Genomic DNA, 552,168 nt, shown 5'->3' on the forward strand with positions numbered 1-552,168 from the left:
ATCCTATAAATAGTGATTCCATTCATGCCAGGGGAGTAGGGCTGGAGGATTCCTAATTCCCTAAGAGCAAGGGAGAAAAAAAGCTCACAGACGATTAAACTGAAATTTTCTCACAGTTTTACTTTGTCTGTTGGTATTCAGATTAACCCAAACTTCATGAATTTCCCAAACAGTAGTACCTAATGCTTAAAAGCTAAACCTTTGAAGAATTATTAATGAGAATGTTGCCTTCCCCTCCTTAAGAAGGAGCCATCTGGACAGGAACAGATTTTATTCTCTTTATCCCATCACTCAGTTTTCCCCAGAGAGCAGAGTGGTGAACTATTGGCTTACATTGGATCATGTTAAGTAAGAATGGGGACCATGACATTGAAGTTGCAAAGGGTCCAGGTGCTGGGTCCTTTGTGAATGGCTCGCATGCTCCTCTGTTCCTTGTCTCCATGCTCCTCAGGGAAGGGTGGCTCCCATCAGGCATGGTCTTCTTTCCTCCATCACTGGAGTTCTGTTGGAGGACTGAGGTAGCAAGTCCTGATCCTTTCTCCAATTCAGCCTTGCTAGGAAGCCCTGTACTTTGAGAGTTGTTGGGAAGCCATTGATAAACTAATCCCACAGCTGACTCCTGTTTGCCTCCTTGATTAGTTCTCTCTGTGCTTAGAAACAAATGAGAAGAAGGATGTCAGTAGCATCTCCCTGTTAACAGAAGCTCGCCCAGCCTGAAATCAAATCCTACAGCTGATGACCCCAGAGGGCAACAGTAATTGCTAGTGAAGCTGGCTAGAATTTGATGAAGCAATTCCAGAGGAAGAAGGCTGTGCAGGGACGTGAATGGTGGTGCATTTCTAATCTAGTCTAATTAGATTTTAATGTCTTCCCACCTTGTCAGTTGGTTGGAGAAAATTATACTTGGAAGCATCACGTGCTGCTGTCTCTAATAATTATCCTCGTTTGTTTTGCTCACTTTGTGTCGTGAAGAGCACAGGGTGGAAACGAGGGGTGGGCAGGTCAATGCGTACTACTTCACTACCCAGTACACATTTGTAGATCATAAACGTGGTCCATTAGTTTCTCAAAGACAAGGAAGTTCTCTTGCGGCAGACATTTCTGAAAACAATAAAAATTACGTAATCATTCTTGAAGAACACATAACATTTATGGGATAAAATTTCCACACGCACGTACCTGTCTAACGAGTGATGTAGCGATCTCGTGTTAAAAGAACTCTTTAACTACAGAAAGCCACATGCCAATGCTTTCTTCAATGGTGATAAATTCTACGCTCTTACCTGAGAAGGTGACATTTCATGGCAAATAAGTCGGGGAAATCACCTGGAACCTGAAAAGAGTTTCTGTTTTGTAAGCTGTTTCCTGTAATGGCCAGAAAGTTGTGAACACAAACGCTACCTGGTAGCGCAGTTGTTCTGAGCTTTGCCTGTCACATTAGGAGACCTGTCCTTTGGTTTGAAAAGCCAATCGAGAGCTCAGGTTCTTCCGGGCATGAATCTATCTCAATGAGCCAGTAAATCAGAGCGAGTGTCTATGCTGCTATGAGCCCCCACGTCCCCGGAATTGCTGTGTAACAGGAGGAGGCAGAAAGTCAGGGGACGAACACGTGACGCTGACGCTTAGAATTTATATGCTGCCCTCTCCTCTTCCTTGCAACCAAGCTGCCACCAGTATACCCCCTCCATTCACACGGACACTCTGAAGTCATTGAAGCCATACGAACAGAGCTGGAACACTCCATCCCTTTGCTAGGCTTTGCAATAGGGTCTCGCCCCTTCTGTGGAACTCCCCTTCTGGGCTTGCTGTCCTCTGATGTCACCTTCCCCATTGATTGTCCCCTTTGAGGCTGTCCTCAATATATATCTTAATAGACACCACAGTGATACGGACAATAGAAGGGAAGGGTCCCAGTGGCTGTATGGATCTCAGGCAAGTCAACAGAGACAAGGAAATAAAACTCCCCAGATGTTAAAAGACAGCTTTTAAACCTGGGGAAGAGAGCAACTTTTCAAACTTGATGTCATCATCGATTGAACTTTTCGATTTAGGTAAGTCTGGAAATACTCAGTCCCGGCAGAGAAGAGCACTAGACTTTGAAGTCCCTGGTGCCCAGGAGAGGCCAGTTCTGGGACTAAATGAATAATGAGTTGGTGGCTTAAAAAAAAAAAAAAAAGGAAAAGGAAAAAGAAAAAGGAAGAAAAAAGAGGTATCTGTTTTCTTTCCATCTGTTGGACTTTCAGGAAGAACTACAGATACATCAATCTCTCGGCTTGGCCCAAGATCATACCTACAAAATTGTGAGCCCAGTGGAACCCTCAGTTGGGCAGTTAAAATCCAGACCACCTCACAGTCATACACAGTAAGACAAAACAAACAGATTCTGGGTTGAAAGGAGGGAAGATGCTTGTATTCACAAAAGATACCAACCAAGCCTTCACCCTTGGCATCTACCATGAGAGGTGGTGCAACAGACACTGCGCTAGGAGTCTGAAGCTGGATTTGCTCTGGTTCTACTGTTTGCCATGTAACCTAAATGAATCCCTTGGTACCTCCATCCACCCTCTGTATAGCATCGCCAAATAATACTGAATTGGCTTCCCTCAAAGAGTTATTGTCAAAGTCAAATTAAACAACAGATTAAAAAGTGTAATGCAATGCACACGTAGAATGTGGTCATCTATTATTTTCTTAAGTTACTCTTTTTGAATAGTTTTACTTTCTTTATCCACAATATTTTTGATTGGTTTCTCCAAGCCCCTGGAGGTGGAAAAGGAAATAGATTTACTAGTATATCCCTTAGCTCTGAAATTTAGAAGACTGCGTGATAACTGTCCTTAAGTTGAACTTAAGGGAAAGAAGGGAAAAGTTACCCTCTGCTTGTTCCACATTGACTGCTCCTCCCTTCTCCCCCCACAAAAAATCCTTAATGTATATTCATTTTTTATTCATTAAATTGCTCCAAAAAATTTCAAACCCGGCTTGTAGCTGAATTTTAAAAATTGGATATGACTCAGTCTAGGGTAGATGATCAGAATACCAATAAGTATAGTTATGTAATAAAAGAAGGCCAGAATATTACAGGGCAGAGGGGAAAAGTCCCTTCCTCTGAGAGTGGAAGGAAGTGAAGGTCTTTACAGGAAGATGTCACAAAGAGATATTTAACCGAATCTTGAAAAAGAACTAGGCTTTTTTTTCACATGGACAGCAGTATCTTTATGTATATTCAACACTAAAAATCTTCCTTTTTCATAGTAAACTGAAGAGTGGAATAATACATATAAACACAGTGATCATCTTTCACAGGAAGATAGGTTCTTTTGAAAGCAAATTAAACACTGTCCCTACTCAAGCAATTGAACACCGTAGACGAGGCTTGCTGAACGATCTGTTTGGATGGAAATTATCCCACTGGTACTGAGTCCAAACACAGTCCAGTGGAAAAAATGCCTAGGATACAGCTGTTCCAAAAGAGCTTAGGGAAGAGGGTGGGCGGGTATAGCTCAGTGGGAGAGCACATGCTTAGCATGCACGAGGTCCTGGGGTTCAAGCCTCAGTCCCTCCATTAAAATAATGAAAGCATATGGTAAATTGAAATTCTGCACCTTAGGGAGCTCTGTGGTAGACACCGATGAACCCAAATATCGTCCTGGTGCTGTAATTTGTTTACTGAGTGACACTGGCAAGTTCTGGAAGATGAGAAGAGCTCTTTCCAGTGGGAAAGCGGGATTTCTTTCTACGTTTCAACCTGTCAATTTTCTGCGGTGCTGACCTCAACAGTGAGGTGTCAAATCTGCTCCAATCTCGAAAATTTTCCCCAGGAAGCCTTGGGATTTCTTTCAGAGAAATAGTTTCATTCTACCTGAAATAGCCCATCATGTCAAAAGGATGCTCAGGAAAAGACCTTTCCCCAACTTGATTCAAAACAGAAACAGTGTGGAAGCAGTGGGGGTGGTACCCATGTCGAGTTGGGTGGGGCACAGCCTCAGAGAATCTCCATCAGCCTGGGGCAGGAGTTCTCTGTCTCCAATTTCTTTGGTCCAACTCTCACTTCTAATGCCCTGTGTCTAATTCACATAAGGCCTTTGAAGACTTTTAGAACATCTCAGACTTGGGGGGAAGATAGTCCTTTACTTTTTTCTATTCCTGAGGCCCCAGTACTAGTGATTCTCAGCCAGGCTTGTGAATTGATAAGACATGCAGCCCTTGGTGCCCGCAGAGAACCACAGAACCGGTACCCCTGGGCTTAAGACCATGTGTCTATGTTTTGAATTTTTCATAGGTGATTCTGATGTGTATTTCTGGTTAATAATAGTTTTAAAATTTATTATTAATGATACTAATAAAAGTCAATCTAATCACTAAACTCTACTTCCACATCTAGAATCTTTGAAAGGAAAGGGACCTAGAGATAACTGAGAAGTTCATTAAGACGATTGCAAACCTTAGCAACCTTAGAGGATGGGGCTAATCAAGATACAGCCATGCTTCACTTAGCCAAGCGAAGATTAAACATTTTAAATTTGCCAAGAAAGAATATTTGATGGTAGCTAATGTGCCGAGAATGCTACAGAATTAACTCTAGTTATTTGATGGAGACTGTTGACAATCATGATTAGAAAGAAAGAGGATTTAGCCACAGAGGGCATCTCTTGGTCCACACTTTAAGTCTGATTTGCTTTAAAATTTGTACAGCATCACATTTTCAATGTGTGTGTGTTGTTCTTTCAAACTCACAATCTTTTTATTTTAAATGTTTGTGTTCTTATGCAAAGTGGAGACAGGCTTGTGCTAAAGAGACTTCCTTTCCAAAGGCTGACGTCAAATTAACTTACGTGACTAACACTTTATTTTACAGGCGAGAAACAACAGCGGTGACTGTGCTTTTCTGAATTTTCTTTCTTTCTCAGAAATGGCTAGTTGCCATGAAAATCTGATCTCCTTTTTGCCTTGGCCATTATACCTGCTCAGCTAGACCAAATTTTCCAGACTCCCTTGCTTTTAGACCTGGTAATGTGCCTATGATGTCGCCATGGGAATAAAAGTGATGCTTACCGCTCTCGAACCTCAGTCTTTGGTCATTGACCATCTACGTCGTCTTCCCACGACAGTGGATCAGCTTCCCCTGTTTAGACAGCAGGGATGCTCCAGGACATGGAGAAGCAGTGACTTGAAACCTGGGTTCCTGACAGGCTGTAAGAAACCCACTTTCTCCATTGACCTGGACGGGTCCTGTTGGGATTAGCATATGAGAGAGAAATAAAATTTTTTGAATTTTCTTGTAAGCCATTCAATGATCAGTTCTCTATTTTTAATATGTGAGTACCATTTTACCAACTTCTTTAAACCCCTCAAACCTTACAGCTCCAGCAACCATGTGTTAAACTTCCTAAGATATGCTTAACTGGTCTCTGCAACCAGGATTTAGAAAAAGACTGGGCACGCAATACCAATTTTTATATATATTCTATGTGTATATATATAGAAAAAATAGGTGCAAAAATGATTGAAAAGCGACTTGCTTAAGGTCACAAGCTCAGTTACTACAGAACTGAACAGATATTTTTCATTTTCAATTATCTTTAAAAGATCCTCAACCCAAACCTCGCTTTCTTATCCAGAGAAATAAAAACATTTATTTTTAGTCTTTTTTTTTCAAAATGATATATGGCTTTATTTTAATATATTTAATTTTTCATTTTTATGTACTCCATACATAATTTATTTATTTTTTTTAACTTAGAACACTTTTTTTTAACATTTTTTTATTGACTTATAATCATTTTACAATGTTGTGTCAAATTCCAGTGTAGAGCACAATTTTTCAATTATACATGAACATATATATATTCATTGTCACATTCCTTTCTCTGTGAGCTAACACAAGATCTTGTGTATATTTCCCTGTGCTCTGCAGTATAATCTTGTTTATCTATTCTACAATTTTGAAATCCCAGTCTATCTCTTCCCACCCCCCACCCCCTTGGCAACCACAAGTCTGTATTCTATGTCTATGTGTCTATTTCTGTTCTGTATTTATGCTCTGTTTGTTTGTTTTTAGATTCCACATATAAGCGATCTCATATGGTATTTTTCTTTCTCTTTCTGGCTTACTTCACTTAGAATGACCTTCTCCAGGAACATCCATGTTGCTGCAAATGGCATTATGTTGTCAGTTTTTATGGCTGAGTAGTATTCCATTGTATAAATATACCACCTCTTCTTTATCCAGTCACCTGTTGATGGACATTTAGGCTGTTTCCATGTCTCAGCTATTGTAAATAGTGCTTCTATGAACATTGGGGTGCAGGTGTCATCCTGGAGTAGGGTTCCTTCTGGATATATGCCCAGGAGCAGGATTCCTGGGTCATATGGTAAGTCTATTCCTAGTCTTTTGAGGAATCTCCATACTGTTTTCCACAGTGGCTGCACCAAACTGCATTCCCACCAGCAGTGTAGGAGGGGTCCCTTTTCTCCACAGCCTCTCCAGCATTTGTCGTTTGTGGACTTTTGAATATATTTTTAGTCTTGTTCATACAATTTTGTCCTTACAGGCTACTAAGAAATTTTGCTTGGAATATTCTTTCTGTTTCTATTTCTTAGTATAAACCCGCTAGTCCTATCAGAGAACTGTCCCAATGATGCTTCCACACGGAAGTAACATCTTGCTTTGTCAAATGCATTACAATTTCAGGGAAAAGAAAACAAGCTACCCCAATTATGCTTTGCCATTTGTTCTGACACTTTTATTATTCCTGATGCAATTCCTCTCACACGTTGTCCTGTTTTAAAAGCCATTTCTGTCAAATTAACTTAGGGGAGACTGGCGGAAAAATAAAAATAAAAACTCCTCATGTACTTCTAACACCTGGAGAATCAGCGGAGAGATGTAATTTTGTCATCTTTCAAATTAAATCCGATTCTGGGCTTGCTGCTTCTGAAATAATCCAATATAAAGTGGAAGCGTTGCATCCATCCCTGTCCATTTAGGCACATGCTTAATTTATGGAAAATCAATTTCAACTCACAGCCGTGTGGCTGTTTCTGATGCTCCATTAAGGTTTCTGTAATTTTTTTGTAAATCTGGTGACTTATTCATTCGGATGCTATCAGAAAGAACCCATCTTCAGTTCAGTACAATTCTTATCCAGGAACGTGATCTGGGGTCTGATCACAGTTCCTACACATATTGGAAAATCCATCGCTCCTGAAGTGCACAGCCACAGGAGGAGGGCAGGACAAAAAGCTTCAAAAATCTTTTAGAAAAGAATCTTCCAAATTTTGAGACACCTCTGCCACCATTTTTTTTTTCATTTTGATGCTCTTTATTTATTTATCCAGAGGCTAAACAAATAGAGCTATGGAATGATAACTACCACAGAGATTTTTTTAAAAAACTATCTCTTAAAACAAATTTTCAATTCAAAGATAAGGTAAATGATTAACTCTTGATCGTCTAATCCCAGTTTGGTTTGCCACCACTGAAAGGCTCCCACAGAGGCTAACAAGTCTGAGAAGCAGACAGGGGAAGCTGGACGACGAAAAGGGAAATGGAAAGCTTGAATGAAACCAGGAGAGAAACCTCAGTGTGTACATGAGCTCTGGTTGGTAGCGTCAGGACTGGCGCTACTAACATTGAAGTGGGAAAGTGCAAAATATAGAGGGAAAAAGGATGGGCAGCACACAAAGACAAAGTAGAAAGAACATAATTTGGGGGGAAAATGTATTTAAAGGGTACTTTTTTTCCAATTTCAGTTATAGGAAAAATATGCCAAACTTGATCAACAATTGAATGTACAATTGGATGTTTCAGTATTTCCATGGCTACACGTGATTTTTTTTTTCAAGATAAACACATGGTATACTTTACTCGTCAGTTAAAGAGTTCTAATAAATTCACTCAAGTTTGGTTAATCTTTTTCCTTCAGTTTTTTTTTTTAAACAGCTCTGTTGAGATAGATTTCACATAAAATAAAATTTACTTATTGGGAGTATAGTCAGTGCATTTAATATGTTCACAGAGTTGTGCAACCATCACCACAATCTACCAGGTTTAAAACATCTTCAACTGTTCCAAAACAAGCCCCATATATCCAGCAATGACTCCCTGTCTCCCCTCCACCCACTTCCCACCAGCTCTAAGCAACTGCTCAACTATATTCTGTCACTCTGGACTTACCTCTGCTAGACATGTGGCCTTTTGTGACTGCCTTTTAACATTTAGTCTGATATTTTCAAGGTTCATCCATGTCATAGCACATATCAGTAACTTATTAATGTCTTTAAATTTCGAATGATAGGCTCTGTTTGGATATACCACATACTGTCGATCCACGCGTCACTGGATGAACATTTGGGTTGTTTCCACTTTGGGGGCATTATAAATAATTCTGCTAGAAATCTCTGTGTACAAATTTTACATAGACATATGTTTTCCACTCATCTTAGGTCTCTAAATCAGAGTATAATTTCTGGGTCACATGGTCATTCTATACCAAAATGTTGACCATTTTGAGAAACTCTTATTTTCTGTTTTGATTTGCATTATCCTGGAGACTACTGATGTTGAACATTTTGGCACATGTTTATTGGACACATAAATAAATATTCTTTGGGGAAATATCTACTCAAATCTGTTTTGTCCATTTTGAAATTATTTGACTTGTCTTTTTATTGTTTTCTTGCCAGTTTTCCTTCTAGACCTACTGGGACAATATTGGGAGGAAGTGGCAAGAGCAGATATTCTAATTTTATCCCTGATTTTATAGGGGAAGCATTCGGAATTTCTTCATCAGGTGTTATATTAGCTGTGGGTTTTTCATAAATAGCCTGTGTCAGCTTGAAGAATTTCTTTCTATTCCTAGTGTCTTGAATGTTTTTATCATGAAAGGCCATTGAATTATGTCAAATAAATTTTCTGCATCCATTGAGGTGATCATGGGGTTTTAATCCTTGATTCTATTAACATAAGGTAAGAAGTTTATTGGTTTGAGATGTTTAACCAACCATGCGTTATTGGGAAGAATCTCCATTGGTCCTAATGCATAATCTTTTTTGTATGTTGCTGCCTTTGGTTTGCTGTAGTCTTCTGAGGAATTTGACGTCTGTATTCACAAAGGATGTTTGTCTGTGGTTTTCTGGGGTTTGTTGTCTTTGGCTGGTTTTGGTACCAGAAAAATGCTGGCCTCACAACAAGAGTTAGGAACGATTACTTCTCTTGTAATTTTCTTGGAAGCGTTTGTGAAGGACTGGGAGCAATTTGTGTTTAAGTGTTTGATGTGATTCATCAGGGAAGCCGTCTGGGTCTGGCGTTTCTTTGTTGGAAGTTTTGAAATGACTGACTCAGTTTTGTTGCCCGTTGTAGGTCTTTTCTGATTATCTCTTCTCGAGAGAGAGTTTTGTTTGTTTTTGTCTTTCTAGAAGCCTTCCTGTGTCATTGAAGCTTTCTGGTGCGTTGACACGTGACCGTTCACAGTGTTCTCTCATTATCCCCCTGTGACTGTATGATTGGTAGTGATGCCCCCTTTCATCCCTAATGTTAGTAATCTGAGTCTCTTTCTCGTTTTTCTTGGTGAGTCTAGCTAAAAGTATACTAATTTTGTTGATCTTTTCAAAAAATCCCAAATTCTGGTCTCATTGTTCTTTCGCTATTGTTTTTCTGTCCTCTGGTTCACGCCACTCCCCGCTTATTATTTCATTCCCCTTGCTTGCTTTCAGTTTCTCTTGGATAGATGACTTTCATGTCGTTCTGTGGTTCTGGTTAAATGGCATGAGCTTCTAAATGGTTAGGTTTAGTTGTTTTGCCTGTATTTTTGTTGTTTTAGAGGGAGACTAAGGTCACCATTGCCTCACTTTGCTGTTACAGAAGTTGACCTCCTTCATACAATTTATCAATTTTACTTGGCATCTCATTGAGTTAATCTATATGTTTTAAATTTCCAGCAGATCCATGAGGTCTACCACACACACTCAGCTCGATGCAGGACTAGACTGTCGGGTCATGACAGCTCACACTTGGGAAGAAAACTCTGACCTCCTAGTGATGAGTGTCTTAAAACCTATAGCCTCAAAGTCTGATCTGATCACCCTTACAAGGAATCTTTCAGTGACAAGGTAAAGGCAGAGTGGAAGTAAAAGCTGAGTTTCATGAGCACTTTGGTGACTAGTTTACCTGTCCTCAACTTTCCACCTAACTACTGCTGTGTAACAAACTATAGCCAACACAGTGACATGAAACACCATATTATTTTTAATTTTTAAAATTTTGGGGGGAGGTAATTAGGTTTGTTTGTTTGTTTGTTTGTTTATTTATTTATTTGGAGGAGGTACTGGGGATTGAACCCAGGACCTCATGCATGCTAAGCATGTGCCCTACCATTTGAGCTATACCCTCCCCCTAAAACTGAACTCTTTTTTTTTTTTTCATTTATCTTTTAAGTTTTGCTCTGGGGGGAGGTAATTAGGTTTGTCTGTTTATTTTAATGGAGGTCCTAGGGACTGAACCCAGGACCTCGTGCACGCTAAGCACGCGCTCTACCACTGAGCTACACCCTCTCCCGCTGAAACACCGTATTATTAATGTTACAACTTTTGGACTAGAAATTCAGGCTGGCGTGCTAGACTTCTGTGCCACATGGAGTTACTCAGTGTCACTCGGCTGCTGGTTGTTCTGGTATGAGGGTCCACAAAGGCATTATTCAATGCCTGATGTCATTGTCTGGTGGCTAGAAGGATCCTTCTGTTTTTCTGTCCATAAAGCCTCAGGGTTTCTCCAAGTGGTCTTTCCTGCAGGGTAGTCAAACTTCTTATTACTTCATGGATCCAGGGGTTCCTGGGGGCAAGGCTAATCCTCTTAAAAATTAGGTCCAAAACTGATGAAGCATCACTTCCACTGACTCTACTGGTCAAAGCTGTCACAAGCCAGCTCAGGGTAAAGGGGAAGTGGCACAGAACCCTCCTCTTGAAGGGAAGAATGTCAAAGAATTTAATGCCGCCTTTAATCTGCCACACAGCTCCTCTCTGTTTGAAACATGAGGCACAGAGAAGTTAGCAATTCTCTGGGCTTGGGACTGAGCACATCCCTGTGAACGTCTCATCCTAAAGGGCCTCTGGGACCTTCTTAATAAACCTGAAAATTTGCTTTCTCCAGTCAGACATTTTCCTGATTCATTGAGCATGACAGAGGCACCACCTTGGAGAGTTAATCAGGCATCAACAACAGTGGGATGATGCCTGCATTTTTCAAAGATGCAAGGGGAAATATCCACTGAGCATTTGAAGAGATTTCCAAAGATGATGTTCTTCTAACTCCCTGCTAAGAATCGGATACAGTCATTGCTGACACGGAGTATTGATGGGAACGCTTTTTTTCCTTCCCTGATGGACCACTTAGCAGCGCCATCCCCCGGCTCAGCTCCTAAGACAACAAAGCCTGTAGGAAGAGGATGGCTTCACCTGCTTAGTACTACTTGGCTGGATATCCTTTACGTTCATGTTTTGGTTACACACCTATTTGGCGCTGCCCCAGGGACTCTTTGTCTTGATTAGCTCACAAGTTCATTACAGAACTCTCTACTCTCTTTGCTCTTCTAATCCTGGGAAATCTTACGATGAACATAGTTGCATATTTCTAATCCTCCAAATGGAAAGGTGTGCAGACTCTGAAACAAAAATAGAGGCTTACTGGGGGAAGGGTGTAGCTCAAGTGGCAGAGCGCAAGCTCAGCACGCAAGAGGTCCCGGGTTCAAGCCGCAGTACTTCCTTCAAGCTGAAATCAATAAAGAAATCTAATTACTTCCCCGTCGGAATACAAACAATACAAAAATAAAGGCTTATTTACTGATTGTTTTGTAAGGGGAGCAGATATCCACCTGACAGCCTCCACTTCTTGATTCTTCATCCCAAAGACTGTTTATCACCCCGTTACTGGATGGTGGAGCTGATTTCCCAAAGGGTAGTTTTGTGTGTGAGGGGAGGGTGGAAGAAATCTGAAACACAGGAAGTGTTCATCCCCCACCCACCGCTGCACCTTTAATACTTAAACAGTGACTAAGCTCTCAACGGTATGTTACCGGTAACACTTGTACCAGGCTGAAAGCAAAAATATCCCAAGTACAATCTGAAACAGCAGATTTTGTTTAATATTGAACTCCTGCTATGTTGAAGGCATTGTACCCTAACCTGGGGATGTAATGGAAAGCACAATAAATATGCATTCTAAAATCATGAAGTTGACATTATAGTAAGAAGAAAAAAAACCCAAATTATGAAAGCAACATGTGTACTGTTATACAGTATTATATACCAAAGTAAAGGAAACTGACTAGGTAAGAGGGTGTCAAAGGGACCTGATCGAGACTGGAGGATGAAGATGCTTCTTGGGGGAAGTGACACTTGATGTGAAACCTGCAGAAAGAGGAGGATGGCATCAAATGAAGAAGCAGAGAAACATTCCAGAGAGAGGCAAAAACACACGCAGAGGATCTGATCCAGAAGAAAGTGTGCCAAGATCAGGTTGAAGAGAAAGGTACGTGCTAAATCATACAGCCTGTTAATATTTTATAGTTAATATTTTACATTCATCATAAATGAAACGGGCATCCACTTAAGGGACTTATGCTGACGAAGGGTATGATTGTAACTACATTTGGGGCAAAAAAATCATTAAAGCCAAAATGTGGAAGATGGATTTGGTTATTCAGAGAATGGCTCTTGAGAAGAGCAGTTAGAGACAATGTGTGTTTCCGAAGATATGTATGAGTTAAGATCAATAGAAGTTGATGATTGTTGGAATATACGGGATATGGTTAGGAGACAGAGATGTTAAAAATTGCTCCAGGAAATTAATTAATTAATTGACTAATTAATTTTTACTGAAGTACAGTTACAATGTGTCAATTTCTGGTGCACAGCACAATGTCCCAGCCATGCATATGTGTACATATATTCGTTTTCATATTCTTTTTCATTAAAGGTTATTACAAGATATTGAACATAGCTCCCTGCGCTATACAGAAGAAACTCAAAAAAAAATCTATTTATATATATGTAGTGACTAACATTTGTAAATCTCAGACTCAAAAATTGCTCCAGGAAATTTAATGGTGACCTAATTCATTTAAAATTAACTTGATTCACTGTATAGCACTGGGAACTCTACTCAATATCTTGTAATAACCTACAACGGAAAAGAATCTGAAAAAGAACATATATATATGTGTGTGTGTGTATGTATAACTGAATCACTTTGCTGTGTACCAGAAACTAACACAACATTGACTGTAAATCAACTAGACTTCTATAAAAAATAAAATTAAATTAACTTGATGTGGGATTGGATATTGTGGAGGTATGGAGAAAAGGAGAGAAAGTGTTAAGTGACTGTAAGATTTCTATCCTGAAACAGGAAAATAAACAGTGACCTCATTCTCTGAGCCAGGGAGCAGTGGACAGGAATGAGACTTGAAAGGAGAGATCTCTCTGGGATATGCTGTCTTTGCGATATTGGAATAGAAATGTTAAGTAAGTAGTTGAACCTATTAAAAAGCCCATTGGATTTAACATAAAGTTTACTGAAATTCAGAACTTCAAGGAACGGAGTTATACTAGATTTTCCATTTGACACGCATAACCAGCAATCTATAGCTTTTTGGGATACAATTTTGTATGTTTTTGTTTTTCTGTATTTTTAAATTTTAGATTATGATGTAATAATTTGGCCAAACGTTTGCCTATTGTAGTGATTTTAAAAATAAATAATCTTAGGTGTCTCTGTCTATTCATTGATTTTTCTCTTTTCTGATTTGTAATTCCCATTAATCTTTGAATTTCATCCTCTTGGTTTCCTTAGGCATATACAAAGGAAACTGACCCAACATTTAAAGCAGATTCATTATTTTTACAACTAGTCTTGTTTTTTAGTGACATGTTTAAGACCTTAGAGGTTAAGCTGATCATAGTGCTAGTAATTCACCATCAATTCTCATATATAGTCTCCTCCGTGATGATTTTCTATAGAGTTTGCCATTAAATTCATTTCCTCTTTGACCAAAGAGTTAATTACGATAATGTTTTTAATTTTCAATATCTGGAAAAATTTTTCTTTCTTTTGACATTTCATATTAACTTATACTTTGATGATACTGGGTTCCAAAAAATATGTTTTTCATAACTTCTGCTTTTTAAAATTCAGCAAGGTAATTTTCCCCATTTTGTGGTCAGTGAACGATGTTGGTAGCGGGTCAACTTTCCAGCCCCTCTCCTCGCCCCACTCCAGCCGCAGGGGAACACATGACATGCTTCCAAAGTAACCATCTCGTGTTTCCCGGGGAAGTTTTACTTTCCTCAGGAAACCCATCCATCTCCTTCCTCCTTTTGCTGTCAGCATAGATCTTGTGCTGATAGTGGCAGCATTCAGATTAAATCGCCCGAAGGAAAGGCCGAGAAGATCACGGAAGTCATCGATTGTGAAATCCTGAGCTTTTGAACCAGCATCAATTACTTTTTTTCATCTGGACCTCTTGCTATAGGAGGGGGGAAGAAAAAGCCAAAAACCAAACCAAAACAAGACACTCTTTGTCTCTCTTTTAAGACACTTGAAATAATTCTGCATGACTACAGACCTAACATATGGTGACTTTTTATAAGTGTTCTGTTGGCTCTTTTTACAGAGTTATTATTGTCCATAGTATTCAAAATAGTAACATAATGCTTATGTATCTATTAAATCAACATGAGGACTAATATAATTATTATATTAATAATTAATAGAATTATTAATAGTCAGTATAATATTATATTGTTGATATAATTATTATATTAATAATTATAATTATTCCTAATGTTGATTTAATAGATACATTCAAGATTTGCAGATTCTAACTACTATACATAAAATAAATAAACAACAAATTTATACTGTATAGCACAGCAAAGTATATTCAATATCTTTTAACAATCTATAATAAAAAAGAATATGAAAAGGAATATATGTATGTAGATGTATGACTGAGACATGATGCTGTATACCAGAAACTGACACAACGTTGTAAACTGACTTCAATTTAAAAAAAGAGAAAAGAAAAAGAAAGAATATCATTTTATCAGTTACGTCAGTGTTTGCTTTTATCCATACACTCAATCACAATGCACAGAACCTTTCAAGTCTGCCCTGAGTAATGCATTTCTCGCCATATCTTCATAAATTCCTACCGGATTCATTTAATTCATGTCAGCTGGCCCAGATTTTTGACCTTTATTCCACTGCTCCTGATTATTTCCATTATTTATTTAATGTTTTATCACTTAGCGCTTTTCACTCTAAAATTTACTACGTGGATGTTAACTTTGTGACCCCACTTGTTCTATTTATTTTTCCTATCCTTTTGGTTTTACTCTTTAACTGTCTCCTTTGCGTTTATGTGTCGATTAGACAGCACAAGCTCTGGCACAAAATTCAAAGGGCACAGAACAGGACCCAGAGAAAAGTCAGCCTCCACTCTGCCCCAGCGGTGTCACCCCTCCCGGGAGGCAGGCACTTTAACAGTTTCCAGTGACTCCTCCCAGAAATTCTCTAAATATTTAAGAAAATATATGTAAGATCATACATATAACTTTTACAAAAATGTCATCGAAACACATGTATAGTTCCGCACCTTGGTTCATCCCGTAATGTGATATTCCTGCCACAGAAGTCTGTTTCATTGTTGCTAAGAGCGACACGCTCTTCTGCCATCTAGGTCCCGTAAGTTTTAACCACGCCCCTGTTATGGATTATGTCTGCTTTGTAGCTAGTGCGTAATTAGAGTTTGATTTTTGACTGTAGAGTGCAAACTAGGCTTGTAGACTGAGTTTTGTCGTAGGCTCAAAGTAACAGAAATCCTTGGCTTTCAAGATATAAAAATGTGTAATCTCATGTATTTGGAACCCTAGCTGGTGTAATCAGTGACTCAATTACATCATTGAGGACCCATGACCTTCCCATCGCCCCACGATTCCATCTCAGCAGTGACTTCCTCCCGAATCTTGTTCTCCTCCTAATTGTTTCAAGATGGCTTAGAGCAGGGACTGTCATTTCCTCCCTTCAGTGGGATGGGGCCATTCTTGTGCCCATATGTGCACTGACAACAGCCTGCAGGGCAATTCTGTGCACGGATTGGCTTAAATGATTCAGAATTATCTTCACGAGTTGGGGGAATAATGTCCTTAAAAATATCTGAGTTCTGATAAATATGATAAATAAATATTAGGAATGCAGCCAAAAGTCCACTATAGTCTCTCAATTGAAAAGACTCTAGCTTGAAATAGAAGAGTATATTCATTTGCATTAATTCCCTTGAATTGTCCAAATTAACGTACTTTGTTCCCATCTCACATTTTTGGTTTTTGTGCTTCTTATTCTTAGCTTTCTATCACTTAGTTTATGAACAATATATATTTATATTCAATAATTTCTCTATAAATGTGAAAGATATATATATATTGTTACTATTTTATTACTAATTTCTTTCAATACAAATTAATTTATATGTTTCTAGTTATCAATACCAATGAAATTAACCTCATTATATAAATATTATATGAAGAAATTAGCAAACTTTTACTTTCTTTCACTCCATCAACTTTCCAAATTTTTTCCTATGAGACTTCAGTTACTATTACTGTTGATTATTTATATTGTGTATGTTTTATGCGAAGAATTAATGAAGAATTATTTTTCTATTTGCCTTCACATTGCTGCACGATTTAAATATACATGATATTAATGTTCAATGCTATGTTTAACTAGTTGTGATTCTGACCACGGCCTTTTTTATGTCATGAATGTCTTATTCATGAGCTTTTCAGTTTGATTGATGATTTCTTCAATAAAAGTGTATCTGAACCTTCTGTTTTTCTAGAAGAATAGCTGGTTCAGCAAAACAACATAATGTCAATTTGGTTAGGTTTTTCTCCCTCCCTAGCATAGACTTAGAAAATGAAGTTTACTTGTCTGGGCTCTTGAATCATTCACCAAAGATGCAAAGAACAGAGGACTAGGAGAAATACTTTGTAGTTAAGAAAACAGCAAATCAGTCTCTCGAGAAGCCTCAGGAGCGGAACCGACCTCGGTTCTTTTGTGCCCACAGCTGTTGGGAGCCACGCTACAAACTGCCACGCCTCGTCTTGCACGCAACCTGCTTCCTGACTGTTCTGTAATCCCTGTTTTTCCACGTTCCCGGGATTCTGAGTGGCCAGAGAGCCCACTCATTTTATATTTTGCTTAAATCACTCAGGGCTGGTTTCTGATGTTTAAAACCAAAGCTTTCTAAGCTGCTCCCCACACTGATGGGGTTAAGCTTCCAACATTCAGCTGTTTTTCGGTTGGCTTTTTGCCTCCCAGTGAACCACGCTTTTCACGTGCTGCCCCTCAGGACGAGGAAATGAATATCTAACAAACCCTTTCCCCAGTGGTCCTCACCCCTGGCCCAAGGCTCTTTAAATCAGATTTAAGGGGGCTTTTTTTTTTTCAAGAGCTGCTTTAAACATGCTTCGTACTGACACATTTCTATTCAGAGAGGTTGCTGGAAGTCAGCTTTTACCGAACTACCTCAATTTCTTCCCATCAGTACTCTATCTAGAAATTTCTCAAAGATGTTGACATCTGAGTGGAATCCTTGGCTGATTACCAACGCTAATGTCAGGTTTCTTCCTCTCTGTGCTTTTTATTCCACTGACTGTTTCCTGGGTGCTGCTTACAGCTGTGCATTTTACCTGTTTCATCGGATGTTACTACTTAACCAGGAAGGTGTGCTACACAAAGTAACGAGCAAACCCACGTGTGTTTCACTTGCATTGATACCAGGCTGATAGAGCCTGCACATGGCTTTGGACCTTGGATGGCTTTCTGACCATGCATGAATTCACGCTGCCTTTGTATTTACTGATGAAAAAAATTAAAAGGGTGATGTACATATTGAAATGGACCCTGGATCCTGATTTTAATCCTTACATTTCAAGGTGATGTCGATTACAGCCCCTGAGGGTCTGAACAACCACCTCAATGATGTGACAGTGATAATCAATGAATAGCTTGTGATTAGCACCATGCTTTCTTCTTTGCTCAGAATTGTGCCTTCCCTCTGACCTCAGGAAATCCATCAAGACTTCCCCTGCTCCTGATCCTCCACCCTAAGATCTTTGTAGCCTACGCAATAAGCAATGAAAACCATGTACTCATTTTTTTTCTCTTTTAGAATTGTCTGTCTGGTGGTCTCCCTCGCTGAAATCTCATTATGACTCAGTTTATTTATATCATGACAGGTTTCTTGACTTAAAGAGAAGGCTTTTCACACGCCCCACACATGCACACAATATCTGGGGGCTAGAAAAGAATCTGTCCATTACCTCAGATCATTTTCATTAATTCAGGATTTAAATTCTCATTTTAACATAAGCTCAGTGTCCCCTTTTTCTATTAATTTTCTCACTTTGCTTAAGCGTTATTGCCCCATCTCTTACTTATGAGAACAGATAGTTTGTAAGATAATCTTCAGAGATCATGATGATTAAATAAATCACCTTAAATAAGTGGCTCCTGTGAGTTCTCTTGCTTGAGATTCCCTTTGAAACCATCTCTGTCCCAGGACAGGGTTATCACCTAATGCCTGAACTGTTTGCCGTTCATAGTTCAGAGAACGCTCTGTCTGCACTCTGCAGAGAGGAACACAGGCAGATCATTTATTTTTCCCAAGAGAGATTCCAGATGATGAAAACGCACATGGAAAAGCTACAGTCGTCAGGAAGTGGTGACAGGAGTGTCACACCTCGCGCTCCCGCGACACCAGGTCTCCACTTGACCGCATCTCTCCTCAGACCCCCTCCCCTCTGGGGCTCTGATGGGAGAACCTCCTTCTACCTCTGCCTGAGTATCAGTCATTCAGCCTCAGCAAGGCTGATTTTCCAGGATCCCCATTCTCCTGGAAAACAGCGAAGATTCAGAAACACCTTCATTCTTTATTATGCTCCGGAGACAGCTGATGATGGAGAACCATCACTCCCCCTGTGATTTACTTCAGACTCATGGATGCCACTCCTTTACCTGCATCAAGACTAGACTCCGACCCTCCAAATTCTTTGTCTCATAAATGATGAGCTGAACTGCCTGTTCCCGCTGATCAGTAAGAACCAAATGCTTATAAACCAAATATGGATTAAGATCCCTTCTCCCAAGCCCCTGAAATGTGGCGCATCTCAGCCCGAGCTAGCACACAGCTCCACTTTAAGGCCCCTCCCAGTAAACAGGCTGGCCTCTGGGTGAGACCTTCTTTGGTCTGCTATTCGATCATGCTACACTTTCATCCCACTCTTCCCAGCCCTGTTTACTCCTCTCTCTAAAAGAAAGCTCTTTTGGCCTGGTCCTTAAGATGCTTGTTGACCTTCCATCACAGCACCCTTCCTATTGCCAAGATCCCTCTCTCCCAACTGCATCAGTCTGTTCCCCCTCCTCCTCCCTCTGCAATAATCTTTCTGGATAAAGTCTCTTCTTACTGCGTACATATACATATACATATATATATATACATAAAGTTTGACGTCATATACTGTAAAATTCCTCTATAATAAGCACTAAAATTTAGCAGAAGCTGCTTTAGCCCTCTGGCTTCTATTCTCCAACACAGGCGAGGAGGAAGGGCAGGAGGATGCAGATGTGGAGCTGATTAGGGAAAAGGCGAAAACCTCAGCTTAGAAGCCAGGAGGTAGATGCTGAGTTTGAACATTCCTGGTTTTCTCCCATTCCACTCATCAAAGATGCAGCCAGTGAAGTGGGTACCAGCCTACCTGGCGATTCCTCAGATCCCTTTTATGATGCTGGAAATTGAGCTCCAATCAGTCCCAGGACCCAGAATTGACGCTGGCGGTATTTAAAATGGAGCAGACAGCAGCCACCGGATGGCACCAAACACTGCCTGGACAGGGACAGATTGGCTCTGGGAGGGACCTCTGGGACTGCAGCTTGTTAGCTGAGCTGGCTCACACATTCATCTCATTAACTTTTCGGGGCTGCTATCCTGCCTTTTAATTCTTGGACGCCACTCTTCGTATTATGGCCTTAATAAATTATATTTATTAAGTATCTTCTTAATGGGAAATTCAACACAACCAAAATAGGGCGGCTATTCTCAAGGAGACGGGGATCAAGATATAAACCCAAGAAAAGATACGTGGGAAGAAAAACAGAGTAAAATGATGTATTTAGGGGTTTCTGATTGAAATTCAGCTAAGAAATTTTTGGAAATGTTGATAGGTAGAAGCTGGAGGAGGAAAAAGTGAGAAGCAATGCCTTTTTCTCTACAAGTAGAGACTGGTACACCTTTGGGAGTCTCTTTTTGAAAAAGCATCCAGGTACTTATAATTATGCAAATGAGACACAAAGTGGCTGCAGAAATGGATGCTTGAGAAACCAGGGCTCAAAGAAGCTACATTTCTGTAAAAAAAAAAAAAAAAAAAAAAAAAGCAATCTGAAGGGTTACTTTTGCTGCAGCTAAAGTGACATATTTAGATGACTTGTTTCATGAAAACAACATTTCTCGAACTCTTTCACAGACCCTCTCTGAAAAATACATTTTACATTTTACACGTGATCCAATACACAAGCACACTGCTATTTCACAAAGCGATTTCCCTCCTCCCACACAGGGGCTTGATCACTTCTATTTCTATTTTGTTTCATTTTTTAAAATGTCTAAAGTGCTCCATTCTGTTGACTTCAAGCATTCCACTGGGTTGTGAAGGACATCAGAATATGCAGCCCCCAAATCAGCTGCTTGCCAAAGGATTCTTTGGGCAAGGGTTACTTGCATAAGGATTATTGTGAGCTGAAGGCAGTTAAGGAACAGCAAACACTGGAGGAGCTCTCCGTCTTTCCCTCCTTTTGCCTAAAAGCAGAGCATAAGTTTCCCTTTTATAAAGGAAATCAGGAAATTTCCATTTGTAAAGGTGTCCTCCGGTCTCCTTTTGTCACCAGAGACAATTCTTATCATCTGAGAGTGCATAACAGTGCTTACTAAACAACTCTTACTTACATTATTGAACTTACATTTCCTAGTCACTTTCCCACAATTTACTCCACTCCCCTTTTCCTTTGTCTAGTCTCTTCTCCACACTTTATCACCCTTTGTTAAAATTATATATATATATATTTCCAGGTTTAACAACTTCATTAGGGTTTTCACTTCTTTTCAGTGAGGACCCCTATATGCAGGGAAAGCAAATCATTTCTCCTGTTAATATCTTTCTGTCAAGTTAATTCACACACCCCAGCACAAAACCTAACAGGTTAGAGGAAGGATATTTTTCTTCTCCTATAATTGCAATCTATATTTTTAAAAAATGCCTTAGAGAAAATATTTTACTTCCAAGTATTGATTTAGAGTACAACTTATTTCTCATCCCTTTTGGAGAAGTGAGTGTTCTTGCTTCAGCAGTTTCTTGTGAGAGATCTAGAAATGATTCAGAAACTGCAGCAAGGACAGGCAGGCAAAATCTTCACCTCTCACTGAGACACGAGGGAAGGGGGCAGGGCACAACCATTAAAAGAATCGCACAGCAACTGAGGATGGGTTAGATGGTCAGAACCAAGATGGCAGAAGCTTCGCATTCCAGTAGACCTTGAGCCTCATGGCACACCCACAGGTGCCATGACAGTTCCTAGGCTGACTGTAAAAGGCCAAAAAGTGGGCAGGGACCCAAGTCCTGGAAATCCGCACCCCTTCCAACATAGTTGGAATAATCCTCCCACTCGTTAGCATATGAAATTACCCAGCCCACAAAAGCTAACCACCCCCGCACCTCATGGCCACTCTCCTTTCTGAGACAGCCCACACTCTTGTCTATGGAGAGTGTATCTCCCTGAATAATTCTACTTTCACTCTGCTATGACTCACTCTTGAATTCTTTCCTGAAGCGAAGCCACTAACCCTCAGTTGATGGGGTGCATCCCAGGGACTCACCTGGGACCTGGGACATGACCATCGTCTTGTGGCCTGTTTTCTTGCAATAACATTGCTTGACATACCATAAAGTACTCCTAAAACAGGGACTTACCTAGATTCATGGCATTAGCTTGAAATGTGCTGCTGGCGTTATTAGAAATAATCCAGAACATACGAATGATTGATTCTCTTTTTCTGATTACTTTGTCCCTCTGGGGTGTGTATGAAGTCCTGCAGATCTGGGAGTTGCTTTGAGGTCACAGATCCCAGAACAGAGGCAATGAATGTGAGCAAGGCTCTGATTCGAAGCATGGACAAAAGCCACGGGGGCTTTATAGAGAGAGAGTAGTCTGACAACTGACACGCCATGACTGAGTTATAATGTAAAGTCCTTGAAAATGAGTGTGAGTCTGTGGTCTCAGAGAGTAGCCCTTCCCAGAAGCATCTTTAATTTTTCTTTGTTACACTTTCCTTCTTATGTACCTGAAATTTCTGTAAAGTCTTGTCGGCGTTTGCAACCAGATCTTACTTAGGCAGTGAAAGATTATTGTCAGCATCTCTTGCGTGCCTGGGACGGAGCAGGAGAGCCTAGAACAGTGTTCCTCGTCTGAGGCCAGCGAGGCTGTAACAGGAGTGGATGCCGACAAAGGCTGGAGGTACCTGGTGGAGAGTCATCCAAGGAAGGCCAGGCTGCTGACTGCGAGATGTGTCATGGCAGCTTGAAGAGAAGCCAAAAATGAGGACACAGGTCCCCTCCCACAGCATAAAGGAAATAGCGGGATATAACATGGCCAGTGGGTTTCTGTACTGATAGTCAGGGCACTTGAAACGCAGTAACTTTTGCAAAAAAAAAAAAAAAAAAAAAAGAGTTGCAGTTACTATAATTGTACCTATAAACGACTGAAAAAGCCTTGGTACTGAAGGCAAGTTCGTGTGCTGGACACATTGTGAGGCTGAACAAACTGAAATGTTGGAGTTTGGAGTAGAGAAAGGTTGATTGAAGGACCAAGCCAGGAATACAGGGTGGATCACGCCCAGGGAAACCCTGACCTCCCCAAAGGGCTTCAGCAAAGCATATTTAAAGGCGGGTAATGGAAGGGGGTCGCAGGGTGTGTGATCAGCTTGTGCACAATCTCTGATGGGTTGACGTCAAGGGAATAGGGCGGTCAACACCATCAACCCCCAGGTGCCAGAAGGTCTGGGGGCCACGTCCTCTCCATCATCAAGTAGTTAATTTCTTCCCTTGGGTGGTGGTTTTTAGCATCTGAAAAACTCAGGACACATGCATGAGATACTGTTCTCAGAGAAGACTTACAGCAGAGGTTCCCGGGGAAGGGCTCCATCCCGGGAAGACCCCAGAGGGTCCCGCTCGGCTACAGCCTGAACTCTTTCCTCTTTTCTCAGTGCCAAGTAAATAGTGCAGCCTGTTACTCTTTGGGTTTAGAGGTACAGGAGTGGAAAAAAATTTCCTTCTTCCCTTCTAGGCTCTTTGGCTGGGCTAACAAATTGACATAAGACAGATGAACAGGAGAAAAATTTAATTTTGTACATATGAAGTCCCATGAAAATATGAGACCCACAGGCAAGTTGGACAATTGGGGCTCACCTGCCTCCCTTAGTTATGGAGTGGGGTGGGGGACAGGGCTTCAAAGGGCAGGGAGGTGACTCACAGGAATAGAAGAGCAGGTATTGGGTAAGCAAGTTTACACCGCTACACACACAAGTCTTTCAGATTAAAAAGAAAAGCGTTATCTCTGGTTTAATAGCTCTTTTTCTGCTACAAGCCCCCCTGGCTAAATTCTTCTCAGTATTAAGGGAGAGGTAAAAGTTTTCCTTGAGTCTGCTGGGACTTCATAGCCTTCAGTTCAAAATAATTTACGTGTCAAGGTGGCAAATTGGAGGATGGCATCTTCTGAGCCCCTCAGAGGAAAATGACAGGGGACCAGCTCCATCTCAGAATTTGGAATCAGACCACAGCAGGTACCCCTTTGATGGGACCCCAGAGCGGAACAGCTCCTCAATGGACCTGTACCGCACGCAGCATCAGAGGCAGGGTCCAGTGATGACCAGTGTGTCGGCGGGAGTTCACCAGTGCCCACGACGCAGACTTCTCAGAACATTTACCACTGTCGCCGTTATCATCAGCTCCGGTTCAGTGCTGCTGGTCAAAAATAGCAACAGAAATAATATAGAATCTCCCTGTGTTTTCATTGCAGGTACGGAGCTTTGAAAGTAGAGCCTAATAGATAAGTTTCCAGTTTAAGCATCTTCAGTCCCAATTCACAAAGGGCACTAATTGAGCACAGGGGAAGCAATTCAAGGCTCATTTCTACTAAACCTCCTAGATGCAGAGTCAAGGGGAAAATACCAAGAGATGTACTGAAGATTTTTCAGACTGAATTTTGTTGCCTCCAAGTTCATATGGTCAAGCCCTGACACCCAATATGACTGTATTTGGAGACAGGGTCTTTCAAGAGGTAATTCAGGTTAAATGAGGTCATGAGGGCAGGGTCTTAATTCAGTAGGACTGGTGTCCGTCCTTGAAAGAAGGGGACGAGACACCAGGGATGCAGGCCCACAGGGAAAAGGCCAAGTGCAGACACAGGAAGTAGGCGGCCGTCTGCAGACCAAGGAGCGAGGCCTTAGGGGGAACCAACCCGGCACCTTGATCTTGGGCTCCCAGCCTCCAGATCTGAGAGAAAAGAAATTTCTGCTGTTTAAGCCATATTTTGTCATGGCAGCCCAGGGGGCAAATACATGCACGTTCCTGTTTACATGTTAAATTTCACAGTTTTAAAAGCGAAGATTATGTTTTGCAGAGTTTACATGCATTTCACAAAAAGAGAAATCTTTACAGCATCCTTTCCTGAATTGTCTTTTTCCCACGTAGGTGAGTATTTAACCACTAGGTTTCATGAACCCTTGCTTGCCTGGCCTTGGGAGGTGTTTAACAGTTTGTTCGCAGAGTTATATGCTTTCGTAAAATGTGCAGAAGGGACATAACTGTAATCTGTTGAGACCGATGCGCTACCCACCTTCCCTTGTGGTCCCTTGTGTTGCGTTGAAATGGCGGTGGTATTTTGAGGATTGGCCTTGTCACAGTTGACTTGAGGATGCATTTAGTTTGGGTTTAGGTGGACATACTTTTTTGGTTCCCGGGTACAGTTAAGTTATTGTTAGCCATCTGTGGTCATCCTTTTTACGATGACAGAATGTTGCTTTCAAAATACGAAAGTGTTTGCCACAGGAGTCATGTGGATAGTGAAGGAGGAAAAAGATGTGAAATATATAAACTACAAGCTATCCTGTGGGAGTTTTTGTCTCTAATCATTCCCTGCATAAAATTATAAGCAGAGAATTCTATTTCAAGAATTTACTTGTAAGCAGAATATAGCATCATAAAAGCATCATGCATTCTTTTTTTTTTAATGGAAATAGCGCAAAACAGAATTTATCCAAATTCTTATTTGTAAGGCTTAAATCTTTAGCAGTATTGAAAACAACAACTATATTTGTAACAGCTTATCTAAGAAAGAAACTGGGGAGAAGATTCCCAAACTTGTCAGCAATCCTAATAATTTATATGACATGACCAACACTGAGTTATTAAGCAGAAAACTTCCCTAAACTATTGATAGCAAAAATGTTTGGACCAATGATGCTACAGGAAAGCCAGTTATCCTTCTTGAAGGAAAGATAGTATAGTTAACATCATTCTCACATTTGGTTTATAGAGAATGATGTTATAAAAAAAAATCTCTCTCATAGGAAAAGACAATCAAATAATGCACAGCAAAAAAAAATGCAGAAGTCATTAAAGAAATGTGTCAGACCATATGAAATCGCTCATATGTGGAATCTAAAAAAAAAAAAACCAAATACAAAACAGAAACAGACTCATAGACATAGAATACAAACTTGTGGTTGCCAAGGGTGTGGGGGTAGGAAGGGACAGACTGGGAGTTTGAAATTTGTAGATACTGACAGGCATATGCAGAATAGATAAACAAGATTGTACTGTGTAGCACAGGGAAATAGATACAAGATCTTGTGGTAGCTCACAGCGGAAAAAAATGTTGACAATGAATATATGTATGTTCATGTATAGCTGAAAAATTGTGCTCTACACTGGAATTTGACACAATATTGTAAAATGACTATAACTCAATAAAAAAAGTTAAAAAAATTTAAAAAAGGAAAAAAAAAGAAATGTGCCAGACTATTAATTATTGTTACTTTATAGACTTTATAATATATGTGCCATTATATACATTTGTGATTTGTTGAGATTTCGTCCCTTATTCTAAGTAAATAATTTGTACCAAGTCTTCATCTGTGGTGGTGTTTTTTAAAGATAATCCCCCCAAATTAATATTAAGCCCCATAAAAGCTCGATCTGCCCTAATCTAAACCTAATCAGATATTTGCTGATTTTTTTTCCTTTCTTCTCTGATGAGTCTGTTTTCCCTGAGCAAAGACACAATTTTTCTGCAGCGTTATGTTGTCACATCTTTACCCAGCGATTCTATTTGTGAAATTACTGTCACACATTGATTGGCCTCACTTCAGTTGCTGCTGCCCTTTCTGTGGGAAGAACTATTTTCCATGCATTTAATCTCAAGGAGATGACCTTCAGCTATCGCTCTCAGAGCAGAGCAGCTCTAAGCTCTTAGTCACATCAGCCTCTTAAGTCTTTGGCTTCACATTGTTGTGTGTTTTGTTTTGTTTTGTTTTTTCATTGTTGTGTGTTTTAAAGCCTTTGGCATCTTACTGTTCTACAGCAAAAGCATTTAAATATGTCATCATATGTCTTTACTGATATCTTACTTCACTTGCTGCTTTGAATCATCTACACTGAATACTCCTTCAGCTTTTACTTCTGTCTCTTTTCATCGTCTTCTTTATAAACATTTTATTTTCTCAATCATAAAGTCCTTTAATGTCCTTAATCCCAAGATGCCAGTTAAAGGCTTAGAGGTGAAAGCAGGTGAAAAAAAAAAAAAAAAAAAGTAGTCTCGATTTAGACCTGTCAGTCAAACATCGTTTAATCTATTTTCCTCTGCAAGCTGAAATAATTTCATGGAAGAGAATGGAATTCTCCTGGCTACTAGGTTTGCTGACTTGAAAATATCAAGAAGCTTTCAGGATCACTCAGTAATGAAGCTAATATACCACCGACAGACACTTAGTGTCTGTGTCCCTTTTTGGTTTTCTAAGGACTCTGTGCCCACAGCTGTGTTAGGTGCCTTGGTAAATATTGAAGAGATGATAACACAATCTTTACTTTCAGGAGGGTACCAGCTAATTAGGAGAAGATGTACTTACACACGGAATAACTGATCCTGGTACAAGCAGGAAGGAGACGGCGCTACCTCTGAACGGGGGCCTTCACGATAAATAATTCCAGAATAACAAACAGGATTGGAAAGGATTTAAAAAATGAACGTATGCAAGCAAAATAATAGTACGATATATTCGGGGATCAAATTTAAGAGCCGTACTGAGAACTTAACCGATCTTCCCAGGTCTGATTCAAAAAGCATTTATGCCCAGGGGGCTGGGGGAAGGGGAACTGGATGAAAGCAATCAAAAGGTACAAACTTCTAGTTTTAAGATAAATAATTACTGGGATAGAATATACGACGTGATAAATGTAATTAACACTGCTGTAGGTTATACATGAAAGTTGTTTAGAGAATAAATGCTGAGCGTTCTCAATACAAGAAAAAAAATTTTTTTCTTTTCCTTTAATTTTGTATCTAAATGATAGGATGGAAGTTTTCTAAACTTACCATGATAATCATTTCATCATGGATGTAAGTCAAATCATTAAGATGTATGCCTCCAACGTAGACAGTGCTATCTGCCAATTACATCTCAATAAAACTGGGGGAAAAAAGTGAATTGCCACTGTAAATAGGACATTGAAATTCTATCTCCAAGGCTTGGTTAGCTTCCAGGCACGCGGTCATCTGTGTTTCATCTATGATCGTTAATGTTGCTTAAAAACTTACTGACAGTGAGTCAAAATCTGTAAAATTTCTCAACTAAATATGAAAAGCTTCATTTCTGCTTCTGAAATATTCAGCCAACATGCCGTATTTATCACGTGGCAGATACTGTGTAGAAATAGGTGCAGACAGAGATACGGTTATGGATTTACACGCACACTCACTTAACCTGAGGCACAGAGAAGTAAAGTAACTTGCCTGAAGTCACACAGAGCTAGTGACTCGTGGGACTGGAACCTGAACCCCGGATAGCCGACCCCAGAAACCATGTTCTTAATCATTCCACCATCCTGTCTCTCACACCTCACACAGTGAAACAGATTTTAGTGTATTTCCCTCAGTTGTGCAGAAGTGGCATTCTGACCAACTATTTCAGTCCCTGTGAGAACTGCCTTCTTAAAAAATAAAAATAATAAATAATAAGATGAGGAAGGAAAGCACCTGTGCCCAGAAGCTTTCCCACTCCACCTGCTCAGAATCAGTCACTTCTCTGTAGTTGGTTAGCTCTCTCTTTCCTTCCCTGGAAACCCTTACCAAATATAAACATACACATCTTACCTTAACATAGGGCAATCTTCTTCCAAATTGACTGTAAACTTCAAATGGTACTGATTCAGCTTCATCTCTGGATTCTCTACATGGTTTTCCAATAATAAACCAAACGATGGGTACGTTAATATGACAGGCAGACTCTTCCTGTTGCAAATGACTGAAACCCAATATAAAAAGTTGAATCTACAATTGAATGTGTTGGCTTAGGCGTCTGAGAAGTCCAAGAGTGAGTCAGGCTTTATTTGTGTCTTGATCAACATGCTCAAACAACATTAATTTGTGTTCCGTATTTCTTCTCTCTTTTGGATATACCCAGAAGCGTGCATTCTTCCTTGAAAGAAACATGGCAGATGGCTTCACAGCTCGTGATTCCTGTAGCAGACGGCTTTTCTCTCACAGGTCTGGAATCTAGCCCGTGGCGGGGGGTGCTGATTGGTTCAGCCTGGGCAGGTTGGGCAGGTGACCATTCTTGATGTACATAGTCACAGTTTTGCAGGAAGGGGTGAGACTCCACAATTGATCAGACCTGGGTCCTTGTTCCCACTGGCATCAAGGGATAGGATGCTGAGGATGGTTACTAGGACTGAAAAAGGTTATGGTAAGGGCAGCTGGTCAGACCAAAATCAAAGGTGTCTATTATAGAAAGGTAGAGTAGGCTAATTGATTTCAGCTACAAATGCAGATTTGAGATTGGTACAGTAGACAAGCATGCAGCAGTCTCTTACTACGGGGAAGGACCCGTTGGAAATAAAATGATGTAAGAATCCTAATAATTATCAAGTGCACCGAGGATTCGAGTAGGAGAGACAGTAGAGAGATATCAGAATGAAAATCCCAGTACGAGGTGAGGATCTGAAGGACTAGCGGCTAATGGAGAAGGAGAGATGCTCGATTAGAAAGTGTAAAGGAAAAATATGTGAGATTCAGTGACTAAGGATTTGGGTGATAAGAAGAGAAGTAAGCTATGCTGATTTAAAATGTTTGACTTTAACAGATACTTGGAAAGAGGGGAGAGGGTTTTGTTTTGTTTCACATGAAACATCTTATTTAATTAGATGGATGGCCAGGTTTCTTAAAGCATTTGTCCTCTGAGCAGCAAGGAAGACAGACTTTCAGCTTGAGTGCAAGGCGAGAGGAGACATTATCAGTATTCATTTGCTAGCGGAAGCCATGGTGTTGAATGAAGGCTTTTTTCTGGAGAAAGCATAGGAGGATGGAAACTGAACGTTGCGACTGGAATTCACCTGAGGGAGAGGGGTTTCAACGGTGTAGAAGAGGAAGACATCCAATCTCGGAAGCCGGGAGGAAGTGAGGCCACAGGGGTTTAGACCACTTGGCTCTAAAGGAAAGGAATGTTGAAAAGATAGTTGTAAAGATCTGCCGAGTCAGATTGAAATGTAATCAGTGAGAGGCAGTGACGGAAAAGTAAGAAGGTAAATATCCTAAGATGAATCCTTAAGGGAAGAGAAGATTGAGACTCAGAGCCGTGTAAGAAACAATTATTCTGTCTTGGCATTTTCCCCTGCAGGGGAAATGACAGGGACATTCTGACTCTGCAAAGGACGATGCTCTTTCTTACCATGTACTGATGTCCAGCATTGTTGGGGGTGGCCATTAGCTTCAGGGGGATGAAAATGTAGAGGCATTAGGGGGAAAAAAATCACAAAAATTTTAGATGAGAGACACTGTTTTACTCTTCTGAGGTTCTGAAGAGTACCCACGGTGGGCAGGTGCTGCTTATAAATTTCCTAAATGGAGATGAAGGACACTGTAAAAGCTGACTCTGAACATTGAGGAGATGGCCCCACAGCACCGAGAGCTTTGCACATCATCCGAAGCCATCCCATCTTGGCACAGGTGCCCACGTATCTCATGATCCCCGTGCAGACCATAAGGAGAATGGTGGTTGCTTCTGTTTTATAAGTGCCCAGGTATCAATCAATCATAATGAGCTGGTTACAGAGCCAGGACATCCCAAGTTTTGAATCCCAGGTTGACCTCAGGTTAATAATAGTTCTGTGACTTTGGGTAAGTTTCTGAACCTCCTTTGCCTCAGATTCCCCAGCTGTAAAATGGGCAGAATAATAGAAATCTGTGTAATACAAGTCGATGTTAAAAAATAAATGAGGTGCTATAGGTTGGATGTTTATGAGTGCCAGGGACACGGTAGACATAATCCTAGCTCTTATATTTAGAAATCTCTGCACTGGAGTTTTTAAAAAAAAAAATCGGGGTAATTACTGTGAAAAGTAACCTAAGATGTGAGAAATCTCAATGAATTGCACTGTAACTATTTTTATTATGAATATTTAAAGAATTCATATCAAATACTTCTATTTTTAAAACAGATATTTTTATTTTTCATGTTTTTAGTGTTGCCGCGAGTTCCTCTTTGACACGTGGGTTAATGAGCAATGTGTTGTTTTATTTGCAAATATTCAGGGTGTTCTTCCAGAAATTTTTCTGTAAACTAGAAAATGATTTCTGGTTTAAGTATGTTGTCCTTAGAGAACGCACTTTGTATGATTTCAGTTCTCATAAATGTATTGAGGAGAGTTTTATGAAGCCTAGAATATTATTTACTTTAGCAAACTTTCCATGTGCACTTGAAAAGGGTGTATAATCTTCTGTGGTTGGGTTGATGTGGACGGACCTACCAACACCCTGTGGGTCAAGCTGGTTGACAGTCTTGTTTGTATTTTTCTCTGTATTTACTTTTGTCTATTTCTTATGTCATTTATTGAGAAGGTCACTGAATTCTCTAACTATAATTGTCAATTCATCTTTTTCTCCTTTTAATTCTATTTAATTTCTGTTTCATATATTCTGAAACTCTTTTGTTAGGTTATTTCCACTTAGAAACTGGTATGTCTTCTCAGTGAATCGACCCCTTTATCATAATAGAATGCTGGTCAAAATGCTGGTAGAATTCATAAATCTTTGGGTTGTTTGTGAAATAAGGTTAACTATATACTGAACCCAAAAGTGATTTATTTCAGGAATTTTTGATTTTTCACCTATGACTTAGTGGATGAGTTTGTTGGTTATGTATGCAGAAATTTTTTAAGTTGCTAAAATTTTATTTTAATTATATGTGAAAAATCTGACACTTTATTTTAACCGGCATAAATATCAGAAGTCAAACTTAGAAAACAGACATCAGAAATATAACAAGTTAAATTCTTACTATACTCTTTGATGTCCCTTCGGACCTTGTACATACCTCAATTCTGAATTTTCTGATTGCTTATTTCTCTCTCTTATTATGCATCTAACTGGGACCAGACCTGAGCCTGAATCCCTGGTGCCCAGGACAAAAGTTGATTTACAAACGATGCTTAAAAAAGTGTAACCATATGAACACAGGATAAAGGACTCAGACTTTCTTCACCTGGAAGAAGATCCCCGTGTTAAATTCTGAGCTATCCTGAGATACTTCTTTGAGTTTTACGTTCTGGAGCACCAACCATCCTAATGTGTTCTAGCTTTGCAAGTCCTGCCTCCCAAGAACTCCTTCTGTCCTGGGGACACTGAGAGGGCAGGTCCCCCTCCGGGTTCTCAGGTTGCATCTAAACCTTTAACATGGAAACAAAATCATGTGACTTGAAATACTTTTGACGTTATAAGGTTGATGTCAGTTCGAATTATCCACATGATTATAATTTAACCACCAAGTTCATTAACATGATTTGAAACTGGGGTACGTGGGGCTTCAAACATTACCATCTGAATGAATGATGGTTATACATTTTATTTTTATTTTCCTGTGCAAACTTGTCCTTCCTTGGTAAAAAAAAAAAAAAAAAAAAAAAAAAAAAAGCTTTGTTATGACTTGTTGTGGATGACTTTTGATTCACAGGAGGCAGAGAAAGCAAAATTGAATTTTGAAATGCACTTTGTCCATGGCATTACACCCAGGGAAGGAAAAGCGGAAAACTGAGTTAAGAAATTGACAGAGGTGCCTCCGTTACGTGGCAACTACTTCCAAGAGAAAACAAGCTTAATTTTGTTGGAGCAAACAGATAAAATAAGCTAACTGTTCTATTTGACAGTAATTATTCGTGACCTTTCTTTCCCTTCCGTAAACCGCAATTTCAATACCTTCCGCTGTCTGGCAACAAAGTGTTTTTTGATATTACAACAGGATATTATGTAAATATAAATCACATTAGATTAGAATTATTCCTTAACAGCAAGAGCAATGTTCTTACTGGCAAGATAAGTGTAAATATCTTTAATTATCTTAACGGTACAACAGCCTGAGAACAAAGTACTGGGCTGCAAATAGATACAGTCAACTAGACTGCATGTGTTGGGGACTAGATTGTTAATAATTCAATTCACGGAGGACAAAGCAGTTAATTACCTTCTAAGACTAACTTTCTTGGTCCCTTACGATTTGAGATGCGTTTGAGATGTAAAAGCTGATACAATCATTGTGTGTATCTTTCCCACAACTGATAGATTCCAACAAAATAATGACTCTGGCGTAATTAAGAACCAGGTCTAAGATGTAGGAGTCAAAAATTGCTGCCAGAGATGAGACACTGAGGAAACAAATGAGGGATGACTGTGAATTTCCACAGGCGTCTGATGTTTCTGCTGATCCTAGTTTTTAAACCAAAAGATAGATGATGCATAACAATGCTCAGTTTCAACATGTTTAAAGAGTTGACTGAAATGGGTCTGTTAGGTCCTTATTTCTTCATGGATATGTCAGTTTACGAGGAAGTTTTAGAAACCTGGGCAAAATAAGACACGAAGAAAGCTGTATGTTCAGACAGGATTGTCCAGCTTTCTCAGATGGTAGCTATTTAATTCTCTTTTTCGGGTACAAATAAAGAGATTTTTGCAGAAAAAAAATAGCCAAAAATATTTTCTCTTTCCTAAAATTATCAATAGCTAACATATTTTGAGTGCTTAGTATAATATGCAAGGTTAACCCTGCCTGTGAGGAGCTTACTATTATTACACCAATTTAAAAAAAAAAAAAAAAAGAACTCTGAGACTTAGCTTAACTTGTCTGTGCAGGGACCCACAGCTAATAAATGGAAGAATAAGTTTTGAAGCTCAGAGAGTTCCAGCACAAAGCCGGTGGGCTCTACCGAGCCCTCTCCACAAGGAAGGACGTCACACGCATCAGTGGGAAACCGTGTGTCTACATCCTGGGCTCACACAGATCCTAAGATGGGGCTATTCTTTTGGTTTACAAGCAGACTTTTTGTGGTTTTGTTAAATAAAATTCTTCCATTACCCACATAGACCTAACATTAAATGTTGTGTCTCACCCATGAGATAAATCCATGATTCACACTTGGGAAACAGACATGGGAAATACACAAGTTATGTTTCCATTAGAGTTCTCTGCGTCCCATAGTGCTTAAGACACAAAATTAACCAGCCTTGCACACAACACGCACAGACAGTTCAGCATGGAGAGAAGGACTTCAGAATGACCGTCAGTAACCCAAGTGCCTGGAGACAAGCATTCCTTGTTGATACCCGATACACCCTAACCTAGAGATCATGAGCTAGCCTCCTTATTCCGTATCCAATCTCACTGATTCTCCCCACAACTTACTGCCTGACATGCTCTGTTGCTTCTTATGGATTTATTTATAGGCACATAACATCCTTGCCATCATCCCAGTTAAGTATATCTATAAAAAAATAAGTTGTGTTGAATTGCTTCAGTAAACCTCAGCTACCTCGTGACAGAGAGAAACTTTGGCTTCATAGGTTGATCAAATAAATGACTTCAAAAAATCATCTGAGTGTGTGTTACATTCTGATACTCTATCCTTTAAATCTTAACTAGGATGATCTGAGGGAGCCCCAGGTAGGATTACACACCTGCAGACAAGATGGATGTTTAGTCTGTAAACGATTTAATCTGTACGTTGGTGTTTTTATTTCTTTAGCTCTAACTGTGAATGATTTGTTTGCTTGCTTGTTTGTTTATTCATCAATTTAATGCCTGGTCAGACCTAGACTGAGATCCAAACCAACATCAGAGGTATCCTGGGAGAGACACAAATAAAAACATCCACTCTAATGGGAAGAAGAAACTCAGACACACACGTATGACAAAGGAAAAATAAAAGCTGTAACACTTCAATGTACCCAGTAGCTTTTTGTGGAGAAAAATGAGGAATTTAAATTAAGATGTGCTATAAGATTTAAAAAATGCTTGATTCTGAAGCCATAGTAGGAGTGAAAAAATGTAAAATGTCTCATTAATAAAGTTCTCAGTAATGTTTATATTGATTGCATATTGAAATGACGGTATTTTGGACATTTTTGTTGAGCATTTTTGACTACTTTTTAAAATGTGACTACTAGAAAATGTTATATTGTGTATGCGGTTAGCATTAAATTTCTATGGGACAACGCTGATGCAGAGGAAGTGATAAGATATATTTTCAACCTTGGTGAGCAAAGAAAGCTTAAGAGAAGAAAGAGTGGGGAAGGATGCTGAATAAGATGTCTGCAGTATAGGAGAGGAGTTCTCCTTCTGGGGACCCTACACTGCTCCGGAGAAACATATGCAAGCACGTGGTCTTAGAGTGGTCCCCTCCTGCTTTACAATGGTTGGTTTTATCATTGGTATGGGGAAATGTGCAAACAGATTGGCGAAGGGATAAATGAAATAGATGGAGAGTCCTGGTAGCAGCAACGAAGCTGATGGGACATCCTTGAGGTGGGGTGTGCTCAACTGTGTGTAACACACTTTACATGCTGTTACAGCATCCTCTTTGTTCATGAAACTTCATTCTCTCTCCAGTCTTGCCACGGTTTCCCAGGGATGGTATACACTTCCCTAGCTCGCTGACTTTGGCCTTGGCCGTATGACTTGCTTTGACCAGTGTAACATATGCCAGTTCTGAGTGTGGCTTTCAAAAGGCATTACCTATTTCTGCTTGTCTTTTTGTTGTTCTGTCGTCCACCCGAGATGGACAGACTCCAGGTAATTGTTACGCCTTCAGCATGGATTCAGAATGAGAGACACTAACAGATCTGAACCCAAGTCAATCCAGCCTGGTTGAGCCAGAGCTTCCCTCTTGCCCCCCAAACATGGACAGGAAAGAAATGTTTGGGTACATTGCAAGTATAAGAAAAGGAAGGGAGAAAGGAAGGAAGAAAGAAAGGAAGGAAGGAAGGGAGGGAGGGAGGGAGGAAGGGAGGGAGAGAGGAAGGAAGGAAGGAAGGGGAAGGAAGGAAGGAAGAAAGAAAGAAAAGGAAGGAAGAAAAGGAAGGAAGAAAGAAAAAAGGAAGGAAGGAAGGAAGGAAAGAAAAAGATCTGGCAGTTTCTGTAGCCCCTGGCACTGCCCATTTCCTGGCATCTATCTGCACATTGAGGTATCATGGGGGACCCCTAGCTCCCGTATTTCCAAATTTCTCTCTAAAGAGAGAAACAGGTGAGCCACGGATGTAGTGAAGAAGGCGCTGAATTTGTTGTTGACAACTCAGTCAGCATCAAAGAGCTTAACCCTTTGTAACTTGGCAAGCCCAAAGAGTGTTTAACTGAATGAAGGCTTTGGTACCCTCAGCATCAACAGTTCAAAGCAGAAATGAGGGACAAGTTGGAGGGGGATGATGAGGACAATGGGGAAGGAGAAGGATGACTCAGAACATATTTTTCTTGAATTTCCAACCCACTTTGTTCGAGGGGTAGAATGAAAAACGAAGGACGTGTGACCAAACACAGCAGAGGATGAGTTTCCCTAAGATCCCACACTTTCTGGAACAACCTTCAACAGAGCAGATTATCTTAAATTATTATTAGATTATTTTAAGAAGGCATCTTAGAATTAACCTGAAACATTCCATTCATTTTTTCAGAGAAGGAGACTAAGGCTACCAAATAGATGAACTGCTTTGAGTCACAAGGCTGCTCACAGGCTCAGCTGTGACTGAGTCCCAGGTAGGCTTTCTCAGCTGGGACTCGTCTGAACCACAGAAAGCACAACACGTGTGTGATATTTACTCAGTTCTCCCTAGGATGGTCCGTAGCTAGCATCACTTTAGAGCAGCAAGAGAGAAGTTAATTCATAACATCCAATGGATGCCTTGGGACATTAGGGCATAATTCTCTTGCAGAATCCTGGTTGGAAAAGGCTGTAAATAGCACATCATCACCATCTGGCTTCCCCCTGTCACAGACTATCAGGTCCATAAAACAGGAACCACAGCGAGTTTATAGGAGTTATAAAATTCAAGTATAAACCTTCCTGGTTTGGGCTGCTCGAAGATTCCAGACTATGGACAGAGGCTTTCATCCATGACCTTGAGTTATGATTAATTTCAGGTGAGCATGGATAATACATTTAAGGGAAATCGCCCTGGCTCCACCTTGAAACAGAAGCATACATGTCACCTGTGTTCTAGTTTGTGGAATAATGGCTTTGTCATAAAATGCTTCCTAAACAGATCAACCCGGGAAAAGCTAGCTAATAAAGCACTTTGTGTGCTTATTAGAGAAAGTAAAATGCCACGGAATTCAGCAATCACCTGCAAATAGTTGTCAGGAACATTTTTTTTTTTTTCCTAAAAGAATCAACTCTTTCCCTAGGTGGGCATCCCAAACCAAAGGCAGAAGGAAGCTGTAATTCCTCCTCCCAGGTCATGAGGATGATGCTTCAGGAACGACCAAAGGCAAACAATCAGGAGGCAGAATTCAGCAGGGGACTGAGCCAAATGGTATTTTAGGTTCATCACTTGAGTGACGGATGATGACTCATTTTTCTTACCATTTGTCCCTAGGTTATTAATATTTGCCAGGGGAAGAAATAGTAACTCTCGCTGAAATGAATCACCATGTACGATTCCCCTTCAATGGAGGAGATAACCTCAATTTTTTTTGATCCCCTTACAAAGCAAGTTTTTTGTTGGTTTGTTTGTTTGTTTGTTTGTTTGTTCTAATCTCTGTATCCCCAGCTATTTTAACCCAAATAGCATGGGAGTCAGAAGAAGGATTCAGGTCCTTCCGGAAAATCTACTCTTGTGGGGTTTGACGGAGGCTGTGTACAGTTCAGGATTCAGAATGCTGAGTCATTGGCAAAGTTGTTAGGAGTTGTCTAAAATGAGAAACTGAAATCAGGATTGAGGATGAGGGGTCTGGAATAAGCCACAGTGGCATAAAAACTATTTTGATCTGAAGCTGTTTAAGATCCTGAAATCCCACATCTGCCTAAAAGCAGAGCCTCTCTGAAGAACAGTTGTCATAAACTCGTTTCTGGAAGCAACTCTAATCTTATCTTCTGTGAGATGAGAAGTGGACCCTGCACCCAAACAAACATTATCACAAAACTATCATATCGATCATCTATTCTAAGCATCTATGTATCCATCTTTCAAAGAAGTCATCTGTTTTGCCATAAGTGCCTTTTCTTCTTCCTGTCTAAAGTCATTTTATCTCTCAAGAGTGCCCCCTTCCCCACTCCCATCTCTTTTAAGATGGTATAAAAGTCCAAAATTCTAATCACTTCCTGGAGTCACATTTTTCTGTGAATTCCCATGTATGAGCATGTAAATAAAAATCTATATCTTCTCTCTCAAATGTCTGTTGTCAGTTTAATTTGCAAACCCTCAGAACAGAACTTAAAAGGATAGAGAAGGGTTTCCCCTTGCCTCCACCAAGGATCAAGGTCACAATATCAGATTATAATTCTGTATAATGTGACAGTAGCCATTCCCTCACTGCTTCTACAGTAAAGACTGGGAAAAACCAACACATGGTCCCCTGGTCAGTTCACTTCAAACTGAGGAGTGATCAATCATGTGACCCTGTTCTGACCAATGAAATAAAAGAATACACTTTTGGGAATTGGTTTTTCCTTTCCTGGTCAAAGTGGCAGAGGTGTCTGGGCATCCCCTCATCTGTCTTTTTTTCTGCCCTTAAATGTGGGCGCAATGTTTGAAGCAGCAACAGCCAGTTATATACGAAGGGGAGACTATGAGAACAAAAAGCAATTTTCTAACAATGAAACCAAAAGTTAAAAAGAGTTTGATTTGGGGGCTATGATAGATCACTAAACAGGTAAGCCAAAACTATCAACTGCCTGCTTTAGGACTTTTTGTTAGGAGAGAAAATTCATCCCAATTTGTTTATGCCAGTGGATACTATTTAAATTCAGGTAGTTGTAATCCTAAAGAAAACAGTTAAAACCAGGAACCCAGAGACCAGAACGAGGACAGATAGGGACGATCTGGAGACTTACGTACCCCACTGTCCTTGCCAATTTCTTCTTCTTCTGGAATTTCACTTGAAGTTTAACCCACTCGGTATCTTTCCTTCCTTTCAGGAGCCTAGTATATAAGAGAAGGAAGTCACATGAGCCAACAGCGGTGGCTGAGTCTCGTGTGTTTCCTTCTGACTCTAGCTGGTGTTGGACCCAGAAAAACATCCTCCTGCCTCATCCTCTCTTGGTCCCCTTCAGAAGAGCCTTTGAAATCCTCCAACAGCAGTTGAGTGAGTGAAGTGGGTAATTACACCACCTCCTTTTACTAAAAGCAAAGAGGACCATTTATACCTCTTATCAGACCTTCTGAGTGGCTCTTTTGCTGAGAAGCTGGAGGCCTAGAAGGGGAGGAAATGGCATGGAAATACATACGAATATTTTCTGGGGATGACCGTGCAGAGTGTGGGATGCATGGGAAATGAACTGCATATAAAATGAGCTACACCAATTTGCTAGTGTTCCTGCCCCAGCAGGGAGCATCTCAGAAGAGGGACGGGCTCTCCAGTGGGTCCACAGATGAGGGACTCTAGCAGATACTGGGTCAGACACGGAAGATTCCTGAATTGTCAATACAGAGCAAAATATAAATTAAAAGTGCACATAGTTTTTTTATACTCAGATAAAAGGAATACAAAAGACCTGTTTATCACAAATCTGTGACTTTAATATCCCCTTCTCCCCTCCTGCCTACCAAAATCCACTTTCCCTGAGGCTGAGGTGCAATCTTTGGGTGATTTTCTTTCTTATTAGTGATTGGATTGCCCTCTCGGGGTACCCTCTCTCAGGGCCCAAAGATCCTTGCAGAGACTGGGTAAGGAAATCATAATAAGACAACAGGCCCCAAATGGAGTCACTTACGCTAAGCCCTGAGTTACCACACTGAGATGTAACAGATACAGTTTCAGCTCTCCCAGAAATGGAATCTTAAACTGGTCAATCAGGAATCACCTGACCAGCGCTAATCAGGTCACCTGCCTGATAGACCCCCTGCCATTTCCTAAAGGAAAATAACCTTGTAACAATCCTCCTGCTTTTTTTTTTTTCCCCTGCCAGTATAATTCCTTGTTTCCACTCCTTTCTGCCTGTAGAAGTCTCATTTTGTACAGCTCCTCAGAGCCCCTTTCCATCTGCTAAATTGGATGTTGCCTGATTCAAATCAATTTTTGTTCGAATCAACTCTTAAAAATTTTAAGACACTAAAAAAAAAAAAATTTTTTTTAAAGACACTTCAGTTCATCTTTTAACCCTATATACTGGGCATGGTGCAGTGGGAAGGATGTGTGTTTGTGTGTGGCAGGTAATGTGGGATGGGAGGCAGGGAATCTGGTTGGAGGCACATGCAATGGGAGGAAATTTTAGGGTGGAGGTGTGGGGTGGAGCATATGGGGTAAGTGATGTAAGGACATTTAGGGCAGAAGAGGACACAATCTCCCACAAGACACTGGGACGAATAGGTAAGGTCCCAGTTGTCTGGGAAAAGAGGCATTGATTGATAGCAAGGGTCCTAAGAGACAGAGAGTCTAAAGATAAGAAAGTGTCAAAAACACAGACAAATGTTAGTACTTCCTATTTCACTCTTTACCTGGGGGCCAGGCTTTGTGAATTCTGTGACTGGAATGCAAAATGCTCTCTCCAAATACCTCCAACATCTTTAAGAGATGCAAACAAACAAACCACATTAACATGACTAGGAGCTCATCACATTGACTTGGCAGCAACCAATCTATGTGTACTCCTGAAGGGCAATCCTGTTGAAGCTGTTTGGCTGAGAAAATAATCACAGAGGAACAGTTTCTGCTCGAGGAGGAAGAGTGCTTGTGAGCAGATCAGTGCTCACTGTCAAAAGGCTTGAAAAATGTCTTTAGTTTTACTCTGTGCTGACTTCACTCTTTTCTCCCCCCCCAAGAAAGTTTAGGGAAGTAATTTCACTAACACTCCATCAAAGAAACTAAAATTACAACAGGCAAATGGTTTCAGAAGAAAAATTAAGAGCACAAAGGATTCGAAGGGAGGACCCAAACATCTTCCATTCTGCCTGATTAAGCTCTCAACGTGAAACTGAGACAGGAGGGAAGGGGGCAGGGCATGGCTGTTAAAGGAATGGCACAGCCATTGAGAAAAACAGAATATGACAGAAACCAGTTAGAACCAACCAGACCCAAGATGGTGGAAGATAACTTCCAGTGGACCCTGAGTCTCTTTGTAGGCTCACTTTGATACATTAGCAGCTACATGACACACCTACAGACTCCATGAAAGTTCCCAGGCTGACAATAAAAGGCCAAAAATGTGGGCAGGGCCCAATTCCTGGAAATCCCCACCAGGATTTTCCCCAAAGAGTTGGAACTAACAAAACCATCAGAAACGCAAATAAAAGCTGTGGAAGGATTATAGGTCATAGCAGCGGTTAACAATCTTAGTGATTCAGAGGAATTCCTAGAATCTTTCATTACCTCTTTGGAGCTTGAAGACTCGTGTTTGTGCCACAGTGACTGCCTGTTGAAATGGCTTAACGGGAGAAAGGGCGAAGTGCTGTTACAAGGGGTTCCAGTTACTTACAAAGGCATCTGTTTCGTTTCCTGCAACTCAGCTATAGAATTTACAGATCTTATCAGGGACATTTTTCATCTTTTTGCCTCTGTAGGGGAGGAAAAATAATTCTGCCTCTACCTTCGGGGTTCTTGGCTGACACCCCCCTATAAGAAAAGGCCAATTATTAAGAGAAAAACAAACAGAAGTTTATGAATATGTTTACCCCAGGTATAAAAGAAAGATACCAGGTGAGAGAAGTAATCTAAACCACAGCCTTAAAGACTATCTTCAGCTAAAGGCAAAAGACAGGGAAGTCTGAGTTATGGGGGGTTACCAGGAAAAAAAGCATGGCAAACAAAAGTTAGGTTAATGATGTAGATTTAAACTGGTGTCTTCTCCATTGATAAGATTCTCTGGTGATACAGCCAGCCTTCTCTTCCTGAAACAGAGAGGGAGACAGCCTTATAAACGGGGGTCTCCTCTATAGATGTAAAATTTCTTTATCAAAGGGTAACTTTTACTCTTGTTTTCAGAGCTGTTGGGTCTGCTGTTGCTCAAAAAAATCAGCTCAAAATCCTCCTCATGCCAAAGAGGTGGATTTTGGTGTGACAAATCTTACAACCCTTCACCCCCAAGATAAGACACGAAGCTATGTTTTGGGGTCATGGAAGCAATAATAATTATAAAGCGTGGAATCTTTGTGTTGTTTGGACAGAGGGATCTCTGAAGGATAGAAGAAGGAAAAATGGAGGCTTGATGTTTTTCCACGTCCCCTGTTTTTTCCTTAGCTGTCCCCCCGGATCCTTCCAGAGGTCAGTACTCTGCCTATGTGAGATGTCATACATAGAAAAGAACCTTGTAGAACGAATGTAATGACTTGAAATATAAAAACGACTTGCAGAGAAGAAGTAAGTTTATAGGAAGCCATTCTCTGCAGGGCTGTCCGAAAGTCTCTGGGAATTTATGAAATGATCTTGCTGATGGACTTTATTTTTAGCTCTACCCCGTGGCAGCCTCCCCGCCAAAGAGATGGGAATTCTGTTTAGACTAGAGAAATGGGGGTTCTTCACAGCAGTCAATAGAAAATAATGGATATCAATTACACAGCTGGAAGTGTGCTGACTTGATCAGATTTTATAACTCTCTTCTCTGGGGGTCTTTTTAATAAATCCAGGGAGAGGAGTGTCATGTGTTTTATGGGAATGTTCCAGGGTTTTATTCTCTGCATAGAAACAAATAACTAAAGGCAGCTTGACCACCTGACAGTAACTCACACGCCTAAAGACATAAAAATTAATGAAAAACAGACACAGGATGTTAGATCTTTATTAGATCGGGAAGGAGTTGTTAGCTTCCTGTCTAGGACTTAAAGGGCACTCTGGTTTCTTTCATTATCTTCTTTCTTTTTTAAGTTTGTATTGTTCATCTTTCTACTTAGAGGGAAATTAGCTAGATATAGTGCTTTGGACAAGGCCCAAAGGTCAATCTCTCTTTCTCTGGCTCATCCTCTCCCTGGCTGTCACTTGTTCTGGACACGACGTAATGAAAGAAATACCTAATTTACCAAAAGCACCTGGTTACTAGGTAAGGCTGCCATTAGGATTAAATGGCACAATACCTGGAAAGAATTTAGAGCAGTGCCTGGCACATGATAAGTTCTTTAAAATGTTGGTAATGAGTCATCAAACAGTCATCACAAAAAAAAAAAAAAAAGAGTCCTGTTTATTCTGTCACATCACTTCTGAGCAAGTTAGTAAAAACAGTAATCAATGTGTACGTTTCTCGGTTCTTCCAAGAAAGGGTCACTGTGAAATCTTGAGATTTTTGCTATTCTTTTCTATTTTAAAAACATTTCCTATTTTAAAAAATTTTTTTCCAGATTTCTCCAAGAGCATTTCTCTAGTTTCATATATAGAGAATCCCTTGGGAGAAGGGACTGGTTAAAATGCAGAGCATCACCCCTTTTCTCTATTCTCAGAAGATTCTTTCAGCAGACTTGGGAAAGGGGCAGGAATTTGTGTGATCAGTGGCCTCCTCCACCCTCCAGGGGGTCCACAGAGGAGCCTCGCCTTAGCATCCAGCCTAGAACCTGACCATAGGCTCCTTGGGTTTATGAATCACTGCTAAATCTGATTTTCTCAGTACAAGGATGTATTGAGAACTCTCTGTACATCTAAAGCCTTCTAAAGAGATTCAAGAAATCTCTATCTTCTGCGTGGGCAGTTCCCACACGTAACCTAACTTTTCTGGAAGCTGCCCAGTGGGATACTTAAACCACCATTTCAGAGTCCGTGAGTCTTTTCCCAAGACCACTCAGAGGCATCAACAGCTTTCCAGAACCTTCCAATCAGAGCTTTGCTGGATTTGGTGCTTGGCTTCCACTGCAGGTGCAGACATGACTGTTGAATCTCTAGACAAATGTTTTAAGTGGCAACTAGAGAAATGAGTCCAAACATATTCTTCCGTGTGTTCTTTTTACCCCCGGCTCTCTCAGAGAAGGTTTTAACCTCTATGTATAGGAATAGATTAAAAAAAAAATTTGGATCTGTTGAGTTTTCAGTCCCCGCAGCACTAGGGAAAAATGATGTCTACACTGATTCTTCTCTTGGCCATACTGTCTTCTCCTTCTTGAGTGTCTGGGGGAAAGTCTACACTTTTTTTTTTTAATAGCAGAGATAAAGCTACCTTTCCTCTCATTCCACAATAAATCGAATCAATTAAAAATCCTTCTTGGTGATATCCTGCTGTTCTTACAATACCAAGCATGGCATATAACCTTCCTTTCTATATGCAGCCAACTCCCGCAAGCATTAAAGCCACTTAGATACTGCTGTTACAGGGCAGTGTCTCCGTTATGTATTTAAATGCCAAGGGGGGAAGAAAGAGAAAGAACTTCTGTGATCTTTGCCATGTTTTATTTTTGTGCATTTTTGAAAATTTATTCATGTCATTATCCAGGTTTCTAAATACAGAATTGCATCTTCTATGTGACATCTTCCCCATGGAAAATCTAATTAAACTGCCATTAAAGTCTGTTCATTCTATCATGCCAAGGTGACCGCAGTAGATAGTAAATGTTAGCGGTGTCTTTGCGCACCGACAGGTATTTGGGGAGGAACCAGAGATAGCAGTCTTTACAGAAATAGGTTTTAACAACTTTTTTTTTCTTTTCTTTTCTTTTTTTTTTTTTTTTTTTTTACAATCAGTATTTGCTGATTTTGAAAATATCATTGTCCAGAAAAACAAGGAATAACTACATGGAAAAAATTATGTATTTAGGGCATTTTCTTGTATTATATGAGTTTGATGGACAGTTAAAATCAGTATTTGCATATCTCTCTGGCTTTGGATCAAGTGTCCCAGCCTGTTTTTCAAAGCTCTCTCTGGACACCGACCTTTCCAGTTTGACTCCAGTAGGGCTGCTGCTGACTTCTCAATGTGGTATTTAAGTTTTAGCTGTCATGTTTTCTTGCTCATGCTAGTTTCCATTTTTAATTTTTGAAAAAAAAAAAATTCATTCCATCCACCCTGAGGACTCAGTTTGAAAAGAAGTTAATCTTGGACCTTCGCAGCCCAAAGTGATTTCTCCTTCACCTTGAGTCCATCGACAGCCCACATGACCCTTATCAACACTTGTTCATCAGAAGCATCTCTGGGCCACCAGCCTGCGGAAGGGGAAGGCATTCAGCAATTCTGTGCCCTTTCTCCAGGGCAAGAGCTCACTTACTGCTCCGGGTCTATCACGGGGTGAGAGTCCAACGCTCTTAACTCACAGAAACCCAGCAGGCTGAGGTTTACCAGCAATGTCCCTTTGGTCATTTTCTAGAACTTTCTTTCTTTTCTTTTCTTTCTTTCTTTCTTTCTTTCTTTCTTTCTTTCTTTCTTTCTTTCTTTCTTTCTTTCTTTCTTTCTTTCCTTCTTTCCTTCTTTCTTTCCTTCTTTCCTTCTTCCTTTCTTCCTTTCTTCCTTTCTTCCTTTCTTTCTTTCTTTCCTTCTTTCCTTCTTTCCTTCTTTCTTCCTTTCTTCCTTTCCTTCTTTCCTTCTTTCTTTCTTTCTTTCCTTCTTTCCTTCTTTCCTTCTTCCTTTCTTCCTTTCTTCCTTTCTTTCTTTCTTTCCTTCTTTCCTTCTTTCCTTCTTTCTTTCCTTCTTTCCTTCTTTCCTTCTTTCTTCCTTTCTTCCTTTCTTCCTTTTCTCCTTTCCTCCTTTCCTCCTTTCCTCCTTTCTTTCTTTCTTTCTTTCTTTCTTTCTTTCTTTCTTTCTTTCTTTCTTTCTTTCTTTCTTTCTTCCTTTCTTTCTTTCCTTCTTTCTTTCTTTCTTTCTTTCCTTCTTTCTTTCTTTCTTCCTTTCTTCCTTTCTTCCTTTCCTTCTTTCCTTCTTTCTTTCTTCTTTCTTTCTTTCTTTCTTTCTTTCTTTCTTTCTTTCTTTCTTTCTTTCTTTCTTTCTTTCTTTCTTTCTTTCTTTCTTTCTTTCCTTCTTTCTTTCCTTCTTTCCTTCTTTCTTTCTTTCTTTCTTTCTTCCTTTCTTTCTTTCCTTCTTTCTTTCTTTCTTTCCTTCTTTCCTTCTTCCTTTCTTCCTTTCTTCCTTCCTTCCTTCCTTCCTTTCTTCCTTTCTTCCTTTCTTTCTTTCAACTTTACTGTCGCCTCTCTGTTACTGTCATCTTGGAGCCCTTCCTACACTTGCTGCTCTGGGCAAGCAGACTGTCTTCTCTCTGCTCCCTTTCTTCCACCCTAATTCACAGGCTCGCACGCACACACATGCACACGTGGCAGTTCCATACCTGTAAGGATGCAGGCACATCGTCCATCCAACGGCTCCCCCAGGGTCTCTGCTAGGTTCTCCCACAAATCCTACTTCCATGTGAGCATCACTGCTCCTCCTGGCCCAGCTCTGGGGATGCAGCTGGGGTCCAGCTCCACTCTTCTCCTTGAATGCCTGGGCGCCAGCTGCCGACTGAGAAGAATGTGTTTCTTCCATCGCCTTCTCTTTTGGCGGCGGTGGCGGGGGGGGGGGGAGTTCTTATCTAACCCCCTCTCCACAGCTAGATTTCCTTCCATCTGGATCCAGGCATGTCTGTGGCCCCAGTGATGGGCCCTGAAGGAAGGGGTATATGGACAGACATCTATCTCACTAACTGGAGTCCCCACTTTGCTCTATGTAAGTCCCAGTGGACTCTCAACAGGTATCAGTGGAGGTCAGTCATTTCAAAGCTCCCTTTCAAGCCCTGACAGCCATTAGACTTACTATCTGTCCCACTCTTACTCGGCTGCTGGGTCCTTTATTTGAATTATCTCATTAAATATATACAGTATTAATATTCTTTTTTTCCCCTATTTTATAGGCCAGGAAACAGACTCAGAGAAATTAACTTGGCCCAGGTGACTCAGTCCAGAAGAGTCAAAGAAGGGATGTAACACAGGTCTCCTGACTCTGCAGTATATGTGCCATTACTGTTCCAACAGCCTCGTTCCCCAGGGAGGAGCAAAATTCCCCAGGCAGGTTGAAATCTGCAATTCTCAGCTGGTTTAACTCCACAGATGGAGCCTCAGTGTTGAGCAGAGGCTCCCCAGTGATCTGCACACTTTGACCAAAAATGCTGAAACTGACAAAAAGAGGCGCTTTCCTGTTGATTAGCGCATTTAATCATGTGAGAATTACCTATGTGGTTTAGGAAATTTAAGCCACACTGAGATGTTCCCTTCTCTGAGTCCCAGGGTTGTGGTTTTATCCATGGATCTGACTTCTGACTCAGACACATAGACGGCACCATCCCCTCTCACAGGTTAAACTGAAATATATCTCTCCTAAGGCGGTAACTCGTCAGCTGAAGCTTAATGACAGCAGTGCTAATGACCGAATGGCAATTAAGTGTATCATATTTTTTAAACCTAACTCCCTTAAGGAGGATTACTGTATAATTACCCTGTAGGAAACCCGCACCACCTCCTAAATCAAAGTCAGGGAGATACGTTCTTTGCAACAACATGTTTGTCTTCTGTCTTTCTCTATTGGATTTCGCAAGTCTCATAAATCATTTAGCAGCTGCGGTGGCTGTCAAAATGTTTTGGTTTCAAATGTAAATATTTATAACTGTATGGTTTTATTTTCCAAAACAAAGAAGAAGAACTGTATTGTAAAAAGCAACCAGGACTGCCAATCCTCTTCACTCAGCCAGTCAGGAGCCTCCGCTGCGGGACCAGGATCCCCTCCGAGGCTGTTTTGCAAGTCCTTGAGAATATGTGGTCCTTACCAGAGGGCATGTGCTGGGTCCAAAGCTGAAGCGCCAAACTGAGTTCAAGGATTCTCCAGCCCTGGCGGCCGACCTTGAAGGGTCACGAAGCCCCCTGAGGCGTAGGCAAGCTAGAAAAATGCTCTCTCGGAAGTGGGCAGCCACCCAAGTCTGGAGGCTCTTTTCATGCAATTTTGGGAAGTTGTAGATCCTAGATCGAAGCTCTCTGATACAGAGTTAACTACAGCAGGGCCTGCAAACAGCTCGAAAGTCACATTAGGGCAGCCCTTGGAATAACAGTAACCCTTGGGAGAGCAAATAGGACGACTGTCTCAGGTCCATGGTTTCGAGTGTCCACATGTAATGGTAGAGACCAGATGTAATGGTAATGGTGTTCGGACTGTGGTCTTAAATGTTCTGTGTCAGGAAGCATGAAGCCTTCAGGGCAGACAAACTCCTTCACGAGAGTCTGACCCTGTGCTGACTTTACCAGAGACCTGGTCTCAGGTGGACAGAGAAACCTTGATTCAAGGTTCCTGCTCCGAACATGTCCCTTCACAGCTACAATATTTTATTCCAAGACACACATATTCTCAACAAGGGTCTGGCCCAGCCAGGAAGTCTCAGGATTTTGAGAACTGAGGTCCCTAGTCTTGCAATGGCTTTTGTCACTACTGCTCTGAAAGTAAAGATGCTCGTGTAATCCCAGTGGAAATCTTCAGAGACAGAGACATTTATGAGCAATAAGGTCAGGCTAATGGAAAAAACCCTCTTCTGAGATTGTAATTGTGGCCACATCCAGAGAGCAGAGAGCATGGGGATGTGCTGTGTGGGTGGCACCCCGCTGTGCCTACGAAGGTGGTGGCCGAGCTTGGGGAGACGGGACACTGAGTCTGGGTACCTGCAGCTCAGGGCTGGTTGGCGGGTGAGTGAACACCCAGTCTCTGCGACTCAGGCACCCTCCTCACTGAGCTTATCCCTTGGTTTTTCAAGGAAAGGGAGACCATTTCTACCGACACTCTCTGCCTAATGAACTATTTAAAATTCATCTCTGGATCCCTGTTATGCAACTAGCATCCCCAAAGGGAGCATCAGCCGAGGTGTCTGGGGCACCCGCAGGAATGAGGCTTTTTGCACACTCTGTCTGAAAGGCAAGCTGGCTTCTGTTGAGGTAGCACCCAGGCTCGGGGAGAACTTGTGCTTCTTCCAGATGGCTCCGGGCTCTGGGGACACATTGTTGTTCTCTGCCTCTGTCCAGCTCTCCTGTATTTTCACTGTTAATGACTCAGAGGGGAATGGAGGGCAGGGGGTGATGTGATGTGATGTGCTGGCAAAAAAAAAAAAAAAAAAAAAGATATATCCTGCTGATGCACCTTTTCTGGAAAGAGCAGCTGTCTTCTGCTTCCTTTGCCAGGCACGTCTGCTTGTCTGTGTTTTCCTCCGCTCCCAGTTCCCTGGTGCAGGGAGTTGGCGTCTGCACGGCTCCAGAACACCGTAATGAGAAGACTGCTATTGTGGGGCAGTCATCATTGTGAGCATCTGAACTGTGGCGTTTAATTGAGCTACAGCTAATGTTTATTGTGTGTGGAAGGAGTAGGGGATTAACGGTGGTTTGATTGACTTTAGATGGTTTCTTATTATCTTTCTCTTCCTCTTGTGATGTTTTGGCAGAAGTTACAGAAAGGAACAAGGAATGGGAACCCCAAGATCAGGCATCAAATCATCCAAGAGTCTTTGGATTTTTCAGACAAAGCAGTGTGGGGAGGGCTTGTGCTGTGCGGTCCTACAGCTTTCCTTAAGAACTGAGAGTAGAAATGTCACCCAGCAGGGCCCTGGGGGGCCTTCCCGGGACAGACCCCTCCCCTACATCCTCTGCTGCAGCTTCTCTCAGAAGTGCCCAGATAATTGTATCTTATGTATATTTCCTGAGTTCTTCAGATGCTAAAAACCACCACCAAAGGGAAGAAATTAGCTACTTGATGATCATGAGCACATGACCCCAGACCTTCTGGCATCCAGGGGTTGACAGTGTTGACCACCCTGTTCCCTCAACATCACCCAATCAGAGACTGTGCATGAGCTGATCACGGTGAGACCCCCCTCCCTCGCCTGGCCTGTAAATATGCTTTGCTGAAACCCTTCAGGGAGTTTTGGGTTTTCTTGGGCACGAGCCACCCCCGTCCTCCTTGCTTGATGTCGCAATCAACCTTTCTCTGCTCCAAACTCTGACGTTTTGATTTCTTTGGCCTCACAGTGCGTGACGCACACGAATTTGCATTCGGTGACAGAAAAGTTTAGGGGCAGATGGGAAAGCAGTTAATGAGTGAAAAAAGTTAGCTCCCCTCTCATAGCAATAAAAGATTTTCCAAAAACCCCACTGTGATTTCCCGAGCGTTATCCACTTTGCACTGTCATTTCCAGGTCTACTTAACTAAATAAATTAGAATTGAGCTGAAGGAATGAAAGTACATGAAAGACATTTTAGATTAAACCATAAGACTTAGATTCTTTTTTGGGGGAGGTGGGGGATGGGAGATAAAAAGGTAAACAATCTTTAATATTTTTTTTACCCTTGACAAAGCCAAGGACAAATAAAGTTTCCATTATCCTGGCTTCCCTATTCTGCACATCTCCTAGGGTGGCCGACTGCCAGCCGCTATACCCTGTATTTCTCTGTCTTCGACACATCTCTCAAGGCTTAAATCACAGAGCAGAACTTTTCCCCCCACCCCAGAACAACTTAAATCTGGGGCAACTCTCAAGTCACTTTTCAATAAGAATATTCCATGTGTCTAGCATTTTAACTCCATTTTTGTAAGAAATTTGGGTATATGTAAATGTCCCAACTCTAGATTTCAGGCTCTTCCTCTGTGCTATAAACCTGTGCTCACAGCTGCAGAGAAAGACATCTCAGCATTTTGGGGAGTTAATCTTCAAAGAGCTATGCTTTGAAAAAAAAAATACCGTGGAAGATGTGCATACTGACACATGCATACATCTTTTTGTTGCTGCTGCATAACAAATACGCTGTAAGGAGTATGTCGAGATTAAACAGGTCTGCATGGGACCTAAACTTCTTCCTCTTATCCGTGGTCACAAGCCGTGGCCTCTATATACACCCTCGGCAGCCCTAACCAGACCCCCCCCCCGCAATTCCTCCACCAAGTGTACCCCACAGCACAGCAGGGGAAGTAGCATCTTTTTCCAGGTGGCCAGGTGATGCCTTTCTAAGTCACCTCAATCAGATGACACCAAAACAAAAAGCAAACACAACAATAAGGTTAAAAAAAAAAAAAAGAAAACCAAAACCCTTTAGAATAAAATTCCTTTGGTCCAAGTCCATACTTTTCCTTTTATTCTTGCTAGCAATGTTCTTCGAGAAACCTGAAAGAGGAGGCTGCTGAAAAAGACATATGTGATTGAAATTAGCTGTTATCTACAGGATGCCACTGGATTGCACATGGGATAATGAATTAAATGAAGTAGAAACCATGGCCTGAACGGGAAATGTGTTTCGTGCCTAATGTAATTAATCTCTATTGAAACAGCTAAGCCATTTAATTTGTGTTGCATGAATAATGAAATGGAAGGGGCACATGTGAATTAACTTTTTAACCAGCAGAGAAGATGCAAACTCCAGGCTTAAAAATTGATCAGGAGTTTCCTGACAACTCCTTAGATGTATGTGTATCAGCCACAATCCCTCTATCCTGTTGGCTGGCCATGGATTGGTCTCACGTCTCAGCCGTGCCTCGTCCATCCAGACGTTTTTGGAAATCTGCATCCCAGGAGCATTTTTGGACAGGGACCCAGAAGGTGCAGCCCAGATAGCTGCTTGCTGTGTCACCTTTCCCTGCAAAATATTGCTTTTTTGCTTTCAAGATTTCCTTCCTCTGACTACTTGGAGGGAGCAGGGAGGAGAGTCAGTGCTGTGTAACAAATTGTCCTAAAACTTAGCTATGGTCCTGTCAGTCTACACCTCTGTGAGACCATCATGCTTCTTTGAAAACACTGGTATGTCTACTACAGCCTCAGAAGAAGGTCAGTGCCAGGAGGGTCTCAATCCCGTCGTGGTTTAAGCATGGAAATGTGTCCTCTCCCTTAAATTGTTTTAGCTTTTAACACAGTTTCCCTAAGACTTAGTAACAGCAGATGATTCTTACTAACAAAGGCAAACACTTAGCGCTAAATACCCTAGCATCTGGCTCCTGGGCTTATCCTCCAGCATCTCTGCTGGCTTTGCCTCGCACCCACCCCCATGTCTCCTCATCTCCTGGGACCAACAATTTGGGCAGAGGTAGGAGGCTGAGGGGTTGAGTACTATCTTTCAAAAACAAGTAAGAATTTTCTGGGACACTCCAATCTAACTTCCTATTTAGAAATGTAGGGAAAAGGTTACTTGAAAGACCACTGACACTGGGTAATGTGTGTAACTTACGTAAACATGGGCCTCCTTAGAGAAATTTCTTTTCTCTTTGCCTTTCCGACTCTTTCCTCATCTTTTTCTTGCATCATCACTGGAACAAACATTCTCATTGACTGCTGAATCAGCGAACAGAGCTCTGACTAACGTGATCTAGAAAAAAGCAGAATTTTAAGGTGCAAACAACAGAGGTAAGAAAAACCAGGGGAAACAGAAGAGATCGGGTGATGAAGGTTCATGCTGTCAGCATCATAATCAGGAATCTGCAATCCAGCCTTAACAATTCTTCCAGTTTAATGGACATAAAAAAGGACAAGTTGATCATTCAGTGGACTCCCCAGACCAGAGTGACAGTCTAGCCTTCCACGAGTCCACAGAATTCCTTCACATCCCTTCTTTATCATCAAAACAGCTTCAGAGCAGGGTGGAAATCGCTTTAGCACATTCTGTTCCACCTTCCTTTGTAGTACCCTCTTCAGCCGCTGGACAGCCATTCTTAGATGCCAAAGCACCCTAATGCGTGTCCTAAACTGCCCCAGAAACCTGCAGTGTCTCCTCAATTGACTCCACTTCCTCATCAAATATCCTTGCTCTGTGCCTTGCCTTGCAACTAGTTACTGGCAGAACAAGACTTTATCCACACTAAGTTGATCCATTCTAAAGATAACTCTCCTTAGAGCCTCCAATGCAGCATATTAGGCATTCAGATTGTTTGATAAGGGAGAAAGTTTCTGAGGAAAAGAGGGAAGAGCTTTGTATCCTATCTCTTACTTAGGCAGGGATCCAGCCAAGTTACCCCCCGACCCCCATCCTGGGAATATCATCATTATCAGAAAATGACCTGTCAAGAGAAGCCCCTCTGGTGCCTTCAGCACACTTGGTTCTACTTTGTTCCTCATCAAATGTGAGACTTCTGAGAAGAGGTCAAAAAATTCATCATGGCCCCTGCTGGCTATCTCTCTTGGATTGCTTGCTGTGAAAAATCCAGCCACCCTGTTGTGAGAGCACTCAAGCAGTCCCACGGAGAGGTCTTGATCAAGGACCCAAGGAAATGAGGCCTCCGGCCAACAGCCATGGAGTGAAACATCTTGAAGCAAATCCTCAAGTCCCTGTAAAGGCTTCAGATGATTGTAGCCCCAAGTGACGTCTTAATCACAACTTCACAAGTGACCTTCAGCTAGAACCACCTAGTTAATCTACTCCTCAATTTCTGATTCACAAAAACCATGAGAGTATAAATATTTGTTCCCCTGAGTTGCTATGATTTAGGACAATTTGTTACATGGCACTGGCTAACTTATAAAAATTTAAACTATACTTTATATAAAAAATACATAAAGTTATAAAGTACACTTATATAAATGCAAATATTCTCCCTCGTCCCAGAAGGATTTGAGACTACCTTGTGATTATTTTGACTTGCTCAGGGAATGACTAAATTTTGTTTGGTCCTTTTAAACAAGATATTTAGATGCCACTTTTATATCACATTGTGCTACATACATTTTGTGTAAAGAATCTAACATATATTTTGACCTTCACATTTTTTGCCTGATTGTTGTAAACTAGAAAAAGCTATTAATATTACATTAAAACAGAACTTACTAATAGCATAGAAAATTAGACTGATTATAGTAAATTATATGTGACTGAAGTTTAATTTAGGAAGGTGTATTGTATTCCTCTTTACTTTTTGATTTCTTTTCTGAAAAAAAAAAGTGTTTTTTGTAGCTATTCAGAACAATGGAAGACACTTATAGTGGTTTGGCTTCATCTGAACTGTGAAAGTTTTCTTAAATTAAAAAAGTAAAAGCAGATTTTCTATCTTTCAATTATGGTATGTTTCCTGATTTTGACAGAGTAATCTGATTATGCCTAATTTTGTCCCTCATTTGCAGAAATTTGCAGAAAATGAGGAATCTGCACCAAAAAAAAAAAAAAAAAAAAAAGTCAAATGAAGTCAAGAGCTGATTGTATCTAAAGATGTCCTGGTAGATCATTAAGGAGGTAATGGGAGCGAATGAATCCCATTCCTTTCCTGGCTGGTCCAACACCAGTCTTTCTGCAAAATTGGGAAGTTCCTTCCAAAACAGCATATTCTAAGTATTTCATTCCTTCAGTAACCTAATTAACATATCCACCCTCATTTCTGCCTTTTAATCTTGGAATCAGGAAATTTGCAGCAGCTTGAAAAAAATATTTGTATTGTTATCTATCCAGTATTTGTAGTATTTTTTAGCGATCCAGAACTCAGTGGCTTAAATAACAAACATTTATTTATACAATTCCTGTAGGTCAAGAATTTGGAAGCAGCTCAGCTAAGTGGTTCTGGCTCCAGGCCTCTCATGAGATTGCAGTCAAGATGTCAGCTGGGGCTGCCATCATCTGATGGCTTGACTGGGGTTGGAGGATCTGCTTCCAAGATGGCGCGCTCACATGGCAGCCAGCAGGAGGCCTTAGCTCCTCACCACTTGGACCTCTGAATAGGCAACTGGTTTTCCACTGAGTGGATGAAAAAGGAATGGAGAGCAACAATGCTTCTTACAACCTAGCCTTGGGAGTCACAAAACATCATTTCTGTACTATCTTTATCGTCGCACAGATCATCTCTGTCACATCGCACAGATCATCTCTGTTCTTAGAAGGACACAATGTGCATGTATCATATAGCTCATAACTGCCCAGAAAGAACTGGGGACTCCACTTGTCCTCAAATCCACTAATTTCTTTTTTCTGTAAAACATATGAATATTATTATTACTTAAATACACTTAAAAATACTTCTCCTTAACTTAAAGAATTTACCACGCTTTTTAATAAAAACTTAATTTTGCAGAATTCCTTGGATTTGAGGATAGTAGAGAAGGTATTGTAGGTTGGTACAATTCACATTTCTTTTACTTGTATGTAGGTCTACAGGTCTCTCAAACCACTTATTTAATCCAAATCACATAGAAAAAGTACAGTCTAGTTTCAACGGAGAATCTCCTATCGAGAGTTTTATTTGGAATGATTTTATTGCATAGATATTAAAATAATTGAAAGGTATTACATTGAATTGGTAAATCTTAAAAAAGTTTTATGCAGCATTATAAAAAGATACAAAATGTTTAATTATTTAAAAAAAACCAACTCCTTGAAAATACCAGAACTTTTTGTTTTGAAATGTGCCAGGCTATCAGCATGTTTAGTTACAGTCCAAAAATGTGCTTTACTAACTCTAGGCTATCATAGTGAAAACAAAGAATATATACTAGATTTGGAAGCAGCGAGAGCTACTTATCTCATGTACAATTAGGAATGATTCAAGGCAAAATGTGCTGTTAGAGTACTGTGAGTTTTTTTTTTTTTTTAAAGCACCAGCTTTTAGTGGAATGATTATCTGTCTTCTTGGAGTCAAATGGTTGTAGATTTGAATTCTTACTTGTGTTTGACCTTGGACAAGTGACAAAGTCCTTGAGCCGCAGCTATGGATAGGAGATGGTACCTGCCCTGAAGGTTCATTAGAAGAATTAGGAAGAATTTTAGTCATATTATTAGCACAGATCCTGCCAGCTGGTAGGGGCTCCAAAAGTTGGCTTTTACTGTTATTTAGGTAGTAACATCTCTCTGAAAATTTGATCATCAAGTTTCCAGGTATTAAATCATATTTAAAATACACTTAGGAATTGGCCTCTAATAAAATCCTTTGTTAACTTTTAAATTTTGTTTGGAAAAGAGAATAATCTTTCTGTAAGGAAATTATAACTTTCAAATGATCAATGGTTTGGTCTAGATATTTAACTATTAAGTTGGCCATGACTGGGGTAGATCACACCTACGACAGCACCTGCAGCCCTAAGGAAAAAGCAGGAGATTTTTCCTGACTTTTTACTCTATCCCTTTGAATTAATTCAGTTACAGACAGAGGAGAAGCTGGGCCAGTGCCAGAGACAATGAACACAAATTTCTCCTTAGATACGGATGCTGTGTTTACAAGGTTAGATGTCTGGCACAGGACTTTGACATTGCGTGATACAACTTTTGTTGTGTTAATGTACCTCATTCATATGCTGATAAGCTTTCAGTGGCTGGTGGCAGAGGCTTGCCTTTAAATTAATATAAAGGGCAGCTGTAAGTTTTAATTTACGACAAGCGGATCAGCCCAATTGGATGTGCTTTTTTCATCATAAATTTAACTATGGTTACATCGCTTGGGCAGGTAATTAGAAAGCACACTGTTACTCCTACACTGAATACAATATGCATTTTGTTTGTAGCCATAGTTATTTTAACAGCTTAAAGAGGAAATGAAATTTACAATACGGGTACCGAAGTGCACGTGGTGATAATTCCATCATAGCGACAAAGAACCTATTAGATTATCTGGTTCAACCCCCCTCGTTTTCCCAATGAGGAAATGGCTCCCAAGAAGGGAAGGGATTTCCCAGAGGTCACACAGCTACTGAGAAGCAGAGCTGGTGCAGGAACCCAAGTGTCCTGTCTCCCAGTCTGATTCTCTCTCCTCTGTTTTACCCCAACACAGAGTGAAATACGGTAATATTTCAATGAGAAAGGCTTCGTTTCTTTCTCTCATCCATTCACACTTCATTTACATAAATGAAAACATGCTGCCAACTTTTCTATGGAGTATAAATTGTCTGCTGAGTAACCACAGCATTTGTCGAAGAGCTTTGGGGGAGCGATTTCTTCCTTTTTTTTTTTTTTTAATGCCATCTAGACCGATTCCATATAATTTCCCGCAATGAGCTCATCTCCCAGCTTCTGCTGTAGCTCCACTCGCTCCCAACCCGAAAAATACTCTCAATAAACTCACTCATTCCCTTCCACTCCACATGTCTACCCAAGAGGAGGCACTGTTCTAAGTGACGGGTGCCCAGCAAGGACTAATAAACAAACCGAGATCTAGGTCCTAGAATCCTGAGAACTCGTAATGCTCCTCTGCACAAAACGATCCTATGACTTAGGTCACTTAGAAAGTCAGGTTCCTGAGTTTCATCTCAAATCACTGAATCAGAACTTCTGGACTAAAAAAAAAAAATCTCCATTTTTAACCAGCACCCCAGGTGATCCTTAGGCACAAATCAGTTTGAAACCCACTCTCCTACAAAGCCAATGTCTGCTCAGTTTCCTGGACACTTATCACATGGCCTCATTTTTCTCTTTGTCATCTCATGAGTGGAGAACATACTTTGTCTACTGTACCATTGACGTCTCAATGAGAGTGCCTTTCACTGAGTATCTTCCTGTACGCCTCAGAGCGCCGAGCACCATTTATTGAATATATGAGCTATTCAGTTTACCAAATGACCCCATAATTAATGTGAAGCGACATTATTCATTCTTGAGACGCGTTTCTCCCCAGGAAAGCAGCACAATGTTGTGTTTTTTCATTCTTTAGTAATCTATGCTGCAAAGTAGCCAAGGCTGACTGGGGGCCCTGGGAGGGCACTGACATGATTGTTGGGATGATTGCCTCTCAGCAGCATCCCCTGCCTCTTCTTACCGGCCCCAGGTTTAGCAGCCGTCTCTGGTCCTTGCCCTCGGCTCCCAGATCCTGGCTCTAGAGCAAAGCATGGGGTTCGGGCCTCAACTTATCAACACAATCCCATGGACCATCTATTCAGGGGAGGGTGTGACTCAACTAAGGCCAAGGAGACACAAGGAGAGATTGGCTGGGAGCTCCCAGCTCGTGGGGGTGTCTTCACGGGGAAGAGAAGGCGTGTAACCTTGGCGGTCACCTTATAACCTTGACAGCAACCAGCTTTGTCCTAGGGCAGAGGCTGCGGAAGGCAGGGCAGAGATGGAAAGAAACAGAATCCCCGGGGACCACGGTGGGCGGATGAATCAAACCATCCCTGAAGCTGGCTCGCCTTTGGCTTTTCTCATTAGATGAAGGCAATAACCCTTGTTAGTATTTAAGTCACTTTGAGCTGGGTGTTCTGTCCCATGGAACCAACAGCATCCTGAGTGACCCAGCTAGACAACCAAGGTATGTTTTTGAGTGAATACATGAACTTCAATTGGGCATTCCTTTTTTTTTTTTACTTGTGAGTTTTAGTTAGCTTTATTTTTTTGAACATACATATATTCATTTTCATATTCTTTTTCACCATAATAGTTTTTTTAAATTTTTTAATTTATGTATTTGGGGGGATAAATAGGTTTATTTATTTATTTATTTAATGGCGGTCCTGGGGATTGAACTCAGGTCTTCGTGCAAGCTAAGCACGTGCTCTACCACTGAGCTGCACCCTCCCCTCCCCCAGTTGGACACTCTTGTTTTACCCGTGGGCTAAAGAATTACGACACACTCAGAAACGAGCGTGGTTACAGCGTACCTCTCATGTTCTCCACTATAGTAGGTTATGCGTTCATGTGTTGAATCCATTCTTAATTCAAGTTAGTTTCTGGGGAGATGGAGATTTTTCAATAGAGAAGACAAAAGGAATTCACGTTTGCTGACTCCCTGAAATAGCCCAGGCACGGTGCTGAGTGCCTTCACTTACATTTTTTTTGATGAACCCTCATGTAAGTCTTATAAAGAGATATATGATGATTATTATGATTTTAAACAAACAAGATGATCTCTGGGTGATTGGTTAGACCAAAGTCGCCTAGCTAACATGCGGGGAGATTGATATTCCAACTCAGTTCCGTGCCCTTTTTTCCTACATCCCAGTTTGATTGCTGTGTCCCAGAACCTCATACCTTCCACCTGTCGCTGGAGGCCTCCAGGGAACTGAACAAGGTCACAGAAGAAGTTTGAAACCTCACAGCTTCTCCCTCTGCACAGGGAACTCAGAAATCCATTGTTTCAAGGTCATCGAAAGGAGAAAAAAAAAATCCGCCTCTGCCTCAGAGAAATAATAATGTTTGTTACTCACAGTGCTTTTTGTATCTTTAAAATTTAATTGAAGCTAGTTTTTAGCTTCTGTGACTGCCAAATGGCCAAGAGGTTAGCTGCCCTGCTGTGGGCTTTTCAGCCAATTCATGAGGGTTATTTTACTTGACAAGGGTCCTGTTTTAATGGGAAGGGCTGTCACATCCTATTCACATCCTGGTTTTGATCTCAAGGCAGCAGATTTGGTTGAACTCTTTTCCTGCCGTCCAAACTGTCCCTTCCCAGATTTTTCTTTTTCTTTTTTTTTTTTTTAGCATCCCTACTTTGATATGCAGAGAGAGCTCTTCCCGCTCAAGCTGTTTCCTGCCTCCTTGGATTCCCCCCAACACCTGAATGCGCTCTTCTGTGGCCAGCAGGGTGGAGGGTGCCAGACCTGACAGCAGCTGCACAGCCAGCTGCTCTGGGATTGCAGGCAATCAGGGGGAAGACTTGTTCAGTCCTAGATGCCAGCCATCACCATCAAACACCTCCCTTGTTCAACAAGACGATCATGTGCTGTGATGCTCCGCTTAGCAGTAGTTCTAATGCCTTTTCAGCAGCAGCTCCCATCAATAAATGTCTTGAAACCTGTCTCCGGGCAGCCCCTCTCGTGAGTGAGGAGATCCATCAGTTCTATCCTCCTTCTTGCCAGGTGGTACCCAGAGCTGGACAACTTCGTGAATGCTGAGAGATAACGGCAGGGCGGGGGACAACAGACGTTAGAGGAAGATGCGGACAAAGGAGGATGCACACAGGAGGGAACACAAGAAAGCAAGAAGGAAAAGGAGGCGTGTGGCTTGCAGAGGCGGGAGGCTGACGCTTAGGAAGACGGTCTCTTATCCTCCTTCTCAAACAGGATCATTGAGGCCCTTTTCACCCAGGTTTCCTGAGTGAACGTGTTTCCTGGTCTAATCCTGGATCTCAGGATACAACAGAAATCTCATCATTGCAGCTGAAGTGGGGAGTGAGTCTCCGTTTGGTAGGACCGTGTTCCTGGAGTGAACCCAGAGCTCCTTGACATATTTTTATCTGCAGCTCCACCCACACCCTCACCAAGTTGTTCCAGTAAACAAGACAGGCCTGGATGTCTATCTTCAGCTGCTTAATGAGCCTGGAGTCCCGTGTCGATTTTCAGACTGGTGGTGCTCACGGCCCTGACAATTCCAAAGGATGCTTTTCACATGACTCAGGCTGCTTGAAGTCATCTGTGCACAGAACTGTACGACCTTCTGTGACCGTCCTGGTTCCACATTCCAACACCTCCATTGTGAGGAGGGCGGGGTGGGGGGCGGTAAGCCTCTTTCCCCAGACCTTGGCTAGGCTCCTCTCTCACAAATCATGGTGTCTGCTTCACCTTACTCAGAAAAGTGCCAGTCATGTTGTGCATATCCAGGATAATGACCTTGACCTGATTCAGGCAAAATCCTCTAAATATGGCTGCTCCCCGCGCCTCCCATCAGGGAAGAGGATTATGCTAGACTCAGTCAGTTCTCCTCCTGGTCTTGCCCCGGTCCCTGAGTCTCTCCTGTCCAACAGCTGGGCCTGGAGGTTGCAGTGGGACTGAGCTTAGCCTGCATTCCGGGTCCTCCCCATCCCATGGCTCCCCTAGCAGGCAATGTCACAGAGCCCAAACCTCCTCCGGAGCCACCCCCCTCCTTGAAACTCCTCAGTGACTTCCTAGCTCCCTCAGAGGGAAAAAAAATCATCAAAAAGATGAAATCAAAGAAGATTTAAAAATTGATCAGTTCTAATGAATTATGTTAGCTGCTCTAACACATAAAAATGATACACACTTGGTTAATTAAGACAAATAAGAAAGAAGATACAAATACAGAAAAATTATAAAATATTTTTAAGATAATGTTTTCATACATACAATTTATGCATACATATAAGTGTATATAGTTTCACATATATATGTATAATCTCAGTACTCAAATTAGAAATCTTAATAAAATTTAACTACATTTAAGACTCTTTAAATGACTCAAGTAGTGGAAGAAAATTGGAATAGACCAGAAATGTGAAAGAAACTTTAGAAGTTTATAAAAAGAATAACCTCTAGGAAAGATGCCAAGGCTTCACTGGAGAATTATTTCAAAAGTTCAAGGAACAGATAATCCTTACCAATATCTGTTATCCTTTAATGGTGCCTAATGATTCAAAAGAAGTGAAAGTATATGCAAAAATAGATTTTAAAAAAGTTTCTTCTGCACAGCACAGGGGACTATGTTCAATATCTTGTAATAATCTAATGAAAAAATATGAAAAGGAATATATGTATGTATATGCATGACTGGGACATTGTGCTGTGCACCAGAAATTGACACATTGTAACTGACTGTACTTCAATTAAAAAAAAAAAAAGTGAAAGGCATTTAATTTGATTTTGGTAAGTTCGTATGACTCTGCTACTAAAATCTGATTAAATTGCTTTAAAAATAAAACATTTAGATCAATGTCACTTATGAATATAGATGCCAAAGTACTAAAAAATTATAGGTAATCAAATCCTACAATATATTAGAGTATATTCGTATGTCAGGACATTAGACAAATAATATACTTTGTCAAGTAAGGGTTAATCTAAGAACATGAAGTTCATTAAATATTAGAATACCTATGAACATAATTTATTTTTATTTTTTAATTGAAGTACAGTTGATTTACAATGTTAGTTTCTGGTGTACAGCACAGTGATTCAGTTATACATTCTTTTTCATATTCTTTTCCATTATAGTTTATTACAAGGTATTGAATATAGTCCCCTGTGCTATATAGTAGGTCCTTGTTGTTTATCTATTTTAGTAGTGTGTATCTGTTAACCCCAAACTTCTAATTTATCCCCACCCTCCTTCTCCTTTGGTAACCATAAATTTGTTTTCTACGTCTATGAGTTTGTTTCTGTTGATAAATAAGTTCATTTGTATCATTTTTTTAGATTCTATGTATAAGTGATGTCATGTAATATTTGTCTTTCTTTGTCTGCCTTACTTCTTAGTATGATGATCTCTAGGTCCATCCATGATTCTACAAATAGTATTATTTCATTCTTTTTTATGGCTGGGTAATATTCCATTGTATATTTAGGTTGCTTCCATATCTGGCTATTGTAAATAGTGCTGCTATGAACATTGGGGTGCATGTATTTTTTCAAATTAGAATTTCTGTCTTTTCTGGATGTATGCCCAGGACTGGGATTGTTGGATCACAGGGTAACTCTATTTTTAGCTTTTTAAGGAACCTCCATACTGTTGCCCATGGTGGTTGCACCAATTTAAATTCCCACCAATAATGCAGGAGGGTGCCTCTTTCTCCACACCATCTCCAGCATTTCTTATTTGTAGACTTTTTGATAATGAACATAGTTTATAATATTAGAAGACAAAGGAAAAAATAGGCATTTGGTCGAGTTCAAATTTTATTCCAAAAATTTTTATGAATTAGTAAAATATGAGTAGAGGACTATATCCTTAATATGATTTAAAAATAACTGCAAAACCATTAGCGAGCATCCTACCTCGTGGTAAGAATGTCAGCAGTATTGTTCCTAATGCCATTGGTATTAATGACCTAATACTAATAATATTAATGAATATAATATGAATTATACTAATGACAATAATACTAATGAAGTAATAAGGGAACCAGTGAGATATTAAGACTGGTTCAAAGAATATTTAAGGGGCTAAATGTTTGTAGTTAATTTAACAACAACGACAAATGTTAGAACACGTTTTCTGGGCTAGATGCAGAATTGGTTAATATCCTATGGCACAAGATCATCATTGATGTTACCTTTCCTACGGGACAGAAATTATTTGGATCTCTATTGGACAAAAATCCATAAGTTAACTTATGGTTTCACTACAAAAGGGAACTTCAATCAGGAGTAAACAGTGAGTTGAATGAAGTAATTTCCCTGGCTCTGTGCTGTCCAGGATGGTGGCCACCAGCCACACACAGCTTTTGAACACTTGAAATCTAGCTAGCCTAACTTGGCAAGTGCTTTAAGTGTAAAATACACACCAGATTTCAAAGACTTAGTACCATAAAAGCATATGAACTACTCATTAATAATTTCGTTATTGATTTCATATTACATTGATAATATTTGGAAATATTGGGATATATAAATTAAATTGGAACAATTAATTTTACCTGTTTATTTTCATGCTTTTAATAGGGCTATTAGGGGGAGGGTATAGCTCAAGTGTTACGGTGCGTGCTTGGCATGCATGAGGTCCTGGGTTCAATCCCCAGTACGTCCTCTAAAAACAAATAATAAACTTAATTACCCTCCTCCCAAAAACCCCAAAAAACAAAACAAGCAAACAAAAAAGTATGGCTATTAGAACCCTGAAAAGGATGTCATTTGCCCCTGTGATTCACATTATATTTTTCCTGGTTCTAGATAATCATTGCTAAAAGGACATGCCACCCCTATTTACATCTCACTTCCAAGCTTTGAATAATTTTTATTATCAGAAATATGAGAAAAAAAATTGTTTTTCATTTTAGGGGGTAATTTGACAAAATTTTAAAAATAGATAAGCATTATTTTTATAATCTGAAAAAAAAGATTATTTTGTCCTTCCCTTTGAATATAAAACACCTAAGTCAGGTGAGGGAATGGAAAGCACACAGAGCAGGAATTCGAGTGGGATGCTAACAGCACGTTCAGCTATGTTAGCTCCAAAGTCCTCCTGTGAGTTATTCTCACTAATGATTTGAAGCAGCCAAGCGTCTCTTAAAGTCCATTTCAGACAAGATGAGAGCAGCCCCAGGCGTGAGCTGTGACAGTCTCATCTGGGTGAGAAGGAGCGTCACTATTTCTCTGAGTTACACACTCTCTCCCGGAGCTTTAGGCCGACAGCCAGGACTCATCACGTGGAGAAGTCAGGTGGCGATGTGAGCCTGAGTGGCAGAGTTTTGATGGTGGAGGAGGTGGGGAGATCAAGGAGGTACCACATCTGGTCCCTTGTAGGGCTGGACCAGATGGGAGCTGCCTGAGAGTCAGAGATGGCCACGCCCCCAAGAGAGAGAGCGAGGGGTCCCCAGGGATCCCTAGACCCTAGGTTGTTAATATTTTTAGAAATCCTCTGTGTTACAGACCTCACAGGCCCTAACCCACTTCAGTGGGAGACCCTTCAAGAGCTGGTTTTCCTTCTCTTGTTACTTCACAGAATTCTACCTTTGGGTGAAATTTAGGGACAAGAAGGCCAAGGCACTGGGATTTGCATTCAAGTCTTCTACTATTGTGTTCCCCATGGTCAACCATACAAACCCCTCAACACATGAGGATACTCGTTATACATTTAGAAACGAAGGTGACTCACGCTCAAATTGAAATGTTGTAGGTTTCCCAAGCTATAAGCATTTTTCTCTAAAGTATATAAAATTAAAAAAACATAGTAATAGTAACCCCAGCCTCTTGGCTTTTGGAGATGGGGAGTGTAATTTATTTTAAAAAATAATATTTATATTAATTATAATTCATATAACTTAAGTGGTTATTTGCTTTAAAATAATAAATTATCCCACCCTCCTTATTAAAAAGGAGAGTGACATTTCTTCAGCTAAACAGAATGGCAAAGGGGGTGCATTCATGTTGTCTCCTCTTTGAGTTTTCAACTTCGATCAATTGGCCAGATTTTCAAGTTCACATGACTAAATGTAGACCAGCCGAAGTTGAGACTGCTTCACTGAGGTTGATTCAATTAACGAGCTAAAAGGAAAGTGTCTTTCAATATATGCCTCTGTTTTTAGGGCAGAACAAAGCAGATAGAGTAACTGTTTCTGAATTGTGTAAGCTCTGTTTCCTGTAGACTGGTGGAACCCCCTTTTCTTACCCCTGTTTCTAGCCCTCCACTGGAATAATTCCCTTTGTCTGGTACAGCCTTTCATTCCACTCCCCATCCTGTGGTCTAACCCCGGTCTTCCAAGGTCCTAAGTCCAGTGGTTCTCAAAGTCTGGTCTCTAAGTACTCAATCTCCTCTCAAGGTCATCTGAGAGGTCAAAGCTATTTTTATAATATGACTAAGATCTTATGTGCCTTTTTCACTTTGTTAAAATTGGTGTAAAAGCAATGATGGTAAACCTGTCACCGCCTGATGCCAATCAAGGCAGTGGTCCCCAGCTGGACCAAATCTCACTGCATTTCTCAGCATCATGCATTCAGTTTACTTGCAATGCCTTGGATGAAACAGTAACAATGATTCATTTTGACCCTTAAGTATATTTCTCTTTATTATAAGACGTACCCAAAAAAGCACTGTTGCATACAATGGCTGTCTCGAGGAAAAACACTGTGCAATGAATTTTTGTACTGGTACATGAAAATCCATTAGTCTATGTAGGCTAAAATCCATTAGTCTGTATTCATACTGGCACATTAAAATCCATTAGTCTACTTTGAGTGAACTTTCCCCACATGTTCCGGTTTTTGCAACAGCATGCATGGGTCGTTCGGAAAATATCTACTCAGTCACTGAGTTATCCAAGTCTTTCCAATGCTGACTTAACTTAATTTGAGATTCCACACATTTAGGAAACTACCCCTTATCGAATTTTTGTGGAATAACACAAGAGAATAGCCACAGTTATCTGCAAAGAGTATTAAAATTCCTCAACATTTTCAAGTACATAATTGTGTTAGGCCAAATTTTCTTCATACTTCAACCCAAATATCCCAACACCAGAGACTGAAGACAGAAGCAGATACGAGAATCCAGCCTTCTTCTATTGTTAGACATTAAACAGATAAAACACACAAATGAGGGTTTCTGGGTCCTCCTTAATTTTTTAAGAATGTAAAGGGGTTCCGAGACCAAAAAAGTCTGGAAAATTATGATCTGGTCAATTCTGTTTCATCTGGGAAGCTTCTGTTCATCTCCAGGACACGCTGATCACTCTTCTTACAGTATCTTCTAGCACGATGCTTCTTGAACTTAAATGTGCATGTGTACCACCCAGGGAAAGTGATAAGTAAAATGCAGATTCTGAGGCAGGGCTTCAGGATTGGAGGCTGGGCTTTACCAGGCTCCCACTATCGACCAGTGCTGCCAGTCTGTGGACTGCGCTCCCCCATCCCCTTTAAGGAGTCTGCTCATATTACGCAGACTGCCCACAAGATCCTTACTAGCATTTGCTGCCTGTGATGTCTGAGCTGTCATCTCACTTCTATTACTGATGCTCCTGTGTATGCTATCAGCTTGGTGCTGGACAATGCAAGGAACTTCAGCTGTATTATCTCACATAATGCCTTTCCATAGATTCCATGACAGTACCTCGTCTATAGTTGAAGAGCCTGAGGATGAGTAGTTGCCAAGGGCACACTAGAAAGAGCCAGAATTTGATGCCGTGTCCATTTGATTCTATGGCCAATGGTACTAATCGTTCCATTATGTTGGTGTATATATATCATTTCACTTCTCATTAACATAATTTACTTTCACTGGTATATGTTTTGCTTTTCTGTTTATTTATTTATTTGTTTTAACAGAGGGACTGGGGATTGAACCCAGGACCTCATGCCCACCAAGCATGCACTCTACCACTGAGCTATACTCTCACCTTCCTTATTACCTTCCCACCGCCACCCTTGCTATTCCGTTTAGATTACAGACTCCTTGGGACCAAAACCCAGGTTTTGTGTCATTCCTCTATGCCCACTTCTCTTTTCCGAGATCTACAGTGGCCCAATAGATTTGTTGTGTACTAGTTTGCTAGGATTTCAGATCCACTTGTTTTGATCCAAGAACGAAGCTGTTTTGTCCTAAGAGTGAAGCTGTTTACGCGCAGGAGGCTGTGTCAGGATGGTGTCATTGACATAGGGAGTTGTCAATAACACTCAGTTGCACAGCTATTGACAAGCACTGTTGCGGAGGGTGGGTGGGGCTTATCAATAAAAACACGTGAAGGAGTAACTGCGGTTGGGGGACCTTTAAGCTTTAAACACCAAGCGATTGGACTAGCAGCTCAAGAGCGTTCCTTCTGGACAAGGCTACTTTTTGCAGATCTAAATAGCTCTCCGTAGACCTTGGGGCACTAGCCCCTGCCTCGCCAAAGCGACTCTGTGTGGACAGTAGTGAAAATCGTTCGGCGCCCAAGAAGAAGATTATCTTGCCGGCCAACACCATGCCTTCTTTCCTGGGCAACGTGCTCAGGCAACAAGGGACTGCCACTTTTGCTCTGGCAGCCGGATGCCAGCTCTTGGTTGGCTACACTGACTCTCCCAGGAACCAACTCATAGAAAGATTCCCCTCAATTAAATTTAGAATTTATTCCCTTCATCTACCCCCTAGCCTGGAACAATAGTGTGATTAATCTCTTATTGGCTTGGATTAGGGTATTTCTTTATTGGCTTATTAAGAGACATTATCCTGTATGCTCCTGGCTTGTGAAATTATTAGAATTCCCACAGTGAACCAGTGGTAAATGAATTAGTGGCAAAGACAGCCTCAGTCCCCAAGCGTAATCCGTTCTCAACCAAAACAAAACATATATTTGCTGAGTAAATGTAGCAACATAAACGTTCATGGAAGATAATAAATGTGACCTTGAAAGTTCCAAGTGGTTGCTTCTCATATCTTCAGTAGGACATACACTCAGTTATTTTAATATTCAGTAGTGAGGCTGGATTTATTTTGTTCAAGCTTTTTTAGGTCAAAAGATGCTCTGACTCTTATTAAAATAGAAAGTCAAACTCAAGTCTACTGCAGTAGGTACAGGGACCACTACAATGGATTTTGCAGTAAGGGAGGAAGACTGGGCTTGACTTTGAACATAACAAAGAAAAGTGGGAATTTAAAGCTAGGGAGCAGAATTGGGCCGATGGGGTTGGTGGGGAGGCGGGCGGTCTGTAGATGGAAAATTACTAAGAGGGTTGGGTAATTCTCTTTGAAATTGACCCAACAGGATTCCTGCTGAAGGCAGGCCAGAGAGATCAGACATCACCTGGGAGATGGGGGAGGATGGGGAATTTGATCAGATATCAAGGGAGATCAGACTGAGGGTGGAGGATCCTGGAGAAACGAACTTGACAGGAATCTTGCTAAAACTGGGTTCTTGGTGACACACCTCGTTGAAAAATTGCTCAGAGGAGCCCAACTACAGTTTGATCAAAGAGAGACCCTTTGTCATCACGTTTATTAAAGGAACAGAACATGAGTGGAGAATCAGTGGGAACCTTGTTGCCTTTCTTGGTTTTAGTCGGGTTTCCAATGATTGTGTGTGGTTGCATTTGCGAGCCTGTGTATGGGGGTTGGAGATCGAAGCCAAACGTCAGATTTTATAGATATTTACTCCTTTACCCTGATGAGCATTTGGCCAATAGCTTCTCTTTTCCATGCTAATTGCTGTCCTTAACCATAAAGGGAAGGGATTCGCTGACATGACTTCTAATGTCCTCACTAGTCTGAAACTATATGTGTTGAAATTTTGCTTTTGTACTTTGCTATGACAGCAGTGGGAGCATCAAGAAATGTGGTGAGGAGGGGGCTTGGTCCACCCCCTCCCCACGCTACAAGTCTTCCATCCTTGAGGTGCACAACTGACATTTTTTCGATCATTTGTAAACTTATGTACAAACATAACTCCTAGGCAAGTTCCTAAGCCCCATTTCCAACTAAATTGCCACCCTTAAGACTCTTTTAAGAACACATTCTTCTCATGGGGCTGTGTCTGGGACCTTGATATAAAATCAGCGTCGCTCTGAGAGCATCCCTAGATGTGCCGAATTTAACAAAGTTACAATGTATCTGTATTGCTATTTGGGCTAAAATTTCTGTCCTTTTCCTCATAGCTCATTCAGAAATTGGATACCGGTTAGCAAACGTTTTCCATGTGCCAAAGAGTTTGCATATATTATCTCATATATTACGCATGCAAGATGTAATTATCCCCAAGTTATTAATGATAGAATTTGGATTCAGAAAGGATGGATAGTTAGGAGCGGAATGGGATTTGACTCCAGATCTGCTCAATTTCCAATCGTGTGTTTTTCCAAATACATCATGCTATGGCAGTGTTCTGGCTTTTTTTTCTGGCTACAGTTAACATCGAAGACTCCAAAGCAATTCATCTCCAGTGTAAAACAGAGCAATCAGCAAAACCTCTTTCCTGGAATTGGAGCTTATTTCCTCTGCTTACTGACTGTTCAGACTCAGGCCTCCCCACCCCTTTCTGCTTCATATAAAGGGACTTAATCTCCTTCTGGCCAGGATGCTCAAGTTATCCCAGCAAGAGCTGGAATCCTGGCCTTAACCATCATTGGCCAAAAGTTTTTCTCTTCCTTGTCATCTTTAATCATAAAGGGAAGGAACCAGCTGGGATGCTTGCTAATGTCCCAACTAGCATGAAGCTCTGTGTGTCAAAATTTTGCTTTTATACTTGGTTTGTTATGACAGCAGTGAGGGCATCAAGAAATAAGATGAGGAGGGGGCTTGGCGCAGCCTTCTCCCTGTTCTATAAATCTTTCATTCCTTCCATTCCTTAACTCGCTTTGTGTGACGATCATTAACTAGCAGTAACAGGAATTTTTTAAAGAGACTTCTGTTTACTCGTGTGTCATCCCCCAGGTCCTCCCATGAAAAGATTCCTGTCTCTTCCATGCAATTCCAGATGTTTGAACAGGAATAAACCCTCCAGATTATCTCTTCTGCTTGTGAAATAAAATACATATTTTATGGCAAGACAAGAGAAATTTAAACATAGAAAATTCTTCAAGCTCTTTGGCCTCTTCTATCCCTGCACTGTGCATTGTGTATCCAAATCTGCATCACGTATGGACCAAACCTCTCCCGTGAGCAGGAACACCTGCTCAGCCATAAAGAACAATGTTCTCCAAGCATCAACAAGATAATTCCTCAAAAGATCACCTCCTTTCTTGAACTTGTAAGGGGTCAACATGACCCACTAGGGTGACGCTTAGATCTGGATTCTGTAAACTGTCAACGATACGTCATTTGATGTACAGCCCTCTGTCTCAAAACACTTGTCTTGACTTCTACCCCGTGGGACAGTTCTCAGAGCTTTCTGGGATGCTCTTCCTGGGTTATAATCCTTAAATTTGGCTGAAATAAAATCTTCCACTTCTTTTTTTAGATCAGCTGATTAATTTTTCATGGACATACTCCGGGGATGATTAAGCCAAGGCTGGGGGAGCTGGAATGCCTCCCTTTACAACCTGCGCCCCCTAGCGGAGAAGGACTGGGATGCAGCTCTCCTGACTCGCCGCCGCTCTGTATCCGGAAGCCTCCCGGGTAACTCACAGCCCAGGCGAGGCACGTGCGCCTCTCCCCGCGTCCCAGATGAACCACAGCCACTGCGGCTGTGAGGTTTTCCAAGCCGGAGAAGGACGCCTGACAAATGATGGGCCTTGATTTAGAGCCCATTGTCCTTGATCAAACTAAAAAGTACCCTGCTGTCAGACAACCTGGTTAGAAACCCAAACAACACGAGCCGCGGCCGGTGCTGTCAGCTAGAGAAAGGCGTCCTGCCCGCAAAGCTAAACGCTTAGAGGCAGTTACATTTTCACTTGTCTGAAAAATAAGCTTCCGAGGGCTCTGAAGCTAAAAACTTATTGAACCGCAGAGAAAACAGCGCAGGACTCTAGTTCAGATGTCTCCTTCTTTTGTCACTGAGAATTTTGAAGGGTTGAAATTGAGGGAGAATGAGGATGGCTGGGAACCCGTTGGAGGGGGAAGTTGGGTGGAGGAAGCTGCCCAGGGGCAGACTTGCTGTCAGTGGTCACTGGGGACCCGGGCTCAATTCGAAGAGACCACTTTTTAACTGGGAGACCTTGGAGGGGTCCCTTCACCACCCTGAGTCTTAACCATCTCATTGATAAAATGGGTGACTTAAGCCAAGCCATCACTTGGAGATTTTCAGCCCTCCCAAGATAAGCCAGGGAAATTCAAGATTTAACCTGGATTTCATCTTCACTCCCAACTTGGATGCACTTCGTCCCCTCTTGACCCCCAGTCTTTGATCCCGTCCCATCATTTTAGGACAGACTTTGTCTCCTACCTTCCCTACCTTTCCGATGACCAGCCGAAACTCCTCATCAGCATTCTCAGCCCTCTCGCCTTCTTGTCTGTCTGTCCCACCAACTTTGTCAGCTGCTACTGTTTGACCAGCTTTGTCTACTGTTTCTGAGAAGCCGAGTCTTGATGGGAAAAGAGATTTCACTCTAAGAACTGGATCCATTTCAAATTTACGACTTTCTTCGCAAGAAGATTCTCAATGCTCTTCAGAAATTCTCTTAATCATTTCTAGTTGGCTTCCTGTTACATTCCGTATAATAAGCCCAACCATTGGTTCCTTTCCTCAATATCCTGCTTTCACTCGTGATTATAAATTAGATGGCATTTTTTTTCCAAAAAAAAAGAGGTATTTTATTGTACAAAAGTCAACAACTATGAATTAAACACTTAGTTTTCCCAGGCACTGTTTCAGGTAGCAAGAATAAAATAAAATATTTGTGTTCTGAGATGCCAGCAGGGAGAATGGAAACAGGTAAACAAATAAATGAAACTGCAAGGGAGTTCCCTTGAAGCTTGGCTGACTTCTAAGCTGCTTGTATGTGGGCAAGGCTCCATGACACTGGGCACAAAATAACTGTGGGGAAGCTGTGAGCCAAATAAAGGTCCCAGAGCTTTGCGGGACTGACTTGGGAATATGTTAAATATTTCTAAGTGCTATGAAAAAAATAAAGCAGAATAAGGATGATAGAAAGTGGTGGGGGTGGGGTATACATTACATATAGGATCATGAAGAAAAGCTATATTTATAAGTGAATTTGGGGCAGATACCTGAAAGAAATGAGGCTATAAATCAAGTGGATAACAAGAGGAAATAACATTTAACTAGAGATAACTGTAACTAAACATCCTGATAAATGAGGTTCGTGTATTTGAGGAAGATCACAAAGGCCAACACATCTGGAGTTGAGGGAATGAGGGTTAGAATGAGGTTTGAAGTCAGAGAAATAACAGGGAGAGAGAATCCAGGACCTTATAAGGGCCCTGAAAAGAACTTATACTTTTATACTGAGTATGTAGGAAAGCTCTAAAGGGTTTTGAAATAAAAGGAGTAATAGGAATAATAAGAAAATTTTATGTTAGTTTTTTTTTTTAATGTGTTGGTCTTCTGCTTCTTATTATTACAAGGTGATTGGCACCAGACTAGCTCCCCCAACATAGGCCGTATAAAGATAAAAACAGATAAACGAAACAGTTATTTTCAGATTTTAGACCACAGATAGCATGTGACTGTGATCCCAGAAAGAAAGGAAAACAATTAAATGAGCCAAATAATTGTCCTAGATTCTGCCTGGAGGCCCTTTCTAAATAGCAGCTCAGGAATTTGGAATCCATAGACATTTGGATTCCATACAAGTTCATACAAAATACATCATATAGCCTGTGGTGGGCTGGCAGGGTGGAGAACACATCAGTTAAAGTTTGGGGAAGCTGAAGTCAATGGAATTCTTAAGGTAGAGCATCATAGAGGAGGGAGCTTTGCAGAGAAGAAGCCGAGGAAACTGGATAGGAGTCCCCTTGAGTCTTGAATGAACACTCAGTTGCTCATGTGTAGGGCAAGATTTCCTGATCCTGGAATCATGATCCTGGGTAGAGTTGGTACTGGGGAGCCATGAGCCAAATAAGATTCTAGAGCTCATGCAGGACTAGGAAACACTGGAGTTCTGCCTGATTTCAATGGAGAGATTTTACTAAATAACCTAGGCATCTATTAGATGCTTGGAAAAGATCACACTCCTTGGGCTACTGTAGCCCTGTAAGTGCTCTAGATTCTCCTTAATCAAGCTTAAAAAAATTGTAATATAATCAAAATGATCCATAACAAAACTCAACACTCAACAAAGGGAGACAACAGCCTCCTAACGCTCAACAACGTGATATTCACAATGTCCAAAATACAATGAAAAATACTTTATACACAGAGGAGAAGGAGAAAAAGCGCATCAATATGAACAAACCCAGAGATCACACACATGATAACAGACATGATACAGCATTAAGGAGACAAGGATTTCAGAACGGCTACTTTAAGTGTACTTAAGGATTTAAAGGAAAATATGAACACCATAGACAAGTGATGTGCTATCTCAGTAGATAAACGGAAACTAAGCCAGAGCATAGGAACTATCCAAACTGAAGCATACATAGAAAATAAAATGTATATATATATAAAACCATATAAACAGAGCATCAGTGACCTGTGGGTCATCATGTGGAACAACTTATGCATAATTTAAGTTACAGAAGGAGAGGAAGAAGTGATTAGAATGGAAAGAAAAATGTGAGCAGCAATCACAGTCAAAAAATTCCCAAATTGTATTTAAAAAATAATAAGAATCCAATAGATCCAAGAACCCAAGAAGCATAAACAGAAAGAAAAAAACCACAAAAGGCATAAATATTTCAAATGTTGAAAATAAATGACAAAGAGAAAATCTTAAGCACATCAGAGGGAAAGGATGCAAGGAAAACAAGAGATAAGCATTTCCACTTACTTTTCATGAGAAACAATGTAAATGAATGGCCTTGTTCATATATTATAAGTCTTAATTGTGTTAAGATGGCAGTACTCCTCCAACTGATCTACAGGGTCAATGCAATTCCTACCAAAATTACAGCTGCCTCCTTTTGGAAATTGACAATCAAAATTTCAAATTCAAATGGTATTTGACCCAGAATCACCACAACTATGTAAAAAAAGGACAAAGTTGGAGAGCTCTAATTTCCTGATTTAGATGGCTCTAAAGCAATATAATCAAGACAATGTGGAACTGGCCTAAGAACAGACATAGAGAGGAGGGCAACAGAACTTAGAGTCCAGGAGAGAACCCTTACATTTATGGCCAATTGGATTTTGACAAGGGTGCCAAGATGATTCAACAGGGAAAGAATAGTCTTTTCAAATAATGGTGCTGGGACACTTCCACGTGCAAAACAAACAAACAAACAAACAAACAAACAAACAACAGAACCATGATCTCAACCCATATACAAAAATTAACTCAAGTGTATCAAAGACCTAAGTATAAGAGTTCAATCTATAAAATTCTGAGTAGAAAATTTATATGTAGCTCTCTATGACCTCGTAATAAGCCGGGGCCTCTTAGATAGGCTACCAAAACACAAATTTAAAAAAAAGAAAAAAAATAAATAAATTGAATTACATCAAAATAAAAAGAAAAGGTTTGTGCTCCAAAGAATACAATCAAGAATTTTAAAAGATAGGCTAGGGAATGGAAGAAGCTATTTTCAAGTCATATATTTGATAAGAGAAAAGAATCCAGAATATTTACAAGAAAATATTATAATAGTTATAGTTTAACGATTAACAGAAAAATGACATTTTAATAATAGGCAAATTATAGATCTTTCTCCAAAGAAGACATACAAATGACCAATGAACATATGGAAAGACATTCAACATCATTAGTCATGAGGGAAATGCAAATCAAAACCACAGCAAGGTACAACTTCCACTTCATACCACCTTGGATGCTTACAGTTTTAAAAGACAGGCAATAACAGGTACAGACAAAGATGCAAATAATGCAAAAGCTTCATAAATTGTTGGTTGAAATATAAAATGGTACAGCCTCCTTGGAAAACAGTCCGGACATTTCTCAAGATGCTAAGATGCTAAATATTGAGTTGCCATATGACTCAGCAGTTCCATTGCTAGGTACATGCCCAAGAGAAATAAAACCATACATTTGCACAAAAACTTGAGCATAGATGTTTATAACACCATTATTCATAACAGCCAAAAAGTAAGAATAATCCAAATGTCCATCAACTGATGAATGGATATCAGGTGGTATATCTATACAATGGGGATATCAGCATGTTGCCTCCAAGTCCATCCGTGTTATTGCAAATGGCAAATTTTCATTCTTTTTTATGACTGAGTAATATTCCATTGCATATAGACCACATCTTCTTTATTCAGTCATCTACTGATGGACACTTAGGTTGTTTCCTTATCTTGGCAATTGTAAATAATGGTGCTATGATCACTGGGGTATTGTCAATTGCTTTTTGAGAAAAGTACAAAGATAATTCAACAAGGAAAGAAAAATCTTTGCAACAAATGATTCTGAAATAAGTGAATATTAATTTGGAAAAAAAAATCCTGACCCTCCACTCAAATTATACACAAAATTATCTCCAAATGGATCATTGACCTGAATGTAAGAGATAAAATTATAAAACTCCTGGAAGAAAATGTAAGAGACAATCTTTCTGATCTTGAGGTAGGCAAAGATTTCTTAGACGCAAGGCAGAAAAGCACAAGCCATAGAAGAAAAAAAATGATAAATTTGACGTTATCAGAATTAAAAACTGCTCTTTGAAAGATACTAGTAAGAAACTTCAAAGACAAACCACAGGCAGGGAGATAAAGTTTACATATAATTGGCAAGTGTAGTAGGCTGAAAAACGTCCCCTAAAGACAGCAGGTTCTAATCCCTGAAACCTATAAATTTTATCTTATAAGGAAAAAGGATCTTTGCAAATGTGAATAAATTAAGGATCTTGAAGTAGAGAGATTACCTTGATAATTATCCAGATGGGCCCTAAATGCTATCTCAAGTGTTCTTATAAAAAAGAAGCAGAGGGAGATTTCACACACACACACACACACACACACACACACACACACACACACACAACGAATACAAGAATGTTTTTGACAACTTACATTCATAACAGCCACAAACTGGAGACCAGCCAACTGTCTACCCACAGGTGAGTGGATAAATCAACTGTAGAATACCCACACACAGGAGCAGCCATAAAAAACCAAAAAAAACAAAAAAAAAAAAACTACTGATATATACAACAATTTGGACATTCTCAAAAATATTTTCTGCGTGAAAGTAGTCAGATGCAGAAGGGACACAATGTATGATTGCACTATAAACCTCCAGACCAGGAAAGACTTATCTCTGGTGAAATGAATCAATACAGTGACTGCTTCTGGTGGTGGTGGTCTTAGAAAGTCTTGACTTGCAAGAAGCATGAAGGAACTTTCTGGGGCGTTGGAAATATTTTATATCTGATGAGGTGTGGGGGTACCTGAGTGAATACATTTGACAACATTTAACAAACTTTTTAGTTTAGGCAAATTGATTGCAGGGATGTGCATTCTTATGATAAGAAAACAGAATGGAAGAAACATTTAGACGTGAGGAGATAGATGAAAAAAAGACCTAGACTAGACAGTAGACCTTGGTCAACAGTCAATGTCTTCCATTGACAAAGCTGATGATGTAAAACTGAATGAGATCAATCCTATTCAAATCAGCAGTCTTTAGGAGAAAACTGGCTTTCTTAAAAGAGAAAAAAAAAAAAACCCAAACCAAAAAAAAAAAAAAAAAAAACCCCAAAACCCCCTAAAAACCTCAACAACCTATAAACAAAACAAGAACAGAACGATGACAAAATCCATCTACGTGAAAAGGAAAATTAGAGTAAAATTATAGGAAATTAAATGATTAAAATTTTAGTAAAAGTGGTGATAAACACACATTTCCTTTCCAAACATCGCTTCCGTAGAGAAAGAGCTGGCAGTCCGGGCAATCTAGACAAGGTGGATCTTGGGTCATTTCTTCTGTAGTCATGTCTGGTTGGAAACTCGTCCATGAGTCACCTCTCAAAGGACGATCATTTCTACCTCCTCTTCTTTCATTTTGCTTATTCTAGGCAGAGAACCTCACTTTCTGCTTCACTGAGAAAATAAAGCCAAGCAAACGAGCTTTCTCAATGTACATGGCTCCTTGCCCCCTCTTGGCCCCTCGCAGACCTCACTCTCATTATTCTCGAGCTAGCTTTGATTCCTCAGGCGTTCTCATCCCTCCCACCTGCTCGCCCTCCTAACTGCACTGAAATATTTTCAAAATCTCTCCTCTCTTCATGGAAAAAACCTCCTTCTCTCTTGCATCCCATTTCCCCAACTACACCTTCTTCATTTAAAGATTTAAATATTTAACTAGATGTGTTTCTCTCCGCACCATCCAAGATCTAGTTAGCCAGTTTCATGACATCCACGCTCCCTTGAAATAGTGAACAGCGCTCAAGGTCATCAGGAACCTCTCTGGTTGGCAAGTCCCACGGACATGGGAAATGGACATGGGACTGGACATGGTACCCTCGGTGTGGGTTCCAGCTTCTCCTAAGCTTCCGACCTTCTGCAATTATCCTAATTTTAAGGCTCATTTCCGCCTATGTAAGTGCTTCATCCAAAGACTGTCATGATGATTAAGTGAGTAAATGCGTTGAATGAGTTTAGCGCAGGTCCTGACTAATTAATACGCTGCCGTCTACCGAGGGCTTACCACCCTTGACCTCCCTGCAGCGTTTCATCCTGTGATGCCTTCCTCCTCCCTGATCTTCTGTCTCCCTTAACCTCTAATGCCGTTGGCTCTTCCTACCAAGCTAATAACAGGCTTCCCCAATGGGTTCTGAAAACTTGAGAAACATAGTAAGTATCAGATCAGAATCAACGTATTCGCTTTATCGCAGGAAAACTCTTGGATGCTTTGCTGAGGGCTAAAATGAGCCTTCTGGTCCTTTCCCCAGAGTTTGGGCCCACATGAGATCATAGCTCCCTCTGAGCCAGCCACTGAGAGTTTACAAGTGCAGGCCCCCTGTCCTCCCGTGCCCTCTTCATCACAGGCAGGAGGGAGAGAAGAGGACACTGGGCTTATGGTCCCAGCAATCCTGAAAGGCTGGACCGGGCATCCTCGCTTCTGCCAATCTCCCCAAACAGAGCAATGAGTGAGGATGTAGAGGTTCCTGTCTTACGAGATAAGGTTGGGAGGCCAAGAGAGAAAGAACGTGGTGTATCCCACCTTATCTGTCTAACCTTGCTCCGCCCTGGCTGGCCAGTCCTTCCTCTTTCCTTCCTTAAACATCACTCTTCTTTGGGAATTTACTTAAGCCCTCTCCCTTCCGTGTGCATGCTCTCTTAACGTTTAATCTCATACACCCCCAGGGCTTCAATTATCATCAGTGTGTTGATGACGTCAAAACGACATTCCTATTGCTGTGTAATGAATCACCATAAATGTATTTCTTTATTAAAGCGACACAGATGTATCACACAGTTTTCTCTGGGTCAGGAGTCAGAGCGTGGCTGAGCTGGGTCCTTGGCTCAGATTCCCACCCTCCTGCAGTCAGTGATCTCCTCTGAGGCTTGGTTCCTAGTCCAGTCTCACATGGTGCTGGATGAATTTGCGCCCCTATAGCTGTATGACTAAGATGCTGGTTTTCTTGCTAGCGGTCACTGTCTTGTCCTGGAAGCCATCCTCAGGGGTCCTTACTTTGTGACCTTCTCCATAGGTCCCGTTACAAAATGGCAGGCTGGGAAGGAAATATTGTATTCTTCAGAGTACTTTGATTAGGTCAGTTTACCATCATCCCATATGAAATGGATGGCGGTAAATTTCATAGCTTCTTCAAGGCCAGCAGGAGAATCTCCCTGTTCAGCCAGGACCCAGTCCTTCTTTTAAGGGCTCACCAGGAATAACCTCCCTTGTGATTAACTCGGAGTTAACTAAGTCATAGTCTCATCATGGAGGTGAAATATCATTATGTGCAGAATATCATTATTCACACTTACGGAGAAGGGATTGGTGGTGCAGGATGCAGACTCCCGGCGGTGGAAGTCCTAGAGATGAGCTCAGTGTTCTTCCCACTACACAGCCCACCGCATTCATCCCCCTGAGCTCCTTTATACTTACACACACATCTCTGTACAAAATGCCTCTCGAGCGTCTCCAGTGAGAGGTCCCTCTGGCTTCTCAAAGCAAACATTAACCAAACATGGATTGCCTTTTTTCTTCCCTCTACTGGGCAGGTGGCCGCAGTAGTCCATAATCTCTCACCATCCCTGTCAGGTACACTGACCCCTTCTGAGAAAGGGGAATCTTGAGTGGTTCATTTTGGTCTCATGAGCGATGGACACTCATGACACCAAAATGGAAGGACACAGCCTTGCTCTCCTAACCAAAGCCGACTGGACCAGGAATGTGCGCGTATCTCGAAGGCAACCTCATACAGGTTAGATGAATGAGAACCAGTTACCATTAACTGGTATGAAATTTACCATCATCCATTTCACATGGATGATGGTAAACTGACCTAATCAAAACTACTCTTTGAGGAATACGATATTTCCTTCCCAACCATGGAAATTATCTTTTTAGAAATTATCATATTCAGAAAAATCTGTCTTTAAGATTAAGTTACCATAATCAGTGCAGAGTAAGAGGGAAAGCAATTTGAAATGGCCTTAAATATTCATGTCAAAGCCATCATAAATAAACATTTCAAAGACTCCCACCTCCGTTTAAAAAAAAAAACAGATGAAATAACATTAAACTTTTTCTCCTGCACTTTTGTTTTTCTGAATCACTTTGTTCAGTCCTTTAAAAAACACTGCTACACACACATGACCTGCTGAGACAGATTTTCCCACAAATTTTATACCGTGCCAAAAAAAAAAAAAATCACCCTTTTAAAGCTTTCAAACTAGCCTTTTCCGGTTGAAATACAATGCTTTTTGACCTCTATTCTCTTGTTTTGTTTTTGCAAGTCATGGAAAAAAAACAATAGCCTGTCCTTTACATAAAATATATTGATTGCGTCTGATCTTCTAATTCCAGCCCCGGTCTCCAGTGGCTGTATCAGCAAGCAGAGAGGAAATGGATCTTGTCTCTCTGCACTTCCCCGGACTTCACTTAGAGACAACACAATTTCTATGCTGCTCACCCACTGACACTTACATTTTAGGTAAGGCTGTAAGCTTTCTGGAGCTGTCAAAAAAAAACACGGGATGGTCCCAGTGTTTGCCTCTAAAGAATGGGGCAGAGCAGAGGCCGGAGCAAGCGAAGGATGCTTGCAAGTCAGATGCTGTCAGTGGGCATTTGCACCCATTTTATTGAGGCTGTTTCATTCTGGTGCCACCTTCCAAAGCGTCTCTGGGTTTCTTCTATTTCTTCTGCAGGGTCCGAGCAGGATGCCAACTCTGTAATGAACCAGTCCTCAGGTTCCACGACAATATATATAGTTTATGTTGGAGGCATGCCTCACTTTGCCTCACAGATCGGGTTTCAAAACAGTTCTGTTTTGTAGCTGAATTTCCCTACTTGAAATGGACTTTAAATGCAGGAAGGGCGGAATATTCTAGTGGCAGTGAAGAGTACCTGTGCCCTGAGAAAATAATTCTGAAACACGAATTATGAGGCCATTATCCTGTCAGTACCTGGCTGGACAAGTCACAACCACTAAACACTGTTATTTAATTAAATGCCAGGTGAAAAGTGTGTTGATAATTTGACTCCATCCAGCTCTATAAATTCGTTGACAAAGCTTTCAGTGTTCCCTATTGAGTGAGTCTGGTTTGAGGAATGTTAAGAGCCTCGATTAAATGTTTTTTGCCATCTAGTCTGGAATCGGGACCTTGCCTTTATTTTGCCCCCTAAGGAACAGAAATACTGGCAAAGCTGTATCTCCTAGCACCGAAGCCCTGTTTTATGTAACCCTATCTAGAAAATCTAGAAAATAATACATTTTCTTCCACTAAAAGCCTTGACAGAAACAAATCTTTTGGCTGGAAGGAAACCAGAGGCTGCAGCAACACTTGATCCAAGAGGGTCAGAGCCCAGGGAGGAGGTTCCCAGTCGCAGACAGCTGGACAGAGACACTTTGACATTTATAGCACTGAGGTCAATGTGCAATTACAAAACAAAACTGCCGGTTGGGGACAGTTTGGGTCAAAAGTGCATTCTTAATCCCGCAGCAGATTTCTCTGGGAAGAGCAAGGACCCTGCAAGGCAGCGTCCTTCCGTTAGGTGAGCTGGGCTGTGGGGCCATCGAGTCCTGCTCAGTGGGAAAGAACAGATCCCAAAGTGCATGTGCTTTCCTAGGACTGCCCATTAGCTTAACATTAAATTTATGACGGCAAAATTCTTCCTATAGTAGGTTCGAAAATCACGTGTCTTATATAGCATTGCAGTCCATGGTAACTCGGTCAACAGGTATGTATCCAGGAAGGGTTACGTGCCTAACACAACCAACCACACTCCCTCCCCTTTTTAGTATAAAAGGAGCCTGGATTCTGACTTGGGGAAAGATGGTTCTCCAGGACATGAGTCCCCCATCTTCTCAGTCTGCCAGCTTTCCAAATAAAGTCGTTATTCCTTGCCCCAACACCTTGTCTTCCGATTTACTGGCCTGTTGCGTGGCAAGCAGAATGAGTTTGGACTCAGTAACAACACGGAGTCAGATTTGCTTTTCCCTGTTACACAGTGCCTCATAATTTCAAAACCCATGGCTTCTCTAGCCTTTGACAACACTTCCTCCCTACTTCCTCTTTCCAGGTATCCTGATCTGGTGCCTTTTCCAAAGACCCGCCTAGAAACTAGACCCTTTTATTGACCTCAGGATGCTTTCTGATAAACCTCCTCTTTTCTCAGTCTTCCGAAATAGCTCCAGAAGTCCAGACTCTAAGAAGAAAGTGGTGTGTGGTGAGTTAATGTAACAGAATACTTGCTGGAGCTGGAATCAGACAGTGTGGATTTATTTCTTGATTACTTTCTGCTTTGACCGGGGGCAAGTTAGTCACCTCTCTTAGGATCAGGTTTTGCCTTTAGGAAAAATTGGATAAATGGGTTTTACCTATGCAATAGAGTTGTTAGAAGATTCAAACACACACAAAAAAAATTCCAGTTTTGAAAAAACAATTTCAGTCAGCATACTAATTTAGAGATTATAATGATGATTATTGGAATCCTGGGGAGACAGTGCCAGAGCACTGGGTAGGAGCCATGGGCCTAGAGGAGCTGGTTAACCTTCTGGTACTTCAGGGCCTCCGGGAGCTACATAATGATATTAACACCAGACTCACAGGATTTTAGGAAATTCACTACCCCAAACAAGGCTGTCTCATGGGCACTTGATATATATATTTTTTCTCATTGTTGAGATCTTAGCCAGTGGCGTGATTGGAAATGAGGGGGCCCCTACATAAATTAGTTCAGAAACTACCTCATTATCGTGGGATAAAAGAATCTGGATATTTGTTGCAATGCAGTTTATTTTCTCCTGTGGAGCTGGGGAAGGAGGCATCTGGCAGAGATTTCCTTTTGTCTAAATCTGGCTCTCTCTCCATTTCATTTGGCACTCCCTCATCCTGACCCAAGTCACGGGTAATTAGCTTCCATCCACTGAATCACTAAAGTCCTCTGCAGGATTTTCTCAGGAATTCATGTTAAAAAAATGAATCTCCATCTCGTTTTTCCCTGCAAGGTGCCCACCAAGAGGACTGAGCCGAAGTGAGAGTGGCACATGCCCAATGTTTATAGCATCAGTGATGGTGTGGTTGACGAAAGAGGTGTGAGAGAGCACATTCAGAGTCCGGCCCTGCAGCTGGACCACCTGGGTTGGAATCCCATCTCTGCTTCTTCTCATTCCTATGACCTTGGGGATGTCACTTCATTTCTCAGGCCTCAGTTTTCTCTTCTACAAAATAGGAATGATAAGAATATCTCTCCCACAGGTGTATTCTAAGAATGAGATAACAAAATAGCAAAGTACCTAGGACAGGACCTGGCACCTGGTAAGCCTTATGCCAACCCTGGACAAATAAGACTTTATAACCTTCTCACTAGAATATGAAAGGTGGGCATTGTCAGCTCCCTGCCACAGATGGAATAATTGAGACTCTGAGAGATTAAGCCTCTTATCCACATTTACGTGGCTAAGATAGCAGAGCAAAGATTCCAACTAAGATCTGACGCCCAAGCCCATGTCCTAGATGATCTTTTAAAACTACTTGTCAATGAAGCCAAAGAGATGGAGGTAACATTCGCCATGGATATCATAGTTAAATTCCAAAATCTCAGTAACTTACTCCAAGAAGAAGCTATTCCTCACTCATGTAAAATCCAAACGCATCAGTGGACATCTCCTGTCCAATCATTCAGAGACCTGGTTCCTTCTATCTTCAGCCATGTTTCCATGTGATTGTCAAGGAGGAGAGTGTGGGGAGAGACATCGGAGTGTACTGAATCCGAGGTACTGATGGGATTAGCTTGGGAGGGAGGACTATCACTTCTGATCACATGCCATGTCTCCGCAGCCAGTCACATGACCATACAGAGCCAGAGGGGAGTCTGGGGAGTGTCATCTAGCTGTGGCCCAGACGGTAGAGAAAACTGGTTTGGTAAACATCTAGAAGTTTCTACCACAGAGGTCTGGCTGTCAATATCCCATTGGAGATGTAATAATTTTTTTTTAATCCACTTAGATCCAGAGCATTCTTCCTGAGTAGTGGTGGGTGGGTTGGGGGTAGAGGGTCCTTTGAAATTAATTATAGGATTTTCAGCCTTGTCCATGAGATGACAATTAAGTTTCATAAATAACTATTTTCTCGAGAACTATTCTGTCTGCTTCTGCATAAGTGTATTACAGAGGAAGTGTCTCCCTGATAGTTCATAATCTTAAAAAAGTTATGATGTGGACATTCCTTTAAATCCATAATCCATCATCGACAATCGTATTATGAAGTAACTCCCACTTTTAAATTGAATTTTAGTGTTCCCCATTAACAGTGAACTAGAGAGAAATAACAAATAATTTCATGACTCAAGAGCAGCAGACAGATGAGTTCAGCAAAAAACGAGGTCTGGTATCAGTAGGGGGGTGAACAAAATGTGTAGCCTTCACATTAAGAGTTTCTGCTTCCCATTTTCCTAATTACATAATTTAGCATCACTAAGGGTCATTAACCCATCCTTTTTAGATGAGCATCAAGATGGGTCTTGCATTGTATTATTTCTGTTTGCTCCGTGTTTGCTTTACAGCAGTGGGTACAGGAAGTTTAAATTCCTGACTTCAAGGTAGGAGCGACTTTCTTACTCTCATTTAAGTGGAAGATGTTTTCAGGGTACCTAATTTTTCCCTCCCTTGAGATTTCTCTTTCTTTTTAAACTCTTTAAGGAAGTATAGCATTTGAGTCTCAGTTTATTGGAAAGATTTGTAAATGCATCTGGGACTTGGCTTCCTTACACGGAGTTTGTTTTTTGGTTTTTGGTTTTTTTTGAATGCATGGGACATTCCCCTAGGACATTGCATACACTCATCACAATGGCTTTGCTTCAGCCGTAGGAGGAAGGGAGGGGCAGGATGGCTGTCTTAGGTAACCTCTATCCTGGGGCATTTACAGAAAGAAGAAACTGGTGATTTACCCTTTGTCTCTAAGAACAAGACCCCGCCCCAAACAGAGGGACATCCTCTCCATAGCTTGCTATTCCTTGACCTCCAAATATTCTGGCCACAGAGTAGGGAAAGGAAATTGAATTAAGGGTCAGCAAAAGCCAATGGCATCGTTTGTTTCACAATAGGAAGTAAAGACACTACAAGCCCTGCTGTCCTTGGAAATCACATAAGAAACTGTCCTCGGCATCACTTTCAGTCCCTAGGGAGAGGGTGCAGTTCCATCTGAGTCCACAGAAGTCCCGGGCTCCACCATTTCACTATGTCCTCCACCAGAAAATCAACTTACCCACCTGTTCCAGGACACCCCAGATATTAACCATCTTTCTCTGCTGCTACACTCGCCCTGAGAGAGCCCAGCCCTCTGACTCCCGGCAATGTGGTAACACAGGGAAAAAGTCTCACGTCCCCTTCCAGAGCAGGCATGCATACTTTAAAATCACCCCCTCTTCCTTCACGCCTAAGCACTGCTAGGCTGGGAAGTCGGAGATCGGGGTACCACAGTGGCTGGGTTCTGATGAGGGCCCTCTTTTGAGTTGCAGGCATCCTTCTTGCTGTGCCTGTAGAAAGCCTTCATCCTCATGAACTAGTCCCATCCCAGAGGTCCCATTTCCAAATATCATCACATGGGGGACTGAGGTTCCAACATATGAATTTGAGGGGGACCACAAACATGAAATCCTCAGCAACAAGTTAAAACCGCAGTGAGGTACCACTTCCTACCCAGTAGGGTGATAATAAAAAAAACAAAAAATAACAAGCGCTGTCAAGGTTGTAGAGAAATGGGAACCCTCCGACACTGCTGGTGGGTCTGTAAAATGGTGCAGCTGCTATGGAAAACAAAATGGAGTTTCCTCCAAAAATGAAACAGAATTACCATTTGACCCAGTAATTCTACTCCTAGGTATTCAGCCAAAAGAACTGAAACCAGATACTCAAGCAAATATTCCTACACAAATATTCATAGCAGCATAACCCACAATAGCCAGAAGTTAGATACAACCCAAATTTCCATGAATGGATGAACAGATGAACAACATGTGGTCCATACACACGACGGGACATTATTCAGCCATAAAAGGGAATCAGAGCTCTGATACATATCACAGTGTGGATGAATTTTGAAAACATCATACTAAGTGAACAGAAGTCAGGCACATATTGTATGATTCCATTTACATGAAAGATATAGAATACAGAAATACACAGAAACAGAATGCAGGTTGCTGGTTGCTGGGTGCTTTGGAGAGAGAAGAATGAGAACCCCTTGCTTAATGGGTGTGGGGTTTACTTTTGGGAGAATGAAAGTATTTTGCAACCAGGTAAGATGGTAGTTGCAAAACTTTATGAATGCATTAAATGCTACTGAGTTATAAATTTTCAAGGGGTTAACTTTATGTTATGCAAGTTTTACTTCAATTTCAGAATGCAGGCTATGTGCATATTTACAAACCCATGTGAATTTCCATTCTGATAATATATGACCAGAGATCCCAACACTTAAACTTCCTAGTTCCTTCTGCTCTGTGTGCTGGGCTGAATGTTTGTGTCCCCTTAAAAATTCATATGCTGAAATCATAACCTTCAATGTGATGGTGTTAGGAAGTTAGGAGATAATTAAGCCATGAAGGTGGAGCCCTCAAGGATGGGATTAGTGTTCTTATATAAAAAACACCACTGATTAAAAAAGGGGCAGAGGATCTGAACAGACATTTTTCTAAAGACGACATCCAGATGGCCAACAGGCACATGAAAAGATGCTCAACATCACTAACCATCAGAGAAATGCAAATCAAACCTGGAATGAGACAGGACCTCACACCTGTTAGAATGGCTATCATCAAAAAGTCAAGAAATGACAAATGTTGGTGAGGATGTGGGGAAAACAGAACTCTTGTGCACTGTTGGTGGGAATGTAAACTGGTGCAGCTGCTATGGAGAACAGTATGGAGGCTGCTCAGAAAACTAAAAATGGAACTTCCATATGATTCAGCAATCCCACTTCTGCATATATAGCCAAAGAAAATGAAAACCCTAACTTGAAAAGATATCTGCGTCCCCATGTTCATTGCAGCATTACTTACAGTAGCCAAGCTATGGAAACAACCTAAATGTCCAAGGATAGATGAATGGAGAAAATGAAAAAAATATATATACAATGGAATATTACTCAGCCATCAAAAAAGAATGAAATCTTGCCATTGGTGACAACATGCCTCATTCATAGACCTGGAGGGCAGCATGCTGAATGAAGTAAGTCAAAAAGAGAAGGGCAAATACTGTATGATCTCACTTATATGTGGAATACAACAAACCAAACAAGCAAACCAACCAACCAATCAACAAACAAAAACTAAGTTCAAAGATACAGAGAACAGATTTTAGTGGCTGCCGGAGGGGACGAGGGGGAGGGTGGGAGTGGGCAAAATGGGTGAATGAGGTCAAAAGGTACAAAATTCCAGTTACAAATAAAGAAGTCAAGGGGATATAATGTACAGCATGATGACTATGGTTAATAAGACTCTTATATATATGTAGGTTGTTCAGGGAATAAATCCTGAAAGTCTTCATCACAGTAAAAAAAAATTGTAATTGTGTATGGTGACAAACGACTTATGGAGATCAGCTCACAGTGTATACAAATATCAAATCATTATGTTATACACATGAAATTAATATAATGCTGTAGATCAATTATACCTTGATTTAAAAAAAAAATGTAAAGACCCCAGGGAGCTCTCCTGTCCTCTCTGACCCTCTCAACCATGCAAGAATACGGGCAGAAACAGCAGCCCAGAAAAAAGCTCTAATGGTACCCAGCCATGCTGGCACCCTGATCTCGGATTCCCAGCCACTGGAACTATGAGAAATACATTTTTTTGTTGTTGATAAGCCACCTAGTCGATGGTGTTTTGTCAGAGCAGCGAGAACAGACAAAGACACCCTGCCACCTCGCCACCATCCTTCCAGCCCCAGTCCCCGCGGGGGAATGCACTGCGTGCCGGAGACTTCACTTCCTGCCTCATTTTCACAAGCTTTACCCACGGCTGGCCCCGGTTACAGATGGCGAGCACGCTGGGGGCAGGACAGCTCGGCAGCTCCGCTGACTGCCAAAGAGATGGATAAGTAGCCAAAAATAACCAGCCTCGGCAGAATGTTTCTAAATAGAAACGTGATGTTCTTGCAGGTGGGATATGGCGGAGCCCCAGGAAGACAGCAGATGGGTAGTTTGGACACAGCTGCTGTCACTGGAGGTGGGGGACAGACTTGCTGATTACCATAGAGATAGGGGACAATGAGGATTTGTTTGGGGGAGAACGTTTCAAGGGTATAGAGAATGTAGTCATTTCCCACCTGAAACTCAGTAAAGGGATGAAAACATCAGATTTGGGGTGATGGACTGGGGATAAGGGTCGGTGAGGCGCGTAGCCTTAGGTTAGGGTCTGCTGGAGGACAGAACGGAGTGTCCCACAGTGTCGGGTACACCCCGACAGGAAGGGCTGAGACCATAGAGAATCCGAAAGGGCTTTAAGAACGAAGTTTGCAGCCTACAGCAATAATTGCATTTCCCCCTCTACATCTGTAGCAAAAGACTGAATTTACTCACTTTGAAGAAGTGGTCATTTTTGTCAGGCTCATCCTTCTCTCCAGACTTTCACAGGGACTTCCGTGGCATCCCGCAGCGGGAGGGGCCCGCTCTGCACCTGAACTCCCTCCTGGGTGCGCATCTACCGAGATGCAGCTCATCCTGTTGAATCTTCCATTACCTGCAAATTTTGTTCAGACTGGTTAGCACCTCCGTGGCAGCTGCCTTTTTCTTAAAATTGCACCAGCCTAAATGGTGTGAAATTATTAGTAGATTAGTTAAAACCGTATTTTTAGTGCTGCCAAATGCTTTATTCTGGACCTCACACTTCCAGCCTTGTAGGCTGGCACGCTCTAGAGGGAGCAACTATTTTTTTTCTTTTATTTAAACTGAACAAGTACATAGGGTTTGCTTTACGCCAGGTACGGAGCTAAACAGGCTTTGAAAACGCTAAGTCATATTAACACGTGCATAATAGTAAGTACTTCCGTTATCTGTATCTGCCACCAACATCAAAGGCTTTAGGAACTAGCATGATGGGCTCTCATAGATGAGATGAGCAGGATTCCAAATGTGTGGTGTGACTAGATTATTGTAAAGACACCCCTCACTTTTGCTTGAACATCTAACCACACTGGCAACTTCTCTAAAGGAGCACACTTGCGGATGGGTCTCTACTTGGTCCCGTGACGAGCTTTAGGATGGAAGCTTCTGGCTGTGTAGTCCCTACCCTACCGATCACAGAATCCTGCCTTTAGAATATTGTTCTGGCTGCCCTGGGTGAGCTTTCTAGACAGAATCGGCTTGATGAGCATGAAGGTTAGGAAGCTGGAATTTATCACATTGTTTTCTGCTGACTTGTTAACCATTTTTTTTTTTAACATATCCAAAGGTGAGGAAGAAGAATTTGGTCTAAGACTTGCTTTGATCATAATCTTGTAGCAAAGTTGGGGAGCCCTAACTAAGCCTCACGCATCTCCTGCTTTGTTGGTGGCTAGTATTATCTGCCAGAAAGAAGCCAGACTGGCTTAAGGAGTGTCCCAATACCAGGTCCGGGTCTGGCTTCCAGGAAGAGCGGTCCTCACACCACCGCTAGCTCCATTCTGTCCCCACAGCTGTGAGAGTGCCTGGGACCCTCTGCCTCGCAGGATCGTAACATCGCCTGTCTTGTCTCAGACACATGGGAAGGGATTCCTTTGTGCCCCACGTGGGACCTTATTTATAGAACTTTCCTCTTATTCTTCCAGGAGGAGTATGACAAGGGCGGCTGCTTTCCTGGGATCCAGAGAGAACATTACTCCTCTAATGGCATTTACCCCGTGGCGGTCCGAGCACCGTCTGTGACGTTACTAATACCGCATCCCCACCCTAAGTGTCGCCATCATCTCTGTCTCCTGGTAGTCACATCCTTGTGTAGTCCCCTCCCAGACTGTCCCAAGGCTGGTCTGTGGAAGCAACAGAATACAACAAAAATAATCGTATGTCCCTTACAACATCCGGTAATCAAAGCCACAGTGGCTCCACTTTGGTTGCGCGCTCTCTCACGTCTGGGGCTGAGCCGCACAACCCATCCAGGGGGAAATAAACTGCTCAAGCCAAGTGCAGCCTTGACCCCAGGGGAGGAGGTGTAGCGTCACATAAAAAAGTGTCTTCTTGTCCCAGGGAGCCTGTTGGTGAAGGACCACCTTGCGGGTCAAACATTTATCCAGATGGAACTCCAGGTGCCTGACTGCCCTTCTCACAATTTCTCCCCCTTCATCAAGAAGAGAAATAGCCGTTATCATGATCGGAGTGGCAGAGCTGAACACCAATGACAGGGCTGAACATGAGTAGCCTAAAGCTTTCAGGGGTGTGGCAAGGTCAGGGAGTGGCTTTGGGGTCTTGGGACTGGGGACAAGTGCTCTTATGGAAAAAGGAGAGTTCTTGCCTTTATAGGTTCCAGGACTGCATCTGGTCACCTACTGTGTGACTTCGGGAAAATCATATAGTCTCTTTAAGTCTTAGCTTTATCATCTGTAAAAATTGACATAGTAATCCACGCTCTATGGGGAAGGCATAGCTCAGTGGTAGAGCAAATGCTTAGCACACACGAGGTCCTGGGTTCAATCCCCAGTCCCTCCATTAAAAAATAATAATAATTCATGCTCTACGTACTTCATAGAGTTTTTGAGAGAATAAAATGAGTTAAAATTATGTGAAAGTGTTTGGTAAACTATGAACTGTTATATAACTATCAGGGACTATTACTATTCACCCATCTCAATTGAAAAAAAAAAACCAAATGTAAATTTACAAATTAGAAAGTCATTACGTGCAAAAAATATTGTTCCAAATCTAATTAAATTAGGACAATGGTTCATTTGTCAATTTATATGCTAAGTCTCCAAACAGCAACACTATGGAATGTAACTAATGAACGAAATAATAGGTTTGTTATACAGCAAAAGCTAGCTGTTTGCCAAGTCGTAATAACAATCTTGTTCAGAATTCACGTTTCGAAAGACAGGAAATCAGTGCCTTGTTAACACCTGACTCGCCTAGGCCCCTTATAAACAGTGTTGAGATGTACGCAGCTTTTATTCGTGCTGTACTTTATAGTTTTCACAAGGATTTTAGTACATTTTCTCATTTGATCGTCATAAAACAGTTTAAAGTTAACAAAAGCCTTATTATCCCAATGTACACACAAGGGAAGAAATCGAGCTTCAGGAAGTCTGAATGTCATTCCAAGGTCGCACACCTATTAGGTCCCAGTGGTGCAGCTGGAACTTGCTTGCAGGTTTCCTCACTCCAAGCCCCTTATATTTTCTGTTACATCACAGATACTGTGAACTCTGCGTATGGATGGACGGTCTGGATTGCTCAGCCTCTCTCCCCATCCCTGGCCTCTCAAGCAAACACACCATCATCGCCTCTCTCAGCAAATTAGCATAAATCACCACTTCAGTTTGGCTCCTGGGAGAGCCACTAAGTTCTCTTGCCCAGTTCTGAGCTGGGCGGCCTTTGCAAATTACGCTAGCTTCTTGTTGTTGTTGCTGTTAATAAAAGAAGAGAAATCTTCTAGCGTCCCCAGTCTTTGTGTATTCTAGTATTCTATGGGAACTTACTTATCCTCAGGAGCGCTGGGAAGCAGGGGCCCCGATCTGTCCTAGAAATACAGTTGGAGATGGCAAAAGTGATTTCTGCCCACCCAGGATAGGACCAAAGAGGGTAAGACGGGTTCCTGGCATCCATCTCCTTGAGGGACTCATAAGTAGAAGAGAAAAGCTGAATTTTCTTTTTCCTCCCTTTCTTTTATCTTTCCTTTGTTATTCTTATTTTGAAGACTTGACATATTTCTTTTTTTTTTTTTTCCTTAATTTAAGTGTAGTCAGTTACAATGTGTCCATTTCTGGTGCACAGCATCATGTTTCAGTCAGACATATATATACATGTATTCGTTTTTCTATTCAGATTTGGTCTATTTCTAGTGCATTTGTTTCTAACAGACGCCCCTGCTTCCCTTTACCTCCCAGAAGCAGAGATTCACAATTTTGAGAAAGGGTGAAGGTAAAACGTGACCATGGGACCTTTCCTCCTACTGGGGTGTTCCCCACACGGAGTTGGTCCGTTGTTGCCTGAACTGATCTGAGTCCCATGGAGGCGGGGGATGGGAGGTGGGAGGGTTTCCATCCCCCTGATTGTGAGTTTAATCAGGAAATAACCACACGGGCCCGCTTCTCCCTCATTTCTTCTTTGCTGCCGTTTAAAACAGAACAGAAATATAGCTTCAGTGATTCTCTGACTCCACACGATAGAGATAAAGCCCCCAGGCGGCACTGCGGATTCCTCCGGGGACCAAAACGAGCTGAGAGTGCAAGGAGCTGCTGCTGCAAGCATTTCTTTCTGGCAAACAGTTTTTCCATTTGGTGGGGGGTGGGACACAATGGGAATAAGTAAATATAGTCATATGAGGCGTTCAAAAAATCAGTGATTTGAGCATCAGGCTTCTGTGAGCAACTATTCATTCTGTGGAACAGCAGAGGGATTTGGGAGGTATTGAATAAACACACACACACGCACACAAGCCCCTGTGTGCACAGACCCACAGCCCTAAACTTCAACAGGGACCTCGGAGACAGCAGCCATTGATAAATCAGTTATTTGGAACAACTTTTCAGAGAAACAATACTCCACAGTGTAGTTAGCTGGCTCGTGCAGTCCTAAAGACCCACGTGTTCTTGGACACCAATGTTCTGGAAGAATTTTAATACATTGCAATGCCCCGACGGGAAAACGCCTTTCAGCTTTCTAAATCAGAAAATGCTTAGAAAAGCAAGGATTGATTACATGGAAACCAGAGGGTTTAAGGAAAGCAGTAAATATGGAAAGAATTATAGTCAGGAGAAATTTTACCTTCATGGAGTGCATGACAAATTGGAGATTGAAATTCAATGTATCCCAATAAAGGCTTTCGGACTACACATTATTGGAGTCGGAGCTTAGCCCCCTCCTCCCTTCTCCACGATTCCCAGCTTAGATTTCAACTAAGTCTGCTTTCAGATGGATGCCAGGAAAAGGTATCAGACAACAGCCTAAGACAGATGTGGGTGTTATGTTAGTAGCTCAGATGGACTTCTGGGCTCTTTTCAGAACTTTTCCAGTCTTTACTTACGTTAGATCCCCAAGGTGGTCCCCCAACATCAGACTCCACTTGGAAAAGAAGGCACTTTTCTAGGCGGCCCTATGCTCTTCCCCTGGGGTCAAAACCATCCTGAACGCGGGTGACAGGCCATTTCTTTTCCTCTGGGTGGGTTGTGCTCAGCCATTGAAATGCAGTCTCCATACTGCTGTCCTCTTTAGTCTTCTGAAGCACATTCGTCGCCACCTTGTTTATTTGTTCCGATCCCCTCACCCCCACCCCATGAAGCATCTTCACTTTTCTTTGAAGACCAAGCCAGTATCTCTACTCCTTTCCTGATCCTTTGGGAACCAGCCTCAAATGTCTGCTTCTCCCATTCCAAGGCTGGGGGCCCCTGCTGCAGATTCAGTGGAAATAGTCAAACTTCATATTTTTGCCTGAGGAGCATTTCTGGCCCCAGCTCAGCCACAGATGGCTAACCTCCCCATGGTATGAGAAATAATCCACTCAGCTCCATCCAATCCTCAATTAGCTTTTTAAAATTGAAGTATAGTTGATTTACAATGTTGTGTTAGTTTCAGGTGCCCAAAAATGTGATTCAGTTATACACACACACACATTCTTTTTCAGGACTGATTTATGAGCTCTCCCACCCATCCCAGAGCATTTAAAACCCTCTCCATTAAGTCTTAACAGACATCATTTTAATCAAGGGGAAACGATCATTTCCTCAGGGAGATTGACTCCACGCTAGTCCGGCAGGGCATCGATCAGAAGAATGACCATGCCTGAAGAGCTGTTCTGTGGCCAACTCAGGTCTCAGTTCGAGGGGGAAGTGTTCAGCTGGGTCCACAAGACGGTCTCTGAGCCCATCTCACCCTGAGATCTACAGACCCGTCAGACTGACTCTTGCTAAATATCTGCTTTCTCTCAGATCTGTCAAAACTCCCTCATAATCTCATAGTGATCACTCAATGTAAATGTGAATGTGCTTTAAAAAGTTAGAGCTGGAAAAAAAATAAAAATAAAAAATAAAAACTTAGAGCTGGGCTGTAAATACCCAGCATCATTGTTTCTGCTTGTGTCTCGTCCTACAATACAGCAGCGATGAAATCCACCGAGGGGGCTTTCCATCCGCAGCCACGTTGCTTTCTCTGCATCACTTTGTGTATGTGGCTGTGAGTCTAAATGCAGACATAAACATATTCATAAAGGAGGCTGGCTGTGACTGTGGTTATAAACGGTTATAAATGTGCTTTTAGCTTTTCTTCCCTCTGGTGCCGATGACTATGTGACTTAAACCCCTCTAAGTGAGCTATGTTTTGCCTTCAAAACCTGGTGCTCCAAAAATAAGGCTTGGGCTGAATCATCAAGACATCCCAGGGAAGGGCTGTGGCGGAGGAGGAGCCAGGAGGCTTTTTCGGTGAAGACACACTGAGCAAAGTGGGAGGACGTTCTCCTGGGGATTGGCAACCTCTAACCCACGGGCTACATTCAGCCCTCTGCCTGATTTGTAAATAAAATTTTATTGGAACTCAGCATGTTCATTTGCTCCAATATTGCCCATTGCTGCTTCTATGCTACAAGAGCAAAACTGAGTAGTTGCAACAGAGAAGTGTATTTAGCCTAAAAACCTAACATATTTCCTCTCTAGCCCTTCCGACAAACTTTGCCCCTCCTTGTTTTTTCTAATATCTGTAAGCATGCCCTATTTTCCACATTTTTCTATGCTTTGATCCATGTTAGCAGCAGAATACTCTGTGAAGTACCTGGGGTTTGTGTCTTTCTGCCCAATTTGCTGATGAGAAAAATGGAGCTCGGACAGGGTCACGTGACTCGCCCCAATTCTGTCATCTAGAACTAGCCGGGGGGAGGGGCACGAAGATGTCTCAGTGTTTGTCTGATTCTCTGTGAGCTCCGACTTCACATCAGCCTCTGAGTAGAAGCCTTCCTATTAGGTATGCTTGGGAGTGAATAATCTATCTATCTATCTGCCTTCATATCTACCTACATATCTATCTATCTACACATCTACCTGCCTACATATCTATTTACATATCTAACTACATTTCTATCTATCTACCTATGTATCTGTTTATCTACTTACATATCTATCTACCTGCATATCTATCTATCTAAATAGCTATCTACTTACATATCTATCTATCTACGTATCTATCTATTCATCTATCTATCTATCCATCTATCTACATAGCTATCTATCTACATATCTACCTACCTACATACCTATTTACATATCTACTTACCTACGTATCTATCTATCCATCTATCTATCTACATATCTATCTACATAGCTATCTATACGTCCCAGCTTTATAGAGGTAGGTGGAATGAAGAATTGAAATTCAAGTTATGAGACCTGCGCTTTCTTAGACTCAACACTGTACTAAATTAGAGAGTAAAGAACACTGGTTTGGGACCCCAAGTTCAGACTATGCCCCTGTCTAGCTGAAGGACCTTGGCCAAGTCACTTAGTTCTCTTGGGTGTAAGTTCTCCATTTGTAATCTAAGTGGGTGAGTTGAAAAAAACTCACTGACACCTTCTACAGAGTAACCCCAATTATCCTTCCTCTCCAACACCACGCACTGCAGACTTTCTCCAGGCAGCCCCCTGTGCACAGTAACAAGTGCCCACGTTATGGCAGGTGAGTGGTGCAGGGTGGTGGGAGACAGCAGGCAGTGGAGGGGGCGGTGGTCCCCCACTCTCCTGTCCATAGCTCTGTCCGTTCCCCTTCCCCTTCCCCTGGATCCCCTCAGTCTCACCCCTGCTGGTCCCTTACATTTCCTGGAAAACAGCAACTCTGCAAAAAGTCTAGCGGGGGGGGGGGGGCGCTGGCGTCTGTATGAAAAAGGGAGAAAGAGAACAGTCACTTATTTTGTTACCGAAGAGTCTTTTTTCCCCCCTTTTAATGGAATGTGCTATTTTAAGTCTCGTCCGCCTGCGAGTGCCTGTGCAACGATGGCCCTGAACGCATTTGAATAATGTCTCTGCGTTCTTCTGTGATGTGGCGCAGAACGGCAACTTTGTACTTTGCATTTTTATTGTGATGAAGATGTTTTATGACAGTGTTTGAGTCTCAACAGAAAAATTCCTGAAAACAAGGCGTTTCTAGACCACTTATGCAGAAGGAAGTTGGCTTGGAACAGCTCTCTCCCGGGAACTCTGGCCCTGGGTACGTCTGGTCTCCAGGGCAACAGGGAACAGCAATCTATAGAAGCAAAGTGGCCACTAACTTTGGAGACTCAAACTGGCCCATTCGGCCTCCTGCTCACCAGGCAGCATCAGGGTCAAACCCAGGGGAAAATCTGCAATTCCAAAGTTGGCGTCCATGCTCTGCAATCTTCTTTTCCCTTCATTGTCACTTTTTCTTTTCCCTACCCCAGCTGATTTGCTTTTTGGTGTGTATCAGGCTGGTTGCAGCCAAAAGAGATATTTGTGTATTTGGGAAATAGTTGGAAGATACTGGAGGACCTCAAATTTCAAAGAGAGGTCTGGGTGGTAACCCAGAGACTTAGCAATATCAGAAAACTGCTGTCAATCACCCCTAGAGCTGGAGAAACACAAGGAGGAGCTTAGGAGGCAGAGCTACCCAGGGATGGCTGGACCCATGCCAGGGGTCACCTATAGGAGCTGGGCCCAAAGAGGGATATGGTTTGAATGGGGCCAGTACCACAGGGGAGATACGGTTGCTTCCAGAGATGCAGAGGGGGTGAGGGAAAGAAATTCCCTGGTCTCTCCCTTCCTTCTACCCTCCAGGCTCCTGCCAGTGACTCCCATTAGCTGGACTCAAAAACTTAGCAAGAGAGCTTTAGAAATGTAGTGTTCATGGGTCAGCTACTTGTAACATAAGCCAGAGTAGAAGAGGGGTGGGAAAATTAACTAGAGAGCAACAAGCAAAAAAAAAAAAAAAAAAAAGTTTAAAAAAAATACCTTGGACAGCGGTTCATTCCGTCTACATCTATTCCCCTTTAAAAAAAAAAAGTCTCCATTTCTGGGGAAGATTTCCTTCCGCACAGAGGACATGCCTGTGACCAGAGGGGACAGAAATGGAGCCAAGGGAAGCTGATGTGACTGCAGACCTGGGCACAGGCACTGAGTGGTAACAGTGGAGTCTCAGGGGTCCCATGGACTCGTGCTGGTGTCTGGGAGTACAAACCCAGGGTATTGGTTGAAAAGAGGCTGCAGCAAAATATAAATTATAAGAGATCCTTATGATCAGACATTATGACCGCATTATGTGCTCCTGGTGGCCAGTTCAGTCTGCGGCTTGATTCCAGCTAGGAACTTGTGATTTTTCTTAAATCAGGCTTAAAGCAGGCTTTCTTTAAATCTTTCTTAAAGCAGGCTTCCTAGGGGAGGAGATTGGCAAGATGTGAAGCCAGGGTTTAGGTCTCCATCAAACAGAGCAGGAGGCTTTGGCCCCAGTCCCAGCAGTGCCAACCTAAGCCTGGTTCTTTCTGCAGAACAAAGACATTCATGCATCATGCCCTCCGGGCTTGCAGAAGCCCACTGCAAACACCAAGCTACATTCAAGATAATCACCCAGGTTGTGAACTCACTTTGCCCTATTATTTTTTGGCCTTGGTGTTCTGATTCCAAAGATTTGACTTTGATATCTACCTCTGACTCCTCCGAGATGCTGTTTCTTTGCTGATTCTGGCTTAGTCCATTCCTGTTGCCCTGGTACTTCCCACTCTCTTGGGGAGAACTCCCTGCTCTGGTGCCTGGGGTTAGAGAATGCCTCTCCTGCCCTTGTTCTGAGGCCCATCCTCTGCCTGCCTTGGCCAGCCCTCACCCTGCATGAGGGTGCATCCTGAAAGGCAAAGAGGCAAAGAGCCAAGCAGGCAGAGGACAGTGTTCCTATCGGATAGGCTGGATCAATGCGGTAGGAGCCAGGAAAGACTGAGGTCCCTAACAGACTCATCCTGGACCAGTCAGGGAGATGGGACTGTCAAGAGCCTAATAGGTTATCCTTGTCCACATACATCCCAGGCTTCCTCACTGGCCAGCAATATGTGTGCCCTTTCTTCGGTCACAGAAATCCCCAGGCAGTCTGTCACCTGTGCCTTTCTTTCCAAAATGGAAACCGCTTCCTCTGTTTTCAAGTTTTCCAGGCTGTTTGTTGAGAAACACTAAGTCAAACGTTCTGCTGGGATACTGGTCCCACCATTGACCACCCTGTGACTTCAGAGAATAATGTAACCTCTCTAAGTCTCAACCCCTGCATCTGGAAGAGATATAATATTAGTATCTCCCTTCTAGGGTTTGAAAATTAAATTGAGTCATTCATAAGGAACGAGATACAATAAATGCTGACTGACATCATTGTTACCAACATCATCACCACCATCCAAGACTGAAGAGTAGGCACCATCTTCCTGGCTCTCCACTCCCTTGATAATTTCCACAACAACATGGTCATTCTATGTTTAATGTTTTTTACTACCAACCACTGCCAGACAAAAGATAGCGGGTGACATGCCACACAGGAACTTTTTAAAAAATTCTTATAAAGTCCTCATTGTCATTGTACCTGCTCAGTAACCCCCAAATCTTTCATTTCTTTTGAGTCTCAGTAGACTTGTTGGTCTCCTGCTTTTATCTAGAAACATCTGAATTTCCTGGGGTCTCTTTCTAGTCTTTGTCAAATGTTTGTCTCATGAAAATGTCGCTCTCCAGTGTCTATGTTCAGAGTCACATTTTGAGTTCCTTAAGTCTTGTCCACGGATGACTACTTATCTCACAGGTGTCTATCAGCCTCCTGTGAACTCAGCCTCTAAAACTTGCCAAAAAGAGTACAATTCCCCTTTCAGAATTAAATTTCCCCAAAACTTCTGATTTGAAGCCAAAAAGGAATTATTTATAAAAATCTCATGTATGCACATGTATGACTGAAACATTATACTGTATGCCAGAAATGGACACAACATTGTAAACTAACTGTACTTCAATTAGAAAAATAGATTAAAAAAATTTCAAACACAGATAGTCTTCTGGAACCAGGTATCTCCTGGCCATCCACTGGGTTACATGGTGGTTGGTTTCTGGGCACATCTTGGTTTTGCTGGTATATTGTTCACCAGATCAGGCTTTGAAAATGTGGGTAATGAGCTGGCAAAGGAAAAAAAAAATTCTTTCTAGACTGTTTCTGTCTGGACAATCTTGCATTCCTTATTGATAGTGGGATCAGAACCCAGGACCCCAGACTCAGTGGACTTCTCATCTGATCGGCTCACAAGAAGATTTAAATCCCCAATATTTTACAACAGATTGAAAATATACCATAAAAAGTAGAAGAGAGAAAGAAAGGAAACTCATTCTGACCAGGATATGATCCTGCGGGTAAGAAGTAAGTGGACACACTACCTAAAATCACACTGTAGCTCTAACATGTCTTTGAGCAAATTTCTTAATGGTCCAATGCCTCAGCTTCCTTGTCCTCCAAATAGAGAAAATAATATCTATTCTTTAAGACTGAGGTGATGTTTTGATGAATTAATACATGTAATACACTTAAAAGATTCCTGACTGGCTCAGGAAGTAAGCAACCTGACAGGAAGAATCACAGAAATCTCAGAAGCATGCAACAAGAGGCATTTATTCCTCACGTGAGACCGAGCGGGGCAACTCAAAGCTGCATGTTACATTGTGGTGTTCCATATTTTTCTCAGCCTCCTTGGGCCAGTGGGCTTGGCCGGAACGGTGTTCCATTCTCCCAGCAGAAGCAGAAGAGGGCAAACCCAAACAAGCAAGCACATTAAGCCCCTGCTTCATTCCCACCTGGTGACATCTTGTTGGCCAAACACATCGTCTGGTTGAGCCCCAAATCAAGGACCAGGGAAATAGTTTCTGTCTTCGTTGGAAGAATTGAAAAGTCACATGGCCAACGACACGGATTTGAATCCATCCAGGAATGGGAAGGAGTAGAAAGAAGTAAGACCAATCATTCAGTCTGCTACATGGGCATATAATGAAAGCTCAGTTAACACTGGCTACTTTCAGAGGTGTTACTCCTAGACACACTTAAAAGAAGACGTCTCTTACCAGCACTGCCTTCTATTTGCCCACGACTCACTGTTAATCGTGACTCCCCGATGGTCTGCCTTGCTTAGTTATGGCCGCTACAGCGGCGCCCCTACAGGCTCCACTGGCCACAGACCTTCTCATATCATCTTCCTTTACCGCCACGACTTATACCAGCTTCTGTTTGGGGGACAAATGCATTTGGCTTTTTCAACCCTGCAAGACCTAAATTCTGAGACTGCTATGCAATCTGGGGTGCAGACTGTAGACAGGAATGTCTCTCTTAGTAAATTGGTAACTCTCCCCATCTGTGCTGATAGCGCGGCTAGTTCTCATACGAGATTCTTCCTCTCTTGTAGGACACTGCTGAGAGCAGCCGGAAGAGGCTAGCAGACACCGAAATTCTTAATTTCCCTACCGTTTTTCCCAGCACTTCAACTGCGGTCAGCTTGAGGTCTGATTTTCAAGGTACGGTAGGCAACAGATTGACAAAATGTCTCACTGCCGTGGTAACAAGAACAACGGGGATTTCAGACTACATCTGAATCTTTAATGTCAGCCTCCCACCTCCTCCGTTTGGCCAGGTTGCTATTTCGGGTCGTGTTTTCTCTAGTGCCCCACTTCTAGGAAACTAATTCTGCGTCAGTTATGGTTTGCTTCGGCTGCATGTAACAGAAAACCCAAATAGGTGATCTAAACAAGGTAGAGGTTCATTTCTCTCGCACGCAGGAAGCAGGTGGTCCAGGATGGGTAGAGGAGCTTTGGAATTTTCAAGGGACTGGATTGCTTCTACCTTTTTGCTTCATCATCGTTCAAGGTGACCTCATTCTTTGAAAGGTCTGCTGAGTCCCCAGCCGTCATGTTTGTGTTCCAAGCAAGAGGAAGAAGGGAGGGCCAAGGGGCAGGGCAGAGGAGGGCAGGGGAGGGCGGGTTGCCAAATAAAAAGTAAAGCCTAGCCTGGCATCTGCTTGATTTGAAATTCTTTCCCTGGGGGCGGGGGTCTTTCAGTGAGGATCGCTTACATCCATTTGGTCACATCTAACTGCACGGGAGGTTGGAACATGTAGTCTCTAAGCTTAGCACATGGCCACCAAAATAATATTGGGTTTCGGTTGGCAGAACAGAAGAGAGAAAAGAATATTGGGCAGGCAACAAGCAGTCTCTCCCGCGTTCCCCAGGAGTTCTCTTCTCCCTGCCTCTTGCTGCCAGGGCTGTGACCGATGCCCCATCTGCATGAGAGCTGACAGCCGTACGTCGGAAGCTAATATTTCATGGGGGCGGGAGGAGAGGAAGGAGAACAATGCTTATGAGTCACTGACACCCGATGCCAGTAAATTTCATGTTGTTTCCCGAGAGTGGTTTGATGTAAGGGAGGGAAGGAGGTGAAGGAGAGGCTACGATCAGGGCACCAGGCACCAGCGCACAGAAAGGGAAACGGGCGCCAGAGACAATTCCATTTGTTTTTCCGAGGTGTCTTGATCCTGGATCGTGAGCAGCCAACCAGATCCCCTTTCATGTAGTCCCACCAATATCAGGGTCATAGTTGAAAAGCATGTTTTCTGCCCTGCCAGTCGCCCCCTGAGCAGCCTTCCAGATAACTCCCACTGCACACCACCTGGGTTTTCTGAATATGGGGGTGTGGCGAAGGGCTGTGCCGAGCAGTGATATGTTGGCTCCTTTTGGGGTGCTGAGTGGAGGTGGCTTGGCCTGGAGGACTTATTGCCTTTTCTGGGGAAATGGTCACTCTGCTCCAAAAACAATGCCTCTTACCCAGTGCTGTCAGATCTTATCAGACAATTCACCAGACCAGGACGATCTCAGATCTAACGACGGATGGTCCCCAGCTTGCGTGACCAGATGCTGTCATCTGGTTAGTGACTGTGAGCCCCCCTTTTCTGGATGTGCCAGGGCCCTCTCCAGGAGGGGACACTCGTTTCCCTGATGAGAGCATCCATGACTGAAGGCTCTCTCCTGAGTCCCCCTCAGTCAAAGAAGTCACTTTACGCAAGGTCATTCGAAGCGAAGTGAGCCAGAAAGAGGAAGAAAAATACCATATGAGATCACTTACATGCCGAATCTTTAAAAAAAGGCACAAATGAACTTAGTTACAGAACAGAAACAAACTCACAGACATAGAAAACAAACTTATGGTTACCAGGGGGAAATGGGGTAAGGAGGGATAAATTAGGAGTTCGAGATTTGCAGATACTAACTACTATATATAAAGTAGATAAATAACAAGGACCTACTATATAGCACAGGGAACTATATTCAGTATCTTGTAATGAAAAAGAATATGAAAAGGAATATATATATTTATATATATGTATCTATAACTGAATCACTGGGCTGTACACCAGAAACTAACATAACATTGTAAACTGATTCTACTTCAATGAAAGAAAGAAAGAAAGAAAGAAAGAAAGAAAGAAAGAAAGAAAGAAAGAGAGAAAGAGAGAAAGAGAGAAAGAGAGAAAGAGAGAAAGAGAGAAAGAGAGAAGAAAGAAAGAAAGAAAGAAAGAAAGAAAGAAAGAAAGAAAGAAAGAAAGAAAGAAAGGAAGGAAATTATCCTTAAATGAAACCCCTTTCAAACTTTAAGGGGTACCCTCTGCTCAGAGTGGATTACAAATAGTTCCCCATACCCTACTCCTATCACAGGGAATCCACACTTACTCTGTTATCTTTCTAGAAGAACATTATGTCGTGAGTGTGGGCCTAGGGTGGTGAGGAGATCTGAGTTGTCCCCTAAGAGCTGGGAGATAAAAGAAATAAGATTAGCTTCTAAGGGATCAACTAGAAAAATCCACATGCCATGTTTAGAAATTTGGATGAGCAATGAAAAATTATGGGGAGTATATTCATTATGGCAGGAGTCTATCTGTAAGAAAAAAATTTGTATATATGTCATAGCTTGTTAGCAGGTTTATTTTTTAAATGAGAGATAGCAAAGAAATTGCTTTGAAATATATAACATGAGAAGTCACGTCTTAAACTTCTATTTTATAAATAAAATTTTTTTATGGAAAAAAAAAAAAGAAATCTGGATGAGTAAAGAAAAGACTGTCGGGAAATAGAAGATCAAAGGATTTGCATTTTCCCCCAGTTCCACACAAGGTGACCTGGGTCTCAGAGAGGCAGGACAAGAACGTGGCTAACATTTAGGATGCAAAACCCCATCAGGTGTATTGCAATGCAAGAACGTGAAGGGACCGTCCAGATCATGGAAAGTCTAGCTCAGTGGGATAAACTTGGCAGTGTTTTTCCAGCACTGGCCAAACTGAGAAGACACTGAATCTGCAAGACAACTGTAATTTAATTACGAGAGAGGTGTTCTGTAGCCAAGGGTGGGGCTGCTGTATCTCACCACGCTGTGGTCTGGATAAAACTCTCCCAGACTCTCCACCATCCTTTGCTCTGAGTCTGTGCTTACTACGCAACTTGAGAGTCATCATTTTGACCTCTCCAGGAAGGGGCTGTCCCCCAGCAGGAGAAGTGCGAATTCCTTTCATGGGGTGACAATAACGTCTACCGTATCCTGATAAACTTTCAATCTCCTGATGCGCTTGGGTTTTAATTCGGTTAGTGCGCGGGTCAGCATCCCTGCTTCCGACTCCAGGACAGTGACAAAGGTTGGATCTCAAGGGCTCGGTGAATTCACCCAGTTAATACCTCCCCGTCAGGCAACTCAGTAAAGAGCCTTCATGTCAAGCTCCCTTATCCCTCCAAGTGGGCAGAGATCTTTGGAAAGTTTATCTGTGTCTGTCTGCTTCGTATTTTACATTCAGGAAGTGCTGAAAAGCTGAATGTCATCGGCGACTTTGGGGATTTCTCCGTAAACTTGCCCTTTCAGACCACTCATAAAAACAAGGGATAAAATACACCCCAGACCAAGGAAACTTGCTATGAGTACATCCTCGTAAAAACAATGCCTGTTTATGTCCACACTTGATCTCATAAATATATAAAAAATATGACCCTGTCTTTGGCAAAAGATTTTCATCCATCCACTGACGCTTGGCTGGGGCAGGCAGTGCTTACGAGCTCCAGGAGAGCTTGCATGAATCACAGTGTTGGAACTTTCTCTTCTCTGGGCTATTCGACCGGCCCTTTAAACAATGACTTCCCAGCAGGTCCAAAAGGCAGATCGCTCCCGGCAGAGGGCTCCGCTCAGGTCACCTTCCTCTGGATGTGAAATTTCTTCTGGGTCTCTGGTCCTGAACTCCTGGCGTCCTGTCCCAACTCGGCTTGCCAGATCTGGGCTGTCCAGATTCAGTGCACAGTACTCTTCCCCCACCCCAGGACTGTAACCTCAGTTTCCCAGATGCTCAGCGGACTAGCCTGTCCTCTGGCTCTGAAGGATTAGGGTGTCTCTGATCAGGTGTCCGTGACTCAGACACCATTCCATTCATCCAGTAAGACTGGGGGAAAGATTCAGACATCTTCCTGAAATCCACGTTCCCTGGACTTCTGTCTCCCACCTGGGAAAAATGAATGAATCCCTCATACACACTCTGAACTCATTCCCTGCAGAAGGCAAGGCTGCACAGGCGGATGGAGGGCTGAACTGATGGCACAGATCAGAGATCTGGGGGTGCCTGTAAGCAGCCCCCGTGGCCCTGCTCTGTGTCCCTGCAACATGTCTCCTGACAGAATTGTCTCCTGAAAATCCCAGGTTTTACAGTGAAACTACCATCCTCAAGAATCGTGTCTGTATAGAGGGAGGTACTTCAAGATAGGTAATCCTTCCTTTTTCTGCCACCCCAAATTTCCTATTTGTTTTATCTCCCCTTTGACTACTTCACAGGAAAGATGACACAGCAAAGCAAAGATAGGAAGCTAATATGTGACTTTGGAAGAATATACGAAAAAGAATACATTGTTTCGATGCCCAAGAAGGTAAATGATTCTCTGGGTTGTGGGAGGGAAGGGCTCGGAAGGGAAGCCAAGATAATTTAATACTGGAGACGTCTCAGACTTGGGGAGGAGGTGGCGGAGGCCCTGGAAAAGCGGGAAGATGCTGAGATCAGAGACCAGAAACATACTTCTGTAGCCTCCATCCTTCCTGAGTCCAGAAAATGGGAAAATCCAGAATAAGGGGCTGCAGGAGGGAGCTGCATGGATGGAAGATGACCTCAAAGAGCAAAAGCCTGTCCCCAGACCTTGGCCTTGTACAAGCCGCTGTGTAAAAAGGCCCGTCTGAAAGTTAATTAAAGTTGTGCAGAAACAAGAGACGATGGAAGCCCCCCGTCCCACTTCAGCGCCTACAATTATCCAGACAATTTATAAATACTTTCACATCTTCGCCACCCAGTTTGGACCAATGTCTGTTTTCTGTGGCTTGTCTTGTGTCGGTTCATTTACCCATCAGTCCCCTGCAGACGGGGGAGGCTTGTTTGATTATGATATTTGGGGTTTTCTGCAGCCCGAGGCTCCAGTTAGAACACAGGGAGGACCCAAATGGAGATGGAGTCTGAGCGAAAGAATCAGGGCTTGTGAGGAGCTCGGTGCAGGCAGAACAGAGCACAGCCTCCCGCTGGGCTGGCCAGGGTCCCTGTGGACGGCGCTGTATTCCAGGCACCTGTGCTGGGTGCCCCCTCGATGCCAGAGGCCACGGTCAACAGCAAGGTGACCTTGGAGCTGATCACTCATAAGGCAGCCACCCAGCCTTTTGGTAAACGGATGCCTGCCACAGCACTGCTTGCTTCAGCCAGCGGACAGACTGAAGGATGCGTTCCAATCAGATCTGGTTGCCAGTTATGATCCTTCTACGTTTTTCCCCTTCAGATTTAGGGAGAGAAAAAAAAACCTTCCCCGCCCTTCCTTCTCCTCCTTCCTCTCCTTTCTCTTCCTCCTTTTCCCTTCTCATCTGACTCTATTCTACTAACTGCGTTGGTGTGGGAAATTCTCCATCTGTCAAATCAGGGCACTTTGTCTAACCTGCCTGAGTTTCTCAAACCCAGAGGGCACACGGGAAAGGAGAATGCGGGCACTGTCCCCACGAGGCTGTCCCAGGCTGCATAGATGGACTTGAGTGCAGCAGGACTAAGAATACAGAAACCACAAGCACGGGGCTGGGGGACAGTCCAGGATGCTTTCAGGGATAAAAGCATCTCTCCTGTAGTCAAAGGGCGAAAGGCAGGGATAGAGCAAAACGGAGAAAGACAATAAGGTGGTGAAGCAGGAGGAAATGAACTTTCTTGCCTCCTGGGGGGGGGGGGTAGAAAAAGGATTTAGTGACATCGGAAGGTGTCGGCTAAGCCTTGGGAGACCACTCTGTGCTCCAGACACTCTTGAGGGAGGCAGCTGTGGGACCTGCCCACGGCGCGCTCAAGAGTGGCTTCTGCCCTGCGATAACAACTTAGGGCACGGTGGGTGCCCAGCAAGCCGGGAGGAAGGGGGCTGCTATCCCAGAGGCAGGGCAGAGGTGAGAGTGCAAAGTCCCACGGGGGTCCTGAGAGGTGGGAAGCTGAATACTGAAGCAAGTACATCTCTGGCTTCAAATGCCCATATGGAAAAAACAAAAACAAAAACAAAAAAACTACCTTATCCACGGAGATGGGGTGACGTAAATGGGTTTCGTAGCCAAATCTAACTAGGAATTGTCCATTTCTATTGGCCATCTCTACTCCTGGCATTTTGGGTCATATTTTCTGTTCATTGCACTTCTTAATATTACATTGAGAGAAGAGGGATGGCTGGTCCCCAGTTCAAGTATTCTCAGGAGGGCAGAGATTAGGGTGAGGCAAAAGCCCATGAAACCGATCACCTGGAGAAATTCCTGTCACACGGTCACTGATTCTGATGTTATAACCTTGTGGCATTTTTAAGGAGGAAAAGAAGAGAAAGATGATTCTGGCTTGGATTGGAAACCTTCTTGTCATTCTATAAAGTGCACCAAGCACCCTTCCTTTCAGAGAATTTCCACATCTGTTCAGTGGGTTTGGATGCATGGGGAGAGAATTTTATTCACTCATTCATTCATTCATTCGTTTACTTATGTATTTATTTTAATGGAGGGACTAGGGATTGAACCCAGGACCTAGTGCATGCTAAGCACGCACTCTACCACTGAGCTATGCCCTCCCCTCTAGAGAGAATTTCTAGAAGAATCAACATTGCTAGTTTGGTCCATCATCAGGGACCACCACACATCGAGCGTTCACTCTGCAGAGAGTACTTAAGATCCAGGAACAAACAGAAGGCAATTTCTCCCTGGAAGGGATGAGCTGTGAGTCCTCTGTCATTGGAAATTGCATGCCAGCACCTTTTGGCTTCAGCAACTCCCAAAACCATGCCATATGTTTCTGAAACTTTTTTTTTTTTTTTTTTTTTGCTGAACTGGCCAGAGCTGTGAGATAGAGTTTGCTTTCGGAATACAGGTATCTCCCCTGCTCCCCTCACCACATTCCTTTCTGGCTCATGGTTTTCATCTGTGAAGCTACGTTTGAGAAGCCTCAAGTCACATGGCCCAGAATGTCCTCACCTGAACAGCTGAGCCTTTGGCCAGGATTGAGAGAAAGCCCTTTCCAGACTACAACTGACAGCCCTCATCAGACGCTGAGTCCAGACCGAATGCTGGAACAGGAACCTGCCACACCTTTGATGATTTGAAAGAGGAGCCGCAGGCAGCCTGGTACCTGATCCCTCTCTCTGTGCTCAGCCAGGGGGGCTGTGGCCACGAGCTTGCCATGTGTCCCCACCCCTGCTGCCTCCAGCCCCTTCAGAGCCCTGCTTCCCACCTCCGGCACCAGTGGCACCAGAGCCCTCACGATAGAACTGTCCATGTCTCACTCATATTCACCCTGTCTCTTCCTTCTCCCCATAAACTCCTCAGTCCCACCTCCTGTCTTCCCAAGGCTCCATTCATCCCACCAGCCCGCCCTCCCAGGTTCTTTCCCACGCTTCAGATGTCTGGATTCTTTCTTCTCTTTTAAAACTTTCCTTGTGTGTTCATTTCCTATTGCGAGTGTGACAAATCATCGCAAACTTAGTGGCTGAAAGCAACAAAGAGGCGTTAACTATGGACTCTCTAGGTTAGAAGTCCAGTCCAAGTGCCACCAGGCTAAAATCGGGATGTCCGGAGGCTCCCGGGAAGATTCTGTGTCTTGGCCTTTTCCAGCCTCTAGAGATGCTCCCCACCCCTCAACTCCATCCAACAACCATCAACGGCAGCTTGAGTCCTTCCCCTTCACATCCTTCTCACCCCACTTCCGTCATCACCTCCCCCTCTACTTTTAAGACGTGCGTAATTTCACTGGCCCCACCTGAGACGCCCAGGATAACTTCCCCATCTCCAGGTACTTACGTCATGGCATCTACAAATTGCCTTTTGCCAGGTAAGGTAACACACAAATGCAAATGTGCCAGGGACCAAGTTGGACCATCTTTGGGGCACCATTCTTTTGCATACCACGTGCTTCCTGGCTCCCAGTCCCTCAGAATTTTCTAGGTGACTAACACTAATTTAATATATTAACCCACAATCAGGAGTGTATGGGTTTATATCTCCCCTTACACACGCGCGCATGCACACACACACATACACACTAAGTGTGTTTTCCTTTTTGCTGCTGCCTTCACTAACCCTAACCCTAACCCAGCCCTACATAATCCATCAAGCAGGAGATGGAGGTACCATTTCCATCTGGGGTAAACAGAAATCTCTAGCCCTTCAAACCACAACACATGGATTTTTTTTTTTTTTTTTTTTTTTTTTTTTGGTGCTGCCTGAGGTCAGACACACATCCTTCAAGTCCTGCAAGCCCGTTATCAGAGCCCGTCGGTTTGGGACCCAGAGTGAGCAGCATAAACGGGCTGAAAATGATCCCTGGAAACCAGGTCCCGTGAAATTGCGGCTGCAGCAAGTCAGTAGCGCAAAGGAGCTTTTCCACACGACGTTAATTTATAGGGACGAATAAATCCTTCCGCTCTTTGTTCCTCCTCTGGGAGGTGACAATCCCTGAGGGTAAAGGGAAGTAGGTGCTACTGATCTTACATTTAAGAAATACATGCTCGTGGGTGCCCACGCCCACACGCACATTCACACACTCCTGTGAGCACGCGCGTGCCATCAGGGGCGCCACCGCAGTGAGACCAAGCCCCTCCAGCTTGGCGAGGTTAGGACCAGCTCCTCCTTTTCTGTCCCAATAAGAATTTTAAAACAAACAAACAAACAAAAACCTATTGTCTTTCGGTCACTAATTATTTCACAATTATGAGCTAAAGTATGTTCCCAGTTTTAAGAAACCATACCTTTCCCCACCTTGACTTTTGGTACTTTGATTACTACTTTGGCGAGAGCAGTCTGAGACCAGGAAATAACAAGGAGAGATGAAAAGAGGCGGAACTTTCGAGAAAGGTTTACAGGCAGGCAAGGCTATCGATTGCCACATGATGAGAAAATGAAGAAAGATGGGGCATGTTTCACGATATTGATCCGACCTATTAGCAACAGTGGCAGGTCTCTCCATCCTCCCCAGATCCTTTCCAAGTTCCAGCAAGAGTGGTGTGTGTGTGTGTGTGTGTGTATGCACGCGTGCGTGTGTGCGTGCATGCATAACAGAGAGATTGCAAGAGAAAAAGAGAACAGGAGAGAAAAACGAGAGAGCGAGGAGTATTTAGCATGGGATGGACAAAAGCATTGATTAGCTTTAAATCTGGAAAGCAGCTAGTGTGGACCTGCCAGATGTTGAGGTCATAAAATTTTGAGGACTTGAATCCACAAGAATTACGTAGCAGCCTAAAGGAACAGCGGGATGAGACAGAACAGTCTTTCAGGGGCTTAGACACTGGCCCTCGTGGCTAGATTTCTGGAGCTTTTGGGAGTCTCTGTTCTGTCCTCCAATGATTGCTGGACCCAAAAGTCCACCATTAGAGACTCACTGTGGGAACGGGATGGGGGTCTGTCTTTGCGGGGGGGGGGTCCCTGCAAAGAGAGAAATAGGGCAACTTAAGGTATTAATTATTGTAAGGTGTTCATGGCATCAGAGCTTATTGTGAGTGAAGGGAAAGTGGCTGGGAGTTGGGAGGGGGAGATTCTGGAGAAGAGAGTAAGAGGAGAAAAAAGTGATGCAGGGAAAGCAAAACAGGGCGCCAGGCTGGCCAGGGACAGAGACTGGAGTTCCGGCTTTGTCCTCAAGACGCCAGGATCTGCATCTTGGCTCTGCCTCCTGCGAACTCCGAGGCACTGCCACGCAACTTTCCCTTCTGTAAACCCGAGATAAAGCCCTGGCTTGTTGTGAAGATTAGAGTTAACGTTTATGAAGTCCAGTGCCTGGTGCCTGGCGGATGCCGAGAAACTGGCTGTTCCTGCCCTGGAGGGAAGTCACGAGCACCGGGAAGCCAGGCGCGGAGATTCAGGAGCTGATGCTAAGACTGCTTACGGGTGGACGATGCCATCTAGTCCCCTCCTAACTCATCCACTCTCCACACAGCCCCTCAGAAATGACTGGAAGAGTCTGACCCCCTTCCCAGGGAAGAAACAGGAGCTAAGACATCTTTGCTCCCACTGCCCCTTCTCCTGAAGCATTCATCCCTTCTCCAGGTCCTCTGCCTGCCTGCCCGCGTAATGCCTTCACTTCCTTCAAGGTTTTATTTGCTTTGTTTTGTTTTTTAAATCAAATATTACCTTCTCAGTGAACCCAAGGTTATTCTGATCACTGTAATTTAAATTGCCAGGCATCTGCCACACCCCGCACCCCAATATTCCCAAAGTCTCTTCATTGCATTTTTTTCATATATGACTTACCACTTGATAGCAATACAATGTTCGTTTTTACTAGTCTTACTTTTGTATTTATTTGGTAATTGGATACTTATTATCTAGTCCAAACCCCAGACTTTCCTCTTTTACCCTCTTTCCTATTTATATCAAATAGTCCCACCTCGATTGGACTAAGGGAAGAAGAACTGGGCAACTACCCATCATATCAATCTGAAAAGGACATGAAAATATCAGTGCAATAAACAGGAATTACGATGCCAATGAAACTCAGGTTTCCACAGGGACTTATTAGATAACTGGTGAAATGTTAATTGGTCCTGCCTTCCAGAGCACCCTCAAAGGTAAACTAAAATTAAAAATTATAGATTAAATACTTGCATGTTGCAAATGCAAATCTAAGAAAAGTCAGACGATAGTCCTCTGCAATTGGCATTCCAAATCTAAATTCCGGATCAGAAGAATGTGTGCTGTAATCCTCTTCGCTGAGCTTCCTGTACAGCCTGAAGTCAGCTTCAGACAGTAGAAGTGAATGGGTAAGTAGCTCTTTCTTGAATATTTATTAATAGAAATATTAATTAAATAAGTTTCCAAGTAAATATATCACCAAATAAATGTGATTGTATGAACGTTGAATAAACGTTTAAAGAAAATCAATTTGGAGACGCATGAAATTTTTGTCTGTCTACGTGGCCCATGAGTCTGTGCAGGGCTGGCAACACTATGCCTTATGGTTAAGTGGTGCTTTTCAAGTTGAAGCCCAAATCTTCTGCTGTACCAGTTAAAAATGCAGATTGCTGGCCCCAGGGTAGCTCTACTGAATCAGAAAGACAAGATCAGTAATCTACACTTTAGCAAGTAACCACAAGTAATTCTTATGCATACTCCCAATCTCAAGGGTTGTTAAATTAATAACTAAAGGATTATTAAATGAGAGGAAGAGAAATGAATGAGTGAGTGAGTGAATGAATGAATGAAATAATCTAAAATGCCACTGTTCTTTCTGGTGGGAAGATTTACGTAAAATCCTTTCCCTCAGAGGTGGACTGTTTCTCCGAAGCCCTCCCGTCCCCTGCAATTAGACTGGACCTCACCTTGGGGTCCGGAGGTTACTGAGCCAGGGGTCTTGACAGTTCTCATCAAGCAGCCAGTGGGCTCTCATCCATCTCTTTGGGTAATTAATTCTAAAATAGTTCCGTTTAATACAAAGGAGAGAAACCCTTTAGGCACGGTTTTACAAGATTTTTTCGCAAAGCCTAATGGCAATTTTTTTTTCACCTTATTTTGAAAACAACCTTCCTTCTAAAAGGGTGTAGAAATATCTAAACGTAATAATAAGGCAGCTTTCGAGAACTGCAGATAATAACTACTAGATATAAAATATATGTACTATATATAAAATAGATAAACAGCAAGGTCCTACTGCAGAGCACAGAGAACTCTATTCAACACCATGTAATGGCCTATAATGAAAAAGAATATGAAAAGGAATATATATATATATATGTATAACTGAATCACTATGCTGTACACTAGAAATTAACACAACATTGTAAATCGATTATATTTCAATAAAAAAATTTTTTTTAAGGCAGCTTAGCAACACTAACTTCTGGTTGTGGAATATCCCCAAGATGTGTCCATGTCTACGGAAATATTTATAATTCCTAGGAATCTTGCCATGGGACAAAACAGTCATGCTAAGTGCTAAGTCTTCAATTACAGATTTGCATAAAATTAGAGGTGGACTAAAAGTAGCCAACATTTACATGATGCTCAGTACGGACCAGGCACTATTCTGAGCACTGTGGAGGTCCTGAATCCTTTGTACAGGTGCAGAATTTAAAGCACAGAGGAGGGTGGGGATGGTATAGATCAGTGGTAGAGTGGGTGTTCAGCATGCACAAGGTCCTGGGTTCAATCCCCAATACCGGCATGTAAAATAAAAAAATTAAAAATAAATAAATAAATCTAATTACCACCCCTCCCCCCAAAATACCTCACCAAAACCCACTACAAAACAACAAAAAAAACTATTTAAAAAAAAAGTCTAAAGCAACAACATAAAGCAAGCAAGCAAGCAAGCACAGGGCGGGTAAGTAACTCGCCCCATAGTCACAAGGGTAGTTAAACCAGGCTGTAAACAGCGGTAATTTGCCCTCCATCACTGCACTGACTGCCCCTCGGAGAGTCACCCCACCCACACCTTTTCTCAGTGGAGAATGTGAACCCAAGGAAATGCAGTGGAGTGCAGGCCTCATGGCCACGGAGCAGCTGAGTTGGGCTTCTCGCTCAGTGTCCCTCGCTCTCTGGCTCAGTGCCTGCCAACAACAGAAACACAGAATTCCAGAACTAGAAGGAAAAGCCTGGGGTTCACTTCCACCCCAAGGAGGTAGAAAGACTTCACGTGTCCTGAATTTCAAGGCATTTGTCAAAACTGGTTGCCTCTGTCTAGAATCGAAACAGCTTTTCCTTTTTGGCTTAGAACAACCATCGATTGGATCCTTTTCCTGTTATTTGGGGAACGTCCTCTAAAAACGAAACTAGAAAGTTCTGGGGCTGGGCCTGCTGGCTGAACTGTCACTCAGCCAGGCTTTGGCAGCCCTGTTCTCTTCTCAGGCTGGCAGGGCTTCTGCAGGTGGGAAGGGCTTGGCTTCCTGTCTGTGCCTGCACACTTGGGAGGAAGGTTTCCTCCATCCCATCACTGCAGGTGCTGGTTGGGGCGGGGGGGCGGGGGGGGGGACCACCAGCCAGCAGAGCTGGGCTTGTCGTCCTCACCACAACCAGGAATCTAGCAGACTCAGCTCATTTCTCCCCCTGCATGTCTGTCCCTTCACTTCTGATTTGGAAGCACGAAATCTCCATACTTTCAGTTTGATTTGACTTTAATATTCTTTGAGCTCTTGCCGAAGTCCTCCTACAAGCTTGTCAAGCATAATTTATTACCACTAACAGCAAAGTCACCAACTACAGGTTCACCAAACATTTCTTTATTCCAAGAGAAGCCATGTGGCCTATTAACCATAGCCACTTATTTGTGTCATAAAAGGATTCCAAATACGTTTACAATCTACGATGTATGTGTTAACTTTAGGTCAAATCCCACTGCTACTAACTCTGAAGTTCCTTTTCATACTCTTTAGTCTAAGTGAACTCTTTGTCCGGTGGGGCGATATTGCTTTAAAAATGATGAGCTGTCACAGGGAGTTTAGAAATCATTTGCTTATGGAGACATTTCATGGCAACAGCTATCCAAATTCAAGAAACACCTCTTTGATATGCAAACGCATTTAGTTCATTCCAGCCTATATTTTCTCTTTGTCTGCAGTCGCGCCACACACCTCCTTGGGTTATCTTGCCCAACAATGACCTCACCAGGCACCTTTGCACCACGTAACTTCCACGGGCCCATGACTCCCAAACATGCATCTTTCTTCCTGGTGAATCTACCAGTTCAAGAAACCTGAAAGTCATCATGGTCACTCTCTCCACTTCCCCACACTCAAAAATCCCTAACTGTACTGAATAACGTTGACTGCTTACAACATATCTTACCTTCCCCTCCCCTATTGCTAGGAAACTCTTGCTTTTGTTCCGATCGCCCCCACCCGACCCCATTACTCACGCGAACACAGTTCATTTGCTTCCGGGGGGAAGTGAACCCCACTCTCAACTTCAGGAATGTTCCCGATTGGCTTAATAGTTACCCTATTCCCCTGGCCGGTGACTGATTCAGGGACGGGTGCATGACCCAATCCAGGCTAGTGAGAATCAAAGAGAATTGTATTAGGAGCTTCTGGGAAAGTCTGGTCCTATTTGCCGGGCAAGCTTCTGGAAATGATCTTCTCTCTGGATGACTTCCTAAATGGATAGATAATAGACCTGGAATTGCTGTAACCATCTTGCTATTATCTTGAGAAGAAAATTAACACAAAGCAGTGAGCACAGGAAATGAAGTGGACAGACAGAGCAGAAATCACTGCAAGCAACTCTGAAGTCTCCTTTCTTTCTGGATTTCACATTTTGTTAGCAAACAGATTTATTGTGGAGGCTAGTTTGTGCTGTTTATTTTCCTATTACTTGCTGCACAAAACTCCTTAAATGATTTATCAAGTCTTAACAATATCTATTGTCTACCTCCCCATGACTGTCTCCACGGCACTGTCTGAGTTCCAGCCTTCATCATTTCTCACTTGGATTAATAGAACAATCTTCCCAACTGGTGTTGCTGCCTCTAACCTCAATCTACAGCAATCCATCGTCTGCTGCTGCCAGAGTGATCATTCTAACTTAAAAAAAAAAAAAAAAAAAAAAAAAAAAAGCAATCTGCTTATCTCAGACTCCAGCTTAAAAAAAAAAATCTCTTCAGATTTAGCCTTTTTCAACCACCTCTTACCACAAAATGACCTGATGGTTTACACGTATTTGGAAAGTGCTAAAAAAGGGTGGGGTTAGAGAAAGAAAGAAGGAATCAGCCTTGTTCAAGGTCAAGAGACCAGAAGGTAAAGTAGCCCCTTGGAATGACTCTGGTCCAGCTTGAGTGAGTCTCTCAATCAACAGCGTGGGAAGAGGCTAAGGCACATAGACCCCATAGAGTCTTTTTCAAGGTCAAGGTCAAGGTCAAGGCATATTCCAATAACAATGTGATGGTTTATCTGTATCCAGGTAGTTTCTCTGCCCACACTGAAGGAAGTATTCAGCTCCCTCAGTCTTCTCTACCAGTGCCCCCCAAGTGGACCACAGCTCCCCAAAAGTGGGCTAGGCAGACCAAATCATCCAGAACAAACAGAAGGATAGAGAAATACAAGGGTAGAAGATAAACAGGTTGGCCAAATAATAAAACCATATTGCCTGTAGAAAATGGCAAGTCCTTGGCACATTGTCTAACGTCATTCATGATGGTGCTGTAGACTTTCTCTTCCATAATAACGGACACCTATGGTTTTGTTTTCCTGGAACCTCCATACCCGCCTAACCCCTTTCTTGGAACAGTTACTTCTCTCTGGGACAATCAAATTTGCAGCAAGAGTTTCCATGTTTGTATAGAGCCCTGATGTCCTGGCTTCATGGCCCCAGTGCACTGTTTCAGGGGTGGGTCTTTAAACCCAAACTGGGGCAATCAGAGGACTTCCTTGGAAATTTTGAACTAGAACCAAAGAGTGAGCCTGGCTCTGTTTCGATGTCTAAATTGTGTTTTGTAAAACTGTTGGTGGTTCAGTTTCCTCCCCTCTAAACTGAAAAAAAAAAGCTAAAGGGAAAAAAAAAAAAGCCAGAGAATGTAGGTAGGGAGCGAGAGATGAAAAAGAGACCCAGAGAACGATCCAGAGAGAAACAGGAGAGAGGAAAGAAATGCCTGCCAGGGCTTCAGCTTTCTTTTCTGATTCCAGTTACGTCTCAGACCTGGCGGTACTGCTCACTGAGATCCCACAGACCTTTACAACAAAGACAGCTCTGCCTCCTTCTTCTCCTTCTGCTCCTTCCAGCTTAAACCATTTCTGCTTGACATTCATGACACTTGAAGCCAAAATAGTGCTAACCAATCAGCCCATCTCTTCTCTCTGCATTTAACTCCACGCAGCCCACGCTCCAGGCAAGGGCACGTGGTTCTGCACATTTCTCCAGCTAGCTTCTTCTGAGCTGATTTTTCCCCCTCGTGATGTCATCCATGCCTTTGCCCACGATTTCTCTCTGCTTCTTTTCCTGGAATACCCAGCTGTCACAGCCCTGTGTCTAACTCTACCATTATTCTTAAAACACTCCGCTATAACAGGTGCCATGCCAGTAACTGAGATGCTGAGGGCTATTTAGAACTTCATCTCTCTCTCTCTCTCTCTCTCTCTCTCTTTCTCCAGCTCTAAGCAAGGCATTTGTCTGATAAATAGCTCTTGACTGGCTAGTTAAATGAATCAATCAACCAATTCATCAAATAAATGGTATATAGCAACCTGAGTGCATTTTACTACCTGGAAAATTAGCAAAACTTCAAAAAATAAATCTGTAAAAGCCAAGATGGTGAGATTCCTGGAAAACTGGTAAACACATGTACTGTTGGTGGTATTGCAAATTAGTGTGTCCCTCTTGGAAATCAATATAATAATCTACAGCATGTACCATAAAAGCATTCACATTTGGGGTCCAAACCTGGCATTTCTTTCCCTAAGGAAAAGAATTCTATAAAAGTAAAAAAGAAAGCATACCTATATTTATGGCAGCAATTTATAATAGCAACAAAATTAAAAGAGAGAAATTGTTATATTAAATTATAGTTCACCAAGGTGATAAAAATACATTTTACTTAAAATAAGGAACGAAAACTAGAAATCAGGAAAATATGTAAGACGTATTATGTGTTTTAACAAGTAAATTGAGAAAGGGCAAATGCGTGGTGGTGTTTAAATTTTCAAGCATAATTTTCAAGCCTGCAATGCAAATAGGCAAAAATGCAATGGTTCTGCTGAGGGGTCAGATCAGTGGCACTGTCACCTTTTAATCAGAATATCCTTTTAATTGAAAAGATGTTATTCCAGCAATATTTACTAAGCAGGGGGAAATTTCGTACCATCCTCCAGACTGTGAATTCTTCCTAGCGATTCCTGCAAAAGCTTCTTCTAGCTAAGGTCTAAATACAACGGCTTGAAAAATTCTTTCTTTTTTTTTTTTTGCCTGAAAAATTCTTGACACATGGAATTCAGTGCATCCGAATGTGAACCGTCACATCGACATAGTCACAGTCCGCACATTTGCATAATGATTTATGGACATTTGCCCTGACGATTGTGCGGGGATATGAAGCAGCTGTTCAGCAGCGCGGCCTTGGCTTTGCTAACAAGAGGTGGACAGCTGCGGTTAATGAAAAACAATGGCTAAAAGGTAATTCCAATTTAGCCCTGAAGCGCATCTTGGTATTGTCAGTGGACAGAGTGGCTTCAATACAGATCTAAAGCCTCCTGCCTGCCCCACTCGCTTCCTGTCCTCGGGGTCCACTCTCCTGGGCTGGACGTTGTCGGGAGGTGGTTTCCGAAGATGGAGTAAGGTGCGTAGGAGGGGCTGGTGGCAAAACACAGTGAACCCGGTGACATGTGCAGCTCGAAAGGGGCTGGGAAGGACAGAACCGAGATCAGAACGGAGTTGTGCCAGCTCCATCCCTGTATGTCTCCCCTCCACTGCTGCACCCGCCTAACACATGAGGACCCCTCGTTACGGGGCCCCTAGAAAGTGAATGTCACCCAAGGACACAATTAGGAAGCCAACTGACCTGGGACAGAGCTGAGACCACCGCTGGGCAGGACCCTTGGTTTTTTTATCCTTAGCTCCGGTACCTTTATTGAATGGGTCATCCTCTTTGAACCTCAGTTTTGCTCATCCCTAAGAGGAGGAATTTGAAAGAGCATCTCTGAGGCCCCGTCCAGCTTTGTGATTCTCTAAGTGCCAGTGAAGACTGGTACCCTTTTAGACAGGTTGTCTTTAAGTTGCCCAAGTGCATTTGGGACACATGTGTGATTGTGGAAGCCCTCAGTTAATTTCTTCCTTTTTCTGTTTCCATCTTTATCTTTTTTATTTATTTTTTACTCATTGTTTGTTTGTTTTTAAATTTCTTTGGGGGGGTGGTGGTAATTAAGTTTGTTTGTTTATTTATTAATTTGTAATGGAGGGACTGCGGATTGAACCTAGCCAAGCACACACCCTACCACTGAGCTATACCCTCCCCCCCACCTTTTTTTTTTTAGTGTAAGTGCAAATTCGGAATGACGATGGCACTCAAATTAGCAATCGGTTAGTTGGCGAACTGTGAAGTGGAATATTTTTAATATAGTGCAAGTTTCAGTTCATATACCACAACGTAATTGAATTTGCCCTAAAGCCCTTCAATTAAAAATAGTGCAGAAACTAGCATTTCCAAGATAAATGCGGGGCTTTGACCAAACTCCCAGAAAACAAAATGGTATGTTTGTGAAAGGTTAATAACATTTTTCTAATCAAAGCCATACTGGAGATGGAGAGGCGGTTTTCTTTTTTATGGGGTACAAGAGAGTTTGATAGCGTCACCCCAGGAGCTACTCAGTGTTCTCAGGAATTCAGCTGAGAAGTGAACAGTCCTTGAATTCATCAGTTGTGTGGGGTCACCTTTGCCAGTGTGTGTGACTCAGTCTTTACCTCTGAGAGGCGTGTTACAACCTGGTCCCTGCCTCCTCGCCAGCCTCATCTCTTGCATCCCTGGGTTTCTTGTCCTTTTCCATCATGATGTTCCTAAACTCCCTGCCTTTTCATATGCTGTTCCTTTGTTGAATTCCCTCCTTTCCTGCTTGCAGAACTCCTTCCTCCTAATTCTTTGACAGCCAGTTCACCTGACTTTGGAGCCAGTTAAATGCAGGTAAACCTCCCGACTCAAGTGTTTATAATTTGTGGAACCTGGACACAGTCTTTTATGCCAGGGACTCACATTCTAGTGAAAGAAAAAGGTGGGGAGGGTCAATTCTGAGTTGGTCTTCAGCGACACATGGGAGTTTGTCACCTGCACAGCGGGGTAGGTGGCATTCTACAGAAGGGCAAAGGAGCGTACAAGATGTGGAAAGAGTGGAACCCTGAACCCACTGCCCAGAACACAGGGTCCAGGAGGAAGAACTAATTTGGAGGTGAAGTAGGAAAGCAAGCATGAGCCAGATAACGAGGAACATTTTGTGACCTACTAAGATGTTGGAGATGATATCTTTGAAGAAATGGAAAGACTTGGCAGGATTCCATTCTAAGGAGTCCCGGATGCCCTTGACTAACTGTGATAGTCTGACTGAGGTTTTCTGCTTAAACATCCCAGGTCCTACATGGCACCGTGTACATGAAAAACCCCGTTTGTGTAGGGAGAAACCCAGTTCTTTTCCAATACGTCTTCCATTCATCTGAGAGCCTCCTTTACTGCTTGCACCGGGACACTCCTGACACTTCTAGTCGCCAAAAAATGTGTAGGGCTTTTTCCCCACAACGACAAACAAGTCTCAGCCTGGACACCAGCTGGGTGTCCTATCCTTTGACTCAGTATTGACACCATCTGCCTGGAGGGAGCATCAGACGCCACAAGACTGCCCCTGCAAATCACATTTTCTCAGACTCCCTTAAGCCTCAGGTTTCCCACAGGATCCACTTGTCCCCAAGCCAAAGCACAGAGGGAGGTTTGGAAATGAGATAGAGTTGGCGCTTCTGCTGAGTCTGCCATTTCTCTCGACGGCAGCATAGCTGGAGTAAAAACAGGAGTGCATCCCCCATGTTGTGTTCAGTCCACGTCAGACACAAAACACCGTGTGGCCGGTGTGATAGCATCCGAAGTGTACCGGGGCTCCGGATGGCAGGGCAGACAGGAGCTTTCTCGGTGGCCTGTTCCACAGTGTTGCTGGGGAGGCCTCACTGCTGGCAGCTCAGGCTCGACCTTGCTCCTCAGATCTTCCCAGGGACTTTGTCAGTGCCTGATGCCCTGTGTTAACTTCCTTTGTGCCCAAACCGGCTAGAGTGGATTCTGTTGCGTGCACTGAACCCTAACCAACAGGGCATTCTTCCAGCTCTCAGCATGCATCCCCTTCAACTGTAACAAATAATACTGAGAGATTCCACGGACCTTTCACATCTTGGAAAACTATCGTATGATGTCACAACCAGGATATTGACGTTGTTGCAATCTACTGATTTTATGCAGATGTCCGTTTTACTGGTATTCGTACTCCTGTAGGTTTGTGCATGTAATTTTATGGATACAAGTGTAGGTTCATGGATCCATCACTCTAGTCAAGGTACAGAACAGCAGATAAAAAACAAGGTCCTATTGTGTAGCACAGGGAACTATATTCAATATCTTGTAAAAGCCTATGATGATAAAGACTATGAAAAACTATATATATATATGCACAACTGAATCACTATGCTGGACACCAGAAACACAACACTGGAAATCAACTATATACTTCAATTAAAAAAAAAATCGTAGCACCACAAGGATCCTCATTTAACCATCCTTTAAATAACCATCCTCACCTCAGTTCAGTGTTTGTTTCCAGTGTTTGACTATTATGAATAACGCTGCTGGGAACAGATTTTTGTGTAAATACAAGTTTTAATTTCTCTGGGATAAATGCCTCGGAGTGGAATTACAGGTTCACACGGTAATCTGCATATTTAGTCTTATAATAAACAGCCAAACTGCATCGTTTTCCTTTCTGGCCAGCAGACTAGGAGGGATCCAGTTTCCCTGTACTTTTGCCAGCATTTGGTATCGTCGCCTAAAAAAACAGAAATGTAGCCATTCCGACTCGTGTGTAGTGGTATCTTATTGTGGAATGAGCTTCGTTTGACGCCAATTTATGTAGCACAGCACTGTAATTGCAATGGTCCTGTGAAATTGTCTGTATCACCATATTTAGAATTTGAACCCCACAGCACTGCCTTTCAAGTCCGTCGCATTTTCACATATTTGATCATGTTTAATTTTCACTATGTTATGGCTCGTTATTGTCATCACTCCCTTTTCTTTGATGAGGAAATGGAGGCAGCAAAAAAATAAACAAATCATGCCAGACCCCTCAGACAAATGAAAATATGTTTCTTGGGCCACATCATATCATCTCCTTTAATGACACAGATTTTTCTGCAAGTATATACTATTATTCCTATTTGAAAGGGAATTTGAAAATGCTGATCGCCACTAATATGTGACTGAGCTAAAACTGTCATATAATTTTTTTGTCAAAAAAAAAAAAAAAGACGAACTTACTTACAAAATTAGAAACAGACTCACAGACATAGAAATCAAACTTACGGTTACCAGGCAGGGTGGTGGGTGGGAAGGGATAAATTGGGAGTTCAAGATTTGCAGATACTAACTAATATATAAAAAACAGATAAACAACAAGTTTATATTGTATAGCACAGGGAACCATATTCAATATCTTATAGTAACTTACAGTGGAAAAGAATATGAAAACGCATATATGTATGTTCCTATATGACTGAAGTATTGTGCTGTACACCGGAAATTGACACATTATAAACTGATTATATTTCAATAAAAAATGTATTTAAAACTACAGACATAGAGATATAGAGAGAAAGAAGAGAAAAAATTCTGCACATCATCTATAAATTATAGGTAATATTGTTAATACATTGCTTATATATGCATGATATATACCTAGGTACCTACATATTTCATGTATATATTTTTACATAGAGCTATATAATACAATCAATATAGTACGTGTGTATAACTGTACATGCATGCATATATCATATCACATATGTAATAATATAGACATGGCATGGAGATACTCCCCTAGGAATTTTTGTGTATTTAGTTATGATAAGTACTGCAGAATGGCTCACTATGCTGTATTCGAGCTCATCAACACTTAAGGCTTTTTCTGCTAAGCTGTGTTGCTCAGCTGGGGACTTAGAGAGCTGGGACTGGCCCTTGGGTATCTGATGTCACGTCTGGTAGGTGCTCCGCCACAACAAAGTTACTTCTCCTTCTAACCTGAGATTAAAACACACACCAAAGTGCAGGTCTCAGGGGACATTCTAATTTTGTATTTCCATGGACTGAAGTGGGTTCACCTTAATGTTTCATGTCATGTGCCTCCTTCCCTGATTCTACTCCTGAGAGACCATCTTGGGCAAACACTGCTTCCCAGTCCAGTGCCTCATGATGGGATGAGTGGGCGTCCTGGGGAGACTGGTTGATTGCAAGGTTTGGTACCTCATTACTCCAGACAGGCACATCCTCTGGGAGGTGGGCTGGTAGGATTAGAAGACTGAACTGAGAACAGGGGGATGGTTAACCAACCATGGGAAAGTCAGTTCACCACATTCTTAAAATGCAGCATTTGGACCAGAGCATCTTCAAGGTGCCTCCTGACTTTCTGATTGACTTTGGTTTATCTTTGGATCGTATCAACCTGCTCTCCATCACTGCCTTCAGTGAGCAAAGGTGAGTTGGAAGCCACTGCCTCCTTCATCAGCATCAGCTCTTTTCAAGGATTCCTGACACCTTGGCCCCTTCTCGGAGAAGAGATGCCCAGAGAAAAAAAATGTAGCCTTGCACATCTGAGCCAATCTGATTATTTCCTGGGGAATCCAGTTTCAAATCAAGGCACATACACACAAGTACATTCTCACTGCAAGAATTAAAATAAACAAAAAGAAAGCAGTAAAGTTGCAAGCCTGGACTTCAAGTTTAATAATCAGAAGTGACTTCCCCTGAGACCCTAGGATGGTCGTGGCTTAGAAGACGGGTTAATTGGCTGCTTGTTCACATCGGTCACTTACTTGGCCATGAGACATGACCTAGGTAGGCAAAGAGAGTGCACAAGGGATTCTGTAATGGAATACGATTTGTCCACCATAATCCTTCCTGGTTTCCCCACCAGGAGACAGAGGGTCGGGGGGTGTTCAGTCGCCAGGCTCCCCTGCCACATGCCACCACAGTGGTTAATAAATCATCCTGAATGCCACGGCTTGTCCTGGTTCCATGGGACCTCCCAGAGCCTGTTCTTACCCAACTGTTGTTGCAGCCCTGTAATTAGGGGACCAGCATCTGCTGAATGGTAATCCCTCACTGGAAGCACATAATAGAAAAATGAAACCAAGCCTGCCCTGGTCTCCACTTCTTTCACTGTGAAAGCCAGGAGGGACTTGGAGATCATTCCGTCTAATACATTCATCTTAGAGACAACAGGTAAATGGAGGTTCAGAGACTGACAGCCGGTTAGCAGGAAAGTCAGGCTGGAGCTCAGGTTTTCCAGCTGCACGATTTCTCAGAACTTCACCGTATCTGACCCTGTGGCAGTAGTTAAGGTCAAGTCTGCTCTAAAGAAACAGAGTCTGTTTCAGTTTTGTCTTGTTTTGGGCAGCATGATGGCGGTATTTTGGGGCAGGAATTACCAATCAGCTACTCCTGTGCCCTGAAGGCATCCGATCCTAAATATTGATAAATTACAGTGTAGCAAAATTGCAGAGATGTGTCTCCATACCACTGGCGCAGCTATGACTTCCCTAGTTCTAGAAAAAATGTTGCAAAAATGTGGATCAATATATAATGATTCTACCAACTGAGACCTCTTCTATTTGGTGTGGAAAGTCAAGATGAGCATCAGAAAGAAATATATTGGAAAGATATCATGGGTTGCACACACGGAAGGCAGGCAGTTCGGCCGGCTGCAGCACTTCAAATGGCTTGTAATCTTGTTAAGACTATTGCTTCTAACACATGGGACGAAAAAGAGAACAATTTACAACTGGTTAGGGTTGGGTGGTATAATGATGTGGCGTAAAACACTGGAAAGATCACAGGAGTGGGAAATAAGACTGTATTGCTCACAGTTTTATTTGTGTGCCCAGCATAGCTCCTGGCATATGGTAAGCCCTTATTAAAGAAATACTCCATCTCATCTAGGATAGCCTCATTGTAAGAAATGCCATGATATTTGGTACTCTTGAGACACAAAAACAGTGCCAATTAAACACTGTGTACCTATGTTGGCAATGAGAAAATCTGAACAAAAAAATTCATCTTAAAAAATCAACGAAATACAATATTTGTGAATCAGTACATGAATGAGTAATTCGGGTTAGAAACCCCTGGGCTGGTTGCTCACTGCATCTGTGATCTTCAGCAAATCACTTCATGTTTCATTATCTTGAAATTAAAAACCAGGATAATAAACTCTGCCTCAGAGTTTTCTCTTAAAGTTTAAAATATGTAATTTATGACAAGCAAGTCTGTAAACTCAGAGTTTTAATAGAAAATGTTATTTAGTTAGATTTCAAAGTTAACTCCCTAGCCATAGTCGCAGTGACTTGGTAGAAAAGGATTTTATGAGAATTACAGCATCGCGAGAGGCTTACTGGAAATTGCAGGATGGGCTCTGTGCGTTGAAGGAGGGAGACAATTTGGACGAGGAGGGCATTCTTCACTGGCTTTAGATGCTCAATACATGTGAGTCTTTTGTAAAAGCAGACTGAGAGAGGCTGACATTAGACCCAGACCCAGAATAAAGGGCAGAAAGAAAGGCTGTTGGCTCAGATGTTTGTCTGTAAAGAATAAAAAGCCAGAACACAGCATCACTTAACCCATTTCCAGGCACAGCTTCTCGTACAACTGGTCAACCACAAATTGCTTTTCGACTAGCAGAAGTAGACAAGCCTGGAGCAGACGTTTTAAAACATTCCTCTTTAATGCTGACCTTGTCTGTTGAGCTTTTTTTGTGTCACCCATGTTGGCCATCAGGGTTAGCTGCAGTTCCAAACACAGCAATGCAGGCTCTGGTGAGGCTTACACTAAAATTAAATGATTCTTTGAATTATGTACCTTTTAAACCATTTATATGTGTCCCAAGAAGTTGTCTTCTCCTGGAAATAATGAAAGTAAAGTGGAGAACAAAGAATTATGGAAAACTAGAAAGCACTTTAGAAAGTTGCCTTGTTTTTCTGTGCATATGGATTCGGCTTTAGCAAATGAAAGTAAATTAGTAAGAAAAGTTTCCTTCAAAATTTGATATCAAATTCCATCCAAGATATTTACTAACAGAAATCCCTTCGTTCCTTCCTCTTCTAAATCAACAGCGAAAAAATATATAAGAAATATTAATGTGAGGCTCGTGTCCTGTCTACGGAGCTCTCCCGTGTTTATCTGGCTCTGATGAGACTGGAGCCTTAAATTTTTCTAATGCGACTGGAGAAATGTCCCTTCTGCTCACTTGACACAGGAGAAAAGCTGTTTAAACATCCCCAAAATAGATTTCTCCCAAGATGCTTTTCCTTTTCTAACAATTATCCCTTCAGGAAGCATTTTGATTTTGTTCGATGCAGTGAAGTTGCCAAGAATATTTTGGGGGAAACTGACATCTAGTATTTTATGAAGAAGTGTTGAGTGATAACCTAGTGCTTCCATCCACTTGAAATCCACCTTCTATCCACCTGAAATTTGAGACGGGGGCACAGTAACAGTCATCTCTGCCCTGGAGTTCTCAGTAGAAGAATCATGGAGGGGTTATATCCCGACAAACCTATTCCCAAGGGACGATCCAGAACAGACTTGGCCATTCAATGGGCCACTGAAATTCTCTAAAACAGCCAGCTCCTCTTTCCTCTGCTACTGCTTATGTCCCATTTCCTCAGTTTTCTTGTCTCCAGGATGAGTGTGTCCACATCGCTAATAGTACCCTACCTCCTCGCCTGCCTGGTCCTTGGAATTGCATGCCTTCCAATTTATGGGAATCTGCCGTTCCCAGTAAGTTGAGACCTTTTCTCTTCTTCCCATGGGCTTTATCCCTCCTTCTTTCGTCGTCATCCACAAGGGGCACAAAACAGCGGGGAGAGAAGGGCACCTCCCTGCTCTGTTTGATTAAGGTATGCGTTGTTTCCCAAGGATGCTACAACATATTGCCCCAAACTGAGTCGTTCAAGCAACTGAAATTCATGCTCTCACAGTTCTGCAGGTGGAAAGTCCACAATCCAGGTGTTGACAGGGCTGTGCTCCCTCTGGCATCTCTAGGGAAGAATCCTTTCTCACCTCTTCTACCTCTGATGCCCCAGGGGTTCCTTGATTTGAGGCTGTCTGACTCTAATCTTTGCCTGTCTTTAAGTAGCTGTCTCCTCTGGGCTCTCCTCTGTGTTCCTCCTGTCAAGACACTTGCTGTCAGAAAATCCTGGAGGATCTCATCTCAAGCTTCTTAGCTCACATCTGCAAAGACCCTTTTTCCAAATAACCTCAGATTCACAGGTTCCAAGGATGAAGACATGGACATATCTTTGTGGGAGGAGGGACACAATTCAACCCACTATAAGACATAAAAATGGCTTTGTTTTCTCGGTCCCTGACTACATGCCCCCTCTAGTGAATCTTACTCGACTGACTTATCAGTTTCTCACATTCCCCTAGCGAGAAAATTCCATTCAGGTACATCCAGAGTTGAATTATGATATAAGTTTTTAAAAAAGTGTCTAACCTAATTTATTTTTCCAAACTTGAGCATTTTCCAGGTAAGATGCAGGTGGGAAAGGATGCTTTACCAGGTATCATTTGATATGTGACCAGGGAATGTTCACTGCATTGAATGTACACACAGTACACCTGCTGTCTTCCCTCTTGAGGAAGAGAAGTAAATTTTATATTCATCACCACATCCAGCTTGTCTTACCAGGCTGGAGCTCTGTCCCAGGAGGCCTGAGAGAACTATCTGTACATTTGATCTTGGCTGTCTTGAGGCCAACTAAAAGATCCCTCTCCTAGCTTCATTATTGCCCAAACTGTAACTCCTACACCCGTCCCTAAATTTACCGTATCTCCTCTCTCCGTCCAACTTCCTGCTGCTCCTCTGCCTCTAAAACTCATCTCTGCAGTCCTCTGGAATGCACAGTCCAAGATAAGCAAACTAATCTGTATCCTCAATTCTGTTCCCAGTGCTCCAGGGCAATGGTCTCTGATGCTGGCGAGCATCAGAAATTCTAAAGAGTATTTAAAAATACATGCTGATTTCCTTCTGAATCACAATATCCTGAGACCACAGGACCCCTGTCTTTAAGGATTCTGCATAAGTCATGAATGAATTCATCTCTTTATTGTGGGCCATAATCAAAACCCTTTGGGGGTTATAGATAACCACTCATGGGAAATAAAAGATTTAGCATGGGGCAGGAAATAGTTCCACGGTATAGCGGGTGCTTAGCATGCATGAGGTTCTGGGTACAATCCCCAGTCCCTCCATTAAAAAAAACAACAACAACAATCAATCAACAAATAAACCCAATTACCTCTCCCCCAAAACTTAAAAGAAATAAAATTAAATTTTTTTTAAAAAGATTTAGGTAGGATGCCTAAACTTGGGCTTCTTGGCAGGAGAATTATAATACTATGAAATCTACACTTAAACTTCACATCTTTTAATGGAGAGAACTGTCAAGTCAGATCTGTTTCACAGTCTTAGAAAAATATTGTTCCACGAGAGATGTCTGCCCTGCTTGTTATTAACTTCTCGCACAAAGAGCAGCTCTGTATTTTTCTGAGGAGCTTCACAGGAGGTGGTTCCACAGGGGTTCTTATCCGGAGACCGTGTGTCCCTTCTCCCACGAAGACGAGAACAACAAAAGAAAGCCTCCGAAATCAGCAACTTATTTGTCTTATTTCTATACAAGCCCCCTCCTCACTTACTCACTGTAAACATCTCATGTTTACCTTGAACTGATCCCATCAAAGAACTGATGTTAAACATATTTCTTGCAAGTTTAAGTCTGAAGTCATTTTGGCCACATTTTGGACTTTGGGATGTGCTAAGTTTCTGATTCACAGGTTGCTCAGCATTAAGCTTTTTATTTAGAGGACAATTTCTTCGTTTTTTATATTTGACAGAAAAGTCAGTTTCAACTCTTTCTTCGTTCTTTCCTTCCTTCTCTTTGTTTTCTTTTCCTTCCTTCTCTTTGTTTTCTTTTTCTTTATTTCTTTGTTTCTTTGTTTGTTTCTTTCTTTCTTTCTCTTCTTTCTTTCTTTCTTCCTTTCTTCCTTCCTTTCTCTTCTTTCTTTCCTCCTTTCTCTTTCTTTCTTTCTTTCTTTCTTTCTTTCTTTCTTTCTTTCTTTCTTTCTTTCTTTCTTTCCTTCTTTCTTTCTTTCTTTCCTTCCTTCTTTCTTTCTTTCCTTCTTTCCTTCCTTCTTTCCTTCTCTCTCTCTTTCTTTCCTTCCTTCCTTCTTCCTTCCTTTCTTTCTTTTCTTTCTCATTCTTGTTTTTTTAATTCCTAACGCTGTTTTCATTTTGTCTGCTTCTTCTGGCTCTTGGCTGAGTTAATCTCTAGTTCTGATTTTCACTTGTCCCATAAATTATTCCCCACTGGTGGCAACAATGATTGGCCGGTTGGCTTTATGGCTGACCATTAGGTAATCTCTAACAGACAGAGAGGGATCTAGTCTCACTGGGCAAGAGATAACAGGGAATCTGATTTCTTAGACTGTGTGTGTGTCTGTGTGTGTCTGTGTGTGTGCAAGAAAATATCATGCTCCCATTGGAAAGGAAGATAGAAATCTGAGATCAGGATTGGTGCATTTTTGCCTCCTATGTTATTCTGCCCCGTGACTGCAGTTACAAGGCATAAGCTGCAAACTCTTTGTGCCTGTAATTGAGAGAAGACTTCACCGCTCATTGTGTGTGAGATACATACATAGATATGTATGTATGTTGTGTGCAGGTTCATGGCTGTATTAATGTACAGGGTATATTAATAAATTACATTATAAAGTCCCTTAAAATAAATGAGCTCTGTTTTCACTGATTTATGGACATTAATAGGAATTTGTCTAAATCTGATTTTCCCACAATTCCCAGAAAACACTAAAATGGAACTCCTAATGCTCTGAATGTGCTTTTTAAAAAAAGAAAACTTCTCATGGAAACTGCTAAATCAGGAGCTAAGCTCATGTTATAAAAACGAATCCTTGAGCAAATCAGACTGGTGTGATAAATCTGCTTCCAAAACAGCTCTGTGTGTTTCCCTGACTTAACTAAAGTGCAAATGCGTATTTTATTTTATTTTTAAAAGGAAGATGTAGGGATTTTTTTTCCCTTTGTACTTTCTTAGTGAAGAGGTTTCTGAATCTAATCTTCCTAAACTTCTTATACTGATTCACTTAATAAATAAACATATTACTCTCACAAATGTTTCCGATTATGAAAAACATAAAATTAGGTGTTTAAACTGAACGATTATTCTGACAAAGGTTTTTATATCAATGGTAATTATGTTCTGCCCTCTGTCCATTTAAATATGATTACCAAATCCCATAGTTAATTTTAAGGTCTTAAACCAACATTAATTGAGTTCCTTAATATACATAATCTTTGAATACTTGACTAATTTCTAAGTAAAATAGAATACTATCAAGGAAAATTATATATAACTTATAGTAGCATATATATATACTATGTACATATAAACATGCTATATATATAAAATAGTGTATTATATATAGTGTTTGCTTCATAGCTCCTTATTTTTATGCATTTTGGAGTGGCCATATGCCTAAGCAATGTTAACAAAAATGTTCATTTTTGCTGCTCTAAAACATTAAAAAGGTGTAAAGAAGGCATTTGTGGCTGCAGGAGTCACGTTATATATGAAAATGAGCTTGTGGTTGTGTTAAAATGCCTGTATTTGACAAATGTCGCCTACCTCCTTGCTCATTCTGTGAAACAGATGTTACGTTCTTTGGTAAAAAGTGATATTTCACATACACGAATGAGTCTCAACTATGAGCACTCATAACAGAGAGGTACAGCTCAGTACACAAGGTCATTAGATGCGTTTTTATTTGTTTAGATGAAAACAGACAATAATTTTGTTTAAGATTAAGTGACCAGTTCTAAAATGTTAAAAAGGATAGTAAAGAACAGAACCTTGATTCCTTCTGCAGGAGGGAATTTTTATTCTCCTTGGATTATGATACATGCAAATAATGAGTCTAAAAAGAAGCAATAAAATGTGTTAACATTCTTTTTTGCCAAAACTGGCTTAAGTTTGATGAGTTTATTCAACAGAATATTTTAAAGGAGCTATAATTCCTTCAGTAGCAAATAGTATATTGATGCATAAGGAGAATTAGGTTTTCTCTCTGTTAAAATGATAAATCTGCCTTGAGTGCTGGCCTGCTCTTCTGTACTTTCTATGATATCTGACAAGAAAACTGGGCTGGCACATGTTCTATGGCTGAAAGCAGAGGTTGGTAAACTCTTGGCCAAATCCAGCCCATCAACTGCTTTTGTAAATAAAGTTTTATTAGAACACAGCACCCCCTTTTGTTTACATATTGTTGATGGCACTACAAGGGCCGAGTGAGTACTTGCAACAGAGATGTTATAGCCTTAACGTCTAAAATGTTTACAATCTGGCCCATTCCACAAAGTTTACTGACCCCTGCCTCAAAGCTTCCAATCCTTGTAAGTAATAAGAAAGGCTATTTCCTGGCTGGCCAGGAACCTTAGTCAGAGGAGAGAGAATTTTATCAGTAATTATAGACATTGGGTTTGAGTCCCTGGCCTTAAATTAAAAGAGAAAATGAAAGCAATGAAAAAGAGTAGAAACCATTTCATTTCTCCAGACAGAAGCTAATATTCTGGTCTTACAACATGCTTGACGCCACTGAGCTCTAGACTTGTTTAAAATGTGGCTTATATGTGTAAATGAACACTTTTTACTGCAGCTATGTAAATGAATTAGGGCCAAACACAGGCCAGTTTTTCGTGATCAAGAATCATCTTTAGAGATTATTTAAGATCCCAGGAAGGACTGTTAAAAAAAAGATGCAAACTGTAAAGAGACCAAAGGGATTAATGAATGTTCTTTCTGTGTAGCTGAGTGTTTTCTCCAGCATGCTCACCTGTGGATTATCTGAGTCTCCAGGTCAGAGGTTGGCAAATTATGCCTACAGGTCAAACACTGCAGCCACCTTTTTTGGGAAATAAACAAAATGTAATGGGAACAGCCACGCTAATTTATTTACATATTGTCTCTGGTTGCTCCCATGGATAAAGATGAGTTGTTGCCCCGGAAACCATATGGCCCCCAAAGCCTGAAACATTTACTATCTGGTCCTTTACAGAAAAACTGCCAACTTCTTCTCTTGGAATGGTTGTCTTTGTTTGACTGGTTATTTACTGTTGATTAGGGTAGTTTTCAAGTCCGTAAGTATAGATGAGAACATACAAAAAATTTATAGTGTAAGTGATTCCTGTCTGATATGAGTGCAAACTTTTTTTTTTCATTTGTTAGAGATGCAGAAGACATCTGTATACAGAAATGAAAATCCCTCAACTTGGAGTTTTGTTACATTATGGGATTTTAACTAGTTTTGTGTTGAAATTCACCGTCTCATTCAAGCATCAGCCACTACAGATTCTTCACTCTCTCCAATTCTCTTTGAACAGTGTCACCAACATATTGGTTTTCTCATGAGTTAATTAAAAATATAGGGGGGAGGGTACAGCTCAAGTGGTAGAGCACATGCTTAGCATGCATGAGGTCCTGGGTTCGATCCCCAGTACCTCCTCCAAGAATAAATAAATAAACCTAATTCCCTCCCCCCACCAAAGAAAAAATATATACGCCAGGTGCTCACTTTAAAATAAAAGATGACTAATATATGATATATGTTTTACCTTCAGAGGAAACACTGATCAAATTTGTATGATGTAATTATGATTTCGATGTTATTACCATACAGCAAAATAATTGTAAGTTGAACTCACATGAGGGATGCAATTTCACAAACAATAAAGTCTGATAGTATCAAGTTCTGGAGGAATTATGGGGAAAACCTGTACTCATTCGTGATTTATGGAACTATACATTCATAAAACCACTCTAAAGAACAATTTGTGGTTACTTAGTCAATATGAATCTGCAGATAAAGATTCTTCTTGTAAGTGTAAACCCTAAAGAAACCTAAATATGCAAGAATGTCCATATCAGAGTAGTTTACGGTAGCAAACAAATCTAGAAATATAAGCTCTAGCAATAGCAGAAAAAAATCATAGTAGATACATACAACATCAAAAATGAACGCATTATAATCACATGCAACAATATGGAAGAATCGCAGAACACAGATCTTCCTCAACTTACAGAGGGGTTGCTTCCCAGTAAATCCATCCTAAGTCATAAATAAGGTAAGTCGATTGTAAATAACGTAAGTTAAAAGTGCACTTAATACACCCAACCTGCTGAACATCATCACTTAGCCTCGTCTTCCTTATTTTTAGGGAGGAGGTAATCAGATTTACTTATTTATTTTATTTTTAGAGGAGGTACTGGGGATTGAACCCGGGGCCTTGTGCATGCTAAGCATGCGCTCTACCACGTGAGCTATATGCTCCCCCCCAGCCTTGCCTACCTTAAATATGCTCAGAATATTTACATTAGCCTATGGTTGGGCAAAATCATCTAACTCAAAGCCTCTTTTGCAATAAAGTATTGACTAGCTCATGTAATTGATTGAATACTTACTGAAAACGAGAAACAGAATGGTTGTCTGGGTGCAGAAAGCTCTTAGTGTATCCATGGTTCATCTTGAGAGAGGATCATACTGCACATCACTAACCCTGGAAAAGATCAAAATTCAAAATGCAAAGTATGGTTTCTACTGAATGCATATTGCTCTAGAATCATCTTAAAGTTAAAATGTAAGTCGAACCATGGTAAGTCAGGGCTTGTCTGCATGGTGTTGAATTTTAAAAGCCAGCCAAGGAAGAATACATACACCAAGATTGCATTTATATAAAGTTAAAAATCATGCAAAGCTATAATAAATTATTTAGAGCTACAAACATATAATAAATTCACAAAGGAACACAAGGAAATCTAACACAAAATTCAAGAGAGTGGCTGCTGCTGAAGGTGTCCAGAAAGGTTTAGAATCTAAGGGAGGCAATGGAGGATTTTAAACAGTCAAACTTTCTTTAACTGGGTGACAAATCACTGGGATTTTGATTTACAGCTATTCTCTAAATCTTGCAATGATTCTTTCTTGTATCTTCAACATTTAATAAAAATAAATTTTAGAAAACTGTCTAGCAGTGACAACCAAAATGGACTATAAAAATGAGGAACTTAAGGCAGAAGGAACTTCATCTTTCAGTCAAGATTTTGTTTTTAATTGAAATATATGTGACGTATAAGGCTGTGGAAATTTAAGCTGTAGGACGGGTTGATATGACACATTTCCTTATTGCAGTATGATCGCCATTGCAACGTTAGCTAACACCTCTATCAGCTCACATAATTATCACTTCTCTTTTGTGGTGGGAATAACCAAGATCTAGTCTCTTAGCAAGTTTGATGTTTGTTACACAGCAGAGTCAACATACTGTGCAACTGATCCCCAGTTCTTATCTACTAGTTGCAAATTTGCACGCTTAAATTAGTCAGGATTCATTGGGTTGTAATTGAACAACAGTAACAACAAAAAGGTTAAGCAAAAAGGAAATGTGTTGGCTCAGATAAATGGGAAGTCCAGAGCCTCAGCCATAGCTTGATGGTGAGGCGAGTGGGTGGGGGAGGGAAGATCGTGGTCAAACTGTGTCCAGCCAGGACCACCTGGTTTTTCTGCACTCTGCTTCCTCTGTGTTGGCTCCGTCATGAGATGGTTTCCCCCTTGGGTTAACCAGATGACTGCAACAGCTCTATTACCACATTTTCTAGATCCAGGCCTGCAAGTGCAGTGGAAACGAAAGTCTGCCTCTTATCCGGTGGTCCTAGCCAGAGTTTCCATTGTGTCGCCATCCTCATCAGCCATTGGTCGGGGAGGATCCGGTGCTCTGATTGGCTGGAACCAAACCGCCTGTTCACTCCTTGAGCTGGACCCGGAATGAAGTCTTTGGATTTGCACAACCAGGAGTGGGGAAGGGTAACTGCCCAGGGGCTATAACGGCTCTTTCTCCAAACGAGGGGAAATCAAGTCTAAGTGGCCAAAATTAAAATTAAAACCGATCATAGAATCCGACGTGCTCTCTCAGTGAGCCTGACCGGGAAGGCTAGTCTAGTTCTACTGGAGGTGGGAGAAATGACTCAGAAGGCGAGGAACCTGTCTGAGCCCAGGTTACCCCGGAACTGAGGCTGAGCAGGGGCGGTTCATCTTTCCATTCACTAGGGAACTTCAGAAAACAGCAGAGAGGGGCGAGGAGAATGAAGCTGGGAGGAAGTGACGATCCAGAAGACACTGATGAAATGGTCACCATTAAATGTAACTGGCTGCTCTGTGCCGGAGGGCCGTTCACCAACAAGTGCTATCAATCACCCCCACTCCCCCGAGCCACGTGTTACTCCGCAGGTCACACCTGTCGTGTGCTGAGCAGGGATGCTCTGAAATGCGAGGCGAGAGGCAGCTGGCACAGGGGCGACGAGAGATGCTGCCGGGTTGTACCTGTGCGAAGGTGTCTCAACCCACGCCGTGCTGGTTGCCGCCCACAGAGGCTGGGACAAGCAGCAGAGGGGACAGAACTGATCGGACACTGCGCCTCGTGTAGGGAGACTCACGGGCGCAGAATTCACGGCTGAGTCTTTGCTGTTCCTCCCGTTGTTCTTCCTGGTGCTGGCAGCCAAGGGTCACAAGTCAAGGGACTTCAGCGACACAATGGGGCTCCCTCCTGATAGCATCTTCCTCTCTCCTGCCCCAGAGGATCCAGGGCTGATCGTTCCAGTGGTTACCTCTCAAAACCTGTCAGCACAAACTGGGTGGGAGGGGCCGCACTCTCTGGTACATCACTTACCTGCCGGATGATTTGCCAAATTGATCCCCCAACTCTTGGGGTAAATTTCAGCAAATAATCACGCTCGAGGCAGGGTTCCTGTGGGGCCCCTCTCACTTTGCCCTAAGCCCAGCGACCGTGAGCAAAAGTGGAGAACCAGAGTGAATCAGGACAGTACAGTGAGAACGATAAAGGATTGAAAGCTTTGGGGGTAATTTAACTGGAAGGGAGCGCAGAAAGGGCTTCCAGAATATGCGGCTTGAGATGGTGAGGAGAACGGTACGCACTGAAAGGGACTGTTTTCTTGTTGCGTGAACTGTTATGGCTCCTTGAAGGCTGACTTTTCATGTAGTATTCTGCACTGCTCTCATGCGTAATTGGTTTCTGGGAGGTCAGCAGTGCCTCACGAAAAAGCCCATTTGGAAAAAAAACAATCAACCTGAAACATAAAAGTGGAAATAATTCCCTGCTTAGCAACAGAAACTACAGAAACACATTTCGTTGATGAAAAGCTTTTAAAAATCACATAGACCTTCATTTCCTAATCCATAAAATGAGGGGGTTGGATTAGGCGATTTTTGAAGGTCATTGGTTTTCCTTTGTCTCCGTTGCTAGGAAAGCTTAAAGCTCCAGCTGCTGCTGATTTTAAAGAGGAGTTTCGGTTTGTCTCTTTCTCTTTTTCTTTTGTTCTGTCCCTTTCACATTTTCAGTCTGTGTTCACAGCTTCAGCATATACGGTTCTCTGCTTATGGCGAGTCATTGGAAGTCCCTCCGGTACACAGCTACCCAAGATCCCTTTCATTTCTAAGACTCTATGATTCTAATAATGTCCACACTTGCTTTTCCCACCTGAAAAATATAAGCAATAACTCCTGCAGTGCTCTTGGCCCAAACATTGGATCTTGGGGACACTGAAGGGTCAGATGTGAATACCAGTGAAGAAAGCCTTTAAGGTGCCCTGGGCCCTTGGTCATGACCACGCAGAATGCCCAAGACAATTCCTCAACATCCCGGCTTTCATCATTCCCAGGACTCCCTCCTCAAGAACAACCATTCCAGCTCTGCCATCTGCCTGGAGGTTTAGTCGCGAAATATATCTTATACCATCCTTGCACTCAGCTTCCCACATCAGCGGCACAAAGACATCTGGTAAACCTGAGACTTCCTCTGCGCAGGTGTATGGTGTCCCCCACGGGAAGCCCAACAGACTGAGGACGCGGAGCCCCTTCCTGGGCGGTCTCTCTCCGTTTCAGAGCCCATAACCTAAGAGGCCAGAAGAGGACAACGAGGTATCACATGGTCCAGCTTCTCTCCCACCCTGGTCCTGCCCTGTCAGTCCGCCTTTGCCACTCTGCTAATTTCTCTGCCCCCGTGGACCCGAACTCTGTCTGTAACATTCTATTTTAGTTGCCACCCTTGATTTTCCCTTTGTTTTCTTTTCCTTTTGAGCCAATCTTCTTTCCTTCTCTCATCAAATGCCTCTTCCCTTAAGGATTTAGCTTAAGTGCTGTTTTATATTCTACAGCTTCGACCCCATATTTTTAAACAAAGGGAAATGACTTTTAGACATCCTCTTTTGAGCACATTGCAGTGGTCTGGAAGGAATGAGGGAAATCTGTGCCTTATCACACATAAAAATCCGGGGCTTCTGCCTTTCAGGGATGGCTATCGGTCTTTGCGAGAGTGGAATTTGAAGGTTCCCCGTTAATGCGCCTTTTCTTCTTGCCACCTCGGGCAGAAAATCCATTCCTGACTGCAGCTGTGAGCTGAACGCATGGAATCCGCAGCCAGGTCCTGACAGGCAAGTCCTCACTGGCCTCGAGAAATCGGTCCTGGTGGCGGAAAGCATCACTTCCTACAGAGGCGCTGGAGGGGTGAGAGGCAGCCGTGTTGGACAAAGAAAGTGGCAGCCAGTGTTTGCACGCCTCCAGCATGTGTGAGATGTTTTCCTAGGTGTGTAAACTGTCACTTAATTCTAATAACAATCAATTAGGAAGGGATCATTAAGCCATTATACAGATGAATAAACTGAGGCTTTTTAACATTAGATCTTTCCCAAGGTCCTGCTGCCAGCAGGATCACAGCCCAGGTTTGTCTGGTTGTTTATAAGAGCCAATGCTCCTTTCTTTTTCTTCTTCTTCTTCTTTTTTTTTTTTTTTTTAGCTTTTTTCCAGGAAAGCCGCTTCGCCTGTTCCCCATCCTGGTGGAGCCCGCGCTGCCGCTGGGAGGGGCCGCAGGTGTGTGAGCAGGAAGTCAGGGCCAGCCCATGCTCTTTTGATCAGGCCCCCTGCAAAGGGTTTCTACATCTATTTTCTCAAGAAATCATGATGACGACGCTCTGAGATGAGTATGAGCATCCTCGACTGACAGTTATTCGGGAACCTGAATCTCAGACAAATGCATCTACTTGCCCAAACTTGTGCGGTCACCAAGTGGCAGGGGCCATCCCAGTTCAGTCGTGTTCCAGAAGCCACATGTCTTACATACCCCACTAAACAGCCAAAGGGCTTACTCCCCAAGGAGGGTGGTGTGAAATGCTCAAACCTGAGGTTCAGAGCAGACGGGTCGGGTCCGGGCTTGGAGCAGGTGCGAGTTCTCACACATTCTGTTCGGCTTCCATCAATATGTACTTAAGCCCCAGGGAGCCTCGCAGATAAACTGTGTGCCGTCTTCCCGTGTCAGGCATCATTTGCTCAGCACGCCCATTTCCCTCCACCCTGCGTGTGCCGCTCTGTGGGCGCAGCTGTGCCACGGGCAGCCCATCTGGCGGAGTCACAGCGCACTTATCTGTAAAGGATGCATTGGGAGAGACTGACAAAAGACAGCAGCCTTGCTGCCCTCCAGCTGATCCTATGTGGGGATCCTACAGGGAGCCTGGTGTCCTGCAGTCACCCCACCCCCAGCCCGGCCAAGCCCCGGCAGCCACAGCCAATCACCTTGGGGCAAATCCGCTAACCCGGGTGCACAGGAATTGCTAACCAGATTCTCAGTCATCACCCCCTCCCCGCACGTTAAGCAAAACAGCACAACGAGCACCCCTGCTTTGAAGTCGGACCATATCTGTGGAGACAGAAGTGACATAGGGAAGAACAAATCTGACTCCATATTAGCTCTGTTCCTTTGGCTCTGACCCTGTGCTCTGTTTCCTGGGCTCAGTCATGCTCGTTCTGCACCTTTTGTAAAAGAATGTCGCCTAGAGTCTGAAATAGACAGGAGAGCCCAGTCTCAAGGCTCTGACCTTTAAGGGTGTAACACTTCCCATTCATATAGAGATGAAAAGTTGCAGAACAGAGAGTAACGTGTCTTCTTGGAGGTTTACAGGAACATCGTGACCTGACCCACATGGACAGCTGTGAGAACAAAGGATTCCGACACCAAGAAGTTTGTAACCACCAGCTACACCCCCCCCCCCTTTTTAGTATAAAAGGAGCCTGAATGCTGACTTGGGGAAGATGGTTCTCCAGGACATTAGTCCTGCATCTTCTCGGTCCGCTGGCTTTCCAAATAAAGTCATTATTCCTTGCCCCAACACCCCGTCTCATGATTTATTGGCCTGTTGTGCAGTGAGCAGAAGGAGTTTGGGTTCAGTAACAGAAGCAATGGAAAAAAAAAAAATCAAAACAAATTCACATGTTTCCATAGCAAAATGGCTTACATTCTGAGTTCTATGGTGCCTGTCGTCCTGGGGCATGAGAACTTCTGTTTTAGGAATGAACCTTTTCTTCTTGCCTTAGTCTGTCATGCCCCTGGAATTTTTGAACACTCCCCTGCTTTTGTCTAATTATTATTCAGGAAGCAGGTGGAAAAACCATGATGCTCATCACTAGGAAGAGAGGAATGTTGAGAATGAGGGCGGGCTTTGATACGGTGACCTTTTCAGAGGCTGCAGGGCAAGCGACAGGTGTGCCTCGACAGTAAAGGAGCCACCGGAAGAGGCGCTCGGAGACCCCCGTGTGGCTCAGAAGGAGGTCTGTGAATCTGGAGACGGTGAGGGACACCCTGAGATTCTCCCAAGACGGCGAAATGGTCTGACTTTTAAGATGGGCTTCCTGGAGTCCATCCTCACATCAATGGACCAGACACCCTACTGTGTCCAGAGCGGGGCACCTGTGGAGGGAGAAAGCAGGGTGCCTGCCCCTGCGGGGAGGAAGGAGCAGAGGGGATGCTGGAAGGGAAAGGGGGTGGAGAGTGGGAGGAGGGTCCTGCGGTGGGTGAGGACTGAGGAGGGGGCGAGGCTCGAGCAACCCAGGCAACATCGGCTGCCAAACTCCAGTGTTAACTGAGCACGAGGGCAGAGTCCAAAATATGGTAGGTTTTAGCACGAGGCAGGAGCCTACTTTTATGGGAAATATCTCGTTCCCTGGGCTACTATGATGTTTCCTCCAAGATCCAGAGAAACTTGATGGCTAACAGAAGGGAAAAGGAAAGAGAGTGAGGTCGTGGAAAGTTCTTGTTTAGGGATGTAGGAGTGGTCGCCTCACAGTCTGTTTTCTGTGGGGAAGCCCTGAGATGCGGCCCAGATGCGGTCATGTTTATTCCCAGATCAACAACCTTAAGAATTAAGGATGCCTCTGAAACAAACAAGACCCAGATCCTGGAAACCGAGGAAAGTGTTCTTTTTCCTAATATGGTAACTCCTCCTCTCCCAGGTGGAGCAGGTCAAGAAGAAACCAGTCCTTCCTCCCAGCTGCGGACCACCCTAAAAGGAACCCCAGCTAAGGATGCCAGCTGGGCACTCAGTGCGTCCTAAGAGCAGCCCGTGCGTGAGTCCAGTCATCAGTCTCTGATGCCCAGACGTCACCCTTTGTTAGAGCACAGAGGCTCAGATTTACGAAGTTACGATTGCTTTGGCCAATCACATCTCGCAGAAATAATTCCATGTGATGAGTCACAAAGGGCCAGGCAGCTTCCACCCAATTCTCTTGGAGAGGCTCCCTCTCAGAACCCAGTAGCTAAGGGAGGGGACAGCTCAGTGGTAGAGTGCGTGCTTAGCATACACGAGGTCCTGGGTACAATCCCCAGTCCCTCCATTAAACAAACAAACCTAATTACCTCCCCTCAGCAACAACAGGGAGATGAAAAAGCAGCTGTCTTTCCATCCTGAGGAACCACAGGGAAGCGTGCAAGGCAACCCCAGCCACGGAAAGTGAAGAGGGAATCCTGTAAACGTGAAAACACAAAGGAGAGCCCCAAATTCCATATGTAAACTCTGCTGGAGTTTCTGGCTGGCCCCTGACAAATGTGCACGGGAGCAGACTCGAGGCAGCCTGCGCTAAGGCTAAAGGATGTGGTCTGAGCCTTGAGCAGTGCCCTCTACCGGTGAAAAAGGTGAAAAGTCTGAATCTAATCAAATTAGCTGTTTGCTGAAGCCAAGTATCAACAATCATCAAGGGAAAGTAACAGAACCCAGAGTTGCCAAAAAATAGCAGTCATAAATTCTGGAATCTTCCAAAATCACCCAGCCTAAAAAGAACCAAGAAAATGGGATCCATTCTCAAGGGAAAAGACGTGACCAGAGGCCAATCCTGAGCAGCCCTACGTGTTGCAATGATCAGATAGAGATTGTTTAAACCACTGTAACGTGTGTATGCGAGATAAAGGAAAAGACGCTGATAATTAGTACGAAACAGGGACTCTTAGTGAAGAGATCACATGTAGCAAACAGAATAAAAGGGAAATTCTAGAGCTGAAAAATGAAACATCATTCTATTACACACCCATTTAATCCTAAAACAAAAACCAAAACCAAAGATACAGTGCAAGGATGCAGGAACTACATCGTTATGACTACACTGCAAAGGCTGTTGTAAGATGTGCAGCCACTTCACGCCAAGTTTCTTAAGTGAAGCTCGCGCTAATCACAGCGGCCAGCCATCCGACTCCTAGGTATTCACCCAGGACATATGAAAACATGTGTCCACGCAACGGCTTGTCCACAAATGTTTCAGCAGCTTTACTGGCCATGGTCCCAAAACAAACAACACACGCGTCCATCAGCAGGTGACTGGTAGACCAAACTTGGTGTCCAGACAATGGGGTACCACTGGGATACAAAGGAATAAATGAATCTCAAAATCATTATATGATATGAAAAAAGCCAGGGACTCAACATCGTAATCCTATGATTCTATTTCTATAAAATTCTAGGAAACACAGGCTAATCTAGAGTGACAAGAAGCCACTTGCATGGGGTGGGGGGGGTGGCAGGTGGCCGGGGCGAGAGAGAGAGGTTAGAATGCACAGAAGCATGAGGATGCTTGTGAGGGTGATGTAAACATTCTTCTTCTTGATGGTGGCAGTGGTTTTACTGGGTATACAACTGTCACAGCTCATCAAATTGTACGCTGAATGAATATCGTTTGGTTTATGTGAAATAAACAAATGAAGTTAATTTTAAAAATGAATGGGGAATCAGGAATCAGAGCAAGGCAGAGAAAAGGGGAAGTGGAGTAACATGGAAGGTCACTGGAATCCAGGAAGGCACCAGAGGCTCCCACGGCTTAAGATTGAGGATATTCAATTTTCCGTCACAACCCAGCTGGCTGTCTGCATCCTAGCCCCACCCCACCTTCTACGGAACTTCTGTGATTCTGAGAAATACACAATAATCGATGAGCATTTTTCCATGAAAATTAAAGACAAGAATGTAGCTGGATATATGATGGACAAAGAAATAAGCCAGAAACACCCCCAATCTTCTCATGCCTCCTGTGGACAAGCAGCATGTGAAAAATGGGACAATTAGAATCAAACCACACGTCCAAAGAATCAAGTTGTCACTCTGGCTCCAGGAAAACTGGCTGAGTGACCTTGGACTTGCCATTGTCTCTTCTGTGGGCTTAAGCTGGCTCACCTATGCAATGAGGGTTCGTTCTGTTAATTCCAGCAGAATCCGAGTGTCTTTGAGCGCCAAACACAATAAAAAAGACCAGGGAAATGAAGGTGAAGGTTGGGTCCTGATCTCCATGCAGCTCGTGGTGTGTTTGTCTTTTTTAATAGAATGAAACTTATTATAATTGAGGTCAGCGCAATGATTTTCTTTTCCAAAGGCAGGCAAGAATTTGGAATAGATAATCCCCAAAGTCCTTATATTTAGGAGTCATTTGCAAAATATTGAAACAAGGGTAAGAGATTCCGCTGCCAGAAAGAGACACCTGCCTTATGTGCCAGCTGACTGTCACAGCTCCGCCTGTAGGACCAGAGCAAACACTGTTATTTGTCTCTATTTGCTCTTGGCCAGCGATGCCCAGTTCTGTTTGGATGGTGATGTGCAAGGTCTCAGGAGATGAACTGTGGTTGTTCCCAGTCAGGCATCCGATCCCCTCCCCTCCGTCAGGGACGGATCTGGGGCAGTGTTAGCTCAGACTGGTGAGATGTAACGCGACGTCAGCTGGGAGCTTCCGGAAAATATTTTCCTCTGTGATGAGGGTCACAAGAAGAACTCCATCTCCCTTGCTCCCTCATCCAGTCTTTACTCCCTCGCTTACTACCCCGGCTGTGCTCCTAACCCCTACCTCGGAGCACAGTCCTACGAAGAGCTAATAACTGCGGCTGAACCAGCCGTTTGCCAGCATCACGGGAATGCTAAGAAAATCTGACCCACGTCCACCGGCTCAAGGATGCTGGACCGATCTAGAAGTCAACCGCCTACAGATTTCTTATCAAGTGCCAAACGTTAAGTGTCATGGTTTGAGCTACTTCTAGTCAGATGTTCTGTTTCTGCTGCGTTCCTTATTCGTATGATGATGTGATATTTTCTGCTGTTGAACTTCCTTCTTATGAGCAAGAGAACCTTATGCAAAGTGGAGACTGGAACTTCCTCTTTCCTAACTCAGAGCCTCCCCTGGGCTGGAATACCTAGAAGTTTTAGCTCCTTTAAATATATTAATACAAGAGAATCCCCTCTCCCCTCCTAGGAAGCAGGTCACCTCACCTTCTCTTCCAACCCAGGACTGCTCTGGAGGCATGATTCCTTTATGTGCTGTGAAAATGCAATTAAAGTGTTTCCTTCTAAAGACAGAAGCACCCAAAGGTTCATAGCAGCACTAGTTACAATAGCCAAGATGTGGAAGCAACCTATATGTCCATCAACAGATGACTGGATAAAGAAAGATGTGATGTATATATACATGATGGAATACTACTCAGCCATAAAAAAGGATAAAATAATGCCTTTTGCAGCAACATGGATGGACCTGGAGATCATCATACTAAGTGAAGTAAGTCAGAGAAAGACAAATACCATATGATATCACTTATTTGTGGAATCTAAAAAAAGGATACAAATGAACTTATTTACAAATCAGAAAGAGACTTGTAGACATAGAAAACAATCTTATGATTACTAAAGGGGAAGCGGGGAGGGATAAATTAGGTGCCTGGAATTAACAGATACACACTACTATATATAAAATAGATAAACAGCAAGAACCTACTGTATAGCACAGGGAACTAAATTCAGTACTTTGTAATAACATATAATGGAAAAGAAGCTGAAAAAGAATATATATATATATATGTATGTGTGTATATATATATATATACATATATATATATATATATATATATATGAATAACTGAATGAGCTTGCTGTATACCTGAAACTAACACAACATTGTAAATCAACTATACTTCAATTTAAAAAAAACTCTTTGTTTAGAGGTGGGATTTCTGGGCTCAGCCAAGGAAGAAGCTGGTCTAGCAGGACATAGTTCTTTGTCGCCTTCATCCTCTACATTTCTTTCCTGTTCTGATCTTGTGGGAAAGAGATTAATAGCATTTTTATGGTGAGAGATGGTAAATACCCTACAAAGAGTTTTATGTTAAAGTTTTTCTTTTTCAGAGAAGATCTATGGTGAGATGACAGGTCTGGGGGAAGGACCCCAACCCCCACCAGATCCAGACTCATCTGCCTCAAGATATGGGGTTGACAGAATTAAGATGACCCACATCATCTGTGCTTGGCTGACCTGAAACATAGAGCTGATGGGATTTTGGAGCAGGTAGGGGGGTGGGCAGTGGGGAATACAGTAGGTCCAAGGCAATAAGGAATTTAAACTGTGGTTTTAACATAAAAGGAAACTGTTAAAGGAATAAAGTGTCTCAGAGGTTAGGAAATGTAGGGGATTCTGGGAGTTTGGAGGTGGTCCATGGTGGAAAGTCAGGAAATGTGAGCAGCCGTTTGCTCTGGAGCAATTTTTTCTTTTTTTGGCAGATTAGAAATTGCTGAGAATGCATGTACTAAATTATTGACCACCTGGCAGAAAAAGGACTCCCAAATTTGATGAGGTTAGAAATATTTTTACATATGACATTGAAGAGACGAGAGAGGCACGAGACAAGATAAATTCCCCCACGCATTAGCAGGTGCTGGTGGAAATTCCACAAACCCTGCTCTCCTAACCAACCATCCGCCTTTTGAGAGGTGTGAAAGGATTCTCCTTACTAGCTCAGTAGACTCAGGTGGAAGGGAAGAAATTGAAGCTGCCCACAGTCAGGGAAGCCGGCAGCATGGGGTTCCTGGATCGTGGGGAGAAGCGAAAGACACTGTAAAGGAGCAATGTTGTAAGTTTCCCCTTCCACAAGGTCAACTTCTAGACATAGTCGTGGCATCTCCTTGGTCAAAGGAGGCCCCATCTTCTACATCTAGTGAGTTAACTGCTGGCAGATGGCACTGCGGAAAAGTTCAGAAATTCAAGCACAGTCAGACAGAAGTCCTGGGTGCGCATGTAAGAACCAGCCAACCTCAAGAAGCTCTGGGTTCTGTCCTATGTGTCTGCCCCAAGCGCATTCTGATAGAAGGAATTTCAGTCCCTGCTCTATGAGGTTAGTCCACTTAGGAACAGAGGGACCAGAGTGACAAGCAGTGCTGGATACAATTGCCAGATATTTACAAATACCAATCCTCTGTGAATAACATTTGGTCCACATTCAGCATCCCCTCCTTTTCTTTTCCTTTACAAACCCGACTTCGATCATCTCAGCTTTTTTCTACCACAGTCCCCAGGTCTAGGGACCCCTGGTATTAGCATCCGTTCTTCAGGGCACCAAGACCACAGAGGGGTGCTATTATGGGCAGAATTGTGTCACCTCCCCAATTCAAATGTTGAAGTCCTCACCCCCTATGGCCTCAGAATGTGGCTGTAATTGGAGAGAGGGTCTTTAAAGTAGTTAAATTAAAATGAGCTCATTAGAGTGGGTCCTAGTCCAATATGAGTGGACAAATGGTGTTCTTATAAGGAGAAGACACAGGGTGAAGATGGCTATCTTGAAGCCAAAAAGAGATGCCTCAGAAGAGGCCAATTCTGCCCACACCTTGATCTCAGAGTCCCAGCCTCCAGGACCATGAGACAATAAACCTCTGTAATTTAAGCCACCCTGAGATGCTTTGTCACGGCAGCCTGAGGAAACTAACACAGCTGTGTACCAGTGTTAGGGTTTACCCTTAGGGGTGAGAGTTGAGCCCTCCAGACAAGAAGGTGAAATTCCTGTTCCTCCTCAAAGTGTGGTCCTCAGACCAAAAGAATTGGCATCCACGGTGAGCTGGTCATGCAAATTCACAGGACCTGCTCCAGAACCTCTGGGAATGATGCCCAGGAAACTGTCTTAAAGAGCCCTCGATGGTACTCCCGGGCATGTGGACATTTGGGGATCACTGGGGAAGATGCTGTAGAGTGTGGGTCTCCCATCCACGAACTGGGCTTAGCTACCCGCCAAGTCACCACACTTCCCTTCAAGTGTTGAAAGGGTACAACAGGGAGAAGGGTGTCTTTATTGGTGACTTCATTTGCAAATAAAAAGTGCAAAGCTGTGTGGTCTTGAGGCAAACCAATGACCTCACCAGGAAGTGAATGCTTTGATATATACAAGAAAGTAATGGGCCTGAGAAACCACACTGCTGGCAATTCAGTCAACAGAATCAAAAATAATTAGCTTTTTCCTAAAGGAGATCAATAAAAAATTGAGTTCCATTGCAACAGAATATTCTAAAAATCTCTAGTGCTTCAAGCCTTGTCTAATCGCAGGACTCTCACTGGGCCCCTTTGCCCAAAGGAGAGCTTTATTCTCCATTGCCAGGGAACACAAACTCCAGCTGGAGGCTTCTTAGAGCATTTTCTTCTTTCTGGATGGGCAATTCGAACGAGTGAGTTTGCTGATAAAATGTGTAACTCCCAGAAAGGTGAAAAGTCTTCCGGCAAAAAATTTGCAACTAGTGAAGTCTGAAAATGAAAGCTTGGAGTCCCAAGACGACAAATCCAGCCCACTCCCCAAGCACGTAAGTCACTTCAGGGACCAGGGGCCTGCCCGAGGGGACCTTGTCTCAGTCTACGTGGCTTCATGGACAAAGGCACACATACAACGGCTGTATCTGCAAAGGAGTTTTACAGTCTTGCTCCTGTTTCTCGAGGATGATGGAAAAGTCTGATCTCTTTTTGGTACCTTCTCCCTCTCTGGTCTCCTGGAGAATCCTGACCACTCCACCCCCAGGGTTTCAACCACCATCTGTACCGACTCCCAACCCCATAGCTTCAGCCCTGACCTTCCTGATCCATTTTGCTAACCAGTTCCAGTGATCTCCCTCAGAAGCCAGTTAACAATGTTCATAACAAATTTAAAATAATAGACAAGTGAAATAGTAAATTAATATTATTTAATATGTTGTGTTATGTCTTTTAATATGTTAAAAAAAACACAAAAATACATAATATGTGCTAAAAGAATAAAAGGATGGCAAAAAGTATCTTCTTTCCAAAATTTGCCTTCTTCCGTAGTCCATGCCGAGCTCCTGGTCAACCTAGAAATCCTGGTTCCTGACCCAAAGCTCCCAGGCAGTCACCAAGCCCTGATCAATGCTACCTCTTAAATATTATTGGAATACATACCTCCCACCAATCCTTATTGTTCCTGGCATGCTTCAGCCCAGCAGAGTGCCGAGTCTCATGGCGAGAGGGTTAGGAGGCAGTGATGGGGTGGAGAGGGGGCAGGGGTCATAGGGAACCTGGCCCGGCCAGCTCCCTCCTGAGCCAGCACCCAGGGCACGTGCTGGAGGGCAGCACCAACCTGCCTTCCTGGCAGCGCACGCTCTCCTTAGTGGTAAGTGAGCACCTTGAAACCGGGGCATGTGGACTCCTGCAAGCATCCACGAAAGGTGCAGTTGCAGCCTTGAAAAGGCAGAGCCTGCTCCAGGAAGCTGGCGGTCCATCTCCCCTTGCTAATTAAGAAGCATAGCCCTGAGTCTCAGGTAGAGGGTTGGCCACGGTCTGGGATCATCGAGTTTGGACTCATCGTTGCTTTCCCCGACCCCCCCGCCCCGACAGAGAAAAGTCGATGGTGGGGGCAACACTTCAGATTCCCCCTCGACGTTAAGGAGGAAAGAGCGACCACTGGGCGGTGACTTGTGGCGTGAAGGGTGAGATGACTTCTGGCAATGGAGCACGGAAACCCTGCCTGTGTCCCTTCCCCCGCTGATGCTTTGAGATGCGTGTGGGGTGACATTGAGCTTGAGGTAAAATAGCCCACCTTGTAGGATTTTAGGTCTAGAGTGAAAAGTTCTTCATCTAATACTACCAAGCAATGCATAAACAATGGAGAGAATCAGAAAGAACAAGAGACCCAAATTCAGTCCATCGAAGGAAGATTCCAATGGTGGTTTGATGGAACCAACCAGAATCAGATAGCAAAGCTGAGGAACGTGGCTGAGAGCCCCCTCGCTAGGAGCTAAGAAAATCACCGGCAAATAAGGGATGTAGGACAATGACCCAGATGGTGTGTCATTGCTGACAATGTCCGGGCATCATGTGTAGCTCAGTCCACTGATTGTTAAAGACCTAAATGAGGAGAGACACCCCCCCCCCAACACACAATATGGGCACAAAAGTGCCCCTCCTTGCCTTCTCGTTACACTCTCCATTTTTTTTATTCCTCTTGGCATTGAACGTGGGATCTTGGGTGCCACCAAGGCAAAGAATTTTAGGACTCAAATCCAGTTAAGAGGATATGTCGGAGCAGAAGGCTCTCTGAGTCTGACTGGGAAGGGACCTGCCTTCACTGTGGATGCTGAGAGCTGGCCGGACCCAGCTGATGTTCACAATTCCTTGGAGCCACTGGGAGTTGATGGGAACCACAGGACTCCCCATCCAATAAGCCAAGTGAGCAATAACTCATCTTGATTCCACCGGCTCTCACTCAGTGATTTTGTGTCTAACAGGGAAATCATTTGACCTGAATGCATGAGGACTTGGCTCCAGGGGTCGAGGAGGGAGCAGAGTGTCCCCATTCTATCAGTTCCTGAATGAAAGGGAATCCCATGTAACGACTGAAGAACAATTCTTCGTGTGTGTGCTATTCAGGCTGCAGAAACAATGAGGAAGAAAAGAGCTGTCGGTATAAAATGGGACCATGATACTTGACATTATCGGTGCGTGACCGTTGGAATGGTGACCAGGCAGCCATTGTCTTCAACAGCTACTGCATTGCACCCAAGAGCCTTAAACTCAAAGGCGATGACACATGCTCTTCCACAAAAGCCCCACGCATGGCCAATGCACTTACATAGCACCACTTCTGAAGGTACGCTAATGCCTCATGCGGAGAGCTGGCGCATGTCTTATTGGCCCCATCTCATCCCTGCCTGATGTTAGGTGACCTGAAGGAAGGTCAATAAAGATCTGTGCTGACAGTGAGACTTCGTTCCCTCCAGGTCACGGCCCCTTTAGAGAGATAGGGTTTCCAGCAAAACGCAAAATGATCACATTAGCTCTGGTCATTATCCGCAATAGATCAGTTTCCTCTGCTCCCACCATCCCCTCAAATGCTAAGATCAATTGTCTCTGGAAGTAGGGACTCCGGGTGACTTGTATTTTTATCTCTGTCTTTTTCTGGATATTTCAAGTTTCCCACTAATGCACGTATACTATTTCTATAATTAAAAAAGAAAAACTTTCTATGTTTAAAAGAAGAGTGAGGGGAGGATATAGCTCAGTGGTAGAGTGTGTCTTGGCTCATACAAGGTCCTGGGTTCAATCCCCAGTCCCTCCATTAAATACATAAATAAACAAGCAATTAAATAAATAAACTTAATTCCCTCCCCCCCCACCAAAAAAAATAAATAAATAGAGAGGTGGGAGGTAGAAGAGGAAATGGAGACCTTCTCAAGGAGGAGGGGAAATTCAACAAGGCATCACCACCGTTGTTGGCAGCAAGCCCAACCGTTTAAGAGTGACAGACCAGGCTGAATGCATCGTCTCACCCACATCTGCAATCTCGTTACTCACTCCCACACATTTGTGCAGCTCTTTGAAGCCCAACAGCTCAGGCTTTCTTTTTTCGTTTTATCCAAGGGAGACAGAAAGCAGGAGGTGACTGACAACAAACAGAGAAGAGATTCTGCAGCTCGTCCCAGTGCCCACTTCACCGCAGACAGGCATCCACATGATTTCCTGCCACGGGAAAGGGCAGGTGCTCACGGCTGGGATGCCAGCCCCAGAGGAAAGCTCTCTGCCAGTAACGCTGCCCTGATGTCTCCATTATCCCTCCCTGACTGTCTCCCAGTTGCATAAAGAGCGATACCATCTCGACCTGCAGAGTTGGTGTCTATTTAAACAAGCTGATGTGTCTTGGTTGAACTGAACCCTCTCACTCATCAGACTCCCCCATCTCCAAAACTTTCTCCAGGTGTAACCTCCCCATATCGTCACCCTCAAGACCCTGTCCTCGAGGAGAGAGAGCTCCTGTCCTTCAATCCTGACTGTAGACAGCAGCCAGAGCCCTCGGCATGGTTTACACGGCTCTCAGCTCTCCATCCTTAATTTATAATTTCAAATTTATCCTCACATCACTCATCTGACGGCTCAGTTTTACAGACTAGCCTGCCTTCACCATGTGTTTGTATTCCTTCATCTTCCTTCCTTCCTTTCTTTTTCTCTACCAAGAATACAGTCCATTTGTGTCATTCACTTGGAAGGTTTTTACTCATCCACCCATACCTAATACTCTAAGATGTCTCCCAGATCCAAAGGGCAAATCCCTCCCCCTTTAGGCTCTCACTGCACTTGGACCTGCTTATGAATTATCACACTTCCATCTAATTGGTGGTTCATTTGCCCTCTTAAATGTCTAGACTTTGAGGTTCCCAGAGGATAATTATTCATTCGTCTCTCTGCTCCCAACAGGCAATCACATCATAGCTGTTCTCCCAATGTTTGACGAATGACTAAGTGATTTCTTCCACCAGATTTTCAAATGCTGTGAGATTATGCCTTCAAACTGAATTGTGACTGGAGCTGTCGGTGGGGGGAGGGGTTGTTTGTTTTGTTTCATTTAAATGTCTTTCATTGTGACTTGATTACTTTGGTTTTGCGCTTTATTTAAGGGAGCAGATAATTGTAAATTTAAGCAAATGAATAAATGCAAGTGAGTCTATGTCATTCCATCAGAAAACAAGTATGTACTGAAACCTTATTTGAAACTAGCTCTGTATTGGGTACTGGGGGGACATTACCTTGTCAGATAAGAACGAGGAGGAGTATACGGTCTAAGTGGGGAGATAAAGCCGAGAAGACTTAGGTATGCATTTATTTTGGTTAATTAAGACAAATAATGTGGATCTGATTTACACAACACAAAGTTTATTTTATAACAAAGTGTTGAGTAACTCATGTAATGTACTGAATACTGTTTCAAGTGGAAAGCAGTGTGTCTGGGTACAGGATGGTTACAGATGTATTGACTGTTCACCCTCGTGATCAGGTAGTTGACTGGGAATCACCCAGCAGCACAAGAGAAGCTCTCACTGCAGATTGCTAGCCTGGGAAAAGATCAAATTCAAAACTCAAAGTTCAGTTTCTATTGAATACATATTGCTTTCGCATCATGGAAAAACAGAAATCGTCAAGTCAAATCATCGTAATTCGGGGACCTCCTGTAGTGCCTGTCTATAAGCGCTTCAGTTCAGGGAGAGAAGTTATCTACACGCACAGGGTTATCAGGAAAAAGCCAGTGAGGGAAGCTGGGCTGCAGCTGCTTCTTGAAGGATGTGCACCTGTGCATGGGTGCAGACCCTTAAGTGTGCCCACCGTTCAGAAGGAGACGAAGCCTTCATTGTTTCTATGAGATGCTGCCTTTAACACATCCAGGGAATCTTACCTTCAGCAAACTGGTTCCCTGCTGCAGAGTTTCTCAGCCTCAGCACTATTAACAATTTGGACCAGATAATTCTTTGTCATGGGAACTGTCCTGTACATTCAGAATGTTTAGTAGCATCTCTGGTTTTTACCCGCCAAATGTCATAGCAACCCACCCCTGGCCTCGTCATGACAATCAAAGTGTCTCCCAGCATTGCCAACCATGCTCAGAGGATAATATATCTAAGGGTAAACGTGGTTTTCAGATTTGCTCTGTTGGTGCACTGCTACGTTTTTGTTAGGATTCTTTTAAGAGGGAGAAAGAAATCACACAAGTTACCAGGAAGACAGCTCCCAAAGATTCAGTGTTTTTGTTTTGTTTTGTAAATAGCTAGTATTAAGGAAATGAAGGAAACACACACTCTTCACTATTTCCTTGTGTTTATTACTTATCCAAGATGAACCGATAATCCTCCAGTGATATGAAAATGGTACCCAAAGCCATTGAATATGACTTTGAATTAAGCTTTGAAAATATTCCTAGCAACGTGTTTAATTAAGTAGGAGACTTGGTTTCTATTAAATCCACATCAACTCATATTAAAAACATATATACTGAGACCTAACAGCTTCAGGAGGGCTCAGGATCTGATCGTGACGTTACTAATTTTCGGTGTACAGGTTCATTGAATCCTTCCAAATTGAGCACTGGGGACTGGAGTGGTACCACTGATTTGGAAAGCGAAGTGGGGAAAATTACGCTCTTGTGTAACAATGTTTATATTTCTAAGCAATGTTTATAATGAGCTGTAAAAAGAGGTTGGGGGTCCTTGCTTCACTGATTGCAGCATTCTTACTTCTCCCTGGAAATGTTTGGATCCCACTTCCTTAAGCAAATGTAGGACAACCAGAGCGATCAAATGGCTATGTGGTCATTTCCACCCTCCCGCCCCTGGCACAGTTTAGCTCAATATCCACCGTCATCACTAAGGCTGCCCTTTGCTTGACCCGAGCTTGGAGAAAGCCAAATAAAACAAAATCTGGAAGTAATGCATTCCTGCCTAACTGAGATGAGAGAGGCATTTGACCATGGGATTTGGGAGATTACCAGGACCAGGAGGGTGGAACTAGATGCAGAGAAATGTCAAAAAGGAAGGAGGGAAGGAAGGAAGGAAGGAAGGAAGGGAAAGTGCACTTAATGTTTCATTCAACAGATATGATAGATCTCAGGATATGTAATCGGACCCATAAGACTCAAATTTGATGGTAGAAACCCTACTACAATGGAATCTCTTCCCATTTTGCTTAACTGTACAACGTGAATAATCTTACCCATCACACTCACATGGTGTCGCACTGATAGTTTCTTGTGACTTAATTTTATTGTCCCCCCAGTATTAAAAGGTCCTAAAAGGTGGAATTAAGAGAAGGGAGCAGAGCCTGTGAAGAAGGAACTCCGAGCCCCAAATTCCTCCCTGGGCCCCACACTCTCTTGTCAGGCACCCGTGGACTCTGTGCCCTAAGAACAGGGGACTTTGTACCCTCACCAATGTGGAGGCCCGTGGTGGGTGCTGGGACCTCATTCCTGAGCCCATGATGGTCACTAAGGCCCCATTTCTTGCTTGCACCTAAAAATGTCAAAATACTGTGATGCAGCGAATGTCTAACACCATCCACCAACCCTTCCCACCAGCACCCCTCCTCTGCTCTCCCAGTGGGTGCCTGTCAGGACGACTTCCCAGACCTGGACCATTCCTCACACGGACAAGCTATAATTATTTTTTAAAAACAGACACCAGTGTTCATAGGGTTTTCCTCTTGATGTTAAGGGACAGAGCATTTTTGTGTCAATAAATTCCTATGAACCACAAGATCTACCTGATTTTTTTTTTTTCCCTTCAGTGATGATGCCACAAAACTGTATTTCAATTCAGCAGACTCTGGATGGGATCAATACAGCTGTGCAGTTTGCTCCAGGTGAGGCCTGGCTGAACCCCCCGTTTCTGTGTAAGACTCTCTTCCACTCCTGATGGGAAATATCTCTCCCCGACAAGTGCCGGCCGGCAGGTTCCCTGCACACTGACAGGTCTGCAGAGCAGAAATGCCCTGGGCTCTCTGCCTGTAAAAGTGATTTTAGTGAAGCCACTGAATACAGTTCCCTGTGCTATATCAGTTTTGTTTTTCCTGGTGCTTGTGCAGTTCACCAATCTTTTCTCATGTACAGACTCACCAAGGACATTTTCATTTTGCAGATCTGTTCACGGAGACGCAGAGAATTTTAGTGATTGGAGCAGCGTCGCACAAATAGTGAAGAGAGAGACAGAACTTGAAGTTAGGTCTTCTGCTGTTCATTGTGGTCCCCTTCCCTGTCTTTATCCATCCTGAGCCCGGAGCCCCCAGATACTATAGAGATACGGGAACTCACGCACAGTGCCCTGTCGGGTACCACGCGTGCCCATCAAGAAGGCAAAGAGGTGGGGCACACATGTGCTGGATCTTGCCACCTGTCATTTCCTCTCCACGCCAGAGCCTTCCTTTACTCACAGCCAAATTAAATGACTCTAAACCTATCCTATCTTAATTATGGTCTATAATTTTTCAACAGAAACCCATACTGGTTGTGACACAAGAGTTCAGGTGTTTCCTTTTGACTTTTCATCAGAGGCTGCCAGGCACCCTCGGATACAGAATACTCCTCAAATCTGCCCATCCATGTACCTGCGTGCTATCCTACTTAAGACACATTTGTTCCTTTCTGTGTCTTTCTATACTAAGCCCGTTGTATCAGGAAGGAATGAGAATCCCTGGAGAATAAGGCAAGGACTTAGCGTTCCACGTCTGCACTGAAAACGAGCCTTCCCTTTAAATGGCACTTCCATCATCTCGGGGGTTGAATCGTCCGGTACTTAAAAAAAGACTTCCAGCTGGTTGCATGTCAGGGGCTGAAATAAAAAGGCCAGTCCCAGAATATCTACTGGCTGGAGGCCACGATATATTTTTGTTTGACATTGAATGGGAACCATTTCATGTGTTCTCTCTGCCTCCAAAATGAGATTCGGTCTTGTGGTCACAGGCACACGAGGCTGGGAGGCTCCGTGGTCCTGGTACCCCGCGGAGTGACCCTTCCCAGTTACATCATCTCATCACTGCTGGGCGGAGGAAGGCGCCTGCTCAAACCCTTCATCCAAGGAGAAACACACAGGACCAAGGGCTGTTTTCCTAAGCCATTTTGCTCTCGCAAACTCTTTCCTGAGAAAGGGCTGCAAAAGCCAGAGAAAACAGTCCCTCTGGGCAGGGAAGCAGGTTGGCCTGTCTCCCTGTAGGACTGTCACCTCCGACCCCCCAGCGGCTGCACCCTCTCACCTCTCCCGCCTTCATCTCCCTTCCACGTTAATTCTCATCTCCCTCCAATTTCCCTGGGGTTAGACTTTCTCAATGTTCAGGCTTTTAATCTCTGCTCATTTTTCTCAAAAAAAAAAAAAAAAAAAGTATTGGGGTAGAAATAGTGCTCTGTCCTCTCCCAAATATAGCAGCCTTTCACCAGTATCTTATTTCTAAAAAGACAGTAAGAATCAGAATGATGCAAAATTTTGCTGTGAGCGCTTCCTGCTGACTCATCAGTCCGTGCATATTGATATTCACTTTATAGGACCCCTAATGATGTGTTTATCTATGGAGAGGACTCCAAAATCAGGCTGTCTAACCCTGACCTCTGGTGTCGGCTTCAGTACCTTATGCTGAACTTCCTCCCTAACATTTTAAATTATAGATCACGCTTTTATCACGAACCAGCACTGAGGGAACAACCATAGTCACTCATCTCACAAGATATCCAAGGAACGAAGTGGTGAGTTTGCTCTAATACCAAAGACTGGGGAGAGCCCGTCCAGAAAGAAGAGCTGATCACCTCTGGAGAAGAAGGACCAAGACCATGAACTCAAATCCATCCCAAACGGGCACCCGTCTTTAAAGGCTCTGATTTAGCTGGGGACAGAGGGCTGAGTGGCGGCAGGTCTTCGTATCAGGAAGACACAAGCAGGATGGCAAACCCAGTGAGTAAGTCCAGGTGAGGCAGAATGAGCCAGAAGCAAGATGCCCTTAGGCATAAGAGGGGGCAGGACGGTGGCAAAGGGTCATTGAAGTGAATGTGGTCTCAGAAAGGAGTTCTAGAGCCAATGCAGACCTGCCAGAGGAGCATCAAATTCTGATTCTAGGTGACCTGGCCTCTAGGAGTGGCTGTGAGACGTGGAGGCTGTAGGTCACGGCCATGAGACTAGCAGATGATGACAACACCGGCCGGCTGGAGAGAAAGGGCTTCTGTGGAGCTTGAAGTCTGGGTGCTCACTGGTGCAGGACCTGAGCAGGGCTGAGTCTGCAACAGAAAGGCTTTTGTGCCTTTGGCCGTGCAGGGTGAGGGCGGGCGCAGGTGAGCAGGGACTCCAGGGAGTGCCGTCTGCTGGAACTGAAACTCCCCCACAGAGCTTCCCAGCGTGATGCGTCTCTCATGCCACTTTCTTAGACATCCTGTCCGAAAGCCTTGTTAGGTTTAACTTTCCACCCTTTGCTTCCTGATACCTAAGCCATCGTTGGATCCGACTAACCACGCCTCCGTTTTATTATGGGTCCCCTTCCTAGCTTCCCTAAGCCCTTACAACCACACTTGTTAGCAACTCTTATTTCAACAAATCCATCATCCTCTTAACAGTTGCTCTCCCTCCAGGTTCTCTCCCATCAATCTATCCTGTAGTATGGTATCAGATTAATTTTTTTTAATCTAAAAATCTATATTTTTCAATCCTATCACTTTCCTTTCTAACCATCCTTGAGGATTTGGCACTGTTTACAAGCACTGTCTCCACCCACAGGTTACTCTCTCCTGATCTCTCACTCGATCTTTTTTTAATCTAAAAATCTGTATTTTTCAATCCTATCACTTTCCTTTCTAACCATCCTTGAGGATTTGGCACTGTTTACAGGCACTGTCTCCACCCACAGGTTACTCTCTCCTGATCTCTCATTCGATCTTAACAGAACCATCACCACTGAGGTTCCTCTGCAAATCACACCTGCTGGTTTTCATCCTACATCTGTGCCCACGCTGTAGCCAGAGCTCAGGCGCTGTTTCCCACCCGCCCTTGCCCTCGTCACTGCTCCCACCTGCTGTTAAGATCCTACTCGGCTCTCCTCTGAACTCCCACGGGCCCCTCCCAGCCCACAGGGAACTTCCCCAGTGCCATTCTGGTACTTCCTTGCTGTATCTATGTCTCTAGTTAATTGCCCGTGCTCCTTGCACCGCATCCTGGTAGCTGAGCATCACTGGGGATCCCGCCTCGCGTTCCTCCGTTTCTACCAGCGCACCTACCTCCACAGAAAATGAGTAATACGTATATTCTGGATAAATACATGTTCTCCTTTATAACACTGATGTCTCCAGACATGTCTGCTGTGACACTGGATACAGGCAACGCCGTGACTAGTTCTATTTTTCTTAGGCACCGGACATCACTTTGAGCTGCATTCCTTCTGGAGGGAATGAATTTGTGGGGATCCCTTTATATGATTTCATAAGGTTTCCCCTGTGGCCAATAAAGTGGATTTGTGAGTTGGTCTCCCAAGGTTATAACTTCTCAAAAAAAAAAAAAAATCACACAAAGTTGACAAGACTGCACGACTAGAGGGAGTTGTGGGGACTTTGACCTCCTGTCTCGATGATTAACTGAGATCATTTCCCCTTCCCCCTTTAAAATGTCTGTTGCCGAACAGAATCTTCAGAGATGGTTTTTGGGGGACACCAACATCTCCCCCAGAATGCCGGCATCCTGATTAAAAGCAACTTTCCTTCCTACCAACATTTGCCTCTCTTGAGTATTGATTTTTGAGTAAGGCTAGACTGTGGATAGCCAAGAATAGTAAAGAACTTGAGGGAGGGCAATAAAGAACTTTTTTTTTTCTCTTTCTTAATTCTGAACAAATTGAGCAGCAAGACAAAGGATGATGGCAAGCTTCACCTTTTTTACTGATAAAATCTAAATGAAAAGATATGACTTCCGTGCATGGGTGTCGAGTCTTCCTAATATTTGAGCCTGAAGCTGGCAGGCTTACACCCCTGGGATGGCCATGCCAGACTGGGAGTAGCCCCCAGAACCACGCCTGCTGCCCGGCCAAGGAAGAGACCATCACGGGGTCCATAGCAGACAATGGAGGAGATGAAGAAAGCAGATAATTGACTCTTCCCAGAGTTTTCAATCAGATTAGTCACCCTACCCACCCTGAGGCAGAGTTAAGTGAGCAGGAAGAAGCCCGAAATATTATACTGCATAAGGGTATCCTCACAGAAGGAAACATCAGGTCTGGAAGTGAAACACACACTCCAGGGAAATCCCTGTGCCCGTCGTGAACTAAAGGTTTCCATCCATCTCGTCCCCACTGAGGCTCAGAACACTTCTAGGCAACCGTTTCCTCATCTCCCCAACAATCTGTTCCTCTCCTGGTTACTAAATGCAAGTTCGTGTGCCCGACGCACCATGAAACGTCTGCATTTGGAGAAGAGAAAGGCTGACTGCAGGGCCGAGCAAGGAGGACAGGTGGCTGGTGCTCAAAAACCTCGAACTCCCTGGTGGTTTGGGGGGAGAAATTTTTAAAGGCAAAGCTTGGGGTGAGGGCTGCAGGGGGCATGACTTTCTTCTGATTGACTGGTAGGGAGGGAACAGAGCGATGCTCCAGGAATCCTGTGCTCAGCCTGGAGTAGCCATCCTCCCCCTGGGTGGGGCCTCAGCTCCTGCAGAAGAGCTCAAAGGTTTTGTTATGTATATTCCTTGAGGAGGAATCCAGACCCGGCCCCAAGGCTGCACTATTGTTTCCTGACAGATCCTCCCTTTTCTCTGCGTCCCCTCCCTTTCCTGATTAGGAACTGTTTGACTGTGCCCTTTGGAGCTCAGGGAAGGTCAAGGAGACTGAATGAAGAAACTGGGGAACCTGGAAAGGGCTGTACCCAGGAGGGCCCCCCAGGGCCCTGCTCCCTTTCACCCCAATCAAGGTCAAAGCACTGTTCCATCCAGGGCTGGAGATTTCAGTAGAAAAGAGATGCTGGATTCCAAAAAAACAGGGACTAGACAAAGGCAGGAGTGATCCAACTGCTCCACTCCAAATTCTGGAAAGCAGCTTATGCAAACATATGGAAATAGCTCAGTCAGACCACCTGGAATTTGAACCCTGAAGCGCAACTGCACGTGTGTATGCAAAACCGCAGAGGCTTGAAGGGCACACGCGTTTTGCAGGACTGGAGCCGGCGCACCTCGCCGTCAGCTCCAGGCTGTGACTCGGTGCTAGGCAAGGACTCAAAGCTCATCAAAAAGGCTAGAGCTTCCTGAATTCCTTTGCAGACGTAGGCGCTCCGAGCACAGATAACTAAGCTTCCCTTCACTTTTTATTCCATCTGTGCTTGTGTTTTTATCTGTGAGTCTGTACATCCTAGAATGAATGCGGTCCCTCCTGTTCTTAGAGACAAAGCCCCTCTTTAGCACCGAGCATCAGGCCGGGGACTCACTCAATCTTCACAAGAAAACTCTTGAAAAACAGGGACCATTCCCAACAGAGCATCGCAAAAGAACTTCCCCACGGTCATGACAGAGCTAGTATGTGCTGAAGCCAGGGTTTGAGTCAAGGTCTTGCTGGCTCCTCAGCTGTTTTTTCCCCCACCACATGAGGCTCGAACCCCTAGAGCATAGGAGGAAGGCGCTGGCCATGCTATTAATCTAATGAATAATAGCAAATAGCTGGTCTGCTATTAATCTAACGAATGACCCAGATCTGGACACTTCCTGCTAAAAACCTATTTCTTTATCTGTAAAGTGCCTGCCTCCCTGGGTTGATTATTTATGAAGGCGGAGATTATTTATGAAAGTGTTACATAAATTAAAAAAAAAAAAAGCAGGAGAGTAGAAAGGATTTGGGGTGTTTCCTGATCCGACCCTAGGGGAGTGGGTCTGGATGGCAAACTCATCAAGTCCTGGACTTGGCTTCCCGTGACGCCATCGCCCGCTCCTGTGTGTCCCAGCTCCGGGTGCCCTGCTCTGCGTCTTCTCTGTCCTTTCTCTTGGGGTTGGCCAAGCAGGGGGCAGGACTGGCATTTCACAAATGACATGCGGAGGTGGTGAGTGAAGGCAGAGATTGGGTATAAACAAGAGATTTTCATTTTTCTGTGGAAGGCTGGCAATGTGAGCAGAGGGCGGTCAGACTGGGGAATAACAGGGAGCTGACTCTCAGGGCAGTGAATTCATTGTCCTCAAGTGGATAAATAAATCAAATACAAACCGCTCCCGGCGTGGGTGTTGGCCAGATACCGCCTATGCTTGCTTTTCTGTTACCTTCTGGATGCATCTCCTTGGATTAATTCCTCTTCCACTCAGGCCTTAAATAACATATCTCTGATCCCAAAAGACCAGGAAAGAAATAACTCATTTCAAAAGGGGAAAAATAGAATCACATGTGTATAAAAGAATCCAGACCACCCCATCCCATCCAAAAGAGTACCCACACTATGATTCCATGTCTAGAACATTCTAGAACATGTAAACTAATCTATAGTAACAGGAAACAGACCAGTGGTGACCAGGAAAAGTACGGGAGGGAGACACTGGAAGGAAAAAAAAAAAAAAATCACAGGCGATAATACATATCAAAATGCCAGGAAATTCAACAACAAAATGCCTACATAACAGCACCGGGGAAGAAATGTTATCCAGGGAAACTGGAAGCTCCCTGGAGAAGACAAGGAATGAAAAAGACAGGAGCTGTGAGGCAGATGGCATGGGACTTCCCAGCAGGACGGCCGACTGCAAAGAAAAGGCTATGGCTTGAAAACGCTGCAATCTGAGGGCCCCTAAATACCTAAGCTTGGGGTTTCCTTTTTGCTTGGTGGGATGAAAGCTGTGAGTCTAAATTAAACTGATTTTTTAATTTAAAAAAAAAAAAAACCCACAATATTCTTCGCACGCCTGACTTGGAGAACTGAAATTCCTACCCATGATGCAATCACACAGAACATCAGAAGGCTCTCACGGTGATTTTTAAATGGAAATGAACCTCTATGAATATAGTTGTATTTTCCAATATGAAATGACAATCTATACAAATGATGGATAGGGTAGAAAAAAAAATAGCTTGAAGATTGAAAATTCTCGAATATGGCTCATAAACAAGGCAAGGATGGAGGACAGCTGCTCAGCTCTTTTCCCGGAGTCTCAGATTACTTCATTTGGTGAGCGTGATCCAATTTTGCCCAGTTCCTGGGTTCATCCAGTTGTTTCCTCACCCTGGGGGCTGGCAGTGTAATAGAGCAGAGAGGCCTCTGCGGGGCAGCAAAGAGACCCAGGTTCTATGAGATAACCCGCCCTCACTTCCCTCCCCAGGAAATAGAAGGCTTAGGTTAATTTACTCTCAAGCAACTGCACCTCAAGGGGGCCGGGGAAACAGCCACCCAGGGGGAGGAATATTTCTTCACTGGCATTGCTTAGAATTATTGGTGCCTGGATAATAAAAAGCAGACTGACTGTTCTTCGTTCTCCCTTTTTTATTGTGTGGAAGTTCGTTCCAGATAACACCCTCCCTTACGGTCCTCCCCCATCAGTGGGAGGCTCAGACCCCTCCTGCTGTTCCCTCTCGGTACCCTCTGCTTGGAAGTCTTGTTCAACTCCTGAAATCTTTTTCTTTTAATTGTCAACCTGTAAAGGTTTCTTCTGTTTTCCCGCTGGATGGGGAGAGATGACAAACCAAGACTGCGTGGGGTTACCAGCAAAGACACGAGCTAGCAAATTGGCAGGGAAAAACGCCTGTGTTAGCCTGCCAAATGGAGAGTGTTACTGAAGGATGTAAAATACTCCGTGACTTTGATAATGTGGAGGAATGGCTTGACACGAATGCTAACTGCCAGCCCAACGGAGGCAGTGACAGCTGATCCATTAGGCCGCCTTTGTTTCCAGGCAGGAAGGTTCTTGTTGGTCCCCTGCGGCTTATTCAGAATCTGGCCTGAAGTGTTAATTTGCAACCTGCTAGGAGCACTGTGAACTTGGATAAATACAGATAAACACAAGACAACTCATTTTCAAATGCTCTTTTTCTTGTGGTGTTGGTTTCCCTCCAGTGGGCTTCGTATTTCCAGAGAGCTCTGAAGTTGCTCCTTCCCTTCCGTATGCTGGACTTCTACTAGCCCTGCCGGCCAGGAAAAGCCCTGAACGCTTGTGGACAGCAGCACTCGAGCTGTCGATGTTGAGGCAACAGAGAACGAGGAGGGAAGTGGTCCAAGGACAGACAGCCCCCCGGAAGTGAGCAATCGCATGTCAGTTACAACCCCCTCCTCCTTTTCTCTGGCCAACCTCAGGCTTTGGCAATGATGTGTTCAAGGTTCATTGTTTAGAGAGGGAAATGGAAGAAAGAGAAAAATGGGTAGGAAAAATAAAAACTCATTCACAGTACTCAGCTCTCCATTCTACCTGTGTTTTTGTTTTCCCCTTTTCAGTTTTGGGTATTCTGACCTCTTGGCTTGCGGCAGAGGGCTCACTTGCCTCCCAGGTAAGTCTTAACTCACTGGCCCGTTGTCTGTTTCAAAGTCTTTATGTTTTTGGCTCAGCCCTTCAGTTACTCACTGTCGTGTCAGAGTCGTGTCAGGTTCTCAAATCCCTGAGACACCTTTGGGCAGGGACCTCAGAGCTCGGGGCAAATACTTGCACATTTGGAGAAGTCAGGCATCACGGCTGAGCCTGGGACGCCACGACCCCACAGGGGACCTGGAGGATGAAGGATGGGGGGAGCAGTGATGCAGGAAACCACTCACAGGTTAGCACTTCTCTTCTAGCCTGAGCTAGACTGGGGGCTTGAAGTACCAGGAATTTCCATGGACCTATGCTGAGCAAGGAGCTGTGGAGCTAGGGAATTATTAAGATCTCCAGGCTGCTGTGGTTTAGAGAACAAACAGTTCTTTGGTGGGGGGAAGTCTTTACAGGCAAAGAATCTTTAAACTAGGTACATCCAACAAATTTTTCTTGCATTTCCACGATTTGCCAGGCACTATGATGCTCAGAGCATCAAATGGGGTGGACAAGGTCCCTTCTCGTGGGCAGCTTACCCTCTGGCCCAGAAGACCGACAGTTCAACAACCCACGAACTACAAGTGTGACGCGTATTACAAAACAGATGGTACAAGAGTCTGTTGGCGCATATAAGGTGGGAAGAACATCTTGACCTTGTTAGCAAACTGGGAAAAAGCCTTAGAATTCCCTCCAGTGAGAGCACGGGGCAGAGCAAGGATGTGAACCCCAACAAGACACACCTCCACCAGAGGCCAGGCTCGTCTGACCCACACCCGGGCCCGTCTGCTCTGGCTTCATCTGGGGTCAAGGCCCTACGTCCGTGGTATGTAATTTCTACCTTGGGTGCCTCTGCCAGACGCCAACACACTTCTAGTTACAACAAATTCCACCCAGAGCAGTGCCAACTCGCACAATATCATCTCAAGGGGAGAGGCAGCTGGGAACCAATTGCCTACAAACAGATTTTTTAAAAAAATCAATATGAACCATGTTTGCGCTGTTATATTGTTTCAAACTAAGTGTTCTGTTAACCCTCAGGAGATTATTAGGAAGGACAGAAAGAAACTGCCCTTGTCTCTAGCCCTTTCATAGAATCGTGGCATGTCAGAGTCCAGCGGTCTTCAGGGAGGATTTAGCTCAGTGGTTCTCACCTGACGTGGGTCCTCTTATCTGCGTACCTGCCAAGCTTTTTCAGATTTCACATCCTGCCTCTGCCCTACCCCAGCTCTGATACACTGGGGTTGGTGTCGCGGAAGGAGTCTGACATTTGATTTAGAACCTGATCCTCCAGCATCTTCCTGAGCCTTCCCTCCACCCCTACTCCCCTGCCCCACGTGGCGAACCACCAATCTGATCCAGGGTCTTACTTTATAGACTGTCCAGGATCAAGAGAGGTTAAGTATTTCTCCAATGCTGACATACAAATGGCAAATAAGCACATAAAAAAATATTAATATGCTAATAATCAGGGAAATGCAAATCAAAACTCCTATGAGGTATCACCTCACACCAGTCAGAATGGCCATCATTCAAAAGTCCACAAACGAGAAATGCTGGAGAGGCTGTGGAGAAAAGGGAACCCTCCTACACTGCTGGTGGGAATGCAGTCTGGTACAACCACTGTGGAAAACAGTATGGAGACTCTGCAAAAAAACTGAAAATAGACTTACCCTATGATCCAGCCATCCCACTCCTGGGCATGTATCTGGAGGAAACTCTAATTCAAAAATATACATGCCCCCCAGTGTTCATAGCAGCAGGGTTTACAACAGCCAAGACATGGAAGCAATCTGAATGTCCATCGACAGAGGACTGGATAAAGATGTTGTGTATATATAGTATATATAATATATACACTATACTTCAATTAAAAAATAAATTAAAAAATGAAAGAGAGAGGTTAAATGATTGTGTTGCCCTTTATTTATAGACCAGCTGGAACTGGAAGACGGACTCATCACATTTCATTGTTTTCCTGTGCTTTGGGCTCTGAAGGCAGGACTAGCTTTGCGGGCAGCCACCTCCGGCCCCTGCCAGGCTTAATCGCCAGCTGGTGTTTCTAGTGACAGCAGCCAATGTGACAGCTCCAGTTCTCTGGAATGGCCTGGACCTGGAGTCAGCAAGGAAATGCCCCTCAAATCCTGGGCTGGCTTCTGCCATGGAAGCCAGGGGTGTTTGCAGCTGGAGTGGAGGAGGAGTCCCTGGGTGCTGGAAACCCTGGGCCCCAAGCCCAGCCAGGCTGGCTTGTGATCAGAGCAGGAAGGCACATCTCTGGGCCTTTCGGAAAGGGCGACGGAGCAGGAACTAATGATGTCAGTGACAAGGTGGTCACTCTTCTGAAACGGGGTGTCAGCAAAGGACCTTTTCTCCTTTGACCTGCTTCATGAGGAAATGCCAGAGGCTGCACGGGGCCAGGCAAGGGGGGTTTGGCCCCGATCTAATTATTCTCAACTCAATTTCCTAATAAACGACTATTTCAGAGAGACAGGAAAGTCATTCTGGCTTATAAGTGAGATGCTTTGGATTTGAAGCTGACTCAACTATCCTGTTGGTGGCCTGTCAAACCTACATTGTACATCGCTTTAATTATTAGGGAATAAAAGGCACACTGACCCGAAGTAGAACATGTACATCTTAGAAATAAAGATTAAATGCCCCTCTTCCTGGGACGCCAATGCTGGGCCTCCTCTGATGCTAAAGCTCCCTTCCCAGGTGCCAAAGTCATACTGACTCGCTGTGTACGTGCTGGTCTGTTTTTTGGGGTTTTTTTGAAACCTTGAGGGTATGTATCCCTGACTAGTTTAACGTTCTTTGTTCTAAGATATAAAACTGTGCTGAAAACCCCGCTTCTTGGCAGCAGCTTCTCAGAGGAATCTGGGAAGCTGGCTTCCGGGCTCTAGTCCTCAGTTCGGCTCAAGTAAATCGCTTTTCTATTCTTATTACTGATTGTTTAATAAGTATTTTTGTCGACACAACCGATGCAAACACAGTCTGCACTTTAAAGGAGAGGATATTTACTCAAATGAAGAGAAAGTCTCAGATCCGACCATGTGAGTTGTTCAAGATAGATGGATTTCCCACTAGTCCTTAGTTGCTACCTCCCCATCCGCCCTGCCCACAGCAGTGGGGGCGGGGAAGGCCACTTCGTGGGGTGTGTCACTGTCATGGTGGAAGGTCCATGGCCTGAGCGGCAGTGTGAGTTCCCCCAAAACTGGAATTAAGGAGACAGGCCTGAGAAGCCAGGAGGGTATGAACACAGGGAGGGGGGCGGCAGGGCGGGGAACACACGCTTGTGTACTTCGCATTCTTTGCCTGCAGCTCCTACGGTCTCTGAATTGTCTCAGAAGTCCTCTGGTCTGTGATTTAATGAGGGAGATCAGCAAATGACGACCCACAGATCCCGCTGGGCCCATGGACTTTTTTTGTACAGCTGTTAGGCCGTTAGATAAGTGGGGGCACCAGGCAGACAGGTGGAGGCGAGAGAGAGGATGGTCTGGAAGGTGGCATTATGCCCACCTCCAGCATAAAGGGGCTTTACTTCCTCTAAATGAGTGCCAGCAAGAAACTAGTTAGGACCGGACAGAAGCAACTGTGCAGTAGCGACAAGGATCTACGTAACCGGACCAGACCCAATGCTCATTGTAATATAATTAGCATCGCGGTTCACGCCCTCCCATGGGTTTTCTGTGTGCATCGTCGGGGTGAGGACATGCGCCAAGGGGCCAAACATGACTCAGCACTGCAGGGGCAAGAGACGCCAATCAACCAAAAGACCACCTCTAAGTGAGGGTATAAGAGGAGGGGCAAACAAAGACCCCTGCTTTTCCGCGCTTGGGTCAGCCCGCCTCCTGCTCTTGGAGATGCACTTTCCCTTTGCTCATAAAACCTTTAAAATCTTGCGCTACAACAATGCTTCCATCTCCCATCTGAATTCTTATCTTTCCTGCAAGACAAGAACTGGGGTCCTTCCCCTTCCCCTTTTGGGGTAACACAGCCTGCCAGCCAAGAAAAGTTTTTACATTTTGAAAGAATTGCAAAGCATCCAGAGAAGAATGATGTCTCGTGATGGGTGAACGTTACACGACATCCGAGCTTCAGTCTTCATAAATACAGTGTCACTGAGTACAGCCATGCTCATTAGTTTCTGTATTGAAGTGACTGTTCCCTTGCCACAGATCTTTGGCTCACAAAGCCCCATATACTTAAGTATCTGGCCCTTTATAGAAAAGAGTTTTCTGGCCTCTGATACAGGGGCTGAAATAAAGAGAGAGAAGTGGAGATGGAGGAGGATTTGTCTCCATCCCTCTGAGGCTGCGGCTGAAGCACAGTGCCTGTCTCCCTGTTGGAACCCTCTCGTCCAAGTCCACGTGCATTCTTTTATGTCACCAATGTCAACCTCTGTTCTGCGTGTTCCTGCCACCTGACACAGGCTGTGACCTCAGTGGCTGCAACAAAAGAGGAAGGAAAGCCGTCCTAATGCTTAACCACAGGAGGCTTAGGCACTTGGTCTCAGGGTCAAGACACAGCCCAACCTTGGCGAGAGAAATGAATTGGGGTATTTTGAGTATATTCTGATGTTCTGTACAGAAGGGGAGGATGAGTGTGAGGAAGGCCCATGGGCTAACAAAATCCACTTTGTCTCCAGCTCTGGCCTCCCCAGCAGTCTGCAAGCCAACAGCAAACCTCTGCACCAGGACTCCTGCGACATGTGATTTTGACTCCATCAAGTAAACAGAGTCAGCATAGGACTGGGGAAAAAAAGATATAATTTGATACTAACTCACGATGTGCCCTTGAGAAATAATACCTGTGGTGGTCATTATTATTCTTCATTGAATGGCCACGAGGCTCATTAGCTCATAAGAATCCTATAAGACAAGTATCATTCATCTCATTTTACAGATAAGAAAGTTGAGGCTGAGTCATTTAATCCACTGCCCAAGGTCACCTTTCTAAGAAGTGATGGAATCCAGATTTATTCAGTTCTAAGGACTATGCTCTTACTGAGACCAGAGGGAAGCGGGCAGGGCACAGCCATTGAAAGAATGAAACAGCAGTGAGCACCAAGATGGCCGAAGACTCAACTCCCAGTAGACCTTGCGCTTCATCATATGCTCATTGTAATACATTAATTAGCATATGGGAAATGGTACTTCTACAGGCGCCATGACAGCTTCAAGGCTGACCACAAAAGGTCAAAAAGTGGGTGATGGCCCAATTCCTGGGAATCCCCTCCTCTTCCCTAAAGTCGTTGGAATCCTCCCACTTGTTAGCCTGTGAAGTCATTGAGCCCATAAAAACACTGCACCTCATGGCCAATCTCACGTTCCATGCTCTGAGGCTGGGGCCTCTCCCAGTGGCCCGCATTCTGCCTAAGGAATGTGTGTCTCCTAGGCTTCTCTCTCACACCATCTCTTGCCTTCTGAGATGGCCCACATTCTGTCTATGGAATATGTATCTCTCTGAATAAATCTACTTGTACTCAACTATGATTCATTCTCTTTTTCTTTAATTGCAATGGTTCATTCTTGAATTCTTTCCTGCGTGAAGCCAAGGACCTTCTCTTGATGGGGCGTGTCCCAGGGACTTGCCTGAGACCTGGGACACGGACATCCTCTCGTGCCCCATTTTCCTGCAACATTGCTTTGATCAACAACTTGTTTCCTTTCTGCTCCTCACTTTCCTTATCTCTAAAATAAGATCATGTTGAATTCACTTTAAGACACCATCAGTAAAACAAATTCTTTTGATCCTGCAACCCTTAAAATTCTATGCCGTCACTGAGTAAAGCATTAAGATATATTTTTTCCTTAGGATGAAACAAGCCCACACTGGCCGTGGGGAAGCAGCAGTGAACCAGAAAGCTACTGTTCGAACCTTCAGGGAACTTTCAGTCTAGTCCAGGCTGAGTCTGTAACTAAATGTTGGCTTAGGATTTCAAATAATTCTTCTGGATAAAATGATGTAGAAAGAAGGCATTTGTTGGAAAGCAAGTACAAAGATTCATTAAAGAAGAGATTATTCCAAAATTCTACTTTTCATCCTCAGGAAGGGAGGGTGTTCAAGGCTGTGTATTTTCTGAGTTTCTCACTGGGTGTTTTGCCAGATGGAGCTCTAATCCTGCTGGGAGCGCTGAGAACTGGAGACTAGAGATGGAAGAGTCAAAGAGGACAGGGAGAGAGACGCTTATACCGGCACCCAGGGAGGGAGCTGGCCAGGGACAAAGCCACCCTACGTAGGCAAGCCCAGGTGAAGACAATTTCTTGTGTTTTTTTTCAAAGATGTATTCATCATTTATGTACCCATCCCATAAACATTTATGAAGCATCCACTCAGTGTCAGATGTGTGCTGAGCATGGGCTGTTCTAAAAAGCATGCTTCTGGTGTAATTACATTTTATTGGGGATTGTGTGTTTATTTGAATTTCCAACACATAGTTGTTGAATTGTGGCTGTGCCTTAATGAACTATAAACTCTGAATCCAGAAAGATAGTCTCTTGATTCCAATGCTGGTTTTGCCCTTCCCAACCTTTCCACCGAAACAACCTTCAAAATAACAAAGGCAAGAGAAGGCAGTCTCTTTGGAGATAGGGAAGTTGGTGAACAGTCTTGCTCCGAGCAAGAAACAGAGAAAGGCAGGAGGTACAACGACTCGGTCATGGAGACACAGAGGAGACTCATTACCCCCATTGTGTCCCTTCTTAAGGGATACGTACGTGCCTTTGTCAATAAGAAGCCGAAGACCGTACCTCCAAAAGGAAGCTGCTGTTTGCCACGGCCCCAGCCTTTCACTCTCTCATGCTCCCCCACCCCCACATTCCTCAACCAGTCTCTCTTTCTGGGAATTAGTCTCTGAGCACATCCTCTCTGAGAATCAGACCCCAAGTGGCGGCCAACATAAGAAGTAAACCAATGGGAAGGAAAGTCTTGCATCTTGGGATACTAAGTACGTAAAAGAAACTGATGAGAAAAAAAGAACAATGGGACTGGTACCCACCGGGGATGGTAGTTTTTCATTATCTGTATCTTGCAAGGTAACAGAAAGACGTTTTAATTTTACAGAAATTAATTTAACTTCCCACAGTCAGATAACGGTAGCATAGAAGCAGATGACTCGCACAAACACATCTGGTTGGATAGAACTTTCTGGAATGATGGAAATGTCCCATGTCTGCCCTCAGAGGCTACTGAACATCTGAAATGTGGCTTTTGCAAATGAGGAACCACATTTTAAGTTTCTTTCTTCCTTTCTTTCTTTCTTTCTTTTCTTTCTTTCTTTCTTTCTATTTCTTTTTTTTTTTTTTTTTGCAGAGGAGGAGATCACTTAAAACAAGGGAGGGTAGAAGTCCAAAATTAAGGTGTTGGCAGGACCATGCTCCTTCTGAAGCCTCTAGAGAGGAATCTGTCCTTGCCCCTCCTCACCTCTGGTGGTTGTAGTAGCTACAATCCATCCTCTGCCTCCAACATCACCTGCCCTCCTCCCTGTGTGATGGCGACTCTGTGTTTTCCTTATAAGGACACCAGTCATTGGATGAGAGCCTGATACAGCATGGTCTAATCTTACCTACGCCTGCACAGAACCTATTTGCAAATTAGGTCACATTCTGAGGTGCCAGGTGGATGTGACTTTTAGGGGAGCACTGATCCACTCAGAGCAAATAATACTAAGTTTATTTAATTTTAATTAATGTATAGCTGCACGTGGCTAGTGAATACTGTATGAAACAGTCCGGACTGAGGGGTACACGTTAGACAAATGCCAGGCACCAGACGTTTGTCTAAGGCATATAAACGTCAATATATCCTCCTGCTTGAGATCTAACGTGTAAATTCAAACAGGCAAAAACACGGGAATTAGGAAATCCCATTCTTTTCGAGGGCAAACAATGGGCCCTACTAGTTCTCTCGACATTTAAGAATGAGTAGTGATCAACAGAAAATAAACCCTGTAATGAGCTGCAATGGAAAAGGATCTGGAGATATACATGTAACTGAATCGCTTTGCTGCACACCTGAAACTAACATTGTAAATTGACTACGCTTCAATAAAAGATGGAAAAAAAGAAAAGAAAAGCTTTGGACCCAAGAATATATTTTGAGACATAAAAGGACAAACACGTGTTTTTCATCTTGTAGCGCAGGAAACAAAAATCTCTTAAAATCTGTTGCTTTAATGTTGCTTAACTTCTCAATCATACTCAAGAATAGGAACAGTCTATAAAAGGAGACCACAAATCAAGATGGAGAAATACGTGGCTAAAAAAATCAGGATGAAATAAAAAAAGAAATTGTCAGATGAAATAAGGACAGACGATTTGAAATGCAATCGCAGAATTTCTATCTGCGGCGGAAGTCCCCAAAGACAGAATCAATATTGTAAAAATCAAAGGAACAATCTGGAGCATGTGCTTCCAAGGCTCCACTTGACTGTAGATGTAAACAATGCAAAGAGATGCCAACAAACGGAACAGGAGCAATAAACAAGTGCGTCACCAGAGAAAAGCACACGGAAATATAAAGACAGGTGCAAGGCACAGACTGAAAGAGGGCATTAAAAGCTAGTACAGTAAGTGAAAAGAAGACAAGAGGCAGCTATGGTCTCTCATAAGAGGTTTGCATTTGAAGAGTTAGTCAACATTGCTAAGAGTTTTTGGACAAGTCTTTCTCTCTTTCCCTAAACCCCTCAAAAGTGGATGACTTACGAAAGAACACCAGCTTTAATATTTCTCCACCTTAAAATCACACTTGATAGTCAACTGTGGACACAAACGACAGCCACAGACTTTTCACTCATCCTCAGTCTTTGATGGAGTATATAGAACAGAATCAATCCTAAAATGATTTTAAAAATCCTTTTAAAGTAATAATGTGATAAAATCATTAAGATACTAATATGATTGAAAGGGTGTCCATTTTTTTCAATATTCCATCAACAGCATCAGGGTTTCTTTTTCCTTCTTAAAATACGGACGGCATTGTCTTGCCAGATTACTCTCACAGATTTATTCAAGGTAATTACATTTTGAACCCTTCATAAAACTACATTTTTAATAATATTCAGAAATTGGTCCAAAATAGGCTATAATTTTTCACAGTTATATCTTTTATGGCTGTTAAAACTGTTAAACTGTAATGGATCATGATAAAACCAGATCCAAAGATTCTTAAGGTCAAACACTTCATTTTAATCTTGCTTAGAGTCTGTACTCTGCTTTGCACCCAGTAGGAACTTAAGAGTAATTTTAATATGCCCGAATAACCTGTGTTTTTGAGGGAAGGCTGTGTTGTACTGCGATTCATTGAATTTTGTTTATTTTCAGAAATCTCTTTTCTGGAAATTCTTTTGAATGTCAAGTTTGGTACAGCTCGCCCTGACGGTCGTGACAGTGTCTCAGCACTGCTTCAAGCCATCTCTGTGATTTGCCGTTTCTCCTTTATTCCACGGACCCCTCCTCACCCTCAGGGCACAGGAATAATTGAGCCACGCCCAGCCAGACCCACCCTCAAGACTATTTCCAAAAATATACAGAGGGAAGGAGTTCTCCTTCTGCTGGGCTGGCAAGAGCCAGCTTCCCTTCTCATCCCTGTGGAAAGAACCCATCTAAGGGTGAAGCAAGTAGAAAGGGATTCGATCCAGAGGAAAACAGCTGGGGAGGCTGTGGACAGCAGTCCCTCCAGTCCAGACCCTGCAGCTTCCCTGGGCCTTCGGATGCTACCCCGGAATTTTTCTTCTCAGTCTTTTTGGCTTATGCTGATTTGAATTAGATTTATGCCACCCGCTGCTTCAAGAGACTTGACTAATAACAACAGAGATAAATGAAATTAAAAAAAAAAAAGTACATTTGACCCCTGAACCACAACAGTGGAAAATCCACGTGGCCCTAATTCTGCCGCTAGTCAGCTGGGACGTTGGGCAAGTCCTCTGTCTTTCTTTACCTCCTTTTACTCAGCTGGAAGTTGGCACACTCCAAAAACTCCACAGCTGTAAAGGGGTAGCCTGGTCGTAGACAAGGATGCTAACAGCCCCTACGTGAGGACATGTCTGCCAACCAGCCTCCCCTGCCCTCTGATCCACTGAAGACTCTGACCAAGTTCAAAAGGTACGTGTTAATTACAGTTGTGTTAATTACTCATCTGTGTTCCACATCTGGTGGCCTTCACTTCCAAGACGACGGTGACTCCAACAACACATGGATGGAAATAACCAGTGTTCTGCCTTCAGCCTCTCATAGAAGTCACTTTAGCTTCCTCGTACAGGGGATTAATGAGTGTATCTAATATTCTTATACCAGAGTTAACATATTTTGCAGACTTTCCTCCTTGAAAGCGCCCGCGGCTATCACTTTGTGCAAATATGTGAAGCATGAACTCCTTGGTCCATTCCAGAGAATAATTGCTCTTCATCTATTTCCTGGGATTTAGATGGAAGATTTTTCAGAAGGAAAAATGGTAAATGTTCCCTCCCAAAATGACGAAAGCCTTAAGATATTGACTGATACTGATGGCTTGAGCTGACCAAGAATATTTCACAAACTACCAGAGAAAATTAACATGCTGTGTGTGTGTGTGTGTGAACAGCAGAACACCTTGGACTTTCAACAAACAGAAAGTATTTCCATCTACGTGTTTGAGACTTTCACATGACTCTAAACACAATTCTGTTGGTCCCTCAGTACAATAAGCAGTTCCATTTTTCTGTGTATATAAATTTAAATACCAATTACGTGATTAGCAAGTGCTTTTCTAATTAGAGCTTTAAGTTTGTGCCAAACACAGCTCTCTCCTTAACCTGTGAGAATGTTTCTACACAGTACTTTTAGCATCTGAAACACACTAAAATAAGACCTGTGATAGCATAGACTGCTACCCACAGAATAGGTCTATCTCTCGGCGATAATTTGGGAGTTGATCAAAGAACCTGTTAGCACTGACAGGCATTGTTACCCATCGGTCCCTCTTGGCTGCTCTAATTCCCCAAGGCAGTCCCCAAGGCCAGGGTGTTGTTCATCAGCCGGCTTTGTACCCGCGGAGGCAGACCCTGCGTACCTGCATCAGCCACGTGTCTTGGCTTCTGAGCATCTTGGCTCAGCTGACCACCCCGCCAGTAATGCGCTGGAGCAGAAATCTGCGCTTAGCCCATCCCAAGCCTTGGTGGGCATACCGTCTGCCTCTCAGGGGCGACAAATGCTCAGGAGAAATCTGAAGTCAAGTTGACCAGCATCCAACTATGCGGAGAATGTCGCAGATGTTTAGGGAAGCTGGTTCCCCTCTCGGGGGCCTTGCCCTGGAGGTGACTGGCTTTGCCTCCCTGGCGCTGCCCCTGGGCACCTCCCGTGAGGTTCTGCGCTCCATCCTGGGTGCTGCCTTTGACTCTGCATCCTCTCTGCGTCTGTGTCCTGCTCGGGGCTCCTGCTTGGTCTGGCAGGTTGTAGCCACCGGCCCTCCCTCAAACTCCAGCTGAGAAGCCATGGCCAACCCCAGAAGCTCACCTGTTATCTGGGTCAGCTCTTGTGTTTTTCACCAGGGTGGCTGGATCCCAGCCCATCTCTTTCCAGCCTCTCCCTGGCAACTTCTGACCTGCCACTTGGTCTTTTCCACATATCTGTGTTCAGACTGTGTCCTGTCCCTGGATAGAAACACTTTTCTGAATGACACCTGAGTTTGTCTGGAAACTGTGTGACGCCCGTCTGAGCAATTCTTTCTGTGCAATCTGGTCAGTCCCCTTCCTTCTCTGCCCAGACTCAGCAGTATTCTCAGCCCCGTGGACATGATGCTAATGTCCCTGGGTGCCTCACGTGGGAGGGCTCCTGCAATCATGCCCACAGTGGTGGGCATGCCCCGCAGACCAGCAATGATCAGTAGCCAGAAGGTTCTCCCCACATCTCCTTTTCTAAAGGGGCTTGTGCCAAGAATGTGTGTTTACATGGGACAGAGCGGCTCAAGCAGAATGAGGTAGCCCTCTCAGTTTGTTTTGCAGAGAAGGTGATTTTCTATTCGATGGGTTTTTTTTTTTTTTTTTTTTAACATATCCAGAGAATAGGGAGCAGCATGGGCTGGGATGACCTGACCAGAGCAGGGACCTATAGGTCCTCTCCTACAAATCCCATGTTGTGTACACAAGGACAGAGAATGCCTTTCCCAGAGTCTCAGAGTTGGTGGCAGAAGTGGGATTAGCACACTGATGTCTGGGCTTTTTACAGACGTCGGGGTAGGGCCACCTTGCAGGATGAGCCTCAGGCACCGTGCAGACTGTTGGCCTGCCCCAGTGTCGGTGACACGGAGAAAGCTCAGTTTTCAACTTCTGCCCTTTTGCCTAGCATCAAATCGCTGAAGGTATTCCCGAAAACTCATGCGTTTCCCCTTTCCTCCTTAAGCCCTGATTTTGCCCGAATTCTACTTTCCCATCCCCCTTCTTTTCCTCCCCATCCTTGAACAATCTAGAACTTTTGCATAGCTACAGCCATTTGCAGAAGCCAGTCCTTCCCAACCCCCCCTTCCCCCCCCACCCCGGGAGCAGAAACCAACACAGTGCCTCCATATTCCTAAGGAAAGTCATTATCATTTGATATGCCAATGTGATATTGGGCAGCCTGCCAATCTTGTCATTTGAGAAGCAAATTGGCTTAAGTAATCACTTAAAACATCCTCTTCCAGGGACTTTTTTTTTTTTCCCCTACATAGGAGACAGCACCTGTCATTTCCAAGTGTGAGGAACTGAGAAAATATTTCTCCTAAGCGATGCAAGGGACTTGTTTGAAGCCTTTGCAAGCCTTACATTTAAATAAAGCTCTTTTTTTTTTTAAAAGAGAAAAATACCATGCACACTCACAGGATATCAGTGTTGTCAAATACTCAATTTAAACTCTCCCTGTTACGTATATTCCCCATCTTAACAACCACTATTAGACAAGAGAATTATTTCCCTACAAAGAGCATTCATTGGACGTGGGGCCGATACCATTATCAGAGCAATTCTTGTCTCCTGGAGGCTGTGTTTCAAAGCCTTATCTCCACTGTTCCCTTTGTCCCATCCAGCGCGAGTGGGCGTTCTCCGCGGCAGCAAGCAGCGATTTCCTTCTCTCAATAGTCAGTCTGATTCCAAGGGGATGGATTGGAGGGACTCAGAGCCTGAGAGCCACTGGGCGCCGGGCCCCGGGGTGTGAGACTCCCACCCAGCATGCCCTGCGGCTTCTGAGGCGGGGAGTGAACACCTTGCCTCTTCTGCTTCTCATAAGACACTTCCTAGCACCCCTGAGACCAGGCTGGAAGATGCTGCCCCCTTTCTTCTCAAAGGGGCTTGTAAGCGTGTGCCTTTTCCTTCCAACTCAGGCCCGGGAGCGTGACAGAGCCTTCTGTTTGGGCTGTGGCACGTGGTGATGGGATGACTCTGGAAAACGGTTGATGGAGGCCACGCATCTGAGTCTCTGATGACACCCAGGCTGTGGAACAGTCCATGACCCTCCCTGTGGCTCGGATGCCCCTTTTCGTTCTGCTGCCCTCAAGCTACAAGCTGATTTGATCTTGGATCCAATGTTCTTTCTTTAGTTGTTTTCATCGCTAAATTGGTTGGCGTATTTGGTTACCAAATTAAAGTGCTTTCTCACCATCAGCTGGGACCTGGGACACGTTGGGCAATGGCAGATTCACGACAATGTAGACTGAGTGAGTTGTGGCTGTATCATAGGGGAGATGAAAGGACATGGTACCAAAGCATCCTCCTGTTGCCGATGGGTGCACAGAGGATAACCCGGAACCCTCTGCACACCTCGGGGGAGTTTATGACACTGTAATATTCTGGGCAAAGTAACTGTAAAACCCCTTTATGATGCAGCTGGCATTGGTGTTACCCTCCTGTGATCTGGCCATATTCCTTCTTCTGAGTTGCTTTAATTCACATCCCTGGAAACTGGAATAATCTTAACATAGGAGGTTATTACTGCATTATGGTGCACGACAGCAAAACACAGTCACTTTCTTTAATATTCCAGTGACTTTCTGCTTTATACGGTTGCTGAAACCATCCTGTCCTACCCCCCACCATTTTACCCAAGAAAGTGGGGCTTAAAGTGAAGTGACTTGTTTTATAAAAGCTCATCTTTCCCTCCTGGCAAAGCACAGCTAAAACTCCTGAATTTCTTACATTTCAACTCCCTTCCTCCTACTGCACCTTGATGCCTCCTAATTCGTAGTTTTAAATAAAATTCATGATTATTTCTGCCAAGTGTTGAACTTCAGATCATTGAACCAGTATAACTAGATATGTTTTTTTTTAAAAACGTGTGCAGACCATGTAAAGGCATGGCTCCTTTCCCTCCACTTCTCAGGACTATCAAGGTCCCATCTGCCGATGACGAGAAGACTGGCAGGAAGAGGGCTGTAAGCTAAGGATGGCAGGTACAGAGAACTAACCAGGGGGGCAGGGCCCACCTCTTCAAGGGAGGAGTCAGTCAGACCTGGGATGCTGGTGAAATAGACATGACTTCTATCTAAGGACTGGGCTTCAGGGATGGGGACCAGGGACCCAGGTTCTGGGCAGAGCAGTCTGCAGTGGGACACATGCTGAGGGCCGTACAGAGAGACTGCAGTTGGATGTTGTTTGAATACCTGGTCTGAATAACCCAGGTCTACCAAATGGACCAGGAGTGCTCAAGATCCAGGAATAAGAGGATAGTACATGCTCTCACCTCGCTGATCTCCAGGCATGGCCCTCATGGGCTGGCAGAATGGGCTGGGTGGGACTCCTACACCCGTTGTGCCCCTAACAGGACCGGGCAGAAGTCAGCCAGCTCCCCTCCCAGGGGAGTGCACCCACCCACCCCCAGTGAGAAGGATGTTGGCCCTGTTTCTCCAGCATCATGGTGTCGGAGACCTTGAACTTTAGGGCAGATTTCTGAGCCAACCCGGAGGGAATTCTCGTTGGCTAACAATGAATTTTGGATGCTACGGGGCAGAGAGAGGCAGGTTGTTTGGATCTCCTGTCCATTTGTCGTCAGCTGACTATCTGGAGTTGGGGGCTCCTGGGTAGTCAGCTGATTTATGCAGTGGGTTAGGCTCAAACTCACGAAGTTTATGACTCGGCAGTGTCTGTCTGACATTTATTACCACTTAAACAGACCGGCGGTCATAAATCCAGCTTCATTTTTACAGCTAAATGGCTCCTATCATGAGACACAGGAAGAGGGAGGAGTAACCCACAGCTGAGCTATTCACCCCGCATCTTATCAAGAAAGAGAAAAGCAGTGTAGACATGAATGGGTCAGGCTGTAACAGATTCATGTTTATGTGCACACATGTGTACACTACATGCAAATACTCTAGACAAACGTGCTAACCTCTGCGCAGCCTATGAAAATGTGCTGAGGACCTGCACGTCTGATCCCTCTGCATCAGCGCAAAAGCGATCTTGAGCACTCCTTGTTAGCTCCAAGTGTGGGTCTTTGAACCGCGCAAAAGCCCAGCAGGCAGAGGACAGCTACTGGAAGAGATGCCGGAGGTGGGGGGGGTGGCAGGGATGCTGGAGTCTGGGGAGGGAGGTGGGAGGTGCAGCCGGAGTGAGACAGATAAAGGTGCCTCTTGGGAATTCGCACTGACAGCTTCTGGAAAGCTTTGGGCTCTGGTCTTCTGGGCAGCTGCTCCCTATGGGAGTTACACGAGGTGCAACCTTCTCCTACGTAAGGTTCTGTTTCATCACGTTTTTTTAAAAATGAAGATGGTCAAAGTGAGAGATGGGTGAGACAGACTTAAAGGTCTCTTCCAGCTCTGACACTGAGCAGTTCTACCTTACGTGAAAGCGTTATTAGCTAGTTGGATGGTAGAAGAGAGAGGAGAAGAAATGCATACACTTTAATTTGGACAACCCTATAAGAAAAGTACCATTAGCCTCACTTTAAACATCGAAAAACTGAGGCTCAGAAAAGTTACAGAACTTGTCCAAGATCATAGAGCAAATAAATGGCAGAATCATATCCTAAATCAAGGTTTTTTTTGTAACTTCTGTATCCCTTCCCCAATAGCATACCCTTTGTCTGGAATTTTGTTTTCAATAAATAATTACTAAATCAACATATGTGTATATGATCAACTCCACCAAACAACCCCTTTAGTCCTTGTTATAAACCAGATTATTAAGAGTTTTTGAAAAAGATAAGTAGGTTTTGATGTTGGTTTTTCCCTCTTTGGCTAAAGAAGAATGATTGCAAAGGAAACATGGTTTGTTCTCGTCAAATCCCTGCAATAAGTCAGATAACATCAGATATTTCCTAGAAGCAGAGATAAGGCCTTCTAGTAACCAAGATGTGTTACTAAACAGAAATGGATAAGGACTGAGTCCAAATCCAGCCAGAGAGGGCGCACCATTCATCTGGGGAGATGGGCAGTTTTTGAACCAGGGAGTGACTAGAAAGAAACTCAAGTATTTCGTTCCTCGACGCCTCAACAGCATCAAAGAAGTGAGTTGCTAATGTACACCCCCAGGTGGGACGCTCACCTTATCACGTACCCCCACAGGGAGCTTGTAAAGGGTACCTGATTAGCTTCCATCACAATTAAACTCTCCACACCTACAGGACACTCAGAGACGCTAGCTTATATAAAGGGCTAGGAGATGAGTTTGTAATTGGCCTTCGATCAAGTGGTAAAGAACTGGATCGTGAGGACAGAGGCTTTACAAAATACGCCTGGTCAAACGCAGAGACTTGTTGGCTTTTAAAAAGTATGTCTCCCGAATGGCGTCTATTCTCCATACACTGACTGTATTTTCCTGTTACAAAGCACCTTTATAATAGCGATGTGCTCAGGAAAGCAAGAGAGGTGGAGACAAGGATGCAGAGCTCCGGAGTTCGGAATCCGTGGCCCCTGAAGCCCATCAACATGAAAGCCACAAAGTAGATCCGACAAGACACAAGAAGAATTAACTCAGAAGAACACAGCAAGGAAAACGCAAAGCATTTATGGAAGCTCCTCTAGCTGACGGTGGGCACCTGGAGGCGGGGGTGGGGGGATCTTTTCCCTAGAGGGTGTGATCGCCGATGCCCTGACAGCTCTAAGAACAGTCAGCCTTGCGAGATGACCACCCTTCTATTATTCTCAGGCTCAACCAAAGAGATTACATTTTTGACAAAACAGAGAAAGCATCCCTCCGACCTTGCTCACACGTACGCAGCATTAATACTTTTCTTGGAACTACAACTGGGGAGGCTAATCGCACGCCCCCGTCCTGAGCTTCTTCAGACTATGTACAGCCAGAGGAGCAGACTGATGGGACATGAGGCTGACCCTCCACAGCAACTGTTCGGACTCTGGGTGATGGATAAATCATAAGCACGAGTGCTGTTAGGCACACCTGTGAACCCCCATCTAGCTGCTTTAAGACATATGAGAATACACAATTCAGACACTGATTTCAAAGAAGAACATCTGATCCCTGGGTTGGCCACCACAAGGAAACCTTATCTTGCTCATCCTTGGTGGTCTTATGGTCACAACTTGAATCATTCAAAGAGCTACAGTGCAAGGAGAAAAGGGGCTGAGAGTTCTCCAAATATTATGGAGGCCAGAGGGAAAATCATTATTGTATATAGCAATTCCACTTTTTTTTCGTTTAATTAAAAAATGAATAAATTCAGCAGTCAAATGCTCTACATCATGTATTACCTCAACTCTCTGAAGTTGAATCAACCCTTGGTGATCCCGGTGACCGCCTGTGGAAGGAGGGCACTTGAGCTTGGACTTCAAATGACCATGGCTGATGGTGACAATCTGGCACAGGACAGGCATTTGTTCCTCACAGAGTAACCTGTTAATGATAGTCGGAGTTTGGGGGACAGGTAAAATTTGATTTTTTTTCTCCCTTTGCTCATATAATTTGAAGATTATAGGATGTGGTTTTAAAGGTCAGAATGAATTGCTAATTACGCTGAGGCACTTGAAATTAGCAAGTAAAACTGCTGCTCAGGATAGTGACAAAGGTGTAATTAATCATACGGGGGAAAAAATGGCAGCAAAGCAGGGGCAGCAAGGAAATTACTTTTTAACTAGTCGCCGTAGAGTCTTCGAATGATTCCTAAGAAACTGTTAGATATTCATTCCTTTCCTTTCTGAGCCTCAATCATTAAAAGAAAAAACACTGTTCACTGTTTTTCTAGGAAGACACAAACCAAGGCGGACGTTTATCTGCATAACCTCTCTTGCAAATGTTCAGAAATACACGAATGAGCTGGGACTCCTCCCTCTTTTACTCAACATGTAAAGAATTAAGTGTTGCAATAGGATAGGCATAACCGTAAACCCACTGTAATTAATTTTTAAATATAAACCACTGACAATTTTTGGTATTTAAACTACTACTATAATGCAAAATTTCTTAAAATACTCTTTCAAATCAGTTTTGACCTCCCCTCTGCCCCACCTTTGAGAACACCTGCTTTAAAATTTGCTTCATGCACCCCAATGTTCATAGCAGTGCTATTTGCAATAGCCAAGACATGGAAATGACCTAAATGTCCATCGACAGATGACTGGATAAAGAAGTTGTGGTGTATGGAATATTACTATATTACTACTCTATACAATAGAATATTACTCAGCCATAAAAAAGAATGAAATAATGCCATTTGCAGGAAACATGGACTTAGAGATGATCATACTAAGTGAAGTAATTCTGATAGAGAAAGACAAATATGATATCACTTACACGTGGAATCTAAAAAAAATGATACAAATTCTATTTACAAACCAAAAACAGATTCACGGACATAAAAAACAAACTATGGTTATCAAAAGGGAAAGGGTGGGGAGGGATAAATTAGGGGTAGGGGATTAACAGACACAACACATTACTATATATACAAAACAGATAAACAATACTCTTTTGTACAGGGGACTATATTCAATGTCTTATAATAACATATAATGGAAAAGAATCTGAAAAGAAAAAATACATATGTATGTATATGTATAACTGAATTACTTTGCTTTACACCTGAAACTAACATTGTAAATCAACTACATTGCAATAAAAAAAAATTTTTTTTTTTTAATTTGCTCCAGAAAACATTTTGGTTTTTGCCTCTGAGTTCTTTTTGTTTCCCTAGGTGCTAACTTTGACTTGAGTTTGACTCACGCTGGGACTCTCCGAATTATATTTCACACCAAGATACTTGTAGATTCAATTTAAAGGCAAATTTATCAGCATGAATATAACAATGAAATATCCAGACAGCTCATTGGCCATGCATAGCTTAAATTAGAAAACTTCAGGCAGCATTTATACAGAGATGTGTATTTTTTTAGCACCTGACAATTATTAATTAGTTAATCCACACCACACACCCATGAGGTAGTTTAGCATGACTTTAGTATAAATAAATTAGGTAAGAAGCAGGAAAAGAAAAAAAAAAATCCATCGCCACGATTATGTGTTGATCAGACCATTCTCATTCTGGTCACAAAAGAACAACAATCAATTCTGTGCACGAGCTGCTCAAATGAACAATGAATACTTAGCTTGGATGGAACATAAAGAGGGTAGTTATTTTATTACCTGATAGTTTAGAAAGGTTATCTTTTTCTTGGAGTTCTAATATACAGTGCTCACAGTGACCTGTTTAGAAACACCTCCCTTGAAGGTCAACTTTGGAAGAGGTGTGACCCCCCACCCCCACCCCCACCCCAGGGCTCAAATTCCCCAATGAGTATTAGCATTTTCCATGTATCTCCAATTTGTCCTTTCTTGGTCTGACTGGTCTAATAAACTCAGGTCAACAGAAAGCTATGAAGACGCCTGCAGTTAGCATGTATGTTTCTACGTCACCTAAAAGGCAAATGAAAAACAAATCCTATTGGTCTTTATAATCGAGCAATTGCAGGTGAGTTTTGTTACTACGTTTATCAGCCAAAGGGATCACGGTAATCCCCTCTACCTAGCAGGCTGCTTTATGATCATATTCACGAGTGTGCTGTGCTATGGAGATGAGGTATAAAGGAAGCTCACTAACTTGGGTCTCACAACTGTGGCGTTTGTAGCCATGGGCACAGGGGCCAGACTGAAACTTACCTCTGTCCTTAAAGGAGAAGAACTCTTTGCAAAGCAAGTGAGTTGCATGACCAGCCCTGTAGGAGATTTTATCTCTATGAGAAGACACAGACTATTTCAACCTCTTAGCGAGGATCCTTTTAAATACAAAAACGTTCCTCTACTAGAAGATCGCCATTAGGCTTGTATGATGTGTTAATTCCGTATCATTTTTCCCTCATGGGAGTAAAAGTTCAAATGGGCAGTAGTTGGTAGATTGACATTATTACCAGGACTCTGGGATAGTACAAGTACTTTACATATTGATAATCTGCAGAGTCTCACTCTTCCAGACAGATAACGTTCTCCCCTAGTACCCCTGAATTGAGATTTTACAGGAAATCCCTCAACTCTTTTCTCTCCCAGAAGCTCTGCTATGACCAGGCGGTCCTTCCGGAGCAGCTACACAATAGCCAGGTCTGCAGGCAGGCTCTTCCTTTCCATCGGAATTAACTTGGCTATTTGAAAATATTTCCCTTACATCTCACTCTCATGGTTCATAATGAAACTGGAAAGTAAGACACAACCTAATTAAAGAAATGTAACCGCATCCCCCAAGAAAGGGACAGAAACAACAGACAGCCAGCTTCCCAAGCAAAGATGCTTCAAGATTTCTCCAAATACATATAGAAAGAAATTCATCGCAGAATATGTCACCTCCATGGTACACTGGAATCACAAGTCCCTTTATCTACAAGGGCAAAAAATAACGAAATCTGAAAACAAACAAGAAAACCTCCAGCAGGGTATCCACTTTCATTTGACAGGCTGCCAAAGGGCAACGGTATTTAGATGAGGAATTCTGAAATAATCTGATTATTATATTTGGCAGCTTCTCTATAAAGGGGTTGGCACAGCTTCTCTGAAAAGCAAGAGATTGGCGTTCCTAGGCTTGTCTATATTAGGTTATTAACATCTACAAAACACGCGGAAGGAGATGAGCTCACTCACTAAACACAAACAGAAACAAAACTTTTTTTTTTTTTTTACTTGGACAACGCTTATGTTACAGCAGAATTGACAAATAAAGCCCTCTTTTACACAGCCAAAGAAAAGTCATCATTGGAGGTCTGCAGCTCTGTTGTGTGCTTTCCAAAACAGAAAAATAGATTGCTTCCCATCAAACGCTCCTTCCTTCCCAAGAGACGGTGCGTGGCCGGCAGGCGTGGCCGGCATGGCCGGCGTGGCCCGTGTGGCCGTGTCTCTCTGCAGGCAGGGAAACTGACAACCCCGACCCCTCCTGAGTGGACCCTCCACAAGAGAACGGTGCCAGATTTCCAACAGCTCCATAACAACACGGTGCAGTCTAAGTCATTTTATTTATTGCTCGCCGAGTTTTAACCACCTCAGCTCTCTTGTGGAAAAATAATGGACTGGAAAATCCTGACACCCGGAGATCCATCGCCTAAGGTCACAAAGTACCAAGGGCAACCCTGGCCGGAGAGCCGAGAAGCATCCCCAAAAGAAGCTCAAAGTCCAGCTCTGCAGCCAGCCGCGGGGACAGCAGAGCCAGTCTCCAGGCACAAGACTGAAACCTGGAGAAAGATCTTTGTGATTTATACGCAGAGACTTTCCCCATCTGAGGGTCACAGCTTTCCAGTCTGCCATGCTGGCCAGTGGCGTGCTCTCCGAAGTCACTGAATCTTGATGCAGCAAGAGGACGTCAGTGAGAAACAGAGGATCAGGGGACCTCAGCCCACTGAAGGTGGTCATTTCTTCCGAATTCACTCACTTCTTTCCAAATCATCAGTGCCCCTCTTGAAAGCCCACAGCTCAGGCCAACTTCATAAAGTAGAAAACATTCATTTAGTTCCCTGTGATTCTGGGGTTTCTCTTTCTTCTTTGGAAGACCTTTGGGAAAACATTTCATCAAGGTCAAGTGCTGTTAAGACATTTTTGCTTAAGAGGATCATCATGCAGGCAAACTAATTCATTTCCTAAGCGATTATTTTGGAAGCTGGCGAAGAGGACTTGGCTTAACCTTGAGGAACTGTTCTTTGAATGATCAGAAAAGAAAAAAAAAAAAAAAGGAGGATGATTCTTTCTTTCTTTCCTGTCTTCATTCTTCTTCAGATGGCAAACTGAGCTCACATTTTTGAAGGTGAAATGAGAAGGGCAGTGTTTGTGTTCATTACAGAGCTTCAACTAACAGTGATTCGTCTGGTTCTGTGCACGTTGCCACCAATCGTGGTCAACATGATGAAAAAAATAAAGATTATTTCTTCAGAGAAGTGCTTTACATCGTGATCATCCAGGATTTAATACAAGAATTATCTGTTGAAGAAATCTGAGACTAAATTGAAAGTGTAGATTTTCCCACCGTCTTTGTGAATAATGCTCTCGCAATAGGATTATCGTTTAGAACATGTGCTAAATATATTACCAGGAAAGAACTTTAAAAATCCATCCGAATATCATAACTTACCACAAAGTTAAAAAAAAGAAAAGGAAGAAAGAAAACTCATTCATGCTCCAAAAACTTAAGATTAGTCGTATGTTAATCTGTGAATCCTCATAAGAAACGTTCATTGTTCAAGAAAGAATCTTCCTCTGGTGGTTGGTAAGCAATTCTCCATGGCAGAGAAATCCTGACTTTTTTTCCTCATCTCTTGATAGATGTTTTGACTACTTATTCTTCAGGCTATAAGATAGAAGGAAACACAGTCTTACCTTCTTTCATAATTATATATTATAATCTCTCCCCGCCCCCCTCTCTCTCTTTCTCTGTCTCTCTTTTCAAGGTCTCCCTCCCCCTCAACACACAACTTCAGCCATCAAATTAAAATAAAGCTGGATTTATATGATGAATCTCTTAAGTTCTACACAATAACTTCTAGACACATGTATATAACTCAACTCCCAATGTCACCTCTACGTATGCAGAAGAAAATATATCTCTCTATACTGTCAATCCAGACACTAAATTCATTCTGCAAGTTCTTAAAAATGAAAATAATAAACTGAATTTCCCATGTGGCATATTACATATTGCACCTTTAAGTTTCAGGTATCACTATTTGCAAAACCCCCTTTGAGGGAGAGAAGAACGTTGTAGCATTTAGATTTCAAATAATTATAAACCCCCGTTCTCAATTCATTCAGAATTTTCAAGTAGATAAACAGGAACAAAAATTGTTTCTGGTTTTACTTTCCAAAAGCATTGACTTAAGTCAAACAGATGACTAATTTTTAACAAGCTTTTAGTTTTGCTTTTCTTCTTGGTAAGAAGACACTTCCATGTATTGCACGCCTCTTATGTGTCCAAAACTTCACATTTATTTTATATGATCATTAACCCCCACAAACATCTTTAATGTCATTTCTCCCCATTTTAAAGGTGAGAACACTGAGGCCTGAATTGGCAAAGGTAACGACACAAGGTCATCAGCGGTGCAGGGGTGGGAGCTGAACCCCAGGGAACAGCAGAATCAGAGAGCCTGCTGACACATGCAGGAGAGTCTTCTCATGCTACTGAAGGTCTCCTCTCGCTGCAACAAGGCTGCCAAAAGAGAATCTTCGAAAAATTAATTTCCTATTAACCCTAAAGCTGTTTTTGGGGGGTGAGGGTCAAGTGCTGAAGCAGGTCAGAATCTTTGCGTACGTTTTCCTACCCCTCAGCCCTGAGACCTAAATATCACGGTGGAATTCTGGTAAAGGAAAAGTTCACACGCCACAGAGGAAAATTCTGTCACTCACCTAGAAGCACACAGCATGTCTTGAAATTTTATTTTCCCCAAAAAGTGCTGTCATAGGATATTCTTAGGATCCGAATAAAAATTCAAATGCTGTTGGTATAATGCAGATCAAAAGAAAATGGAGAGCACGTGCATTTCTGGGGTAAAAACTGCTTGGAAATGTTCCCTTGGAATGACCCTGGTAACCACAGAGGCTTCTTAATAGTTGTTAGAAAGATAAATCCTGTTTTAGAATCTCATATTCCGTTCCTGTTACTCTCCGGTCATGACCTAGGGAAATTCCACAGTCACTGTCATCTTCATGAATTAATGTGACATAAAGGTTGAAAGTTCTCACTAAGCAAACAAGTATAATCTCTTTTTTTATAAACTGCAAAGCTGAACACTTTTCAAATTAAAATGAGTTGGAAGTGCAGTATCTCCACGTAACAGTAAGAGGACTGAACACATTCCCGGCTGAGCGGACTTCAATCATGATTATATCACAAGAAAAAAACCACAAGAGAGGTTTTGGGTTGTGTTTTTTTTTTTTTTTAACTTATAGTAAGAGTGGTATATTAAGAACTTAATCCCAAAATGAGGAAAAATATTACACTCTTCTTTATAGAGTCAGAATAATTATTCAGATCCTTTCTAAACACACAGAAGTAATGACAAATTCAAATGCCCTTCAGTTCCATGCAGCTTTTATAATTATTCATCCGTTAACTGTTAGGATTGCTGGAAAGGCTCGTGCACATTTTTTTTCTGTCAGCATCCCATTTGATACAAAAGAACATGGAACATTTTACTGCTATTAATAAATATGCAGCCCTCCAATCCAAGAAGAAAGTTCTTTTTCATCTGAAAGATAAGCTGCATAATTCATGCATTTTCAGAGATTTCTTTAAATAGAAAATTGAAGAAAGGCATGGGGAGGGGAAAGGAATTCATTCCACAATTTCCATTTGTGGGGAGGGACGGTCCTTGTTTTCCAAGTCTTCAATGTGGTTCGATTTGAAAAGACCGTTTCACCTGTGTTGTATTCATATCCATCAGATTCCTAGAGCTTGCATTATTTCTGACATATGTCCTCCTGGAAATGATGACCACATGGCCTCTGTTTCACTGTCTGAAAAAAATTCTTTAACTAAAGGGTCTTGGGACTGTTCTCAGGGTCTTGGGATACAGTTAGGAAAGCTGAGAACAACGTGGGACAGGTCCCTCTGCCTCCCAAGAAGAGATGGTTCCAACGCAGAGAGCTGTGGGGCTCCACCTACTTCCTGTACCCTTGGCCCCCTGTTGGAGGTCCTGCCGTAGGACGGACGAGAAGGCCTTCCAGGCGGGTCTCGTATTCAAATCAGAAGAGAATCACACGTGTAGGACCAGTCAGTTTAAAACGCTTTTCTTTCCACTAAGCACCCCTTTCACGGACCTGACCTGGAGGTTCAGAGAACAAGGATGCTCTGAACAGGCTCTGAGACAGAAGCCTTATGTTGTCTGATAAGGACATCTTAGGATCCGAAAAGGAGTCTCAAATACTGAAATTAAACTCCCCTCACCGTTGAAAATGACCAGAAAGGTTCACAGTCTACTTAGATGTTATCAAGGTGAGAGACAGGACTAGAGAAAGCATTCAGACCAAGTGTGTTGGAAGGTGGGGGCTGGAGAAAAGCGTCTTTTTTCTCCAATGATTCATTTGTCCCAGATTGAATTTACACTGTTTGACAAACCAATTTAAAAGCCAAGCAGAACATACTCAGCCGTAATCAAGCCCAGTTTCTGAGCGCCCGGCAGCAAGTTTACAACGACGTGAGGCATTCAGTAGCGAGCCGTGGCTTGTGTGAAATGATACGGCCAGGATTCGTCAGATGGGGAAGAGTGATGTCCCAGCCTTTTCCACAAATATGTTGCTGGACAGTCGTGACTTTGAACTCATTCAACCTGCTGCCTGAGCTGCACCATGAAGGACATCCAAGGACTTGTCACCTTCGCCCAGTTTATGAAGACGGTACAATGAGAAACCAAATTCAATTACATTTCCAAGGCCGAACATCTCCCTAATGCTAATCTTTCTTTTCCGTACTCCCTCACTCGGCAAATAAAGAATCCGGAGCAGAAATCCCGGGTCTTCCCTGACTTGGTCCTTCTCTTCCTCACCCCACAGCCCATCAACCACCAATCTCACTGGCTTCCTATTTCTCTCTTTGCCACATCATTTCCCCCGCATCCCCTGCGCGTGCGCTCTTTTGGGCCCTGGACATTCACTGCAGGGTCTTCTCTCTGGCGGTTTGGTACCCAGCTCTGCTGCTTCCTGGTGCTGGTGTAGCACGGACACCCTAGGTTCCCATCACCCACTGGAGAAAAATACAATCACAAAATCCTTTGTGATGTGACCACTGCCGTCTCCTCCAGCTCCATTTTTTGGTCAGTCACCCCCACAATCACTCTACACTCTGATCACAGAGAACTACCTGAGGTTTTTGAAACTGCCAGGCTCCCACGTGCTCCTAAGATTTTGCAAAGGCTCTTTCTTCTGCCTGGGAAGGCATCCCCTCCAGCTCTCACCCCACTTAGCAGAAGCCTGCTTCCTCAATATATCCTTTCACATAGTGACCCCGACAAAATGTAACAAAATAACAAATGTATCTTGAATACTGTGAGCAGTCACGTAGCGAAGAGAACAAAACTTAAAAGAAAAAAGAAAAAATGCCCAAGTTACAGGATGTGATTTGTAAACTGCTGTGCTTAAGACAAGGGTTGCAGTGTGTTTTGTCTTTGAGAGGGTGAATGGCATGGGACGGGGGGGTAGGTGGGGAAGAAAGGGAAGAAGTAAGAATGTGGGAGCAAAGGGAAGGGGACGAGGCACAGAGAGAGTGCCACCAGGAAGATGCCTTTGTTCTGTGCATGGTGCTATGCAAATGTGCCACAGCTGTCTAGACAAAAAAAATAGTTGCAAAGTGTTAATTATTAGTGGAAGTCTATATAGTCTGATTGATCTAGGGGTGAAGGAAGACTCAAAGTCATAAGCGGAGAAAGATGCAGAAAGACCACAAGACACTGGGTGTTAAAAGTACAGGTAGGGCTTTGGATCCTAACAGCTTGTGTGAACTTCGCTGGGTCGTCCGACGCCAACCCAAGATGACTGAAGGTGGACGGGGTTCAGCTGGGCTACACATGATGAACTTCCCCAAACCTTCTTAGAAGAGCAAACCCCATACCCTTATCATCCTTTAAATACAGACATAATTTAAGAAAATTCAGGCTAATTCAGAGAAAAGTCAGATAGTCTGAACATTCAAGAAATTGTGAATATTCAAAAGTACAGAATATTTTAAATGAATGCAGGCCCACCACCTCCTGATACACCCAGAGGAGCAAAACTGACATGAACGATTTGTAATTAACTTACCGAAACACCTAAGAAAACAAGCCTCCTCTGCTTAGAAGAGAATTTGCGCTGTTTATATGCAAATGAATGCTCCTGATGTGTTTAAGAACAATTTATTCCCTTAAGAAGGCAAACATTCTCTTTATAATCTTGTTTACACTATTCATTTGCTTTGCAGACCATTTTTCATACGATCACAAAATCATAAAATGTCAGAGGCAGGAGGGAGCCCAGGGATGCCTGTGACTCTTTATTTCTTTATTTTTAATGCACAGCATCATGCAATATTGATGCATGAGCTTCCCCAAATAAACACATGAAGAAACCCAGAGGGTCAACCAGTCGTCTGTCTCCTTGGGACGAAGCCTAACTCTCAGGTCCTCTTAGTCTTCATTTCTGGTCCTATCCTGGCCAAGTCACCTCCATCCTGCATTTTCTGATAAGAAACACAATGAAAAATTCAAAGCATCTCTATATTCTTATCTGCTTCCACTTACTCTTCTTTTCGTTTCAAAGGGCTTGCGAGTTACAGTTTGAAAACCTGGTTGTAAATTCCAACACCTATTGCTCCTACCTGGATATGTATGTGCCGTGTTTTTAACTTTATTTAGTCTCCGTTTATCCATCTGTAACACAAAGACATCAGTAGCATCTTCCGCATATAGATGCCACGAGGAGTAAAGGAGATAACGTGTGTGAATGGGTCCAGTGACCACTCAAAATTTAGAGATTCTAAGGTCTTTATCCTTGATCTTTGTCACTGAAACATTTCTGACGGAGCTGCTACAGAATAAAAAATTCAGCTGGCTTTCATCCCAGGTTCTTGGGTGGAGGACCTAAAGCCTTGAAACTACCCAGTTGACAGATGTGTCTCTGTCACTCAGGGTGGGCTCTCTCCCTCTTTCTCTCTTGCTCATAGTTTATGCTAATGAGGTGACTCTTGGTAAGTCCCAGGGTAATTTCAGGATGGGGGCTGGCTGTGCCGGAAAGACCAGCCTGTGATTAGACCGTTGAGGCTTTCAGCCAAATGATGTTACCCTTGACCTCTGGGAAGCACGGGGCGGGGGGAGGCTGGAGGTTGAGGTCAGTTCTGTGGCCAGTGATTCAGTCCATCAAATCAAAGACACAAAACCCCAATAAAATCTCTGCACACTGAAGCTCAGTGAAGCTTCCTTGTTGAACACACTGGTGTGTGTGCTGGGAGGGTGGGTGGTACCCCTAATTCCCTGGGGGAGGCACAGAAGCTCTGCCTTTGGGACCCTCCCAGACCTCACCCTATGCATCCTGTCTGGTCCTGGTTTCCATCCTTTATAATAAAACTGTAATCATACGTCGAATGCTCTCCTGAGTTCTGCAGTTCCTTCTAATGAATTGTCAAACCAGAGGAGGTGGTGGGAACCGTGGAATTTGTAGGCGCTTGGTCAGGAATGTGGATAGCCTAGGGGTCCCCCAAGCTTGCAGCTGGTGTCTGAAGTGAGGGTGGTCAGAGAATGCTTTGCTGACTCTAATCAGCTAGTGCGGGGACCACACTCAGCCCTGCAGGAGGAAACCCATCCGACTCCACTTCTGTACTTTGGCGAACAGAGCCCAACCCCGCGGGCACCGAGCACGTCTGTGGGGCCAGCCAGAAACGCCTCTGCAGTGGAGCATAAATAAAGCAAGGGCAGATCGGTAGTTGTCAGAGGGTGAGCTCTACCATCAAATGCTGGCCCTCAAGTCCCAGATCCGGCATTTGCTAGCTCTGTGGTCTCTCCCTCTGTTTCCTGACCCCGAAGGCGGCGTTGATGTAATAACAGCATAGACCTCATAGGGCTGCTTAAGACAAATGAGTTAATAGATGGCAGTATTATGTACCTCGCACACACAGGACAACGAGTAAATGTTGTTTCTTATTATCATTATTCGCATTAGTACTATTTACTCTGCTGCACGGGCCCCTGCTTTAGGCTAAGTCAATTACCGTGCCTTATGTAATTAGCAGAAACAGAAACAGGCTGTTGAAGAGAGATGTGCCATCTAGAACCCAAGGGCAGCTCTCATTCTACATGTTTCCAGGGGAGAGAACGCTCATGAGAAACAACGGAATATGACAGAAGGATGGGCTGTAGGAGGAAGGCTAGTATACGATGCGCTCACAATGCCTCCTCCTACAAAAATAAAGGCTAATATGGTCTAGACTACACTGCCCACTATGTACCCCGTAGCTACACATGGTGACGTAAATGTAAACTAATTAAAATTAAATACAATTTAAGATTCATTTCCTCAGTCACACAGGCCACATTTCAAGTGATCCAGAGCCATGTGTGGCTAGTGGCTGTGTCGTACATCAAGTGTCTGAAATCAGTGATGTTTTGAAATACAAATCAGAGTTCTTTCTTTAAGAAAGTTCTATAACCATTTAAAATCCATTAATCCCCCCCCACCAGTGTAAAAATAAAATGAAGAAAAATAAGGAGTGCATTTCATGCAGAGACTGACCATTATTATGTTTCAATAATCTGTACCCATCTCTCAAACATTTCAGGGCCTCTAAGCTTGGGATCAGGAAAGGAGAACTGTCCAAAATCTTGATATACTGACTTCCTCTCCTTCAGCTCACGTGCAAATGTCCTGGGGCACCTGCCTTTTGACAACATGGAGGCTAGCAGTTCCAGCTGATTCCTTGTATACTCAGGTCAGTCATTGTAAAAGTGGAAAGCCACTGCCCAAAGCTGGCCCTGGGACAGAGATGGGTTCAAGGCCAGTGAAACAGAGTCATAGAAACCAAGGAACAATTTGGCAGAAGCATGTGTTGATGGTGTGTGTGGTGAGGGTAGAAGGAAGGGAAAGACTGGGAACAAAAGGGATCAAAACTGGAAAGCAATACTGTGTGCGGAAGACTGCTGAGATGGTAACTGGGAAACATGGTGGGATGGGATGCAGCCAGCTTGCAGAGGGGAGATGCCAGGATGGAGAGGCAGGATGGAGGGCAGGAAGATGATGGAGGCAACCTGGGGCTCTGGACTTATGTCTGGGCCACAAAGGGGTCATGGAGGACCCTGGTACTCATGCTGGCCTGCCGGACTAACATAATCATGCAATTTTTAGAATGAATTATTTGAAAATTCTTACATTATTATCAAAACATCATATGATGGAACAAGTGAGCTCAGAAAGACCTTTAAATTAAGATCTAGGTCTGGGTTTACCACTAAATGGTTACACTGCACACGTACCTCCATCTCTTCAAGCCTCATTTTCCTCAACTCTTCAATGAAGAGATGGGCAAATTTATTCTCTGGGCCCTTTCACCTCCCACATGCTTAATCCTGTGGTTGGGCCAAGGTCACTGCCATGCACATAGACTCAACCCTTTAAGCCGTTCAGCTCCAACTTCAGCAGTTTCCTGTCAGCCCTATCTAAGTGATTACAGACGCAAAAACGACAAATCCACAGGTAGAGAGCATTCTGTACTAACTTTCCCTTTTCCTTTTTAATTTCTTTTTCCCTTCAGACTCAGGGCTTATTTGCTTATCAGTGCCAGCTACAGACCCAGCCAAACCTTACAGCAGATCTCCAAATTCACTACTGAAAGCTGTCAGTACATTTCACGCATAGAGCCAGACTCTATCTTTTTATAAATGTGCTGATAGGCCGAGGAGAAGGACCAAGAAAACCAGCCCATGCTCATGGACAGCCTCAGGGAGACCGTGGTCTGGGGTGGCATCTTCCAGGGTACAAGGTCTGGACCAAAAAAGGCAAAACACACATTATCAAGAAAAGGCAGCGGTGTCTGCAATGTCTGCAGTAGGCAAACTCAACCGTATGAGCACAATTCAGTCACATCCAGACATCATCCGAGGAAAAATATCCACCCTGATCCCCTACTCCAAACAGCTCTGGCTCCATATTGTCCCTGCAGGACATCTGTGGTGCAGAGTGGGGGACACCGCTGCGGGGTCTGAGTCCTGGCGTCACGTGACATCATCTCAGTCACGGAACTGCTGGGAAATGACTTGCCCTCTCTAAGCCCCAGTTCCCTAAGCTCTAAACTGGGAGAAAGACATCTGCTGAATAGGACGTTTGTGAGGAGTAAGTGGGTTGGTGAAAACTCTTTGTAAGTGGTTAAAATTAGCGGAAAAGCTATTCACATGTAAACCATTAGAATGATAGCTTTATGGAATAATATGACTTTATTGCTCCTTAAAGATTATTTTATACACTTGAACTGAGATCGTGTTGTGGGAATAACATATTAGCCAACTACAAAATCATTAGTGATCTGCTTACATGATTAGCTTATACTTCGGAATTCTGAGTGTCTGAGGACTTGAATCTAACAGACTTGAGTTATTGGAAGCAAGATGTTTGTTAGGCTGGGGGTGCTGAAAACCTCGGCTTAAGCAGTCAGGAGCTGCGAAGGGCAATAACGCCAGTGGTGGGGGGGGGGCAGGGGGCAGGGAGATGGTACAGGGAGGAGCTGCAATTACGCATGGGAGGGGCTGTTAAGTCACAGGTTCCACCTCTTGGCTTGGCCTTGGTCTTGACCAGCACTGATGCACGTGGTGATGGAGCAGAGGGGATTTTTAAGCCTTGTCAGAGGTGCCAAATGGCTTCATCTTGCATTGATAGTAGACTGCAGGAGTGGTAAGTTGAAGGGAGAACCGCCAAACAAAAAAAGGAAGCAAGCCTTGATGATTTCGAAAATTCTCAGCCTCTCTGAACAGCAAAAGATGCTAAAATTAAGAAGTGGCTTCTAGGTACTATCAGGAAAATGTGGTCCAGAGACAGAGCTGAATGAGACTGCTAAACCTTGCTTAAGACTTCAAAAAGATGAAAGGATGGGCTGTTCCTGGGTCCCTCACAGCATCCTTTACAGAGATTGAGGCTGTGTCTTGTAAATTGTCTCAATGGAACAAGAGAGCATTGTCTCTTGTCGTTCTCAACAGGGACCAGAGCTAGAGAAAGGCTTTTCTCAAAGAGATTTGCAGGTGGGAATTTTTTCCCAGTACAATGAACCCAAATAAGATTCACAGACATCCCACAGAGTTTCTGAGAGAATGACATCAGCAGAAACACTGTCATTTTTGGTCTGAAAGGAGTAGACACAGTCCAAAATGAAAAGAGGCCAGTAGACCCCAGAAATTTGGCTGGTGAGAAACAGCCAACCAACTACGTGGGTGCAAGTATGTACTGGCTTTCGTGAACAAGGAGGATGCCTCAGAGGGCCGACCACAGCAAGGAGCTTCAGAAGTGGTTTCCAAAGATCTCTGCATCCTGGTACCAGTATCCTGGTGTGATGCCCTCTCCTGGAGCGTGGGCTGGATCTGGTGACTTATTTCTAGCCAAGAGGACACAGGTAGTATCATTGAAAGATTATGTTATAAAGATTGTTACCGTTACATTGTCTCACACTCTCTGGTGCCCTCTTGCTTCCTTGTTTAGATGGTTGTGAGTTACCCTGCCCAGAAATGCCTCCAGACGGCATTTAGCACGGAATGGGGACCCTCATCTCGGCAATTCACAAACAGTTGGCTCCTGCCAACGACCACTTGAGTGAACCTGGAAGTAGACCCACCCCTAGTGCAGCCTTGACTGAAGCCTTAGGAGAAACTCGGAGCCGGAGAACCCAGGTAAACCGTGCTGGATTCTCAACCCACAGTAACTGAGATAATAAATGTCGTTTCGAGGTACTAAGTTTGGGGTCACTTGTTAGGCAACAAGAGGTAACTAAATATACGGTCAGTGTTATGGACTGAATTTGTGTCCCCCGCCCTCTCACAATTCATATGTTGAAGTTCTAACCTTCAGTATCTCAGAATTATGACCTTAGTTGGAAACAGCCACTGCAGATGTAATTAGTTACGATGAGGTAATTCTGCAGTAGGAAGGACCTCAAATCCAAGATGACTGGCGTCCTTATAAAAATGGGAAATCTGGACCCAGAGATGGAGAGAATGTATGCGGAAAACTGGATGCCCCAAGCCGGGGACCTACCAGAAGCTGGGAGAGAAGCCTGGAACAGATCCTTCCCCAGAACCTTCAGAGGGTCCTGCCTTGACCCTCGATCTCCAACTTCTGGCCTCCAGAACTTTGAGACAATCAATTTCTGTTGTTCAAGGCACTCAAGTTTGTGGTACTTTGTTATGAGAGCCCTAGGAAATTAGCATAGTCAGGGTAAGTGGGAGGAAAAGTGTTTTAGAGGATCAAGTAGGAGAACAAACAAGGAATGATTTGTTCTGCTTGCAGCAATCCTCTGAAACTGACACTCCTCACTAAATCTCAGCCAAAAAATAAACCGTGTCCCTATGTTGCTGGAGATTAGGTTCTTGTGTTCTCTTTAGCTATGTGTTTTGGGACACCACCACCCTCGTTTCCTGTTCATCAATTTTTCACATGATGCTATTCTTGTTTCATCACAGAAAGAATTCAGAGATGAGATGCAGAGGCTGAGAAAGTAAAGTGAGCATTTATTAAGGGGTAGAGAGCACACTGTCAAGGGGAGAGCAGGCAGACTCAGGTGAGCAGCTGCACTGAGTTTCTTTGGCGAGCTGGTTACACAGAGTGTAAAAATAAACCGACAGAATATTTATTGGGAAGGGAGGGGTTTGGGTCGAACTCCCTGATCTCCATCCCAGCTCCAACTTCTCGAAGGAGGAAGGATTTTTGTCTTTATTTAATCTGGATCAGAAGTGTCATGGCATTGGTGCAGGATGGGTATTTCTAATCTGCAAGGCTCATTTTATTGTAATGAGGGCATAATGAGCAAAAGGTTACATTCAGACACTGGAAATTCTTGCCTTTCCCCTCCTTGCTTTGACAGCCTCCAGGACACTTGTCACCCCAAAATGTGTGATTTCTTATCAGTCTGAAGTTTCCTGCTTTCCTCTGTCTGCCCAAGGACCCCCGCTGTTCACAAGATGTGTGGTTTCCTGCCATTTGGCCCGTGCCCCCCTTACCCTGCTCACATCTAGGTATCGGCCTGCTCTAACACCTATTCAGGTGCCATCACTGCAGGGCTCTTCTGATCACAGAAGAAGTTACAAGATCAATGCGGAGTCACCCAGGTGTGCGTGGCCTTGCATCATGAAAGATCTGTGTAAGGAGATCCATCTCACCTCCTACATGGATTCATGACAAAAAGAATAAAAATATGTAAAAAGAAAACGTGACTCCCTTTTGTGTAAATTAATTTACAGCCCTGCCAACCCATTTGAGGAACCACAGGGTGAATCCCGTTAACAGGGGAAACATCATCTAAAGGACCTCTCACATCAGCCTGGGCTCCACAGAGAGGCATCCGCCCGCTCAGCTCTGAATGGGAGCAAACGGGCTCCCAGGCGTCAAGACCCGGCAGTTCGCACACTTTGGACATACACACTTTCCACGGATAGACAAAAAGCAATTGATTAGGGGGAAATTGGGGCTGCAAAATTTTAATCTCTGATTAAAATTCATGCTGACTGCTCTCATCCAGGGCTGGCGAGTCCTGGTGGGGAAGAAGATCCTTTTTTGTGGACTCTGTTAATACTTGAGAAGAAAGAGTGAAGCCATGAATTACGCTCCGAGGGTCCTCCGGGAGAAATACCAATTCCTGAGGCAGCATAATTATCTGTTTCCAGTCCCTGACCTTTACTCCCTGATGACTGGAGGGGAGGGAAGCAGGAAGGGGAGTCCATCGCTCCAAGGCTCCCTGCCAGAGCCAGGAAGTGCTCTGGTCTAAGTGATGGCTACAGAAATGTAGGTTATGTGCCGCTCATAAAGCTGCACTGAAACACGGCTTCACACTGCTTCTGCCAGATCCTCTGAACATTCTCGGACACATATCCGCCACCCAGGGCATTTCTGAGTAGAGTGTCATTTTCAAAAGCATTTCACATACACCCCCCCAAAGGAACATAGAACAAATACAGAAATGCAATCGTGATCAGCGGTGACACTTCTCAAGGTGCATCATTTGCAATGTTTTGATTAACTCCCATTTCTGAACGGCCAAGCAGCTTACTTGAATAAACAGCAAACTCCAATTGGACATCTGTGTCTGTGGTCTAAATGGAACCCCTGGCTGGCTCGCGTGTGTCACCGGGTTTCCCAGGGACTGCGTGTGCGACCCAGGCTGGGTATCATCCCGAAGAATGTTCCCAGAGACGTCCTGAGGAGGCAGCATCTAACTCTTGTAAGCAGAGAAAGCCCAGCAGACCTCGTCTTCCTGTCCTGGTCCCTCATAAAAGTCTCTCACATTTAGATTCTGGACCAAACTGCAGAATCTAGCCAGCAGGAGCCTCCTATGTGGAAACCACCCCCTGATGACATGGAAGTGTTTGGGTGGCGATTTGGAGAGGAAGGAATCCACCCTGCAGTTGAAAGGACGTGGACCACGGGCCAGACGCAGATGTGGATTAGAACGTAAGCCCTGCCAGTTACTAAATAGGTGACCTGGGGAAACGGATGTAGCTTTCTCGGCCCAATTCTATTCAGATCCCTTAATTAACATTAATTATTAATATCTAGTAATTAAATAGTATGAATATGAATGCAAATGGTTAATTGTTGCCCTTTCAGAGCCAACCACTGCTGTCATGAGCTGGGCACACAGCAGGAAACCAAAGTGGTAGAAAATCATGCCTTGGATTCAGTAGGGAGAGGCTGGTGATGGAGAAGGAGGAGGAAATGATATGGCATAATGGGGGGCAAAAGGGCCTACGAAGAAAAACAGAGCAGGGCAGGGATACAGAGGTGCAATTTTTAGGAGTGGTCAGGAGACTCGCCCATTTGCATGTGCTGGGAAATTGTCAGTGGTTGTCGGGGAAGAGCAGGCAGAGGGGTTGGCAAGTACCGAGGAGTAACAAAGAGGTGAGCCTGGGTGGAGCTGAGGGAAGGCAGGTGAGAAGCTGGGAGGAGGGCAGAGAGAGCTGGAGGAGGGAAGGTTGCAGTGTGTGCAGGGCCTGATGGAGCATCATACGAACGGAAGCTTTCGTGGTGACCAGGATGGAAAATCATTCATGTGTCCTGAACCCAGGAGTGGCCTCCTCCTAATATACTTAGTGAGTTAAAAGATGAAGGGGGGAGAGGGAGGAGGAGAAAGGGGAAGATGATAAGGCAAAGTACCTAGACATCTCCTGAAACAGGTGGGTGCTTTAAAAATGCTGTTTTGAGATGAATGGATAAAGAACATGTTTTATATATATATATATATATATATATATATATATATATATATATATATATATATATAATGGAATACTACTCAGCCATAAAAAAGAAATAAGGCCATTTGCAACAACATGGATGGACCTGGCAATTATCATACTAAGTGAAATAAGTCAGACAGAAAAAGACAAATATCATATGATCTCACTTGTATACAGAATCTTAAAACAAATGATACAAATGAACTTATTTACAAACCAGAAATAGACTCACAGACCTAGAAAATAAACTTATGGTTACCAAAGGAGAAAGGAGTCGGGAAGGAGGGATAAATTAGGAGTTTGGGATTAACATACACACACAATACTATATACGAAAGAGATAAACAGCAAGGACCTATTGTAGAGCAACGCAAACTACATTCAATCTCTTGTAATAACCTATAATGGAAAATAATCTGGGAAAGAATATGTATGTATGTATGTATGTATGTATGTATGTATGTGTATAACTGAATCACTATACTGTTCACCTGAAACTAACACAACGTTGTAAATCAACTATACTTCAATAAAAAAAAATTTTTTAATGCTATTTTGAAACCCTGTTCACATTCCACAGAGAATCACCACAATCTTTCTTTCTCCTCCCGTTCACCCCGAGACAGTGTGATTTATACATACTGTCTTGGCTGGAAATTTTTATGCTGCCTGCATTAATGTCATGAAACTGAAATAATAGAAATAAAGTTTGGAACCAAAGCACGTTGTTTTACTAGAGATCCTGGTGACTTCTGCGGGCGAGTTCTGCCTTGCTGGGTCAAGGGAGTCAGGTAAGGTCTCTCCCTCCATCCATCCACTATCAGCCACTGGTGATGAGGACGCTTTTGACCAGTGTCTACGGGTTCACACCACACACCTGTCTGGAGACAGCAAGGAAGGACACGTCCTCCCAAATGGACAGAGAAAGACAGAGACAGGGATGGGTTAATAGAGCACCTTGTCCACCTGGTGAGAAACTCATGGCCATTGCTCTCTTTACTGACTCCTGCTAAGCAGACAAAGGTCAGAATCTATACCGAGATGCAAGGGAAGCAAGCTCACTAAACTCCTGTCTTTACAAGATCCGAGGCAGCCACTGGCCGCTCTGGGGTTGTTACAATGTTCCCAAGGAAGAAGGGCTCACAACTCTCAGTCTGCATTTCAAGCCTTGAGCTATCATTTGAGCTCTGAGTAAATCAGTGCTGAGAGATGGAAAATGCCACACTGCCCCAAAAAGCATTTTTTCCCTCCAAACCAGCGTCTCTGCATGCAGTCCCCAGCTGAGGGAGCGGCTCCACTGTCTGTTGCCCAAGTCAGAAATCCAGAAGTCAGAGACTCCTCATGTACAACTGTGACCAAGTGATGCTAAAGCTACTTCCCAGACATCTTTCCAGCTTCCGCATTTCCAGTGTTCCTGCAGTGGTCGGAACGTAACCTGTTCCACCTTCTCTCCCTGTTTCTCATCACATCTTCTAAGCCATCCACTAATTTACTTGGAGGGAAAAAACCTCATTAGGTCCCTTCCCTTCTTAATACTCTGCAATGTCTCCTCATTGCCTTAATTCCTTAGGTTTACACGTTAGACTCTGTGGCTTGGCTACCGAACATTTCTGGTGGTTAATTCTCAACACCTGCCCTTAACCTTCCTCATTTCCCTGCAAATGCACCTGCAAATGCACCAAATGCACCTGCAAAATACTGAGCGTGGAGTTCTCCTACAACGTGCCAAACTGATTTAAGCAGATCCTTTGCTTAACCTGCCCTCTCAGCTTGGAGAGCCGACCTCCCGGTGACTAGAATGTGCTTCATTGACCTGCCCCCATAGGGAGGGTGGCCGCAGACCAAGAGGCCCAAGTGCGCAGCTCCGACTGCCTCCCCGGCTCCTCCCAGACCATGACGGAGGGTGGCCGAGATGCTAAGGCAGATCCTTTCCCGGGAGGCAGGAGCTCTTCTGAGGCAGGCGTTGGCTCTGTCTTCCAATGGCCCTGCTTTCCTCAGACTGCACAGCAGTCTGGGACACTTGCGCCCAACTCTCTTGCCTCTCTTCTTTGTCTGGGGTCGGCCGTGTGGTCTGACAGCTTCCCCAGTTTCTCCTGGATCACCTTGCGTTTTCTGTTTCCCTAATCACTTTCTTGTGCCTTTAATCCTCACCTAACATCTGCTTCCCAGAGGACCTGGTCCCAGACTAACACAAGGACCATGTGACGAAAGCCTACTATTATTTTTTCAACTGAAGTATAGTTGATTTACAATGTTGTGTTAGATTCAGGTGGACAGCAAAGTGATTCAGTTATACGTAAACATATATGTACATATATTATTTTTCAGATTCTTTTCCATTATAAGTTAGTACAGGATATTGAATATAGCTCCTTGTGCTATACAATAGGTCCATGTTGTTTATCTCTTTTATATATAGTAGCGTGTATGTGTTAATCCCAAACTCCTAATGTATCCCTCTTTCCCCACCCTTCCCCCTTGGTAACCATAGTTTGTTTTCTATGTCTGTGAGTCTATTTCTGGTTTGTAAATAAGTTCATTTGTATCATTTTTTTTTAGATTCCACCTATAAGTGATATCATATGATATTTGTGAAAGCTTGTTTTTTATCTGACATGTCCTCTACAAGGTGTCTTATGATTCTTGAGTAAAACAATACATCATATAGAATAATAGTATATTATGTATCGTGACTAATCATAGCGCTGCCAAGGTCAGAGAAGTAAACACTGCCACATCGCCACTGCGTCCTGGCTGAAATGCCATCATCCCTTCCACTATACTGCGTGATTACTGTGACGGTGTCTCACGTGACATCTCTGTGTCCAGAGATGCTGAACACAGCGGTTGGCCCATAACCAGAAATGGTTCACCAGTGGCTAGGAAAGTGCTCAACACAGAATAGATACTCAACAAATACATGTGGAAAGAGTGGATGAGTGATGTTTACTGAGACTGTGAATGAACACACGATATCACTGGATCCTCACGACAATCCCATTGGGAGTGTAGGGAAATTGTTATTCTACATTTTATAGGGGACAGAAAGTGAATGCCTTGGATTTTGTAGATAATGAGTGATACGGATGGTATGAGAATTCAGGATACCTGAATTTCTTTCTTTCTTTTTTTTTTTTTTTTTTGGAGGGCAGTAGTTAGGTTCATTTATTTATTTATTTTTAGAGGAGGGACTGGGGATTGAAACAAGGACCCTGTGCATACTAGGCATGAGCTCTACCGCCTGAGCAATATTCTCCCCAACTCAGGACTCCTGAATTTCAATCCAGCATCATTTCTTCTACATTATTCTCTCTGCATGAATCTATTCCCAAGTCCTAAGTCCCAATGACTGTGTTAGTAAATAGAGGAGAGGAAAGAAATAAACACTTGCTGATTATTCATTCGGTGCCAAGAAGGATGTGCATCACAACTTTATTTCATTTAATCGTCATAGTCATTGGCATATCTCCTGTTATCTTAGTATTCTGTCCTTAAAAGTCCTTGTGGTTGTAACTTGACATGATTCAGGGTCGGGCATCCCTAAGTAATTTTCGTCACTTCATGTTTTTGCATTTGGGGAAAAATAAAGCAGGCTTCAACTACAGCCAAGATCACCACCAGCTTCTGGTTCTGCTTTTGATGATTACAAACCCATCACTATCTTTAAAAAAAAAATTAACAAAGTCATCTAAGTTCTGGAAATATATCAACCTCTTCCAGGGAGTCTACCCACAAGCTGGGTTGGCTGCCCCCTCCTCACATCCATCCTCACAGGTTCTGCTTTGGGGCTCCCACAGGACTCTCTGCTTTCCTTTAATATGAAACTTCCCTTATAATATTAAACTTTTCTGCCTCTGATTTTCTTTAATACCAGAATGCAGTGCATGCTTTCTGTGTGCTGGTCCCTCTTAGGCATTGGAGATCCAGCAGTCCACACATGACCCAGAAAATCCCTGTTCCTATGGAATTTTTATTCTCTTTGGGAAAACATGGATGGATGGATGGATGGATGGAGGGATAGATGGACACATAGACAGTGATAAGTGCTAGGTAGAGAATTAAAATAGGATGATGTGACAGAGAATATTTTGGAGCCATTAAAGCTGAAAGTTGGTTGACAAGAAGCTACTATTCATGTTTCTTGGTGGGAAAAGCACATCAAAAAGAAGCTCCAAGTTGCATGGGCACTACCAGTTAAGGCTGAAAAAATAAAGTTTGGCTGTTTAAAAATCAGAATGAAGGCCAGTCAGTTCGTGTTTATGTAGTTGGATTCGATCTCTTCTGGAACGCGTGCTGATGGAAAGGAACAGAGCCCCCAGGGATGGTCCCTATGAGCCCCTTTGTGACCAGACTTTTTCGGATAATCTTCCTGAGCAGAAACCGCAGAGGAGGTGTTGGGGGTTGAGCGAGGCCTCGATCGGTCTGTTGTTGGTTTTTTACCTCTTTGTTCCCTGAGGTCTACACCACTCTCGCACTAACTCTTGCCCTCACGCCAGTTTCAGGAAATCATTTGTGACCCCAAGTAAGTTTCCGGCTTCACCCAATCACAGAGTGGCTAACTTATTTTCCTTGGAATGACCTTCCATAATCCTGTCAAACTTTAAATATATACACTGAACATAAAAAAGACAATTTAACCAAGGGAAATTGGACATTCTGTCATAACTCGTCCTGAACAAATTATATAAATAATAATACTTGCAGCCACAGATGGTCTGTTCTCTGGGAAAGTTCTGTAATAAATTCCTAGTGGACTTTTTTTTTAACTCATCGATGAGAAAACAAATCATTGTATCTTTCCCCCTCAGATAAATTTCAGGAATTCCAATTAATTTCAGATGAAATTAATTCAGATGAAATTATTCTCCAGGTGGTATTTTAATTCTTTAATGTGCTGGGTACAATTCATTTCTGTGGCTATTAATTCTCTTACACGTGTGATTCAAGAATATTTTCATTAAAGCCATATGGTTCAGTTTAAAAGAAAAAGATGGTCTTTCGTTTATAATTTTTTATATGTGCCTAAAGCAAAGAGATGCAGAAGGCCGTTCATTAACAAAGCGAGTTCATTTTCCTGAGAAAATTGGAGACCTCGAAAGTTACTCTTTGATTTAATTTTTTCCAAAGCGGTGCCAAATGATCTGGCACTTGGTGCCCTATCTTTCATCTGGGTGCAATTCTTCTCTCTCATATTGTCCTGTAGCTGCTTTGTGCATGTGCGTGGTGGTCTGGAAGCCTGCAGACATGGCCAGGTGGAATGTTTCCTAGAATGCCCTTCCCTGCCTCATTCTGCTCCTGTCCTTTTACACTTGAAGGTCAGAGCTTTGTTGCTCACACAGGTCAGCAGTTGACTGTCCTGCAGGACACACCCATCACGGAGGTGGATGGTGGTGAGCGCTGAGCGCTAACCCGGGATTCTGTCCATCCGTCCTCACAGGTTCTGCTTCGAGCTCCTGAATTCGAGCTTGCCCTTGCTTTCCCCCACTTTCAATCCATTTTCCCTCCCAACAGCCTGGGCTGCATACTTCAAGCTCCAGCATCAGATGCAAAGGCACGAAAGCCTCAGGGAGTCCTTAACCAGCTCCCGCAACTGCCTGAAGTCACAAGTCTGCTGCAAATCCGTGTGTGTGCTGGGGAGCGGTGGGGAAGCTCCTGGTGGTTTTCTGGCAGGTAACATGCCTACGGCGCTGTTCTTTCTCCCTGTCCCTTTCTCTACGCTAAATGAACCATCCATTCTCTAAGCTTTAACTCTGTCCTACCTAGCTGACTCCAAAAATCTCCATTTTAAACTCTGGCTGGCATCTGCGTACCCCGCCTGTTCCCATAGGACATCCCCTCTCAGATAAAGTACCATCACTTCAAAAGTAACATGCCTGAAGAGTAACTGACTGAAGTCCCCACCAGCCTCCATCAGTCCCCCTTCTATCTTCCAGGCTGGAGAAATGCAGGCACCTTTGACTCTTTCCGCTGTGGTCCTTTTAGCAGTGATTATCAAATGGTCCCTCGGAGTTCTAGAGAACAGCAGGGGCCAGAGAAGTGGCCAATGGGTGACACTTTTGACCCTATGTGTCCAGCTCCAATAAACAGGGTTCTGTTTTCATGAAATTCCACAGACTACTATTTTGAAAGAGAGTTCTGCTGTTTCCTGCGGCAAAGCCCTTTCCCCTGTGTGTCTCGTGGCCACACATCACCCTCTGCCTCCTCGGGGGCTGTTCTCCGCGGGGCTGCTGGTCAGTTCCTCTCATCCAGGGAGAACACTGGTGAGAAATGCCCTCCTTTGGTTCTTACCTCAGCCACTGCGGGCATCACAGTCTCGAACCTTCAACGAGACTCGCCTGGCAAAAATCAACCACCTAATTGACAAACCCTCTGGCTTTTTGGTCCATTTCTGACTAGACTCTTTGGTATTTAGTTATTCCGTTCTGTACCCTCTTTCCTGAAATACTCTTCATCCTTGGCTTTGGAAGCACTAATCTGTCCTATTCTGCTCCCACCTGAAAAGAAGTATAAGAGGTGGTGTTACGGGGGAAAATGCTGACGTCACTTCCTTTGTCACCCTGCCTGTGTATGTGTGCACGCGTGCGCACGTGTGCATGAGTGTGTGGGTCCCTGTTCTTCACCCTACACTGTCTTTGAAGCAGCTCGTCCACTTCAATGATCTCCTATGAGCTGATGATGCCCGAATCTGTAACTCCAACCACCATCCGTTATCTGAGCTCCAGTCTCATCAGCCTTCACGTCCACTGGAATTTCCATCTGAGTGTTCCTAGACCCTAAACTCATCCCAACCGACAGTGAATTCCCCCTTGTCCCCCAGCCCATGTTCATCTCGTCCAAGCACGTCTCTCTCATTCGTGTCTGGGCTCATCTCTTCCTCCTCTGAGTCCTCGCATGATGTTATGTAAAGTCACTCGCATACGTTAGCATTTCAGCGTGCTTTTATTATGGTTACCTGTTAACTTACTAGCCTCATTTAAACTCTACGCTTCTTGAAGGCAGGGCTCACACTGGCTGGTCTTCTATTCTTGCAATATCTGATTATTTTGCTTGATATAGATTAAACACCCAGAATGGAAGGGAATTATTCTCAAATATTAAGCTCTACAAAAGGAGGAACATGCCAGGAAAGCATAACCACCTCTGCTGTCAAAATCCAAAAGGAACAGATGCAGTTCATCTACTTTGAGTAACACTCATAGGAGAAACAGTTCTAAAGTAAAAAAAAAAAAATTTTATATATATATATATATATATGAAAAGGAAGTGTCCTACACTAGATTTTAAAATTCGACTGAGAACTCTGTCTTAAGAAATGTTTTCACCTGCATGATTCTGCATGACTTGATAATCCATCTCTCTCTGCCCTCAACCCTCTGACTGGACCAATGCACATGAAGACAGATGAGGAGGACATGATTTATTAGGCTACAGTGGATCTGTCCCTAAAGATAGCCAACCCTTGACTCTGAAAACCAATCAGAAACTGGGGTGATGGGGAGAAGTGGGGCTCCGCAGCCCCTTCCAGCCCCTACCTTTGCATCCCGTGGTCAGACCCCTGCAGGTGCAACCACTGACCTTCCATCCAGTGGCCACGGGAGGAGGACCCTTCTCCCCTTTCCCATCCCAGGCCCCACCCTCCTGGACTCCTCACATCTGCTTGCCACCAACCTTCCTCTGATTGACAATGACAGTGAAGCTACTTCTTCCCTGTCTGTCCTCCAAAGGGATAAAAATGGGTGAGTCATGAGGCTAGCACATCTACAGTTATTCCAGAATATTCCAGAATATTCGAAACCCCTACTCTGTAGATACAAAGCTAGAGAAGCCAAAGACATCACAATGGACAAAAGCCATGATGGTAAGGAGGTCTAGAAACATCGCTGTGTAGAAGAACCATTTCACTCATTGAGTCTGACATTCCTCACTCGTCTTTTTATAAGTCAAGAGTATGTGGAAGCGGGTGTCATTCCTTCATGGTTGCCTATCCCTGGGCCCAAAGATGCCACACTTGACTTTCCCAGTCTCAGCCCCCCTTCTGCCTCCTCTGCTCCACTCAATGACACCCTTTATATTTCTACCTATATTTCTATGTGTGGATGGCCCTCCCATCCACACGTCTCCAGATAAGATTCTCCTATTTTTCCATTTACACACCCCATTGACCCATGAGCCCTGCCTGGACTTCTATGGTTAAATAGACAGAAATATTTTTTTTTCTCTGTGAAAAAAAAGAAAAGCTTTGCTAGTTAGCTAGCAGGTGTGCTGGAGGCGGGTACCACTTTGAGAGAAGAAAGCAATTGCCTGAGATCACATCCTTAGGCAGGTCCAGCGGCACAGCCTGTCACATTCCCCCGGGGGGATGGAGAAGTTCCTCACAATTAGCAGAGAACATTTTGGGAAAGATATTCATGGTATTCATTGACTTTAGTCACTCAAATCCTGCATTGGCCTCAACCCTCATTAAACGGTTGAGAAAAGAAAGACTATTAATTGCGGAGCATCCATTGTGGGCACAGGATGAGATATTTTAATCAAAAGATCCGGGAATAATCCAACTTCAAAGTTAAAAGAAAAATTACCTGCATGGATAGTAAAAGGAAAAAAAAATTCTGCTTCAGAACAATAAAGCAGTTCTTGTTATGAATATCTGATTCAGGCTCATTCTTTTATCCGCGTGTTATCTTGTAGAAGCTAATCATTTGCTATCAATTCCTGGATCCATACACTAGAGAAAGCATCATGAGCAGGAAGAGCAAATGAATAATTAGAATTGATTGTCAACAGCAGTTGGACAGATATACGCCTCTAACCATCATTTTTTGATCACAAATATTACCTATTCTTCATTTTTTCATTCCTGGTTTCTTCCCAAGACTAGCAATGAAATATCCTACCAGGTGTTACAAGATTTAAACCATCATCTATAAATCATGAGGGTTCTCCAAAGAAAACCCAGAAAATACAAAGTTTTGAGTGAAGAAAGAAAAGGCTTTTTTTGGTAAAGACTTTAAAGGCAAAGCTTTTGTGACGACCCAGACAATAAAACAGCAAATGCCTTATCCTGTTCATACTTGGCACCCCTCCTCCCTGCCCAGCTCAGGTTCCAGGCTGCTTTGGATACTAAAAGCTGCACCTGGAACCTCCATTCCCGGTGATGGACCCCTGCCTGAGGGCAGAGCAGGTGATGACTCTGTGCCCGGTCACCGGGCTCCTGGGCCCTGACAGCTGCTCAGAGAGATCATTGACTTTCACCACCAAGACGGACCACCAGCTCTCACTCCTCCAAGCTCAGTGAGCCTCTGAATGAGGGATCTCTCTCTGGGATCACAAAGCTTCAGTATTCAGGCATTTAAAAAAAATTACACAAGTGCTTTAAGGCTAGGCAATGTGACTTGTTAATTTGTCTAAGTGCCTTAGAAACTAACAGGCAGCGGATCACTATGTAGTGATTTGCTAAACTACCCACCCAATCAGTGAACATCTCAGTGTTCCTTCATCACGACATGTTGTCTCACTGAAGACCTCCGGGTCATGAGTGGATCAAATTCCACCCGCAGGGTGAACTCACTACAGAGCCCTCACTTGCCTGTTCTAGAAGGTTGAGTAGTTGGTGGCTGGCTCCCCAGGTTCTTGAGAGTTAAATCTTAAATAAAAGATGCCTCTCCAATGTGCATATATAATGAAAAGCACTGACAGATCTTTTACTTGTAACTGATGTTTTCCCGACATCCTGGTGTGACACACTTTTGGAAGGAGGACAGGAAATGTCCTCCGTCCAATCCACCAAATTTCCTGGCTGTAATGAATCGCTCAGATTACATTCTGACCTGGTCTCTCTTTTCCATGGGAAGCATACATTTGACCTGCAGGACTTACATAATATGGAAGAACACAATTACGACATTTGGTTTCTTAGTCTTGGAACTGCTGTAGATGGGTAAGTCAGACGGACAAAGACAAACATCCTCTGCTGTCACTTACATGTGGAATCCAAAAAAATGACACAAATGAACTTATTTATAAAACAAAAAGGGACTCACAGACATAGAAAACAAACGTATGGTTACCAAAGGGGAAAGCGAGGGAAGGGATAAATTAGAAGTTTGGGATTAATGGATACAAACTACTTACTATACACAGAATAGATAAACAATGAGGTCTTACTGCATAGCACAGGGAACTATATTCAATAGCTTGTAATAACCTATAATGAAAAAGGATATCTATATATATATAAAGAATATATATATTAGAATATATATATAACTGAATCACTATGCTGTACACCAGAAACTAACACAACTTTGTAAACCAACTATGTGTCAATAACAAAAGAAAGAAACCTGTGTAGTTGTTTCTAAACCTTCTGGGTATGGAGGCTGCTAAAAATTTTGAAGCTCCCCCTGCTCAGTCGCCCTGAGTAAGAATTATAGTGACCTAAAAACCAGATTTTAAAATGAGAAACTTTAAAACACCTGGCTAAACCCATCTACAACAGAGACTTAAAGTGTACTTTCTAATAGAGATACTCAAGGACCAGATTCTAATTGAGTAAGTTGCCTGACCGTGAAAATCTGAGCTAATTGTAAGTTTATCTTATTCAGCACTGAAAAGATGTTAGAAGAAGGAATCCATTGTTTGAACTTTATCCATTATCAAGGGAATAAAATCGGAGGTCTGACATTCCTCTAGCTGAGGCTATTATAAGATCTCTTCTTTTAGGACAGGAATAAATTCGGTGGTGATGGTTTTAGAAATCAAAAAAGAGTCAGGAGCACATGTTACCCTGTTAGATGTCTTTAGAAGAAAAAGGGACTTAAATAAGGAAGAGAAAAGACAGGTATGTCTCTGGAGAATGTAACAGCAGCTGACGCCGTGGGAAGAACTTTGAAGTGATTGTGTCCTGAGCCTGAAATATCACCTACATTTCTGAAAGCTAGCTGTATAGACTTTGATTTGTATTTGACTACACAGCATGAAAAGGAATGAGATGTCTCTGCGACCCAAAAAGCTCTAGAAAAACACACATTTCCTATATTCTCTTAAGGACTATTAAAAGTGACACCTATGTGACTAGTGACGCTCATACAGATGTATATTCTGACAGAGGTCCCGATTCTGGTTATGTTTGGCTATTCTTAACACAATATAGATGAGTCTCGACGATATTAACTCAAAGAAGGAAAAACCCCAAAACCTTCAAAATGCTGATCGTTAACATTTAAAGAGGTGTCTCCCTCATACATGGAGATCATGATTTTTTTAGAAAGCTCTTCCAATTCTGAAATATAGGGCATTTATCAAATGCTGTGACTCAAAGTTGGATCGAGTAAGTCGATGTTGAGAGGAGCCAAAAGTCTACTATGATAAGCTGCAGCAGAGAGATGCCTGCGTAGAAAGGATACAGGTAGTTTTTTGACGGTAAAAATCACAAATGCAGATGGAAATGAAAAATGAACCCTGTATTATCAGAATGGCAAAGAAACTCTCTCCAGGGAGCCTTAATGAATATTAGGAGAATTATTTCAGGAGATGCAGCCAGGAAAATAATTCAATTTATTTTATTTATTTTCACAATTTTTAATCCATAATCTTTGGAGAGTAAATGCACTCATTACAGATGATGAAACGCAACTGGTAATCAAAGCAGGATAAAGCAGGAGGCTGGCAGAGGAATCAGGGTGTCAAGACCACGTGAATTGGGAGCATTCAAAAGTGTTCCTTCTAGTACCAAGCTTGAAACTGTGGCATCAAGTGAAGACGTGGAGCCGGCAGAAGGCAGACAACCACAGGAAACTCAGAATGAGGAGAGTCTTTGGAGGCTGGTCCTAGATCACTCTTTATAACCCCCTGACTTTGGTCCGTTTAGGTTCTAAACCCTGAGTGGCCCTGAACCTTCCGGGAGAGTCCAAAACCCCAACTTTGGACAAGAAACTAGAGTTTGCGCTGAAGAATTCCAGAGCCATCTTACAGACGAAGTGCTGAGCGATTCCTCAGCAGTCGTCTGCCCACTTCCCAACGCCCACTGCAAATGCCATTTCATTAATGAAGAATTTTAATGAACACTTACTGAGAAAAAGTTCCTGCCAAGTACTGGATAAGAAGTTTCGTATTTTTTGTTACCGATTTTTTTTTCCTGTTTTTAAAACTCAATCCTCACCACCGTCTGTTTCCCTATGAATTTTTATGATATTACGTTTTACATTAACTAACATGGAAACTAACATAACATGGAAACTAAGCTCCAGAGAGGCCTTGAAGGACAAGTTCAAGGTCACCCAATCAGCAGCCGTAGAGCCAGGATTGAACCCAAGCCACTGTGCTGCACTCACTCCACACCCACCTTTCCTGCAATCACTCCTGAATTCCACTTTGTACGTCTTATACTGTCCATCTCCTACGTTGATTTTAACTATAATGACTTGACTACGTGTTGTGTCCCCTCAGCTAGACAGGTGGGGGTGTGATGGTCTCCTTCTGTGGTCCTCAAGGCCTGTTTCAATGCCCCGCACACAGCAGGCACTCCATAGATTTTGGTTGTGGGAATGAACTGAATGGGGGTGAGCAGCTGATGTGTTCGATCTCTCACACCACTGTTCCATCCACACTATGAACATCCCAGCTAAAATGGACCCACTCAACCCTCTCCTCCAACCAAAGAGCAGTGATGGAGAACGGGGCTCAGGAACACAACCAAGGCGTGTTTCCATTCCCATCTTACCTCCTCCGCCTACTTCCCTAACAACATCGACCTAAATGAAGCAAGGTCCTTTATTTATTTACTTATTTATTTATTTATAAATTAAAAAAATGTTTTTCATCTTTTTATTTTATTAAAAAAATTTTGAGGGAAGAGGTAATTAGGTTATTTATTTATTTGTATTTCTTTATTTTAACGGAGGCACTTGAGATTGAACCTCAGACCCCCTACATGCTAAGCACGTGCTCCACCACTGAGCTATATACCCTCCTCCCTTTTATTTATTTTAATTCAATTCCCTGGCATTGCATGTTCCATGATAACTTTTAAGAGATTAAACAAGTGTTGGCCAAACGCAGTGTTCTACTAAAGGATGGTTGGAGAAGTCAAGGGCAGATGCAGATGGCTTACAAAGGCGCATGACCTAGTTTCTGAGGAACTCTGGTGAGACGTGTCAGAAGGGGTTACAGTAACTTGGAGAAGACCCAGAATGAGTGTAAGGCCAGAAGCCGGGACTGCTCAGGTGAGGGGTCAAGGTCACCTTTACAGCCTTCCTCTCTCCGCCTCACCCATCCCCATTTACCCGAGAAGCCACCAGAATGTGCGCTCGGTAGTCACAGTTTGGAAGGATGTGAAAATAAGCTGCTTTCTCTGCTTTCCCCTTAGGGGACCAACTTCACCTCTTTTGCCCCAAGTCATGAGTGTTTGAAAAGCGTCTTTGCCTTTTGTTCAAGGCCAGGATAAACAGGCCTGGAGGACACCTTTCCTCTCACAGAACCTAACTCTGAGGGGCTTACTCAGCTTCTGGGCCACTCAGCAGGGCAGAAGGAAACACTAAAGAAGGGCTATTTTACAGCCAGTCTTCTACAGCTGGAAACTATTTTAATATTTTAAATAATTTTAAAAATACTTTAAATAATTTTAAAAATTATTTTATGAAATTATTTTAAATTGTTTTTTAAATTAATTATTTTAAGTAATTTTAAATAAAAATATTTTATGTAAATTAATGTATGCATTTACATAATTAGATAAAAAATTTTAAATATTTATGTAAACATTTTATTTACATACTTAAATAATTTTAAAATATTTTAAATAAAAAATATTTTGTGTAAAGAAATGTACTTACATAATTAAATAATTTTAAAATATTAAAAATATTTATATAAATAAATATATTTATTTACATAATTAAATAATTTAAAATATCTTAAAATATTTTATATAAACTACATGTATTTACATAATTAAATTTGAAAAGTTTAATAAAAACAATATTTTATATGAATAAATATATTTATATAATTAATTTAAAAATATTTTAAGTGATTTTAAATAATTATTTTAAATAATTTTAAGTAAAAAATAGTATTTTAAATAATTTTTAAAAATTTAAAAAGCTCAACCTTAAAGTTATAAAATTAGAGACCGTTAGATTGACTGCGACCTTGACTACCCTGTATTCAGTGAGGACGCTGAAACTCAGTGAGGGGACGTGGTCTGAGAAGCAGCGACCCCAGGACTCTGGCTGTCAGCCTCCCAGGCCTTCTGGGTTCCAGGCCTACTTTTGTTTTTTTTCTCTCCTGAGGCAGATGCATTTTTCGGAACCAAGTCAGGTAATGGCCTTGCACCCCTGGAGCCTGGTCCTGGATGACTTATCAGAAGCAGCGTGACAAAGAACATGACGGGGGGTTCAGTGGGACCAACGATTAAATCAGAGACTTGTCAGCTCCGAACCACTCTGGAGCCCGGATGACTCATGTCGACTTCAAGCAAGAGGAAATGATGGTTACAAGTCCCTCCAGCAGGGGGCGCGGGGAATGAATGAGCAAGGGAACACTGGGGACCGTTAGCAACTCTCTAAGTAATACCGAAGAGTGAAAATGCTCCCCATTTAGTGCTTGTCAAGACCACAGAAGGCCTCATCAATTCACATACTGTAATTATAACGTGTCCCTCAGTAACTCACAGAGAGCAGAAGTGAGACCGAGGGAGAAACAGAGCTGTTAGGATTGCCTGTGTATTCATGCAAGAGAGACAGATCTTTTTTTTTTTTTTTTTTTTTTTTGGCTTCTCTGAAAGTCTGGTATCTCCAGCCTATTGTCTTGTCCATTTGAGAAGGTGGACTCTGAGGCCCTTCTCAGAGACAGGAGGGCTCTTGGCAATAGGGGACTCAAATGTTCTATTAAAAATAAGCTTAAAGAGAGACTGCCCTTTGACCCCCAGCCCTGCCTCATCCCCACCCTTGTGCCTTGTCACGGTGCCTGGGATGTCAATCTCACCCTTTGGTTGGAAAGACTTGGTGACACTTCCTAACTCTACTTCCTAGGAGAGCACTTTTGCACAACCGGATCTGTCAAATGGGACCAGCAAAAATGTTGTCTTGGGCTCTAGGGCTCTGTTCTTTATTCCAAGCCTTTCCACGAATAATTATCCGCTGAACAGAAACGACTTGACCCTCTTTGGGAAAGGACAGCTCTGTTTTCAATACTGTCCTATTTTCTGTTCATCTCAGAACTCATAGCCAAAGTCCCAACCCCTTTGGTTATTGAAATGCTTGGTAAATTCCAGTAAACCACGTTGAAAATTCTCCAAAGAATGTCCATATTTTTAGCCTTTGAAGAAATCCATGCATTGGTCTGTTGTTTGTCCGTTTGCTTATTTCCAAAGAGAACATATTCTTGGTATATTAAGCTACTTTTATTTATCATAAGTACAGAAGGTTCTTCAAGCTTGGTGTCTCTTGCAAAAATATCTTCTTTATTATTATTGTGCACCACCCCCACCCGAACAACTAATTACTATTCTGCACAGAGGAACCGAATTCCACAGTATTTAAAGCAAACATATCCTAGCTCTGAAAATGAGACTGAACATCCACTCAATCACTTCACAAATAAATGAATATAATGGGGAAATGAATAATATGAAGGTTTTGTCTAGAGAATTCATACTAATTGGGAAAAGCTACAGAAAAATAAAAGCAATGGATATCACCATTTAAGGCTTCTTCTCAAAGGAAACAGCACCTTTAGAAATTACTAACTTTCCCTCCGTTTGATTTATTCTCTTAGACACTTGTATCTCATTTTCAACCCGCTGAAGTATCAAAGTACGTAATGACAACTTCTACATCCTTTAATTCCAGGTAATATAATGTTCTGAGGCTTGAAGTGTTCCCTAAACTCAAATTTAAGTACGTTATGGGGAAATTGTTCATTAGTCTCAGGTACGTACTCATATGCCTTTAAATTTAATTTTAAACATAGGTACTAATTGACAGACGAGATCCCTTGGAAATGCTGAAAAATCTACTAATAGGCAATTTCTTTATATGTCAGTGTGATCATTTGCATTTTGAAACCTTTAATCTCATCAGATGCTGAATATTTTTCTTGCTATTTAACCACGGAGCAAAATTTGACTGTCATTTTGCTGTTTATGGTGTTTGCCAAAAAAAAGAAAAAAGGCTTTTTTACTACCAGTAAAAAGCAAGATGATAGTAATAGTATTATAACGTAGCAGTTATGATGGCCAATAACCTGACTTCTGCTCTTATCTCTGCCAGCCCATTATTTTGGGGATCTTGATTCTGATCGATAAAGCAGAGATGCTAGCCTCTGGTCAATTACAGGGATGCTGTGCCTAATAGAGATGATGACACTTTCAAAGCATTTCACGCTGTTGCCGTGCCCCTATCTCACAGAAGCCCCACTTCTGTTATCAGTGGTACATCATCGTCACCACCATCTTCTTTTTCATCATCACCGCCATCATCACTGTCATTATTGGCATTGGCATCGTAAGCAGTTGCCCGAGAAAATATGACCAAAGGAAGACTTGTGGCACAAGGCATGTAGGTTTCATGCTGTATTAACTTCCTAGGACTGCTTTTTTAAAACAGTACCGAAAGCTGAGTGGCTTAAAATTACAGAAATTTATTCTCTCACAGTGCTAGAGGACGGAAGTCTGAAATCCAGGTGTCTGCAGAGCACACTGCCTCCAAAAGCTGTGGGGAGAATCCTTCTCGCCTGTTCCAGACCCTGCTGGCTCCTTGTGGAAACAGAACCCCAATTTCCCTGCCTCTGTCTTCACATAGCCGCTTCCTCTATGCATGTGTTCAACTCTCCCCTTCCTCTCCCTCCTAAAGACACCATAAGTCATTCACATAAATCTGGTATGATTTCATCTTGCGATTCTTAACTTTTACATCTGCAAAAACGCTCTGTACAAATAAGGTCATATTCTGAGGCTCTGGACGGACATAATTTGGGGAGGGGCATTGCTAGCTTCAATAAATGGTACCATTCAATAAATGGTAGAGGCTGACACGGAACATTGTTTTAGGAAGACTTTTAAGGCTGAAGTGAGGACCCGTAGAAAAGGGCACCAGGATGGTGAGCATCGGATGGAAAGTGAGTGCCCATTTGTTGTGATCTTGTCACTCACCCATGAGGGAACTGAGACTTAAAGATCTGTCAGTGCCCAAGGTCACTCAGGGGCAGACTTGCACTAGAAATAAAATTCAGTGTTCTTTCCACGATACAATTCAATAATCTTAATGATCTCAACCCTTCTCTAGAAATGGTTACTAAAAATACAAATATAAGACCTTGAAACTTACTGACGCTTGAAAATTACTGACATGTTGACTTAGTCAGATTAGAACAGTTAAGAACCATTTGGCTGAGAGCTTTCTCCAGCTCTGATGGAGTTGCTGGCGTCTCACTAACTGTCCACCTGAGAACAAAATAAAAGCCGGATACAATTTAAAGAGAAAACTTTTGAAGGCTTTGAAGAGTTGCTCTAGTTGATACTAATATAGACTTTAAGGAAATACTACTTGTAACAAAGAAGGACATTTCATGATGACAAAAGGTGATTTTTTTTAAAAAAGGGCCCATTCAATAGAAATACATTTAAAACCCCTAAATTTGTAAGCATCTAATAATATACATTTAAATATATAAAACAAAAAAGATAGAATTAAGAGGACACAGGCAAATCTTTGCTTATAGCTGGAGGTTTTTAATTACCTCTGCTTCTCATGGATATAATCAGCAAACAAACAAACAAACAAAAATCAGTGAGGACAAAACTTACTTAAACAAGATTAAAAAACCTAACCTAATTGTTAGATAGAACCATTTACCCAATTACTGAAAAAGACACATTATTTTCGAGTCAACATGGACTATTACCAAAATTGACCACTTGCCTGGGCTACAGAGCAAGTCTACTTAAATTTTGAGGCATTAAAGTCATTTAGAATATGTTCTGGCTGCTATAGAATCCAGGTACAAATTAACCACAAAAAATATAAATAGAAAAATCCCATAAATACTGGATTTTAAACATAACACTTCTAAACAACCACAAGTAAAAGAAAAATTTACAGTAAAAGAAACTGTATTGAAATAAATATCACTGTAAATACTACATATTAAGACTTTGGGGATATAAAAAAAATTGCTTGCAGAATGCAGCGAAAGTATCCTGTTGAGGCACACTGAAAGCCTTCAATGCACATACTGAAAAATTATTAACCTACATTTTCATATTAAGAAGCTCAGGGGAAAATGCAAATTCGATCCAGAGGAAGCAGAAAGAAGGAAATAATTTTTTAAATGTCACAAAATAACAGTGCATAAAGAAAATCAACAAACCCCCATTATTTGTTCATCAAAAAAAATTAATAAAGAATGATAAACTTCTAACAAAAATGATCCCCAAACAGAGAAGAGACACACATAAACAGTGCCTGGAATGAAAAATACTCCACAGACATTAAAAATAAAATGAGGGGATAAAATGAATAACTTTATCCCAAATGTAAAAATGGAGCTACAATGGACAAATTCATTGAAAAAAAAAAAAAACCAGCTCATTTAAACTGATATTAGGGGAGGAGGGTGTAGCTCAGTGGTAGAGCACATGCTTAGCATGCACAAGGTCCTGGGTTCAATCCCCAATGCTCCCTCCAAACATAAAGAAATCTAATTACCTCTCCTCCAAAATAATGAAAATAAAGAAAAAAAATTTTAATAAATAAATAAACTGATGTAAGAAGGAATGGAAAATGTGAATAGTTCTGTATTAAAGAAATTACATTTCTAAGGAAAATATGCATGCAACATAAATCTCTAGGCTTAGATGGCTTCACTGATGAATTCCTCCTAGTATTTAAGATAAGAAATTGCCGCAATCTGCCACGAACTCATTCAGGGATTAGGAAGAGAAGGAAATGCTCCCACCTGTTTAATGAGACTCGCACACACTCAAGACCAAACCTAACAAGGCTATTACGAGAAAATTCGGGAACCATCTGTCTCATAAACAAAGACACAGGCACCCACTCAGGATATTTAAATTAGGTCTAAGGGTGGAGGGAGCATGCAGGACAGAGCTATTACAATTAATTTCTTCACACTTCCCTCATCTCCCTCTTCAGTAAGAGAGCAACCTGGTGATTTTGTGGTTATTTAAAAAAAAAAAAAAACTGGTTTATTGGAAAGAGGGCAGCACAGTAGATGAACCCTTCTGAAGGCATGTTATGTATTAAACTACACCAGGGAAGCAATGCCCCTTTTCTGAATCCATCATCGTCCCTGCAGTCCTGTGTCCTCAGCTTGTCTGTGGTTAACGGAGTGAAATGAATTAATTGGAAGCGTGAGTCAGACACCGTCAGGTTCAGCCCAGGCTCTGCCATTTGTCAGCAAGGTGAGGTTGGGTAAGTTACTTAGCCCCTCACAGACTTAGTTCTCTCCTATCAAATAATGGATCATTAATATTTATCTCAAGACCGTTCAGAGGATTAAAGACAATGATGTGAAAATTTTCAGATGTGAAAATCCCTAACACAAATTCCAACACACGAAGTTTTAAATATACACGTAGAGAGGTAAACACTCTCCCGAAGCGGGAGACACGATCTGCATTAGTTATTTACGTGATTCATGCCACCTGGCCACTACTGTCTGTTTTCTTTTATTAAGAGCAATAAATGTATGCTCCTAAAAGCGTATCGTTTCTCATTGCAGCTCCTTGTAATGGGTCTGTGTCTCTGTCGAATGTATGTTCGCCGGAATGCATATGGTGTGGCTCACAACATAACAGAGATGATGAAATGACTATTTTTTTTTTTTGGTTGGGAGGGGGACGAGACAGCGGTACCCAATAATCAACATGGATGCTCTAGGTCCTCGGTGACAGATCCGAGGAAATCTTGTTTTTGAATAATCACCTTGATAAAAGTCCTCTGGGGTGGGTCAGAGTAAAGGAAGTCATGAAAGCAGCTTTGACTCCCGAAGCAGCCCAACGTCGAGGGAAGACAGAGAGTCAATAACTAACTCTAGGCTTAAACTTCCTCCCTGAAGCCAGAACCCCCGGGACCTCCATGTTTACAGGATCTTTGCAAAGAAATTTTGTTACCTGGAATGTGCCTCCCTCATAACCCTGCTCAGAAAACTGTTAGTCATCTTTTAAAACCACACATTCACTCAAGCAAGAAGGTACATAAAATCTTTCATAAGTTAACAAGTGCTGGGCGTGGCACTGGGGGACAATGATGAACAAAATCAGACCCTGACTTCACCCTTATGAGCTCAGCGTCTGTCCCAATGTCCCTGTAAAGCTTAGCCTGCTTGTCCTCACCCTGGTCCTCAAGGCTCTGGGTACACACATCATGGGATTGAAGAATAGTTTGTGGATTTACACGACTGTTTCCCCAGCCCGGCGGGGAGCACCCCAAGATGAAGACCTACGTCAGCCCTTCCCTTCTCCCTCACTGCACACTCAGGGTCTGATACATAGTGAGGGCTTCATGTATGTTTGTTGAATGAATCATTCATTATTCATGAGGCCCTGATACAGTCAAATCTGTTCAACAATTCTGCTAATGAATATGAGAGAAATGGAAACAATTATGATTAGGAAAAGTACATATTTTTGAGATAGTCTTTGCTTTATCCTATTTTATTTGATTTTATTAGCAGTCCTAGCAGCTACTTTAAAAAGACCTAAAAACTAAGGTCATTGTTGTTTTTTTTTAAATGCCCAGTATAGATACTGGTAGAATTACACCTGATTAGCCTTCTCTGATTTAAAATCACGAGAATTTTTGTTAAAAGAAAAAGAATAAGCATTCATTTAATTGGAAAGAGCTATGTGTGTGAATGACTTACAAGTCCAGGGGATTTGTTAGGTTTCCCTACTAATCACCAATATTCATCTAGAAATGGAAAGTGGTCGAAGAAAGACATTCATAGAATGTGACTTCGCAACACTGAGGTCTGGCCCACCCTCCAAGCAGAGATTACACTGTTTATCTAAAAACATTCAATATAGATCTAAAGGGTCCCTGAAGTTCATGCACATGTGCCGACTGTCCTTCAAAAAAAATGAAACGATAAAAAAAATTGTCATGTCTGGGTCAAAAACAGAAGTCATTCTTCAAGCAGAGCTAGGCAGAGTCTGGAGGCTTGAGGAGCATAAACATCAAGGGGACTTTGGAGACAGGAGAGGTCGTTTCCATCTACTTATTTTGAAATAAGTAAACTACTTAGCCTTTACTCACCATGCTAAAAAATTACATACAAAAGGACCGAAGAACGAAAGCACAGAAGTACCTACTTGGTCTGGTGTTTGGATCCTTTCAGATGGGCGTGATACTGTTCTATCGAGTTCAGAGAGACACTGCAAATGGTGCATCTGTAATTGCGCCTCAGACCTGCGGACGACAGATACACAGACCTGGTCAGCTGCATCCTTGTCATCAACCACCTGAATCTCCGCCAAGTTCAGGGACAGCGTGTCCTGGAAGCCATCTGGTCGACCTCGCCAATCATGCTTCAGTCCCTCCTTCCAGAGCCCAGCCAATGGGTCTCTAACGGAAGTATGACCATGAATACATTGCAAGCAGCCTGTCCCATCTCTGGATGACTGGAATTAGTAGAACATACTTCTTTGAGGTAGAATGTTTCCAGATACTCTGTACCCCAAACAAAGGAGCATTCCACTTTTTCCTTCAGGCATGTAGACATGGTAAGCTGTCATTTCTGCAATGAAACGTGAGACTCCAGGGAAACACTCTGTCTCAATTTCTTTCCCACATCTACTCCAGTGAGATTCAGAAATTCAACTTTAGATATCATTCATTCGAGTTCTTCTTCCAGGATCATCTTCATCTTATAAAATGTAAATACCCAAGGACCTACTGTATAGCACAGGGAACTATATTTAATATCTTGTAATAACCTAAATTGGAAAAAATCTGAAAAAGAATATACGCACACACACACACACACACACACACACATACAGACACACAGAAAGAGAGAGAGAATATATATATATATATATATATATATATATATATATATATATATATAGTATGTAATTGAAATATATATATAATTGAATCACCTGGCTATACACCTGAAACTAACACAACATGGTAAATCAACCATGCTTCTATTTTAAAAAATGTAAATACCCATGAGAAGTAAATACTATATTAATTTAATCCACACGAAAACTTCCTTTCCACCAGAGAGTTTAAAAGAAAGCTATTCATACTGATTTAATTTATTAACAGAGCACCAACTTTGGACCAGGCACCAGGGATTCCAAGATAAACAAGATGCTCCTTGTTTTCCAGGAGTTTAGGAAAAACCTTGACTCCTGTGTCACACTGGCTCATCTGGAGTCAAATGTGCTAGAAAGAAGCTTCAGCCAAACAACTTCAAACATCGGCCGCAGCTCAGAGACCCATGATGCAGCAGCTTCCTTCTGCTGTTCCGTCCCTTCGGAATGGGGAGAAAAGCAGACTCAGAGTCCTGGTCTGAAACTGTGGCTTTAAATCTTGGCTCCAGATACTCCTGGTTGTGTCCTGTGGGAGGAGTCACATAATTTCTTCCTGGCCTCAGTGTCCTCACCTAAAAGATGAGGACAAAACCATCCACATCCCAAGGTTTTATAAGGATTAAGTGAATAATTATATTAAATGAGAGTTGTTGTTACTAACTTTGCTCCAAAAACCATTGGAAAATCAAGAGATTAAACAGCTACAGCATTTTATTCTCCCGATGAGTGCACAGTATTTCCTTTTTAAGAGACAAAATCATTCTTAAAGAAAGAAAAGAAAAAGAAAGAAATAAAATGAAGTAAAAGAAACTAACACTCAGTGTTGGAAGAATTTTGCAACCTACTGCCTGGATGGCATTACACAAATTATTTGACTTCTCTGAACTTCTGTTTCCTTATAGGATTCTTTATAGGACTGAGTAAGATAAAGCACGTATGAAAGTGTCTGGTACACAACAAGCAATCAACACAAATTAGCTATTACTATGATTTCCAAGAGACGTGATAAGAAAACCTTTATTTCCCAATGTCCTGGATGAAGCCCTAAGTTGAAGCTCTAAGACACAGGTGCAACCTGAACCCACCATATAGGGAATGAGAGGCACGGTTCAGGACATCCAAAGCAAGTGGTCCGGAACCAGCTTCCAACCCGAGCTGACCACTCACCACCAGTCTAAAAAAGAGACTGGAGAAGAAAGAAAGAAAAGGATAGTGAATTTCTTAAAGGGAGCCATATGGTACAATCAGTTTGACTAACTCTGCTCCACGTGAGATGGGGGAATCCCTTCTCTCTCACCTCAAACCTACGGGGAAAGGATTCAGAGAGCTTGAGGCACGCCTTCTTGTGCTCGGAGAGCAGAGTGCAGGACTCTACACCACCTGCCAGATCCAAAGTGTCTACTCTGATGGCAAAGTGAGAGAGGTGGAGGGATTGGGCGTGGCCTGTGTGCTCCGAGCTTGTCAGAACAAAAGATGTGAGAGTTTCCTACAGACCACGTGGGTACCAGGTACGTGTGAGCGGTGGGGGCAATGCGTCCTCAACAGAAAGATGCTAGCGGGGTTCAGCTGGATATCTAGGGCCACCAAGTGACCCCAGAGGAGATACTTAGCCCCCATCAAGGAATGCTGAATTCTGGAAATAGCCATGAAATCACCCCAGGAGAAGAGTCAGTTCGCAGCCCCTGCCAAGTCAGGCAGCATCTATGTTAGCTTTGAAGGTGCATCCATCAGGTACACTTTTATCTCCCTTGCCTTTCTAACCTGATTCCCTGCATCCATCAGCCCTGGAGGAACCGGGGGCAGCCTGCTGAGATAAATGAAGAAAAGCCACAGCCCCGGGTGGAGGAAAAGACGGGCAACTAACACACTCTTTACCCATGACATACAGGCAGCCCAAGCAGAAAGGCACTGAGGGAGGGGAAAAACAAACGTTAAATGAAGTTTGGAGATATTTAAAAAATTATTTTTCTACCCTGTGTGGACAGAGAATGTTGCCTGCCATTTCAGTAAACGAAGGGTGCTGTGGCCCTCAAGCCATCAGCCACTGTGGCTGCCCGTGATGGTACTGCGCCCTGAGGGGACTCAGGATGGAGAAGAGCAGGGTACCAGCCCTGGAGAGTTAAGATGCACGTCGAAGGAATGAGTGCAACAAGCCTAGACTCTTGCGCCTTCTCATGCCTAGAAAAGCGTGAGCATCATTAACTTGAAATGTTTGTTTTTGTGATTAACAGTAATCTTTTGATGTCCAACTACATGTTTTTGCAAAAATCTCCTATATATCCTGGCTCCTCCCTTACCTTTCTGGACCAGCCCCTCAGAGCTATCTGAGAGGCTGTCTTTCGGGGTTACATCCGCAGTAAGTCTACCAAATAAAACATAATTCTCAACTTTTAGGCTGTGCTTTTTTTTTTTCTCAGTAGACACCTGGACATATCAGTTAATGACATAGAACTTTTATGTATCTAGGAATGAAAGTAAAGAACGCTTCACTACTTAAAAGTGAACGAAAATTCATGAAACTTACCCTAGTTTTTACCCAAGGGGTAGGAAAAAATTAACCCCACAGAGATCATTTGAAAGGGCAGTGATTGGCAAGAAGAAAGTTACTTCTCGTGACGTCCAGTGGGTCCTGCTTATTGAATATCACAGTGGCATGAGAATTGCTCTTGTGTTGATTACGGGACAGACAGCAGAACTTTCTATAGACTTTCAAACTCCTATAGCCCAATGCGTGTTTCAGGGAAACCTATTTGATGTGATATGGTAAGTTGGTTTGGCCAGTGTTAAGAACAAATTTGTTGTTTTAGTTTCAATTGCATAATAATTGGACACTGACTTACCTAATTGTTCAATTAAGAGTCAATAGGGTGGGGGGAAGAAAAGAGTCAATGGGGGCAGAGAGGATATAGCTCAAGTGGTAGGGTGCATGCTTAGAATGCACAAGGTGCTGGGTTCAACCCCCAGTGCCTCCTATAAAAATAAATTAATGAATAAACCTAATTACCCCACCCCCAAAGAAACTAACAAAAAAAATGGCTACTTCCTTAAAAAAGTCTACCGGGGGAAAGGGGATAGGAAAGGATAAATTGCAGTTCAAGTATTTGCAGATACACACTACTGTATATAAAGTGGGTAAACAACAAGGATCTACTGTAGAGCACAGGGAACTATATTCAATATCTTGTAGTAACCTACAAAGAAAATGAAAAAGACTATGAAATGGAATATACCTATGTATATGTAAAAAATAATCAGCATAGTGATTCACATATACATCACTGTGCTGTACACCAGAAGCTAACACAACATTGTGAATCAACTATACTTCAATGAAAGAAAAAAAAGAGAGACAGAGAGGGAAGGTAAATGGAGAAAGGGACAAAGGTGTCAAAGGGAAACTGGTCGGCAAAGCAAAGAGAGAAGCCATTTTTGAGATGGAAGACAAGATGATTTTTTTAATTAAAACAAAGAGTCAATTTTGTTATTAAAAAAAAAAACAATGAAACCATAGATCTCTGGGATCTTCGGAGGCAGTCTAAAGGACTTTTGACTGGAAAAAAAAAAAAGCACAACCTAAAAGTTGAGAATTATGCTTTATTCAGTGGACATTCTAAAGACGTTAAGCCCTGGAGACAGCCTCTCAGATGGTTCTAAGAGACTGCTCCGAACAGGCAGGGGAGGAGCCAGAATAAGGAGTTTTTGCACCAAAGACCAGATAGTTGGAACATCAAAAGATTACTGTTAATTAAAGAAAACCAGATATCTCAAGTCAAGGAATTTAGCGCTTTTCTATACATGGGAAGATGTGAGAGTCTGGGCTCCTTGAAATCATTCCTTCGATATGCGCCTTAGCTAGCCAGGGCCAGTATCTTGTGCTTTTCCATCCTGAGTCTTCTCAGGGTGCATGACTGAGGGTCGTGCAGGCTCATAGCTTGACTGCAGGCATCCTGTTTCCATCCCGAGTTCCCTCAGGGCTCCCCGTCGGGGGTGGCTGCAATGGCTGATGACTTGATGGCCTCAGCATCCTTCATTTACTGACATGGCAGGTGGCATTCTTTGTCCACAGGACTCGAAACTTTCCAGGCACTGATTGACAGGCACTTCAGAGATGAAACAAACAGCTCTTGGCTAGTCCCTCCAGCAATGACTCCCAAACGTCCCAGTTACATCCTCCGGTGCCGGTTCTAAAATGCAGATTCCCAGGCAGAGTGTCTGCAGAATCTGCTTCTATAAATCTTGGCTGGGGCCTGGGAATCTGTAAGAAGTTTCATCCTTATAACCCCCACCTCCAACACACACACAGACTTCCAAAATGTACTGCCCCATGGAGTCATATTCCTTTTGGTAACTTGAACTTGTCAGAGACAATACTGCGTCTTAAAAAAAAAAAAAAAAAAAGCTATTCCATAACGAAGAGCTACGCGAACATGGCTTTTCTGTTTTACAGGTGGGCATGATTCAGGAAGATTATGTAGTCCCCAAACCCAGAGGCCGTAAGTTATCACAACCTGCATGTGAGTTGTTTGAATGCTTATCCTGGGCTGATCTACTCTGCTCTTCTGTGCACAGATTCAGAATATGAAAGCCAGCTTCAGGATTTCCTGCCTCCAGAGTTTTCCATCAATTTTGTCATAATAAGCGGTAACCACTATTTATATGGGTCCCCTTCAGACGGCAGACTCATCACGGGCCCCCTCACAATGAACGGAAGTTCAGCGTGGCAACAGGCATAAATATTTATGTTTAAAAAATAAGCATTTTTAAGATCACCAATAAATTTAAAAAATATTCTGATCTGTTGCTTTCCATTACAGTTCTCCTGCTCTGCAAGCCGAGCAGAGGCGTGGGCAGGAGATATTTGGCTCTTTATTGCGATGCGAACTCCAGGGACCATAAACTGGAAAGGCAGTGCATATAAACAAGAACAAAGGCAGAGGAGGGGAAGAGGAGTCCTCCCCCACACATGACACAGTGTCCTTGGTGGGAACTTAGAGCTTTATTAATGCTCTGTTGAAATCCTAATTACTTTGGAATTATACAGCTCCTTTTTCCTTAGAGAAAAAGAAAATCTTATTAAACAAAAAATGCTAACTTTCTCATTCAATTCATTTTCAGTGCAATACCATTTTAGGAGTATCCCCAAACCTTTGCAGACCGAATGGTTATTTCTGCAGGATTGCTAATATGTCTTCTTCAGAAATACTGTCCCTGCCTGCAGGCTGCTGATAATCCAGTTGGAGAGGGAAGCTGTGTATACAAATCGCAATAGTACAGGGTTGATGACAAAAAGTACCACAGTGAAGATGAAGTGGAATATTATGAAAACTAGAGGAGGAACTTGCTTCTAATGCAGAGAATCTGGAAAGGCCTCTTGAAGATGCATGGCTTTTGTATTTATATTCCCTAGCATAGTGTGCAAAGCAGATGGTCCTGCAGAGTTTAGCAGTACGTGACTCTCGGTGTGTCTTTTCAAGTCCAGCAAAGCTAGACTTCAGATGTTCTGCCAACTTCAGCTGCATCCATTCCACATTAGAGAAACATCATCGTGCCTTTCTTATGATGCCAGGTATTTTGCTCGATGCCAAGAATGTAGGAGGCAATAAAGCCGAATAAATTTGCATATGGAGCTATTCAGGTAGAAAGACAAGAAACAAGGAAATAAGTAAAAACATCATAGAAGAGTTGCACAGGATGGAAACAGGAAAATGAGGAAGTCACGGAGAAGAAGGGTGGTTTTGGATAGTGTGGTCAACGGAGATCTCTGAGAAGTGGAAAATGGGACCGGAGGGATGAGGATTAGCCTGTGATGTGAGGAACTGTTTAAAGAGGTGTCCAGGGAGAGTAAACAGCAAGCAGAGAGGACCAGGGGTGAAATGGGCTTGGATTGTTCACAGAACAAAAAGTGGTGAAACAAACAAACAAACAAACAAATAAAACAAAACAAGTGATAACCCAGAATTCTATATCCAGCAAAAACATCCTTCAAAACTTAAAGTGGAATAAGAACATTTCCAATTAAAACAAAAAGCTAAAAGAATACTTTGCCAGCAGACCTGCACTAGAGAAATGCTTGTAAAGTTCTTCACGTGGAAGGCAAACGACACCAGATATAAACTCAGATATACAGGAAAAAAATAAAGAACACCATAAATGATTAATACGTTGGCATCTTTTTTTTAGTGCCCTAAATTTATTTGAAGATAGTAAGCAATTTAAAGCAAAACTTGTAACACTGTGCTGTGTAATGTGGCATTTATACTGTATATAGATACAAAATATCTGACAACAGCACAAGAATGGATAGGAGTGGAACAGTATTATTGAAAGATCATGATACTTTACATAAAATATAATTAATAATAAATTTAGCAATATTAATAAATAGCATAATAAAAAGTATCTGATTAACCCAGAAGTAGAAGTACCTATGTTAATATCAGACAAAACAGAACTTAAGACAAGAAATATTACCAGAGATTAAGCAGGATGTTTTGTAGGGATAAATGGAGAAATAGATCAGGAGAGCTTAACAATTCTAAGTGCAATTTAGTTAATAAAACATAAAGATGTGTGAGGCAAGAACTGACTGAACTATAGGAAGAAACAGATAAATACATAATAATAGGAAATATTAATATAGAACAGTGAGACAAAACAATCAGTAAAGTTTAAAAGATCTAAACAAAACTATCAACCATGTTATACTAATTGATATGTACAGAGCACTACAGTCAACAACTGGAGAATTCACAATCTTTTCAAGTGTATATTCAAGTAAATTAAGTTTGGGAATATGCTAAGCCACTAAAAAACCTTACTAAGTTTCAAATAATTACATTATGTACAGTGGTTTCTCTAACTACCATTGAAATTAGAGGGGTGGGAAGGGACAGACTGGGATTTCGAAATTTGTAGTTACTGACAGGCATATGCAGAATACATAAACAAGATTATACTGTATAGCACAGGGGAATATATACAAGATCGTGTGGTAGCTCAAAGTGAAAAAGAATGTGACAATGAATATATGTATGTTCATGTAAAACTGAAAAATTGTGCTTTACACTGAAAATTGACACAACATTGTAAACTGGCTATAACTCAAAAAAAAAGTTAAAAAAAAGAAATTAATAAAAAATAATGACTAGTAATATGTATAAAAAGACCTGAAATACTTCTAAATATCCTATTATCAAAGGAAGAAATTTAAAGGGAAATTAGAAAATATTTTGAACTGATTGATAATGAAAATACTACATATCAACAAGTTTAGTTTCATCAGTTTTTAAGGGAAAATGTATAGTTCAACATTGCACTGGAGATGCTAGGCAGTGCAATAAGAAAAGAAAGAGAAATAAAAGGTTTCTAGATTGGAAATGAAGAAGTAAAACTGACTTTCCTTGTAGAAGACATGACTGTTTATAGAGACAATCCAAAGGGAGCTACAAAATGACTACTAAAATAAGTGAATTTAACAATGTCACAATACCCAAGGCCAGTAGCAAAAAAAAGTATGCTTAAATAGCTGCAAACAACTGGAAAATATATTTTTAAAGTATCATTAATAGTATCAGAAATACTTTTAAACACTTAGGAATAAATTTAATAAAAGATGTACAAGATGAAAACTACAAAATATTGCTGAGAGAAATTAACAGGAACCTAAATAGATACAGAGATATATACACATATTCATAAAAAGGATCAATACTGTTAAGATATCTGTTTTCCTATAGATTTAATGCAATGTAATAAAAATTCCAACAGATTCTTTGTAGTTGTAGAGGGTTTCATTAGAGAATTCTATGGAACACTAAGGGACTGCATAGACAAGTGGATTCTAAAATTTATGTGGAAATCAAAGTACCCAGAATAGCCAAAACAATTTTGAAAAAGGAAAAAGTCTGAGGACTCACACTTGAGGATTTTAAGATTTGCCATAAAAATCGATTAATCACAATAGTGTCACATTATCATAAGGATGGACAACTTGCATCAATGGAACAGAGAAGTGAGTCCAGAACTTGACCTACACGCAAAGGATCAATTGATTTTCTTTTCAGTTTTGTTGAGATGTAACTGACATAGAGCTCTGTGGAAGTTTAAGGTATGCTCCGTAATGACTTGACACACATATATTGAGAAATGATTACCACAGTGAGTTTAGTTAATATCCATCATCGCACACAGATTCAAAACACAAAAATAGATTTTCCTTGTTATGAAAACGTCTAGAATCTGCTCTCTTAGTAACTTTCAGATATATCACACAGCAGTGTTAACTATAGTCATCAAATTCTATATTACACCCCCAGTAGTTATTTATCTTAAAACTGGAAATTTGTACCTTTTGACCACCTTCATCGATTTTCAACAAAGACGTCAAGGGAATTCAATGGGGGAAATAAAGCTTTGTTGGCAAAAGGTGCTGGAATAACTGAATAAATGTATTAAATAAACGAAATGATGAACATCAATCTCTTCCTCGCAACACACATTAAAATTCAGATTGATTACAGACTTAAATGTAAAAGCTAAAACTATAAAGCTTCTAGAAAAATACAGGGGAAATTTTTTATGAACTTGGCATAGGCATAGATTTCTTAGGAAATAAAACATGGTGAACATAAAAAAAGATAAATTGGATTTTACAAAAATCAAAAGTTTATGCTTATAACCATCAAGAAAGCAAAAAAGCAAGCTGTGAAAAAATAATTATAATACATATATCTGATCTGGGACTTCTGTTCAGAATATATAATTAACTCCTACAAATCGACAGTAAAAAGATAAACAAGCCAGTTTTTTCAAAGGACAAAATACTTGATCAGATATGTTATAAAAGAAGATATAAAAATGATCAATATAAAAATGATCACACAAAAAGGTGCTCAACATCATCTGTCACCAGGAAATGCAAATTAAAAGAACAACTAAATACCACATCAACACCCACGACCCATGCTAACATCAAATAAAACAATACCAAATGTAAAGACCATGTGGAGCAGCTGGAATTCATGTATGTTTCCCAAGGAGACTGTAAAATGGGCAAGCTGTCAGTTTCTTATAAAACACACTTACCCTCTGACTCAGAAATTCTACTCCTAGACATTTACCCCAAAGGAACGAAAACTTAGTATAAAAAAAAAAAAGACTCGTGCAAAAATGTTTATAGCAGTTTTATTCATAATAGTCAAAAATTCAAAGCAATCTAAATGTTCATCGACAAAAGAACTGATGTGGGAGAGAGGGTATAGCTCAGTGGTAGAGGGTGTGCTTAGCATGCACGAAGTCCTGGGTTCAATCCCCAGTACTTCCATTAAAGTAACTAAATAAATAAGTAAACCTAATTACCTCCCCCAACAAAAGAAACCAAACAAACGAACAGAGGAACTGATAAGCAAATTATGATGTATTTATATAGTGGAATAATACCCGGAAACTAAAACAAAAACCCAAACCCCAAAAACCGAATATTGATTTATGCAACAATATAAATTAGCATCAAAAACGTAACATGCAGTTAAAAAGTCAGACCCAGAAGAGCACACACTGTATGATTTCATTCATATTAACGTTCAAGAACAGCACAGCTATTCTGTAATGAGAGAAGTCAGAAGAGAGCTTTCTTCTGGGGGCAAAGACTGACTGCAGGAGGATACAAGAGAATTTTCCAGAGTAATGTAACTGTTCTATATATTAACTGGATGGTAGTTACACGGTATATCCATTTACCAAACGTCATCCGATTACACACACAAGATCGGCATGTCATTTTATTAAGAATAAAGTTTTACGGATTTTTTTGGGTGGATATGGTTCTAACACTGAAACCTCAACCAACTCAAGACTTCAGTGTAGCCAGTTGCTATTCTGCCCTCATCTACTTGCTACAAACTCTACTGTTTTAGAAAACTAGAAAGTAAACTTCATAATCATATTTATGCTCTGATAACCTTGCAACACTCAAAGAAATATTTGCGTATGTTCTGTATCATGATGCTTACTAAAGCTGGAGCCATTCTGAAAGATGATGAATCATATAAAAGTAAAAACAATAAGGTATTTGGCTTTGAATGATTTCTTTCTCCTCTACTTCTTAAACATTCATTAATCAAACTGTCCTGTAAATGGATTTGTCATCTTCTGATATTAAAAATAATAGCTAATACTTATATTATACATGCTATATGTAAGTATGGTTGTGCTCATGTTACCCATTTACTCATTTACCCTTTGCAGCACCCTGTGAGCAGACATGATGGTTATTCTGACTTAACAGTTGAGGAAATCGCGGTACAGAGATTACTCCAAATCGCAGAGACAGGTGGAGACACAGCTGGGTTGACATGGCCTCCTGGGACAGGAGACTAGGACCAGCGTCACAGAAATATGAAAGACTCTTCAGAGCTCACCCGGTCCAGTAGGTCTCACCCTGGCCACTAGAGCATCAGGTGGAAGCTGCTGACAACACAAATTCCAGGTCTTGCCTCAGACGGCGGTGACTCAGTAAATCCAGAGTGGGACCTGGAAATCTGCATTTTGTAAAACTCCCCAAAGTGCACACGTTGGAGAAACCAGTGGTCTAGTCCAAAGCCCCAAGGGGGAAGCACAAAGTTTTTACAAGCACCGCTGTATATACCTGTTTGCATTTAGAGGCTGTCCTTTTTCAAACCTCCACTGGCCTGAATTCTGCTTTGCGCACAAGGTTATTCTCTTTTCTTCAAATACACCAATTACTTGAGGAACGTCATCTTGTCCCTAAGGCTCTGTTTACCAGGTTGAAAGTCCACGGGCACTCTGACAGCGTTCTTCCTTAAAACACAGGTTCAAGTTCCCTGTGTCATCTCTATTACCTTATAGATGGCACTTCCTGTTTGTTGATGACATTCTTAAACTATGACCCTCAAAATGAAGGCCAAGCCCCTGGTGCGGTTTCATCAGTACAAAGCAGAGCAGGGCTGCCCCAGCTCTCACGCACCATTAATTCTATCAATAAAGCTTTAAGTGTAAGTGTGTGTGTGTGTCTGGCAACCCCGACCCACTGTCATCTGTCCTCAGACTGAACCTGCTATGGATCAATTCGAAGTCTTTTCCACACAGATTTCTGCTCGAGCCCAAATCTTCATTTCCTCTACCTTTACTTGACAACTTCATGTTACTGTTCAGCCCCATCAGATTCCATCTCAATGATTTCTACCCATTCTTTCAGGGAACAGACCTGCAAATACACTATAGGTCATGTATCAACTTGGATGGGTCAGGAGCGGCGGCTGGAGCACTATGAGATTATGAGCCCTCACTCCAGATGCTAGAGGAAGCCAGTCACCATCGACTGGCCTATCTGTCACTGGTCAGTGCCCTGCTCTGCCTGTCTGTGTGACTCCAGCTCAGCGAGTTGACCTAAATCCTGGAAAAGTCAGGCAAGGAACATCCTGGTAAACAGGGAGTCATCAACATACAGGTGTTGTTAAAGCTGTAGGGATGAGGAGAGCATCTGCGGAGATGCTGTGGGTAAAGAGAAGGGAGTGGAGGACGTGGGGGAGCAGCTGGTACCCCTGATGTCAGAGCATGCTGATCTCCTTTGTCACCTTGATGCATGGGGTGGAGCCAGGCCCACAGGCATCTCCAGCTGCCATCACATCTCCCGCTTCGGAGTCGCCGACTCCTGGGCCAGGTGCACATGAGGGATCCTGGTGCACGTAATTGAGGCTGAAGCGCAATGACTCAAGACACAGCCTCCAGGTTGCCCTCCTGGATTCCAGCTTTCCCTCATGAGTACAGTTTGTCTTTGCTCTTCCCCACCTCACAGCCACCTTTCCTTCCTGACTGTGGGCCTTACTGACTTCAGGGCCTCACACGATACAGAAGAAACAGTATTACACAGATTGCCTCACCAGCTCCCTTAATCCTTATAATAACTTCCTGATCTCTGTACCAGTCATGGGGGTGTATGCCTCTGAGCAAATCTAACTGACAGAGGTATCATTAAGGGACCAGAGAGAAGAAAGCTTTTCCAGAAGGATGAAGGAGACATTATTATCATATTTAATCCTCGAAACTACCATATGAACGTTACTAGCCCATTTTACAGATAAGAAACCCACAGTTCAAAGACATTAAAGTCCTGGAACTAGCAAGGGGACCAGCCAGATCTAAATATACTTATTTCTGAATTCAAAACTAGTGACCTTAATAACTACACTAGGGCTTTTCAAAGAAAATTGGGGCTGGAGGAAGACTAGAATCCTGTTTTCAAAACAAAAAAACATTTAATTTGAAACTAATATATAAAATAGACCAAGCATAGTTCCTCTAATTGGGATGGGGGTTAGGGATTTCAAACAGCCATCAGACCATCAAATTCCAAGCACAGGGGTACCCCAAGTAAGGGATCTTGGGCTTTATGGAAAGAGTTTGATCATCGCTGCGTTTTGTCTTGCTCCCCATCTAAAGGATAACGAGGAGGGCTGGCCTGTCCAATCTTAGACTTGCTCTGAGAAATCTCTCTTCCTTGTGAGTGCAAGTCAAGGAAACCGCCCAGGATCAGGGTTTGCTGCAGGACCAGTCAAAGAACCCCACTGCCCCACACTAGAGTCGTCACAATGTACAGAATGTTTAAATGCTTAACCTTCTGAATTCATCCCATTGCTCGCAGGCACGGACTGCAGGATATCTAACAGTCAATTAAACAAAGAACACACATTTTCTAAAACAATTCTTTCTCTATTTAAATAGCATATACGCAAAGCCTCGAAAATAGAATCGGAACGTAAATGGTTCTGCAGCTTCAAAGCTACTTCCAAACAAATAAAACCCACAGCTCTGCAATAAATGTATTCTCGATAATTAAAAGACAATTTTAGCCATGTTGGGTGCCTGGCTCAAGAGAGGACTAGAAAATTGTCACCCTACTGTGAAGATTCAGACGAGACGGAGTAGCTGATTCTAAATATTAAAGATCTGCTTGATTGAAGAAGGTTTAGAAGTGGCAGAGGATAGATGATATTTTTTCACACTTTGAACAAATCAGCCCCCGCATGACCTTGGTTTTAGCCTTGGAGGTGATTGCTAAGATTATGATTGCTATTAGCAGACTGCAAGCAACCCAAAGAACTGAGCTAATTTTTTTTTTTGTTTATGACTTGAATTGAATGTTAAGAAAACAGAAATAAATAAACCTACTCTGAAGCCATTTATTATTTGAATTGTGCTCAAGTGATTTTTAACCATATACTCAACAACAACATGTGGGTGAAATGCCTTCTTCCTGCACTGGCTGTTGATGAGACTGACACACATGGAAATTTACAGAACATGAAATGCACCTTTTCCTTTGGGTCCCGTGGCAGGGCCGTAGATCTCTATTCACATCGGCCACCAATGACACAGCAGGGCTGTCTACTCTTCGTGTCAAGTGTCGTCATAAAATTTGGGTGTTTTCTACAACACCATTCTTGATGACAGATTGTTTTATGCACACAGTGAACTGGGCCCCTCATGTGAAGTCATAGATTATGGCATCAAGTTAGACAGTGGGTTAAATCAAACTCAAATGGGTTAGAGTAAACTCGTTAGGGTTAGTAGGAAGTGTGTGCAGGAAACACACTTCCCTGCAGAGAAACTCTCTGCCCTGCGGTGGTGTGTCTTCCAGGTCGTCTCTCATTTCCTCCCAAGGCCCAGGGCTCACAGGTCCTGTGATTTCCCTGAAGAATCGTCACAGTCGTGGCGAGAGGTCCCAGCTGTCAAAGAATCATGGTGTTGGCTTTTTAGCTGCACCAGCTGAGGACACAGTGATTGTCAACCCTTCTGTCATCCGCTAGTGGTCCAAATGCATCTTTAGCCATCCTTGTTTTGGGGCAGTACCAGTTTCCTGGGCAATCGAAAGAAAGGCCTCGAGAAGCCAGAGGGACACTGGTAGTCATTTTCAAGAGACCCCAGTCCAAGGAGGATTCAAAGGTGAAATATGAATGAGAAAAAAGCACATTATAAATGAGACTGTCCTCTCTCCCTCTTTCTCTCTCTGTGGGAGGCCGTGGGGTTTATGAATATTATCTCTGGTGTGCTTCTGGTTTGTTGTCAATCCCTCTGGCCTGCGGGTAGAGATCTATCTCACAAGACTGGGTCTTTGCCTTGCCTGCAGCAGACAGACTGCCAAGTTCTGTGTTAAGTCATGGCCCTATGCTCTTCCTGCTGTAGCGGCCTTTTAATAGGGATGTCTGGAACTTAAAAAGCCTTCAACACTTGAAGACAACAAGGTTAAAGGTGGAACTGCAGGCCTGACCAGATGAGTCGGAGACCTTTAGGAAGACAGTGGCCTTTAAATCACCGCAGCCCCTTAAGTGCGTCTCGGCCTTCCCCTGGGCCAGCCCGACACAGACACCCTGACACACGTGGCCCCACCGTGCCCTGAGTAAGTGACTTTTCTCTAGGACACATGGCAAGAGACCTCCCTATTTAATACCATCGTCACAGTAGCCCTACCTACTTACAGAAGCACGCCTGATCTTGTGTGATGGAACAGAGAATAGCAAAATCCACAATTTATAGACAAACGTTGATTTTAGAAGAAGGAAACATTGTGAAGCATCTAGGAAATGCCTGTGACTCAATAATTCTCAAATCTACCAGGGCCTGAGAGTATGGGAACCAGTGGACATGAAATTGAATTACTGATCATTTTCAGGAGGAGGAATCATGTATTTTTCCCTCTTTCAATCTATGCTTGTTATTTAACCCTTAGGTGTCTCTACTTCCTAATCTACAAAAAGGAGATAATAATTGTACCTCCCTCAGGGAGTTTATGTGAAAATTAAGAGTTAATGTTAGCTGAGCAACTTAGATCCAAACAGCTCAATAAATGTAAATGACGATTGTAATTTTTTTTTTTATCACAAGGAGCCTTTGCTTTGAAGAAAAATAAAAGACCTAACTCAAGAGTGAAAGACTTCATAATTATTTAATATTCCAGGAAGAGTTCTGTTCCTTAGCATCCTGAGGCATATTCAAATCATTCTGGCAAGCTGCCTTCTCTCCTAATGCTATTCATACACATCTCTTTGACAGGTCAAATGCTTCTTTATCTACTCATCATCATATATTTGCCTGGCATAGAGTTGAACTGAAAATTATCTCTAGTCTCCATGTTTTTTTAAATTTTCTGAAAACATGGAAGTTATGACATTGCACGACTGCTTCGCAGGAAGCTGTTGACACAGTGGATCTCAATATATTTTGCCTGCTTTGTTCTTAAATTGAGTGATCGAGGCTATTGAATAGGTAATTAGCTAAGTTCATAAATTAGATAAAAAGATAAATGCAGAAGGTATATTGGAAGTGGTGTAATTACGTCTTTTTTTTTTATTCTTAAGGTGGTCCATCTGAAGACTTGTTTTTATTCTTCCATTAATAGCCTTTGTTAACAATACTGTTTGTTCTCTAGAGTCCTTATAAATACTGAGCCGGCAGTGGCTTTGCTGAGAGCAGTGATTCCTTCCCAAATGCTGAAACTACTTCCCAGGAGACTCCGATGTACCTGAATAGAATATATACATATATATATATATATATATATATATATATATATATATATATACAGATATATAGATCTATAGGTATATTTCTTCATTATATTTAGTATAGTATAGTATACTATATTATATTGTATTACTCACAGATCTGAATTTGTGAATTCACCGACCCAATGAAATTTATTTGTCATCCCCAAAATCAATACTGGTGATGGGGGCGGTGGGGGAAGGTATAGCTCAGAGGTAGAGTGCAAGCTTAGCACGCACGAGGTCCTGGTTCAATCCCCAGGACCTGCATCAAAAAAGTAAAATAATAAATAAACCTAATTACCTCCCCATCAAAGAAAAAAAAAACAAGAAAAAAAAAAAATACTGGTGATGCTTGGAGGTCATGCTCAGACACGTGCAGAACAGCCCCCGTGAACATTCCCGGATGTGGCTGAACAGGCGACACTGACACTGCCTTGTCTCACATAGAGACGACCAGAGGATGGAGAGGGTAGGGAGCAGCCAGGAAAGGGCAAGAAGTTCCAGCTCTGGGGCCAGTTGATGGGACTGGATTCTCAGCTCTAGGACTTGCTCCTCCAGCCAGGTGGGGGCTGGGAAAAATCCATTCAATCTACTCCTCAGCACTTAAATATCAAGCATATAACCTAGACGGAGACGGGCATCAGGATAAGATTCACCTCTGTCCCCTCAGATGGAAACCGGCTCTCATTTCCAGCAATCCTGATCGCTTGAATATGTTCAGTTGTTGAAATGATTTAAGGGGTTCACACAGAACTGACGGGCTTGAGTCATCTGATGTGTCATCAGGGAGCCCCGAAGACCAGGTGACACCCAGTTGAAACAGGGTCAGGGTTTTGTAAGGCAGGGGCAGCTAAGGATGTGTCCGTGTGGTTTGGACCAAGGCAGCCATTTTCCACTTTAATCAAAACCTGCAGTCAAATACAAACCACCAGCAGCATAGCGTTTTCCGAGAAGAGTTTTAGTTAAGCCCTGTGATTTATCAGGTCTTCAAAGTTTCCAGGTGGGGGAGGTAGACAGCACAAAAGCAAGGGAGGGGGCAAAGGGGAAAATCAAGGGAGAAACCAGAAACTTCCGAGGTCTGATTTAATCCCTTTCCATGGTCAGTGCTTCTCAAAATATCTGTGATAAAGAATCAAATTTTGGGGTTTTATTGACTTTTTAAATTTCATTATGTTGCTGACCACACTTTTGTGAAATCCTATAAAAATGAAATTAGGAGGAAAATAAAATGAAAACAAAGGCATGTAAAGCACCAGCCCAGAGTTTTACTACGAGATTCAACACACTTAAAATGACTGTATAAAGTTAGGGTAAAAATTTCTGGATGTTTACCCTCAATTTTGATGCCTAGCTCATGGCAGACCCGTGTAAACCAGTTCTCAGACCAGCATTGCTCCACGAACTACATTTTGAGTGGAATTGCTTTAATTAAGTGGGGTTTCTCCTTTGCCCCTAGATCTCACAGCCCACAGGGTCACCCCCCACCTCACAACGGGCATCCCTGTGGCTGGCTTGTATTTCCTGACAGCAACCTGCTGACCACTGCCCAAGGGTGGTCACCGTGTTCTTGCTTTGAGTTAAGAACTTAGTCCCCAAAGCCACAATGAGGCTCTAACATTGGCCAGTCTGATCACCGACCAGCCCTTTGAATGTGGCCAAACCCAGAAACACCTTGCTGTGACAAAATAGCAAATTCAGACCTTTTTTCTGAATTCTTCTCATTTTTCTTCTTACCTCCCCTCCTGACTCGATTCCTCCATGGACAGTAACTGACTCAACGGCTTTTGATCTGTTACCCCTCCAAACGTTTCTTGTATCTTTGGACCCTGGCTTCCCCCAAGTCTCACGCCCTTCCGGTCCACTCAGCCTCCTTTGAGAAGACGTTCCAGGTTCTAACTGGGCCCACAGAGCCCCAGCACAGAGGGATGCATGTTTCAGAATCTGCCACATCCAAGCTCTAGTCCCTTGACTCTGTCCCGATGTAGTTAACCAGTTCCGTGGGAAGGCAGCATCTCCAGCCTTTACAGCGTTATAAGATTAGTTAACGCACTGCAATTTTAATAGATTCCAAGTGGTGAACTCTACATAGTTTGCTTACAGAAAAAAAAAGTAAAATTATCTTCCAAGAACATCGATCCTGGAAAACAAACAAAATGGCGAAGGATCCACAAAGAAATCCTTACTCATGATTGAATTCAGAGCTTGGAGAGATTCTGTTTTATACCGCAAGTCCAGGAAACAGAGATTATTCACAGAAGCACACATGAATAAATGCAAAGAATACCAAAAACTACCGTTCACAGGTACAGAGACCACCTGGGTGTCTGCTTATCTTTTATCTTGGATCAAACGGGCAAACCTTTGTAAGCACATCATGCCTTAGGTAGACACAACACTACAGAGCAAAAATGGGTTGCGTGAGGCAGCTATGCAAGGCTGGAATTCATCCCGTGAGGGGACAGCCGAAGAAAAATCACGCAAAAATTTCCTAATCATACTTTTTTTTTTTCCCCATTGCATCTGTCGGGAAAGCTTGATTGCTGGTAAAGCCACTGAAGGGAAAATGAGTCGTCTGCCTCATTTGGATGAAAGCAGGAACAATTTCTTGCATAAGTGGCATGAATACAATTTAATTCTGTTATCTTTTCTGCTTGGGAGAAGAGCCTGGGTTTCATGCAGAAATAAGACTTTGATGTTTGCACATTGGCCGTGTTTTCTTGGGACTGTAAATAAGAAAGAGATGGTGCCTGATGCATTTTACATCTCTGCGTGTGTCTTGGATTCAAATGTGCAGGCTCCGCAAACAGCAGAAAGGGGTGATGGGGAGGCTGTGATAAGGAAAGGATGTGGGGTGTGAAACGCAGGGTGGTCCTGTTACTGAACCAAAGAATTCCTGTTGTTTGACCGGATTTATCCTTTGCCTTTCCCAGCTGGTCTGAGCTCACGTGTGTAATGGCTGATACGGAAGTGTCTCTTCCTCAGCACGTAAATATGCAATTATCATTTTCAGAAAGACCCAAGGTGGCATCTACCCTTTCCTTTGAGTTCTGAGAACAGTGATCTGTGCTTAATTGAGAAGTTCTGTTGGCAAATGCAAAAGTTGCGGAATCTTCTGCTGTAGAGAGTCACTTAAAAGTAGTTTTAATGGACCATGTAATAGCTTATTTGACTGTGCTCTTTTATTTTAGCATAAAGCATAAATATTCCATTCAAGTGATAAAAAAATCTATTCAAGGCAAAAACTACCTGCCCAGCATGCCAGCCACAGCATTATTTGGGTTGTGGTCCTTTAAATAAAGGACATTGATGGGTCAGCATTAATTGTATCTTCCTGGAACTTTTACCAGTTATCTGTGATCTGAAATATATCTGATATATACATACATATATCTGATCTCTGAAATTCACACTTTAACTTACTGTCTAGTGCATGGAATCAGATTTAGAAAAACATTATTTGGTCCTACACCATATTATTGTGGGATGGCCTTCTGAAAAAAAAAGAGTAGGATGTTCATTATTCTGAGCACTAGTAAGAGAGACCAGTAAAGATGAAAAGTCAGCATCTCAAATGTTCAAATGGTTTCTCGAGAGAGGTTAAAGATAAAATTTTATTATCATCTATTTGAGTTTTACAGACAAGTAGCTTAAGTGTCATACTAAACCAGGGAAGTAGGATCTGGAACTTTCCCTGTAATCTGGAGAGCTGATTTTTAGGTAGGCATTTTGATGGTCAGACCCACATAGTCATGGCTGGAAGGCAGAGGGTGTCCGGCGTAGGGCAAGGTCATGGGGCTTTGGGTTCAAACAAACACAAGGCTTCACTCCAGCACCACGACTTACTGTCCTGAGACACTGAGGCTCTGTTTCCAGGTTCACCAAAAAAAAGATAGTTCCATTAGCTTCACAGGGTTATTGTGAAGGAATCAAGGCGGCAATATACGGAAAAGACCCAGCACAGTTGGGGATATATTACGATATTCAATCGAGGCTCACTCCTCGTCTCCCTTTCCTTTCCTCTCTCTCCTGAGTCTGCATATGCAGAACGATGGCTCGGGGGCAACATCACAGACGCAAAGACTCACTTGGGGGTCAGCACAAACGGGGGCAGGAAACGCAGGTCCTGTGCCCAGTGAGAGGCTGATGACACCCAGGGGAAAGTTCTAATTCCATATCTCTAACATCTCTTTCTAAGTTTCCTTTATTGCGACCCTTCCCACGCATGTACAATACCCGATCTTAGACACTGATACCCCCAGGCTTCTGTGCTTGACCCACTTTCCACTTTTCCCCTCGCTCTGATCTTTTTTTTTTTTTATTAATTGAAGTATAATTGAGTTACAGTGTTGTGTCAGTTTCTGGTGTCCAGCACAGGGATTCTGTTATACATGTATACGTATCCTTTTTCATTACAGGTTCTTACAAGGTATTGAAGATAGGTCCCTGTGCTGTACAGTAGGATTTTGTTGTCTATTTTATATATAGTAGTGTGCATATGTTAATCCCAAACCCCCAATTTATCCCTCCCCCCCTTCCCCTTTGGTAACCATAAGTTTGTTTTCTGTGTCTGTGAGTCTGTTTCTGTTTTGTAAATAAGTCCATCTGTGTCATTTTTTTGAAGTCCACATATAAGGGACAGCATATGATATCTGTCATTTTCTGTCGGACTTGCTTCACTCAGTCTGACCATCCATCTCCAGGTCCGTCCGTGCTGCTGCTCCTTGCTCCTGTCTTATCTCTGCTCTCATCCACTCCAGGACTTCAGCTTCTGCCTCTGTGCTGATGATCTGAAGTCCCTGTGGTCAGTCCTGGCTTCACTCCTAAGCTCCAGACCCCCAGACCCAGTGGCCGACTGGCATCTTCACCCTGAGTGACCTGCGGGCACCTCAATCTCAAAGCATCCTAAAGTGTCTTCCCTCCCTCACCCCTTCCCTCCTCTTACCTCCTGATAAACATGTTTGTCTTATTTTCTATATTCCTGTTAATTGTATTTCTACCCAGTCTCTCTCTAAGCTGGAAATTCTTCACCTGTGAATTTAAATTATTTATTTATGTATTTTTCATGGACCGGGGATTGAACCCAGGACCTCATGCATGCAAGGCACATACTCTACCACTGAGCTATTCCCACCCCGCTTCACCTATTTATTTATTTATTTATTCATTCATTCATTCATTCATTTAAATTTTTTATTTTATTTTTGGGTGGGAGGCAATTAGGTTTTATTTGTTTGTTTGTTTGTTTAATGGAGGAACTGGGGATTGAACTCAGGACCCTGTGTATGCTAAGCACACATTCTACCACAGTGCTATATCTGCCCCTGCCCACATGCCTATTTAAATTGGTTAAATTAGCTTGGCCCTCCTCCTACGATCCCTACATTTACTATTCTCTTCAGCTCTGGATTCTTATTCCCTTCCACGCCTTTAACCTACCCCTCACCTCCTTATCTACTTGTGTAGTGAATGCACATTTCATCTGCCATCTTGGATTTCTGGCCATCCTCATGCTCCGCTTCCTCCAGGGGCCAGTGAGTCACTTGTCCTTCCTGAGAGCACCAGGCCAGGCACATGCACTGGGCAACTGGCTCCTTCAGCCCCTCCTGGGCTTGAGAGGAACACCACCCTGTGGGGGGGTTGGGGAACGGGCATCCCACAGCTGCCTCTGAAGCCTTGGATGACACGACCCTGAGAGAGTCAGCTTTCCAAGGGCTCGATTTGGTCCACAGAAAATCAGCAATGGGACGTAGATGGACAAAGGAGTCCCGCCTCGCTCCTCCCTCAATGGGCTCATTTATGGGAAGCCTCCTCTGTGCAGCAGCCCTGCTGGGTCACCTTCTGTGCATCCTCTCTGTGTCCCCTCACTGCTGCTATCACCCTGGCTCTGCACTGAACACACAGAGTATTGACATTTAATCCTTGCCTCCAGCTCCGTTTTCTAGGGAATCCAGGACCAAGGAAACGTCTAAAAAGGATTTCACACAATTTAAACTAAAAGCCCAGGTTCAATAAGACAAGAACCCCCAACTTATTTCCCTTTTCTGCATCAAGTATTAAAAAAAAGAAATACGTATACTTTACGAGTCTGTTGGAGGGGAAAGCTACACTAATTTTACAAAATCTTGCTTCAGGTTTTCTAGCAGCTGGAATTAAGAAGGAAACACAATAGATTTCATGAGTGAAGGTAAACATATCAAGAAAAAAGCATCTCAGCTCTTACTAGATCCTGAGCTTTGGGAAGAATTTGTCGTGACGATCTTTACATAAGAATCATAAAGTAACATAATGAATCATACCTTTATATCACATTTTTTTACAAAATTTTAACAAATATACAGAATACTTCCCATTTGGATTTTTCTCACGCTAGAATTCAGGGAAAGGCAACAGCAAGATTTTGGATCTTGTGTTTAAGATACACAGTAAGTTTCTTAAAAATACACATTTTAGGGCCTCATTCCAGACTCATGAATCAGAATTTCCAGGACTGTTTTAAAAACTAAAAGTAGAGCTACCATATGATCCAGCAATCCCACTCCTGGGCATATATCCAGATGAGACTAAAACTTTAATTCAAAAAGATACATGTACCCAATGTTCATAGCAGCACTATTTACAGCAGCCAAGACATGGAAACAGCCTAAGTGTCTATCAACAGATGAATGGATAAAGAAGATGTGGTGTATATATATATATATACACACAATGAAATATTACTCAGATGTAAAAAAGAATATAATAATGCCATTTGCAGTAACATGGATGGACCTGGAGATTGTCATTCTAAGTGAACTAAGACAGAAGGAGAAAGAAAAATACCATATGATATCACTCATATGTGGAATCTCAAAATGACACAAATGAACTTATTTAAAAAACAGAAACAGACTCACAGAGATAGAAAACAAACTTATGGTTATCAGGGGGAAGGAGAGGCTGGAATTGGGAAATCGAGGTTTGCAGATACCTACTACTATACATAAAATAGATAAACAATAAGGTCCTACTGTAGAGCACAAGGAACTATATTCAATACCTTGTAATACCCTATAATGAAAAAGTATATGAAAAGGAATATATACATATGTATAATTGAATCATTATGCTGTACACTAGAAATTAACACATTATAAACTGACCATACTTCAATTGAGAAAAAAAGAATTTCCAGGACTAGAGTTTTGTTCAAAATACTTATTTTGGATGACCACACATCTCAAGTGATGGGTTAGGGTTAGGGACAGGATAAATCTAATGCACACCAAAAAATGAATATCGGCAATTTCCAAATGTTCAACGTAAACGTTATCTAGAAAACTGGTACAATTTTGGTAGCAGAGGGACCCTGTATGAATGCATTCTAAATGCGATCCTAGAATAACACTAGGGGGTCAATACACAAAAAGACACCACCGTTTGGATTTTAGAAATTACAAAATGTGTAGAAAGCTACAATGAAATGGAAAATGATGAGTCAAGAATACTATAAACATTCTTTGAGCAAATATTTGTGACACACCCTCTGGGGTTGCCACGCCTTAGTTAAGTAAATAGCAGAGGACTTGCAATGTGGGGTACTTGGAAGCAGAAACAGGGTCCCCACCATCAATAAGCTTACAGTACAATTCGGAAGAAGGGCCACACACCAAAAGGTTGTACCAGCAAGGGCAAGGTGATGTCCCATGAATTGTGTCCACGGATGCAAACCGTTTCCTCAATATGCAGTCGTCCCAGGAAGCGCAAGATCAGCCAAATGTTTTGTCTTTTCTAAAAGGAAGCCTTCCTCCCACAGATAGCTTTGCTGCAGGCAACTAGTGTGAGATTAAAAATACAACAAATAAGGCACAGAGCACAGACCCGACCTCTAGAATATTCTCTGAAATTCCACCCCACTCTCCACCTTCAGAAGGCGTGACTGAGGCTGCCTGGCTGGTCAGAGTTGAATCACCACCACATTATCCTACAGGCACTCAATTTCCACCTTCTGGGTGTGTGTTAACCAGCCACTATCCATTAGGCACAGTACCATTTAAATATGACTTCTCAGACTCAATATTTAGACATATTTTTAAATATCAGTCCAATTACAACAAAGAGAAAAATTTCTTTGTCCCGGGGTGTCCAGGACAAAGGCCATGTGAGGCCGTGTTTTTATTCGTAACAGAGAGTCCAGCAGGTCCTAGCGGTATTTATCTTCTACATCCTTGCTCTAAGAAGCTAAACACTCACAAACAATTCTGTCAGAGGGGCTGGGGAAAAAAAGCTCATATAAATAATGCTTCCTGACACCAAATATATTTCATAGTCTCTAACAGATGGTCCGGATCTAAAAAAAAATGAAACCATGGTTTAAATATCTTCTAAGAAGACACAGTTTGTGTTGACTGAGTCCAAGGTTCCTAATTGTCTTTTCATACTTTTAAATCTAAGCTACCAACTCATTTGTTTAATGTAAAAAGAAAAGGAACGTGTGTTTTCATTTTGATTGAGCATTTTCCATTCTTCCTGCAACCAGAAAAAAAAAAAATGATGGGTTTCAGCAGTCAGATCCACACTAAAGATGGAAAGGAGAAAAGAAACAAGGGTTTGGCTTCCCTGCAAAACACAGCTTCCTGCCTCCTGCCCCAGCTTGGTGTTGTTTAAGTGGCATCTAGTTTGGGTTTCTCTAGAAGTTTCTTCAAGGAATCAAGTTCAAGAATTTTACTCTGAAGGCAATTCCAGGAAACGCTAATGAGGGAGAAGGGACCCAGGTAAGGAAAACGGCTAATGAAGGGTTTGTTTTCCGGGCCATGAGCTCTAAGGATGAGGCTGAGTTCCATGGGGGTCTCGGGAGTGAGTGTTCCAGAGTCATCGCATCTGAGGGGTGAGGAGACCCCCACCTCCCGGTCAGTCAGAGGCCAGGCTGCTGGGACAAAGGGAAGAGGTATTGTTCATTTTCTGATGCTTTCAGCCACAGGGCCAGCCAAGTGGACCAGAGAAAGCCTTCGGACAATGAGATGCTGCTAGCGGCAGTGTTAGGTCAAGCTGATGTCGGCTGAGGCGCTGTAGGTGGGGGTGATGTGGTCAGGGCATCACTGGGGTCGGCCCCAAGCGGACTCTGTCTCATGCCCGCTCAAACTCTCTGTAGTCTTCCCGGTTCAGGAAGATGTCTGGGAGGCTGGGGCAGGGGGAGGGGGGCTAAAAAGAAAGGCCTAAAGAAAGTAATAAAAGCACAGATACTTTGGTCTTCCCAACCCAGAGAAGGGCACGCTTGGCACCTTCAATGTTTATGCCCGGCTGAGTGGGATTCAGGCTGGACTCAGGCAGAGCTCACAGACCCACCTGTAAGGCAACACTGATGAGGAAACCGTGAGTCCAGATGGGGACCACAGAAGAGGCAAGCGGTGAGGGGAGGAGTTGCAGAACCTTCTTCTCTGTCCCTGGGGTAACAGAGGGGGACACAATGCAGCCAGGAGGGGCAAGGTCCACGTAGCAGGTACCGGAGAGAAGCAAGGACGAGGAGACAGCCAGCGTCACCCAGTGGAGAGCTGGCCAGGTGACAGTTCTATCTCACCCACTTCTTAGCATCAGCTGCGCACCACTGACATACAAAAGAAGGTGAACCAGGCCCGCTACACTCCCCAGAGTGAAGAGATGCCCTGGGCAGAGCCTGCAGTGGTCAAAGAAGACCACGTCCGTCACAGACAGCCCAAGTACGTGCCTTTAGTGGTGGGTCAGGAGTGTCTCTTTCAGACTTGCAGCCCTGACCACCATCAGTGGCCCAAGACATTTTGATCCACTTTCTCAGCATGAATCACGGTACTCACAAGGAGGAGGCACAGTAGAAACATAGTAGGCCATCACCCAAATGACATCCCAGGGCTGGGAGGCTGTTGGACACCAAATATAAATCAAAAATAAATCTAGCCGGATAGAGTTGCGAGAGATCGCAAGATACGAAAGAGTCTGGGCCGGTGGCCTGTTGAGGCTCGTAGCCAGCTGAGAATTGCTACAGGGCATGAGCCCAGACCCTCTTGTGATCATTTCACCCCTGCCACACTCCGTCCTGAAGGGTCTCAGCAGAGGCACACTTTACAGTGAACAATAAAAGCCTGGGTATTGAGAGCAACAAGAGAGTCGATGTCGGAACAAAGGTGGGTGTGGGAAGCACCAGGGGCCTCCCGCAGGGTGGGCAGGGCTGATGCCCGCAGGTAACACAGAACTGGGACCAAGCGAGGCCCCTCCCGCCCTGGGCTGGGGGATCTGTTCCCTGCTTGACATCACTTCTGCTCCTCTGTTACAGGCCGTTTTTACAGCTGGATCCTTCCTATAAAATCTAGGAATCCCATTTAATAGCATAGCGAGGACTCTGGTCAGGAGGGACTGATTCATTTCAGATTTTGAGATGCTCCCAGTGGAAAATCCATCGTATGTTATTATAACGCAAATTAGGCAACCCACGACTCCTCACTCCAGTGCTTGTTTACGGATTTTATTATTAAGTTCTTGATCTAGCTACTGGGGTTCCTACTGCTTCTATCTGAGTCATCGCAGATCGGTCATCATTCTGCAATCACAGTGCCTAATACAATCTGTGTGTGAACTGGCACAAAAAAATGTAGAGGCAGGTCTGTTTATATTTTAGTGGTTTTCTCAGAAAAGCCTCTTTGCTACTGGAGCGCCTCAGCTGTACATTTATTTTTCAGCAAAAGCATTTGATTATATGTCCCCTGCTGCTTATTCATTTCCAATGCATCTTGGACCATTTGGGATACTAGCAAACTCTTGACAGAATTATTTATATTCTAGTATTAGCAATGTTCTGTTCTACCAAATTGAAGCTGGTGTCGGGTTTTTTTAGAGAAACGGCACTCACTGTTTCTGGTCTCTATCCTTCTAACCTATTAAGAGTGGGTGATGTCCTGTAAGGGACAGCGGGCTGGGGTGGGTGGTGAGGCACTGTGATTCTAGTCTCAGCCCTAGCGGGGTTGAGACTGGGGGCACTTTGGGAAGATGATTCAGTGCCAGACATGAGACAGGCCTGCACACACCAGGACTGCCAGTCCTGGAAAACCTGGCAGGGAGATAAGAAGAGGTCAGCAGACTTAGATGAGACCAGAACTCGCTTCGCTGAAGGATGAATGCAGATACAAGACACACTGAAGATGACCCCAAACCAGTACTCCAATCTGGAGTGAAACGGCTGGAAGCAAGATGTCATTCACTAGCTGGTGCTTTGACGTGAGTCCAGGTCTGAGCAGCTCGTAATCTGCAAAAACTCAGGGATTCAGAAGTTGAAGCAGATCGTAAGAACAGAGACATTCACCCTGGTGGTACCAGGCAGCGCTGGGAATTCAAAGTCCCAAGGTTAGAGAGAAAGGAATAAGCAGCCATGGTGACATGACGTGACGTCACTGAGCTAATCGGCAAGTGGCATCGACTCGCCGGGCCCCGCCCTCAGGCATGTTTTGTACCGCACTAAGTGGTCCAGAGGCCCCCGCTTTCAGGGTCAGTGGCAGACGGGGTGGGGAATCAGGAAAACATGGCATGTCTCTCTGCAGATTTTCCCCTCTGTAAAATGAACGACTCGGATCACATCGCAAAGTGTCCCTCAGAGTCTAAGACTTAATTATCCTAACAATTCTCTGATGCCATCTATGAACTGTTCAAAGCAGATCAAATCCTATTTTGTAAAAGCGTTCCCCTGGCTTTCCTATTTCGGTGTGTCAGAGCCCACCCACCAGTTACGAGGTCATGGCATTTATTTTAAAGGCACTATAAATACATGATCGTTCACTTAGTTTTAGTAAAAATAGAAACTCTACTCCCGTTTACCAAAACAACAGTTACCACAAGCTTAGTCATGAGAGTCAGTTCAAAGGACTTAACGTGTTTAAACAGCCCATCAGCAGTGCGTGAAAACCCAACAGGAAGTTCAAATGATAAATGAGCCGTTCATTCCTTTCACTAGCCAATTACGAGGGCTTCTAATTTAAACATCTGGAGCACAGAAGAAACAAAATCATTTATTCCAGACCTCCAGAGTTTACACCTGTATCTGCACAAAGGAAAGAGCGAAGAGGATGAACAGGTGTGTAAGGTACGGGACGAAAGGATGCTGCGTCCTCTCAGCACTTCCGCGCCAGGCTGTAGATTTCCAAGGACCGGGCACGGCCGATGCTGCTTTACGGAGAGGAAACTGCATCGCGCCAAGAATTGGTTTTGCCCCAAACAGCGGCGCTCAGTGGGCGACTTTGCACACATCCTTCGCTTCTCCGAGTTTTCTGCCTCATTGGCCAAAGAGGGTATTTCAGGCCAGCTCAAGCATTATGATTCGAAGAGGTTATTCAGCCTCAACACTTCATTTGAGAAACGTGTATGGCTCCCCTCCGATGTGTCCGATGCCGTGTTAAGGGCTGGGACATCCACACAAATAAAACAGGGAGCCATGCATCTCGCCGGGGGACTAACAAGGACACTGACTGCTGCTGGGCAGAATGAACGCTGGGGCAGGCAGCCCAGGGTGGGACACAGACCGAGGAAGCTGGCTGGAGCTCAGCAGCTGGTCACCCGCGTGCCTGGCCTCCTGGCGGGCACAGCGGGGCAGCAGGTGGCGCTGGGACAACACGACATAGAGGCCAGACGGCAGGGTTGGGGGCCACACCAGGCAAATACCGTGACTAGCCTAGGCAGTCTTCTGTCACTCTGAAAACCAAGACTGATATATTTGTTTTTTTGCAGGCTGGGTGCACGGAATGAAGTGAGATCACGAGTGACAAAATACTAGCCCGTGCCTGGCGCGGTTCGTTCAGCGATTTTCACTTTTACTAACACGCAGTTTACTTGGAAGAGGAGCCAAGAGGCCATGAAGACACGCGGCGGTTTTGCCTCAGCCTTGCTTAGGTCCGGCGGGAAGAGGTGGCGTCACTAGCCCGCAGATCTCCGATCCGTCTTTCCTGTGACTGTCAGGGAAATATCACGGGCACCCGGGGACAGGGAACCGCATCAAATATGCTAGCAAGAACCAGAAAACAACGTTCTCCTGGATGCGGGAAAGCCATCACTCAGGGGTATGACATATGTAGAGTTCGAAACACCACGGGGACCCCTGACAGGTTTCAGCCATCCTCCGATGAAATAAAGGACCCCTCCCTTCTTCCTCCCAGTTTCAGCCCTGCTGTAATAAACCACAGAAATTACAAAGCGTCTTCCTGCCCCCTCCAAGCCACTGTGATGCTCACCTGTCTGACTCCAATGGGAGGGACTTCGGTGCCCAGTGGTCCTTTGTCCCCTGTGTCCTACAGACACTCAGGCCTTAGGAGGGAGACACCAGCTTGCCAGGCTCTCATCACTGGTCCAATGGCGATTCTTTCTGGGAAGTGCTGGGCCCGCTCACCCCATCAAGCTGCCTCTTCCTGCTGTTTCCCTGTCGCTACACCCCCAGAACCTGGGGTGCTGTCTGCTGGGGGCTGAGTTGTGTCCCCCACAAGTCCATACGTTGGAGCCCTCACCCCAGGGTGTACCTGGAGATGGGGTCTCTAGGAGACAGTTAGGGTTAAATGAAGTCATAAGTGTGGGGTCCTCATCCGAGAGGATGGAGAGTCGTACAAGAGGAAGAGAGAGAAATCTTTTTTTCCATTTGCATACACTGAGGAAAGGCTTGTGAAAAAACAGCAAATAGATGGTTGAGACCAGTCAGAGAGCTGTCACCAGGAGGTGACAGTGGTGGCACCCCGGTCTTGGACTTCCAGCCTCTGGAACCTTGAGAAGACGAATTTCTGTTGTTTTAGCCCCCAAGTTAGCCATATTTCTTTCTGGGCAGCCCGAGCTCACTAAGACAGTGTCCACCTTCATTACAAAATTATGAGCCCCTTAAGGGTAGAGACCTTGACTTATCTGCCTTTGTTGACCCAGCTACTAGTGCCTGGCACACCTTTCATCCTTAAATAATTGTTGAATAAGGGAATACGTGATCAAATGATTAGCTGTGAATATATCGCAATGCACTCATAGATTCTATTCAGATCTCAGAACACATCCTCTTGCTGCCTGCCTCCAGACAAAGGCACTGAACCACATAAAAGGATTCTCTCCCATGAGGGAACCTTTCATTTTTCACCCAGTTGCTGAAGAGGCAAGAGCTGGCTGATTCTACTAGTCATTCAGTCAATCAACAAACATTGACTATGCACCTCCCATGGGCCAGGCACTGACCCAGACAATGAGGATATGATCACGTAGATGATGGACAGAGTCCCTGCCCCAGGGAGCTTATACTCTGATGGGCAGAAACAGATATTAAACATGCAGGGGAGAAAATCAGCTAATTTCAGATACCGCCAAAGGCGATGAAGAAGTTGAAACAAAGTAATGTGGTAGAGAGTGATGGAGCGGGGGCTGCATTGCTGAGATGCTGAGATGCTGAGAAGCATCTCTCTCAAAAGGCTGCATTGGTCTTGCAAGCTGGATAATGAGAAGGCAGAGGCATGTGAAGATGCAGAGAACAGAATTCCAAGCGGTAGGAACAGCAGATCCAAAGGCTTTGAGAACAGAACAGGCTTGGCCCATCCAGTGGAAAAGATCAGCACCTGGAACACAGTGAACAAGGGGGAGAGTGGAGGGACAGAGGGAGGAGGCGGCAGGAGCCAGACCGAGTGGACCTTGTGGGCACTGATAACATGTTTGGGTTTCATTTGGTTACAATGGGAAGCCACTTCAGACACTTTGTCAGGGACATATAGTCATCTCATCTATACCTTAAAAGTAGGACTCTGATGGTCCTGCGAAGAGGAAGAACATTGGTCTGGGATGGCTGAAGTGGCTTACACACTAGGGTGGTCATGGGAGAGGTGGTTCAGAATGGCCAGATGATGGGTATGTATTTTGGAGCAGAGAAAACTGGATTTATGGATGGATTAAATGTGGGATTGGAAGGAAAGGAAGGACTTAGTAACGATCCTTATCAAGGGTTTTAGCATGAGCAACCATTCGGATGCGGTACCATTTACAGCGACCAGATAGGAAGCGGGGCTGGCAGTGGTGTGGGAGGAAGACTGGCTCCTCTGAGACATGCTAAGGCTGCAGTGTTTATTAAATGACACCCAGTGCAGGTGCAGAGCAGGCAGCTGAATACATTGGCCTAGGGCTGGGAGAAGAGGTCAGAGGTGGATAAACAAATCTGTCGGTCACCAGCATAAAGACAGTGTCTGAAGCCATGGGACTGGGTAAGAGCAGCAAGGGAGAATCCAGAGATGGAGAAAGTCGAAGATAAGAACTAGACCCTGGGGCACTGCGAGGTCTAGAGTCAGAGGCAAGAAGGAGCCAGCTGGGAGCCTCCGGAGGCACAGCTAGTGAGGAGGAAAACCAGGGAAGTGTGGCATCTCGGAAATCAGCAAGAAATGAACATGTTCCCAGTTGCACAGAACGAAGATTCTGACAAAACAGGAAGCGGGATGACCGCTTCCTAGGAGGAGCAGGGTAAGAAGAGATTTTAGACCTCCAATGAGGAAACCGAAGGAAGAAAAGTCCCCAAGGATGAACAACTCATCCACGTAAAGGGCCAAGATGAGACTCCAAGACTCTCAGCCTGCTAAGTGCCAGCCCTGCGTTCTTGACCTGTCCCGCCTGTCCCACCGCACGTCACCCTCCCTGCCACCGTGCCAGGAACCGTAAACACGCAGGGTGTCTGGGGAACGACAAAGCTGGCTGTTTGAGATCTACTTGTGACGGGGCTCTGGGAGAACAGACCAGGTCTGTGTCCCACTGGTGTGAAGTTAGCTCTGTGTCTTCAGAGTCGAGAGGGAGCCACGTTGCCAACTGTAAATGGGAGATGTTGGGTGGGCAAGCATCAGTTAGGATTCAAATGCAGAGATTAAAAAAAAAAAAAGTCACAGAGAAGGAGGGGTTGGCTGGAGAGAGTCATTTCCAAAGGCAGCTCTTCGCAGAAGACACGAGGTGCTGGGTTTGGAATTTGGGTAAAAGAAAAATAGAATTAGGAGCTTTGGAATGATCCATGGGATGAACTAAATTTCCAAACCAAAATTTAGGACATCTAACCCTGTGAAGTTCTTCTTGCTAACCCTGCTCTGAATGGTGTGTTCCCTCTGCAGCTTCCTCCCCAATGATTCTGTTTATAAAATTGCATTGTTCTTATCGACCTTTGTACCTTCTCTGCCCCACTGAGCCGTGCTTGGTCTGGCAGGCGGTGAGTAAATTGATTACCGAACCAATCAATAATCAAACAATGACTGGGTCCCAAGAGTTGAAATTTGATTTGTCCTTGAAAATCTGAGACCTGTATTCCCCTTCCGAATATAGCTGTGGAATATTCTATCAGTCAGGCTGAGATTTTCAAGGGCATTAAGCACACTAAGAGTGTGTCACCACATTATGTAACTAGATGGTTTTAGAATCAGATCTATCTCCAGCAGAGTCAAGCATCAGAATGTAACGTATAAACAAAAGAATGTAAGAATATATGTAAATATATATATACATACATATATGTGTGTGTTTATATATGTGTATGTGTATATATATATAGAGAGAGAGAGAAACAGACAGAGAAAATATTCATTGTTTTACTGCCTTGATGGACCATACACACTCCTAAAATTAATATTCAATAACATTTATTAATAATATTATCATTCAACTTATCATTTGAATTACAATGTTTCTACCATTTAAAACTTTTCCACTATATAGGAGTACAGGATAGAATTAAAACATCTTATACCTGTGAGATTTAAATACTTTGTGGGCTGATTTTTCATATTTGAATGCTTTCAACTTGCTTATTCAACTTCAAATCTAATGAGAGCAGCATCTTTTCTTCTATGGCAATAAGCACTCTCTGTATTCAACAAAGAGGTATGTTAATGAGGCTTTGTAATGGATACAGCCCTATTTCATGGAGAATCCTTTGAGAGGCTAGGGAAGGAGGGAAGGATTAGTCTATAGATGCAGAGGCGAGAGGTCAAGGGATCTGCTGCTGAAAGGTCTCACTTTTGTCTCTGCGGGAGGAGGCGATGCCCCCGCGGAGAGCGAGCTTGGTGGATTTCAGGCAGGGACTGGAAGCAAGCTGACAGCTTTGAACTGTCCACGGGGAATGGGAAAGAAAGTTACACAGAGACACACAGGAGGGCTGAGGTCTGAGCTCAGGGCCGGGGAAGGATTTTGTTAATTTATCACAGCCCAAGGTTTAGCTGACTTTCCCCACTGGAGTCCCCACATTCTGATCATACGAAAGGATGTGAAGATGTGTGGTGACTCCAGGTGACAGATGGCCTGAGGGGGCGTGAACACAGGCGGACAAGAGACCCGGGGGTGCTGATGGGAGATGTACTGAAGACAGGGACACAGGTTGATGTCCCGGTTATAAAAGAAATGGAGTGAAGACAAGAAAGAGTTGATAAGGTGATAATACATAGATCAAAGGGATAAAGGTCGTAACGCTGAACAGTAGGTTTCTGGAAGGCTTCTTACGCACCAAATATTGTGCTACGCATTTCACATACATCATTTCATTTCATAAGAACTTTATGAAGTATGCACTATGCCTACCTCTATTATAAGCTCAAAGCGAAGAAGTAAATTATCCAAGGTCATACTGCTGCTAAAAGGCAGAGCTAACAGAACTCAGCCTCTCATCTATTACATTACAAGACCACATAGCAAACAGTCATAGTGGAATTAAGAATCTATTTTGGGTTTAAAAAGCTGTGGTCTGGGCACGAAATTTCAGATGGAAACGAGGAATTTGCCAGAGGGCTGAAGGTCTAGAAGTCGGTCCCTGAGCAGCAGGAACCTCCAAAGAACACGATGACAAATTTGGAGCATAGAGGTGGAAACTTGAAAATTGCATTAATGAATGAATAAACTACAAGGATGTCAACATTGCTTCTGGGTTCTTTGTAACTTGGAAAGAATGAAAATGAGGCGTAGCCAGGAGAGAAAATGCCAAATCTAAGTCACACAGACTCACTACTACTTAGAATGTAAATATACAGAGATAAAGACACGGCACAGAGTGGAAATAAAGATTGTTATTTCTATGGACGATCACATGGAGATAGAATGTCTACTTGAGGCAGCCTTTTCTCAGTCTTCCTTTTCTATTTTAATTCTACTTCCCAGCCCCCCTCAACCCTCCCCTCCCAAAAAACAACTTATTTTCAGTTCCTACTTAATGATTGATTCACAGCTCCACGTAAAACGTTGCATTATCGCTCATGTTGATTTCTCCATTTGGAACGTCAAACTGTCAGCGGCATTCATGCAGACTCTCTTATCTGGACCAAAGTCCACATTCTACACAGTTTTTCTTCCTTCTCCAGACGGAAGTGTAGTCAGCCCACTGGACCCACAGGTGACTGAACCCACGGACACGGGACCTGTAGACACAGAGGGCTGACCGTACTCTACCAACCTATAGAAGGGACTGAGCATCCATGGATTTTGGTACGAGGAGGGGGTCTGGAACCAATCGCCCCTGGATACTGAGGGATAACTAACAGTATATGCTGCTCATTCTACAAAATTCTGAGCACATGTATTTGTACTTCACATGCCCATCCTGTCTTTCATAATTACATCCATAGTTAGAAAACAAAAGCTCACATTCATCAAGAACGTGTTCCCTGTCAGGCTTAGAACGGATCCCTTTAAATAGACTTTCTCTAAACCTCACGCATATCCTCTGTAAAATATAACTGGTATCAGTTCCATTTTATAGATGAAGAAACTGAGGTTGGCGGAGCTTAAGTTACTTGTCCAAGCTCATTCCACCAAAGAGGAAGAGATCAGTATTCAGACACAGTGGTGTCTATTATCCATCTTGTACCCAAGCTCTGAAGTACACTACCCTTAGAGACTCACATTCTGTAAATATCGAGTGCTTCCTACAGAGGAAGTACAGGTTAAGGTCTAGAGTCTAAATTATCTTGGCATTTCCTTGAGTGTCCATGACGGTGCTTTGCCCACAACAGGCTGTGCAAAGATACTGAATGAGGCGATAAATGAATTGGGCTAATGATATTTAATATGGGGAAGCTTTGTTTCTGAGCACATAAATAATTGTGGGAAATGTTATATTATCAAGAGAAAAGGCTTAGCAAGTGAGGAATAATTGACGATGGTGGAGCAGAGGGGAGATGGGGCCACAGTGGCATATACGTCAGGAATATGAAAGAGAACTGAGCCACGCCAGCAGCTCTCACCCAGTGAATGCATCCACATGGTCTCAGTGTTTCTGTGCATATGTCCACAAAGTCATTTTCTTTGACTTTTCACAGCGAGACAAACATGTGACAATGAATATATGTATGTTCATGTATAACTGAAAAATTGTGCTCTACGCTGGGATTTGACACAACATTGTAAAATGACTGTAACTCAATAAAAAATGCTAAAAAATAAATTTTTTTAAAAGTTTGACTTTAATTTTTATTTTATTTTTCTTATCTTATTCCTCAATACTTTACCAACACACACGTCAATGGTGTATATTTTTTTCTGAAAATAATGTTAAAAAAGGTAATCTACACTGATAGCATAATTCGTGTTACGTCAAACCCTTTTTTTTTTTCTAAATTAAGTGTTTGTAACCAAGACTGGTGGTGGTACTAGGTTGCCTGATGGTAAAGGGAGGAGATGAAACACGCTTCACAGTAACATTGTTTTTTAAAAGCCTTGTGTGTAAGTATGTGTGTAGGTGTTTATATGCACACACATGCAAATTAAAAGTACATGTGGTGCACAATCACTATATGTAACTCTGGACATTTGGGCTTTAGTCTCAAAACTGTTTTGCATAGATATTCTAGAACAGCACTGGACAACATAAACATATTGTGAGCCACATGTGTCATTTAAATTTTCTAGAAGACATAGTAAAAAAAATAAAGCAAAACAGGTGAAATTAATTTTAATAATATATTGTATTCTACCAAGTAATCCAAAATATTATCATTTCAACATATAATCTATATAAAAATATTAATGAGAAGTGTGTATTATTTTCAAGTGTCCAACAGCCACATATGGCCAGTGGCTGTCACATTAGACAGCGCACGATGGAGCGTTCAGATTGGAAAAGGCTCACTGGACTATGACCTTGAATGCCATTAATTTACAGATTAGACACTATGGATCAGAAAGGTTGTGGTTCATTGAATTCCACTCAGTTTTAATGTAAGCTAATTTCAGTTCCCCTTTTTGGCCTGTTTGCTTATTGTTTCATGTTTAAATGAAAGCATAAGGAGGTAGGTTGGAATAGAGTCAAATCAGAGTCATTTAAACTTCCCGAAATAGAAAGAACTGAATGGTACCATGGAGTCTAAACCTCTCATTTCACAAATGAACAAACCAAGAAAGAGGGATGGGGTCACATGTTAGAGGCTTACATACTCCACGCTTTGGGATGAGAAATCTGAGGCTCTGATCAGGGAGCTACCCGTTAGAAGGTTCCTGAACCCCGAGCCTAACCCTGAGGTTAGGGCCAAGTTCAAGTTGAATCCTCCATCTTCAAATGTGCACACTAAACCTCTTAGGTCAAACCTTGTTGTTTATTCTGTGTCCACACAGAAGAGCTAAGCTAAGTCTGGAACTAGATTTCTACTGATAACTGATTCTTTCCAAGCAGAACAACCACAGCGAAATCTTTCCTACCGCGTCCAACGAGTGAGTTAAGTGGAACCAAGAGTTTCTGTGATTCTGTTTATAGGGCTGTCTAGTGGTTGAACAGACTGGGCTGCAAATTCCTGGGGCAGAGTACTTGGTCCCTGATGTCTTGAACACTAGCTTTTCAGAGCTCACTTGTAGATGCAAGAATTGTCGTAACAAAGATGGTGAGGCACACAGAGCTTCTTCAGAGAAAGGTTAGAAAAAGCGAAATCATCAAGTCTCAGAATTGTATTGAGTTTTGAAAGCCATACTATTTTCTGTCCTGTTTATCACTATCCCGAGTCTATCACCCACATCCCCTCAGCACCCTGCACCCACTTGCCGTGTATTAACTCGTACACGTTCATAAGGGCTTCCGGAGATACACCTAGAAGCCGGTCACGCGGCTCTATTGTCTCCCATTTAGAGGGTGGAGGAGCTTCTCAAAGGGAAGGGCCACCGCAGGAAGAGAAAGACAAACACCATGTGGTATCTCTTATACGTGGAATCTAAGAAATGACACAAATGAACTTATTTACAAAACCAGACTCACAGACATAGGAAACAAACATGGTTAATAAAGGGGTCCAGGGTGGGTGGAGGGATAAATTGGGAGTTTAGGATTTGCAGATACTAACTACTACATATAAAATAGATAAACAACAAGGTTTGCTGTAGAGCACAGGGGACTGTATTCAATACCTTGTAATAGCCTACAATGGAAAAGAATATGAGAAAAAAATATATACATATGTATGTATAACTGAATCACCATGCTGTACACCAGAAATTAACACAATGTTGTAAATCAACTATACTTCAATTTTAAACGTTTTTTTAAAAATACAAAAAAAGGAAGCTTATTAAGTCAAAGAAGCTGGACTCTAATGAGTAAAGTTTGAGAACAGGAAAGGCTGAGTTCTGACGCCTTATGGGAAACCCCATCACCATCCACCTGAAAAAGTGTCACTGGTCCAGGCTCTTTTCTAAAGGTTCTAGGCATCCGAGGAAGCTTCCTAGCCAATGGTATAAGAGATGCTGTGCAGAATTGTGCAAACTTGTGAAAAAGCCCAGCAATTAAGATTTGAGGACATTTCCCAAAAAGTCTGTGACTATTCCATGGCACTTCTCAATGTGTCATTGCTTTTGTTTTTGGGGGGTTTTTTTGAGGGGGGAGGTAATTACATTTTTAAAATTTTAATTTATTTATTTTTAATATTTTTTAAATGGAGGGACTGAGGATTGAACCCAGGACCTTGTGTGTGCACAGGCTCTACCACTGAGCTATATAGCCTCCCCCTCAACATGTCATTGCTTTTTCATTTAATGGATATAAAAAATTTCTAAGAAATTTGAGTGTATAAACACACATATATATTTCATGCGCCTTTCCTTCTTGAGAAACACACTTCCGCTCACAGAACTGATGGCAATTAAAACAGACTTGGCCAAGCAGTCGGGGTTGAAGTCTAGTGCCCAAAACCTTTCACTCTGGGAAAAAAACAGCAAACAGTGGCTTCAAGTCCTGGATGGACTCATGTTTTTTTTTGTTGTTGTTTTTTTTTTTAAGCCAGTGCTCAATTCAGACAAACACAATCAAAACTGCCTCACCATGTCTTTTTGGTTTTTGCTTTTGTTTGGTGTTTGGAAGGTCAACTTTAAATGCTTTCACATTTCTTCGGCTGCCTTCTATTATTCTTTCAGGAAAAGAAACAACAACGGAGAAGAGAAAGATAATTTGCTATGCCTGCTAGAGCTTCCTGGCACTGTAAGAGGAAAATAAACCAACAAAACAAAACACAGGGCGGGGGGGGGGGGCAATCAGAAGTGACCGAGCCTGGAGGAGCTTGTAATTAAACAGAGGAGATCTGAGTACCAACCAGAAACTGCTGGTGATGGATCAAAGGGTCAGGGAGTGTTTCTGTCTCCGACAATCAAGCCTCAGTCTAACAGGTACATCTGGGGGCACTGAGGACACTTTTAGAGGGATTGGAGCCCTAGGATCCATTTTAATTTCACTGAATTCCTAAGATGCAATTGCCAAGTTTTTCTTTTAATGAAAACCTTTCATCTTTTTGAACAAACATCTCCCTCCAGAGGGATTCCCCGTACCTTTTTCCGATCTGAGAGCTGCCAAATGCAGAACCAGGTATCCTTAAAAGGGAATGGTTTGTTTAACTGAGGCTCAAGTGTGTAGTTCCGGGAAAAATAACCACCTTCAAGAGTTCCAAAAAGAGGAAGACTGTCTGAATCTCAAATTTTTAAAAAAAATGAAATAGATTGAAAAAAATAAACACAATTCTGCAGTATTCCAGAGGGTACGCAGAATGGTGAAATGTCTCCTCTGTCTCGAAGTGACATTTCTCAGCCACATTGCAAGTCCTGGAGACGGGGTCAGGAGGAACACTTCGGTAATACGACCAAAATAAAATAACACAAAATTATTTTCAGATTACTCTCAGAATGGAACCCATTTCAGAGAGACGCTAAAAGCCAGCAGTTATAGTGGGAATTGCTGCACATCAAATCAGAATTAATGAGAATGAGGCTGACTCAGACTTGAAGAGCCTGACATCCCGATAAACGTGCGATTCCTGCATTCAATCCTGAATCCACCAAGCTCTGGATGTAAAGGGACTTAAACCAAGATGTCAACCTGTAATGGCTTATGGTTATGCAACCCACCCTCCCACCCCTGTTTTCCCCCAAAGAGAGAAAGAGATTAACAGGACTCAGAGAATTATTAAAATTAAACTTTGGAAACATAACCCCTTCCAATGCCACATTAAACCATTTATTAAGTGGTCATGGGCCATAACAGAGCTGGGTACAGAAATAGCCACCAGGATGAGTCCGACCATGATGATGTCCTGTACCAATGTCTGCTTTTAAGCACCCCTGACCCACTCATGGGACAGCTGGATGGAGGGGTCCTTGCTTTCCAGACTCAACATGACACTGGGTACCACTCCCTGGAGGCCAGGGAGGGGAGTAGTGTCCACCAGGATGCTGTAGTTTGGGGGTGCTGGGAAGACATTCAGACCACTACCAACAGCAAATCTTCCATCTGTCTTTATATGCATTTAATGAAGGATGGGGTCTCCCCCTGCACAGCTAATGTAAGGGTTCAAAAGCTCCTCTGCTTAGGAGGAGATCCACTGAGAGTCCCTTCCACAGTGTAAGTCAGTCCTTATCAGCCTGGAGAACACTTATGTTCCAGGGGACACAAAAGGCGAAGGGCTAGAAGCCTGGGGACCAGGAAGAAGGGCAGTGGAGGGGAGGCCCGGAGAGGGCGGAAAAGCCATCACAGGAAATAAGGGGGAGCCTTCGAGTCAAGCCTCACCCACTTCTCTATTTCGCATGTTTCAGGCTGTGCCTGGATGTGTGGGCCTTTGAAAAAGCTTCTCGTGCTTTGGGGGAAATGAAGCATAAATAAAGTCAACAGTGAGCAGAGACACTGTTTGGATTTCTAATAAACAGGGAAACACTGAGTTAATGTATCAGGTTGTCTTTGGAGGAATAAAAAATGATGAAAAGAAGGCACGTTATAAATATTAAGAACAACAGAAAAGCTTTTGACTTCAGTCTATTACGCAGTTATGATCAATCTAATACATAAGCGCTAAGTCATTAGGGAACAACGAATAATTACCATTCGCAGTAAGCTCAGTCTAGCCTGCAGTGACTGCGCAGGTGATGGCAGGATGTCCTCTCCTGCACCCAGTCCCAGGGTGTACGACTAGGTGCCCTGCCCTGCAGCTTCTTAGCTGAGCCAAGCCCAGGGGTGGCTAGGACTTGAGCCATAGACAGATCGTGGAGAAATACTGGCCGGCCGCCCTTTAAAAAGGTTCATGCATTCAGCTTTTCTATTCCCTGTAACTGTCTTTCTCCTCCATGCCTGCTTAAGGATGTGAAAATGGAGGAGACGAACAATGTACTCTGGTAAAGCTTCTCCCACGGTTTTGAATGAGCATGGGGTTTCTGAGCTGATAAGACTTAGTTGGAGCTAATGCGCCCAGGCAGACTCCGAACCCCCAACCCTACCTAAGGACCCCACATCCACACTGGGATTCCCACGCCCACACTGCGGCTCCCACGCCCACACAGCGATCGACCTTGAGAAGCCATTACTAAGCTTCAGAGTTTCCACCATTCTCAGTCCTGGGATTTTTCTAACAACCCATGGAATAGAAAGAGAAGACCCTGTTTCTCTGAGGTTCAGCCCTGGCAAGGCTGGATTTTCCTATATAACTTTCCTATGGAAGATAAAAAGAGGGAGGGGAAGAATGAGAGAAGGCAAGAACACACACACACACACACACACACACACACACACACAGATGAAATCACACACAAAAAACACTACTGAGTTCCTGGTTGCCTCGGTCTAACTGTTACAGCTTTGAAGGTAGGTGCTTGTCTCAAACTAATGAACTGTATTATAAATAAATATATATATTTAATAATATATATAACAATATACAAATATATATAAATGCATCACTTATATTAGCTAAATATATGAGATATTATATATATATATTTGTGTGCATATATATATTTGCACATTATTACACAATAGGAAGATCCAGTTAAGAACTTTGGTGAGAAAGCAGTTCTGAAAAAAAAGAAAAAAAATGACAAGCTAACGAGAATGACAAAGGAGGTCATACCTTTCCCCTGTCCTCTGTCTTTCCCTTCTACCCATCTTAATGTTGATCAGAAACTACAGCGACGTGTCAACTGAGAACAAAATGCACAACCTAAAAGTTGAGAGTAAGTTTCATTCAGCGGAAATTTCTGAGGACTTGAGCCCGGGACGACAGCTTCTCGGATCGCTCTGAGGGACTGCTCTGACAAGGCAGGGGAGGAGCCAGAATATATAGGAGTTTTTGCAATAAGGACCCAGTAGCCAAAAGATTACTGTCAATTAAAGAAAACCAGACATCTCAAGGAATTTAGCAATCTTCCATGGTAGGGGAAGATGCAAAATTCTGGGCTCACTGAAATCATTCCTTTGATATGCATCTGGCAATCTAGGGCCAGTATCTCGTTCTTTCCCATCCTGAGTCCTCTCAGGGGGCACCACTGAGGGCGGTGGCAGAGGCCTGGCCGCCTGCTTATCTTCATCCTGAGTTCCCTCTGCTCACTGTCGGGGGTGGCGGTAGTGACTGATGACTTGATGGCCGCAGCATCCTGTGTTTACTGATATGACAGGCAATACTTTTCATTCACAGTTGTGAGGTCTGGGAAGGAGGGTCAGCAGAATCCAATACGTGCCTATGTGATGTGATACTTGAAAAGACACAGTCACCAGTGGTCTCACAGTGACTCCACCTTGATCGCACAGAGGTAGCATCCTTTTTCTACAAGCTGCCCTCTTTGTGTGGTCCTGACCCTAAAGATGGAGTAATCAGTTGCTAATGAGCAACCAACAAAAAGCATTTTTTTTGAATATCGAGGTTTGGTTGATTGCCTAGTAATTATAAAGTTACATCAGACATTGGTCTTGCTAGTTCTGGGAAGTTCTTGTTTGGGGGGGAAAAAAAAGCTTTGTCAACTTGGTTCACTTTTTTTTTTTTTTAAAGGAGAGGAGCAAATATTGTAGCAGGAACTATGAAGCAGAACACACATGACTCAGCTGAGAATTCATAGACTTTTCAAATCAAACTTTTTAAATATCTAAAAGAATGTCTAGTGTTCACTCAATCCTGATAAGAACCATTCTGTCGCTGTGTGAAATATTTCCAGTATCTTTAGAAATCTGTGTCAAGGTGGCAAAAAAAAAATAATCTATCTGAGGAGAAAAATATAGCAAAGGTCAGTGATGGACAAAATCGGCATAGAAACCCTCCACGAGAAAAGAGGAGGTGGCTGGGGCTTTGGTGGCACAATAAATGGCAAAAAAAAAAGTCCAACTTCATATGGGAAAACATTTAGATTTCTTTTGCTCGGGTGACTTTAAATTGCATTAGAGGCGTATCAAAAGTAAAAACTCAGAAATGTTTATATACTTTAAATGTCTCAGTAATTTGCACAGAAATGAATTACTCAACAAAAAATTGTTGGTGACTTTTAGTCTTTGTTGTTGTTTTTAAATGACTTTGCAAATCCAAGGATCCCAGACAACCAAAGCTGATGTTGCAAAACGGCAGTGAACCCATTTTCTCCTTCTAAAAGGACTTTCACTCTGTTTTATTGAAATTCAAACTTTAAAAGCTGTTTTGGCCTGAAGAATGAGGCATGATACTAAGTTAACCAAATTTAGCAAGGGAAAATACAGGATGCTTGGTTAAGTTTGAATTTTAGATAAACGATGAATTATTTTTTAGCGTAAGTACGTCCCAAATAGTGCATACTTACTGTATACTTATACTAAAAATTATTTGTTGTTTATCTGGAATTCAGATTTATCTGATCATCTTATATTTTATCTGTCAGTCAAAGGGACCATTAAAAAAATCATACCTGTACCATATAGTCTACTGTTCAAGTGGATGAGCATTCAATAATCTAAGGTATTCAAAAAATAATTACCCTGAGCCATCACAGAGTAGGAAAACAATTAAACTTTTAGTCACCCTAATTATGTGGCGGAGAGGTAGGTACGTATAAACAATCAGCGTGGCTTCCAGGAGACTGGAGAAGCCATGCACTTCAGTGTTTTCGCATTTCCTAATTTCCTCACTTGACCAAAAAGGGCTATCTGTTTAGGACAGACATTTCCCATTCACTCCATTCGGTATGGAGATAAAAGACTCTCCTTCTAAATCTGATGCACAAGCAGGTCCTTCCTTCAGGAGGAGACTCTGGCCACGCCGTGGCAGTTTTAGCCTCTCTCCCGTAAACACTCTGTGAGAGGAGGGCCATTCAGTCTCTCCATTCCCTTATCCAGGGGAGATGTGAGCTAAGGTTAGGAGGACTGGAGGTGACGTCCATGCACTGTCAGATTTAGAGGAGGACCACTGATGTGCGTATGTTCAGAAGGCGTCACGATCAATTTCCATTCCGGTGCATCTGAAACCTCACATCGAGGCCGTATTTCACAAAAGCACAATGGCTGTGCTAGTTTATCAAGGAAAGATATTTGAAAGACACCAGAGTTTTCTCTGGGTAAACTAAGGGTGTGGGTGAGCAATGTCAAACCTCGTCTGCTTGTTCTCCTGAGTGTGTGACCGTCAAGGTGGAAGTCTGGGAACTTGTTTGGAAATGCCTCTGAGATCATGCTCTACTTGGAGCTGGGAGGTGCACATGTACATTTCTTGGCAGCTTCAGGATCCCTGTCCATTTCTCCGTGGCTGGTTTCCCAGTCTGCTTAACCAAGCACATGCCACACACGAGATTAGGACTAGGCTCAAGCAGGTCAGAAGCTGTACTCTGCCTTCTGTGTTCACTTGGAAATGAAAACAAAGGAGGCCAGGGACTCTGCCTTATATTTGAGTGACAATGGAAGGGTTACATTACCTGCTCATGCACCAAGGATCGCTGTTCTATAAAAATTCAATACATACTTAACACTTGGAAATCCATACTCCTTTGGAAGTTTGTCAGGGGCACTATATCCGTGAGATTAACATGATGGAGAATACTGCCAGGAGCACTTTCTGACTCAGGAAACAAATAGTTCTTTAGTGCACCTCCAGTCCCAGGCATTGGGTTCAGTGTTAATGTCACAGTGATGAAACAATGTGCGAAGTGTTTACCATCACACAGCTCCCAGTCCAGAAGGAAGAGACCTGTGCAAAGGTGATTGCCAACCACTGTGAAGTGTTGCAAGTGTAGGGCTCTGTGGGGGACTGAGGAAGGAAACCCAGCCTGGAAGCCTTCTTGAGAAAGCATTCTAGATAATGCTCATTTAAGAAGAGATCTGAAAATTCAGTAGGACTCTACCCAGTGAAGAGTGTGTGTGTGTGTGTGTGTGTGTGTGTGTGTGTGTGTGTGTGTGTGTGTGTGTGTGTGTGTGTGTGTGTACTGACAAAAAGAAAGGAGTAAGGGCAGTGTTCCAGGAAGAAAACTATGCAAAGAGTCACAAGGAACTAAAGTGACTTCAGTATGGAGTGTGAAGCAAGGTTGAGAGTTTTTAAAAGTGAGTTTGGAGAGGAAAACAGGAACCAAATCCCCAAATCCTTTCCAACAATATTAAATTTAAACTTTCTCCTGAGGGCAATACTGAGCTTTGGTAATGGCATAATGAGATTTGTATTTTATGGGGAAGAAGAAAAAAAACCAAAAATCCTCTCTGGTTTCCAAATGGGAAATAGATGAAAGAGAGAGACCATTTAGGAGATTCTTCCAGGAGAGGAATGATGAACTAAAAGGCACAGATGGAATCTGAAAACAAAAATAGTTGAAGAGAAAGAATTTGACTAAATAGAATAAAATGAGAAAAATCTTTCAAAGTAAGCAAGAAACCTAGTGCCCAGATCTTGGCTTCTTATATCATTCACAAAAAAAGAAAAGTCAGGGAGGACAGGAGAAAACCAGGCTGCCTTCCAGAAATGGCTAACTCTAGAACTGAGGAAGGAAGTTTACGAGATGAGCCTCAAGTATCTTATTGCGCCAGGAAGTAAGGAAATGCAAACCAAACAGAACAACAAAAACCCCACAATAATGGGAGTGTATCAAAGAGACATAGGAATGTTTAACTCCCAGAATTCCCCATGGTAAAACCTAGAACAATTTAAGCAACAAAATGAATAGCGAAGAATTGGATTATAACCAAAAGTATAAAATAAATATATCCATGAGTTCATACTGATATAAATAAATGACTGAATAAATAAGCAAAGAGGAGATAAAAAATCTCCCATGCAGAAGAATGGAAGATATTCCAAAGAATAGCTACATATCTGATTAATTCTCAAGGAGCTGGAGGATAAGTCCCCACTCCTTACGTGTGGGCTGTGCATTGTGACATCCTTCCAGAGACAATGTTGTGAGCCAGGTGTCAAGGTTAACATCACCAGTTAACAGATCATATTGACAGTATGTACTCTTAATATGACGTGTTGAGAATGGTACTTTATCACGGTGGTCTTTGCCTCAAAATCCCACACCCCAGTCAAATTATAAGGAAAATACCGATTAACATGCATTCTTCCAAAATATCTCATGAGTACCCTCAAAACTGTCAAGATCATCGAAAACAAGGAACGTCTGGGAAACTGTCACAGCTAAGAGGAGCCTAAGGAGACATGATTAATAATGATAACGTAGTGTGGAATTCTAGAGCAGAAAAAGGACACTAAGTAAAAACTAAAGAAATCTGATTAATTATGGACTATTGCTAATAATAATTTATCAATATCATCTCATTCACTGTGACCAATGTGGTACATAAGTGTAAGGTGTTGCCAGTAGGAAAAACCAGGCATGGGAGATGTGAAAACTCTCTGTATTAGCTTCACGATTTTTCTGTAAATCAAAAACTACTCTAAAAGGTAAATGTTTACTTAAGATATATAAAAACAACAACTGGAGAGAGGAATGAAAACCATGAATTACAGAGATTAAGAAAGACTCAACTTTACTCTGCAAGAGTATTTGGAGGGACACATCAAATTCTAAGGAAAGCCAGGACATAACATATATTGTACTTAGACAGTTAAATTAGTCTGATGGATTACGGAGAAGAATGAACAGGATCAAGCAGGATATTTAGGAAATCTAGGCTCACTGCAGCAAGGGCGTTTATTTGGGTAAATATCTGTACACGCAGGGGGAAAAAAATCAACAGAAGAGAAACTCTGTGTCCAGCCATATTCTTGCTTCGGGAAAATAATTCTCTTTAGCCCAATGGATGGGGGATGGAGAGCCTTAAGATGAAGGTACCCGAGGAAATGCCTCATTGAGATGTGGCTGGAAAGCTTCAAGTGTGGCAGTAAGGTTTTCAGCACTGGGAAGATGTTCATGTGAAAATTACCTTTCAGTATCCTTAAATCTCCCATAAAGTATAGGATATACAATTACATGTACACAGCACGTGGAGTCATCTGTATATAGTAATGTAATAGTAATACAACAGGGTCATTTTGCAGAGATAAAACACATCTCTTACCAATAGAATTCTAATCTTCCTACTGCACGTTATTTGCACCATGGGAGATAAGCATCTTTTCTGGAGTAAGTTCACACAAAGAGGTGTCCCCGGCGTAAACTAGTAAGTTCCCCACTGGTTTAGTTGGGTCTTGAATTTTACTCATTCTGAAAATGCCTTCCTTTTTTATTTTAACCAATTTCTTAATTGAAGTATAGTTAACTTACAATGCTGTGTTAGTTTCAGGGGTACAGGAAAGTTTATACATAATTGAATCACTTTGCTGCATATATATTTATTCTCTTACATAAATTCATATATATATGCCATGCATATATATTCTTTTTCAGATTATTTTTCATTATAGGTTATTACAAGATATTGACTATAGCTTCCTGTGCTATACAGTAGGTCCTTGTTGTTTACCTATTTTGTAGATAGTAATATGTATATGTTAGTCCCAAACTCCTAATTTATCCCCCTGCACCTCCTTTCCCCTCTAGTAACCATAAATTTGTTTTCTGTCTGTGAATCTGTTTCTGGTATGTAAATAAGCTCATTTGTATATTTTTTAGATTCAACACATAAGTGATATCATGTGATATTTGTCATTCTCTGCCTGACTTATTCACTTAATATGATAATCTCTAGGTCCATCCATGTTGCTGCAAATGGCATTATTTCACTCTTTTTATGGCTGAGTAGTATTCCATTATAGATATATAAAACCACATCTTCTTTATCCAGTCATCTGTTGAGGGACATTCAGTTTGCTTCCATGTCTTGGCTATTGTAAATAGTGCTGCTATGAACACTGGGGTGCATGTATCTCTTCAAATTGGAGTTTTCTCCACATATATGCCCAGGAGTGGGATTGCTGGATCATATGGTAAGTCTATTTTTATTTTTTTAAAAAACCTTTTTACTGCTCTCCATAGCGACTGCACCAATTTACATTCACATCAACAGTGTAGGAGAGTTTCCTTTCTCCACACCCTCTCCAGCATTTATTTGTAGACTTGTTGACGGTAGCCATTCTGACTGGTATGAGGTGATATCTCGTAGTTTTGATTTGCATTCCTGAAATAATTAGTGATGTTGAATATTTTTTTTATGTGCCTGTTGGCCATTGGTATGTCTTCTTTGGAGAAATTTCCATTTAGGTCTTCCCATTTTTGATTGGATTGTCTGTTTTTTGTTGTTGTTGTTGTTGTTGTTGTTGTTGTTTGTTTTTTTGATATGCTGTATGAGCTGTTTGTATATTTTGGAAAATTAATCCCTTGTCAGTAACATCGTTTACAAATATATTCTCCCAGTCCGTAGGTTATCTTTGAGTTTTGTTTATAGTTTCCTTTGCTGTGCCAAAGCTTTTAAGTTTAATTAGGTCCCATTTGTTTGTTTTTGTTTTTATTTCCATTACTCTAGGAGACAGATCCAAAACAGTGTTACTGTGATTTATGTCAAAGACTGTTCTGCTATGTTTTCCTTGAGGAGTTTTAGAGTATCTTTTGTTACATTTAGGACTTTTATGCATTTTTATTGTATTTTTGTATATGGTGTTAGAGAATGTTCTAATTTCATTCTTTACATGTAGCAGTCCAGTTTTCCCAGCACTAATTATTGAAGAGACTGTCTTTTCTCTATTGTATATTCTTGCCTCCTTTGCTGTAGATTAAATGACCATAAGTGGGTGGGTTTACTTCTGGTGTCTATTGTGTTTCATTGATCTGTGTATCTGTTTTTGTGCCAGTACCACGCCGCCTTGATTATTGTAGCTTTGTAGTGTAGTCTGAAGTCAGGGAGCATGATTCCTCCAGCTCTGTTCTTCTTTCTCAAGACTGTTTTGGCTATTCGAGGTCTTCTGCATTTTCATACAAATTTGAATATTTTTAGTTCTACTTCTGTGAAAACTGTCATTGGTAATTAGTAGGGATTGCAATGAATCTGCAGATTGCCTTGGATAGAATGGCCATTTTAACAATATTGATTCTTCCCATCCAAGAACACAGTGTATCTTTCCATCTGTTTGTGTCATCTTCAATTTCTTTCAACAACATCTTACAGTGGGAAATGCCTTCCTTTTAATTGACGTGTTTAATCATTTTATATTTCATGTCACTATTAAGATGGTGAGATTTGAGACTTCCATTTTCACTACTTGTTTTCCGTTCATCCTATCTAATTTTTATTTATCTTCTCCTTTCATGTTTCTTTTATTTTCTTTAAATTATTTTAGAATTTCCCTTTAATTTATCCATTATCTTTTTAGATAATGAATAAACTGTACTTTTCAGTGTTTCTGAGGATTTTTGTACACATACTTTAACTTTCTATTTTATGTAGAATTAATATTGTATCACTTCACAAAAAGTGCAAGAACCTTACATTTCCACTCTTTGTAGTATAGTTCTCAATTTTATTTAATCTGTATAGGTGTAGAGACAAAGAGGGATTTTATAAAGATAACATAGGCAATTTACCAATAAGATACAACAATTATTTATGTACCTAACAACAGAGCCTCAAAAGTACATGAGGCAAAAACTGACGGAATTGAATGAGAAATGGAAAATTCAACTATAATAACTGGAGACTTCAATATCCTACTTTCAATATGGATAAAAAAACTAGGCAAAAGATCAACAATGACAAATTGATGACTTGAATAACAGTGTCAACCAAGTAAACCTAAGAGACATTTGCAGAACACTTCACTCATAAGGAGTGGAGTACACATTGTCCTCAAGGGCACATGGAGCATTCTCTAGAATAGACCACATGTTTGTTGAATGTTCAAAGTGGTCTTATTCATAATAGTCAAAATGTGGAAATAGCTCAAATGTCCATCAATTGCTGAATGAATAAACAAAAGGTGATCTATATGATGGAAGATGATCGAGCAATAAAAAAGAGTGATACACACTACAATACAGACGGACCTTAAAAACATTACACTAAGTAAGAAACTTAGACACAACAGGTACATTGTGTATTTATTTACACAAAGTGTTCAGAATAGGCAAGTTCACGGGGACAGAATGTGCATCAGTGGTTGCCAGGGGCTGTGGCAAGGGGAGAATGGGGAATAACTGCTGATGGTCCGGGGCTTTGTCGGGGTGATGACACATTCTAAAGTTGATTGTGTTCATGGTTACGCAACTTCATGAATCTACTAAAAACCACTGAATTGTATACTTGAAAATGGTGAATTAAATAGCCTGTGAATTCAATCTCAATTTTTAAAAAGAGAAATTAAAAAGAATCATAATGCATTAAAAAACTTTTTAAAGAAAACCTGTTATGCTAATCTACATATTTATTATGCCTGGTGATTTTCATTCCTTCCTGACGATCTGATTTTCCATCTGGTATTTCCGTACAGCCCGACGAACTTCTGGAGTGCTTCTTGCAGTAGGTCTGCTGGCAACAAACTCTTTAGCTTTTGTTTCTTTGAAAATGTCTTTATTACCTTTATTTTTGAAGAATATTTTCACTGGTTGACACGTTTGTTTGTTTATTGTTTTCCTTCCAGGACTTTGAGGAGTTCCCCAGATTTCTGGATTTGACTTTTGCTTCAATGAGAAATCAGCTACAATTCATACTGTTGTTGCTCTACGTAATGTGTAGTTTTTCTTTGGCTGATTTTAAGATGTTTCTCATTATCTCTTGTTTTCAGCAGTTTGACTATGGTGTACATAGTGATTCAAGATACAGTTTTCTTCATCTTCATCCGACTTAGGGTTCATGAGCTTCTTAAATATGTAAATTTGTTTCTTTCACATATGTTAGACTTTTTGATAGTGTCCATGCACTATTGTGGTATTTTAATTTTAAAAATATTTTTCCCCTGTGTTCTTCAGATTAGGCAATTTTTATTGATACAACTTTAAGTTTGCTGACTAATCAAACCCAGCTGGTGTTATAAACACATCCAGTGAATTTTTTGATTTTGAATATTTTGTTTTTCAGATCTAAAATTCACACTTGGTTGTTTTTGTTTCTCTTGCTGATTAGATTTTTCTATTTCCTAACTCATTATGACTATATTTTCCTTTATGTCCTCAAGCACGTCCATTAGTTGGATCATCTCAGTGTTAGTCTGCATTGATTGCTTTTTCTCTTGAGTATTGGTCACATTTTCCTGTATCTTCCTAGGCATGTATGTTAACTTAATATTTTACCTGGACATTATAAAATGATACATCATGTAAACTCTGGGTTCTGTTATATTCCCTCAAAGAGTACTGATTTTTAAAGCAGGCAGAGAACTTAACTGAACTCAAACTCTCCCCAACTGAGTGTGTGTTGGAGGTGGGGATGGGGGTAGCAGCTAAAATTTCTGCCCAGTACTATTAGCTTTTGCTAGGCTATTTGGAGTTGGCCTCACAGATGTGCTGTTTAGGTGTCAGGTACAAGTTTAGGCAAAGTATAATCACAGAATTAGAGGCTTCCATTCTATGGTTTTTTTCTTCTTGAATTTTCCCCCCATTTTCTGGTGCCATTGTCCCTCAGAACTCTCTCCTCTAGTTCTTCAAATCAGTAAGACTATGGGTTTTTATCTGGGTCTTAGCCAATTAGCTTGGTGTTAACTGGGGTCATCCTTGAGGAAAAAAGCCATAAAAATTGGGAAATTCACTCAATGTTATTTCCTTCTTTCAAGTATTCACTGCCCTCAAGTTCCTGCCTATTTCTGAATGCTCTTCATTGCCTTCAAGTACATGACTTTTGAATTTTGTCCAGGGTTTACAGTCATTATTAGTGGGAGAGCTGGTCTGGTAACAGTTACTCCACTAGTAGTAGAGGTGGACCCCCAAGGTTGGGTGTAATAATAGTGAATTCCATTCAAATAGTAAGCACACTTGGAGAAAATAAGAGACAATTAGAAGCCATACACACACACACACACACACACACACACAATCAGTAATCGTGTGTGTGTGTGTGTGTGTGCACGCGCGCGTGTGTGTGTATGTGTGTGCTGCGGGGCTCAATGACCACTGACTCCACTGAAGAACTTTTATGTCTGAGGGCCAAAAATCAGAAACTTACAGATGTGTACGTGAAACTGGGAGAAGGCTGTGGAATAGAGATGAGATGAGGGATGAGTAAGAAGGTGAAGTTGGCATTGACCCTTGGGGGTTGCCAGCAAGTCTCAGATGTGAGGGGAGTGAGTCAGTGGAGCACCAGAGTTCCACCTGTGTTGGTTTGCTTAGGGCTGCAAGTCAAGATATAGTTTGTTCAGACTCAGGCCAAATAGTAATCAAAAGCTATTTGCTAAGACCACATACCTGAATCACGTCCTTGCTTCTGGACTGCAGAATCCCATGGGTGATCAAAAAGAATGGAGATGGCAATAAAATAAAACTCTTCTTCATGGGTCCAAAGTTCATCAATAAAACTGGGTTTGAATGATCTAATATACCAAATCCTACTCTATAGGGTCTGCTCTCCACACCCCAAGCACATGAACTTATTATAAAGTGGTCCTTTGTGGTTCTGACTAACTCAGTGGAAACTAGATGGGAGAAGATGCTAAAAAAAAAGACATGGTGGATGACCCAACCCAACACCTCCATTTTATAAGAGGGGAAACTGGGGCCCGGAGAGGTGAAATGACTCTTCAAGATTTCCCAGCAACTTAGCAGCAGAGACAGGACTTAACTTCTGACTCGAAGTCCACTCTACCAAAACTTACCGAGTAACCAGGACTTTCTGAAACCACAGCTCCCCCCAAAGAGGGTGCAAACTGAGCAATAGATGTCACTATGTAGCGGCGTGAGAAATCAAGACTCTTATTTACAAAACAGCAGTGCTTGAAAACTCATTTGAAATCGTTTAACAGTTTGCCAGCTGGTCTGCGAAAAGCTATGCTGCCACTTCACTGGCCCATTAGCTATTTCAGTAAATGCATCATTTATTTGTCATACTTTGCAAAAATAGACTCCAAATTCAAGTTACTGCATCTTTTTGTTGTTGTTGTTCATTACTCAGGCCTCAGAACCCACTTAGCTAATGGAGGCATCATACACACCTTCCAAATAAAAGATCTGTTTTGGTAAATAACGATTCCATTGGCGGCACCCACCAACCTCCATATCTCTAAAGAAATCTTCAATTTTATTCTCGTGTATTTTAAGTCAAAGTGGTTTTCCCAAGATTTGGGGCAAAAATTTCCCATTTCTTACAGTAAAGACCTGTAAATCATTTGGGGATTGTAAACAACACATCCTTTAAATAATATGAAAATGCTTGCACTTCCTACTAGCATGAAAATTTCCTGCAGGCAAGGACCATGCCTTATTCATGATTGCATCTCAGCATCGAGCAGGATAATATATAACATGAGAATCACCTAGTAAGTATGACTAGTGGATGAATAAATGAAGAGATCTTTCTTTCAGGTGACTCCATCCTAGCAAAGCATCCATCGGACTGAATTTCTCCATTTTCACATAAGCAGTTTCAAGCCTGGGCATATAGCCATGTAAAGGCCCCAGATACAATTTACCAGGATGCCAGCTGCTTCCTCCCTTACCTCAACCTCAACTGTAAAAAAAATCCCCAATTTTCTTGGGGGAAACGTGTGCCTGAGACAATAACTGTCAGCAGCAGAATCTGCTTAAAAAATAGATCGAAAGTGTAGAATGGACTATCCCCTTGGTCTGTGTATGCGTGTGTGTGTGTGCTTTTTTTTCCCCTCTCCATATCACTATGCCTTTATATACACAAGACACACCAGGGATCTTCTGGTAAAAAGCTTTCCACAATATTTCACTTGCCAGAGCAAACACCATGCTGTGGACTTCTGGAAGACGGGAGAATGTCTTCTTTTATCTTCCAGGACAATGGCATCTTTGTGTTCCAGGGTTTATTATGATGCCTGTTACATGGAAGTGCTCAGTAAATTTCAGTCAAATGAGACAGTGAAAAAAACATCAGTAGGTAGGTTCTGCTTGGAGTAAACCTGACATTTGTTTGGATACCTTCATCTCAGTTCACAATCGACTTTATAGAATCCCATCTACTGCAGAAAATTAGGTCTAGCTGTAGCAGCTTAAAAAAAAAAAAAAAAGACACCCATGATTACTTTTTTGCATGGAGTTAAAGCTATAATTTTAGAAACAAAGGAAATAGTTTCCTATTTGTTAAAAGACAGGGTTCTCCTGATTCTGCATCTTTTCGCAAGCGTCCTTTATTTTGTTCAATGACAAAGGCCAACAAACAAAGCCCACAGCTATTTAAGACCCAGCATGGCAGATACGGGTTCCTAAAACCTTAGGAAAACACTGTGCTGAGCTCTTGCAAAATACTATCATGGTTCTTGAGCTTAAACTAAACAATAGAGATCTTCAATCAATACCAAGCAAGGGCCTTAGAGCACTGGGGAAGGAAAGTCAGCAGCTTCACATTGTATTGTCGGCTTCCTGGGTGTGGCCAAAATTGGCATCTGAAGAACGCTTAAGTGACCCGGATTTTTAGTGGATGCATTTTCATGTTGCCTTTGCTTTTTTCTTGGTCAACACCTCAAAACCAAGAACACTGGGGTTCCATGTATCCCATTTAGGACTTCCCAATGTATTATCCTGCTCTGAAATTAGAAGCCCTAGTTGGTTTCCAGTTCTCTGCTTGATGAATTTGCCCACCATGCATAAATGGAGGCAGGATGATTCCATTTCAAAAAGCCAGGCTCATCTTCTCTGGAACCTAGTCAGTGAAGATGAAGCATTAACCAGGCTTCCTCTGACAAGTGTTCCACCCACCGGCATCATGAATAACAATAATGGACAAAAAGCTGTCTCGGCTGAAGAAAGAATGGCCCTGATGTAAACAGACAACTGTGAAAGTTCATTAACTGCATTTCTTGTTGGATTTGAGAGTGAGCAGAAATTTAACTTATTACTCCTATTACTCATTAAATTTATAGTTGCCCCACTCGTGTTCCCAAGGCCTGGTCTTTGCAAATTCTCATGCTCAACCTCCTTTTCGTTTTGCTAAGGGGGAGAGTCTGCTGAGCCATGTGAAGAGAAGTACGTGTATCTTTCACGTGTCCCCTTTCTCCCCTCCCCCCGCTGGACCTCAGTCCCCTCCAGGCTTTTCACATGGACTCTGCATCAATTCTGTCCAGTTTCCTGGCCTCTGAATCCCCGACTCCAATCCATCACCCAGTAATCCCCCTAAAGCACTGATGACACCGATCATCTCTCTACTCAAAAAAAAAAAAAAAAAAAGTCAGTGGCTTTCAAATAAAGCTCAGCTTAGCCTAACATGCTGGGATATTTATTGTTTGCTTCTAATCTGTCTTCTCGGCTTTAGCTCACTTACACCTCTAACCCCACCCAACTTGATTGCTAACCATGCTCACGCTTCCGTCTCTCCACGACTTTGGTCCTGCTGCTCTAAAGAACCTGTTTACCAGTTTCCACGTGTCCTGATGCTAACTCCAAGTTAGAAGTCATTTTTTCCTCTATTCGCAATTCCCAAAGCATCATGCTGGGATGGCTTTTGAGCTCCTTTTTTTCCCCTCCATGTTTTGTGTTCTATTTATTTCAATAAAGGTATTATCTTGCTTGCCCGTCACTGCTCCTCTCCAGACTTTAAACCCTTTGAGGTTAGAGGATGAGTCACAGATATTTTAATATTCCGTATAACTTCACTTGGTACATCACAGGTACTTAGTAAGTGTGAAGGAAGGAAGGAAGGAAGGAAGGAAGGAAGGAAGGAAGGAAGGAAGGAAGGAAGGAAGGAAGGGAGTATGATCTCTTCTATGTCACCCTATTTTCCAACTCCAATAATATGAACACCAGCCGTTTAAGCAGTTTAATTATCTAACCCAAAATGTGGGCTCTGGAGATCAGAGTGAGTCTAGATGCAACAGCTGAGGTGTCAAAACACATTAAAAATAATAATGCAAAAATAACCAGGTGTAATCGAAGCTGAGCATCTTCTCCTGGCACCTCTTCCCCTAACAATCAATTTAGAATTGTGTCCTATAATTATCACATCTGCTTCAGGGTCCTATTTTCTGCTGCTTCTCAACTAGATAAAATATATACAGCCTTCAGAGATCAAAAATATTTGTATAAGGAATGAACTAATGCTTGTGTTTTAATCATAAAAATTACACCTTTTTTGAGAAATTTTTGAGCAATTTTTTTTTTATCAAGTATGCAGCCCTGGGAAATGTTTGATCATCTGTTTGAGACCCGTGATTCTGAGTGCACCGGAGAAGTTGGAGAAGGTGGGGGCTGCGGTCTTTCGGTTGGTTAACAGGAGTGAGACCACTGAAATCTCAGGCATCCAGGCAGGATCTACCATCAGCAGTATATTGTTTTGGATATTGTGGGTGATACAGAAAAGATGTGAGCCCTGCCCTCAAGAAACTTTGCCAAGCCAAGTCTTTGCCAAGACTGGGTTGAAAGTATCAGGACAGGTAACACCAAATGCCCAGCACTGGGATTCACGCTCCAGTGAAGGTTCTGGCAGCCTCTGGGTATACAGCATGGACGGTCAAGAGTAAATCCAAGACTCAGCCTCTACTTGGAAGGGACAGCTGTCAAGGGGCCCTGGAGGACCAACTGTCCACCCGATTCTGTTGAATTCCCATCCAATTTATTTCTCCTTTTGTTCCCTTTACTGATCTCCCCACTGCTGCTACTTTCTTTAGTTCAAGCAGCATAATTTCTCACTAGATGAAATCAGTAGCCTCCCAGTAAATCTCCCTGCCTCCCTTCCAGTTCCCCTTCTAATCCAGCCTCCATGTTGCTGTCTGTAGAGATCTCTTTCAAAAATACAAATATCAACATGTAACTTTCCTGCCAAAAAAATCTTTCAATTACTCCCTATAGTCTTCAGGGTTAAGTGGAATATTCAGCTCCCATTCTGATCTGACAATTTCTCCGGCAGCTTCTCCCATGATCCCTCCAAACCTGGCCTTCAACCCCAGCCATTCCATACAGCTCCTCCAGGGGGCGCTGCTGCTATCCTGGTTCCCATGCCTTTGCCTCAGCTGTGCCCTCAGCCTGCAGTGTGGTCCTACCCAGCTGCTGGACTTGCATATCTTCCAGTTGCCCTTCAAGGTCTGGGAGTTCCATCTCTCCATTCATATGGGTCTTTTACCTGCCCGGTTAGACAAGAATTAATCTGTGGCCAGAATCCTCTGTTCTGAAATGAAGTCTTCATAGGGTATTTGGTACGTCCATTTTCCTGTGAGTAAACACTCAGCATGCCTAGATGCACCCAATACGTTTTCTTCTAATACCCCTGCTCTCCTGCAAAAGCCAACATGCTGTTCCCAAGCTTGGTTTCCTCCTCAACTCAATGACTGTCAAGAGATTTCTGGTCTCCCACCCCCCACCAACACTATTAAAGACACCTAGATCAGTTGTTCGTGACCTTCATACTAAAGGAATTCCCAGTGTTTGTTTCTTTGTTTTTTAGCCCTGAAAACAATGCATGAATGAGGCACCTCTTACCAGGAAGTGTTGCTCCCCTACCAACCTACTAGTGGTTTGAGAAACATGACCTTGGGCAAAGGAAGCAGGTACAGGGTTCATTCACAGGAGTCACAGGAACAGGAGCCATTCTTGGGTAGAGGGAGGAGCTGGTGACCCCGAACGGAAATGAGCTAAGCCCGGAAGTCAAGAGAAGGTGGAGGATTTGGATTCACAAGGAAGAGGAGATACAAACACCTGTGTGCACTTAGATTAATCACAGCTTCTTACAAGGACCTATTAGGATCTACGCGGTGTGACCTTCTCTCAGCCTAACCTCACTTTTGAGCCCTCTCCTCTCATTAGCATCGGGACCTCTGCCCCCAACTCGAAGGGGCCAAGTGACGTCCCCACGCGGGGCCCTTTGCCCCTGCCAGCACCTCTGCTTGAAGCAGCAAGTGCTTCATGTATGGATCCATCTCCTTCTTCAGGTGGATTCAAATTCAAAGCTGTGGTTCAAAATGTCAGCTTCTCTGAAAGGCTGTCACGAACCATCCCATGTAAAAGAAACTGCTCCCCATTAGCACTTGTCACAGGTTAAACACACTTAGCAAGCTCGCTGCCTGTCTTCTTCCTGAGTTCAGAACCTTCTCTTATTCACCGTAGCATCTCCAGCACTCGATGCCTGGTACCAAATAGGAATTCAATATTGGCAGAATGAAGGGGGAAGTGAATGAATAAATAAACGAAGGAGTCATGGAGGACTTAAAAAAGTAACCCCTAACAAGTTTCCTGTTTCTAAAATCCTGACTTCAAGTCACCTGATCAGAACTGCTATTTCTTTCATCTCACAGGGAGATCGGGAGCTAAGTATTAGGCTGTTGTCGCCAAACAATTTCGTCCCCAAATCTTTGGAATCCTGCAAGCCACATACTAACGGAGAAGGCTTGTTGGATAAAGAAAGGATGGCTTAACACTCATAGGGAGATTCACCAGCAACCTGTAGCTGGGAACGTGTGCCCTGCCATGGGTTCCAGCCACACCATGCATCCAGTCTTCGACAGAGGACTTCAGACAAACTATTTTCTGTTGACCAGGTTCTCGTGAAAATAGGCAGAAATCTCTGTTCGATTTTGATTTTTTTTTAAAAAAATCCTTGACCTGATTTGTTTACTGCATGTATTAATTCCACCTGCGGATGGGATGTTTTTCATCTCCAAAGTCTACATGGGTGTGACAGCCTGGTGTTTGTCATATAGGCAGCTGTCCACCTGCATTCGGACTGACTGTGGCGGTTTTCAAAGTCCATGTGTTCCCTGATAATCCTTTCTTCAAGGGTAGAGTTTAATTCCTTACCAATCCTCGAATAGAGACCTGCTCTATAAAAAGAAGGGGTCTAATTCATGATGTCTGATGTCCTTTCCAGCACTAAAAATTATGATGCACAGAAACATTAAATTTTCAAATGAGCTCTTTTGCTCTGTCTTTAGATGAGAATTATACCAGGTTAGTCTAATTTCCTCTGAAACAATGAAATAACTGTGCATTTCCTCACCTAAAGCTTTTAAAGGAATAAATAATAACGGTCCACAAAATGAATATTCTATTTTCACCTAGTTATCATTTTATAATTTAGACTCTCACTGTTTCAAAATAAGAAACTGTCTTGTGTCTGTGTTTTATGCTAGCCCAAAGAAATTTAAACTATAAAGAAAACCTTTGAAGTACTTTCTGATCATTGAATTTTATAATTCTGTAATTCAATAACTTCCTTTGTTTTCTACATTGGACCCCATATTCAGAAGAGGTAACCATTTTTCTTATTAAATTAGAACTTGGAAGTAGAGACAGATAGCATCTATTTTCTGCAACAAATAACACTAACCTTGAGTTAGTAACCAGGTTATGCATATTAATAACTATTTAGGCTAATCCCATTTAAAATCCCTTGTTTATCTACAAGGATAATTTCTTTTTTTAACAATTTGATCTGCCGCTTGAAGCAAAGGAAGGCCAGAGTGCTAACACAGTTCTGTGGAGGTTCTGATGACTAAATAGTGTGGATATCAAGAAAATACAAAAGGTGTAAGCTTTTTTTGTGCTATTAAATTACATACAAATAATAGGAAGTTGCGTGTAGGTCAGAGAAATTGAGGTCAATGTATAAAAATCAACTGCATTTTCTGTATATCAGTAACAAACACAGAAAAATGAAATTGCAAAAATATAATTTACACTAGTCTTAAAAAGCACAAAATACTTAAGGATAAATGTAACAAATAATGTGTGAAATCTTTACAATGAAAACTACAGAACATTGCTGATAGAACATAAAGAAACACAAGTAAACAGCGAGATACAGGACATGCACGGATTATAACACTCAATATTGTGAGTAGTTTAAATAAATCTCCCCAAATTGATCTACAGATTTAGATTCCATTCAATACTCCAACAAACTTTCTATGTAGAGATTGACAAGCTGATTGTAAAATTTATACAGAAATGAAAAAAAGATTTAGAACAGCCAAACAATCTTGAGAAGGAAGAACAACACTGGGTAACTTGCACTCCCTGATGTCAGAACTTCTCTAATACTGAAAAAAAAAAATAGATACCTCATGGTACTGGCATAAAGAGAGACAAATAAATCAACGAAACACAATATATTATATAGAAACAGACTCACACACTATCAGTAGATTTTCACTAGAGGCACCTAGAAAATCTAATGAGGAAAAGAAAATAATTTCAATAAATTTTATGTAGTAACTGGGCAACTATATGAAAACAAAGTGAATTGCAACCCCTACCTCACACCATACACAGAAGTGAATTTGAGATACATCATAATCTTAGATGTAAAAGCAAAAACAATGAAACGTATAGAAGAGAATACACAAGAATATCTTTGATCATGAGTGCAGGCAAAAATCTTCTAGATGGGACACAAAAAGCAATGATTATAAAAGAAAAAGGATAAATTAGACTTCCATAGTTTAATAGTCTGCTTCCCAGATATTGTTCAAGAAAATGAAGAGCCAAGTCACAGACTAGGAGAAAATATTCACAATGCATCTATCTGACAAAGGATTTATATTGATACTACATGAAAACCTTCTACTTACCACTCAATTAAAAAAAGGCAAACAACCAAATTTAAAAAGAAATAAAGACATGAACAGATACTTCACAGGGAAGATATACGAATGACCAATAAATATATTTAAAAAGTACTTGACATCATCAGTCAACAAGGAAATGCAAATTAAAGTCATAATGAAATACTCTTCTATACCCACTAGAATGGCTAACATTTCAAAGACTGATAAAAACAAGTATTGGTGAAGATATGGAATTCACACATGTTACTTTAGAGCACGCAAAATAATGCAGCTACTCTGGGAAACATTCTGGCAGTTTCTCATACAATTAAAAACACACCCAGTGTATGACCCAGCAAGTCTACTCCAAGGTGTTTAACAGGAGAAGTAAAACATCTTTCAACAGCAACAGCAGAAACAATATTAATGAATGGATAAGCACAAGAAAAATCAAGAGGGGAACGGGCAGACAAACTCCGGAATTTTGGTGGAGTGGAGACCCACTCGGTGGCAAAGGGCAAGGGGAACACTCTGCTTTATATACAACAAATGGATACATTTCAAAACCCACGTGAGAAGCTAGACACAGAAAAATATACTTCCTGCTGGTGTTTCTGTGAAGCTTTAGAAAAGGCAGAGCTAATATATGGTGAAAAATAAGAAAAGTTGTTCCCTGGAATGGAGGTTACGATCGACTGGGGAGGGGCACGTGGGAATTATGTCATGATAGGAAAGTTCTGGATCTCCATAGGAGTGCGGGTTCCCCAGGTGTTTGCATCATCGAAACTCACTGAACTGTAACACTTAATATATCTGCATTTCACCATATGGAAAATACACACCACTTTTTTTCATTAGAAGAAAAAATCATAAATCAGTCCTTGTAAAATGATTCAAGTAGGATCCTTTTAGAAATGAAAATGACTGTCATGCTAAAAATGTAGGTGATTTTTACCTACATTTTAGGTGATTTTTTACATTTTGCTTCCTCCATTTATTCATTCATTCAGCAAGTATTGAGTGCCTCCCTCTGTGTCCCGCACTGCCCTAGGTGTTTTTGAACACATCAGTGGGCAAAACAAACACAGAGGCCTGCTTCCCAGTTACTAACAATCTACAGAGGGTGTAGGGAAAAAAGATAAAATCGAGAAAACCATAATAAACCGGTAAACGATGTAGTGTTTTAAAAGATGACGTGCTAGGAAAGAGAGAAAGCTGTGACTCGGCCATATCATGCTCCAGCTGCTTGACACCATTTTTTTTAAACAGTTATGAATATGTCTGTATTTACTGATTAGCAGTCTTGCCTTTATTAATTGATCGGGCATTAGAAGTGTTCTAGAAATAGGTTGTCTGTACGCGTGCGTGCACTTTAAAACATGCCGGGTTATCCTCATGGCTTTATTCCTCAAGCTTCTGCAATATTTAATGCCTGAATAAATGTCTATCCAGACGTCACCTAGAGTGGGTGAAAAGGTTGGTTTCAAGGGCATGGTGTTCAATGCTAATCGCATCTCATGTGCTACTGAGTCACAGTCGCATTGAGTTATCAAGTCAAAGAGCAGCCCTTTTTGTCTTCCGCATAAAAGACAAGCCCTCAGACGTTACAGAAGGCAGACGCCCAAGTCATTAAGATGAGTTGTACATAAAAGATGCAGCACTGATCATTCAAAACGGGCAAGAAGAGCATGTTCTAGGAATAATTCTTCCGCAAGTCATAATATCTGGCACAAAACATAAATAAAGCCCTATTTTTCTCCCTCGGTGCCTGCTGTGGAGAAATCACTGAGCTGACTTGTTATCTGCCCGTAACAGCCAGTCGTGGAGAGGCCTTCAGCTAGAAAACACTCCTCCTGTATTTTTTAACAAGACATAGACTGAAAACACGAGAAATGCCCCAACAAACAGCACGAGGACCAACAATTCCAAAACATCTGCAGTGAGATTATACTACGTACTGAAACAGTAAATTCTGTGTTGTTTTTCTAGAACTAGAAAACCTACACAAAAAATAAAGTTTTTTTTTAATTTTTGCTCCTGTTTGTTGTTTTTAATCTTGGAAAAATCAGTTTCTCATTAAGCTTCACAGATGCCCTAAGGGATCTCTGATTTTAAATCTATGCTGGACAATAGGATTCTTCCACGAGAACGTGTTCATTATGTTTTCCTATTTTTGCCTGTGCATATACGATGATTCTGCTCACATGGGATGACTTCTCACCCACTCACATGCCCACCCTCATTTCTAAATCCAACTCAAGCCCCTCCCTTGGTGAGGCTTCCCCAACCAACGTAATCAAATTGCTTATGTACCAAAACACTCATTCAAGAAGATGCTCAAAGATAAAGAAGGAGGAAAAAAATCTGGTTCGTGCATGAGCGGCTTTGATCTGAAAAGTAGCCAATAAAAATATGGCAGTAACAAATACTTGGGAAGAAAGGAGATTCCGAAAGTTAGTTTTCTGTTCATTACCTTGTTCTTCTATTCCTTCTGGACGAGCCTAGAATTTTCCTTAGTTAGCCCAAGAATAAGAAGAATCATCCCAATTTGTGAAAACACAGTTCCTTCTCTGAAAGCCTGGTCCAGTGGCAGAAAGCAGAAAAGCATCTCTTACCTCGGAGCTCCCCCGTATCCAGAGTTGTCCCGAGCTGTTCTAATAAAGCAACCCTTGCCGCGTTCTTTTTGTGTTTCTTGCCATCGTAATGCTGCTGGGCCATCAGAGGATTGTTAAACCAGGCAGCACAGAGCCCACAGTATCGGTCTGAGTCTCTTCTTTGATAGGGAGATGAGACCACTGGAGCCGCGTCCACCCTCGGAGGTTTAAGTGCGCCCAGAGGTGTTGCTGGCAAGGACGACAACCAGACAGAACCAGGTTAGTCCCTTACTGAGTGCACGGGTCCCCAGTATCAGAAGATGGAAGAGTCTCATGGGCATTCTAGAGCTCAGAAACCCAAAAGTTTACCTAGACCGGGAGAATGATCTTTGTCAGCCCTCATGTCTGACGTTGGGCTCCAACTAAAAATTCCTAAATACTATGATCAGAGTTTGCAGTTTTTTATGGTTACATTTGATAGTTCAGGAAACCATCCTTTAGGAGGAAAGAAAGGTTATAAAAAATAAACGTTTGGGAGGAGGGGATAGCTCAGTGGTAGAGTGTATGCTTAGCATGCATGAAGTCCTGGGTTCAATCCCCAGTACCTCTGTTAAGGAAAAAAAAAAGAAAAAGATAAACCAAAGTAAATTCTTGGAGGTAAGAGAGTGATCTATGAATCAGACTGAAGCCAAAACTTGAAGTAAACATCAAACAATAATAACTTGAAAGATTCTGAATGAATGAATTAGACATGTGTGTGCTATAAATGGAAATAACTAATAAATAAAGGATTTGCCAAAGTGATGAAAGCAGGTTCAGTTGCATGGATTGTACCAATTGACGAAATCATGTTAATTTTATTGTCAGTTACTTTTGTTTATTGTGACAGGTTATTTTGAACCCCTACCAGCTAAAACTGATGTCGAAAGTACAATTTTTTTAAGAGACCAAAAAGACAAAACACTACAGAGCAGATGTTGCTTATCTAAACTGAACAGACATGCTATCACTATTTTGAGATTGCACAGCCTCAGTGATTAACACATTCCATTGTGAGCTTACAGTTATTTTGGGTCCAAGACGGAAAAAAAAAAAAAAAGACTCTAACTTGGAGGAGTTTACTAACAGGAAATAAAAATAACTTTTTAAATGCATTACAACATACAAGTTGCTTTCATCCTTCTAATAACTATGACTCAGGTCATTGTCCCGTTTCTCAGATGATGGACTTCAAGGATGCCAAATGCTCTACCAAAGGTAAGATAACTAATTATGGTAAAGGTAGGATGCCAAACCAATTCCTTAACTTCCAAGACCAACATTCCTTTTAATACCCCTAAGAACTATTTACATACCTTTTAGTAAGCAAAGGGATTTTTACCCCTAGACCTCAGTCATTTTTGTATTTTATATAGGATTTATTTTAATTTTAGAAAACAATATGCTGATCTAAATCCTTTGGAGAGTGAAAAAAATTAAAATTCTCACATGGCCCATTAGTCATAAAGCACTATAATAATGCCTTCTGTTTTCTCCCTGCCTCTGTGATGTGGAGTTCAGCTGGCAAAACCTTGAGAATGAGAGTCATTCCAAGGAAAATCTGAGATCTGGAACCTCCATAGCAAATTAATGAACCACCTACTCAACTCCCCAAGCTTTCAAGTAATTTTTATGTGGACTCTTATATTTTTAGATTAAATAACTTATATACCTACAGCCAACATAATACTCAACAGTGAAAAGTTGAAAACCTTCCTGCTAAATTCAGGAACAAGACAAGGTTGCCCACTCTTGCTGCTTCTATTTAACATATAGTAACGGAAGTATTCTATAGTATTGAAAGTCCTAGCCACAGCAATCAGACAAGATAAGTAAAATGAAATGTGTCAAAATTGTTAAGGGAAGAGGTAAAACTGTCATTATTTGAAGATGACATGATACTCAAATGGAGAACCCCACCCAAAAACTATTAGAATAAATCAATTCAGAAGGTTGTAGGATACAAAATTAATATACAGCAATCTTTTGGGTTGCTATACATTACTAATGAAATATCAAAAAGAGAAAGTAAAAAAAAAAAAAACTTTGCTTAAAATCATATCAAAAATGAAAATAACATACCTAGGAGTAATTAACCAAGGGGGTGAAGGACCTATACACTGAAAACTATAAAACATTTATGAAGGAAACTGAAGACGATCAAAGAAGTGGAAAGATATTCCATGCTCTTGGATTAAAAGAATCCACATTATTAAAATGTCCATACTAGCCAAAGCAATCTACAGATTTAATGCAATCTCTATCAAAATACCCAGGACATTTTTCACTGGACTAGAACAAATAATCCTAAAATTTATATGGAACCACAAAAGACCAAGAAGAGCCAAATCAATCCTGAGGGGGGAAAAAAAAAGAACTAAAAGAACCCTCTCAAACGTCAGACTATATTACAAAGCTACAGTAATCAAAATAGCATGGTATTAGCACAAAAAACAGACACAGATCAACGCAACAGAATAGAGAACCCAGAAATAACTCATACACCTATGGTCAATTACTCTACAACAAGTAAGACAAGAATATACAGTGGAGAAAAGACAGTCTCTTCAGCAAGTGGTGCTGGGAAAACTGGACAGCCACCTGTAAAACAATGCAGTTACAACATTCCTCACACCATATACAAAAATAAACTCAAATGGTTTAAAGAACTAAATGTTAGACCTGCAACCATAAAACTCCTAGAAGAGAACATAGGTGAAACATTCTTTGACATAAATCATACCAATGTTTTCTTGGGTCAGTCTCCCAAGGTAGAAGACATAAAAGCAAAAATAAACAAAAGGGACCTAATTAAATTTAAAAGCTTTTGCACAGCAAAGGAAACCATCAACAAAAGGAAATGGGAGAAAATATTTGCAAATGATATGACTAACAAGGGCTTAATTCCCAAAATGCACAAATAGTTCACACAACTCAATATCAAAACCCAAACAATCCAATCAAAAAATGGGCAGAATACTTGAATAGACATTTTTCCAAAGAAGATACGGCTAACAGGCACATGAAAAGAAGCTCAACCATGGTTAATTATTAGAAAAATGCATATCAAAACCACACTGAGGAATCACATCACACCCGTCAGAATAGCTATCCTCAAAAAGTCTACAAATGACAAAAGCTGGTGAGAATGTGGAGAAAAGGTAATCTCGTACACTATTGGTGGGATGTAAACTGGTGCAGCCACTATGGAAAACAGTATGGAGTTTCCTTTAAAAACAGAAAATAGAGTTACTGCATGATCCAGCAACCCCAATCCTGGGTATATTCAGAAAAAATGAAAACACTAAATCAAAAAGATACACGTACCCCCATGTTCACAGCAGTGTATTTACAATAGCCAAAACATGGAAGCAACCCGAGGCCCATCAACAGATGTGGTACATATATGAAGATACCTCACTTATATGTAGAATCTAAAAACTAATAAAAATGAATCTTTATACAAAACAGAAGCAGACTCACAGATACAGAAAACTTGCGGTTAACAAATGGGGTGGGAGGGACAAATCAAGAGCATGGGATTAACAGATACAAAATACTAACCATAAAATAGATAAGCAACAAAGATTTACTGTATAGCACAGGGAATTAGACCCAATATCTTGTAATAACCCATCATGGAATGTAATTGGCAAAAATATTGACTCACTAGGCTGTACACCTGAAACTAACACAATATTGTAAATCAACTATACCTCAGTCAAAAATAAATAACTGATGTAGAAATAAATACTTGCAAAATGACACTTTAATTCAAGAAATGCCGGTACTATAGCAGTCTCTAGGAGTCTTTCCCTACCTATACAGAGATTTCATCAGAGAAGGTCTAGCTACCTCAGATGAAACCTAATGGTATTATTTCGACAGGGACGTAGAGAAACAGTAAGTCTCTTAAAAGCCTCATTGTGAGAGTTGGTAATACATCAAAATGTGACAAGAAAGCTCAAACGGGGGCCGTGAAATCCTAACAGCCACCCAGTTTCATTCTGCTGTGACTCAGAAATGCTAATAAAAGCTACAAGTATGCAGTTGATCTGTAATGTGAAAGAACTTCTATTCACTTTTCTGAAGGAAATTGGATCTTGCTTCCAAAGTTTCCTGCATCTTTATCAATTTCTGAGGATTTATAGCCACCTATAGTTTCTGATAGAAATGGAAAACATATCAAATGTTTGCAGTCTGAATGGAGGCGCACTCCTGAAGCATAATTTACTTTTCTCGAAACTGGGCCCTAAGAAAACATTTCAGAGTTGATTTTATCAATTGATACCTTACCCACCACATTCTGGCAGGAGCGATGCACAATACAGAATATCCATCAAAGGAGATAATCTTATCTTGCACATAAGAGAGTAGCTGGATGCTGCATCTGCATTGTAACTTCTTCTTTGTAATAATTCTACCATCTTGGATACAGCCCCAAAGTTTAATTTTTCTCATGTGTCTGTTTTCAACTGCCTTCACCAATCTAAACCCAGTTTATAGCCCCGATAAAGGCAACAAAGGTAGTAGCAAGAAGGGAATGGAAACAGCTTTGAACCAAAACTGGAAGCCAAAGCTGGACTGGACGCCACCACCACTGAGCTGTGTGAACTTCGGCAAACCTCTGATGCCTCTGACTTCCACCAGGTTATCTCTATGCATTTCAGAGTACAAATTACACATCTCATTCTGGAAATGCTACTGTCAAACAGGAAGCCATTTACTCTGACTCATTTTTCACAGCATCCAAACCCTCAGCCCAGCTTCTGGCATAGTACCAAACATCCCAGTCTGCCTGGGACTGCGAGAGGGCCCCCAGGACGTGGGGTTTTCAGAGCTAAAACAGGGAAACTTCAGGACAAACTGGGATGAGCTGGTCTCCCTAGCTTCTGGGGTCAGATCTGATTTGCCATCCCACTGGAGAAAGGAATTAGGGAAAAGTTTGGAAATAATTTCTCAGGAGATCAGAGCACATTTTCTTTCAACTAAGCAGACAGGATCCCCTGCCAGATCTCACGGGTTTACTTGTGAGTTCACGAAGTGGATATACATATATATTATGGTTGAGTACTTCTCAACCATTAAAAAAGAATGAAATTTCGCCATTTGCAGCAACATGGATGGGTTTAGAGGGCATTATGCTGAATGAAATAAGTCAGATAGAGAAAGGCAAATATTGTACAGTATCACTTACACGTGGAATCTAAAAAATACAACCAACCAGTGAATATAACAAGAAAAGAAGCAGATTCACAGATACAGAATAAAATTAGTGGTGATGCGTGGGGAGAGGGAAAGGGGAGGGACAGTACAGAAATGGGGGAGTGGGAGGTACAAGCTATTGGGTGTAAGACAAACTCAAGGATGTATTGTACCACACTGGGAATATAGCCAAAAATGTGTAATGACTGTAAATGAAAAGTAACCTTTAAAAATTGCATAAAAATTTTAAAATAAAATAAAATACAGTCCATGATACATTTTTTTTAAAAGTAGGTGGTTTTCTCACCTAAAGGTTCTTATCCCCAATATTAATTTTCAAGTTTTTTTTTTTTTTTTGGTATTATGCAGTTTATTCTATTATGTCTGCTCCATGTATTATTTTTTTAATTTAAATTGCCCCCAAATCCAGTTTGACCAATGGGCCATCTTGAAGGTCAGGGAGATAAATCAACCAGCATAGTGCCCCTAATTAATAAGCAGCAAAGGAAACAGGAAAGACCAGATCTTCTGACTCAATTGAGGACCAGCACCATATTTCAATGTCAACCAGTCTCCAGTGATGCCAAGCAATAGGTCAAAGAAACAAACAGATTAACTGCACAGCCAGAACACATTTCGTAGCTTTAACACGTGTTCTCGGTAGGGATTATTTGGAAATAGGCATTTTCTCTAAAATCATTTTTTTTTTTCTGATTTCCAGTCCCAATGATAAACTGCCTTTCTTTTCTTCTCTCTCTCTTTTTTCCCATCCTAAATCAAATTAATGGTAGCAGGAATTCTTCGGCAAGTATCACTGTTTTTTTTGGGTTTTTTTGGTTTTTTGTTTGTTTTTTGCAAATGCTGTTGACAGTTAAATTTGGCTGGACAGAGTGCCTGGCTGAGGAGGCGGCTGTCTGGACACATTGACAGCTCGGCCTCCAGACAGTCCAGCCTCTTCTGCAGGTAAATGTCTCAACTCAGTACAAACCGTGTCAAGCTGGGGCTCAAAATGTAGATTTCCTCTGTGCCTCTCGCCGAGGACAGTGCCTCTGGTACAGCTGGGAAATGCCCAACGAACATGTGATGAATAAATGATGAAAAGTGCTAGTAAATTTCAGTTAATATCAACTCGGGGGATTTTCATATTTTAATAAATGGCTCATGAGAGCTAAATTTTAAATATTTGATGGTTTCATTAAACTTATGTTATAAGCTTAAAAATAAGTTAGATGTTCACAAGTGGGGATGGATTAAGTAAACTGTGAATCTCTATACTCTGAAATACCTTGCAGCAATCAAAACGATGTTCTAGAAAAAATATTCAGTGACCTGGAGAAGTGATCAGGATATAATACAAACTAAAAGATGAAGGTTATATGTAGAGTGTAAACCAACTTACTTATTAAATTATACACAGAGACGTATAAAACTGTATATAAACACTAAAAGGCTATAAATAAAAATCATAGCAATGGTTATGTTAAGTTGAGGATCATGGGTGATTTGTTTTATAGTCATGAATGTATATTCTTTGATGCAGGGTAAAAACATGTGGGTTTTTCATCCTATATAGAGACCACATTCCATGCTCACTTGTTTTAGTGCAAAGTCTAGAAACACTGCTTAGGGGAACTTTGGTGCCACAACCAGGTCTTAAATTAAATCTCATAAGATTTTATTTGCAGTGATTTATTTATTAATTTTAGGGGGTGGTGAATAGGTTGGGAGAGCTTGCTCAGTCAGAAAACGATGTTAAAGCCCCAGCTTCTATTTCTCCAAAAGATACAAGGAAACTCCTCCCCCACTGTATAGCGGATCTCGAAATAGCCCTAATGTTTAGAAAAAATGAAATATCTCTCTTCCTCCTCATCTGATATGTTTGCAAGGGAATTCTGCCATTCAATAAACTGCAAAATAGAAAAATCCACAAGCTATTTTTTCGATGCCATGAAGGAAATTAAGGAACATTATAAAACATCTCATGTTCCAAAGTATGTGCCATTAAACACTTCCTGAGAATAAACAAAGATGGGGATGACTTATCGGAACCATCATTCCAATTCAATTTTGCATCAACGGTCTAAGTATAATCAGCCTATTAGTGGGAATTGCTTCCTCGCCTACAATGCGTTCATATATCATCAGTCTTCATTAATATAGTATTCATAGATCATTGATTTTCATTAATATAGAATAATTCCCTCTAGTTCAGTCACTGATTAGGTTCTAAACATCTTCAGTATGCCTGTTTTCTGCAGAATCCGAATCTTTGAAAATAAGCCATTAAGGAGAACTTTAGAGGAGACAAAAGTCCTCCTCTAACTTTCTCATGTTGTTTGAAAAAAGAACCCTAAGGCTGTGACACTGAACATTCTTCTCTGCATTGAAAACAGGAGGATAAAATGTACGTTCCATGAGGTCATGATCTTTTATCTGTTTCGTCCTCTGATGCATCCCAGGTGCCCAGAATCAGAGTGTGTTAAATCCACGTTCATGGAATGAGGAGAACAGTTTCTTCTCCATAAAGCTCTTTAAGTAGAAGAAGGAATTATGGTTTTGTAATGGAGCAGGACCCGATTGTCACCATCAGTGACCATCTGACGCCTGTAATGGTGTTTGTAACTGCTTGACTGTACCGTGGTTTAAAGGGTTTTTCTCATGCTCTTGCTGATCAGGTTTGGACTGGAGAGGAGGGGGGCTTGGGTGGTCCGCCCAGCTTTCTGGTGGTGCTGCCTGGGGGGATCATGCTCAGTGCCCTGCTTTTGCCCAGTGCCCTCCTCTTGACTCTGACACCTCAAAAACAGCAGTTGGGTGTTTTGTGCATCTTGTTCATAACTCACCCCAATTGTGCACGTCTGCAGTTATTTTCAGCCCTTTATGGTTTCCTTCCATTCTGTTGTTCCAGGTGCAGGTCTCAGCCTGCAGCAAGAGGTGCCAAGCTTCCGCCTGCCTAAAAGGCTAGAAGCATTTATCAACCTGACTTTAAACTTCACAAGTTTTCTCTGGAGCATTTTCCCACAAACCCCCTTCCTAAGCACTCTTTATTCTAGGTATAAGAATATTAAGAGTCCCAAAGCTGGGGGTGAACTTCATGCCCAGCAGAGGGAAGGAGACTGCTTCATCTGCAAAAATAAGGACAACTCTGCACCAATTACTTTAGGACATTCTGCTGGGATGGTGTGATAGCATCCTCTCTGTCCAGATTGATCTCAAAAAACCCTGCTGTATCGTGGGTACAATACACTCAGGGCATTAGGTCTTCAAACACTATTCAGTTAAGGTGCTTTACTCCCTCTGAGTTCAGTCTCATAATCTTCGGTTATAGCTACAGTTCCCAAACTCTGAGAAGAGGTGCCCTGGGAGGATACACTGAACATACAGGAGAGTCCATAAGATATTTTAAAATCCCAGGAAAGCACAGAGAATCTGTCAGACCCATAGGGACCACTCTCTCCAGGCAGCTCACAGTTTCAACGTGAGATGCTACAATCCTTTCAATGAGTTCATATTCCTGCGAAGCTGGGTATTTTGGAGGCTGCCGCGTGCCTCCAATCCATCTAGCCAATCAGTGAGGGACAGGAAATAAAGTTGGCAAAGTTCAATCTAATTCTGAGATTTAAGAAGTTATGCAGTGCCCAACAGGCAAACACATCCATCAGTCTGTGTGGTTATTTAAAGATAAAAGTACAAAATTAAGACGTCTTTTAATATATGTGTATTACTTTTCAGATGGCTGCTAAGTCATTAGGATATGAATACTCATTAAGTTGTTTGGACACGAAGTATTATGACATCATCCTACCAGATTCTTGGCTTATCGCTTGAGCAAGAATCAATGAACCTGCCTATTGGGCACTGCTAGAAGTGCCTCTCTTCACAAACCTCAGACAAGAGGCAGAGCCGGCGTGCCTGGAAGGGACTTGTTAACTACTGCCACCCCCCAGCAGGTGCCCTCCAGAAAGTGGTGATCAGGAGGGAGTGCCCGGACCACCATCGGTATTGTGAGGGGGGAGGGGTGCAGATGAGTGGACACCTGGGGACCCATGCTGGCCCCTGCCCTTTTCATTCCACCATCATTCCCCTAGCCTCACCTAATCCATACTCCACACTCAGGGTGGGAATGATTCACTCATCCAGCAGCATCAGCTATTCAGCCAGGGAGCCGGCTCCCTGGATCGCTTCTTACATCCTATGAATATTCATAGAGGATTTAGAGATGAGAAAGTGATCAGCACCCGAAGCACAGCGGAGCACAGGCTAAGTTTAGCAGAAGGCAGAGAGAGAGGGTGGCCTTTTGGCCTGGGCTGGAAGGAAGCTGAAACCCTACAAGTACCTTTAAGGAAGTCGGTGCTGATACTGTGCCTTGGATAGAAAGTGTGCATCTATCTACAAGTCCCTTCTCCGCCCTCACCAGCATCTCCTCCTCGCAAAAGGGCTCTCTGGGTTTCTCCATTTAACCTCAGTTTTGAGTTACCTTAAGCACATATCCCAAACAGTAACATAGACCTTAATGACCCAGAGTTGCAGGTTATGAAAATTGCCTCTGCTTGGCATTTAAAACCATGAATGTTAGCTATGCATATATTTGGCATGTATCTATTTGGTAAGTCCCAATAATCTAGAAATAAAGTACTTCATATTAACTGCCACTTGGAAACAGCTAAATCTGATGGTTTGGTGCTCTTGGGAGTCAGCTCTACAAAACCTCAAAGCAACTCAAGAACGTCTGGAGGCAAGCCTGGGACACAGGAAGGGCTGTTTTGCTCCGTCACCTGAGGTACTCCCCAATGCTTGGATCAGGAGAATCCAGCTATCAAAGGCTGAAGCAGGAAGTTTCTCCAGCCCTAAAGAGTTTAAAGACCATGACCTTATACCACTGCCTCTCATACTGAGCAATGAGGTTGGTGGGCAGAGAAAGACTGCTGGTAAGGATGAGGCTTTAAGCTAGAGAAGACTTTGAAGATACATGTTAAGAAAATAATTGGGCAGTTCAGTCCTGGGGAAAGGGCAGCCGACCCAGAGCCTGACTTGCTGAGATGTTATCACCCACAATCATTCATTTAACGACGGCTTTGACCACAAATTGCACACTTCATTGCCAGGCAGACACAGCCAAAAGGGAATGCATGAGCGAGAACAGAAATGATCTTGACTGAAGAACTTTTAGGACGAGAGGGCCATTTACAGCCAATGAGGGTGAAGCTGTTTAACACTCGCTACCCTGAGTGTGGATCACAGACCAACAGCATCGACATCGCCCGGCAGTTTATTGGAGATGCAGATCCTCGGGTCCAACCCTGGACCACTGGATGACAATCAGCATTTATGAGAGCATCAGGTGACTCAAATGCAAATTAAAATCTGGAGGGCACTGAATCAGGGGTAAGTGGTTCTCATCCCCGGCTGAGGATTAGAATTCCGTGGGAGGGGCTGAACGCTTAAGGACTCTGGCCACACCCCAGGCCAATTAAATCAGAATCCCTTGGCTCAGCGCTGAGGAACAGTAGGTTTTAAAGTTTTGCAGCTACTTCTGCTGTGCATCCAGGGTTGGGAACCATCGGACTGCAGGGACACTATCTGGCATGGAGCCCCGTTCACCTCGACCCGACCAATCACCTGTGATCTCCTGTTCTATTCATTCAGTTATAACCGGCGCCATGTTCCCACCAGCGCTACAGCATCACGTGGCCCTCATGGAATGAAAATATCTTTAATTTCACAGAACCACATTATCATGTTGCATTAATTTGACAGAAGTCTATGCACTTTCTTTTTAAAAAAATCAAAAGAAGCAGTGGGAATAGGAAAAATGACATGGTTTTGAAAAGAAATCAAACTGTAACTCAGGATGGAGTTTTTAATTATACAATAAAATGGGGCTAATGGTTCAATCTCATCATACCCTTGCTGTGAGGATTCGAAGTAGCTGCTTGGTAAATGTCAGTTGCCAAGCGTTCTGGCCACAGAGAAAGCCAAGACTGGAATGCACATCTCCTGACTCCTGCTCCAGTTTTTTTCAGTGCCCCACGCTGATTTTGTTTCTGCCAAGGTTGTGCGGAGGCCGGTCCAGCAAAGACCAGACCGTGATGAGCAGGGGGAAGGGCAGAGTTGGGTAAGAGTGAGTCATAAAACTATTGAGTGGTGGTCAAGTGTTCACGAAGCTTGTCACAAGTTTCCAGTTACTAGAGCAGACAGTGTGTGCCATTGGATAACAGGAAGTCTGTATAAGAGCCAGAGAGATGGCTTAAGGAAGAGAGGTGTGTGAGTAATGGTTAAAGGATTTGAAATGGCTTGGCCAGAAGGAGGGAGACTGAAGTATGATTTAATAACTCGTGAGACACGTAGAGGATTATGGCATTTGGACAGATGGCCAGCTGTTTTTCCAAAGCTGCTAAAAAGGGCAAACAGACTGAGTCTGGAACAGTTGGCCTCTGGAAGAGAGGCAGCTTAAGGGATCTCATGCCTGATGGGAAGCACGCTTACTGGGCCCAGGATGGGTACCTGAGGGAGGTTTGTAGAGTGGGAGCTTTATTAATACCCAGTGGCAGGGGGAGAGCATTTAAATCACACAAGATGATGGAACTTAGAATTAAATGGAATATTACTTGAAATAGATTGATGGATAAGATGCTAAGTCCAGATTCTGTGAATCCCTGTATATAACTCATTCTACATCTTAGTCTCTGGATGAACTATCACATTTTTTTCAAAAAGCAAAATTCTTAAATAATAAATCATCAGGATTAATTAATCAGATATACGGACATCTTTCTTTCTGACTTATTTTGACTTATTTGACTTATATGAAAATAACCTCCCCTTTGTGTTAAAAAAAAGATCAACAAAAACATTGCCAGGGTTAGTTTTTGCCTCCTTGCCTGTCAGCATTCTTGATATGTTAGTTTTACTAACTGAAAATGCAAGTCCAGGTATTAATATTTCACCTGCGCTGTTGACCGAAAAGGAAAACGAAGATGCTAATCATTAGCACTTTGTATTAATCAAGATGTAATTACAGTGAGAATTCATGAGTTAGCCTCTAACCTCAGTTACGTGATCACGACAGGTGGTCCAGAGCAGCAGTCATGCCTTGCAGTGACTGAGGGCTCTTGGCTTCCAAAGACCTTCATCTCTTTGAGTTTTGAGAGTTGCACTTGGAACTCCCAGGTCGTATCTCTAGCCAGTATCACTAGTTGTAAGAATGACTGCAATTCATGATGTCTCCAAGTGGCCAAAAGCCTCTTGAAAACCTGGATGGATTTATTTACAATTAAAGTCATAGCCGAGTGTCTGCTCAACAGACCACTGAAGACAGTCACTTAGCAGGAAGTCCTGCACGAGAGAAACAGCTTTTCTGGAGGCTGAGAGGAGAGGAAGAAAACATGAAATTCCATCTTTCTGTTTTCTGATGGGGAACGTTGCTTGGTGTCTATGTCAGGTGACAATTCATAGAGTGGAATCACCTGTCGAAAAATTGTCTCTTTTGCTCTAGACTCACTTCCGGAAAATGAAAGGTGCCTTTCTATCCCATTACTGCATGAGAGCTAAGCCTTGAGTTCTGGCTTTCCCCACCCCCGGGAGACAAGGAACACAGACACTGATTCCGGGCTGTCTGAGAGGCAACGGGATCTGAGGGCCAGAGGGGTGTGTCTGATGTCAGGAAACGAACTGCTACTTAGGGACCAGGAAAAAAGAAGGTTGACAGATGGATAGAGGCCTGCATGTCCAAGGTGACAGGACCACGCCCAGGACTGTCCATAATGGGACCATGGCCTTCACTTTCATGGCACAGAGGAGATGGGACCATCAAGGAAAGTCATGGACCTGGAGGAATAGGTCAGGCTGCACAGGAAGGAAGGTGAGTGAGACCCACCTCTGAGGAAGCCCTCGGTCTCCACCTTGAGTCCGTGAAAACCAGGACCCAACAGCACCCACCCTGCAGCAGTCAGAAAGTAGCCAGAACCCACCACGCTGAGGGTACCCATGTGCCCTTAGGCCCTCGTGTGGCCCTACAGAGGGACAGAGGACCCCAGAGAATGACCAACACTGGCCTTCTCACCAGGCTTTAAGGCTAGAGGACAGTAGTCATTTAAATTGATTTTTTAATAATAAAGAAATATAATATTTACTGCATTTAAGTGCTATTCAGTGGTTTATACGTATTACATCTGATTGTTAGAGAAACCAAACTGAGTGTTAAGCAAGACTTTTGAGGCTGATGTTTAAAATAGATAGATATTTAAAATATACAGATAAAATATATAGATGAGATTTCAGCTTGGGGTGGCTCCGACCACTTATTTCGGGCGGAATGCTTACTTTACAAGTGGGTTGTCAATTTCCTAAACGAGACAGTTTTAGGGTTCTTATCTTTAGGAGATGATTTAAGAGTTGTTGCCAGAAAATCTCTTGCTTGTGGTGTTTTCTGAACAGTAATGCATTCTGAGTATGGCTGCCAAGACCTGACCACGACTCCTGTCGGCGGTTTCCGGGGAAGCACAGGAAATTATTTCATTGTCCTACTATCTTCCTTCATTTAAAAAAAAAAAAAAAAAGTGTGTCAAAGGACACTTACTGGGAATAAAGGCATAACCACACCATAAAAGCTGCTGAAATCATCAAGTATCTTATACTGCTGTTTGATCCCCTGGAAGAGAAAAGTGAGTTTATGGTACTTAAAAGGATTTGTGAAAATCCCTGAGCCGGTAGCCTCATTGTTAAAAAAATCTTTCATTCTACTCGGTCGTCGACCCTTTGTTTTATTGGTCATTGAATATAAAATCAAAAGACAGTAGCCTTGATCTAATCACTGTTCCAAGCCTCTTATGAGCCAATGTACAAAATTATGGCCAAAATGACTTGGCTCATTTTAATTCACTTAAACGCTCTGCTAATGCACTTAAACCCTCTTCCCTGTAACACAGTCAGCCACCTGACTGCTGTGGTTTCTCTTGACAGTGTGACCCCAGGGAAAGATCATGTCCAGGAGAAGACACTTTGCTGTTAACTAGCTTCATCACCTTGGGCAAATAACTGCACATCTCTGGTCCTCAACATCCTCATGGGGAAAATGAGGTGGGAGAAATAATGATTGCTTAGCGCCTTCCAGCTCTGCTATTCTCCGAATCTATTATTTGTTGTATTTGTAAGCAACAGAAAAGCCAAAAACATCATCAGAACGAGCACACTGATCTGGAGACAATGCCTGAGAACATGCCAGATTCCCTAATTTAATAGAAAATGCACTGCTATGGAGATCTGCCTGTTTGACAAACTATTGTCTGCATCTATTAAAACAAGTATCTAGACAGGTTACCGCCAGGCAAACCAAGTAGCCTGATTCAGCTGATAGAAACTGCTAGGGTGGAGACGCTCTTGTATGCAAATACGAGGTGCCGACTGAACCTGAAATGCATATATTATCCGAAATGCGAATTTATGTAACTTTCAAACAGATCCAGAATACCCTGATCTTTATTCATTCAACAGAGAACTCAAATAAGCAAATTGGTGTCTGCTGTAGAGATTTATGGAAAAGTTGAAGCTCTGTCTCTCTGGTTTGTGACAGGAAATAAGGGGTGGGGGTGGGGAAGAAGAGACCCAACAAGAAATACACAATAAACACAGTAACACACAAGATAAGCGGAGTGAACGAGGTCATTGTTCACCTGTCCCTTTTCCCACACTGTTCACTGTTCCTACAAATGAGAAATTCTTTTTTTGTGTGTGTGAGCTTCAGATTTCTTTTAATTGAGAAATATTCTTGATTGAAGGTGTATTAAGTATCTGTTTTGGTTGCTTTATTGCTTCCAATCTCTTAAGGAGAGCCTTGGGGTTTGACCTGTGCTGTTCATTAGTTGAGCAAAAATCTGTAGATCATTTTATGAAGCATTATTTATCCTCACCTAGAGATCAAAGAACATCTTAGAAAATGCAATCAGAAGTTCTGGGTTCAAGTTCCAATCATATATTTTATGATATAACATCAGGCAAGTTACTTTACCCTGCAGAGTGTCAGTTTATTCATCAACAAAATGAAGAAAATTATATTTTATGTTTCTTATGAAGATTAAATGAAACAATGAAAGTGATGTTTCCGCTATATCTTTGCAACGATCAGCTACAATCATTGATTTTATCATCAGTTTTGAGGTACCAACTATAGTTGTACCACACTGCAGGATCTCTAAACTATGATGTATTTTTATTTCATTGTTGAGAGATGAACAGATATTTTGAAACTTACATTTGATAAATGTAATGAATGTAAAGTAACATTTGTCACGGAGACAGCTGATTCTCATTATCCATGGTAGTGATGTTATAGTCTCTGAGAACATGGAGTTAGCAAATACTGGACCAGTGTTCCTTGGGGAAATAGAGAGTTAGGTTCCTATGTGCCTGTGGTCCCAACATTTTGTTCACCTGACCAACATAGAATCTTATGTGTGCTTCTGCTTAAAGATACCCTCTTTAATATATATTTTTGATTCACCAACATCTAACTCAAAGCCAACACACTAAACTCATGCCTGAACCAAGCTTAGCTAAACACACATCCTTTCCCCATAAGGCACATCGCATCTTTCTTGCACTGAGAAGCACTATGACAGCACTTCAGCCCCATCCTGGGGGGTGGGGGGTGGCATTTTAAGGGGCAAAATCTCCAACCAAAATCACAAAAATGCAAAACACCTGTCAGGAAATAGACTGCAGAAAGGGCACCTGTTTGCAGAATGAGTTGAAATTTGGAAAGCAGAGTGTTGCCTGCAGCTGAGAACATGCCCACGGGGCAACTCAAATTTTTCACCACATTGCACACCTCCATGAGTGACCACGAAATGCCAGGAGTGTTGATTTGTGGTTACAAATAAATTTCAGTGAGTAGGTGAGTTCACAAATACAGAATCCCACAAAAGATGAGGATTCTGTGTTTGCATGTACATTTATATACAATAATATATTTATTCAACACTTAATCATGTAGCAGGCACTATACTAAGTATTTTACATACATCTTCTCCTTTATTATAATAAATACATGACCAGAGTATCAGCATAATGTTACCAATATGAAATTGAGAGCTAAATTAAAATAACTTGGAAAAATTCACACAGATATAACCAGAATTTAAAGCTGTCTGATTTCAGAGCTTAATTTTGTTGTCCACATTCTTCTGTATTTCACCTATTGTGTTTTTTTTTAAATCAAGCAAGAGGACAGGCATGCCACTTCTTGTAAAAGTGGAAACCCCTACCTTTGATCATCATATTTAACTGAAATTTAAAGAACCAACGTAACTTGATTTGAAAACAAAGCTACAGATATTTAAATGCCTTCTGCATCTATGCTTCCAATTTTCAGTCATTTAATAAATATTTATTAAATGCCAACTGTGTGCCAAGAAGGGTTGTATGTGCAGTCATCAATGGGGAGGTAACACTGGGATTCCTTTGGAGCATCCCAGGACCGTTCTCCATTCATCTCCGAGAGTTAATATACACACATCACTAGAGCAACTTCAAACTCTTACAGGTCAAAAATGAAAGAAAGATTATTGCTAAGTTTGATGCCATTACCTGTCAAGCCAGTGATGTTTGGGAATTATATTAAAAAGAGTGCTCAGTATCCATTTTGGCTAAGAATGATGGATGCATTCATAAAAGCTTATATGTGAAACAATAACTTTCAGGGACAATGTATCAACCAGGATAGATTAGGCTCTCCTGCAAGTAACAAACAACCCCAAAGTATCACCATAAAGGTCTCTTTTTCACTCTTGCAAAGTCTAATGTAGGGTGAATGGCCCTCCTCCATCCTGTAGGCTGGTCCTAAGACATCACTGTCAATCAGTTAAAAGTCTGGGGAAGGCAGGAAGTAAAGGGGTTTTGTTTGAGCAATGTCTCTGCCACGAACACAAGTCAATTTTCTTGTTAATCCCAAATATTATCCCCAGCCTCAGAGATGATGGGTAATCTTAAATCTCATTTTGATTAATGGTAGACAATGGGGAATAACTGTCATTTAAAGCTCTTATTCTAGGCTTCAAATTTCTTCTAAATAATTTACATTGTTCTTCCAAAAAATGTTTAAAAACAGCTAAAGGATTTTTCTTTCAGGGTTTTCTTCAGGATTTTGAGTAGTATGAACTCAATTTCATTCTTCTTTCAATTATCTGGTTTGGGTGAGTTTGTCATAAAGGAAAAGGGGAAAAATCATTAGCTAGTGAGCATAATGTTGGGGCCAGGGACTCCAGTTAAATGTAAGTGGTTGTGTACTGCATTGAATAGGGTTCTCCTCACCACCGCAAACTCATGTCCAATCAGAGTTTCAGAATGCAAACTCATTTGAAAACAGGGTCTTTGCAGATGCAATTAGTCAAGCTAACATGGGGTCATACTGGATTGGGGAGGGTCCTGTTTGGCTACGTATTTATTTAGGACAGTTTATTAGTTCCCTGTGGTGGCTGTAACCAAGTACCACAAATGTAGTGGCTTAAAACAACATAATTTTATTATTTTATCATTCAGGAGCTCAGAAAACTTGTTTAATTAATTTATTTATTTAATAATTTTTTAACCTATTTTTATTGAAGGCATTTGATTCACAGTGTTGTGTTAGTTTCAGGTGTACAGCCAAGTGATTCCATTCTAAGTGTGTGTGTGTGTGTGTATACACACACACACACACACACACACACACATATACACATATATTCTTTTTCAGATTCTTTACCATTATAGGTTATTACAAGATTGAATATAGTTCCCTGTGCTGTACAGTAGGACCTTGTTGTTTATCTTTTATATATAGTAGTGTGTATATGTTAATCCCAAACTCCTAATTTATTCCTCTTCCCCCACTCCTTTCCCCTTTGGTAACCATAGTTTGTTTTCTACGTCTGTGAGTCTGTTTCCAGTTTGTAAACAAATTCATCTGTATCAAGGTCAGAAATCTAAATCCCTCATGCAACCTTAGCTGCTCCCTGCCATATTCTCAAGTTGTGGGCATTGGGAAGGGGACACCTGCTGATACACTATGTGGTCTCCTCCAGTCAGTGACCATGCCCTTGGGGTGCCATCAGTGGCAGGCCTGCCGCCATCAAATACACATCCTTATAGGCCACCCAGGCAGCCCCACGGGGGTAACCAACAGAACTTAGTGTCCAGGAGCCCAGAGTGAAGCCACCAACCTGAATGCAACCTCAAGGCTCTGTCTGGTTACTCATCCTCCCCACTCTGTTGGAAGTTCTCACCTTCCCCTACAGACTCAGCTCCCTGTGAGGGGCCTCCAGAGCCAATCTCAGCTTCATCTAAGCAGGATGGGAGCAGCCTGACCTCTGAGGTTCGACATCAAGCTTCTGACCCTTTCATCACTTGTGTTTCTACTCTCATAACCCAACTTCCTCCATATTCCTGAGATGGACGCTCTCTTCTGGGCCCTCATTCTGGCATCCAGTTCCTTACTGCATCCTCCAGAGATCTTGAATTCTTGTTTTGAAAATGGTTTACTATTGCCTCTACTTACCAGTTCCCAGTCCCAGATCCAGAGTCCTGCCCTCAGCTCGGTGGCCACATTTCTCTCCTCCTGACAGGTTTCCTTAATGCCAGAGCCTGTTTGTCTCCTCAGCTCCGTGGCCACCCCTGCCCCCTGCCCCTGAGTTCACAGTTCCCACTCGCATGCCCACTGGCACCAGCACTGGCCCCCTCTCCTAGGCAGGTGCTGCCTCTTTTCATAGAACTCATCCCAAAAAGGTCAGTCTTCAAGGAGACCCAACATGTCCCCTTGAGCTCTTTCCAAGGCAGTGTTTGAAACAATCCCAGGCTCTGAGAGAGGAAAGTTACTCCCCAGTAGCAACTTTGTCCCCAAATGCTCTCCTGTGAATAACACAAGACTTCCTATTTTTCAAAGCATTTTAAAATATATGATTTGCTCCGTATCAGGGCCAGGGAGAAAAATGCACCCATTATTAGAATTAAGTGACATAATGAAAAAGAATATGAAAAGGAATATATGGGGGTGGGGGGTATAGCTCATGCTTAGCATACATGAGGTCACAGGTTCAATCCCCAGTACCTCCATTAACCACAATCAATCCATATAGATAGACAGATAGATAGATAGATAGATAGATAGATAGATAGATAGATAGACAGACAGACAGACAGACAGAAAAGGAATGTATATGTATAACTGAATCACTATGCTGTACACCAGAAATTAATGCAACATTATAAACCTACTATACTTCAATAAAAAAAAAAAGAAAAGAAAAAAGAATTAAATGACAGATGAGAAAACTAAGATTGAAAAGGGTAATGGAGCTACCAAAGATTATGTAACTAGCAGAGCCAGGGTCTGACTTCCTGCCGCCTGAATCCCAGGCTGTTTTGTTCCTGCCATGTGATGTCAGCGGGTCGAGCCTGTCCGTAGCATCTGCTGAGCATCTCAGGGTTGGAAGTGCTCTCAACTCCATCTTGAAAATTACTTACTAGTGTCTCTACTTACCAGTTCCATGTACTCTGGGGACTTTAAATGTCATTACGGTGGAACCCCCTCAGGAAATGCCCTGCCTAGCGGTCAGCCAGCCTCTGCTTCAACAGCCTTTCACTCCCCCAACCCCCAGACAAATATGCCACCTTTAAGCATCTCTGAATATTAATAAACTTTTCCTTATCCTGAGCTCACCTCTATGCCCCTAATTTCTACCCACTCGTTGGTTAGATCTGTTATAGCCAAGTTGAGACACGCATATGCGCGCAGACACATGTATGCGCGCACAGACACGCATGAGCGCACAGACATGTATGCGCGCATGTGTGCAGACATGCATGCGGAACCCCTTTCCCAGGACAGCCTTCCAAGTAATCTCTTCCATGCAAAACCATCCTGCTTCCTTTCCTCTCCCTCCAACAAAAGGATTTCATGCCCTTCCTTGTTGTGACCTCTCTCCTCTGAGTCATCTCTGAGGGGATCCCAAGCCGTGGCAGTGACAAAGGCACAACCACCTCAGTGGAGTCTCCAACCTGAGCACGATCTCCCTCCCGCTTGAGGTCGGCCAATCCCGCGAGAACACGGTGGGTCCTCCTCACGCTCTCATTTTACCGCGAGCTCGAGAAGAGCGTGAACTAGACCAGAGGTTCTGAGAACTGACCTGTGATCTCACAGCCCGAGTTCTGCCCAGCATCTCAGAAATTCTAATAAACAGACGCCCAACTGGAGAAGGCAACTCAAACTGCCACGAAGTCTCCAGGATCCCAGGCTGATGCGTGATCAAAGCCCATCTTGAGTAGGAGGAAAGGTGCTGATTCCCAGACACCGACTGCTCACCCCCGTCTGACGGAGCAGCTCCGAGAAGCAGTGAGTTGTGCCTCAGTGACTCGCACCCAGAAGTCACCGCACTTCCAGAGCCTCTCATTCATGGAGGGGGCGCTAAAGCAGCACACCTGAGCAGGGGACGGCTTCTCTCTGGCATCTTAATTCAGTTGGCTGTGTTTTAGATGTTCTTTTTTCCCCCTTCCTTTTGTTTTCATTGTAGAAGTAATTTCTAGCCAACCTGGTTGATCGGACAGAGCAGTTCCTCGATGTGCAGAGGGCAGCCACAGCCAAACCTTCAGGCACTGCTGCTGGCCTCGGATGCAGGTGGCAAAGGCAGACGGCAGGCAACCCTGATGCGCCTCAAGATGCCAAAGGGGCTGCCCTTGGTAGTTCAGGAAGCCTGGTCTGGGTACTCTCTTCTGCTGCCTTTTGGTCCTTATCCTGTATTTTGTAGTAACTGAATTTGTGCTTGTCACTAAGCCTCGACCTCTATCCTAGGTCTGGGAACCAGGTTCCGGATGTGTTCCTTATACTGGGTGGTTTCCAGCCCAGTACTTTTGTCTAAAATGATGGTGCCCTGCCATGCTCTTAATAGCTTTTCCTTTACCTAGAATCCCAGGACCGCAGCCAGGGCGCCGCTACCACCTGCCAGACTTCCCTGATGCCAGTATCCTGCTTGAGTCTCCGCATGACCTCTGTACCCAGAATCCCCGTTGCTAGGTTCCTCCTATCAGGCCCTCAGCCCTTCTCCTGTGCCACACCACCGAATGCCTACCCTCTGCTTACACGTGAACCTAGTGACTCACCTCCCCCTCTCAGTGTAGGATACATGGCTTCCTTTGCTCCCTGCCAACAGCTGGGATGACATCAACCCAAACCCAGGGACCAATTCAGCTTCCCAGGCCCTCCAATTCTGTCTGATGTCACCACGTTGCAAGATCCTTTCTGCTCACAGCAGCTCTGGAGGAGAATGGATGAGAATTCAAGCTGCAGAATGGGGCATGTGCAGCCTGGGGACTCTCCACTAATGAGAAAGGGAGATGCTGGGGAAAGACATTTAGAATCGGCTTCCCCAGCCCAAACTGCCAGTGCCACTTACCCCCTGCCCACTCTCATTCCCTCCTCGCCCCCCCTGATTTCTGTCATCGTGAGGGCTGGGCCAGCTCCACGGACACACAGACTAAGTCATTAAACAAACACTGTCACTTAAGTATTTTAGACTTTTCCTTTGGACTATATTGATGGCAAATAACAAATTACCCCCAGGTTATATTTACCACCTCTGGGGGTATTTTAACTCACAAAAACAAGTATTTTATCTCAGAAAAACAAACTTGTGCTTGGTTATCCTGAGGATGTACTGAAATTCACAAAGAACTACTTTTTTTTTTTTTCCATGTGGTGATTTCTTTACAGAAGTAAGCACTCTCCCATTTGCTAATTGATATGAAAAGCAAAGATACAGCATCTCCTCTTCCATCACTACCTCCAAAATTAAATTTAACAGGCAATACTCCGCTCCCGCAGGGAGAACAAATGGGCTGGTTACTCATTCATGGAAAACAGGTGAAAATTTTCCAACGACTGTTTCTTTGAAGTGTCTATTTTAAGAGACTTGAGGGGGAGTAGGTTAGAAGGTGAGTATCCAGCCTTTTAGAGAGCACAGATCAGGAGTTTCAGCCGAGTGGCTGCTTCTCAAATGTCAATACATGGAGTGTGCCCCAAACAACCTGAGCTTGTCTCCAAATTCTACGTGCTTTGCAACCCCATCCTGTATCTGAATGTCAAAGCCACCTTCACAAAAACAATATTCCTTAGTTAAACTAAGTAGGAAAATGTAGTAAAAAGATTCCTTGCTAGTCTGTAGGTGAAAGAAGATATTTTTTCTTAACAGAAACACCAGTGAAGACGAAAGGCAAGTATTGTTTTAGACTCCCTTCAATTTCCAAAATACCACTTAAAAAATAATTACACCCACGATTTATGCATGATTCATTAGGCAGCAAGATAAAATGCATTGCTACATCTTAATTGCACTGAAAAAGCAGGCATCGTGAAATATAACCTCAATTTCTTGGGATTATAACTCAGTCTAGTAACCTCTTTGCCACGATGTAGACCTTGTTCAAATAGTCTACCTTTACTAAATTACAACAGTACTATTTTAGTTCTGAAGAATTTTTTTCCACTTAAGTAATTAAAAGGTCAAATAATCTGTTACCAATATTTAAGCTTTTTATTGTGAAAGTTAATACGCTTGAATTACAGGATTCCTTAGTAAGACGACCGGAATGTCATCTGATGGAGGAGAGGGAAACCCCAGTTGTGGGCAAATGAAAGTGTTTTTAAAGACTGTGGTTTTCCTCCTCGTGATCCCCATGAAGATCAGAACGTTATCCAGGCCCAAGTAGTGAATCTGTACGCATACAACATGCTCTCCATCTCTCATACCGATTACAGACGCAAGCTAAGAAAGGACCGCATTCGTTACATAATAGATTATCTTACTTAGTACATAACGCTTATGATGGACAACATCTTTCAGGGTGTAATCAGCCGTTCAGAAGACACCAACTGCTAATTATCAATCTGAAGAAGGCAGGTTGAGAGTCATGAGAGTCAGCAACCCCCCCCCTCCCCCCGGAGGTTGTGAAGGGCAGCCTCTCTGAGGCTCTGATCCCGGCACCGCCCCGGAAGAGGCAGCCTGACGGAGTGGAGGGGCAAGGTGCCGGGATCTCAGCATCTCCCCCATCCCCATCACTGTTCAGACACGTACCTGTGGTCTTTAATGGAGTTTTCTCTCCTAGCAAGAGTTTTAACCTTTTGGCGTGGATTTTGCCTTGATAATGTGAGTCAGCCACCACCGCGGAGGTGAAGGACATGTTACAGAGTGTACAGCACTTGTTTTTATCCACCATGTCAGCATCACTTCCCTGCGAGGAAGAAAGACAAAAAGAACATGAGAGAGCGCCCCCGGGGCCCCAGATTTCTTTGTTTTTTTTTTTTTTTTTTTTTTCTTTTCTGGTTCCGCTCTGTTGCGAGTGGTACCACAGACTTTCTTATTGAAATGGCTGTTTACTCTTGGTCTGTGATCTCTTTTTGTCCTTCATCATAATCATCATCAAAACTTTCTCAGCGGCTGAGTTCAACCCGTACTGAACAGGGGCCACTGCTGCCAGGCACTGGGAACACAGGACAAACCTGTGGATGCGAGCTGCCTGAAATAAAACGGGGCCCCTCAGAGGCCAGAGCATGTTGGATCCGGCCTCGTGAGGAAAGTAGTCTGTAATTGCACCCTTTTGCTTATCAAAGTCAGTAAAATATCAGACTTCACATGGCCTGAATTATTTAGCAAAAATTATCATTTGGCATTCAGCTCTGCCTTTGACCCACTTCAGCCTCATCAGGACACGTGACTCCATGGTCAAGATTTTTTTTTAAAGATTTCTTTAAGGAATTGAAGGTTTTTCATCACTGACTTCAGCTTCTATCATAAAGTGAGGGTATGACCATGCTAGCCGAATTTTCCGGGAGCGTTTGTTTCCTTTCCTTCAGGAAAGGTGATCATTAACTGCTGCCTGACATACTTCAATCCAGCTTGATTTTTATTTCTCTGTCAGACTTAATGACGATGAATAATGATTCAGGAAGAAATAAATCCTCCGCCACACCATGTGACCTGGCTGTTGCCCCCACAGATCATCAATTACCCGTCTCACCAAGGGGAGGATTAATCCATTGGCTCCCCTCCTGCCTACTTCGAAATTGAGCATAAAGAAGACTCTCAGATAAGGAGAAAATCTAGTCCTTAATAGAACGGCAACAGCAAAGCATCTCTTTGTTAAAGAGCAGCCTTGGGAGAGTATCTGGCCCCACAAGAGCCCCTTCTCCCACTCTCAGCAGGTTCAAAGAGTGCAATCTAAAATGGCAGGGAGAGGAGGAGGAGGGTGGGGATGGGCTGGAGAAAGGGAGTTACATATTTTCCTGCATAATAATAAGATGTCCAGACTGCTGGAGAGTGTTGCCTGGCAAATTATGTGGCAGTTAGAAAACGAACTCCTTCCTTCTTAAGGCATTAGCCTGTAATAACTCTGATAATTAGCACTCATCTTTGAAAGGAGTGGTATGTCTGTGTGCGTGCGTGCATGCGTGCATGTGTGTGTGTATGTGTGTTCCAAGAGGTTGGCCTCCTGATCAGGGGTGGGGGAAACGGAGAGACCCCATCAGGGACTCTGAGATTTGTAGTTACAAAGCCCCAGCTTCTGCTGTTTCCTGTCTCTCCTTAGCATATTAAATCTCAGCATGTCCCCACCCTCTGATCAGTCAGTGAGTCAGATTTGAAGAAATGTACTGCTGGGGAGCGGTGGTCAGTGAGAGGAAATGAATCTGATGGAGAGAGGAGGGGCTTCCGCCAGGGGCTTCTCCTGGCGAGGCACAAACCTCAGGGCAGGCTGCTGGGTACACTGAGAGCATCCTTGCTGAGGGTTTCAAGCTGAGGCGCTTTGAGTTTCCTCCCCAGTGGAAAAACAAAAAGGAATCAGAAATCCTTTTACCCCTTTGTGTGGTCTGCGCTGGAGGCTGACTGGACCAGGCAGTAAGGGAGGGGGAGTTGGCGTCCCCTCACTTACCTCCCCAGCCAAGCCTGGGAGATGCCACAGACCCACAGACAGGGTCAGGGAGTTACTGAAAAATCTGAGACCAGTTAAGTGAGGAACAGCCAGCTCTGGAGGATCGAAAGACCCAAACTGGGACTGTCCCACTCTGTGTTAGGGGGTACTGGTCCTACCCTTAGGGGGAAAAAAAAGGAAGGCTGTGAGAGTATGACCCATTTTCACCTACTTGTGCATAATATGGGTTGAAGCATATAATTTTTCTGAAAATTAGGCACAAGAGCGTAAGCCGAAGCTTAACTCACAATCTATACCTGCTTAGAATCCAGGCACGCCCTCTCTCACTGCTGGCAAAACCGCCAGCCAAGCCTGGCCTCGCGAACCAGTCCCTCCCTCCCTGGTGCTCCAAGGTGGGGGCTTTCTACAGAAAGGCTGGAAGCCTGGACACAGGGTTCTGCTGTCATCATGTGAAGTGGATTCAGAACCAGCTTCCAGGGTAAAGAATAGCCCCTTCGACTGGATAATGACCATGATTTATGGTATTCACTCATTTCACACATCTGTAAGGACCTATTAATAGGGGCAGTGCTGGGTTAAACGAACAGAACTTGACTCCGTGTTATTAAGGAGGCTGGAGCCAGGAGAATTGCAGAAGGCAGGCCTCAGATGAAGGGGAAGTATTATAATCAAGGAACTACCATCTCCTCCTGGACTCACACTCTTCCAATTGTAAGGGGCAAAAAAAGACCAATAAGGCAAATGAGCCGATTTGTGCAGATTTGCATCTCAAGCCTTTCTCATGCCTGCAATGTCCTCCCTCATTTCTTGTCTACTCTAGTCTTTCCAGAACCTGACTTCATGGCTCATTGTAACCATCACTTCCTTGAGGTGAAACTTCCTCTGCCTCCGCCTACTGTACTGCAGTAGTGGGCACTGGCTTTAGGGTCCTCTCCATGTCCTTGACATACTTCTTTTATAATCGAACTCTGAATTATTACACGTATTTGTTTCCATATCCGATCCCCTCATGAGGAACAAGGGAATTGTCAAGGTCAAGGAATTTGTTTCATTGATATTAAGACTTCAGCTCCTAGGACAATGCTTGTCACACGGTGGGACCTGTGGATGTTTATGGAAGGACAAGAGGTGTTGAGGCTTGGTTTGAGGGGTTAATAAATTGCATGACATAAAAAGTCAACAGAGGAGACACATAATGCACGGAGGTTTATGGTCAGCCAAGATCTTTCAGACTAACAGGAAGTGAGCCAGAAAAAGAACCAGGGTTTTCAACAATTTATAAACTAACTTGAGGGCTTGGCTGCAGGGAGGGTATAGCTCAGTGGTAGAGCGCATGCTTAGCACGCAGAAGGTCCTGGGTTCAATCCCCAGTTCCTCCATTAAAAAAAAAATAATAAACGAACAAGTAAATAAACATAATTACCTCCCACCCCCCCAAAAAAAGTGATCAAGTAGAGGACCATCTTCCCAAAATCTATGTTAGTTTCATCATGATTTTCATATAGATTCTTAAGATTCCTGCTCTCCTGGGCAATCTCATTCACATCACCATAGAGAAGGACCAAAGAATAACAGAAGCAGAAAACCAATTGTTATGCAAGAAAATATTATGGGATGTAGTGATGTCATGGTTGCAGAAGAGGGACCGAGAAAGCTTAGGTAACTGACAACAGAGGGGCTGCGATGCCCTGAGAAGTGAGACAGCTTTTGAGGCCCAGAGGACATATTTTATGGGATATTTTACTAGAGAGGTGAGTGTCACTCACAGGATGCCACCAACTCTGACTCCTCTCGTGACTCTGGTGAAGTCACAACTGCCCAGAAAGAATCTCAGTGGTCACCAAGGGCCTGAAAAGTATCAGAACTTTTAATTGTGTATTCTTGGCTATCAGAATCCCAAATTAATGGCTCCTTGCAACTACAGAATCTAGCAGCATTTCCTGAAGTCTTCCACTGCACCCAGAACACTGCTGTTATCTGGCTCAGGGGAGAAATTCCATCACATTTGATGAGCTGATCTCAGTGAACACAAAGTTTCTGATTTAAAGAATTGAGAATGGCCCCAAGCTACCAAGCCAATGAAGAGGAATCCAAGATAGTCTTAAAATACGGGTTTCAAACTGAAGGCAAAAATTCAGACTTTTTCAATGCAGCATCCACACTGCTGAAAGAAAAAAAAAAGGAAAGAACAAAAAGAAAGTTTGCAGACTGTCCTAAGGCTGCTTAGTCAAAGCATTTTGCAAAGTTAAGAAGTTTTCAGAAAAATCCAATAGAGGTGGAAAACCCTGGCTCGCTAGTCCTGAAAGTCCTTTTTCGTTTTTGTAAGTTTTTTTTTTCAGACTTAATTCTGATAACTGTCTTCATTTTCCTTTACTTTAGGTGATTGTAAAAAGTCTAGAAGGAGAATGTTCACTCTCAGAATGTCAGAGTAAGGAATGCTGTGAAACTGTTCTCCAGCAGAACCATAACTGGTGAAAATTATTTTTTTTCAATATCTTTAAAGTCTCTGAAAATTATCCAAAGAGCAAACACCAAATTAAAAAATATATATATATTCAAGAAAATATACTAACTCAGTAAGAACAGTGAAAGTCAATGGCACTTTGGAGACAACAATCTCCCTCCCTACTGACCCCTCCCTGCCCAGCATGATGGAAGCTCCGCTCTGGTGGTGTGTGGTCGAGATATTAGGGCTCCCTCTGCCATCAGCTCCCAGTTAAGGGATATCAGAAAGAACAGACCACCAGTATTAGTTGCATCCTCGTTTGCTCCAAGATGTAGAAGCAAAATTCTTGACACTTTAGCCAGGAGATCAGGTGCTCTCTGCTTCCACTTTCATTCACAGGACAGAAGCTCTAACCCAGGCATAGCAAGCTAAGAAGAATATTGGAAACTTGATTGGCCTTGGCCCAGCTTGCTTGTAGGACAGAGCTTCTGTGCCAGGAAGAACAAGCTAAGAAAACCTGAAGATGCCACCTTCGGCCAGCTAATAAAGCAGGGCTGTCACTCTGAGAGAAACAGTGGCTCAGAGATTTTTCCATAAGATGAGAAGGACAAGAGGGGGACTGTAAGAAAAGATGGCTCCTAAACTCTCCCCAGAGGAACTGACTGTGTTTGAAAAAGAGTGTAGGAAGGTTTAAGTTTAAGGATGCTCTCAAAACCACTGGAGATTTGGGTGGTAAGCAATTAAGAGAAAGCTGATGGCCTATCAGAGCAACAAACTAAACCACAGCCCAGCAAGTTCATCAGAGAGAACTAGGGAAACAGACAGCCAAGGGGAGCCTGGCTGGAGTCAGAACAAGCGTCAAAGACTTGCTTCCCAAACACATGCTACCGAAAGGACTGAATGTAATCAGGTCAGACCACAGAGCAGCCACATCCTAGAGCCTTGGCAAAAACAACAGAGCAACCATCCAGCAATGAGCAGAGCCTAAGAGCTAGATACGACTCTAGCAGGGACGGACAGCTTAACAGAGAAGATCACGGAAAGAGACAGTCGAAGAGAGTCCTGCAAAAACAACGGTCACCCCACAGTGACTGTGAACTTTCGTAAGGCTGTTCCTCTGAGCAGTGACATTGGTGGCTGCCTATCGTGGGGGAAAGAGATATAATTAAAATAGTCTAGCCAAGCTATTGGGCAAATAAATAAGCAATTAACAACAGAAACAAGCCCTGGAGGGTGGGGGAATCCGTTTCCAACATTGCTATGCTATATTACCTAAAATAGCCAGTTTTCAACAACAACAGCAACAAAATTAAAAAAAATATGTAAAAGAAAAAAAAAAAACAGCATAGTGTAACCCATACACAGGAAAAAAAGCAACAACAAAAAAGAGGGCCCAGACGTTAGGTTTAACTGGAAAAGACTTCAAAGCAACACCAAAGACGTCAAACAAGCACAAATGTGCCCAAAGAATTGTAATATCCAAAGGAGAAGAGAAAGAAGGAGGAGCAGGGAAACATTCAAAGAAATAATGACTGAAAACTCCCCAAAGGTGAAGAAAAACATTGCTCTTCACATCCAGGAAGTTCAACAAAACTCTAGTGGGATAAACGCACCATGATCTACATCCAAATACATTATAGTAAAAATGCCGAAAGCTAAAAACAAAGGGAAGATTTTGAAGCAGCAAAGAAAAACAGCTCATCACCTACAGGGGAACCACAATAATACCGACAGCTGACTTCTCATCAGAAACAATGAAAGCTGGAAGGCGGTGGGACGGCAGGCTCAAAATGTTGAAAGAACCAAGAAGGAAAACTTACATCCCAACAAAGAAACGTACATCCAGCAAAGCTTTCTTTCAAAAATTAAGGTGAAATAAAGACACTCAGAGGTTTTTAAAAACTGAGAGAATTTGTTACCAGCAGATCCACACTACAATATATACTAATGGAAGTAGTATTTATAAAATTTATATATATATAAATGCATATGTCTTCTTTCTTCTCTTAACTAAGTTAAAAAGTATGTGCTTAAAATCACATGCATATACTTGTTTAGTTGGGCCAATAATATATAGAAATATAACGTCCTTGACAATAACAGTGCAAAGGAGGTAGGTGGGAGCAAAACTGTCACAAGGTAAAGAAATGAAATGACACCAGATTGTAACTCAAATCTGCAGGAACTAATGTTAAGTACCAGGAAGAGTAAATAAGAAGGTTAATACAACAAACATTAAAATATATTTTAGTGATCTGTGACCTACATAGATCACGGAAAGCAGCGCCCACCCCCAGTGGGGAGGCTGGCGCCACCAGACTCCTTCCTGGGAACCACATGGCATCTCAGCATCCCATAGGCATAGCTTTGAACTGTCTGTGAGCATCTGTGCTTTATCTCCATTAATTTTGTGTCTCTCTTAGCAAGAGGAGCCCTCTTTGCTTCACGGCATTTCAGCTTTGGACAGGTTTCATGGAAATCATCTACTTTCTGAGAGTGGGGGGAACCTGTATTTGCAAATTTACCTACTTGCAAATATTTACTTTTTTTTAAATTGAAGTATAGTCAGTTATAATGTGTCAGTTTCTGGTGTACAGCACATGTCCCAGTCACGCGTATACATACATATATTCGTTTTCATATTCTTTTTCACTAAAGGTTATTACAAGATATTGAATAGAGTTCCCTGTGCTATACAGAAGGAACTTGGTTTTTTAAATCTATTTTTATATATAGTAGCTAACACTTGCAAATCTCAAACTCCCAAATTTATCCCTTCCCACCCCCTCTCCCCTAGTAACCATGATTGTTTACTATGTCTGCAAGTCTGTTTCTATTTCGTAGATGAGTTCATGGTGTTCTTTTTTTGTCTTTTTTTAGATTCCACCTATGAGTGATATCACAGATGGACACAGAGGTCATCATTCTAAGTGAATGAAGCCAGAAAGGGAAAAAAACCCCAAATATTTACTTGTAACCCCCAAATCCATACTTGAGGTTTTGTGACTGTTTGCAGACACGTATGGAGTGGCAAAAAATTTGAGTCACCTGACACACACGTTCCCAGCTGAGCTCCAATGAGGCAACACCGCTTTCTTGTCACACCTCTCATTCTATAAACAAGCGTTTTTTCCATGGCCTATTCAGTTCCCCATGTTTTGCATTTTTGTGTTGGTGATTTTACTGCTTCAAATCGACCCCCAAGGGTAATGCTCAAGTGCTGTCTAGTGGTCTCGAGCCCCACAAGGGTGGGATGTGCCTTACAGAGAGAATACACGTGTTGGAGGGGCTTTATCCAGGCGTGAGTAAAAGTGATGATGGCTGTGAGTTTGGCGGTAATCAATCAATCAATGCTGTGCCTCCGGGACAAGGCAGAGGAAATTTGCTGATCCGTATGTGAGATCGCTCCAGAAAGTGTGAAAGTTATATCTGCAGTGCATGAGGAAGCTTTGGAAAAGATGGAAAAGTGGCTACATTTATGGATTCACAAGATAACAACCGATAGAAAAAGCAAAATGGACAGCCTTGTTGTGAAGCTAAAAGTCAGTGAAATGCACCATATTACACAGAGCTGGGAAAATCACTTTCTCAGCTCATTTTATCGTAAAGAATAACGATGTATAATCAGTTATTTGTAAGAAATATGTTCAATAAGGCATCTTTAAAGAGGAACACTCACAAAAATGAAGTTAAATATTGATCAGGTAACAAAAGTCTTGTGACCAGTGGCTTGCAGGAACTTAACCCTGTCTTTCCCCGAGGAGCAATGGCTCTGTATTTGCTAACTCAGAGTCGGTGACTTTAGAGATGAAAACTGAGAAGTGAGTGTATATTTCATTCCAGAGAAATAAAAAGATATATCCACAGAGAAACTTGTACATAAATATTCATAACAGTACACTTCATAATAGCTCAGAAGGGAAAATAACCCATGTCCATCACCTGAAGAACAGGTAAATAAAATGTGCTATAATCCATACAATGATAGATTAACAGCGATGAAAAGAATAAAATACTGACACATGCTACCGTCCAGATGAACCTTGAAAACATGGTATGTGAAACACGCCAATCACAAAAGACCATACTTTGTATGATTCCATTTACATGAAATTTGCAGAATAGGAAAATCTATAAAAATTAGAAAGTAGCTTAGTGATGGTCAAGGAATAGGAGAATTGGGACGGAAAGGTGAGGGAAAACGGGAAGCAATTATTAATGGGTACAGGGTTTCTTTTTGGTGATAACATTCCACGATTTATTATGGTTAATAGCTACATGACACTGTGGATACACTAAAAACCTTTGAATTGTACACTTTAAATAGGTGAACTGTATGATATATAAATTATATCTCAATAAACCTGTTATACAAAAAAAAAAAAAAAGCCTAAGAGATGCATTTAAATGATCCCAAAAGCCCAAAGAAAGACTGACATTTGAAGCATAACTTGTCTTTTCGGGGCATCTTCTGGTTGGAGGCAAACCCACTGAGAAGGGAAAAGCAGTAAGAATGATTATTATTTTTTAGTTGATTTACAATGTCATCTCAGCTTCTGGTTATAAGAAGAATTATTTTGTTTGCATGCACTGCCTTGTAGTATATGGAATTCCTCTCAAGATGAGCTGGATGGACATCCTTGGAATTCTGATCACTGATGTCCGCTTTGGCTAAAGACATTTCACGGCTATAATGGAAACCTATCAGCAGCTGCTACTAAGCCACCCCTGAGGCAAGAGGCATGTGATACCCACTGCTAGAGCCCAAAATAACTGTATCCTTGCCCATACCCTGCGGGAGGATAAAATGCCCATAAATGCAACTACTCCCAGAGTGATGCATGCCGTGGCTTACTGTCTGGTATTTAACTCTGAAAAGAGGCGGTAGGCAGGTAAGAACCTTCTTCTCCCTCTCGCCTACTCTACTGGGACAGAAAGACCCAGAAGTCATGTTCCCTGAGTGGCTGCAGGTTCTGAGCAATCATTCTCCCATGGTTTCCTCTCCTGCATCCTGGCCCACTCCATCCAGGGCCCACTTTTCTCTCTCCTCCCAGCGTATTCACATCCCATCAGGATGCCCGACCACTGCATTCAGGAGTCCCTTCAGGACTTCTGAGAACTTCCTCTGTATCTGCGTTGCTGACCTCTTCTGGTCCTTAACATCCATGCCTTAAGTTTTGATTAACGGTATTCTTTTCATTGTTTTACTAGCATTTTTTTTTAAAGTGTGGTCTCTCCCAAACATCCTGAAGGCCAGATCTTTAGGAATTACCCTCCCTGTGTCTCCAGAACCTGCCGCGGGTCTAGTTACAAAGAAGAGACTCAATAAACACGAATTAAAGGGGTGCTGAATGAGTGACTTGGGCGTGGCCATCCACGAACCAGCTCCAACTTGATCACATACATCTGTTTTCCACATGCAATCATCTCTCCCTTGCTCTCTTCCCAACACTGTTGCTCTGTCTCAGGAGAAGAGCAACTGGCATAAAGTTCATACTCGATACCAAAATGGGGACAGTGGCAATGAGACGTTACCCTGGGAGTTTGCCCACACAAGAAGGCTGCGTCCCGCTGGCTAGGAAGGCGGGTGGTGTCCAGATGCCCCAGGAAGAAGCTGCAATGCCTGTGTGAAAGCTGGCAGGAGCCTTGTGCTCCCCTGTGGACTAGAGACATACATCCCCCGTCACCTGGATGGCAAACCATCTCTCCATTTCCATAGGATTGGGGAAAGCGGTCCTTGTGGCAATAAAGGAAAGAGAGGAGGAAGCCGTCTGCTCAGGTGGGGTGTAGAACTCTCTGTGTGCCTTTGGCATTTGGAAGGCACTGGTTGGTTTTTCAGTCACTGAAGAAACATTGAAACAGATGGTAACAGTACTTACAAGATCCCAAAAGGGAGAAATTAGCCAGAGCTCCTGGGAGAGGACAAACTCATAAGTTAGATAAACCCCACTAACAAAGAGAGCTAGCAAAGGAAACTGCCGCAGGGGGAAGACATGCCGCAGAGAACACAGGTGGCGGGAGAGGCGGGGGGACCAGGAGGAGACAAACGTCGAAAAGCTCTCAAAATCTCAGAAACTGCCGGAGAAAAAACTGCATTTACTGTCTGAGACACCACGTGAAGACTGGACGGAGCTGAGGCAGCCTTAAAACTGGCGTTGCACCCATCCCGAGAGGCCGTCCTTAGAGCAGCGCTGTTTTCCATCGTCGCCACACTCTCATAGTCCACAGCACCGGCCCGGCTGCCCTTCCTGAGAGTCGGCTGTGCCCGACGTCCTCCGAGGTGCCTTACATACGTCCCCACATTTAGTTTTCATAATAGCTCAGAACCAGAGCTGTCACGTGTATATCTCACAGTGTATAAATAAATATTATTCCTTTTCCATTTGCTCTCATCCCCCCAAATACAAGCCATCAGCAGATCCCATCCCTTGGCCTCCAATTACGTCCCGAAACTATTTCTCTCTCTCTCTCAATCCACTTTTACTTTCTTTTCTTCCATCGATCCCGTCTGAGCCTGAGTCCTTCTCCGTGGCGGGCCCCTCTTTTATATTCTTCATAGCTCTTGTTCCACATTCTAAACTTACGTGGTTTAGATATTTAAATCCACATATCTGTTATGTCTCCCACCACTAAATTACTCAGTCCCGTGGGCCCAGTACCTAGAATGGCAGCGCTGTCCTAGAGCATACAGTACCAGCCACAAATACGACCACGTTTAAATTTTCTAACAGCCATGTTAAAAAAAATAAAATAAAAGAACCTGTGAAATTAATCTTTAAAAACAGATTTTATTTAGCCCAATACATTCAGACTGTTTTCCTTTCAATATGTTTTCAACAGAGCAATTATTAAGGAGGCATTTTATCTTCTTATTCTCCTACTAAGACTTTGAAATCTGGTGTTTATATGAACAGCACATCCCAATTCAGGTTAATCCATGTTTCAGACAAGTCAGTGGGTCCATAGGCTGGTGGCTGCTGGGCTTTCCGTGCAGCCCCAGACCACAGTGAGTAATGATGAGATACCAGTTGAACTGAAAAATCAGTGAATCACTGAATGGAGGCGTCAGTGTATAAATAAATGAATAAATTCCCATTTTCACAGATCAGGAAAATGAAGCTCAGTGTGCTTCCCTGAATTCTCCAATGTATCATACTTTTAGAATGGTGGGGGGAGCTGATTTTTGAATCCTTGACTCACTAAATTCAAGGTAGTGTTACTTTCCATGATACGGCCTGGCATCTTAGGTCAGTCTTCTCACCAGAAACTTTCAAGGGCTCTTTACTACCTAAAAATAAATTTTTTATCCTGACACTTAAAATCTGCCACTATCTAACTCTCAACAGTTTTCCACAGCTTTTTTTAAAATATTTTTATTCCCCTAACTAATTCTTTTTTTACTGACATATAGTCAATTTACAATGTTGTGTTAATTTCTGGTGTACAGTATAGTGATTCAGTTTTATATATATATATAATTTTTTATATGCATTTTCACTTTAGATTAATACAAGATATTGAATATAGTTCCCTGTGCTGTATGGTAGGACCTGGTTGTTTATTTTATATGTAGTAGTTAGTATCTGCAAATCTTGAAATCCTACAGCTTTTTATACACAATGTCCCCCAAGCAGGAACACCAAGGAGCCTGCCCAGTGAATGGTGTGACATCCCAGCTCTCCGTATCTCTGCTCTTCATTGCCCTCTTCGGATGCTGCAGGTGAGGGCAGAGTCAGTCCTTTCGGTCCCAGGGCTGTATCAGGTGTGAGAGCAGTAGCCTCCCCATGAGACGTAGCCCGTCTTATCCATCTGCTCGCCTCTGCCCAGTGCAGTGCCTGGAGTGCCCACAGTAGCTTGAATGGATGAATGGACCCCACCACCTACAACCACACTGAGTACAACCTTACATGTCTTTGTCCACATGGCCCCTTCCACCTAGAATTTCCCATCTCTCTACAGGCGAGGGTCATTCAAACATCATTTTCCTCTTCAAGGTTTCCCCCAGATGACCCCCCACAAAGAGATCTCATTCCTCCCTCACTCCCACACCACTTCATTCCAGCTCCTCCCACCCGACACGTAACACTACATAGCACACATCTCATTACCTGACGGAATGTCAACTCTTTGGTCCAAAAATGTATCATGCCCCATGCCCAGCATGGGCTTTTGTGTGATGTGGTAAGAAAAAAAAAAAAAAACCCACAGAAGACTGAATTTAAAAGGGCAAATCTCAATTCAAAAGGTTTAAGTCTTGGCTTTAAATGTACTGGATGGCAATTATAATTACTGAGTCTGAAATTTCTCCCCAGTTATGTACGAAATAAAATCTGCTCTGCCTGTCTATTCATGAGATAAAAGTCAGAATTAAAGAATACAATATATGGAGACATGTTTTGTAATTTGGAAAATGCTTTTCAATATATATATATGTACAATATTATAACATTATATCATTATAATATAATTCTAGGTAATAATAATATATTATTAATATATTAAGTATTCAGATGGACTAGAGAATGGATGCATATTTTATTTTATCTTTATTTTATCTTTTTCATGGAATTTACTCATACTGCACATTTTTCTCACTTATTTACTGGTGCACACGTTTAATGCCTGTTTCCTACCATTGTAACGGATGCTTCCAGAGGCCAGGAGCTCTGTTTTACTCCCATCTCTGTCCCCGGTGTCTGTAAGAGGACCTGCCATGGGCCATTCAATAAATATCAGCCAGTGAATTAAAACAAATGCATACATACAAAATAAAATGAGGATTCTGAGAAGATGCTGGTAGCAGTTGTAATAGTTTCAAAATTTCTCTAAATCCCCAAATAAAAAGAGAATGCAAAAGCCCAACAAGAAACTCACACTCAACCTTGATAACACAACTAGGTGACAGAGGACTCCCGTGAACTTCAAACTACAAGTGAAAAGAAATAAACCAACAAAAACTGTAAGTCCTGTAGGTATACGCACCTGTGCAGGAAACAGAAGGAAGCAGCGGGGCACCTGCTGGCCCTCAGAGTGGCAGGACCATTATGCAGAGAGAAAGCCCAGCAGCTGAAATGGGGGGGGGCCTATTCCACCCCCAGGTACAGGGGGGTCTATGGAAGGTCAAAAGAGGCAAGCACAGCCCAGCCCCTCTGACCTTCCCACATGACCCATCAGAACTTCCTTCCAGGAGAGAGCTCTGTACTGAAAAGAAACTGATCTACGTAGACTCAAAGTCCATCAGGACAAGGACAATGGAGACAAAGAAAGGAGAGGTTCAGCTGAACACGGGGGAGGGAGAAAGAGCCAATAACCTCAGTAAATGGGCCGTTATATTTTTTAAACACTACACACACACATACTTATGCCAAAAATTCAAAAAGTAAGGAGCTCTGCTAAGTTAGAAGAGCAACCTTAAATCATACCTCCTTCTAAAAGTTCAAGAGACAAATACGTGCTAATGAGCAAGGGAAAAAACACCAGAATCAGATCCTTTTTATAAAGTTATTTACCAAAGCAGCAAAATAACATGCTTACAGACAACGAAAACACATCAGAAATAAATGCTTTCAAAACAGATCAAAACCACCGCCTTCTGTTTCAAAGCAGACGAAGACGTTAAGAAAATGATACAAGACATGAAAGAACAATATAAGGATGAGAAAATTCACAAACTAGGCTTAAGAATGACAAAAATAAGTGGAGACGAAAGAGTAAATCACTTCAGAGATGAAGATTAAACTGAAAGGAAGAGAAGATGAATAAACACAATGAATAATTCTCCAAGAGAACCAGAAGGTAAAATTAAGGAAACCATTTAAAATTCCCAAAGAAGCAGAGCTACAAAGAGCTTCAGTGCTAAGTGACAAACTGAAGAAAGACAAGGATGATCCAACACATGAATAATTAGAGACCTCGAAAACAAAAGAGGAATAAAGGAAAGCAAACACATGGTCATTTCCTAAAAATCCAAATTAAAGAAATCAGTATATATTAAAAGAGCATCGTCCTAATGTCAGTTCAGAGCAACCAATACTGAAATACATTCCAGGAAAATTACTGAACTTAAGAGTAACATTTGAAAAAATTATTTGAGCCTCCAAAAAAAAAACCAAAAAACTTATTTATGGGGGAAACATATTAGATCATCATCAGATGTTTCAACTGCAGTGTTTTATTCCAAAAAATAAATACAGTAACATATTTTACATTCTCAAGAAAAGAAATGTGAACCCATTTTTTTTTATATCCAGCAAACCTGACATTTCAGGATAAAAGGTCCAAAGTGGTAACAGGTGCGAACTCGGGTAACTTTGTTCTCATGAGCCTTTCCTGTTGTATCTACAGAGATGCCGAGAGAGACACCAACATACAATTAGTATTTGTGTATTATATATGGTTCCTTATGAAATTAAGATAAAAGGGGTCAGTAGGGAGAACATACAATATTTAATGGCTCAGATGCTGGGGCTATGGTATAACTATTTTAACTGGGGAGACTATGGGGAGCTGCAAAAAAGCTTTAATTTATCAGTTAATCATTAATGCTGTAGTATCAGTACTGCTATTTGCAGGATATTATGTGTATAATATTGGATAGAGTAAATGAGTAATTATGGAATATTCTAATTTGTCATTTCCTGTGTCTCTGAGACACAAGATGCTCAATATGGAGAATACAGGAGAATAGATACAAACCCTGAAATCACAATTGAATTGAAAGGATCAGTATTTACTCGTTAAGCTCTTGTGTAAACATGTGTCTTTCTTAGTTCTGGCCCCGGAAGAGCCCTAAAGACAGTTACAAACTCAGTACCACATCCCTGGCCCTGGCACTCAGAAACCTAGCAAACTTGAAATACCAGTCCCACTAAAAGAAACTCAGTCTTGGGGGGGGGGGTGCAGTAAGCTGATTCCAGAAAAGTGTGCAAGATGGGCCTAGAGTACCTGGCCACACTCGGTAACAGTAAAGCTAGCAGAGACAAACGCAGTCATGACATCAGGACTCAGGGGCAAACCTGAAGAGGCTCCCACTGGCAAAAAAATGGGACAATCTGAACTTCAAAAGGGGTAGGAATTGCAATTGATCAAAACCCGGCAGATACGGTAAATCCATGCATTCATAACCATATTTCCTTAAAAGCCTATTCGGTCACCTTTGTAGAACTGTAAGGAACCAGTTCTTTAACTGGAATATTGATAAATAAAAGGGCAGAGGAAAACAAGATGTCTGCCTTTTCTAAAAGAATGGCAGTGCAGAGTCCCAAATAGTCCATGAGGAAAAGTGCTGATTCAAAGTGACTTCAATTAATCAATGGAAAAGAAATGATAGAATGAAACCATTTTGCAAGCTTCGATGAATTAATGGATGTAGGCATTGAGCACCAACATCACAAAAGCAGAGACAATCAGAGACTGCACATCTTTGGATGAAAGAACGCACCGCCACTTACAATCTTGCCAAATGCACCAATTCCAAAACCTATCAAGTCTCTGGACCCATCTGCCAATTTTCAGGGAGTAGAAAGAACAGATGACATTGTTGAGTTGAACCACAGAGACACATTCAGCAAAAACCAACACTCTAGAAAATTCTGTAGGTCAAATGCCCCCAAAGTTGGTTTTTGTTTTTGTTTTTGTTTTTGTTTTTGTTTTTTGGATAAGTTATAAGGAAAAGAAGCAAACAGAGAAGGAACCTGCAGACTCAAATCAATGAAAAGAAATACATCAAGTTATAAAATAAATTAAGCAAGACTGAACTATGGTAATTAGGGAGGCAGTCTTCATCATAAAACTCTACAAAAACCTAAGAAATGGTTCCGGAGAAAGTCAAGAGTGGTGGTTTATTTTGGTGGCACAAAAAGGGTCATGGTAGGGATGGAGCAAATGACGGCAGTCCTGGAATGAGTGACCTGGGTCTTGGTTACAGGGCATTTGCCTTAAAATTCATTCAGTGATAACGGCTATTTTTTTGGTAAAATTTTGTGTCTGTGTTTTCTTTTCTAATGGAAGGCTGGGGGAGAAAAGATGGATTCCAGTTTTAAAGGCACCTGGTGAGACCCTAAGTGTCTCCCTGAGTCTAACTCTAAAATACTAATGAAGAATGAAGGGGGTGAAACACACACTAAAAATTAATTTGATAGACCACCTGATACCCGAACTTAAAGTGAATTTCCACTGGCTGTAAGGCATAGGGAGTTCAATTGAGATAAGCTGTAAAATTGTAATAATAATACAATTTCCCTCACAGGGTGGCAGTGGGGATTAAATGAATTTAGATGCGGAAAGCACTCAGAGTGAGGCTTGACCTAGACAAAGAGCTATGTTTAAGGATAAGCTGCTGTTTTTATCATAAATCTACCCATAGCCACGTCTTATAAAGAGAGAGATCCCTGAAACAAAAAATAAAAAGATACCGTCTACATCCCACTGTTCTTCCCCCAAACTCAGATTTGGACCAACAACAACAACAACAGCAAAAACTGTAACAGCTATCCCTTCTCACATGGCTTCTTGAACTGATAAAACATTTATCTCTTGTCATCTCTTGGCATCCATCCTGTGACATGCATTTGTAGTTATTAGCTGGGGAAGAGAGATGCAACTAATAGATTATCCACTGATGGACGTACGTCCCGTCTCACCAGCTGAAAAAAGGACGGGATACAAGGGCAGAGACTGGGCCCCTGCATTGGCTCGGCATCCTGGGAGCCAGGGCTGTAGAGTGCGGCAGTCACTCCCAGTGTTGGGACACCGGGCAGCCAGGCTAAGAAAAAATGCCACCCACAAAGCAAAGCTTTACTGCGAAGTTGAAGATTCTGCAGAAACTGAGACAGGGCCAGAAGCTGTGCCCATCAAGCCATGTTCAATAATGGCTGTAAGAAAGGAATTACAGAATTAGCCAATCGGACCCCAAGAGAAGTCATGTTTTCTCAGATAAGTTTACGGATTCAGTGCAAGTGTAACTGCTGGATGTTGGAGAAAAATGAATCTGAATTTCTTCCACAAGAGAACAAAAAAAATGGCAAAAAGCTGAGATGATTTTGAACATTAAAAATTAGGAGCAACGTAGCTTCAAGCAGGAAAAAACATATTATAAAGCTCTATGAATTTTTACAGTGGGTTTCCACTACAGAAAGGCTAATAAAATAGAATAGATGTAGAAACAACCAAAGTAAATATACACTGAAATTAGTATATGATAAAGGGAAATTTCAAGTCAGCGAGGGAAATGACATTGTTAAATAAGTGGAATCGGAAGAGTGAATAACAATTTGGGGGAAATAATAAAGCCATAAAATAACTAGAAGAAATATATAAAAATATTCATATAATCTTAGGATGGGTTAAACTTTTTAAGCATAAAATAGAAAACGATTCAAAACAGAAAAGACATGCCTCTCCCATTCCATAAACATTAAAATGTTCTGTATATCAAGAAATATCATGATGACATTTAAAAGCAAATAGTAAAGAATATTAACAACACACATTTTTAAAATGCTTACCTACATGAACAATATTGACAAAATACTAAAAGAAAGCTGACCAACTTCACCCAAATTAAGCAGAGAACATAAAATGCAAAAAAAAAAAAAGAAGAAATATGCATGTCCAATAAAAGTATGAAAAAAGATCAATCACACCAGCAATCAAAGAAACATAAAAATGTTTAATGTTATCATATTTTATTCATAAAGTTGAGAACATTTTTTTTAATCTAGTCTTGTCAAAGGTGAGGCGAAATGAGCATTTTAAATCACCACTCTGAGAACACTACAGCCTTCTTACAGAGTGATTTGAGAATGTATATTAAAAATCTTAAAGACATAATTATTCTTGACCAGAAATTTCTGGAAATTTATCCAAAGGGAAGTATCAGAGTTTGAGCAAATACGTACACGGTTATTTGCTAAAGCACTGATTATGACAGCCAAATGCAAAAATTTACATACGGAGATTAACAGAAGGTAATATTTTGAACAAACTGTGCCATATTAGGTAGTAAACTAACGTTTCATAAACTGTAGTGTATTTTTATAGATGCATAATGGAAAACAAAGTTATTAAATGAAAACAAAGCTATTAAAGTCATGACAGAAGATACTGATGGACGTGGAACAGGATTCCTGCTGCACTGCTGAGCTCATCCATTCCAGATTTTTAAACAGATATCTACGGAGTGTCATCTCTGCACCGGGGACAGTGCGGGGAACAACCCAGGTGACAAACAACCCCCGTCATGGTGCTCATCTCCTAGTTGGGGAAGCTGATAATAACTCAGATAAATAAGTCAAATACAGAGTATGTTAGTCATGATTGCTAAGGAGGAGAAAATAATGTGAAAGGGGAAGTGAAATTTTAAAGTGGTCCCAGAAGTCCTCACTGTGGAAGGAGCTTGTAAATAAAGGTCTGGAAGAAGTGAAGGTTGGTCTTGCAGATACCCAGGGGAACAGTGTTTTGAGTGTAGGGAACAGCAAGCAATAGGGTCCTGAGCTCAAGGTGACCACGGTGCTCACAGGTTAGCAAGCAGATTGGCACAGCTGGAGCAGAGTGAATAAGAGGTAGTGAGCTCAGAGAGGTGACAAGGTGGAGGGGGCCTGGTGCAAACAGCAGGTCATAACAAAGATATTGGCTTTTACGCTGAATGCAATGCAAAGGCATCTACAAGCCACAACCAGCGTGGTCCACATACTACCACCCACATAAAGCAATATTTGCATATTTATTCATATACACATGAGACGAGAGGGAAAAGTGTGAAAACAAAAACCAGAAAGGCAAGACATGCCTCTAAATAGTAAAAAGATATTATGTCTATACACCTACATAAAATGTATTTTTTTCTTTGTCCTTTGTAAATTGTCTAAATATTCCATATTGACCCTGTGTTCCTTTTTTGCATTCAGAAAGAAACCAAATTTTTAAACTTAATTTTTAAAAGGAAGAGGGGGCCAATCTTGATTCCCACCATGTTGGAGTTTGACGGTTAAAAGGGAAGAGATTATGCATTTTTAGATGAGATGCCCTTTCAGCCACAGACGGGGCGCATCCAGAGGATGTCTCCCGTTAGCAGGGCCACCAGCATGCCCCACCTCAGTATCTGGGTCCCTGTCCCTGCCCACAGGTTCCCGTGTGGGTCAAATCACTAACCCACATAGACTTCTGAACAAACTTGGAGTCTAGGAACACCCTGACCTACAAGTCATGATGGAAAACTGCCAAGGCGGCGTGATGTAGGATGCTTTCTGCCCAGCACCTGTGGTTTCGCGTGTTCCCCACCCCAAACGCCACTCCACACCCTCAACTGTCTATTAAGAAAACAATCAGAAGAAGACATTACACCCCAGTCCCCAGTGGTATCTGTATCATCCCAGCTTTGGAGAAAAGAAATAGAACGATCAGACCTAAACGGAAAAAAAAAAATTAATGGAGAGTTTTAAAGAAAAATAGATAAATATCTCCTTGGGATTCACCATGACTACTCAGAAAAGAGAGTCTAGATCTTCAAATTGTGGTACCCGGGTCTGCCGCATCAGCGTCACCTAGACCTTGCTGGAGGTGCGAATTCCTGGGGCGCATCCCAGACCAGCTGCATCAGTGACCCTGCCGCGGGACCAAGCTCCAGCTGCTTCTGTTCCATCTAAAGAACGTCCTAAATCCACTGCAGGAGCTGTTTCCTCGGACTCTGCCTCCCTTTACTTACAAAAAAGTCAGTTTGATTGGGGGTCAAGTGTCTCGCCTTCTACAGGAGATCCTCCTTCCCACTCTGTGCTCTGGGGAGGGTGCCCAAAGCAGGGTCTCCTCAAGATACCTATCCAGACTCATTTACCCCTCCCGCTGGTTCGACGACGCAGGAGGTGGGTCATCAACTCTTCGTGAGCACAGGGTGCGCAGACCACGTGCCCACGTATCTCCCTTCCTCCCTTATTCCCTCACCTGCCAGCATTCCTCTCGTGGTGAAATTGTTTCAGTGCTGAGTTAATCTCTCTGGATATAAAACCTGTCCTCCTATGAAAAGTTCTGGGCGCTTCCTTTGAACAAGGAGACGAGCTGAAATGTTCCAGATCGCTTTTATAATCCTGTAATTTTATCTGTGATTGCTCAGCAATACCATCTTTTCCCAGTAGGCTGGACTCATCGTTTTGCTATTAAACCTCACACACAGCGATGGGCCCTTAAGTCCCAATCTGCTGGGGCCAGATGGAAGGCATTCGGAGTCTCATTTACCATTTAATATGTGCCGGCCTCTGATGCAGGCTGCGCAGAAAGGTCAGAACAAATCACATATTCACTAGCTTTTCTGTGTCCGTTCAACTCAGCAAGCCATACCAAAGAAGCTCCTTCTAATAGAGAATATCCAAAATAAAACATTCAGTAAAAATGCATATTCCTTGGGGAAAAAAACTCCATAGAGTCATAACTCCAGAGAATCACTTAACCTCAAGCACGGACTGAGTTTAGCAAAGTAAGATGACTGGAAGTTTGCAAGGTATGTTCCTTTTTCTTTCCTTTTTAAATAAACTTTTCATTTGAGGATAACTTTAAATATACAGAAGAGTTGCGAGAGAGGACAGGAAGTTCCCCTACGTCGCTCGCTAAGTTTTAATGTTAACATCTTACGTAACCATGACACATTCTTCCAAACTGGGAAATCAACATTGGTCCATTACTACAACCTAAACCCTAGACTTGATTCGGATTTGGATTTCGCCAGCGTTTCCACTCATTCCTTTTCTGTTCCAGGATCCAAGCCAGTATACCACATTGCACTTCACATTCGGTTTTTTTTTTTTTTTTCCAGCTCCCTCTTACTCCTTCCTGCCAGCTTCTGGATTAGAACTTCATAGACAGTAGCTGCTTATAAATCGCAGTTAATTAACTAACACAGCATCCTGCGTTTCGTAACTGGTGGCAAGCATGCTCTGAACATCAAGCCGCCCATCATTGCATGTCACCAGCCTGCCTCAGGGGGGTCAGGCCAGCCTGACCCAGACTTGGGCACCCTCTTAGGCAGGCCTGGGGTCAGAGAAAGAAACCTACTCGGAGCCCCAGTGGACCAGACTGTGTAATCAAGCCCCACTGATTCCTCTTCCTGAAACTAAAAGTAAGCCAAGGACATTGTGGGGGCAGCTCTTGGGGACAATACTCTCAAGATGGCTGGGATGACTAATGGTCTAGGAGCTTATTCAGAGGCTACAGTATGAAGATCGGGGCAGAAATCAGAAATCACCCCCCCCCCGATTCCTTGGAGAGGAGCCCCTTGACAACAGTTCCTCTGCTCACCTGCCTCCCACACCCTCTTCCCACTCAACTCACTGCCGCAGTAGGAAGAGAAAGAGAGATACGCAGGGAAAAAAAAGAAAAAAACCTTTAGCTGAAAGGGAAGTTTGCAAACAGCCCATCAAAACCGTGGTTCTCAGCCCTGCTCTGTACACAAGATTTCTGAAGGCGCAGAAAAACAGCTTCCTGAGTGGAAGCAACTCTCTCTCATATCCCCTTGAATTCAAGTTCCAATTTCTAATGACATTCTTCCTCTGAATCTCAGGCACACGTATGCATCCGAAGGTTCCACGGTGGCACTGACCTGGAATCTCAGGGGCCCTTTGATAAGGAAGAAACAAATAATCACGTCTGATTCTCGGAGGCACCTCCCAGATGAGAAATCGATCTGGCCCGGAAATAACCCTGAGGGCTCCCCCTAAATGCATTATATCACCGTGATGGTTTTCCTTTTTTCCTTTTTAAATTCATAACCTGGCATGAGACTTGTGAAGACTTTGAGGAAGAGACAGGAGAGAAGGCTGGAGAAGACCTTCCCGGATGCTGCTCTCTGCCAACCGAAGGGCACGAGCCCCACCCACTCCCAGCATCACCGGTCCTTCCTCCAGGCTAATTCTGCACAGGCATTAAGACCTGGAGACTGTTCCGAGGTGTCCTCTGCAGAGGGTCAAGCAACCATCAATGCAATTCTGGGTCAGCGATGGACTCACCCTTCCTCGATTGCAGAGGAATAATGGATGTCTGCATCTGAACTTCTTGGCTGTGTTGTTTAGCCCCAGAGATTTGTCTGGAAACACCAGCACCATTAATAACCTAATGCAATCAATCTCAGCCAGGTGACTGTTGTCACCATTGATTGTGTCAATCAGCAAAGATTGCTGAATACGAACAGTCCTAAGCTTAGTGTCCCATTCGGGGCAAATGTCCCCAAATTTTTCCTAATTTCTTTTTAATTTTCTCAAAAGCGTTAGGATTGCTTTGCATAAGTACAAGTCTCGGTCTGAGGTCAGAAGCACTGTCATCCCCCTTCCTCCTATCATCATCCGAGTTACAGGGAGAGGGTGACAGGGAGTGTGACATCAAAGGCCACAGGCCAGACGCAATTTCAAAATCCCCCTGTAGACTCTTCAGAAGTCCCTGTCTCCTGACAGCACTATCAGGATGAGGGGAAGGGGTGGGGGGGTGGGGGCGGGGGAGGCTCAGAGGCAAAATAGCAAATGACATGAGAAAGCTATTTTTAAGCCTTAAGGTGACACTGAGGGTAGAGGTTTCTTAAACCACAGAGCTTTATCTTAAAGCCAAACCATGTGTCTGCATTTTAGAACGATGAGCCGGAAGCATCTTAGTGGGTCCGGAATTTGTATTTATAACCAGATAAGTACACAGTCCGATCACAAATGACGTTAAGCCACCCCTCTTCCTAGGCTTGGAATGACTTCTTTTTGTGTGTAGCACTCTCTGCTTTTCTTTACAAAGAGCCCGAAATCTGCCCACAAGTAAAATGTCATCAAACAGAATAAAATCATACTCAAATTATTCTCAAAAGAGTTCAGACTCATCATTCCCTTTTGCTCTGTGACACACAAAAATACAACTCGGTGATGAAACCCCAGGGGGAAAAGCCAGACTTGGAACCAACACACAACCTACCTGCCCACTAGCAGGAGGCGAAAACCAAGGAGAGATGTAGCCAGCTGAACAAAATGCCAAGGAAGCGATGGGAATCCACATGCAGAAGGGAACCTGCAAACCAAAGCAGGTGCTGTCTACAGCCATCTCCATCTGTGAGCTCACGGGTGCACGCGTGCGCACATGCACACGCAAGGCACACATGGGCACGGATGCATGCACAAAATACTTGTGCACGCGTGCACACAGATGCATGCACATGCACACACACGTGCACACATGCACACGCACAGCCATACACTCCTAAGCGAGTCCCCAACATTCACACTCTCAACACAATGACTCACAATGGGAAAAGGTTCCCCAAGGAGTCCGAGGCCCCACCCCATCCCCAAGGCCATTTCTTTCCCTGCTCACCGACCCTGCCAGTGCACCTTCACTCAGGGGGAGGCCAGAGATGGAGGAATGTCTCCTCGGAAGGCAGTCACAGAGGCATCAAATGATGCCCAGGCCCAGAGATTTCAGAGCACCTCCTGTGAGTCCTGAGGGCTCAGCAGCCCCTGCGTCAGGACGGCGAGGGAGGGCGCATGAGCATCGAACTCCGAGGCCCACAGTGAACCTTCTTGGAAATCATATGGCACAGATTGGCGAGAGGGCAGCCGAACGGTTCTAACTGATTCTCGGGCACATCACAGTCTGATGCGGATTAGTGGACCAGATAGAAATCAAACCAACTTTTACAGTATCACTTCCATGGAAAAAAGTTTCCAAACTCCAGGCAAAGAGTCACAAGTGAATCACTAGAACCCCATACACTGGTACTTGGGTGACTGCTGAGAATGGGCAGGGGCGAGCTTTCTGCCTTTGGTCTTGAAGATGGTCACTCCAGGTGGACGGGAAGATGGGGGGTGGGGGCTGTGCTCCGTGGGGGCAGGGGAATGTCCTGGAAATGTCACATCTGTAAGTGCACTCTGACATGACTGCTACCGCCCTCACATGTGCAAAGCTGCCTCCTGGAGTTGCTGTGCTAAGCGCCCTGGTCCCTGCACCCAGCTGACTATGCCCCCACCAGAGACAGGGAGCTGCCCTCCTTAGTCTGTATTTCAGGTTTCTCCTGTCCTGTGGGCTATTTCCTCTGCCTCTGATTTCTCTGCGGGAAACCCAGCCTCCTTGCTGCCCTTCTCAACCCTGCCCAGCGAGTTGCACTCGCAGAAAGAGCCACGTGAAACCAGGGAGGCTGGCCGCACTCCGGGCCCCCCCTTTGCGACAGGATCCACATAGGGCGCGGAGGGGAAGGCGCGGCAGGGCCACTCAAGGCGCCAGATGTGCTGTCTGCGGTGGTCCCAAATCTCGCGGGAAGTCAGGAGGGAGAATTTCTTTCTTGGCTTTTAGTAGGGTTTGAAGCGTACTAGCTTGCTCTGTCACCACCTGATTTTGTTCTAACCTGTTGTGGAGATCAGTACCTCACTGGGCAGTGTTTTAAGATGACATCTAGCTTTTCTGTGATCTGACTCATATGCAGATACATTTATTCATCACCTGCTCTACGCCAGGCATCAGAGATGAGTAAGAACGCTGACCTCCAAAACTCGCGGTGAAAGGAGAAAATGACACAACCAGGTCCACTGAGTTCACTACACGCTGATTGATACATTCTGTCGTGGACAAGGGGAGGCAAAGCAGAGAGAATCCCTCTTCGCGAGAGAGCTGGGACCTTCCCAGAGGAAGAAATATTTCAACTGGGTTTTGAAGGATGAGTAAGAGTTTGCCAAGTGCCGGTGAAGCGTGGAGATGAGAAGGGGGATGGCGCAGTCCAGAAAAGGTAAGAAAGGAGAAAAGACGGGTTCTTGAGGGAGGAGATGCAGTGGACAGGTAGGCAGGACCCGAGGTCAAAAGAGGCTCAAGACCTAGGATGAGGAGGTAACCGGATACTCTTAGCTCCCTGCGCTCATCTACGAAACAGTTCTACTAACTGAAGAATCGCAAGTCACGATTACACCTCTGGTTGGATCTGCCTGAAAGCTGAAAGGATGACTCTTTTCCATCATGGCAGGACTTGCAAGGGGGCCCTTGGTGATGGAACAGCTCCTCCCTAGGGGTCTGGCCACCACAGTGGGGGGGAGGGGCGCTCCTCAGGGGACGTGGTCTCAGAACTCCCAGGCATCAGCGCCGCGGTCCCAAGACACCTGTAAGTCTGCGGATTCCTGCTAAGTCACCTGGCAGCAACTTAAAAGCAGGGGTTTTTCAATGAATTATAAAGTGGCCATCATGCTGTGGGGAGAGTGACAGGGAAGAGGCAGAGGGGATTCATGCCTCATCCTGGCTGTGTTCCCTCGTTCCTGGAAGAGGCAGAGAAGACCTCATTAGAAACCAAGCTAATTAACGTCTTTCTTGAGGTGCCTCATAAGGGACGGGGGGGCGGTTCTTTTGCTCTGTTTTCCTATTGGGTGTCTTTGTATTAATCAGAATCCACCAAGGCGCTGGATGTGAGCATGGACTGGGGCATACGATGTATTAAGTCTATTCTCTGTCCACGGGGCACAGCACACAGGTTAGTCAGGGATGCACCAGCCCTGCTGACCCTGCGTGATGGTCCCCAAGCAAGTGACCCATCAAACATCCATCAGGAACATCTTGCTCCAGGGTTAATGGGCACTGAGGGACCACTTCAAAATCAAGATTTCATGGCAACCTATTGGCAGAGACAATGTTGCATTTAAAGAAACAGGGAGAATGAGCGAGAAGAGAACATGTAAAATGAATGAATCGTCTTCTGAATATGCGTTGTACACAAATGTATACTTTTTACAACATTTATCATCATATCATTTAATCAGGATCCTCCAATTCCACTCTGCCTTTCCTCTTTTTTTTTTTTTTCCCCTCAATAGATACTCATCATTGGTATCAATTTTCTGGATCAATCTTTTACCTTCCATCTTCCATGACCCCAGGTTGTTTTTGAAAGAGTTCATTATTATCCCAAACAGTATGCTGCCTACATGACAACCATGTTCAGAAATAAAACCCTTCCTGTTTCCTAATTAGAACAGCGTTCCTGCAGAGATCACCCAGAGGCACCTGCCTGGGTGCAGATGCTGAAGGCTAATCGTGTTGCCTTGACTTGGTCGAAGATGCTTCCAGTTAAAGCAGATGGACTGGAGGAAGCCTTCTCCAGATGAGATTTTCTCAGGCATCCAGTGGCATCCAGTTTATGGGCTCTTCTAGACAAATGGTTTCCCCCAAAATGCAGCCAGCCATCAATTATTCAGGAACGGATGAAGTAGACTGCCAATTATATGAATCTGTTGTTTCTCGATTTTCTCTCTTGACTTTTGCCCTCTCCACTGTCTCACTGCAAATGAGTCTTGCACCAAGGACAGAGAAGACCAGTGACTGGAGAGAAAATGAGAGTCAGACCGGTGGCTGCTCTGCGCCCCACCCACCGCCGTCATCCTCACTCATCCGCAGTTGGCTGAGGATGTATTTAGGTCAGAGGTCAATCTGTGGCCCGCAGCCCAAATCTGGCCCACGGCCTGCTTTCTGTAGACAGAGGGCTCTCAGAGCACAGCCACCACCATTTGCTTAGGGGTTACTGGTGCACCCCAACAGCAGAGTTGAGTAGCTGCAACAAATACCACATGGCTCTCAGAGCGTCAAACACTTACATTCTGGCAGAAGAATGACAGAGGAAGCTCGCTGACCCGCATGCTAGGTGCTTGGGCCAGTGAGGTCAGCTTCTTAGGGTAAGCTCTGATTAAGGTGAAGGACATGCTCATGAGCCCAGATGTCACACAGGCCCCCAGTAGGAACATTATAAATGTAAGGCCACTCTAGGTCATCAGAAATGTGGCAGAAGATATTTTGGAAGGATGTTTTCAAGTAACAAGTAAGAAAACACCAAGTAAACTGCAAGTAAACACCAAGAAACTGGCCTATGGAGTTTATTCTTTCATGTAATAAATCGAGGCAATTTAGCCCCAGGGTTAGCTTTGCTAGCGGTTTGGCAGCTCCACAAGTACCAGGTTCTTTTGCTCTTTCTGGCTGGCAGTGCTCAGCCTGACATGTGCTTCTGGCTAAATCTCCTCATGGCCCCAGAATGGCTGCCAGAGTTCCAGTCATCTCATGCTGACACAACATCCAGAAACAACAGAACAACTTTTCCTGATGTCTGTCTTTAAGATTGAGTCAAACTGTTCCCACATCTGCCACATCCCCCCTCGGCTATCTTGCCTCATATGTTAGTAGCCAGAACACCATCACAGGCTCATGCATTAAACTAATGGCTGACAAAGACACGGGACCATGCATACTCCAGTCATGGTGCAGCCTTTGGTCCTGGGATGGATGACTCTCTTGAAGAGCTTATGTCTTAGCCAAGAAGGGTGGATCTGTGAAAAAAAAAAGGGGGGGGGGAGAACTCTACCAAAGAGAAAAAGAAGAGTGAAGATGGATATTAAGTAGACAAACCAAAATGTCCAGTGTAGACTGACATGAATCTCTTTATCACCACTAGAATAACTCACAAGTCATGTCCAATTAGTGATAAGCAAGTTGTGTGTACATATATATATATATATATATATATATATATACACACACACATATACATATATATATGTATATAGAACTTTATACAATAAAGAACATTTTCTATTTTAAAGCCTAAAATAGTCCTAAGGACTATCACTGTGAACTTGGAACTCAAGTACATTATTTTATATGTCTTGACCTTAAGAGTTTAAGACAGAATGAAAAGTCGTTCAAGGTCTGGGATGCAAAAATCATTATTAATTCAAAACCATAAGTAAAGGAACACTGGTATCCGAATAAATATTTTATTTATATGTTTTTATATTTATAAGCTGCAGTTTTACACAAAGAATATGAGCTAACCTTAAAAAAAAAATCTAAGTACCAAAAGGGAAAACTGGTAACCGTGGGAATTACTGAAAGCAAAAAACAAGGGAAGGAAGTTATTACAGACAGAGGCGAAGGGAACATGTCGAGAGCAAACCACATGTTCCCAGAGAGTTGCTTGTTAAGAACCACCCAAAGGTGGAGTTTTGAGCTCTCTACAATTTGAAGCAAAAGAAACACAGTAAGTTACAAAACTGAAAACGTCCAGGAGATAAAAATCACAATGATGGTTTAGAGGAAGAAAGGCTTTGCTTGCTATTAAGACTTAAGCTAAATTTCATTCCTGTCTCCTAATAAGGAACACACCGCAATAAATAATATTCTCAGCATCAACAGTTTAGAGTTTCATCTATTGGTTAAAATCATGCTAACTGCTGAAACCAACCAACCCTAATACTTCAACGCCTTAACACCGTAAAATAATGTATTTCTTGCTGACATAACATCAAGTGCTGGTGTTTCTGGCCAGAGGGTGGTCACGATCTTTCCCAATCGTGGGTTCACCCTTCTCCAAGGACCCAAAGCCCTCTGCATTCAGCTAAAGTAGTGTCTCAACCTTGGCACTAGTGACATTTTATAACAGACGACGTTCTGTTGTGAGGGCTCGCCTGTCACTGTAGGATGTTTACAAGCATCTAAGACCACGCTACCTGAGAAACCAGAAAGCATGCCAATCAAAAACGCCTTCAGATACTGCCAAGTGCCCCCCCTGGGAGATAAAACTGCTTCTGGTTGAGGATGGGGAAAGAAGGAAGAGAGAAAGCACCTTTCCTTTTTATCAATGTATCATGTACACACACAAATGGTCAGATCTGCAATGCTCCGTTCAGCGAGTTTTGACAACTGCTATACCTGGGAGATAATCACCATCCAAGACAGATGTCAACCGTCCCCCTCACCCAGGAAACTCCCGCGTGCACTCGTCCAGTCAGTCCATCATTCCCTCCCAGGCATGTCCGAATTCCAGCGCCATCGATTAGCTTCGTCTCTTCTTGGACTTCACATACGTGGAATCACGCCATAGGCATGCCTTTGTGCTTGGCTCCTTTGCTCAACACGATGTTTGGAAACTCACCCACGTGTTGAGCGAATCAATCATCCTTGCCCTCGTGTTGCTGAACAGTATTCCGTCACAGGAACAGACCACAGATGTCTTCATCTACGAACCTGCCCACTTCCTTTTCAACGTTTTTTTCTCAAAAGGGATGTGCATCACTTCTGTTCACGTTTCATCACTGAGAACTAGTATTGTGACCCCTCTGAATGTACGAAGGGCTGAGAAATGGTGTCTTTAATGGGCAGTCACTTGTCAGTGACAATCTGGTGCTTCTGGAAGGCGGAGCATAAATCTTTTGAGGACAGTCCATTATCTCGTTCACATCAAACATCCGAATGGGAAAAATATATACTGCTTCTGGCTTTTTGGCTGAAAGCTGCTGGAAGTACTGATGTTACATGCATAGTGAGTTTTAAAACACAATCTAAAAAACCATTAGCTCTACAAACATCTACTAGTCAACCATGGTAAATAACAAAATAAACTTATATGGCAGTTAATTATCCACATGTCCTCCCTAATACGAAATAACCAATTAATAGCCAATAGAGAACTTTCAGCAAATGCATATTAATGCCTTTTTGTACATTTTTTTTCCTTGAAGGCTCAATGTTTTAAAAAAAAATGATTTGACCTGATTGAGCAGGTGCAAACAGAATATATTTGAATAGCCATATGATGTTTAAAATCTGCAGACTGTGATTCATAGAAGGTTCAACTTGCATTTCATCTGATGTCAGGATATTTGTTTTAACTTCAACGAAAAAGAAAAAAAAGAAAAAGACAACCCACAATAGAAATGCAAAGTGCGTATTTATCACGGGTATCCATGAGCTCATAAATATTTTCAGAATAAAATCTTTCCCGGACCACAGGGGCTAGCACCCAAAAAACATACTGAGAAAACACAGTCGTCTTTTCTGTTTGGATAAGCTAAAACTGCAACAGACCAGCACTGTCTGCTTTATTCTCACTAATGATTTAACACATACAAACACTTGATTAAAATCTATAAAAGTGCAACAGTGACTGTGATTTAAGATGAATTAAGATACACACACATACGTGCACATCCCTCATTTGAAAAGATGGGCCTATCAATTCAAATAGCATTATATAAAAATAGAAAATGTCTTTTCATCAGATGATAATCCTGTTTGATTTACCTAATCTAATATGCTCACAATGCTTAATTCTTTATCGTCTTTAAAAATACCTGATTTATCCACGTTGTCTATTTCTGTGTATGTGGGTTTCCAACCTGTGTTCCTCGAAAGGGTTCAGATCCAAGTGTGTATGAGGAGCGTCTGATTGGTGTAGGCCTGGCAGGGGTCTCATAATCAGGATCTAGAGAAACCCCAGGGAAACAGCTCTGCCTGAAGAAAGAGCAACCGGATGTGGCTACAAAGGGCCTTGCTAAGAGGACCCGTAACAGGGAGGTAAAGCCAGCAGCAGGGACTGGGAGGCAGGTCGGCCCAGCAAGCAAGAGACACACAGTCAACATCAGACAGAGCCGGGAGCTCACAGTGAGGGTCCTGGACTGGCCACTGCAGAAGTCCAGGCAGAAAGGAGGCACCTGCCATGAGGATCGTTGGCCAACAGGGAGCAGGGTCCAAGCCATCGAGCTAGAGTCCTGTCCAGGACTGATGCCAAGGGGACATGGGGACTGGCAGGAACAGGCACCTTCCTGCCCTAGACGGCAGCTAAGTTCCCACGATGAGACTCGGACAGAGGAGAGAGGACAGTTTAACAGCTATCCAAAGCATCCAGCGGCCCATGGGGCCACGGTCAGTCTTGAAGCAAGCACAAGTGATGCTGTGGGCTGGAGTTTCATCATTTCTTCCCAGAATGGGCTCCATTTACGGGAAGAAGAGGAATGAAGAATTTGGGATCCGAGGACACCCGGCAGGCACAGGCTGAACATCACACCTTCATGATTTTGACTTAAAAAAAAATTCTTCTCACAGTCGAACTACTCTGACATTCTTTTAGAAGAGCCCCGAATCCACCTCTGCAGGCAAAGTTATTACAGGGGGTTCAATGGGCAGAAGAGACCCCATTCTTGGACCCCCCCCCATTAGGTTGGCTCTTGTCTTTGCAAAAATCGAAACTCTGGTGTATTTCACTTGCAACTGAAAATGCCTTGAAACCGTATTACGTTCCACATTTTAAAAAGCCGTTGCCAGAAAGAGGGTAATTACAGCTAACGTGCAATGCATGCCTAGTCATGACATCAATTCACAGGACTTGTGTTAATAGTATCATACACTTCAAAGTGAATCCTGTCTATTCCACAGCATTTGCTGGAGTTGTTCGGAGGCTGGTTAACAAGCTGCTGAAATGCACAGGCTTGGGGGGTTTGCCGGGCAGTCACTGCCTGTTACAAGCTGTGTCAAGGCAATTTCAGGGGAAGGCAAAACACGATCGCTACTCTCTGAAGCCCTGGGCGCTCCCTTCAGACTTCATTAAGAATGACATAGACACAGATTCCAGATAACTCTTACAAGTGGGCTCGGTTTTAAGAAATATTTGTTGTGAAAGGCAATCTCGGCGCATGTCTAAATCGGCAGGAAGTCATTCACTGCCATCAAGAATTTTCTGTTGACTCAATGGCTGTTATTCATTCATTCCTTCCTTCATTCATTCAACAAGTGTTTCGCAAGCCTTCTCACGAGTAAGGAACTGTGCTACCAGTAAGACACGACACTTGCCCTGGAGGAGCCGACACCCCTGAAGGCACATAATAACAATTAGCTAGTTTTAGGAGGACAGGTCAAAACAAGATGCCATGATCATTAAAATGACGGAGATGCCACTTCCAGCAGGAAATTTAAGAAAAGCTTCTTGAAGAAGATGGTGGCTGTGCTAAGACTCAGAGCTAGCAAGGTCTGAGCAGTTAGTGACTGCAAGCAGGAAAGAGGGACCACCTAGATCAGCACAGAGGAGTGAGCAGGGAGCGAGGACAGGAAACTGGACCAACTCCTTGGGGTACAGCCAAGAGATCCATTTGTCCGCATGTGGATTTTGAGCAAGAGAGTCAGAGTTGGAAATAGAATTGTAAAGGCAAGTTGGAGCCAAATCCCAAGAAGGGTCGTAAATCCCAGGGTGGGGTATGTGTGATGGATTTGTTAAGCAATCAGGAAACACTCAGCTTTGTGCAACGAGAAAGAATGGCATGGATGCTTCTTGGATGAGAGCAACGTTTGCTCCTGAAATGCTGTGCATCTTCCGTAGGGAGAGAAGGCTGAAGGCAGTGATATCAGATGGGAGTATGTCATCATAGTTGGGGACAGAAGGGACGGGGGCCTGAGCCCAGGGAGTCTGACACTGCATGCGTAAGCAGTGATGTGCCACATCCCGGGGTCTGGAGGAAGCTCAGTTGTGCTACCCAAGACACGTCACCATGCTGCCCAAATCGAGCACACGTTTTCAGATGGGGGACCCTTCCTCCCCAAAGAGTCTTTCAGTGGTCCCACCATCACTGGCCTTAAGGAAGATACAGACACAGACACACACACACACACACACACAAGTTAGATAGAACTTGGGCCTTGTGGTGTCACTGCCATGGCCAAGAAAACTTGGTCATCAAAGCACATTTTGTGCAGGACCAAACCAAGATCGGTTATTGATGGGGGTCTGGGGCAAAGTACTGGACATTCCAGAGCAGATCGACTCTTTAGGGCAAGAGCAGTGGGAGCATCCGAGAAGAAGCTCTAGACTTGATCAGTTCAGAAATGGTTCTCTTGGCGTTGCTGGTATAGGTGTTCATCAAATCTTCAGCGCAGTGACTGGAGGTTGCTCTGAAAACCCACACTGTTCTTAGGTTTAACTGCACATAAGGCTGTACAGGAAACCAAACATTGCTCCTATCGGAGTGTAGACATGATTACTCATGGTGCATCTTCTCATCAGCGCTGTAAAGAACCAAGAGGAGGGGGTGGCGGTATAGCTCAGTGGTAAAGCACCTGCTTAGCATGCCTCAGGTCCTGGGTTCAATCCCCAATAACTCCATTAGAAAAAATAACAATAATAAATTTAAAAAGAACCAAGAGGAATCTCCATGTTGTTTTCCATAATGGCTGCACCAAACTACAGTGCTACCAACGAATTTTATCCAGCAATCCCACTCCTGGGCATATATCTGGAGGGAACTCTAACTAGAAAAGATATATGCACCCCAGTGTTCATAACAGCACTATTTACAATAGCCAAGACATGGAAACAACCTAAATGTCCATCAAGAGATGACTGGATAAAGAAGCTGTGATATATTTATACAATGGAATATTACTCAGCCAAAAAAAAGAATGAAACAATGCCATTTGCTGCAACATGGATGGGCCTGGAGATCGTCATTCTAAGTGAAGGAAGCCAGAAAGAGAAAGAAAAATACCATATGATATTGCTCTTATGTGGAATCTAAAAAAAAAAAAAAAAAAAAGACACAAATGAACTTATTTACAAAACAGAAACAGACAGACATAGAAAGCAAACAGACAGACACAGAAAATTTCCCCTCTGGTAATGGGGGTGGGGAAGGGGGTAGGAAGGGATAAATTGGGAGTTCCAGATTTGCAGATACTAACTATTATATATAAAATACATAAACAACGAATTTCTACAGTATAGCACAGAGAACTACATTCAATATCTTGTAGTAACCTCTAAAGAAAAAGGATATGAAAAAGAATAAATGTATGTGTATGTATGACTGAAACATACTATACACCAGAAATTGACACAACACTGTAAACTGACTAGACTTAAATAATAATAATTTTTAAAGAAGAACCAAGAGGAACAACCTCTCTAGGTATTGGTATCTATTCATTACCAAACTGAGAGCATCTTTCTGATATTTACAGTCGGCATCCCTGTGTCAACAGCGTGTGTGTTTGGAGGCAGGACAAATACAATGGTGTTCTGTCCTAGAGTTCCATGAACCAAGGCTTCTAGATGCTAGGACCAGTGACACTTTGCAGAAATGTCACAAATGGTTAACTCCTGACTTTAGGCTTGGAGACAGGAAGGAGCGGAGGTGAGTGGGACTGAGTGTTTGCATTTGGGAGATTGTGAAAACGGTGATCCTCCCTGTGAAGTAACAGTAGCTGGGGAGGGGAAATTATTTAGGTTAAGGTGATGATTTCTGTTGAGAATGCATCGATCTGGGCTGGGGAATCCAGAGGGAAATGCAGGAGGAGACAGCAGCAGAAAGCAGGGTGCAGGAACAAACATTTCTCAAAATAAAATTCAAGCCAACAATGAAAAAAAGGACTCTGAAAACATCGTATCTGTGTACACACAGCTTTCTGGAACTATGTCAAAGAAATAGAATGAGGACCCCCTTTAATTATCTTAATAGAATATTTGACATTCAATAGAAGATCATTTTACACGTGTTTAGAGCAATAAGTGAAAAATACAACCCTCTTTCTGAGGAATTGTAAGTTTTCTAGTAGGACTTTCATTCTTGAATTAGTCAATACTCTTACTGCGATAACACCATCGCTGTAATAAACATATTAGGATAATCATAGTTGCTACTAAGTTTATCTTAACAGAAGTACTGGCAGCTTTAAGACAGTCTGAGCTTCAGGTGTTAAAAGCTGCAATTTGCAACACACTACTGGCGTTTATCATTTTTAAGAACACGGAACCAAATCCTAATTCCAAGAATTAACACATGCTTGGGTTTCTGTCTTACGGATGTTTCTCACCTACTGTTCCTCTGATGTACTGGCTACTGGAATTAATCATTTTATAGATTTTGTATTTTATTTTCTGGGAGGGGAGGTAATTAAGTTTATTTATTTTTTAACGGAGGAATTAATCATTTTAAGTCACTCCTGAAATAATTTATAAGGCAGGTTCACACTGAAAGGCATCCTGCCAGCTCCTTTGTCCATAAGGCCATTTGGGCGACTGTTTTCCAACTCCACACTCAAGGCAACACAAAACATACCTGAACAAACTCTTGAAACCAAACAACAGCAGCAAAAAAAAAAAAAATATATAAAAAAACCCACCAGTTGGTTATGTCACTAGAATATTCCACTTCACAAGGATGGAGACTTGCGTCTGTTTGCTCACTGCATCCTGAATGCCTAGAGCCGCGTCTGGCATACAGTACGTGTTCAATAAACATTGAGTCAATCAATTAATAAACATTAAAGTTTTTCTTTCCCAACAGACACACCTTTGGCACCCGTGAAATAGTGGACTGCACACTGCAAGATGGTTAGGGTCCCCCACCCTCCCTTGCTCAGTGCCAGGAGACCCAAAAGACCCTCACACATTTTCAAATGGCCCCTGAGAGAAGGTACTGGCCCCAGCTTTAAGAACCAGTATGTGAAATTTGGAATTGATTATAGGCATCCGCCTGAGAACTGCAACCAACTTCACGAGACTCCGCCAAAATGAAACAAAATGTGGACTATTTGAGTGTGGATTTGGTGATTTCCACATGAAGAAAAAAATGCCACTATTATTAAGGAAGTGTCCAGGAGAAAGATTCTGAGTTAGAAAGAATCAGTCTCTGTCTTGGGAAAAACTCATCAGTCTGTTCTCCCCACCTGCTATAGAAAAACATGTCCAAATTGATAAAGAAAGTCAAAGGGGGATAAATCAATAAAAAATGTTAAAAAAATAAAATAAAATGAAAAGCAAGAAAAAAAAAAAAAAAGAAAGAAAGAAAGTCACAGGGGGAGAAGGGCTCACTTTATATTACGAATTAACTTTCCAGAACACAGTTATTCCATAAGGCTACAGATAGCTATTCCAGAGACCAGTACTGAAAGTCCTCAAAAGAAATCGGAATTGTCCAAAATGTGAGATCTCTTTAAAGACATTGGAAATACAACAGAAATTCTAGTAGTTCTTGTGTGGACCTTTAAGGGTTTTCTATATATATAGTATCATGTCATCTGCATATAGTGACACTTTTACCTCTTCTTTTCCAATTTGGATCCCTTTTATTTCTCTCTCTTGCCTGATGGCTGTGGCTAGGACTTCCAAGACTATGCTGAATAGGAGTGGTGATAGTGGGCAGCCTTGTCTTGTCCCAGATTTTAGTGGGAAGCTTTTGAGTTTTTCACCGTTGAGTGCTATGCTGGCTGTAGGTTTGTCATAAATAGCTTTTATTATGTTGAGATATGTTCCCTCTATACCCACTTTGGTGAGAGTTTTTACCATAAATGGGTGTTGAATTTTATCAGAAATTGCATTTTTGAAGTCATGCTGTCCTGTTTGAATTTTACAACAAAGAGTTATTGCTTTGTAATTAAATGAATGTGCAAGGATTTTAAAAAGAGACCCTAAACATATCACCCAGGCTCTGTGTCAATTTTTATTGCAAAGAAGACAGTAAAATCAGAATGTACTGTGACCTAAAAAAATCACAGAGCCAGTGGAGTTTGATTTTTGAAGAACAGAAACCATTTCCCGCTCTTTTTTGGGAGAATGCCCAAGACCAGATGACGAAAAGGACCATTAAAGACAGGGCTGACTCAGCTCTCAACTGACTGAGCATGTGAATTGCCCACCAAATCTGATGTTCTGGGCAGAAGCCCTCCCTTATCCTTGCTCAAAACTCCAGCTTCAATACATAACAGCACAACAGTCAAGTCGTATTAAGTGGCGCCTTCGTAAGGCATTTTGAAGGCGATAAATCTGCGAATGAATTCAGACATTTAACACCCAACGTTGAGCCCAGCGCTCAGCACATAATTTGGAGTTTAATAAATATGCGCAGAATAAAGGAATGAAAGAGAGGACCTTAGTACACGGGACATTTAAATTATATTCAACGTCTTCTATTTATAGAGGACAAGATAATATTCCATATCTTTTATGAGGATTTACATCAAAAGAATTAAATATTCATTTTGGGTGCTCACAAGAGTGATAACCAATTCTCTGACAAAGACATTCCTTGAGAATGGTCCCTTTCCAGACACTGCCAGACATTTTAAAAAGCAGTACTGAAATATAGGCTATGAGTAAGAAACTTGATAAAGATGTTTGAGAGCTGGCTTCAGGAACTGAACCCATGCTGAAGCTTGAGGAAATATATTTCGAGTTGCAGCCAAGTCTCCTCCCAGAGGGTGGCCCTCCAAGCGGCCGCCCATCCTTTGTGCAAAGCTTAGAGCCTGGGTGTGCAACTAACTGTCCTGAAGCAGAGAGTTCAGGGTGTCTCCAGCAAGACTGTGCAAACAAAAACATGTGGACATCTGACTACAGGCAACAGCACAGTACTCAGAGTCCCAGAACAGCGTGCCGGGAAGGGAGCTGGGAAAACATCTTTCTTTTACAGAAAGAGAAACTGGCACAGAGAGTCTGAGTGCCTTGTCCAGGGTCACACAGCACATTAGCGGCTGTGATGAAACTGGAAATCAGCTCCTGTTACAAGCTAAGACTCTCCAATGAGTTATGGAGGAACACATATAGAAAAGAGAAGAAAATCATCAGGGTAGAGGGGATGGTAGGATGTGGAGAAGAAACACGGTAAAGCTCCACTTTCTAACTGTCCAGATGGATGGTGCGTCAGGGGGCATGAGGAAGAGTTGGACTCACCTCACCTTAGCTTCCAGAATACTTCAACCACAGCAGGCTGGGGACATGGGGGAGGGGGGAGACAGGGAAAGCCAGCACCAGAGGATGTTAGCTGGCTGAGGACCTGAGTCCAAGAAAACATATAAAGCCTCCTGGGGAAACGGACGATGGCTCCCCCAACCTTTGCTGTCCTGCCGCAGAGAACCCACCATGAAAACTCACTGGACGTGGGGGAAGGACCCGGCTGACCATTTATACCAAGAACAAGGAGCCAGCTGCAGCCGGGAAATGGTGGGGATGGCCCCTCAAGTTTGGCCACTACCCAGAAGCCTTTGCTCTTTTTCTATCCTTCCAAAGTGAGTTTTAGCTCACCACCTGGGAGCACCACAGTGTAGACACAGAGAGAGAGATTTCTCTAGACACATCTCTCTATATGTAGATATAGATCATGGAGAATGACAAAAAGTTTCAGCTCGGTAACATTCAAACTATATGACATTAAACAAGATATTTAATTTATCTTAGCTTCAGCTTAATTTTTTAATGAAAGGAATAATAGTAGCCACCATGGACATGAAACATTCAGCTTCTAGTCTGGCGCAGCGGATGCCCTGGAAAACACTAGTCATTAATATAAGTATGGGGCTAGGGAGGGGATAGCTCAGTGGTAGAGCATGTGCTTAGCACGCATGAGGTCCTGGGTTCAACCCCCAGGACCTCCACTAAAAACAATAACTAAATAAACCTAATTACCTCCTCCCTATAAAATAAAAATAGTAATAATATAAGTACCATTGTTGCTAGTCTAGCTAGGTCTAAGCAAAGCAAAGAGGTGCACGCTGGATGGTTCAAAAGGAAAGAGTTCAGGACTGGGAGATGCGGATGCGGGAAAGACAAGGTATTCCGCGAGGAGGGCATGGAGAGCGAGACGAATAGGAAGCTGTGATTGGAAGTTTATATGTCACATTTTAATATTTCAGAAAAGGGTTAGTGTTGGGGATAATGAAGGAATCTGACAAAGGCAAGGAGGAGGCAATGATCGTTCATCTATTCCCAAGAAACAAATCCTTTTTGAGAAAGGACTCTTGTTGTCTGGGGAGCTGGAGACGCACCGTGAAATAAAGCTGAAACCCAGCTGCAAAGCCCTGAGGTCAGGAGGCAGGATGGCTGGTCTCCAAGGATGTGAAAGTTGTCCCTGGTGATGCCTGACAGCAGCGGGGAGACGGCTGACTTGGCTCTCAAAGAGCGGACAGGGTCAGACAGTGGGTATCAGGTAAAGGGGTGCTGGAGAGGGAGGGTATAGCTCAGAGGTAGAGCGCGTGCCTAGCATGCATGAGGTCCTGGATTCCATCCCCAGCCCCTCCGTTAATAAATAAACCTAATTACCTCCACTCCAAAAATACTTTTTTAAATAAAAAATGAAGGAGTGCTAGAGGATGACATGTGTGGACAAAATGAAGCTGGAAACAGACGGTGGTAGGAAAGCACCCTCCACTTGGGGAGGTTTCAGCTAAGGGCAAGAGGTGGACGACGTGGTCTCTGAAAAGACTGAGGCTAAGGGCTGCTGATTTGCCCCTGGGCGGTACAGTATCCCAGGGGATAGTACCCGAGCTGGCCTCAGGGCCCCAGGGCTTCCAGGACCTACAAACAAGACTTTAAAAAAAAAAAAAAAAAAAATTGGCTCCAAAATACGAAAAGAAAATGGTGGAACTACCATTGCTAAATGTTTAATTAAATGTGCACACAAGAGATCATTAGGTCAGCTTCATTAATTGTTAAATTTAGTGCTCATAAAAATTTCATTAGATTTAGAAAACAATTTGTATGTTAGACTTTCCCGCCTTGCAAGAACCCGAGTAAGCACACTGGTTGTCAAGAAATCGCGGTTAGTTGTAAATTAAATTACTTTCTCACAACCAAGTGATTTAAAAAAAAATCCAATTATTATTAATTTTTCAGGTTTTTATAATAAAAATGTATTTAATGGGGAACATAGGTGGATGTGAATCTATTTGCTATAACATTTATAAAGCTTCCAGGGACTTAGGGATTTCAGAGGAAGGATGCAGAGAAAGGAGATGTCAGGGCAAAGGAGGGAAACCTAAAGAGATTCTCAACAGGAGCAAGTTAGAATTTTCCGGTAACCTTGTCACTCTCTTCAGCTCTGGGGTTCTTAACCTATGTGTGCCTTGAAGCCTGAAGACCCCCTCTCAAAGTTGTCTGTTTCAGTGCATAAAGCAAAATGCACAGGATTACAAAAGAAACCAACTGTAGCGAAATACAACCAAGAAAAGATTTCACATTTTTGTAATAAAAAGACAGAGTAACATTTGCTTCTTTAGAAACCAACAAGACTAGTTTCATTTCACAGTAGTGATGAGCAGAAGTGATAACACAGGATATCTTCGACAGCAGTGATGTGATTTCAAAATATTGGTGGTTTGGATCGGTGTCAGGAACTGCTATTATTACAATGGTTTGTTGCCCGCATTTATAATTGAAAGAAATACTAGACTTCAGGATGTCCGTGCACATAAAGATATAATTTTTTTTTTCCCACCTAACACAAACCTCTAGAATTCTACCCACAGATCCCTTGGAAGTTCACGCATCTCTGGTTAACAAATCATGCTGTAGCTTCCACGCAGATAAAATGAACAGACTTGGGGGGGAGTGTTAAAGGAATACAGAGCAGGGGCAGAAATGTGCTAGCTGACTCGCAGGGACCTCACATTCCCAGGTGCTCCCCCAAATTTTTACTTCCTCTTTCTAAACGACTTGATACATTCTGGCAGGATCTATCTTGGTTGGGTTTTTGTTTCTTCTTTAGCAAACCCTCACTGAACTGGCCTCAAAGTTGGAAGACAATTTCACAGATCGACAGGGGAGGAAGAACAGAACGTAAAAGCGAGTAAAGGATAAATAACATACGATAAAAAATAGGCAAGGTTATGACTATTTAGAAAAGGTGGACATAACCACAGGACATGGTAATCAACCTCGCTAACAATTAAGGCTCTGTCAACCAAGTAATGAAATCTCATCTTTACCTACTAAATTAGCAAACATGAAAAGAATTACTAATATCTAGGATTTGTGAGGACGAGGTAAATGGACACTTTCCTACATTGATAGTGGGAATGCAAGTCAGTACAATCTCTCGGGGGGGTAACAGGCTGTGTGATATGCTAAAGGCAGGGCGAGGGGAGAGCGCAGTGGTAGAGCACGTGCTGAGCATGCGCTGAGCATGCACAAGGTCCTGGGTTCAATCCCCAGTCCCTCCACTAAAAAATAAAATCAAAAATTAATTAAAAATTAAATAAAACAAATGAAATTTTTTTAAAAAAGAAAAAAAATTAGTTAAAAAATACATAAAGAAATTTAATTACCTCCCCCCTAGGAAAACACACACACACACACAAACAATATGTTAAAGGCTCTAACACAGCAATACCACTAGCAAGACTTAACTCTAAATAAAAGCCTATACAAGTGGGAAAAACCATGTATTTTTAACTATGTAAAATATAGTTAAAATTTTGATACATGAATATCCACCAATAAGAGATTGATTAAATAAATATCAGAATATTCATTCAACATAACATTGAAATGAAAGTATTCAAAATGATAAAAATATATTGGCTAAGTGCCAAGTGATGTAGGAATTCGACTAACCTATTTTATCATAGAAAAATGCAGGACCCAGAACATTGTATGTAGTGTGACCCCATTTCCGCCAAAAAATACAGATATATAGTTTATATAATTCATATATAAGTATTACATACAGCTTATGTATAAATATATGTGTATATGTGTGTGCGTGTGTATATATACACATATACATAGAAATACAACTATCAGAATATTTCTTGTGTATATGTATATCTGCAGATACATCAAAGTAAAGAACCCAGAAAGGATCTATATCATACAGCTAATAATGACATCCCTTGGGGGTGGGATTTTAGTTTTCAACTAAAAGAAGAAAATAAATAAAACAGTGTAGAAAATCATAATCATTGTGTATCATTTTATAGTCAGAAAGGGAAATAATAAAGTTATTTCTGTCTGACCAAAAGTAACCTGGTTTCTGTGTCGGCCCAAGGCAGACTTCTTTAAAAGGAGCCTTTGAATAATTGAGCTTTTTCTCTGCTCAACAAGAATTCAGGGCTTTAAAACACTTGCTTAATTGGGTCGTTTTCAGTTAACACCTGAAAGCAGTAACTTGTGATGACAGCTGAACAGGGAGCTTCCTGCCTGATCATCTCCTAATGGTCCCAAGATGTCAGGCAGGCTCCCCAGACGGCGGCTCCAAGGCTGCCCTGGCTGAGGGTCCCGCTAAAAGGGACAATGTCCTGAACTGACAGAGGTCTGGCTCAAACCCAAGTGTTACGTTCTTGTTCATTTATTCGCTCACACTTCATGTGCTAAGTACCTAGGGTGTAAAGGGAAAGAATGGATTCCCTGACCTCTGGACCTTAGTAAACAGGAAACACACACACACACATATTCTGCAAAACAGAACGCTGAGGGGTCCCAGGTGATGTGGTCCTCGTGGTGCAGGTGCTGTTGGATCCAGACCGTGAATGAGGAATGGGCTTCTCAAGGCAAAGAAGGGAGAGAACGGGCATCCATTTCTGGGAGAGTGACCAGCTTTAAAAAAGGAAAGAAGGCGGGTGGGGACCACTTCCAGGAAGAGGAGTACCTGATCTGATATTATCTCAGGGTTCACCTGGGTCAACGCCAGGAGCTGAGTCCAGAAAGGTGAACAGGTGGGGTAATGAGGACCTGTTAAGGGAACCCTTGGAGAAATCCCCTACCTGAGACCGAGGCTCCTGGGCACTGCACGTTTGGATGTTTCTTTCTCTAGAGAAGTGGGAGGGACTGATGCACAGATGGCATTTGCTGGCTCCGGTCCTCTATCCCGCCCCTCAGGGGATGCTAGATCCCCGGCCAGTGGAGAGAGAAGGCAAGTCTGCTGGTGAGCGGGTGCTGGGAGGTGGAGCGAGGGTGAGGAGAGGCCAAAGGGCATGACCCCTCTGCAGGTTGGGTCATCATGGTCGACTCCTTGTATATTTCCATAAAATATCAGGGGCGCCCTGCTCATCAGTGTCCCAAATGAGGTCGAAGAGAGGTGGAAAGATGTATCCAGGGCCCCCCGCCCATTTCTGTACAAAGGCACATGGGGTCAGACCCCCTTTCCCCTCGAGCACCTCTCCCTGATGTCACCAGCTGGTCCCACTCAGTTGTAACTCACAGTGTCCCCTCAAGGGAGTGACTGAGCAAACCCACCCTGCATCCAGGACCCCCAGCACAGTTCAAGAATTGCATCTTCAGGAAGGGACATAGAACTGTGGGCTGGGAATGAAGGGAGAGTGAAATCCTTTGGCTAGATTTGCTCTTGGTCTCTTGCAATTCCGATCTAACTTTGAACAAAAATAACTAGCTAGGCAGCCCTTAGGAGGGGCTGTGGGTCCTCTGTCAAGAAGCTTAGGTTTCATCCTACAAGAAAATGCATCAAAGGGATATAAAGAAGATGGGACAAGATCAGACCTAGACATAAGAAAGGCAATTCTTGTGACAAAATTACTAGGCTGGATGGAAATGAAGACAGACTTAGAACAAGGGTCAGAAGGCAGCGGTATCAGGCCAAGTGGGAGTTGATGATGGCTTGATCTCATCCTGAAACGGCAGGAAGGGATGGAGATGAGGCAAACAGGGTTGGACGAGGCAGAATCACAGGACTGGAATGTGGCAGGTGAGCGATGCCAAACGTACCTCCGTATTTCTCAGCTGGAGAAAATGGGAGACTCGTGGTATTATTAAATCATGAAAGGACATCTAGGAGGGGAAACAGGGTTTTGTGGGGAGAAAATATAAGTCCCCAAGGTGTGCTTATTCTAGACTGAAAACACCCAAAACAACCACCATCTGTGACCATGGGGCTCTCTTTTCAACATATAAAAGCAGACTGCAGGGCAGTATTGCCAGAAGTGGCATATTAAAGCATGTTCTGCACACTCAAACAACTGCATTTCCCAAATTAGAGAGAGATTTCATGTTTAAAATTTAGTGTTCTGAGCAAAACAAAAGACTTGGGTCTATCAGTCATTTACACCTTAGTATAAATGAGGGTATAATATCGTTTACCAAGCCAAGGCTTGGATGAGAGTATCTGAGAGTCAAGCACAGTGGCCCTGAGAGGGAATGGAGGTGCAGGAGGGGGACTCCAGGCAGCACATCCCTTACCACACACAGTGCCCAGAGCCCAAGCTGCCAGGCAATATTCCTCCATTTCCAGCCAGAAAATGGGTTCATCCCATGCCTGTGGGTCACCAAAACCATGGTCCCCACCCCCATGTGCCAGAAAGTATGAAAGCAAAGAGACAGTTGATATTTCTTAGTGCCTATCACTCAATTTCTCCTCTTGGGGAAACAAAAATGGACCATTTGGTATTGTTTTATTGAATCCCGAAGCAGTTAAATGTAAAAAAAAAAAAAAAAAAAAAAACCAACAAATTTGTTTGATAGCTGATTTTATCCTTTATCATGACTCTGATGGTGGTCAGCTAAGCCTCCCTTACACAGCACACCGTCTTCCTCCTACTCTGCCCGCCCCTCCCAGGTACCTCTGAGACCTCACCGTATCCCAGCAGTAGGTTTCTAGACCCCCTCCCCTCCTCACCGTCCACACCCCCTCCCTGGAGGTTCTCAGCCACACAGATGACACACACATCTGCATCTCCCCCAAAGCTCTCTTCTGAGCTCCAGACCCAGATCTCCACTCCCCTGTGACGTCACACCTGAACTATCTTCATCACTCCTCCGAATCCACACATCTAAACGAAACGGGTTTATCCAAACCTCATGTTCTGCCCAGAGTTTTCTCTCAGTGACAGCTTCCGCACCTCCCGCTATGTCACAAATCAAACCAAAATGGAAGGGCTTAAAATAAAACCACCATTATTTACCAGGTCCTGGATTCGGCAGGTTGGCAATTCTAGCAGGGCTCAGCCGAGCGGTCCTCCTGGTCTGAGCGAGGCTTGCCTGCTCTCCGCGCTGGTTCTGAGGCTGATGAGGGATGAGGGCTTCCACGGGGATGCCCGCATCTCCTTCCACTTGCTCCCCGTCCTGCAGTCAGCTGGCCCAGATCGGTTTCCAGAGTCCAAGAGCATCAAGAGTCTCAGCGCAACGCACGTGTGTTTTTCATGTCTCTGCTTACGAGGCATTTGCTGTTAGTCCACTGGCCAAAAAAATTGCCATTCAAGCCCCGAGTCAGGTTGGGAGGACGATGCCAAAGGGCGTGGAGACAAGGAGGTGGAAACAAACTAGGGCTCTTACTGCCATCGGCGCCCCCATCACTGAGGATGTGAACTTTAAATTCTCTCCTACAGTTCACTTCTCCTGATCTCCACCTCTTCCGTCCTAGTCCAAACTCCCCTACACCTCGACACTGGACTCCCGACAGGTGCCCGTGCTCCCACTCCAGGACCTCCATCCATCCTCCCTCCAAACTACAACAGAGTCACTTTCAAAAGCCAAATCTGATCATTTCAGTCTCGTGGCTTGAAATCCATTGGTGGAGTCACTTCAAATAAAGGGAGAAACTTCTTTTGGTGGTTTTTCAATAGCGTCTTGGATCCTACATCACAGGTTACACCTGTTTTTCCAGCTTTGTTATTAACAGCGCCCTTTCACCTGCAGAAGTGTCCTAGTTTGGACGATACACTGTCAGCCTTTACCTAAAAACCTCAGGGGTCTGATTCCTGTTCAGTGATGGTTCCGGTCTCTCCCCGACACTGCTCTCTGCATGGTCCTGCCTGAGCTTTCTCTCCATCCCTCCCCAACCTTCAAAACTGCTGCTCCCGCCCCCTGGAATGATCTTCCCTTCCCTCCTCACCCAGTGAATGCCTGTGAACCCTTCAGATGCTCCTTCGGATTCACTGCCCAGAGAAAGGTTCCTCCAGCTCCCAGACAGGCCAGCCCTCCGAACCGGCTCTCCTGGCTCGGTCCCCGCTCACCCACACCACTTACCATTTTTGCCACTTTCAGCCGAGAGCAGGGACCTTCTCTGGGTCTGGCTTTGCTCCCCACTGACTCTAGGTCTGCAATCAGCACTTATTAATGGATTAGATGGATGAATAATGATTGCATTAGAAAATAAAAGAAAGATTTGCATTTATAAACAACCCACCATCCAGTGTATTTCTGGATCTTAGTATCGGCTTTCAGAGTATATTGCAATCATATTTTATTAAGACTGGAAAGCAACAAGTGATCATTTAACAATTCAGGAATGTTCAGTGACTCGTCCAAGACCTCTCAGCCTTTCTTGAAGTTCAAGAGAAATGCAGACAGGGCTACAGGGTTTTGGCTTTATTTATAAGTGATAAGACTTCCACAGAGAGACCTTTCAATCCCTTCTAAACTCAGATAGTCTTTGATTATGATTTAACTTTACTTCTGTCTTAATAGAACTATTTTTTTTTCTCCTTCTCTCCTTTTTGCATCATTAGTTATGAAAGCAAAGAACTGCTACCCAGGACAGTATCTCACAATGCATGCACATACACACACACACACGCGCACACACATACACACAAACCATTAAAATCGAAGTCTGCATGAAGAGAGGGGTGGACAGGAAAGATCCACTAACAACCCTTATTTCTTGGTGTTCAGCAAATTTCAGGTCATAATTCCGTCTTGAATTTTTCTAGTCTCCATCACAGCAAGAGACATGATGGATACTGAGAGACCCAACGAACTAATTTGTCATTTCTAGGATGTGACATCATGACCATTCATTTCTGGGGTTGCTAATGCCAACCGATGACCTTCTAGGATTATGTGCGGCTGAAATGCGAAGAGGAAATTTAATAAGAAAAGGCCAACCATCACTCAGTGCAGCAATGAAACAAGATTTTTTTTCTTTTACAGTAAAATATCAAAAATTAAAAAAAACCAACATGGTGTCTTACGGTGCATAGTCAGTGCTTAGAGCCCAGACTATAATGACTATTTAAATCACATGGAGAATAATATTTGCTCAGTTCTTGAGTATCTGAAGTCATAGACATTCCTTTAAAGGTCAGCTGTAAAACCCAGTTAATAACTTTGAAGAAAAATGCCTTTTCTCCCCATCAGGTATCCACAATAAAAATCATCTCCTTTTCTACACAGTTTTTCTTTTAATGATGCTTGGCAAAAAGACAAAGCTAATAGACGAAGTGGACATGGTGGTCAGACTATCTGGCCACCCAGCGTCACAGACCAAGAGGAATCGTTCTGTCACAAGCAGGTAATGGCCCTGCGCCCCCTCACATATGCTGCCAGAGAAGGGTTTCGATGGGGTTTCAAGAATGACATGCTTAAACAGCCACATTTTTAATATCTATTAAAGTCGCTGAGCGGAAGGGAGGGGAAATACAGCCAACCAGCCCACGCACGTGGCCGAGGGCTGCGCCTCCTGTCTCCCCAGCTGCTCCCAGCATCTCACTCCCCGGCTTAGATTCCACTCTCGGGCCTCGAGAGCGGCCAAGTCATGACAAGACATACGTGTTCCCCCAAGCAAAGATCTGATGTGCAAATACCAACAGCAGATTTTTTTTCACACTTTGTATTAGTTTGGGTTCCTTCAAACAAGAATGTTATTGAACACTGTCCTGTTTCCTCTCAAGTCTGTCTGGTTCCGTGGCAATGACCGGGGACTTCGACAGAAAATGAGACGCTCAGCAGCCTTGAGGTCTGGAATCTGGATCACTGAGTTTCCCCACTGGCTCATCCTAACCAGACTGGTGTGTGTTTCTCCCCCTAACAAATGTCACAGGAGAAAGAGTTCACCATCATCTGGGCAGTCAGAAAGGAGGAAAAAGTAACAGGTGTGGAGTGGCGATCCCCTGCCTGGCCCTGGGCTCCTACGTTATGCTTAAATGTTCACATGTCTCCTTTTCTGTCGCTATGGAACACGTGAGTTGTTGCTACCATTTTTCAGATGTGGAAACTAAATCTTACGAAAATCAAGGAACTTGACCATGGTCACCCAGCTAGCAGGAGGTGGAGGCCAGATCCAATGCCAGGGAAGTTCCCAAAGCCTAGGACTTTTCCTCCATATGACACTGAATCCACCGGCACCTCAACATCTGACGCCTCAAATGTTCAATAGGTCTGTAAGGCCATCAGCTCTCAGTAGGGACCTGGGCAGGGGGGGCGGGCAGGGAAGAACGTGATTAGGATGCTGAGCATTATCCCAGCTCGTGGCAGGCTCCGAGTGGCAGATTTCCTAGAGTCACTCCCATAAAGAATGTTCTACAAAGTAACCTAGCTCTAGCTCTAATGATTTCCCCAACACATGAAACGGCTGCGCCAGGAGTGAAAGTGCATTCTTAAAAAATAAAGAAATTCAATGCATCAAAGTCTGCTACAGGGATGGGAGGGGACGCAAGAGGTACTGGGATCAGGTGACCTCAGTTTTGATCCTCTGTGCGCTTCTCCTGCCCCCTCACCTTTTTTATCTCATTTGCAAAACGGGTGGGGTCAACGCTCACGCAAGAACATGTTCTGAAAATGACATCACTTCACACATGCAGAGCTCCCAGCAGGGCAGGTGCCCGAGAGAGGCTTGCAGCATCCCAGTCCAAAAAGAAAAACCATTTTTATGGCAAATTAGTAGAACCCAGAGCCTCCCCCCTCTTCTCAAATGTATTCTGCAAGGTGTTCTGGGGTTTATCGGGAGGCATTCGTCATTGTCTCAACATCACCTGCACCAAATCCAGGTCACCTGAAGTTCGAAATGTATCTCGTCTCCTCACATCACCACCCTTGGTTCTAAGGCAAGAGGAAAAAACATATATATATTCCTAAAAGAACACATCAATGTAAAAATGGCCAAATGGTCACAAGCCGGTACAAAGGGAAGGAAACAGACTTCTTTGTTCTGCAAGAATAATATTCTGAGCGTGAGGAATGCCCAGAGGTCACGAGGGAGAAAGAGAATGGACCCACGGGGTCATGTAACGGGATGACAGCGGGTGTGATTTATGACACCGCTGTGTAAGGATCCAGACTCACAGTGCTACGTAGGGCAAGGGGAGGAAGGGAGGTGAGATGCCCTGACACGTCTCCCTGCAGCCGGGGAAGAGACAGAGATAAATGGGCCCGGACACAGAAGGAAAGAAATCTGATTCAAAGCGAGTGATAAAATTTTCAGGATGGAGCTGGGATTTCAGAGGAAAATAAACTTACATTCTGTGAGATTCGAGCATGGGAACCAAGGAAATCTCTCTATCAGGGACAAAAAAAAATTGAGACAGGAAAGATAGGCTGGAGATACAGACACCTGAAAAGAGGAGACATAACGGAAAGGGAAGAGAGAGCTGTAGAATCTAGCTGTCATGTGTCACGTGTCACGTGTCACAAGTCACTGGTGTGCTGAAAAGTTCCTGTGCATCCCTGCCAGTCACCCACCCACCCCCCAAAAAGCCAATATATACACTAATATTTCAGAGCCAAGGCTGGAAAGTGATTATCACAGAACGAACAGCTCTTTGGCCATTTGTGGTCACCGGCATTCTTTCATCCAAAATACCCTTAACAAAAGTGTATTTTCCAGGGAGCGGGCAGTGTGCCAAGTGAGAGGCACACGCGAAGGAACCTGACCTCTACTTTCCAAGTCTTAAGATCGTCTGGTAGGTATGTTCAACCTCTTCACCCCTCAAGCAGCACCGGATTGTCTGCCAAAGAAGAATTTCTGGAGGGTGATGTCTCTGTGTTGTTATGGCTGAAAGAGGGCTGTGATCTGGGAAGGACATCTGTCTCCGTTAGCTGCACCCCAATCCCTGCTCACACAGCCTTGATGTGGGGTGAAATACGACGGAGCCTCAGGAGCAGACAGGAGAAGGCGGGCATCACCCAGGAGGCGGCCAGCGAGAGGGTAGCAGGCTTTGCCTGGGGAGGATGGAGACGGAACACACAGCTCGTGACCAGAAGTAACTGTTGGAGGGACCAGCTTTTGCTGTGAGAGGACCTGCCTCTCCCTTTCCTCGCGTTGTTCCTCTCTGAACATGACCCACATGGGACCAAGAACCTGGTGAAGATTCTTATGGAAACTGTCCATAACCCTCCAGTTTCCTTCAACCAAGTCAATTTCACACAAAAAAATATTCTTTTAACAAATAGAGAGGTATATAACAGAAATGTTCTATAAACCTTTCTCTACAAATGATAATTTTTATGAAAACTGCTTTTAAAGCACAATTGGTTTGAAGAAAAACACAGTGGGACGATAGCTTATTATGAAGATATGAACAATCATTTAGGGAACCCCTCTGTGCTAAGGAACAAAGATGAGCGAGGCCAGGTCCCTGTGCTCAAGAAGTCTAAAACTGCGCTCTCGGCATCCTACCATCTCTGCCTTTAAACGAAGGAAAAACGGGATGGATCCTACGGGAATCATTGGCGCTCAGTCCCAAGACCACATCCCAGCTGTTCCCACCCTTTAAAGAACCCCTCTCCTCTAGGCACATCGTCTAACCCCCGCCAACTTCTGCATCTCGCCAGCAACTTCCTGCTGGTGTACTTAATTCACGATTCCAGGGTTCTGGTGCTGTCCTCTCCCCAGCCCCTCACTTGGTGACTGTCTTCCCCCCCCACCTCTTTTTTTAAAATTGAAGTATTGGCAGTTTACAATGTTACATCAATTTCTGGTAGACAGCATCACGTTTCAGGCATCCCTATATATACACATACTCCTTTCCATATTCTTTTTCACGAAAGGTTACTACAAGATATTGAGCAGAGTTACCTGTGCTAGACAGAAGAAACTTGGGTATCTATTTTATAAGTAGTATTTACTATCTGCCAATCTCAAAACTCCCAATTTATCCCTTCCCACCCCTTTCCCACCCTGGTAACCATAAGTTTGTTTTCTGTGTCTGTGAAGGTGACTGTCTTGAACTCTGTCAACATGCTGTCCTGGTTTTGGATATCCGTGTATCGGAGGGGACCTCTAGCCCGTGCCTCTGTGGGCTCCACCTCACCCTCACCCTCCATCAGAGATGTGCAAAGACTTGACTGGGAAGAAGCTCTGAGGACGGAAGTCCCCCAGCCCCTCCTCCCTTGCTGTCCCCCACCTCTGCCTGGGGGCAAATTCACCTCGATGCAACTTTAGCCCTGCTCAGCCTAGATCAACGCAGAGGCACCCGGAGAAAGGGTTTCCCTCCCTGCTCCTCAGACCTTCCTGCTCCCCGGGTCACAGCCTCAAGGAGGAAGGTTATCGTGGCTTCAGGAAGGAGCAGCAAGTTCTAAACTTGGAAGGCAGTCAGAAACCATCTTCCTCCTTCACACCCATTATCCAGTTCATCCATTTTTACCTGCCTAATTGTCCCTCGGATCTATTTATTTCTCTTTTTTTTTTTGCTGCTGCCATCACTCTCTGCCAAGGCCATACCCATTCAGTTGATAAAAGCAGCATTCACATATTGAGGTCTGGGGAGGTCATTCTGGCTAATACACGAGTTAATGTGAATTTGATGCTGACTAGACAGCCTGTCAATGACCTATCAAACCTACATTGTACATCTGCTTTAATTGTTTTAAAAAAGAGGGGGTGCATTGATCAGAAGTGAAGCACGTCCACATTAAAAATAATGATTAAATGCCTCCCATCCTGGGACGCCAATGCTGGTGCTTCTTCGATGGTATGACTCCCTCCCCAGGTGTCAAGGTCACACTGACTCACTGCGTACGTGCTGGTTTGTTTGGTTTTGTTTTAAAACCAAGTGGCCTGCTTGATGAGAGGATATAGCCAATGGTAACAATAAAATAATGGGGTGACAGAGTGGAAGAGGATGGCCAGGAGGCTTTGAGGAATCAAACACCCCCGACATGGCGTCCCTGACTTGTGTGATGTTCTTTGTTCGGACAAGACATAAAACTGTGCTGAAAACCATGCTTTTCCAGAGCAGTTCCTCAGAGTCATCTGGGAAGCAGGCTTCTGGGCTCTAGTCCTCAGTCTGGCTCAATTAAAACTCTTTTCTACTCCTATAATAGACTGTTGGTTGATTATTTTCATTGACAGTAGTCTGGGCATATGTCTACAGGGGGACCTACCATACTGGCTTAAAAGACATGACTGGCACGGTGAGCCCCTCCTGTCCCAGGGAGGGGCACGGTCAGCTCGTGGGCAGTGCCAGAGGAATGTCACTGTGTTATGTTTTACAGTTTTCCAGCCTTGGCTCTGCCACTTCCCAGCTATCTGACCAAAGTCAAATGACTTCACCTATTTCCGTTTGCTTCTCTGTGGGGATCATGGTAGCTCCTACCTTACTGGGAGGATTCGATGTCTTAACGTATATAAAGCATTCAGAACTTCAGTGGGAAGCATCTGAGAAATGTCAGTTACTATAACTTTGCCCCGGAACAGCACTGCTCTCTGGCTTTGGACCCAGCAATGGCTTCGGTGCCTGAAAATTATGATACAATTTCAAGGTATGTGGAAGGAGCCCAGGAATCAGATTTACGGAAGCAGGGAGAGTCCTGATCTTGGGCCTGACAAATGTGGACAAGCCAGGATGCTTCTCTGAGCTGTATTATCATCTTTGAAATTATGTTTGGTGGGGGGTGTTTAGATTGAGTTCTCCCAACCTGAAATCCAGGATATCGGGGGACCTGGGAATGTGATAATGGAGGTTCTCAAACTAGGCTGAATATTTCAGACCTAAGAGAAAACATAGAAATACGTAGGAGTGGTAAGTTTGATCACACTAACTAAATGCCAAGTTTCTGCACTTGGAAGGAAGTAGATTAATTCCTTGTAAAAACACTATTTACTTAATACTGACTGGCAATCTGGGTTGGCAGTTACTTAGCTTTACAGACTAAAAATAAAAGTAAAATTAAGTCACCTTTTAATTTAAAAATGCCATTTCCCAAGCAGGTCTTTTTTTTTTTTTTTCAAAGCATGTAATCTTTGGGTGAGATGATAATGAAAAGGGCCATTGGTGAAAACTGAGGCTCTCAATGGACTAGATAAGCTTTAAAGTCCTTTTTGCCTCTAATGCTCAGAGGATTACTCCAAATTTCTCTAAGGCAATCAACTATCACAATTTATTTTGCATTTAATTTTCATTCTGTGGCCTCCAGGGGAAAATGTCTTGCTCTAAAATTTCAGGGGAAAAAAAAAAAAGCCCAACCAAAGATCCAAATGAGGGTTCTAAAAAGTAAAGCAGGGAATTTAAAAAGCTAGAAAATATGGTTACCCGGGGCAAAGAGGGTGGGAAGGGATAAATTGGGAGTCTGAGATTGGCAAATATTAACTACTACAGATAAAATAGATAAAAAATCAAATTTCTTCTGTATAGAACTGGGAATTATATTCTTTATCTTGTAGCAGCCTCTAATGAAAAAGAATATGAAAATGAGTATATGTATGTGAATGTAGGATTGAAACATTACGCTGTAGACCAGAAATTGACACACTGTAACTGACTATATTTCAATTCAAAAATTAAAATTAATTAATTAAATAAAAGCTGCAAAGGCCAGAAGAGAAGACAGAAATGAACTTCAGGTTTTAAAAAAATAATACAAAAGGGTCAAATGGCCTGGAATAGAAATGACAATGGAGCTGGGAAGAGTAAAAGGCACTTCTGTTCATCTGAGTGTCAATTCAGAGTCACTGTGTGTCCCCAAGGGGCTGAGAAGTGGGGAGGGAGGGCTAGGGGCCATTACCCATCAATTTTAGGAGTGACTGTGGGTCCAAGGTCCGTGCGTGGTCAGGGTCTGGAAGAGCAGCCACAGGTTTTCTGTTTTCAGAAGCCACTCATTTTGCTGGCTCTTTGGGCGGCCATGAACCTGTTCTCCATCAGGACACACTAGGATGCAAACCTGGGAACGGGAAGGTGGGGCGACAGGCAGGTCTAGTGAGGCCGGCGGAACAGGGATGGCTTCCTCCCAAGTGCACAGGGTGCATGCAGGTAGGGAGGGTATCGGCATCGCTCACGCCGTGTCAAAAGCACTCAGAAGACAAAGTGCTATATAAACGAGTTACCTGTACATGAGATATTCTTAACATCCCCATTTTACAAACCTAAGGAAATAAAGACCAACCAGATGGGAACAGGAACGGATGTGTAGGTAGAGTTTGCTATAGCAAGGGAGACAGCCAGGACCACCTGTGTTTGGAGGACACTCAAAGGCAAGCAGAGAAGTGGGGTAGCTTTATAATGGAAAAGGGGTAGGTTTCCCCAGTGCCCTCATTGGAAGCTGATGGTCTGGGGAGACCGCAGGTGGGCCAGCTATGTGACTGACTGAGGGTGCCTTTTTAGCTTTTTCTGGTTGGTCCTAGTTTGGAAGCAGCGACAGAAATTAGGGAAGCTGTCAGCTCTTCATCAAGTCCTGACCATCTGGGGCTTATTGTTACCTGGTTTTGTTTTTGTTTTTGTTTTTGTTTTTTACTTCCTGGATCGTTCTAGAGCCAGGTCTGACTTCCTATAAGTCTGACTTATAGCAGGCTGGCTTCTGGGCTGGTTACTGTACGTTAGCAGGTTGGTTTTCTGGACAGGTTGCAGCAAGTTGTGGGTCCAACTTCTATTTTTATATATGGCCTGTGCATTGTCCATTTGATATTCAGTCTCTCAACCCTTAGGTGTGGGTCTGTACAAAAGGAAACTGGTTCAAATAGGTACCAACATCGATTCTCGGGGTCCTGGAGGGGGACTTGGGGTAGCCTACACCACATCCAGTACATCAAGACGCCTAATGGAGATGCTATATTCACCTGTGAAAGGTCCGCACAGTCTAATGAAGGCATCAACCATCCCTTTCAAAAAGTAACATCATTATGTTGTTTCTCCTACTTGCCGATTTGCTCCTAGACAATGAGGAACAGGTCTAGAATGATGTAACCAACAAATCATGGGTAGCTCTGTTTTCAAAACCCAGGAGAACATTCTCAAAGGGGCCTTTGGAAAAGCATCCTTGCAAATACTTCTTTCTGTAAAATCTGTTCTGGTTTTTTTTCTTTTTTTTTTTTTTTTGGTGGGGGGTAGGATAATTAAGTTAATTATTAATTTAATGGAGGTACCGGGAGTTGAACCTAGGACTTCATGTATGCTAAGCACGCGCTCTACTACTGAGCTCTGACCTCCTTCTCTGTAAAATCTGAACCTCTTCCCTTCTATGAACTGACCCCGAGGGATCTGGCAGGACAGGAGCCTGAGTTGGCTGAGGCATGCGTCTGACCAGAGCAGCAGAGACAGGCTGTGTACTTGAGGTCACCAGCCCGAGTTCCAAGGCCCTTTTCTATTTGCCTGTGAAGGGAAGCAGAATATGTCACCCCAGAACAGGCCAGTTTGGCATATTGATTCTTTTAATTAAATGACTTAAGAAATAGCAGGTGCAAGAGGGACATTGACTTCCTTTGTCCTCCTGAAACCAGGAAGTAAATCTCCCACAGGAAAGGTACCCTCCCTGTACCAAGAGGTAGGGAGATATCCTTCCAACCAGAGACATGGAATTCAGGGCCAAGAAGCCTGTATAAACAAACCTTGCCACTGCTTCATTCATTTATTACCCCAAGCCCAAACGCCTTTGTCTTGTCCATTCTTCATAAATGTATTCTTTCTTTGTCTAAAGGGCATAAAAGCTGCCTGTGTTGGTCACTTCTTTGAGTCTCCTATCTTTGGGGCCCCCATATGTCTGAAATTAAATGTGTTTTTCTCCTGTTCGTCTGTCTTCTGTCAGTTTCATTATTAGACCAGCCAAGGGACCTAGAAGGGCGACGTTGCCGTCCCTACACCTGATGGTCCCCTTCCTGGGAGCTCAGACAGAGGTAAGTGCCACATTCATGATTAGAGCTTGAGCAGTTAGAAAAAAAAATGTGTTTAAAGAGCTAACTGCCAAGTGTCCACAAATCCGATTGTTTCTGACGATTAGGATTAGAGAATAAATGGTTGTCAAACGAAGGGATGGGGCGCCATCCCTGCATAATTTCAAGGGGAAAAAAATGAATTCCGTTCTCTCTGTAAATAGATACTTGATGGGCAGCATGAGCCAGAGCAGCCAGAGGATGCGGAGAGCACATAAAAGCTGGCTTAGACCGGCTCTCCTGTGGCTTCATAGGTTCTTTTGCTAGAAATGCACCCAAGAACACACCTGTCCTCCCCCGCTCACTCCCACCGCCTCCGGCTGGTACAGTCCATCCAAGCCCAGAGACCCCGGCTCCAACGCCAGCTCTGCAGGAGCACCTGCCCTGGTTGGATGGCCCTGGCATGACCCACCGCCCTTTGTCTCCATTGGACTTTGTCCAAACGTTAGTAAACACATACACTGTGGCATCACAACTGCTTTTTTATACATTGTTCATCTCTCACTGTATGTAAGTCTCTTTAAGGCAGGTCTGGATCTTGTTTGTCACTGTTTCCTCAGTGGGCAGTAAAGGGAAATCCACAGCGTCCACATTAGCTCGTGTGTGAATGGCTCAGTTTGTGATGCTAAGATGTGTGCTTGGAGTCCGTGAGCCCCACCGGTCCTGACACTCGCTACCTTTGGTCAGTTGCAGCTCCCTGTCTCCATCTCCTGTCAACAACATACAAGTAGTTTCTGTCAAGTCTCTTCAATGCTCATGGATTCATTTTTTTCAGAGGAAAAGAAGATGGGCATCATTATGGTGGCAGAAAGAAAACTGTGTCACAAAGGCTGTAAGAGCGTGGGGTCTGAAGTCCATGCCTGCAGCCTCTCAGGACTCCAGGGGTGAGGAAGTTCTGGGTTTAATCGGCACGGATGGACAGGAATATTCCACTCATCAGGCAAAGGATGCCCGGCTGGGAGGAAGGAATTCATCGCATCAGTCTTTGCCTGGGCCAGGCTGAGGGAAACCCTCTGCTCTGACTTGATACCCTCAAAGCAACTTTCTAATTGTCATTTGTCTTCCCAAGTAAACGTTCCCTCAGGGAAAGGTGGCGCTGATCAAAACCCTGAGTATTTTTATTTGCGAGACGTGCAGAGTTTTCATTCTACCCGGACAAACTGGCATTCTGTTTTACACACCAAAGGAAACATGAATTATGTAGAAGGCAAAGCATCTGATGTTTCTGACAGCTTTGCCCTTAGGTCACATCTTCCCCGCTCTGTCTTCCTGCCGTCTCTCACCCAGCCTCTCTGTCTCAGCTCTCTCTCTGTTTTTCCTCTGCGGGGTCCCAGAGCCATATCATCAAAAAGTCTCCCACCCCAATGCCAGCAAGTTCCAGCAGGAAAAAGTCCAAGACTTCCTTGCATGTAATATTGTCTGTAATATTTAATGAGAACTAGTTTTACTTACATTTCCCACTAAGCTGTACATAACTGCCACCCCTAGACCTGCAAAGTTCCCAGCAAACCGAACAAACTCTCTAAGGTTATCACCCGGAGCCAGATACTCACATTTTCTGATCGGAGCTTCTTGGCCGGACATCCACCATCCCTGGGGTGAAGCATGTAATACAGTCGGACTTTGCTGGCATGTTTTCGACTCTGGGAAAGAAAAGCAGAGGCAGAAATTTCATGCTGTGAAAGAGAAGGCATAGTGAATCCTCAGAAACTTATCCAGTGCTTGCTTGCAAATGCCAAGAAGCATTTCCATGAGAAAATACTTGAGTCCGTTCCTGTGGGTCACGTGCGAGGAAGTTTCCGAGAGGCTCAGTGACTTGCTCAAGGTCACAAAGCCGATATGATTTCAGGATGAGAAAACGTAGTTTTGGGTGGGAAGGGAGAAATTGGGAGTTTGAAATTTGCAGATACACACTACTATATATAAAATGGATAAACAGCAAAGTCCTACTGCACAGCACAGGGAACTACATTCAATCTCTTGTAGTAAACTATAATGAAAAAGAACATGAAAATCAATATATGTATGTGTATGTATGACTGAAACATTATGTTGTCTGCCAGAAATTGACACAACATTGTAAACTGACTTTACTTCAATTAAAAAAAAAACATAGTTTCTTCTGTAATTAAGTATAGTTGATTTACAATGTTGTGTTAATTTCTGGTGTGTAGCATAGTGATTTGGTTATACATATGATGTATGTATCTATTCCTTTTCATATTATTTTTCATTATAGGCTATTACAAGACATTGAATGCAGTTCCCTGGGCTATACAGTAAAACCTAGCTGTTTATTTTATATATAGTAGCTAGTATCTGCAAATCCTGAACCCCCATTTTACCCAACCATGCACTCCTTTCCCCTCTGGTAATCATAAGTTTGTTTTCTATGTCTGTGAGTCTTTCTGTTTTGTAAATAAGCTCATTTGTGTCATTTTTTTTAGATTCCGCATAGAAGGGATATCATATGGTATTTTTCTTTCTCTTTCTGGCTTCCTTCACTTATAAGGTAAAACCACTGGGATCTTTAAGCCTGGAGTGAATAATAAGTTTAATTGTCCTCTGAAGTAAGAACAGGTCAGCAGAGGGAGTAATACAAGGATCAAATGTGATGAAGAGCTAGGTGCCCCGCCTCCTCTCTCACTCCTGCTGCCCCGCCCCAGGGAGCTGGGGACGAACCGCCCCAGGAGCCGGGCAGGCACACAGCACCTCCAGTGGAAGCCTGATCAGAGCCAAGCTACACGCAAGTAGGCAGATGCATCTGAACAAATAAAGCCGCAGCTCCTGCAGACGACCAGGACTGTGGGCTTCCGTCCGTACTGACTGGTCCTTGCCCAGCATGGAGACACTGATCCCTTCCTGCTTCCATTTTCCACAACTCCTTTGCTCAACTGAGAGCCCAAGTAAACTCCCTTTAAGAAAACAGGACTTCTAGTGGAGGAGGGTATAGCTCAAGTGGTAGAGCACATGCTTAGCATGCATGAGGTCCTGGGTTCAATCCCCAGCGCCTCCTCTAAAAATAAACCTAGTTACCTCCCCTCTAAAATAAGAAATCATTAAGTAATAGAATAACAAATAAATAAATAAAATGTTTTTTAAAAAAGAATACAGCGGTTCTAACTTCCCAGTTGCCACCTGAGGCAGGATGGTAGACTGGAAAAGCACACCAATAAAATCGTCAGGGGTCCAGAAACTCAGTTTCGGCTCCACCACCTTCTAACTGTGTGATAGCAGACAAATCACTTACTCTAATTTGTTTCTGGCCAAAATGAGTCTCCTTTGCTCCATGGATAAGGTGAACATCACATGAATATTTATCAGAGTTGCCATGAGAAACAAATGAGATACTGTATATGAAAATCTCCAGTCCACATAATGCTTCACATCCCTTACTGCTGACTGCACCTGTCCTAACTCTGAGGTCGATGTGGTCTCTAGACCGTGAATTCTCCTTGAATCCACCGCTACCAAATTCCAGTGCTCCACCCCCTTTCTTTACTCAGGGACTATTTCCTTCTTTTCCAAGCCTTGGTCCCCTTGTTCATTCAACAGTTAGGTTCCAGCCAATCTCCTGAATGATGGTTTCCCTACATGGATGGGCCTCAAAGGCAAAGCAACTTTCAGAGCACACGCAACAAACTGCATCTTGTTTACAGGACTGTTGTAAATCCTTTCTGTCTGGTTCTCCTCATTGATCACTTTTTTAATCCCTTCATTGTGCCTACAGCAAGAAGACCGTACTTTCAAACAGTCCCTGGACACTTACAAGGTCTTTAAACGGGTTTAAAAGTGCTATCAGAACATGAAAAATATTACAGACATTAAAAAAGTACTGAAGTGTGATTTTTGAAATATACTGGTAGCCATTTCTAGGTTGCATAGTAAGTTTTAATCAAGGGTTGCCTGGAGTCTTGTTTGCCTGGGAGATGCTTAGGACCTACATGAACACGTATCAGATGATTTCAACATCATTGTTCAGTTTCTGCATCTTTTTGAGAAAGATATTGTACAAACTAGCATTTTCTTTTTTACAGATAACTATGTGGACTCCTAAAATGTGTATGCCTTTTTTTACAGAATTGTGGCTTGTTTTTTTTTTTTTTTTTGGAGGTTACGGGTAGGCATGCTGCTACCATCAAAAAAAATAAATAAAAAAGATGTCAAAATCTGTAGGACCCTGAACGTGGCCACAGAGCCTGGGCTGGTGAAGAAAACACACAGACAGGTAATTGGTGAAAAGACAAAGTGGAAACAGCGTGAACTCAAATGTAGCTGAAGTGGGTTTTCAATTTTGCATTTGTTCCCACAGAAGAACTTCTTATCACAGTCCTGGCATCATCAATCTATTCAGAGCTCTGGATTCCCAGGGAACAAAATCATGGCAAAATTGGAAACTGCATCATACAGCTTGTTTTGTGGGGTTTTTTTTTTTTTCTCTCTCTCTCTCTTTCCTAAAATATTACATTTCTTTCAAAAAGACTATTTCCAGCCAAGGCAGAGTTCACTGGGTTATTTAGGGCTTTTTCATGATTTTGTTCTTTGAAGACCTGTTTTTCTCCTTCCATTTCCCAGCCTCCAGAGCTGATGGAAGGACTGTCTGGTGTCTGGATGAAGAGAAACAGAGCCTCAGCAAAGATGCTGGATTGATGGCAGAGACGCGTGGCTCATCCTTTAGCAACATCCCTTGTCTGGTCCTCTCTCTTTCTTCTGCTGCTTTCTCCAGGCTGCGAGGGCTGGAGCTGATGCCTCCCCACCTGACTGCCGGCAGGAAGTAAAAACCCCAGAGACAGTCCATTCCCCAGTGAGAGGAGAATGGAGCCTCCCCTCAGTTAGTCTGAGTCAAACCCAAAGCCACAGTGATGTTGACTGACAAAGGGAAAGAGGTTCCCATGAGAATGCTCCTGGGTGCTCGCCCAGCCTCAGCCCTGCAGCTCTGCCTGGATCCCTCTCCTTTCTTCCGGTCACATTCACAGACAGGACACGGAGTCACCTACAGCGTCTTCCTCCAAATGACTTTCTCAACTACCTTTCTCTCAACTTCCCTTAACTACCCCAAATTGCTTGAAATTTAGCACCGTAATCACATCCTCTTAGTTTATTCTAAAAGCAAACTCTTCCCCCTAAGAGGTTCAAACAGAATTTGAGCAAAGATATCCACTGCAGTGTTATCTCAATAGGAACCAAAACAATTGGGGAGACAGGTTCAAGCAGCCATGGGATGCTCTGATGTTCAGTTGGAAATTGAAAAAAATGCCTTCTACATAATGAATGTTGGATGGAAAACACTAAACTCAAAAATGCTGGTGTACTATGATTACAATTAAATAAAAATTCATATGTGTACCAGTAAGAGGTGGAAGGGAAAAAGGAAAAAACAGGATTTATTAGAGTCAAGGAAGTGTGGATGGTTTTCATTTTTAATTTTTGTAACAAATTTGTCTTTAACAGAAAAAATGAGAATAACTTCACAATGCTCAAAAGCCTTTGTAATTCTTCATTAAGTATACTGTACATATGCGCAATAACGTATTGCAATTAACTGTAATTAGTAAAAAGCATCACTGGCCTGGAATGCGTTTAACATATACTGGTATAACTGACCACTTTTTAATCTCTCCTTGTTAATGTCGTATCAACATTCAGAATGTATATTTATTTATATAGGTTGTTTCCATGTCTTGGTTATGGTAAATATGCTATGAACAACCTAAATGTCCATCAACAGATGATTGAGTAAAGAAGTTGTGGTAAATATACACAATGAAATACTACTCAGCCATAAAAAATAAAATAACGCCATTTGCAGCAACATGGGTGGACCAGAAGATTGCCATACTAAGTGAAGTAAGCCAGAAAAGAGAAAGAAAAAGACCATTTGGTATCACTTATATGTGGAATCTAAAAAAAAAACAACAACAACAACAAAAAAAAAACAAAAACAGGTGAACTTATTTAGAAAACAGAAAAAGACCCACAGACATAGAAAACTAACATAAGGTTACTAGGGGGAAAGGGGGTGGGGAGGGATAAATTGGGAGTTTGAGATTTGCAGACACTAAGTACTGTACATAATACAGATTAACAAAAAGGCCCTACTGTGTGGCACAGGGAACTATATTCAATAAGTTGTAATGGCCTATAATGAAAAAGAATATGAAAAGGAATATACATGTATATATATGTATAACTGAATCACTATACTGCACACCAGAAATTAACACAGCATTATAAACCCACTCTATTTCAATTAAAAAAAAATTTTTTAATTTTAAAAATGCATGTTCTTTTTTCATTGCAATTCTTGGTACTTAGATGAAGCCTACTTAACCCAAGAGCAGTACATGCTGCTTCAAAATTTTAAACTTTATTTTGGTACATACAAATGCTATGGCAAATATGTGTACGTTTCACAGTGAGGTCACTTAAACCTTCTGAGTGTGAATGGAGACTATGTGTCAAATCCTGTCCGGATAACCAAACCAAGAAGGCCTGGAAGAAAGTGACCCCTGAAACTGGCTTGTGTCATCCAAAAAAAAAAAGCTCAAACAACAGCACGTCCTTAAGACTTTTTCAAAGATTCATTAATACCTCAAATTTGTGCTGCTTTCAAAAGCTCAAAAAGACCAACTGCCACCTGAAAGGAACTGTAAAGAGAAAAAAATACACATCTTACATGTTAAATGTTTATGTGACAGTGTTTGAAGAGGGAAAAGGACCATAACTTTCAGGGGGGAAATAAAAACAGGAAAAAGAAATTACAATCTCTTTCAATTGCACTGAGAGCCAATCCCAGGTTCTTTCTTGCATTAATATTTGCATTTTAAGCAAAAAAATCATTACTTTCATTCAAACCACATCAACCTGAAGCTTCCCAGATAGGCCAGAAATTACCAACTCTTCCATTTTAATTAAAACCTTTGCCCCCGTGGCTGGGCATTGTGTGAGGGCAGCCTTATCTGCAGATTAGTTTTTTGGGGCTGAAACAATCCCTTAGCACTGTTAAGAAATAGTCGAAAGTTGAAAATTCAGGCCAGCCTCCTCTTTGGGGGGATAAAGGATGAGACAAACATCTATTTCAGATGCACTGCTGTGAAAGGAGAGCGGGAAGCACACAAAAATAGAATGGCTCTGTGCTTCACCTAAATAGCCATCCTCCACGATCACACTTTCCTTAAAACCATTCGTAGCTCAAATCTGCTTCCCACAAGGCTATGGATTTCTGGTCTCATAAAATGTGGCGATAACAAAGCAACTTCGTATTTGCAAAATGCTCCCAACTGCCTGCAAAGTCCTTGCGTATTCAGCCTTCATTTTACCGTCCCATCACAGTTGTGAGGCTGGCAGGAGAGGTGTGATCTCAAATAAGCGTTAAGATCCATTGCCAATACCCTGGTTAAATCTTCACCGTCTTATTTCATCACAGGTATCTAATTATACCAGAAACCAGCTAAAAGAAGCCCAGGGCCATAAGAAAAAGAGAAAAGTTGGAACAGATGGATAATTACAGAACAGGGGTTCTCACCAGCCACCAACATGGAGGTATTTCCACTTGTTCTGGGGTAAAGCGGAGCCAAAAGGGCAAAGATAAAAAAGGGTTAACTCCCCAGCTGCCTGAGGATGACTGGCTGATGTCAAACGGGGGCTCCATTTCTTAGGAAGGAGGAGAGGATGCGCTGATGGAATCCCACTGAACACCGAGGTTGAGGTCCCCGGGCTGAGCCTTAGAAAAGCTGCAGGGCATCCTTATGAGGATGTCAAGGTTAAGTGCAGATAAACCCAGAGGAAACCACAAGTGCTGGAGATTCCCTCGGATGAGCGGGGCTCTTTCCTGGAGTTGCCGCATCACAGGAAGGAGGCTGGACACAGAGACCTACAGTGAAAGGCGGGCCAGCAGGAAATCTAGGAAGAGAAGACTGGCCCCCAAAGAAAGGCTTTCCCAATGCAGAGAAGGAAGAAACGAAACTCCCCTGCCCAAGGCCCCAGGTGCCAGACCTCCGTCCCAGGCTGCTGGGCTACTGAAACGGTCTGTAATCCAGTCCCACAGCTGGAACTGGACCAGAAGATCCTAAGAGGGTCCAGGTGCACCAGCGAAGTGTCCGAGGCCCTTCCCCACACACGGGGGCCGTGCAGCAGGCCTTAACCTCCCGTTCTGATGAGCGGCTCAGAAAGAAAAATGACACGATGCAGAAGAAGCCTTTGGAAAAAAACCCTCCAGAAGGAGACATCAAGGAATTTTTTTCCTTGCAAAATATTTCCCACGATAAATAGAAGATTCACCCTGGAATTTGACACAACACTGTAAAATGATTATAAATCAATAAAAAATGTTTAAAAAAATAGAAGGTTCACATGGCACAAGTTTCGTGCCATTTAATTTAAGAAAAGATGGGGATAAAAGCTCCAAGGTGAAATAAGACAGCAGATTCAGATGAAGACGTACCACCTGAGTTAATAAAGTAAGGTCAACACAAATATGACAGCTTAATTTTCAAGGCCTTTCACAGCAGGGCAGGAGCAGAAGCAACACTGTGGACCAGGGTGAAGTCAAGATCGAGTCACTCCCTAAAATGCAGAACAGGAGAAAGAAGTGGGGAAAAATGACATTGGACCCCGGATGTTCGAAAAACCAGAACAAATCCAGTGTGCCTTTGGTCACAGGATAAATAGACAAATAAATGGAATAGAATTGAAAACTCCCCCAAACAGACCCAATCGTTTGGGACCAAAAAGAAAACCAGGAAAACATATCTGAATACGCATGTGATTGGAAAGTTTTCTGAATCACAAAGCAAAAGAAACAGGACTGACAGATATGGCGAAATAAATAAATATATATATTTGTAATCTGAAACACATATATGCAAGAAGGAAACCACAAAGTAGGAGCAAGAGGAAAAAGAAAGCGGTCTAACACCTGTAAGATAGGTTCTACCAAACATGCCAGAAAAAAACATTAAAATAGGCAAAGGATATAGGAATCGTAGAAACGCAAACAGCTCAAAGATCCATAAAAGGAAGTTCATCCTAATTGTACTGTATATTTTTTAATTAGAATACGTATATTTTGGAAAACAAATATATGTATATATATATATGCATGGCTGGGACATTGTGCTGTACACCAGAAACTGACACAGTGTAACTGACTGAACTTCAATTAAAAATTTTTTTTAATTTTTTTAATATATAGCTTCACCCACTAAATTGGCAAAGATTTGCAAAATAGACATATCCGTATCAGTGAAGATACAAGGAAACTAAGACTTTTGTACACAGCTAATAGGCATGCAAATTGACACAATTTTCACGGATGGAAATTTTGCAATATAAATTCAAAAGGCAAAAACTCGTTTGATCCGACAATCCTATTTCTATGAATTCATTTTAAGGAAGCAATCAGACATGTACTGCCATTTACTTATAATAGTGAAAATGGGAAAATAAGTTAAATGTCCTAAGTGAGAGGAATAAATATTATAATTTATCCATGTGACAGATTACCAAACTGCTATTAACGAGCATATTAATGATATTCAATGACATGGGAAATATCTATGAAATAATACTGAGAAAAAAGGTCTGTTTCAAACCAGAATGTAAGCGATTGCCAAATTTTTTAAACAAAAATACGTATGAGCACGTAGACACAGCAAAAGTCTAGGAAGAAATACACCAAATGGTTAATATTATGTAACACGGATCCCAGGTGACTTTAACATAGCCTTTTTTCCTGAATTTTCCAAATTCCTTAAGGGACCTAATCATTCCAGTAATTAGAAGGTAAAAAAAATCACAAGTTTAAAGGTGCATTCCAATTTTGATGATTTCCCATTGTAACTGCTTTAGCTTAGGATGAGGAGAAGTCTCAGAAAGACCAAGAGACTTGCTCAAGATCTCACAACTTCCCGATTCTCAGAGAACAGGGAATACACCTGTGTTGTTCATTATCATACACCCAGCATCCATCACCGTGCCTGACCCAGCCGGTGTTGGATACAGTCTTGTCAAATGAAGGCGTGAAAGCAAGAAGGAGGTTGATCCCAGAATGGGAGCCCAAGATGCCTGATGCCTTAAAACGACTGTGCCCGTAATCGCTAGAGGTTTCCTTCCATTTGGAAAATAAAACCAAATCCACCTCCCATCTCTTTCCATCCCTACCCGCCATCAGCAGCGCAGGTCCAAGAGGAGCTGGGAGCCTGCAGACCAGAGACATCTAGACACCGACCCAACAACCCCTGCAGGCATTCTGCAGAGCGTGCACACACTGGAGGAAAACCTCTGAGCAAGGGGACTGAAGGAAACTGAGCTTAAACATGAACTCTGAGGAAACCAAGGAATCACTGCAGCTGCTACAGAAGTCCAGACCCACAGTGTGTCTTCCTGACACAGCCACCACGGCAGGGGCAGAGCCAGCAGCGGGAGGAAGAGGTCTGGGACAGGCAGAGCCCACTCCTCCACTGTTTCCAAGAATCCCAGTTCACCAAATGCTGGCTTGGTCCATATCACTTGACCTGTAGGCAGACATGTAGGATGCAGCCGAGGGTGACACGTCACCTAGTTTTTAATTATAGGACCCCAGGCATTTGTGCTGCTATGGACTGAACTGTACACCGCACCCCCCTCCTAAATTCCCATGTGGAAGCCTGGACTCCTGATGTTACTGTATTTTGGGGGTCGGTAATGAAGGGTGAATGGGGTCAGATGGCTGGGGCCCTAATCCAATAGAAATGGTGTCCTTTTAAGACAGAGGAGTAGACACCAGAGAGACCTTCTTCTTTCCACGTGCACAGAGGAAAGGCCATGCCAGGACACCACAAGGAGGTGGCTGTTTTGCAAGCCAGGAAGCGAGGCTTCAGCAGAAACCATGCCAGCGCCTTGATCTTAGACTTCTCGCTCCAGAACAGTGAGAAAGCAAATGTCTATTGTGTAAGCCCGCAGCCTGTGCTGTTTTGTCTTGGCCGCCCAAGCTAAGACAGGTGCCGTCGCCTACACTAGGTGCCCTCTTGGGAGGTCCTTCTTCTTGTACACAATAATCAGCCCACTTTTCAAAAGCAAATCGCGTAAACTTAAAGTTTCTAGAATTAGGTCACTTCACTTTTTTTTTCTGAAATATTTTAAAGAGAGCATTTGAAATGAGAAATGCTTATCTTAAACAAGCACTGGGGGAAAATCCATTTTTGTTGGAGAAAAACTTACACGGTGAGCCCTGCAGCATTCCTGACTGTGTAAACACGTTTGCACCAAATCTGTACTCCTGTCTGCCTACCCAGGTGCCGACACCGGTGCCTTACAATTTCAAATCAAAGTCTTGCAACTCAGAAAAATTACATCCCCACCAAAATACAGAGGAACTATTTTTCCATGGTGTGAGGACAGAACTAAATACGTCTCCACGATGTCTGTGCATTTTAAGCAGAATCACATGAAAAAATAAGAAAACGCCAGAGGATAAATAATGCAATAACCTCATCGAAAGCCTCTCTTTTGCTGCTTGGGGAAAGGAAAACAAAAATGGTATTTTCTTCCCCCCTCCAGAAACTCCCGTAAAGAAGTTGAAGTTGGAGATGAGGGGGGTGGGGGAAGATAAAGCCAGTGAGATCCGTGATTAAAGTCAGAGAAGACAGGGGATTTGAAACAACAAAGCTATCAAATCCTTTGGTAATGTGAAAGTTTTAAACCACACAAGCCAATGCTATGCTATCATTTCCCAAGGTCTCTTGGTGTCTCTTAATAAAATACATACCTGGAATAAGAAAAACGTTAGCCCTTTCTAAAACCATTACTGTGAGAAGTCTTCCAAGATTAACCCCACCCCTGCCTTGGGCAAACACTGATTTCCACCAATTTGTTTGGAGTGAGGGTTAGGCTGTGGAGACACCTAGGTAAAACCGGTTCCCTGGTCTCGTGTAAAAGATGACCAGCTGCCCCAGGACGGCAAGACGGTCACCCAGGACGGTCACCCAGACAACTCGACAAGCAGGGCAGCAGGACCACGGCTCACACGTGGCCTCATCCCTCTGTATCACGTTTTTACATTCGATTTTCTTCCCCACCCTCATAATTTTATACTCCTTGGCAGGCACCGTATAATTATTCTCAAATTGAACTCTGTTCTTATGACTGAATCCTCAATTTCTTATTATTTTTATAGTCCTGCTCCATCCCACAGAGCACCTTTAAAAGTTCTGCACAGAGCAGTGTCTCTAGAAAGGCATGTTAGTTATTTAAACAGGTGGGCAGAAGCGTTTTTGTTTTGTTGTCAGTTTTTAAGTCCTGCTTGCTTTTATTTTCCCTTAGCTTGCCTTTGCTTGTGGTGTCCAATCCAAAAAATCATTGTAGAGACCGATGACCAGGAGCTTACTGCCTAGGTTTTCTTCTGGGAATTTTTTGGTTTCAGTTTTACATAGTCTTTAATCCATTTGGAGTTAATTTCTCTGTATGGTGTAAGAAAGTGGTCCCGTTGCATCCTTTTGTGTGTGGCTGGTTCCGTTTTTCAAACCATTTATGGAAGAGGCTATCCTTTCCCCTTTGTACACTCCTGGCTCCTTTGTCATAAATTCATTGATTATAAGCGCATGAGTTTATTTCTGATCTATGCATTCCATTGGGCTGTCTGTCTTTACACCTATACCATACTGTTTTGATTACCAAAGCTTTGAAATATAGTTTGGAATCAGGAAGTGTGATGCCTCCAGCTTTATTCTTCTCTCTCAAGATTGCTTCAGTTCCCTGGGGTCATTTGTGCTTCCATATAAATTGTGGAACTGTTTGTTCTATTTCAGTGACAAGGGCATGGAAATTTTGATGGGGATTGTATTGAATCTGTAGACTTTGGGTAGCATGGCCATTTTAGCAATATTAGTCCTTCCAATCCATAAATATGGACTATCTTTCCAACTTGGGGTGTCTTCTTCAGTTTCTTCCATTAGTTTCTTGCAGTTTTTGGTGTACAGATCTTCCCCCTCTTTGGTTAAATTTATTCCTAGGTAAATTTACTCTCTTTGATGCAACTGTAAACTGAATTCCTTTCTTAATTTCTCTTTCTGATAGTTTATTGTTAGTATATAGAAATCAACTGATTTTTTTGTACTGATTTGCATCCTGCAACTTTACTGAATTTATTAGTTCTAGTAGTCTTCTTTGATGGAGTCAAAAAGTATTATATGTCAAAAGTATTATATGTAGGATTCTCTGCATATAATACCACATCATCTGCAAATAGAGACAGTGTTACTTCTTCCTTTCCAATCTGATGCCTTTTTTTTTTCTTGCCTAATTGCTGTGGCTAGGATTTCCAATACTGTGTTGAATACAAGTGGTGAGAGTGGGTATCCATTTCTTTAATCCTGATCTTATAGGAAAAGCTTTCAGTGTTTCATCATTGAGTATAATGCTAGGCTACAGGCTCATCATATATGGTCTTTCTTATGTTGAGGTCCATTCCCTCTACAACCAGTTTTTTGAGAGTTTCATTGTGAATAGATGTTTAATTTTTTCAAGGGCTTTTTCTGCATCGACTGAGATGATCGTATGATTTTAATACTCATTTTGTTAATGTGGTGCATCACTGATTTGCAGGTGTCAAACCATCCTTAGATCCCTGAAATAAATCCCCCTTGATCATGGAGCATGATCCCTTTTATGTGTTGAATTTGGTTTGCTGATATTTTGTTGAGGATTTTTGCATCTAAGTTCATGAGAAATACTAGGCTGTAATTTTCTTTTCTTCTAGTTCCCTTGTCTGGTTTTGGTATTAGGGTAATGCCGGCCTTGTGAAGTAAGTTTGGAAGTGTTCCCTCCCCTTCTAATCACTGAAAGGGTTTGAGAAGGATTGGTATTAATTCTTCTTTAAATGTTTGGTAGAATTCACCATTGAAGCCTGGACTTTTCTATGTTGGGGGGGTTTTGATTGCTAATTCAATCTCTCTACTCTGATCAGATTTTCTATTTCTGTATGGTCCAGTCTTTGTAGGTTGTATCCATTTCTTCTAGGTTGTCCAATTTGGGGGCATCTATTTGTTCATAGTTGTCTCTTATGATCCTTTGCATTTGTGTGGTATCAATAGTAATGTCTCCTTTTTCATTTATAATTTTGTGCTGGAGTTCTCTCTCTTTTTTCTTGCTAAGTTTATATAAAAATCTATCAATTTTGTTTACCCTTTCAAAATAGCAGTTTTTAGTTTCATTATCTTTTACTGTCTTTTTTAGCCTCTATTTTATTTATTCCCACTCTGATCTTTGATGTTTCCTTCCTTCTACTAAAAGCTTCTGCCCAGCAAAGGAAACTATCAACAAAATAAAAAGGCAATCTATGGAATGGGAAAAATATTTGTAAATCATATAGCTGATAGAGGGTTAATAACCGAAATATATATTAAAAAACTCATGTAACTCAATAACCAAAAAAAGAACAATTTGATTAAAAATAAGCAGAGGAACTACGTAGATATTTTTCCAGAGAAGACACACAAGTGGCCAATGGGTACATGAAAAAGTGTTCCACATCACTAATTATCACGGACGTGCAAATAAAAACCGCAGTGAGATATCACCTCATGTCTGTTAGAATGGCCATCATCAAAAGGACAAGAAATAATGTTTTCAACAAGGAGGAAAAGCAGGCACCCTTGTGCACTGTTGGAAAGGTAAACCGGCATAGCCAGAAGGAAAACAGTATAGAGGTTCCTCAAAAAATTTAAAGATAGATCTACCATATGATCTGGCATTTCTGCCTCTGGGCATATATCCCAAGGAAATGAAAACAGGATGTCAACAGGTATCTGCACTCCCATGGCAGTTGCAGCATTATTCACCATAATTCACAATATTCATGTATCACGAGATATGGAACAACCTAAGTGTCCATCAGTGGATGAATGGATACAGGAGATGTGATATTTACATACAAAGGACCATTATTCAGTCATGAGAATAAAGGAAATTTGAGACACGTATGGCCTTTGAGGGATTATTATGCTAAGTGAGATAAACCAGACAGAGAAAGAGAAATACTGCATGGTATCACCTATATGTGATATCTATAAACACATGCATATGTACATATATACATAAATACAAAAAATTTTGAATTTATAGAAACAATAGAAAAGTAATTGCCAGGGGCTGTGGGGTGAGGGGAACAGGGAAAGGCTAGTAAAAAGGTACAAACTTTCAACTAGAAGATGAATAAGGTCTGAGGATCTGATGTAAAACATGGTGACTTGAGTGGATAACACTGTCGGGTATAATGGAAATTTACTAAAAGAGTAGAACTTAAACGTTCTCATCAAAAAAAAAAAAAAAAAAAAGATCAATATGATAAACATATGAGATGCTGGATGTGTTCATCAACGACCTGGGCGAATTCTTTCACAATATATACACATACCAAATCAGCACGATGTACACTTTAAAAACATCATAAATTTGTCAATTACATCACGATAAAGTGGAAATAAATAAATAAATAGACAAATGGCCGGAGGACACAGACTATAGAACATAATTCGAGTAGACCTCACTTTGAACACAGCAATAGTAAAATAGTAATAATAATAGCAATTTTAAACTGGACTACCAAAAAACAGAATATTTGCCTAACAATGAGATTTTTTTCAACTTACAAAGAAATTTAGGCTTTTAAAGTCAGTAGTCCCCTGGTACACTGGAAATGTGACTTTATTTTCAAAGATTTTCTATTGATCCGATTTTCAAGAACACTTGTAGGTACCTATAACTTTTATAATTTGAAAAAAAGGTCATCAGTAGATTTATTAGGAATATTTTTTGGTGCAAAATGATGTATGAAGAATGGAATGTCCATTTCTTCCTGCCCTAGTGTTCCCCCCCTCACCTAGCTAGATTTTTGCACACAAAGTTAGCCAGCTGAAGCGGGCAGGGCTAGTATGCTTTGTCACTGCTGAAATAGGGAGAGTCCAGCCACACAGCTAGTAGAGAAATAGGTTAGTAGCTTCGTTTCACTTAATGATGGGGATTTTTTTCCTCTTGAAGCCCTAGAGTCAAGTATGCATAAGTATCTTTTATTTTTCCAGAAATGTTTGTTTTATCTAATACTGCTCTCCAGAGCTTAAGGGTACACACGCATGTGGCTGCCAGCTGCAACTCTGTTATCACCTGCAGCTCACTGACACCTGCATTTCCATTTATTTTGCCTACTCAAAGTCCCAGATTTTAATCTATTTGCAGGTTGCTTTGACCTGATAGCACAATTAAAGACAAATAGGAAATTTCTGAAATAATCCATCCTCTCCAGCCAGGTGGTTCGGAGAGATAGACATGTTCAGTGGAAGATGGTTTTATTCAATAAATACTACCCCTGGTGTTCCCAGAGCCTCTGTGTCACTCCTTTCCCTCCGCTGGAGGGACCAGAGAGACACAGAACAAGAAGGAGCCTGAGGTCCACACATCCGTCTGCCCTGGGGAGCAGGGCGCCTCAGAGAGGGGCGTGGGAATCCCCAGGTCTCCCCTCTGCACAGACCAGACCTGGAGTCATTCTTTCCCTTCCAACCTTTCCCAAAGTTTGGTCCCTGGATCACCTGTTTCAGAGTCATGGGGAGTTTTTTTTAAAGAAAGGTTTCAGGCTTAATAACAAGAATTGCTAGGAGTTAGTGTTTTCATTGCTCCCCAAGTGCTTAGAAGCCAAGTGGATTTTTGAAAACCCACCTTTATTTTTCCTCTTTTCTAATTGGCTCCTCTCCCCTCCCCTTCTATGATGGCTAACAAGCCCAGACTGAAAGGAAAAGGAAACAGACCTGGAGAGCTATGTCCAGCTTCAGCTGGATTACACTTCAAAATAAGGCAAAACTGGGAAGAGTTGGTCTTGGCCAACCCCTCAGGGACCTGCAAAGAGCAGGCTGAGAAGTGCAGAGCTTGAAAGAGGCCATGTGGGACAGAGATGCTGCCCCGACATCTCCCAACTCCCAGACTCCATGACCGCCACCTTCCAATCCTCACCATCTCCTCACCGCCCCCTCCCGACTTCCACTCTCTTCTAACCATCGGCAGAACATTCCAGCAGGCATCCAACTGTCCTACTCAAACTCAGTACTTCCAAAGAGAAATCATTATCTTTCTTCCTCGCCTGCCCCCCTTTTCAACGTTCCTGTGTCTGGAACACCAGCATCCTTGCAGACTAACAGCCACAAAACCAAGTGAAGCAACAATACTGGGAAATACTCACCAAAAAATTGAAATGAGGATGATAAATATATTTAAGGAGTTGAGAAGAAGATACTACCCATATAAAACAAAAACGTGAAATCATAACAAATAAAAAGCTGAAATATCAGGTAGTGGGATTACACAGCGTGAACACGGGAGACCTATTGGTTTAACAGATGAAAATCCATCCGTGTAATACACCGCATTCATGAATGTTCAACCAAGAGAATGTGCTATTTCTATAAGTGAAAAACAATCAAATATTGGATATTTCATATGGTTCAACTTTTTTGGATAATCAGAAAAATATATACCTTATTTTTTTTTAATAAAAATGTATGTTCAAACCAAAACCCAGGCAGAGACGTTTATAGAAGACTTATCCATAACTGTCAGGACTTGGAAGCAACCAAGATGCCACTGAGGCAGTGAATGGATAAATAAATGGTGGTACATAAGAGACAATGTAATATTATTCAGTGCCAAAAAGAAATGAGCTATCAAACCATGACAAAATATGGAAGAAACTTAAATGCATATTATAAGGTGAAAGAAGTCCATCTATAAAGGATATAGACGGTATGATTCCAACTCTATGACATTCTGGAGAAGGTAAAACTATAGAATTAATAAAAAGATCAGCGGTTGCCAGGGTTACAGAGGGGGAGGGACGAACGGACAGAGCACAGAGGATTTTTAGGACAGTGAAACTACTCTGTATGGCATAATAATGATGATGGATAGATATCATTATGCATTTGTCCAAACCCATCAAACGTACAACACCAAGAATGAATGAACCCACAGGTAAATGATGGACTCTGGGTGATGGTGGTGCTTTGTCAGTGTAGCGCATCAGTTGTAACAAATGTACCGTCTGGTGGGGGATGATGATAATGGGGGAGGCTGCGCCTGGGTGGGGGAGGGTGTATATGAAATCTCTGTACCTCCCTCTCAATTTCCCTGTGAACCCAAAATGCTCTAAACAACAGTCTACTCAATCTTTAAAATATAATGTAGATGCCAAAACACTTACGTAAAATTAACAAACCAAATACAATGTTTTTTTTAAGGAATGTATCACGATCAATAATGGATTATCTAAAGAGCAAGCATGGTACAACATTAAAAAAAAAATCAATGTTATTTACATTAATAGACTAAAGGAGGAAAAAAGTCAGTATCTCAGCCAATACAGAAAAATCGTATGATCAAATCCAGCACCTAATGACACTTTAAAAAAAAAAAAAAAAAAAAAAAAAAAAAAAAAAACCTGGTCAACTAGGGAAAGACAGGAATATTCTTACCTCCATAGAGGTTATATGAAAAAATCTACAGCAACCATACACTTAATGGAGAAATGTTAGTTTTATTTTTTTTAAGACTAGTAACAAGAAGAAAATGAATAGGACTGACATCACTTATATGTGGAATCTTAAAAAAAAAAAGCCACAAATGTACTTATTTACAAAACACAAACAGATTCATAGACATAGAAAATAAACTTATGGTTTTCTGGGGGAAAGGGGCTGGGAAGGAGTAAATTGGGAGTTCAAGATTTGCAGATGCTAACTACTATACATAAAATAAATAAACAACAAGGTCCTACTGTAGAGCACAGGGAACTCTATTCAATATCTTGTAGTAATATCTAACAAAAAAGAATATGAAAAGGAATCTATGTGTGTACATGTATGACTGAATCATGAAGCTGTACAGCAGAAACTGACACATTGTAACTGACTATACTTCAATTGAAAGAAAGAAAGAAAGAAGGAAGGAAGGAAGGAAGGAAGGAAAAGGAGGGAAAGGGAAGGGAAGGGAAAGGAAGAGGAGAGGAGAGGAGAGGAGAAGAGAGGAGAGGAAAGAAGAGAAATATGAGCACCATCACTCTTGCTGCTAAACGTAATACTGGAGTTCCTCATTAACACCGTAAAGAATGAAAAAGAGATCCAAGCAAAGGAAGGGAGGAGCTGAAGCTCACTGTTTGCAAATAATAATAATAATAAAGTATCTTGGAAAACTGACAGAATCAAGAGACAGATCAGAATCATTAGAACTCGTAGGAGAGTTCAGTCAGCCTGATGCATGCGGAGATGCCCGGTCCAGATCCCTTTCCATGGAGAATGTGCACCTCCTGCCACGGGCAGTACTGTCCTCAGCCAGCCTTCAGCTGTCAACCCTTCCGGGAACCTCCAAGGCCAGGTCCTCCCAGGGGGTGGGGATGAAAGAACTCAAGTCAGTACTCAAGTCAGGAGAGCACCTTGCGTACACCAACTTCGGGAATGCTCTTTGAACTCTTTGAGTGTGATTAGCTCATCCTGGCTCCACACCTGGTAGGTTGTGTACTAGTTACAACTAGCAGATGACATAGACCCGGTGCTCCTCCCACTCCAGGAGCTGAAGTCTTAACTACAATGTCATCCCACAGGATGACGTCCTGTTACCATCCTAAGATCACAAAATGCGTATTCCTGCTTCTGTGTATTTGTTGATTCTCTTCCCAATTCCTGGGATACACAAAAGCTTCCCATCACCCACTGGAATGCAATAGCCCTTCTATGTCTCTTCCAAGAGTGACCCCTCTCTGAGTCTTCCCCGGTTACTCCAGAAACTAATTTCATTCTATTCTAACCTCTCAAAGCTTTCATTATCTTTATGGTATATTTTAGCCTCTTTATTAGTTTCATTTAAGCAATTCATAAAATACTGCCCAGCATATGTAGTAAGCCCCTGGTATATCTCATACAGCTCCAAACCACATCCACTTTGGCAAAGGGCAGTGCGTGAATCTTCCACATTCTTACTGAGCAGGATGTACAGTAGGTGTCCAAATAAAAAAAAAAAAGTCTCTTGATTTGAATTCACTACTTATAGTCCTCGAATTAGTCTTACTATCTCGAAACGGAAGCTAAAGCAAAGGAAACAGAACTGACTGTCAAACTCACTTCTGCTTGTCTTCCTCAAACACATGGTCAGTATTCTATAATTTCTTCCCAACCCTCATCCTTGACAATCTAATTTTGATTCAGAATCTCTTCTCGAAAGTCAGCCCACCAATAAATATGCACATATAAAGTTAGCCCAAGATTACTGAGAAGTGTTTAACCAGGGTAATCATGCATTCAGGCTGGACACTTGCTCATCCGAGGAACATAATGACATCTTCATTCCAACATTACTGGGCACCAGTGATTACACAGCTCCACGCACAGCCCTTTCCCTCTGCCACCTGCTCTTAACCAGATTTCAAATAAGCCTGCCCTACTTTTTTTTCACCTGCTGACTGATTTGCTGTTTCATATAAATGGACTAAAATTTTGAAAACTGATGAATAAGGCTGGAAAAATTATGACTATTATTTTATTTGGAAAAAAAAAAAAAGGAGAGAGGGTTTAGCTGTCTCCAGCTCCTTGACAACCCACTGCAGTTGTTTCTGGCTTCACATCACACAACACAGCAGCCAAGGGGGTGGGGAGTGGGGAGGGGGGGGAGGCTCTGCTGGTTCCTTTCTTCTTTGCTGAATTAGGAATCCAGCAGAAATTAGTGCCTTCAACACAACCATCTGTTCTCCTCCACGCAGTCCTTTCTTCTGGACTCCAACAACGGCTGATATGTGGATGCAAAGTCACATTTCACTCCAATTCCTGGTATTTCAAATCTCATTGCTCTCAGCTGAGAGGGAATTTACGAAAGCGGGCCAAGGTGGGGAAGGAAATTAACTAATGTTGGTGCCCTCTTCATTTTCTGGTTTTCTTCTACTGCATTAAACCAATGCTACAAAAAAAAAAAAATTCCTGTGCTATTTCAGCTAAGAGGGGAGTTATATGGATGATGGCAAGTAAACAGTATGGACAATTAAATGGCAATCATTCATTCACTCATTCATTTTTCAGTCTCTTGATGAGTGTATTATGTGCAGATAAGGGTCAAAAACCACCACCACAAGTCATCCAGCATGTGGATTATTTTGGTTGAGTTATTGCTACAGAAAGAGATGCTACTGAAAGGAAGAACAGCCAACATCCACCTTCTAGTTATTCTCTTATGGAATCTCAACGTCACCTTCCTTTATCTTCCACATTCAGTCCTTTGCCTCCCAACTTATGGGCCAGAATTCACTCAGCTACCTTTCTTCAGCCTGACATTTCTCGATCTTCTTTTGGCTTTTATAGGGCTAAGAGTGCGCCCCTTCCTCAAGAGTCTGGGCCCTGAAACAGATGTACACAAACGCCGGGTGTGCTAACAGAAGAAAACTGGAGTTGCATTCCACCAAAGGCTATTCCGGGTCCAAAGACAAGTAGGCAGAATGTAATTTTGAAATCTGTTACAAAGATTAAAACAGAACAGAAAGCTAGATTCTGAGTATAAAGATAGATTGACTTTCCAAAACTGGGTTCACAGGAGAAGTTGTTTAAAGGCTAGTGGAGGAACATACATTAACTTCGAGATGCTGACCAACTTATGGTCCCTTAACTCTAAAATGCGAAAGTAGAACATGACAATTTTTAATGTCCCAATCGATGTTAACATTCTGTGATTCATGATATAGACACTTTGAAAATGCCATTGCAAATTGAGAGCACTAAATGCTTCCATTAGAACAGAAGAAAGGTCTCAAATCAATGACTTCAGCTTCTACCTTATAAAACTAGAAAAAGGAGAGTAAATTAATCCTAATGAAAATGAAAAATAAGGGAAGAACAAATATCAAAGTAGAAATCAAGAAAGGAAACAGGAAAAAATAAAGAAAAATCAATGAAAGCAAAAACTGGTTCTTTGAGAAGATAATTCAAATTGACAGGCTTCTAGTCGAACTGATCAGCCAAAAACAAAAACATAAAAGACACAAATCACCAAGATCAAGAATGAGAGAGCTAACAGATTCTACAGATAGTAAAATAACAATGAGAATATTATGAACAACTTTATGCGAATTAATTCTACAACTTAGATGCAACGGGAAAAAAATTCCTTGAAAAACACAAACAACCAAAGCTCATTCAAGAAGAAATAACTCAAATAGCATATCTAGTAAAGAAGTTGAAGTGGTTGCTTAAAACCTTCCATAAAAGAAACATCACACTCAGATGGTTTCACTGGGAAAGTCTACCAAACATTTAGGGAAGAAGTAACATCCAGTGTACACAAACTCTTCCAGAAATAGAAGAGGAAGAAGTATTTCCCAACTCATTCTATGAAGGTAACATTCTGACACCAAAAACAAAGATATTACAAGGAAAGAAAACTACAGACTAGTATTCCTCATGAACACAGATCTAAGAATTCTTAATAAATTTTCAGCAGATGAAACCCAACAATGTATATAATGCATCATGACCAAGTGAGATTTACCCCAGTAATGTAAGGTAGGTTTAGTATTTGAAAATCAGTCAGTGCAATTAACCATACCTACTAATAAAAAAAAAGGGGGAGACAAAAGGAAGGAAAAGAAGAAATGTGAATATCACAATATGCAGAAAATGCATTTGAGAAAAATCCAGCAAAAATTCATAACAAAAACTGTCAGCAAACTAGGAATCAAAAGGAATTTCCTCAACTTGATAAAAGGCATCATAAAAATCCTAAAGCTAACATCATACTTCATGGTGGAAACCTGAATATTTTCCCCAAGATGAATTAGGCAAAGATGTCCACTCTCACTTCTTCTGTGAGATATTTTATTAGAGATTCTAGCCAGTGCAATAAAGCAAGAAAAAGAAAGAAAACGCATCCAGATTGTAAAGTGAAAGACTAAATATACAAATGGATAATGATGAAACCATGTATCAATATAGAACTCTGACCCATAGCTGTAGAAACCAGCCCTGGAAGTCAAACTATCTTCTGCCACAAAGAGTCCAGAAAACCAAACTACTATTTGTAGCAACAATCCAAGAAGCCAATCAGTAACGCCTGTAGCAACAGCCCCCAAACTACCGGAACATGATTAATAACTGAAGTTTCCCTAATTTTTCCCCTTTTTCCAACTTAGGACCCACTGGAGAAAGACAGATAGATAGCTCAAACCAATCACACTGTCAACTCACCTATAGTTTCCCAATTGCTAAGAGCCTCCAATCAGGGCATGTCTGAATCCCTACCTTTTTCCATCTATAAAGCCTTCTCACTTCTCTGCCTGTCTTTGAGTTTCCGCCAAACACAAGTGACAGCAACTGACTTCCTTACTATAGCGAGCTCTGAATAAATAGCCTTTGCTTGTTCTCATTTGAGTGGTCTTCATTTATTTCTACAAAACAAATAAACCTGTTTTTATTCACAGACAATATGATTTACGTGTAGAAAACACTACAGAATCTTTTTAAAAGCACCTAGAACTAGTCACTGTGTTAATAATGTTTCAGGATTCAAGACTGATTATTAAAAAATTAATTGTGCATGTACTAGCAACAATCAAAAATTGATTTTTTAATTCACGATTTATAACAGATCAAAAATATGAAATACTTAGGGATAAAGCTGACAAATTATATGCAAGACCTATACACTAAAAACTATGATACACTGTTGGGAGAAAAATTTTTAAATTAAGTCAATGAAAAGACATACTGTATTCATGGATTACAAGACTCAACACTGTTAAGATGTCAATTGCCCTCTAAGTTATTTATAGATTCAATGCAATTCCAATTGTAAAATTCTGTGTAGGCTTTTTTTTTTTCTGTATGACTTGATGAACTGATTATAAAATGCATATGAATATGCAGTGTACTTAGAATAATCAAAACAACTTTGAAAACAAAGAACAGATTTAGAAGACTTAATGCTATCTGATCAAGACTTATTATAAAGCTACAGTTATCAAGAGAGTGTGGGTTTGGCATTGACATAGAAAAACAGATCAATGGGACAGAAAAAAGCGGACAGACATAGACTCACACATACATGGTCAACTGAGTGGAGGAAAAATAACTCCAAGGTCCATTGCCAGGTACACAGATAAACAAATTGTAATATATCCATACAACAGAACACTACTTAGTAATTTAAAAGTCTAAATCGATCCATGGAACAATATGTATGAATCTGAAATGAAAGAAGCCAGATAAAAAATTATATACTATTTGATTCCATTTATATAAAATATCAAAAAATATGAACTAATGAATCACGTCAGAGCAGATCAGTTGTTTTCTGATGCAACTGAGGGTGGGGACAGTCAGGAGGGAGGAATTGTAAAGGGACACAGGAAATTTTGTGGATGGATAGATACGTTCTCTATCTTAATTATGATGATGGTTCCATAGATGTATACCTATATCAAACCTTATCAAGGTGGACATTCAAGAAATACATCAGTGATACCTGCTGAAAAAAAAATGACTCCCCTGTCAGGCAAGAAATGACACATCTTTACCAGAACTGTCCTCAAGTGACTACTGATAAAAATAGTGTAAGAAATGTCCAGGCTCTTCATTCATCCATTAAACTAAAATCAATCCACACCACCTTATTAGGGAAAACGAGGTATGTGCTGGAAATACTTTACCCCACCAAATCTACTTTCCTACCCCACCCCCGCTATTCTGTGGGTCCCCAGATGCTGATTGTTATGAACATCTGGCCCTCTGGATTTGAGTGGAGTTCAGCCTGTAGGAGGCACGCAGGCAGGGCTGGCTTCCTGGTTTTGTGTTCTATAATGTGGTGTATTCACAGGAAATTTGAGATCGTTAATTTATAATGGCCAACAGATCAGGAGACAATTGCTTTCAAAAAGATAGCTTACTACTCACAGTTCCCAAGAGGAGAGGGCACACTAGGCCCAGGGGGGCCGCCTAGGGAGCAAGGGAGGTGGGGTCATGAGGGAGAGGGACAGAGGAACCACAGGCAAGAGTTTTACAGGGGTTTCCACGGGAAGGAATGGGTGAGGCGGGGTGAGCAGGCCTAGGATTGGCCTGTTGAACTAATATTAGGGCTCTGAGGCTGGCGGCTGTCCTGAGCAGTCCAGGACCCAGCCCTCAAATGATTCCGCAGGGGTAAACTGGCCCGGGTGCGAGACCCAAAATGAGGAGGGGGTTGGGTGTATGGACTCCGGTTTGGTTGGTTTATATTTGAAGAGTGCGCCCCAGGGGGGAAGACTCCTCCCAAGGTCCAGGAGGGCAGACAGCCAAGGTATGGTGACAGAGCATCTTCTCAGGTTGTCCAGAACAAGGCGTGTCCAGTAAATGCATGGGGGTCAGATACTAAAGCATCGAGTTCCCAGAAGCTAGAAGCATGTTTCACACATTGTGTCATCCCGGCAGTCACATACACCGTGCACTGGGTTTAATATTCTGCTGTCATCATCCAGAAATTCCTAATAGCATTTGAACAAGGTCATTTAAGTCGTGTATGGTCCTGCACGTGAAAGCAGGAGCAAGACAATGGGGTGTGTACTCCCCACCGCCGGCTCCCTCCCTGCTCGGCCAGTGCCCTCCTTTGTTCTTCCACCAAAGATCACGGTTCCCATCGCATGGCCCCTCCCACTGCTCCAGGTCCCCTGGTTCCAAGGTCTGATGTCTCCTAAAGTGATGGATTGCTTCTGTAAACCCCCCATGGAGGTTCACTAGTCCTTGCTGGCTTTCCTAAATGACTTCCACACCTTTGTAAACCATCTTTTAATCAACTCTCTTCGGCCACCTCTCCTGTGGGCCCCTGTGGGCCAGTTTCCAGCCTAGACCCTCCCGGATGCCCTGAGTGGATGGAGACACAGGAGGAGGGGCGGGAAGATGATGTCCAGAGAGCACGGGAGGAAGCTGAGATTCCACAGGTTCCAAAACCACATGATGGAACAAAAGGCAGGGTGGTGTTAACGGCGCTGGGAGCTCCAAAGGAGCTCGGCCTAGGAAAGCCCAGCCTCTCCACAGCAGAGCACACAGTTTGAAAACAGCAGAGCACAGAAACTACACCAAGAGAATAACACGCATTTACAGAAGGATTTCAAAAACACTAGCCCATCTCCTCTGATCCTCCTCACAAGAACCCTTAGGCTCAGAAAGGCTGAGCAATCTGCCAAGGTCACACAGCTCCCTCACCGGGGTTCCTGGCTGAGTCGGGACGCCTTCTGTTTCCATCTCCCCTCTGCTACCTCCAGCCCACTGTGATGCGAGCTCCCGGAGGGGAGGGCCTGGTCTGACTTGTTCACAGAAACTCCAGAGCTCAGAACAAAACCGGAGCACAGAAGCTGTTAATCACACTTGGTGGCTAAAGCTCACTTTTACCCAGGGGCCCTGTCACCAAACTGGGCAGGACGGCCCACGTTTTCTTAGCTTGAAGAATCTACGCTCTACGTTTTATCCTACAGGCAGGGAAGCTTCAGAAGGCCTTGTCTGGAGCCTGGTGCCCACTGGCTAGTTTACCCATCAGGTCATGGAGAGCAATGTTGGTGTAGCTGGGAGGGTCACTGCATGGCTGGGGAGCCACGTCACCCAGGCGAGGGGGGTTGCTTCAAAATTCACTTATTTTACTGCCCAGCCAACCCAAGAAGGGAGCTCACCTCTTCTGGGACTGAGGAGAAAGTTCCAGCTGCGACTAGGTATGGGGGCAAAACAGCTCTAGATAGACCCTGAGGCAAAACGTAGTCTTACCTTAATTCTCTGTTATTTTACCTGTAATAAAAATCCTGTTTCACTTTTAATTTTCTACCCTTTGGTATTTGAGCTATATACGCTGAGCATATGTTGTGTTGACCAGGCAAATCTACCTTTCCATAAGTGGATAATCCAAAAAACACATCTTGGTTTTTGAAAAAATTGAAAATGTGCATCCACATGGAAACCTGCACACAGATGCTTATAACAGCTTCATTCATAATTGTCAACATTTGGAAGCAACCAGGATGTCACCAAGATTCACCAAGTAGGTGAATGGGTAAATAAACTGTGGTACATCCAGCAAATGGAACATTATTCAACCATGAAAACAGATGAGGGAACTTAAGGAATTCAGCCATGAAGGAGACAGAAATGCAGATTACTAGGTGAAAGAAGCCAATGTGAAAAGGCCTTAGACTGTGTGACTCCAACTCTATGACATTCTGGAGAAGGTAAAACGAGGGAGATGGCTAAAAAGCTCAGTGGATGCTCGGTGGCTTAGGTGGAGGGAAGGATGAACGTACAGAACACACAGGGGATGTTTAAGGCAGTGAAACTACTCTGGGCTTTACAGTAATGGTGGACACAAAACCGACAGGGTGTGTAACACAGACAATGAACCCTAATGTAAACCATGAACTTTGGGTGATACTCTGTCATCGCAGGTTCATTGGCTATAATCAACACACCACACCAGTGCAGGACGTTAACAAGAGGAGAAACATGAGATGAGGGAGAATATAGGAACTCTCTGTACTTTCTGCTCAATTTGGGGGGTAAATCAAAAACTGCTCTAAAAAATTATGTCAATTAATTAAAAACAAAAAACAAACCACCTTGCCTTTCATGGCCAAATGCAGACACTAAAGGACAGACGAGATCAGGGAGAGACAGCCTGAGGCGGGCTGTGTGCACTTGGAGGCGAGGAGGAGGAGCGGCGGCCCTCAGTGTCTGCAGAAGGCGCCCTGAAGGAGCTCAGACAAGTCCCAAAGACACGCTCCATCAACTTTCCAATCTGCCTAAGACTGACCTCCCTTTCTTAATAGCGTAACTTCACGGCAGCCTGGAAATCCCTTTGCCAATTTGCTATTTCCTTTCAAGCATCACAAATTTTCCATTTGGGGGTGTTTCTGAAGCTCCGGTGACACTTCATCTTACCTCCAAGTCATGCCAGAAAGTCCAAACTTGCAAACATTTCCAAGTAAAATGAGTAGCTGGTGACAAGCAGTGTCCCCGGTGTTTTCAAAGCTGCAGGTCTGCGAGGACACAGACCACTTCGTTTTATCTGGGTCATTTTTCTGGCCCTGAGGTTTCTCAAGGTTGAGGGGTCCCTGGACAGGTGACATCTGTAATTACAATCCACCTGGATTCCTCCTGTCACCTTCTTTAGGAAAAGTGTGACAGACATGCCCCTCCCTTTGCGATCTCAGAAGAAGCACATATCTGTGTATTTTCTGCCCCAGATCTGTACCATGCCTCAAGGACTTCCATCCACGGAAAACAAAACATGTTCATGTCTCCCCATTCCTTTGTATTCTTGTTCAGTTGAACAGAATGCCCACTTCCACTAAAGAAACGTTCCCTTGGAGTTAGTTATCTGCGGGCTGATTCAGGAGAGGTCAAAAGGCCATTCTTATTTTTAACCTTTAACAGGATTTTCTGAACGGAAACATAAATATGATTAAATAAAAGCCATTGATCTGTTCATACAGGTGTGTAACACGACACAGGACTCGGAGAAGGAAGCTCACCAGCTTGATCAAGAAGAAATCAGGCTACATTAAGGAAGGAGCTGTCTTCCAGACCTGGATGCGAAATTGCTCGTCTGCAGCAAGAGCTGAAGGGAGGCACTGGGATCTGCCTGGACTCAGGAAGGCAGGGATGTTTTTATTCAACACGCCCTAGAACAGGACCCACCTCCACCGTGGATATGAACTCAAACCTGGGGCCCCTGGAAAGGAAATACACACACTCTGGTGCGTTTCAGAGTATTTCACCAGCTCAGTGAGCCAGGTACTCTCTGCAGGGATCAATAGCCCGCTTTCTACAGCAGGCTTCTTCTTGATGACTGTGCTTGGGCTTTGACTGCCTCATAATTGATGAACTGAGGGGTGGGAAAGAGACCACTAGGGAAGAAGCCAGGATGCCAGGATGTGCCGTTTGGAACAGGAAGCCACAAGGAGGCACAGCAAGACATGCACTGTCCCTGGTCCCTCTGACCCTCCCTTTCCTGTGGACACAGGTGTCACCAGCCCAGGTATGTCCCTCCCCTACAGGCTCTGTTCTCGCTCCTCAGGTCTGTCTCAGCTGGGGTCCCAGGTGGACGGCTGACATCACAGACGTGGTGGGCTCTAGCGTGACAATGATTACTTTAACGGGAGAACAAGAACTTGCAAGATGGAGCAGGGGAAGATTAGGTGATGGTGGCAAACGGAACTTCATCATCCTGACAGCAGAGGAGGAGAGAAGCCCGTAGAAGCTCAGAAGAGGGAGAGTAACAGACGCAGAAATGCTTCATGTCGGCTTGGAAACCCAGACAAAGTCATCAGGAGTCCTCGGTGCTTCTATTTCCAAATCCACTCATTGAGGGGTCCTGTCATGATCGTCACCCCTCCCCAGACCCTGTCCAGTCACACACCTACTCTGGACTTGACACTTGCCTTGCAGTCCCTAACCTTGGGCCATATTTACAGCCATGCATCACAACGCCAGACCTGAGGGCAGACCTTTTGGGCAGCCATGGCCAATGGTGTGACCGTCCCTGCACTGCACTCCTGCGAAGAGGCTCTTCTGCACCTGAATCCTAAAGACACAAACAGAAACCCCACTGCATCATCCCATCAGGCATTCTCAAGGTGCAAGTTACCCTTATGACATATCGTGATTGCCAGACAGCTCCTTAGTGCAATTTCTAGCCAACACAGTTAACTCTAGAATTTACAGTTCCAGAGATGCGATTCAGAGCCCTGGCTGTCGCTAGGCTGAAGGCAGAATTTAATGCCCCACCTGCTTCCTTCCTGGAGGTTTCCTTTTTTGCTTTCACTGGCCACACTGATACATCAGTTGGGAAACTGTTCTCATCAGTGGAGTGCAGTATTGATTTAAAGGGCTGAGACTCTGAGACTCAGGGTATGAACTTTCTCTGTATTTATTTGATACAATCCATTGCATTAATGTTGGAGGATAAAAATCTCCCCATACTTTATAATGAACATTCTCTGTTCTGCAAATTGCAAACTGATGGCAATCTGGAACATCCAAAGTGGTGCTTTATATTCCATTCACCATCACGACAAGTATCTTAGGGTTTATACAAGACTCTGCTGACACCCGTTCTCATCCCTTCTTATTTCAAAATGGACCTGAGAAGCAAAAGAAGTACTTAAAAATATGGCCACGACTTTTGAGTTTTCTGTTTTCTTTTTCTCTCCTTTCTTTTCACTCCAAATCTTAAATCACAACTTACTGTATGAGGAGATGGAGAGGTTTCTGCTGAGATCCGTCTCCCCCGGAAACACCTCCCTCTCTCTGCCCGGCAGGGATGGGCACGGTTATAAAGACAGGGTAAGTTTCCACATCATGTTTAGCTTGCCTTGAAAGTGGGGTTGGGGCAGACAGCACGCACCTGCTGTGGGTCGCGCGCACCTGCCGCTGGTAGCGCACCTGCCGTGGGTCGCACACCTGCCGTGGAGCGCCCACCTGTGGAGGTTCCAGGATCCGCCGCCGCAGAGAGAGGAATGTCAACCCCACTGCCTGTCCTGTCCAAATCTTACCCCAGCCTCCATCCTCCACCACCTTTTCCCTTAAGGGGAGCGGTCTGTGCGTGATTGGCTCAGATCGGCGCTGAAAGGAAAACAAGGGCACTGATACTCCTTCTCTGGATGTTTCTTTGTGTGCCGTTTAGCTCAGGAGAAGGTAAAGAGCAAGTGCTTAAATCAGCAATTCACAGAGCAATTCACAACGCTGTCCACTCACCACCACCCTTGAAATCCTCCCGGCCCTTTATCACTGTCTCGGTGGTATTTAGGGAAAAAGAGAAAGAGGAAGAAAACTTTCAAAACTGCAGACCTACAGTTTGCCTGCAATGCGCTAATGAGAATGATGTCTCCTGCCCTCCCGGGGCCACCCCACACCGCTGCTGCCGTGATGGGAGGTGAAGGCGCCTGGGTCTGCACGCCTGAAGCATTTTTCACGGTATTTCTTTTTGCTTCTTCATTAAACCCAGTCTGGAATGCCTTCCCATCTCACTTAAAGGTCATCCTTGTTTTTCCTCTTCCTTTTGGGCATCGGGGAAGCTGCATGAATTTCTAGGCCAAATAGCCACCTGCTGTGCTCGGACAGCTCATCACCCCCCGGGCAGGATTCACATCGCACCCAGCCTTCCAGCCGCGTGGGTTGCCCCTCTTCTCTGGATTTGGCCAGTTCCCTGTTTTCCACCTCCGGGTTCACTCTGCTCACTCTAAGCTCCAGCAAAGCCAGCCACTTGGGTGCTGTGTGGCATCAGCCTGGGGTCTCTTATTTCCTACATCTAACTGCTGAAACCTTCAACGCCCACTCACCTCTCCTCTGTGAACCCCACCCCGGGATCCACCACACCCCACCTGCATCCCACCCATCAAAACACAGCACAGCACCTGTCTGGGTGTCAGGATGGGTCTGAGCCAACCCTTGGGGCCACCTCATGTGTATGACAACTGTGAACACACTCAGCCCTGCCCTCCAGTCCCTGAGGCGGCACCATCCATCCTTGTGTTTGGGGGCCCCAGTCAGTGCCTGGCACGTTCTAACAGCACATGCATGCTTGTTGAATTGCAGAGAACATAACTGAACTCACCTGACTTTGCTCAGACAGAAGGGAAGGGAGGTGACAGGACCCAGGAAGACGGTATTTGAGGAATTTCCTAAATAACACAGTCCAGGTTATTACAGCTGAGCAATTTACCTAACTTCCCCGAACTGCAGTTTCCTCAAAGGACAAGTGCAAAATGGAGATATCTACCACTTGAGGGTCCTTAAGGTCCTTAATGGTATGAGATGATGCCAATAAAGACTGGCCCAGAGCCTGGTCCCCGGTGAATGGAGGCATTGCTCTGAATAAGAGCCCATCTGGCTCCTGGCCGGCCATTCCACACGCTTCGCCTGCAACGTCCCCCATGGTGAGATGGGTCTATTAGCAGCGACACTGCAACAGGCAGCCTCTGGATACGGGGCAAGACCCTGAAGTCCAGGCCAAAGCCCTGCAAAGGATGAGCCGGGTGGGAAATAGTCACGGATGCGAGGGGGGCTGGCAGATCCCTTAGGTGAGCTTCTAAGGGAGAGTGTCAGTGGTCCAAGCCTTTCCGCGTCTCCCAGGTCTTTTCTGCCCCTCTCAGCTTCAGAGCAAGGAGCAAGAGGGTTCAGTTCCACCAAACCACCGCAAGGGGCGCTCTACGCCAGGCTGAGGGATGATCTGCCCTTCACCCATTTCCCCGCCTCCTCTGAGTCTGTGCAAGTCTTCAAAGAACTTTAAATCCAAGCGTGGACCAGGGCAGCTCGGCTCAGACACCAGATCTGCAAGTGAATGAATGCCCCCCACACTGCTCAGAAAGAGCTTCCTACTGTTCCCTCCGCCTGCCCTGGCAAATATTCATCAAGGCCCACGACGGATGTGTTCTTGCCAACGTGCATGCCTGGGCTCCAAGGTCCCGGGACACGGCTGTAAATGCCTGACAACCCGCAGTGGGCAGGACTTCTAATTTCTCCAGCCCTGTTGCAAACTATCTGAAAAAAAGACTTTGCTGAAAAGCAGAAAACAACACTTAGAAACCAATAAACATCTCTTCTCCCTGACGGATTCCACCTTGAAGAGCTGCCTTGAGTTTCCATACGCTGCATAAATCCTCCCTGCTTTAGAGCCACAGAGGTCCCGGCTGATGCTCCTTGCCGTCCCAATCACCCCGACTTCCCTTGGCTCTGACAGGAAAACTTCACCAACAAAGTAGATAATTCCTCCTTGCTCTCCCCAAGCAGCACTCGGCTGAGATTAATTTTCCCTTACCTTTACTGCTGCTGCCACTTTTCTTAATACTATTTCCGAGGGCTTTGTCCCCGGCTGGCAGGGTGTTTTATCACTGGATAAAACAGAGGCCAACAATGGAGGCACTTTTAATGCACAGACCCCCCTCCATCCCCCACCTCCTCCTCGATTCCAGGTTTCTGAGATGTTTCTACCATTTAGGGGGATTTTTTTCAGACCAAAGACTCCTAAATTGGCTCAGTTACCTTTAGCATCTAGTCTAATTTATCTGTTTCTGTGTCTGCCTATTTCTGTCTCTCAGTAGATGATAGATAGATAGATAGACAGATAAATAGATATAGATAGGCAGACAGACAGAAAACAGATCATCTAAACCTGTTTCTTTTTCTCTTTCTTTCTCTTGTATCAACAGAGACAAATATATATCTCTGACATCAATGGAAAGAGAGAAATGGAAAAAGTCAGACAAGAAAAGATACAAATTTTTTTCTTTATTCCAAATATACAAATCTGTCCCCTTCACCCTTGGAGTTCTCTCCTGAGGGCTCTGAAGGCTCTTCTCAATGGCTTTCAATATGAATACACACACAAAAAAAGGGGCAGCTTTTCAAAAATGTAAAAGAAAGAAAAAGAAAAAAATTTTAAATACCTGGAAAACATACCTGGAAAATAGATAAAATCAGCTGTTAAGTCTATCAATCTGGTGATCACACCTAAATCATTGGCTCACCGATTTGGAGCTGACTGGCACAGATGCAATTGAAAAATACTAAGCCCCCAAAAGAATAATCAAATAGTGGGCCCCAATAGGCAATGGTTCTCAAATGTAAGTAAAAGAGGAAATTCTCAAGTGCCCAGAAGAACAAAATTCTTTTTTTGTCCCCCTTAACAGAGGCACTGGGGATTGAACCCAGGACCTCCCCCATGCCAAGCTCTACCACTGAGCTATACCCCTTGCCCCTAGAAGAACAAAATTCTCAAGGATCTGATGACTTCTGTCTGAGAAACAGTCATTTAATTATCTAAAGTCTCATTCCATAAAAGATACATTTTAATTGTTATCACAGAGAAGGGGAATCATTCGTGTTTATACCAGGTAAAAATGCACGCATTAAAAATAATCGTTCAATTTTTTTTGAAGAGTAAAAGAATGTGCAGAATCTCAAGATTACATCCAGGTACCAGTGTGAGAAACACTAAATGCCTCGCATCTGGACAGTTCAGTCAACAGGGCTGAACAGTCCCTGGAATCTTGAAGCTACAAACCTCAGCCTCCAGGGAAGCAAACCCAAGGCATCCTGCCTGTGTCAGGGTTTTGCTTTGTTTCTTTCTTTTTTTTAAAAAATTCAGGGCATTGGAAATGCCTGTGTTTCCTAAAGACGTGGCTAAGTACTTCCTCATGATCACACTCATGACAAATGTCGAAGTACAGAAAAGCAAGGTTTCCTGAAGTGTGACCTTGAACCGTCTTAATTTCCAGAGCTATGTTGCCATAATCAGGTCTTTGTTCTGCCTATTAAGCAACCATTAAGATTTCCTGTTTTAGTATTAAATATATGATATAGAACATCTAGTCCACAGAAAAGACAGAGGCAGCTTTTTTTTTTTTTAATTTTCGCATTTCATTCACTAGAGAACAGGTCAAACTGAATTTCCTTTCTAACCAGGTCACCCTAAATCTCTGTAATGAAAAGCCCGTATCTAAGCTTACTTAATTACTTTACCTAATGCTGCTTCCACCTTTTCATTTGCATGGTTGTCATTTCTGCCCCTGTCTTAACCCCGATCTGAATGAGTCAGGAGCTTTGTCTTTTGCATCGAGGGATCCCCGTAGAGGAGGAAAATAGGATCTATGATGGTGGAGGCATGCAGTGTAGACGTTCAAAAATGAAGTGGGTTGGGAGAAAAAATGCAGGCAAACATAAGGGGTGTCCAACGCCAGACTCCTGACTTAGAAGAAAAGGCTCAGATACAGCAGCAAGTCGGCTGCCTCTCAGCATCCTACACCCCCCAGTTGACCAGAATATATAGAAACATGAATTGGGGTGTCCTGCTGTCCACGGCTGAAGGGACTTGTGCTTTCCAAGATGGGCGTCCCCAGAGGGCAGATAAGACCCTCAGGACTTCTGAAGTCAACCCTAAAAGTCTGAGCGTGCGGAATGGGGATGGACCAGTTACGCCCCTGGGGTTCCCCATCTTCCAGGGACTTGCATCCGGACCATTCGGTCCTCACTGGGACAGCCCTGGACCTCACCGCCCCGCGTGGCTCTTCCCTTTATACAAAACCGAGACAGTGCATCTCTGCCCCGCTCACATTCCAGCTACCAGATTGCTTCCCCGAGCAAACACATTGTGGTCTCTCAGGTGCTAATGCGGTAAACAACACTTCATATTCCTTCACTCAGAAGACACTTTAAGAAAAATTCTAAATGTCACGGAGACCCAGTGACATTGGATTAGCTTCCAAACTTTGTTTCCACCTCAACAGCACTGGCATATTGATCAGTCCATAAATACCACCCACTGGTGTCTTATCTCAGGCACACCAAGCCATTCCAAAGACATTTGGGTTCTTAACATGCTAGAGCCAAAAGGTACAACGTGGTTTCAGTGCCTTCTGCTCATCCAACATTAGTTATTTCTTCCAAACTCGGTCTCACCCGCTCACCACACACAGTCCCAAAGCCAACTGATGTGATTAATTCTTTGCACAGTGACACAGTCAGATTAAAACAGCTTTTACACGGGGAGAGGCTCTGATCAGACAGCTTTCTTATGTGGATTTGGATATAGGGTACAGGTCAAATCACACCTCTGGGTCGTCATAATTATATAGATTGAAAAGCAGACACAAGGCAACAGCCAATAGGATAGCTGTTAGACGTGTCACTAGCAAAATGAAGAGGACCCGCTCTGATACTGCCTTCTACGAAAAAAAAAAAATTTTTTTTTTCTTTAGAGGTAACTGTCATGGGAGCAACTGAAACAATAAAGGTTTCAAGGTTTCAATAAAGAATCTGACAGCACTTTGCAAAGATGCAGTAATGAAAAAGCCGCTTAAGGATGAAATTGGGGGAAAAAAAAAAACAAGACAGCATATTTGGGCTTTTTATTACAGGATATTTAAGAGACAGCTTGGCAATAAATGTTAACATCTTTCTAACAGTTGGGAATGCAGGTGGATAACGCCGAAAACTCACCTTGACTTACTGACACAGCTGAGTTTTAAGTTGCACGGCTCATCCCAGAGGAAATGCGCCGCGCAGCAAAAAAAAGCGCTCATCCTCAACTTACTGCAGGTAGGTGTGAGCTCCTGTCACAAGGCCACACTGAGCATTTTCCCAGGGGAGGAAGCGAGGGAGCCAGATGAGAAAGAGGGAAGCAAATCCGTAAAGGGAGAGAATAAAAGACAAAAATGTAAAAGAGGAGGCCAGAAAAAAAAAAAAAAAACCTTCCATAAAGGTGTTTATCCTGGATATCAATTAATTAAAAAAAAAAAACTGGTATTCATTATGACCCTCTAGGATGAAAGACAGAGGGGGAAAGAAAATAAAACCCTGACCCTTCTCCTCAATACGATTACAATTTAGTTGAGGAAAGATGAAACCTTGACAAAAGAATAGAAACAAATAAATATCATTAAGGACTCAATTTTTTTAATTTTAAAAGAACTAAGTTATGCAACAATTGTATGTGTGCTCCCACGCTCTATGTTTGTTACATTTCTCTGAAATTTTACTGTAACAATTGGTTTAAAATTGAACAAATGGATCGGTAGATATCGCTGCTTTAAGATCAGATGACTTGATGCTGTAAAGATATTAATTCAGTTCACATTCATTCTTCAGTTTGACGTCATTCCAATCAAAATTTCAACTGAGTTTGTACATTTATTCAAGCATTAATATGAACAGCACAATTGTAAGCTGCACAGCTAGTCAAGACAGACCTGCAGCAGAGGAGGAAAGAGATGAAACTTGTCACACTCAGATACTAGGACGTGACCGTAGTAATTAAATAGCATATGGACTGGCCCAGATAAACAGAATCACAGAGCAGAAGAGAAAGGTCTGATTCAGAGTCAAGTACACGTGGGAAATTAACACATGGGAAAGATGACGGCACAAATTATGGAAAAGAATCGATTGTAGATGGTGATAGAAAAAGTGGTTCATGGTCTGGAGGAAAATCAAAGTGGCTTCCTACTTGATACAATATATAAAGGCAGATTCCAAATAGAGTTGAAGACACGAATGTGGGAAAATGAATAGGAGCTGTATTGTGATCAACCAATGGGAAGAACTTCTCAAAGAAACCACAGGGCAAAAAGTTTATTAAATGTGTCACCCGAAAATGAACACATTTTAACAAATAAAATTAACAAAAGGCATGACAAGCAGACACAATCAGGTGACTGAACAGAAGAAGGTGTGTCCTATGTCTAAATCCAAGAAGGAATATACAAGGAAATCAAAATGAAAAATATAATACCAAGAGAAAAACTGGAGAAGAAAATGAACAGAAATCACCAACAAGAAAAAGGGAAATGAAAGCTAGGAAGCATGAAAGTTGTTCAGACTTTATAATAATTAGAGAAATGCAATTTGAAATGACAAGATATCACATATCAACTAGATTCGAAAAGAATGAGGAAGCTGATGGAAGCCAGTTATATCGGCAGAGAGGTGGATGTGGGAACCGTCCCGTCCCAACCCGCGCCTGAGCAAGGCTCTGTCCGTGTAAGTGATGACGGGGTTTAGGAGGCACAAGGTCCCCTCGTCTGTAGGTCCGCCTCACATAAATTCCCACACAGGTCCTTTAGGAAACACCGTTAAGGGTGTTTGTCCAGCAATGCTTGTGCTCATAGGGCAGTGGGAGCAATCTAAGCATCAATCCCTGAGGAGGTGGGAAAGTCAAAATACAATGGATGCACATGCTCACTACAAAATGCTGTGCAGCACGCAGAAGCAAGACATAAGGCATGCATGTAGGAACGTGGATGGTTCTTGGATACATTCTGCTGAATGAGATAGCAAGGTAAGAATGAAGCTCACATCACCATGCCATCAAAAACACACGCCTACACTGTGCATAATGACTTCCTTCCAAAGACGGTAAAACGGGGGGAGAGGGGATAGCTCAGTGGTAGAGCACGTGCCTAGCATGCACGAGGTCCTGGGTTCAATCCCCAGTCCCTCCATTAAATAAATAAATAAGTAAATCTAATTACCTGCCCCTCCCCCCCCCAAAAAAACAAAATAAAATAAAGATGACAAATTGGGAAAAGGAGGAAAAAGTAAATCTCCAGTGGATAAACCTGACAAGCTCCCCTAGAGGTGGGAGACCAAGGCCAGGGTCACCAGTGACACATCCTGTTGACAACAGGATCCCTGATGTCATGTGACTTCACAGATCGGCACTTCAATTCTGGGATCCCTCCCACCAATAACCCATCATAACCCCGGGCTAATCAGGAGAAAAGCAGTGAACAAACCCCCCTGAGGGTCATTCTGCTAAACCCCTGGCCAGTCCTCCTCAAAATTATCAAGGTCACCCAAAGAAAGCCTGGGAAACGGGCATGGTCCACAGCAGCCTGAGGACACAAGAAGACTCAATGCGATGTGGAGTCCTGGCCAGGACCCTAGAACAGGAAAAGGACATTAGGTAAAAACTTTTAAGGAAATCTGAATAAAGTGTGGACTTCATCCTTTGTACTGTATGTTTTATCAGAGCAGCAGTGAGTCAGTCCTGGTTCCTCAGCTGTGACAAATGTACCCAAGTAACCTGTGATCATCTGAAGATGTGAACAGTAGGGAAAATACAATCAGGGTACCCCAAGCTCTCCATATTCCACTTGCAACTTTTCTGTGAACCTGAAACTAATCCTAAGATCAAAATGAGTTTTAAATACACATACCTGCAAAGCAAAACACATATTGCACAAAGAACACACGCAAGTAAAAAACGTATCAACCCTAATCAAATGGTCACCTGTGCAGATGCAAGGGGGATGGTCGGCCGTGGGGATGAAAGGAAAGAAGACCCCTAGCCATCTCAGGATGCAGAGGAGGGAACTCAATTCTGGATGGGTTACGTGACAATTAAGATTAGACGTACAATGCGGACCTCTGACCTTGAGAACCCCAGAAGCCCTTTCCATGTCGCAGGCCAGCACTGCCTGCTCTGGGGATAGGCCGAGTGAATTCACTCCACGGATACGAAAAGGGGAAGTTAGCAGGTGAGCCAAGAGGAAGCACGAATTGTTCCAGGAAGAGGAAAAAGAAGGTGTGGCTTTGACATTTAAAGCAAGTGACAGAATCCTACAGGATACCCCGGGTTAAACACGGGGATGGCTTTAGAGCCACAGAAAACTGGGGAGCAAGATGACGGGTATCACTTAGAACCAAACCTGGAGAGGTTTAGTTTGAAGATACACTTATAACCAGGAAGTCCAGAGCTCTGAGGAATTAATGAAGACAGGAATGGGTAGGATTTCTGGAACCAGAAGACAGGGAAACCTTCGAAGTCAAGGGCAAGGTTTGTGACCTCAGGACCAGAGCAGGAGAAAGAATATTGGTGGCAGAGAGAGAACCTTTTCTATTTGGTTCTATTCTTCCCATTTGCTTAGTAAAATCTAAAATTTCCCCACTGCCTGTAAGTTTTTCAAGGTGAAGGCAGGACTGTTTCTATATTTGAATCAGCAGCGAGTGGACAGGGAGCCTTCCCAGCAGCTGGTGTGGTGGTGGCAGGCTTCCCAGAGGTCAAGGAGACCTCCAGGACGGGGCAGGGGACAGGGGCTGCAGGCAGGAGAGGGCACTTTGAAGGTGGCGGAGGGACCGCCTGACTAGGTGCAGTTATGTCTTTTTGTACGATCCTCAGGGCAAGGGATGGAATTCCAAGGTGGAAAAATTCAACTCAAAATTACATCATCTTAGTAAAAGCCTGAAGAAACTCAATAAATGCTCAGATCACAAGGAAGGAGGGAATCACAGAGTCCTCAATGCTGTTTCAGCATCACAAGAAACGTGGGCAAGACACACAGCTGAGATCAACACGCCAACCCACTTGCCGAGGTCATTAGCCTTCAAGAATCCCCTGTGCGCTAGTATCTTTTTACAAAATCAACAAACCCAGATGGCTCAGCGACGCGGAAGTTGGGAATGCCTATGTTTTCAAGGGAATGCCGGGAATGGGAAACTGGAAGAAAAACTATCAATGTCAATAACCAGTCGGTACGAGCCAAGATCTGAAAAGTAACCGACATGTGCTTTACTAACCGGGGGTTCACGGGGACATTCTTCCAGCCACAAGACTTTTATCCAGGTTAGCAAGGAGTGAGCAGTAATTCTGTAAATTGTTTCTTTACAAATTACGATGCATTCATAGCGTGAGAATTTATGCCACAATTAAAGCAACCAAAAACTGGAGGGTGTAGCATGTTGCCATGTGCGGAAAATAAATAAAATGAAAAAATTAAGTTGCATCATATGCATAGACTTTTGCAAAGCAAATCGGTCACCTTGGATTCTTCTGAGAAAGAGAACTGGGTAGGTGAGAAACAGGAGTAGGTGGGAGGTCGCTCCCATCATACACTCTTCCATACCTTTTGAATTTGGAGTCATATAAATGTACCTGTCTCCAAAAAAGACTGAATTAAATGTTAAAAATGAGATTAAATATTTATATGTTTATACACCACTATTTTCTTCAAAGACTTTAAGAAGACATATCAGCATAGATCCACACATCTCATGCAAAAGGATGAAATGAATAATTGAGAGATACATATTTAAAGTAAAACAAGGGAAGGAAAATAAAGTCCAGAGGTAAAGGGAGCCCGATACATGCGCACGCAGAGTTCAGTCTAGTTGCTGGCTGTGGCCGTGAATTTGGTGGCTAAAGCAAAGCTGGAAACAAGATTAGATCAGAGAGTCAGAGACCTGTGACTGACCAGCCTCTCAAGCAGATGAGTAACTCTTCTTGTGATTGAGAGCAAAGAGAAATTTCTCGCAGGCATCCATCTTTAGAAGATGACACCATGGACAGGTCCCCAGCCACACTGAGCAGATGGAGCGCCCTCTGGGGGTGGCTCCCAGATTCCCTGAGGGTGGGGTGGGCAGTTCCGCTCACCGCCTGAGCTCAGAGCCTGGGAGACCCAATGGCTGGACCCAGAAAGGCAGAGTGGAGAGCAATCCCACCAGTCCGACACGCCAGGACCAACTGGAAAGTCTTCGTGCTTGACCAATTAAATCAGAGAAACTGGAGGGAACACCCTCGTTAGATAGCATAGTATTCCTTTGTTGTCTCTTGAACAAACAACACAGTATCGTAATGAAACAGGCATTAAATTCATGGCAACCCCCAGACACTGGATAGCTTTTTTTTTTTTTAAGTGTTTGTTTGCCCAGATCACTGGCTTTGGGAGCCAAGCCAGCCCTTCCTGTCTTCCTCTTCCTTCTCCGCTCCCACTCTCCACCCCCAGCCAATCCACAGCAGGTCCTAATCACCATGTCCCCTGTAGTGTCACACACACAGCGCACAGAGGCAATGCTGTGTGTTCACCAATTTCCATTTTCCTCCTGGGCGCCCAGCAAAGGTGCGTGTCCCAGCCGCTCACGCAGTCAGAAGAAAACATACCACTGAGCTCTGGCCGTGGAGTGTGGGTGCAAAGGTGTTGTCACTTGCAGGCCTGGCCCCTAAACTGTCCTGCACAGTCACCCACGCTGCCCGTCAGTCCCCCAGAGGCCAACTGGGATTTGGATACCCAGAGCAATGTCAAAAGCAAAGATGATGGAGCCTCCGTCAACTTCAGTCCTAAATGGTTACAGGGCACAAAACCTCCCTCTGCAAACCCACAGCGGGCCATGACGTGGGCAATGAATCTGTTTTTATTTCTCAGATGCTGAAATGTTTCTTAGTGCAATTAGCCTAGTTTTTCTAATACAGAAAGGGGAGGGGCTCTCCCATGACAAAAACCTCAATATTTGGCCCTGGCTCAGCAGGTGGACAGTACGTGGAGAGGGTACAGATCCAGCAGATCTAGGGTTATTCAGTGACAAGTACTGGCAGGCCGCCTACTGCCTCCAATACCGCGGCGAGCAGACCTGCGTTGGAAGCCCTGAGCGCTGAGATAACTGGATAGTTCAGCCCTAGGAGTTGGTTATAATTCCAAAAGACCAAGAGGAGGATGAAAAAACAGATCGCTTGGATAGACGTTGTGTGTTACTAGTTGCCTGTTGCTCATGTTTGATCACTTTTTTAAATAAAAATATCAAAGAACTGTAAGAACTATGATGCATGCATTAACTGACACGTTAGCAAATAAAAGTAAACAAAATCGAGTTATAAGTTAAGAGTTGGGAAAAGTCATTTGCTAATCGTCTCTAGTCACCTAAAAGTCAGCGATGTCATTTTTTCAAGCTTTTTTTTTGGGGGGGGGGTTGATTGTAAAAATTGATTTACAATATTGCATTAGTTCCAGATGTACAACAGAGAGATTCAAAATTTTTATAGATCATACTCCATTTGTACTTATTATAAAATATTGGTTCTATTCCCTGCTGTACAATATATCCTTGTAACTTATTTATTTTATACACAGTAGTTTGCACCTCTTAATCTCCTACGTCTATCTTGCCCCTCCCCATTTCCTGCTCCTTCATTTTAAAAGACATTGTGTGTTGGAGACCCCGTGAGACTTCTCAGTGGCTCACTGTGGCTCAGGATGTTGGCAAAAATCAGATTAAGGCTGCGGTCTTTGCGCCTACTTTTAGATAACCCCAAGACAGCCGCCATTAAACTGAAAAACAGAGAGAGGCATAGAGGTGAGGAGGCAGTGAAATAAACAAACAGCCTTGAAATTATGTCAGGAAAAATCGTATGGTTACGACATGTGGAACTTTCTGAAAGCAAGCAAATCAAAAGCCTTCTCTCTTCCTGAGAGAACTGTGTTACTAAAGCAGTTATGATCTTGAATTGGAGAAGCTTTGAATATTCTCCAAGCTTTAAATCTATCCCAGGCAGGAAGTGGGTTGTGAAGGCGGGCGGTCCCCAAGGAGGATCTGGGACCTAAGATCCATGTCAGATGTGTCAAGGCGGACAATGGACAGGGAGGAACTCAGAGGGGCAGAGCCAGGGGTCTTTGGGGAAAATGAACAAGAATGTCCCTCCCAGAGGCAAGATGGGAACCTGTTCAGGGAACGTCCCCCACTCCCTGGGAAGAGAAACTTCTCCATGCCTGCCCTGCACGATGCCAACTAGGCCATCCTTCTTTCTTTCATTTTTCTGAATGAAAAATGGTGCTGTTGTCATTACCATTCTAAAGGAGGAGGAGAGGTGACATTTCTCCTTCGTTCACAGGTGCTGAACCAAGGAGACTCACGTCCACAGCTGATGGAGACCCACTCCCCTCCTGGAGATCCTGAAATCTGAGCTGTAGGCAGCGACTGGGTAGCACTTTGAGGTCATTTCCACGGAGAGGGGACGCATGATCTACGTGTCACCGGGAGAATGCAAGGGCCACCAGAGGGCTTGCCTGTGGCAGCAACAATCCTATGTTTGCTGTACCCATTTCACCTTCTTGCACATTTCAACAGAATTTCCCAACTTCCCTTGCGGTTAAGTGGGACCATGTGATGGAACGCTAGCCTGGCTCCTAAGATCCACTGAGTGACGTCATATGCTCTCAGCGAATGAGAACTCATTAACTACCTGTTCTTAACCAATGAGCATTAAGCCCACCATCCAACAACTGCTCTTGGTCCATGGCTGTGGTGTCCCAAGTTGATTGTGTTCTTTAATCTACCACTGTCTGCTTCCCCATAGCCTCTCTATGACTCATTCATTTTATATCCCAGTGAACTCTTTTGAGTAGTGGTAATTGAGAAAAGGTAAAATGACCAGACCTGCTGGAGCAACGCAACAGACAAAAAAAGAATAGTGACAAATTCCAAAGACGCACAAGAGTCTTCAATGAAGTGGTCAAGAAACAGGTTAAAGGGTATCAGACAATCAAGGACGTTATGAAAGGTGGGGTGACACCTGGACAAATGCACCAGGAATTACAGCAACCGCATCTGGGAGAAATTAAGCATGTCATGATGACAAGAGATCTGATGAGACAGCGATTCTCAGTGTACAGAACAAAGCGACGTCTTCACAGGAACCCTGGGAGAAAGCTCTTTTATTGTCCTCACCACGTTAGCACTCACATCTTCCCGCAGCATGTCACCTGTGGTACCCAGGACAGGTGTGGGTACAGTCAGCCCAGCCCTTATTCAAGTCCAGTTAGCCTGGTACCGGGCAAGACTGACAGGCACAGAAACACAACACAGGATCGACCCCTAAGCCTCACATATGGGAAAGGAGTTGTCCAGCCTGCGTACTTACTCAGGCAGTTAGGAAAAAGGAAAAGCAAAGTGGAGAAGAAAAGTGTGAAGGACCAAGGGGAAGGCAATACAGGCAGCGTTAGCAGTGGGAAGTCAGGACACTGGTCAGCACATATTAGGAACCTCATTTTTACCTTGTCTCTACCCACAAAATAATTACATCCCGTTTACTGCTGGACCGACAGACACTGGGAGAGTGCCCTTCAGTGATTCCTCAGTTTAGACAGAAGCTGGGGGAGGCCAGGGTTCTGTCGGAAGCCAATCAAAGCAAGTGAAACAGAAAAATCTGTCTCAGCCTGCCCCTGCGGGCCCAATGCACCTGCTGCTACTGATGAGAGAAATACTGAGATCTGACATTCCCAGGTGGGCTAATGGGGTTCCTTTGCCAGGACTGATGCTTCCACGAGATTCAGAGATGTCAGAAGAGCTTCCCATCAGGTTAGAGCATCGTCTTTCCTGTAACGGCAGGACTGTCACCTCTACCTTGAAGGTCACTCTGAGGACAGAGCAACTCCCAACACACACCAACCCACGCCTCTTCTGGTACACCAGTCAGTGCTTCCTTTAAACTTGCTCCATCGCCTCCCTCCGCCAGTCCCTACACAACCACTCCATCAACCTCTAGGAGCCTGTGAGCAACGGTCACGGGCAAAGCTCTAGGCGGATGCTGTGGAAATAAACCAGAAACACGACGCATGACTCCTGCTGCCCTCAGGAAGCTTGCAATCTTGTCTGGAGGTGCATCTGAGCCCCGGGTTTCCCATAGAGTGATTAATTACGCACAGCCACAGAAGGGATGTTAGGGTTCACAGATGGGGCGAGCCACCAGGGCATGGCCGGCTTCACTGGTTCTGCCTAACATGAGCTCTCTCGCTCTCTCACTCTCTCTCTCTCCTTCCAGACCTGCTCATTCATCTCCTCCATCTAGCTTTATGCCAAAAAATAATCTTTCTGCCCTTTCGGTTTCATTTTTCCTGGTCTTGCCGTACGAATCCTTTTTCTCCTACCCGCCAGAAAACCACCTCTCCCCTCACACAAGTGCAAGCAACCCATCCTCTTTGCAGGAAATTATCCCTTTAGCCACTTGAAACTTGGAGCAAATGACTCAGGTGGCCTCCCTGGGAAAGTCTCTCTAACCTCTGTATCAGGCAGGCCCGTTCATCTGAAAGCTTTCTCTTTCCTTCTGTGTCTGCATCTCCTTGTGCTACAGATTCTGACTATTCAACCAGTGAGCAGAGACAACATCTAATTATATCTTCAACCAAAACATTAACATGTTATTAATGCTTAGCAAGGAAGAAAAACAATAATGGCCTTATGTTTCCCTTTTTTTTTTCCACCTCGGGACTTCATATGCAAAAAGAGATTTTCAAAGTAGAGCATGGAAGGGTTTGGTCCATTAGACATATATTAGGTTGTTCTGTCCTGCTATACAAAGGTTCAGGCTTTTAAATGGAGCGTGAAGCTATTAGCTATTAACCCATCTGATGTGTTTTCCTCTCTGACTTCAGTGGACTGGCGCAGGAGTTGCTTGGCAAAAGTCACATCAGGAGCTGGTTTTTTTCTCAATAACACACTTTGACCATCACCAACGGGCTGTCAGTCAGAAATGCTCAATTATATTTTATGCTCTCAAATACTTAAAAGAGCCTCGCAAGAGCGTGGACTCCCCTCTCCTTACCCCTTGATCGCGCCTTACCTGTAGGTGGTGCTAGCCTCTCTCCCCAACCCAAATCCTCCAGTCCAGCCAGGCTGGCCTCCTGGGTGCTCCTTAGAGATCCCAAGGCTTCTCATTCCAGCAGCCCCTCAGCTTAGCCCATCCACTGAGGCCTAGACAATTCATGACATCCTTACATATCTCTCTTGACCACAGTAGCTGTTGGTGATGTCCCATTCTTTTGAATTTGGAAAATGCAAAGATCTAAAAAGTTAACAGGGCAACACAGCCTGTATCAGAAAGCCAAATGGGCAGAAGAACTAACACCGTTTATATCAAATTAGATCAGCCAGCCCCTTAGAACAGAATCTAAGATCTCGTTCTCGGCATCACACGTGTATTTTACCACACCCAACTCTCCATGGCTTTTCCTTCCAAGGAAGTTTATATGAGCTCCTTGGGGACACAGAGTATTCCTCATATAACCCAGAACTGCCTGCAGTAACTAACACCAACAGCGCTGGACGTGCAGAAAGCACAGAGCGGGTTCTCACTGATTTGCCCCCTAGGGAAGCTGGGAATATTTTTTTCAATGGTCAAAGTGAAGAGTAAAATCATACGCAAGCAATAAACCCGTGATAGAGCACTGAGAATAAGTGTGACCACATTTTTAATGAATTGAGTGGGATCTGAGGCTCACAGAGACCCCACTCAGCAGAGGGGGTGTGCGGAGGGAGGGACGGATGGATGCAACCAGAATATCGGTTCTCAGATGGTCTTCGAGATCATCTGAGGGAAGCCATCCTCCCAGGGATGAAGAGGAATTGGGACCATCTCCTAAGCGAAGCTGCAAGACCGGAGATCACACAAGGTGCCCTCCGTCCTCAGTGGACGCTTTCCACATCCCCAGCGCCTTTGCAGCAGGAACGCATGCGCCCTTTCTCCCTGAGGGAAGTGCCCCACCTCTGCCTGGAGGCAGCGAGGGACACATCACTGAGACCCCGTCCCCGGTGAATGCATCTAAGGTGGGTTTGATGATGCGTACACACCTCTGAGAATTACAGATCTAGTCTAATTGCTTTCTCGTCTCTTCCCTCAGCCAACACCAACCTCTAAACAATTAAGTTGTGCCACAGTCCGTACAGTGTGGTAACCAGAAAACTGTGTTCACATCACTAAACCCTTAATTGAGCAGCTAAGCGTTTTTCCCTTTAAAAAAAAAAAAGCTGTTGTTTTTGATTTTTGGACGCGACTTTTCTAGCTCAGGGAACAACAAAGCAGAGCTTGGACAGTGTCACCAGGTCATTTTTGTAAACAAAAGGTCACTGAACAGCTATGTTATACGGGCACCGTTTCAGGACTTACGGAAGATCACGTGACTCAAACTGTTCTGGCCTCCAGAATCTAGCAAGATGATTAAAAATGGAACATAAAAAGTCTAATAAAGGGAGAACGTAATAGGAGGTGATGGAATTTCAGAGCAGAGACAAATTCCCTGATTTTCCTCCACTGGGGAAAGGGAATTAATATAACCATATGGGTTTACAAAGTAGTATCTACAGAAGTTTGAAATTCTTAATTTCCAGAGATGGCTGTCTTCCACTGTGGATCATTCTTTTGAGTTCACTTTTCCTTCTTCGGATGCTCGGTTGCCTACTGACAAAAGAATGCGCTGACTTTTTTTTAAGTTTTAAGAGTTTTCTCCACAGAGCAAGTTTTATTTGTCTTCATCCAAATATCGCTGCCATGGAGCTAATAATGAGAAACGATGTCATTGTGCAGACCTGGCACACCGTACAGCTTCCAAAGCGTTTTCACAAATACCGTTTCAAGGGGTCTCATTTGGTCTCCACCAAACCCCGAGGAGAACGCCGGGTCAGACGGATGCCTCCCTGGGCGGGTACGTGTGCCTGGAATAATTATTATTTGCATTGTGTGCAGAGGAATCGCAGGCTCAGAGGAGCTGGGTGAGCGACAGTGACAACTGGCATTTGTCAGACTCGTCAGACAAAAGGAAGATTCCTGGCCAAGCCCTCCAATCTAAAATTACGTCCAAATTATTACCCTTGAAAGCTCGTGCTCTCGCTGGTGTATGTGCTCTTGAAAAGCTAACAGCCCCAAGCAGCATCTGGGGGGGCCCGGCCTCCCCTTTTCTCATGCTTGGCACCTCATTCCCTCCCCAGGAACTGGCCAACCACTGTTCCGTCACCCTCTCTTCCCAATCAAGGATCAAAAAGCAGCTATTTGAACTTATATCCTCAAAAGCCAAAGACACTGGATTCTGCCCTTCAAGAGCACTGGGGCTTTCAAACCTTCATCACCCTGCGGTGGGGGAGGAGTCTTCTTGCTGATAAACACTTTTAGGGCAGCGGCCATAAGGTGGAAGGAATTTGGTGCTGGATCACTGAGGCCACCGCAGGGCTTAAAAGGGGCCTCTGAGCTTTGCTTCAGGGTCAGAGGAGGAAAGGGAGGCTGGCACTAATGCACGCTGGTGCGTGTCCCTGAAAGGGACTTCGGGGAGGAGCAGTGACAGATTTAACCAGTAGAGAAAGCCCACGGGGTTTCGAGGGGCCAAGGCACAAAGGAAAAAGTAGAATCTTGGAAGCAGCCAAGGGTCTGAGAATGGTGTCCCCAGCCCTGCCTCCAAGCTCACGCACGCGCGCTGGTCGTGGCCTGATCTGAATCGACAGCCTCAAGCCCCGTGCTTCTTAAGATCTGCCCCAAGCCCCACAGCCTTGGCCCAGGCTGCTTTTTCTCCCATTTGAACAGACTGAATGGGAAAAGCTGTTCTTACCTCGTAGTGGGCCACACGCTGAGATTCCGATATCAGCTGGGCACTGCACACCTTGCAGTAACTGTCTGTAAATAAGTCCTGATCGAGATCGGAGGACTTCATCGGGCTGCAGGAGAACCAACAGAAGAGAAAAGAAAAATGAATCCACTGCTCTGGTGTTTCTGCAGGACACTAAGTGTATGAAGTAGCCTGGAGCGCGGGAACAGATCCAACGACGGTGACGGTGGGAGGGACCGCCCCAAACCTTTGGTGTTACCATGTCAGTCAACCTCAGTAAGTCGTGGGCATTACGACTTCCTAATCAAACCTGGTAGGTCGTAATGCCCAACAGCGTTGCTGATACCCTAAAAATTGAAATCCAGCTTTGATTTTCTTTGTTTGGCAAATCAGACTTATATCAGATGTATTGTCAAGGACTTGGGTGAGAAGACATTTTCCGAAACGATTTCCATCACCAGAATATCATGAGGACCCAATATATCCCACAGTAGGAAAGAGCTTAAATGAATTCTAATACAGCCACACACTAGAATACTATGTGGCTCTCAAATCCAAACTTGGATCAAATCTTTTAGGAGAATATTTAGGAAAACAGGAAAAAAATTACCCTTAATAACAAAGGTTTACAAATCAGTATATACAGTATTATTCAAATTTCCTTTAAACCACGTATAGGTGGGTAGAAAAACATTCCAGGAAGTTTTGACAAAACGTTAGTAGCAGTTATCTTTGGGATATTGTAAGAAATTACAGAATTTTCTTTACTTTTAAATTTGCTGCAATGAACATGCATTACTCTTGTGGTCCATGGAAATGGGTTAGCTTTGTCAGTAGCCTTATAGGCCATGTCAAGTTGGGATTTGAGTTCAATAGCTATACTTAGACAATTGAAAAATCAAATCAAAAATTGAACTATAACTTTCTTTGCAAGCTCCAACCTTGTAAAGTGAGGAGTCCTCACGATTCCTGCTGACTCATCTACGTGGAGGGGAGATGAAATTCAGGAAGGACGCTTCCACCACACCACACCGCAACTGAGCCCACAAAGGTAAACAAACACACCCTCAAATTCCAAACCCTGGATCAGAATGCAGCCCAGGTTCTCACGCTCCTAAAAGTGGCCTGACACAGAGGTGTGTTCCTGCAGCTGAAGTGTAATATCACACCCTGGGAACACACAACAGCGTATCAGGATGCCTTCCACCAACCCACGAATTCGCTTCATCATACTTCCTACCCGCCAGGCAGAGAGGAAGGGCTGTGTCGGACAGCGTGGGTACGAAGAGGCAAGAAAAGCGCAGACAGCACAACACCCTGGCGCTCAGCCTACCCCGACGCCCTCACCGCACACACGAGACGGTCTGGAGTCACACGGCTGTGACTGGCGTGGCCACAGATACTGCCCAGCTTGTGCGATTCTGATGCCCGCTCCCCAGACCCCTCCCAGGCCTAAGCGCTACCTGCCAGCTGTGTGATACGGATGAATCACACACCCTCAGGCTCAGCTGTCTCCCTGTAAGAATTGAGATGATAGTATTTTCCATGCCTCCTTGGAGAATTGTGGGGAAGATCAAAAGGAGAACTAGAGGAGAAGGTACTATGTAAACTATAAAACTTCCTTTCTTTGAAAGGGATCATTGTCACATATTTAGTGATATCCTGATGCTGGTAAGATATTGGGCAAGTCTTGATTAATGCAGCAGAATGAAGGATTGTGGTCCATTTTAAGGGATTTTTAAAAATCATCTAAACAGCTGGGTCACACGAGTGAAGTATCCGCCTGAAATAAAATGCTGCCTGTCTCAGCAACACTCACTCACCCCTGACCTTGGCCTTGGCCGCCTTGGCCCATTAGGATGCTTGTATTAAGCAATTCCAAAGGATTCACAGTTTCTACTCCCAAGAGACAACAGTTTTCTCCAGTTTTCCAACACCCCGAGTCCCGACAGTAATAATGCCAGAGAGTAAGGACCAGTGACTCTCACAGCTGAAGCAGACCTGTTACTTCTGGAAGGATCTTTCCAGGCAGACTGCCAGGCCAGCCTGCAGTGCAGCACCCGCAGAGCCAGGAGGCTCACCACCTCACACGGCAACCTGTTCCAAAGAGTCTGTCCACTCTAGTCATTAGGTACCTTTCAGGTTGAATCAAAATCTGTTCCACTGTAGATTTCACTCATTGATTCTGTCTTGGGAAACAACACCGCATGATTTTACTCTCCTTTCTCACAAGATACCCTCCCTCGGGTGTTGAACATAGCTCTCTTCTATCTATGCCCAACCCCCATCCTGCCCGATTGTCTGAGTCTGTCTATCTTTTTTTATGGGCCATCTTCGAAGGCAGTGCGCCAAGGACAGAATGAAACACTCCAGATATGATCTAACCGGGGCAAAGGAGCACGAATCCAAATGACCATGCAAAATGTCCACTGTCATTTGTAATGGTCTGTATTCACATCCTGGAATGCAGATGGAGACGAGGTGCTTTGATGACTGGGAAATGGAGTCCGATGTTTTGAAATGTCAAATGGGAAAAGAAAACTTCGTAAGGTGTATTTTTGAAGCCAAGCGCCTGTAAGTAGTTGCATTGAAATATTATCGCGTTCCCTGCTATTTCTAATAAAGAAGCGCACGAAAATAGATTCCTGGGTGACCTGGTTAATAGGAATCTCCAAACTCGTTGCACACTCTCTCCTCATTATACAACCGACTGCAGAAATCAAACACTGTGAAAGGATATTCAAGGTACGTGTCGGACCAAGTGGGGCCCGTAGGAGTCTGAGTCTCAGGAAAGCAGCTGTGCAGCAGAAATAGCTTTAAAGGCAGAATATAAAATGTGTACACTAAAAAAAAAAAAAAAATTCAAAGGAAGAAGAGAATAGCACGGCTTTTTCACTTTTTATATAAGAATATTGATTTGAACAAGCCCACATGTAGTTAAAATGCCAGTAAAGACCCCTCTGAAATCCACCGGCCCGAGTGGAATACCTGAATAAGTTAAATTCCAGTGGGAGACCATTAGCGGACAAGTGGCAGCCTGGTTTGGGCAGGAGACCTTTTCTCCGAGAAAAGAGAACTCTCTCTGTGTATGTCACTTTAGGCAACCAGAGGGTCTGATTTGTAATTCAGTTCCCAAGAGGGACAGCTGCCACTCACTTCCCTCTTCCTGCCTGTTTAGAATAGGACTGGCCTTCAGAAGTACGGTGAGAAAAAGCTGCCTTTCCTTAGCCTTGTCCATGGTGCTGAATCATCATAGAGCAGAGATGGGGCTGGGCCATTCATCACTGACACTGTTCAGTCCTACTGTCCACCGGAGCCACTGTGTGGTGACCCCCACCCTAAGAACATGCCGACTGCACTGAACTGCACAGTGAGAGGAGGGAGGTGAGAGCGGAAGGAAGGAGTCTGATTGCCCGGATTTGAAACTGATCTGCCCAAAAGCGGCCTCAGTATTCCCCACCCTGGCATGTTCCAGAGCAAACATGGAAGATCTGAATAACCCCTCTATCAGTCCTCAGTATTCACAGAGGGAAGTGCTCCCTGTCTTCTAAGTCAAGTAAAGGCCCCGAGTAGAGTTGGAGGCAGTATTAGAACAGGAATCTGATCAGAGTCTCATTTGCTGTCCCAGGTCTCTATATAGCAACAGATCTATTTAAACATGTAGCAGTGAGTGTAAGATTTAGAGGTGTAGCTTAGTATAAGAAGTCAAGAAAATATAGAGGGGGAGAGCTTTTGTTTTATTCAGTAATGGTTCTCCAGCATCTATTATGTCTGACGCACTGGGATAACAGAAGGCACATCTCCTGTCTTCCAAATCTTTATGAGCTATTGAGTGAGAAGAGATGTGTACCAAATACCTAAGTCACAGGCAGCAGGTGTAATATAGCTGGTAAAAAGTGCTACAGGATTTGAAGAGACAAGAGGTATGACAGGGAATTCTTCAAGGGGGTTCTATATGAGTTGAAAATTTAAGAGTGGAGAGGATTAGAGTGGAGGGAAATGGGTTCCAACTCAGAAGCTAATTCGTTTCCCTGGCACAGAGGAAAAATCTTACAATCAGTAGGTGTAAGGAGATACATACAAAGGGCACTGGTGGGGCTAATTTGGGATTCTACAACATCAAAGGAAGAGGCAGCAAGATGCATGGAAGAGAGGAGATGCAAAGTTCAAGACCCAAATAGAAGGAGGACAGCCAGGACCCAACACATTTCTCCAGGTGCCAGGAATGGCCTTTTTCAAGATTTTCAAATGCAGCTATGAAGCCCTCCTTTCTGATTCCTTCTCAAGAGCAGATCTCAGGAACAAAGGTTGAAAACCCAAAGAAACCTGAGGCTTCCTGGCCAAGGTTAACATTCTCCATTCCATTCCATTTCTAATGGTGCTAAAAGAGATCCTACAACCCATGCGGGGCTCTTCAGAGAAGAGCAAGATATTAATTCAAATCCAGATTTGGTCACTTGCCAGCTAGATTTTGAGCAGGTTATATATCTCCCTGAGCCCTGCTTTCCTCATTTATGAAATGGGGAAAACATTCTCCCAGAGTTATAGCGATGATGAGAGAAGATGTAGATTAAAAGCATCTAACAAAGACTGTGGCATATGGCAGACACTCAGAAACAGACACTATCACCACTGTCATGAATATTATTATTTTTGTATTATCATTACTCTTATTTTCAGGAGGGATGCTGTAAATATCTAAGCAGAGAAAGAGACAGAACCACACGCAAGACTAAGGAGAGAGAATGGACCTCTGTCTCTTTCAGTTTTGACAAGCTGGATGGTTGACTGAAAATGCCACCAATTAAAATGAACCTTCCCCTGGTTATGAACGTGAACAGACAGGAGGCACACCGCTGTCACTTAAATTCAGTCACATTTTAAAATCAAAATTATTCATATCCATACAGCTATGGGAATGGTCCCTGTTTTGCTTTACCAACATTGGACGAAGTCAAACTCTGCTCAGAAGGAGGAAAGCTATGAGAATCAGGGCTGGTCCATTTTCAGCTCAGAACAAATAAACCCTGTTTCTGCTTCTCTGTGATTGAGCTTTTAGCCCACTTGCAAAACAGCCCTGAACTGGAACCCATGTTTGGTGTTTCTATGGCTGTGGTCTGATCTTTGTTCCCGTCCCCTTTCACGCCCTGCCACTGCCCTCCTGGGGCACGTGAAATGCCTTCCCCGCTGGCCTCCCTGGCAACAGATGATAAAGATTTGGGACACTAGCCCACGGTTCTTCAAACATCTCCACAGTGATCGCCCACCTGCTGCCCCTACCGGCACAGGCACCCTCGAGGACCGGCTGGAAGCAGGGTCTGTCTTGTCCCCTCGCACCTCCCCCCACGTGGAGGGGGACACAGGGCTGGTTGCCGTGACAGCAGACCAAGCAGCCTTAGGAAAAACAACCACAGAAAGTGCTCCAGAAATGGAAAGCGTGTTGGTCTCCCATGAAACTGCACCAGAGAGAGAAAGGGTGCAGGGCGCACACAGAGCAGCCGGGATGAAGCAGATGCCTGAACCCAGCTCCCAGCACACTCTCCTTTCCTTCACCCCACACCCCGGAGGTGGCCAGACAGGGGACCTAAGCCTCCATGAAGTGGCTGAGCTTGGGGTGAGCATCAGGTACACACCAGCTTGAGGAACCTTTTGGTTCCCTGTTTCTTGGGATGAAGGCTTTCTCTGATCAGACGGTGCCTTCCCCCTTCCTAATGTTGCTCAGAGAAAGGAACCTGGCAGTCCAGGCTCCTCACCATATAACATGCAGGTACAAGCTCTGCTTTCCAATCTGAGCTTTGATGCAGAAGAGCCGGGGGGGGGGGCGGTGAGGATAGAGAGAGGGAGAGAGAGAAACTCTCCACACCACTCTCCTCTCCTGCGTGGCGTCGCCAGAAGCTGCATAGCTGACTCACACCGCTTGAATAATTGCCTTTTAATGACACTATTTTCTTCACTTGTAAAACCAGGCTCTGTGATCCTGACTCAGAGGCATCTGCGTCTGTGGGCACACACGCCTCACCCTGGGCCCCAGGGTGGTGCAACAGTCTCAGCGAGGCCGGTGACACCGGGGATGGAGCGCAGCAAACATGCCCCCCGCCAGCCAGGGCCAACCTCAGGGCACACACCTGTGCGCCTGCCACCTCTGCGGAGCCGTGCGTGCCGGGCTCCTTGCCACTGGACCCTTGTGCCTTGTCTGAATGCGTGAGTCTGAATTACAGAGCCCAGGGGGCTGAGTGGAGCCCATGGCTTCCAAGAACCCCAGTGCCTCAGATTTTCCATGGAATTCACCAAATAGCCTCCGTGCACAAGTCCAGGATACTACACAGCCTCCCTAGGATACCCGCTCTTCCTCATCACATGGGCTTTTTTGAGAAGTTACTATGTGCTGGTGCTGCTCTGGGCACTAGGTTTGCCTCCGTGAACAAGGTTCTGATCTCATGAGAAAGGTTCACACCCTGGGATCCAGCAGTCACCATTATGCAGACACACGGACACCGACAGGATTCCTGTCTCCTTCTGCACATCAATAAAACATTCACACCAGCTGGTAAACAGTGGCTCCAGCCCTCCCACCCTCCCTCTCTACTTGCTCCATGGCTTGACAGTCCCTGCTGAGATTTCAGTGCTGGACCTTTGCCTCCACCTTACTGTTGAGATGGTGGATGCGGGAGGAGACAGGCGGGGCTCGCAGGTGTTCCAAAAGGTGAAGGCCCTTCTGTCTCTGTCTGGGTTTCCAGAAGGCCCTCTGGGAGGCCGCTGTGGGGAGAGCCCGAGGTGGCTGGACTAACAGGCAGTGAACCCAGCTGTCCCCAGCTGACGGGTCTGGAAGGTGTGACGTAGCATTGTGGCCAGGGAAGACGCCATTGGCTTTTATTATTAGTGGGGAAACTCCGGCATCCCTGCCAGTCACCAGGGGTCAGAAGCATTGTCTTTCTCCTTCTGCCCTCCCCGGGGAGGGAGACATGAATGGTGTATGGAGAGCATGGACTGTCCACTGGGTTAGCCCTTCAGGTCTGAGCAAATACAGAGCCCCCATCACAGGAGGAAAGCCAGGGGCAGAGAGAAACAAACAAAGAAACAAACAAATCACTAATCCACAAAGAGGAGGAGAGGGGAGGAGAAGACATGGGGGAGCAGGACATCCTCCTTATGTTTTGTCGCTCACTCCATCATACTAAAGGGCTGTGCACCCAGGTGGGAAAGCACCTCACATCTTAAAGAAGAGGCTCCGCCCTCCCCCGCCACTTGAAGGAAGACAGCCAGTGTGGATCCCGGCTTCCCAACATGCCTGCTGCCTGGAAGGAGCAGGTGCACCCTCCAAACGGGTGGATTTTCTTAACAAGCTTAAAGACAACACCATCTTTCTTTTTAACGGCGGAGACAAGCTTTCGAAACTACAGTTTATAAAGAAGTATTCCATTCCTGTAACCTGTTTACATGATTGATCTTTACAAGACCGCCACGCCCGAGCCAGACAGATCGAGGGTGGACTGGAAGGCGGTTATCACATCCAGGGCTTGGAGGCACAGTCCTGCACCTGTATCCCACTGCAGGAGAGGGTGCAGACGAGCCCGACCGAGCTGCCAAGGGGAAAACGGTCACTTTTATTCTAATCCACCCTCCGAGGCTCCTGCAGACATCCTCAGCCCACCCAGCATGCTAACCTGGCTTGGTTTCTCTGGGGATTCCTGTTTTGTCTCGATCTGTGTGCGGCTTTTCCTAAAATCAGCAAAAATGGTAGAGTCCGGGTAATAGTATCTGGAGTAGCCAAGATGGGAAGACACGAGAATTGAAACGTTGCAATATCTGACTCTTATCGAGTGCGGATGGAGGTACAGACACACGTACATCTTTGACAGGAGGAACGGTGGCAAGTTCAGCCAAGCTAAGAAACTCAGCAACTACACTCCTAGTTTCCAGGCAAGAAAGCGTCATGCTCAGTACGCAACACGAGGTGCGTGAGAGATGACTATCGCAGCGCTGTTCAAATAGCAAAACCTGCAATTCGCCCAACACGCACCTGCAGGGGAGGGCATGAACACATCGAGGCAGAGTCGTGACACGAATGGGGACAGTGGCACAGCCAAATAGGGAGGAATCACGGCGGATCTAATGTTTCCGTGGAAAAAATCAGAGAGTACGCACACGGGATCCTTCCTCCAGAGTCAAAAACAGCTAAGATAAAAATACAGACGTCTTGAGGAGACATGTAGGTGAGATACAACTCTGAGGATGTTTGGCAAAAAATGAGGACAGGATTCAGGATGGTGATTACTTCCCACGGGCAGGATGAGGGAGTTATGTGACTGGAGACAAGTTGTAGACAGATCTCAACTTTGCTTTGGAAGGTGTTGTAGGGTGTTCTGTTATTAAAGACTGTACATGACAGTGAGGAAGATGATGATGACGATGAGATAGATAGGTATGTAGATAGATAGATAGATATGTAGATAGATAGATTAGATAGATAGATAGAAAGACAGACAGACAGATAGGTAGATAGATAGATAGACAGACAGACAGACAGACAGATACCATCCATGCACTAATGATGAGACAGAATTTTCCAGAAATGAATCCTCCACACTCTCTGTAGCAGACACATAGCTGTATTTTCTTCCTTCTCCCAGCCACAAAAAATAATCTGAATTTCTCATCCTCTCTTGCAGTTAAGTGTGCTGTGTGCTGAGCTCCAGCCAAAGCCATGGCGGCAAAAGCAATGCGCACACTTCTAGACTGGCCCTGCTGCCACACCACCTTCCACCTGCCCTCCCTGCTGAGGGTCAGACCCCCGTGGTGCCCTAGTGCCCCTTGGAAGCCACGTGTTGAGGAAGTGAAACTTCCAAAAGCCCTGAGTTCTAGAATGACCCCACGGAGCAGAGCCCCAGGTCCCCCACATCTGATGCCCACAGAACATTATGTGATGTAGAGAGAAACTTCTAACGTGCTGAGCCACCACGGTGATCCCAGGGATTGGCCAGCACTACCTTAACTAACTCCACGCAAACACTCGTAGCATCACAGGACTGGAAAACAGTTACCCGGAAGCATGCTTCCGACCAGTTAAACCTCTTACGTGCTTTGAGAGGGAGCTGGAAAATGCCAGACTTTCAAGGGTCTTAACCTTGAGAGATTTGGCTTTTCATTGTCTCTTCTGTTCAGTGCTCTGGGTGATGGAATTACACAGCCCAGACCTCCCTGAGAATGCTTATTTAGAGCCACCTAGCTCTTCCTCATCTGAACAGATGTGGTTTTATGGGGTCTAAAGTCAAGCCATGTATGGAAAAGTTCTCACACCATTTTAGGACAAAGCCTGGGTATCAATACACTGACTAGAAATACCTTTCTGGGTTATTTTATCCCCTGTTCAAATACCAGTAGCATCTTCTAGGAAAGTCACTCGATTTCCCTCCGTTCCGAGCTCATTCATCTTACTCACCCCAGCACGCTGCTGCTGGTGTCTCGCACAATCTGCTCTGTCATCTTGGAGGGGGTGGGGGCGGCGAGCAGACGGTCATGGCCACTGGGATGCCCGGTAGCGAGCAAGGGCCTCCCATCAGGGCACCAGGGCCTTGTCACCTCGCCAGAAACGACAGCCGGGCCGTCTGGCAACAGCCCTGAGGTTGGGAAGAAGCGCACGTCTCACCGCTCCCGCTCTTAATGTAGTTACACTTTCAAATTCTTGCCCCAAATCAATTCTTCTGGTCTTTGCAGCTGATGTGAGCTGGGGTTGGGCAGTTTCCAGGAAAGGAAACCACATGAACGTAGATTCATCTTCTGGCTGAGTAGTTTGTGGCTTTGGGGGGAAAAGAGGGGCGTAGCAAGTACAGGTTGTGTGATGCCCTTCTGAATCTCCCCCACCATTTGGTCTGCTGTGGGGGTACCCCTGTCCCCAGCCTGTCAGGGAGTTCTCAGTCCCGCCACCTACCCTGCTGGGAGGACCGGAGAGCAAGAGAGATCACCTCCCACAGCAGAGACAGGAATAAGGAAAAGGTAACACTAGAGAGGAGCTTCAGGCCACCTGACCTCATCCTCCACACTCACACGAAACAGAGGAGACACCGGGGAGATGCTGGCGCTCACCCACGCTCTCCCTGCTAGCAAAGGCAAACTGGGACCCCAGCTCCCACGGTGGCGTCCTTTCCCTACACTTCGCCACCCGTCCAGAATGCTACTGTCTTCCTTTTACAAGGCACTTTGGACAGAGAGGAGCCAAAGTCACCCTTTTAAATTTAGGGGGAAAAAACCAGACACTGGGGGAGCCAGCAATGCAGAGATGCCCAATAAAGTCCACCTTCCAGATCGGACCCGAGAGGGAGGAAGAGGGGATTCTCGGATTGTGGAGGTGAGTATTTTGTCAGAAATGAGAACGCCCCGCCCAGCGATCTGTGAGCTGGGCAGGTGTCAGGTCACAGCAGGAGGGAAGTGGGTTTAAGTAATGACTCCATCTACACCAGCCAAGTTCCCATCGCGAGCAGCAATCCGATTTCTCAGAGCCCAGAAATAAGAGGCCAGTCCCCCAAGTCGATGGGCTGTGACCTGCTTCCTGACGGAGGGGTCCCAACCCACAGTGAAATGAGTACCTGCGATTTTCTGGGGTGGACAGACTAGATGCCCTTTCTGGGCAGAGCTTCCTGACCCAGCTGCTGGGGGTGGAGTTGGCTTTCGGGCTTTAGCTGTCCTCTCATCGGGAATGGCCTCTGCTGCAGTCACCCTGCCCACGGTCACACTCCTACCCAGGGTGGCCCACACCCAGTGGCTGAAGGATGCAAGGCAGAAAAGATCAGCCACTGTAGCCCAGCATGGGGCAACTGTCATAGGTCATTTCAGCCCCGGCCTCCCCAGCTTCCGTCCTGACCCTTCCACCGTGTCCATCCCAGACGCCACTCCTGCCAAACTTCCCAAGTACTGACCTCTGCAAAGGCCGCCTCTGGGCAAACCCGCACCCCAACCTTGCTTCTTTCATGCCTCCTCAGGAAGCCAGCCTCACTCTGGACCCCACCTCATCGGAAATTCAGAGACCAGATCAATTCCCAAAGCCCCAGAACTCCTCCAGAAGCCCGTCAATTCTTCTTCAGAGTAATATTCGTGCAACATGAGGCCAAGAATTGTCTCTAGTAACACTGTCTCCTGGGAGAGGCTTGGTACTATTTCTAATAAGCAAAAGACAGAGATGCGCTGGTGCCAGCCCCCATCTCCCGGTCTTTTGATCTGCAGTCTCCGATGTGGTTACAGTTACTATCGCACCATCCGACTTGAACTGATGATTCCAAGTTCCATAATGTCAAATAAGTCACACTGCAGTAACACTTCCTACCCACTGCTAAAAATACTGTTTCTTCCCACACAGTTAATCCTAATGAGATATTTCAAGCCACCTGGCAGCCGGGGGAGTTCCTTGGCACTCATCTTCTACGGAGTCCCACGAAATGCAAACTGTATACAATCAAATCCATTGGAGGCTCGTGTCAGGGGGGCCAGGAAAAGACAGTACAGGTTATTTTTGTCCCAAGGTAAGAGACGTTCCTGGGAGATGTCATTAGACCCCCCATCCGTGGGATCCTTGGGTAAAACATAGTACGCGGCCACGTGTCTTGGCAGTGAGCACACCAGAAGCAGACCTGGCCCCATGACTGACTGGCTTTCCTCCAGGACCTAGCTGTCCTTACAGTGTGTGATGAGAACCCAGTTTGAAGCCTGAACAAGTGCTAAGTCCACTGAAATGTGAATGCAGCTGGGGACCAGGAGAGGCTGCTCCTGCTACACTAGCCAACAAAGCCCAGCCACCCCAAGGCTTGCCACGTGTCACAGACAGCATGGTTAAAGCAAGCAACCCCCAGCTTGTTAAAGGCTAGACTGTGTTCTCCGCTCCCCATCGTCCCGCTGAGCCACGCATTAGGGATCACCTCCCTGGGACGTGGTCCCCGCTTCTCACCCAAGCTGGGTTAGGGGCCCCTTTCTAGATCCTCCCAGCTCCCTGTATACACATATACATAACATTCCTGGCGTATGTGGATCCTAATTCAATAACTGGTGTCCTTATAAGAAGAAGGAACTTGGACCAATGGGGAGGTGGCCACGTGAAAACAGAAGCAGAGATCGGAGTGAAGCAACAGCAAACCAAGGATGCTGGAAACCACCGGAGCTGGAAGAAACAAGGAGATGTCCCCCTCTAGAGCCTTCAGAAACAGCACGGTCCAGCGACACCTTGACCTCTCAGAAACTGACGTACGGAGCAAGCACTTTATGTATAGGGCCCTCACAACAGTACGGGCCTGGGGGACGGTTACAGAAAGCCCATGGGATATGCCCAAGGGCAGGTCGGCGTAAGGTCCACAGAACTAACACAGACAGAGCAGGAACTCAAATCCGTGTCTCCTGACTCCAGGTCCAGCCATCTTCCCAGAGCTTTTAAATCAACTATTGTTTCAGCATTTGCTCTAAGGGTCTTCCGAGCCCTGTTAAAACCTTCCAGCTCTGTTCCTTCCTTTGCACTTGCCGAAAGGAGAGGGAATTTGAGGCTCTAACAGAATTCCAGCCCTCACGGTCAGGAAAGACCCAGCCAATTGCAGCTGCCGCCTGCCGGGTTTGGTCACAGATCTGCCCGGGTTGCGGCATGTGACTTGGGGGTCAGGAGAAAGCCATAATTTACAAGCTGTCTTCACCTGCCAGGGTCATAAAGGGAGTTCACAGCAATTAGACACATATAATCACTTAATCCACTGTAAATCTCTGCCAGAGGAAGGTAGTCATTACAGAGCTCCAATCTGGTTGGTCCCTGGCTGGTCTTCAGGCAACCAGAGTCCTACATGATATTTTAAAATACATTTTTTTTAAAGACTCCTCCAGAACAGCGGCAGCCCTGAAATTGGAGCTGTGGGCAGAAAGACAAAGCTAGGAAACAATTTGGGTTTCCTCCCAACTCACCCCAAATTGTGAACTGAATCATCTCAAAGCGCCCCTACAGCTGGGATCTTGATTGCAAATTGGAACCAGACCCCTCATTCCATCACATTCACGTGGCTAACCTCTCCAGTCCCCAGCTGAACTCCACAGCCCCCTGACAAAAGCCCCGAATGTATCATTTCCCAGGTGTGGCTGGATCAGGACCCGGCCCGATGTCACAGACCCCTGGGTCCTACTCACGGCCAAGTGGCATTCGTGTGCTGGAAAACAGAGCAAAGCTGGGAGGGAGGTGATGTACAGACGAGTGCAATGTCCGTTTTCCTGGGGAGCAGAAGGCTTGCTCATGGCATGGACACCCCTCCACCCGCTGGGCTAAAACCTCTCCTCTGATCTTTCCAAAGCAGCTGCAGCAAGTTCTGAATATTTCAGCTTTTTATCTCCAGGTTCTTGGCACCTTCCCAGCCTTCAACAATCTCGATGGTCAGTCCACAGAAGCGCATCATTTATTCAACAGCTGCCAACTCTACGAGCTCAGGGTCACACCCTGAGTCTGTTACTTGTCTTCGTTCTGGGGAATTTGTGCCTGCAAGTCACCACAACACACCCTGGTGATCGAAGAGGCTCAAACACAGACCACCCCTAGAACGACCAGCGAAGTAAAAATCAGGTGAATGGATTTGCTGCCGACTTTGATTTCTGTTTGGTTGGGCAATTTGGGGCAGGACTGGAAAATAAACCCAGTAGGACCATGTGCCAGTTTTCAGGATCCATCCCTTCCTTCCTTCCTTCCTTCCCCTCCGGTTTATGAGCTGTGTATACCAGACAACCAGGACTCACAGAACTGGCGCTGGAGTAACTCAGCAGAAGCGCAACCAACGCCACCACCCATCTCTTCCAACCCGGGGGCCTCTGAGAAACACCAGAGGAAACAACCAGCAGACCTGACAAGTGAAGACGGGGGATCAGGAAAGAAAACACAGGAGTTAAATGAAATAAGAGCTGGCCTCGCATTGGCAACAAAGCTTCCAGACTCTCTGACGTGATCTCGCATAGCGCATCGCGTTTTCAACTCCTTTGGGGAAGTAAAAGTATCTTGACCCCACACCTGACAGAGCACAAAACGGGGCCCAGAGGAATTAAGGGACTTGCCTTGGGTCACGCACGGTGGCAGGTCAGGGCCAGAACTCGGGCACCTGTCGCATTGCTGTGAGCAGAAATAACGGGGTTCTTCCAGGAGAGTGGTCCCCGGGGTGACGTCAGCATCAGTGAGACAAAAAGCAAAGACACTGAATGCTCTGTGCATCGGGGGAGGGGATGCTTCAGAACTGGTCCCAGGGAACGTGACTGCAGGTCCTGAGTGAGGCTCTGAGCTGAGCATCCATCACCGATTAACATCACATCCCCAGCCCTTCAGAGCCTCACCTTTCAATTCATTCAGTTCCCCTATTTCCCTGAGACTTGGCTCATCTCCTGAGAGAAGTGTGGGGACGCCCTGGGCTTCTTCCCAGATCAATACAGCCAAACAGCATCAAACAGAACATTTTCAGCCTCTTCATTATCATTTCCAAAAAGCTTGGCTTCTCCAGAGCAAATAGTCTCGTTTCGAGATCCGCCACTCGGGAAGAGGACACAAAGTTAACAGTTATTAGTGGGTATCTCCAGGCAGTTAAAGCCACGTTGCCCTGGTGTTTCAGGTCTCTCCCAGATGCCGCGTGCCAGCTGGCAACTCCACTGCTTCTGGAAGGTAACGCAGCCTCGGTGCAGTGGGCGAGATGGTCCGTCAGACCTGCAGGCTGTGGCAGCTTCTGAAAACAGAGCCGCGTCCTGTAGTTTGACTGCAGGCAAGTCAGTTGCTCGTTTTCAGGCAAGAGCATCCTGACTCCGCGAGATTGCTGGGAGGACGTGGTGGAACCCGTGTTCACTGCCCGAGGAATCTCAGGGAACCTGGTAGGCAAGCTTTCAACCTCACAGGCTAAATACACTTGCTAGTTTAAAAAATATTAACAATAAAGTTGGAGGGAGCAGTGAGGGTGAAATTGTGTTGAACAAGGATAGAACCGAGCATCAATTAGGACCAGCCCCAAAAGGAGGCCAGATGTGAAAAAGCGGGACCAGCCACCTGACATCTGGGTACCACGCAGGGAAGATGCAGGCCTCACCTCATCTGTGGATCCTGGAATCCCAGCATTTGGACTTCAGCCTCTTTCAAAGCCTGGAGAGAGCAGGTCCTCAGTGGCCTTGCGGAGGCATCAGAGAAAGAGAAAGTCCCTCTGCCAAAGGTGCGCGAATGGTCCGCCCGCCCGCCGGCTCTGGCTGAGCCCTGGGACACGGCCGCTCTGTGAGCTTCTTCCCAAATGGGCTCCCCACTCACATCTGTTTTCTTTTCCTACAGCCTTTTACATATTTCTCTCTCCTGAATCCATCCCACCATTGCCCCAACCCCTCACTCAGCCCGATCTCCAACCTTCCAAACAAGAAGCCCAAATCCTCCATTTCCCTATATGCTTCTGGAACACAAAGGGAGAACACGTGTCCCGGAGCATGGGTCTGGGGGCCACGGAGGAGGGTTCCACGGCGGGAGGGGCTTCCCAGGGGCTGGGCTGCAGCGGCCGCCTCGGAGCCGCCTGCCTCTGGATTCCGTAATTAAAGTCACCGGGTGTTTGATCACCTCCCTGATGCTGAGTAATTAAAACCCTGCACTGTTTGTTTTCCATTTCCTTTGATAAATGGTGAATACCGTTAACGAGCAAAGGCAGCGATGTTTGGCCTCACTCACCCTCGGCTTCCCCATTTCCACGAGCACCCGCCTCCACATCTGGAGCTGCGGGAGCTGGGGTGGGTGCAGCCCGAGTGGGGACCTGGAGGGATGAATCCGCGGGGCTGCGGGGAAAATGTTGGTGGCTGACCTCTCAGGGAGGGCTGACCCCATTCTTTTAACCTTTCGAGGGCAGAAAAGGGTCCAGGAAGGTCTTCGTTTTAAAGGGAAAACTTAAAGCGGAAGTTCAAGGAATTCTGTTTGGCTTGTAAAGGCAGCCCTCTTTCCCAACTCTTTACGAAAAAGAAAAAACTGCGACGATCCAGTCACTTGGGAGAAAACACCTTGGTAAGTTTCAGTCTCTCCAACTGGGAAATGCGTATAGTTGTGTGCACCCTGCTTAGCACACGAAGGTGCTGTGACAATTAAACAGCACGTTAGATGTGAGACACTGTGCGAGGCATGAGGCGCTGATGGATGTCCCCCTCGCATTATCCCTGCCTCCTCCCTGTGACTCTGAGGACACAAAGGGAGAGCTTGGCTGGCTCCCAAAGCAATTTAGTCTCTCTGGTTAAAGCAGGGGGCACCAAGGAAGGACAGGGAAGGGCAGGTGGTGTGAGGGCAGGTGGTGTTCCGGGGAAATTTCCACACTGTTCTCTCCATAAGAGGAGCTCACTCAGTCCTCCTACAAGCCTCTAGCAGGTGCTGGAGGCCCGAGGCCACCAACTGGCCTCACATGTCATGACTTGCCTTCCCAAGGACTTCCACTGCTGGGACAATTACAAGGAGAATGCCCTTCCCCTAATAACATATTGTCTCTGTAACTGGGTTGGAAGGCAAACAAAGGCATCTCCAGAGGTGCCTTCTGTCCTGGGAGCTTGCCCTCGCGTCGCCCCTAAGGAGGCAGCTCACATCTGTCCAGCAGATACGGGCTGAACCTCCTTAAACGAAGCCCGGGGCCCGCAGGGCTCTGACAAGAAGACCCAAGGTCAGCCCTTCCTGGCCTCCAGAGAGCACTAACTCGCCCAAGGAGTAAGTGGAAACTATTTCAAAGGCACACGTGATATGGCCTCTAATCTAAGCCCCAGACTTTTCCTCAGAAGCCCAGGGGCCAGGAAACCTCCTAGCAGTGGGTAATTTTGCAAACGAGGAGAGGTTTACCTGCTGGAATTCTGGATTCAGGTGCCCTTTCTGTCTACTTCCTCCTGCCATCAGCCATCCTGGGAAAAAGATGTTAACCCAAGCAGAGGAAAATGAAATCAGACAGGCTCGAGAAACGAAGGGAAAGGCTTTGAAGGGTGAGACCGAGAGGGCAATGATTCAGCCCGAAGCAGCTCTTCCTTGGCTGTAAAAACGACAGCCTCGCAGAAGGGGAAACATCCCCCCTACATGGATGTCGTACTTTCCACTCTGTGACCCCAGGCTCTGCAGTCAGGACCTGTGTCCACCCATCACCTGAGTAACATGCCTGAGTATTCCCAGAAACACAACAAAGCGTTTGCACTAAAACCACCACCAACTCCGCCACCCAAAAAAGTAGTGATTATTTTCAGTTCATTGGAGGAATCTAAGCCAACTGAACCTTTTGGAGAAAAGTGGTTGGTGAGATAGACACGAGTCAGACAGCAGTATATTCTACAGAATGAAAAGCACAAGCTTGGGGACATCAAGGTGACCCAGCAATTCCAGTCCTGGGCATTTATCCAAAGAAAGCAGAAACCTCTAATTCAGAAAGATACATGCACCCCAGTGTTCACAGCAGCGCTATTTACAACAGCCAAGATGTGGAAGCAACCGAAATGTCCATCGACAGATGATTGAATAAAGAAGACATGGTATATTTATACAATGGAATATTATTCAGCCAAAAAGAAAGAATGAAATAATGCCATTTGCAACCACATGGATGGACTTGGAGGGTATTATGCTAAGTGAAATTAGCCAGGTAGAGAAAGACAAATACTGAAAGACATCACTTATATATGGAATCCAAAAAGTAAGACAAACTAGTGAATATAACAAAAAAGAAACAGGCTCACTGGTTTAGAGAACAAATTAGTGGCTGCCAATGGGGAGAGGGAAGGCAGGAGGAAAAAACAGGGGTATGAGATTAAGAGATACAAACTACCATGTATAAGATAAATAAAGTACAAGGGTATATTGTACAGCACAGGGAACATAGCTAACATTTATAATAACTTTAAGTGGAGTATAAAATCTTTAGAAATTGCAAATCACTGTGTTGTACACCTGAAACGTATATAATACTGTCAATCAGCTATACCTCAATAAAAAATAATTTTTACAAAATTTTTTAAAAATTAAAGAAAAAAAGTGTGAAGACTGGCATTGCCATTTGCAGAGTTACAAAACATGGGGGAGTTATTTAATCACTGAGTCTCAGTTTACTCCTCACTAAAAAAAGGCTAATAATAACATCGTATTACTGTGAGAACAAAGAACGTAAAGTCCCTAAAAGCTTGGTGCAGAGTAGGAATTAAATAAATGGTAGCTACTGTTATATTTATTACTATGAATAACACTACTGCTCGGGGGAGACCAGTGGGGGGTTGTATCATTCTCCATCCAGTCCTTTCCTCCATTCAGAAGTCCCTTCACTCAGATTCCTGATCCCAGAAACAAATTCAGCCTCTCCAGATTCAGCACCAAGGACAGCGCGGTGGGGGGAAGGGGTCCCCAGCAGGTCACAGCTCTCTGCTCCTGGCAGATAGTGATCAAGGCCGGAGGGCGTGCTGCTGGCGGGCTGGCGGGTACCACCCCATGCTGGCATCACAAGCCAGGTCAGGTGGCACAGCTGCCTAGAGAGCCAGAGAAGCCAGCCTGCAGATCTAGAAAGCAGGTGGGCAGGAAGACGTTCAACCCATCAGTCTTTTCCCCTGACCCACGCTGGCCAAGGCTGACCAGAGGCCACTCCCAACCCCCAACTGCCCTATTTTCATCATCTTGAAACCAAGCAAGCATGCCCAGACACTCCACATGGAAGAGTCTTCTTTTCTGCTTTCCTGTGTACTCCCGTTATTTCCTCGTAATATATTTATGAGTAAAGATGTGTCTCCGCCCACCTCTCTCCCACAGTTACAGGACGGAGGAGTGAGATGAAATGTCTCAAATTTCCCAGGAGAAAGAGATGATTATATTCTCCAGAGAAAGACACATCATATTTATATCTTTTGGGGTCCCCCAAATTGCCAAACAGTTACCCAATCATGTCACCGGTCCTCTAAAGAACACACACTTTACTCTGACTCCTGGATTCTCCCACTCTTTAGTCATTCTCAACATATTCCTAAAAATGGGGTTGGAAGAGGATAAGTCACCCAGATGGCATTACTCACTCCATCTTTTCGGCTTCCAAAGCACTGTGACAAGAGAGACAGAGACACGATTGTGTGTGTGAGTCTCATTCATCAGGAAATCCTTCAACACCTAGATCAGTGTCTTGCACAGAGTAGATATTTGGTCATTATCTGTTCAATTAAACTGTAGTTTATATGCTTGGCTATCCAACGGGGCTCAAACCTAACTCAAATTCAAAGAGAATAACTGAACACCATCTGTGAGTTCACTGCCCTCCAGGGCTCCCCATCTCAGTAAGTGGCACCAGCACTCGCCCAGCTGCTCCAGACAGAAACCTAAGGTCCCTCCTCCATTGCTCTTTGCTCCCACACACATCCCATCTATTAGCAAGACGTGCTGCTTCTAACTCGAAAACAGATCCTGAATCAGGCAGTGTCTTACCATCCGTGCAGGACACCTGCAGCCTGAGTCTCCATCATCTCTCACCTGGGCTCCTGCAAAGCACCTCCCTGCTCTCCCAGCCTGCTACTTGCCATCTGATAGTCCATCCTTCGAGGGTGATCTCACTCGCTCATCAGATACTGCCGCTTGCCTGCTGGAAGCCCAGCAAAGCTTCCCAGGCAACGAGAATAAAATCCAAACCCCCTCCCCAGCCCAGGAGCCCTACCTGGTGCAGACCTTGCCTCCCTCCCCAGCCACATCTCCCTCTCCTCTCCTCCTTACTCACACCCTCCAGCCTCACTGGGCCTTCCCTCCATCCACTTGAAAGCACCAAGCTCCTACTTGGAACTTTCATCCACCAGAGACCTTCTGCCTGGCCACCTTCTCCCAGATGTGACCCACCTGCTCCTGCTATGTGCACCCACCCACTCCCCAATCATCGACTTTGCTCTCTATGACATCACCCTCTTTTCTCTGTTTTTGTGCACGACCAGTTCAGAAAGTGATGTCATGTCTTTGTCTGTGTCTTTGTTGTCTAACTCCCCCCAAGATAATTTATGCACTTTAGCTAGAGACTTCCTCTGTCATATGGACCCCTGTATCTCCAGGGCCTTGAATGCCCCCAGCACATAATAGCTACTCCAACATTCGCCGGCCAACTAAATGGCTCAATCCAGTGCTGCCTCCAGGACCCAGGTGCTTCCTCCCTGAATTTAGTTTTGCACACTCATGTATGTGTACAGATGGCACTCGGGGAAGAGGAGGGAATCAACTCTCCGGAGACGTTATGCAAACCCTCAGTCTTTTGACGATCCTCACCACCGATCCATCTGCCAATCTGAACCTCTCTCTCCTACAGAGTATGTTAGGTCAACAGTTCTCAAACATTCTGCTCTCAGGACCCCTTTACACACTGAAAACTTGTTGAGGGTCTAAAAGGGCTTTTGTTTGTGTGGGTCACGTTCATCAATATTGAATGTGGTAGAAAGCAAAGCTGAGAATTTTTTAATGTGCATTAATGCCATTTAAAATAACAATAACAAACCATGACATGTTCACCTATATGATGTATTTATATTAAAACCGACTATATTCTAAATGCAAAGTGGGCTCTTAGATTGGATCCTGGAACAGAAAAAGGACATTAACAGAAAGACTGGTGACATCCAAATAAAGTCTGTCGGTTAGTTAATGTTGCATACTGACATGAATAATTATGTTAATGTTAATAATGATTTCTAAATGTTAATTTCCTAGATTTAATAAATGCACCCCAACTCTAACCCTATATCCCCAATGTCAACGTCCGGGAAAATGGAATGAAGAGTACACAGAAACTCTTTGTCCTATGTTTGCAACTTATTTATAAATGTGAAATTAGTTTAAAATATAAGGTTTATTTTCAAAAACTACATTTGAAATAAATTAGCATGGAAAGTGGCATTGTTTTACATATATTACACCAAACTTTGACCAGGGGCAACTTCTTAGAGGTTAGTTGCAATGTGAAGTCTGAAACCGTATCAGTGAATTTTTTGTACTTGGTAATAATAAATTCCGTTGGTCTATCTAGCACTTTGGATAACTCTTCTCCCCATCAATGACTCCCTAACAACAAGCATTGATCATGCAGAGAACAGTTCACTGAATTATACAGATCTTTCAAATTTTGACAAATTTCATTATACAATATCCAGAAAAGAACATTCATTAATCTCAACCATCTCATCAGGAAAGTCTATAAGGTTTGGGAAGCTGTCAAGTTCATTATGATAGATGCCATTTTCCCAAATTCTAATTTTCACTTGAATGCTTAAATGTTATTACTGACAAAAAAAAATACGTAGTTGTATTCCTTGAAATGGCAGGCTTATTCCACTCAATTTTGAGAAAACATCCCCCCAAATATTTAAATCTGAATAGTCATTTTTTCAGAGTAGTTTGTCTACCAGCCCTTTAATCAAGTAAAAATAGCATTCTGTGAAAATAGCAGTAGGTCAGTGCACAACTCAAACAACTGTACAAGTGCTTTTCTTTAAGACAACCTTTGTACATTGGTATGGAACAGAAGTCCTCTGTGTGTCATCCTCACTTCATATCACACAGGATATTCAAAAGATGTGTACTCAAAGATTGATAATTAATACAATCCATAATTTCTAAAACTTCCACTAAGACAGTCTTGAGTGCAACTGACATTTCTGGGTTGTTTTTTTTTTTAACCACGACGAGTGTGCTGCAGTTATGCCGACTTCTAGTCCAGCACTGCCGTTGCCTTGATTTGGACTAAGGAACCTGTGGTTTTACCCCCTTGGCTTTTGCCTCTTTGGTCCAAGTTGCAACACCTTCCACAAGTGTTTCCATGAATTTCAACGAGAGGAAAATGCAAATAATAACCTTAATACGATGGTGATACTCATGTTGACCTCAGAGACGTCCTGCAAGGGTCTTAGGAAACCTGTTTTTGGACCACATTTTGTGAACCACTGTTCTAAATGATTTACTAGTAAGATCTCCCAAAATGCAAACGTTTAATGAGCATCACTACATGCAGACCCAGCTCTACGTTCCCGTGGAGACTGAGGCTAGGACGGTGCAAAAGGAATAGAGACAAAGTCTCTTCCCAAAGAGTTCAAAATATAGTGATATAAACAACAGATAAATTAAAGAACTTGGAAAATGTTAAGGGAATGACAGTGATAACAAAATAGAGGTGACAATGAGAATTCACAGTGCTGAGGTGATGCAGACTGTGGACCCGCAGGAGCCAGTGAGATTAGGTAAGGAGGGGTTCAAAAAGGTCACTCCTTTGGCAGTGTCAGCTCAGGCTTCTGGGCTTCTCCTCCCACCTCACTCCCAGCAATCCACTGAACATGGATTCTGAAGCCCACAGCCTCAGCCCAAAGACTGCAGGTGGTACTGGACCCCGCACAGGCAGGGAGGAGGTCTGGCAGCAGGACGCGTGCACACGGTTTCTGGAAGTTAAAACAGTGCAGAGGAGAAAGGCCAAGGACCTTGGCCAGATCCCGCAGTGGCCAATTTCTACATTTGGGCGAGAGAAAGAAGGAAGGCAAGGAAGTACTGTGTGATGCTCCAACGAGGCTCATTATTAGAGAAAAAAGAAACATAAAGTCAGTTTTCATGGACGATCAAAATCCAAGGACAGGTAGGGCATCTCTGAGATGAAGCTTATACCAGACGAATACAGTACACCGACAATACCCAAAACTCCCACAGCTAATTTGAACACAGCGACACTCACGCTTCTCCTCCGTCCCCCGCTGTTTGTGTTCATTTCAAATGACACTAGACTTCAAAAACTGGCCCCCTGCCCACTTAACTTAGGCTCTTGGTAAATGGTTTGTCCGGACCAAAGCTGTTGGCAACTGCACCATCTTTCTGACAAGCTGTGGTGTTTCACTCTGCAGAGCCAGGATGTCCTGAATCTCAGCGGACCCCACGAGAGCCCATGAGAGGTGATTATGGCTTTTCTGCTGGCTGCTTTGATGGCCCCAGTGCCAAATGACTCAAAACCCTTCAGGCTATCGGTCGCTAGGCTGGGATGACACAAAGCAGAGGGCCAGAGACACCTTCTGCAGAGCTAAGAGCTATTTCTGTCCCAGACAATCCACAGACTCAGCAGGACCACAGCCCTCCACCACCCAGCCAAAGGCACCTGATGGAATCAGAACCAATTCTCATGGAGGCTGGAGCATCTGTCCGAAGAGAACTGACCCGTGTCTTCCAAGTCTCCTCACCATTTACACGAATAGGTCTATCCTTCCATCATTGGTACCCAGGATCACTTGCATCACTTTTCATGATGCCCAGCATCACCTCTGAAGGACAGGGTCCACCAAGCTATCCATCCCATGAGACCCCAGGCTCTGAATAGTGAATGAGCCCCAGGAAGTCAGCCCACATGGCTCTGTGGGACAGGGACGGATGCAAGGAGTTCTGTATCCTGCTCTTACACTCTCTTCTTCAGTGTTTGTCCCAATTCTCTAAACAGACAGTGGGCCTTTAAGAAGGATGTGGTGAGTGACAAAGGAATTTAGAAACACTAAGGATAACTCAGAGGAGAGAGAGTTCTTTCTGAACACCGTTCCTCTCGGTGTCCTGGGATGCCTTCCTGAGGAAGCAGAATCGAGAAGCCAATCCAAGGCGGGAAGGGTTGGAAAAAGGAGACAAAGTGAAGAGAGTATTCCAGGTGAGGGAGGACACTGTGGGCACAGGCGTGGAGAGAGATGCTTGTACTGTACAGAATGCCTACCACTCTGGCAGGAGTGCAAGGTTAAAGCAGGGAAATTAGTGAAGTTAATGTAAGAAAAGTAGGTTGCGCCCATAATATAAAGGAAATTGAACTTCAGGCTGCGGGGCACTGAGGAAAGAAAGGTGATTAAGGCGTCTGCAGCCCAGCAGGGGTGGGTATGTAGAAGCGCAGGTGGGAGCACAAAGCAGGGAGACAGCAACCCTGAAGATCTCACGAAGGACGGATGCCGGAGCGTCTTGGCTCCAAGGAGGTCATATTTCCCCAAGCAGACACTGGAGGATGGGCAAAAAAGCACTTTCCAGGGCCAGGAAACAGCTTAAGCAGGGTGTTATGACTTGGAATTTTGCATTCAGGAGACTATGAGCACTAAGATACGGCTGGAAAGGGATAAAAAGGAGATGCGGGGGGTGGCGCCCTAGATGTGGGCACGAGCCAGGTCAGGGAGGGTCAGCTGGCGGTTTCCAACGCACACTCTGAAGAGCACGAGGAATTCACAAAGGAACTTCAGCGGCTGCACCCGTACCAGGGGAGGGTCGGGTGGGAATGATAACTAAGCCAGGGTCCCATCTCCCTTCAAAGGACAAACTCTGCTCTGAAGAAAGACTTCTCTGCTACCATCACAATCAATCAAAAGCTTGAACACTTCTGATATTGGTGTCCATCACTAAAGGTTTTCAGGACCAAGGCAGAAGCATCCGGAAACCACCAGAGCAGTGCTGGCACCTGGCTGCCTGGAGTGCAAGTGACGAGATCGCCACTCAGTCCAGAGAGGCAGGCAAGACCGGGCTACCCCTCGGGGGAGGGTGTAGCTCAGTGGTGGAGCGCATGCGTAGCACGCACAAGGTCCTGGGTTCAATCCCCACTACCTCCACCAGTCAATAAATAGGTAAACCCAATTTTGGTATATCCAGACAATGGAACACAACTCAATGACGCAAAGCCATGCAATACCTGTAAAATGACCAGTCTCAAAAATAGTATGTGAAGCAGAAGAGTTTAGACATAAAAGTCCACAATGTATGCTCCCGCTTACACGAAGTTCAAGGACAATGCTACTCTGCAGGAGAGAAATCAGAGCCATGGGGAGTTATTGACTAGAAGGGGGCAGGAACGAACATTCAGGGGTGACAGGTTGTGTATTTTTATTTGGGGGAGAGCTACACCATGTAAACTTTTATCAATACTCAGTGAATCTGCATTTAAGACCAAGGCGTTTCCTGTAGGCTTCAAGATATACTTCAAGGACGGTTTCACCAGAGGAATTTGGAGAAAGAGAAAGTCAAGGTCAAAGGTGAGTCAAGAGTTCGCCGAGAGGGGCAGGAAGAAGCCATTTTCCACGAATAGAACAGGGAACTCAATGGGGGTGGGGAGGGGTGAGATGATGTTAATTTTCACCTCTCTTGAAGCTTCCTCTTTTAAAGTACTTTGAAATATCTGAGTTCTGCCTTTTGCCTCCTATTGGATCAGAAGCAAATGGAAATCTCCTTGGTACCAGGTCTTGGGCAGAATGGACCCTCCGTCCCTGGGCGCTGCCTTGGCATTGAGATCAGGTGGTGATTTTTTTTTGTTGTTCTCTTCCCTCTGGACCCCCAGATGGACGGGTTGAATAAGTAAGTTACAGGGAAGCATGGATAAATGACAATGGGTCAAAAAGTTTCCTCTCCCTGAGAAGACGGCTTCACTTCTGTGGGGCTCAGAGAGGTTCAGTGCCTTCCCCCAGAGGAATGACTAATTTAGGAAGGAAGATTTAGACCCCAAGAAGGGCAGACTACAGAGACAGTGTGAGAGCTCACTTTATGTGGCCCTCCATGAAGAGTTCACTTCCATTCTCAAGGTACCAACAGACTCCCTTCTCCTCTTCTCTTTTTGTCCACCACATGCATCCACCTGCCCCAGATCTCATCAGCAAACACGTAAAATTGGCCCACACTCACTGTACGTGGCCCTGGCCAGTCGCCTGCCCAGTGGGACAAAAGGTGACCCCACAAGACAGGACAGGACGGGACAGGATGGCGGTGTTTATGATCAGTCGGAAAGCATGTCACATCTGGCATCCTCTCACCATTAAGATGCAACTTGCTTGTACGTAATTAAATTGGAGGATGGAGGGCATGACTCCTGAGAGCCAAAGAAAGCCTTTGTCACTGCCCTTGACCACAGAATCAACCCTCTGTCCATGCTGGGTCCTCCCCAGCAGGGCCAGGGCTGCTGGTGCCTGCCTGGCCATTCCTGACTTCAGCAACTTCAGGACGATTGGGTTTTCTCAGGAAAGTAGATTTACGCAAAATAGGCAGTGGAGTCCCATGCGGGCCCTCAAGGCCTCTTGGCTTCCCTCCTGCCTCAGGGGCTATGGGGGAGCTGTCCCAGGTAGCTCCCCCGCTAGGGTGGTTGTCCCACCCCATCAGAGGATGAAGGGGCTTAACTGGGGACACAAACCCACAGAAAGAAAGGTGACAAGTGACGCTCCTGCCTTTTATTCTCCTCCCTCCTCTCCCCACCAGCAGGACACGCATGGCAACACAAATCTTCACCCTCCTGAAATCCCTGGCAGTGACAGGTGGAGAAACTAGCAATATGTATGTGTATACAGCATCTTAAGGATTCTGAGTTAATTGTCAGACACGGAAAATTACAGGCCCAGCTCTCGCCTTCCGGGGGCCTTGAACATAAGCAAAACAACCCTGGGTAAGAGCAGGAGCAGCTCAAGGTAAGATGCCGTAATTCCGCTGCCAGATGCCCCGGGTCCTATCGGCTAGCAAAGCAAATGCCGCATGTTCCCATGTTCACCTGAGATGCTCCGATGATGACAGTGGTGGTGGGGAGGATGAGTTAGCCCACAGTGTCCCCAGGCTTCTGTGTATCACCGTGCATGGCGAGTTAAGTCACGAGGGTTGAGTGGAAGACGGGGGGGACTGGGGACCCCGCACCTCACACTCCGATCGAGTGACGTCCTCGGAGCTCTTACTCCGCCATCTCCCGGGTCTACTTTTCAGCCTAACTCCTCAAACGGCTTTAAAATACAGGAAAAGACATGGAGGTTCCTCTGTAGGAAGAGGCTGTTAATTCTGTCTACAGAGAAGTAACAAAACTACGCAGTAAAGCAAAAAAGAATAAAGACTTTGTGGCCAGATGAATCCAGGACGAATCCTAGCTCTGGGGCAAGTCTTCAGCCTCAGTTTCCACATCGGAAAATACAGATAATCACATCTGCTTATACACAGTCAGTATTTGGTAATGACCCCTGCCACAAAAGCCTTTTTCCTGAAGATCTTCCAATCCAAAAGAAACTGAGCATTGGCGTGGGTTTAGCAACAGCCTGAGGCGGGGCAGGGGGTCCGCCAGATGAGTGGCAGCCAAACTGAAGACAGATCATATTCAGGAGTCACCAGGGTCATTGTCACACTTTGCCCACCTCCCCTTGCCCCCCCCAGAATGTGCAGGCGTAATTGCTGAATTACATGTATCGATAAGAGAAGATAAATTTTCCCAGTGTCCTCCGCAGGCCTTTCAAAAGGGTACCATAATCCTTTTCACGGTGACATTGCCACCTTGGACCAGCACAGTATCTCCCCCTGCTGCTCCCAGGGCCACACACGAAGCTCCGTGAAGAGCAGGACTGGGTGACAAGCAGCCCTGAAGATGCGGGTTGACCACCTTGGACGTGAGGATGATCACTCCCGAATCTTTTCAGCCCATGAAGAATTTTGGGAGCGAACACAGGTTACAGACTACAGTGTCTCTCACATGACAGGAAAGGGCTCCCAACTTAACCCCAAACCATCAACTGGACATATGCCCAAAGAGTGAACACAGCAAGGAAACCTTTTGCATTGCAAAAGAAGTTGGAGAGAAATTGAGAAAAATCAATCTCTCATGGTGGGGTGTCAGGCAAGGTGGCCCCCAGATGGGTGGCCAGGCTGTCATACCACAAGTTGTCTCCACCTAGGCAGGAAAGGATGGTTCTAAGGGCCAAGGTGAGGGCTGAGGCATCTTAACAGCAAAGGCCAAAGGGCTCAAGTGTCACGCTTGCCCTGTGGCACCTGGGTACCAGTCAGGGTTCCCAGCGGCCGTGAGCTGGGGATGACGGCATGACCCCAGGTCACACAGGGGGCGCAGCGTCTCATTCTAAATTCTTCATCCCTGACCACAGCGGGCTTGCAACTTGCCCAAGGGACTAGTCTTCGTACACACCGTGATGGTGTACGTCGAATTTGAACAAATTAGAGACAGCCCCAAGCATGTCAGGAGATGGCTGTAAAAAGTCTACCAAATTATATTTCTCCAAAACCGAACAACGTGTCACAACATATCAAAAATTGAAAACGCACGGAAGCTGATGTGGATGCTGAGAAATTCCAATATTTATGAAGAACCGAGTTCCTAAAAATATAAAATCATGAGCACTCCCATTGAAACACAGATTGAAATTCTTCCTCCATTTAGCAAGTCGGTTCTTTAAAAAAAGAGACTGACATTGCACACAGCACCGAATGTTACTGAATGAATCCTGAACGGGGTCAGGCAAAAATTAAATTACATCGTACTGGCAAATTTAGACATTAAGATGCCCCTAAAAAAAAAAGTCGTATCTGTGTGTGGCTATTTATCCGCAAAGGCGAGGGCTGAAAGCATCAACCTTTTGCTGAATTTACAAGTTCTCCACGACTCGCAGCCAGAGTGACAAATGTCACTTTCTCCGGCTCCTGAGCCTCACACAATGTCTTGCAGTACAAAGTCCAAGACAAAAATGAAGCCGTGAATGCAGAAGCAAATGTGCCAATCCACGCCAAGACTGAGATCCTTCTGAAAACGCCCCCTTCAAAAAAATCTTCTTCCTGATTCCTCCTGCGCTGGTATCAGAACCGGAGGAGAGCTGGAGATCTGGAACAGAGAGGAACTGGACCACCCCGTCGTGGCACAGGAGCCATCCAGGCAGGGCAGGGACTCGGCCCCGGAGGCAACCCTGCCAATGACCCCGGGCCTCTCTCCTTCCCAGTCCAGAAAGGATGTGCAGTGAACACTGACCCATCATCTCATCCAGGCTGAATCCCAGCCGGATGATTTAAACACACAGTTCATCTCTCCCCAGCAACTGTCCTAGGAGGGATTACTTCATTCTTATTTTACTGGGACCCAGAAGGAAACTGGAACTTAGAAAGTCAGTCCCCTAAAGCCACACAGCCTCAGTTTATAAAGCTGAGACTCACCCCAAGCTGGCTGTTTCACCACCCCAGGCAGAACATGAGCATCGGAGTCCTAAAAGATGTCCTCCCTTCTCCAACCTGTTTGCTGAACATCTATCTGACCTTCCCAACAAATTTTTGGATTTTAGAATGCCAAGCCAACTAACTCACCAGCGTTTCAAAAGGAAAGAAAGCCAAGGAAGCAAGGGAATGGATATAAGAAACCACCTCCAACAGCCACACTCTGAGCCAGCCCGGTGCTCCCGAATGTCTGTCTGGAGGCTGAGAGCATAGATCACCAATTCTGGTTCACAGCATCCCCAGAACTCAGCATTCTCAGAATACACTGCCGACCTCCCTGGACCCCTAAAAAGAAGGGGGTCCCCCACCGATCTCCCTCTGAAACTCGAATCCATCTCCACACAGGCATACCATCTGCCACCTCGTGTCTTTTCTTTTTTCCTGTCTCCCCTCCTGCTGTTTAAGGTCTGTGGGCACCAGAGGACCCAGAGCCACGAGCATGAGGCTTCTGCCTCCAGTGCCAGCATCCCAGGGCGGGGAAACCTCAGGTGCCCCATTGGAAGCAGATCCATTTGCACTAATAGCTGGTGGATGTGTGTTCAGAGCCCACAGGCACCCCAGGCACAATTCCAGCAAACGATGTGGCACACACAGGAATTCATCCGAATCCAGCAAAAAAATCACTTAGCTTAATAACGTGGCCCTGATTTAATTTTAACTTTTCATAAAGCTTGAGCTATGAGCGGGGTATGCCCGGTGGTTTATGGATTACTGATAAGACTGGGCTCACATCTGCTGTCTCATCTTTTTACAACTTCCAAAAAGAAGGGGGTTGGGAAAGGAAGTGGGTGGATAATTAGGTGGAGGGCAGCACCTGCAAAATGTACACGCAAAATGCCGTGGCAGGGGGTGGCGAGGGGGGCTGGCTGTCTCTGGTGTGTAAATAGCTGGCCAGAGCCGGAGGAGCCGAGGTGCTGGCCTGGGTTGATGCAGTCAGTGCCAAGGTTGTGGGCATCCAACTGGACAGGCACCGCACATGCGCACACACCCCCCATGCACACAGGTGCGCACAAATGAAGAAACAGTGTTCTATTCCCCCCACCACGGGGTCTGCATTTAGGCAACACCCTCAGGGCACAGTTGCCCCAATGGCTACCCACAGAGTGATGACTCTGGTTTGCAGGCACGAGGTTGGAACCGACATTCTAGCAGAGTCATGCTGAACGCGTCTCTTTCTCCTACTCCAGCTGCAAAACGTATCCTGCCCTCCACCACCTCCACACCTATGTCGCCGAAAGGCCCCATCGCCTCTCACTTACTTTATTACCTGCTTTCCCCGCCAGTCCCTTCGTGTCTTCTCTCATCCTTATTTTATTCTCAAGAGAGTAACCAAAGTGATCCTGATAAACAGAAGTCAGAGCCTATGAGTTCCTGCTCAGGCCACCCCCAGGGCTTCTCATTTCTGTCAGATTAAAAGCCAAAGTCCCTACAGTGGCTGCAAAGCCCTGAGTGGTCTGTGTGACCCACGCTCCCCCCTCGTTGCCTCTGTCCCAGTCACCTCTTGCTCTGCCCTCGAGTGACTCCACAGCTCCAGCCACGTGGCCTCCTAACGCTCCACCCCAGGGCCTTTGCACTTGCTGTTTCCTCTACCTGCAAGGCGTTTCCTCTACCTGCAAGGCTCTTCCTCAGATTCCCACCTGGCTCATTCTCCCCTTCCTTTGAGTCTCCATCCAGGTGTCACTGGACCATCATATGCAGAATTCCAACTATCTCCTTCTCCCAGCATTCCCAGTCCCTCTTACCTTGCTTGACTTCTCCATCACACACTCAGAAAACACTACGAATTTGCCTGTTTGTCTTATTTGCATCCACTTAGCGGACTGTCTGCTGCCTGAGAGCGGAGATGACTAACCTCAGCTGTATCCCAGGGGCCAGCACAGTGTCTGGCACAAAGAAAGTATTAACACATTTGCATAATATATAGAACAATTACTTTACATATGCGTCGAAGGAAGAATGAACAAATGATTGGTTCTGATGTGCAAGTATATTCATATAAAAAGTGTAACCCCATTAAAGTGTGCATTTGTAAATCTCCTGTATTCAAAATAATGAAATTAGACAACACCAAAAGGGCCACGGGCTATCAGGAGACCAGGGGCTCAAGGACTGGGGGCCACAGCAGCTGGGGAACGTCTCTGACTGCAGTGAGCAGCTCAGCTCTGCCATAGGGACCGGGGGAAGAGCCAAGCCCAGCTCACCTTCCGTGCCTGCACTGTCTGAGGGTTTACCAGCCCTCTGCACACTGGTTTTCCCAAGACCCAACACCTCCCAGTCCTGGGACCAGAGCCAGGAAAGCTCTCCAATTGCAGGCTGCATGTGGGCATTATGAGCACTTCCCAAGGGCCAGGACAAGAAGCAGAAGGAGAGAGAGTTTGAGTTAGGCTGTCGAGGCAGAACGGAGTCCAAGGGCATCCGAATTGACCTTCCCCTCCCCCCATCCTCAAGCAAAGATCACGCCAAACCCTTCCTGCCCCTCCCGCTGACCAGTGAGCTCTAAGGTTTCACACTGACCTTAAGAAGGAGAACATGTGAAACGTCTGCCCCTCCTTCTCCACTGCCACTGTCACCGAGCAGGACCACGCGGGGCTGGGCTTCCAGGGTCAGACCCCTCCCCCGCATCCTCTGTGGCAGCTCCTCTGGGAAGGACCCAGATAATAGTATCTCCTGTATATTTCCTGAGTTTTTCAGATGCTAAAACCACCACCCAAGGGAAGAAATTAACTACTTGATGATGGAGAGCATGTGGCCCCAGAACTTCTGGCCCTGGGGGTTGATAGTGTTGACCTCCTTGTTACCTCAACATCACCCAATCAGAGGACTGTGCAGAGATGATCACGCACCCTGCGACCCCCTCCCTTACCTGCCTTTAAACATTTAAACATGCTTTGCTGAAACCCTTCAGGGAGTTCGGGACTTTCTTGGGCATGAGCCACCCCGTCCTCCTTGCTTAGCCCTGCAATCAACCTTTCTCTGCTCCAAACTCCGATGTTTCAATTTGTTTGGTCTCATGGTATGCTGGGCACATGAACTTGCCTTTGGTAACACCACCAAAAGCAGGCACACGTGTCGGCCAGCCTGGTTCCAGGCTCTGCCTGGTGAGCTGCCCTGCACCCCACCCCAGATGCGCGATGAAATACCATCACTTACACGGAGCTGCCCTACTTAATTAAAAGTCTGCAGTTTTACCAGTGACTCCAAACTGAAGCGCCCCTTCCTGACCTCACAGTCCTTAGAGCTGCGCTTTGCTGCATCCATCCAGGACCATCCACCATCACTCCCGGACTGAACCCTCTGGTTCAGACACCATTCTTCATTCCCACAGGTCTCCTGCAGTCCCTGCCTCTATTCACTTCTGCTTGTCTCATCCTTTTCCCTGGAAGGCACTCCCTTTAGCCTCAGAACTATCACGCAAGCTTCCAGAAGGTCACAGAGAAACCCCACTCTTCTTCTGAGACTTGAGACATTATTCCGTCTGCATGACACAACTCTCTTACGTAATATGTTATTGAGCACAGACAAGCCTCCCAACAAATGTATACCGACTGGCTGGTGTCTTGTGCCTTTTTCCTGATACCAAGGGGGTTATTTTTTGCCCGTGGGGAAGGGGTATATAATATTGGGCTTTGGGGTAAAGTAACCTTGGACTTAAACCTCCAGCCTGAATTTGGCTAAACCATTTAATTTCTTTTCGTCTTGACCTCATTCTCTATGAAAGACTAGAAATACCTACCTCCCAGGGTTATAAGAAAGACAAAATGAGATGACCCCCAAACTCTATTAGAACAGGGGCTTGGCCTCACTCACCTTGCCCCCCAGGGTGGTAACTGACACACGGTTCTCAGTCATAAAAATGAGAGTGCGTAATGTGCATAAAACTCCTCATCTAATCTGGTGTGTGGTAGATAATTTAAACAAACAAGCAAACAAAAAGCATACTGCTGATGGGCTTCCTCTCAAGCAAACTGGAGAATAACACAGGACCGTTCACCGAAGAGGTCTTCACACCTGGTGGCCATCGGCAGGACACCTACCCACCTCCTCTCCGGATGGAGGGAGCCCTAATCACCTTCCTTAATCTTTCCATCACCTTCCTTGAGGATCTTTCCAATTTCCCCCCACCAAGATAAAAATGAAGAACTCTGGCTAATTCTGGGAACTTCAGAACATTTCTGACACATATTTGATCCTCCAGGCACGTAATAGATGCTGAAAAAAATAATGGCTGAGTAACTGAATGAACGCACTGATTGAAAAGAAAGCCAATCTGATCACTGCGGACCTTAAAAATGAACCGCAGATGGAAAGAGAAAGGAAAATGCCATATGGTATCACTTATATGTGGAACCTAAAAAAAAAAAGGGACACAAATGAACAACTTATTATTTATAACTTACACGATTGATTTCTTGAATATGTGTAAGCACATTTGACTGTCCTTTATGACTGGATTACTGTATTCTGTTGATTCTTATTTTGTGCTTGGCTGTATTCCTTTGATAACTATGTAAGCTTAAAAAGCTAAAGCTCTAAACTGTTCTTAGAAACAATGATTGGTACATATGCGTAAAGTAATAAAATGTATGTGCAGTATAATAAAATGTATGTGCATATATTTATATGCAATATATTGTATATGTGCAGTCAAGTTGTAATAATTCTACTTCATAAAACTGAAAAATGAAATAAACAAACAGCACCAAAGAGATACTTTTCACATCTAACTGCTAAGCAGTAAAAAAAAAAAAAAAAAAGGAAAAAAAATGAATGGCAGAAATGGGTCTAGAGTGTAGTCTTGGAAATAAAGTGAGGACTTCTTTCCAGTCTAAGGAAGAGGACACTGGAGCAGACCAGTCTTAAGGGACACCCTCTTGGAGGACAAGGACGGGCTCCTGTTTGCTGGGCAGGCGTTAACTCTTTCCCCTCTGGACCAGCTCCCCTACTTGCAAGGCAAGCCCATGACCCCTCCGTGACCTTCCAAGGAGGTTGGTGGGTGATTGACACAGTTCACTGCGAAATCTTCTCCACCCCAGGGGCCGTGAACGCTTCCAAGGAAGGGCATTATTACTCCAGTGTCAGGTGAAGACAGACCTCAAATGTCTTCGTGCTCCACAAAGACACGTGGCAAGAATTTCTATTTTACGGAAGTTGCTGCACCCTTTGCTGAAGGGTGTTATAGGGCAAGGAAACAGGATGCCCAAGAGAAGGGATTTCTTGAAGTACCCGCTCCTCCCTCCTCTACCAGAGGACAAACACCATTAGAGGTAACTCAGAGCAGCAGAGAAATCACTGTATCTCTCCACCTCTGTACCCAGAGATATTAAAGCATGACATGACCATGGAAAGGGAATTTGCAAAATCTCCATGAGCTGCAGAGGTTAAGGGAGGGGTGGGAGCAAGGAGTGGTGGGAAAATGACATGAAAAATGTTCCTTAACCAAACAGAAGCAGACTCACAGATCTAGGGAACAAAATTAGTGGTTACCAGTGGGGAGAGAGGAGCGGGGAGGGGCAAGATCGGGGGAGAGAATTAAGAGGTACAAACTACAATGTATAAAATAAAGAAGCTACAAGGATCTATGGTGCAACACGGGGAGATATAGCTCATACTGTATAATAACTCTAAATGGAACATGACCTTTAAAAACTGTGAATCACTATATTGTACACCTGTAACATATAATATTGTACATCAACTACACTTTGATTAATCAATCATCAATAAAAAGAGATCCCCGATCAGGACACAGGCCAGTGAACATCACCAACAGTGAGCTGGGTCTCCCCAGGATGAATGAGACCCTGGGCCAAGGCTGAGGGTGGACTGATCCATCTCCTAATACCCTCGTCTTCCCCAGCATCGGTTGGAAGCCTATCCTCCCGCTGGGGACCCTGCTCCCCCACACTCTTTCCTCCTCCATTTAGGAGATGCTCTCAGGAAAGGATGGGAAATCGCCCCCGGTGAGTCTAAAATGATAGCGAGTAGTCCTGAGTTACTCTCCTAAATACACGTTTTCAGCTCAGATTAAAGTCTCATGTTAGAGACATTCATCCCAATTTGGGGCTTTCAGAGGGAAAAAAAAAAAAACCAGGTGACAAGCTTCCCAAGCAAAATGGGATATTTCAAATCAGGGCCAATTTGGGCAACTTTGGGCAAACCTGGTCGCTGCAGCCATCAGCCCAAGGGCAAAGTTTCTACTTGAAAGTAGAGGGTGACTTCCAAGAGATCTGTAATCTCAGTCTGGAGCCTCTGCCCTCCCGTCACCTCCGTGCTCATGCTGGACCACGGGCATGCTCACACACGCATGCGCACACACTCGGCGGGAGCGGGAAAGGCACCCCACAGTGAGGAACTCTGCAGGGGGCCCCCAAGAGCACCCCAAGAGCTCCCGAGCTTGGGGAGGGGCACAGAGAGGCTGTCCAGGTGCCCGTGTAAACATCTTTCCTCCAGCCGCCGTCCCATCGCTGGATGCGGCTGTTGCTAGGTAACGGTGATCCCCTCCACTCCTCCCTCGGAGCCCTCCCCTCTCCCCGGACAAGGAGGCACGGGAACAACCTGGTAAGTGCTCCCGCTGCGTCCCCAAAGCCCCTCCTGTGAAGGCAGACTCTGGCCCCACCTTAGAATGCAACATTTCTGTGCTTAAAGTTACAAGGCTATTGTCTCAGAATTAGATTTGAATTCCAGCAGGGAGGCGCTGCTGACTGGGGGCATAAGGGGGAAGAATAAAGGGGATATTGCTTGGTTTTTTTTTTATTTCTGTTGACTGTTTTAGCCTGAAAGGGAGATTGGCTATTTCCTGTGGCCCTCAGAGCCCCAGCCCCAGAGCACTCAGCCAGGGCCAGCCGGCTGAACTCTCCGAAGACCAGAACAGCAGACAGCCTGGCCTCCAGGATTTTAAATAATCAGGGGCTGTCAGTACCAATAAGCCTCAGTCTCTGAAGCCCTGAGAGGTTAAAAAAAAAAAAAATCCTCCATGCAAGGTGACAAAGAGATTTAGATGAAGACTCCTTCAGGATAACAAAGAGGGCAGCTGCCTGTTTGGAGGGAGGGATGTGTTGCCTTTGGTTCATCCAAGAACATCCCCCTTCTCCGTGTCACCTGACTGGCAACCCAGGCCCTAGCCAGCCCTCCCTGAATGCACTCTCACATGTGCGCCGAAAAGATAATGTTAATGTCGCGCCTTATTTGTCATTCTGTCGACAAAAATGCCCACTTATCAGTATTTAAATGGCCTTCAGAAATCAAGCTATTTTAGAACATGATCCAAGATGCAAATAAGTCACCGAAAGCTGTCGCTATGACCTTTCCCTGGCCCTGGGTGGATGCCTCCAAATCCCAGCAGCTTCCTGACGGCCTGACTCAGTGCTGGGTTCCTGATGGAGCCAAGGAAGGTGGACCACTAGCCTTTGCTATGGCGGGGGGAGCGGGCCAAGACCCCCAAACATCCACAGCTCCTTGAAGAGCCAAGTCCCTCATTTTGCAGAGAAGTCCCCGAGGCCATCGCGGACAGAACGCTTCCCCCCAGGACGTGGCTTCCTCAGTCCCACTGCCTCTGCCAAGAAAATCAGGCCATCAGTGACAAAGAGAGGCCTTTCGGAAGATCGAGATACGCGGAACCAGGCCAAACCAAGTCACCCTAAAAAGTCATCCCAAAAGGCCTTAAAACAGTTCACCTTCACAGGGTGTCAGGAAATGGGACCTTTTGGGGATCATGAGTCCTCCCCGCTGTTTTTGACGATGTCAGTCCCACTCGACAGCCTGGGGTGTCACGCTCCGGGGCCGCGAGGAGGGCACGGTGGTCACTGTGACTCGGGTCAGCCGGGCGTCCAAGAGGGCCCCTTGCTCTCATCACAAACCATGGCCCCCACTCTGGGATTAGGAAAGGTGACACATCTCGTAACTGTGCTGTATTTCCACCCATCGGAAGTCCCTTCCCACAGGCACGCACCCTCTCAAGCCCACACCCCACACACCTGTTCTCTCTGACTTCCACCCAAGACACCAGCCCTGCAGAAACACTCGGACCCACTGGCAGTGTTTGCATAGTTCCCTAAATCGGAGTGGCCCCCAAACTAGGGACCATCCTAGCCTCCTCCTTCCACTCACCCCTCGCTCCTCCTCAAACTCTTCATCCATGAAATGGGATAACCTGACCTTCCCGGAGGAGGTAACCGTGCGGGGAGTTAATGGCTGAATTAGGAAACCCTGATTGGTCGAGACATCAGTCACTTCAAATCTGGACCTTGGTTTCCCTCGCACAGATGAGTTCACCCTAGTACCTTCCTCATAGTGTAACAGAGGAGAACAGATCTGACTCCATAGTAGATCTATTCCTTTCGTTTTGACCACTGTGCCCTGTTTTCTAGGCTCAGTCTTGCTGGCTCTGCACCTTTTGTGAAACAGTGTTGCCTTTAGCCTGAAATACACAGGAGAGTCTTTTCTCCGGGCTCTGACCTTTAAGGATGTTAGCACTTCTGCACTTACGTAGAGATGGCAAGTTGCAAAACAGAGAATAACCTTGCTTTGTTGGAGGTTTACCGGAACACCATGGCCTGACCCACGTGGACAGCTGCAAAGAATTCCTGCAGCAAGAAGTTTGCAACCACCAACCACACCCCCTCCCTTGTTTTCTTTCTATAAAAGGAGCCTGTATTCTGACTGGAGGAAGATGGTTCTTCAAGACATGAGTCTGCTATCCTCTCGGTCAGCAGGCTTTCCAAATAAAGTCACTATTCCTTGCCCCAACACTTCACCTCCCGATTTATTGGCCTGTCGTGTGGCGAGCAGAACGAGTTTGGACTCGGCAACAATTGGATGGATGGCAAGGTTCAGTGAGGACCATGTCTTAGTAGATGCCATCATTAGCATTAGAGAGTAGTTTTAAAAATCAAGAGTAATCCAGGAGAAGAAAAGTACCAGTTCGTCTCCACTGGTCTCCACCATCATTGCTCTAATCCGGGCTGCCATCGCTTCTTGCCAGGACGGTTGTAAACACCTTTAGTCTCTCTGACTCCAAAATCCCAACTCTCCAGCCTCCAGGTCCAGCTGGGCAACCCACCTCACTCTCTTCCAAGACCCCACTCTGCCTCTCACTGTGTCTCGTATCTACCTCTTTCAGTAGCTGGGTGTTAACACGGGGACCGTGCGTCAGGCATCAGTCACACATCCCCCTATTTCCTGGCCTGGTGGCCAGCACTGAGTAGGTGTCCCTGAAGTATCTGTGAAGTGACGGGTCCCCTCTTTCAACAATACAGACGTAAGCCGGTTCAATGTCATCGCCATCACTGGGACAAGCCCACTGGGAATACTGTATCTAAGCAGCCCCCTGTGTCAGCCTGGGGACACTTTCAACCAAATCTCTCTGCCAACCAACAAAACAGAAATCTAACCAGAAATCTCCAAAGCATAAGATACTAGAGAAAGCACCCCCCTTCTCCTCCCCCTCCCCCTCCCCCTTCCCCACTCTAGTTTCCAGAATCCAAAAGAACACTGAATTTTTAGTAGGACTCACACACGCTGGCATACCAATTAACACCAATTAATCATCCTCATTAGGTGTGATAACGACTGGGAGAGGAAAGATTAGTTCCAAGAAAATATTCTGGGCCACTATCAAATGTCCTGGCGGCTCCTGAGCTCAACCCACCCCCAATCAAACCCTCATCAAACAGCCCAGCTCCACTGGAGACCTGTCCCTGAACCTCGGAATAGTGTCAAAGAAGCAAAATGCCCCAGCTGGGGAAGCAGCGGCGGCAGAGGTTTGACCTGAACAATGACCGCTAAGTGAACCACCGTCCTCCCAAGCCAGGAATTCTCTGCACTCGGAGCAGCCCCTGAAAGATGATAATATGATACACTCATCAGTGACAGATAATTCCTGAGCCCCAAAGGAGACAGTCAAGATGAATGCAAGGCACACTTCCTCCTAAGGAGTTTCCAGTCCAACAAGGACCAACTCCAAAGCCTCTCACTTGCCGGAGGCCCCCTCTCCCAGCCTTTCCTGCCGCCGGCGGAGTTCAGGCCAAAATCCTCACGGACTTTCTTGATTCCTTGCCCTCTCTCATATATCACAATCTCTTCACTAATAATAAAATTCAAACTACAGACAGAGTCTGACCACTTCGCATCACCTCTACCCTGGCCCAAGCCACCTGGACCACTGTAGTAACCTCTAGGTGGGTCTCCTGTTTCCACCTTCTCTGCCTTCTGTCTATTCTAAACACAGCATCCAGAGTGTTATTTTAGAAAATAAATCTTCTCACATCACTTTGGCTCAAAATCCTCCTTGTCTCCCTCCATACTTTAAACGGCCTACAAGACCCCATGTGATGTCCCCCCTCATTACTTCTCTGACTTTATTTCCTACTTCTCTCTCCATTTCTCACTCCATCACAACCATACCCGCCTGCTGGTTCTTGGAACATGGCAGGCACACTTCTGCCTCAGGGCCTTTGCACAAGCCTTCACACGGATATAACCCTCCTCCAGAGGCCTATCAAAAGACCACCCTCTTTAAAACTGCAACCCAAAGCAGTTTTCCCAACCCTCCTTCTCCCATTCTTCTTTTTTCATAACAGTTATTACCTCCTTGGGATTAACAAATACACACTACTATAAATAAAGTAGATAAACAACAAGGTCTACTGTATAGCACAGGGAACTCTATTCAATAGCTTGTAATAACCTATAATGGAAAACAGTATGAAAAGGAATGTATTTGCTGTTCACCTGAAACTAATACAATGTTGTAAATCAAAACTCTACTTTGATAAAAATTAAAAATTGAAAAATAAGGTTATCACTTTCTAATATTTTGTATGATTTATTTATATATCATTTCCACTCTTCATTATCTGTTTTCCCTAGCTAGGATAGAACATAAACTCAAGGAGAGCAGAAGTCTTTGATTTATACATCAATTGATCCAAGGCACAGAGAAGAGGGGACACAGGAAGTACTCAATCCATATGTTACTACTAAGTAGTAACAACAATTCAGAGAAGTACCTGTAAGTGACTATGAGCATCCCTTAGAGCCAAGGACAGGAGAGGAGAGAAGATCTGGGCAAGTTCCCCAGACCACAGGACACTTGAACTGAACGTTGAAGGCCGGGTGGGATTCGAACCTGCAGAGTTGCGGGCAGGGCATCAGGTAGAGGGGACCAGCATGTCTTAGGCCAGCGGAGGGTCTCTGGAGATGAGGGGCGGTCCAGCCAGGCCCAGGACGGGCAATGCGTAGGGAGGTGCTGAGAACTGGGTTGAAAGAGTCAACTGGAGCCCCACTTTTGAGGTCCAGGGAAAGGACTCCGATGATGGAAATTGCTAAGAATGCTGTGATGAGCTGGAGGAAGGTTTCCCTTCAGCCACTTCCACTTCGGAGAAACACAAACTGGAACTATTTGCAAAGCATAACCGACGTTTACAGGCCGATGGCCTGGAGACTCAGGCTTGTCTCCTTCCCACACCTGCCACGCTCGTGCCTCTTTGGGGGCCTGTGCTCACGCCACCATCACAGCCCAGGACCCCAGCCCCTCCCCCTTTTACTTCCTAGACCACCTGGCCCTGGTTCAGCCTCCTGTAGACTAGCACGTGCAGCCCTGCCTGACCTCCATTCAGGGGTCACCCCCTCCTCTGCGTGTTCGCTGCACCCTCGGGTACACTGCCACACCTCCCTTGTTCTCTGGTCATCGGATGTGGGCTCTGTCTCCACGTCCACATCACAGGCAACTCCTGGGCAGGGCCAATCCCTTGGGCCCCTCTGTGGCCTTGGCACGGCTCTGAGCACGTAGGCGGTGTGGCATTAGGTGTCTGTGTGCGGGGGCACTTCCAGACGCAGAACCGGTCTGATCCGTGCAGCGTCTGGAGCGAGTGCACGCATCTCATCCGCTGCTAAGACATCACCACGCACTCGGCACTCTCTTGAAGGAAAAAAACCTGAGTAAGTGAGAGCCACATTCTGGGCTCACCTGAAGATGCGGGGCTTGGAGGGTCCAGGGGAAAGCGTTTCTGTGTGTGCGTCTGCATTTGTTTTTATATAAACTCGCTCCTTAGTGAGGGGAAAGGTAGAGAAATAGTATCAGTCTGGCGATCTGGGATGGTTTAAGAAAAGTCATTCCCCAAGGTGGAAGTATTACCTGAGAGAACACTGTTATGGGCTGAACTGTGCCACCCCTCCCCCCACCCCCCAAATTCATATGATGTTCCAACCCCCACGCCTTTAGAATGTGACCTTATTTGGAAAGAGAAGCTTTTTCTTAATATGCTTTATTAATTTTGGTGGGGGAGGTAATTTGTTTTATTTTTTTTAACTTATTTAATGGAGGGACTGGGGACTGAACTCAGGATCTCGTGCATGCTAAGCATGTGCTCTCCACTGAGCTATACCCTCCCCCTCCCCTTCCCAGAGAGAGCATCTTAACAGAGGTAATCAGGTTAAAGTGAGGTCATTAGAGTGGTCTCCAATCCAGTAAGATTGGTGTCCTTAGGCAAAGGGGGCATCTGGACACAGTGACAGACACACAGACAATGTGAAGACACACAGGGAGAAGGATGGTCACCTACGAGCAAAGGAGAGAGGCCCAGAGCAGACCCTCAGAGCCTCGGGAGGAAGCCACCTGCCACCACCTTGACCAAGGACTTCCAGCTTCCAGAACCCGAGACGACCAATGTCTGTGGTTTAAGCTATTCACTCTGTAGCACGTTGTCATCACAAAGCTGACAAACTAATACAGCTGTGAAAAGTCCCCAGGAATTTGTAAAAGGTATCTTTTCACAGTTCCATGTCCAGGAAACCTGGTTACAATTAGTTACTAATAAAGCCGCCCTCTTGCTGGACTGTGAGTTCTGATGTCAGGGACTGATTTAATTAAGCACTGTGCATGGACACAGCAGATACTTGGAAAGTCATTTTGTTTTCTGTTATTTGTTGAAGGCTTTTTAAGCCCTTCTTACCTAATTCCAAAAAAAGGAAAGAAATAAAAACACGTACGTGTTTGAACACATTCAAGATTTCTACTTATGTCTAAATATAACTAGAAACGTGTGTGTGTGTGTAGAGAGAGAGAATTTTCTCCCAAGACTTTCAGTGGGTGGCAGGAAAAAACACTCAGCATCATGCCAGTATTATGGCTGATGTTTGGTACTATTTATAGAGCCGGCCATGGCCATGTCAGATTTTTAAAAGAAGCAAAACATCTGGGCACGTTCCAAGGCAGAGAGGAAGAACCCATCACAACATGTTACCCAGTGCCAGGCTGCCTCTTTACAAAAGTTACAATTTACATTTGCTATCTGGTGCCTCAGAGGATCTTCGGGAACCAGAAGCTGGCACCAAGTGTTAAGAAAGAATAGCACAATAGCCATTGTATTTGCAAATTTTAAAGAGCTGAGAGCACACAGCACGTCCCCAGCCAAGAGCCTCCAAGTGGCCAGTGGCCATAGTCTGTCCATCACCAGAGTCCGCCCCGAGGAACTGAAGTCAGAAGCTGCCCTGGGAGGCTCTCAGGGGGACCACAGTTCAAGCCCAAACTGTCCCCTGCTCCTGACTTGAAGTCAGGGCTCCCCCGCCCAGCCCCATCTCAACAGTGATGCTGTAAGGATGAATTAAAGAAAAAATATTTAAACTTACATAACACTTGGGAACATCTGCACCAAAAGGAAATAATAATAATAATAAAACAGTATTTCCACAATACTTCACAGACCCGAAGCAAGTGTGTCCTACTTTAAGCAAAACCAATATTTTTTTTTAATTCCAGATTTTGAAAATATATATCAGAATTAAGTTGTCCAAGGGACAAGAAAAGAGCAAGCTTCTCAAAAGCTTCCGCTTTATCCACCAGGGAAAAAGCCAGCGCCAAATCCAAGGCCTGGCTCATTATACATCCTCAAAAGGCAATCTGTTGAACAAAAGGGTGATTTCTGTTAAAAAAAAAAAAAAAAGCCACCTGCATCGGAACACTTCATGAGTTACAGATATGCAAATATGCTGTTGATTGGACCTCTTCCCTAACACGCACGGGGCGGCAGGTGAGACGCCCTGTAACGTGGCCAGGCTTGGAGACAGCTGTGTCGTGGGAGCCACCCCCGCCCCGGACCCAATGCCTCTGCCAAGCGTGTGTCTCCATCACCCCGGCATTGCAGAGGCAGTGCTGTGTCTTTGTCTTAAGGCACCTCTTCCTGGCTTCCCGGGGACAAGGGCAAGGTCAGAGGGGAGTCCGTTCCAGTCTGGCCAGGGCTTTGGCAGTGACCAAACATGCAGGTTGTCACCGGGTCCGTGGCTTCCGAGAAGCAGCTGGATTTCAGGACAGAGAGCATTCACCACATCCCCACTTCATCCTCTCTGTTCCAAGTGGCGCTTTCCATCCTCCAAACATGTGTGTCTCTCCCACATTGTCCAGGACAGAGGAGTAAGAAGAGAATGGACACAGAGCCTTCCCACAAGCTTCTGGGGCATCTACACCATGCCGGATCCACAGACAAGCACTTCCGAACAGGACAAGAACCCAGTCCCCTCGGCTACTGGATCTCATGTCCAGTTCATGACTTTTACTATTTTTATTATAAAAATGAATAAAGGCTTACTGTGAGATATTTGAAAACTGCAGGAAAAAATACAAAGAGGAAAACAAACAAAAAAATCATCTGTGGGGGAGGATGTAGCTCAAGTGGTAGAGTCTGTACTTAGCATGCACGAGGTCCTGGGTTCAATCCCCAGTAGCTCCTCTAAAAGTAAATAAATAAATAGACCTAATTACCCCTCCCCCTGCTAAAAAATAAATAAATAAATAAATAAATTTTTAATCAGCCATAATTTCACCATCTGGAGAGAATCTCTATTAGCATTTTGGTGTATTTTATTCATGTTTATATAAATATATACACATATGTACATGTGTATATACATTTCATTGGCCAGTTTAGAAGATATTTAACATATGGCTTCATGAAAATTGTCATTAACATTCTTCAGTTTTATACAAATTTTTATATATTTTTAATATATATATTATATAATACGTTTATACGGCTGCTATGGATGTACCAGACCGTATTTAATTAGCTTCCTGCAACTGGGGAAAGTTGAGTCCCGTTTTCCAGATAAATAGCATGACAGTGAACAACTCTGTGCGTGCGCATGTTCCCGCATTTCTGATTATTCCCTTAGTACAGAATCCTAGAAGTAAATCAAAAGTATGAAAATCCCCCCAAATCATGCTTTCTAGAAGGACCGCACCAGTGATGGTTCCATGCACAGGAAGTTATACCAACCTACCGGACCTTCGTGACCCCGAACCACATCCTTGTTAAACTTCAGTAATTTTATAGCTGGGAAAATGGCATCTCACTTCCATTTTAGTTAGAATTTTTTAATGACTGTGATTATTGGAATTGTTACCGGTGGTAAGCACTTGACTTGAACGCCTCATCTCACCAATACACGGCACCCCCGGAAGGTAGACCTTCTCACCCTCACTCTGCAGAGGGAGAAACTGAGACCCAGTTAGGTGACTTTTTTTCACAAGGCTGAACAACTAACTTTCAGAGCCAGGATCAAAGCCCACAGCCCATGCAACCTAAATTTTCTATGTTGGTTATTCACAGAGTCAAACATTTTTCCATGGGTTTTATAGCCACAGTATTTCCCTTTCTTTGAACTGTAGGAAATTTATTTTTCTGTGCAGAAAAATAGCCATCGGCATTGTGGGTGTTTTGCCACTGCAGCTTGGACCAAGATTCACACGTTTCCACCCCCCATCTCCGCCTTGCCTCCGCCCGACCCAAACAACCGCCCGTCTCCCCAGATCAAGTATGACACAGTGTCTCCCCTCGACGTTGAAGAGTTTAAACTGGCTTCATCTGAGCCTTCCTGAGGTTATTCAGAATGCCCTCGAATTAAACTTACCCTAGATTGGGAAATACCGTCTCATAATCAAAGAAGCAATACTTTGGATCAACCGTAAGGGGTTAACCTAGATCAGCTTGAAAACAGCTCTCAGAGGGTCCATTCTCCACTCCTTCCCTTGTGGGAGGCAGAGTAAGAAGTCAATTGCATCTCTCTCCACACAGAAGTAGGATCTCTCCCGACCAGACAGCTCCTGAGACATTTAAGTGCACAGCCTGGCCAGTACCTGCCCACCCATCAGGGGCTCAGGGAAATGTGTGCTTGTCCCCCCTCCACAGGTTAAATCCCCTCCCATGATGGGCGCCCCAAAGCTCTGCCCTGCACCACCCATCAACACACTTTCACCCAACACAGAGCCTGGCACGGAGGCCGGCCGGGAAGGGGGAGTTACTTTCCTTGGAAGTCACCTGCCTGACCGGGGATTCATGCCGCAGAAAAGTTCTGCAGGACCATAAACCAGCCTGGCGCCTGCCTCAGAGCTCACTCTGCAACTCACAGCCATCATTGGCTTGATTCAGCTCAGGTTAGGGAGATGGATAGGATTTTCCCACAAATCACTTGATTAGTATGAGAAATCTATGCCTCTGCTGTTCTAAGCTTTGCAAGGTTTACTGGTTCCCTCAAATCTCTCTCAATATCATGGTCCTTGCTGCTCTGCAGAGTTTTCTGCCCAGGATTGTTTCGAAGGCACTGCGCTATTTGGCAATGCTACGTTTTTCCTCTCTGGTACCCGGACCAGCAATATTTGGGAGAAAGGGTTTGAGCTCTGAAATCCCAAAGCAGATATTCCAACCTTTTTACTTACTACTTCTGGGCTTGCAGAAGCAGAATCAGCCGGAATCCATGGTCTGGCTCCTCCAGACCCCAGCGCACCACCCTGGCCCAACCTTAGAGGGGAACCACCCCCTCCCCCCTGCCCCATCATCACCTTTTGTAACTTCCCACGCATCCTTCAGCCCTGGCTGTACCCCAGGCACAATGCGGGATGCTCTGCAGCAAACACTCCATTTAAGCCCCGCAACAGATGCACGAGGTGAGCGATCAGGAGGTCACGCAGAGCCGGGGAAACTGCAGTTTGGATCAGCCACACGGACCACGTGAGCCGCGTCTGGGGAGATGCCTTGGTCAGATAAGCTCTGCGTCCCTACACCTCTGCGCTTCCACATCCTCTGTTTTATCTCAAATAGACCTCCAGGGAGAAGATGTGGAGAAGACAGTGATTCCTCTTTACCGCTCCCACAAACGACCTCGTCCCCTAAGTGAGCAGGACGTTTTGAACCTTTCGCCCTCCGAGAAGAGTTCCATCTTAAGAAAACTGACAGGCCCGGGGCCAAGCACATGTCCTGTCCGCCCTCAGTTCTGGCTGAGTCCTCGCCCCATCCTGGGCTGCCTTGACAGTGCACTCGGCACACTTTCTGAAGCTCCCTGAGCAAACCCCCCACCTCTCCCGCGGCTGTGACCATCCTCAGTTCCCCCAGCACGGTCTCTGTCAAGTCATCCGTTCTGCTTTTCTGCTGGCTTATGATCTGGGACTGGTCCCCCCACCAAAGTCCCGGGTCACCTTCCTTCCCTGGTCTGTGAGCCTCTTTCCCGATCTAATGAGAACCAAGGAGGTGGTCTGCGTCTTCAGTGTCTGTATCAGCGTGTCCGTCTTCCCAAAGGGCGGGGAAGGCTGGAATCCCTCTCAGGGAGGAGATCTCCCCTCAGCCTCGCCCCTTTTCCTAAGGGGAGACACCAAGGGCTGAGCCTCACCCTGAGTCCCACCCCACACCCTGATCACGTGACCTGGGCCAGCCACATCTCTACCCAGGACAACATCTTAAGGTAAAAACTAGAGAGAGAAATTTTCCTCTCATCCTCACCTTCCTCCTCCCGCATACAAAGATGTAAAGAAAAATAATTAATTTAAAAAAATGACCTTCTTAAAGCTTTAGGAAGAGAGAGAAAGTTCAGCGAACTTCCTTCGGCCAACGGGCTCTCAGCACCTCACCCAACTGTCTGATTTCAGGGGAGGATCATCGTAACTCCAGGCAAGCCCTTCCGTTTCTTCAGAATACAATTGTACCCCCCAAAAAGGTAACTGAGTCATGGTGGCTGTCGTCTACTTATTGTGGTGATCACCTTACAGTACACAAACATCGAATTATTAAGTTGTACACCTGAAACATATAATTGTGTATGTCAATTACATCTCAATTAAAAACAATACAGTCATACAAGAGCCACTGGGTAGGCTGTAGGAACCTGAGACTAATTTTTGAGGACTCTCCGTCCACACCCTCATCTCAGCCTTATTAACTCGGTCGTAACTCTCCAGAATTTGCTTAGCATCACAGGAATGCTTTGATTTTGATTTAGAGACTGAAAGCCTCTGTCTGTCATTGTCCCCCATCCTCTCCCTCTGGGCTCAGAGGGCATCTCTTCCCATAGACCACAGGCTGAGGTCCCCCTCCTCCTCTGTCACAGCTCGCAGTCTTACTTCCTAGTCAGGGAGACAACGAAGCAATAGGAGAGGGTCCCCATGCCGATGCCCACCGACCCAGTGCCTCTGACTGCGGTGCCCCTTCCCCACTCGGCCGCCAGCTGAGGCCATGCCTGGCCCTGTGCAACGCAGCCCATCCCCTTCCTGCCAGGCCATCACCTCCCGCCTTCCCCACATCACCTCTGTGCTGACTCCACAGGGTCTCGTCCATCAGCACAGACATCCTGCTATTTTTTCCATTTTAAGAGAAAAATGCTGACACTGACCCGATACTCCTACGGTTCCCATATATCCTGAAAGCCCTGAGTTCCAGGCGGGCAGGGAGGGCCAGCAGAATCCGAACTGTCCCAAGGCTCCCCCCACCTCCTCCTGCCACACCACACGGTAAATTCATACCAGCAGGAGCAAAACCCAGAGAGACACTGCAAGTGCGCAAATCCATACAAGAACCTGCATCCCGTTTCCACCTCCCTCCATCCAACCCTCCCCTCTGTCCTCTCAGCCCTGCCTGATGAAGCAGAGGGCCTCCTGAGAACGGAGCAAAGCCTGGAACGCCCAGCTTCTCAGCAGCCCCGACACCCTGGCTGGCTCTGGGCTCGAGACCGCCACTCACACCAAGAATGTCCCTCCTTCTGTCCCAATCATGCTCTCCCTTTGGGGCTCAGGGCCCCCCGCCTCCCAAGCCTTCTGTGACCACTCACACCCTCACTAACACTCACTTTCTCTGCAACTACGCCCAACCTCGCGTTAGGACTCAGGTGAATACATCTCGCACCAGAAGTCATCTCACCAGTGCTGCTGTTAACTCCTCCAGGGTCCACCAGCCACATCTGCCCACCCCTCCTCGGCCCCAGGACACCCAGGGCAGCAAGAAACTCCGCTGATGACAAGGTTGGGCAGTATTTTTTCCCTTTACTTAAGTATAGTCAGTTACAATGTGTCCATTTCTGATGGACAGCATAGTGTTTCAGTCATATGTATACGTACATATATTCCTTTTCACATTCTTCTTCATTATAGATTACTACAAGATATTGAATATAGGTCTCTGTGCTGGACAGTAGGACCTTGCTGTAAGGCGGTATTTATTTGCAGGAGAAAATCTGGTTCTTTACACGTTGGCCCTTCTGCCTGTAGCCCCGACAACCTGGGGAGAGTGGCTCTGCCTTTCCGAGGATCAACTTCTTCCCTGGCAAAGTGGGGGTAAGGAAGCCTGCCCCTGCCACCTACGAGGCTTGGGAACGCAGGACACCATACACATGTGCATTACTAGTAAAATAAATAGAGCAGCAAATCAGGCACGTGCCTCCCACCCCTCCTTGTCTTGCCCAGCCCGCCAGCAGGCCGAGCCACTTTTCCAATTAAGCCTGCGAACGCCCCAAGGATGTGCCCATCAGAGCCGCCAAGGGAAGGCACCCCAGAGCCCCCACATGGCCTGGACACACATCACAGAGCCAGCCAGCTGTGATTTCCACCGGGAGCAGACTCTCAGGCCGCCGCCCAGAGTTGATGTAACAAAAGGAAGCCACAGTGGAAAGCAAAGACATTCCAGAAAAGCAGCGACAAATGAGACCTCGGGAGGCAGAGAGGAAAGGTCGCCTCCGGAGAGCCTTCAGCACCCAAAGTCCCTTCTCTAAATGTGATCGCTGTCAGTGCAGGCACTGGGTCTTAATTAATGAGGGAATTAAGCAAAAGGCAGGGTTTCTGGTAGAAGGGGATGGAGGTGACACATCTTCCTGGTGGCACTCTGCCAGCCCCCCACAATAGCACCCAAAGTGCCACAACAGCCCATCTGGACAGCCTCTGACATCCAAGTGCCCTGTGACCAAGCTCTGCCACTCACTGGCTTTGTGACCCTGGCCGAGTCTCAGCCTCTCTGAGCCTCAACCTTCTCCCCTGGTGAAATCAGCAGATGTCCGTGACGCGGGTCAGCATCCAACCTGAAATGCTAACATGGGTCTGACCACTGGAGACAGGGCCTGGGGGTGAGGTGGGGAGGAGGGACCAAATGTCACCACCCAGGGTCACCGTGCCCTGCCCAGAGCCCCCACCCCCTGGACACCTGAAGCGGACATGCAGCCCTCACCAACGTGCTGCGGCACCTGTGCACACTGATCTGGTCTCACCAAGTGGACGGAAGGCCTCCCCTCCCCGCCCGCATTATACTTTTTAGTGACAACAGTGCCTGACCCAGGGCTGCAGGTACAGTCGCTGTTCCAGCATTCATGGTTTGAGTCACTGACTTACAAAGTGTGTTTTTCTGATTTGTGCATTTACTGTAGGAAATCTGGGAAATACTGAAAAGTTGAACAAAGCAAAAAACCAGGCTCTTCCTAAAACCTGTAGATAGCCACTGTTATCACTCTGTTATATTTATATTCCGTTCTATTTTTCATAACTACACACACATTTTTACAAAAATCACATTTATACTGTATTTACTTTTAAACCTTTATTTACTTACTATATATTGTTAGCATTTTCCCATATTCTTACATATCCTTCAATGTCACTTTAATAGCTTCTTTGATTTCCACTTGATGAATGAACCATATAATATTTAACTAAACCCCCATACAGTTATATAATGAATAATGCTGAAAGGAATATTCTTGATTAGAACTATTTTGCACAGCTCAAGTGATTTCCTTGGGATAAATCCCTGTAAGAGGAATTAGTAACTGGTTCAAAGGGTGTGGTTTTGAGACACGTGCCTCGTGTTTGCAGATTCTCTCCCCACCAGCTAAGCCTGAAAATGTCCATTTCCAGCGCTCTTAACAACACGATACCCATTTTTAGTTTTGCTCTTCTGATAGGTGGGTCACGGTATCTCGTTTTGAATTTTATCTTTTACTCATGAATGAAGTCGGACACTTTTGCATATTTTTCTGGACACGTGTGTTTCTTTTCTCTGTGTTTGAACGATCTCTTCACATCCGTCGTCCACTTTTCTGTCGGGACAGCCCGATTTGTGAATGCTCTATGGAGCAGAGAATTAGTCCACAGCCGCCTTTGATGACTCGGCCCCCGTGTTTAACAATCCCTTCCATTAAGCTTACATCCCTTCCCAGTTGTTTAAACCCATTTGCCCTCGCCCTGTCTTCAGAGGGGGGCACCCCCCTCTCCTTTTCATCTCACATGTGACTTTCCTCTCACCTGACAGCCTCTTCTCCGAGGGTGAATAATTCCTCTTCATTTTTGCCCAATCCAGTGTGACTTACGAAATCAGAGCATCAACCTTTGATGCTGTCTCTCGTCTCCTAGACTTCTTCCTTCAGGCCCTCATCCTTTCCCACCTGGACGGCAGCAAATGACTTCAGAACTGGCCTCACCATCCCAGGCTTGCCCCTCCAAAACCCCACCCATCCCCCACCTCCATTGCACATCCCATTTTCCCTAAACACCAATGTGGCCGTCTTTTCCTGCCTGAAACCCCTCCACCCCCTCCGTTTGGCCAGCTGGTCTCTCTCTATCTGATAGCACCTACGTCTCCTCCTCCCCCATCCCCAAAGCGTCCTTCCTGTGCTCAGACGGAACTCACCGCCACGCTCAGGCGCACTGTTGCATCAGGCTTCTATGTCTTGAAGGTGGCTGTCCTCTCCCTCCTCTCCTCCCCATCTCCTCCCGCATCACCTGCTGGGATCCAGCTCAGTTCTCAAGTCCCCCTTCAGGTGATCCTCTCTGCAGGCAGGCAGGGTACCCAGTGCAGCCTGCACCCGGGACATTATATTGTATCTCGTGCAGTGCGTGGCACCAAAATTGAGGGCAGAAGTAAGAAGTCAGCTGAACCTCTTTCTGAAGGAAAAGGACCTGACTGATGGGAGCAGGGTTGGGAGAGGCCACCCTGGGCTGGGATGGCCCACCTAGGTCTCTCCACGTTCTCTGTGGGTCACAGGCTCCCTCCCCTCTGTGGACGGGCTCTGCAGCCGCTGGGTTTCCTGTCCTTCTTCCTGCCAACCATCCCTCCTCTCTCTTCCTCATCTTCCCAAGTTCTCTCCATCCTTCAAGTCCGTCCCACATCCAGGGCACCAGTCCCTGGTACCCCCAGTGTCCTCTCCCCCTCAGGTTCCTCTGCACCTCCTGTCCTGGCCGTTCTCTGGACAGACATCTGGCTCAGCTGCCCCCGGGGCTGGTGGTCCTTCCATACAGGTTCTGGCAGAGGAAGCACACCCACCCTGTTTCTGGCAAACCCCCGGGTACCTGCCTCTGGGCTCAGGAAGCCTTCATCAGCCCAGAGACACGCCAGCAGGCTGTAGGCGTGCAAAGGCCGTGCCCTCCCCGCCAGGCACCCCCTGGTGACCTCTCGCCAGCCCGGCACAAACTTCCCTCTTTTCTCCCTTTTTCTCTGTGACTCCACACCCACTCCCTAATTACGTATGTATTAGCTGGTGCTAGTTTTACCAACTGATCTCGCTGCTTAAGAGGATCAACCCACCACAAGGCAAAGCCGTCCCCAGCCCCTCTTGCTCAGAGTGCGAGCCTTGGTTCTCATCCCCGGGCGGGCCGCCAGCTGGACCGCAGCCCTCCGCTCTCATCCCCGCGGCCCCCAGGGAGCCAGCCTCTGGGCCCTGAGTCAGCACCCTCCCTGTCAGGCAGTGCGCCCTTCCCTGGGCCTCCGAGCACCCAGGAGAGGCTTCTGTCCAGAAATGAATCAAGTCTGGCTGAGAAGAAGGTAGAATTTCAGCCCCTCATTGTAGAAGCTTCTCTCAGAAATGAGAATCCCAGTGAAATGCAAAATTCTGTTTTGTTGGGTAAAGGTAACGGGGGAAGAGTCTTCTCTGGATCCCAGGCAGGCTGTGGAGCTCGTTTACGTCATCCATCCCAGGAGGAGTTGGAACTACACACCTAAATTCTCTTACTTTGTGAGATCTGGATGAAATACTCCTTTATTTTTTTTCCCATCTCTCTTCCGGGTCCTTGTAGCTCTACCCAGTCCCCTCCTTTCTGCTCCAGGGTCTGGCTCGCATTCTCCCACCCCCAGCCTTGCAGGAATCCCTTCCCATCCAACAATGGGGACCAAAGCGCGTGCTGTGTAAACCCAGGAAGCTGGAGATCCTTACACAGCATCAGTACTGGGCACTCAGTGAACCCGGCTGACTGTGGGTCCCTGTCTCTGCCAACGGGTTAGGTAGAGACAGGAGCCCAGGAAAAGGAAATGGTCTCTTCCATTTGGAAACAAGAGGAAAAAAAGAGCTATGAAGCAAACAACACTGACTCAGGATGGAGGACCTCGGTTCTGGTCCCGGCTCTGCCATCAGGTCACCGTGGGATGAGCCAAGGCTTGTTACCTCTCTGGGCCTCATTCATCACATCTGAAAATGAAAGATTAGATGTGACAAGGGGTCCTCCAGCCACAGACAGGTCCTGCCCATCAGGCAGCAGCCGAGGCCATCTCTCGGACTCTGATTCTCAGCCCCTTTGATGCCCCAGAGCAGAGGTGAGGTTTTGGAGAGATAAAAAAAAAAAAAAAAAAAAAAGGACCCTCATCAGGAAGCGGCTAGGATCCCTGCACAAGACGGCCCATGCCTTTCGCCTCCTTCTCCAGCTGAATCTCCTGGTCCTCCATTTCCTAAAGATCAGCATGGAGGCTCCAAACCTTCCCTTTTTAACAACTCTTGCTGATGGAAAATTCTCCCTCATACCTAATCTAAGTCCATCTGTTGCAATTTCTGTCTATTTTCTCCCGTTCAATCCTTTACTGGAGCTAGAGAACAGCTGGTCGCCATCCTCCATATAACATCCCCTCCGAAACCAAAATCAGTTATTACATCACCCCTCAGCCGGTCTTCCTTCTGGTATAGCATCCACCACTCCTTGCCGCCTGCATCCACGGGGTCCTGGCTCTGGAAGCCTCGCTGCGCACTGTGGCCCGCATCGGAGCCGCTCTGCACACCCAAGGCCTTCTGGGGCCGTAACATCCCCAGCTGGATGCAGGGTTCCAGCGGCAAAAGCCAGAGAGAGTTTCGGAGCAGAAAAGCGTTGACAAGAACACAGTCCAAGCCCCTGGCTCTGCATGAAGGTCAGAAAAGGGCAAATAGAAGCAGCGTGGTCAAGGTCAAATCCAAGGGATCTCCAGCTTTGAGACCCCAAATACTGCCCGTCCAGTGCCCTAAGCAGCTACAGCCTGTCCTTGACGTGGGCAAGACAGAACGAGCCCTAACTGAAAAGTGATAAGCGACATCTGCAGACACTCCGGATCCAAACTCTGTCTCCCCAGCCCCACAGCAGGTGTCCCAAACTCCACTACGAACAGCTTCAAATCCCAAGAAGAACTCAGATACCCCCCAAAAGTGGCAACATTGTTAACGGTTCACACCTTAGTAGGAACAAGTCGATTCAATCCTACTCTGGATAGAGAGATTTAAGGATGAGGAGAGAACAAAGAACAAAGAATGGGAGAAGGAGAAACAGACTTCACTGCTTGCTGGTTTCCAAGGTCAGTCCCATGCGTGGGGGCTGAGGGTGGGTGAGCCTGGCACAGTGAGGGGTGGGGGCTGTGCCTGGCGGGGATCCCTGTGCACTTAGCCAACCTGTGCCCAGAAACATCTGCCTGCCTGCCTCCCGCAGGGCAGCCGCATCACCCCAGGAGCCCCGGTGAGATATAGAACTGAACACCCTACTCCCCCAGGGCTGATTCCCTGTGCCTCCCAGAATTCCTAACTTCTCCCAGCTCGCTGTTTCAGAAGTGAGGGAAGCATGGTGTCTAATATTAAATCTCAACCTCTAGGGTGCCCTTAAGTGACAGGAAGGAAAAACCAGAAGGGGAGGAAGAAAAGAGGCATCTATCGGATTAAGCGAGATTGTTCAGGTACCCGCTTCAGCGTGAAATAGTTCCCAAGCGGGGAGGGCGGAGGGGGGCCACGTGAATGTATGGAAAAGGGAGTCAGGTGAACAGTTCACTAAGAATTTTGGCTAGAAATTTTTCTAGGAATGGAGGGAGCGGAGAAATAACAGAGTAGAGTGAATGCATTTCAGAGCCTAGATTTCAAAACAGCCTTCAGCCTGTCTTGAATAAACAGAAACATCACACTTCAACCTCTCCACCTTTCAGACGATGCTCCAGACCCTTTCCAACCTCCAGACACACCCCCGCAGGATAACCAGGCGTCCACACATCCACCGAGGGAAAAGAAGACGTTTCAAGAGCGTTTACAAATACACCTAACACAATCCATGTGCCTATTTGCTTTCTCCCCAAACCACAAAATAAAATTTTAAAATAGAAGGCTGAAAGTCTCTTCTCTGATAAACATTGTCATACGTTTTTCAAGCCTGTTTCAGGGGCCAGTTTTCCTTAACAGCCACTTCATCGGCTCAAAGTGACAAGATCAAAGCAAACAGATGATTTACGGACGCGTTTATGATGAAGAAGGGAAAGGGAAAGGGGCAGAAAAGTAAGGAAGGGGCTTTTGCTCGCCAGGTAAATCACCTGGGGCTTGTGCAAGCGGAAAGAAGCAACCCCTTCACGGCACAGTAGTTAAACAGGAGACGTCCTGGGTGGCCGGTTGGGGAGAGGAGAAAATAGACGGCTGGATGGCCCTTCTCCAAGGTCCGGGCTTAAGCTACCACATTTGATGAAATGAGTAACAAATTTAATTTCCTGAACACTAATCAGTCCCTTCAGACACACACAGGCGCCCGGCTTCACAGGGAACAGATCAGCCTAACACCAGCCAGCGATGACATTCTCCAAACTGGATCACGGAGGGGCTGGATTCTGGGTTTCCTGCCCCATCCAAGGTGAAGTTGAGACAACTCTGTTGTTCTGTGGCTTGTCAATTACCCTTCACTTCCCATTATGCTTTTTTTAGCCCAAAGTTGTTATTTTAATGATCTTTGTTCCAAATGGGGAACTACAAGGAAGAGGGGGAGGGAGGACAGGCAGGTGTCCCGGTGTGCCCCACTTGTACTTTTCAGCTCCCTCCACCCCCTCCCCCACCCTCCCTGCATGAGTCACCACTCCAGAGCTGTTTCACAGCTTTACTTTTTAATGTCCTCTATCACGACAGAAATCAGGCAGATTGGCATCAGGCAAAGGGATCCTCAATTTCGCTACCTGCTCCCGGTTCTAGACATCCCTCAAACTCAAAAGCATGTTCTAGTTGCATTACTGCCTTCGTGAAAACCAAGGTGCCCCCTCTCAACATCCCCCACCCGCTGGGTGTCACCTCTCCTGGGCTCCCTGGGGGAGTCACATGCCCCAGAGAGACCACAGAGGAGAAGGTCTTGGACCAAATATGCCCCAACAGCCAAAAAAACTTCAGCATCCACTCCAGGCTCCCAAACACAAAGGCATTATAATTTGCCGGGCTGCAAGCTTGTTTTGTTTACTGTCAGGCAACATGTGCAGAGGAGAAAGCTGACTGTATCCTGACCAAAATTAAAAAAAAAAAAAAAAGTCAGGAAGCTGTGTTGTTTTTTTTTTTTAAACCATTGTGAGTAGAGATTCAGCAATAATAGCTCCCACCTAAAATAGCTGTGTAAAGGAGGTGGGGGAGAAGCCGTTGTGGAGGTGAAAGAAAATACGAATTAAAGAGTGAATGTGATTTGTGGAGCCAGGGAACGGAGGCTGTCATCCGCATCCCGGCGGGAAGGGTGTCGTGGGGACCAGGTGTCCTGGAGGAGCCCTCCCACAGCATCCTCGTCCTGCCAGGACTGGGAATCCAACTTCCCGGCATCAGGTCTAGGATAGAAGTCAGAGGGAGGAAGCCCCCCTGAACTCTCTCAAGCCTCAGGGACAGACGTGGGAGATCAGCCCTGGACTGGCAGCCTCCGAGCATCCAGGAGGTCAGAGGACACACGTGATGAAGTGCTGCGGGACATTCAAAGAGGAGCCGCCCGCACGAAAGCAGGAAGGTAGTTCAAGACCAAGCACATCACCTTCTCTCCCATGGGGACCCTGCTTCCTGGGAGGCCCACCTACCCAAAACCTTCCGCTCGGGGAAAGGAGTTCTCCCCAGGACCAGAAGTGGGACTCAGAACAAGAAGGGCCCTTGTGGTCCCACTGTTTAGAAATGAACAAGGATGCTACGAGGCTGGACCAGCCTCCTGCCATGGCCAGCTTTTTCCTCGAAGAGCAGTCATCACCAGCAGTGCGGGTGGTGACCCCAGCAATCTCTCAGCCACAGAAGCACCTGCGCAAGTAACCAGAGTCGCCTCTGTCCCGTCCCCTCCCCTCCCCCGAGCCTGCCCCTTCCACCAGACCCCAACTCCAGAGCCACCAGCTTGCTTAGCCCCCGACAGCCCACACCTGAGGAGGGTGTAATCTTCACACGGGTTACAATTTCCCTCCATCCCTTTTATTTCACTACACACCAAGCCTGGACAGTCTTCCAGAGTTTTCGGGAGCTAATCAATGGAGTGATGTCTTTTCCTGTGAGAACTGTTTGGTTGGTTTGTCACCAAGTTGTGTGCCACCCGATGCCCAGCAGATCAAACAGGACAGTCACCCACTCCCCAGGAAACAAACGTCTCCTTCCACCAAATTAAAAGAGCCGAGACAAAGTGGGCAAGGCCGGGGGGGTTGGGGGGGGGAGACAGAAGTTTGAGGAAGGATTCAAGTTGAAGGTCAGAATAGTTGGGGGACAGCAAGTCAAGTTAACGTCAAGGGGGAAGACCCTACGGTGGGAAAAACAAAAACAAAAACAAAAAAACCAATCAATCAATCATGCTTCCCAGAATCAGCCTCCCAGTGATGGGTCCGCCACGAAGCAGCACGTCCAGGGTCCAACTCCCTTCACCCAACAAACCTGAATCCACACTCCAGCCCTGCAGGCACCCCAGCCCACGGCCAGCCCTATTTTCACACACCTGAGCCAGGCTAATCACGAGAGTAGTAAACAAATCCGGTTCTAGACAGCGCAGAAGTTTTTCAAATCGTCAGCTGGTTTTTTTTTCTCCCAACAAAAGACGGTGATTTCCCACCTTTGTCACATTTCCTCCCCCAAACTTTTCTTCCTGCAACCCCCTCTGAATAGGCTGAACTGTAAGCCACTGAGGCTGGCAGAGCAGACGCAGCCCCCACCCCGGGACGCAGCGGGAGTACCTTTTCCGCGGAGCAGAGGGGCCGGTGCCCGGAGGCTCGCTGCCCTGCCGAGCCGTGGAGCGATGCTGCCGGGATGGAGCACGCTGAGGATTCCGCGTTCCTGTCTCTGCGACCAGACCTTTCGGCAGCTCGGACCAACTGTGCTAGCGATGCACTTAGCAATTATCTGCTGGCGCCGACGCCCCGCCCTCTGCTCCTGCGATTGGCTCCCGGGTCCCGGGCAGGACTGCATTGGTTTCAGACGACCTCACTCATTGCTCTGGCTTCTACTATTATCTAAGCCATCAAAGGAAATAATTCCAGGTTTCATTGACAACCTGTAAGGCTCTCCTCCGGCCCGGGGTCGGGGCAGCACCGGGAGTCCAGGGGAGGGAGGAGGGGAGAGCTGAAAAAGTGGGGGGTGGGGGAGAGAGAGAGAGAGCCAGCCGAGAAGGGGTGGGAGGTGAGTGAGAGAGGGAGAGGGAGAGAGAGAGAGAGAGAGAGATGGAGCTATCAAGCAATCAGATTCTTGCACCAGCATTTTAACTTCCACAAAAACAGAACCCATAGCAACAATTTTCTGGCCTTATTTTTCCCCCAACTGGTGAACGTTCCTGAGGGCAGAGAGAAATGTGACTGTGGGGTTTCTGTCTGTGTAACGCGGGCCCTGCAAAGCAGAGCAAGGTAAGGGCTGAAGGAATCTAGTGATATTTTTCCCCCCAGGCCGCCCCCCTGGAGGGCATGTGAAGGTCATTTTAGATGATTTAGGGGAACAGATTTTGCTCCTTCACTAGAATGTATCCATCAGTTGTTTCCCTCATGGTCCACCTAAGCCCCCAACCTGAGAAGAACAGTTTCCCTTGGCACCCTCTTCAGTCTCAGGAGAGATGTTTTTAAAGTCACTCAAAGTCTGCAGTTCCTCACTGGTCTCCCGGGGAGGTCCAGAGCGACAGGCATCCGGAGCTCGGAATTCTCCTCGGACCCTCACTTTCGCTTATTCTCGCGTGGCTTCTGTGAATTGCCGAGACTCACACCATCAGCCACAGCAAGGGAAGAGGGGAGAAGGAACTCATCCAGGGGTGGAAACAGCTCAGATGCTCTTCCCTGTTCAACAAGGAATCATTAAAGCACAAGTCTTGCCCTTTTTGCCCATTAATGTATTTTTTTTCACCATACAGAAAGGACATTTTTTTGATAGCTGAATTTTTTAAGGGGAAGAAAAAGAATTTTTTAAAAGGTCTTTGAAAGAAAGCCCTTAGAATACCAAATTTCAGATCAGTTAGAAACTAGCGCTTCCCCGTTCTCCTGCTGGGATCTGCACGTCTTTGGGAACAGGCTGGGGTTCCAGTCTGTTCCCTGTAGCCTTGAACAAGTGTAATCCTTATTACCATCAGCATCCTTGGAAGCAAATGGCATGTTCCCCCTGCCTCGTCCAGTGAGCTTCTGCTTCATAGGAATCGACCTGGCTTCCCTAAATACATTGCCAGCTCTGTGAGGACAGAGCTGGTAACCTGTGCGATTTTACCACTCCACGGACAGCACCGAGCACTTCATAGGTGCGCTGACTAAGAAAACCCAATTCACGACTTCGAGTGTGCCTCTGAGCCTCTAGGAATCACCATTCCGCTGTGATCACTCATCGAGCAGGCAGGGCAGGGAGGGGACCCCTCCTGGAGTCCAGGAGGTAAAAATTCAGGACTGAACACTGTGATGGCTACAGCCATCCCTCTGAGCTCTCAGTGCCCCTCTTCTCCGGAAAATGAGGCAGCTCATCACTCAGCATCTTCTTTTTCCCTCGAGCATGTAAAGGAAATGAGAAGATATGAGAAGCACATTTTATTTATGAGCCACAGACCTAAAAAAATTTAGTCATCTCCATAAGACCTTTCCAAATCTGAGCATGGCAAAGTGGAGATGACTGGATATTAGGAATCACAAACCAGTGCGAGGGATGTTGCAAAATACTTGTTTTCTATTTCATTCATTTGTCCAGGTGAAATTCTTACCAAGGTATGAGGATGCAATTAAACTTCGCTGTTCATTTAAAACTCACCCTGTCCCAGAAAACCTGGCTTGTGCAGTCACAGTGTAAAATCCATCAATAAGACGTTTATGATTTAAGCTGGAAGATTTCCACTTCCAAGAGAAAGCAGGCTTCAACTCTCTGCCTTCACACAATCCCTCTGCCCCCTCTTTAAAAAAAAATAAGAGAAATAAACTAAATTATGTGAACTCTCTTGAGCACCTGTCAAAAGTTCAGTCATCCTCAAAGGAAAAATAAAGCATTTCAAGTGATTTTTCTAAAATGCTTTGTCTAAAGCGGCATGTCCTTCCATGTACATTTCGCCTTTTGAAGATGAGAGAGAGAGAGAGAGAGCTACAAACAGTTGTTTATGGCAGTGCCTTTTAAACTGCCTGGTCATAAAACATTCTCTTTGAGCGAAGGATGATCCCTTTGTGTCCCATAGATCAGCTGCTTAATTCTGAGAGTTAGAGAGCGCAGATTAAGTATGCAGATTCCACTGGTCCGTCCATTTGTACTGCACATCAGCTCCATACAATTTAAATGCACTGGGGTATGAAATGTACCGAATTCTATTTTGTGGACAGTGCCCTGGCAAAAGTGGTCCATTCTGACTTCACAGTTTCAGAGCACAAACAGCCTGAAAGGCTTTGGTGGCTAAAGGGGAGGGTTCACATTTCCTTTTCAGTAATTAAGGAAAGTCTGTGGTTTATTTATTAAAACACAAATTAAAGAACAGCCGTTTAGAGGTACTGTTCTTGTGGGTAACCACTCACTACAACAGATCACCCTGACCCACAGTAGGAGGCTGGAGAAATCCTGTGTTTACTCCCCTGCTTATAACATTTTCTCACTTATCATTTATTTATGCCAAATTCTGTTCCTAAAAGGGAGAAGAGGAGAATAAATCTAGCCAATGCCAAGAAAGAAGGAAATGTGTGAAAACGGGAGAGAAAAACAACAGCAAAAAAAAAAAAAAAAAAAAAGAGAGAGAGAGAGAGAAGGTGACTTTCAACACTACATCTTTGCTAATTGAGTTAAGCCACACAATACCATATAAGGAAGCATGATATTAGCAAGATTTCTTAAAACTGGCATTGGATGGGTGGAGGGTTTTTCAGAAAACTCCCGGCTCATATTCCCAAGGAGAGAAACTTGGAGGAACATACTCACAGCTTTCTGCTGTGGCTGACGGCTGTTGTGAAACTGTATGTAATCTGATTCCCTCCCCCTCCACCCACCCACTCCACCCCCCCAAATCAAACCTGTGGAGCCAGTGACATTTCCACTAAGTACAGGAGGGGACTGTGGCTGCCAGGAAGGTGTCAGTCACTGTGAAACATTCTTAATGATTTCATTAATTACTAATGAGTCTTCAGAAAGTTGGTATTGAAATAGACAGGGCTTCCTGAGGTTTAAAGACAGTGAGGGGCATTTTATTATTTAAGATGCCCTGCTCAATAAAAGCAGATGATTCTGGGGGTTCAAATCCTAGTTATGTTGTCAATAACCTGAAAGAGAAAGAGAGAGGAAAAGATAGAAACAGACAGACAGAGATCTGCAAGACTAAATTGCCCACCTAAATTCTGTTTGGCTTCAGTTAAATTCTTCATAAGAACTACAGAGCTGAAAACTGTCACTAAATACTGCCCAGCCATGCACCAGCTGAGCTGGTGGTGGAGAACTGAATTAGGAAGGGGGGCATGACTTTGTGAGGCTGGCCGATCACACATGGCATGAGGCACCCTCCAAAAAAAAGATCTGCACACATGAATATGCACTGTGGGGCCCCTTGTTTCCAGGACCCATGTCCTGACTTAGACTCTTCTTGGAAGGACCCATCCAACATGTCTACAATACCTGCCGGCCATCAGCCCTTGATTGGCAAATCAGGGTAAATTTCTTAGTTCTAGGACTGGTGAGAGTATGATGGCAAATCAACCAACCTACAAAGGACTGTACCAATGTACTGCCACTTGATATTAAGCGACCACGTGTTGGCAAGGCCAGCATTAACAGGACCCACAATCACTCTGTTCTGCTCGTCCAGGATGTCAGATCATCAATCTGAGTGGAACCAGAAGATGCTCATATGGGGCAGAAACGATGCTCCAGGCAGAGAACAAAGCCTCAGGCAGTGAGGTTTCATTTCCTGTTGCCTAAGGAAATTCTCAAACTGTCCCCTGATGCACACCACATGGAGGAGGGGGCCTGGGGGTGTGACGGTGTCATCCCAGTGATCCGCTGCAAGCCAAAATGTCTTCAAATCTGCATATTGTATGACTAACCTCATGCCAATTTTGCATTCTACTCCAAAACATATCTATGTTTGTTTCAGTACATGAGTTAAAGAATGAATTGCCCCAGGTATTTGTATAACACTGAGTTTCCAGGAAGGTGCTGCATATTTATCAGTAGCCTGGGGTTTGAGAAACGCTGGCTCAAGTTCTTGTCTGCCCTCTGCCTGGCTTCCAGAGTCGGGTGAAACCTGGCCCGGTCCCACCGGTCTGACCTCCTCCACCCTCATCTTCGTGGACCCGGATCCTAGCACCGTCCTCCCGGAGCATGCGCACTCCGGCCTCCTGGCCTCCCCCAGCTGCTCCAACGTCTCCCTTCCACCCTGCCTTCTCCTAGAGGTTTGCAGCCGCTCCTCAAGGCCCAGCCCCCTCTCCTCTTCTCTCACTTGTGTCCGTCCGGCCACTTCAGCTATATCTGAACCGCGCAAGTTCAAATTAGTGACATTCTTGCTTGCATTTTCACAATTGTTCCCATGTGCCCTTTTCAGATTCGCGACTACATGCTGCGTTTCTTTGGTAGCCTTAACACCAGCCCTCACATCCCCCCTACATCCACAATGATACCCACAGCGGTCAGGATGGTGCTACACTAACAGACATCCCAACAATGAAGGGCTAATGACATAGACAGATCTACACCTTCACAGCCGGAGGGATCCGGACTCCAGGTAACATCTAGCCCAAGGGTCATCCTGGCCTGTTCCGAGTGTTCAGGGGAAAACGGGGCATCGCATCTTGGGCTCTTCAGCCATCCCCACACATCTCTCATGTAGCATTGGTGGGAGAGTGGAGAGCTGAAAGCATCACTTCATTTCCCCTCCCTCCTACTTCCTTGTCTGCCCACCAGCAAGGAAGGAGCCTTGGTAAGGCCAGAGAGGTTGTTTTTAGCATAAGAATGCGTTTAGGTTACCTAAGACAAGTGACAGACATCAGCAAGGAAACGGCGATCTGCCATAAAGATGTGTTTGAAGGGAATACTTTCTGCCAAGGATTTTTGCCCCCTTTGAAATAAAGAGAAGATCCTGGGGATGAGGGGTCAGCCAGGGGTAGAAAAACTGAAAAGAGTTGCAGTTGAAGAGGAAGGTGGGAGAAGGAACCGCCTGGACCCTCATCTCGGGTGGTCACTGTTAGGACTGAGATGTGATCGATGGAAAAAGCAGATTGACGTTTTTGCGCAGTCCTCTGCACAAGACCGTGTGTGTTCAGGACTGGCGGCGAGCGTCTTCCAGCTGGAACTGGACCGCACACCTTTCCGATCGCTGTGGCATAACCAGCAGTTTACATTCCAGGGTGACAGGGGTAAAGAGCTGACACAGCAATCCCCCAAAATTGTTAAGGAAAGACGAGATTATGTTCAGAACACCGTCTTCAGGACAGCATCAGGTGTATCGCTCGAAAAGGCAGCCCCTGAGAAATCCCATTTTCTAAGGGTTACTCTATATTAGCCGCCTTCCCCTTTTGTCTGAAAAGTCACCTTAATAAGCTGTTTACCTCAAAGTTTGAGATGAAAAAATGTGTCAAGAGATATTAATTACACGTAGCAATTGTGGGCTTTGGTTACCTGAATGTCTAATATGTTTTAGACTTAAATAAAGACTCTTGACTTCCCCCGCTGAGCTCAGAACTGCGGGAGGGTTTCTCCCCCATCACCTGGACATCTCTTCTGAGATACTCTCCAGAAAATAAGTGTTAGTTTGCTTTGTAACAACTCCCAACACCAGCTTCCCTCAGTTCCTCCCCACCAAGACCCTCCTTGGTTTGCTGGTAGACCTCTGAGCCTTCTATCCTATGTCCTTAATGGTTCCTGACTGCTCTTCTCCAAAGCGAGCCAATAAGATGCCAATAAAATCCCACATCTTTGCCTAGACTGTGTAGAGAAGAGCAAATGTTTAGTCATTGAAAGACTTTAGGTGACAAGGTGCTTGTGAGGGCAGAGGGATGTAAAGCCATCGCAGACTGACTCTCTGGGCTGTTTCCCTGATTTCGCTCAGGACTTGGGGTGGGGGTTTGTTCTCAGGGAACCTCCACAGATGATTCTTTGGTGCTGAAATTCATTAAAACCAGTCCCATTTCTAAGCCTGCAGCGGGAAGTTCTGAGGGGGTTAGAGGCTCATGCTGGGTGACAGCCGAGGAAGGGAAGAATGATGGCGCCAACATTTCGGCTTCAATCTTCTTAACATCAGTTTTACAAAATGTCTCAGTGATGGAGTTTCAGAACACAACTCTGCTTTTTAGCTATTAAAGAACTGTTAAGAAGGGCTAAGCTTCCAGAGGGAAGCTTTGAAATCAACACAAGCTTCTTAAGAGTCTTCATAGCTCAGGACATTGAAGAGCCGGAAGAGGATAAATTTGCCAGTGGATTTGCAGCCACATCACTGTCATGATTAGGAGTGGCCTTTAATCTCCCCCCTCCCCCCAACTTTCAAGGCCCTGCCAGGCTTCTGTGATCTACAGCTTCTGTGAACCCATGTTCTTTTCTCAGTCCTTCCCTCTTAGTTCCATTGAGGGCGACATTTGTGCAAGGAAATGTGGTCCTTCTGCCCTGGTCGTGGGCATCGTGCAATGACCTAGCCTGTGAGAAAAAGAGCACAATTATGGGAGATTCATAAGTGGAAGTTTTTTTTAAAAAGCTAATGATCAGTGGCACAGAAAGGCCCAGCTGGGATTCTCCATCTTGACTGATGAGGAAGATATTTCTTGAGATGATAAAGTAAGTGTAGACCTTCTCCAAAACTGGGGAGATTCTGCTGGGCTCCTTTACCCTGATACTGAAAGTCTTGAGAAGTAGGGGGCGGCCGGGGGTAGGGGGGTCATAAAAAGAAATTTATCGAAGAGCCCTGACAAATAGGACATTTGAAAAACCAAGAGCAACAAAAAGAATGCTGGCTGTTCAATACCTAACAATGTTGGGAGATGGGGAAATCTGAGAGCACAGGGCCCGGTGCACACTCCAGGAATAATTGCTGAAGAATGAATGAGAATGAGTGAGTGAGTGGATGGATGAATTCTATCACTGGCTTCAACCTCTGGCCCATTTAACAGGACCTTTCATTTCCTGGAGAAACACATTATCTATTTGTAGGATGGAACGATCACCTTTTACAACTTTATATTTTAGAGGTTGAAAAATTAATTAAACATACTACAAATAAGTTAGAAGGAAAAACCAAAATATACTTAAAATAAACAAATTAATAATAATAATAATAATAATAATAATAATAATAATAATAATAAATAATAAAAAAACAGAAACAATGATCGGTTAAAATAAAACCAGAAATTAATAAATTAGGAAACTAAAAATACACAATTAAAGGGTTCTTTGACAAAAGCAAACAATAAAATTAATAATCTGCCAATCACCCAATTAAACAGAACGGAGAAGTACACTTATTCAAAATAAGAAATGATAAGCAGGAAGAACCTCAAAGAAGTTGAAATAATCTGAAGAGAATATTTTGTTCATCTTTATGCAAATAAGTTTGACAGCCCAGATACAATGGAACTTATAAGAGACTAAAATGTAAAGTAGATGAGATAGGAAATCCAAACAGACCGTTACTGTAAAACAAAGAGAAAAAACTGTTAAAGAAAGAACTATGCCCTCAAGAGGTACCAGGCTCGGGTGGTTTTGCACAGAAATACGACCACAAACTTACAGAAAAGATAAACCTGATGTTATTCACATTGACCCAAAGCCTGTTAACAGAAGGAAATCATCTGAATCTTCCTGTAAAGGAAAAATAATAATGCTAATAACAAAATCTAAAAAGATAGCACATACACAAAATATAGGTTAATTCCACTTGCGAACATCAAAGCCAAAATCTTAAACAGAATTCAAGACAAGCATTACCAAGTAATACATTAGAAGAACCATGCGCCATGACTGCATGCAGTTTACTGTAGAAGTCAGAGTGATTCAATATTAGAAAATTGATCAGCATAATTTAGCACATTATTATATCAAAACAGAATAGATTACCACTGAACCGTAGACAAGTAAAGACCTGTCTTTTCTATTTGTTAGTATAGTTCCTGTAATTAAAATATTTCCTGGGATGTAGTAAGTGCCCATGTGTTGAATAAATCAAACAAGCAAATGAGCAAGTATCAATGATAATTGACATGGATTTCAAAAAAGTACTTAATGAAATTCACTATCAGTTCTGGGCGTGTGTGTTAGTTTCTGGTGTAAAGCAAAGTGATTCAGTTATACATACATGTATTTATATACATACATATGTATTCTTTTTCAGATTCATTGTAGGTTATTACAAGATATTGAATACAGTTCCCTGTGCCACACAGTAGGTCCTTGTTTATCTATTTTAGATATAGTAGTATATATATGTTAATCCCAAACTCCTAATTTATCCGTCTCCCCCCTTTTCCCTTTTGGTAACCATAAATTTGCTTTCTCTGTCTATTTCTGTTTTGTAAATAAGTTCATTTGTATCATTTTTTTAGATTCCACATATAAGTGATCATCATATGGTATTTCTCTTTCTCTGTCTGACTTACTTCGCTTAGTACGATAATCTCTAGGTCCATCCATGTTGCTGCAAATGGCATTATTTCATTCTTTTTCATGGCTGAGTAGTATTCCACTGCATATATATGTGTGTGTGTATATATATACATTTTCTTTATCCAATCATCTGTCAGTGGACATTTAGGTTGCTAAATAGCCATTACCAACTCTTAACAAAAAAATGTTTTATGGACTAGAAATATACAAGTACTTCACAAAAAAATATGAAACTTCTATGTACGTATTTGTGTATATCCACATACAGATATCACCGCAAAGGCTAGTGTGAGACTTAACACAGAAGTACAACAAGCTTTCCCATTGCAGTAAAAAATGAAATAAGTTTATCTTTTGTAACCATTTTTACTTAACATTGTTCTGGATACACTTGCCTGTATAACTACAGGAAAGAAATGTATGAATTTTGAGGGAAAGAAAGTACAACTATTATTATGTGTGTGTGATATATAATTGTATTTTTAGAAAACATAAGAGGATAAAGTTACAAATAATATAAAATTTTTCAATTGATAAAGATGTCTGGGTACATAATTAATATTCCAAACTAAATAATTTTTGTATAAGTAAACTTAGTTGGGAGATAGAATGAAAATACAGTAAAAGTTAAGTCAAAGTACTTGGGAATTTGCATTAAAAATGTGTAACATTTTTGTGATTAAAATTTTAAAATGCCTTGAGGAACACAAATGAACCATTTAATGAATAAAAGGCATGCCATGTTCTTAAACAGAAATACACAGCAACATAAAGATGGCGATTCTCCCTAAGTTAATCTATAAAAGAATGCACATAAAATCTAGCAAATAATGTGCATAAAGCCCACAGTACTTTTGGAGGGAGAGAGGCAAACAAAGAAATGGGTTCTAGTCTTTATAATTTAAAAACTCAATAAGCAAGAAGAATGAGCAATGTTTTTTAAACACAGAGCCCCACAAACTATTAAAATATATCATAAGCTTTAAGAATTGAGAGAATGTTGCACTGTTTCATGACTGAACAGAGCAATTAATGGCTCCAAATAGAAAGTCCAGAAGTAGATGTGAATTTGTGCAATAAAGGTAGTATTTCAAATCAAGGTAGTAAAAATGGATTATTTTATAAATGGTACTGAGATAACTTGGCTACCATCTGAAGAAATAAGATCTATTCTTTAGTGCATATTTTACATAAAATAAAGTTCAGATGAAGCAAAAATTTAAATACAATAATGGAAATACTGAAAGTAGTTGAGGTATAGCCTGAGGAGATTTTGTCTTAAAAGCTTTTAATGGGGAAAGGCTTACTAAGCACAATAACAAAATCCAAACACAAAGAGAAAAATACACACATCTGTTCACAACAAAAAAGCCTCTGAAATGCCAATGGCGTGGGGGTAGGGGTGGGAGGCACACAATGAACAAGATCAGAAGGCAAGTAACAAAATGGAGAAAAAAATTTGCAAATAATAGTATAGATAAGCAATGGATTTCCTTCCTATATAAAGATTTCTTATAAATCAGTAAAAGACCAGTAACCAATAGGGAAATCATTAGAAGAAAGAAACAGAATATTTACTTCCGCAAAGCCTCGATGTTCAATAAAAAGGACTCTGAATACAAATGAAAAATATAATCAGATGTTTTTCACCCACCCTAATCTCAGCCTAAAAGTGAAAAATGCTTGATAGGGCTATGTGTTGGCCACGGGGTGGGGGAACAGTTACCCCAGTCTTTGTGGTGCTATAGAAAGCCAGCAGTATCAGCAAAATGTAAGACACATCCTCTTTGTCCTCAGAATTTCACTGCTAGGGATTTATACCCCAGATAGATCCCCACATGTGAGATGATGTATGTATAAAGATACTTATCACAGCATTGTTTGAAACAGCAAAAGAGAGGACACGACCCAAATGTGTTAAATAAATTCTAGTACCTCCAGACAATAAAAGACACTGTGGCCACTTAAAAAGAAAGAAGCGATAGGACCTGATATGTTAGCAGCCCCCAAGGGATGCCGCAAAATAACAAAAGCAAGATGAATGGAACCGTGAATAGGGGGCTGACATTTGTGTGAAACAGAAAGAAACAGAGAAGCGCGTATTTGCATATGGGCTTGTCCGTGCGTGGGTTGCTCTGGGGGCATGTGGGGACCTGTTGGCAGCGAGCCTCATGAGGAAGGGGACCCACGTGGCTTGAGTCAAGAGTGACAGGGAGACCGTTTTCTGAATCTATAACGTTTTAATATTGTATCATATGTACGTATTGCTTTAAAAAAAATGAGTAATGTTTAAAGCCCTCGACTTTGTTTCTTTTCTTTAACAAGAACTTGTTATTTACGACTAATCAAAGGGAAAAAAGTGTTCAATGTAGGGAGAAAACACAGTTTAAAAGGCAAATTGTATTAGGGAGATATGGCTGAAGACCAGAAAAGCAAAAGTTCTTTACCTATGTTGCTTCTGATCCAACAACTAAATATCCAGAAAATAACATTTAAATGACTTTTCTGCATAACAACTACATCCTTGTGACCCTGGGGAGGGTGCCCCTCGCCTCCCGGCCTTAGTTCCTGCATTTTTATAATGAGATCATTGGATTGGATGCTCTCCAAGGTCCCTCTGGCTTCAGAATTTTGTAAAACATTACCCTGATCTTTCCCTGAGGTCACTTTATTAACTTGCTTCAACATTCGCCCACAAATTAGGGATTATCAGCTGCTAACTAATGCCTGAAACTCACTCTTCACTTAAATAAAATGGTTCCCTTATCAACCTTTCTCTTAAAGCCAAGTTTATACAAACGACTCTGGGTATCTCTTACGAACAAAGCTTGTATTTATATCCATCCGGATGTATACAATTGTCTGTTTGCTAAAAGCCAGTCTTTTTTCTGGTTTAAATGATGCCTAGCCAAAATTTAAAACATGGCAAACTTTACATCCAAAGTGGAGGTATGAAGGAGGTATGATTTTTTTATTTAAGGCATGACATCATTCAAGGGAAAAAAATGATCACTTCTGGTTAACAATCAATTTGCAAAATCATTCTCTGCTCTATTTTCTGGAAGGTATGGGGCCCAGGTGGACCCAGGTCCACCCCTCCCCAGAGGGGTTTTCGAAAAGCAGGTCCCTTTCCAGGGGCCTATTATTTAGCCAGTGGGTGCCTCACCCAATGCCTGGAGCTCTCTTTCATCATTCCTGTTTGATCCTGCCTTTTGATAATTTCTAGTAAAGCACTGGTATCTTCTTTTCTGCTTTACTGGCAAGTGTGAGGGAGAGTTATTTAAGTCACTTGACCAAAATACATTTTTGGAACATGGAAAGAACATGGATTTTTTTTTTTTTTGGCACAAAAGGATTACTTGGATTCAAAACCTTGTTCACTGTCTTGTTAGCTGCGATGTAGTGACATAACATAAATTTCTGCGGCTGTTAGAGCCTTTACTTTCTTTTTCACAAAATGAAAATAATAATACCTATCTTGAAAGGTTTTTTCAAAGGTTACAGAAAATACATAAAATAAATAATATATATAACATGCACAGCATCTGTTGCATATATAATTATATGTTATATAATTATACTTATATGGTTATATTATAATATATATTATATAATGCTATTTATATTTTACATATTATATAGTTATGTTTATATATGCATATTATATACATTATTATAATGTGTGTATAATTATATACATACATAAATCATATATTATATGCAAAATATATATAATAAAATACATAATACATAAAATAATATATATGTACAGTATATATTGTATATATAATATCATGTGTATTATATATTTCTATATTTAACACTATATTATATAATCTTATTTATATATTATATAATATATAATTATGTACATTATATACATGATTATTATATGTATGTATATAATTATATACATGTATAAAATATACTAGTAATTATAAATATAATTATATAATATATAAACTATAATAATATATAATATATGATAGTATATAAATATATATTAGTGTACGGCATAAAAACATGGATCTTTACTTGGTATTTAATCACTCGGAAACTGGATGTCCATTTCAGTAAAATGGACATCCTAATGGCTCCTAACTCACAGCGCTGCTGGAACACACCTGAAGCACGTGCACACTGTTGGCAGACAGCAGGAGCTCAGCATACGTCTAACATCACTACAGCAAGGTTGCCCTCGGGACGCAGGCACTTGGTACACAGTAGGTGCTAAGGCGGTTGTTCATTTCTTTCAGGGACCGTCGGGAAGCCCAGAGGAGAAGGTTTGGAGGAATTCTAGAGGTCCAGGCAGTACACCCAGGAGGAAACAGCACAGATCTGCTGAGCGGGGTTCAGGGAGCACCCCAGCCACTCTGGCTTTTCCCGCTTTCTCAGCTGAGAGGGTCTCGATGCTCGGCTTTGTGTTTTCAAAAAATGGTCCAGGGCTTCTTCAGAGGACAGGTGTCCGCACGATGGTTGGCGAAGGTGTGGGACCACGAGCGGCGACAGGGTGCACCAACAACAGCAACGCGATGCCTGGCTCTGCTTCCTCGCCTGTTTAACGAGGGTTTATCTAGTTTCAGGACAAGAGTAGAAATGAGTCTCCAAAAATTTCACATGTGGGACCGAATCCTAGATCTCCTGGGAATGAGGCTGAGGTGGAGACAGAGTAAAGGAAACAGAGCCAGGTGGGGTGCATCGGGAAGGGGGTTCTTCACGCAGGATCTGTCTCCTGAGCCCCAGGAAAGGAATTCCATCCTCGATGCTGGAGAATCCCCTGCAGTCCCCTCCAGGAAAACTTCAAACCTCAGGACTGTGGATTCAGCGTATCTGAAAAAAAACAGAGCAGATGGACTCCAGGGCGCTTTGGGGTCTGCAACTTCATGGTGCGGCACCAGCAGTTTTCAGGGCAAACAGCTCACCACAGCCGTGTGCAATCTGCTCAGGAAGGTAAGTCTGTCTGTACATAGCAATCCCACCCTGTCAAGACAGGCCGATGAACAGCAGCGAGAGTGGACCGAGGCAGCGCACCATGTTGTCCCCAGCACGCAAATCCAGACACAGCCGGGAGTCCTTTACTGCCGAAGACTTTTAGAGTCAGGCGGAAGCCTTTCAACTCAATTAGTATTTAATAGGCCTGATGCTCAATCACCGGGATCAGCTGTGAAGTTACTAAAGCCATTACCAGGGGCTGGAGTCACCAGTCGTGTTTGAAATGTCACTGCATTTCCCCTGCCGCCACTTCCCTCGCTGCCCACCGTCCCTCCCAATCAGAGGTCCTGATAATGTGGTAACATTTCACAGGAGCAGGCATCTTTCAGTCTTGGGATCAAATACCCATGGAGTCAATTACGGCTTGGCTCTGTTCCTGGGAAAACAAGTCAGCATCAGCGATGTGGAAGGAGCGGGGGGCCCGGGGAACAGAGGCATGTGAGTTTTGAGGCTCCTTCTCCCACAGGGTGCCCGCATCCCCCCCCCCCACCACCACCACCAACAAAGCCAATCTTCCGAGGAGACAACAGCCTGTAGCGGAAGAAGGAAGAGCCTGGGAAGGGCGTGGGGGAAGACCTAGCTCCATGTCTCTATAAGCAAACGGAAATATAAAGTGAGAATTATCTAGTATTGGCGATGGATTCCAGGAAGGTAACCCTTTGATTTCTAAAGATCTGAGACTAAATTAGTAGGGGGAGTAGCACCTTGGCTAGCTGTTAAAAGATATCCATTGGCCCTTCCTCTTTCCTGCGGCTAGGTTCCCTTCTGCAGCAGCCCCCTCACCTCTGAGTGGGACCATGTGACAGGCCTCACCAAGCACAGTGGACCATGCGGAGAAGTGGTTCTGGCCTCTCCTGGCTGAGGAGGTCTAGAGCACGCATGCGCAAAAGTTGACCCGTCCGCGGGGCTGAAGCGGTCAAGAGTGCGCGTGCGCAGAAGTGGTTCTGCCGTCTCTGGGCTGAAGCGGTCAAGAGCGCGCGTGCCTTCTCCAAGGTCAAGAGCACACATACCTTCTGCAAGCGCCCTTCTTCCTGTCCTCCCAGCACAGGGCTCTGAGGACCAGAGGAAGGTATTGGCTCAACGCAGAAGGACCCTGAGCCCCCATGTCTGTAAAGAAAAGAGCTCCTCTACTCCAACCCTAGGCAGTAAATTGAACAAAAAATAAATCTTTAACCTGCTAAGCCACCGAGATTTTAGGCTGTTTATTACGACAGCTACCATCAACCATCCAGACTGACAAAATGACATTATCAGAATTACAGGCCAACATATTGATCACAGCTATATTTATAAACAAGCAAATAATTGAAATTAACTGTCCCCAAATAGGAAATTGGTTAAATAAAGCATGGTATCTGATCTAGCCATTAAGACACATGTCTTCAAAATAATGCTAATGACATGGGGATATGATATAAAGTTGTAAACTTATTTTTTTTTACTACAGAGTCTCGTAACCAAAAAGCAATTGAAAAATAACTTAAGTACATTGCTTAGAGTCTTTGAAGGGGATTTATAGGTCACAGAATTTTTTTTTAATTTAATCTGTCCATTCTTCTGACCTCAGCAGCTGCTCGCATACTTTGTTCTTCAAATAGTCTTGCACAAGCTCTCCACCATCCTACTTACCTCTAGCCTCCCCTTCCTTTTTTTCCCCCAATACTGTACCCCAAACTAAAGGACAGCTCTACTCAGCAGAAAAGGAAGGATGGGGGAAGGAGGGCACAGACTGCTAATGGTCATATATCAACACATTCACCCATCACCTGTGGCAGAAGGAACTTCATTTTTCTTCCTTTTTCCAACATCAGAATCTTGCTCGCCTCTGCCCCAGGGTCAGAAGGAATGCTTGTCATCAGAGAAAAATAAAGGGGTTCTCCCCTGCCACTTACCATAAGTGAGGATGCTTCCTGATGAATTTCAGGCATGGGGGGAGAGCTGTTTAGCCTAGTAAACCCCTCTTTCATGACATGGAAAGAAAAGGGGTCAACGTTTTATTAAATTGAAGAATTGGAGAGTTCTTTTATTGAAAGAAGCCACTTTTTTGATGGTGAGATGATGGAATTCCCTCCCCAACGCCAGCCACCTCCAAGGACATACCCTATTTTCCACCCTACAATGCTATCCATGGAACAAGAATTCCCCTACCTCCCATGGGAGGGTGTCCTGAGTTTGAATTACCTCAATTTCTAGAGTGGCAGAGTTATACTTTCTCTAGTGGAGGGCTTAAACTTGAAACGTGAAGACGCAAGAAGTTACCCAATGGATGACGTTGGATTATTTCACGAGGTTGGGAGATACAACCTGAGAAAAGGACTTAGAGGACTAGAAGGAATGAAAGGACATGAACATGTGAAGTGAGAGAATAAGAAAAAAAAGTTAGGAAACGTGGTGTCGTGTGGGACACTCCCCACGTGCACTCACACCACCCCACCAGAAATGCCTGGACTACGTTGACGGGGCCAATAGAGTGAAACAGTTTGATCAGGGGCACGGTGCTAAGCCAGCTGCCTAACGTCTTTAATAAAGAGTTGCTTAAACTTTCATTGGTCTCATGCACTCAGGGTTAGGATCATGGCAGCCGGTTTGCGGTCAGCAGCAGATAACAAAATCATCTTCTTTTGGGGCCCTGGGTGGCAAGATTTATTTTCTGCAAGACAACCAACCCAACTAAAGAAATCCAAGGACCTACGGTCTAGCACAGGGAACTATATTCAATATCTTGTAATAACTTATAATGAAAAAGAATCTGAAAAACTGAATCACTTTGCTATACACTTGAAACCAACACAACATTGTAAATCAACTATATTTCAATAACATTTTTAAAAAATTAAAAGAAATCTGCCCCACCCAATTCCCCAGAGGGTAGCTAGGGGCACACCCCATGGGACATTGCATTTCCCTATGAAGGAAATGGCCCGTCCTAAAGGGGTGTGTGTGTGTGTGTGTGTGTGTGTGTGTGTGTGTGATTTACCTAGTTACCTAAAAGAGCCAACTCACAAAAATACTAAAAGTGGTTACCTTTATGTGATGACATTAGGGTGAAATTTGTTTGCTTTCTTTTTAACATTTTGAGGATTTTCTGAATTCCCTACAATGAGAATAAATTATTTCATAAAACGAACAAAATGAACATTTATAAAAACAACCATCTGTAATCCTATTACGAGGGAATGTCTCCCGAGCAGGTGGCATCAAAGAGAAGCTGATTTCTTTCCCCCCAAATAAAGCAGCAGGAGCAGGAGCCCCGAGTGGGTACTACTGGTTCCCCATCAGCTCCCTGGGTCTTCAGGGCATCCCCGGGAAACAGGAAGTTGGTGGGCTCACTGCCGTTTTAGAGATGAGACACCCCACTCACTCAGGGTGGGGTTTCCAGAGAACCCGGACTTTCTCATCCTCAGATGGTCAATGGCGGAGACCCGAGGTGAGCCCCACCTGGTCTTTGATCGCATTAATTGCATGACTTTTTGTAAGACTGTGTGTCTTCCCAGATCAGGAGCTCACACTCCCATATGGATAAATAATACAAGATGTCCCCACAGGCTCCCTTGTCCTCTGTGGTCTCCACCTTTTTCTAATCGCTTTGGCTGCTCTATGTGAGTCGGATGAGTTGGGAAGGTGTCATTTTTAAAAGAAGATGCCCTTCTTGTCCACAAAAAAGGCAGGGTTCCAGTTACCCTCGCCTTCCCATCTGTTCTGGGCACCCATTCAGGGCTCCGAAATGATCCTGTTCACTGAGCCTTCACAGGAGAAAGGTTTGAATTAAATGATACAGCCCTAGGCCATGTCAGACAGAGGGGGTAATTCATAGTGTCTCATAGGACATGTTTTTTTGCCCGTTTTAAAAAATTTTTCATTCAGTGGGGGATCGTTTTCTACCCTGACCTATCTGAAAGTCATTTTTTCCCCACCAAATATACATTTTAGCCTCAACAGAGCATGATCCCCAGAGATGCCACCAACAGAGAGACCTCAGGATGAGAAAAAGGGGAAAGATGTAAAACCAGATCTCACAGAGGACAGAGGCAGGCATTTTGAAGACAGCATTAAAGGAATGCACTATTTCTATGCCACTGAAGATGACTCTACTTAAAACAGAATTTTGAGCTACTGTATATAGCTCCAGGGACTGGAATTCTCTCTAATTAGTAAATACAGACCTTGCACCATCTCCACACAGAATAATCAGAGCTAAGACGAGAGACAAGATACTGAAGAGCCACAAAACCTGGATTTTGAAGGAGGAGGACTCTGAACTGGGCAAGAATGGAGATGACTGTTCTTGATACAAAAAGCTGAGAGTTTTGTCCACCCCCCATGAGGAAGGTTAATATCAAAAACCTCAGTAAAAATGGCTTAGATTCTTCAATTCATTCTCTTGTTGTCTCAGTCGCCGTGGAGGTGGGCAAACAACCTTAGTAATGGTTATGGGTCAGCATCTGGATGGCAGGTGTGTCCTTGGCAATGATATTATGAGCATCGTGGAGTATTACAACGGGCTGGTCATTCTCAAGGGCACTTTCAGATATTGTGCTGACCTGCCCACCCCTACTACAGTGTAGGTGTGATGAGACCCATTTCATAGAACAGTAAACGGAGGCTCAGAGTGGCTGTGTGGTGCTTTAACATAAACACCAAATACAGAGAAGTGTAAAGAAAAAAAATGCCCCATCATCAAGTCCCCACTGTTATTTTAGTCACTTTTTCTGCACCTGTAGTATTAACAATTTAATGAAATTGAAACACTCCATCTAGTGTTTTCTGTCTTGCTTCTCCACCATTTCTTCCCATCATTAAATATTCTTCGAGAGAATCATTTTCAATGAATGAACTGTTTTCCATTCTTAAGTTGTGCCATCAATTATTTAACCAATCCCCTATTGTGGCACTTTTAGGTAGTTTCTAATATTTTATCCATTATGCTAATGGCTGAGATGAACATTTTTGAACATAAATCTTGTACATACATTTGATTTTTGCCTTAGGATAAAATCCTAAAAGTAAACTTACTGGCTCAAAGTCTATGAACATTTTAAGGTTGTTGATACACAAATTGCCAAATTACCCTCCAGAAGGTTTGCACCAATTTACATCCCCATCTGCAGAAAGAGTTAAAAACAGCCTTTTCCTTACAACCTCAGCAGCAAATTTTGTGCATAGAAAGTTTAACTTTCTACCAATTGGATGAGCAAAACATTTACAGATTCATAACTTGCATTTCTTTGTAGGGTGGTAGATTTATTGGGCATGTTCTGTCGTGAATACCTCGTCATGCCCTCTGTTTATCCATCACCGTGCTTGCGGATGCTGGGATTCAGAGCTTTTTCATGGCTTCGTGTAGCTCTGCTCCTGTTAAGGCAGAATCCTCTCTTGGTGAAAAGTGGTTGCTCTTTATTACTGAGAAATGTCATCACACCTACAGCCCGGCCACGGGACTGGAAGGGATGTCTCCTCCGTCCAATCCCAGCGGCTCTGGAGGAATTAAACTCAGTTCTTCGGATTTAGAAACTCACCAGCAACCAGGACTAGTACTGCAGGACTCAACGACCCTGTGATGGATAATTTCTCACCAGCTTGACCTTCCTGCTGCCTTCAGCCAGTGACGGAATCAGGCCAGGCGGCTGGGAGGCAGCAGCTGCGGCTCTCTCCTCCCGGGAGTGCGGCTGAAAGTCCAGGGCTGAGCAGACCATCCCTGCAGACGGCGGGGACACCCGCTGGGTGACCCTGAGGCACAGCAGGAGGAAAGAAGTGTGATGTAGTCTCCACACTTCTGGAGAGGAAGCAATGCCCACCCCCCACCCCCCCAAAAAAAGGATGCTGCAGTGCCCGCAGAAATAAACACGAACCAGCAACAGTCCACGATGCACTTGACCTCGGCCACTGAAATTCATCACCCCTCCTCTTTGCAAGTCACCGCTTGCCCCATGCCTTCCTCCATCGGCAAGCAGTTCCTTCTGGCTTGAAATCATCCCAGTTGCTGGTTTACATCCTTGTCTCCTCCACTAGAATGTCAAACCTGGGGCATCTTTTTCCTACCACGAGCGAACCCTCTGCAGTCGCTATGGGTGAATGGATGAGTGAATGAGAAATGAACAGAACAATTCTCTTCTGGCACTTTCATGCAGTTTCTAAGTGTCTCCCCTGTACAACTGCAGACTCTTTGAAGACCCTTAAACCTCTCGCTACATGCCTGGAGAATTCCAGTAGGATAAATGCTCATGGGAGGAGTGAAGGAGCCAGACCATATCTCGACCACAATAACGCCGCCTTGAGCTCATCCTTTTGAAGCTCTTCCCTCAGGAGCCATGTACAATGCGGCAGGATTCTCGACCACTCCCGGACGTCCCTTGTGCTAGAAGTCTTGTATCGTTCTCTGCAGGCTGTGGGCCGCTGTAGGAACGCCTTGTGCCAGCTGCCCCCACAGGGCTTCTGGAATAATGACATGTCTCTTTCCAGCCTGACGCTGGTGGAAACCGCGCCTCCCAGAGAAGGAGAGACATCTGACCGATACACACCTGAGCACACACTTGTTCCTGTGTGCAGGTGATGACGGACTCTATCAGGACCCTTATCAGGAGAAATTCACAGAACTCGGGCTCCAGCTGATAAGGTGGGTGTCTGCAGCAGGCACCATCCCGAACTAAACCCTAGGCTGAGTCAGACACAGATTCCCCCAAATCATGAGTTCTGTGATGAGAAAATCCCCCAGATCCCAAGCCCTGGGGGAGAGGCTGCACATTACCCCCAAGAGCAGAGCGGGGTGGGGTAAGTGGCAGGCTGGCAGGTCTGGGAGGCGAATGTCCCAGATAGGGGGGCTGGTGTTCAGCATCCTTTCTGCTCGACAGGGAGGTGGCCCCTCCTGCCCCAGACCCCAGGAGCTCTCCCTTCCTGAATAATTGAGCTTCCCATCCAGAAGAGGTTCTGTCCTCTCTTCCCACAAACATTAGAGCTTCTAAATATTTCAGGATCCCTGGGTTATCCACTCGGTGTGCCCTTTGGATAATGTGAAGCCAGCTGCTTCTGGGATGACCTTGAACGAAACCGTTCTTTTCTGCTGCATTCAGTGACCTGACTGCTTTGCGAGCAGGTAAAGGGGATCCGCTGTGAGGGCAGTTCTGTGGTCCCCGCAAAGATGGGAGGGTGTGCAGAGGTGGGTGCTGGGAACCCTCAACCATGCCAGCCTCCACAGACATCCCTGGGGACCTTGATCAGGACTTCAGCGTGGCCCAACCAGCCTCAGGAGGCCTGTGGGACCACCTGGGCCCCCACAGGCTCTTCCCTGGACCATCCTGACAGCGCTCACGTGACTGCAGAGCCAACCCTGGAAAGACGCAGCTTCACCAAGCTGGAACACGTCCCTCTTCCTGACTCCATCGGCATCCCCCTCCATGCAGGCATTTGTGAAGCTTCCCAGGAAGCGCTGAAAAGGGGTTGGCCCTACTGCTGTGCCACAAAGCCGCCCCGAAGGCAGCCTCCACCTGACAGCCCGCCCCAGCGGGGCAGCCCCGAGTAACTGCCACCCCCACGTGGACCGTCCTCTCCCAGGTCCCATGCAAGTCCCCGCCCCGAGGAGTCACCACCCCTACTTGCTTCTGCTCTGGGTTTTCACTCTGTGTGCTTCCCATCCCCCGCACCACGTGTACACCTCCCGGTGCAGAGAGAGCTCAGCTGCGGAGTCTGAAACAAAACAGACGTCTGGGCTTCCAGAAGCTGGGGGAGGCTGCTCCCCAGTTGGGCTTCACTGCAGGGTCCTGGTACCCCGTCTGCTTCCACTCGGGGAGTTGATGGAACCCCACAGAAAGATGCCCAGAAACTCTCCCTGCCTGGGAGGGGGAGAGGCTGTTACACTCTCTAACGCTGGGTCACCGGAAGGAAGACACAGTCTCCCTCTGTCCCCTGTCCTCAGTCACCTGGCTGGGCACCATCCCTCATGTCCCCTCTGAAGATACACACTGAGCCTCCTCCTGGGGCGTGGCCTGGAGAGCGGAGCCACGTGGCGTAGAAGCACATCCTCTCTCTTCCCACCTCTACACCTGCGGACGGGGCTCAGGCTAAACTGGTGCGGCCTCCCTCAAAACCACACACGGTGAGAGAGGAGGTATGTCTGTCCACCCCATAGGATCCTTACTCCACCCTCCAGTAGGTAATAGGGTCCTGGAGGTGGTCGTAAACTGCCACCCTCACTGTCTTAGCCTCGAAGGTACAGGCGCCAGGGACCGTGGGTACACGGAAACTTCCATTCTCCATTCCCATCCGCCTCAACCCTCCTCCCGAGCCGCAGGGTTAGCTGACACCAGGGGACCACCTGTTCCAGAGATTTCTTACTTCCAAGGGCTCTTGGATGCAGAAAGAGCCCCAAGAACCAAAGGAGTCTAGTGGTGAAGTTACAGGTAGCCTGGCAAACACTTAGGGCGGGAGGACTAACTCGGTGCTCGCTTAAATCTCGCCACACAGACATCCTCGCGCTGCCCCGGGTGGGCTGGCGTGGTTCTCTTAAGGATGCTCGTGAGATCGATTATCTTGCCGTATCTCCCGGTTAAAGACGGAGCCTCAGGAAGAAGGCTGGATCCAGACCATCAGGCAGTCCACATTTACCCACTGACCTACCACCTTCCCTCCTTCCTCCCGCACTTTGGACGCTTTAGCAAGACATATTTCAGTGCCCACTTTAAAATGAAATCATTAGCCTCTAGATAATTAACCTTGCGTCGATAGGAGGGCACGCAACCTGCACACACACCTGTGCTGGTCGATCTGTCCAGGGAAGGGGAGGAGCAGCGAGCTCCCCACGGGGCTTCCTCGGAGCTTCAGAGGCTGAAATTTGAGAGTCGATGGGGTGTACACGTTTGGAAGTGAGAGAGGCGGGCTCCAACCATAGGAGAAGGGAGAGAGAGACCCCGTGCTGCTCTCAGGTAGCAAGCTCTGGTACTTGGCGCCTTCTCCATCACTACCGGGAAATAATCCTACAGCCCGTATCTCTATGCCCTTTTCCTAACACTGAATTTTTAAAAAATATTTTAAATTTGTGTGTTGTTGTACAGAAGAGTGACCAAGTGATCTATTTGAAATTGGGCTTCCTCCCTCCATGAAAAGTAAAGTTAATATCTGACACGGCCTGGATGTTGCAAAGCCCTTTGGGACCCCAGGTACCCGAGGTCACTGCGCACAGATGATCCAGCTGCCCATTCGCTGCTCATCCGCCTTCTGGCTCAACTGTCAACTGCTTATGTAGCCTCCTCTCTGCAGCTTCTCACCGCTCATGATGCCGGACTGAGTGCGAAGCATCAGAGCCTCTTCCGCTGGGCACCTGGAGCTCTGATCCCAAGAGCTGAACCACCGGAATAGGATTCTATGGTCAACGAAATGGGAGATCTTGCACGATTTATCCTCTTTCTAAGGATCCACGGTATTTTTTTAGCTGGGAAAGCCTCTTAGATCACCTTTAAGAAAGATACCTCGGTGTTTTTTTCCAAACTCACTAACCTTTTCCCATAATGAAATTTTTTATTAATATCCTGCAGACTCCTGCATCACAAAAACCCTCGGAGAGGCTTTTCCAGAATGGCGTAGATGGTGTCGGCAGCAGCGGTTCTCCTGCAAATGCAGCAGTGAACTTTGCGTGCCTGTTTCAAAGATGTTTAATTAAAGCCAAGGGCATGATTCCTCAAATGCAATTCAATGAAGATAATTATGCAGGGAAATAAACTAATATGGTTTAAGTAATTGGCCTTCTGGTAATCCAGTGAGAGCCATCGGTCTCAGAGTGCCTTATTGGGGTGGATGGGGCGGGGATCTTGGACAGTCACCCCAAATGGTACTTCTCCTCCAGACTTTGTTTGTATTAAACAGCCAACAATTCGAGGTTAGACTCTCAAAGGGGAAACAAAAGTACCATTATCTCGCTTTAATAATTAAGAACAGACACCATATGCTATGGAAACAAGGAAAGCAAATGGCCGAGATGCCTTCTGAGTAGGAAAATGGATTCGCTAATGAGCATTCTCACCTGAATGGGCATCTCCATCCTCCTCAAGGACAAGACGCAGGGGCTGACCTGCCTGAGGTCACGTGGCGCGTCAGTAAGAGGAGAAAGTCACATCCAGTTCCCTGGCTCTCCCCGGATGACCCCGTTCAGGGATTACTCACCCCACCAACGCCCCAAAGACCTCGGCTTTTCTTGACTATTTTGAATTGAGCTGTGGGCTCGCCATTTTCTTGTATCCAGACATTTTTATTGTTCTGTTTTGTTTGGATTAAGGAGCTGGAAGTCTGAGACCACAGGTCTGGGGAACCAGAGAGGAAAGGGAAGGAAAAGAAAAGTAGGTGACGTGTGTCCTCCTGAACTCTACCTACTTTGTTTTTAAAATTTTATTTTTCCAGTACTCTCACTGTAAAGGAAGTGATGGCTCTGATGATGGCTGTGAATGTTTCACTGAGCCCCTCCGACCTGTCTAACGCATGCCTCCTCCTGCTCTCCTGCTGATTCCTCCTCCTTTTCGTGACTTTCAGACTTCAGAATGTCCCACCAACTCTTTTTCTCCATCCTCACTCACTCCATTGATGATCTCATGCTGTCCCAAGATATTAAAAGCTACCCACATGCTGGTGATCCCAGCCTCATGTCCCCATCCCAGCCTCACCCTGGCCTCTCATTTGCCACTGTCTGCTCATCGCCTGCACTTGGCGGTCCTGCAAACCCTTGCAGCTTAACGTGCCCAAAGCTGAATTCTTGATTCCTGCCCCACCATAACCAGAGGGTTCTCCTCCCACCATGTTCTTCGTTTCAAATCAGCGGGTGCAGATACCTTAATCCAATTTGACAGATGAAGAAATTGGCACTCTCAGAAGTTGATACCCTGCCAAAGACTGTGGGTGGTGAGTTCAACCAGTAAGTTCACCGAACACTAGAGTCTCTTCCATCAGGTCACCACACCCATCAGGTTCCTGACAATGAGGTAGTCCCATCTCACTGGCCTCTCTTCTCCTGCCTCCGGGAAATGGCTCTCAGGGGCTGGGGTGAGGAAATGAAGTTACCAGCAGGTGCAACAGGCAGAGAGAGGCACAGGGTGCATGAGGCTTTATTGGTGCGACATACCTGCCTCTTCTGTCTCTTGTAACCGAGTTCTGAAATGCGTGCATCTGACTGGGATTCTAGGGCATCTGCCTCGGAAGGAAAGCAAGGCTTTCAAAGGAGTCTGGAGATGTCTCTTTGCCAAGCCTCCTTGGGGCCTGCTCACCACCCATGCTGCTCAAGCTTCTGGATTAATCACGAGATGTGGGAAAAGCATGAAATCTATCTGTAATTGCAACTCAGCGGGGTTCCTTAGGAAGTTTCTTGCCCAGCAAAGTGAGCTCTGATTTGCCAGCCCCGCAGGTACCCCACCCGTCCCTGGGAACCAAGGCTGCAGGGGGAGCCAGTGGAGGCCCCTGACCCAGAGCCAGGCCAGCGGGTGACCCTGCCCTGCCCGGCTGCCTGCAGGATGGAAACAGGAGGGACCGGACAGCAGGCATGAGGCCAGCCCCATGCTCCCCCTGCCCGCCAGAGCGCTGACTGCCCCCAGGTCGCCCCCAGGAGCTGCAGCTCACACGCTCTGCAGGCTGGGGAGCAGGTCTCTGCAGTGTGTGAAACTCAAGCTGTTCCCTTGTTCTCTGCCTCCTGGGCTCTTCCCTGAGGCCACGGGAAGAAATCTCATCAGAAGAACATCAGTCTATTGATATGGGTCCCGGCAGCCTTTCTGAGCAGAATACCAAAACCTCAAGCCTGCTCTCTGCTTCCGCCACCTCTCACCCTAACTGCAGCCTCAGGCTCTCTTCCAGACTGTGGACCCTGGGCTGGGCTCTGAGGCTTCAGCGTCTTTACACAGCCTGAGCTAAGAGGTGCAGAGAGTGGTGTGCAGCGGGGAGGATGGGGGACAGGCGGAGATGAAGACGGAGAGCTTGGGAGGAAGCAGGGACTCCTCCAGCAGCCCTTTGGTTGCTGCCACCTAGCAAACCTCAATTCTCCTCCTTCCTCTGACCACTTCGCATCCCAAGGACACGTGGCCTGGGAGGCTTGCCTCTTTCCATTTCACAGACTGATCTGGGAGCCGGCAAAGAGGCTGACAGGCTGGGCCCTAACACCCTGCTGCTGCCTCTGCTGCAGCTGCTGCTGCTCAAGATGATGCTGATGATGATGGTGATACTGATGATGATGATGGTGATGCTGATACTGATGCTGATGGTGATGCTGGTGCTGTCACAGCATCTCTTCTGTCCTCTTCCCTTTCCTCAATCAGCCACTTTCTACTTGTTGCCCTACTCATAAGCCCACGAGTCCCACATGAGTCCCTGGGATATTAAAAATTGTCATGTGTAGGGGGAGCTGTGAAAGGGCCACGGGGAGTGTTATCGCAAAGTAGGGAAAGCCGAGTTCAGAAAGATAAAAACAGGTTTCTTTACTGCAGGACTTATCAGAGCCTTTCATTTGTGTACATGGACTGGGAATCCCCAAGAGGAGAATCGAGTAGCAGTGTTCTCTAACTTAGAAGGGAATGCATTTTGCAAGGCATTCAGCTCTAAATGAGGGCTTCCAAGACCTAGTTTATGAAATATCTTTGCTGGCCTGAGGCACGGGGAGGAACTGGGAAGACCAGATGATGAGGTGGGACAGAGAGTCCCCCTTCTGAGAAGCAAGTCGCTCCTGTCACCACCATTCAGACCTGGGAGGACTTACCACATACTTGGAAGGGAAAGGCGGGGGAGGAAATCCCAGGCAAGTTGAGGGTTTGCTCGCAAAGTTCAAGTTTTGTTTTTATATCTGTAAAGTGAGTTGAGGGAACTGAAGCATTTCCACGCAATTCGGTTCATTGCAACTGGTATTTATTGCGGGCCTACGATGGGGCCAGCTGAGTCAGGGGCTGTGAGGAATGACACTGCGAAACCCAGTTGCCACTTTCAAAGAGCTGGCAGTGTTCCTGGAGTGACAAGACCACACGGGCAAACGATTAGGGAACAGGAGGAGACTTAATGAGGGACAAAGGGAGAAGAGCCAACCCAGCTGGGAGGGGAGGGCTGTGTGCAGGGAGACAAAGGCAGAGAGCCTTGGAGGGTGTCCGTCCATAAAGACGCGTGGACCAGGGTAGAGCACTCCTGCAGGAGGACAGACAGACAGGCATCCTCTGTCCAAAGTGAGGTGGCTGGAGGAGTTTGAGACACCCGTGGACCTCATGGGTGAACTTGGGCCTTGTGAGGAGGCTGGAGGAATGGTGATGGCTAAAGTCACGTCCCCTGCTGGGTACCCTGACACCTTGTAGGAAGGTAGAGGGGTGGGGATGGTGAGGGCTACTGGTGGCATAGGGTGATGGTCACAGGGCCACCTGTGTGATCGGCATCACTATCCCATCTGCCCAGTGGGGATGTCATAGGCTAAAGTTGTGTCCCCCTAAAAATTCATCTGTTGAAGCTTTAACCCCAGAACCTCAGAATGTGACAGTATTTAGAGACAGGACCTTTAAAGAGGTGATTAAGTGAAGATAAGGTCAGGAGGGGGCCGAACCCAGTCTGACTGGTGTCCCTATACGAAGAGGAAATTTGGACACAGACAGGCACAGAGGGAAGACCATGCGAAGAAGACGGCTGTCTCTGGGCCAAGGAGCGTGGCCCCCAGGAGAGACCAAACTTGTCAGCATTTCCACCTAGAACCTCCAGCCTCCAGAATTGGGAGAAAATGAATTTCTGTTGTTTAAGCCACTAGTCAGAGGTGGGCTGACTCCCTCCTCTCCAGGCACTGCAAACACTAACTCAGGATGCTGGGATCCTGGGCTGTGTGGGTCTGGAGGCTGGAGCAGGGACCACACTCAGAGCTGGCAGCCTTCCAGGCTCATTGATGGGGCTGCCATGGTTACCGGGCACAGAGAGGTGATTCCCTTCGCTCTCTCCTTGAGCTCTCCCATGCCTCTTCGGGCCTTGGGCATCGTGATGAGAGGGGTCCCCCCTCGTCTTTGCACTGGACATGCTGTGTTTCCCGCTCTCAGACGGCAGATACTCCCCCTCCACTTCGTAACTTTGGCTACTCAACCCTCTCCCGCTACTCAGCTGAGTAGAAACTAAAGCCGACAGAGGCAATTTTTACGAGGCAGACCGAGAAAAGGCACTTGAAATTCCAGGCAACCCCACATTTACATGTCTGGAGTCCCCTGCGTGGCTAGACGCCACGCTTAATCATCTTGAAGGGCGGCACTGAACACACCGCCGCGGATTTTCCTCATCTAATTGGGGCTGTTGCATCCAATGCAGAAGTTTTATGGAAGACTGACATTCAGAAGCTTAGCCAGGAACATCTTTCTGTTTTCGGCTGCGCTTTCGGTGTGTTTTTATGTGGTAGGATTACCTAGGGTCATGGTCTGTCTGGGTCTGAATTTTACAGATTCATAAATTAGATTTTATTGGTTCATCTAAGGATAAGCACGTATCTAGGAATGAATGCATAATCATCAAATTCACAAGCGCCTGCATGGTAATCCTCATGATGGAAGAGACACTTCCAGCAGAATAACTCATTCTGGCCTGGGTTTAAGTTTTGGTGGGTCCGTTCACCCCCCAAATAAAATGTAAAGTCTTACTCAGCAAGTATCTTCTGAGTCCTTCTTACGGGCAAGGTACCAAGCCAGGCAGTGTGACGGGTGCAGCAATCAGTTCTAAACGGCTCACGCCCTCAAGAAACTTCCTTGCCCATAAATGTGATACCCATGAGAAGGCGTTATAAAAAAATGATGCAGGGAATCTGCTGCGGGAACGCAGGAGAGGGGGACAGCCTTCTGGCAGGGGATGGAGGGAGTGGGAGGAAACCAGGACCCAAGGAGGCAGCACTCGGGCCCAAGGGGGTCAGGATGGTCATTCCAAGGAGAACACTCAGTGAGCAAAGACACAGAGGATGGGAGGTGAGTCATATGTCTGGTGTGGTCGAGGGGGAGGATGCTAGAAGTCGGGGAGGTGCCAGATTATGCCTCATAGTCTCAGAACTCACAGAGAGGGAACTCTGAAGGGATGTGTCAATCAAACAAGGAAAGCTTGATGAAGTCGCCTCTTCCCGTATCCGGAGCCTTCTGTTTACATAATCAGTTTTGGCTGCTTGAAACTGCATCTTCCACCAATTGGAGGAGACACCCTGACATGCCTCAGTCGGGTCTGCTTAAATCCCTAATTCTGTCTCCATCATTAAGCTCTTCTGCCACCGCGACAGGACGTGTGACGGCGTCTTCAGGCTCATGAGACTGTAACTTATCTTGCATTAGTTACTCTGTGCGCTGGTGTCTCCCTGCCAGCATTTTAGAGCCATAGGACTCTGCTCTCACCTGCGATGCGGAGACCAGCTGCTCCTGAGGGCAAGTTCCTTTCTCAGAGTTAGAGTTCCTCCATCTTTGGCAGAATTTAATTTGCTCTGGTAAGAGAGGGAGTCATTGCCTGGCTCGGCCTCCATCCTAGGGGCCCACACTCCTTGCTGACCGCGTAGGGCCTAATGCTGGAGACGGCCTGGGGTGAGCTGAATGTGACAATTTGGCCTCGGGGGCCAGTTTGATGAGGTCCCATGAGTTTCTGTCTGCAGAGAACCAGACAGAAGAAATGGCAGAGGACGTGTCCACATTACCTGATTGTCCAGAGCTCCACAGCAGACCCAGACCTTGCATTGAGTGATACACATTATAGTTAGGAAGGTGGTTCTGGAATCAAGCCAGCTTCGAATCCCAGCTCTGCCAATTACCAGCTGTGTCACCTAGGGCGCGTCATTTAACCCAAGCCCCGATTTCTGCATGTAAAGTGGGACTCAAGATCACCCTCACCCCCTAAACTGGTTGTGGAGACAGACAGAAGTGAGGTCTGCCCATCAGGAAGCACAGTGCCTAATCCAAAAGGCACATTAGCCATCATCACCCCAGACTCAAAGGGCTTGCAGGGGATGCCAGAAGCCTTCCTGCCAGTGGGAGGAGCTGTAACCTACATCCCTGGTAGGCAGGGAGAGCTGGACCAGTTGCCAGCAAGTCCATCCCTCTGTTTCCAAGGCGACAGCAGTGGTTCCCACTGGCCCCTCCCTCATTCCTGCATCTGATGGCAGTGCCATCAGCAGTCAGTGAGCCCAAAGAGATTCCCCAAGGCTCCTATGATGTCCCAGTTTCTAACTTCTACATCGCAGGGCCAGAGAAATGCAGGCTCTTGGCCATCTGAGGAGCAGGAAGGCAAGATACCCAGTGCCGCTGTGGCCGATGGAAGAAGGCAAATGGCAACTTGAGTTGCCCAGAGACGGTGGGACCAGCCATGTGCCCACCAGCTTGGGTGAGTCTATAGCTACATCTTGGGGAACTGTGCCAGCTGCCTGACATCCTGTTGGTGGCATGAAATGGGTCACCGTGAGAATACAGATATACAGAAATCAGTAGACGTTACCAATCAAGGTTCCTAGCCCCCAACCCCCAGCCCTAAGAGCTGGCTGTTAGATGCTTATCCACTCACCACTAAGCAAGAACTTTCTTACTCCCAACCCTTGCCTCGGTTGCTTTTAACAATCCCCTTTACATTACACACCCATCACAACAGTCCTGAAATGAACTGCCAGCGATGCTCCAACGAGATGTCACGTGGGATGTGGAGAGGGTGCTCCTTGTGAGCTCGTGTTAAGACTCGGGCTCTTTCCCTCAACTGCCTGTGCCCCTTCTCGGAAGGAAGTTCACCAGCAGGTGTCTGGATGCAAGGACTCAACGCGAGGATCTCGGCACCAGTTCTCCAAGGTGCACGTGCATCAAAGAGGAAAACAGAACAATGACTCAGAGCCCCGGGAACACTGGCCCCGAGGGGACCACATAAGGTTCCCATGGAGAGAACTCAGGAGAAATTGCTTGTGGGGCTTGCGGAAAAGGAAGATGTCCCACTGTCAGCCAGCGTTGGAGAGCTCAGCAGAGACCTTGTCCTTTCTGAGGTCACATCTGCAGCTCCTGCTGCAGGAGCTGAGAGGAACCCAGGGCTGCAGCCCTGAGGCTGAGAGACGTGGAGCGTCTCCGCCCCCGTGACCTCCACCAGGCGGACACACTTGCCATCCTGTTACACGAGGAGCATCATCGAGCGATGGCGTCTCCAAGGGCCTGGGAGCCCCAGACCCGGGAAGCGGCAGCACGGAGCCCCCGACGGGGAGGTGGGACTCTCCCCCCGCCCCCGCCTCCCCCGCAGGAGCCGCTTCCCTCAGCTTCGGTTTCTCCCTGAACTTTATTCTTAAGAGTATCTAGTGCATTCTCTCCTACAATATTTATGACCCACATCAATTTTTCATCCATCCCATCACTCAGCTTCTCAGGCGAGTTTGGAAACTTTCCCCGAGTCCTCCTCCTCCTTAGGGTGAGAAAGAGACAGGAGAAGAGCACCAGGGAGCCGCTGCACCATCTGCCCCGCCATCCTCCTGCCTGGGGATCCAGCGCCTGACACGCTATCTGCCAGCTCGTCCGCCTCACTTTCTAAGCCGGCCACAATCTGCTTATACCACGAACATCACCCCTACCCACAGCCTCTTCTCCCCCCACCTCCTCCCAAAGGGACCTGGGAGCAGAAAGCCTCCCCTCCCTCCCTGGATGGGGGAGGCGTCCTTCTGCTTCGGACCCGGTCCTTCCTTTGGTGCATCTGGCCCTGCCTCGTCCTCCAAGCCCAGACCGATTCCACATCTTCCAGGAAGCCTCGTTTCCCCCCACATCTAACCCCCACCCCATCTCCTTGCTCATCTGTTTCACATCAGTCAGTGACTCAGGACTCAGCATGGAGCTGTTCTTCACCTGTTCCCTCCGGCTGAGTTCTAGATTCCCAGAAGACGAGTCTGCACCTTCACGGTTCTGCAGTCTGGTCCCCGTGGGGCTTAGGTGCGTAGCACTAGCTACATAGCAGAAGCTTCACAAATAGCTAGATATGTACATAAATAACAGAGTAAAATAGTAAATAATAAAGTAATTATAAAGAAACAATATACACAAAATGTTATGATAACTCACAGAGAAAAAATGTGACAATGAGTGTGCATATGTCCATGAATGACTGAAAAATTGTGCTGAACACTGGAATTTGACACAACATTGTAAAATGATTATAAATCAATAAAAAATGTTAAAAAAAAAAAAACAATTTCACACACCACTTGGTTGAAATCATTAGGGACTTTCTTTGTAATATAACTGGGTCTTGTTCTTATCTGGTCTAATCTCGGATGTAATGATGGTAATACTCACAGAGGCATTCTTATCTCTGAGAAATACGTTCATACATTAATAACTCTGTATTAAAAATAGACTTACCCTCTGATCCAGCAATCCCACTCCTGGGCATGTATCTGGAGAAAACTCTAATTCAAAAAGATACATGCACCCCAATGTTCACAGCAGCACTATTTACAATAGCCCAGACAGGGAAGCAACCTAAACGTCCATCAACAGATGACTGGATAAAGAAGATGCGATATTCCTATTCCATTGCATGTATGTATGTGTGTGTGTGTGTGTATATACGTATGTATATATGTCATATACACATACATACACACAATGGAATACTACTCAGCCATAAAAAAGAATGAAATCATGCCATTTGCAGCAACATGGAGGGACCTGGAGATTGTCATACTAAGTGAAGTAAGCCAGACAGAGAAAGATAAATGTCATATGATATCACTTGTATGTGGAATCTAAAAAAAGAACACAAATGAACTTATTTACAAAACAGAAATAAACTCACAGACATAGAAAACAAATTTATGGTTACCAAAGGGGAAAGGGGAGAGGGATAAATTAGGAGTTTGTGATTAGCAGATACAAACTACTATATACAAAATAGATAAACAACAAGGACCTACTGCACAGCACAGGGAATTAGATTCAATAGTTTGTAATAACCTATAATGAAAAAAGAATATGAAAAAGTGTGTGCGTGTGTGTATAAACATACACATACACATATAAAACTGAATCACTGTGCTGTACACCATAAACAACCACAATATCATAAATTAACTAAACTTTAATTTAAAAAAAATCTCCATTTCACACGTGAGGAACCTGAGACACAGAGGGGGTGTGACTTGTCCAAGAACACACAGCTAATACGTGGTAGAGAAATGTCTAGACCAGGGCTCGTGCTTAAACGTCGCCTGGCTCCTGCCGTCGCCAGCATCCCCGTGCGCATCCTGCAGGAGGCAGCCTGCAGTGTGGGGAGAGCAGCAGCCACCAAGTGCGGTGCCGTCAGCCCCGCCGAAGACGCTCCAGGGAAACACGTGGGGTGAGCGTGAGCGCTTACCTCCGCCTCCACCCGAAACAGCAGAAGTGTCACAGTAAAGGGTTAACAATAACGGGGTAGATCCCCAAAGACAGGACGAAGAGGAGACGCCAGAGCAGAAGAAAGACATCAGCGCGATTCTGGAAGTCAGAGAGAGCAGGGAGAGCGGAGCCCCCGGGCAGGGCAGACACAGCCGGGCGGCTCAGTTCGCCCGAAGGACCCCGGAGTCCCAGAATGAAGGCGTTGGGTTCAGGGCAGTGCAGGGCAGGGACGGAGACTGAAAGCGAGACCATCTGAACGCTGTCTACAGAATAATCAGCCCCCGGTCCCCTCCCACACCCTGCACAGGCCAAGAACAGCTCCTTTCCTTAGCCAGTTCAGGCTGCTAGCACAAAATGCAGCAGCCTGGGTGGCTTCGGCGGCAAACATCTATCCCTCACGGTCCTGGGGGCTGCATAGCCCAAGATCGGGGTGCTGGCCAGTTTGGTTCCTGGTGAGGGCGCTTTTGGAGATGACTGTCTTCTTGCTGTAGCGGCACATGGAAGGAGGCAGGGAGGGAGGGAGGGAGGCTCTCTGATCTTTCCTTACAAGAGTGAGTACCAAAGCTTACCTGGAGAGGTTACCAGGGGGTTAGGGTGGGAGGGTAATAGGGAGCTATTGTTTCATGGGCCCAGAGTTTCAATTTGAAATGATGAAAAATTCTGGAGATGGACAGTGGTGATGGTTACAATATGAATGTTCTTAATGCTGCCGAATTGTACACTTAAAATGGATTAATTTTATGTTATGTATATTTTATCACAATAAAAAAAAGTATATATGTTTTGGGGGAGAAAAAGCTTACTTTGAACAATGAGCCACCAAGAAGGGTGTGCAATCAGCCAGAATCCACTGGAACAACTAGATCTTAATCCTGCAGAGAAACTCTGGGAGGGTGGTGTGGCACATGCTTCAGAGTTGGTCCACGCACCGGCAGCGGGGGAGCGGGGGAGTTTACACACCAAGTCCCATCAGGTGGGGGGGCCCACTTCCTGGGATTCCTCAGCACTTCTGATCTGCCCTGGGCACAGGCAGGGTGGTCTATGAAGCAAGTTCCCAGGCAATGAGATGAGATATGGGCCACTAGAAGCAGATCAGCTGCCCTGAAGGAGTAAGGCCCAAGGGACATGGGTGAGGCACTGATGGATCTGTGACAATACCTAAAATTGACTACATGCATGGGATACTTCGAAACATGGAGATAAATACGTCAAGCCACAGCCAGAAGGGTTAAGAGAGGTTGCATCTGGGGAGCAGGACTGAGGGACGGGAAGGAGATTGCTCTATTTTGTCATAAAGTCTTTTAACTTTTTTAAAGTATTATTTCACTTTTAAACTCTGACCATGTATTATTTTGAAAAGAAAAAATTTAAAAAGATGAATTTTCAATGAGCCTGGATTTCACCAGGAAGTCATCCCACACTGATTTGGTTCTAATTTTTCATGAGAAAATGTCACAAAATGATTAACCAGCCCCGTGGAAAAGGAACTCACTGAATGTTAACTGAAGAGAATTGTCGTCCAACACATGGGAAGCCGGTAATCTGTTGCTTGCAATTCTGGAAACTTCTTGTCAAGCTCCTACTGTGTGTCAGAAACCATGTCTCAAGTTAGCCAGATGCAGAGCGAGACCCTGGTCCTGGGTCCAGCCCTGGGTGGAAAGTCTCCCTGCAAAGTTCATATCCACCCAGAACTTTAAAATGTGTTCTTATTTGCAGATGTGATTCGTGAAGATGAGGTCATACTGGGTCAGGGTGGGCCCCAAATCAATGGCCGGTGTCATAAGAAGTCCATTTCCTGGGGCTTGTCACGAAGAAGAGCCACCGATGAGGGTGCCACAGGGGAGCAACAGTAACAAATTCACATTGTAGAAAGCCCACTCGGCTAAGGCGTGGCTGGCTCAGAGGGAACAAGATGCGAGCCAGAGAGACCAGGTAAGGGGCTGCTTAGTTTGAGGGTCACCCCTGGGGACAAAAAGAAAGGAACAAAATATAGCCTAGGAGGCCGACTTGATTGGCTGTGGGATGTGAGAGGACCCTGCGAGGCTGGTTTGGAACAGGGACAGGTGGAGCCTTAACCTGGGACAAGGAGCTCGGGGGAGGGGCAGGTGCGAGGTGAATGATGGAATATGATGATGCGTTCGGCTCCACATCATCTTTCGGAATTCTGAGGACCACACTGCTCTGTCGCCAGAGGGCTCCCTGGTCCCCAGCCGCAGGGTCTCGGAGGGTGGCAGGGGCGGGGATGAGACTCGCTTCCCACCTGGCTGGCTTCCCACCAGGCTCCCCAGTGAGGATGTTTTTCCGCATCCTACAACCAGCCTGATGTCTCCCTTTAGAAATCGCAGCACCAGCCAGGCAGTGACCCTCCTCAGAGCCCTGGGTCCTGGCTCTGCGGTTTCTGCTCCAGACTCCCGAGGTTTCAGCCCAGGAGGGCTGTGCTCTCTCTGCGTGGCCTGAGAGCCTCTGGGGACTGTTCACCCAGACTCCTCCCTTCTTCACGCGGCCTTAGTGCCGGGAGCTGCTTCCTGGAGGTACCTTAGCTCTCCCTCTTAGCTTCCGGTCCTCTCATCCTTCTTGGCCAATTTCCTCTGTGAAATTCACTCTCATCAACACTGGGTCCTGACTGATACAGCTGTTGGTACCCAGGGTGGTCTCCGGGAACAGACCCCCAAAAATGAGACTCTGGGCTTGTTTGCGTCGCCTCCCTGGGTCTCCTAGGATGCAGCAGGTGGAGCCGTCAGGCAGCACTGTTAGGAGTTAAGGGGACCCTGGTTCATCCTCAGTGAGCGGTCCTGATTAATCCCCTGGGGAGGCCGGGAAGTGAGAAAAGAAAGGGCTGAGGATGGAGCCCAATGGAGCCCCAAAGTTTACGAAGCAAAAGAAGAACTCGGGGTGGGGGGGTGGGAGGCAGAATTAGACACAACGATCTGAAAAATAGCAGACACAACAGGGAAAGCGTGCTCTTTTTCTCCCCAAGATAGGAAAGTTCCGAGAGGGAAGCAGCCCTTGGACAAAAGCTAAGACAATGACAAAAAGCAAACGGTGGACTCCAGCCACTCGTGACCTTCAGCCACTCGTGACCTTGTCGAGGGTCCTTCCAGTGGGGTGGGGCGCGTGAAAGGTGATGGGAGAAGTTTAAGGAGCTGCTGGAAAATGAGACCAGGCAGATGAGATATGAGCTAGAGGGCCAGAGGACAGCGTTTCTATTTTTACCTGCGGGAGACGAACTCCTTTCTAAGGCCTGGGAAGGCGCCAACAGGGAGGAGCGGGGGGAGGGAGATGGAGGAGAATGAGCGAGCTGGGAGCGGCCCGTGGCCGCCGCCGGGTACCTTCCACGGAGACCACGCAGCCATCGGCAGGGAGCGGAATGTGGGTCAGGCACTGTGCTAGACACCGGGGATGGCAGGAAATAAACCAGATCAAAATCAGAGGTTGGAAGCAGGTGGCCGAAAAGGATTCAGGGCGTAGAGTCTAAAGCAAAACCTGGCCTCTAGGGGAGGAAGCAGCTGGGTCAGGAAGTTGACTCCTGCTGTGTCCTGTCTCTCAAGACTCCGGCAGGTGATGGTCTGATTGAGGTAGGGAGCCCACCCCTACCTTGTGACTGCTGGCTGTGCCCCAAGTCAAGGATGTTTATAGTTCATCTCGGAGTCCCCTCCATTGGAAAGAGAGGCACAGAGAGTAACTTGCTCCAAGTGTCCTTGATACGGCCTTTAGATGCCTGGTGGCTCTTTTTCTCATGGGATGCTGTCACTGCAGTCATGACTGATGACTGTGATGACAGTGATGACACAGCAGACCCGTCTTAGAGGAAGGCAACATCCAAAGCGTGGGTCCAAAACGGGAGGGGCAGGCAGACCATCTCAAGCCAGGGAGGCTGATTGTCAGAACAGCCCCTCACTGTCTCCATAGTTTCAGCTCCTCTCCCTTCCCATCCATCTCCCAAACATGCCATTCCTCAAGTACCACCCTTGGTGCACAAAGACCTGAGACTTGCCGACCTCCCCAGCGGCCTCCCTCTCCGACCCCTCTAACCCTCTGCATTTGGCCACAGGGAATGGCCATCATGCTGTCTTGGGGTGTGTTGGTCTTTTTTTTTTCACCATTCTTCGGCTGACTCCTACTCAACCTTTCAAACGAAACCCAAGTATCACCTCCGCTAGTACGCAGCGTCCTGGAACCCATCACTCACCCAACCCTCTACTTTGAGCTGGGTGTTCTGCAAGCATTATTTTTATGACTGGCCACACCCTTGCAGGACAGATTTTGAAACAGGGCCAAATAAAACTTTATCTCTCACCAACCACTCAAGAAAGAGGTCTAGAAAGTAAAACACAAGCTCTTGCATGAAAAATCACTTAGAAACTTTCTAAAATACAGATTCCTGAGCCCCAGACATGGCTACACATTCACTGGGTAGTTTGGGCATAGGCCTGTTAATAGGAAGTTAGGAAACGTAAGTCAGAGTGGAAGTGGGTGTTCTCGGCATCATGAAACCAGCATTACTTGTCCATGTGCAATAAAATCAGAGCTAAGGTTTTAGCAACCATAAATATCAGTCCCCTAACTTGTGTGTCAGGAGTACCCATTTCATTATTCTTTTTTTTAACTAAAAATTTTTTTAAATTTATTTTTTAGGGACGAGGGAGGCAATTAGGTTTATTTTTATTTATTTGTTTATTTAATGGAAGGAATCAAACCCAGGACCTCGCGCATGCTAAGCACGTGTTCTGCCACTGAGCTGTACCCTCCTCCCTTTTTACTCTTTTTAAATCTGATTTTAAGTCCTCATCCCTCCAGGATGGCAGGAAAGTGCCCCTCTGTTTCATCCCTGGCCATCTCCAGCATCACTTCGCGGGATGCCCGGACACAGGCATGGCCACCAGTTCCCACTCAACCATGGTCAGTGCTGGCATCCGCAGCATCCACAGCTGCAGTGGACTCTTGGAGATCAGAGGTTTGCCTCTAGCGCACTGTCCTTATGTCACCCAGCAGGACATTCTGGGGCCTTCCTGGGACAGACCCCTCCCCCACCTCTCCGAAGTACCCAGATAACATTATCTCATGCATATGTCCTGAGTTTTTCAGATGCTAAAAACCACCACCAAAGGGAAGAAATTAACTACTTGATGATCGAGAGCACGTGGCTCCCAGACATTCTGGCGCCCCGGGGTTGATAATGTTGACCGCCCTGTTTCCTCAACATCAACCCATCAGAGGATTGAGGATTGTGCACGAGCTGATCACGCACCTTGCGACCCCCCTCCTTCACTTGACCTTTAAACATGCTTTTCTGAAACCCTTTGGGGAGTTCGGGGTTTTCTTGGGCCACCCCGTCCTCCTTGCTCGGCCCAGCAATCAACCTTTCTCTGCTCCAAACTCCGACGTTTCAGCTTGTTTGGTCTCACAGTGTGTCAGGAATACTTGCGTGTGTTCAGTAACATGTGGGGCATGGGAATCTTTGCCGAGGCTGAGAAGCCCCCCGTCCTCTGGGATGACAGCCCGTCTCCAGTGAGCTGCCACCGTCCCTGGTGCTCGCTTCTCACTGTTCGCAGGGTCTTCCAATCATCTGCCCTTCCCAGGCCCTGGAAATCTCTTCCTTGGACTCTTCTCGATCAAAAGCTCTCCCTTCTCTCTCCCTGTCTGCTCATCCATGACAATGCATATAATCTATGCAGTGATCTCAGATCCTCGAGAAAACAAAAGCCTGGAAAAAAGTCACGTGGGCAGGGAGCTAGGGAATTCACCCTGCCCTCCTCCTCTGGTCACTGAGACCAGGGCCCTTGTAATGCAGCAGCTTAGGGCAGAAGGGGAAAAAACGTGGACTGCCTATCAATACCCCGGCAGACAGCCCAAGGGCCTGAGAAACAAACAAACAAACAAAAAACCCTCCTGAAAATGTATGTTTCTGTCGGGAAGCGTGACAGATCCCAGGATGAAAGAAGAGGGGGAAGAAATGAAAGAAAAATGATTCTAGAAAGAGAAAAAGATGGAGGAATTCATATTATACAAAGAATGCCTACAGACCAGAAAAGAGAAGAATCAAGAAAAAAAATGGACAAAACACTTAAATATTTGATGGAAGAAGGAACACAAATAGCCAATAAAGGTAAGGAAAGATGCTGGACAAGGCACTGAGGTCTGATGCTTATCCACCATCCTGGTCGAAATATAAAAATGTGGTCAGATTCGGGGGAGGCTGTAGCTCAGTGGTAGAGTGCGTGCTTAGCATGCATGAGGTCCTGGGTTCAATCCCCAGTCCCTCCATTAAAATAGATAAATAAATCTAATTACCTCCCACCTCCGACCCCCGCCAAAAAAATGTGGTCATAGCAAGTGTGATGAGAACGCAGAGAAATGAGATCCTTTAAAGACAATTGGATACTGTCTAGGAAATTTGAAGCTATGAAGACCTGTTAAACCCAGCAATTCCATTGCCAAGTACATGCTGTAAAGCCTTGGCACTCAACGTACAGTCCCCAAACTCCCAGGGGATCTGCAAAGTCAAAAAAAAAAAAAAAAGAATATTATAATATTTAGAAGTAATTTTTTTCACTTGATTATCATGTATTTATGTTTAAAAAAAAGTTGCCTTTATTAAGAACATCCTTAAAGCAATGACAGGTAGTAGTTTAATTACATCTCAACTCTTGACAAACTTCTTTTTAATATTTCACGCGATGCAATGAGAAATAGAGCAGAAACACGCTGAAGGGTGGAGTCTGTCTTGAGAAAAGCCCTAGTGTGATTGTTTGAACCGTAAGCTCACGTTTTTATATGGAACACCGTTCTCATTTGACACAGAGAACCACAGACAAACTGGGTGCTCAGACTTGAATATTTGAAAGATATTTTTGCAATAATGAGTGAAGTGAGCCTTTCACTCTCAGAAAAAAGGAATATTATTTGTGGCCAGAGGTAAAATGCCACCTTTCAGGTTCTCTATTGCAACTAAGACTTACGAAATTGCCACTTGTCAAGTTTGGGTATAAAACCAGAGAAGAATAGCCACTATTATCTGAAAAGGCTATTAAAATATTACCATCTTTTTCAACTACATATCTGAGCAAGGCCAGATTTTCTTCACATCTGTCAATCAGACAGACAATTACTAACAGATTATAGAAGCATACGTGAGGATTTCACTTAAGAGATTTTTAAATTAGAACAACGCCTCTTTGTTAATTTTTTGTCAGAAAATAGAGTCGTTCATAAAGATGTGTTATTTTTGTCAATATATGATTTTGTTCATTAAGACTTTTTTTTAGGGAAGTTTTTAGTTCACAGCAAAATTGAGAGAAAGGAACAGAGATCGCGCATATACACTTTGAAGAGACACACGCAGAGCCTCCCTGACAATCAGCATCTCCCACCAGGTGGTACATTTGTTACAATAAATAAACCTACACTGACTCATCACACACACCCAAAGCCCACAGATGGCACCAGGGTTCACACTTGGTGGTGTTCATTCTACGGGTTTGGACAAATATATAATGATAAGCATTTATCATTATGGTATCACACAGAGTAATTTCACTTCCCCCCTATTACTGTTACTTTAAATGAATTAATAAATACCTTTAAATGGTCTCAATTTTCATTCCTAATACAATAAATATAAATAGGTACAACCCATTGAATCAATACCTTTTAACGTCCTCAAAAATTTTTAGACGTGAAAAGGTCCTGAGGCCAGTTTAAGAAGCTCTGCTGCAGAGAGATGCTTGCTCGTGAACAGAGAAGAAACAGGCAAGGATGTTTATAGCAGCAGTGACGGTGAGAGCCAAACAAGAGAGCCAGGGCACTCAACATTAGAATAAGTGCTAAGCACAACGGAGTGGGTTCATGCAGTGCCACGTGAGTCAAAATGACAGACAATTTCACGGTAGTGAAAATTAATGAGGGAAATGAAGAATAAAGTGGAAAGATTGCTCTTTAAATACACTATCAACCTGCAGTAAGAGAAACGGGGTGGCTCATGCAAGAAAAAAACACAGTCCGTGGGAAAGAAAAAAGAGCTAAGACAGAGCCCTGTGCATATGCGGGAATTTTACAGCCCCAAAGATTTAACTGGAACAGACTCTTAATATAAAGTGTTGTGGAAGTTGGGTCACTAGATTAAGAAAATGAGAACTGGATCTTTATCTAAGTAAGTATGTCAAGATACACTCTAGGTGGACAAAATATCTAAGTGTGAAAGATAAAGAAAAAAAACCAGAATGGAAATGGGTAAGAATAGAAGCAAATAGGTGTACGATCTAGGGTTAGAAAGGAACTTCTTAAACAAAATCCAAAAAGCATAAGGTAAAAAAAAGTTAATGGATTTGAAAACATCAGCACTGAGGATTTTCGTACCACGAAGGTTAACACATAGTAAAATGGGAAGAGAGATTTACAGTGCCTAAAACTGCCCAGGGACCAATATCGAAGATCTTCAAGGAACTCTTCCAAATCAAAAAAATCAACAAGAAAAAGTCAGAAGCCCCCAAAGAAAACGATCAATAACCACAGTCAGTTCACAAAAGAGAGCTCCTGAAGGCACAGCCAGCAGATGAAGAGACATTCACATTGATTGGTAATCAGAGAAATGCACATGAGACAAGGCTCCATCGCTCATCGCTTAACATCTACCAGCTTAGCAAAAACCAGAAAGCTGGATAAAGTCGGTGGGCTTTGAGGACGGGGGGATGTGGGAGGCCCTGGGCAGTGCTGCTGAATGTGCAGACACTGCACCCATTCCGAGAACCATTCTCGAAGACTTTAGATTGAGCGCTCAAATACTCTATGGCCCAGCAAGTCTGCTCCTGGGTACAGACCACAGGGAAGCTCTCCAAGGTGCCTGCATGAGGCTGTTTATTGAGCATTGATCAGGAGGGGGAGAGTTGGAGCCAATCTAAGGGATTGGAAGGATGGAATAAATATGGCGGACACGTGATGGAATGCTCCCTGCAGCAGTGAGAAGCAACAGATTGGAAGTACACAGTCCAACAGGAAGAGACAGTACAAACATATTGCTGTATTAAAAAAAAGGAAACAACCCAATTCTATTTATGTGTATTAAAATACGTGCACACTCTATGATACATAATCTACAGCACCACAAACCAAAATGAAAGAAGATGCATCAAGTACATTAGAAAGATCTCCTAAGAGAGGGAAAGAGAAGGGACTGAGAATAAAAAGAAAGAATAGAGTGTAGCAGCAAGAAAGGGGCCATGTGGGAACAGATAAGTCGCCCTGAAATGAAGACAGAGTTTGGAAACCAGAGCGTGGCTGCCTGGGGCGCTCGCTGGCTGCCTGACCGGAAGTCTCACCCACTGGGGTGAAGTGGGAAGGCAGAGTGCTCCTCCGGGGCCGCCACCTCTGACCCCCGACCTCGGTCCTACCTTCCAATGAAGAGCTGCTTACGCTTTCATAGGGTCTGTGCATTTGGATGGGAGACAGAGCAAAAGTATGGCATGTGAGCCAGTGTTCTCCAGAGACACAGAGCCAGCAGCAGATGTGTGTGTGTGTGTGTGTGCATGTTCATGTGCGTGTGTGTGTGTTGATAGATAGACAGATGATGAAAGAAAAGAAAGAGAAAGAATGGAAGAAAGAAAAGAATGGAAGGAAGAAAGAAAAGAAGATAAAAAGAAAGAAAGGAAAGAAAGAAAGAATGAAGGAAAGAAAGGGAAAGAAAGAGGGAAAAAAGAAAAGAGAAGGGAGGGAGGGAGGAAGGAAATGTATATATACATTCAAGGAACTGGGTCTCGCTGGTGCTGGGAAGTCTGAAATCCACAGTGCAGCCAGCAGGAGTTGAGGCTGCCGTCTTGAGACATAATTTCTTCTTTCTCTGGGAAATTCTGGTTTTGCTTTTAAGAACTTCCAACTGATCGCACGAGGCCCACCTAGACTATCGAGAATAATCTCCTTGACTTCAAGTCAGCTGATTGTAGACGTGAACTACACATCTACAAAATCCCTTTATGACAAGACCCAGGTTGATGTTGGACTGAATAACCAGCTACTACAGACTAGCCAACTTGACCCAGAAAACTAACCATCACGGATGGTGGCCAGGTCACATGGGAATAGCCTTTGGCAATAGATTCATTAAGGACAGTTGGGCATCCAGTGATGTCTTCTCTGGAGTACCATCCAGGGAGGAGGACATGAGCCCCTCTACGCCCTTCCCTTCTGCCACCTCCCCTCCCCACTCCCAGCACAGCCACGGCTCTGCCCTGTCCAGCAGGTTGTCGCATCATCTTCATTTTACAAGTGGGGAAGCACGCTCAGAGTGGTAACCTACGTAACTTGCTCTAGGCCACTGGCTTACTCAGCCAGGTTCCTTCCACAACAGTGGCCCTGCTGCCTAAGCTTCCTCCAGTCACGTTAGCTGCCTCTCCCTTGAGCTCTCTGAACAGCCCGTGAAAACCTCAGGTACAGCTCTCACCTCTCCAAATTGTGTCCATTCGTTGACCTGCCTTCCCCACCAATGCCCAGATTCCCGCCCCCGCTGTGTTGATGGCCCCCTCTGGTTCCAGCACATCCCTAGTATAAGAAACAGGAGTGCCCAGTGGTCCTTTTTTCCAGGAAAGACTGAGAAAGAAATTGATGGGAGACTTCAGTGATCACGTTTCCATGACGACCCTGCCTCTCCGGCCAGGGCAGACCCCCTGACCCCTGTGTCATCACACAGAAATTTGAAACCTGAACCCATCGAGGGAGCCGGTAGTGACAATGAAGAGGGTCCGAGGACTGGCAGTGCCCCCCGCCTTCTCCAGAAGCAGTTCAGTGTTTCTTTCAACTCACTACCACAAGTTCACGGGGGTCAAGGTTAAACTGCAGAAACACTGAGCCCCAAATGCCACGGCTCAAACAAAGCAGATGCTCATTCCTTGTAAAGTAACAGCCCAGCTCACTGCCCGCAGCCCCGCCATCCTCTGCTCCACGTGCGTCCCGGAGCCACTGCAGTAAAGCTACGCCAGCCAGAGGAGGAGGGACAGAGGTCAAGGGTGAACCGGGCGTAGAGGTGGCCAGAGCTTGGACATCTGGTCACACCGGCTGTAAATGGTGGGGCCGGGGATGTGGTCCTCGGCTGGACAGCTATCTCCTGCCAGATCGCCGTGGCTCTGGAGGGGGAAAGATCAGCTTCGGGGGACACCAGCACTCTCCCACTGACGGTGTCTAACCACGCCTCTCTCTCCGCCCCAGACCAGGCAGAGTCTCCTTCTATTGCTCACAATCAAAAGACAGTGGACGCAGCGAGTGCCTGCTACTCCTGGTGAGCGAAGGGTGCATTGATGGGTCCTTGGTTTCAAGGCCATCGCCGCAGAAGAGTCCAAAAGGTTCCAGAGGTTGGCCCAGTGTCTAAGAATCCACGATCAAGGCCTCCTCCAGGTCAGCCCGAAGTCCCACAGCATCAGAGGCCCCCAAAGTCTTTTAAATAGAGGTCTTCAAGATCATTTGATGAGCCGTTAAGCTGCCTGCGTTTCCCGACTGAGCCCTCCCAGGTCCAGAAGGACCAGAACTGTGTGGATCGGATTCAGGGACAAAGCCGCACACCCAGGGCTCTGCCCGTGTCACTCAGAAGCCTCCCACTGCCCCTCGCCAGCTCGCCCCTGGGAGGAGCATCGGTTCGTTCTCATCTGTAACCAAGAGGGGACTCATCACTCACCTGTTACAGGCAGGGGAGTTTCCCTAAGTCACACACAAGGAAACGAGAAGGAAGAGGTCCATGTTGCTAAAAGGGGACGACCCTGCACACAGGTCAGACACTGTCTTACAGGAATCTCATGGGTGTGCATTTCACACACCCAGTGATTTGCGCTTCCACGTACATTGTCTCATCCGAGTCTCAAAGCATCTCTGTGCGATCAGCCAGGCAATTGTTGCTGCTTCCACGGTCTGAATAAGAAAACCAAGGACTTCCTATGATATTTTCTTTTATTTCTGATGTGGGTTTCTTAGTTCTAAGTCTGGTGCCCTTGTCTTTAGAAATCAGAACAGTAACAGCTCATGTTTGTGAGCGCTTGGTACACACCAGGCTTTCCTGTCAGGTGCACGGTCTCGGGTTACGCCCCCAAGCATGTAAATAACCCAACGGCAGGGGTACTTGTATTATGTATGTCATTTGACATTGGAGAAAATTGGCTCGGAACTTGTGATATAAAATCTGAACCTCACGGCAACGCCCTATCTTAAGGCTGGGTGCTTTCAAGAGCTGACCTAATTCTTTCACCTTCCTCGAGCCAGAAACTAAACGGTTGCAGGGACTCAAGGAGACGATTTCACCACCTCCTTTGGCTCCTCCCACAAGGCCCCTTGTAGATTCGAAATCTTAATTGCAGGAACCTTTCCTTTTGATGCAGACATCCGTATTAAAATTAACCTATAACAAAGACTCCAGGTTGGTCCTGAATCACATTCTCCCCAGTTTAGACGCTGCAACAGAGAGGCCCTGTGCTCACCTTGCTTTTGGAAGAATTCTGCAGCTCTAAATTGAATTAGTAAGGCAGAGCGGGGGGTAACAGCTCTCCTTGTGGGAAGCGCTCTCCTGAATACTAGCGATCTCACTAGCGCGCCCTGCTGGTGCCTCAGCGATGGTGCGGTTATCCAATTCCAGATGTATTTTCTGGGTTTCAGGCTGAGCGTCCAGAACTCTCAAAACTGGAGGAGAATGGAGAGCAAACACCACTGTAACACACATTTGCTTTCACTTACAAGGAATCCAAGTCTCAAAAGCAGAAAATCCCTTAAAAGTGCCTCTTTAAAGCAAACCCCCGATCTCACTGGACATTAGCCCAAGTCTGGTAATTGCCAAGCACCCAAACCAGGAAAGGACAGAGAATAAGAAATCTCCCCAGGATGGTCTGATCTGCCTCAGAAGCGGTGTGTTTCCTGGCCCCGACAGGTGTCAATTTCACTTGTCAGTTTTCCATTAGAATCCGCCCGGCCCACTCCCCTCCGCACTACCCTGACCCCAGGCAACTAGGGTTTGTTTTACACTGATGAGCGGGATCAGGGCTTGGACCCACACTTCCTCACCCTCTGCCAGCCTGCTGGGGTCCCCACTCAAGGGCGCTGTAAACTCTAACTGCTCTTTGTCCAACGTCTGCATGGCTTTTCCATATGACTTGTTAGCAGTGCTCAGAGAATTTCAGTGGCAAGATCCCTAATTTTTAAAATGCTATTAGCAGGGGTGTGACCCTGTCAACACTCACTGGTAATGATGCTCCGGCCATCTTTTGCCTTTTAGGTTTGGATTTTTGACCGATGCAGAAAAGATGCAGTAAAGATGCAGTCTCAGTGGGGCACCCAGGACGGCACATTGTGCCAAACTCGTTCTCTGCCCCCTGAAGGCCATGGCGAGGGCAGCTAATGTGTTGTGTGGGGAAGATAACAGCAGCTGGGTAATTGGCTTAAGAAACTTTGCTGAAGAGTTTAGTGCCATGGAGAGGTGAGTTTGGGGTTTGCCAGGGTTCCAGACTTGGCAGTACTCAGACTGGAGCTTAGGGTTTCTGCAGATGCCACGTAAGACACACTTGCAAACCCAATACCCATTTCTTGACAATCAGCTGCACAATCCACTTAATGACAGCAAATACACAGACCCCATGTAGTAATTTCATTAAAGTTCCTTTGGAATCTGCAATTGAAACATAGAAGATTTAGATTTAGTGACCTTCAACTTGATTAATGTGGGGTCTGGATTTTCTTCCATTTCATCCACTGATCGCCTATGGGAAAGCAGGAAAATCACTTGTCCGCTTCTCAGGGATGAGTGGGTCAGGATGGAGAGAAAGACGGTAGGGCAGAGGGCAGAGGGCAGGAAGCTGGAACTACGACATGTATGCACTGCTCTCATAAAAGAGCAGACCTTGCAGACACGGGACAACTTGCAGTTTAACAGAAATCTGTAAAAGCTTTTTAAAGAGAAGAAACCTCTTTGCATTATTATTAATTCCTTTGAAAATAAAGGTTGACACATTAAAAACCAATAAACTGAGTTTTATCAAAGTGGCCGACTCTGGACATCTTTTGCTTGTGCCACATCAATAACAAAATCTGAACGCCAGACAAGGGGCCTGGACTAAGGTCAGAAGGCCCGCATTCAAGACCCTGCCCTGCCCCTCACCATCTGTGCAACCTTGAAGGAATCTTTGTCCTCCTCTGGACCTCATTTTCCCCACAGAAGATAGCAAGGCTAGGCTGTGGTTTGGTGTTTAGTGATATTCAGTTTGGGGCACACACCATAGTAGACACTGCTGGTGGTCCACTAGGACCCACTGAACCTTCATCTATCTGTATGTGAATCCACCTCGCTGCATCCGCGGGCTTCGTGTCTAAGGGCCTGCACCTGGACTGCATCTCAGGCCTGCCCTGGGCTTCCCGAGACAGCTGGACCCAGAGAGCTGGGATGCCTGGGAGGTCACACCTCCTTCCCCCTTAGGCGATAGCTGATTTGGGTGCAGGAGAGCCCAGCAATGTGGGCTGAGTGGACAAATGGACAAACAGAGGCGTGACTGCTGCTCTAGGGGCATGCAGGCCAGCCCCTCCATGGTCCTCTTCCCCAACTCCCGCCCATCGGCTTTCCCACTTTTTCCTAGAGCACTTCCTCCCTCTGCTTCTGTGAAATCGGACTTAAACTGCACATCTAATAGGTAGAGCTAAATGAACAGTAATCATAAAAGAGCTGTCTACACCTGAGGTGCCACCTCACTGATAATTAAAGAGGTTTGCACCTGAAATAAACAGGCACGTGGAGCTGCAGCACACAGACTGAGTCTCTGAATCTCCATGACCGGAGGGTGAGGGGTGCTCTTGAGAAGGAACCTCACTGGCTTAAAACTTTTCTGCCTTCCAAGCAGTCCCGAAGTAGCACCCGAGTTTGCGAATCCAACAGCCAGGGTGAGGGATGTGGTGAGGAGCACTGTGTTGGAGATGAGGACCAGAGGCAGATGGAGGACAGAAACGCAGGGGCAAAAATGTGCCAAAAGCCTGCATTCAGTGCCGTTGAGTGAACAGAGGATGGAGCCAGGAAGCAGAGCATACCTCACTTCTCCAAACGCCCAGGTCCAGAGGACTGTTGAATCTCAAGTGCCCTTTCCCTCCTTGATGGCAACCTTGCCTTCCTCCGCCTCCCCCTCATCCTGGTCCCTGCTGTCCCTCCCTGACAAGCGAGGGCTACCACATGTCACATGCCTCGTGAAGGCCTGTGGCTCTGAAAGGAGGAGGAAACCATCACTCACGGGGTCTGTGGTCCAGGCAGGATGTGCAGCGGGTACTGTCAGGGGTATTTTCAAGGGAGGAGACTGATGATGGTGTCTGGGGATTACCTGCCACCTGCCTGGAGGTGAGCCTTGAGCAAGGCCAGGGGGCAGCAGGAGGAGAGAGAGGGGCACTCCAGAAACACGGAACAGCAGGGGCTGCCCAGAGCGTGATTCCCTGCGGCCACAGTGCGTGTGGCCGGGGAGATGGGGAGCGTGAAGGAGCAGGGAGCTGGGAGACGGAATCTGCAGAGCAAACAGCACCAGGGGGCTGCAGTTCACAGTGAGGGGCCTGAACTGTGAATCCCTCCTCTGGGCTTTGAGCAGACACTGATGGGGCTGCCCTCCAAATACCTCCAAGGTCACCCAGATGCCACTAAGTCCCTCAGCCTCCAAATCCAGGGAAATTGACCCCTCTTCCCAGAACTCCCTACTCGGACCACGGAGCCAAAGCCAGAGGCTGTTAATTTCAACTCCCATTAAGCTCTGCTGCAGGGCCCCAGAGCCACTTAATGAATAGAGGCGTGAGAACCCGTCCTGCACAAAAGGAGGAATTAGGAACTCATTTATACCGGAGACAGGACAGAACCAGAACAGCGGTCTGACTCCAGCCAGATCACAGAGATACCAGTCTCGGCTTTATGGAGTCTTAATTAGATCTCCTCGGGCCTCTTGTTTTTATTTCGTGTTGGCCTTTTTAAAAATAAAGGAAGAATAACCCATCGTCTGGCGCCACCGGAGTGCATATTTTATGGGAAGAGTACAGAAGACGAGGATCTGCTTCCTAACGATGCACAGGGGGTGGAGGAGTGATGCGGGGGTAGTTTGTTAGGCCTGCGGCAGGTGAATAATTACTTTTCCTAATGAACTCTCACTCCAGAAGCACCACGAGCTACCTGTGGAGGATGCTTTAACTGCGGCAAGAATCTGAACCAAGGCGGCTTCCTGGGTGGGGCGGGGGGGGGGCGGGGGGTGGGTTAGAACGGGAGGAGGTGGGAGCCACGGTCAGCTGTCGCGGTAAGAGCTTTCCTGGGTGTCTTTTTTTCGTGCGTTGGCTTTTTCGTCTCCGAGTGAAAATGTGCGCGACTCAGGAAATCCAGAAGGGAGGTGCCAAGGAGAGGGCATCGCCGGAGTGGTAGGTGAGATGCTGAGGACAGATGCCAAAGTGGGAGACGGGAGTTAACAGCTGTGTGATGCTGGGCGAGTTCGTTTATCTCTGAGCTTTCCTTCACTGTCAGTACAATTAGATCCAGCGATCTCCGGGGCCCCATCCAATTCCAACAGGCTTCAAGCCCGTGAAGAAAGGGTGACACCGGGGAGGTGGGGCTAGAGGCAGGGAGGACAGAAGGACACACCTTCCCTCTGGGGGTCTCCACGGGCTTCAGGTGACATCCTGAAAAGAAAAAAAAAAAAAAAGGATGTCACGGGGAGGGGGGGGGGAAGCCAAGACATTTCACCCCAGACTCTCGAAGACATATAAGCCAGCCTGGACCAGAGTTCTCAAACATCTCCCACAAGCAGCCCCCACACACCCCACCCCACCCCCCAACACTGAGGTGGGTTTTGTGTCAGAGAGACTGAATTGCAGTCTCAGCTGCGCTTGGAAAACCAGCCCGGCTGAGTCCTCTGCCTCATCATCCGCCCAGGAGAGGGCGACTCAAATTTCTCCTGTTGAGCAATTCCTCCCGGTGCTCTCAGTCGCCCCCTCATCCCGCCTCGGTGTCTCCGTGTGGGTCCTTCCGGCAGGTCAGTCAGAGTGGGTGACACGGCCGGCAGGGGGCGCTGGTGACCAGCCTTGGGTCAGAAATACAGCCATCACGACCGGCAGAGATTCGGCACACAGGAAAGGCCAGAATCGGGCTTTTGAGCACAAGCAAGAACCCTGTGACAGCCTCCTTCCTCCTCACGATGCTTCCCGGGAAAGGGCGAGGCGAGAGCATCTCTGTTTCTGCAGATTCTCCCAGGGACACGAGATGTGAAGGTCCCCTCTCCTAGGGAGCGCTCCCCTCAAACCAGCCTCTGACTCCCTCTTCCGGGATTTGTTTCTGATCAAAAGAGGGAGGTTACGGCACTATAGTCGGTGCAGCTGCCCTCAAATCTCGGTGAGAATCTCCCATGGCCCCGCGTTCCCTTCCTTTGCCCCCACGGGGCCGGGGCCGCGCACCAGACGAATCTCTGAGAAGGTCCCCTTGGATGAGAAGTCAACGGTGTATCAGCGGAAACAGCAAACAGCTCCAAAATCGGGTTGGGTCTTTTGTGGCTGTTTATTCCAGGAGCAGGTCATTGTGGGAGATTCTCGTCATAATAATGGATTGACGTCACTGCCCACGAGGCGGAGGTTGTCCACGTTCACCACAGTCACATCGGTCGGCGACACATGCACAGCGACCTTTCCTCCTGCAGGGCGGGCTCCACAGGAGGGATATGTGAGCCCGGTTTTCAAGCACGAGCTTCCGTGTACACAGACTGGGTCCCAAGGCCGCGTGATGCCCCGCACCCCCGGGCCTCCGCACATCGTGGTCCTTCGGCCGACGGATCCTCCCCGCCCCCACCCCCCACTCCTTGCCCAGCACATCAGCGCTCACCGAGCCTTCATCCCCAGCCCAGATGGCGTCTTCCTGCCTCCCCCAGACGGGGCCAGCGGCGCCTCCCTCCGGGCTGGAGCTGCCTCTGCCCAGATCTCCATTAGACACCCTCCCACCAGCCCCTGAGCGCCTGGAGGAACGGCTGTGTCCTGTGCATCTTCACGTCTCCAACTGGGATAGGAAATCAAGGATTCAGAAACCAGCTGGCAAACTGGTGTAAGATGTTACTGCATCTGCAGTAACAGGGCGGGGGGTCCTGACAGGGGAGCCTCCCCCCACCACAAAGAGCAGGAAGACGGCAAGATTCCCTGGAGGTGGAAGTCCCAGGCGAATGCTTGGTCCAAAACCAGAAGGCGGCTGTCCCGGGAATTACTTTTCTCTGGGAATCCGTGGTCCCCCTGCCCTCTCGTCCTCTCCCGCTGCCCCAGACCACGGCTCCCTTGGGCTTCTCCGACCCACTGCCAGCTCACGCATCCCCAGCTACCACGCCAGGGATCCCAACAGCAGGTCTGAGTCACAAAACCACCACCTGTCAGAGCTGGAGGGCCTTAGGGTCCGGGTTGCATTTCTCAGAGCCCTAGGGGTGCAGCGGAGATGCCCCAAGAGCCACTGCATGCACAGTCTAGGGGGGGTCGTTCTGCTTGGCAGGGCTCCGGACCACCCCAATCCTCCCCTTCTCAATCAGAGCAGACTTCCTTGTTTTTTTTTTTTTTCCATTGAATTATAGTTGGTTTACAATGTTGTGTTAATTTCTGGTGTACAGCATAGTGATTCAGTTATATACATATATATTCTTTTTCGTATTCTTTTCATTATAGGCTATGATAAGATATTGAATATAGTTCCCTGTGCTGTACAGTAGGACCTTGTTGTTCCTCTATTTTATATACAGTAGTTAGCATCTGCAAATCCCCAGCTCATCATTCATCCCTCCCCACCCCTTTTCCTCCTGGGATCCATAAATTTGTTCTCTGTGTCTGTGAGTCTGTTTTGTAAATCAGTTCATCTGTGTCATTTTTTAAGATTCCACATATAAGTGATATCATATGGTATTTTTCTTTCTCTGTCTGGCTTACTTCACTTAGTATGATAACCTCCAGGTCCATCCATGTTGCTGCAAATGGCATTATTTCATTCTTTTTTATGGCTGAGTAACATTCCACTGTATGTATACACTGCATCTTTTTAATCCGGTTATCTGGATTTAGGTTGCTTCCATGTCTTGGCTATTGTAATCAGTGAGAGCAGACTTACTATTGATTTGATCTGTAATAATTATAAATTTGGCTTCCATAAGAAATACATTTTAAAATTAATGACTCTGCCGGTAAAACAAGATAGAAAACCTTGAAGACTGGAAATGAAAAGGATGGTCGCTTGTCCAAGGTCACAAGATCGGGAAATGACAGATCATGGGCCAAAACGGGCTTTTCCACTTCTCTCCCCTCCCCCATCACCAGCGTCTGGTGGCAGCAATAAGCTATTTCCAAACCCATCTGCACCCCAGGGCTCTGTTCTGAGCTCATCCTTTTGAGGTTACTGAGCAAATACCCGGAGGTTTCAGCAGATGGTGACAGTTACTCTTTACCCTGTTGAAGTGGAGCTGACTGTCCACATGGCCCCGCCCACTCTGCCATGGGTCATTTAACTACTTGACCACTCTCCTGCTCAAGTGCCTCCAGAAGCTCTCAGCTGTGCAGTCCACCCCGAGCCTAAGGTGGGGATGAGCCTGTGATGGGCAGGGCCAATCTGCAATGGAGGGCGGTGTGAGTCAGGGTTATGAAGATCCCCATCTCCAACAATACTGGCTCCCACCGACCCTTCCCCATTACCTTCTAATGTGACACAAGACCCTGACACCAGGGTCCACCAGGGAGCCCATCAGAACTGTCCAGGCTGCTCACTGGCTCATCCTAAGAAGGGGGAAGTGTCCACGAAGTGGGGCAGAGTGAACTCCTGGTTGGTCTAAACACCAAGGGGTGACAAAACAGGGGGACAGGAGGGTCACAACACCCAAAACTGAGGTGCCATCTGAAACCTGGAATCAATACAAATATATGAATAAGAATTTGAAGAGAAAGCTAGAGGAAAAAAATCTTATTTTGTCAACTTTTTTTTAAATGAGAGAAACAGCATGCTCAAAGGCCGATTGGAATAATACAAAAGTGGAGAGGATGAGCAACTGATGAGGGAGAGAGGGAGGGGATAACTGTTGGAGCCATGAACCTGGTGAGAGAGAATGGACCATGGAGAGCGGCTGTGCACAGGACTGTGGGCGGCTCCCCCATGGCAATGCACATGGATGCAGTGACGGGAGACTTTGGGAGTTCCCTTCCAGCTGCTCTGATTTTATCAGTGAAACAGGATGGGAGAGAAGTTTGAGGATTTATGGAGAGAGGAAAAAGCCTCTTAGATGTGTAAGAAAGTAGGAAAGAACTCTTCCTCTGGGCAAAAGTAACATGAATGCTTGGAGGTCCACTGAGATTCTGTGGTTGTGAGTGTCAAGCAGACAGTGCTCGTGGAGTGTGCTTTTCTCCAGCCACATTCGGCTGCCTGGGTGGGGGCAAGTCAGCCAGCCCTGGACCCGCTGGACCTGCAGAGGACAGACTTACAATCCCCACTGCCGGGAGTCTTAGGGGCCTGACAAGACTGATGCTGAAAACCTCAGACCTGCCTCACCCCTAAAATCCCCACCACCCCTTCTCCGAGGTCAAGCCTTTAAAAGTAACAGATCTGGAATCCAAGGAAGTACTTTTGACTCCTTAGGCAGAGTATCTTGAAAAGTGTCATCCTCTTAGGATTATTCCATAGACGTTGCTGCTGGGGCAAGTCTCTGAGAAGCAGTATTTGCTCAGACTTGTGATTTGTTAAGTCAGCTGTGAGCAGCCAGCCCCTATCCAGCCAGGAGTCCAGTTCCGGACTCAGCTGACACGCTGCTCTGTCCGCACAGAGCCTCCAGTCTCCCTGCCCCTGCCATGGGCTTCCAGGCAAGATTTACCTCCCAGCTGCCTCCTCCTCTGTTTGGGGAATTGACCCTGAGTCATTCAGGTGATACCTATCTGCCTCTGGTCTGAGAGCATCTCAGTGGCCTTCTCAGTGACACAGCTCAGAGCTCCAGGGGTCCAACCTCTCCTGTGAGGGGAGCGAACAGAGCTGTGATCAGGTGATCAGGTGCCGGGAACCTAGAAGATGAGAGGGAACGGGGACAGGCTGCTTGTTATATGAAAATTCATTGCCTTTGCATGAAGTTTCAAAACTGTACCATGAAAGATAAACTACATCAACTTAGACCTCAAAAAATAAAATGCAGTTTAAGTATCTGGCATACAGCAGGTACTCACCAAACCCTTGTGTTAAAAATCGTCATAGTAAGAGCTTCCTCATTTGTTCCCTGTTTCTTTGCATGTCATGTTATCTTTTAGGCTGAAAGTAAAGGATCAGAAGGAAGGATTCCGACATCTCGGTGGTTCTTTATTTCTTCCCAAATATGAAACCTCTGTATTTTTGTTGGGAAGTCATTTCAAAGAACATCCATCAGCAGTTAGAAAGGCAGGCAGCAGTGGCCACATTTGGCAGAGTGTCTTGAAAAGTATAAGATTGTGATGGCGTGAGTCGGGGGAGGGTCATACTGACAGCCAGTCCAGGCAGACCCCATCACCGGCACAAAGGAATGACAAAAAAAAAAAAAAAAAAAAAAAGCCATTCCCAACTTTCTGAACCATGTAAAATCGAGGCAATATTGAAATATTAACTATGCTGCAGTGAAAGACAGAATTGACTGAAAAACCCCTCCATCGCGTCCATCTGTCCTGTTTGCTTCATCTCTCTCCATCCCTTCCTCTCCAGAATTTTAACATTATCTTGCCTCACCCATTATTGTAAGGAGCCATCGAAAGGGTTAAAGGCTCATTTGTTTTAGTTTATTTTTCTAAGTAGAAAAGGCAATAGACATCATCAAGAATGTATCCTGGGCATTCAATCCCTTTGGTTGCATGGACAGGAGAGATCGATATAAATGACATTTGTGGAGGAACAGAATTCGGTGAAGCCACGCCTCTGAGCCGGGGTGGGAGTGGGGGCGGGTGGCCGATGGCCGGTCAAGAGCACCTTTTCCAGGCAAACCCTGCCACCTTGTGGCACAGGGAGGAACTGCAGCCGCTCGTCCAAAAAAAATCCCGGGTCAGTTTTAGAGACTTTCACCGCCACAGAAAGATGCTCGGAGCAAAGGCAGCTCTGAGTCTCTGAGAACGGAGACCATGGAGAAGAAGCCAGTGCCATCCCACGTTCAACGAGCTTAGATCACCAACGGGACACGGAGGATAACGAGTGGTTTGGGCTTGGAAATCAAGCCCCGGGGCTCGGATTCCCTCCGCGCTGGGCAGGGTCCGCCCCTGGAGAAGGAGCCGCAGGCCGGCCAACGGAAAGGGATGCTCAGCTCACCTAGTTCATCCTCTCTCTCTTTCTCTCTTTTTTAAGGGGACCTGGGGTTTTCATGAGCATGCAATAATGTTATCACTTTCTAGCTTGGCCCGGGCTCAGCCTCAGGCCTCCTCTTCCATTTTTCAGAAGGAAAAGTAGCCCGCTTTGCGGAGATGTTAGTGTCACACGAAGGCGTTCCCCTTGAGGTAGTTGAGGGGACCGGCGGAGGATTAAACGGGGAACAGCTTTCTCGTTGTTACCCAGTTTAATGCGATGTCTGTCCACCTCCTAAAATTGTCGACAGTGACCCCAAGTCACAGACATGCGCCCTTTACCACACTGATTTCACGTAGCGGGGGTGGGTGCACATAAGCTTTGTTTCAGGCTCTGTTTTCTAGAAAACTCAGCCTAAGAGAAAGATAAAAGCTCCCCTACAACAAACATTAGAGGAAAGAGGCCACATACGTAGACGGATATTTGAAAATTTTTTGCAGAAATTAGATACAGAAAAGATCTTAAAAGCTCCAGCCCAGAAAAAAAGCACCATTTCTTCCAGAGTTCTATCAACTTAACAAAAACCCATTGACTTCATGTTTCTCTCCCAGAATAAATGCCAAAAGACAGCAGCTCTATATACAGACTTCTGAGGGAGAAGCTGGTGTCCCAAGAATTTTTGAACAGCCACTTCGTTTTTCACGTGTGAAAGACTTTTCAGAAATGCAAAAATCTGAATTTTATGTATGTTTCAGATATGCAAAAATCTGAATATAAATATATCTTCCCTTACCCGTTTACTGAAAATTATCTTGAAGAGACACTCTAGCTAACCAAGAAATGAATAGAAATCAATAACTATGAAATGGAACTTTGGATGTAAGAGAATCGGCATTTTTTTCCCATAGCATCATCATAAAGACCAACCGAAATAACACTGAGAAGCAGTGAAATGAATGAGCGGTATTTGGACTCAGGGACATAGAACAAACTCTGGTTACCGGAGGCGGGGAAAGGAGGGAAGGATAAATTAGGAGTTTGGGATTAACAGAAACACATTATTATATATAAAAGAGATAAACAACAAAGAGCTACTGTACAGCACAGGGAACTATATTCAATTTCTTGTAATGAGCCATGATGGAAAAGAAACAAACAAACAAACAAATATATATATATATATATGTATATGTATAAATGAATCGCTTTGCTGTACACCTGAAACTGATGTTGTAAATCGACTACACTCCAATTAAAAAAAAGAAATGTTTTCAAAATTAAAAAAAAAATGTAGTAATTCTGAAACAGAGAATGTAGAGGAAAGGGGAAAGGGGATGTCCCATATATAGTTTTGAATATATCTTACAAACGTATGAAATCTTAATAGCACAACAGGCTCGTATAAAAAGTGATTGATGGTTACTATTAAAGAAGAGAAGGAAAAATTTTAAGTTTCTCAAAAAGAAGATGAGAACTTATTTTCTTAAGGTAGAAAAACACTATGTTAGAGAGCAAATAAAAACCAGGAGTCAGATGTCCCAAGATTAAATCCCAGCTGCCCCCAGAGTTGTGTCTCTTTGGACAAATCATATAAAAGTCTGAACATTCATTTCTTCATTTATAAGATCAGGATGGGGGAAGGTATAGCTCAGTGGTAGAGCGTGTGCTTAGCATGCACGAGGTCCTGGGTTCAATCCCCAGTCCCTCCGCCAAATAAATAAATAAACAAAAATAAACCTAATTGCCTCTCCCCCACAAAAAAAATTTAAATAAATTAAATAAAAATTTAAAAAATAAAATAAAATTGGGATTGGAATTAAACCTGCCTTACAGTTTTACTTGCAAGGATCTATTAACACATGCTAAATGTTTTCACAAAATGCTATCAATAGGTAAGGACTTCTTATGAACAGAGTATTTATCTTTCTCCTTCTGCGTCCTCCAGCAGGAAATCACGACGGACTTGTCTGCCCCTTTCTAGGACTGCTCCTGTGCTTCAACCGTTCTGTCTTGTCTCTCTCTGTGAATAAGGGATTTGAAGATGAAACACCAGGTCACAGAGGGAGGAAAAGAAATACTCCAGTTTCATCTCCAAGTATCTAAGTTCTAGGTCTAACTCAAGGAAAGTAGCCAGATCTAGCACATACCTCCCCGGGGTCCAGGAGCCACCGCCCTGCTGCCGGGTCATCAGGCTCCCTGAAGTCTCAGCGCATCCTACCTTTGCAACCTGACTTCATGCTTGAGCACGGATCCCACTCTGCTCGCCCGTGCTCCCTGCTCAGGGGAGCTTCAGCCCTCTTCTATTAGCTGTTACCCAAGCCACTCACTTCTGCAGTCACTGCCACTTCAAGGGACCCCCTTGTCTTGAACATCCAGGCTCTCTCTGGTGGCTCCAACTCATCCTATGCAGGGCATAGCCATGGATGTGGTCCAGTGTCACCCCTCGAGTGTGGGTGATGACGGTGGTGATCAGTAAGGTGGAGAAGAAGGAAATGGAAAAGAAAAGTAACAGCGCTTAGGATTCGAGGACACTGTGCTCAGTCTAGTCATCGACCCAGTCCCCCCCCACACCAGCCGTATGAGACAGAAGCTATCATTGGCCCCGTGTAACAGAGGAGGGGAACCAAGCCTGGGGACGTGCAGAGCATCAACTGCACCACGTCCCACGGGGAATGGTGGCTCTGCTGTCCACCCAGTTTCCCAGCTCCTGAGCCTGGATTTACTGCTGTGTCAGACTGCTGCCCACGGCACCTTCCGAGTCCCGGGAGGTCTCAAGACTCTTTGATGCAACCATGATTGATTTTGTGACTCAGCACCGGGGTCCACCGGGAGGTCCGCAGCAGGGAAAGGTGAGGCTCAGAAACATTATTAAAGTTAAGAAAAAGATGTTGGAGAAAACATAAGTTGTCCACAAAGAATATCCCCAGGGTCAAGTGACTCAATTTCCCAACCAAAAATCAAACAGAGTGCAATTAGTTATAATTTCCCACATGGTGAACTCAGATGCCCCGGGCAGATCTCAGAGCCTTCATGAGAGACCCAAGAATCCATCTCTGCAACGGAGATTCACTTTAGACAAAGAAAACCATGTTCTGGTGGGGAAGGTATAGCTCAGTGGTGGAGCGTGTGCTTAGCATGCACGAGGTCTTGGGTTCAATCCCCTGCCCCTCCATTAAGTGAAAAAAAGAAATTAAAAAAATTTTTTTGAGTCTTTAAAAAAAAAGAAATAATGTTCTATACTTTAAAATGATTTTTTTAATGTAAATGTTGTTGTGGTTTAGAAAAGAAATTCATGTAAACGGATTATTGAATTTATATTATCTTTTCATCATAGGCTTCCGTTTCCAATCAATAATTATTAAATTGGAATATCTATTATTCTGGATATCCTCACGGTGAAAAGTGTTTGGAGACCCTGACTGCAACATTTCTCCTGACAGTGGAGCCAGATGTTTATGACTGATGTTTTCCGAGCAGACTCAGGGCATCTGGGCACCGAATTCAGAGCCTCTCCATTTCCATGAGTCTTTCGAACCTTAGCTCCGTCTGTGTATAGTGACAGGAAATGAACAAGGACAAATTTAATTTTTGGGTTCCATCCAGAAGCTTATCCGAGAAACAGGTTATATTTTTAGCCAACCATCAAGCAGACGCTTGCTAACATAAGTTCTCTGTTTTCTAATAATGAGTAGCTGCCTTCAGCCACAGCGCACTCCCTGTCACCGCGAAGGGATAAAGTTGTTGGATGCAAACATTTATCAGGGTTGCCGCAGACCGGATTTCTACCCTGGGCGGGAGATTCTGATAACCTCAAAGTTCTGTTCTGATTCAAAATCTATTATTCTAAGATAAGATCCAGGAGCTTTTTTTTTTTTTTTTTCCTGAGAGGATCCCAAAAAAACGTGGTAACTCCAGGCGCACAAGGTCTCGTTCATCTCGCTCCCCCAGATTTCCATCACATTCGTAAAGAGTAGACTTGGCTTCTGGGATGCAATTTGATATGTGTGTAAAAGTGACATGGGGATCCTGCCACCAAGAGGGCTGGCAGCCGAGGATCAGGCATGCTTTACAAGTTCCTCATCAGTTAAACTGGAAAACTTCCAGGCTCCAAAGTGAACTCTGTCTTGGGGGTGACAGAGAGAGATCATTTTGTCTAAGAGAGCAGAAATCCACCGGGGACAGCGGAGCCTCTGTTTCACATGGGGGAAGGGTGGGGGTGTCTTATCTGCCTTCAACAGCTAGTTTCAGTGAGGGAGCAAATTCCTTCGTGCTGGAAGGGTTGACAAACAAGGGAAATCGGGGTCTTCCTTGAAGCCCACGTCCTTCCACACCCAGATTCTGGTGTGTCCTATTTTGCAGGAACGTACGTACCGCTTGACTTTTTTGTGGACAAATGTAACGACACAGTGTCTTCTGTATCCTAACACATGGGTGCAGAGAGAGTGGGGAATGACCGGCTGCGACAGGTGTGTGCCAGGGGACGGGAGGGGCTGGTGGATATTTGGTGATATCATGAAATAGCATGAAAGGCAGGGACTGTGAAGGGATAATGTTAGAAAATGAGGCTTATGCCTGGTCTTGGAGGGTTTTGTGCACCAGGTAAGATTTCCCTGCAGGTTACCGAGGTTGTTGCAAACTTCTTGGTGTCGGAATCCTTTGTTCTTGCAGCCGTCTGTGTAGGTCAGGTCGTGTGTTCATGTAAACCTCCAACAAGACAAATGCTATTTTCTATTTTGCAACTTTTTATCTCTATATGAATGGGAAGTGTTACACCCTTAAAGGTCAGAGCCTTGAGAGTGGGCTCTCCTGTCTTCTTCAGGCTCTAGGCGACGGCGACATTCTTTTACAAAAGGTGCAGAACCAGCATGACTGAGCCCAGGAAACAGAGCACAGGGTTAGAGCCAAGGGAGCAGAGTTAATATGGAGTCAGATTTGTTCTTCCCTATTACAGGGTGATCTGCAGCCAGATCTTCCGCCAGACAGTCTGTTCCTTGAGTGACCAATGGCCTCATTCCCGTATGTGGTGTGTTGTCCCGCATTGTGAGAGCCTGGTACGTGCTGGGGACTCAGGAAGCGTGTTCTCAATTGCCTCCACGGCTGCTTTCCAAGGGCGGCTGTCATGGCAGTGACTGTGCACTCTGTGAGTAGATTTGCATGTGACTTTGCCTCCTGAATTTCATAAACCCTCACTCCTAAGAACGGCAAATTTGATTAAACAGGACAAGCGGTTTCAAGCACAGTGGTTTGGACAGGATGCTCATCACACACAATGCAGAGCAGATTCCCACAGCAGCTCCTCTCATCACCTTCTGGATTGGGAATGGCAGACCCATGAGGAAGCATTTGTGCAAACAGGAGCGGGAAGGGAGGGCGGGGTAGGAGGAAGGGAGACAAGGAAGGGGTGAGGAGAGATTCAAAAAGAAGCAAACAGACATCTTTTTCATAACTCTCCAATTTTTTTTCTTTGAAGCACACCTAATTAGGTCCTCAGCTTTTCCAGGCATTAATGCTGGTGCCCTGATGGTTTGCCACAGATCACAGCCCCCAGCCACCCGGGAGAGAGCAAAGCTGAAACTAAAGACGCCATTGACAGACTCCAGAGCTGAACTCTGAGCAACTGCAGCCAGACACTCCGAATTCTCTGCTCGCTGCAAGGAAAGAGATGTGCATTGCTTTTGGAACTAATTGGGAAAACGTGAATTAAGTCAGGGAGTCAGCACTGGTTGGTCTCCCTGGGGAAATGGGTGTCCAGACTACCAGAAACTGGGGGTGAGCTGGACACTGACTCTTCTTTGTCTGCTCACACCCACGAGAGTTGGGGCTGCTGATGCTGGGTGTGCTGCAAGAACCCGGGGACCCCAGTGCTTGTAAACATTCCTCTAAAGCTGTGGTCCTCTCCTGAGTACTCCTGCCTGGACCTCACTCCCAGAGATACTGACTTCACTAATCTGGGGTACAGTCTGAGTATCGGGGTCTTCCTTTTCTTGTCTTTTAAAAAAAAATCTTACTTATTTTTGAGTAGATATTACACGTGTAAGGCATAGATTTTAAAATGCACACAAGGACAGTACAGTGTGTCCATCTAAGCCCTGTCCTCAGCCACTCACTTCTCCCAGAGGCAACTTCCGGAGATCATTTTAAAACAGACAAGAAACCATACACATTTACATGTAAAATGGAAGCATAGCTTGCAGTGTTCTGCATTTGGCTTTACTGTGTTATCTGTATGTCTTGACCCTCCTTGCTTTTTAAAAAGCTTCCCCTGTTGGTAACATATTGCATTAGCGTGGTACCTGTGTTACAGCTGCTGTTGACAGGTGGCCATTAACTAAAGTTTATATTTTACATTAGGGTTCGCTCTTGATGTACATTTCATGGGTTTTAACAAGCGTGTTAATGACGTGCATGCACCACGCCAGTATCACATGGAATAGTTCCACTGTCCTAAACATGGCGTGTGCTCCTGCCCCTCATCCTGGTCACCTCTCCCAGCCCCTTCACCCCTGGCAGTCGCTCATCTTTTTCTTGTCTCCATAATTTTGCTTTTTCCAGAAAGTTATATACTTAGAATCACAGTCTGTAGCCTTTTCAGACTGCCTTCTTTCACTTAGGAACATACATTTGAGTCCTCCGTGCCTTTTCATGAGTTGATAGCTCATTTCTCTGCAGAGCTGAGTAACATCCCCTTGCGTGGACATCCAGCAATTTGTTTACCCATTCACGTATTGAAGGGCATCTTGGTTGCTTCCAAATTTTGGCAACTACGAGTAAAGTTGCTGTCAACGTCTGTGTGCAGGTTTTTGTGTGGACGTAAGTTTTCAACACATTTGGGTAAATTCCAAGGAGTATGATTACTGGATCATAGCATGCTAAGTGAATAGTTCGTTTTGTAAGAAACTGCCAAACTCTTTTCCAAAGTGGCTGCATCATTTCGCATTTCCACCCACAATGAATAGGAGTTCTTGTTACTCTGTAGCCACATCAGCATTTGATGTTGTCAGTGTCTTGGATGTTGGCCATTCCAATAGGTCTAGAATGCATCTCATTGTTGTTTTAATTTGCAACACCCTCATGACACAGGATGTTGAACGTCTCTTCAAGTTCATTCTCATTTTCCATAAGCACAGAAGTCTTCTTCAGTCAGGTGTGTGTTCAGATCCTTTGCCCCCACGTTTTAATTGGGTTGCCTGTTTCTTATTGTTGAGTTTTAAAAGTTCTTTGTACATTTTGGATAGTAGCCTATGATCAGTTACGTGTTTTGCAAATCTTTTCTCCCAGTCTGTGGCTTGCCCTTTCAGTCTCTGAACAATATTTTTGCAGAGCAGAAGTTTTTAATAAAGTCCAACTTACCCATTTTTTTTTCTTTCATGGATCGTATCTAAAAGTTATCATTAAAGGTAGGGTCACCTAGATTTTTCTCCTGTGTTGTCTTCTAAGACTTTACAATGTTGCATCCTACATTTGGGAGTATGATCCATTTTGAGTCAATTTTTGTCAAGGGTGTAAGATCTGTGTCTAGATTCATTTTTTTTTTTCATGTGTATAGCCAGTTGTCCCAGCACCATTCATTGAAAAGACTATCCTTCCTCAACTGAATTACATGTGCTCCTTTGTCAAAGACCTGTTGACTGTATCTACCGAGAAACCTCTGTATTTGAGGGTTGTTATCTCCCTGAAATAAAAGGACAGCAACTTAACAAGAAGCCACCTGCTTTCTCAATTCTGGAGGCAAAAGCGTGAGCCGCGGCTGCGTGTCCTGTTGAAACCCCGGCTCCAAGGGAAAGCCACCATTGCCTCTGCTCCTTCATGAACCGCCTCCCTTGATTTAAGAGAAAGACTCCTGATTAAATAATTTGGCAACTTAGAGCAGGGGTGTGTGTGTGTGTGTGTGTGTGTGTGTGTGTGTGTGTGTCGGCAGCCTTCTCCCTGCAATCTCTAAACACCTATGATGCTGTCCGGGGATCGTGTGGCCAGGTGCTCCGCATGGGACGGGGGAAGCTTGGGCTGGGAGCCAGAAGAGCAGCAGATGAGGCCAAAACGAAGATGGAAAAGGAAGAAGATTCAAACTCTCCCAGATCAGAGAAGAGCCCCACGGCTGTTTCCAGCGAAGGGCCCCACCAGTTCCTGTCAAATCACAGCCGTGGTAGGGATAACAGGCGGAGCAAGGCCCTGGGGGTAGAATGAAGTCAGGGCTTCCATCCTGGGAGGTTAGGAAGACAGAGGAGGAAGAACAGGGCTGGGAAGGCAAGCCAGCCTCGGTGCTCCTGGCAGAGCTGGGGGTCTGTAGCCGCAGGCCTGGTACAGCTCCTGAGCCACTGTGGCAGGACAGAGATGCCGCAGGATTGGGGGGAGGGGGTTGTCGCTGCCAGGAACTGGGGGGAGCCAGGACCAGGGCAGAAGGTGAGTGGAAACTAATGGAAAGTGTCAGTCTCTGGCTCCTAGTACACAGGCAGCTTTCAGTAGTGTCTGTGGAAATAATGAATGAATGCAATGAATGACTTTGCAGATTCAGTCACCTTAAATCACCCTTCCTGTGGTCATCATCATCACAATATGTCGCCTTTATGGGGTTCACATTTGTGCTAGATGGTTACCTCCAAAGTGAATGTTATTCCCATATACTACAGACTGAATTCAGTCCCTTCCAAAAGATACGTTGAGGTGGGGAGGGTATAGCTCAAAGGTAGAGTGTGTGCTTAGCATGCACGAGGTCCTGGGTTCAACCCCCAGCCCCTCCATTAAAAAAACAGACAAATAAATAAATAAAGCTAATTACCCTCCAAACAAACAAACAAAGAGCAAGAACTGGCAAGAAAAAAAAATTGTGCAAATTAAAAAAAAAAGTTCGGGTAATTACTTAGAGAATAAAATAAGAAATGTCTGGTATCCATGTTGACTGAATACATGATCCATAGGTTATAATTAACATAAAAAGTAAACAAAGTTAAAACACAAACAAACAAAAGATCCAGAAACAACAAACAAAGATATGTTCAAATTCTAACCTCCAGGATCTCAGGATGTGATCTTACTTGGAAAGAGGGTCTTTACAGAGGGAATCAAGTTAGAATGAGGTCATTAGGATGGGCCTTAATCTAATAAGACCAGTGTCCTTAAGAAACGAAGAGTTTGGTCACAGAGACCGGTACCCGCAGACGGAAGAGGATGTGAAACGCACGGGCCGTGTCACTGAAGGGATGCAGCCGCCAGACCAGGAACCCCGAGGACTGGCAGGACCACCAAAAGCTGGGAGAGGTGACCAGGATTCTCTCTAGAGACTTCCAAGCCAGCATCACCCCACCAACACCTCGATTTCAGACTTCCAGCCTCCAGAACCGTGAGAGAATAAATTCTGTTGTCTTAAACCACCTAGTGATGGGTACTTTGTTACAGCAGCCCTGAGAAACTAATACACTATGTGAAGGTGAAAAAAAAAATTGGAGGCAGAGGGAGACTATGTAAATTGTCCAGGTTCACACACGTTGGAAGGGGGACTTGTTGCTCTTTGGAGTGTGGTCTTATGTCTCCAAATCTTGGTTCCACTGTACTTCGCAGCCGGTTGTACATCTCAGCCATGTTTAGCCAGACCCAGGGAGACCCACGTCATCACTTCAGTCATGATTCTGGGGCCCCACATGAAGAGATCTTCCTCCAAGAACCTCCGTCAGGCTGATCCCCATCTGATGAATGACTGCTTCTTGCCCAATAAAAGGAGACTTTCAGGAGGACATCTGACCCAATTTCATTTTGAAGTGCAGAATCAGGGTATTTACTGTCAGAGTCATTCCAAGGGGATAATTTCTTAAAGACAAGGTCAAAGTAGGGTGAAACTCAGAACTCAAAAACCAAGTCAACAATTTTCCCTCCAAATCACCAGCCTCCTGGGCCACTCCCAGGGGACCAGCATGGAGCTTGGTCCTAAAGAAGTAGGGCTGTGTCCGGGACGCCCCTGAAGTGATGAGGAAGGGGCACATGTAAAGAGTGAGCTCATGGGAAAGTGAGTTATTTTCAAATAAAGAAACAAAGAGTGGGTGAAATGGAGATATAGCCAGACTGGAGTGGGGCTGGACTGGGACCCTGCAGGGGCAAGGATGGGAGGGTCCCAAGCCATTCCTGCCGGTGGCTGGGGGGAGTCTGCACTGGCTTTAACAGCCATGCTCACGCTGGGTGGTTGCCCTGGGGGGCGACCCAGGAGGGCACTTCCTCTCCACCTGAGAGAATGTCCCTCGGCAAGAGCTGTCCACACCTCCTCCCAATCTGTCCTCGCTTGCCCCTGACTTCTCTGCAGGGGGCTGGGTTCATAGCAGGCACGCACTGAATGAACTTTGATCGTGTGGAATTTGCAAACCATCTAGAACGTGAAACCCACAAAAGCACCAACATGGTGCGTCCATCAATGGAGAACTTCCCAGGCTCTGTTCCTGTCCACTTAAAGTTGTGAGCAGACAACCACTGTATCCAAAGACGGAATGAATGAAAAGTGACTGTCGTGCAGGGCTTGCTGATCAAGTGAAATGTAATGAAGCAAACGGCTCGACGACTACTCCGTGTAAGTCTCACCATACGGCAGGGGAACTGCGCCACAGCAGTCAGCCGTGCAGACGCACGACTGCCGTTAATAACGTGCTTGCTCAGAGCGCCGAGTCTCAGCGTGTCCTTGCTCTTCTGCGTTGACATAATTGACATCAGTGATGACTCTTTTACGCTGTATTTCTCAGCTCATATTTAATCAAATACCCTTAGTATCTTTTTTAGCAATGAAGTGTAGTTGATTTACAATGTGTTAATTTCTGGTATATGGCAAAGTGATTCAGTTATATATACATATATGTATTCCTTTTCATATTCTTTTTCATTATAGGCCATTACAAGGTATTGAAGGTAGTTCTCAGTCCTATGCTAGAATCTTGAAACAGAACTGGAAACTTAGAGGCGTTCTATTTGAGCCTCTGCTTAACATGGAAAATCTTTTCACAAAAACACCCCCAACACCCCAATACACAAACATACACACACACACACACACACACACGCACACGCTGTCTTCAAGCAGCTGCGTCCAGCTCAGGTCCCCCAGGTTAGATGCCCTAGGAGAGAGCCCAGATGTCAGAAAGTCCGGGTCTCTGGCTGTGAGTAACTTGTCCTGAGGTCATGGTCACCTACAGGGAAAGGGATGAAGGCGAGGGGAGATGGCAGTGGGAGAATCCTGTGTGTGTTGGGCTGAGGCAGGGAGAGGGTACTCTTATATTTGAGAAATAAGATGAGATGGGATAGAACTGGCGGGGTGGGGGATGGGGAGGCAGAAAGATGTCTTGCTACCCAACTGTTTCTTCTAACCCATCCCTGGCCCCAAACAAACTCAAGCAGATTTACGTTCCCAGGCAGCCTTGGCAACAGCGAGTTCAGTGGCCAGGAGAAGTCTATCTCCACCTGCCTAAAAAAATATTATCCTGCTGTTGCCAGATGCTGCTCCAACCAGAGACAGAGTACTCCCAGGCTCCCGTCACAGATAAAAGGCTCTTATGAGCGAATACCTGGGAGGCAGAACTTACTGGTGCGAATGAGTTTCTGTCAAAGTGCAAAAAAATATATCAGATTGCTTTCTGCTTTGATGGAGCCAGCCACATGCCAGATGGCAGAGAATTCAACAGGAACAAAAGCAAGAGGAAGAAAAAGTCAGGGAGGGGAAGAAACAGACATTGGACTTTCTGACTCAGCGTTTGGCAGACGATTTATTCCACTTCCAGAGGCAACTGGGATTTTTTTTTTGTTCTGTGAGTCTTACATTTCTAGCCCCTTCTTCTTTGTGTCAAAATACCCTCCCAGCTTGAAGTATTTATTCCCTTTCTGACCCTACTGACCTTACAGTGTTCTTTGCTGCAAACCTTGTATCATATTTTGGGGTTATGAACCCATCTCTCTCACTAAACCATGAACTCCTTGAGAGCAGGCAGCATCTGTGCCTAACTTCTGTCTTTAAGATAATCTGGGGGGTCCAGTGGAGTGAGCAGAAGGGATCTGTTCTCAGGGAGCCCCAAGACCACCCTTGAGTTCAGTAATTCTCCAGAAAGACTCACAGAATTCAGAAAAGCTATTACATCCATAGCTATGGTTATAATAGCAAAAGGATACAGGTCACAATCAGAAAGATCAAAGCAGAGTCAAATCAAAGAAGGCAGAGTCCAGGAGAGAGACCACATGTGACCTTCCAATTGTCCTCTCCCCACGGAGATGTACACAGTGTGGAATTCTCCCAGCAAACAATTGTGTGGTGACACCACCACCAACCTGAGCCTTGGTGTCCAGGATTTCTATTGGGAGTCAGTCACACAGGCATGGAGTATCCACAGAGTAGAGCATGGTTTCCTAGTCTCTGGCCACACCAAAGATCAGACTGATACTGTGTGATCCAAGGTCACCATAAATCACATTGTTAGCATTCACTGTATGGCATGGCTCAGGGCCCCAGGTAAACAGATACCTGAGATCAGGTAGGATTTTCCCAGGGTTTAGAGTTTATCTCCCAGGAGCCGTCAAGGGCCAAAACGTCTTCCTAATTTGTAGGGTTTGGACACCTGGAACTGCCAAATCAATCTTTTATTGAACAGGATTAAAGGAAGAGGAGCTCTTCACCATGGGTTCTTGTTCTGACTGATCACAGCAGGGTTCTAAGCCAACCCAGCCTTTCAAATGAGAACCAATTCTAAGACAACGTACGGAATGGGAGAAGATATTTGCAAACGATGCAACTGACAAGGGCTTAATTTTCTGAATATACACACAACTCATGCAACTCAATATCAACAACAACAACAACAACAACAACAAAACAAACAACCCAATCAAAAAATGGGCGGAAGACCCTAAACAAACATTTCTCCAATGAAGACATGCAAATGGCCCGTAGTAGGCACAGGAAAAAAAATGCTCAGTATCACTAACGATCAGAAAAATGCAAATCAAAACCACAAGGAGATATCACCTCTCACCAGTCAGAATGGCCATCATGAAAAAAGTCCACAAATGATAGATGCTGGAGAGGCTGTGAAGAAAGGGGACCCTCCTACACCTTTCCAGTGTGGAGGTCGTGCTCTTCCACGATGAGCACAGGAGATGGGGAGGAAAGCACGCAACACATACAGTGGCCCCAAAACTAGGGGCCGAAAGTAGCACCATCTTTAGTGTCACGTAAATGTGGCAGAAATCGTTCGTCTTCATGGATGCGGTCACTCATTTTTCCTGACCGCTGGTGTTGGTAACGGTGATTTGTGGTTCACTCAAGTGGATCATCTGCTGTCTCATCCCCCAAGGGATGTGATTTGAGTGTGTGATTTAAATGCACGGGAACTTTGACCTTGCCTGTGAAGTGACGGCTGTGCTTTGTATGGAGATGGCACGTGTTTAATTTTTCACGCTCTGAACGTTGGGATCGTGTTTTCTGAGAGTTCATCTAATCCAGCGGAGAACAATGACAATCCCCACACCTGCACGACCCAGACATCGCTGAACGAGAAGATGCAACAGCTGTGTTATTTTAACGACAGACAGAAGGACACATACAACGGGATTAGGGGAAATAAATAACCAAAACAGAGCATACTGTACAATATGCCAAAGGGAGTTTGGTTATGGGGGAGAAGTGAGACCGGATCGCAAACATCTGAGATGAGACAGGCGAGAACTTCTCAATCAATCAAAAGTTTTTTGTTTCCCAAAAAGACACCCAATGCTTGGTCAAAAATGGTGACTGCAGAATTATCTTGATTATACCATGCCCAAAACACATATTGTAGTCTCTCCTTGATGGCTTTATGAAATTAGGTAGTAAAATTACATATTCTGATTAAGAAGATGCAACTTAAGTGACCTGGGAAACAAAAGGGAACGTTTTGATAAATTTTGTGTTATAGTGACTGCTTATTCTGTAAAATCCTAGCAGGGGTTTTTGCTTTCTGTTGTATATCAGATGAAGCACTGAATTGTAGCAACTAAAAATTTATTCCCCTTGCTCTTAGGCACTTTGATTTCAAAAAAAAAGGAATTTCAAATCATCTTCATCAACAATCTTATCCAAATGACACTAGACTTTGTTCTTCTATCTGTATGTTTGGCAAATGGCACAAATGTAAATTTTGGCAAATTCCATTCAGTGTGTAAATTTCTTAGCCAAGAAAATAAAAAGCTCTCATCTGTCAAATGTTCTGCACACCTTGCACCAAAGACCGCTAAAAAAGGACAGTTCAGTTGGCTTAACTCTGATACTGAGGCTTTTGTAATAAAGGTTTTTGATCACATTTCAAGTTCTTCAGAACATGCAGAAGCACTTAATGAGATTTTTGTTATTTTGTAGAAATAGAAGAAGACCTCTTCTTGCCTACAAGATGGTTATTCTGGTTGCCAGCCACGGAATATAATTAAAAGACTGGCCTTCTGTATTATCGTATTTTCCTAAGTGTAGGACAAGAAGAATGTGGAAACACAAGAATGTTTGGAACCACACTGGGGATGAGAAAGGAGAAAAAAATTATAGTAAAACAGAGATTTAGGTGCTGTTTCTCCAAAACAGTTTGACAAAATAGATTTCTTTGCCTAGAAAAGGATGGACTGACTGCATCTGAATTTTTTGATGTGAAATGTACGTTGCAATTAAAAAAAAATTATACAGAAAAAAAAAAGTACTCATTTTTTGGAAATAAGACTACTTCAAAACCTCCAAAAACTGTTACCAGAAATGAGCAGCCAAATAAAATAGGACTTTGTTGATGTGTTTACTAAAACCATAACTTACTTGAAATCCAGCTTTGATTTCACAAGTTCAAACGACTTCTGTGTTTTTGAAGCATTTTCCCCAACAAAGATAGATTTAATTTCTGATGGCACCCAATGTGCTTCAGAATGTTTACAAATGATGGGTGTCTGGGATATGGATAGCCCATATGATGTTACAGATGCAAAGGACCTGATTAGCAAAGAACTAGTCTCCCAAACCAAGCTCATCAGTACAAAGGGAGTGAACATTTTGGGAGAGCTGCAAACTAATTCTTACAAGTCTGAAAACCTGCTGGTGCTAGGAAGTAAAATCCTAACAATCCTATGGTCAAATGCCTTCGTTGAGGGGTTATTTATTTATTTATTTATTTATTTGTTTTTCATTGAAGTTTAGTCAGTTTACAATGTTGTGTCAATTTCTGGTGTACAGTGTAATGTTTCAGTCATATCCGTACATACGTGTATATGTTTTCATATTCTTTTTCATTATAGATTACTATGAGAACTTAAATAGAGTTCCCTGCGCTATACAGAGGAAACTTGTTGTTTATCTACTTTATACATAGTCATTAGCATCTGCAAATCTCGAACTCCCAGTTTATCCCTTCCCACCCCCTTCCCCCACAAACCATAAGTTTGTTTTTTATGTCTGTGACTCTGTTTCTGTTTTGTAAATAAGTTCACTTGTGTCTTTTTTTTTAAGAGTCCAAATATAAGTGATACCATATGGTATTTTTCTTTCTCCTTCTGGCTTACTTCACTTAGAAACAATCTCCAGGTTCATACAAGTTGCAGCAAATGGCATTATTTTATTCTTTTTTATGGCTGAGTAGTATTCCACTGTATATATATACAATGGCACTTCTTTATCCAGTCATCTGTCAGTGGACATTTAGGTTGTTTCCATGTTGTTGAGGGGTTATTTAGCTTGATGCCATCACGTTAGCCGGACACCAGAAATCAGCATAATTTGGCCTTGATAAGAACAGAGCTGCAAGTCACAGAATTTTGACAGAACTCAGTTGACTACTACATAAAAGAAGAGAAGTCTTTCTTTTTTTAGAGCTGTAAGCATTTCAAGGAAGCATTATTGGAAAAGGAAACAGAAAGAATAAAAACTGCTCACTGCATCAGGGGACAGAAAAAAGTATGTCATTGTTATTTTTAATATAACAATATAACAAATGACAAAATAACAAAAATATAAATATAGGTAATAACTATTTAATTCTTCCTATTGTGTTTCCCTTTTAAAAAGCCTCATATTTATGTATCTTTGGGATACACAAGAATATAGCCTAAAAATTGAAAATATACAGTAAAAAGTTTCCAAAAAAGGTGAAGATAAATTGTTGTGTCAAAGGAAGGAAAGAAACACTATAAAAATATAATTACACTTTCTCACACATTATTTAATTACTATCAATTACTTTAAATTATTTATTATTAATTCTTTTACCATTAACTACAATGAATTGCCACTGTTAACTAGTCCTACTGTTCTTTTGTTTAAATAATAGTATGTATGTAACAGGAAAGTAAATATTACAGAATAGCCTAGAGTTACAAAAAAACACCTGTTTTTGTATTTTTGTGTTAAATTATAACACATACAGAGGAGTCAGCTGTCAGACTGGGGGCCTCAATTTCCATGCTTCAAAAAGAGCCATATTCTGGGCCAGTAATATTCCCTCTAGAAACCTAGCTTTCCCCCAAATGTATCTGATTTATTTAAAGAAGATTGGAAAAGAATATGAAAACAAATATATGTATGTTCATGTATGACTGAAGCATCATCCTGTACACCAGAAATTGACACAACATTGTAAAATGACTAGACTTCAATAAAAATATACATATACAAAAAAATTATGCCCTTGTCCCTCCTCCGAATAGAAACCAGTCACGCTTATCTAAGTTTCAGGAGGAAGCTGCAAAGAGGAAAAAATAAGAACTGGTTAGAATCAACAGGGCCCAAGATGGTGGAGGGTCTGACTTCCAGCGGACCTTGACCTCATTATATGCTCCCTGTAAGACACAGCATGCTAGACAACACCCCCACCAGCACAGCTGACAGTTGCCATGACAGCAACTGGAAAAGCCCACACAAAGAATGGGAAGGAGAGTTACCTAAACCACACCCCTGTCCTCCGCTAACTCATGAGAATCCCTCCCACTCTTCCCAAATCCCTCCCTTTCACCTCAACCCTCCTCTGTACTGGTGTCTCCGCCTGAACTGGGTTGAGAAGTTGATTTGTGAACTAAATTCCTGCTTCTCTGTTCTTTGGCCATTGGATAAAGCTTGGACTGTTCCAGTCTCAACACTGATTTCATATTGGCTGCTTGAATCCTATGGGAAAAAGAATCTAGGGAAAAGGAAAGCTAGGATCCCTGTGTGGGTCCAGTTGACCAATTTGGTAACAAAAGCAGAGGAAAGTCACTGTAGTGGCTGAAGTCAAGGCGTGGACACCTTCGCACACTCCACAGAGCCATTGTCTCCTCACCATCCCCCATGCCTTCCAAGGATGGAGCACAAAACTGGGAGCACAAAAGGGTACATCCCAAGGGACTCGCATCTGGGCAAGAGTCCCAGCAGCAGATCGTGCAGGGGACGTGGACACTGATTGAGACTTCAAACTCCAGACCCCTGTTAAGTGCATATTCAATTGCAAATGTGTCTGCACTGCACTCTCCCAGACCCTCAGTTGGGGGTATTCATGTGCTAATGAGAACTGCCCAAAACAATGTTGTTCATCGGCAGCTAAAATCAGTGCAAATTGTCAGTGCAGAGAAACTTGCAAGAAGCCAAAAGATTTCCAAGTGAAGAAGTCCCTTCTAGTTTATTACGGAAAATCTGATTTCCCCACCTCCTCCAACATGGCTATGCCTTTCTTTGGACAATCAAGGGATGTGTACACAAGATAAATCTGAGTTTGCAAAGCTTCACCCTACACAATTTTCACAGGCTTTCTCAGCCTCCACAGGCTTATTGAATTGTAGGCCCTGCCCTATTTCACTCACCTGTGCTTTTTTCAAAGACAATCCTGAAACTGAGGGCTCTCCCCCAGAGGTTCCCGAATTTTCCGGGTTCGTGGGATTCTCAGTGTCTGAGTTATTTATTTATTTATTTATTTATTTATTTATTTATTTATTTATTTAGCACTCTAGGCCAAAAGAAATTTATTAAGTAGTTAGGTCCCCAACAATTTAATAGGTATTTATGTTCTTCTAACTCAACTGTCAGTCGAAAAATAATACACATAAATTGAGAAAAAATAGTACTTTATTCTTAACCACAACTACTTACTGCTGGGATGTGTGCTCTGTGTGTACGTGTTTTAGGGTACCACCACCCTCAGTTCCTGTTCCCCACTGACTTTTCACTTGATACTGCTGCCGGAGAACAGGTTCTGTTCTTGTTGTGGAAAGAATTCAGAGACAGCACATGGAGGTCAAGAAAGTAAAGTGAGGATTTATCGAGAGGTGGATAGTACACTCGCAAGGGGAGAGCAGACAGACTTCTGTGAGTAGCTGCACTGAGTTTCTTTGACAAGTTGGTTACATAGAGTATAAAAATGAACGGGTGGAATATTCATCAGAGAGGAAGGGGTTTGGGGTCATATTCCCTAATCTGCATCCCGGCTCCACCTTCCCAAGGGGAGGAGGGATTTTTGTCCTTATTTAGTCTGGATTGGAAGTGTCATGGCATCGGTGCATGATGGGTACTTCTAATCTGCAAGGCTAATTTTATTCAAATGAGGGCATAATGAGCAAAAGATTACATTTGGACTCCAGTGATTCCTGCCTATTCCCGCCTTTCTTTGTTAGCCACCAGGACACCTGTCACCCCAAAATGTGTGATTTCTTATCAGTCCGGAGGTTTCTGCTTTTCTCTGTCTGCCCAAGCACCCTCATTGTTCACAAGATGTGTGGTTTCCTGCCATTTGGCCCGTGCCCTCCTTTCTCTGCTCCTATCTAGCTACCTGTCTGCTCTGACAATACTTCAGTTTTATCACAGTGTAGGATGGAAAAAATAATGCCTCTACCCTTCTGAGTCTTTAGCTGAGACTCCTGTAGTAAAAGACAGATTAACAAGAGAAAAACAAATGGAAGTTTATTACCATATATACCCCCATGTACACATGGAGATACCCAGGGAAAATGAGTAACTCTGCGATGGCTTAAAATTCTGGCTTAAATGTCATCTTCATAGGGAAAAGAAAGGCAGGATGTTGGCCTCTTAGGGGAGAGTAAGTGATTTTTAGGAAAGATGAATAAACCCTTAGAAGAATAGAGGGGAGATACGATAGTTTCGAGACAGAAGGGAAGGGAGCGGGGCACAACCATTAAAAGAATAACAAGGTAGGGAGAGGGTATAGCTCAGTGGTAGAGCACACGCTTAGCACACACAAGGTCCCGGGTTCAATCCCTAGTACCTCTACTTAAAAAAAATTAATTCATTAAAAAAAAAAAAAGAATAACAGCTATTGAGGACATGACATAAACTGGTTAGAACCAACTAGCACCAAGATGGCAGAAGACTTGACTTCCAGTAGAACTTGAGCCTCATTAAACACTCATTGTAATACATTAGCTGCTAAATGGCACTCCCACAACTGCCATGACAGTTCTGAGACTGACCATAAAAGACCAAAACATGAGTGGTCGCCCAGTTCCTGGAAATCCCTACCCTTCCCTCAAAATGGTTGGAATAATCCTCCCGTTTGTTAGCATATGAAATTACCCAGCCCAGAAAACTAACAACCTGACACCCTGGGGCCTCTCACCTTCTGAGATGGTCCACATTCTGTCCATGGAGTGTGTATCTCCCTGAATAAACCTACTTTCACTTTACTATGGCTCGCTCTTGAATTCTTTCCTGCACAAAGCCAAGGACCATCATTTGATGGGGCACGTCCCAGGGACTCACCTGAGACCTGGGACACGACCACCCTCCGGTGCCCCATTTTCCTGCAGCAGGTTGTGACAAAGTTTGGGGGTGGTGTTGATTTCTACTCTTGTCTCACGTGATAAGAGTCCATCTTCCCTGGTGGACGAAACACCCAGGAAGGGAACTTATGACAACTGAGTTCCTTTCGGAGAATCTCTCTTTAGGCAGATAAGGAGGGCTCAGAGAAAGCCTTTCCTTGTGTTTGCTGTTTTTCACCTCCCTGCAGCTCAATAACCTTGATATGCCAATGTGCCCAAGTGGCATATTTTGGGGGAGCATGTCCTGAATCCCTACAGTCATATTTTGGGGTGGTATTTTCTGTTCTCATCCAGCAGCTACCTTGAAAACAAAGCCTGGGAAAGAGATGGTACCATTAAAAAGAATGAGTGCACGCCCATGGAAACTGTTCACTAATCTTTAGATAAAATAATAGCTTCAAGCATTGCGCCAAGCACTTGACCTCCCTAAGTCCTCTCCACAGCCTTACAAGGTAGATGCTTCCCTCATTTTACACACGAGGAAACTGAGGCTCAAAAGCGCCTCTTAGCCAGGGTCCCTCAGCTGTTACTAGAGTTGACTCCAGTTTTTAGTGATGACTCTAGAATACTAACATAGACTTAACCATCGTGGAGGTTTTACAAAACCTGATTTGATGACAATAATATGCTTCAGTTCCAGGAACTAAAGAGTTTTCACCGGCAATTCTGTTTTCTCGGAGGGGTAAATTTTTTTATCTTACTTGCTACAACATACAATTGTGACTTTGTAATCGCCGTTTTCTGTTTTCAGAAACGGGGGGAACAACCGGAGAGATCACATGGAGATATCATGAGACAGTGTCTTTATTTAATTTGGCTTCTTGTGGAAGGTAGAGCAGTGGGATTTAAGGAGATAAAAAGTCCCCAAGAACTACAAATGCAGAGAGACTTGCTTAGGAAAACAAAAGGAAATTGAACTCCCAAACCTGAGCAATTTCTCCTGACAAACTTCCAGACCAAGGAAATTCACGGTGCGAACGTTGGAAAGTGATTGTTTGTGCAAATGCACAAATCAACAAACAAGAGCAACATCCTGGAACAATTTCTAAACATTAAGTAAAGGATCAATAACAAACGATTAATTTGAAGATCTCATTTCACAAAGGAAGAGATGAGAACAAACCCACCCAGGACATTGGTGGGACAGTCCCCCGGGTCAGCGAGGGCTGTGATCCTTGCATCTCCCAAGAAACCAATGTTTTGTTTTTTACATTGCCTTCATCAAAAATCAAAATGAGGCTTTTTAAAAAATTGTCCATGCATGGCTCCCAGATACAGTGCTTAGACTGAAAGACAAAAACAAAACAACTCTCTATTAAACATGGGCATCAAAGTCATAAACACAGAGTTTTAAATACTTGCAAATTATTATTACAAAGCATTGCTTTGTAAAAAGGTAAGTTCTAGAAGAATATTACCACCACCACCCCCTAAAAAAGAAAGAAAAAAGCAAGATGCATTCCTACAACTTATCAAAGTCTTATTACTGCCTGGTTTGGTATTTGCCAGGACAGCCTAGCATCCTTGGTTCCTCCTTCTGATGGAAGTTGACGTGTGTGTATTCAAATAAATTTAACTCCACGGCACCACCCAGGCACACACAAGAAGAACATCTCATGCATGTGGACTGACTCAGGACCTACAGAAGGAAAACATGAAGTGACCTGTACGTTGACAACCACATAAAAGGGAAACAGTGTTTTTTATTTGTTTTTCTTGCCTAATTTTATTTTTTATTGACGTGTAGTTGATTTCTTATGTTAGTTTCAGGTGTACAGCAAAGCAATTCAGTTATACATATACATACATACATACATGTATTTTCAGATTCTTTCCCATTATAGCTTATTACAAGAAATTGAATATAGTTCCCTGTGCTATACAGTAGATCCTTGTTTACCTATTTTATTTATAGTCGTATTTGTTAATCGCAAACTCCTAATATTTATCCCTCCCCCTCTTTCCCCTTTGGTAACTTTCTCTATGACTTTTTTGGTTCTTAACATTTCCTCCTTTGCAGTACCAAACTGAACGCTCCTTAGAAATTAGAGATTATTTTAATTTTGCATCTCCAGAGTATCTCCATCTGTGGTTTAGGACATAATAGCCTCTCAATTACTATTTAAATGATTAAGTTAAACATTCAGTGAGTATTTAATGACTACCCATTTATCTAGAGAGTCCTGTCTGGAACACTGAGGGGATACAGAGAAATAAGAGAAATGGTTTCCATCTAAAAATAGACAAGACGATACAGATAGATAGGTAGGTAGGTAGGCAGGCAGGTAAGTAGGTAGGTAGGTAGGTAGGTAGGTAGATAGATAGATAGATAGATAGATAGATAGATAGATAGATAGATGAAAAGTTACAGTAAATTCTTTATGTTCAAGGATGGTGAGTGATGGAAATGGATATGGTGATTTGGGAGGACAGCCACCTTGCCATGTTCCCATCCTGGAATCTCTCACACTGTCCAGCATCATGGCAGGTGTCCAAACATAGCTTGTGGACTGAATCAAGGAACACAGCACCAGTGGGCAGATCTGAACGAGAACTTGGAGCTGATGAACTCTAACCTCCTCATCTTACAGATAAGACTTGTTCTTTATAGCAGGGTTCCTCCCACTCTGACCATATTCCCTCTTCTCCATCTTTGCAAGACCCCCGATGTACTTCGTCTTCTTGGCAAAGTCTCCCCTGACTCTCTCCATGCAAAGTGGTCTCCCAGACCTGTGACTTCTCATAAATCTTAGTTTCTTTTTGTTTCTTTCTTTTCTTCTCCCTGCCTTCCTCCCTTCGTTTCTTCCTTTCTTTCTTTCTGTTCTTTGGGTTTCCATTTTATTAGTTGTGCATTGTGCACACTATGTATATATAAATCTTTTAAATTATGAAACATTTTAAAGTACAGGGGGAAAAATGATAAAACAGAACCAAATACCCACTATCCAGATTTACCCAAAGTTCACGTGTTGCCACATTTGCTTCAGCTCTTCATTTAAACTTATGTCATAAAAATTCACTGGGGAAGACAAACTCCCAATTACCGTGTGGTCAAAGGGAGGGGATGGGGAAGCCATGGGATGGAGGTGGGGGCAGAGGTTGGAAATCCAGCTTAGAAAAACTGATAACAAAACAAAAACATCCTGGAAACTGGTTTCTGCTCCCCCTGCGCACTCCGCCCTCCCTCTGATTTAACAATCAGATGCTTCTTTATCGCGGGGCTGAGGCTCTCGCACTGTAATGCCGCGTCTCCTCCATCTAAGTCTTGTCTCAACAACCAATTGGATTCCAAGCTCCCGGAGGGTAGGGGCCATGTCTTACCCACATTTGTCTTCCACTCAACACAGAGCCATATGGAACACATTGGAAGCTTATTTCGTCTTATTAAACCGTGCAATTCCTATGAATATGACACACAGAGCTCGTTTGTTTTATTTTAATAAGGGTTTCTCTCTCAAATTATTAACTTTGCAATGCCTTCATTTATCATCTCATTCCTCGTCTTCCCAGGAATGTTGTAAATGCAGCGAGTCAAATTTACATACGCTCTCCAACTGGCTTCCAAGGGATCCCCATTTCAGTGAGGATGAAAAATTGCTGAAGGCACTTTTCAACCCCATCTGCACAGACCAAGCTTTGGGGATTCGTTGAACACATTTTCCTCGCTTATTTGGAAGATAAACTGTTGCAGCATCTCCGTGGTGGGGTAGATGTAATCTCCCCTGGCCGGATTCACCACAGATGATTAGCTGCGCGGTGGAGTTGAATGTCTCAAAGGTCAATAACTCCATCATTTTTCATTAAACTGCTTGGAGCGGGCAGTTCCTAAAGGAATAATGACTTGGAATCTGGCGTACGATTCTAGTTCACCCCGTGGGTTACACTTGAACATTTAGGCCCGAAGCTGGCTCTTGACAGGTTTTTTGTGGGAGTTTGTCACCTCACACCTTGGAACAACTGAAAAGTCTTAGAAAAACTATGTTTCCAAAGTGAGCGTTCCCAGGCTGGGTGGGAGACACAAGGCACCCCGGTCACCGAGCACCAGGGTGGGCTGACTTTGCAGGTGGAAGAAACCGTCCTGAGGGCTCCGTGAAATTGCTCGTTTCAAACTAGAACAACAAGCTGTTATTATTCTAAACTCCACGCGCTGGTGATGGAATCCAGCTCCTGAGGACAGCCTCAGCTGGTCCCAGGCTCCTTGGGAACCCCAGCTGCCCTTCTGACCAGCAGAACCTCATAGTCCAAATCCAGTTCCTGTGGCCAGAGCTGAAGGTCCCACAAGACAGAGGCAGGGGAGAGGTCCTGGGACAGGAATGATGTGGTCCAGGTGATCATTTCCAAAGGTGAACATAAGCCGTTGGGAGCTTTGGAAGGGTTCTCTGGCACGGCCCCAGAATTATCTGCACAAACACCCCGAGGAAATTTTGGTTCCGTTGGTTTATTAGTTAAGACTCTTTGGTTGCAAATCATTCAAACTACTCTGGCTAGGGTAAGCCAAAAAGAGAACAGGATGGAAGAGGGCTGGGCTGGCTCAAGGAAGAAAAGACAGCTGAATAACCCAGGCCTGGGGAGACCAGGAGCCAACCAGCCCCAGGGGCCTCGTGGAACTTTTTTCTCTAGAGTAGTTTTGTCCAAAGGAAATACAATTCCAACCACAGACGTAATTTCAAATTTCCTAGTAGCCACATTCAGATAAAAAAGTAAAAAGAGATGGGAGGAATGCATTGTAATAATACATTTCACTTAACTCGATACGGCCAAAAACTTGTCATCTCAACCTAGGGTCAAAGAATTATTAATGAGCTATTTTAAATCCTTTTATTTTTCATATCAAGTCCTTGGGATATGGAGGTAGGAGGCCGTGAGATATGTGTCAGTGCGACCCCCACCAGGATGGGCTGGGCTCCTTGGCGGGTGGGGGTGCTTACAGGAGTCAAGATGGACACTTGACTCTGCTAAGAAATTCTTTTAGTTCCATGTGTCTTTAACTATTGATACAGTTCTCTTCTACCTGCAATGAGTCTACAGGCCAGTTCTGATTTTAAATATTCAAATACCAAATTTAGCACAGGGAATTACATTCAGTATCTTCTAATAACATATAACAGAAAAAAATCGGAAAAATACATGTGTATGTATAACTGAATCATTTTGCTGTACATCCAAAACGAAGACTAAATTTATTACTATTGTAAAGCAACTATTATTTAGTTAAAAAATACTAAATTAAGAGCTGTCTATAATGTGTGGGTTTTAACTTACGTTTTTATTTTTATTTTTCCAAAAGACAGATTATAGGTATCTTTTAATTATGTGTCTTGGTAAGACTTTTCATGTCATTTATTTTGTACATCAGAAAAAATAAGGTTTTCCAGCCTTGTATACTGATGTGCTGTTGGTGGAATATGACAGCTGCTTGGCAGAAGCAGAGGAAAGGGGGCTTGGAGAGCATCGCATCCAGGGACCTCCAAATGGATGGCACTGGAATCTCATGGGAGGCCTGTTTACCATGCAGACTTCTGCTGCCTCCCTTCGCCTGGGGCTGAAGCAATGCTCCGCAGGAAGATGTGGGAGTGTGTGAGTGTGTCTTAATCTTCCCCTCGCGGTTCAAGTTGAGATGTCCCGCTGGCTTTGGGGACCAGGGAGCTAGCCCAGCCCCCTCATTTAACAGGTGAGAAACTGAGTGCTCAGAAAGCCCTCAGAAAGTGCAAATGGGATTTGCAACCCCCCCGGGTGGGGGGAAGTGTATAAGCCTTAAGCCCTCCTTCCTCTGCTCCAGGGACTCACACATAGTAACAGCTGGATTCAGGTGCAACGAGCCACTGCTGTGGGGACAGGTCAGCAGTACATGAGGGAGATAAAGAGACAAAGAGCCCCAGTTTTGGAGCTGACAAACCACCGCCCAACCCCGTCCTTGGCCGCTGGAGGCAGAAGCAGGGCGTGGGTCAACCTAGCCTTGCGTCTGCCATCCCGTCTCCCAGGGGTGACTCCAATCTGTGTCTCAGCAACATAATAGGTGTCGCAGTAACCTTCAAGGTCACTCTCCAACGTCTGGAGCTGCAAATGTTGAAATCGTCCATATCAAATATTACTTAAAATTAACAACCCACTCACCACGCAGGCAGCTCCAATCAAGCAGAGTCCAAGGTCCCTTGGCTGAGAATTTAACTGGCCCTTGATGGATTTGAGTGACCATCTCAAAGCAGTATTTTTCAACTAAAAATAAAGTTAATATGATCCAGAAATCCCACTCCTCAGCATATAACCAGATGGAACTCTACTACAAAAAGGTACATGCCCCTCAATGTTCATAGCAGCAATATTTATAATAGCCAAGATACAGAAGCAACCTAAATGTCCATGGACAGATGACTGGATGCAGAAGCTGTCGTGTATATATATATATATATACAAATATATATAACTATTCAGCCATAAAAAAGAAAATATAATGCCCTTTACAGCAACATGGATGGACCTGGAGATCATCATACTAAGTGAAGTTAAGTCAGACAGACAAAGACAAATATCATATGATACCACTTATATGTGGAATCTCAAAAAAAAAGATATAAATGAACTTATTTACAAAACAGAAACAGATTCACAGACATAGAAAACAAACTTATGGTTAACAAAAGGGAAAGGGATGAGGGGGTGAGGGAGGGATAAATTAAGAGTTTAGGATTAACAGATATAAACTACTATATATATATATATTATATATATATAATAGATAAACAAGGACCTACTGTACAGCACAAGGAACTATATTCAGTATCTTATAATAACTTATAATGGAAAAGAATATGAAAAGGAATATATATATATATATATATATATATATATATATATATATATATATATATATATATATATATATGTGTGTGTGTGTGTTTATGTCTGAATCACTAAGCTGTACACCAGAAACTCACACAACATGGTAAATCGACTATACTTCCATTAAAAACAGAAACACAAATGAAAACAAGGCACCCCCTTAACTCATCAGAGTAGGAGTGGGAAGTCAGATGATGCTCTTGTGCCCTGGTGGGCGTGAGAACTGGGACAACCATCCTGGGCCACCATCTGGCAGTCAGAGCCTCAGCCCCTTGTGACATCAGGAATGCATACGGCGGCAAGTTGGAAAGCCCTCTCTTGGGGGTGCGCTCCTGAGGATACACGCGTACGTAGCCAAGCATGTATATCGAACACATCAGACTTGCTGCAAAAGGGCAGAGGGAATGGGAACGGGGAGGAACGAGAGAGGAAAATTAATGAAACTTGAAGTAAGAAAGGAGCCCTACAAGGCCACGTGTGGTGGCATGCCACAAACGGAGGGTTTTAATTAACTGGATGCTCTCTGTTGAAGTCCAATTTCATTAATTAGCTAATTAATTCCCTACCGTGACTCAGCCTCTCAGGACCAGCGCATCCCTTGGCAATGACGAAAGGCAAGTCTGAACCTTCCAGGCAGAGGCCGGGTTCTACCAGGCCTGCCTTGGATGATGTCATGGTACATCATGAATGCAAATCACTTCTACAGGCAATAATGTTTTTAAAAAAAAATCTTTGTCGTCTTGATGAGTGCAGAATATACAACTGGATTTGAAAGATTCACAAGGATTTAAAAATTAGAACTTTCTTTGAAAGTCAAATGCATTTCATTTTCTACAATGCTGATTCAGTTCCCACTCTTTTTTTTCCTTTTAAGTTTAGAATATCACTTTATATGTTCACCACTCTTTGATCATCAGTTACAAAAAGTTAAAAAATTTGAACTACGATAATAATAAACTAAATATAAATGTTTATGATACCCAACGTAACCATAGGGAAATGCATCATCTCAAAATTACATTCTTAAAAATTTCATATCAAGCAATACAGGTTTTCACTTGTGGACAACTTCTAACAGTGGTCAGAGTAAAACATAAACACATACAAAATAAATATATGCAAAGGAAAATGAGACACATAATACAGTCAACTCTTGATTGCAATTATTATGTCCTGAAGTATTTATATTATCTGCCTGTATGGGGCATTTTTTGGGTCAGTATTGGGCATTTTCTCTAACCACTAATCTTATTTTAATCTGTATTTATAACCATTATGGTTATAGCAAGGTCCACTAGGATTTGGACGTAATTTCCATTTGAAAGTAGAGTTAGTAAAAATCAACACATTGATGATTTAAACACCTCTCAAACTAAATTATCTTAGTAACTGGTTTGCAAAATGTTGGCTTTTAACTGATGAAATATAGTTCCCCCCTCTCAATGCCCAAGAAAGCCCAGACTACCACCAGGTTGGGCTTGGTAGGTGTGGTAACAGAATCACAGCTCCCCGTGTACCCAAGTCCTCATCCCGGGACTATCCCTGTGACAATGTCGCTCTCACGTGGCAAAAGGGACTCTGCAGATGAGAATAAGGTCAAAGATCTTGGGATGGAGGAGACTTTCGGGCCCATCTGTTGGCCCCATGTAGTCACACGCAAATCCTTAAATGCAGAGAACCTTCCCCAGCCATCATCAGAGAAGGAGATATGACCGCAGGGGGTCAGACAGTTGTGACATTGCTGTCTATGTAAATGGAGGAAGGGACCAAAGGCCAAGTACCATGGCTGGCCTCCAGAAGCTGGAACGCCAGGGAGATTGAATCTCTCCTGGAAACTTCAGAAAAGGATGCAGCCCTCGGACACCTTGCTTTGAGCCCAGGGAAACTCTGCTCCAGAGAACCGTCAGACGACACATCTGTGTCATCTCCGGCCACTAACGCTTGTCATAGTTTGATATAGCAGCAACAGAAAACTAACACAGCAAAGAAAACCTGTCTTAACTCCGTCCGGACAATCTAGAGTCCAGATCTTTCTTTCTTTTTTTTTTTTTTGTAACTTCTCCTGCTAAAACCCTACAGAGTCTTCAGGTGAGGCAGGACTGTGGGCAGCTCACAGACTGTTAGAATTGGAAGCATCCCAGAAGCCACCCAGTCCAACTGCCCACCCAAAGCGCCAGTCTCTCCGACAGCATCCCTGGATGATGGGAGTCAGCCTCTGCTTGAACCCTGGGGACAAACCTGCAGCTTCAGGTCTACCCCCGTCTATAAGCTGAATCTCCTCTTCACAGCTGAGTTCTGTCTTCAGAGAACATTCCTCATGAGGAAGTCCACTGCATTGACAGAGGGCTCTGTCAGAATGTCTTTCCTTGCTGTGAGCCAGTAACCTCTGCTCTAACGGGTCCGTGTTTTGGCTCTAGCGCTGCTCCCACAGTGATGCAGAAGATGCGGAGTTTTCATCTCAGGGCCTGAGATGAAAAGACCGGGTTCAGGAGACAGGCTAGCGGATTTCTGAGCTGCCCATCAGTTCCAGCCCTTTCAACTCTACTTACGTTCCTTGAGCACCTACTACGTGCCAGGCATTCTGTTCCCTGTGAACACGCAGCCACCGCCCCTGCATGGTGGACCTTACAGTTGAAGTGAAACAGGTAAGGATGAATAGATACAAAATAAACATATAATTACTGCCTGTGATTCATGATCTAAAAGAAAGGTATGTGTATACGTTTGCACTGCTTAGTCACTTGTCAGAAGGGTCCCCGTCCTGAGGTCTTGATCTCAGTTTGAAATGAAACTTTTCTTTAGTCACTCAACAACCCTTTGAGTTCTCAGAAGTTTAGTAAGCATAAAGCTGCCCAGAGGGGCCTGACTGTAATATGGTTGTTTGAATTCAGGTGCCTGTGTTATGTTTAGAACAAATAAGGGAAGAGTTCCTTTAACACTGTGGTTTTGATGGATTTGTCAGGATGATTTTGCCTAGGGAGCTGGACCACCTTTTCTGTACCTGGGCAGCCCATCACCTAACGACACGGTCACCCTGGCCCGGCTGGCCTGGCGGTTCCCGGGAAGGGTCAGAACACCACCCAGCAGACCCTATAGGAGGATCCTGACAGCTCTCTGTTTAGAAAACGCAAAGGCATTTATGTTCTCAGAGGGCCTCCCCTCCACGGCACACATCCTAGCCCCTGTGGGATCGTAAATTTCAGCCATAGGTTTCCTGGACTGTGACCTTTGTCTGTTACAAATGGGAACAGACAGCCTCACCCCTCCCAGTGCTATAACTTTATGTACATGTCCTTTTATTTTTTATTTCCTTTGTGCTCCATTAGTTCTTCCTAATTCCAGTTTTATGGAACCCCATTTCAGCATAAGTGTGTT

The 552,168-nt window shown here is 44.0% G+C and overlaps 1 protein-coding gene, 1 long non-coding RNA gene and 1 other non-coding gene across 7 annotated transcripts; 1 reads left to right on the forward strand and 2 right to left on the reverse strand.

The window, feature by feature from the left end:
• Positions 1 to 23,507: 23,507 nt before the first annotated feature.
• On the reverse strand, positions 23,508 to 32,287 carry LOC141575081 (uncharacterized). The gene is made up of 3 exons (XR_012502380.1): positions 29,779 to 32,287; positions 28,541 to 29,117; positions 23,508 to 24,129 (listed from the first exon to the last, which is right to left on the reverse strand). It is a non-coding gene; the product is annotated as an uncharacterized LOC141575081 (long non-coding RNA).
• A 13,660-nt stretch (positions 32,288 to 45,947) lies between these two features.
• Positions 45,948 to 466,946, reverse strand: ZMAT4 (zinc finger matrin-type 4). Of its 5 annotated transcripts, XR_012502427.1 has the most exons (9): positions 466,806 to 466,946; positions 409,422 to 409,527; positions 362,344 to 362,433; positions 305,182 to 305,338; positions 281,864 to 282,091; positions 218,741 to 218,837; positions 132,151 to 132,245; positions 87,766 to 87,925; positions 45,948 to 52,109 (listed from the first exon to the last, which is right to left on the reverse strand). XR_012502427.1 is itself a non-coding variant. In XM_010957984.3 (7 exons), the coding sequence occupies exons 2-7, from the start codon at positions 409,521 to 409,523 to the stop codon at positions 183,794 to 183,796; spliced, it is 690 nt and encodes a 229-aa protein (XP_010956286.1). In that variant the 5' UTR covers positions 409,524 to 409,527; positions 466,806 to 466,946; the 3' UTR covers positions 182,164 to 183,793. The 5 variants fall into 5 exon arrangements, 2 of the variants coding, with proteins under 2 accessions (XP_010956286.1, XP_045374732.1); XR_012502429.1 differs by lacking the exon at positions 281,864 to 282,091; XR_012502428.1 differs by lacking the exons at positions 45,948 to 52,109; positions 87,766 to 87,925 and adding an exon at positions 116,822 to 117,226.
• TRNAA-AGC (transfer RNA alanine (anticodon AGC)) lies at positions 398,709 to 398,783 on the forward strand. The gene has a single exon. It is a non-coding gene; the product is annotated as a tRNA-Ala (tRNA).
• Positions 466,947 to 552,168: the final 85,222 nt, after the last annotated feature.

The sequence above is a fragment of the Camelus bactrianus genome, chromosome 26, assembly GCF_048773025.1.
Source record: "Camelus bactrianus isolate YW-2024 breed Bactrian camel chromosome 26, ASM4877302v1, whole genome shotgun sequence".
NCBI lineage: Eukaryota > Metazoa > Chordata > Mammalia > Artiodactyla > Camelidae > Camelus > Camelus bactrianus.

What these genes read in the sequence shown, in the direction of transcription:
- ZMAT4 (XM_010957984.3), bottom strand. Translation starts at nt 409,523, where the DNA reads ATGAAGTCCTCCGATCTCGATCAGGACTTATTTACAGACAGTTACTGC. An exon ending in AGAAGCTCCGATCAGAAAAT is followed by an intron (nt 305,339 to 362,343) that starts GTGAGTATCTGG and finishes TCTTCCTCGCAG; the next exon opens with GGAAGTGATGCTGACATGGT. An exon ending in GGATACGGGGGAGCTCCGAG is followed by an intron (nt 218,838 to 281,863) that starts GTAAGAGATGCT and finishes TGTCGTCCGCAG; the next exon opens with GTCTGAGGCGCAATTACAGA.